Source organism: Calliphora vicina, chromosome 1 (assembly GCF_958450345.1).
Source record: "Calliphora vicina chromosome 1, idCalVici1.1, whole genome shotgun sequence".
Lineage (NCBI taxonomy): Eukaryota > Metazoa > Arthropoda > Insecta > Diptera > Calliphoridae > Calliphora > Calliphora vicina.
Genome location: NC_088780.1, coordinates 100914487 through 101420070, shown reverse-complemented (window position 1 = coordinate 101420070; position 505584 = coordinate 100914487). Strand labels below are relative to the sequence as shown.

General features: G+C 30.0%; 5 protein-coding genes across 6 annotated transcripts; 1 reads left to right on the top strand and 4 right to left on the bottom strand.

The window, feature by feature from the left end:
• Positions 1–23249: 23249 nt before the first annotated feature.
• Positions 23250–24300, bottom strand: LOC135951634 (coiled-coil domain-containing protein 124). The gene is made up of 2 exons (XM_065501321.1): positions 23708–24300; positions 23250–23641 (listed from the first exon to the last, which is right to left on the bottom strand). The coding sequence occupies exons 1-2, from the start codon at positions 24163–24165 to the stop codon at positions 23455–23457; spliced, it is 645 nt and encodes a 214-aa protein (XP_065357393.1). The 5' UTR covers positions 24166–24300; the 3' UTR covers positions 23250–23454.
• Positions 24301–25160: 860 nt separating this feature from the next.
• Prp18 (pre-mRNA processing factor 18) lies at positions 25161–26285 on the top strand. The gene has a single exon (XM_065515251.1). It carries the CDS (start codon positions 25210–25212, stop codon positions 26233–26235), a length of 1026 nt encoding a protein of 341 aa, XP_065371323.1. The 5' UTR covers positions 25161–25209; the 3' UTR covers positions 26236–26285.
• Positions 26276–30497, bottom strand: P5cr (Pyrroline 5-carboyxlate reductase). The gene is made up of 4 exons (XM_065515252.1): positions 30384–30497; positions 27052–27395; positions 26566–26996; positions 26276–26506 (listed from the first exon to the last, which is right to left on the bottom strand). Exons 2-4 carry the CDS (start codon positions 27391–27393, stop codon positions 26437–26439), a joined length of 843 nt encoding a protein of 280 aa, XP_065371324.1. The 5' UTR covers positions 27394–27395; positions 30384–30497; the 3' UTR covers positions 26276–26436.
• Positions 30498–30673: 176 nt separating this feature from the next.
• Positions 30674–317778, bottom strand: Cad99C (cadherin-99C). 2 transcript variants are annotated; one of them, XM_065515250.1, is made up of 13 exons: positions 317251–317778; positions 303733–304617; positions 238313–239259; positions 161115–161316; positions 120552–120730; positions 114532–114654; positions 78324–78503; positions 72618–72683; positions 33857–36766; positions 33253–33795; positions 33067–33182; positions 31505–32257; positions 30674–31419 (listed from the first exon to the last, which is right to left on the bottom strand). In XM_065515250.1, the coding sequence occupies exons 4-13, from the start codon at positions 161302–161304 to the stop codon at positions 31284–31286; spliced, it is 5196 nt and encodes a 1731-aa protein (XP_065371322.1). In that variant the 5' UTR covers positions 161305–161316; positions 238313–239259; positions 303733–304617; positions 317251–317778; the 3' UTR covers positions 30674–31283. The 2 variants fall into 2 exon arrangements, with proteins under 2 accessions (XP_065371322.1, XP_065371321.1); XM_065515249.1 differs by lacking the exons at positions 303733–304617; positions 317251–317778 and adding an exon at positions 270221–270246.
• LOC135951941 (vitelline membrane protein Vm26Aa-like) lies at positions 179186–179608 on the bottom strand. Its single transcript, XM_065501702.1, has one exon. The coding sequence runs from the start codon at positions 179606–179608 to the stop codon at positions 179186–179188; it is 423 nt and encodes a 140-aa protein (XP_065357774.1).
• Positions 317779–505584: the final 187806 nt, after the last annotated feature.

The following is a 505584-nucleotide window of genomic DNA, read 5'->3' as shown; positions in this document are numbered from 1 at the left end:
AATTTATATATTTTGGATCATTTGACACCCATGCGATGTTTATAATGCAGAGAGAAGTCATTTGGTTACTTTATACATCCCAGGTAATGTACCTTGAAGTCAATTGTCACTTTAGTGTCTCTAAGTATCCTACAGTGTAATCACTTTAAAAAGTAGTTATTTTATCCACCAGAAGTAACCTATTGGAGAATGGTCAAAGGAAGGTTTGTTTACAAGCAATCGGGTTTTTTACTGTCTGACTAAATTAACTAGTTTTGTGGCTAATCAAGTAAGCAGTTAGATAACTACTTTGGAACAGCTATTAGACACTCTTATTGTAATCAAAAATGGTAAATTGACCCCCTGCTTAGCACATGCCCGTGGTAAAATAACTAGTCACGTAGATAGTTATGTAACTAGTTGTTACCCTAAGCGATAGGTAAAATCGCTAGTTCGGGACAGTATCCTAAAACAGCTGGGAAGGTTTATTTACCACAAAATTTCCTGTGCTTCACAAGAATTTAAAACACGCACTGTTACTTTCTTTGGTATTTTTGTTTATGTGTCTCTGTATTTGTGTGCAGCACTGAATGACAGGTTTTATTATTTATTTTTTTTTTTTCAATAATTTAAATGCCATTTAAATTTTTCGTTATTTTTTTTACAATTTTTATGGCACTATTGGAATGTAATTATTAAAAATTGTATGCAAATTTTTGAAATTTCTTTTAAAAAAGAAATTATGCCTGATTTTATTTAAAACAGAATAATTAAGGGCGTCCGTTGGTGTTGGTGAAGAGATTTATTGTGTTAGCTTAAGGTGTGTGTTAGAAACTATTTCGATTTTAATTACTTTCGAAACTAAACTTTTATTTAAGCATATCATAATACTCAGACAAAATTAAGTAATTATTGGAGATTATATGAAAGCAGATAAGTATTTATTTAAACTGAAAAACAAACCAAAAGTATGAAATGTCTATGATTTTGTAATTTGAGCAATTATGAAAAAACTAGGTGATTATGAATCTGAAATTCGGCCTGCTGTTTGGCTTAAAACCAATGTTTTAAAACCAATCTGTATAAACTAAAATAACAAACAAATTGTCTGCTGTTATTTTCAAGAGTTAATATATGTAAAATGTAAGGGGGTCTTCAAAAGATAAAATTCGAAAAAAATATTTAATCGGTCAGCTGTTTGGCTGTAATTAATTATGGTCAAACAAATAGGTGGAATTTATCCCCCATATGCATAAACAGTTTATAAATTTATCAAAGGTTTATAAAACAAAATGTCCATACAAAAACTATTTCATATACCTTTGATAAATTTATAAACTGTTTATGCATATGGGGGTATATATATATAGTGCTATGCTATGGTTGAATTTGATGTCATGTGAAAAATATTGACGGAATTCCTGGGATTTTATTTTCTAGAAATTTCGGAAATATCTTCATAAACTTTCTTAAAGTAACAGTATTAATTCGGCACATATATAACAAATTAGTTGCGATTTGTTGCCATTCGATTAATTTCGAATCTGGCAGCAGAAAGAACGATTAAAATTCAATTGATTGATGATTTCGAAATAATAGATATAGCAAAAAATTTTAACTGCCTGTTGCACGACGTCGAAAGAAAAATGAGTCGAAACATTTTGTATAAAAGACACTCAGTTTTTAAAATTCTTTCGAATAGTTTTCATACAAATTAGTTTGAATCCATTGTAGAATTAGCAAGGTACAATTATTAGAAAGTATGTTCTCAATTATACATTCCCTATAACGTCAAACAAAATAAAATTTAAAAATATAAAAAGGAAATGCCAAAAAAATAATTGAATTTAAATTTTTATTACAAAAATTTACTAACAATTGAAGAAAAACTATATTTTTTAATAAGTGTGTATAATTTCATTTAAAACGTAACAAATTTAAAAAATATCGCGGTAACAAATTAAAAAAAGTTAAGTGATTAAATACATAGTTTGACGTTTAAAGGGTGAACATTGGAAACTCTCTCTAATAATTGTACCTGGTAACTGATTGTACCATGGTTTGAATCATTTTTCTTTCGATATCGTGAAACAGGAAATTATTTCACTTGTGAAGTTAATTTTAAAATTCCAATTTTTCAAAGAAAGTTTTCTAAATCAGTTCAAAAAGTCAAGACAACATTTCATTATTTTGAAATATTTTCTCATTAACATCAAATTGCTTCCTTCTGAAAAAAACCTGGATAAGATAGCAAATTTTCTGAAATTACTAACGATCAACGGTTCTCAAATCTAGGCGTCCGTATAAACATTACAAGGGGTCCGTAAAGAACTCAGGAAAACATTAAACTTAAACACAGTTTTCTAATTTATTTTTCAATTTTAATTTTACAAACAATTATTTTCTAAATAATATTGGTAAAATTGAGAAAATAGGTCTGTTCATTTACTTTACCAGTAAATACTTGCAACGAGAGAATAAAATCAAAATTTACAAAATTACTCTCTTAAATTCTCAAAAATAGTAAAAAGTAAATGAACGCTTTTCCAGTAACAATTGTTTTATACACAAAATTTTCTTATTTTATTCCTTTTAAAATGTAAAATACTCACATTTTCTTCAATTTAAATTTTTAAATTCTTTTTTTTTACATTTTTTCACCACAAAAATAAATAAATAATAACACAAAACATATGAAATATAAGCTGCTAACAATTACGAGTTCAAAATAGGACTTGTAATAGTTTGCAACGAGAGAACAGTCTCTAAAATTTATACTCTCTTGATTTTTGCTCTACTTGAAAGTTTTTTGAGTTAATGAACGCTTTTCCAGTAACAATTGCTACTAACTAGTAACAACTTTTAGTTATTGAACAAAGCTAATGTAAATAGAAATTAAGAAATCCAATTTTATATTAAAAAAAAACAATTAGAATTGAGAAATCGAAATTAATATTCAGAAAATTAAAATTTAAGTTTTGAAAACACAACTTGATGTTGAGAAAACCTAAATTAATATTAACAAATAATGCATTTACATTATAACACGAGGAATATAAATTGATTCCAAAGATGAAGGCCTTAGCAGCCAGTCTTAATTTTAAAAAATTGTATTTCTTGTAAATTTACTTTATAATAAATAAATAATAAATAAATAAAATAAAATAAATTGATTCAAATGGGAGATTATTAGAATGTATGTCGAAAATGTTTCAGAGTTTGCAAAAATTAATTCAATATTAAGGTAGAGAATGAAGTGCTCTACAAATATTGCATTATCTGAAAAAATATGCACTAAACTGATTATTAAAAAAATGTTTATTTGCATACTTAATAAAAGAGTGCTTAAAGAATTTTTTATGGAACAAACTTTTGAATGCTATAGAAAATTTACGAAATTAAGCACTATTTTTGCTCTACTGAAAAAATAAAAAAAACACATAACATAGCATTGATATAACCTTTTTATTTCTCGACATAAATATTTACTTTCTTAATTTCTATTTGTATTTTCTAAATATCAGAGCTGTAAATGAATCATAAATTTTTTAAATAATTGACGAATTATTCATGCACTGTATTAGCAAATTTTGAATTAATTCTTTTTACACAAAAAAAAATAATTAAATGAAATTTGAGTCGATTCAAATGAATTTGTTAAAAATTAATTGCAATTCATTTCCAACTTAAATGAATTTGTGGAATGTATTGCAACTAGTTTCTAATTCAAATGAATTTGTCAAAGTGAATTGTAATTCATTTGAATTGAATTGATTTTGAGTTAATTAAAATTTTTGGAAATTTCTTTTAAAAAAGAAACTATGCCTGATTTTATTTAAAACAGAATAATTAAGGACGTCCGTTGGTGAAGAGAATTGTAATTCGTTTGAATTGAATTGATTTTGAATTAATTTAAATGAATTAGAAAAAATAATTAGCAATTCATTTCTTAATTTTACAGATTCATTTGAATTGAAAACATATTGCAACTCCTTTTTACAAATTCATTGGAATTAGAAATGAACTGAAATTCATTCGTTTGAATTGAAATAAATTTAATTCAATTCTTTTTTGTTGTGAAAATAATTAATTAAAAATTTAGCTAAATCGTAACGAATTAAAATGAAAGAAGAATGATTCATTTACAGCACTGCTGAATATTAATTTCAGTTTCTTAATTTTAATTTACAATAGGTGACGTAACTTTTGAACACTGTTTTTGTATTTAATAACTTATACAGTGCACTCGCGATAATATGACCACTCACTAATTCCCATCTAGCTGTAGGGAAGTTTAAAAATTATTAAGCAGTTGAATTAGAATTTAGCCAATACCCTGTTGATTTAGATTTCAAGTCTGTGTAGATAGATAAAATACGTTGATTTTGACACGGAAGACAAAGATCGACCAGGTCAGCCATAAAAGCACATTAAGAGCTAATCAAGCAGCAAGATTCATGCAAAAGCAGGGACATTGGATACCTTACGAATTGAAATTGAGAGATCATGAAATACGATTATGTATGTCTGAAATGCTGCTTCAGTGCTATAAAAGAAAATCGTTTTTGCACCGACACATTACTTGCGATGAAAAATGAATCCATTACGATAACCCGAAGCGTAAGAGAATGTAAGTAAAGCTCGGCCAACCAGCAGAATCGACATGGTCCTATATATTATGAACTGCTGAAATCGGGCCAGACTATCACAGGGAACCTGCAGCGGACGCTGCGAAAAACGACCAGAAACTGTAATAGTCCATCATGACAATGCTTAAAACTATTTAGAATGAAGTGGTTGGGAACTGTTGCCTCACCCCCTTTTATTCCAGACCTTGCCCCTCTTTGGGATACGCTTCACTTTGCAACAGAATATCCGAAATTGGCTTGATTCGTTCTTGGTCTCAAAAGACGAGCTGTTCTTTTGACTCGGAATCCATACGTAGCCAGAACAATGGGAAAAGGTCATAGCTAACAATGGCCAATACTTTGAATAAACTTATATTGTACAAATGTTTCAAAATAAATGCTAACAATTTTAAAAAATTCGACATTTTTAAGTCATACACTCAATAATTTGCTATTCCAAATTTAAATTTTATTTATTCATTTTAGATATTTCATTTTAAATTTTTTTTTTCCTTCTCAAAATTAGTTTACTTTTCTGAATTTTTGTTATAATAATAAGAGAAAAATTGGAATGTGTTTTCAATGAAATGCGTCAGGTACAGAACAGAACCCCTGTACTAGATGATAGTGTTTTGGAATATCATTGTGAGGGTTTCGTTTTCGATTCCTGCCAAATACTCTAGATGTTTCTGAAGACGCAACTTTTTAACCATTAAAATGTTAAACTCCAAATTGGAATTATTTCCCTAGGAAACAAACTTAAGTTTTCAATAAATTATTCAAATATTTATGAATATTATGTAGCCACATATGTTTTTCAGTTTAACTTCCGATACAAAGTAACAATAGTTTTTTACCAAACAAAACGCTAAAACCAATATAGATAACTGTAAAGTACATATTAGTACATGAAAAGCAACATTATAATGATTTAATAATGAAAAAAAAATAATTATTAAAAAAAATATTGATTGTGTATATAGCTACAATAAAACGCAAGAAAGCATGATGATACGAGTAAATACAACTAGATATTTTACCATTTTATTCCACCACTCAGTCCAACATTCATGTGTATAATAAACATATAGCAAACAGTCAATTGATTCGTTTTTTTTTTTTTTAGAAAAACAAATGCACGCAAATGCAAAAGAAACATTTACAATGTAAAATATGATTTTATATGAAGAAGAATGATGATAGAAATGCCGGAAAATACAGAATCAGCGGTAGTTTTTTTTTCTCATATAAAAAAAAAACAACAAAATCGTATAATAATTTTATAACAGTCGATTGTACTCATTTTGAAACTTTTTTTTTTAATAATTTTTCTCTTGCAACAACAAACAAATATAAAAGCACTTTTAAAATAAAGTCTGTTTTTAGGTCAGGAAAACAATTAAAATTAAACAAAATAAATTAAAAAAAACCCATTTAAACATTTTGTTTAAACATTAAATATTTAATGAGAAAGTAAAAGAAAACAACTGAAGGTCATTTAAGTGGTTGGCTGGTTGGTTGGTTGGTAGTAAATCATCATCATGTTTTTCTTTAGAATAGAAAAACAAAAGAGTTAAGCAACCAACTTGTATTTACACACTGTGAGAACTTGCTGTAGTTTTCTAAAAAAATCTTTTTTTTTTTATTTAAATTTTTAATTAAAAAATTTACCTTTATGTTTATAAAATGTTATTAATCCGTTTGTTTTTTTTTTTTTTGGTTTTAATGATAATAAATTTTAGCTGGAGTTTTAAAAAATCATAATTTTTTTAGCTCCACTCCGGCTGGGCTGTTGTTGTAGATTTAAAATAAAATTTCTTAAAATTTATTGTTGTGTGTTTCTGGGTTTATGTATTTTAACTTAAACACATTTAACTACCGTTTTTCGTTCACTGCTGATAATATTAACAAGACTGACTGCTGATACGATCTTTTAAATTTCAATTAACCAAGTTTTCTCAAAGATTTATAATTCTTCTTTTTTTTAAGAGAATATTTTATTATTTTTTGTTTCTTTTTCTTATAATTTCCTTTGCTTTAATTTTACACCATCTCGTTAAGGTATGTTTTGTGTTATTTATTTCTGTTTAAGCAAATAAATACAAGCAACTAGTAAGTAAATATAGATTTAAATCCCGTCAAATACGACCGTATTGCCGTATGGTCGCGTACTGAATGAAACTTGTAAAGCTAAACGAAAGAAATTTTTTGTTTTAAAAAGAAAGCACACTATTTTTACTTTGAATTACGTTTTGGTTTTTATTTTTGTTATGTGAGTATTTTTTCTTATTTTTTTTTTTTTATTATATTTTGTATTTCGATTTGGCTTTTGGTTGCTACTTGTACTACGAGGAGTCTTGGTAGTGTAGTGGAAGTGTATTTCTTATGTTTTACCACACCACAGCACAGCAGCATAATAATATTTTGCAGCTGAAGACTTTAATGCTGCAGCTAGTAAGTCAACCAGCCCCAGCACATGTATTGAACTTGTGGCGCTTGCTCTGGGTTTGTTTGTGTTAAATGAATTTCATAATGATGTTGTTTAGAGTATTTTGGTAGTAGTTTTTGTTTTTTTTATTTGCCTCGAAATCATTATGAATTTATCGTTTAGTTTAATTTCCAGATTAAATTCGAAATTCCTAAAATATTTATGAATAATTTCTGTGTCATACTTCATAAATTCCACAACTTTATGTTAAATAATTTCTTTTCTTTAACTTAATTAAAGTAATTCTACCTTGACCAGTTTTGGTGAGGAAGAAAGCATTTAATGGCAGCTATAATCAATGATACAAAACCAAACCACTGAGTGCAATAAAACAAAAGTTTTAAAAAAGTTTGTAGATTTCTGGTTAATTAAATTACAATATAGATTTTTAGTTAATGCTAGTTGGGCTTTAACGGATAAACACACAGTGTCGATCAAAACAAATTGGACTGACACTATAGTATTTATAAAGGACAATTCCAACCCTGATTTAACTAAAAACAGAAAATTATAAATATTGGGTGTATGAATTAAAAAAGACGGGATTTTTTGAGGACAAGAACCAATCAAGCCAAAATCGGATACTCTGTTCTAAAGAGAAGGTCTGGCCTATAAGGCGGGCGAGGAATATGGTATAATTTTAACTCTAACTACAGCTGCCGTCAAAATAATAACACCACGACATTCATATTGTTATATAATAATATTACGTAAAAACTGTTAAATTACTTTTTGTTGTTTTTGTATAAATTTATACTTAATTTTATGAACTTTCAAACCTTAAAAATAATTTTGAAAATTAGATGCAAATTTTAAAGAAAAACTACATAATATATAAATACCTCAGAAATTCATCAGTCAAAAAAATAGCACCAAAATGGAAATCGATTAAAATAAACAAAAATTAACCAAAACAAAATTTAATTTAATAACAATTATTATGGTTTGTAACGTTCTTAACACATTATTAAAAGTAAAATATTGCTGTCTTTTTTTTCGTATTTTTTGGCAAAAAAGAGACCGACCACCTCCTACCCTTAAATATTCTAAAATTTTCAAAATTTTGTATCGAACTTGTATGCCAAATATATTTTTTCATTCCCCAAAATAAATGCTTAAATATTTTTGGTTTCCTTTTACCCTTTTTGTGACTTTTGGCCATCTATTTTTAATAAAATTGTGTTAGGGGATATCGCATTCTGTGCCACGACATTGACATTTTAGTTTGAAACCCAAATTTATATCAGTTTATCATTCCATAGATCATTCATATGGTCATAATTTCTTTGATTTATATCTGAGTATGATTTTATCAAGCATTTGATCATATAAGATTGAATTATTTATTCCACATATTCAATATATTATTCGAATTTTATAGTAGAAAAACCACGATCAAATTATAATTTTAAAATCTGTGTTTTTGGTTGAAATTGAATGTTGAAAAATGGTAATGCGACTTCGGAAATTTTACCTTTTATAGAGGATGTTATATTGTTATTGGTGAAACTTTTCTAGGATTTAAATAACTCAAATTTTGTTCTTGTAATGGTCAGCGAATAACTGCAACACTAGTCGTCACTTTTGACCACCGTGCAGAACATAAATGCCTGATTTTCGAAACGGTGGGCCAAGAGTGTTATGATTAAAAGAGATGAGCGGTTTCGAAACCTAAAATTTATATTTTTATTTCAACGCAATGTTTTTTAAAACCATTTCTAAACATATATAAATAGTCTTATTCTGAATTAAGCTAAAGAAAATAATTTTTGGAAACATAAAGGGTCTTCTTATAGGGACTTTGACAACTGACACTGACCATACTGTTAAAGCTACATCTGTTGAATTGGCTGTCATTTATTCAGTTTGGCAAATCGTCATTGACGGATACAGCATTAAAGAACACGTGCAAATGATAAAATTGTTTTATCGAAATGGGTATTCTGTTTAAGCAATGTTTCGCGAGCTTCTTCCATTTGAATGGGTACGCTAACATACAAAATTTTCGTATTTGGGACTATACTAATCCACATGAGATCCAACAGCGTTCAATGCATCCCGAAAAAATCAACGTTTCGTGTGGATTTTGGGCTGGCGGCATCATCGTTCCATTTCCAACTTTTTTGGCCTGAATTTTGGCTTGCTTCAGCGATTTGAGGGCAAGGTCATCACACATGGAGGTGATATCAAATTGCAACTGTTAGACTTTTTCTTTTGAGGTTTTCTTATGTCGCTGGGGTATTCTTGAATAAGCCGCCACAAACCACATCGGCTCACAAAACCAATGTAATCCATGACATCGCTCAAATTCAGCCTGATTTATGAAGTCAGATTCATGGAAAATTCGACATTTGGCGGAAGCTGTGGAGGACATTAGCACGATGTAATATTCCATACATAATGGCATATATGATATCCCACACACACTTCATTTTATTTATATTTAAAGATCGGAAGCGCATAATGGAAGACCCTTTAAATTGAAACTAGTATGCATAAGACTAGTATTGCAAAAATTGGAAAAGAATTAAAGATTTTACATCATTCTTATATACAAATTAAACATTGGACCTCGATAGTAGATAAAACCAAGCGAATTTGAAATTTTTTAACAGCTTTAAATTTCGTATGACGTAAAGACCCGCGTACCAAGTTTAAAAAAGTTTTAAAAAAATATTTGTTTCCATTCTGTAACGATCAGTTACAAAAGTCAATACATCAACTTAACATAATTAATACTAATACAATATAAGTATATTAGTGTATTAATAATTCCTAAAGACTTTATGTGAATTTTAACATAAGACATGAACAGGAAGGCTCGAATCGAAGTCCCGATTTACTTATACTTTGCTCCCGGTTATCAAAGCATAATTAAACTACGCAGTTTAAATTCGTAGTTAGCCGACCGAAAACCGAAGCATTTATCTCGTCGGATCGTACTCATTAGCTAGCCATAGTCAATATGTAGCCGATGAGAGCAGAATAATTTATCTCCTCGGATTGCATCCATAAGTCGAAATTATGAATAATTAGTCGTTAGCCGACTGAGAGCCGAATCATTTATCTCGATGGATTGTACTAATTAGGTAGTATAGTCAAGAACTTGTAGTTAGCCGACGAGATCTAAAAAATGTATCTCCTTGCATTGCATCCATAGGCTGTATTTACGAATAATTAGTTGTTAGCCAACCGAGAGCCCATTAACAAACATATTCCTAAGATCCAAGACAGCTCTGTGGTAAAGAAGATTTCAAAGGAAGCTGACCTTTGAAGTGCCTGGACAGACTAAGCGTTCCCCGGATGGAAACAAAGACTGCAACACAATTTACGAATAATTAGTCTTTAGCCGACTGAGAGCCGAAGCACTTATCTCGTCGGATTGTACTCATTATCTAGTATATTCAATCAAGTTGTAGTTAGCCGACGAGAACTAAAAAATGTATCTCCTTGCATTGCATCCATAGGCTGTATTTACGAATAATTAGTCGTTAGCCAACCGAGAGCCCATTAACAACATATTTCTAAGATCCAAGACAGCTTTGTGGTAAAAAAGAAATCAAAGGAAGCTGACATTTGAAGAACCTGGACAGACTAAGCATACCCCGGATGGAAACAAAAACTGCATCACAATCCTATAAATATTTCACATGTGGTTAGATTACCATCCAAAATAAGCAAACAATTTCTATTTCTATCTGTAATTTTCCCTGATATTTTCGCCAACAAATAGAGCATTTATATTCTTTAATATAAGTAAATACAATTTTAATTAATGCTGTATTTTCTTGTCTTTAAAAGAAAGTATAATTACTACTACTATTACTTTATTTGTTTAGTGTGTTCATTAACAAATTAAAAAACAAAATTATTCTAAAAGACCTCAAAAACTTATTTTCTAAAATAAATGTGTGTCTTGCTGCACACCTTTTATGGACTATCAGTGACATTATTTGTAAAGCCAATAAATTTCGCTTTATAACTGAAAGGCAAACAAACGTTTTAGCAGTTTTAAATAATTTTTGACTTCATAAAGAAAACAACAGCAAATAAATGATACGAGTACATTGAATTTGTTTGTGCGAGTATTTATATAAAGTAGAAAAAAAGTTTCAACTAGCCCACCTTTAAGACAGGAAGAACAAAAAAAAAAAAGCTGTCAGCAAGACATACAAAACTACAGTTAAACTTTTACTTATTAAAAAAATAAATAATAAAAAAAATGTAACGTAAAATCTTTTTATTAGTCAGATAATAAAAAAAAGATATTTAAAAAGAAATGAACATTTTCGGTTAATGTAGAATTATGTAATCTGTACTTTTATACAAAATTAATATGTGTAAGAGTTTATGAAAATGAGCTCAATTTAGATGTGATTACTCATCTGAGCAAAAAATCATTTTTTATTTGAAAAACTTATAAATGTTATATGAAAAATCGAAAATAGTCAATAAGTGTTAAAATGAGCGAAATAGGCTCTAAAATAAGTTTAACTAATGCTCATAAAATATGCTGTAAATACCGAAATATATCTTAAAATTTAAAAAAATATGCTCTAGAAAACAAAATTTATTTAATTCTCTTTAATGAAAAATTTGCTTATTAAAACAATTAAGAAGCTATAGTCGGTCAAGCGCCAACGGTTCTCAAATGGAGATCCATATAAAAATACCAGAGGGGCCGCGAAAAACTCAGGAAATCATAAAGCTTAAACAATGTATTCTAATTTATTTTCCAATTTTAATTTGACAAACAATAATTTTCCTTTAGCTCAACTTTGATTTAAATTATATCTGTGAAAATATTTTACTTCGATATCCTTTTGTCTGTTGATGAAATACTTGTAATATTCCAAGCAGAACTAACTGGTGTGCTAAATTTGATTTTGAATTAGTAGAAATCGAAAACTATGGTTGATATACTACCAAGTTTTCCCGCCTGTTGGATTCGAAGCGTTTAACACTTTGCGGTTGGGTGGTCACTTTACTAACCACCTTTTCTATAGTCTGAGAAATATGAGTGATCACAGATCGAGCTACTTTTCTTGATTAAACGTTTATTGGCCAAGTTATTAGCGAATTTAGATATTTTGAGTTTTTATATCAAAAATCGAAGTTTGGTCAGAAATATGAGTGATCACAGATCGAGGTCCTTTTCTTGATTCAACGCTTATTTTGAATTTTTATATAAAAAATCGAATTTTGGTCAGAAATATGAGTGATCACAGATTGAGTTCCTTTTCTTGCTTCAACGCTTATTGGCCAAGTTATTAGCGAATTTAGATATTTTGAGTTTTTATATAAAAAATAGAATTTTGATCATAAATATGAGTGATCACAGATCGAGCTCTTTTTCTTGATTAAACGCTTATTGGCCAAGTTATTAGCGAATTTAGATATTTTGAGTTTTTATATCAAAAATTGATTTTTGTTAAGAAATATGAGTAATCACAGATCGAGCTCTTTTTCTTTATTAAAGGCTTATTGGCCAAGTTATTAGAGAATTTAGATATTTTGAGTTTTTATATAAAAAATCGATTTTTGGTCAGAAATATGAGTGATCACAGATCGAGCTCTTTTATTTATTTATTGGCCAAGTTATTAGCGAATTTAGATATTTTGAGTTTTTATATAAAAAATCGATTTTTGGTCAGAAATATGAGTAATCACAAATCGAACTCCTTTTCTAGATTCAACGCTTATTGGCCAAGTTATTAGCGAATTTAGATATTTTGAGTTTTTATATAAAAAATCGATTTTTGGTCAGAAATATGAGTGATCACAAATCTTGCTCCTTTTCTTGATTAATCACTTATTGGCCAAGTTATTAGCGAATATAGATATTTTGAGTTTTTATATAAAAAATCGATTTTGGTCAGAAATATGAGTGATCACAGATCGAGCTCCCTTTCTTGATTAATCGCTTATTGGCCAAGTTATTAGCGAATTTAGATATTTTGAGTTTTTATATAAAAAATCGATTTTTGGTCAGAAATATGAGTGATCACAGGTCGAGCTCCCTTTCTTGATTAATCGCTTATTGGCGGAGTTATTTGCGAATTTAGATATTTTGAGTTTTAATATAAAAAATCGAATTTTGGTTAAAAATATGAGTGATCGCAGATCGAGCTCCTTTTCTTGATTCAACGCTTATTGGCCAAGTTATTAGCGAATTTAGATATTTTGAGTTTTTATATAAAAAATCGAATTGTGGTCAGAAATATGAGTGATTACAGATCGAGATCCTTTTCTTGATTAAAGCTTATTGGCCGAGTTATTAGCGAATTTAGATATTTTGAGTTTTTATATAAAAATTCGATTTTTGGTCAGAAATATGAGTGATCACAGATCGAGCTCCTTTTCTTGATTAAACGCTTATTGGCCAAGTTATTAGCGAATTTAGATATTTTGAGTTTTTTTTTATAAAAAATCGATTTTTGGTATGAGTGATTACAAATCGAGCTCATTTTCTTCATTCAACGCTTATTGGCCAAGTTATTAGCGAATTTAGATATTTTGAGTTTTTATATAAAAATTGATTTCCTTTTCTAGATTAAACGTTTATTGGCCAAGTTATTAGCGAATTAAGATGTTTTGAATTTTTATATAAAAAATCGTATTTTGGTCAGAAATATGAGTGATCACAGATCGATATCTTTTTCTTTATTAAACGCTTATTGGCCAAGTTATTAGCGAATTTAGATATTTTGAGTTTTTATATAAAAAATCGAATTTTGGTCAGAAATATGAGTGATCACAGATCGAGCTCTTTTTCTTTATTAAAGGCGTATTAGCCAAGTTATTAGCGAATTTAGATATTTTGATTTTTTATATAAAAAATCGGTTTTTGGTCAGAAATATGAGTGATCACAGATAGAGCTCCTTTTCTTGATTAAACTCTTATTGGCCAAGTTATTAGCGAATTTAGATATTTAGAGTTTTTATATAAAAAATCGGTTTTTGGTCAGAAATATGAGTGATCACAGATCGAGCTCTTTTTCTTGATTATTCGCATATTGGCCAAGTTATTAGCGAATTTAGATATTTTGAGTTTTTATATAAAAAATCGATTTTTGGTCAGAAATATGAGTGATGATAGATCGAGCTGCTTTTCTTGATTAAACGCTTATTGGCCAAGTTATTAGCGAATTTAGATATTTTGAGTTTTTATACAAAAAAATCGATTTTGGGTCAGAAATATGAGTGATCACAGATCGAGCTGCTTTTCTTGATTAAACGCCAAGTTATTAGCGAATTTAGATATTTTGAGTTTTTATATAAAAAATCGATTTTTGGTCAGAAATATGAGTGATCACAGATCGGGCTCCTTTTCTTGATTAATCGCTTATTGGCCAAGTTATTAGCGAATTTAGATATTTTGGGTTTTTATATAAAAAATCGATTTTTCGATCTTGATTAAACGCTTATTGACCAAGTTATTAGCGAATTAAGACGTTTTGAGTTTTTATATAAAAAATCGATTTTTGGTCAGAAATATGAGTGATCACAGATCGAGCTCTTTTTCTTTATTAAAGGCTTATTGGCCAAGTTACTAGCGAATTTAGATATTTTGAGTTTTTATATAAAAAATCGATTTATGGCCAGAAATATGAGTGATCACAGATCGAGCTCCTTTTCTTGATTATTCGCATATTGGCCAAGTTATTAGCGAATTTAGATATTTTGAGTTTTTATATAAAAAAATCAAATTTTGGTCAGAAATATGAGTGATCACAGATCGAGCTCTTTTTCTTTATTAAAGGCTTATTGGCCAAGTTATTAGCGAATTTAGATATTTTGAGTTTTTATATAAAAAATCGATTTTTGGTCAGAAATATGAGTGATCACAGATCGAGCTCTTTTTCTTTATTAAAGGCTTATTGGCCAAGCTATTAGCGAATTTAGATATTTTGAGTTTTTATATAAAAAATCGATTTTTGGTCAGAAATATGAGTAATCACAGATCGAACTCCTTTTCTAGATTAAACGCTTATTGGCCAAGTTATTAGCGAATGTAGATATTTTGATTTTTTATATAAAAAATCGATTTTTGGTCAGAAATATGAGTGATCACAGATCGAGCTGCTTTTCTTGATTAAACGCTTATTGGCCAAGTTATTAGCGAATGTAGATATTTTGATTTTTTATATAAAAAATCGATTTTTGGTCAGAAATATGAGTGATCACAGATCGAGCTACTTTTCTTGATTAATCGCTTATTGGCTAAGTTATTAGCGAATTTAGATATTTTGAGTTTTTATACAAAAATCGATTTTTGGTCAGAAATATGAGTGATCACAGATCGAGCTGCTTTTCTTGATTAAACGCTTATTGGCCAAGTTATTAGCGAATGTAGATATTTTGATTTTTTATATAAAAAATCGATTTTTGGTCAGAAATATGAGTGATCACAGATCGAGCTACTTTTCTTGATTAATCGCTTATTGGCTAAGTTATTAGCGAATTTAGATATTTTGAGTTTTTATACAAAAATCGATTTTTGGTCAGAAATATGAGTGATCACAGATCGAGCTCCTTTTCTTGATTAAAGGCTTATTGGCCTAGTTATTAGCGAATTTAGATATTTTGAGTTTTTATATAAAAAATCGAATTTTGGTCAGAAATATGAGTGATCACAGATCGAGCTGCTTTTCTTGATTAAACGCTTATTGGCCAAGTTATTAGCGAATTTAGATATTTTGAGTTTTTATATAAAAAATCGAATTATGAGAAATATGAGTGATCACAGATCGAGTTCCTTTTCTTGATAAAACGCTTATTGGCCAAGTTATTAGCGAATTTATTTAGATAAAGGCTTATTGGCGTAGTTATTAGCGAATTTAGATATTTTGAGTTTTTATATAAAAAATCGATTTTTGGTCAGAAATATGAGTGATCACAGATCGAGCTCCTTTTCTTGATTAAAGGCTTATTGGCCTAGTTATTAGCGAATTTAGATATTTTGAGTTTTTATATAAAAAATCGATTTTTGTTACGAAATATGAGTGATCACAGATCAAGCTCCTTTTCTTGATTAAAGGCTTATTGGCCAAGTTATTAGCGAATTTAGATATTTTGAGTTTTTATATAAAAAAAATCGAGTTTTGGTCAGAAATATGAGTGATCACAGATCGAGCTCCTTTTCTTGATTAAACGCTTATTGGCCTAGTTATTAGCGAATTTAGATATTTTGAGTTTTTATATAAAAAATCGATTTTTGGTCAGAAATATGAGTGATCACAGATCGAGCTCCTTTTCTTGATTAATCGCTTATTGGCCAAGTTATTAGCGAATTTAGATATTTTGAGTTTTTATACAAAAAATCGATTATTGGTCAGAAATATGAGTGATCACAGATCGAACTCCTTTTCAAGATTAAACCCTAATTGGCCAAGTTATTATCGAATTAAGATGTTTTCAGTTTTTATATAAAAAATCAATTTTTGGTCAGAAATATGAGTCATCACAGATCGAGCTGCTTTTCTTGATTAAACGCTTTTTGGCCAAGTTATTAGCGAATTTAGATATTTTGAGTTTTTATATAAAAAATCGAATTTTGGTCAGAAATATGAGTAATCACAGATCGAGCTCTTTTTCTTTATTAAACGTTTATTGGCCAAGTTATTAGCGAATTTAGATATTTTGAGTTTTTATATAAAAAATCGAGTTTTGGTCAGAAATATGAGTGATCACAGATCGAAATCTTTTTCTTTATTAAAGGCTTATTGGCCAAGTTATTAGCGAATTTAGATATTTTGAGTTTTTATATAAAAAATCGAATTTTGGTCAGAAATATGAGTGATCACAGATCGAGTTCCTTTTCTTGATAAAACGCTTATTGGCCAAGTTATTAGCGAATTTAGATATTTTGAGTTTTTATATAAAAAATCGATTTTTGGTCAGAAATATGAGTGATCACAGATCGAGCTCTTTTTCTTGATTAAAGGCTTATTGGCCTAGTTATTAGCGAATTTAGATATTTTGAGTTTTTATATAAAAAATCGATTTTTGGTCAGAAATATGAGTGATCACAGATCGAGCTCCTTTTCTTGATTAAAGGCTTATTGGCCTAGTTATTAGCGAATTTAGATATTTTGAGTTTTTATATAAAAAATCGATTTTTGTTACGAAATATGAGTGATCACAGATCAAGCTCCTTTTCTTGATTAAAGGCTTATTGGCCTAGTTATTAGCGAATTTAGATATTTTGAGTTTTTATATAAAAAATCGATTTTTGTTACGAAATATGAGTGATCACAGATCAAGCTCCTTTTCTTGATTAAAGGCTTATTGGCCAAGTTATTAGCGGATTTAGATATTTTGAGTTTTTAATATAAAAAATCGAATTTTGGTCAGAAATATGAGTGATCACAGATCAAGCTCCTTTTCTTGATTAAAGGCTTATTGGCCAAGTTATTAGCGAATTTAGATATTTTGTGTTTTTATATAAAAAATCGATTTTTGGTCAGAAATATGGGTGATCACAGATCGAGCTCCTTTTCTTGATTAATCGCTTATTGGCCAAGTTATTAGCGAATTTAGATATTTTGTGTTTTTATATAAAAAATCGATTTTTGGTCAGAAATATGGGTGATCACAGATCGAGCTCCTTTTCTTGATTAATCGCTTATTGGCCAAGTTATTAGCGAATTTAGATATTTTGAGTTTTTATACAAAAAATCGATTATTGGTCAGAAATATGAGTGATCACAGATCGAACTCCTTTTCAAGATTAAACCCTAATTGGCCAAGTTATTATCGAATTAAGATGTTTTCAGTTTTTATATAAAAAATCAATTTTTGGTCAGAAATATGAGTCATCACAGATCGAGCTGCTTTTCTTGATTAAACGCTTTTTGGCCAAGTTATTAGCGAATTTAGATATTTTGAGTTTTTATATAAAAAATCGAATTTTGGTCAGAAATATGAGTAATCACAGATCGAGCTCTTTTTCTTTATTAAACGTTTATTGGCCAAGTTATTAGCGAATTTAGATATTTTGAGTTTTTATATAAAAAATCGATTTTTGGTCAGAAATATGAGTGATCACAGATCGAGCTCTTTTTCTTGATTAAAGGCTTATTGGCCAAGTTATTTTCGATTTAAGCTTTTGTGAGTTTTTATATAAGTAACCGAATTTTGGTCTGAAATATGATTGATCACAGACCGATGCATTTTATAGTGGGCGTAGTAGTGGACGTGGACAATTTTTATTTATGTAAAAACTTTTGCGGACTATGTATTGCGAACATTAAACAAATTAGTTAAATCGGTTCAGGCGTCCTGCGATTTTAGATATATCGAAAGAAATATCATGAAATCGGTTTACTCACTATGGCGAACCACAAGAAGTCTTAAAAGACCTGTCATATGTAAGCCCACCTTGCGAAAATCATGTTGCGGTTTGGTAACAAATCGGTAACGGTTTGTTAATCATCTGAATACATCAAATAAAACTATTGAGTTGCCACCTGTTGTACCCCATTATGGATCAGCCCTACGTTTTGAGATTCGAGAGATCGAAAAGTGTCAATTTAAACTCCAAGAAAGCGCCAGGTATTAACAAAATCAGTAACAAGATACTTATGGAGATACCACGGATAGCAATAAATTATCCTCCATACTTGAATATTATTAAATTGGGATTAATTTTAAATATTGATCGCCATGAAATTTGGTCTCGTGATTTCTTTCTATCTGGAACTACTTTTTTTTAAATTTTATTTGGATTCCAACATTTTTATGATATTCGGTAGTGGGTCTTTTATGGAAGCTACGACCAATTATGGACCGATCGCTATGAAATTTGGTTGTGTTATTCTATATTTCTATATACAACTTATTTATCTCTAATTTTATTCCAATACCAACACACAAAACTACAAATAAAATGTGAATAAAACTAATAAAGTGAAAAAAAACAATAAAGAACAAGAAGACTGAACAATTTCACACTGTTTCTTTGACTGAATTGTTCAATTGAACTCATTCGTTCATGAACAACCAACACAACTCTAGAATTTGTTTGCTAAAAATAGTTCAACAAGATAAAGCCGATAATCGAAGAATAATTTTCGGTATCGGTTTTAGCCATCAAACCCCGAGGTTTCGGTTAAAACCGAACACTAAACTTTAGTATTAACCCATGTTAAGAAAATTTAATGCGACATTTATTTTTTAAAAAGTAATCTTAAATAAGTTTTTTTAATTGCTTTAAAAAGTTTACAATTGATGAAGATTAACTTATGTATGTAGACTACTTAGGAAAAAATAAGCTGCTATTACCAGTTATCATTATGACTCAAAATGATTTTTACTTTAAAATTTCAACTGTAAAAATAAATCATATTATAAAAACCTTCTTCTTTGCCAAATGGGTTAAATGTATCCCTATAAATAAAATTAAACAACCAACAAACATCATTGTCATATAACATTTGTTGTCATTATTTTTGTTGGGTCTTTTCTTTAATGACCGTTATAAAATTATTAAACAAAAAAAAAACAATTTAATTGTGATATTTACACCAACAACTTTGTTAAATCATCATTGTATTGTTTAAATGTTTTTATAATATTTTATAGACTTTTCTTCGGTTTGATCATTCAATGAGTGCTGTTTGTCATACAATAATCATTGTACAAATGTCTTCCGCTTTCACTATCATTTTACTAAAGCCCAGAGTACAATATACATACATTTTCAGTTACAGTTACAGAATGCTTACATAGTCCGCACTTTTATTTATTTTAATACAATATATGTATTATGACTGCACTTGTTTTAATTTCTTTTCTCAAATTCAACAATTTTAAAATACAATTACGAGACAAAAATTTGTCATGACACACTTGAGACATGTCCAAAACAAATGTTAAACAAAAAAGGCGGCTAATAATCCAAATAAAAATTAACCCAAAATGTCAAGCTATTGGACACTTGAATCATTTACTTTCTGTTTTTTTTTATTAGTTTATAGTTTTAAAAAAAAAAACTAAATTAATGTTTTTCATGTGAATTTTTAAAACATTAGAGTGTAATAAAGAGGATTATGTAAAATAACAATTGTAGAGTAGAATATAATGGACAATAAGTACAATTTTTCCATAATTGTAATTTTTAAATAAATGAAATTTGAAATTTTTCAATTCAATTTTCAAAAAACTAAAAATGTTTATTCATTATAGACAAGTAAGAGTGTTATATTCGGTTATGCCGGAGCTATGGAGGCTCAAAGTATATTATTCCGAACTAATATTTTTTGTTGAAATTTTTATAAAAATAGGTCAAATTCCGAAACGCGTATGGGCGACATATTCTAAAAATGGGACATGTTTTTTATACCAAAATGTTCTCCGTAAAGTTACCTTACAGAAAAACATAAAATTGTTATATGTTCTTAAAGAAAGTTTTTGTTTTTAATAAAAAAAGAGTTAAGTCACCTTTTCGCCGTAACAAAACTGCAAACATCTATTATTTTTTTAATTTTTAAATTGAAAATCGTTTATTTTTGCATCCAAAATCGATATTGCTCTGAAATCTTTTTTACATTATTGTTAATTTGTATAACTAAAAAAGAAAATACGAGTAAATTTGGTCCAAAAATACGTCCTATATTTTTAAAAAAGTGGACCAAGTTATGACAAAATTTTAAAATTTCAATTTTGAAATGCCTATAACGCAAAAATTATGCATGCATGTTTTTTTCAACCTAGCCGTGCGCATTGCAAAAATATAAAAATCTTTGAAATCGGAGGATAAACAAAAACATGGCGCGTGTTTAAAAATTTTATATGTCGAAAGTACCCTACTTTGAGCCCCCATAGCGTCGGCCCTGGAGCATTTGTAGGGCCCATTTTAATAAATTAAACTCGAATACTCCTTGACTACACACATTTATCCCGATCGGAACGGCCGTTTAGAAATGCCAGATTTATTTCCAAAAATGTTTGCATCAATATTAAATGCATTTTGTTCAAAATATGAACGGAATTAAAATTTTAATGAATTCATTATGAATTAATATTATTGAATGCATTCGTTTCATCATAGAAAAGATTTAAATTAAGATTTGAATGAATACATTTTGTTACCGACTTTCATTCTAATTCATTTTTTCATTTCAAATAAGAATGACAAAAAATAAACTCCGATTTTTTAATAAAATATTCCTCATCGCTATTCTAAGCTATTTCGTAATCAAGCCTTTGCCTCATCTTTTGGGACAAAGAACGAATCAAGCCAATATCGGATATTATGTTCCAAAGTGAAGAGTATCACAGAGAGAATCGAAATAAATAGTCGGGGTTGTCATAGAATCCAATCATTGTCGGAATCGGTTTTGAAATCGAAGTTATCCGTTTTTAATTCGATCTAGAATTAAATTCTTTACCGATTAAACAAAAAATTACATTGTCGTTTTCAAAACCGATTCCGACACTGATTGTATTCTATGACAACCCCGAGTAGTCGGATGTGGCACGTTATGGACTATAAAGCGGTTGAGGCAAAGCTTCCCAACTACTTCATTCTAAATTCTTTTTAACATGTATTGCATCATGTGCTCTAAATCTGGGAACTACACTTGTATAACTACTCAAGTCAATATCAGCCCAATTATGAAAAAAAAATACCCGGGAGATTTTTCCCTTTTCTCATTTTTCCTATTCAAATTCTATGTTAAAAAAGAAAAGGGAAAAACTCCCAGGGAATATTTTTTCATAATAGGGCTGCATAATTTAATATCAAGAGAATTTAATAACTTTTGGACATTTTGGACTTAATTGTCAAATAAGTCTGGTCTGTGTTGCTATCGCCCCGCGAAAGAACTTGGGTGAATTCCAAAACGTCTGTATGCAATGCAAACTTTAAAAGTCGAGCGATTCTTAACGCAACCGTGTAAAATTTGATAATGTTTCATATCGCAAAATGTATGAAAAAGTAAAAACAGGCAGTATGCTAAGTTTTTTTTTAAATTTTAAGTACGCGTTTGCTTGCTTTGTCTTGATAAAGATATGTCTGCATTGCATACAAACGTTTTTCTTTTCGAATGAATCCAAATAAGAGAAACTGGACCCAATGAACACAAATAAGACAAGCAAGTTTGGCGGTGGCAATATTATGGTGTGGACTAGTGAATGGTAAATCGATTACGATTGTGGTCGAAAATCGATTTTCAGGGTCTAAAAACGATTATTTCGTGATCGATTATATACCCCGATTTTTATGCTGAAATCGATTTTTGGTAACGATTAATCGAAATAGAAATAAAATTCAGGAATTTTTTTTATTTTCTACGTTTTTTGCTTTCATTAAAATTTGCAATATATCAATCTTCAGCTGACATCGGAAAGTATTCATGGAGGACCTCATTTTTTAATGCGAAATTTTTTTAACCTTAACCCTCCGTTAGTCGCTGAGGGTAAGAAATTTTTATAAAAAGTGCTACGAAATTTTTTCCATAAAATTGTCAAATGTCAAAAAGGAGTTATAATACTCTTCCAAAATATGATTTTAATCCGTAATTATAGCGTATATGGGTATTTGCTATAGTTCCCAAAAATGCTGGTCGATTATTAAAAAATTTATTATTGGGTTCGATTAATCGACTGTAAAATTGGAAATGAAAATGGTTGATCGAAAAGTCGAAAATTTAGCTTTTCATACCATTCACTAGTGTGGACCTATTCATATCATAAAACATACTAGATTGAAATCGCTTAGGAAAATATGGCCCCAGTCATTTGATTCCAGCACGACACATGTGGAGCTGTAACCGAGTGTTGACAATCCCATGAGGTACGTGTTTTAATGTGGTCTACTCAATCGCCAGATTTCAATCCCATATAAAACCTATGGGAAATTATAGATCGCAAAATATGGACTCAAATTATACCACGAAGACTTTATAGGGGAATGCAAAAATATTTAAAAGGAGATGACTGATCAATGCATCATAGCAGTGAAGCAGTAATAAAAACCAAGTGCTATCCAACACAATACGGAGTCAGTAAAAAGCCTCACTCAAAAAACCTCAAATATAATTGCAGGTACTAACTGCAAGGCATTCTGGGGAGAAAAATATGGTTTACTTTAAAAGGAAAGCAACCTCCCTAATTGTTTAGATCATATTTAAGAAAACTAATATTTACACTTTGTGTTAATAAATATATTTTGTAAATATTCACTAAATTTAAAATTAAAGAAAATATACAACAAAAAGTGAAGATGAGAAGCATACACTACAAATCAAACAAATAAATTCAGGAATTATGGCTGGTATTCCTAACCAAAAAAAGAGACGTAGAGAGAAACTCTTAAACGAAACCCCAATATATTTCACAAACGTTATTCAATAATCAACGTGCTTGATTAAAGGGATTATCTGGTGATTTATTCCATTCCTTCATTAACATTTGCTTCCATTGAGACAGGCGAAGCGAAGGATTCTCAGCTTTAATACGTGGCATATTGGCAGATTCAAAAGCTTTATATGCCGCACGCATACGTTTCTCGGGATGTTTGTCTTCCTCATCGTCGTTAACACTAAAAAGCAATTTACAGAATTTATTTTAAATTGTTTACGCGAAACGGGAAATGCGAGTAACTAACCTCAACACAGCAATAGCTTGCTCAATACCAGAAGCCACTTCCACATCAGCCATTGTGCGATTAAGATTTTCCTCTATTACATCATGTTGTACTACAACTCTTGGTGGCAGTGGCTTATTGGCCGCATTTATAGCATCTATGGCCCTTTGTTTCTTTTCCATTTCCTCTAAAATCTGTTGACGATTGATTTTCGCCAGTGGTTGCTTTCCCTGTGTCTTTATTGAACTCATTTCCTGATCTAGCAGAGCTTTTGCCTCTGCCTTTCTTTTGGCTACTTCTGCTTTTTTACGTTCATCTTCTTCACGTTTCTGTTGTTTGCGAGCCAACGTTTTGTCATCATCTTTCCACATACGATCTTCCGCATCCTTGGCTGCTTTGTCTTGAGTTGCTTTTTTAACAGCAGCCTTACGTTCTCGAGCCTCTACGGCCTTGGAGTTCATTCCAATCTTTTTAGGCATTTTGTTTATAATAATTGTTTTATTAACAAAATTTCAACGAAATTTATGGGTCCCTCTTCGTAGAATATTGTGGAATTTTTTTTCTTGCAAATTTTATTGTTGTTGTTGCAATAATATTGCTAAACTCACCACAAATAACAAAAGCAGTATTGCCAGACAAAATTTTGTAAATTTTTGCAATAAATTTGCTTATTTCACCACGTATTTGTTATCAGTGTTGCCGAAACTTCAAAGTATCTGTAGCCAAGTTTTTTTTAAAAAATAAAAAAAATGTACTTCCACCATAGAGAAGAGAAAAAACAAATGTTTAGGACTTCCGATTTTTACCATATTCAGTAAACATATACCAATTGGAGTTCTTTGGACATTTTGAACTTTATTATTTAAAATTTTAAAAAAATCTCGATTATTCACTATTTGAATTTTTTAAAAATCAACTTCTGTAGATACAGTTTTTAAAATTTTTAACGTCTAAAAAACAGTTTTTAGTAAAAACTTGAAAGTGAAATTATCTCGAAAACTGCACGTACGATTAAATTTTTTTCCATATGCTCGTACAAAAAAAATGTTTTGTACGAGCAAACCAACTTTTTTGTAATTTGCTTTTCAACTTCAGGCCCATAAATCGGAAAATATGGATCGGCGACAAAAAAATGTTTGCAATAAATCAAGATCATGTCAGCAGCTTGTAATTTAATATATTTTGGTCTATCTTAGTTTAGGAGTTATAGGACTTTAAAGCCATTATATATCAGGGTTTCAGGGATTTTGATTTGTTACAACACAATTTTTGTTTTCAAAAATTACCTTCACCCACATTTGAAGGTTTTTATTTTTCTTTTCGACCATAAAGTAATTTGTTCCAAATCCCGCGAATGGCAACAATGTTTTGACAAGTTGCTATAATTTGCAGTGCTGCCACAATTTTAACTAAAAATCAACTCTGCTAATTTTTATAAACAAAACAGCTGAATTCCATAAACACAAATTTCATATTTGGGAAAACAATTTTTTTTCTTACTTTTATCTCAATAAAACAATATTATGGATATTTTAAAGGCAGAAATAGCTAGGAAACGTAAACTCCTAGAAGACAAACAACTTGTGGATGACAAAAAGAGGTATTTCAAAAGGGGAGAATTAATTGCCAAAAGCACCGAAGAGATTTTACAGAAGCAGGGCTACAAAATACAGGAAAGTAATGTGTCCGATAAAAATACCAACGATGGGGACTATAATTTCACCAATGATGGACAAAATATCTTACCACGAGCAGAAGTCATACGCAGATTAAGAGAACGAGGAGAGCCCATATTGCTTTTTGGTGAAACAGAACCCGAAGCATTTCAACGCCTGAGACAATGTGAGATCTCTCAACCCGAGGCAAACAGAGGATTCCGCAATGATTTCCAAGAAGCTTTAGAACAAGTAGATCAGGCCTACTTACAAGAAATGTTTGCCAACGCACCAACCTCAAAAGATGAAAAGAAAAACGAGTTTACAGAACTTGACGAGAGTGTAGATTGGGAAGGAATTAAAGCCATGTCCTTGAAAATGGGTCGTAATAATAAAGAGTATGACATGGATGTCATAATGACCCTACTGACATATATACTTAAATTGTGGAGTGACCAAATTTCCGGTTATTCCAAACAGGAGAAAATGTCTACAAAAACTAAAATGGCCCGCGTTATCTATACACAAACCAAAGAATATGTGAAACCACTGTTTCGTAAATTGAAAAACAGATCACTGCCAGATGATATTCTAGAAAGTTTGAGCGATATTTGTAAACATTTGCTAAATCGAAATTATATACACGCCAGTGATGCCTATCTGGAGATGGCCATCGGTAATGCTCCCTGGCCTATTGGTGTAACTATGGTTGGTATCCATGCTCGTACCGGCAGAGAAAAGATTTTCTCGAAAAATGTGGCCCACGTAATGAATGACGAAACTCAACGCAAATACATACAAGGATTAAAACGTTTGATGACAAAATGCCAAGAATACTTTCCTACAGATCCCTCAAAATGCGTGGAATATGTTAGTAAAAAAGATCGTGAATAAATAAAAATACTACTATGTAATAAAATAATAAAAAAAAATATTTTTAGTTATATGTAGTTTAAGCTTGAAATTTTTAAAAACGAAGGACTATTATATTGTTAATAGCCTCAAGCCAAAAATGGAAACAGTTGTTTTTTTATTTATTCAACATAAAACATATATTAGAAACCTCGAAGGCCATATAATTAATCCAAAGTTGACTTATTTACCTTTACGTCCGAGTTCAGCGGCTCGCTGGGATGCTTTTTCAACAGCATTCATAAGGGTAGATCTTTAATAAAGGGAAATATATTGAATTTCTATGAATCTCATGAAAATTATATGTATTACCTTAAATTTCCTTTTTCCAATTCATGTACTCCCACAATGGTGGCACCGCCGGGAGAGCAAACTTCATCTCTTAATACGGCGGGATGTTTACCCGTAATCATAACAGTCTTAGCAGCTCCCAATACAGTTTGTGTAGCAAACTGCAATGCCATTTGTCGGGGAACACCATTTTTGACAGCACCATCTGCCAAAGCCTCGATAATGGTATAAACAAAGGCAGGGCCACAGCCAGATACCCCCGACACGGCATCAATCATTGATTCGGGTACTTGTTGGGCTATACCCAGAGAATTCAACATTAAGTGGACTTTTTCCAAATCCTGTTGCACTATATAAGAGCCAGCTGTATAAACAGTGCAACCTTCACCCACTTGCATGGGTGTATTGGGCATAGTTCTAATCATTTTCAAACAATCTATGAAAGAGAAACTCTAAAAACATATATAAATTAAAATCGAATGTTTATCTTTAAATTCATTTCAATACCTCTTCCAAGTCCTTTAAATTAACTCCAGCCAACACAGACACAAACAATTTATCTTTATCCTTGGCCGTTCTTGTATGATTATTCCGTAATTGCATGGCGCAAGGTGTCAATATATGGGGTTTTACACATATAAATATAATATCAGTTTTTTCTACAATAACATTGTTGTCTTCTGTGGTTGCTACTCCAATATCACGCCAGCGTTGCAAATTTTCTAAGTTTGGACCAGAGACGAATACTTGTCCAGCTTTAACAATGCCTTGATTGATGAGGCCAGAGCCAATGGCAAATGCCATGTTGCCGCCAGCAATAAAACCAATTTTTTCGTCGAGTTTGGCCATTTCTGAAATTATGAAGAATGTATTATATATTTTATATTTTACAGAAACATCATGCTTTGTTGAATAAGTTTTCATACAGAAATAACTCACGAGATCTAGTTTTCTTACAGATATCATCGCTATCCGAAGTTTTCTTACTAAAATCAATTGTTATATCAGGTTTTCTTACAGAAATCAAATCACTCACTAGCTTAAGTTTACATACCGAATTTACTTGACAGGTGGATTATCTTACAGAAATCATTTGCTATCTTATGTTTTCTTACAGAAATTAAAACCTTTTACCACATATAAAGGTATATTTCTAAGATAAACTAGCCATTTTTAGTCAAGATTTTGAAAATTATAATCGATTTTAATGCTGGATGAAAGAAATAATCATCTGCGGCAAATATTCAGCCAATAACTGAGAATTATACAAGATTATAAAGAATTTCGTGAGGAATACCTCGTAAAACTACTTTAATAATCTAATAAACTATCGCCTAACGAGCCGAGGTCAATACAGAAATGGAATACCGTTATCTTTTTGGAAGAATCCTAATACAATGTAAGAGGCAGTGGTGGGAGAACATTTGTAAGACTACTCGAAGGGAAAGAGACTGGACCCAAGAACACATATAAGTTACCCCTAAAATATCCGTTCAGCTCGATTACCATTACCACCAAGCTACCGTAACACAAATAACAGCAATTATCCGTCACATGATGCCTTCAAATAACCTCCGAACACCACCTACACGTGGAAACCAAGGTTCTACCGTTCAGGGAACACGACGTCATGTTGAAGCAACAGTTCCTTCTGGAATGTCACCGGAGGAGTCATCCAAACTTCAACATCACACAGTTGGAGTCTCCCCCGAGGCATGTCAGACAGGACTTACAAAAATACGAGTAGAGCAAACAGAGTTATGTGCAGGATCCATTTGATCGTCGCTTGTATATGACAGCTTTGAACGACATTCACAGAGACGCCATCAATTCCGCGGTAGCAGGATACCGTGTGAATGTCGTACTTAACTGTTCAGCCAACCCTACTTCACTACGTCCTATGGATTTATGCACTCAATTGAACAAAATGCAGAACCCCCAGAACATCCAGATTGATTATTGTAAATTATCGTTACTGATATAATCGTAAATACCTTTATCTCTAAATATCGTTACCGCTATTCTGTTAATAATTTTGAAAATACTAATTTTTGATTTCAATAATTGAAATATAGAGAATTTCAAATGTAAAGAACTGTCACCTTATTTTTAATTTTCGTGAATTTATTAATCATTTAAGTCAGTTTGAAAATATCGTTATCGTTACCGAAATAATCCAAATTAGCGTTACCGTTTCGAAACGGTAGTCTGTTTTACCAAAATTTTATTCCACAAAAATTGTTTTCAAACTTTATCTTAATACTTTTGGAGAAGGGTATAAGTATAAGGTCTGTCACAGCCGAAAACAGTTCGTGATTTATTTGTAATTTACTTAAATATTTGGAAAGGGTTCCTATACTGGATCAAATTTACTTAATATCTCGCTAGCACAAATTTTTTTTTTTTTTGACCGATTTCAGCCAGTTTCAATAGCCGAACAATTTTATGTACCAAATTTGATCGAAATATCTTCAGAATTGCAACCTGTACTTTGAGTACAAGGTTTACATAGACAGCCTGACTAACATCGTTTAATCGATTCAGAAACCAAGCTTTTAACCTTGGGTTTTTAGGTTTTAAACATATTAGGTAAAAACATACCTTTTGGAGTTGTTCACCAATTTTTCCATCGATTTTTTGCGATTGATAGAAGTTCATAAGAAATTTTGTGAAATCTTAATTTTAGCATTTCAAACCTTTAATATTCTCATTCCTGCTACCTTAACAATGTTGATGATAGGGATCATAGTACATACTAGTATTTACCAGTACCTTAAAGTATCAATCCCACGTAAAAATCAACCAACAGAATTTCATTAAAATAAAATTCTCCATACTTCATGTTAAAAATGTTAACAATTTGAATGCACATGTCTATAATACTAAGTTCTGACAGTTTCACCAATAAACTCGATCGTAGTGCAGGTAAATATTTATAAGAAATAATATAAGTAATACGAAGAAACTCCTGGTATGGAATTTTATTTGCGTTTATAAATCTACAAATATGATCAAAATCGTAAGACCCAATTTCAATTTCTTTGTGATGTCTTCTGGAATTCATGATATAGGCGCATTACAAACTAATTGGGAATTTTTAGTCATCTAGCTTTAAACTTTTTTTTAATTCTATTGCTGTAATGGCTAGAAAAAATGTTGTTGTTCGTAAGTTGGAAACGCTTTGTCAATGTTGTGGTTTTCTCAAGTAAATATTTCTTTAGCGCAAACACAATATATATACTTTGAAATATATTTAAATTATAAATTTTAATAATGATCTTAATTGCAACTTAGCTGTGGTAAAAGTACACGTAATTCCGATAAATATCCAATAATATATATCTATTACACTTGTCATTCCCAAACAAATAAATGTCGGCAACTCTTCAAGTATTTGGAGTACAAATGATTCCGTTACATTGTTGCACCATCACAAAAACCAAACATTACTTATGGATTCCATTTCTGTGTTGCTTAGCCAGATGAGAGATCCTCCAGTTTATATAATAAAATAAACTACGATGTTATGAAATTTGCTAAATATCCGCTACTAATCACAAAATCAAACTAAACAATTTCTTATAAGAACAAAAAATCCACGACGTCACAGCACGTGTTTGATACTCATAAAGAAACATATTAGCTTCAGAACCGATTATTTATTTTCACTTTCGCAACTGATTAAATATAGATAAACAAATATATACAACATTTTTTTTGTTTATTGATATAAACAATCAGTTTTATTGCTTGTTGTTGGCTGTCTGTTATCAAGTCTTCATGGCAAGGGTGTAGCAAAAACCAGAAAAATAAAAATTTTGATACATTTCTAATCTCACCTATAATTAAAAGTAACAAGCCGCTTTTTTATAATAATTTAACACTACAAATTAATTTTAATCTATATTTTCCACAATTTTCTTTAGTAATACACCGAAATACGCAACCGGCTAATGAAGAAGTTTTTGCACAACTAACAGGGTGGTTGATGAATAATTTTTACTACAGCTGTTAGAACAGCTGTTCAAGTGGTGAATTTCTTAAAGCACTGAGTTGTATTTTCTATAGTCAATAGCCCAACACAGGGTGTGTTATAAACAAAAAGTTACCATTATTTTAAAGAAAAACATTTGTTTTCAAATAGTTTTTATATTACAAATTTATTTTCGGTTTTTCACTAAATTTTCCTTAACATGTCATCAGTAATTGTTTTAAAAATATTTGTTTATACTTATTTTATATTTATATATATACTATATTAAAAACATTGTTTCTTTCAATAAACTAACTACTTAAATATTTAAAAAACATTTACACTTATTAAATAATTAAAAAATAAAAAAAAATACAATATATTCTAAATATGAAATATATTTATGGAAGTTTTATAGTCGCTTTATAATAAACATAAATCACATCTTAATATATAATGACTATTTTATAAATAATTTTTTGTTTTTTTTAGTTACATTATTTAAATATTTACAAAAAAAGTCTTAAGTAATGTTTAATTTTCGTTTCGTTTTTACATACATATGCTACATATGTACATAATTTATTATATGTTAACTTAATGGCAACAAAATTGCAGTTTATTTGTTTAATTATATTTTTAATATTATGTTAAAACTATTGCATTTTTATTTATGTGTTTTTTACAAATTAACTAAAATATTTTTAAAAAAGTATTTTGGCTTGTTGAGGGATTTGTTTTATTTTCGTTTTGTATTCGAAATTTTTCATAATTCGGTTGTAGTTTCGACTTCGGAGCGATCCAAATCATTTAAGTAGGAAAAACCCATTTGACCATAATCACGTTTACCGAAGGTGACATTATCGTTTGAAGGACTTATGTGACTTAAATCACCATTAGATCTGGGAAAATACATAAAGAAAATAAGTACAACGGAATTTTTTTATAAAACATTTTCAAAATTTCTTTATTTCTTGCAATACTAACCTTTGAAATAATGGATTTGCTATAGGCACTTCATTATATCCTCGTTGTATATTGTGCTGATGATTTCTACCCAAAGTATTTGTCATTAATTCACCATTGCCCATTTCACCATTATTCGCATTGCTATTGTTGCCAAAAGTATTCCCCCTTCGGCCCAATGTACTGTACGCATTATTTTGTACATTTGCCAAATTATTGCGACTAACCGTATCCAATTTATATCCACCATTCTGATAATGATTTGAGTTTTGATGCTTAATACGACCCAGTGTCAGTGTTCCCGGTAGAGTACCATTGGCTGCCAAAGGATTCGCATTGTTGCGCACATTCATTTCCAGGGTGCGATTAAAGGTATTTTGTCGATTGTTCATGGTATGATTGTTAATATTGTTATTGGCCGACATATTATTCAAATTATTATTGTTATTTCTTCGTAGGGTGGCAATTGTTGCTGTAGTAGCTTCCGAATGTGAGGGACTAGTCTGACCGCCACTGGAGCTGCCGTTGTGTTCTTTGTGTGTTATATAACTAACGTTATCGAGTGAGAAGGCATGATTTTTGGCACTGAAATCAATTTGTAATTCATCATCACCATCTGGTGGCACAGCCATGGCTAGAACTTGAGTTTCATACTCCTTGAGATTGGCAACAGTATCACCACCATTAGAGGCTTGGGAGTTTACTATGACAGGATCGTAACGTGTTGGACTGGGTGTTGAATATTGGCGCATACGTTGTTTAAAGTTCTTGTACCTGAAAGTAGAGTGAATATTGGGTTAATTATTGGAATTATTGGAATAATTTATTTGAAAACAAGTATGAAAGTATGGTAGGTCAAGGCCGCTATATAATACCCTACATTGAGTAAATGAGCAAAAACCTTTTGTTTTAATTAAAATAATTTATTTTTGTGAAAGATTTTTGTTAGCTTTGTATGTATGTGGACCGATAGCCATAAAATTATTGCTGTAGAATTTTATGTGGATACCATCATTTTTAAGAGATTTATGCTCGTTAAATTAATAACTTGTAACAATTCGTAATAATTTGTTTGTTATTGCACAAACAATTGTTAGAACTTCAATTCTAAATAGAAACCTGTGGCTTATTTTAATAAGTTGTGGGAAGTTTTCTTATCGAAAAAAATAACGATTGTAATATTCATTCCCATAGTTACGGGGTGATTTAATTAAAAATCCAAATGAACACTTTTAAAGTGAATTAATTAAATAAGATGATCATAATGATAGTACTGCATAATTTAATTTGAAAATATTCGCAATTGAACGAATTTAAGAGAATAAATCATAATTCATAGAGAGGAGATGTCATTGTCAAAGCCGTAAGTCTGCTGTCAAAAACTTAACTCTTGCAACAACAAAATACATATTAGTCAATGTATTTTATTGTGGATTTGTTACATTATTTTTGCCAAAACAGAGTGACTCGTCTCTATATATAATTCTATATGTCATTGCATACTTTTCTTAATCGAATCAAACTATGGATATAGGCTCCTTTATTTGTTCCTGTTTATATATGTAAATTTTCGCAATACTTACTTTGACCAAGATATGCATATATAGATGATACCAATCGTACCCAAAATCAATATAATTATGGAAATCGCAATCAGTGTGTAAGGGAAAACTTCATCATTAATGGCTATTGGCAATATCTAGAAAAAACATCAAAAATATTTTATTTAATACATCCGGATTGATAAAAATTCCTTAATTTCCTCTTACCTTGCTAAGTACTTGCTGTTTCAATTCAATTGGTGGGTATATACCCTCTGCCGTGGCTCTGGCCACACCTGAGGCGGCAAAATTCAATTCTGCCCTGGCAGTAGGTTCCAACAGAGTTTCCTGAACAACTGTAGAATTACGTTGCAGTATTGCCTCGGTTTTGGGATCGATTAGATAGAACCAAACATCGGTAGCTGAGGGATTTTCCAAAATCGTACCATTTTCATTTAAAAATTTACGATTACTAAAACGTTCTATGCCGGTTATTAAACCGCCAGTTTTTTCGGAAAATAATTCCTCTAAGGCGGCATATTGATTGCGCAACTCGTTGGGTGTGGCATCGGAGAACACCAAAGAGAGACGATTTAGATCGGTTATCTGGTTGATGACAATGCGTGCACGTGTGCGATGTGAACCCATTTCCTGGCCATCGTTGTCGCGAGCCTCCACATAGAATATCATGGGGAAGTGAGCATTCTCACCGAATGATTTGGCGGTGCGTAAAATACCAGTTTCCTCGGTCATTGCAAAATAGGTGGTGGGCTGGAATAAAAAGGATACATTATAGACTTTTCAATGAAAAAATAAGCTTAACACTACTTACCAAATTATCATTGCTTATATTGTTGTCCTCCTCATCGAATATCTTGTAACGTATCATGCCAAATTTACCCGAATCTCTGTCTGTGGCCCTCACCTGCAATATGGGTGTATCTATATCCATCTCAGGTGTAACCACTGCATAGAAAGTGTCTTTGCGGCCCCTGGCCCTGTTGTAGATAAATTCGGGCGCATTATCATTTTCATCTTGTACTATAATCTTAACTGTGGTGGTGCTCTTTTGTGGATTAATGAAATATTTATGGGATATCAATTTCAAGTCCAAAGAATGCGCTGTCTTATTTTCAAAATCCAAATGTTTGATTAGTTTTATGCCACAACCATGATCCTCTTGGGTAACATTGAACAGACCCAGATCATTGCCTTTAATGATTTCACACTTGAAACCGGGATTTGATTTAACCGACTTTTTAGAATTGATCACCTGTATAAGTTTAATGGTGGCATTGATACCAGTAGTTTCCGGTACACCCGTAGTATAGCTGTCGTCACTAAAGGCCAAACCCAAACTTTCGGGGGACATGATAACACCATTATCTAAACGACCTTCCATCATATTGTCTTCATTAGGATCGGTTAGCAAATGTCGAACAAATACGGGCAAAGTGGCCACAGAGCTCAACTGAGGTTCACCCATATCATAGGCTCTGATGTCTACTTGATACTCAGTGTCTTCTTCCTTGCGCAATTCATCGCGTATACGTATGGCGCCAGTGTCGGGATCGACTTGGAAATATTTTAAGGCTTTGCCTCTACCCACCATTTCGTAACGCACCACATTACCTGGAGACGAGCCATCACCATCTATGGCTGGCATGGTGGCTATCATGGCACCTATAGGCTGATCATCATTAACTGTAACTGGTTCGGGTACCGACACAAATACTGGACGCACATCATTGCGATCTTCGACTTCTACCACAACTTTGATGGTATCCCCAGCACTGTTGCCATCATTTTCTATGGTCCCCACTATCAATTCGTGCACCTTTTGCTTTTCGTAGTCCAAACCCTTGGTTGTTCTTATTTCACCAGTTTGAGGATTGACCTTAAAGAGATCCGTAGCTCCTTTACGTATGACATAAGTTATTTCAGGCATGGTATCCGGATCAATTGCTTGCACCGTGGCCACTGTTACATCTGGCTCATTTTCAGCTATGCGTACATCTATGCGAGAATCAGTGAATTTGGGCACTTCATCGGGCAGATCTTTTACCATAACAGTAACACTGGCAGTACCTAAACGAGCATCTGGAGCACCATCTTTGGCCGTCACAACAAAACGATATTCGTTTTGCTTTTCATAATCCAAGGCTGTGGACGTACGAATTTCTCCCGAAGAGCCATTGATGGCAAAAGGTATATCGTTGGGTATGAAATAGGTAATTTCAGCATTTATGCCCTCATCAGCATCGGTGGCATGAACAATGCCTACAAAAGCTTTAGCCTTACCCTCTTCGACATGGAACACATAGGGCAAGGTAGATTCATCGAATTCGGGATTCTTATCATTAATGTCGGTGACTTTGACATTGACCGTAGCCGTGCTAGAAAGACCACCATTATCTTCGGCCTTAACAATCAGCTGATATCTGGTTAAACTTTCACGATCCAATTTACGTATCACAGCTATAACGCCAGATTCTTGGCCTACGGCAAATTGTCTCAAGTCATTGCCCGAAATAATGGAATATATAACAGGATCATTTTCGGGATCTTCAGCATGTACCACAGTAACGGTAGAATTGATTTCGGCTCCCTCACTAACCTGCACCTCATACACGGGCTTAACAAACTTAGGAGGTTTTGTATTAGGTCCCGGGGTTACTGTCACTTCCACAATAGCCTGAGATGAAAGACCACCTATATCCGAGGCCTGTACAGTTATACTGTACTGCTCTCCTGCCAAAAGACGGCCACGTGTTTCAATTTCTCCCGTCTGTTCATCGATATTAAACTTTTGCATGCCATTGTTGGAGACATGATAAATAGAGTAAGTTACTACAGCATTGGCACCTTCATCATTGTCGGTGGCTGTCACATTGGCCACTTTACGTATGCCATCGCCTGCCGTTATGGCTACAGGAGGAACCATAGCCACTTTGGGAGCATTATCGTTAACATCCTTTAATATTACTGTTAAACTTAAAGGAGCACTGGCTGCATTCGTCTTTGGTTCTCGGGCCACCACTTGGAATTTATATTTGCCCGGAGCCGGAGGATCACGATCCAAACCTTCTTCATTAACTACCAAAATACTATCGGCTGTAACCTCAAAGGAGGGTGTAGTCAATTCGTAAATATAATCTGGCTTGGGATCATCTTCGGTTAAATCAGCATCCGTGGTCTTGAAGGATATGGGTTTACCATTCTCATCTAATACCCTGGTGCCCAAAGGAGAATTTTCATCCACATAACCCAGCACCGAACTGGCCGATATAACCGGAGGATTGGCATCTACCGGCTTTACATTAATTGCCAATTTGGCTGTGGTAAACCTTTTAGCAGTGGATACTTCTTCTGCTTTTACTATAATATCATACTTTTTGGCTGTGGAGGTATCTACTGCTTTTATTTGTTTTAGTACTCCTGTTTGTTCATCGATTTCAAAATAATCCGCAAAATTTCCCGGCATACCACGGGCAAATGAGTATTTTATGGGTGAACTTATTGTATCCAAATCTACAGCTTGTATTCTTTCGGGTGTCACCGTGAGCACACCTTGTAGGGAGCCAGCTGGCACAGAGGCTGTATATTCTGGATTAATACAGGCTCCATCGAGTAAAACACAACCACGATATATAAACGAGGGATCTAAATCATCGGAATCGGCTATGTTGACCGTTAGAGTGGTGGTGGATGATAAACGCTCTGAAACATTGCGCGCACGATCCTGTAATGAGAGAGGAAGAGAGAATAAAATTAGTTTTGTGTTTTTTTTAAATACGTTTTTAAGATAAATATCGAAAAAAGTTTGAATTTTTTATCAGTCTATCACTGTTAGGTTAGGATTATGGCCACGTTTCAATGCCTCTGTGAATATTCTGCACTTTATATTGAGCCCTAACAACGAACATATCGTGAGACCAAGCTCCAGACGAAGTACCAAAAATATATCAGCCGTAAGTGCTTCAGTTCAAAATTAGTATAATCAGTTGTACAATAGTTAGGATTCTATCATAACCCCAGGTCTCCACGTAGCAATATTTATTGCTGGAATTGTCAAATTTGATTGCGTCAATGAGTGAAGACCGGAAATTGTCATATGTAGCAATCCATTGCGCAATGATTGCTTTACTGATTGCTTGAGCAATTATTGCTAAGCAATAATCTGTCAGTGCAGTTGTCATTAATGTAAAATTTCTTCTTTCTATGATTCAGTGCGATTAATTCAAATAATTTTCCACCTAAAGCAATTAGCAATCGCTGTGCTGTTGTTCTGCCGACGTTATCGCTTGTGTTTAGCAATAAAAATTGCTAAGTGGAGAGTTAGAGTAAAGATAATGAGTTAGATATTCCTCTAAAGGATCAAATTAACTTAAGAACTGAAGCCTATTGAACATTTTATAAAACTTCTTCGCTTCGCTTATGTGAACAAAATAATAGTTCAATAATATAATTATATTTTTAGTTGCAGTTATGTGTCATTTAATCACTTAATACGCCAACGTTTTAAAATTAATTTAAAACAGATTTCTTCTTTGATATTTCCTCAAAATAAAATCCATATTCATGATACAAATTATATTGAATTTTTGCTCTTAACAAACTTAAGACCAAAATTTCCAATTACATAACAATTACTTTCGTTTGAAAAATTTAAAGAAAATTTTATTTTCATTTCCATATCCATAAAAATCAATTGATACAAAAAACAAAACTATTGACGCAGATCTGCTGAGTGTATTTTCGACATGCAAGTGTTACAAATACAAAAATAGTTTCTTACTCCGTTTCTGTTTCTGGGTCGGTAACAGAGTCTGAGTTTTTTTTTGTCTTCATTTCACAGTTGTTTTATTTTATGTCTACTTTTTTTTTTTTTGATTTTATTTTTTTCAATTTAGTGTGAATAATTACAATTGACATCAAAATTGCAATAACGTGTTTCTAAAAACATACTTTCAATTTCCTAATACAGACCAAATGAAATTAAAGAAAAAAAGAAAAATTCAAACCAAATCAAGATCTACTATGTAGACATTATATAAAGAAACTGTGTTTTGAATACAAACTATGTACTATTGGTAACAACAAATCTTTGCTATTGGTATTTTTATTTATTTGGTTCATATAATTTAACATCCGTGAAGTACTTGACATGTCAAAGTTGATTGCATGGCTAGTTAGTGTTACTAAAAAAAATTTAAATTGAATTTTTTTCAAAAACATTTTTACAAAAAAAGTAAGAGTTTCTTTTTGCTAGATAAACTGTTTTACTCATGCGTTGCCAGTTGCTAAAGCTGGCCAAAAAAATTCAGTTTCATGTTTTCGAATTGTTATAAAAAAAATTGAAAACGCACGTTTTATTATATGAAATAGCCACGAATGTATTTTATGAATGAATTGTCTTTACAGCTATAAAACTAAGTAAATAGATCTTAAGTTTAAAGATTTTAATTGCTTGTACTTAAAGCAGTTGTAACAATGTTTAATTATTTTTTCTATTTGTCGTCTTTGTTTAAAAATCAGAAGAGACCAGACTTACATTTACAAATTTTTAATACACATACAGTCTTAAAATAAATTCATTTTTTTTTAAATTTTATTTAAAGTCGCATACAATTATTTTTAACTGTACGTTGTAAATTCATTAATTTGCTAGACCAACAAGTAGCAGCTGCCAACATTTACTGTTTGATCAAAATTAAAAAAAAAACTAAATTTGCGAAAAAATTCAACAAACACCTACGCTTCAACTTAAAAAAGAATTTTCAAATTCAAAAGCAATTTACTAAAAGTCACAAAAACATTCGCAGTGGCAAATCAACACCAGGGTATAAATTTAAAAAAAACTACTAGTAAAAATTAGTGCTACTAGGTATCAAAAAAAGTACTTTTTTTTGGTACAATTCATACCTGAAAACTACAAAACTAACAGAATTTTTAATGGAAAATAACATCACAACCAAACAAATAGATAAGGGTTCCAGGGGCCGAAAGAGATATTTTTTTTTGGTTCGGAAAATTCACCACTTGCAGCTCATTATACAAGACAATTTACAAATCAGTTAATTATTCACTTGAAGGTCATGGATTATACATCCAGTTCTGTAAATGGAAACCGAATAACGATTTGATTTTTAAACGAATTCTCATATTTTGGAGTTCTGTAAATCGAATCCACATGATTTACTTGTTTTACTTTTGAGTAAACAAACCTGTATCCAATGTACTCGTGTTACTTTCAAGTTAAATAAACCTATTTCAATATACATACAAAATAGTGTGATTTGAAGAACATCAATTTGTCAATTATTCGTTTTTGAAAATCGCTTATTATACCCTTCCCCATGAGTGGCAAGTTTGTCATTCTGTTTGTAATTTCTACATTTTTCATTTGCGACCCCACAAAGTATATATATTCTGGATCGTTATAGATAGCGAAGTCGATATAGCCATGTGCATCTGTCCGTTTATCTGTATGTATGTTGAAATCGACGAAAAACCGGGATAACCTCGATTTTTTGCCTATTTTTAATCTATATCTGGATTAATTAATTCTGTGTGTCTGTTGAAATCAATTTTCTGAAGACCCCAGATTTTCTGAAGACCCCGGTATCCAAATCTTCAATAATTCTGTCAGACATGCTTTCGAGAAGTTTCCTATTTAAAATCAGAAAAATCGGTCCACAAATGGCTGAGATATGAGGAAAAAACCAGAACAACCTCGATTTTTGACCTATTTTTTACCTATATCTGGATTACTAAGTCTTAATGACAATATGGACATCCAATGATAGATATTTCAAAGTCCATTGCAACGATGTATATAAGGCTATAATAAGTTGGACCTACAATGGGTCAATTTCGAGAAAAATTTTTTTTAACCCGAAATTTTTTTCACCAAAATTAATTTTTGTCATAACTTCTTTTTCAATAAAACGACCAAACAATTTTTTAAAAAAAAAATGAAAAAAAACTTTTTTAAAATAAATAAAAAAAAATTTTAAATTTTGTTTACCTAAAAATGTTTAAAAATTTTATTTTAAAGTATAATTTGGTGAAGCGTATATAAGATTCGGCACAGCCGAACATAGCTCTCTTACTTATTTTTTAAATCACTTTATAGATGTTAAAAAGATCCACAGTTACTTTTATTAAAGATTTTGCAAACAACAATTTTGGACATACCTTAAACAAATGTTTTAAAAAGTACCTTTGCAATATTTTTAGTACCAAAAAGTTTAGATTAATATTCTGAGGACAAGTTGCGTTAAAACCGAATGGCATGAATGCAGAACAATTTAAACATTTTTAAATGTGGACACAAAATTAAGGCCGATAGAGTATTTTTTATTCTTTCCTGATCTGTGTAACCACGGACAGACAATAAATCAAAAGGCAAATACAATTAGAGTTATAAGGCAAATCAAAAGACACAGATTTCATTCAAGAAGGTTTTAAAAATATTTCCACAACTCAACTGTAAATATTTATAATATTTTGTTGACATACTATGGATTTTGAACTAATTAAAGAAATATCTAATTGAACTGATGGATAAAAGTTTAAGTGATGTTAAATCGGCTCGGAAAGTGGTTTATTGATAGTTTAATAGTTGGTGTTATACTGTGATATATTTAATGGACTATCATTTACATCATCCGACATCTATCTGAGAGAAATTTAAGAAAATCAAATTGAAATAATCTTATTATCAAACTCATTGGATTCACCTTTTCTGAAGCAGTTGCACATATAATCTTATATAAAAATTTGGTTGCCACAACAAATCTATTGTTGTCTATATGTCAAATAATTTTTTTTTTTAAATTCTAATATTACATTTAATTAATATTATTTCATTGCACTTTAATCAATAGTAGTGTCTCTTATGATCTCTGACAACCCACTACTAATATCGTTAATTTAGTTAAAATTTTTTTGGTATCTTGTTTTTTTTTCCCAAATTTTCCATGATTTTGCCAATTAAGTCGTTACAAGTGTTTTGCATATTGTTTGTATGATTGCTGGTCATTTATTTACATTTGTTAACACTACAACTTGTTAATTTATTTAATGATTTTCTATTGGCATCATGATGCATTTTGAGACAAACCAAAAATTAAAAAAAAAACTCAAAACTAATTTTCAAAATTAAGCACAATGCCACAGCCAATTTTGAAAGAATTTAAATTGTTGGCAATTTATTTTGTTAACAAAAAATTGTTTAATTTATATTGAATGTAATATTAAAACCAGCATAAAGTGGAAATTGAATTAAGATTAATGTTGGGTAATTAAATTTTACTTATGCAAATGAAGAGGTTTGTATATATTTTGTAATATGGGAATTGGATTTGTATGTTTTATAAATGGAATTTAAAGAATTTTAATGAATTTAGCTAATTGTGGAAATTGATTTGAAGTCATCAACTAATTTAACTCAGTCAGCTCAGAATCATTTGGCAAAATGAGACTGAGATTGTTCAAGGACAACATCATAGTCCACGTCATAGTCAGATGCCTAATCGAGATGAAATAATTGAGGTTTTCAACTAGGCATCGAACCTTACCCTTTTCAAATTTGTTAAAACTTGATACACAGATTCATTATGGTCATACAAAATTAGAAGTTGATCAGATATTTTAAATTCGATTTGGTTTGTATTTTATAGAGGTTAAAATTTTATATATTTTAAGAATGGTATAAATGAACCAGATAGAACTTGAAATTGTAAAAAATAACACAAAAAAGTATATTTTAATCAACAATTTTGTTTTAATCGAATGACATTACCATTTGAAAATTCTTTCGGGTATACGGCCACAGTGGCTGTTCTATGTCCCGAATAGCACAAACCATTTTGGCCTCCAAGGCGTCATTTGCGTGAGCCCACAGGAGGTGTCAAATCGTTCGACCTTGGAGGCCAATTAACCGGTTCATTTCTCGAAATCAAGTTTTAGCCAAATTCTGATTTCAACAGATCGATGCTTGCAGTCATCGTATGGCATGTAGCGCCATCCTGATGAAACCACATCTCACCCTGGTCAATGAAATCCATATTTTAAAACAAAAAATCATTATCAGTAACGCAAGCTTCGGATTCATTTTTGATGATGCCACCGCACCAAACGGTGCATTTTTCTGGATGTAGTGGAGTCAAAACGGAGCCTAACGTTGAACACAATTTTGCGATAAAACAAAATAACTTTGGTTAATTTGGTAACATTGTTCAAGTGTCAATCTATTCATGATGATTTGATAGAGTAAACTGATCATAAATGTGAAAAAGTGAGTGCAGTATGGATATCTCAACTAAAATAAGTTCCAATTTCCAAAAAAAATTAATCAATCATAAGCCATAGTATGAATAAAACACATAAAAACCTCAGAGTGGGCGTGTCACTTCCCTTAAAAATTAAAAAAAAACTTCGCGGAATTTACTTTGATACCATTGTGCGCTTCTTGCTGAAAGTGGGCGGAATTGTAAAAATGGGAGTGGCACCATCCATTCGAATATCTGCTTCAACTTTATACAAATCAATTTCTTATGAAGTTTAACCAAAAATGGGACGAATCAGAACAGGGGGTAATGATCCCCCCATACAACGTAAATAGTTATTTTCGAATATCTGGAGAACTATAGTTGTGGTAGTCTTAAAATTTCGGCCGAATTGTATTTAGTTTGGCTGAAAATTGGCGGTATTGTATTAGTGGGCGTGGCACCTCCCATACAATGTAAATCTTTAATTTCGAATATCTGAAGAACTATAATCGTAAAAGAATTTAAACTTTGTACAAATTTATTCCTTATCACTATAAAGAGTTTGGCTGGAAATGGGTGGGATTGTATTGGTGGGCGTGGCATTTATTATACAAAGTAAATAGTTATTTTCCAATATCTCAGGAACTATAATTGTGAACGTCTTCAAACATTATATGAATCAATTTCGTTGCACTGCATGAAGTTTAACAAAAGAATGGGAGGGATCGGTATAGGGGGTGAGCCACCTCCCATACAAAGTAAACAGTTATTTTTAAATATCTTGAGAACAATAATTACGAAATTATTCAAACCTTTTCATTTTATATATATCTAGTTTATTATAAAAAGATTAATTACAACTCAAATTCACTGAAAGCTTAGGTCCACCTCTATTGTTTTCATATATGTATTTAGTTTAAAGGTTATATAACAATTAATTTATTTTTGCAACTGGCCACGGTTTACTTTTCAACACTCTTAAGAAAAAAGCCAGTTGATTTAATTATTTTTGAAAACTTTAAGCAAAAATCCATTAAAATGATCTTGTTTATGTTTTAATTTGTTATTTCGTTAATTTTACACCAGTGTTCTTTACTTATACCCCTTTCATTGCTATAGTTCTAAGTAATAATTCAAGAACTTTTCCCATAATTAATCATTATTGCATGTTGTGTTTCAAATGGTAATTTGCATATTTTTTGAAATTCTATATAATTTTCATATTAACAAAACAGCAAATACAAGTGAGTATTAAAACATCCGGCTTTAAGGAAACGCCTCACTAAAATACCAACAGTAAATGTAAAGTTAATAACTTTTTTTTTAAGAATTCTTAAAAGAACATATTGAGAAACCTGTTGAATCCAAATAATTACTGTTTCATTTTAAAGAAATTTTATGATTTAATTAAAAAAAACCATGAGAAATAAAACAACTTATTAACAATGACCAAAAACTAAATAAAATTAATTAATATTTAGTTGTTTTTTTAACTTATTAATGAAAAAAAAATAATTTTTCCAAATTTTTTTTATTATGAGAATAAAAATTGTATACATTTAATTTCAGTAATTATTTGCTAGTTTTCCGTAATGATCATTATTGGTTCCACCATTAGACAAGTGTGTTTGAGATCTACCAGACGACTTGATCGTTTATTGTGACAAATTATTGTGGGTTGTGTCTGGCTCTGGTTGTTTTTGGTCAACAAAAATAAACTTTAAAAGGTGGCTATAACTTTATACGGGGGCTGAGTTAGCTGGTTTTTTTTTCATAACGATTAATTAGTGTTTTAAAATGTACTAATTTTTAAAAAGATAAGGTTAAATTTTATAACATACTCCTCATGTAGTTATAAACATTAATGTTTACTTTGTATTGAACCAAAAAAAAAAAATGAAAATTTCTTAAATGGTGCCAATAATCTAAAGTTAAAAAGGAGAAAAAATCATTTAATATGGCCTCAAGAATATTAAAAAGTAAAACCATTTAAATTTTGTGTTTGAAGCCCTGCCTCCAAAAACAAAAATTTGCTGCAACTTTTAATAGCTTTAGTTTTTTTTTTAAAGATATTTGATACCATTTTTGTATTACAAAATTGATCTAGTTACAGGTTATTTCTTTTGTTTTATGAATGCAATATGAAAATCATAACCAGTACTTTTAAACGTACATATTATTGAGGTATTGAATTTTATTTCAGTTTTTTCTTTACTGTTTTTTTTTCTGTATTCCTACTATAAGTTAGAGTTTACGCGTCATTAGTTTACTTGTTCAACACTTTATAACTGCAAGGGTTTCAATGTTGCAAGATTTGCTGTAGCTAAAGCAAAAGTTTAAGAAAAATTGAACAGAAATAAAATCTAAAATCAATTGGTTTGTGGCTGTGGTTTCTCCAATAAAAATTGACTGCAAATCTATCTGTCTATGTGAGTGTAAGCAAAACTATATTGGCAATAATTGAGCTAAAATATTTTGAAACAAATCTGTATCATAATACTACGTCGGCAGTGATGATTGACGTTGGAAAAACTACTTAAGAAGCTAGGAAAACATTATGTTATTATGGCACAAATAGAAATCATTAATATATTTTGGGTAATATTGACGTTTATTGCCAGGAAATTATGTCAAAAGTCCACCCATTACAGTTATGAAGTTTTAAAATGTTGTTTACAAGTTAGAATAGTTAAACAATTTATGAATAATTTGAATAAAATTTAAATTAGATAACAATAAATTATTGAGTTTCTAAAGAAAATTATAATGATAGATAAAATTTTTATAGAAAGTGGAAAATATTGATCAGAACATCGAATTAATTAATCAGCTTAATTCACTAAAATCTTAATTCGGAAATAAAGATGTCAGCCATTCATTCCATAAATCCATTTCCAACATCTTTCTTTCTAGGATTTATGCAAAGGCTTTTATTTAAATAGAATTGAATCATGGTTGAATTAATTTATAAAAAAATTCATTCAGCCTTTGAATTTTTTGTTAATTCAAATCCAATACAAATTGAATTAAAATATTTTTTCTTTTATAAAATTAATTGAAAAAAATTTACTTAATCCAGAAAAATTGTAACGGATTTGAATTAAAGAAAATTTTAATGATTCAATAAGGAATTAGTTCTATATGGAATGCATTCTCAAACGAATGAATTCAATACATTTCAAGTACAAATTAAGCCTATGAATTAAGTGATAAAACTTAATTTTAATTCGAAAATGGAATTAAACTTTGGTATCGATAAATAAAATTTACAAATTTTCTATCGCGATTTTATTCACGATTTAAATTTTGTTAAATATCCAGAAAATTTATTTTGACTTTAATTTTAAATATTCGCATCTTATGAAGCCGATGTCGGATTCGATTTATTTAAGATGCATTTGTACTCTTTAGACTACATAATTTTATTTTTTATTATATTTATTTTCAGATGCACTTTTGAAAGTATTCTCCAAATAAAATTTTAAATTTTTTTCAACTAATCTTAAAAAGTGTTAAATTGACTTAGCAACTAAATTATTTATTGTTTGTGACTGGAAGATCTAATTTTTAATAACTTTTATTTAATTTTTCTGTAGAAAATCAAAGTTATCGATAAATTTTTTGTAGAAAATTAAAGTTATCGATAACTTTTCTATAAAAAATCAAAGTTATCGATAAGTTTTCTATAGAAAATCAAATTTATCGATAACTTTTCTATGAAAAATCAAAGTTATCGATTACTCTGCTATGAAAAATTTAAGTTATCGATAACTCTTCTATAATAAATCAAAGTTATCGATAAATTTTCTATGAAAAGCCCAGTTATCGATGACTTTTCTGTAGATAATCAATGTTATCGATAACTTTTCTATGAAAAATTAAAGTTATCGATTACGTTTCTGTAGAAAATCAAAGTTATCGATTACTTTTCTATAGATATTATTGTTATCGATAACTTTTCTATAGAAAATCAAAGTTATCGATAAGTTATCGATAACTATATAAGTTATCGATAACTATAAAAAATCAAACTTAGCGATAATTTTTCTGTAAAAAATTAAAGTTATCGCTAACTTTTCTAAGAAAATTAAAGTTATCGATAACTTTTCTATGGAAAATCAAATTATCGATAACTTTTCTATAGAAAATAAAAGTTATCGATAACTTTTCTATAGAAAATAAAAGTTTTCGATAACTTTTCTATAGAAAATAAAAGTTATTGATAGCTTTTCTATAGAAAATTAAAGTTATCAATAACTTTTCCATAGAAAATCAAAGTTATCGATAACTTTTTAATAGAAAATAAAATTTTTCAATAGAAAATAAAAGTTATCGATAACTTTTCAATATAAAATCATATTACCTATAACCTTTCTAATGAAAATTAATGTTATCAATATCTTTTCAACTTAAAAATTAAGTTTTCTATACAAAATTATTGTTATAATTTTTTTTAAAAATATTATAATTTTCTGAGATAAATTCAGATTATCGACAACTTTTCTAACATAAGAAGTTATGGAAAAATTAAAAAGAAACTCCAATTTAAATATGTGTCCTCAAGTTTTTTTTTTCTTCTCAAATTAATTACTTTTACAACACAACTGTCCCTATACAATAAATTATAAAGAACAAGTATCATGAAAAAAACTAATCAATAATAGCTCATCCATTAAACCTTCGAAAAAGTATTAATTTTCACAAAATCAAAGAATGATAAAAAAAACACAAAAGCACTACAAAAAAAGATGCAAAATAAACATTGAAAACCTATTTAACAATTTAAAAGCAATAACATGCAACATAACATGTATGTAGCCGACCGACCGACCAACCGATCGAATGTATGCTGATGATGACTACACAACACAGGTCATGGCCTGATACAGCCTCCTCCTGGGTATTATGAAATGTTAAACAATTTTGCTCAAGTATTTAGCCTCAACTGAAAAGTAAAACCAAAAATACCCCCTCCTTAAAAAAAAAAAAACAAAAAACTTAAATAATAAACCTAAAGACAGATTCACGTGCTACCAGGCAACAATACTTATGCTCAAACCTACAACAACAAGGATGACGACAACTTTAAAAAATTAAACAACATTTATAGTTTGCAACAGGTACTACTCTATTTTTTTTTTATTCATTTTGCATTATTTTTCAATGTTTTCGGTTTTTTGTTGTTGTTCGTTGGTTTGCAACAATTTTCAATAAACATGAGCAGCAACAAGTAAATATTCATGTTGTGCTGTGAATAATGTAAAACGGATATACTACTACGTGGAAAATGAATTTACCAAGGAATCGATTGCTACCACCACCACTAGCACCAGGACCACTACTACTAACAACGGCAATAAAAAGTTTTGGCATAAAAAAAAACTGTTTTCCTATACAAGATATGATAAAAGACCTTTACTAATGTGCCAATATAAGGAGTTATTTGTTGCTGCTTTTGTATGTTTTCATTTTTATTTTTTGAAGACAGGAGCTGGTGCAGTTGTAGAGAAAGAAATTCGAACAACTCTGTGCATTTGCAACTAGATCATTTATACGTTATACCACATACTTACTACATAAGTACGACTGCAACAAAGTTTAAAGTTTAATTCCTGGGATTAGTGTAAAAATTATAGAAAAAAGCGAAAGACTTTGCATGTACCATAACATTTATAAAATCATTTATCAGTTTCGACTTTGTTGTATTTATTTCTTTATACTTGTACGTGGTAGATGATTTTAGTTTAATATTTTTGTGTTTGGTTTTCATTAGGTCTTCGAAAGGATGTACTTTTTGGGGGTAGATATTATAAATAGGTTTAAAGGTTGATAGCGTTTAAGGAAATAAGAGCAGAAACTTAAAATTAATGATAAATGTTGCTTGGAAAGTTGATGATTAAATTTCTACATTATTATTTTTAAATAAGCGCTAAATTTTCTGGAGAATATTTAGGTTATCGATAACTTTTGTGTATGAAATCAAAGTAATCATTATGTTTTTTTATAGAAATTATAAGTTATCGATAAATTCTCTAACGAAAATTTAAGCTTTCGATAAATTTTCGATAGCAAGTTTATGTAGTTGACAATTTTCTATAGAAAACTTAAATTATCGATAACTTTTCTGAAGAAAATTAAGGTTATCGATATTTCTATTGTATATTAAATATATTGATAATCTTTCTATTGAATATTAAAGTTATCGAAAACTTCCATAAACAATATAAGTTATCTACAAAAATTTTATTGAAAACTTAAGTTATCGATAACTTTTCTATAGAAAATTAAAGTTATCGATAACTTTTCTATAGAAAATTAAAGTTATCGATAACTTTTCTATAAAAATTGTTTGTCTATATATTATAGACATATTTTTGTCTATAAATTATTTGGTGTATGACTTAAAAATGAGAATTTTATTTTAAATATTTTGTTTTTATTTTGTAATATTTGTACAATATACATTTATTTAAAGTATAGGCCATAGTTTTTCTCATATTTCTGGCAACATATGGAATCCGAGACAAAAGAACTGCTAAAATTTTGAGGACAAGAACGAATAAAGCCAATTTCGGATACTCTGTTCCGAAGTTAAGCGTAACCCATCGAAACAACTGCATGGATGGAAACAACTAACAGTCTATGAAAAGGGAGAGCCAAATTTCCCTACCACTTCCTTCTAAATACTTTTTAACAGGTATTGCAACATGTGGCCGAGCTTTGTCATAGTGGAATATTACTGTTTCATGTCTAGACGCATATTCTAGGCGTTTTCGATCAATGTTCACTTCAAACGAATCAGTTGCGTCCGGTAGAAAAAAGTTCCCTGTTATGGTCCGGTCAGATTTCAGCAGCTCATAATAGATAGGATCCTTTTGCTCCCATCAATTACAGAGCATTACATTAGCGCCATAGATATTTGGCTTTGGTGTCGATTCGGCTTGTTGTCCGGGCTTCACATGCGATCTCTTACACTTTGGGTTATCGTAATGGATTAATTTTTCATTGCAAGTGATTCAGGGAAAATTGATTTTCTTTTATAGAGTTAAAGCATGATTTTGAACATGCAAAATCGTCTTTCAAGGTCTCTCGGTTTCAATTTGTATGGCATCCAATTTCCCTGTTTTTGGATGAATCCTGCTGCTCGAAACGTTTTGAAATTGCTGCTGGGGTAGTTTGCAATGATTTTGCAAGCTCTTGTTGAGTTTGACAACAATTTTCATAGAGTAATGCCTCAAATTCTTGGTCTTCAAACCTTTTTGGCTGGCCTGGCGATCTTTGCCTTCCGTGTCAAAATCACAACTGAACTGAACAAACCATCTCTGGTAGGTTGAAACCGATGGAACACATTCACTGTTAGCTGTAGTGAATTGATCGTGAAAAACTAAAAGTATTCCCGCACCCTATGGCCTCGACCAAAATAGAATTTTCACATGAGAAGCCCTTAATTTTTTTGTTCACTTTTGTATCGCTGTGTTATTGATAAGTTTTTCTTGACAAATTAAAATTAGAGTTAATCAATTGAAACTAAAAGCTACTGTTATAAATCAATAAATTTGCTTTGGAAAATTAAAAAAAAAATCGAGCAAAATAATAAAAATAAATAAATTAACCTAAATATCTTGAACTAAAAGAGATAACTTACATATGTGTGCATGTTTATTGTATTTATATTTCAAATTTCAGCACTTTCGCTGATTTTTGGATTTTTGTCGATTTTTTTTTAAAAATGTCTCAATGTGGCGTGTAATTTTGCTAATTAAGCGTAAAGATCTTAATTTACAACTTTGGTATCTTTATTGACCCCTCTGAAATGTTTGAGCAAACATTTTTGTAGAATATTTTAATCCTTAAATGTCCTTTTAAAAAGGAGTTTTTTTGATTTTCTCGAAAAAGGGTCAAAATTTAACCCTAGAGAGGAGCTAGAGGGTTAAGATCTTCCACAAAAATGATCCCCATAAAATTCCACGATATAACTCTGACAATAAAAATTCTCTCAGACATTAACTTACCACATTTTTTTCATTTAGTATAATGCCCTCTTCGGTCAAAAAACTAAAAATCTGATCCACGTAAAAAAAACTCAGACCAGCTGGACTATAAGTTTATTCTACAAAAATGATTTACTCAACATGCCCTTTCAGAATTATAGGGTAGCTATTCTGATCCATTCAAAAAGTCTTAATTTGTTTGACAGTGTAAATAAAGATATGGAAAATTTTCATAGAAAAAATTAATGACATCGTTAAATTTTCTCATAAATATGGTTTTCATTTTTCATTAAAAACAAACTCTAATTAATAAAATGTTAAAAAAGTAAAACAAATCACTAGTATTTGCATTAATTTTATGCAAAATATCGATTTATTTAGATTAACTACTTTTGCCCACATTTCCCTCAAAAACAACAACAAAAAACAAAAGACTTGAGACACCTACTTGTTAATGAAAAATTTATCTTTCTCTATTTTTTTGTTGTAGTCTGATAAACTCTTAATTATAAATAAAGTGTTACAAATTCGTTGCAACAGAAGGCAAAAAAACCAATGGTTTTAATTTCTTTTAAATTTTTTAGTATTTTTTTGATTTCAAATTTTGTTACTTTATTAATAAAAACTCAACAAACAGGAGACAAACTTTGTAACAGCAGCAACAGTAACTTTAACAGAAAAATGCATCCGTTGTTGTTACAATTTTTGTTTATTTTTTTTGTTGCTGGCTTTCTATAGTTTATAAAACATACATTTATACATAACATATTGTAGTTGTTGTTTAAGTAAAGAGTTGGGGGAAAAAAATCACAACATGTTGCTACTTTTTTTGCCTTAAGCTGTAGATGTTTATTTCTAAGAAATTATATATTTTTGTTGTTTGCAAGCGCTGCTGTTGTTTTTGTCCAACCAAAAAGTTGTAAACTAAAAATCACGCTTACTAAATTCAACATGCCACAAGGAGATGAAGAAGGAGGATTACAGCGAGTGATATATGAAAAAAAGTAACGAAATGAAACTGAAATACATTTGGAAGCTTTTTTATTATTTATTTCTTAAGGGCCACACACATTGTTGTGCCGGGTTTTTGTTAACAAACTTTGATTTTTATTTATACATATTTTGTTTAATGTTTCTGTTTGGGTTTGTTACAATTGTGTTTTTTTAGTTTAGATTTTTCTTTGATCTTGATTGTAATTAATAATAGAAATATTATCTTTTGAACAATTTATAATTTTAATGGCTTTTTATGCTTTTTCATTATCCGATAATCATAAATCTTTCAATATTTCTAAAGTATGCACAGAGATATTTTGTTTGTGGTTTAGGCTTAAAGGTAATAAGTATGTGGTAGCAGCTAGAAATTATGAAATCAATAAAGTTTGCCACATATTTTGAATTGTGTAAATGTATGTTAAAATTCCTACTTGAGGCTGTAATAAAAATTAACATTTGTAAATTGAATTTAAATGATTTTAGAAATAATGTTAATAAAAAGATTTAAACAAGGCCAATTTATAAAACTGTTTTCGGGTTAAAAGTGTTTTTAAATTGTTGCAAAACGTTACCTATGCTCTTTAATTTAACACAAATTAAAACCATCTCTTCTGAGATGACCTGTTTGATTAATACAGTAAAAACCAAATAAAAAACCAGTGCAAAAACCTATAGAAAATACTTAAATAAATAAAAAAATCTTAAACGTGATGAGCAATTTTGGTATAAAACTTCCTATAATTTCTTTGCATCCATGTCAGGCTACAACAAACTAAACTAAACTGAAAACTAATGCACACAAAAAAACATTATACCGCATAACAACCGACAATTATCTGAAAACACGACAATTTATAACTAAAAAAACAACAACAACAAACCAAATATACACAATCAATTAAATCTTAAATTTATAAGTTTTCTAAGAAATCCCCCAACTACACTCTTTGTCTTACATTGGTAAAGAAATATTTAAAAGAAATCATATATAATATATTTTTTATGCATAATTAAAATATATTTCTTTCGATATAAATGTTTTTTTTGTTTGTTTGCTCAGTTTGGTCAGATAATAAAAATAAAAGGACAAACCAACAAATATTTAAAAATTTTCCTATTGTATGTACGAGAGTGTGTTGCATTTCCATGTTTAATCGTCTTTAATATGATCATAACCAAATGGGGGGCCGCTTAAGATCTTTAAACAGAAATAAGAATATCGAATACCACAAAAACTTCTTCCTTCTTCTCCTTTAACAAATGTTAAGCTAGATGTTAAAAAATTCCTGATGTCCACCTCGTTGCTTGTCAATATAATACTACTCGTATGTATAAAAAAATAATGAAAAAAAGTGCAATTTTAGAGAAGCTTTTGTTGTGGAATTGTAACAACAACAGGGAAAACATTTACCAAAGGTAGAAAAAAAAATTTGGTAACAAAAAAACAAACCTGAAGATACAGTGTTGAAAAACATGATTGTAATTTTTTTTTTGTTTTTTGTTATTGTGGCAGCATTAAATTAACACCATTTCCACAATAATTGCTAATAAACTTGTAGTAGAAAATTAAAAATTGCAATGAATTTTCTAAAGAACAAAAAGTCATATGAGGGAAGTTTTGCTTTACTTCTTTAATTTGATAAAAAGTGTCGCTGAAGTACACCGATCGAGTGATGGTTTGTTCCGTTCAGAAATGGTGATTTTGACACGGAAGACAAAGATCGCTCAGACCAGCAAAAAAAGTTTGAAGACCAAGAATTGTAAGCATTAATCCATGAAGATTGTTGCAAACTCAACAAGAGCTTGCAAAATCATTGGGAGCTACTCAAGCAGTAATTTCAAAACGTTTGCAAGCAGCAGCATTCATTCAAAAGCAGGGAAATTGGGTACCAAACGAATTGAAGCTGATAGACCTTGAAAGACGATTTTGTATGTCCGGAAGTTTTTAAATCACTGTGAAGAAGCACAGAAACTTTTTTTTTTAGAAATAATTCGGTATCTTGGGAACTCTTGGAGATATTGTTACGAAATTTCACATGGTTTGAGCTGAGGTGTTTTCGAGTTGATTTACGTTCATTCAGCTTCCTAGCGCTAATGGGAGCCAGTACGTAGCCCATCAAAGTTGGTCACATCGGGTCTCAAATATTTAAAAAAAATCACCAAAAATCCATTTATGATCCGAATGAGTTTTAAATACAAATAGTCCTTGAGAAGATCTACAAAAAATACCCTTACAAGTCTAGTTTATCTCTATTAGTTGAAGAGATATTCAGGATTTATTATACCCTTCACCTTCGTGAGAAGGGTATATATAAGTTTGTCATTCCGTTTGTTATTTCTACATTTTTCATTTCCGACCCTATTTAAAATATATATATTCTGGATCCTTATAGATAGCGGAGTCGATTAAGCCATGTCCGTCTGTCTGTCTGTTGAAATCAATTTTCTGAAGACCCCATATATCTTCGGGATCCAAATCTTCAATAATTCTGTCAGACATGCCTTCGAGAAGTTTGCTATTTAAAATCAGAAAATAAAAAAAAAATCCATAAATAACGGAGATATGCGCAAAAAATCGGGACAACCTCGATTTTTTACTTATTTTTGATCTATATCTGGATTACTAAGTCATTAATATAGACAATATGGATATCTAATGATAGATATTTCAAAGTCCATTACAAAGATGTAGATAAGGCTATAAGGTTGGACCTACAATGGGTCAAAACCGGGAAAAATATTTTTTAAACCGACTTTTTTTTTCATCAAAAAATTTTTTATAAAAAAAATTTGAAAAAAACTTTTTTTATAAAAAAATTTGAAAAAAAAAAACTTTTTTTAAAAAAATTTAAAAACAATTAAAAAAAAAAAAATTTTGAAAAAAAAAAAAAAAAAAATTAAATTTTGTTTACCTAAAAATATTTAAAAAAATTTATTTTAAAGTATAATTTGGTGAAGGGTACAGCCGAATATAGCTCTCTTACTTGTTTTTTTTATAATTTTGTTCAATCTTTTTATGGTTTTTCAGATATGACAGGCCTACGGAGGTTCAAAATTTATTTTTAAAATACCAGCTATATTGGCGATAAAAAAAACTTGATAACAATTATATCTTCCCTATAAAAAGTTATATGCATCCAAAGTTGGAACTTGTAAAAAGGGCCATATTTTTTACGTTTCTTTCCCAAAAAGCCCATATATTTTTTCTTTTGTGAAAAAAATTTTCTTCGGGACTATATAGGATTTTAATATGATCCTGAAAGACAATCTAATGCGAAAGCTTGTAAAGAAAAATTTGGCTCACTCTAGCGGACATATCACCCCCAAGATCTATCCAAATTTGTCAAATTTTAAAAAAAAATGTTCGGTTTGAGTAAAAAATTCTAAAAAGGCAAAGCACCGATCCACGAAAATGCTCCATATTTGTATAACCCAATATGTTTCTTAAATACTTACAAAGTGTTTTTACTATCACACGGTAAATAACGTCACAGTGGGCACTGTTCTAAAAAAACTCTGTTTTTGGAACACATTTTCCCCGTTTTAGGAATTTCGGTATTTGAAAATAAAAAATGTCAAATTCGAATGCCATTGATTTAATAACATTTCAGTCTATATTGTTTTCAAATTTGGTTATGATATCTTTAACTTTTAAAATTTTACATTAATTAAAATTTTATATTTTATTCGTGGAAAATCATCATATTATATTTCTTTAATTTTTAAGTTAAATGAAGTCCCAAAATTTTATAAAATTATTTAATTTTACTAAAATATCAATCCTCAAGTCCTAATGTTTTCAACAATATCAAATACTTGTATAAAAGGTCTTTATTTACTCCTCAGAAGTTCCACAAACCTTGCCCCTGTTGACAAATTTGTACGTTTTTTCAAACCATGTAAAATTTCGTAACAATAGTTCCCAAGATACCGAATTATTTCCAAAAATTATTGCTTGAACGCTATAAAAGATAATCATTTTCGTAATGAAAATGGATCAATTACGATAATCCGAAGCGTAAGACATCGTATGTGAATACCGGTCAACCAGATACGAATGCCAAATATCCATGACGCTAAGGTAATACTCTGTAATTGGTGGGACCAAAAGGGAAACTCTACCGAAAATATCCAGAATATGCTGCCGGATATGAACCGTAGTATTTCATCATGACAACACTGGGACACCTGTTGCAATATCTGTTAAAAAATATTTTGAATGAAGTGGTTGCTTATGGTCCAGACCTTGCTCAGTACGAATACTATTTGTTTCGATCTGTGAAACGCTTCACTTTGGAACAAAGTATCCGATATTGGCTTGATTAGTTCTTGGCCTCAAAATATGGGCAGATCTTTTGGCTCCGAATCCATATGTTGCCAGAAAGATGGAAAACGTTCATAGCTAACAATGGCAATTTGTATTGTACAAATGTTTCAAATTAAAAGATAAAAATTTAAAAAAAAAAATTCCGCATTTTTAAGTCATACACCCAATAATTAAAATTTAAGATAAATGTGAAGTTAATATGGGTAAATGGTGTAGCTGTTTTTCACTGTGGCACATACTAAATCCATAGTTGGCACATACTAAATCGTGCAATTACCAATATTTCTTTCTGTTATTTTTGTTGCTATTTGCAGTTGTCTTCTATCAAACTTCTAATGCTACCTACACAAAAAACCAGAAAAAGAGACTAACCAAACCAACCAGTCAAAAACAGAAAAATAAACAGAAAATATCCTAAGGAATGTTATTTGATTGTAAGGTACCACCAGTTTCTATATACCAGCTCGGGCTTTGGCGTCTTTGGAGCTTTCTTAACACAACCTAGAGTCAAGTAAAACAACATGTGCTCCAGTTTTTGTATTTGTGGATAATTTCTTGTTCCAGCTCCCAAAAGGCCGCTTTTCGTACCTTGCAACAAACAAACATTCGTATATGAGTGTAAACTATGTTCCAGTCATGTTTATTTTACATTTTCTGTTGTTGGTTGGTTGCAAGCGGTAACTGGACCGCTTTTAAAAGGTGTACATGTTGTTGTTTTTTTTTTCTTCTACTGAGCACTGCCATGGCGTTTGTATCATAGTTGCGTTCCTTTTGTTGAATTTAATTACCAAAACGAAACAGAGCAAAAAAATTGCAAAGCCAAATCATATATGTATGTGGTCCCGGTTTTTTATTTTTTTCATTTGTTGTATCAAAAATTGTTAGTAAAAATACCTTTTAAAAATAGCAAAAAAAAAAAACAATGTGTGTGGGTTCACAAAACCGTTTTTTTTTCTTCTTTTGTCTGCTTGAGTCTTATACACAATTATATATTTGTAGATTAAAATGTGATCTATGTTTGGAGGTTTGTCTTTTGTTTTTAGTAGTTGGCATTTTTCATTTAGGTCTCTGTTGTTTTTTTTTTCTTTTCTGTTTGTTAAAAAATTGCTTAGATAGACAAATATTTTGAGCACAACAGGTGGGTCCTTATTTGTGAAAATTATGACCGGTTAAAATAAACATTGTTCGTTAGGTGTTTAAATTGAAGTTTGTGGCGAATAACAAACAATACACGAACATTCAATAATCGAAGGTTATTAGAGTTGAAAAGCCTTACAATTATTTGTTTGAAAGTGTGAGGCGAGAGTTGGGCTTTCAGCATAAATGTTTTGATAGTTTGACCATTAAATTGAAACAAATTCAATGCATAAGAATCAATTTGACTTTCAATTAAATAGGGGAATAAAACTAAAGAAACCATTACATTTGTGTATTTGTAGACATAAATAAATGAAATAAATCCATAGTTTGAAGTTTTTGTAATTTATAGAATTTCAAATGAATTTCGTGAAACTTAAGTACAAATCTAGAGTTTTTCATTTGCAATTGAAAAAATGTCAATGTCATTTGTTGGAATCTTATTTTACCAGATAATGTTTAAGATATGTTAAAATTAGGGTGGAGAACTTAAATAAATTTAATAAAGTTTAAGGATATTTTAATGTTGTATATTTTTAAGCAATTTCAAATATTTACAGCCTAACTTTAAAAGAAATTTTAAAGTTAATTTTTTGTTAAAGTCGACTTTATTTTAAAATAGAACTTTTGTTGTTTTTCGTACCATAATATATATTTTAAAAAAGCCCAACTCATACATTAAATGAGTTGGGAATAGTTTTGAAATAAATGAAAATATTTTTAAATGAATGTAAATAAAAAAAGAAATTAAAAAATAAACAAAATGTACATAAAAGTTCAAAACAAAAAGTTTATTTTAAAATAATAATTTTTATTATTTTATTATAAAGTTGACTATTATATATAATAGTCAACTTTATGTAATTAAAATCGACTTTAATTCTTTTGTGATTAGGCTGTTAATATACAATTTAGATAAATTTGGTATATTACAATAAAACAATTCCTAATATTACAAGAAATTCAGTAAAACACTCTAATAAAGAATTTGGAATTTCCGCGTTGCACATTTTATAAAGTTTAGATTTAAAATCAGGAGCTTTTAAGCAGCTCAATTCAAATTAAACTCATTGTGATACCCATGAACTGCAGGCCACTCCATCGACACTCTTTATTTCCAAAGTGAACAAGTGTTTACGATATTGTTTTTGAATTAAAATATCACGGTTTCTAACGGCTGGTTTCAAGTTGCATCATGTTTCTCAACATTTCTAATTCTGGCGACTTCTAGTTGTGGACAATGTTGTTTACCGGCCGACTAAAAGCAGTTAACATAACTGTGGATATTACTAACATAGCTGTGGAACATACAACATTGAATAAAAGGCGCTACGAACAATGTCCCTAAACCGCAAATGAATTAAGGCCCCAAAATTTTATATTATTATTTAATGTTTTGGGGATTTATTTCATTTCTAAAATTGGGGATTTTATTCATAATGAAATTACTCTGGCCCAATTTGGGTACTTTGTTCGTAGCGCCTGAATAAAAGCTCTGAGTTGATCATTATAGAAATAGAACTTTCATGAAGCTACTGGAAGGAAGATGACGCTGTGTATATGGTAGATGCTGTTAGAAGTAACATAAACTGTATGATCAGTATGTACTTGTGTATAATAAAGTGTGTTTTTATTGTGTGTAATATAAATATGTACAATAAAAGAAACTGACTATTGTTACAATTTTAAACTACTAACTTATCCGGTTTATTTAAAGAAAATGAACCACCGTTTTTAAAAGGTAAAAACGTAACAATATATTCCAAATACGAAAGAAGGGGGACGCCATATATACGCTTCTTTATATGGTGAACGCTTCCTTTTATTGTCAACATTAATATGTATGTTCCCATAGCAGTCTATCATATTTCTCCAGTGGGAAGTATTCTTCCAATGTCGGCTTCACAACTGTTTCAAATATTTCATTTTTACCCTTCGGCCCAATACCCCAAATAATATTTAATAGGCCTAATTAATCTAATCTGAATATTTATATTGCAGGATATCCTTCTGTCTGATTGCAGGATCTTCAATCTGATTCTATTCAGTTTCGGGGGATTAATAATAAATCAATCTTATAGTAGCGGTTCAGTCTTCAGAAGTTTCACACTTAGTCCATGAGTTAGTTGATTCCATACAACTAGATAAAGTACATATAAAGTTACAAGCTATGCGACAGTTTTGATCCTTCAGGTTTCCAATAGAGGAGATAATACTCCTCCCGGTGAAGTATCTCGATTCGCCAGTTTTAAAACACTGAACCATCGCACATTGCACATTGACAGCTCCTTCAATACCCAGGAAAACAACAGGTCATCCCTTTACCTTAAGATCGGGAGGTAAAGTCATTCCCAAATGAATTAATAAACCTTTCAAATGTTTTCAATAGAAAGGATGCAAGACTAATTGGTCTATAATTCAGAAGTTGGTAGATAGATTTAGGTCTATATAAAACATAGTTATGTCCAATTTCATCACGATAGTTCAAGTCATTTTCTGAGGGGGATCTTGTATGGGGACTAGGAACAAATATTGCCCTACTTTACAGTATAATTTCAAAGTACTTAGAACTAATTTGTGCAAAATTTTATCAATATTGCCGCTTAGTAAATATATTTATGGCTGCTCACACACAAATTCGGAAAGACATTTGCATGGAGGCCTTGTGAAATCAGGGACCAACATTGCCCATTTTCAATATTAAACAAACATTATCAAAAATATTGTGTAATATTTCAGTTTGCGCCCTATCGTGTTTTGAACAGAATGGCGGATGGACATATCTAGATCCTTTCAGAATCTTATGAGGACCCAGAATATATAAAAAATGTGGGTCTGAAAAATTAATATACACCCATCCATCAACATTTGTGTAACATATGTCACTTTTACCTTTCAGGATATATAGGAAATATATGAGTCCTTGAGCCAATTTTTTAAAATTTCTCATTTTATGACAATGTGCTTGTCTCGATTCGTGAAGTGCCCCGATTCGCCAATTTTAAAACGCTAACCTCTCCTAACGTAGCATATATATATGACCCTAATATCCGACTAATGGGCGTATATACAGATAAATTCTCCATTGGAGACAAGATATCACTGGATTTGACATTATTGAAAGCTCCTTTTATATCCAAGAATACTCCTTGTTCTATAGCGGGTCTTCCATAGAGCACACTAGTGAATCTATGTATGTATTTCACAGATCTGTCCTTAGTGTAGGAGTGTTTTGACTTTAATATGAGCACAGGAGGCAAAGTCTTGGAATATATCTAAAGTAAGGTATGAGAACAATTTGCGTACAACGTTTAATTCTCATTTAATTGTGTACCCGGCTACTATACATAACTATTACATTTTATTCTGCATTTTAAATTCTAAATTCCCATAATTGATTTATCATATCAGAAAAATGCACACATTACTACATAAAAAAAATCCAGTAAATTTTATCATTTCAATTGAAATTCTTTGCAAATAAAAAAAAAATATGTTTTGAAAATTGAGCTTAAATATTTATATAGATCGGCAATGTGTATCATATTAAACATGTCGATTCTTATCGCTTATCATTTACAATATTGTATTTTATTTTAATTTTCAGGTTTTTTTTATGATTTGTCTTAAAACTGTGGCACCATAACCAAGTGGCTACGAGTATCATTAAAAATAGCCCTATACAGTATAAAGCACCATATTAAGACAATGTTGTTGTGATGGAAGCAAGGACGGACTGATGGACGGGCGTATAAATAAATAAATAGACAGACATACAGCCAGATAGTTAGATGCTTTGTATTTTTGCTATTTTTTTTATTTTTAATTTTTTTGCAAAACCATTTAGTTGAGTAACCATGTTAGTAGCCACTGGTGATCCGGTTTGAAATACTTTTTGGATAATAACGCAATTGGTAACGCTAATCAACAGCTTATGGTTTTAGATACAAAACAATTTGATTTTTGTATTTTGTGTTTATTTTTTTTTACTTATTTAAGTTTCTGTTGCCTCAAGATTATTTTAAGACATTAAAATTAAACAATAACAACAAAAAAGTGTTCAAATGGAACCTTAACCATAAGTTTTAAACATAAAAAATAAGAAATAATCTGTATTTGCAACCACACCAAATCAAAATGAACAGAATTTGAAAGAATTAAATAGGGAAATTTAAGAATTTGAGGAGAAATATAGTTATTATTACATAATAATGACATAGCATTAGCATATTTTGTACTGCATACCATTTGCATTACTTAGAAGTAGTTTAGTAATGGCTAGCTTTTGGTATGTACTTCATTATAGCATTTCTAAAGTACGAAAACAACCCCACTATTTGTTTCTATTGACACAACTTTTGTAATGTAACTATGTAGTTATTTCAGTGATTACAAAGTAATGACTTTTTTCAGCGCCTATTTGTAAGTGGTCGTGGCATTTTAACCCATTACTTGGTAATTAAATAATTGCTAATATTTCGAATTTTAAATGTTGCTGTTTACAATTTAAATTTTCTTTATTTAAGAATACATTATTTTAATTCTGTTTAAACCTACCACACTTTGTGATATTTTTTTTCAAATCTAACTTATTTCAAAGTTGTTAATTTGGTTTTACTGTATTTGTTGTTGTATTGTAACACAGCACGTTTGATCTAGATTCTAGACAAATTGATCCAAAACAACAAAAATAGTAAGAAATAGACAAAAATTCAATTCAAAGCATCGATAGCTGTTGGTTGGTTGGCGTTCGCTCGCTTGCTCGATCGTTCGACATGTAGAAAAGTTGTTGGCAATTTAAATTGACTGCGTGCGGTTTTTGTTGTGTCTAAATAGTTGTTGCTGTTTAAATGTTTTATTTTTGTTTCTGTTATTGTATCTTGTGTCTGCTCAAAACAACAAAAAAAAACTTTAAAGATTTACATTATTATAAAGAGCCTGGCTTGTTTGGCTGTTTGTTTGGTTGCATGAATTTCTTGGCTTAAATGAATTTTTTTAAATGAAATTAGAAAAATGCCAATTGTAGTCTTTGCCATAATACATTATAATTAGCTACAATTTATATACCAAAAACGCAAAATTTATAGCAAACCATTACGAATTCTTAATTTTATAAATTATGGTCATTGATTTTTATGTTTTACTCGAGTCTCAAAACCAAAACATAAAATCTATCAATGAATGAATGACTGAGACTGACTGAAGAAACGTTTAAAGAGATTTGGTGGAGCTGCCAGAAAAACATGTTTAAACAATTATTGTGTTTTAACGAAACTTGAAAATATTGTCACGTTCACCTGACACAGTGTTACATTTGATTTGAATGTTGTACTAGTTTCAAACTAGGAGATGATTCATGTAGAGTATTGGTGGTTTAGACCATAAAATGGCCATGTAATGCTGTTTGATATGTTTATACATGAAGAAACAGCTTATTGAAAGTTTAAATTTAATTACAATGTCTTAAAAACTTAAGGTTTTTCTCTAACAATATGAAGTATTATGAATCATTAAAAATATAGATGGATTTTTATTGGTTTGAATTAATTTTGCTGTTTCAGGAGTGGCCTTTTATAAAATAGTAAATAATTTTAAAATTACTACCCTGGAAAAATTGTGTTAGTTCCACAACTAATTCTAAAACACAGGGAAGTTGTGTAATTCGATTTGAAAGAAAGCAATTTTGAAATACAATTTATAAATTACTAGTGCTTCGCTACCCCTATCGTTGTAAAATAAAATATGTGAAAGGATTTCTTGATACCAACTACGTACAATGGTACCAAAATAACACATGCAAAGTATTGAGAATCACTCTATTATAGAACTCACGTAAAGTTGTGAGAATTTCATTATAATAGTTCCCCAGATGATGATTTTGAATAAAACTTCAAATGTTAACAAAATGCAATTTCATTAGCGACATCTACTTTATAAAAGTAAAAAAAGTGTAGACTGAATTACTAATATGTACTAGTGAGTCTCTGGTTCCAATGTCTACATATGTTCCCAAAAGAAGTACCTAGTCAATAGTACTATCGTCAATAGTAGACTTCCAATAACACGCACATGTTAAATCTATAGTAAATAGCAATGGCTGGGGTATAATAAGTCACTAGTACTGGTGACTGTGTCAATAGTAAGTCAGTACAGTTTCACTATTGATATTTCCTGCAGGAAAGAAATTAATTCTATGTAAAGTTTAGATATTTTACAATAATATTTCTCCATATTTTCGAAATTAACTATTTACTTTGTATGGATAGTGCCACGCCCACTAAACCAATCTCGACCATTTTCTGTCAAACTATGTAAAATGACAAGAAAGCTATTTGGACTAACTTTAAAGAAGCTCGCCAAAAAAGTTTTCAAGATTTTTAGAAATAACTATTGACTTTGTCTGGGTGTGAATCATCACCCCTGTTACGATCCCTCCCATCTTCATGCACTGCTATGAAATCGATTCATATAAAGTATCACAGCTATAGTTCTCCTGATATTCGAGAATAACTATATACTTTGTATGATAGGTGCCACGCCCACTAATTCAATCCCGCCTATTTTCATCTAAACACCGTATAGTGATAAGAAATTATTGGGAAATGTTTAGGTTTCGTTTTGAAAAATTATTGCAATATATATTTTTTCAAAGTTTTGGTCATTGTTAGCTTTGATATTTTACCATGTTTCTGGCAACATGTGGATTCTGAGCCAAAAGAACTGCTAATATTTTGAGGTCAACAACGAATCACTTGTTCTGAAGAGAAACGTATCCAAAAGAGAGAACGTTCTGCATAGATCGAAACAAATAGTAGTCGGACTTGGCAAGGTCTGGACTATAAGGCGAGTGAAGCAAAACCTCAAAACCACTTCTTTCAAAATAGTTTTTAACAGGTATTGTAATATGTGGCCGAGCATTTTCATGGTGAAATATTACGGTTTCATGTCGTATATTGTGGGACTTTTTCGGTCAATTCTCGCTTCAAATGAATGAGTTACGTTCGGTACAGGTTCCCTGTGATGGGATTCGGCTGGTTGGCCTAATTCACATACGATCTCTAACACTTTAGGTTATCGTAATGGATGGATCCATTATTCATCGCATATAATGATGATTCAGTGCGAAAATGATTTTATTTTTTCAAACATCATTTCAGACATGCAAAATCGTCTATCAGTTCTCTCAATTTCAATTTGAATGGTACCCAATTTGCCTGCCTTAGAATGAATCCTGATGCTCGCAAACGTTTTAAAATTGCTGCTTAAGTAGCTCCAAATAATTTAGCAAGCTCTTGTAGAGTATTACAAATATCTTCATCCAATTCTTGGTCTTCAAAGTTACTTGGCTGGCCAGTCAAACTGAACCGCACAAACCATCTCTTGCATGTTGAAACCGATGGAACACATCGCTTTGGTGAGCAATTGGTGTACTGCAACGGCAACATTTTTTTAATTAAAGAAGTAAAGCAAAACTTTGTTGGCATTAAATTCGACATTTTCGAAGCAAAAAAAATTGTTGTTTTCACTATAATGTTCAATAAGTAAGTGACAAAAACCACTTTCAAATATACGCCATCTGTTGTGAATCCCTCTTTTTTAAGTTATACACCTAATAATTCGTATAAAGTTTAAATACCTTTACGATTATATTTCATCAGATATTCGAAATTAACAATTTACGGGAGGTGACACGCCCACTAATATAATAACGCTCATTTTTAGCCACACAAAGCTTGGAGATTTTCATAATTATAATTTTTTTTTGCTTGGACCAGCTGTCAGGGGATGACCTCTACTCATGCAGCGCAAGTTGGAACTTGGAAATTAGGTTATGGGAAGGAGGATAGAGGGAGTAGTGTATGTGGACATTTGATTTGATATGCAGCTTTCACAATTTTAGTTTACCAGATATTTACTTTGCCGGGATGTGCCACGCCCACTAAAAAACTTAAAAATAAAAAGTAGCATATTGTTCCTTTCAGATATAGAGGAACATATTGTGAAAATTTCAAGAGGATCGATCCAGTAGTTCAACTTTCTATAAGGTACAAACTAATATAGACAGATAAAAGATGGAGATATAATAGTTATGACAATCTTTGCTCTTACAAAAAACCTGTAAGATCCAATAAACTTTAGCTGAAAATAGTTGTTATTCTTATGTTGTCAAATATCTGAATCTAAACTTTTGCAAATTTGAAAGAGTCAACATCTTTCATTAATAATTTTCTCTATTTAATACCACTTTTATAAATACCACTACTGTCATTAAAACAAAAGAAAAAAAAACTGAAACGAGTGACAATTATGGCAATTTTAAAACTGCATGTCACACTTAAGGCCATCATTAGAATTAAATTTTCTATAAATCTAAAACCAAACACAGAGAGAGAGAGGAGCTAGAAACTGTTAAATCACGACAAAAATTGAGTGTTTAAATTTAAAGCCAGCCAGTTTGCAAGACAGAAAAAGATGACACCAAACTCAAACTTTAACCCACAAAGAAACAACAGCCACCAACCACTTCATAAAAAAGACCCAAACTACGCCATTTAGTTGGCACCTGAACTTTAAGTTTTCGATTTTTTTTTTTGTATTTTTTTTGTGCTTCTACACCAGAGTTTGTGACTGACTATCAATAGTGTTTAATGACACCATAATGAGCACTAGCAGCAGCACAAAACTATTTCCAGTTAAAGTTTTTAGTGAATGGTTTTGGTTTTGCTATAGAGCTGGCATTAAATATAGTGATGGTGATGGTGGTGGTGGTAAATACTTTTAAGTTTAAGGCTTAAAGCATGACACGATTTCAGACATGAGTTTATAAAAAGATTAAATGAATAATAGTTGATGTTGTTTATTTTTTCAGTTACTATTTTGACAATAATTGGCATTATTAAGGTGGTGTATGTAGGAAAAAACACAGAAAAAATGTTTTAACATACAAACACATAAGTAGTATTTACTCAATGTTACACTATTAGTCTAACTCGTGTTTTAAATTGTATGTATGTATTTAGATATTTGCCAGGGTATAGCTGTGTAATTACTGCACATAAATAAATACTCGTAGTATGTATATAAACATGATGTATTGATTGAAAAGTTTAATTGAATTTGGCGCATACATTTTCATGCTTTACACCGCAATGTTGGTGGGAAAATATTTGTGTTTTTATTAGAACGGGTTTTTGTGTTATAGTTATCTGGTGTATTTTCGGCAACATTGTATTTAATTGATTAGCTCACATATGTCACTCATTGAAGACATCACTAAACGTAGCAATATTCCGGTGAATGAAAGTTGTTACCTGATACTTTACGTTTTTTTTTTTTTACAATGATATTTCCTTTTTATTTGCAATTGTTTTCCCAAGTCTATCTTAAAATGTTTGATTTGGCCGTTTTTATAGAAATGTCTTTTGGTTTTATTTTTTTTGTTTTCTTTCATTTCTCCAAATGTGTGGATTTTCTTGTCACGTCTGTTTTGAGTGTCACGTAAAATTCTATTCAGGTGTCAATGCTGGCTTAAAAGAAGATATTCTACTGTGCTATTTTTGGCTTAAATGTCAACTGTATATTTTATTGCCTCTGCAAAAGAGTCAACCAGATGTTGGTTTGTTTGTATGTTGTTTTGTTTTGACTCTTTTGGCATCAAATCTTAAGAGGTTAGAATAAGTTATAAAGAATAGAGTTGAGTAGAGAAATCTATATGGCAAAATATTTGACAGTTTATTTTCTTATGTAAGAATTATGGCTTAGAAATGGCAGCATGGGTTGTAGTATTATTTTTGGTATTAAAATACTCGAAAATGGAGAAAAATCTGTTATTGAGTTATCATATTTAATAACGCCTTTATTAAAGACAATTTTTCATGATTTAGCTGATTTTCAATTGCGAAAATACAGAAAAGTATTTGAAAATAATAAAAAAAATAGTCAAGAATCGCAAGTACCCAGAAAAAAACTTGATAATGACTTGCAGTTATTTAACATCTTTTTTTTCAATGAAGTAGTTTAGTAATGCTTGACATATATTTTCGAAATTCATAAAAAAATTGATTACATTCTCGTTATTTTTTTAATCTCTTACCCCCATTAACATAGAGCCTGGTTATGCCTTATTTTTCCCATCAGAACATAAAACTCATTTTATGTAAATTGGCACCTAAAGCTTGACGCTGGTCAGATCATTACAATTTGTAAAGACCCTTGCATTGCAATTGAATAAATTGTCAGTATAATAAAATCAAGAGGGATTTTAATTTATTATTGTTTGATTTCTATTATCAAATTGTTTTGTTTTTTTTTTAAACAAATAAATTACTACAAACATCATATCAGATAGACTCAATAAAGTAAGATACTGAAAAAAGTAGAAAAAGCGAAAAGAGTTTTATTTTTTGACGGAAAAAAAAACTCCTCAAATCAGTTTTATTTTATGACGGCTATTTAAAATTGCAATTACAATTTGTAAAGCCCCTTGCATTGCAATTGAATAAATTGTCTTATAATAAAATCAAAAGGGATTTTAATTTGTTATTGTTTGATTTCTATTTTAAAATTTTTGTGTTTTTTTAAACAAATAAATTACTATAAACATTATATCAGATAGACTCAATAAAGTAAGATACTGAAAAAGTAGAAAAAAACGAAGAGTTTTATTTTATGACGGGAAAAATAAAACTCCTCAAATGACTTTTATTTTATGACGGAAAATATGAAACTCCTCAAATGAGTTTTATTTTTTGACGGGAAAAATAACACTCCTCGAATGTGTTTTTTTATGACGGCTATTTAAAATTGCAATTACAATTTGTAAAGCCCCTTGCATTACAATTGAATAAATTGTCAGTATAATAAAATCAAGAGGGATTTTAATTTGTTATTGTTTGATTTCTATTTTCAAATTTTTGTGTTTTTTTTTAAACATATAAATTACTACAAACATTATATCAGATAGACTAAATAAAGTAAGATACTGAACAAAAGTAGAAAATAAATGAAAAGACGCGAAAAATAAAAGTCCTCAAATGAATTTTTTTTATGACGGAAAATATAAAACTCCTCAAATGAGTTTTTTCTGACGGAAAAAATAAAACTCCTCAAATGAGTTTTTTTTTAAACTCTTTTTTTAAGTGTTTCATGCGAACTTTTATCTTTAAGTTGAAAAATAACTTTTAACTGTGGAGTTGAGATAATTTTTTTAATACCACCATAGATTCCTAAAGAGCACAACAAATTAATACGAATCTATTGGTATATAACAGTGTATGTAGGTGTCTCTGTTGACTCTAACATAGAGAGTTTTTGATTTAAAATTTTCTGGATAACCGTTATTTACAGTCCCTGATAAGAAGTGAAGAGTTATTATATCAGAATTTTAACTCATTATTTTGTAATGTAAGTTTTACTATTATAACTATTACAAAACAATATTTTTTAAATACATTTTCTGGTTCCAAAAAAAGGAACAAAAACCTAATACATAATAAGAACAGGCGGTTTAATTTGCATAGTAATAGAACACCCTAGAGTTGACAACATTCGACAGCTACCGTTTGTGGCAACTCCAAATGCAGCCAACAGTAAATGTATGTTTACCCAAAAGGTTATGTGCTAGGTAAGCTTTTTATTTTTTGAAATAAATGTTCTATTCAAAACTACAAAACATATTCAGTATACAATTTCCCACTTTCTTCTACAAACACAATAAATCCTTTAAACGCAACATGCACCCAAAGAGGGGACAGAACTTAAAAAAAGCTCTTGGCATAACGCATTGAATATAAAATGACATGAATGAGAGAAGAGGAGAAAAAAAAGAAGAACTTGACCATAAAGGAAAATATTATTTTAAAACAAATAAAATTTATTACTTTTGTCGCTTTATGCGAAAGCAGGCATAAAACTGGACAAAAAAAAAACTAAACATTAAGTTTTTAAACAACAATGACAACAAGAGCAAAAAGTAGAAAAAAATATTGTAATAATAAAAATAGATGCCTAGGAATTGGTAAAAACAACAACAGCAAAAGACAGATATTTATGTATTTATTTGTATAGTAAAGGAACCAGCAGTCCTTGTAACTAGTTTAAGGAATATGTTCGATTTCAAAAAGCTGGTGAAAGCCACCTTCCGTTTCCCAACAAACTTTTGGCAACAGCTTTTACTTGGTGAATATTGAAGCTGCGCTCGACATGATTCACACTCTGCATAATTATTTACTAGTAAAATCGGTTTTGTTGCTAAAAGGTGATGCGAAGAGGGACAATCGGCATTATCAGTAAAACTAACAAATGCTGCTTGTAAAACTGCAGGGTAGTAGCAGCAACAAAGATGAAAATATATTATCAACAACAATTTGTTGCTTTAAACTAAAATATATCGCTTCAGTCATGATAGTGGCGATGTGTCCCTCATACAAAGGTCCAGTTTGTTGGCCGACTCCGTTTTCTATATTTTTTAAACATTTAATGTTACTTTTCATACCCCAGGTAATCTAGCATGTAGTTAATTGTGACATTAGTGGCAGTTAACTAATCTAGAGTTTATAGTTAACTTTGAACAAGTTAGAGATCTAGAGATATTCGTCTGTTGTGAATCTGATACACCCTTAAATTTTACACTTTTAAATTTTGGTAACAGATTTCTAGAGGTAACGGTAGTCAATCTGATGGGCTATTTTTTTTCGGCAATTTTTTTAGCTAACATTTTGTTGTGGCAATCAAAAAATTGGCAATTCAAATTGTTACCCAATTCGATTTAAGTAATTTGGGAACAGTCTCCAGAACTTTAGGGTAACTTTAAGTTGCTGCAATTGTTGATGTAGCAAACCAACAAAAAGCTATTTTTTTGTATTTTTAATATTTGGCAGTTAAAGTAATAAAACAGCTCAAAGACATTTTGATCTATGCTGCCTATATTTTTTTTGCTATGAATGTTGCAGCCAACAGTGTGTTAAAACAGCTTAAATATTTGATACACTTTGGCAAATTACAGGGTCTCAGGTTTATCAAGGCCTTAAGCTTTTTTATTGCAGGTTTTGGTGCAACGATAAAGCGGTTTCAGCTTGGAATACTTTCACTAAAACAAAAATTCATTACAGAGTTTTTTTTTTGTATAATGTGAGAAAAAAAGCTTTGATCGTATTTAGTAGAGCTGGATTTATTTAATTTAAAATAGTATGGTTTTCAAGAGAAAGCTTTATTCATTTAATTTTTCAGTAAGTACTTGCAAAGAGAGAGAAAAGTAAATATTTATTAAAATTTTCTCTTAAATGCTATAAAATAGGAATAAGTAAATGAACACTTTCCCAGTAAATGCGTAATTTTTGATTCGCTTTTATTTTTATAAATTTTGGTTAAATAAGAAATGAAGTTTCCAAAATGTGACTTAAAACTGCGGGACTTGCAATAGATTATTTGGTTTCACTTGTTTTGGACATACTCCAGAAATGCGGTTTTTATTTAGGGCACATATCTGTCATTTATTCTCATTTAGTTATTGAACATTATAGTATGAACCACAAAGATTTTTTTGCTTCGAAAATGTCGAATTTTGTGCCAACAAAGCGTCATATGCGGGAAGTTTTGATTTACTTCTTTAATTTGAAAAAAAAGTGCCGCTAAAAGACACCGATTGCTTACCAAATTATATGGTGCTCCATCCGTTTCAACGTGCGAGAGGTGGTTTGTCCAGTTCAGAAGTGATGATTTTAACGGAAGACAAAGATCGCCCAGGCAAGCCAAAAAGGTTTGAAGACCAAAAATTGGAGGCATTACTCCATGAAGGTTGTTGTCAAACTCAACATGAGCTTGCAAAATTATTGGGAGTTACTCAAACGTTTGCGAGCATCAGTCTTCATCCAAAAGCAGGGAAATTGGGTATGAATTGAAGTGGTTAGACTTTGAAAGACGATTTTGCATGTCCGAAATGATGCTTGAACGCTCTATAAAAGAAAATCATTTTGGCATCGAATCATTAATTAAGCTGAAATATAGATTCATTACAATAACCCGAAGTGTAAGAGATGGTATGTGAAGCCCGGCCAACCAGCCGAATCGAAATCAAAGTCAAACATCCATGGAGCTAAGGTAATTCTCTGTATTTGGTGGAAGCAAGAGTCCTATCTATTGCATCGTTCGACTACTATTTATTACGATCGACGCAGAACGCTTTCTCTGTGATAAGCTGCACTTCAGAACAGACTATACGAAATTGGCTTGATTCGTTTTTGGCCTCAGAACAGCCTCAAAAGATGCTTAATTTTCAAGTAGAAAAAATTATTACGCTCTTGTTTAAAATTTGTCTGGCAAGTTTTTTGAGTAAATGGACGAATTAGTAATTTTTTTAGTTATTGAAATCACTAAATTGATACAAAACTTTTACTAGGCAGCATAGTTTTATTTGTTAGCAAGTGAAAAAATTCATTGGCTCGCTTTTACAAGTTAAAATTTCAAAAGTGATAAAGTTTTCAGGTATTAGGTTGTTTGAATTTGTACTTGCATGTAAAAATGCCAAATTAATTTCTTTACATTTTCCAAAAAAAAAGAAGAAATATTTACTTTGATGTTATTTTTTTTGCTAAGGGCCTTCATAACTTATAGTCCCACACTGTTCACATGTCTCTGAAATACACACATGTGTCGAAAAATGTCCATATTTAGGATTGGTTTTGTGTAAACCAAAAAAAACTTGACTTCTGAAGGCGCTTAAGCATATGTACCACCAATTGTGGATGCTGTATTTTGTAGTTTGATTGCAAGTGAATTGTTTGTGGCCACAATGAAGAACCCAATACTAAAAAAATAACAAATAAGAGAGCTATATTCGGCAGAGCCTAATTTTATATACCCTTCAACAAAGTACTTTAAGATAAAGATTGAAAATATTTCAAAAAATGTTTGGAACTTTGTAGGTCCGAATTACTATGGCGTTATATACGTCTTTGAAATATCTATTATTGGATATCGATATTGTCTATATTAATAATTTAGTAATCCTGATAGAGATACAAAATATGACAAAAACCGAGGTAGTCGTGGTTGTTTACTTATATCTCAGCCATTTGTAGGCCGATTTTTTTGATTTTAAATAGCAACCGAACCGGGACTATAAAGGATATATTGATGCATGTAAGATATTTGGGGGCTACGTAAAGTTGATTTCAACATACAGACGGTCAGATGGACATGGCTATATCGAATTCGATCTAGTGTATATAAACTTTATGGGATCGCAAATGAAAAATGTAGAAATTACAAACGGAATGAAAAACTTATGTTTACCTTTGCCACTCATGGTGAAGGGTATAAAACACACATAGAATTTTGTGTGTTAAAAGAAAAAAAAGAACAAATGTTAAATAAACCCAGAGATTTATGCTTCTGCGTTGCTTTATGGCAAATTAATCCAGGAAGTGAATTTGTAAAAGCCCAACAGAAAAAGAGCAGAGCAGAAAAAATTAAAAGAAATCCAATGTAAACCAAAACGCAAAGAATGGAAAAACAAATGCACAATGATTATTTAAGGCTGCTACCACGTTACTGGCATTGAATTGACTTGATTTGATGGCAAAAAAGATACTTGAACTAAAAGCAAAACAATTGAGTTTCTTTAACTAGCTACAGTGTCTATAAAAATGTTGGATATTTCATATTGTTTTGTTACATTCTTTAAAAATATGTATTATTTTGTTAGTGACTGTTAAATTGTCTATAAGTTTTCTTTATAGTGGGTTCAAAATAAGACATTTTTCTTAAGAAATAGTTTTCCTGCTTTAAACAACAATTGTTTGTTGATTTGAAAGTTTATTTTCTATATGTACATATGTATTATATATGATCATGACTTTGACTTACCGATGCGACAATTGTCAAATAGTAACGTTGTATTTTCTCGTAATCCAATGTTTTAGCAACAGTAACCTGTGAAAAAATTGAAAGGAAACAAAAAAATAATAAAAAAAAACACATAAAGTTAAAAGGAAGAAATTCAACAAATATAAAAGAAAAGATATATGGCTTTTAACAAACAAATACACATTGCAACAAGAAGAAAATGATCAAAAAACAATCATGATGATATCTTTAACTTATGGTATGGTTTTGGCATTGACTGGCTCTGCGGTATAACAGGAGCTGCTGTGAGTCTTAGCATTTTTTTTCTAGCTGTTTGTGTAACCGTCGTTGTTGCAGCAATGAACACTTCAATCATCAATCATTTAAGGAATTTATTGTCAAAAGCGTCAAAACATAAACCACACAATTTGATTGATGTATTAGCTTATCAAATATAGAAAAATCTTTTGAAAATGAAATGAACAAAAAATAAATAAAAATCATTTCAAATACATAGAGCTTACAGCTGAATTGTCAGAGTGTCGCCTGTGTCAATAGCTTGATCAGCAGGAGTTTGGGTCTCTTTTTTTTGGGTTGAAAAAATCCACCAACGCAAAGTTTTGAGTGGGTTTTTTTTTAGATTATGTGTTAACAAAATATTTATAAATTATTTTGTTATGTATTAAATAAGAATTCATTAGCGGTATTATACTTTGTTATATTGTTATGCAATCTTTAAAATTATACAAAATCTTTGGAAGATGTCAAAAAAATTTGATAATGAAAGAATGGTTTTTAGGTCATATAAAAAGTGAGCACGAAAAATGGGGCCTTCGTTAAAGTTTATAGCCATAGAAAAATACCAGGGACCTTAAATAACGGTTATTCAAAAAATTTAAACTCATGGTGTAGTGGTTAAAGTGGCACAGCGGAATGGTGTAGTGGTTAAAGTGCTTGCCTACAAGACCAAGCACCCCAGGTTCGATCCCTGGCAGAGGACGAAAAATTTGAATCATGGTTTTCGAGTTTTTAAAATTAACAATCCATCCAAGAAGCCCCATGACCACTCCTTCACCTGGAAAAGAGGATAACATTATGGAAAAGGTCAGGAATCAAAAATCAGCAAGGTTCTCCACCACTACAAATAATAAACAGAGGGCGTTGTTTCTGGGCAACGACAGACGGCAGCACCATTATCCTAGACCAGCTACAGCAGACCAATCATCTACTTAGCTGGAACAACAACCGATTAACGAAACTGACACAAGGCAATAATAACAATCGATTGAATCCTTATGGCAACATCATACATGTATCCGAGGACCCGCTACAGCAGATCAATCATCTACTTAGCTGGAACAACAACCGTTTAAACAGATACAAACAATAACAATGGATCTAATGGCAACATCGTACATGGAGACGCACGATACTCCAATGATTAGGATAGTGCAATCTACATGGGAAATATGCGGAAAAAAAAGAAAAACAACTGCAACAATTCGTATAAGATGGAGATGTTTTGTGGAAGCCAAATGCCCCCAAGTCGGGTAATGGGGTAAAAAAAACTCTAACAGTTTCATCCGAACTTTTATTTTCACGTTAAAAAATAACTGTTTAGGTGGATTTTTATAACCGTTATGGTCTCTGAGAAATACACATAGAACGGAAACTAGAAAAAAACTCAAACTAAAAAATTACTCAAAATAATCATACATTCGAGTGTTAATTTGGTTTTCACATAGTATATTTAACTAATACATTCTCACCACTTAGGTTTTTGACAACTGAGTTAGGTCTATGACAGCAGAGTTTTCGATCTATGTTTATAACTTCGTTTACACACAAGTTTAATGTGCTGTTTTTCTATAGCGAACGAGTACTTTGAGTGGAAATTTAACATGTGTTTTGTTATTGTAACAAACACAAAATACACGTAAAATTTCCACTCAAAACACTCGTTCGCTATAGAAACACAGCACATTAGTTTTTAGAGAATTGAGAATTGGTGAAAAGTAAAAAAAAGTACTTTAAAAATCTTAAATGAATACTGGCCATTTTTGAAAGTTACTAGGCGAGCAAGACTGTGTCCGAATATATTTTTTTTGAGTTGATAAATATTAAAGGATTTTGTAAGCATCTGTAGAAATCTTTGTCTGATATTCCAGGGCCGCCTTATAGATCGGACATGTAAGCGAAGTATATTGTTGGGAAATCTCTAACACAACACAATTATGGTCACAACAATGACCTCAAAGTTTATTCTAAAGAATTGATTCATTTAGTAGTAAAGGGTCTTTCAACAGGGACGCTACAAAAATAGACCGATAGGGACAGCAAACGACGCCATATTTTTTGCCGCTCTTTTGATATTTCTATTCAGTAAGGTTTGCTATTTCATGATGGAAAGATATACAAGCCAACAACGGGTCGAAATTATTCAAAATTTACTTCGGAAATTTACTACCGTTAAGAGCGGATTTTCATCGAAAAATCATCTTCAACGATGAGGCTAATTTCTGGCTGAATGGCTTCGTCAATAAGTAAAATATGCGTTATTGGTCAGACAGCAATCCACACGTACTCCATGAGTCATCATTGCATCCCGAAAAAACTACAGTTTGGTGCGGTTTATGGGCCGATGGCGGATGATATGGACTTGGAGGACATGTTGTTCCAACAGGACGGCACCACAAGCCACACAGCGAATGTCACAATCAATTTATTGGAAAGCAAGTTCGGAGAACGTGTTATCTCATAATTGGCCGCCTCGGTCGTGCGAATTGACGCCGTTAGACTATATCCTGTGAGGCTACGTCAAGTCTATGGTCTATGCCAACAAGCCAGCGACGATTGATGAATATCGAAAGTGAAATTGCAGCAGTATCGGCCGATTTATGCTTGAAAACTGTCGAAAATAGGGTTCAGCATCTGGACTTCTGCAAGCATGTCCGTGGTGGCCATGCAAAAGAAGTCGAGTTCCATACATAATGACATCGAACGTACTTTCACAGAAATAAGGAATTTCATTGATATCCAAAACCGTTTTTGTTTTATTTAAAAAAACGTTTGTAGCGCTCTTATTGAAAAACCCTTTAAATATAACAAAAGACAAACCAAAATGTGTGGTAAAAGACGTTGGATGACAAATCCAAATGTTGTGGCTACAAAATTTTAAAAGGGGTAACAAAAGTATGGTTGCTTTAACAGAAATTCTTCTTTGTCAACTGACTTTCTGTTGATAGAACTGAAAAATTCTATGTGTGCCACCGAATCATTCGATTGACAACAAATTCGGTTGCTATCACGAATCTGTTTTCTGTGTGTATGTTAGTCGAGGCCAAACCAGCTAGTTTCTTGTGGACTTTCCAGACCCAGGCTTGTACCAAGGCTGAATAAGCCGATCGTCTTGGGAGATCAAAGGACAGTTATCAGTAAGGTCTGAACGGTGGCGAAAATTAATGCTGATGAAAGATAGACAAATGTCAGTGGAGTCAGAAGGCAGTTATCAGGATACTGGAAGATGTCTGCTCGATGGCGAAAATATATGTTGTATTAAAACGAAATGTCATAGTGTCCTGACGTCAAACTTAGCCCTTCATTTATGAATAATGTAATCCTTATCTTCCGACGTACAATTAAAGGATAGTTAAAACTGAGACCAATTGGCGACAAAATCAATTCTACTGAAAATTATGCAAAAGGTATAGAAAATGGCTCTTCATACTACAACCTCGGATGCGATAGATGTACTCCTAAATCAACTGTAACTGGGCTACGTTGTATTATGCAATAGAGTGGTAATAGCTGTGGCCACTTTAAGATCATTTATCCCATAGTGATGCACGAAGATCTTGCTAATTCCGCTGCCCCGCGTTTGTAGGAGAAAGTCGAAAAAACTTATGGATTCCACTGGATTTGGAATGCCTCATTTCCTATGCACACTCAACGCTATATTTATGAATAATACAATCCATAAACTCCGATGTACAATTAAAGTTTTATTGATCGCAGTCGCAACGACTAATGATACTAAAATGGCCAATGATACTGAAAATGGCCTCGACATGTATCCACAGCGCTATTCATACTACAACTTCGGATCCGATAAATGTACTCTTGAATGAACTATTAATGGACTTCGTTGCATTTCGCATTGGAGTGGAAAACCTATAGCCATTTTATGATCATTTCTACTGTAGGAAATTAGAAGGTAGAAGAAGGAGCACTAATATTATTTCAGATGGCTTCATATCCACATTTCGTATGGACAAACAAAACGCTTCGCAGTTTGTGTTTTTTTTTTAAGTGTTGATCTCAAGGGATATAAGAACGATCGAGAATATCTGTATTTTTTTTAGAAGAGAGGTTTTTAAGATATGGAATGCCCCATTTGCTTAAGACTATTTGGTCAATCAGGAATTATTACTATATAGTAAGGCAACTGTGGTCGCACTTAATTTTCCGCTGTTCCGGGTTTGTAAGGACGAATTTCAGTCTTCGATTAATTCATTACCCCGATAGACTAGACGATAGTGTTAAACTTATCTTAAAAACTTATTACGCTAATAGTTCATTAAATTAATGTTTAAAACTCTAAACATTCAAATGGAACTAGCCTGTAATTATCACCAATTTTTAAAACACAATTTAATGGTTAAGCTCAAGGTTATTTTAAAAATTCTTTGCAAAATTCGTTTAACTATTTTTAAAGCCAATTAAATAACACTATAATTGAAAAAGTGTGAGAGAACTTTTATTCCACTGTTTAATGATCTATAACAATTCGATCTCTTAATTTCCAATTGAATGATGGAGCAACAATTTTAAGAGCAAAAGACAAAGAAACTATTTATGGCCAAATGGAATGTTGTTAACACTTTATTACTTTCAAGCTAATAATTTTCAGTTGTATTCTTAACCATAAAGATTTCATTTAATAGATTACCGGGTGTTAATAATGAAATGTAGTTTAAGATCTTCTTTTTTTTTCTTGAGGCCTTATCTGACAGATGTTAATGTGCTGAAGAACAGAACGCTGTGGTTCTTTTTTATTTCCACATTCAATCAATTTAATTGAAATTGATTGATTTGTTTTTCTATATATTTTTTTTTTGTAAAAGAAGCTGCTGCCATTAAGTAACGCATCACAACTATTTTACTCTAGTATTCATTCCCAGAGATACACATAGTTTTAAGTGATGGCAGCTACTTAACAATTTTTCAATATTACTACTAGCAACAACAAATGTTGGGTGATCTATTTTTATGGCAAATTGATTTTGATTAATTTTCATCTTGCATACAATTCAAAGACAATCAGCTTTTTGTCTTTAGCCTTTGCTACCTTTTCCACATTGATTTGCCCAGTTAAAAGACATTTGTAACAGGTTTAACAGCCTACCACTACCATTTCTCAATATTTTGTCCCTTTTTTCAGCAGCATCATTCTAAACAATATTTATTTGTAGACTACAAAAGGAGACAAATAAAAATAGTAGGCAAAGCTAACAGCCAATCATCTGTTTAAAGGCATAAGAACTTGAACATAAAACTTAAATATGATGTTGTGTACATCATCATCATCATCTTTATCATCACCAGCTACTACCTCTAGCTCATCACCATCATCATCATGATTATTGACTGTATCTGAAAATCTCTTCTTATGGAGCTTTTCATGTGTATTTCATATATGTTTGTTTAGTTTATTTGTCTACTACTCACCTGGCCTTGATGGGGAAATGATATGGCAAACGTGCCATAACCATCAGCAATTGTCATCTTTTCATCTTCTGTGGTATTTGTAGAACCCTCCACAATAAAATACTCTACCAGGCCATTAACACCGGCATCCTTATCCAGGGCCTGAATATTGCGAAATATTGTTGTACCCACTGGTGTGCTCTGGAATGAATAGAAACGATGTAAAAACAGAGTTATAAAACAGAAATAAATAAAAAGAGAAAAAAAAACTTGAAATAAAATACATAATATTAAATCAAGTGTATAATGAAAAAAATACATACAACACGTAGACATAAAATGTAAAAGTAAATTACTAAAGTCAACATATAATAATGGTCACAAAATGCTGCAATGCTCAACGTAATAATAGCATCATAGAAAACTACTTTTTGCCAATAGATACAGTTTTAAGAAACTATGATAAAGACTTGAGAAATAAGCTACGGACTTTATCAACAATATCTCGGAATAACCTGATGAAGTTTTCAACCGTTAATACTCAATGACTTTCTTCACATATTTGATCAGCAGTTCAAAATCAAAGCTAAGGGAATTATATCTCGCATCTTTTTATCCTTGCGTCACGACTCAAATCAGTAGCATTCACGATATAAAGAAGATTAAATAAATAATGATCTCTTGGTTAAAGTTATGTTGATTCTGTTATAAGATATGCTTTTGTAAATTTTAGTTATGCAAATCGGAGAAAGTGGTCAATAAATGGCTGAGATACAAGATATAAGATATAAGATATAAGATATAAGATATAAGATATAAGATATAAGATATAAGATATAAGATATAAGATATAAGATATAAGATATAAGATATAAGATATAAGATATAAGATATAAGATATAAGATATAAGATATAAGATATAAGATATAAGATATAAGATATAAGATATAAGATATAAGATATAAGATATAAGATATAAGATATAAGATATAAGATATAAGATATAAGATATAAGATATAAGATATAAGATATAAGATATAAGATATAAGATATAAGATATAAGATATAAGATATAAGATATAAGATATAAGATATAAGATATAAGATATAAGATATAAGATATAAGATATAAGATATAAGATATAAGATATAAGATATAAGATATAAGATATAAGATATAAGATATAAGATATAAGATATAAGATATAAGATATAAGATATAAGATATAAGATATAAGATATAAGATATAAGATATAAGATATAAGATATAAGATATAAGATATAAGATATAAGATATAAGATATAAGATATAAGATATAAGATGCAGTTGTTAAAATCTATCTTCTAGGTTAAGATCGCCTGCGAGGAACTAAGGTCACGATATATCTCAGTAGCGTTTGATTTTTAGGTTATGGGCGGCTACATGGCGGCTACATGGGAACTTTTGTGTACATCCGAGACAGCGGATATGGTCTCTCAAAAAATTCTATGTGTACAACCGAATCATTCGATTGGCAACAAATGCGGTTGCTATCACGAATCTGTTTTCTCTGTGTACGTACTTTTTAGAAGACACACAAACCTTGCGTTATTTTGAAATTTTTAACTTACAGTTTCTAAATCACTGTGTTTTAGTACGAAAGATTGAGCAGCATTCTAATCTGAAGCTTGACCTAACTGAATATGGAAACATCAAAGAATGGAAGGTCATTACGGGGCGGAAATCAGATTATGTGTTACCGACATCGAATTTTGGTTATCTATCAGCCAAATATCAGCATTCAGCTGCGAAAATTATACAGCCTAAACCACTTTAAACCCCACCATGTCGCTAAGTTAAATTTGGTCCTGGCAAAATTTTAGACAATAAAAAAACACAGACTTTTATTGCGCGATTTTGTGGCGTGAAGCTACATTCAACTATCTTTTGATGCGACAACAAACATGATCGATGAATAGGTACTCAAAGAGTTGGCATACCCAATTACCAGTTGTAGAATATCAAGAATGCTTTGACCAATACTATTTTGGCTCTTACTAGGGACTCGATGAAACTTATTTTTATACTACTTAACTGGGTATTATATAATAGGAAGTAGGACGGAACAAATAAAGGACCAAAATTGGGCTTAAAAGGAACATAATCGAAAACTTTAAATATATAAGAAGGGTACAAAAGATTCGCCACAACCGCTCGTAACACTCTTACTATTTTTTTCACCACATTTCATTTACTTGCAACACATGCTTTAAATGGTATAAAATCATCAAGCATGTTTGTGTAATAGAGTGCAAAAAAATGATAAATAAATAACGAAACTTTAACAACAATAAGGACAACAGCAACAAACAACAACAATAGCAAAAAAAAAATAGGTTTAGTTTAAACATTCTATGTACAGCATTTACCATAAATTAATTTGTTGCTAAAGTTAGATGATGCTTGCAGCATACAAAACTGAATGAGTGCAACAAACAAAAAGAACAGCAAGAACGCAGAAAAAGTCGTAAATAAAAAGGCTGTTACAGAAAAGGGCTTATTACGTAGTGCGGAAGAAAATAACACTGAGAGAAATGTTAAAACAAATGTTAATATTTTGTATATTATGTATATTAGACAAAAAGCTTTTAGTGAAAAGCTTTATTGCAAAAAAAGTACAATAAAAAATATATTTTGTGAAAAAGCTTTTAGTAAAAAGTTTTTGTAGTAAAAAGCTTTTTTTCCAAAAACCTTTTTAGTAGAATAAAAAATATATTTTATGAGAAAGCTTTTAGTTGAGAGTCTTTTTTGTAAAAAGTTTTTGTAGTAAAAAGCTATTTAAGTAAAAAGCTTTTTTACTAAAACCTTTTTGAGAAGCATAAATACTTATTTTGTTAAGAAGGTCATATGGTAAAAATGTCCATATATGTAGTAAAAAGTGTTTGTAGTAAAAAGCTGTTTAAATAAAAAGCTTTTGAACATTTTTAAGCAAACACTTTTTTACTCAAGTTTTGAAAAAAGCTTTTCTAGTAAAAGCTTTTTTTAATATTGTAAAAAGCTTAGTGGAACACTTATTTTTCAAAAAGCTTTTTAAATAGCTTTTCGGAAGCTAAAGAATTCATAAAATTTGTGTCAGACTTTTGGGCCAATTTTTAAGAGTGTGCAGTCAATATTATTTTCCTTGCTAAACAGCTTGTCCATAAGCTTATTTCTCCACTGCATTCAGTTTTCATCAGCTCCTTACGTTAGTGTCTATAAAGAATGTCCCTATTTCTAAGCAGTAAAAAGGTAAAAGTGCTCTTGACTACAACTATCAAATGAAGAATGTTTATTTTAAGGCTGGTATTATATAAAGAACAGAAAATTGTCTTTCATTTCATCTATTGACTAACAACACACATCATCAGCAGTAGTCGTTATCGTCCATTGTCGTTGCCCCTAGTTACCTTCATAAGTATTATAGAGTACATACTCCTGGTTTCATTTAATTTCGCTGTAATATTAATCAGTTTTGAAAATGTTAAATTCTTATAGTTCACTCATTTTCAGTTTATTGTAATGACAATGGACTCTTGGATGGCTGTTTGTTGTCATAAATGGTTATTGTGTTAATCATTGTGGTCCCATACGTTCGTTGTACGTCCGTCCTCTGAGCCTTTTATAGGCATCACAATATGTGTTGTTGTTTATTTATTGCTGGGCCAGCAGAGCCATTGAAGTAGTACTAGACGTAAAATTAAGTTTGATTTACAAATTGTTATGGTTTTTCTTACTTTCAGCCTCTGGTTGGAAAATGTACGTGTAATTTTAAATTACAATTGCTGGCCAAAGTGTGTGCATGGGATTTTTTGTTAAAAGAATTTGGAAAATTTGTGTGTGAATTGTATTTGAAGGTTGTAAGAACTTAAAGGGCCATTTAAGGTATATAGTAGGAGCAGAGTGTTTTGAAAATGCCATTTGTATTTGTGATGTTATTTTCAACACATTGAAGTTTGAACAAATAATGAGTTCAGTTGAAATATTTATGGTTTAGCTGTCTGTCTATGAGAAATTTTACATAAATATGTTTTAAGGGGAGAAGTGTTGAATATTTATTCAAAATTAATTTAAATTCGTGTTAAAGGAAAAAGGGTTCAGGACTTTTGAAGGTTTAAATTTTTAAATATCTATTTACGAATAAAAAAATTTTGTCTAACTTCATTATCAAATACATTTGTATGTCAAATAAATTTTTTTAAAAATTAAAAAAAAAAAAAAAAATGATTCAAAAATTTATTTTTCAGAATAAAACTTTTCTCTCCATTTCTTTTAAAGCAAAACCTTTTTCTCACAACAAGTTTTATTTTTAACAGGATTTTATCACCAAAATGTTTATTACCTTATTTCACAAATTTTGTTTTGAAACAAAAGTTTTTTTTTACTAAAAATATAAATTTTTCAAAAGAAAGCTTTCAAATCTATCTAAAAATGTCTTAACAATATTTAAGCGCAAACAATGGCAAAGTTCTTAACCTATTGATTAAAAGACTTGTCGATCTAATATATAAGTTTCTGATTTTATTAGGATATCTTAATCGGTTCGAATTTTATGCTAAATCGAATTTTATAATTCTTTTGACGAAAAATTATGAAATTTTTGGTTTTTATGATAAATGTTGTATTGAAAATTAATAGGATACACTTTTTTTTTAAATATTAATACTTTAGTCCTAAGGTTTTCAATAATATCAAATACTTGTTCAGAATGCTTATATCTACTCTTGAGGAGTCTCACAAACCTTGCATTATTTTGAAATTTTTAATTTACAGTTTCTAAATCACTGCGTGTTAATCTGTAGGATGGGAAAACAAAAGCTTTTTTTACTAAAAATAAAAATTTTTACAAAAAAAGCTATTTGTGCCAAATAGTTTTTTTCGTTAAAAAATGCTTTTTCACCAAAAATATAAAAAAGTTTTTCACATATTTTTAGAATCAAAATTTTCACAATAAAGCTTTAATTTTTATTATTTACAACAAAAGCTTTTCGACATAAAGTATTTTTAATAAAACCGAACCAAATAATTCATAAATTCATAAATTTATTTTTCAGAATAAAAACTTTTTCTCACAATAAGTTTCATATTAACCAGAATTTTATCAGCAATTACCAGGATTATTTCACAAATTTTGTTTTAAAACGAAAATTTTTTAGTAAAAAGATAAATTTTTACAAAAAAAGCTTTTTCACCAAAAATATAAAAGAAGTTTGGATTTCAATAAAACGCTTCTTCTTTACACGAAACAATTTTTCACAAAAATTTTTTTTTTTATTTTCACCAAAAAAATTCTCTCCACAAATTCATTTCAAAGTAAAAAAAACTTTTTTCACAAAAAAAGTTCTTTTTTTCTGAAAATGGCTTTTAACCAAAAGTATTTATTGTGAACAATCTATTTATGGTAAATGAAACTTTAGTACAAAATTATTCACAAACATTTTTTTACTGTAAAACTTTTTTCTCCAAAAATATTTTTTCTACCAAAAAGTTATTTACGATGTAGAAATAATTTACTTAACAAGAAAAGCTTTTTCCATAAAAGTTGTTTATTTAATTAAGCAGTTTAAAACAAAACAATTCTTTCGAAACAAAAATTTATTTTCGAATAAAAATAAAAAAAAACTTTTTCTGCAAAAAGCTTTTTTGAAATAGTTTTTTTCACACAAAAAGTTTCCAAACAAAAATTTATTTCCAAAAAAAAAACTTTTCCTTCAAAAAAGCTTTTTTCTCCAAAAAGCTTTTATCACAATAAAAGTTCTTTTTGCCGAAATAGGCAAAATAAACTTAATTAAAAGTTTCTCTAAAGAGAGATAAAATACTGGTTTACATGAAAAACTCTTATTTTACCAAAAAAGCTTATTTGACTAAAAAGCTTTATATAACAAGATTTATATAAAGTTTTTAGAAATCTAAAAATAGTTATTTAATTTTTTACATTTAGCCCAAAATCAAATTGTTGCAACGCCCATAAAAAAACCCAACAAATGTCAAGCTAAAAATTTTTCCTACAAATACAAACAAACAATTGAATTTAAAGCAACAAAAAAACATCACAGCTATGGGCTGCATTTTTAAAATGGCCACACAAATGTATAATATCGCACTCAATATTTTACAAACGACACATAAGAAGCCACATCGGAAAACCATAATAACACCAGCCAAGAAAGTCAAACGACCAACCACTCACATAAAATTTATAAAAAAAACTAAAATAAAATAAAAGAATATCAATAATACTTTACATTTCAACAAATACCCAGAGAGTCACAATGCTGACAGAACAAGAAATTTAAACACAAAAAAAGAATATTAAATACAAAGACTTGAGCACAAAAAACTGTTTAAAGCTAAACAAACGAGGCAACAAAAACCAAAAAAATATCGAAATCAAAAGATAAAAAAATGAGCAGCAACAAAAATTTGTCTTTTTCAAATATAATCCTTTATAGGAGGGATTTTGTTTAAAAGCCACACATAAATTGTTTATAGAAATGGTAGAAGTATTAAAATGAAGAAGATACAACACAAGATAGACAGAATGCACAAAGGACAGACAGCCAAACGGACGGACTGGGAGTAGTTTCTATAAAAATATACATTTGTGGCCTGGTCATACAAATATGTGTCTTTTTTATTTTTCTTAACTTATATAATTTGTTGTTGTTGGGTTGCTTGGTTTAGTTTGTTTGTGTATTGCGACATATGAATGCAATTTAAATATTTGCTGTATTTTAGCTTGATCTTTACATGGTTTTCATAAATTATTCATATTAAGCAGAAAAAAATGCAGAATTAAATAAAAAAGTTGCGCAAAAACTAAACGGCAGCTGAAAGACAATATGTAAAAAAACCACTCAAAGGAAACTTCATGGCTGAAATAGACAATAAAGCAGGCTTTTTTAACATTTTCCTCAGGTTTGCTTGCCAACTTTTACACCAAAACCACAAATAATAGAAAATATTAGAGAGGCCAACAGATATAATGTGTCGCTTAATGTTTAACCAAAAATTTGTTTGTTATTTAAGGAAATTTTTTACAAAACCCAAATTTTGTTTTGTACTTCTATACATTTGAGATTATCTAACTGTTTTTATTATTTTTCCTAATTTTTATTAATATTCAATATAAGTTACGCTTTAAACTTAATACCTTTAAAATTCAGCTTGTAATTGCCCCTTTGAATATTCATGTTTTGTGTGTGTGGGTGATGATGTCATCTTCTTTATTTTTTTTTTTTTTGTTATTCTAATGACAATAAATCGTTTTTTATTTAATTTTCACATAACATACCTGGTGGTATTAAAGAATACTTTATGCTAAAGCTAAGGTCTTTGCTTAAAAGTTCTTAAAAAATGATTTATAGGCATGATGAGCAAAGTTCACTTGAATTTCTGGCAAAAAACAAAAGAGTTGACAAACAAACTTGTTTAGTTGGCTGTTTTTGTTGTTTGTGTGTTTTTAAGTGTTTTTTTTTGTATTGGTGACAAATGTCAAGAACAAGTTAGTTTGAAATCTATCCAAAATGTGATTTATAACGGTATAATATGCAATTGATCCCCAAAAGATTTATAGCTATTGGGTAGGGGCATCACAACTAATTTCAAAAGCTAGTTTAAGACTTAAATTTTTGCAAACAATTTTAAAATAAGCATTTAAATATTCCTATGAAAATGTGATACTATCAAGCAAAAAGTTCTCTTACAATTTTAAATGTAACTGCAAAATAATGTAAAAAATTAATCTTCATCAAGTCAAATATAAAGCTAAACATGAGTTTTCTTTTTCACGTTTTCTTTTTGGTTCGAAAATGTCGAATTTTGTGCCAACAAACCGTCATATGCGGGAAGTTTTGTTTTTCTTCTTTAAAGAAGTGACGCTGAAGCACACGGATTGCTCACTAAAGCTTTTGGTGAATGTGTTCCATCGGTTTCAACGTGCGAGAGATGGTTTGTACGGTTCAGAAGTGGTGATTTTGAGACGAAAGTCAAAGATCGCTAAATCCAGTTTGTAGACGAAGAACCGGAGGCATTCCTCCATGAGGATTGATGTAAAACTCAATAAGAGTTGGCAAAATCATTGGTAGCTACTAAAGAAGCAATTTAAAAACGTTTTCGAGCAGCAGGATTCATCCAAAAGCAAGGAAATTGGGCACAATACGAATAGAAGTCGAGAGACCTTTAATGACGATTTTGTCCGAATGATATTTTACGAACTGATTCGTTTGAAGCGAGCATTGGCTTTATGAAACCGTGATATTCCATCATGACAACGCTCGGCCACATGATGCAATACCTGTTAAAAAGTATTTAGAGTGAAGTGGTTGGGAAGTTTTACCTTACCCGTTTTATAGTACAAATCGTGCCCCGTTTGGATCTATGCAGAACGCTCTTACGCTTCACTTTATAACAGAGTATTCGATATTGGCTGATTCGTTCTTTGCCTCAAAAGATTACCAGTTCATTTGGCTCGAAAGCTATATGTTGCCCGAAAGACAGTGTCCCCTTGATATTTACACTGGAAAATGTTAAATTCCTGCTAAAATTAAAAGATGATCAAAAGGAAGGAATGAATATGCCGACAGAACTACCAACATTATAAAGGGAAACCTAAACTTAAAGAGAACAAAGGAGATCCTAAACCTTAAGAGGCCAACACCCAGATGACTAGTTAAATTGTTAACTGGACCGACAGAGTTGAAGCTCTAACTGACAATACGATCTGCAGATTGAAATTAGAGACAAAAACTTGTATATGGGCACCATGACAACATGAAATGTCTTAGAATTCTCATTGGAACATTATACCGAAATATCCACCTTAATATCAGTTTCTGAATCGATGTCCGTCCGTCTGGCTCCATACAAATATCCAACTGGAATAGCTCATAAATGTTTCATTTATATAGGTATCTACACATATTTCGCTTCGAATAAGTTTTATATATGCAGAAGTAATATCACCTAATTTTATGATGATCGGTCCATAATTAGTCATAGCTCCCATATAAGACTCACATTCGAAAATCACTTTATCGAGCATAAATCTCATAAAAATGTTGGTATCCATATAGAATTCAACAAGAATATGTTCTCTCTGCCCGACCATACTTTCTTACTTTATAATTATGCTAACGTTTTGTATTTCAATCTTAATTTTCATAAAAAGTGGACTTTCCAGAAGTTGTTTGATCGGCAAAGACAGATCTCTTTAAAGATCTGGATTATCTCAATAATGCGTCATTGAAGAATCTGATAAAATTTGTTGTGGGTTACAACCAGCAATGATTGCTGAGATGACAGCCCTTAGGCCGAAAAAAATGTATGAACCAAATTTTATCGCAATATCTTCAAAACTGCGACTTGTACTTTGCGCCAGTCATATGAACAGGTAAAATAAAAATAGATACAAAATTTGGGAGAAATTTCATTCAAATGAAAAAAGTGTTCAACAAACAGGTCAAAACAGGTCGACAAGTATATATAAGCTTAAAGAGAACACTTTGACCTTTCTCATGGTAGTAAAATCTGTTTAACCCCTTTTGACCCTAAGCACTTTTATTCCACTGAAATTCAAATTTGACTAAAATATAGTATCTGAGAAAAAAATTAATAACACATCAGGTATAAACGGTACAGTGACAACTCATACCAGTTCTTAAACACCATTATCCTACCAACACAACAAAAAAAAAATCATCCAATTATCGATAATAGTTTGCGAGTAATGATAATTTACTTCTGATCAAATTTACAAAAATCATATTTTTTATAAAATGATATAAAATATTTAACTTTAACAGCATGCCACGCACATAATTGACAATATTTTTATCTAATTTTTTGGCTACCTTAGTTTCAATGTGTCTACTATTGAATGGCATTAAAATTTTTTAAATCGGAGTTAACAAAAAGTTGGACTTTTGTCCGATGAAATTGAGATATGAGCCACCGTGCGGCTGTCATAGGGAAATTTGTCAAAAGTATCATTTGGTTCTCAGAGGACCACAAGATTTACAAAGTCGGCCGATGTGTAGCAGTTGATTTTTATTCTGTAAATAATTTGAAAACTTTCTTTCTCTTCACTATTAATTAATACTTTCCAAATCATTATAAATTATCTAGATTTAAATAATAATTTAACACTTTTCCCACCACCCAATAATAAACTAAAATCCAATATACAGACATATTCCTATACAGATAATGGTAAACACCCCATTGTTTAGAATTTCTTTCATTCTTTGCCACCAAATCTTTCACATTTTTATTTTCAAGGAAGAAGGTTATAGAAACATAAACAAAAAACCCAACGAGAAATAAAGTCTAACATATATTATAACCTTTATAATAGATTATAACACGACGCGTGCGCTCATGCGCAAAAACATGCCACATAAAATTTCCAACAGCCACAAAAAACTGATATATGCAAACAAACTCAGCAACAACAAAAATACCTTAAAGGCAAAATAAAGAATTTTTTTTTTTGCTTAACTTTTTATTTCTGCCATACCAAACAGTCAATATATATATTTATACACGTGCATGGATTTATACCAACAAATAAAATTCTATTTGTTTATTTTTTGGGGGGCTAAGGGAATTTTCTAATGCCTTAGATCGATTTAAGCATTGAAAGGTGGTAAACATGTTTGTTTAGCCCAAAAAATCAAAAGTTTAAAGTTCAGTTCAATTTAACCTGAAAAACTAAAAAAATCAAAGGAATAAAATACATTTTTTTGGGTTTTTATATTGCAAATAAAAGGAGTTGGAGAAAAAAGAAAATATATAGAATAGTAATTGGTTTTTTAGCGTTGAACTTTTTGTTTACCTATTGAGAGTAGTTCATCGCGACTGGTGCATCTTTTTATAGGGAATTTTTTCGATTTCTTTTATATGAGTTGTCATTTAAAACATGTTTGCAACATGACTAGGGCAGTTAAGAGTGTGGGAGAATTCATAGTAATTTAAAATATTAGCAAACAAAAAAATTTAAAAATAAAAAGATTTATATGTGAAGACAAATAAATGAGTGGGTGTTAAAATAGTACAAGTAAATTCTAGCATGAAATGGAAAAATTCTTTTGAAAATTTTTTTTTAGCTGATAAAGATTTATTTCTAAATCACATAGCATGCTTAATGATCGGCTCTAATGAATTTAAAATACCCTTTATATATAATTAGTCTTGTTTTAACATGGATGTTAAAAATTGTTCAAGGTTGTCCTACTTTTTGCTACATAACTTTTTTAATACATAAACGATTTTGCTGATTTGTAATATCAAACTGCCTAGGATAATGCCAAACATTTTGTGAAAATTTCATTGATTTCTAGTTTGTAGTTTTTACGTGAGTGTGTTTTACACAAACAAGTAAGCGAACATAACTTAGAAATTTGTTTGGATCAAGAATGTGTTAAATTTTTTGTTTTTTAAATGAATATTTTTAACTGTTACATACAGAACTTCAAATCCCCATTTATCGTGATTATCACTGTAGGGTATAAAAATTCTATTAAATTAAATTTATTTCTTGTTGTTTTTCTTAAAGAATTTAAGGTAGCTTAAACACAATATGTTGTCATAAGAATACAAAATAATGACTGGCTGCTTGTTTATTCGTGAGTGAGAATTCTACTCATTCACTCATACATTTGTTCATTATCATGTGATTAAGTGTTTAATTACATGTTAGACATTTACAAAGAACCAAACCAAAAAATACATTTATTACTTTGGCAAATTAATCAGGCTTCACCCATGTTTTTTTTTACTACTTTGTTTGTTTGAAATATAAAATGACAGTTCTGTGATTCGTGCACAATTTGTTTAATATATTTAATTTATTGTCACATTAGCCAAATATTTGATGAAAAAGTAGGACCAACAAAAAATCAACATTTCGTTTTGTTTTAAGCTAAATTAATTTAATTGTTTAATTACGCTTTAGATATGAAAATGTTGTTCGAGAAAATTAGTGTTTTCTATTTGAGATAATAATTCTTAATGCTCTTTAAAACACATGTTTTTCGATAAAAAATTATACACTTTGTCCAACGTTTCTCCAAATTTTGCATCCCTTCCAAAAATTAAGATTTGTCCAGATCAATCAAATTTACATTTGATGACAGATTCACACCGAGAAACCCACTGTTTTTTCTATGATATTTGGTTTCTGGTGTGTTGTGGTGGATTCACGTGTTGTCCACGGTTACGAAACGGAGCAAAACTTCTTCATATTATGGATGAAGTTTAGAAGTTACAGATATTATGGTTTAGAAGTTTCAGATTTATATCCCTCTTTTTTTTCTCATACCACTGTGCAACGTCAAACACTACTGCAAAGTTGTCTAACGCGGCGCCCATTTTGCGGAATGCTTTTTGATACCATGAGATGCTTATGACTTCCATAATCTCTTGCACTTTCAATCTCCGATTAGTCAACACTTTATCATCCATGGCTACGAAACGGCGCAAAACTCCTCCATATTGTGGAATGAAAACCTCAAACACACGATTGTCACACGATTACATAAACGTAATCGATTGTGAGCAAACGCAGCGCCCATGTTGACATCCACAATCTCTCGCACTTTCAATCTCCGATCGGCCAACACTTTATCGTGAATTTTTTCAGTTGTAGAGACCTCAATTGGTCGTCCAAAACGTTCGGCATTTTTCGTGCTTGTGCGGCCACAACAAAATTCAGCAAATCACTTTTTACCATTGAAATTGATGGTGCAGAGTTCCCATAATATTTGTCAAGCTTAGCCTTGGTTTGGGTGAGGTTTTTTTCGCAAAAAAATTGCTTAATGAGCAGACGATATCAATTTTTTTCATTTTCACCTTAAGTGACGCGGTCGTCGGTTATCAAAGTCGGTTATAACTGTCAAAGAGAAACATAATCACGCAGCTTGTTCAAATTTTGATAGGACTCAACTGACAGATGCCAGCTGATAGGAGCGGTGTTGCACTTCCAGTTAAGAAGCGGGAAATTCAAAAAGTCACGGACTTATTGACCTGCCCCCATATTTTATTAGAATTTCAAGCAACATATTATGAATTTTGTTGTAATGGGGTTTCCAAAAGGGACTTCTAGTGTTTATAAACCGGTTAACCGGTTAACCGAAAAACCGGTTTTTCTTCGAAATCTCGGTTTTTTGCGAACCGGTTAATTTAAAATGTTGATTTTCGGTTAACCGGTTTATCCGGTTTTTATCACTCGGTTAACCGGTTTTTAAAATTTAGGTTTAAAACTAAGAAATCTCATGGTTTTGTGCATTTTTTATATTTATTGTACAAACATTATTGGTCTGATTTGAAATCTAAACTGCTGATTTACAATATAAACCTATTTAGATTGATATTTTTAAGAATTACAATGATTCTAAATAGTAGAGGACGATGAGTTTACTTAAAAACTTTTTCAGAATAAATTGCACATAATGAAACTATTGAATGAAATTAAATTCCGCAGAATTCTAGAAGTTAAGCAAAATCTTAATAATGATTCATTATAAACTTAGTGATGATTTTACCAAACGTCAAGTTGAATTTGATGTGCATACCTTCTTTCAATCAATTTGACTTCATTAGTGTGTTTTTTTCTTAAAATTTTATTTTATTATTAATTTCGTTAGCTTAGTGTACAAAGTCCTTTTCAGAAATAACAACGTTCCAAAATCCATAATTTGAAATATTTTTGAAATCTGATAATGGAGCTTTATTAATTATTTGGTGTGATTTATAATGACAAATAATCACAGCTAAGAAGAAATGCGTTTACATCTTATAGGTCCTTTTTTGGGACTTGCTACATTTTCTGTTCCATATCAGAAAAATTTAATGAATAAACCAATAATTAAAACAAGTATATTATATATTTAGTAACATATTTATACTCAATTCCATTTGACTGAGATAATAATTGTGAAATTTTTACAAAATTAAATGGACTTAGCACCTTTGTATATTTATAGTTATTTAATATTAACCATTCCTGACTAATAAAAACTAAAAATTTTAAAGCTGTATACACTTTATTGGACATTTTATGTTTTCTACATATATATGACGGTTAACCGGTTTAACCGGTTTTTTCGATGTCGGTTAACCGAAAAACCGGTTTTCTAAAAAAGCCCAATTTTCGGTTAACCGACAAACCGGTTTTTTAAAAAGTCGGTTTTTTATAAACACTAGGGACTTCCGAACATTGATAGTTGATCATATTGTTGAAGCTACATCTCTCGAATTGGTTGTCATTTATTCCGTTTATTTTGCCAAATCACCATGGACGAATATAGCGTTCAAAAACACGTGCAAATGATTTCTTTTTTGTCCAAATGTATGTTCTGTTCAGGCAACGATCCGCTCGCATCTTACATTTTACGGTGAGACCCATTGCTAGATACGTCAACATACAAAATTGTCGAATTTGTGACAATACCAATCTACATGAGATCCAAGAGCGTCCAATGCATTACGAAAAAGTCACTGTTTGGTGTGAATTTTGGACTGGAGGTGTCATAGGTTCATATTTCTTTGAGAAAGACGTCGGTCAGGCCATCATCGTCAACGACTAGCGCTATAGATAAATGATTACCAACATATTTTGGCCTTAATTGAATGACATGGTCATCTTTTCACTAGAGTATCCAAAACCGAAAACTCGACCGGTTTCGGTTTTCTTTAACTTTTCGGTTTTTTCAAAAACACTCTTTTTCGGTTAAACCGGAAACCGGTTATTTAAATTTGCCGGTTTTTTGGACACTCTAATTTTCACCCAACAAAGCCGTGTCGGCTTTGGCATCGACCGGCGTTTGCTGGATGAATAGGTTCGTCAACACACAAAATGGTCGAATTTGAGACGATACCAATCCACATGAGACCAAAGAGATGCATCCCAAAAAAGTCCCTGTTTGGTGTGGGCTGTCGGTTTGATAGGTTTATATTCCTTTGAGAAAGATGTTGGCCAGGCCATCATCGTCAACGACTAGCGCTACATATAGATGATTATCAACATATTTGGGCCTGAATTGGATGACATGAACACTAGGATATTCTGCACAAGCGATTGGTCATCTTACGTGGAGCTGATGTGAATCGTCCACCGAGATCGTACAATTTGACCCCGTTAGACTTTTATTTGTGGAATTTTCTTAAGTCGCTGGTCTATGCGAATAAGCTATAGTGGCCCTCAAAGTTAACCTAACCCATGCTATTGGTAAAATTCAGCAAGATTTATGCACCCGAATCATGAAAAATTGGACATTTCGGATGCGTTTCACCCAACAAAGCCGTGGCGGCTTTGGCATTGACTGGCTTTTCAAATCAATAAAAAAATGTTGATGATATCTCTCACACTCTTTGTTTTATTTAAATTTAAAGATTGGAGACGTTTAAAGAAATAGAATATAGTTCCACGTACCCAAATATAAAAATAAGGTGAAAGTTCGAATAGTGAGCACAAATGTTATTTGCTCTTAAAAAAGTCATAGGAAAACAAATAAATATTTGTTGACAATAATAGTTACGCTTATTAACCCTCTAACCCGCAAACTTTAAAAAGCTAAAAAATAGTTGTCGAATAATTTTTTTAGGGTAATTTTGACCCAATAAACTCAGAAAAGCCATCAGAAACTAATTTGAAAATTAAGTTTAGGAACCAGCTGCATAAAGGTGAAGAGTGCCTCAGGGCATTGTTGCCCAATAATTATGATACGATTTTATGGAAGAACTAATAAAAAAAATTTCGAATATATCGGGCGATTAAAAGTTAGTAAAAATTTGATTTCAAAAAATACACACAAAATTTCACGTGCTAAAATTATGACATCACTCACAAAACAGCTGACAGAACGAAAACTAAAAGTCAGAATGCATTTCGACCTTCGAGGGAAATGTTAACAAATCTGTAAATAAAGTCACAGTTAAATTTAAAAAAAATATATATAATTACTTTTTGAGATAATTGGTGTTTTTGTAATGCATGCCTTGAGACACTCTTGCGGGTTAGAGGGTTAAATTGAACAAATATTTGAATAATGTGAATGCTGTTTCAAACACAAATAACAAAATCTTAATAATTTTAATAAAAATGTTTTCTTACAAACATTTTTAAATAATATTTCATCTTATATGTACCTAAGTATAAAATTGATTAGTTAATTCTTTTGTCACAAATTGTTTATAACAAACTTTGTTAGCAACTACAACTTGTCATTATTTTTTTTCACAATTTAAAATTACAGGTTTTTTTCTATTTATTACAGGGAGTTTTTTTTTATTATTTCTTGTGTGATTTTTTGCCAATCTTGTTTATTTTGTCCATGAAGTGGTAATTGCTTTTGGAAATTTGTTAATATTTTTCAACAAAAAAAAAAAAAAAAATCCAAAAATTAATTAAAAAATTGCTGGCAATTAATTTGTTACAATGAAATAAGTATAATTTGTTTTGTCATATTAACAAATTTAATGAATATTTGATTAATTTTTATCAAAACTAATTATTTAATTATGTTAAGGAATTAGAAACATTAAAATTAATTGAAATGGCTTGGTGTCAAAGAGCTAACAATTTTTTTTTTAGATTGTTAGACAAATATACAGAAAAGTAAATATGTTTTAAATGTAGACAATATTTAATGTTTTTATAATATAAACTTTTAATTTATCAATCTGGAATTGTGAAGAAAAACAATTGAATTTTCGACACCATTTTTAATTGAAATTGAGAAGATTATACCTGATATTCAGAAAATTCCAGATGAAATTGAGAATTTTAATTTTTAGTTGAGAAAATTCAAAATAATATTGAGAATTTTAAATTAAAATTGAGATAATATTTGTTTATTATTCTCAATGAATGAAACTAGAAGCATGAAATAAGTGAACTAAGGATCCAGAAAAAGAACAATTTTTTTCTGAGAGAATTCTTATGGTCAGAGTTATATTATGGAATTTTATGGGGATAATTTTTGTGGAAGATATTAACCCTCTAGCTCTTCTCCTTAGAGAAGGTCAATTTGACCTTTTTTTGAAACCCTTTGAAAGGACGTTTTTTGATTTTCTCAAAAAAAGGGTCAAATTGACCCCTAAAGAGAGGAGTTAGAGGATTAAGATCTTCCACAAAAATGATCCCCATAAAATTCCATAATATAACTCTGACCATAAGAATTCTCTCAGATAATAACTTACAACATTTTTTTCAGTTAGTATAATGCTCCCTTCGATCAAAAAATGAAAACTTAGACACATTGTAAAAAAAATTCAGACCAGCTGGACTATAAGTTTGTTCTTCAAAAATGATCTACTCAACATGCCCTTTTAGAATTATAGGGTCGCTATTCTGTTCCAGAAATGCTGTTGGACAGTGTTATTAATCTTAAAATCATAAAAATTTCCTATTTTTTTAAATGCACTTAGATTATATAAGTAATAAAAATATGTTAATATATTCATTATTTGCCAAACAAACATACCTACTTATTTGAAATCATATTCACTCTACTTCTATTTTCATTAAATCATTTCCAGTTTTCCCAACATACAAGTGTGTTCACTCAAATTCCTTCTTACATAGTTTTGTCATTTCTTCTCCAATCACTTTTTAGCAGTAACAGCCAGTACAGTTTCTAACCATTTAGCAGGTTTACTAGATGACATGTTTGGCTGTCCACTTTATTACTGAGCAAAAAACAAAAAAATTTTATGTCAACTCATATTGAATGATTGCCCATTAAATAAGCTTAAAAAATATGTCCATTTGAAAAGTTAAAACTACTAAAATGTATATTATACATTAGTTGAGCAAAACTAAAGTAAAAACGTAAAATTATTGCAAAAACTTTAGGTTGTCTGTTGCATTTTAAAAGACATTAAATATAAATATTGTCTATGAAAAGTAAAAAAATAATAATAATAAATAAATAAAAAAATTGGTGACTAAATGCTAGAAATATTTTTGCACATTAAAAAGTTTCGTTTAGTTGGGTGAAAACATACAAAATTGTTAGATGCTACAGCAAATGCAGGATTTGATTTGTTTATAAATAATTAAAAATACAAGTTATAGGCAGTTAGAAATAATAACTTTATAAGTAGCTGTTAGCTTTATAATTTATGTATTGTTATTATTAAGGAATACTTTATATATTACAATAAAAAATAATAACTGCTTCCTTATGGCATTACTAAGAAGCAAACAATAATAGCTTTCAAAGCTATTTGTGGATAAATTTGTTTAAAGAAATACAAATGCATTATCATGTTGCCATATTGTCTATAATAACACTATCCAACAAATTGAGACTTTTTGATTGGAACAGAATAGTGACCCTATAATTCTGAAAGAGCATGTTGAGTAGATAATTTTTGTAGAATAAACTTATAGTCCAGCTGGCCGGATTTTTTTTTACAGTGGGTCAAAGTTTTCTTTTTTTGATCGAAGGGAGCATTATATTAACAAAAAAAAATGTTGTAAGTTATTATCTGAGAGAATTCTTATGGTCAGAGTTATATTATGGAATTTTATGGGTATAATTTTTGTGGAAGATCCTAACCCTCTAGTTCCTTTCTTTAGGGGTCAATTTGACCCTTATTTTGAGCAAATCAAAAAAATTCCTTTCATTTAAGGATTCAAATATTCTATGAAATTTTTTGCTGGAAAATTTCAGTGGGGGTCACCAAAGATGCCAAAATTGAAAATAAAACTCTTTACGCTTAATTAACAAAATTACATGCAACCTTGGGTCTTACATTTTTTAAAAAAATTACAAAAAATCGATTTATGATCCGAATGACTTTTTGTGATTTTTTTAAGAATATTTCAATTATTAAGTGTCCTATTTGAAAGGAATTTTTTTGATTTGCTCAAAATAAGGGTCAAATTGACCCCTAAAGAGAGGAGCTAGAGGGTTAAAATCTTCCAGAAAAATTATCCCCATAAAATTCCATAATATAACTCTGACCTTAAGAATTCTCTCAGATATTATCTTACAACATTTATTTCAGTTAGTATAATGCTGCCTCCGATCAAAAAATGACTTTACTTATAGATTTGTTAATATTTCCCTCGAAGGTCGAAATGAATTTTGACTTTAAGGTTTTGTTCCGTCAGCTGTTTAGTGAGTGATGTCATAATTTTAGTACGTGAAATTTTGTGTGTGATTTTTTTTTAAATCAAAGTTTTACTAACTTTTAGTTGCCCGATATAATCGAAATATTTTTTATTAGTTCTTTTTCATTAGTTTTTTCAATAAAATCGTATCATAATTATTGTTTTTTATCCCTAAACCTGCAACAATGCCCTGAGGCACTCTTCACCTTTTTGCACCTGGTTCCTAAACTTAATATGGAAATTAGTTTCTGATGACTGTTCTGAGTTTATTGGGTCATAATTACCCTAAAAAAAATTATTCGATAACTTTTTTTTAGCTTTTTAAAGTTTGCGGTGTAGAGGGTTAAACATTTTTATTACTGCAAGGGCTACAGTCCTACAAATTAGACTTATTTTTGAAGTAAATTTCAAATTAAATACAAATTATCTTTAATCGGATAGCAGGAAACATAAAATTTTAAAGCCTTTTTTTATAATTATTTTTTTTTATAAAATATTTTTTGGGTATTTTTGAAAATTGATTGGAAATTGTTGGATTTTCAATAAAAAAATATATTTTTTTGTTTTTGCATTAAAGCATTTGGGAGAATCCATATCAAAACGGACAGAAAACTGCTATTTTCGGATTTGACATCTTCTATTTTAATGAAATTACCACACATATTCCGGTTCCAAAGGGTTCCTCAAGTCAATGAATTTTTCATCGGAAATACTTTCCATTTCAAAAATATCGCGATTTGAAAATTGAAAAATTCTCAAAAATTGTATACAGATAATTGCCTATAACATTGAAACTACTCAAAAGCCAACATAATTTTTGATTCCATTTTAAAGCCAAAGATATTGTCCTTAAAATGGTATGAATAAAATTGTTTACTTCTAAAAGGTTAAAGGTTGAATTTTCGGAGTATATCTTTCAAAGTGAAAAACATCAAAGATTGCTGTATTAAAAATTCAAAAAGAACATGACATGAGGACATCTAAATTGTCTGCTATATTCGTGCAAAAAAATTTCGATGGAGACTCGATTAGCTCAGGAGTTATAAAGAAAAACGTTATTAAAAGTACGTTTTTTCATGGATCTTCCCATTTGTTAAAATTCATTTCAAATCATTTATAAATAGTTAATCGAATAACAAAATATGTTCATTTGCTCAACAACTCAAGTGACAACTTCTAAGCCTTATTTTTACAAAAAGTCTTCCATGAATTTTGCAATTATTAAAAATACTACTTATACGAATTTGAACAAGTTTGGGTCATATTCCAGCCATGAAACCTTGCTAATGAAACTTACAAAACATCTCAACGTTGACTGTGTAATATTTCTAACGAATTTTGTAAAAACTAAAATATTTCTTTATCTATTTTTTACATTACCAATTTTTTTTCTGGGTACTTTGGAATAAACATTACATTTATTGAGGAACGATCCTATCAATCGTTAGATTGGCACGTAACAAAGATCGCACAGACCAGCCAAAAAAGTTTGAAGGCCAAGAATTGCAGGCATTACTCCATCAAAATTTTACGAGCAGTAGGTTTCATCAAAAAGCAGGGAAATTGGATACCATACGAATTGAAGCCGAAGCGTAAGATATCGTATGTGAAGCCAGGCCAACCAGAATCAATACCAAATCTAAATATCCATGGAGCTAAGATAATTCTCTGTATTTGGTGGAAGTAAAAGGGTCCTATATATAGTATGAGCTGCTCAAATCTGACCAGATATATTGCAAAAATAATGCACTTTTTCATACTAAAAAATTTGTATAAATTTTCTTAATGTGACTGAGTCAAAACCAATGACTTGTATTGAATAAAATATTAAGAAAATTTATAAACATTTTTTAGTATGAAAAAGTGCAATATTTTTGAAGGACGGAGTTTTAAAGTGGTATATAATGGTATTTAATCTAATTGAGATATTGACTTGAAATTTTTTTCGTAAGACCAAAAATTAACTTAAAAAAATTGTTCGGAAGAAATGTGGATCAAATTGTTCCTAATATTTGCAATCCTATTAAAATTTTTATATAAATTTTAGTTTTAGAAACTCAATGAATAATTAATATGTAATAAAATCTTTATTTATTAACGAAACTCAATGAAATTTTCAAAGTTTTTTAAGTTTATGATTCTAAATTACAAGGTATAAAAAAAACTTGTCAAAGGCAATCCCGAAATTCCTAAAAACTGGAGCGAAAATCCCAAAAATGGTATATTTTTACAATTTTGCCTATAGGTTACACATTTCCTTCGGGGCTGGGAAAATACTTTGGCGATAAATAGGGAACACATCAAGGTTTCCAAGGCTGCTATTTATTTTCTGATCACAGCTTTGAGATTTTAAAAAATGTGGCCCAAATTTGAATTTTTGATAAAAAATAGGTCAAATTCCGAAGGGCGTAATGACGACATATTCGATGAATATGACAAGTTTTTATACCAAAATATTCTCCGTAAAGATATCTTTCAGATAAAGATCAAAATGTTATATATTCTTAAAGAAAGTTTTTTTTTTGAATTAAAAAAGAGTTAAGTAACCTTTTCGCCCAAAAAAAGCAAAAATCATCTATTTTTTTAATATTTAAATTCAAAATCAGTTATTTTTGTATACATAATTGATATTGCTCTGAAATCTTTTTTATATCTAACAAAAAAATTTGAGTCTATTCGGTCCAATAGTACGACCCATAGTTTTAAAAAAGCGGACCAAGGTTTGGCAAAATTTTTAAATTTCAATTTTGAAATGCCTATAACTCGGACCTAACCCAGCGCTTTCCAAAAATATAGAAATCTTTGAAATCGGATAGAAAACAAAAAAATTTCACGTGTTTAAAAATTTTATATATCGAAGGTACCCTACTTTGAGTCCCCATAGCGCCGCACCTGGATCATTTGTATGGCCCATTTTATTGTCTTTAACTCGAATACTCCTTGGCTACGCCCACGTCTAATTTTATCACGATCGAACCAGCTGTTTAGAAATGCCAGATTTATTTCCAAAAAATATTGATTCTGCCCTACTGTGTATTGGTGATCTTTGCCTCAAAGTACGTTACCAAACTCAGCTTAAACTAACAATGCCCATTAAAAATCATTAGCTACTTTTAAGTTGATTTAAGAAAAACTGCACATAACCCAGCTCAGACGTTTGCAATGAATGAAAAGTGATAAAATATGTCATACATTTAAGCCATTAAAAATATTTCCGCAATTGATTGAATTTTGTCAAAACAAAACTTCAACAAAACAAACAAAAAAAAAAAAAAAATAGACTAAACTCCACATTAACGGTACGTTTTGAAGTAAATTTTTTAGCTTTTAGTTTAAAGAAAGAAGGAAAAACCAAATATACAAAATCAACAGTAAAATTACACTTGTTAGTATGGTGCTTAAAGTTTATGGTTGATGTAAATGTTGTTGGTTTAAATGTTGCTGTTGATGTTACTAACATTTTAACCAAGTTGTTTATGGTCTCTTGTGAACATGTTGTTTAACATCAATGACTGACGTCCACAGTCAATTAAAGATAAATTACATCCTTAAAAACGGTAAAAAGACTGCATAGTTCTGGTTTTGTTTTTGTGGCTTTTACAATACATTGATTACAATACGAAACTAAACAGCCGCGCAATAAAATAAAAAACACAACAATAACCATAGAAATGTTTAAATAAATGTAGAATGTGTGTAAGTGCGTTTGCAATGGGAATTGAAATTGAAACTACAGCGATGTGCGGCAAACTGCAACCCACAATTAATGCAACAGCTGCATAGATTTGGAAAATGTAACAGACTCTTGCAGGAATAGATGAAATAGTTGAATGGAGTTTGCAGCTGATCGCTGTAGTTTACTTTGCATACTGTTAATGATTGATTACTTAGCACATTACCAGCTAATGAATTGAGGAAAATATATATTTTATGAGTCAATAAAATGAAAAATGAAACATCTTTTAGTTCAAACTAAAATTAATTAATTTTTCCCATCAACTTCTTAACATTGTAAATTCCTTCTTAATAATCAACGTTTGTGGTCCACCGCCTCAATTGTAAAACCCCAAACACTTGCCGCCATTAGTATTTTTTTGCCGCTACAATTTAACACAGGATACCGCTTGTTACATTTGTTGCCAACTCTGTTTCTTTTTCATTATTATCAATTGCTGTGTAATGTACGTTTTCTTTAATTGTCACGGACTAGTTTTATTATGACATTTTCTTTTAAAAAGAAAACTTCACCTAAGGGTGCTGCCTAAGCTCAGAGGTCTCTTTCGATCACAACAAAAATACAAACAAACAAACAAACAAAATTAAGCAGAAAAAAATGCTATCAAACCATGTTTATGGCAGTAATCGTTGTTGCCGCAGTTACCAATGTGAGGCATTAATAGCAATTGATGATTTTATAAGGAGTTGTGTTAAAAGTTAATTGGTGAAAGGTTCTTAAAATGGTATTTTCTCACACAATTGTCAGCTAAGCATCTTTCAAGTGTTTATTTGTTCGGTTTTTTTTTTTTTTTTTTAGCAATGAATGAGGTTTATTATAACAAATTTTATTGTTTTACTTATATCATTGGAATTCCTGTTAAATTGTGTACTTTATATCAAGGTTCTTTTTACAGAAATTATTTAGTTTTATTGTAATTTTCAAACAACTATCAAATGATACATAATTTCATATAGTTTCTTTGACAAAAATATGAGAAAAATTAGAAAAATCCCGAAACAGGACTTTTAGCACTTTGATCGAGACTCAACAACAACTTAAACTAGAACACAAATATATGGAAACGTAAATAACTTCCCCACCTTTTTCTTTGATCCCCCTAAAGCGCACAATCACAATCAAAGTTTTTAGCTTAAGTCTTTTGTTTTTGTACGAGATTTTTTTTTATTTTTTTTCTATGCAACAATTATTTAAGCTTAAAGATGACATACATTTCATTAGAATTAGCATGTCAATGTTTGCATGATCTTTTGGCAATATTTTGTTGTGAACACTCTAAATTCTTAAACAATTTTATGGCCTCCAGCTGTTTGTCTTTCAGTTTGTTGGCTAAAATGATATCATTTCTATGCTAAATATGAAATAGTATCCTAAATGCCATGCAATGTGACATCATTTTAAGACGTTTATTAAAGACAATTTTAAATTTGTTTAACAAAAAAAAAAAGAAAAACTAATAATAAATAATTTGAGTTCAAGCTTAGAGCAAAAACAACTTTCAAAACTACTTTTTCAGAATTTTACATATTTGTAGGATGTTAACAATTAAATAAGAAAATGTTGTAGTTTTTCCAGTAATATAGAGTTACAAATAGATAATTTGGTTTTAAATAGAAAGTAGAATAAACGCTATTAGAACAAACATTTGCAAAGGTGAGTAATTAAGGAAAAGGTGATTTTCATTTGTTAATATGATAAAGAAGTTCTTATTATTATTTGTAAAGGGTGCCTTTTTAAGCCCGATAGAACATAAAATGTGTTTTTTTTATTTTCCGATAGATCGATACATGTCATTAACATTTGAAAATGATTTTGGGTATATGGGCTGTTCTTGATGAAGTAAATTCTGGCCATCCAATTTTGTGCCACTTTTTCGAGCATTGCTGGCCGTATGTCACGAATAACATGAAAAATTTTGGCCTTCCAGACATCAATTGTTGCTGGCTTATCAGCATAAACTAGTGACTTCACTTCATGTGGCCCTACAGGAAATAATCTAGAGGTAACTAAACGCACAACATTGGCGGTCATTGAAATTTTGGTTTAAATAAATCCATGGCGTCATCCTGTCTCTCCCGGACCAATTTCATCCATATTTCTAAATAAAGCATCTAAACCTATCATGGTGCGGTAACGATCCACACTGGAAAAGAATCAACATTTTTTGGAAATAAATCTGGCATTTCTATCCGATTGGGATAAAATTTATTCCGAAATATTTTTTTTTTTTTATTCAGATAAGTTAATTTTTGGTATAACAAATTTTTTAGTATGAAAAAGTGTAATATTTTTGAAGGACGGAGATTTAAAGTGGTATATTTTTGAATCTAAGTGAGATATTGACTTGAAAAATGTTTCGGAATAAATTTGGATCAAATTGTTCCTAATATTTGCAATCCTATTCAAATTTTGATACAAAATTTAGTTTTAGAATCTCAATAAATATGTAATAAAATCTTTATTTATCAACAAAACTCAATGAAATTTTCAACGTTTTTTTACATTGTCATTCTAAATAATAAAGTGTAAAACAATTTGTCAAAAGGTTAAAGGGAATCCCGCAATTCCTAAAAATTTAAGCAAAAATCCCAAAAATTATATTTTTACAATTTTGCCCATGGGGTCAACATTTTCTTCGGGGTTGGGATAATACTTTGGGGATACATAGGGAACACATCAGGGTTTCCAAAGCTGCTTTCCGGTTTTTGATTCCAGCTATGGGATTTTAGAACATGTGACCCAAAGTTGAAATTTTGATAAAAAATAGGTCACATTCCGAAGGGCGTTGGGGCAAAGTATTCGAAAAATAGTACATCTCTTTTATACCAAAATGTTCTCCGTAAAGATATCTTTCAGATAAAGATAAAATCGTTATATGTTCTTAAAGAAAGTTAGTTTTTAATAAAAAAAAGAGTTAAGTCAAATTTTCGCCCAAAAAACAGCAAAAATTAACTACTTTTTGAATATTTAAATTGAAAATCGTTTATTTTTGGATAAGAATTGATCTTTTGTATATTATTCGTAATTTAGTTGTCTAACTAACACAAAAAATCGAGTCCATTCGGTTCAAAAGTACGACCTATATTTTTAAAAAAGTGGTATTTTAAAGTTTCAATTTTGAAATGCGTATAACTCGGAAATTGTAAGAGATAAATATCACATGCAAGCAGGTTTTTCCAGGACCTGGCCCCCATATCGCCGCCCCTGGAGCATTTGTAGGGCCCATTTTAATAACTCGAATACTCCTTGGCTACACTCATGTCAAACTTTATCCCAATCGCATCAGCCTTTTAGAAATGCCAGATTTATTTCCAAAAAATTTGACACAATTTTGCGTCAGTTTCCAACTGCTCTGGAGCTCAATTGGTGAAAGAATGACGTCTATGATGGTCTCGTGGCTTTAATTCCTGCACCAGCTGGACCTTATACGGACGTAGGCCAAGATCTTGGAGCCGACGACGAATTGATAAATTTTAATATTTTTGCACACTTTCGTTTACAGCGGCGATATTCTCTTTAGTACCTATATTCCTTCGACGTGTTGATGTTATTGCATTATTTAGAGAGAATATGGTAAAAAATCTATACACAGATCGAGGGTGGCTTGCTCAGATGTTCGATTAAGTGCGCCATAAAAAAGCTCATCTATAAGTTGCGCGAATCAATGACTGATTTTCAAAGTAAATTTGATGATTTTGCAGAGTATACCGATCATTAATGTCAAAAAGTGAGCGCAGTATGACAGTTCGTTTGACTGTTAACCATTTCTTATGCTCTGTTGGGCTTTGAGTACCCCGATAATACGCTGGACTATCAATCTGAGGGTTGCGGGTTCGAATCCCGCTAAAGACTCTGGGTGTATCTGCAGACAAGCAAAGCGCTTCGTAGTGTTTATTTGTTTTTTTTTTTTTTTAAACACCCTTTATTAGTTATGCCATTTTTGTATTATTATATTTTCTAATAAGGTTAATATATGCCGTTTTATATTTACTTTAAGATACTTTTAATTAAAACACTAATTTAAAAACGTGTGGCAATCTATAAAATTTTCACAAGTTTTTATTATAAACTCGGAACTTTTTATCTTATTAAAACTAGATAAAATTCTCACACAATATAGTTTGTAAAAAGAATTACATATAGAAACCAGTATCCTTTCTCTAAAAACTTATTACAGAGAATCTAATGCAATTTTATGGTATTAAATTCTAACATCATTCTTAAACAAACAGCTAATTATAAACAGTTTTGCTATTCCTTAAGTTTCTAATTGTATTTGTGGTAAAAGCTAATTCTGGTTTCTTTTCTTATTTCTATTCTTATTATATTTTATTAAGTTTAAAAAATAAATATTTGTTTTTATTTTATTTTATTCTTAAGCAATTGACTAAATAAAGCATTTTAATTGGCTGTAAAACAGAGCAAAAATATTTTAACTTGAGTTGTTTTTTTTACTGTTTTTGCTGAAACCAAAGTTCCAGGAATTTTCTAAAGCGTCTGCAACAGGGATTATTTTGTTCCCCTCTACTAGCAGCAGCAGCAGCAACTGTTTAAATGCTGTTTAGAGACAAGTCTCTGGAGGTTGTTTTGTTTTACTAAGTCCGTCTGTCTGTCTGTAGTTGTGGTATTAAATGCTGTAAGAGTTGTGGCATTGGAACATGTTGTTCGGAGAGATGTTTAAAATAAGTGAATAACTAATTTCTACAACTTGTTTTTGTATATTTTTGTATTTCAAACCTCTAATAACTTCAAGCATTAACTATGTTCCTAAACATTTTTATGCTTCTTTCTTTTTATTTTCTGGTTTTGCTTTTTGTTTATTCTGGTAAGTGGTGGCTTTTAGCTCATGTTTATTTATTTAGAATTTTTAATGTAATATTTAGTCATAAGATGTCAATTAATTTACAATCTTCACTGGCAGCTCTACCACCAACCATTATTATTACATATTAATATTATTAGCAGTAGTAGCAGTAGCTAAAGCAGAGTAACGTTTTTGGTCATTACAAGGAAATTGATTTTTAATTTAACACATAATTAGCCATGTTTGGTTAAAATGGCTAAAGCTGGTTTCTCTTATGTCTGCTGGTCTTTGAGTGAATCAAGTAATTAAAGATTTAAATAAAATCAAGTTTTTATTTTATTTTTTTGCTTCAAAACAAATATTTATTTAGAATTTATTCTTTAGTTTATCTTAAGACTTTTGTATTATTTTTTTTTTTGTTTTGTTTAGAAAATCCCAGTTTACACTTTTTGCCTTTTAGTGTGTTTTGCTTTAATGACGTTTATGTAAAAAATTTTTAAGAATTTTTGTTATTTTTATATAAAGGTAGGAGTTTAAGTACTTGGTTAAAGTCTTTTCTTTTATATTGGTTTAAGGTTTAAGGGTTTTATAAAATTTATAAAAAAAACTTTAAGCAATGACCATATAAGTTCATGTTTAAGAAAATTCTTTTATTGTAAAACTTTTGGTCAAGATCATTATGAAAATTGCCCAACGCTTTTAGTTTTAATTTAAAATACTAACTAAATGAAGCTTGTTAAAATTGTTCTTAAAAACTTTGTGTAGTTAATGGCTTTTTATATTAGGAGGGTGCAGAAAAAGTTAATAATGAAATTCTGTTTTATTATACCCTTCTTCATGTGTGGTAAGAGTATATATGAGTTTGTCATTTCGTTTGTAACTTCTAAATTTTTCATTTGTCACCCCATAAAGTGTGGATCATTATAGATCCAAATCGACATTTCGAAGCTCCCAATGATTGATACATATTGTTTGTATGACTGAAAAATTAGAGATTTTTTTTTAAATATTTAGCTTTTATTTTTAAACATTTCTACAACATTAATTTATTTAAAGTATTGGCCATTGTTAGCTATGACCTTTTACCCTATTTCTGGCAACATATGGATTCCGAGACAAATGAGCTGCTCATCTTTTGAGACCAAGAACGAATCAAGACAATATCGGATACTCTGTTCCAAAGTGAAGCGTATCCCAGAGAGAACATTTTATATCGATCGAAACAAACAGTAGTCGAACGGGGTACGGTCAGGACTATAAAGAGGGTGAGGCAAAACTTCCTAACCACTTCATTCTAAATAGTTTTTAATAGGTATTGCACCATGTGGCCGAGCGTTGTCATAATGTAATTCTGAAATCTTTTAAATTATTGGTAATTTAGTTATTTAACTAACAAAAGAAATTTGAGTCCATTCGGTCCAAAAGTTTGCTCTACATTTTTAAAAAAGCGGACCAAGGTATGAAAAAATTTTAAAAATTAAATTTTAAATGCATATAACTCAAACATTATAAGAGATAAATGGCACACGCAAACATGTCTTTTCAAGTCCTAGCCGAGCGCTTTCCAAAAATATACACATCTTTAAAATCGAATGGGAAAAAAATGGCTCGTGTTTAAAAATTTTATATGTCGAAGGTACTATACTTTGAGCGGCCATAGCGCCGCCCCTGTAGCATTTGTAGGATCTATTTTAATAACTTAAACTCGAATACTCCTTGTTTACGCCCCGTCAAATTTTATCCGGATCGGACCAGCCGTTTAGAAATGCCAGATTTATTTTCAACAAAATTTTGATTCTGCCCCACTGTGCATTCTTAGAGGTATTCGTTTGTAGGTCTTCTTGTAGGTCAGACCCTCAAACTTTCGCTCCGATTGTCAGCTCAGCGAGAGCTGTATCAAGCGGAAGATTTTCCCTTTTTAACGGAAGACCTTCTAAAGTACAGTAGCCAGTTAGCAAAGCCTTGTTTGGCTTGTGTCTTTAACAAAACAAGTTTTCAGAAAAGCTTAGCTTTCCTGCTGGGAATACATACAATGAATTTGTGTATGCTCGAGTATGTGTAAATAGGCATCAATGTTGAGACGAGTGTAATTTTGGTGTTAATTTAGTTCTGATGGAATGTATTTAAGATTCTTTTGAGATAATTGAATTCTAAAATGATTTAAAATAACTAAAATTGGTGGCTAAATATTTAGATTATCTATTAATGGTATTTTAAACAAATAATGAAAAAAAAAGTGCAAAAAGAATGTCATAATATTAAAAAGCAATTAAAAATAAATTCTTTTAGAAATAATTAATTACAAATAAATAAAGATAAACTACAAATCAATTAACAACAAAATAACTTTATTATAAATCATAATAATAACAATAAATTCCAATAAAAAGAAACTATTCAAAGACAGAGGAAGTTTAAAAACTAAGATTGAATGAAAGATGGTGTCTTTAATATTGTTATACTCCACTTCATCATTTTATAAAACATAAAATCAATCTGCATTTAATTACAGACTTATTGCTTCCGCATTTTGTTTATATTAGAACTTTATAAAGTCACTTTTTTTCCTTCTCCTTTGCTTTCTTATACATATATTACACAGCAATTTTTTTTGTATCTATTTTATTTTATATAGATTCTAAGCCATATTAGAAAAACATAAAACATAATGTTAGAAACTACAAGAGCTAGAGAGCAACGGGTAATTAGATAGAAAAACATATCAAAACTAAAGTAGCAGCTACATTTCACTATAATCAACTGACAACATTGAACTAGTTTTTGATGGAAACATTTATTTTTTTTCTTTCTTTCTATTTTGCTGTTTTCAAACTTGATTAAAACTAACAATAGTTTTAGCAGCAGGGAACGGAAAACATAAAGAGAGGATATTTGATAGAACAGCATCAGTAGCAAGAAAAAAAAGTAACAATACCTGCAATTATTATGGGTTTCAAAGAATGCTGGTGGTCATCAATCAAATCCTAGAAAATGAATTGTATTGTATATGAAAAGAGATTAAAAAGATACAGCAGGCTGGAAATCAAATGACAAATATATATTCTAGCCAGTTTAGAATATAAATTAAGATGGTTGATCCAAATAAGAATTTAAAACCTGTGCCGCAAATGCGGGAGGTTTTGTAAGGATTTTATGTTGATTAGAACAAGATTTCAAATTTAAACACAAACCCGTAAAACTAGGAGACTGTCCGGAACAAAACTTCAAACGACAACTCTCCAATAAATTACTTCTGGTGGGTAAAATAACTACTTTCCAAGGGCATAACAAAACATCTTAGTTTACTTAGACACATTTAAGTGGGAATTGTCTACACTCTAGATTACCTGGGATGTATAAAGTAATTAATTGTCTTCTATCTGCACTACAAATAGTACATACATGTTAAATGATCTAAAATATATAAATTGTAGTTGATCAAGTGATCAGACATTAGTGATAATTACCGTTTATAAAGGATACATTGACTAATTGCTTAACCCTATAACCCGCAAACTTTAAAAAGCTAAAAAAAGGTGTCGAATAATTTTTTTTTAGGGTAATTATGACCCAATAAACTCAGAACAGCCATCAGAAACTAATTTGCAAATTAAGTTTAGGAACCAGGTGCAAAAAGGTGAAGAGTGCCTCAGGGCATTGTTGCCGGTTTAGGTGTAAAAAACAATAATTATGATACGATTTTATTGAAAAAAACTAATGAAAAAGAACTAATAAAAAATATTTCAAATATATCGGGCGACTAAAAGTTATTAAAACTTTGATTTAAAAAAATTACACACAAAATTTCACGTGCTAAAATTATGACATCACTCACAAAACAGCTGACAGAATAAAAACCAAAAGTCAGAATGCATTTCGACCTTCGAGGGAAATATTAACAAATCTATAAGTAAAGTCACAGTTTAGATATAATTGGTGTTTTGTTATGCATGCCTTGAGCCACTCCTGCAGGTTAGAGGGTTAACTGATGTAATATTTCAACATTGATGCCCATTCAAACACACAAGAGCTTAAAAACTTTATGTTTATGTTGTTGCTGCTTTTTAAAAACAGTGCATCAAATACAACAACAATAAATACCACAATAGTATGATTGATTACATTAAACTCATGTACATGTTATTACAACGAGGTGGTTTCATATCTCAGTTTATAAGATTTTTTCAACTGAACCGATTTTGCTAAAATTCAATACCAAACAGCTTAAGATAGTTATAAATATATTGTGTTAAATTCATGAATTTTGGTGTTATATATTGGCCATGAGAGTGATTTACACATACATATATAAAGCTTTAGCTAAATCTAGTTCAAATTGTATAACGATCAAGGATTTCAAAGTGTTACTTCAGTTTCAAAACTTTAACATAAAAGGTATATACCCTCATGAGGAGATTGCATCAATTTTGTGTTTTTTTAGCTTGAAAACACCTGTGTATTTTTTTACCTATGTTAAAAAGCTTATTCTTCAATATTTATTTGTTCCAAAGATAGATTCTCTAATACCAGATTTGTATCTCAATGCTAATGTTTTATTTTTTTTTTTAATTTATATGTTTATTAACTACTTCGCCCCCCATCTTGCACAAAACAAATTCCTTTGTTAAAAGCCAAACATGAGTTTTAATTAAACTTCTTTCAAAGCCCAGTTTGAACTTCTCCCTCTTGCTTAGACAATACACTATAACTGCTAAAATATTTCAAATATTTCTTTGTTCTTCAAATCAGAAAACTAAAACAACAGTTAAACAAAAATTATCTCGATTACAAAAGTCTTAAGATTATTTAAAAGAGATTTTAACGGAATTAAAACTACTGAAGAAAACAAAATCTCAAACACACTTACAGATACAGATACACTCTAACGCAAACTTGAAAAAAATTACTGGAATTTTTAGCTAAATAAGCTGATTGTATTTGAGGCAATTGTTTTAGTTATTTACTTAGGAGTTGAATGCACTATTTTTGTTTAAAAAATTTAGATAAAAACTGCATTAAAGCCTAGAATAAACATTGTGAGACGGCAATGAAGAAACCAAAATGCAAATACAAATATGTAAACGTATAGTGAGTAGTTCATAAAATGAATGAATGAATAGCGTGGGTGCGATAAGATAATAATGTAATGCTAAGAACAATTTATTGCGCTACTGACAGTTTAGTCAGTTTATCCAGGATATAGAGACAAATGGTAATAAAGATTTTTCAGAATATTTAAAAGATATATATTTTTTTAATATTTTTCATTACGATCGACCACTGTGGTTCATAAGAATTTTATAAAAACGGGCCACTGCAAACATATGGCTTGAATTTTTGTTTGTCTTCCAAAACTTCGTTCATATGATACAAAAATTATGTATTTGGTCAATTCACAAGGTCATGTCATATTGTCATAATGTCCGTTTGGCGCAGGTCTCTGCTGGTTGGTTACGATAACGCAATAAATATACCATAAAGAGTACTATTATTTTAGGATATTTTTTGCTTGAAAATCAATAACAACATTTTGAAATATTACGACATTATGACTATATAACATGATAGGAGACCTTGTGAATTGATCAATTATGTTTTTGGAACAAATATAAGAAGAAATCAAAAAACCTTAACAAATAATCAAATGGACGCCGACATTATTAACGATCACTTTCGTTTGGTGATCTTTGAGAGCTTTGATATTCTGCATCGCTTACCAGTCAGCAATCCTAGAAAAAATCTGGTCGTTGTTGTAAATGCAGGAATCATTTTACAATATTTAATCTGGTCGATTTCCATAGAGGTCAAGTTAAAGGAACTGTGCTGATTCATCTGGATAAGTAGTGAAGTAGGTATAAATAAATTTGTGGGGGGTTTAATAGACCATGTAGTCAGGATGCCAGAAGGCATTAAGACTTTTACTGCCTCCTGACCTCGGATATGCCAGAACGACTCATATTTTAGGCGACATAATCTATTCGTCTGCAATAAGTGGTGGGCGACATCCAAGTTCGACATTCATACGGTATCCTGATGGATGCTCTATGAATGTCGTTCAAAGCTCTCAAGTACGTACTGCGATCAAATGAATCCTGTATGCTTTCCTCATACATTCATAAGTCCTTACATATCTTGGTAGACCTTCTAACAGTGAGATGATATCCCAGAAGAATCTATCATCTGCTTCAACATGACGTTTTGTTTCGTGACATGAAGATGGTGTTCATGTGTTATTTGAAGGCAGTAAGTAGTTCACTATCAGAATTTGTTCAAAACTGTCAAGTACTATTAAATAGATCGTGTACATACTTCAGTATGCATTCCTCGTCCGTTCATAGGTCCTGACTGATATTGTTCGAAGCAGTGGCCTTATGCTGAGAATTCACATATGAAAGGAGAATACTTTCCCTCCCTAATTTCGTTGGCTATGTGATTCATGTTGTCCCGGTGAGAACCAACAGGTACTTTTAATAAATAAGATCATATTTAATAGTGACACATCTCTGAGATAGTCTAGATCATGTAAAAGAGCTCTACCGGTACGTCACCCAGAAGGAGAATTCCTCCTCATCTTCATTTAAACAACTCTCACAATAGCTATAACGTGGGCAACCAATGCGTTTCCGACATGTGTCCAATACCGATAAGAAGCATAATCAAATTTCTACTAAGAGACAAAAGAGTCCTGGTCCCACCTTTTGTCAGAGTGGATGAGAGCATTCTGGATATTCTACAAGTGCTGATATTTGATCACCTGAGTTCCGTCTCACTGAAAGCCCATTCATCAGTTTCGATACGGTCACCAAGGGAGTGTGAATATCCCTGAATGATGTATTTGACTTCATCAGATACGCCATTTCCCCGGTTGCACCCATTTCCTGGAACCCATATCAACTCGACGTGATATTGTGACAGTGATTTAATACAATTTAGAAGACATTTCGACCTAATTGCGTTGGAGTTAAGAGCTTTGATTGATACAAGGCTGTCCAAGTAGATATGTATAGTCGAATTTTCGAGATTCAGTTCTCGGATTCTTCACGCTTCTATATCGATGGCATATACATATCTCTGCTTGGAAATTCCTGCAGGTATCGGGTAATCGAAGAGACAACAAAAGGTTCATCGGAAAAAATTACCGAAATAGGCAATTCTGTCTTTGAACCATCAGTGTAGATTTAGATCAGATCGTCCCTTAGGACAAAATTTGCGGCCCAAACATCCTGTGTCAGTATACTGATCCTAAATGTTCTATCAAAATTCGGTGTAGATACTATGTAGTCCGTTTCTTATCCAATGATTGGGCCTGCCTTTTGTAGGATTGTGCCGTGACCAATACGATCATGCTATAGCCCGCCCGACTGTTTAAGTCGTAGAGCAGACTTAGCAGAAATGCATTCAATATCAAGGGGGATATTTAGCATCGTCTCTAGGCTGGCCTGAGGGGTGGAATTCATAGAGCAAGTAATTGCAGGACATGCTAGTCTTTGTACCTTGTTTAGAATAGAAAGGTGAGTCTTAATGTAAACCGCTCTCCACCAAACAGGAGCCCTTATAGGTGTTATGATCGCGGCGTACATCTTGTGTACAATATATGGTTTAAGACCCCATCTCTTCCCAATGGTTTACTTACATATATATAGAAGGCATATTCGACTCTCTGTATTAGAGTCCAAAATTACGCCAAGGTATTTAGCTTCACTTGAAGTCTTCAGAAAATTAACATCCAGTGGTGAAGATCTGAATTCTGGAATTTTATATCTCTTGGTAAAAAGAACCAGTTCGATTTTGGCAGGGTTGACACCTACACTGTTTTCCTTGGCCGATGAGAGCACTGATAAAAGTATTCGTAAATTAAGTCGCCATTGCTGATCGCCTGGTCATGTCTGTTTTGATATTTCTATTCGTAGTTATTAATACCTACGATTGAATTGGATATAGTATGATTGAATTGTAATAAAAAAATATGTATTCTTGGCAATCATGTTCATGATGAATCAGTATTAAATATTATAGTATGTTTTTCTCAGAGTATCATAACCATAATCCAAGAACAATATGGTGAATTCTTGGATTTGATTCACTCTACCCAACATATAATACCACTTTTTAATAAGTAGGGTACTCGAAATAAAACAATTTAAGATACATATGCAAAGATTATGTATTAAAGAAGAAAACAAAAACGAAAAAAAACACAATCCAAGAAGCAAAAAAAAACCACAAACCACCCACCTATAAAACTTTTTACAATGAGATCGTAATTCAACAACAATAAGAATAAAAAAACGTATAAAAAATCCATTGCAGCAGCATTAGAATAAGAAAAATATTTTAATTGTTATTTAACATTCGGCATGTAAACGTATTGTTTTAATACATAGTTATTGTAAGCAATATAATGCTTGTTGTAAATATGTTTTACAATGTTTAGACAACAATGAATGGTTTTATTTTCTGTATAGATTTCTTTGCATCAAGTGATTTAAGTATTTGAATAAAGTTAGTAAAAAACAAATGTATAGAAATCGTTATTATAGTTAAACTTACCTCGGGCACGGTAACCTCATAAGGTGTGTTCATGAAACGTGGTGCATTATCATTAACATCAGACACGCGCACTATAATCGGTATGTTGCGGCGTTTATTCGTGGCGCGTATGGTGCAGGAAACCTGAAAATATTAAATAAATTTCAATTTATTATGTTAAAGGCGAAATGAAGCATTGAATAACACTTAATAGACTTGTCATTAAAACCCATTAAGGTCTGTTGTTTAGCACTTCCTTTTTGGAGCTTTTTTAAATTTCCTATGTTTTGCTATCATTTAATATGAACTACATAATTTATGGACACCTCTGTCTTTAGCTGTTAATGTATGTGGTTCTAATACTTATTGCAAAGGAAATTGTGTGGCAAAAATTTACTAAACCTCTTTATTATTACAAGTCTTAGAGGAAGTTAACTGTAGGTCTGTGATGGGATGTTTAGGTACTTAATAATAATTAGTTACACACATAATTTATATAAATTAATAAATATTGTGGTGTTTAAAGAAACATAAAATTGAAATATTGTAGAAAAAGGAAATTTTCTCAAGATTGAAAGATAGTTGCATGTAAATGATATAAATGGAATGGGATATTGGGATGTACATACCTTATAATTAAAGTTCATAGGGAATTATTATTGAAATTTAAGTGTAATAATGGAATTAGGATGTTACCTCAAGAATGAAAGATATTTAAATATGATGGTCAATTGCTAACAAACTTTGTTGTGAACAAAGACTTTTGTTAATAAGTTGTTCATGCTGTTTGGTAAACAAATCGGAATATATGAAAAAAAGCTTTATTTAGAAAAAAAGTGTAATTTACAATTAATATGGAATAAGCTGTTCTAAGTCAAATTATTTATATATTGAAATAATATTTAGTAAAGCTTTTTTTCATAAAATGAAATTTTTTATAACAAAAAAGTCTTATCATTAGAATGATTTATTTATGAATAAAGCTTTAATTTATTAATGAATTAAGCTTTTTCTGAAAATAACTATTATATTTGATGAAAAATCCATCTTTATGAAAAACTTATTTTCTTTGAAAATGTATTTATGAAAAAAATCATTATATACAAAAAAAAAACTGTATGTATTTATAAAAAAATTTATGTGAATAAAGCTTTTTTTAATGAAACTCCTTAAATTTTTCGATTTTTCAAAAAAAGTGCTTTTTTATGAAAAAGCTTTCTGATTTATTCAAGAAGCTTTTTTTGTGTGAAAAACTTTATTAAACAAGAAAAAATATTTTTATATTTCTTCTTTTTAAGAAAAAAAATTGTTTTATGTGGTAGAAAAAATAAAAATATTGTTACGAAATTGTACTTGAATTCAAATATAGCGATTTTAACGGCTGATTTAAAGTTGTAAAATGCTATTTGAAAGCAGTGCCTCTCAAACTGTAATATATCTGTGGGCATTATTAACGTTAAATAAAAGCTTTGAGTAGATCATTGATCGTAAGTATGGCAACGCTGATTGTTTGCTGCGACAGTTAAAGAATATTGTAAAAAGTTCACCAGAGATTGCGTGTTCTCTAGGCTTCGAATATATGAGCTTTGCAGTTAAAGAACAATCTAAAGTGCAGATGGCAGTGTTATAAATAGTGGCAGAGGTTGCAGTCGTTAGTGAGTTTATCAGAAACGCTATTCGAATAAACATAAACTGAGTACCTTAAAGTGTGCTGTATTTTCCAGCGAATTCTTGTACATTATAAAGTGTGTCTGTATTTCCGCGAATTTATAAACGTGTATAAAAAACACTAAGCGACTATTTAATTCTGTTGTTGTACATTTTAAATAAATAAAGGGTTGTTACAATTTTTAAACTACTAAACGGCTTTTATTTGCAATCAAAAGTATCCGGTTTATTTAAAGGAAATAAACCAACGTTTTGAAAAGGTTAAAACGTAACAATATTTTTTTATAAAAAATTAATATCTACATATTTTTTTTGAAAAGAGCTTTTTAGTTTATTATTATTGTTTATAAGAAAGGCTTTTTTCTAAGAAAATCGATTTTTATGTTATGATCAGGGAAACCAAAATATGCAAATGCATGTTTTTTCTGGTGAGTCTAATGAGCACATGGATAAGATATTTACACGTTTCAGAACTATTTAAGAATTTTGGCATCGATTTGTTAGTGCATATTTTTGCATATTTTACCCTTAAATGCATATTTTTGCATATATTTGTTTTAAGAGCATATTTATGTCATATTTTTGCGTTTTTAGAGCATATTTTCCTGTTTAATAGCATATTTTGACTTTATCAAAAACAAATTTTGTCTTACTTATTTTTCGCTGTTGTGTTACAGGTTTTTACTTCCTTTGTTTAAAATTCAAAATTGAAAAAACAAATTTAAAAATAATTTTTTTTTTTTAAATTTAAAAAAAAATTAAAAAAACAATTTGAAATTTTTTTTTTCCAAAAAATGAAAAAACTGAAAGAAAATTTTTGTTCACCTAAAAAGATTTAAATTTTTTATTTTAAAGTATAATTTGGTGAAGGGTATATAAGATTCGGCACAGCCGAATATAGCACTCTTACTTGTTTTAATATAAAATAAGTACCATTTTAATAATAGCGCCATCTAAATATCAAAATTTTAGTTCTAATTCAAAATTTTAGTTCTAATTCAAACTTAACCGTTCTAATGTTAAAGAAATATTGTCTTTTAAATTTGCGCCTGTAACATCAGTTGATGTCGAAAGAACATTTTTATACCCTACACCACCATAGTGGGAATATTAGTCTAACACCCACCTTAAAGTATACCGATCGACTTAGAATCACTTTCTGAGTCGATTAAGCGATGTCCGTCCGTCCGTCTGGTCGGCTGGCTGGCTGTCCATGTAAACCTTGTGCGCAGAGTACAGGTCGCAATTTTGAAGATATTTCGATGAAATTTGATACATATTATTTTTTTGGCTCAAGGACTAAGTCTATTGAAACTGGCTGAAATCGGTCCATTATTTCACCTAGCCCCCATACAAATGTCCTCCCGAAATTGGACTTTATCGGTCATAAATGTTTAATTTATATATGTATCTCCACAAATTCCGCTCCAAATAAGTTTTATATACACAAAATTCATGTCACCAAATTTTGTTACGATCGGTCCATAATTAGTCATAGCTCCCATATAGACCCGCTTCCGAAAATCACTTTAACGTGCATAAATAGCTTAAAAATTTTGGTAAACACACAAAATTCAACATAGTTAACTTTAATATAGACATAAATCATACGACCTAATTTCATGGTGATCGGTCCATAATTGGTCATAGCCCCCATATAAGGCCCACTTCCGAAAATCACTCAAAAATATAAACTAATGAAATTTTAAAAGAAAATTTTTTTTTGCTCTTTTACTTAGTTTAGGGTATTATATGGTCGGGCTTCAATTTTTTTTGGTTAAAAATTATGTAAAAGTTTGTTTTTTAAGAGCATATTTTTTAAATTTTATGAGCATATTTTAAAGTTTTTACTGCATATTTAAAGCGCTTAAAACGCTTTTTATAGAGCATATTTCCGGTTTCCCTGGTAATGATTCTTGAAAAGAAAACAATTTGTAAAGAAAATAAAACTAAGCGTTTTTTAAAATGCGGGATTTACAATAGATGGCGTATCTTTTGAACGCCGTTTTCCTTTGTAATAACTTGTATGTCATTTTGAAGGGTACATATCTGTCATTTATTCTCATTTATTTGTTAAACATTATAGTGTAAACAAAAAGTTTGTTTTGATTCGAAAATATCGAATGTTGTGCCAACAAAGCGTCATATGCGGGAAGTTATGCTTTACTTCTTTAATTTAAAAAAAGTGCGCTGAAGCAAACCGATTGCTTACCAAAGCTATCGGTTTCAAAGTGCGAAAGATGGTTTGTGAGGTTCAGAAGAGGTGATTTTGACAAGGAAGACAAAGATCGCCCAGGCCAGCCAAAAAAGTTTGAAGACCAAGAATTGAAGGCATAACTCCATGAAGATTGTTGTAAAACTCAACAAGAGCTTGCAAAATTATTGGGAGCTACTCAAGCAGCAATTTAAAACGTTTGCGAGCAGCAGGATTCATACAAAAGCAGGGAAATTGGGTACCACTCGAACTGAAGTCAAGAAACCTTGAAAGACGACTTTGCATATAAGAAATGATGCTTGAACGCTATAAAAGATAATAATTTTTGTCTCAAATCATTAATAGCGATAAAAAATGGAGAGATTACGATAACCCGAAGCGTAAGACATGGTATGTGAAGACCGGCCAACCAGCAGAATCGACACCAAAACCAAATATTCATGGCGCTAAGGTAATGCTCTGTATTTGGTGGGATTAAAATGCGCTTATCTATTATGAGTTGCTGAAATTTCACCATGCCACACCAGCGAAGCTGTACCGAATGCAACTATTTCATTTGAAGCGAGCATTGGACGAAAATCGCCCAGATATTCTATTAACACAACGCTCATCCACATGTTGCAATACCTGTTCAAAAGTATTTAGTATTTTCACCCTCTTTATAGTCTAGAACGTTCTCTATGAGAACAGAGTATCCGAGTATCAAAGATGGCTCGGAATTATTATAGGGAATTCCGCAATATTTTCAATCCCGGGAAATTGTTCGAGAATTCCCGGGAATTATTTTCCTTAGTTTTATGTTATGTTTTTTTGAACTTGACTTTATCTAAATACGCTTAAAGCTCCAAATGCAGACGATTCATACAACAAAATAGATTTAACCCAAATAGATCAATAACAAGTTCATTATTCAAATTCTTCCAAAAAATCGTGAAAGTTCAGAGCTGTCAAAGAATTCTGTATCGATCGAAAGTGGAATTATTTTAGTATTTTGCTTTTTTACAAACAGTAGAACGAAAATTTTTGTAATAAAACCACCTTCCGTGGAAATGAATTTTGTTTAATATTCATAATTAAAAAAAATAAAGTAAGAAAGTATGGTCGGTCAAACCCGACCATATAATACCCTACACTAAGTAAAAGAGCAAAAACATTTTTCTTTTAAAATTTCAATAATTTATATTTTTGAGTGATTTTCGGAAGTGGGCCTTGTATGGGGGCTATGAACAATTATGGACCGATCACCATGAAATTAGGTCGTGTGATTTGTGTCTATATGAAGTTTACTATGTTGAATTTTGTGAGTATACCAACATTTTTAAGCGATTTATGCACGTTAAAGTGATTTTCGGAAGCGGGTCTATATGGGAGCTATGACTAATTATGGACCGATCGTAACAAAATTTGGTGACATGAATTTTGTATATATAAAACTTATTTGGAGCGCAATTTGTGGAGATACATTTATAAATTAAACATTTATGACCGATAAAGTCCAATTTCGGAAGGACATTTGTATGGGGGCCAGGTGAAATGATGGACCGATTTCAGCCAGTTTCAATAGGCTTGGTCCTTGGGCCGAAGAAATAATATGTACTAAATTTGATCGAAATATCTTCAAAATTGCGACCTGTACTCTGCGCACAAGGTTAAATGGACAGCCAGCCAGCCGACCAGTCGGACGGGCGGACATCGTTTAATCGACTCAGAAAGTGATTCTAAGTCGATCGGTATACTAATCGGTATAGACTAATATTTTTGGGCGTTACGAACATCTGCATAAACCCATTATACCCTCCCCACTATGGTGAAATTTTTTAGCTTTTTGACGAAGTCTACATTCTTAAAATTGAATAATTTGTTCTAGGCGGGAATTCCCGGGATCCCGCGAAATTTCAAAATTATTCCCAATTTCCGGGGAAATGAAAAAGTGTGTGAAAATATAAACTCTACTCGGAATCCAATAATTTGAATAAATTTATATTGTACAAATGTTTCAAAATAAAAGCTAAAAATTAAAAAAAAAACATCACGCACTTTAAAATCATGCCCCCAATATTTTTTTTGGAAAAAAAAATTTGAAGTAAGAAAATTTAATATAAAAAAATAGTTTTTTTTTAAATGTTATAATTTAATTTAATAAAAAATATCTACTTACTTGAAAAACAATATGACTTAAATTCTCTTCATCTCTATCTAGCGGTTGCAGCAGCTGTAATTTCTTGCCATTTAATAGAAATATAGGATTACCTTTAGGAAAGACTAGATCTAAGGCAATTTCCGTAAAGGGATCACCAAATATGGGTAATTCAGGAGGATTTGTATGCTGGCCAATATCTGAAAATAGAAAAAAAAATACATTTATTCATTAGAATTTTAACTTTTCACTTAAGTTTATTTTTATTTTTTTGCTAAAAAAAACCGTTAACATAACAGCCTTTCACTTTAACGGTCTTTAGCATAACTTGGCTAATAATCTAATAACAAAAAAGAAAGAAGAAAAAAACACTTAAACAAACTTAAACTTCTTTAAAAACATTTGTCTAGCTTCTATTTTTATGGGTTTTTGTCTCTAAATGCACAAAAAAATTAAGAAAAAAAAAACGAAATTCAAACTGCAATTGTCGTTTAAGCTAGAAAAAAAAGGAATGAAGATAAGGATGTTATCGTTTTACAATTGCTTTTAATAGCTTCGCGAATACCAATTGGTTAGGTAGGTAGTGGTCTTTCTTTTATGCCATCTTGACTTTAGCAATATTTACATTTTAATGCTTTTTATAGTCCCATGCATAATAAAACTTGCTGCAAACTTCTAAACCATTAGATTATTAACTACTTTTTACTAATACGTTTTACGGGCATTTACTTGTTTCTTTAACTAAGTTAATTGTGACTTTAAAACCGCTTCTCTTTGCTGTGTCTGGCATAATTTCCAAACTAATTTTACATTCGAATTGGTAGCAAGTTTGTATTTGCCGGGTTTTTTTTTATAGCTAGAAATTTTTGAAAATTTTATTGATTTAAATTTTAACAGGTAGTAAAAAAATGTGGCAGCTATTTAGATTTAGAATTTACTTAAAACAGTTGTTATGCTGGAGAAATTGTTGAGATTGCATTGGGCATACCGATTTGTGTAGTAGAGTTTCAACATTTTAACTCAGTTAATAAAATTTCTAGAATGATTTGATTTAAAAAATTGTGTTATTTGCTACTAGCAGTGAGGAACTGAAGAAATTGTTAGGAAATGTGAATGAAATTTTTCTTTTGCTATTAATTTGTTATACCCTTTGTAATTTCTAAAATATTCACAAGCGACTCTATAAAGTTGGCATCAATATATATCAGATATACGTCCCGAAATTTTGGTATTAAATATCAGTAAAATCGCTCCATAAATAGCTGAGATATACTCAAAAACTCACGACTACCTCGAGTTTTGAAATAATTAAAATCCTAGAATATTTTAATATTTGGGCTATTTATAGTTGCTCCAAATTAGTCAACTCATTGATTCAGTTTCCTTTCTAACTACTTAAATGATTATTTGATCAGCTACATATCCAGTTATTTTAACATGAGCGGGTGCTAATTGACCTAAAATACTCACTTAACCTTCGCTTTACCAAAGGTTTTTTATGTACGTGGTTTACCAATACCCACCCGGGTGATACTGCACTTCTATAAATATATCCGACGAACAAAATTTTAAAAAATCGAAAAAACCTTATAAAAAGTTTTAAATGTTTTTATTAAATAATATAGAACTCTAAAATTTGTTCATTGAGTCTAAATATTATTTAAATCGAAACAAAATGAAAAAAATTATTAAGCTAACAAAAACCGAGTGGTCACCCGGGTGGGTATTGGTAAAGCGAAGGTTAAAAATACATCTCATAGACCGTCCAATAACCGATTACTTGTAAACAAAACTCTTTCCGACAACTCTCTAATAGATTACACTGGTGGGTAAAATAACTACTCTCTAAAGTGCAATACAAAATAAACGTTTAAAGTGACTACACTCTAGGTTACTTAGAGACACTAAAGTTGCTAAAGTGACAATTGTATTCACACTAGATTACGTATGATGTCAGTATAAAAAAGCTAAAAGAAATTAAACTGTATGAGAATTATATCAGCACAATTTGCAAAAAAATAAAACAAAAACTGCAGTACAAAATAAACGCTTAAAGTAACTACACTCTAGAATACTTAGAGACACTTATTCTGCATTACAAAGAGAAAAAGCGTGTCAAATGATATAAAATATATAAATTGGTGGTGGCCAAGTGATCAGAAATTAGTAACAATTACTGATTATAAGGGATATATTGGCTACTTGCTTAACTGCTGGGTCGGTTTCACGACTTTACCACAAATTAACTCTATGGTGGTTGATGGGATATAGATTTATCGTAATTTGTATGGTTTTCTTAGCTGAAATAAACTAAAGTTTAGTAGACAAGAGGTCATACTTCTGTTAAGAATGTCATGTTTTTAGTTCATCTCAACCTACTTTTGGGAAATTTCAACTTCGTCATACCTTTTCAACAGAATTATTGGGAGCATGAACAAATGATAAGAGATTTTTTAAAATGTTTAGTTTTTATTTTGAAACACTTGTACAATATAAACTTATTCAAAGCATATGAACTTTTCACATCTTTCTGGGAACATATGGATTCCGAGCCAAAAGAACTGCTCATCTTTTGAGGCCAAGAACGAATCAAGCCAATATCGTGTTAAAAAGTAAAGAGTATCCTAGAGAGAGCATTCTGCATAGATCGAAACAAATAGTAGTCGGATGGGGCAAGGTATGGACTATAAAGCGGGTGAGGCAAAACATCCCAACCCCTTTATTTTAAATACTTTTTAACAGGTATTGCAACATGTGGATGAGCATTGACATGATGGAATATCTGAGCGTTTTTCGGCCAATGATCTTTTCAAAGCAATCAGTTGTGTTTAGTAGAGGTTACCTATGATGGTCTGGTCCAATTTCAGCAGCTCATAATAGATAGGACTCTTTTGGTCCCACCAAATACAGAAAATTCGGCTGGTTGGCCGGGCTTCACATACAATCTATTACACTTCGGGTTATCAAATGGCTCCATTTTTCATCACAAGTAAACATTATTTTCTTTTATAGCTTTCAAGTATCATTTCCGACATGCAAAATTGTTATTCGAGGTCTATCGGCTTCAATTCGTATGATACCCAATTTTCTTACTTTTGGATGAATCCTGCTGCTTGGAAATATTTTGAAATTGCTGATTGTGTAGCTTCCAATGATTTTGAAAGATCTTGTTGAGTTTGAAAACAATCTTCATGGTGTAATGCCTCCAATTCTTGGCTCGACTGGGCGTTTTTTGTATTCCGTATCAAAATAACCGCACAAACCATCTCTCGAACGTTTTAGCGGATGGAACACATTCACCATAAGCTTTGGTGAGCAATCGGTGTGCTTCAGAGGCACTTTTTTCAAATTAGAAAAGTATAGCAAAACTTCCCGTACATGACGTCTTGTTGATACAAAAACAAACTTTATTGTTCGCCACGCTTACCCATTGTCTGCCATGTCCGCCTGTCAGTCTGTATGTTGAAATCAACTTTCCGTAGCACCCAAATAACTTACATACATGATAAATACATCAATATATCGGGAATTTTTTCGGCTCGGTTGCTATTTAAAATCGAAAAATATTTTTTAAACCGAAAAATATATTTTTACCCGAATTTTTCCAAATTTTTTTTTTAATTTTTTAAAAAACTTTTTTTAGAAAAAAATTTGAAAAAATATTTAAAAAAAAATTAATTTTGTTTAAATAAAAATATTTAAAAAAAATATATTTTTAAGTATAATTTAATCGGAGTCGATTAAGCCATGTCCGTCTGTCTGTCCGTCCGTCTGTCTGTCTGTTGAAATCAATTTTCTGAAGACCCCAGATATCTTTAGGATGCAAGTCTTCAATAATTCTGTCAGACATGCTTTTGAGAAGTTTGCTATTTAAAATCAGCAAAATCGGTCCATAAATAACGGAGATATGAGCAAAAAACCGGGATAATCTCGATTTTTGATGTATATCTGGATTACTAAGTCATTAATATAGACAATATGGATATCTAATGATAGATATTTCAAAGTCCATTGCAACGATGTAGATAAGGCTATAGGAAGTTGAACCTACAATGGGTCAAAATCGGGAAAAATATTTTTTAACCCGATTTTTTTTTTCATCAAAAAATTTTTTTTTGTCATACATTTTTTTTCCAAAAAGAAAAAAAATTAAAAAAAAAATTTTTTAAAAAATTTGGAAAAAACATTTTTTTAAAAAAAAATTAAAAAACAATTTCAAAAAAAAAAAAATTGGAAAACAATTAAAAAAAAAATTATTTTAAAGTATAATTTGGTGAAGGGTATGTATATAAGATTCGGCACATCCGAATATAGCTCTCTTACTTGTTTTTACCTAATATACGAATTTTCGTATAAAATGTGTAACCCTAAACGTTTGCTTTTTATATAACGGAGAATTATTTTAGACTTTGGAACATTAAAAAATCAAAAAGTGCAAACAAAGGCAACCGTATTTTACCTAGACAATATCGGGCGAGCCATAACCGCGAAAATATCTTAAGAGTTTAATAAAAAACTTTAATAAGAAACTTTTTTGTGATTGTGATATGGACTATGTTCATTAAAACTAAAATTGTAACGGTACTTTGCACACCTATGAAATTTCAACTGATTCTGTAAACAATGCCAAATTATATATCAAATGAAAGGTATTTTTTTAAAATCTTTTTTATTTATATTGTTTTTTTTTAGCAATTATTATCTAGGAGATTTAGAAATATTATCATGAAATCAAAGTTTATTATCATGATGAATACTGATAAGGAATCGGATATTGTAGGTTACTACAGACTTTTAAAAGTCGCATAAATAAGAATTTCTTAAATGTAATAAAATCTAATAAATCATTTCTCAGCTTTAATTTCAAAATCAAATTGAAATTTAATATAACTCTTCCTCATTAAGCCAAACAAAAAAAATTAACTTAATAAATAAGCCACAACAGCCAACTCGCATCCTTACACGTGCAGACACACACTGTCAATCAGGGAATGTAAAAGTACGAATTAATGAAAAAAAGAAATCACGTATAAAATTTCAACATTAAAGTAAATGACACTGAAATTGCAAGCAAACAAAAAAAAAGTATAAATTAAAAATAATAATGCAAGAAAACTAAACAAAACAAACTAAGTATCTGGGTATCTAGACATTGTACAACCCAATGAACTGTAAACAAAATTTCATTTAACATTATTTAAACTCAGAAAAGTTTGTGAAAGAAGTGACGAACAAACCCTACAATCTATAGTTAATCAAGCGTCCAATAAAGGCAAAACCTCAACACAGTCCACACGCACGTAGATACATGGTAGATAGTTATATGGTTGAGAGTGTGTGGATCTGAGTATCTGTGTTGTGTGTTTAGTTATTCTTGACATTGATTTGAAAACTACAAGATACTCGTACAAGAAGTTCTACATTGAATTTTATTTTATTTTTTTGTTTGATGTTTGCAAAAAGGTAATGAAAATTTACAACACGAAGCTTGCAAATAATTCTTGCAACACTATTTGCATAAAGGATACTTACTGTATCCAATTTATGTACTTAAGTGTAAGTGTGTATCTGCGTTTACGTATGCATATTTACTTGAAGATATTATGCGTCTAATACGATTTTATAGTACCTACATATTGCTGTAAAACTGCAAATTGTTTTTGGTTTTTTTCAATTTAAAACAAAATCATATTTTAACTAAAGCTGTTGAGAGAACGGTAATGTTGTTTGCTATAAGCTCTATCTCACTGGCAGCATTGTGTTTTTTGCATGCTAAAGCTCAAACACAATCGGGTGTCTAAAGTTATAAACATAAATAAATGTTTACACTCGTCTACACTCTTATATAGGCTGATTTCTCCCTTCTCCTGTATTTGTCTTTTTTGCGGTCATTTTCCTAAACTTATCAAGACTGTTTAAAATTTCTAAAACACTAGAAAATTACGAACGCGTTCATAAAATGGGAAGGTATTCTCAAACACAAAGTGGACCAATCGCCAAAAAACAATGAAAAACAAGTAAGGAAGTATGGTCGGTCAAGCCCGACCATATAATACCCTACACTAAGTAAAAGAGCAAAAACATTTTTCATTTAAAATTTCAATAATTTATATTTTTGAGTGATTTTCGGAAGTGGGCCTTATATGGGGGCTATGACCAATTATGGACCTATCACCATGAAATTAGATCGTGTGATTTATGTCTATATTAAAGTTAACTATGTTGAATTATGTGTATATACCAACATTTTTAAACGATTTATGCACGTTAAAGTGATTTTCGGAAGCGGGTCTATATGGGAGATATGACTAATTATGGACCGATCGTAACAAAATTTGGTGACATGAATTTTGTGTATATAAAACTTATTTGAAGCGGAATTTGTGGAGATACATATATAAATTAAACACTTATGACCGATAAAGTCCAATTTCGGGAGGACATTTGTATGGGGGCTAGGTGAAATAATGGACCGATTCCAGCCAGTTTCAATAGGCTTAGTCCTTGAGTCGAACAAATAATATGTACCAAATTTTATCGAAATATCTTCAAAATTGCGACCTGTACTCTGCGCACAAAGATTACATGGTCAGCCAGCCAGCCAGCCGACCTGACGGACGGACGGACATCGTTTAATCGACTCAGAAAGTGATTCCAAGTCGATCGGTATACTTTAAGGTTTTTATTTTTATTTAAATGGTTTGGTATGACCTTTATTCGTTTTTGTTGTTTTTTAATGGTTTGGTGTGAGATAAACAATTAACTTGTTCTTGTTCTTAATAACTGTTACTTTCTCTTTTAACATATTATTATTAATTTTTGACAAATTATGGAAATAATATGATAAGTATGAAGTAATGAAGTCTGAGTAACAGAAATGAGAATTTTTTTTTAAATTGTTATTAATATTTTGATAAATTTTATATATTTAAGCGTTGATTTGCATGAAATGTATTTTTGCGATTTATTTTTCATGTTCGCAAATAAAAGTCACAAGCTGACCTTTACGAAAAAAATAAATTATAAATCACTCATCCAGATTATTTCTATTTGTTTCTCTCAACCCCAAACCTAAAATGTTCTGGAATAAATCACTCTCTCAGTGATATATCACAAAAAAATATTTTTAAATGGCTGCGAATGAGAATTTACCTTTGAAAAGAAAGTGAACCCGTTATTTTCGGTCTCTGCTTTTCATTGTCTTTTTTTAAAATTTTACCTCTAGCAAAAAATGGGGCAAGAACGGAAGCTGGAAATTTTTGCATTAGGTAAAGGAATAATCAAAGAACTTATTTTAAAAATATGGCAAATATAGAAATTAATATTTTTTTATTTTCCATCAAAGTTGAGATATATTGAAAAAATGTGTAGTTGGTAAATATCGATTTACCTGGACAAATACAATGCAAAAAGTACAATTTTTGTTTATTCTTTTCTCAATAAATATATCTATCAGTCGCATCAAAAACAATGATTATTCGTTACATAGTTTTTGATATATTGTATCTGAAAGCGGACCAAATTACCTAACAATTTATTTTTTGTTGTAAGTTTTAAAAACTGAAAATCAATCAAATTTGAAGGGCTATATCTTCTGATTCAAAAATCTGATTGAGTAGCATATTTGAAATCGTTGAACAATTTACTGTAAAATAGGTTTATTCAATATTTTTAGGGGCACATGAAATTTTTGCAACCTCACTTGTTCTAGAGGGCGCCACAGTGCAGCGGCTGTTCTTGATGAAACACATTCCGAACGTTAAATTTTGAGTCACTTTTTCGGGCATTGCTGGGCGTATGTCACGAATAACACTAACAATTTTGGCCTCCAAGGCGCCAATTGTTGCTGGTTTATCAGCATAAACCAGTGACTTCATTCACATGGCCCCACAAGAAAAAATCGAAAGTTGTTAAATCGCGAGACCTTGGAGGCCAACTGACAGGTCCATTTCTTGCCAAATTTTGATTTCAATAAATCGATGGTTATGACACGTAACACCATCCTTTTTGAAATTACATCTCGCCGGATCAATTTTATCCATATTTTCAACCAAATATGATACCCTACACAGAGAATATTATTATTTTTTTTGGATTCCAATATTTGTAAGATATTTATGGTAGTTAAAGTGATTTTCGGAAGTGGAGCTATGATTAATTATGGACCGATCGTCACAGAATTTTATAGTTCAGAGATTTTTTTAAAAAATTTTTTGAATAAAATTGTCAATTTTTTTTAGAATTTTCTCAATATAATTAATGATAACTCAAAAACGGATAGTCCAATTTTAGTAAAATAAACTTAGAAAAATTTAAATCTACATTACCTTTAAACCGCTTATATATATTGCTTTTTAATCGGCTCAGTAGTTTCGGAGTTATATTAATAAATAGAAGCAAAAAATATATTTTTTAAGTGAAAATAGCAAATGTTTTTGTTTTAAAAAAATCATGAAAAATCAAAAACGGCAGAAATTTTCCAGATTTATTACTTTGTCGCAAAGCCACATGTAATAGCAACAAAACGAGATATAGATCATAGAAATCTATTGATTATTTTCGAATTTATTCAGAATTAAGTGAATTCGCTCATTTTCACAAAATTTTATTTTTTTGTTTGTTATACATAAAATTGAGTAGTTAGTGTCCTTTTTTCGATTGATTGAATTTTGAAAACGTTTTCCCCATGCTATGTACAAATTTTCATAGTAACAAATTGAAGCAAAAAATATATTTTTTATGTAAAAATATCCAATTTTTTTGTTTTGAAAAAATCATGAAAAATCGAAAACGGCAGAAATTGTTTAGATTTAATACTTTATCAAAAAGCCACATGTAATAAGAGTAAAATGAGATATCGATCATAAAAATCGATGGATTCTTTTCGAATTTATTCACAATTAAGTGAATTCGCTCATTTTCACAATGATTGGAAATACTTTGAGTGGAAATTTTACATGTGTTTTGTTTTCGATATGTGGAGAAACGTCTAACAAAATTTATAATTTTACTTAAATATTTAAAAAAAATCTATCCATAGAATTGAAAAAGTTGACCATATTGCCGTGATGCAACGAATCTGCTGTTGACCTGTGTTATCATTGAAATTGGGTCCTGTAGGTTGATTATAAGTTTTACATGGACCTGAGCAGATTGGTATACTTTAAGATGGGTGTTGAGACAATCAAGAATCAGCACTCCCCACTATGATGGTGTAGGGTATAATCATTGATCATGGTTCGGTAACGATCACCGTTGATCATAATTTATATCTTGGGAAACCTTCTCCTTTTGCATATTGTAAAATGAAAAGTAGTAGTTGCAAATGTGTATGTATTGCAATACCAATTAATGGTAATTATTTTAAATTAGCATTTAAACTTTCGTCCATAAAATTCTTTTGCATACGAGATCAAAAATGAGGACACTCAAAAAAATGTGTTGGTTGAAAATATAAAATTGTGAGTTTAAGAAGGTTTAAAAGAGAAGTGAATCTTGTATGTTTTATTAGAGAAACATTGGTTTTTGAAAACAATTTAAATCCGAAATAGGTTTAAGGAACTAACAGCAAACTGGTTACGTGACTGGTTCCTAGGGGATAGAAACTGATTATTATTGTAAAATTGTATACGAAGAAATCGCGTCAGTTTAATATGGTTTTGTTATTGACTAACTACTCAATCAGCAATTTCAAAATGTTCGCGAGCAGCTGTATTCATTTACAAGCATCGGTACCTGATTTTGATGCTTTAAAAGAAAATAATTTGTCTTTAGTATTTTATTGAAGATAGAAAAAACCCTACAGAAATGATAAAATCTTTGACAAAATTCTTTATTTTTAATACACTTAACCAGTAGGTGAAAAAAGTATACTTTTGCAGCCGTCACTATTCTTAGCCATTTCTAGACTCTTTTATCAGAAAAAGTGTAGACAAATGCGTCATTTTCCCAGAAGAGCAAACGGCATTAGTATTTTATTAATTTTTCATTACGAGTGTATTCTCATATGGGTCGTAATCCAATTACATGATGATTATTCTTTAGCGAATGTGTGTGAGTTTTCATGTAAGTACCCATTGCGGCTTTAATTTCCGGTATGTTAGATTTTAATGTTACAAATAAATAATTCAACGGAGAAACAGTAAGAGCCACATTTTCATCAACATCATCAATATGATGATAATGATGAACACACAGCATCAGCTGCAAAGTCAACACCATCATTAAGAATTTATTTTCTACCTTTTCGCAGAAAATCTTTGTTACAAAACTGACCAATAAACATGAATTGAAAAAAGTAAAGGAGAAAAAGCCCTGATGAAGTGTTGAATCTGGTATGATTTACATGCCAACATAGAGAACTATTTCTTTTTTTTAAACCTGGTTTACAGGGAGGTGGTGTAGAGAGAGCTTTTGTATTTCATGTACTTCACATATTTTGTTATATTTGTGGTTTGGTATGTTGTTTGCAACATGTTACATCGACATGAATTTTAATTGAACTGATTGTTCGTTCATACATCTGTACAGAACAGCAGTATGTATGTAAATACTTGCTGTACTTAAATTTCAAATAATACTTTATATACATGTGGCACACAAGTGTGGCATTGTGTAAAAAGCCTTAGGCGTTTATTACTTTTATAGTAAAGCGCGAGTGTTTTAAACAAAGTAAGTAAGTATTATATTTATTATTGGCTTTTCTGCTTGTATTTTCTTTTTTTCCATTTGATATTGTTTTGTATTCTACTCAATCATGTTGTGGTACATAGTTTCTGTTTTTAGTTGTTTCCTTTAATAAAATCGTTTGTCTTGTCTCCGCCACTAAAATGTATCGCATGAATGTATTTCTTTCGTATGCTGTTGAGTTTGAATTCTATGGCATTTTGTCTTTCCTTTATTTCTAAGTACAATAATTTATTACTTTATTATTGAAACTATAATTGGATTTGTAGGTAAGTGTATGAGAAAAAGGGTTTTTTGAAAAAAAATATATTCGCATGTTTTTATGTAGAACGAGCGAACAAATGTGTGTAATGAGTATTGTTTGTGAACCTAAAATCCATTTATTTTATTTTTTTTTTATAAAAAATATATTTTCATAAGAGCCCACACAATTTATATATTCTAAATTCCTTTAGAATCCATGTATTTTTTCAGAGGCCAGTATTTCTTGACTCAACAGCCATGTTTTGCTTTGATGCCCCATAAACAGATGAAACATTGCAATTTAGGCTAAATACTTTGTTAACCTATCTAGAAGTTAACCATTGTTAAATAGACACATATCACGTCGTCGGGAATGGATTGAGCAGTGCACGAAAATGATATTTATGGTCTTGTTGAAGTGAGCTCATTAAACGACCTAAGCAAGCGTGCTCAATGCTACCGGTCGCGTCCATAGGTTGCGGATAGTGGAAAGTTTCGCAGATATGCGGAGCAGCTGCCATGGCAGTCGCGGACAATCTGCGATTCCGAGTGGAGAGTCTCAGAGGGCTTCCGTTTGGCGCCGGACTCCTAGCAAGTTCTGAGTGCCTATGATACTTGGAACGTCAAGGCGAGTGATTGGCTTTTTTAAATAACCCATATCCAACAGCTACCAGCGACTGTCCCTCATGTAAGAGGCGGCTGGAAGCGGGCGTTGGATCTTGTAACAAGCGGCTTGCTATATAAACGTGATGCAAGGCTTCTAATGCTGACAGACCCAGTTCCAGTATCGGATGCAGAAGCCCAATCAGCTGCTCATCTTAAACCAACTGATTACCGAAACCTCAAGAGGCCCTATGTTCCTTATAGGAACTAAAGGGAAAAAAATATACATATAAATAGACATATATAACCCATTGGTGGAAATCTACGTTTTGATACTCCTCCTTTAATTTTGTAGAATGATCAATAGGCACATCTGCATGGTTTGTACCAATATCTAGAAAAATACATTTTAAATTTCGCTTTAAGCTGTCCAAACAATCACTATTCATCAGCTTTGTTAGGCCACCAATATCATAACAAAAGACTACTTAATTTTCAGAGCTTAAAAATGGACTTTCGTAGCATGAGTTTAAAGATTTATTTCTTTGATTCCTGATACTATCAGCTCAGATCTCTCTTTCGAAAGATCAAGATCTCTTATCAGGTCACTTAAGGCCTCTTGTGAGAAAAGTAAAGGCGTCGTTAACACTTCAGAATCGCTGTCATGTTCATCCGAAAAAACTTTCACCCTCTCTGTGTCCGATAAATCAGCTAGATGTTGATTCATAGGAGATGGTATAAATGGAAAATAAATGTTAATGTCACAAAATATGTTTACGTTTCGTTCACTTTAAGAGGAAACTGTTTCCTTCAATATTGATTAACAATATCTGGATACCCGCACAAAACCATGTAAGGTACTTTGGTCTCCTTCTTGATCGCCGTCTAACATGGACTCACCATATTGAATCCAAAGGAACACATATAAATCGAAAGTCTATTCAAATATACTGGCTCCTTGGTCCTTTGTAAGGCCTTTACTTGGACTACAAGTTAGAAATTGTAGCATCTATAGGGATCTCAATGTTCCTATGATACGAGAGGATACTTCATCCAAATCCTCTTTATCTTGGAACCTGATCATTCAGAACAGGATTAACAAGGCCAAGGCAAGAGGGCAATTGGTACTAACTGGATTATTAGGCCGAAGGTTACCAATTGGATCTTGAGGTATTATCGTATATCTGGAGATATATGTATATTTACTGATAGAAAGACTGCAGTTAACGAAATAGCGTGTATCTCCACGATATCTAGGTTAAGCGAGGAATGCCAAGTATCCGTAAATGAGATAGCGAGACATTATATGGAAACGATGGACATCAGGGTAATTGTATAGCAGATGAATTGGCCAAAAGGAGTGCGATGATGGATAAGAAGGCGATCGATTCCTTTTCTGGTAACTCTCTTGCTAAATGTATGATGTCGTAACGAAGGAGAGGAGGGGTCTGTGCCCTATTCTGCTAATGACCGGCAAGGATGAATCTAAGACGCATCCAATCCTTCATTAGATAATCTGATGTTTACTTCTTGGATATCACAATGGGATCAGTTTTGAATGGACCCAAGTGAGCTACGTGAACCTAACCCAATCCCCCGCAAGGGAATTGTTATTATCCTATGAGGATCACAGACGTCTTAGAAGAATGAAAACCTTGGACATAGCCAGATAATTTTCTTCATAAATAATTTTGATTGGATATTGCAGTGGCAATAAAAACTTTATTTATAATTTAGGTTAAGATGTTATAAAAATAAAATTAAAAACCAGTAGAGAATGGTAACTTATTATATGTCATATTCCTCTTATTCATACCATGTAGTTTAGCAACACAGAATAGCAGCTATCAATGTGGTTTTTCGGTTCTGTCATAACCATAGATATACCAAACTTCAAATGACTACTTTCATCGACTTTTATTGACTATTCGACATTTTTGGGATGACGTAATCGATTGATCGGCAAAAAATTTACTCGACTGCTTAGTAAATGTTAAGAACATAGGACAATTTCCCCATTTTGTTCAAATTATATTAAAAAGTCTTCAAAGTGAAACGGGCCAATCTAGCGAGTTTTTTTTCCCAAAAAGCGTTGACTGACCAAAATTTGGGTTTTTGAAAAGCGTTATCTACAAAATTATACAAATTGCTCCGATAATGGATTTTCTCACTGATTTTCGCAAATTTAAATTTAAAATAAGAACTGAAAATAACTAAACCCCTTATTTTCGGCCTGTACAATAAACATAATAATAAATTTGTTTAATTTTGCAGGCTTATAAAATTCTCTTATTAAACTAATTAGCACTGCTTCTAAATTCTACATCAATAATTGCAAATAAAGTTTCTACCAAGAATCCTAAAATTATAAACAGAAATTTTATCTAATTAACACAATTATTATATGGGCAAACGACAATACAAATAAAAATAATGGCTGCATGAACAATTTTACTATGACAGTTTATTACAACCAACAATTTAATCCATTATTTATGAGTTTAAGACAGACAGAACTATTTAAATCTTAATACAGGGAAAATTAAACAAAAAAAAACTTTATAAATTTATAACTATAAGGACTTTGGACACTGAAAAACTTCAAGTGGCATTCATAAACACCAATGTTTTACATTGATTTATTATTGCAACTGCCACAGCAGCAGCCTAAGCAGCATCAAAAACATAAAATCTTTAAATTTAAAAAATAAAAACAAGTGTTAAAAGAGAAGCTGGCAAAATAAAAAAATAAAAACAGAAAGAAATAAAGAAGATTACCAACAGTTTGGCCATAAAAGTGAGAAGTAATCAAGAAAGTTGACTTGTCTGGAATAAATGTTTCACATGATCAGGATGCCAGTCAGTAGCCACTATATACGACTTACTGATCGTATAACAAAAATGTTTAAGCTACACAATGAATCCTAAATAAAATTTTGAAAAAAACAGAACTTTTATAACGACACTGAACTGAACTTTTTTTATTTAGTATAATCGAGTTTATATTCAAGGTTTTTAACACCTTAATTGTGTTTTATGTGTAAAAAAAACATTTCAAAGGGTTTTGGTTTTTATATATTTCCTTTTTTTTATAAAAAGTTATATTGAAGTCTCGACTTAATGTTTTCCAAAAAAAAAAAAACAAAATCTTAAGATTTACAACATTATTTAGTTTGATGAGTTTTATTTTCCAGCCATCCGTCTGGTATCCAACTCTTCATTATGTTTATTAAAGGGATTTATTAAAAAAAAGGGTTTTATAAAGGTTTCTTTTTTGTTTGCTGGAAATTCTTAATGACTTTAATACAAACATAATGTGTTACACTTAATTGTTTTTTAATGTTATTTGTATTTTCTTTAGAAGTATAAATATTTTCAGTAGTTTTAGTGTTATGAGAAGAGAAGCTGTGTCATAATGATTTGAAAATATTTTATAATTATTAGGTTTTTATTAACGATACTTAAGACATTTACACAAAAGTGCATTTCATTAATTATAATTTTCAAAGAAGATACAAAAATTAAATTCCTTTGAAAACCTTATGTTAATAACCAGCAAAAAAAGAACTTCCAAAGGACACAAAAAAGAATTAGAATTTTTAATTCTTTAGTAGTCAAAAATATTATTTGAAATGAAACCTAAACGTTTGATTATTTTTGGGATATATTCAATTGAAATTGAGCGATTTAATGAAATGTTTATGGGGCATTTCATGTCAAGTGAACCAACTTTTGAAATCGATGTCTTCCGATCGGGATGAAATTTGCACCAAGGTTAGCTCTATTGGATAGTAACTCAGACACAATTTTTCAACAACATCGGTCGAGAACTCTCTGAGTTATAGGGGGTCAAATTTTGACAATTTGGTCAAACAGGGGTTTTTTCTTATCCATGTAACTTATTACCTATTGTTCTTAGCAAAATGTGTCCCAAATAGTATAGATAGCTATTTCTTCGATCTTTCGAAAAAAAATATTAAAAAAAAAAAATAAAAAATTTTTAATATTTTTTTTCCGAAATCAAAAACTTTTTTGACTTTTTTTTAAAATGTTTTCTCTTTTTTTTTTTTTTTTTTTCTTAAAATAAAGTTTAGATATTTTCCTTGAACACCTACTTGGTCGCTTAGTGGGATGCGAGTGGGATATCTATCAAAATAAATATTTTGTAACTCAAAACATAAAATTTTTGACTTTTTTTGCAAAATCAAAAACTTTGTTGACTTTTTTTTCAAAATGGACCCTTTTTTAATCTTTTTTTTTAGGTCAAACAAAAGCTTAGATATTATCCTTGAAGACCCTTTTGGTCGCTTAGTGGGATGCGAGTGGGATATCTATCAAAATAAATATTTTTTAACTCAAGACTTACAATTTTTGACTTTTTTTTTTGCAAATACGATTTTTTTTCCAAATGGGCCCTTTTTTTAAAATTTTTTTTGTAGTCAAAAGAAAGCTTAGGTCCATTCCTTTAAGATATTTTTAGCCCCTTAGTGGGATGCGAGTCGGATATCTATCAAAATAAATATTTTGTAACGCAAGACATACAATTTTTTAATTTTTTTTTGCAAAATCAAAATTTTTTTCCAATATGGGCCCTTTTTTAATTTTTTTTTTTGCTCAAAAGAAAGCCTAGGTCCATTCCTTTAAGATATTTTTAGTCCCTTAGTGGGATGCGAGTGGGATATCTATCAAAATAAATGTTTTAACACAAAAATTGTATGTCTTGAGTTACAAAACATTTATTTTGATATATATCCCACTCGCATCCCACTAAGCGATCAAAACCATCTTAAAGGAATAGGCCTAAGCTTTCTTTATAGCAAAAAAAAAAAAATTACAAAAAGGGCCCATTTTAAAAAAAAGTCAAAAAAGTTTTTGATTTTGCCAAAAAATCAAAAATTGTATATCTTGAGTTACAAAATATTTATTTTGATAGATATCCCACTCGTATCCCACTAAGGGACCTAAAATATCTTAAAGGAATGGACCTAAGCTTTCTTTTGACTAAAAAAAAATTTTTAAAAAAGGGCTCATTTTGAAAAAAAATTCGAATTTGCAAAAAAAAAGTCAATAATTGAATGTCTTGAGTTACAACATTTTTATTTTAATAGATATCCTACTCACATCTTCCTAAGTGACAAAATAGGTCTTAAAGGAAAAGACCTAAGCTTTCTTTTGAGCAAAAAAAAATTTTTAAAAAAAAGTCCCATATTGGAAAAAAATTTCGATTTTGCAAAAAAAAATTAAAAAATTGTTACAAAATATTTATTTTGATAGATATCCCACTCGCATCCCACTAAGGGACTAAAAATATCTTAAAGGAATGGACCTAGGCTTTCTTTTGAGCAAAAAAAAAAAATTAAAAAAGGGCCCATATTGGAAAAAAATTTTGATTTTGCAAAAAAAAATTAAAAAATTGTATGTCTTGCGTTACAAAATATTTATTTTGATAGATATCCCACTCGCATCCCACTAAGGGACTAAAAATATCTTAAAGGAATGGACCTAAGCTTTCTTTTGACTACAAAAAAAATTTTAAAAAAGGGCCCATTTGGAAAAAAAATCGTATTTGCAAAAAAAAAAGTCAAAAATTGTAAGTCTTGAGTTAAAAAATATTTATTTTGATAGATATCCCACTCGCATCCCACTAAGCGACCAAAAGGGTCTTCAAGGATAATATCTAAGCTTTTGTTTGACCTAAAAAAAAAGATTAAAAAAGGGTCCATTTTGAAAAAAAAAGTCAACAAAGTTTTTGATTTTGCAAAAAAAGTCAAAAATTTTATGTTTTGAGTTACAAAATATTTATTTTGATAGATATCCCACTCGCATCCCACTAAGCGACCAAGTAGGTGTTCAAGGAAAATATCTAAACTTTATTTTAAGAAAAAAAAAAAAAAAAAAAAAAGAGAAAAAATTTTAAAAAAAAGTCAAAAAAGTTTTTGATTTCGGAAAAAAAATATTAAAAATTTTTTATTTTTTTTTTTAAATATTTTTTTTCGAAAGATCGAAGAAATAGCTATCTATACTATTTGGGACACATTTTGCTAAGAACAATAGGTAATAAGTTACATGGATAAGAAAAAACCCCTGTTTGACCAAATTGTCAAAATTTGACCCCCTATAACTCAGAGAGTTCTCGACCGATGTTGTTGAAAAATTGTGTCTGAGTTACTATCCAATAGAGCTAACCTTGGTGCAAATTTCATCCCGATCGGAAGACATCGATTTCAAAAGTTGGTTCACTTGACATGAAATTCCCCTTATATAAAACTTGAACTTTAAACCACGATTAAAGCCAAAACCAATTGAAAATTTTTGAGCAACTTCAAATTTTGTAAGATTATTAGGAATCTGTGTGCCAACTTTTAACAAATTTGGAACAGACAAGGTTCGAATGTCTCAAAAAAACATAAAAAAACTTATTTTTATTCTTTGGTCCTGCTCACCAAATTGATTAATTTAACATAAGGAGGTATGTGTTTTAATCGTTAAATCAAAATCTCTCAAATTTAGAGTCAACGGATCCCAATACTGTCGTTTTGAAGTGCTCTTTATCAGAATCTATGGTGATTTAAAAAAAAACAATCTCAACTCCACAGTTAACAGTTATTTTTCAACTAAAAAACAAAAGTTCATTTAAAACTCTTACCCCCATTTTCTCAATCTCTGGTTATAAATTGATAGTTCTCAAAAAATGTTAATTGGAGGTTTATCTTTACGAAAACCGATAACCAGATATTGAGAAAATGGGGGTCAAAAAGAGAAAGAGAAAAGGTGCCTTACAAATTCTAATGGTCTGATCAGCGGCAAGCTTTAGGTGTCAATTTTATATGAAATGAGTTTTATTTTCTGACGGAAAAAATAAAACTCCTCAAATGAGTTTTATTTTCTGACGCGAAAAATAAAACTCCTCAAATGAGTTTTATTTCCTGACGGGAAAAATAAAACTCCTCAAATGAGTTTTACTTTTTGACGGCTATTTAAAACTCTCTTTTTAAGAGTTTCATCCAAACTTTTATTTTTACATTTAATTAGCCATCAGAAAATAAAACTCATTTGAGAAGTTTCATTTTTCTCGTCAGAAAATAAAACTCATTTCGTTTATTTTCTTCTTTTTTCGGTATCCTTCTTTATTGAGTCTATCTCGTATAAATTGTGTAGTAATTTACTTGTTTAAGAAAAAAAAACGATCATCAACAACTTAATAATAGGAATCAAACAATAAGAAATTAAATTCCCACTTTTTTTATTTCAATGCCGATTTAACACAATTGCAATGAAAGTTGCCTTACAAATTCTAATGTTAAAAATAAAACTCCTCAAATGAGTTTTATTTTCTGATGGGAAAAATAAAACTCCTCAAATGAGTAATAATTTCTAACGGGAAAAATAAAACTCCTCAAATCCCACTTTTTTTATTTTAATGCCGATTAACTCAATTGCAATGAAAGGTGCCTTATAAATTCTAATTATCTGAACAGCGGCATGCTTTAGGTGTCAATTTTACATAAAATGAGTTTTATTTTCTGCCGGGAAAAATAAAACTCCTCAAATGAGTTTTAATTTCTGACGGGAAAAATAAAACTCCTCAAATGGGTTTTATTTTCTGATGGGAAAAATAAAACTCCTCAAATGAGTTTTATTTTCTGATGGGAAAAATAAAACTCCTCAAATGAGTTTTAATTTCTGACGGGAAAAATAAACCTCCTCAAATGAGTTTTATTTTACGACGGGAAAAATAAAACTCCTTCAATGAGTTTTATTTTATGACGGTTAATTAAAACTCTATTTTTAAGAGTTTCATCCGAACTTTTATTTTTACGTTTAAAAAAACTGTTTTAGATGAATTTTTATTTTTAAAGTCACAAAATAACTGTTATAAAATAACTTTTTTCCCTGTATAATTTACATTTATTTGAATTATATTGTAATTCGATTAATAATAATGAATTGTTAAAAAAAAAAATTAAAAAGATCTCCCCCAGCCGTGAGTTGAACTCGCGATCTCTTATTTATATTTGACTTGATGAAGATGCATTATTTTGTAATTACTCATAGATTTAAAATTGTGAAGTTTTTGCTGGATATAGCAGTGCAAAACTATTTCCGAATTGTACATACTATTTACTTCTTTATTCTACTGGGGCATCAAAAAATCTTTTCATATTTACTTTAACTTGTTTCGTGCGAATCAAGTATACAAATAATTTAGTACTTTTAAACTATTAAAAAAAGACCCTTTTGCTTGCAGTTCAGTACCATTACAAATTCACAATTTTCCATGCCAGCTCTATGCATACAATGTTGCACAACTATAACTCTAGCTCACTAACAACCACCAACCAACCCATCATAAATATCTATATGATTATAGAATAGTTTAACTGCACTTTAAAGTAGGAAAATCAACAGAATAAAAAAAAACAAAAAATAACCAAACTTACAATGTTGGTGAACAAATCTCAAAATTACTTTGAACATTTATAATAGTTTACAGTGAAATTACCACGTAATACAAGTACATGCATGTGCTTTAAAATGAAGTTGGTTTTTATTTTCTACTTGGCTTTAGGGAAAAAATTCGACATAAAAAATTTGAAAATGAAAATTATAGAGTTAGCGAAAACGACACGGAGAAAATGAAAATAAAGTTTCTCTCAGTTTTATTAAACATTTTATAGCAATAAAGCAGGAGAAGTAATGATTTAGGAATGATTCAAGAGGAACAGGCTTTGAGTTATAATAATTTTGAATGATATAGATTTATTGTATTTTAGGGACTTATATTATAATACTTTCTTTACAAGATAAAATAATAATAAAAGTTAAGCAAATAAAGCAGTTTTCCAAAAATGTTTTTATAAATTTCCATAAGATTTTTTTATATAAAGCTTTATATAACCACCTTCACCTCTTTAACCTCCGAAAAAAACATCGAAATATTAACGCAGATCCACCCACAAATCCCAATACAAATATCCACTCTGAATACAAATTAGTTCTAAGTATTTCCAAAAAAATGTAGAATTCTTGAATATTATTAATTGAATGCCCATAGCGAAACTAGAAATATCTGGAGATTCCCCAGAAAATTTTCAGAAGAATTTGAATTTTGAGAACCAGGTGCATATATGCCTGATACTGTATTAGAACCTGATTGATTTTCCATTATTATTATTTTTCCTTTAACGGGGCACAGTGGGGCTGAATCAAATTTTTTTTGGAAATAAATCTGCCATTTCTAAATGGATGGTCGGATCGGTATCAAATTTGACGTTTGCGTAGCCAATAGGGTATTCAATCGATTAACCGTTAATCAGTTATCCGATTAATTATGGTCGGTTAACTGTTCGAATAATTCAAAATTGCCAATTTTCAAATAGCAAATAAACCTATTAATTTGTGTCGATTTATCTGAACTTGTAGAAATTATTAAAAGTATTCAAAATCTAAAAAAAAAAATCAAAAAGGCCTTCAATGGTATAACATCTACAATCAGTGAGAGAGTTTTTCCAAGTCGAATTTTATTAAAACTCAGGAAAATTATTAATTTTTTGGCTGAATTGTTACCAACTGAATTGTTATGTTTTGTTATGTTTATTTTTCTTTTTTATTAATAAAATACTTAAATAAATATACAAAATTCATGGTTTTATTTTCAGTTTGTAATTAAAAATATAAATTATTCGGTTAATCGAATAAATTAAAATTAACCGATTATTAACCGATTTAATCTAAACCCCGATTAATTATTTGCTCGATTAACCGATTAAACCAGTAACCCGATTAATTGAATACCCTAGTAGCCAAGGCGTATTCGAGTTAAAGTTATTAAAAAAAGCCCTGCCAAGTTATAGGCATTTCAAAATTGAAAATTTTACAATTCCTTGATCCGCTTTTTTTAAAATATAGGGCGTACTTTTGGACCGAATGGACTCGAATTTTTGTTTGTTTAAATTACCAATAATCATAATTACCAAAAATAATGAATCCAAAATTAAATGTTTTTCAATTTAAAAATTCAAAAAATATGTAGTAGATTTTTGCTGTTTCTTGAAACAAAAAGGTGACTTAACTCTTTTTTAGTAAAAAAAACTTTCTTTAAGAACATATAACAATTTTATATTTTTCTGTAAGTTATCTTTACGTAGAATATTTTGGTATAAAACACATGTCCTATTTTTCGAACATGTCGTCCCCACGCCCTTCGGAAATTGACCTATTTTTTTATCAAAGTTTCAACTTTGGGTCACACGTTCTAAAATTCCAAAGCTGGGATCAAAAAACGGAAAAAAGACTTTGAAACCTTGATATTTTTCTTTATTTATCTCCCAAGTTTTTCTCCAGTTAAGAAGAAAATGTGGACCCTATGGGCAAAATTGTAAAAAATACCATTTTTGAGATTTTCGCTCAAATTTTCAGGAATTGCGGGATTCCCTTTGACCTTTTAAAAAGTTTTTTTACACTTTGCTATTTAGAATGACAAATTTGAAAATTTCATTGAGTTGTGTTAATAAATAAAGATTTTATTATACATTTATTGAGTTTCTAAAACTAAAATTTGTATCAAAATTTAATAGGATTGCAAATATTAGGAACAATTTGATCCAAATTTATGCCGAACTAATTTTTTTTGTTCTTAAAGGAAAAATTTGAAGTCAATATCTAAATTAGATTTAACAAGTAAGAGTGCTATATTCGGCTGTGCCGAATCTTTTATATCCTTCACCAAATTATACTTCAAAATAAAGATTTAAAATATTTTTAGGTGAACAAAACAGTTTTTTCTTTTTTGAAAAAAAAAAATATTTCGATTGTTTTTTTTTAAATTTTTTAAATTTAAATTTTTTTTTAAATTTAAAAAAAAAATTTTTTTGTGAAACAAAATTTGGTTTAAAAATATTTTTTCGATTTTGACCCATTGTAGGTCCAACTATGGTCTTATATACGTCGCTGCAAAGGTCTTTGAAATATCTATCATCAGATATCCATATTGTCTATATTACTGACTTAGTAATCCAGATATAGTTCAAATATAGGTAAAAAATCAGGGTAGTCCTGGTTTTTTCCTCATATCTCAGCCATTTGTGGACCGATTTTACTGATTTTAAATAGCAAACTTCTTGAAAAAGCATGTCTGACAGAATTATTGAATATTTGGATGCCGAAGATATCAGGGGTCGTCAAAAAATTGATTTCAACAGACAGACAGACAGACAGACAGACGGACAGACAGCCAGACGGTCATGGCTTAATCGACTCCGCTATCTATAAGGATCCAGAATATATATACTTTATAGGGTCGGAAATGAAAAATGTAGAATTTATAGACGGAATGACAAACTTATACGTATATACCCTTCTCACGAAGGTGAAGGGTATAAAAATATGGCACTTCAAAAATATTGCACATTTTAATTGAGATTAAATATAATTGAATGTAACTTATTTAAAACGTAATTACTTTCTTTTGGCAATATATTTTAAGACTAATTGAGAATTAAAATAAAAAAGAAGATTTTCATTAAAGTTTAGCAAATTTTTTCTTTTACTGTACAAGTGGAAGTAAATATTTTTTTTAGTTTTTTTTTCCAAACAAGCTTAAATTTGAACTTGAATTTATGATTTTAATGAAAGTCTAATAACAAACTCTGGAAAAAGAAGTCTCAAAAAAGAACCACCACCATCACCAGCAGCAGTAATTTCAACTAGTAAAAGTGTAATAGAAGAATATAATAATAGAGATGGTGCTGCTGATGTGTGCACTGATGATGGTGATGAGGCTGATGACGAAGACAACGACTACGACGACTCGGATGATGGGTTAGATGAAGGTATAGAAACTGAATTTTTCATCTTTTTTTTTGCTTTGCCTTAAGCCAAATTATTAATACTTAAAGTTTTAACGGAGAAAATACATACACGTACGAGTACAAGAATTTTAAACATTATAAACTAAAGAAGATGTAAGAACTCTCAGATTGTGGCAAATGTGTAGGTAGTCGTCTAACAGATATTTAGCTAGATAGCTATATAAACTAGTAGTTTTGAATGTTTGTTGTACTTCTTATATGTATGAATCTAAGTATATAGAGAGATTGTTTGGTACTTAGCATTATTGTGGAGTAATAGTAGCGTGTTTGTGGAAAATTAAGTTAAAAGTTTTCAAAGTTTCAAATTAACTTCATTACTAGACAAAAAATAAAAATAACATCCCCAGCTATGAACGGATATAAACTGATGAGTCACATTTAAATTCATTAAGATTTCTTAGGAAATCAAAGGAACAAATATATACAACAGCCATATAAGGAACGGGTAATTTGCGTGAGAAGGTTACATTTAAATTAATTTAAGAGAAATGAAAATTGTTTTTTTAAGGAAAGTTGTTTGTAGATTTAAGAAATCTCAATTAAATGAATTTAGTGAAATTTTTATTTTAAATAAATTAAATGAATATTTAAAGCCATAAGAGATTTTTGTGATGGATTTTGATCATATTAGGTAAAGTTATACCATTTAGAGTCATTTGGACATTTCAATTTCTGTTTCAAGCTTCATTAAATAAGAGTATTTAAAGTTACAGCCCAACTACCTAGAAAAAAACTTTCATTGCGAAGTAATGATTTAAAATCTAAATTCTTCACAGAGAAAGCAGATTCGTAATGGCAACCGAATTTGTTGCCAATCGTACGATTCGGTTGCATACATAGAATTTTTCGGTTATAGCAACTGAAAATCATTTGATAAAGAAGAATTTCGGTTGTAGCAACCATGTTTTTGTTACAAGTTCTAAAATTTTGTATCCTCAACTGTAAAATTCGGTCACCAAGGCAGAATCTTTCGAGGCTTATATATACCCTTCACTTTTGTGAGAAGGGTATATAAAGTTTGTCATTCCGTTTGTAATTTCTACATTTTTCATTTCCGATAAAGTATATATATTCTGGATCCTTATAGATAGCGGAGTCGATTAAGCCATGTGTGTCTGAATGTCTGTCCATCTGTGTGTTGAAATCAATTTTCTGAAGACCACAGATATCTTAGGGATCCAAATCTTCAATAATTCTGTCAGACATGCTTTCGAAAAGTTTGCTATTTAAAATCAGCAAAATCGGCCCACAAATGGCTAAAATATGAGGAAAAAACCAGGACAACCTCGATTTTTTACCTATATCTGGATTAATAAGTCATTAATATAGACAATATGGATATCTAATGATAGATATTTCAAAGACCTTTGCAATGACACATATAAAACCATAGTTGGACCAAAATCGGAAAAAATATTTTTTAGCTCGAGTTTTTTTTCACTAAATATTAAAAAAAACATTGAAAAAACCAAAAAAAAATTTTTAAATTTAAAAAAAAACAATTCGAAAATATTTTTTTCCAAAAAATGAAGAAACTGCTAAAAAAAATTAATTTTGTTTACCTAAAAATATTTAAAATTTTTTTTTTGAAGTATAATTTGGTGAAGGGTATATAAGATTCAGCACAGTTGAATATAGCTCTCTTACTTGTTTTTTAAAAGAATTAAATCATAAATAAAATAAATTTTTCAAAGTTTAGAAATATGGAAATGTTAAAAGGAGTCCAAAAGTTATAAGTTTACAGAATTTGTTCAAAATCGGAAGACTGGTGTTTATTTTGTGAACTTTTTTGGAATTCTATTATTCTACTTCTTAATACATTCTTAAACCAGTTTTTGTCTTATGTGTTCTGGTTTCTTAATACAAAACCTAATCTTAATTATGGCGATGATTTAGTTTTACTATATAAAGTATTAAATATTTATTAAACTTAGAAAAAAGCCAACAATATAAAAACATAAATTAATCTAAATCTTTCAAGCTTCATTATAAAGCCCAGATAATGCTCCTATTTTAATACCTAAATCAAATTTTAAGCAACACCCACCAACATAAATAAATTCTTTCTTAAAGAAAAACCACAATTTTTCTTCATCAACTCCCATTGCTGTTCTTACTTATTCCAGTTTATAAAGTCACCTCAACATGGCACAAGAAAACACTTAACATGAACTGTTTCATTAATCATAGATTGGAATCAAATAGAATGAATCAAGAGTAGGAACAAAAAGAAGACACATGAACAAAAAATCCTTTTTTCTTTAATGAAAACGACCAAATACGCAGCAATACGCCTTGTTTCTTGTTCATTTGGTTGGAAACAGCCCCCCGTACATGTTTAGTTTTTTTTTAATTTTTTAGAGGTTTTTCTTTCACTTGAGTTTGTATATCGAAATTGATGCATCAGTTAAATATTGTATTTAAGAGCTGAGAGCATAGAAATAAAGAACGAAAATCTTTAATAGAACCAATGTTTTTGTAGTAAAGTTTTTTTTTTGTTTAAGTTAAAATAAAAGTAAAGAAAAATATATTGAAAGTTTTTTGTGTTTAGTAAAAAAAAAGAGAAGTAATACAAGTAGGCTAGTAATAGTTGAGGAAGGTATACCAAGTGAAACTAATTAATATGAAAGCGAATTAACCAATTTAGCGTTACACTTATGTTATTTTGGGGGGAACGAATTACGATTTTGAGACTTCAAACAATTTAGTTGCAGAAAATCGTAGCGAAAATAGCAAGAAATACCCAACACTAAGCATATAAGCAAAAATGTTTTCTTTTAAATTTCCATAATTTTTTTTCGTGAGTCATTTTCAGATGTTGTCTTTATATGGGAGCTATGACCAATTATGGAACGATCCCCATGAAATTAGGTCGTGTGATTTATTTCTATATGACAATTATTTCTGTTAAAGTTTATTTGGATGTTTATGAGTGGACCGATCGCCATGACCTATAGTCAATTATAAATCGATCCTTATCATGTGGCTTTAATTCATTTTCGTTTTGGAGTCTAAGTTCATCGGCGACTCAGTTCTTATCGTCATTTTCATAGCATTCATATTTGGAACTTTTTGAAAAATAATGTTTTTTATTGCAAACTTTTTTCAATAAAACTTTAATTTGTTTTGTTATATTGGGTCAATATTTTGTGTTGGATTCAATATTGAAATAAATCCGCGAATTTTTTAATTTCTTAAATGTAAGGGCAATACTGCTCATGCTAACAGGCATCTGTCAGTTGACTCCTGTCAAAATTTGAAATTGAAAAAATCCCTATATTTTAAAGTTTTTTGCGATTTTGATCTTGAAGATGATTTGTTTTGATTATATATGTTCACAATTGTGGCTCTTTACGACTCTTTTCCTCAGAAAGTAAATAAAAATTCCGAACTGTTTTCAAGATATGATCCTGAGAAAATGATACTTTTTTTTGCAAAAATGACACCGAGGCCCCAAATCTTTGGGGGACCATAACAAAAAAGTGCATGACTTTGAGCAAAACTGAGAGACACTGGTCTTTATTTTCTTGATCTTTTATCACGTAGTGGTGTCCGTATATGGTTATATTTCGATGACTCAAAAAATGTTGATACAAATTTTAGTTTTAGAAACTCAATAAATATATAATATGTAATAAAATCATTATCTATTAACAAAATTCAATGAAATTTTCAACGATTTTCAAATTGGTCATTTTAAATAACAAAGTGTAAAAAAATACTTCAATGGTCAAAGGAAATCTCGCAATTCCTAAGAATTGGAGTGAAAATCCCAAAAATTTTATTTTTTACAATTTGGCTCATGGGGTCCACATTTCCTTCGGGGCTGGGAAAATACTTTGGGGATAAATAAGGAACATATCAGGATTTCCAACGCTGCTTTACGTTTTAGAATGACTTTGAGCAAAACTGAGAGACACGGGTCTTTATTTTTTTCGTCTTTTCACGTAGTGGTGTATGTATATGGTTATATTTCCATGACTAAAAAAATTTTGATAAAAATTTTAGTTTTAGAAACTCAATAAATATGTAATATGTAATAAAATCATTCTTTATTAACAAAACTCCATGAAATTTTCAATGATTTGCCATTCTAAATAACAAGGTTTAAAAACTAGTCCAAAGGTCAAAGTAATTCCCGCAATTCCTAAAAATTGGAACAAAAATCCCAAAAATGGTATTTTTTTACAAATTTGTCCATATGGTACACATTTCATTCGGGGCTGGGAAAATACTTTGGGGATTAATAGGGAACACATCACGGTTTCCAACGCTGCTTTCCGTTTTCTGATCCCAGTTTTGGGATTTTAGAACATGTGGCCCAAATTTGAAATTTTGATAATAAATAGGTAAAATACGAAAAATTGAAAAATAGTCATGTTTTTTATACCAAATTGTTCTCCGTAAAGATACCTTACAGAAAAACATAAAATTGTTATATGTTCTTAAATATTTTTTTTTTATTAAAAAAAGAGTTAGTAATTTTTTCGCCCAAAAAACAGAAAAAAATCTAGTTTTTTTGGAATTTTGAAATTAAAAATCGTTTATTTTAGTATCCATTATCGATATTGCTCTGAAATTGTTGGTAATTGGACAACTAAACAAATAAAAAAATTCGATCTATTCTGTCCAAAAGTACGACCTATATTTTTAAAATTACCATTTGAAATGCCTATAACTCGGTAGGCGTTTCCAAAAATATAAAAATCTTTGAAACCAGATAATAAACAAGAAATGGCACGTGTTTAAAAATAAGCAAGTCAGAAAGTATGATCGGTCTAGCCCGACCATATAATACCCTACACCAAGTAAATGAGCAAAAACATTTTTCTTTTAAAATATCAATAATTTATAGTTTTGAGCGATAGCCGGAAGTGGGTCGTATATGGGAGCTATGACCAATTATGGACCGATAACCTTGAAATTAGGTCGTGTGAATTCTGTCTATATAAAGTTATTTATGTTGAATTTTGTGTATATACCGACATTTTTAAGCACGTTAAAGTGATTTTCGGAAGCGGGTCTATATGGGAGCTATGACTAATTATGGACCGATCGTAACAAAATTTGGTGACATGAATTTTGTATATATGAAACTAGATACATATATAAATTAAACATTTATGGCCGATAAAATCCAATTTCGAGAGGACATTTGTATGGGGGCTAGGTGAAATAATGGACCGATTTCAGACAGTTTCAATAGGCTTCGTCCTTGAGCCGAAAAAATAATATGTAACAAATTTGATCGAAATATCTTCAAAATTGCGACCTGTACTCTGCGCACAAGGTTTACATGGACAGCCAGCCGACCAGCCAGGCGGACGGACGGACATCGTTTAATCGACCCAGAATGTGATTCTAAGTCGATCGGTATAGACCACTATGGTGGTGTAGGGTATAAAAAATCATTGTCGAAGAATTACTTGAACTAAAAGAAACCCAAGAAATAAGAGATTCAAAAAAGCATAGTACATTTTCTACAAGTGTCTAAAATAAAACTCCTTAAAATTCACTTCATTTATCATACATTCCTTCCCTGCAAACCAAAGAAATCTATAAAAAAAGCAACAGTTTTTATTTCTTTACTTCTAGTAGTGGTTGGTCTTCTTCTCTAATGTGATAAACAGATATTGGGGGATACAAGAAGCTGAAAACGTGACGCCATTTAGGGAAGACGTAGCAGCTTTAGGTATAAAACATGTTGATACATGCATAAAACTTAAATGTTGAATATCATACAGTAAAATGAAGAAAAACCTCTACACATACACTGAAATAAATACTTATATAAGCTGAAAAAAAACTATACATAACAACATATTTGCAGATGATGCGTGTATTAAATTTATTTTACTCTAGTCTGGGTAAAGTATGAAATGAAGACGAAGAAAACCCTATTATTACAACATTTATTTAGCTGTGTAACTGAAGCAAACTTGAGGAATAATACTACTGCTAACCACATTGTAAAAATATGTATGCAATGTAAACAAGTATGAATGTGTAGCAAGTTGCATGCAAGTAATATATTTTAAATTTTTAAGTTCATACTACAAATTACAATTAAAGCGTTGAGGCGACAAAACTACTGCTTATTCAAAGGAAGGAAATTAAATTTCATTTAATTACTTTAGCTAAAAAAAATAAACTATTTAATGGAGATAAAATATGAAAGCTCTTAATATTGCATTCAATTTATTTGTACAAAGTAAAAATGTTTAGAAGTCTATCGCCTGTCGTTTTAATTGTAATTTGTGTAAAGAAGATTTAGCTGAACCCAGCTGTTCTAGAAGACTGTCCCGCACTTGTGATTATACCTATCATTTAGGGTGACAACTAGTTAAATAACTAGCTACGGAACTGGATATATTAACACGTATATGTCCTAAGCAGGGGGGCCAATTCACCCTTTTGGATTACAATGAGACAATGTGAAAGCAGTTCCAAAATAGTGAACGCATTGGATTCAAGTACCGGTATAGAGTGATCTCAAATAGTCACTCAAAGACAGTACAATAACCGAGTGCTTGTAAGCAAATCTTTCTCCGACAACTCTCCACTTCTGGTGGTTTAAAGAAATATTTTCTAAGTGCTTAAAGTGTCTACACTATAGGTTACTTAGAGATACTAAAGTGACAATTGACTTCACGCTCGGTTACATGGGATGTCAGTATACTTAAACAAAATGAAAATGAACTGAATTATATCAACATAATTAATATAAAACCAGTTTTTACGAATTACTCAAGAAACGATTAAAGTGACTACACTCTAGATTACTTGGAGACACTTAAGTGACAACTGCCTTCAATCTAGATTACCTGGAATGTATAAAGAAACCTATATCTTCACTACAAAGAGCACATACTTGGCAAATGAACCAAAATATATCAATCGGATTAAGCCAATTGATCAGAAATTAGTGGCATTTTCTGTCTATAAGGGATACATTGACTACTTGCTTTACTGCTGGGAAAAACACTATTTCTTACACTTGGAGTTTCGTCTTGAAATTTTAGTTGTTGCATTTAATCCATTTACTATGTGTGGTTTTTAGGGTGTGTTATTTTGTTGCCAGCACTTTGGTGTCTTTTAGAGATCGCTTTTGTTTTTTTCAGTTCTTTTCATATATTCCAGAGCTGTAATACATGTAAGAATTCTTCTTGTTGTTTTGATATCCTGCGGTATTTAATTTTTTTCATCTTCTTTTATAAGTTTTGTAACAAAGAAAAATTATTATTTAACTATGTTTTGATTGTTTGAGTTACATGCAGCAGCAGCACGTGAAACCTTACATTTATTTCTAGCCAATATTTTCTAAATACACAAAGATGTTGCATGCAACATAAGAAATAATGCAATATTTATTGTTGTTGTCGTGTATGGTAATTTGAATTTTTTAAAATACATTTTTCTTTTAGGCCTTTTAGTTTTGTAGTTTTTTTTTTCATATAGAAAACAATTGTCGTTTTTTATTTTGGTGTATTCATTTCTAAAGAAAAACCTGGTCTTAAAAATCAATTTAAAACGTTGCCAACCAACAACAGCAACAAAGTTATTTAACAAAAACGCATGTCTAAACAAATTTTCGTATAAGCAAAAATGAAAGAATAAAATTGCTTTAAAACAAAAAACGTTATAGGAAATGACAATGGCAGACAACAGTAAACTATCTAAAGTTTTAACTGCTTATTTAGGTTTTTTTTTAAAGCTAACATTTACTGTATTATTAATATAAGTATTTGGAATACGAGGATGGTTGCAAACATTTGATAATAACATTTTTTAAAAGTGTTTTCATAGATTGAATCATTTGGTTTTATATGTCCTGTCTTGTTTTTCATATCGAAAAGGAAAACCTACTACAAATTTTAAAGGATTATAGACCGGCCGATATCTTTCCCTTCTGGAAACTTTGATTCAGTTTCCCCGCTCATCACACTTCCCTTTGGGAATCATGTAAATGCATGTTTTTTCCTATACTACACGCATAGATAAAATATAGTTGTGCATGTTTACTGTAACCATTTCACTATTGTTACATGTTTTTTAACAATATTATAGTTACAGTAACTATTTACATGATTGTGGTAACCATAATATGGTTAATTTACGATTCACATGATTGTATGGTTACACATATATATGGTTACAATAAACAAGTATATGTTTGTGACAACAATTTATGATGAAGGACTTACCATTATTATATTGCTCTCGGCTTATGGATATCATAATCTGAGAACAACATATTATGATAAAATTATTCATCATAAATATGGTTGAAACAAACATATACTTGTTTACTGTAACCATATACATATGTGGTTGATAAATTCATGTGAATAGTAAATTAACCATATTATGGTTACCACAATCATGTAAATAGTTACTGTGACTATAATATTGTTAAAAAACATGTAACAATAGTGAAATGGTTACAATAAACATGCACAACTATATTTTTTCTCTGCGTTTCCAAACTTTTTAAGAATTTTGACATAAATCCTTTTTTATAGCATATTATTTTAAGTGGCCTTCTTTGATATAGAGAGGGGCTACGATCACTTTTTAGTCGATCTATTAGCTTCACTAAGATTAAACCAAGTTCTTTTGTGAAATCATGTTGCGATTTTAAGTATTACGTTATTCGTTAATTTGCAAAAATAAATCAACTTAACTACCAAATTCTAACTGGAAGGAATCAGCTATGGTAGTGATATTGCCATGTTAAGTATCCATTATCAGTTAAATATCCATTTTATTTCGAAGACATTTAGATAAGAGACAATACTGTGTTGCATAAACATTTTAGGCATTAGAAATTTAAGTAGCAAAGCACTTCATTTAAGCAACGCATGTATTTTTACCCAATTCACGTAACTGGATACAATCTTTAGTATTCATAGAATGGATCCTGGGTAACTGTCATCATTATATTGACGAATCGCACTACTCTTCATTTTTCACTTTACTCCTGGATTTAAGACTGCACAGTGGGGCAAAATCAAGAATTTGGAAATAAATCTAGCATTTCTAAAGGGCTAGTTCGATAGGCATAAAATTTGATGTGAGCGTAGCCCTATATTTTTAAAATAGCGGACCAAGGTATGGCAAAATTTTAAAATTTCAATTTTGAAATGGCTAACTCGGAAATTTTAAGAGATAAATTGCACACGCAAGCTTGTTTTTTCAAGATCTGGCCGAGCACCATATGGGAAACCAAAAAATGGCACATGTTTAAATATTTTACATGTCGAAGGTATCCTATTTTGAGCCCCCATATCGCCGCCCCTGGAGCATTTGTAAGGCCCATTTTAATAACTTATACTCGAATACTTCAGTATCTTGAAAATATCTGTACACTGTCTCTCATTTTATATGATCAGCATGGGGATCACTAACTGCCTGTAGCGTTTGGAGAGGGCTTATTGTGATTCGTGGTAGAAACAAGAGCCTTTCTACAACACACTAGCTTTATACCAACTTTCCATAATTTTTTGTTATAACGAACTGCTTGTAAAAGCGTTCTAACTCTGGTTTCTTAAAACTATCACGAATGATCGGAACCATAGATCACAAACTCATCTATGGTTGTGATTGTTCGAGGTCATCATTCGGCTATAGGTATTTAGCCGGTATACTATTATCGCTGGTTCTGATAAAGAGTGCTCATTTGAGAGTATGATTTCTATTTTATCCTAACATCCTATCAGATTATTTAATAACTTTTTCAGAAGTATTTCAGAAGTAAGTAGATTGAGAATACACCTCCTCAAGAACGCGAAATATTTGTGATCATTTTTTACCGAATCATCAGCGATTCAACAGCGAATTTTCGAGACGAAGCTAATTTTCATGTGTATTGCGCTGATAATCCATTAGTGGTGTCACTGTAGTGGTAACACGGTTACTTTGCCTAATGAGCGATACAGAATTATAATGAAGGAGTTTTTAATGGTGTAGCATGCGAATGGAAGACAAGAGGTTCTAACATTACGATACAACTGCATACAATGGTCATTTTAAACAATGAGTTTCCGGGTAGTCCATTATACTTCGGCAGACATCGTTCTTTGGGTTTTTTTTTAATCTTTCCGGTGTAGTGGTCACTTTGCTAACCAACTTTTCTAGAGTCTTTACACAAATCTAGTGACATCTATTGTCGTTTGCTAAACAATTAAATTTGTTTGAGTCATCGTTTAAATTTTTTTGTAAACCTTTTCCGACAGTTTGCTCCGCTTAGATTATTTCAGTCGCGGTGGTTAGATTACTAACCACCGCGACTGAAATGGGTTTTATATAATGCGTTTCTCTTTATAATATTATGTTATTTTGTAATGATACCGCTTGTACTCAATTATCATTAAATTGAAGATATTTTGTTCGAAGGTGTAGGTACCTTTGGATTCGAATGCTTCTGGAGTCTTGAACCCCACGAAGAAGAGAATTATTACAAGAAAGTCTACATACAGGAAAAATTATTATGTTACTTTAATTTAAAGCAGTTTTTTTTTATGAGATATATAATATATAACGCCCAAAAGTTCACCATTATTAGAGTTATTGATTCTGAGTAAAATGACGAAAAATTTATTCTCGGTCACACCTACTTTTGAGTGGGCGGGGCTATTAAGTTTCATAATATTTTGAACATAAAAGCCCAAAAAACCAAAAAAAAAATCGTTATTTGACTCAGCATCAAAAATTCTAATAACGGTGAAATTTTGGACGTGATAGGAAATGTTACTAAACCCGACTTAAGTGGTGTTCATTATATTTCATTACTTTTAACTTACAAATACAGCTTTCAACGAAATAAATTTAATTTGAATTCCTGTATGTAGACTTTAATGGGCTACTGTATATCTTAGAGAGTCTTGGGTATCAAACTTGTTTTCGGATTCTTCAAAGACTGCTTTGATGGCACATAGTCGGAATAGTAGTTACAAATTTGAACAGAGGCTCAAGGGTCGTCCCATAGCTCATTTTCAGTATTTACTAAATTATGCGGATTATTATTATAGAACACAGAAATAACTTTACTAAATATATTAAAAAAATTTCTAAACAAACCTCGTTACTAAAATGGAAAAAAACTGTAAATCTTTACATGTCTATAACTTAAATATGTATTTTACCCCCAAAAAAATAGCCTCTCAAACACAATAAAAACGTAAACAGGAAAAAAAGTTAAATAAACTTATTTGTTAAGTTTTAAAGCATAAACAGTTAGGATTTCAGTTTTAAACACATGTGTGTTTGAGTACAAAAATATAAATTTGTTCTTTATCTGGCTACAAGTTTGTAGCCAGAGGCATAAATTTTGACTTTTTGTGCAATTGTTAAATGCATTTTTCATCTTTTATTCTTCTTTTTTATACCCTTCACCTTCGTGAGAAGGGTATATATAAGTTTGTCATTCCGTTTGTAATTTCTACATTTTTCATTTCCGACCCTATAAAGTATATATATTCTGGATCCTTATAGATAGCGGAGTCGATTAAGCCATGTCCGTCTGTCTGTCTGTCTGTCTGTCTGTCCGTCTGTCTGTCTGTCTGTCTGTTGAAATCAGTTTTCTGAAGACCCCAGATATCTTCGGGATCCAAATCTTCAATAATTCTGTCAGACATGCTTTCGAGAATTTTGCTATTTAAAATCAGCAAAATCGGTCCACAAATGGCTGAGATATGAGGAAAAAACCAAGACAACCTCGATTTTTGACCTATTTTTTTACCTATATCTGGATTACTAAGACATTAATATAGACAATATGGATATCTAATGATAGATATTTCAAAGACATTTGCAACGACGTATATAAGACCATAGTAAGTTGGACCTACAATGGGTCAAAATCGGGAAAAAAATTTTAAAATTTAAAAAAAAAAAAAATTTTAAAATTTAAAAAAAAAAAAAATTTTAAATTTAAAAAAAAAAAAAAATTAAAATTTAAAAAAAAATTTAAAATAACAATCGAAAAATTTTTTTTTCCAAAAAATTCAAAAAACAACTGGAAAAAAAGTTAAATTTTGTTTACCTAAAAATATTTAAAAGTTTGAAGTATAATTTGGTGAAGGGTATATAAGATTCGGCACGGCCGAATATAGCACTCTTACTTGTTTGTTTTTTTTTTGTTCAAAGAAGTTCTTCCTCTCTAAAAGTTTATTACTTTTACTTCCAAAACACATCAGACATGTGCCTCTTGTCTTTTGAGGGGCTGTATTTAGTTATTCCTGTGGATGGCAGCAGACATGTAAGACTTTACTACAAATGATTAGTGTATTTTTCTTAAGAAGTTTTATTTGAAGTGTTTAGTTTTTGTTTTTGCAGCAACAATATTTATTTTTGAAAAATTGTTGTAAATAATTCAAAGAATAACATGTTAAATTACTAGAGGCTGGCAAAATGGCATGTGTTGTTTTTAAACAACATTTGATATTGATGTTGTGTAAACGCTTAAAACAACAATTTTAACGAAAGGAAATTGTAACTAGATGATGCCGTAAGTAAGTAATAAATAGAATTTGTATTTATCTTTATACAATTGCTTTAAATTAATGTTTTATAATTTCTAAAGAAAAATGTACTTTCTTTGTAAACACCCTTTTTATTTTATTATTTATGTGATTTTCCTGTTAACTTTTTTTTTTTATTAATCAGTTTCCATTCATGGCTAATCAAAACGACATTTAATTTTATGTTTAAACACAAATTGTAATTTGTAACTAGGAGAGTGTAGTGTGTGCCTAACCAACTAACAAGATGTGAGATAAGATGATGCCTGATTTTAGTTCTTTTGCTACCATTTGCTTTAATTAAAAATGTAATTAATTTTCACTTGTATAAAGAGTACGACAAGCAACACTAACAAGTGTAAGAATTTATTTTGTTTTATAAAATAAAACACGAGATAACAGTAATGAAAAAATACTATAAAAATGGGTGTAATGTTTATGATGGTGAAATCTAGAAATGTTGAAACGAAAGACTTAAGCGTGATAGTTGTAATTGGGGGCCAACTGCACAGGGGGCAGAAACAAAATATTTGGGAAATAAATCTGCCATTTCTAATTGTCTGATCCGGTTGACATGAAATATCTCAAAGGCGTAGCCGAGGAAGATTCGAAGATTTTTTGAAGACGAACTACAAATTCTACTCAGAAGCGGTGGTGTGTTGTCTCATAGATGGTATTTATAAAATAAATATTATTAAAGACCTTGGTCAGTGTTATACGCTATTGAGTTATTTGTATTTGAAAATTCAAATTTCGCCATACCCTGGCCCAGTTTTTTCGAAATATCTGGCACAATCTACAACTGATTTCATTCATATTTTTTCAGTTAATTAAAAAATAAATAAGAAAATCATATGAAGAATGGTTCAATGCAATATCATTTATGAGTCCCAAAATAATCGATTTTGAATAGTAACATTCGGAAAATATTGAATTTTTTTTATTTTCTTTTCGCTTTGCTAAGAACATTTCTGGAGGAACTTACAATGCTTTATTATCTTTTTGAAAGTTATCTCAATAAGGATATCATTACAACAGAAAATGCTTAAAATATGCTAATATGGGTATCCCTAGGCCCTTCCGAAATTAACCTATTTCTTTTTATCAAAATTTTGAATTTGGGCTCAAAGCTAGGACTTCAAAATGGTCAACAGTTTTGGATACTAAGGAGTGAGATCGAAAAATTCTTAACATACATATATGTTTATAAAAAAGAAACCACTAAACTTACAGCTTTAATTTTTTTTTTATTTGATTGAAATTATTATTACAATTTACAAAAAAAATTATTTTTATAGTTTTAATCACTAGTGATGAAATTTTGAACCTTTTTCGGAAACCCTTCCATTAACGTTTTTATAGTGCTTTCTGTCACTTTGCTCGAACATGTAGTCCATCTCCGTTTAAAATCTACCACACTTTTGGACACCTTTTTTGTACTCTTCAATTCTCTTTTAACAAGAGCCCAATATCTCTCCACTGGCCTTAGCTCCGGGCAGTTTGGAGGATTTGCCTCTCTTGGTACAAATACCACATTATTGTTCTTGTACCACTCAAGGGCTTGTTTGCCATAGTGACAGGATGCCAAGTCAGGCCAAAAATAAGTGGACACATTATGAAGTCTTATGAATGGAAGCAGCCTTTTTTGTAAACATTCCTTGATGTAAATTTCGGTATTTATAGAGCCCGTTGTAACAAATGAGTGGCTTCTTTTGCCGCAACTGCATATTGCTTGCCATACCAAGAACTTTCTGGGAAATTTTGTCTGCTTTTGGGTCCTAAACTTTTCTTCAACATTCCCTCGAGCATCAGCAACATAAAATTTTTGACCTGGAAGTTGCGAAAAATCTGCCAGAACATACGTTTCGTCATCCATTATGCAGCAAGAATATTTTTTTATAAAACTTGACTTCAATTTCCGTGCTCTGTTTTTGGCCTCTAAATTTTTAGTAGCGTTCCTGTCAGGAACTTTTTGAGCCTTGTATGTTTTTAAACCTGCATTAGCTTTAACTTTTCGTACCAAATAGTCCGAGCACTGAGCTAACCGGGCTGCTTTCCTACCGGATGTGTTGGGAGCTCTTTTGAAAATGCGTTCTATTTTTTTGGCTTTAGAAACATCATGTGGACCATTCCTTCTACCTGAACCAGGTTTTCTATCAACTGACAAGTTCTCCCGGTACTGTTTAATAACATTGGAAACAGTTTGACGGCAGACCTTTGTATGCTTGGCCAACTTTTTGTAAGACCAAGTTGGGTTTTGTTGAAAATATTTAATAATTTCAGTACGCACTTTTTTCTGGTCACTCATTTTAATCAGATTAACAAAAAAATTAATATAATTGACATTACACATAATAACTGACATGTTTTTCAAAGGTAACTTGATCAAAAAAAAATTCAAATAATACTTGGGTTAAAAAATGTAATGAAAAACGTGTGTTAAGAATTTTTCGATCTCACTCCTTATAATGTATTTCAAATCATGTATTATTTTATTACCAGCCCCAGACCAAATGTGGCCTTTATGGACGAAATTCCAAAAAATAGAAAATTTAGATTTTTTGTTTTTTTTTTGGGTAATAGTATATTTGTTTACACCTTTACATATGCTATAAATTCGATTTTCCGATTTCACAATTTTCTAAATTCTAAATTTGCAGTATTTTTGAAATATTGGAGACAATTTTACTCCGAATTCCACTAAAACTAACTTTTCTTTTTAGAAAATGCTCTTTCCGATAACAGAAAAGAAATTTCAAATCAATATTTCGACAAGTCCTAAAATAGATAAATTTAAAGTGGAATATTCCACAAATTTGGAAGTTCATAAATTTTGCCATGACAAATTTTAGGCCCGGGAGAAAATATGTTTACAAAAGTATAATATTTTTTATATTTTCTTAAAGAAATAAGTATAGAGGCTTGGTGTTCTTCACAAGCTTTTCCAAATTTAACCCATTTTACTTCGAATTTTCCCATTTAGCCTATGTGTTCTAAAATCACAAATCGAATATAGTTTTATTTACCTTTGTATGTTTTTAATATGCTGTATACGCCTTTTACCAGCCTCTAACCAAATATGGACCCAATGGGCAAAAATCCTAAAAATTTTATAAAAACTCTTGACAAAGGTATAATTTTAAATGATAAACTGTTATCAAGATTTTTACAGAAAATGAAATTAAACAAGTAAGAGAGGTATATTCGGCTTTATACTTAAAAATAATTTTTTTTAATATTTTTATTTAAACAAAATTAATTTTATTTTTCCAAAATGTTTTTAAAGAATTTTTTCCACATTTTTTTTTTTAAATTTTTAAATTTTTTTTTAAATATTTTTATTTAAGCAAAATTATTTTTTTTCCAAATTGTTTTCAAAGAATTTTTTCCAAATTTTTTTTTTTAAATTTTAAAATTATGTTAAAAAAAATAAATTTGGGTTAAAAAATATTTTTCCCGATTTTGACCCATTGTAGGTTCAACTTCGCGATCTAGCTATCCAGAATATACATATATACTTTGTGGGGTCGCAAATGAAAAATGTAAAAATTACAAACGGCTATGCAATGTATGTGAATTAGTAATAAAGATGGTTTCCGAAATCACAAATTTATTAAAAATCCTAAAAAATACAGGAATTTCGGATTTAAGTTTATGTAGAATTTAGCATTGGCCTAGAATTTAGTTTTTTCTTGTATAGCATTCGCCCGGTAGCATTTACTAATGTTAGTTCTTCAAGTTTCTCCAACCCACATTCACCTGCCTGTTCTTATTTATTTGCAAATAAAATATCTAAATTTGTACTGCATACTTTAGGGAGCTTTTTTATTACAGTTGACTGGACTCAAAAAAAAAAATTTCCGAGTTTTAACCTGTTTGTAATTTCTACATTTTTCATTTCCGACCCTATAAAGTATATATATTCTGGATCCTTATAGATAGCGGAGTCGATTAAGCCATGTCCGTCTGTCTGTCTGTTGAAATCAATTTTCTGAACACCCCAGATATCTTCGGGATCCAAATCTTCAATAATTCTGTCAGGCATGCTTTCGAGAAGTTTGCTATTTAAAATCAACAAAATCGGTCCACAAATAACGGAGATATGAGCAAAAAACCGGGACAACCTCGATTTTTGACCTATTTTTGATTTATAATTTGGATTACTAAGTCATTAATATAGACAATATGGATATCTAATTATAGATATTTCAAAGACCATTGCAACGATGTAGATAAGGCTATAGTAAGTTGGACCTACAATGGGTCAAAATCGGGAAAAATATTTTTTAACCCGAATTTTTTTTTTCATCAAACAATTTTTTTTGTCATACATTTTTTTTACAAAAAAAAAAATTTTTAAAAAATTTGGAAAAAACTTTTTTTAAAAAAAATTAAAAAATTTTGAAATAAAAATATTTAAAAAAATTTATATTAAAGTATAATTTGGTGAAGGGTATATAAGATTCGGCACAGCCGAATATAGCTCTCTTACTTGTTTTTCTTTACAAACCATCTCTTGAAAATGTCGAATCGAATAAAAAAAAATCTGCCAAATCGCTCCAGCCGTTCTCACGTGATGCCATTGCATACATGGATCATATCATTTTTATATATATAAGTAGATATTAATTTACTATAAAAGATTTATTTTGAATACTTACAATCACCCCTACTCTCCTCAATATCCAATATTATATTTGTTTGTCCCGTTTCCACTTCACACATCTGCGATTTGCCCAAAATACCAGCAACTTTGTGACATTTTAACAGCAAAACAAAAACTAAATATAAAGCTGATAAATATGTGATACGATGATGGCAGGTGTGTGAGGTGCTGGTGGTGGAAGACATGATGACTTAAAACTAAAAAATAAAAGAAAAAAAGAAAAAAAAAATTATAAAAAAATAAAAATTCAGATAAATTAAAAATCAAGTATTACAAAATAAAATAAATTTTGAGAAATATAAGAAAAAAATTAAACAATATAAAAACTTGAGCATGATTTAATAAGTGCATTGAATTTTTAGATTGAAATGGATCTACTGGTATACACAGATATCTACGACATAATATAAAGAGTACTAAAAACTAACAGTGTTCCTAATAGACTCATCGGTCAACCTCATCTATTCAAAAGGGAGTACAAACTGACTCCCTAAATATTTATAAACTGACTAAATATTTATAAAATTTAATATAATAAAAATAAATATTTTAAAATTTCAGATAATTCTCTAAAAAAAATAAATTTCAAACCCCAATAAAAATAAACATAAAATTAAACTAAATGGCCATAATAAAAATAATAAAAACGTAAAGAACAAACACACAAAAAATTAGTGCAATTTAAACCCCAATAGAAACCCATAGCCAACCACATATGCCATTTAACGAAACATTAAAAATATATAAAAATTAATATTCTTTTGTTTTGCAAGAAAAACAGCTAGAAAATAAGAAAATTTAAATAAAATTGCTAAAAAAAAACTCCAGAACAAAAACAGTACAAATAAATGAAAAAGCTAAACAAATTTAAAAAAAATAAAAAAAACATTGTAAAATATGCCCATAATATTAGCACATTTATGAAAATTGCATATTGCCATATATGACAACACTTCAATAGACACAAAAACCAAACAGCAAACAGTTACTTGCCGCACTTAGCTAAGCTGTTTGTGGCATGCTACAGAAACAAACAGCTCAACATTTTAGCATTTCTATTGTTTGCCACAACAAATGAACCAGACCAATATACATTCAAAACGTTGGGGAGAATTGCAAGAGAAAGAAAGAAAAAAAAATAATGCAAAACAATTCTAAAGCAATGAAACTGTATGACATTTCCATATAAGGTCAAAACTGTAGTAAAAAAAAACAAAACAAATAAAAACAAAACTAGAAATACAGAATTACAATTTGGCAATGAATTTTAAAGGTAAAGTTTATTATGCATATGTATTGAAACAAACAAACAGACCCCAGCAAACACAATTTCAAATACTTGAAAAATTTTGTTATTTTCATTTTATAGCAAATGTAATTTCAAATATCTCATTAAATCTTTAAGAAAATTTGAGAAAAGTCACTGAAAATTATTGGGAAAGTCATTATTTTCAAATTCTTTCAAAGCATTCTCAAACCTTTCATTTAATTTTCAATTTGAGATCAAACTTCTACGCTTGCCTCTTATACTTAGGCATGTCCCAATACACACAAATACAAATGTTATTTCTATTTAATACAAAATTCCCAAAGATTTCTCAAACTTAAACGTAAATTTCATATTTGCATTCAATTTGAGTTGAAAAAGCCATCATTTTCAAATTCTTTCAAAGCATTCTAAAAAACCTTTACATTTGATTAAGTGTTTGATTTCAAATCATTTTCAGTTTGAGATAAAACTTTCATGTTTGCCTCTTAAACTTAGGCATTCAAATGTTATTTCCATTTAATATAAAATTCTCAAAGATTTCTCAAACCTAACATGAATTTATATTTGAATTCAGTTTGAGTTTGATATGAACAAAATGGTTTCAATTATAAAAAATCGAATCAATCTCAAATGTTTGTCATCTCATTCTTAAACTCGTAACCTTTGAGAAAATCCTTGATTTCCAATGATAATAAAAAAATAATAATTTATTCTCAAACTCTTCACATTTAAGAACAGATTTGATTTAAAATCATCCTCAAACTTTTGACATTTGAGAAAATTATTGATTTCAAATCATTATCAATTTTATATCAAATCAAAATGTTTGTTGAGATTCGAATATATTTATTTACACACATAATTTTAATTAAAGGAAGAAGTTATTTTTAAAAGAGAATTGTGTAATTTTATTTAGAAAGGAAGTTCAGCAAAGATTTGATTTTTAAATATTCTCAAACTCTAGATATTTGAGAAAATATTTGATTCTAAACATTCTCAAACTCTGGACATTTGAGAAAAGGTATGATTTTAAATTATTTTCAAACTCTTGATATTTGAGAAAATATTTGATGCAAAACATTCTCAAAGGAAGAAGTTGCTTTTAAAAGAGAATTGTGAAATTTTATTTAGAAAGGAATTTCAGCAAAGGTTTGATATTGAATTATTCCCATACTATTTGATATTTGAGCAAATATTTGATTCAAAACATTCTCAAGCTCTGGACATTTGAGAAAAAGTTAGATTTTAAGTTATTCCCAAACTCTTGATATTTGAGCAAATATTTCATTCAAAATATTCTCAAGATCTGGACATTTGAGAAAAGTTATGATTTTAAATCATTCTCAAACTCTTGATATTTGAGAAAATATTTGATTCTTAACTTTCTCAAACTCCGGACATTTGAATAAAATGTTTGATTTTAAGTTATTCTCAAACTCTTGATATTTGAGAAAATATTTGATGCAAAACATTCTCAAGCTATGATTTTAAATCATTCTCAAACTCTTGATATTTGAGAAAATATTTTATTTCGCTTCATTTTCCATTTGATATCAAATCTAAATGTTTGCTGGGGTCATATTATATTTCTTTGCTATATATGTATATTTTTTTGTTACTAGGAGAGTTGAATCCAGAATATAGTTTGAAAGAGAATTGTGTAATTATATTTAGAAAGGAAAATATTGGTTGCAAATTTCCTCAATTTGGCAAAAATTTAATGAAATTGTTTACATTTTAAAGATTGCATTTGCAGTTAAATATTTGCTGTAATTAATTCTATTATGAGACCCTAACAAAAAAGTGAATACACTCAAATAATTTCAAAATATTTTTGAAATGAAACTGCCATTTTTAACCTGCAACTTAGGCATAGCTAGACGACTATACAAGTATAAATTTTGATGTTTAACATAGCAGTAAAGCAAACTACAACATTTTTAAGTAAAATAATCCCATAATTACCAAAAAGTAATGTTTGAAATTCCAGCTTTGGGATGTATAAATAAAAAATATCCTGGGAAACCCCATATTAGTAAAGTGTAACGAAATTGCAATATCAAACTGAATTTAATGTCCTGCAACGGCTGCTTGCAACATTCATCATGTTTGTAAACATTTCCATCATTAGCAACTTCTACTTATCAACAATGAGATAACACGCTGTTATTAACATTGTTTATAAGTCTGACAAGATTAACGATGAAGCAGTTTTAAAAGTTCTACTTAGGTGATCATTGTGGAAATAGAACATTATAGTATTTCCGTTATATTGTTCATGAGACTTCTGCAAGATGGCGCTGTGTATATAAATAGTAACAGCGAGTTGTGAGTGAGTTAAGGTATCGTGGGCGCTGTTAGAGTTAACATCAACTGTATTACCAGTGCATTCTATAAAGTGTGTGTTGTAAAAGAGAGTAACCATTTAAAATGTTGTGTTAATTTAAATAAATAATGAGTGGTTACAATTTTTAAATTAGCTATTAAAAAAATTCGATTTATTTAAAGAAAATGAACCACGTTTTTAAAAGGTAAAAACGCAACAATATTTTTGGTGCTTTATATTTTAAAGCTATCCCTGTTCAGATGCCTTTTTTCGTAAAAAATAATACAAAAGTTCAATATTGTTTTCCAGCAATGGTTTAAACATGTTGTATAACTGAGCAGCCCTTGCTGAGATCTCATAGCGCCGTTCCTGGGGTTTGCTACGCCTATGTGAAATTTCATGTCAGCCGGATCAGCCAGTTAAAAATGGTGGATTTAGTAAAACAATGAAAAGCTTAAAATTTTGTTAAATAATAATAAAAAAGGTTTCAATTTACAGTGGTGCCGATTTTCAACAATAAAAGGTAATAAATTCAAATAAATGTTTCCCCTTTTTTACCTACAAATCATTATTTAACAACCATTTAACCAAAACCTAATTGCCAACATAAAACCATTTAACCAATTTGACTTGAAAATTATGACAAGTTCAAGCAATTTTCTACATTTAAACTCTAGATAATTTACATTTAAACGTCTTGCCACCAATGACCAGCAATTACCATTTAAACAAGTAGGTTAAATTTGATATACAAACAAAAAGACAAGACAAATAATTACAATTTTCAAATTTAAACATAAATACACCCACTTAAACTCAACTCTTAAGAAGAATCTTCACAATAAGCATTCTAATAATCATTACTTACTTTAAATAGAGAATAAGAAGAAAATTTAAAATCATAATTTATAGAAAAAATTCTTTAGCTACAAAAAATTAAAAAAAAACCAACAAAAGGAGAAAATAGTTAAACTAGCTGTCATTTTCTAAATTCCCTGTAGACTTTAAATGGCTTTTACCACAAACCGCCATCAAACAACCGCTAACACAACAAATAAACAACAGCAACAACAACTATGACACGACAAACAGATCAGGTGTACTGAAATTTCACAAACCGAAACAAAACTAAAAAATTAAACAAACTGGCTTTTTTTTTTTTGGTCTGCCTGCAAAAAACCGTCTAAGACACTTAAAAGAAATAAATAGTGGCCGTGCTAAACTAAAGCACTTGTTTAACTTTACAAAACAGTTATTCACAGTTTTCGTAAACTTGCATTAGAAAAAAAGCCAAGGAAATAAGAGAAATACAAACATAAGTAAATAACCAGAGTTACAGTTTGTCTGTCTGTGAAATTACAAAACTGAACAAAAAAAAAAGTAGTGTTTGGCTACTTGTTGCTTTTTTGCTCATTTTTCTGTGGTGGCTGGGTAATTTTTGTGGCATCAGGATGTTTATGTTTAAAGACATGTTAAAGCATGATTGCCCTTCATGCAATTTGAAAGATGAAAAAATAACAACCAAAGAAAATAAACGGTTGTTTTCCTTGTTTAAGTATATTTCTTTCCATATATTTGTTCTTATTATTGTTGTTATTGTTCTGCAGGTATTATATTCATGTGCCACTACAACAACATCCATTTCTTTTTGCCCATTCGGTTGCAGTTGTTCGTTCTTTTGTTGCTTCTACATACATACAGTCGTTTTAACCCAATTGTTTGTTAACTTTAGTTTACTTAACTTAAGCTGCCATTTATTTCCTTTGTAGCGTTTGAAAGTTCTGTGTATTTGTTTATTTGCCTGTGAGGCATTACTCTCTTTTAGTAAATGTATGTGTTTAGATATGATTACAAATACAAAATAATTGCCTTTTGAAAAAGTTCAGACTTAAACCGTCACCATCAGTTATCTTAAGTTTTTATTTTCCCTGCAGTTTTGTTGATGGCAATGTACCAATTCTCTTTAGAGATTTGTAGTTACTGGAATGCCTTTCATTTGTCCACTTGTTGGCATAGAGCTTTGACTTCAAATAACCCCACGAAAATAAATCCTATGGTGTTAAATAACACGATCTAGGAGAGCAATTCTGATCACCGAATCCAGAGAGAACTCTTTCAGCCTCAGTTTTATGTGTATAAGTTTATAATCCAAACAATTGGATTTTTACTTTAATTAGGATTCATATGTATATTATGAAAAACAAGAACAAATAGAAATACAGCTAAAGGTTTGTATGGAATAAGGTGGTTAGTTTATAAACCACCATAGCGGTTGGCATTAAAAATAATTATGATACAAATTTTCGTAGCGTATAAATTTGTTTGAAAACTTATCATTTTGACTAAATTTTCTGAACAATACAAACGAAATAGCTGTGTGACATTCTCCAATTCTTTTATATCATTCGGTATACCCCACCCTTCTGTGTAATCAACCGGCTCCTCCAATCGAAAATTTTTTCACCATTTTGGTTCCACCACAACAGTTTGTGTAGATAAGTTACTAACAGAAGTATTAGCCAAATTTTATAGAGGTATGTCATCATCCGATGTCATCATATTTTGCCTGGAGCCCCGAAGGTATGTCACCGAGCACCATTATCAGATCGACTTGCTGCTCTTCTTCGTTTCTCTACATAATAGTATGTAGAGAAACGCATTATATAAAACCTATTTCAGTCACAGTGGTTAGTAATCTAACCACCTTATTACTTACGTTATTTATCAAAGATTATAGTATAAAATATTACTTTGTTAGCACAAGCCAACCAATGAAACACTAAATAGCAAATTAACACTGAATTTCATGAACAATAAACACTCTGCCTTTTTTATTGAATGCGGGAAATCCCCTTAGAAAAACTGCAATTTACAATATTTTCAAATTTGTAATATTAATCTAACCAGAGTAACCTGACGGCAAATTTCTGCCAAAAAACTTAAACGATGACTTAAAAAGAAAATTTATTAAAGACTCTAGAAATGGTGGTTAGTAAAGTGACCACTAAACCAAAAAGAGTTAAACGGCTCATGCAGTAATTTAATAATTACACGGGCTGTATGAAATGTGAAATCGTACTGATCAAACCACATGTAGTCCAACTTAGGTTGGAACAACTCTGTTTTCATGTCGCAATATCAAACACCAATAAAAGTTTCGAAGATGCACTCGTTTGATATGTGATAACTCCAGATCAACATCACCATCAACAAGTGACATGCATTTGTTTTTCGAACATTACATGATTAACAAAAACCTTGCAGTGTTGAAACCCATAACGTCCACATGAATATCATACAATTTAGCCAGAAATAACTATGATCACACGAGAGATCACATGCTGCAACGTCTTACAACATGAAATGTGATCATTCGACAATAGTTCCATTTCGGAAAACTATTTGTTAATCCGAATTTTTTAAGAAAGTTTCCTGTAAAAATTTCAATAAAGCAGCATTTTTATTTCTCAAATCAAATAAATTGATACAAAACATAATGTCAACAAAAAACATGCAATTTCTTGTTGTTTTCCTCCCATATTTCTTGGCAGGCAGCAGCATGAACATTCATGCAGTGTAAAATTTCATGTCAATCAAACCAGCTATTAAGAAATAGGCGATTGATTTACAAAAAAAATATTAAAATTCAGTGACTGCTTAAGTTTTGACTTGATGGTATGTATGATATCGGCTGACATTAAAAATGTGTTTAACTATGTGACATGTGAAAAAGAAATGGCTGACATATTATATATCAGGAGAAAGGGAATTGTGTCTAGAATTATGAAAAGCTTTATATATAAGTAGATGACCTGGTTTGCTTCGACACTCCAATAGTGTAATTAAAAATTGTCCGTACGTTATAATTCTGTATATTTTTAAACCGCAACGAACCTTAAGATATCCCAGTGATGGTTATAAAATATTCAAAAGGTACAATAGCAATAAGGAAATAGTGCAATTCATTATCACTTTTGAATTCTCATTCATTGGGAACCATAATTGCTTAATTTCATATTTCTAGGTCCATTATACTTAAATAATCATTATTATTTAATTTCCTAATTTTATGTTCATTATTAAAGAAAATTAAAAAGTACCATTTGAAGAACGATAAATACCATTAATTCTACCTTTTTGGCACCTAATATCATTAAGCCCCATATTCTGGATTCTATCTATCTTTACTCAGAAGCAAATCAGCCAACTCTTCTGTATATAAATAAATATAACAAAAAAGTAAAGTATGAAGAAAAATTACCAATTTTCTATTTTTCCTCTGGAACCTCCGTCAAGTTTGAAATTTCAAAGTAAATTCCTGATTTTAGATTCAGTATTATAGAAAATTATAAAAAAAAATTTCCATTTCAAAAACGAAAAAGTACCATTAGTTCTCTTTTTTTTGTATCATAATATAATTAAGCCCCCTATCATTTATTATTTACTGAGAAGAATAAGGGGATATATTTATACAAGATAGATAACACAGGGCAACAAAATCGAAGAAATTTTAGAGGCTTTTTAAACCAGTACACAATTCTGATGTGTTATGGTTCCAGTAGTACAAATATGGTACAAATTTTAAATTCTATAGAGAAGTTTTTTTTTAATTTTTTTTCTAAAATTGTACATTTTATTAGATGTTTCTCCACATAATTTATGATAACTCAAAAAGCGTTAGTCCTATATTATTGAAGTAAACTTTGAAATGTTACATAACCTTTAATCTGTTTAAATATTACTTTTTAATTGACCCAGTAGTTTCGGAGTTATAATAACAAATTGAAGCAAAAAATATATTTTTTACGTGAAAATAGCATATTTTTGTGTTTTAAAAAACTCATGAAAAATCGAAAACGGCAGAACTTAATCAGGTGTATTACTTTGTCGCAAAGCTGCGTATAATAGCAACAAAATTAGATATCAAAGATAAAAATCGATTGACTCTTTTCGAATTTATTCATAATAAAGTGAATTCGCTCATTTTCACAAAATTTTAGTTTTTTGTTTGATATACATAAAATTGAGCAGTTAATGTTCTTCTTTTGAATGATTGAATTTTGAAAACATTTTCCCCATGCTATGAACAAATTTTCACATATATATTGCGTTTTAATCGGCTCAGTAGTTTCGGAGTTATAATACCAAATTGAAGAAAAAAATATATTTTTTATGTAAAAAAATCAATTTTTTTGTTTTAAAAAAATTATAAAAAATCGAAAACGGCAGAAATTGTTTAGATTTATTGCTTCATTGCAAAGCTACATGCAATAGGAACAAAATGACATACCCATCATAAAAATCTGTGGATTATTTTCGAATTTATTCAAAATTAAGTGAATTCGCTTATGTACTTTGAGTGTACATTTTACATGTGTTTTGTTATATATAGTGGTTAGTGAAGCCTTTTTCTGCTGTTGTCCTGTGTAATTGAATGTAATGAAAAAGTACTATTAAAAGAAATGGTACCTTTCCTTTTTTCTTATTGTACTCCCACCAAGTCGGAAATGGCAAAGTACTAAATTTTGGCAAAATTTTTTGTGACAAAGTTATGTCTCAAAAACGACTCAAATATGTGTTCATGTGCTCAAGAAAATAAATGTTTTAAAAAAAGTACCAAACTGTTTACCCAGATTTGGCATACACTACAGTTTCGCAGTTCGAGTTCCAAATAAAACCATGTGTGTTAGTTTCTCTACAACTATTGGAACGAATGTGTAAAATTTTATCAAAATTGGCTTTATAATTTTTAATAAAATTTATTTTCTCCTTTTTACCCCTTAAAGGTACGAATTTTCAAAAGGTATCAAACTTATATTTTGTATTTTTCTAAGTAAATAATACAATTTAAAAGTTTGTAAATATTTTTATTGATTTAAAAATTATAAAGGGTGGCAAAAAAGTACCAAAATATATGAATTTAAAAAAAGTACCAGACAACTGTATGATAATTTTTTGAAGTATATAAATATGCATTTCAAATCTATTTGATATCAGTATTAGTTTAGAAGATATAGGTTTATCAAATTTACCCTGTAAAGGGTCGAATTTCCAAAAGTCCTTTCTTAGTGGATCTATATTGGAAGAGGGGAACCTATAGTCCAAATTTCATGTGTCTACCTTTTGGCGTTTGGGCTGGGGGATGTTGAATCACTCAGTAACGTTACTCTTTTATTGTTTCCTAATCGAACCTGTAGTTTAGAATCAAGAGAATTTTTTTAATTTTTTTTAGCAACTAGCTCCACTGTATCTCTACTTGTTAGCTTCTGTAATTTGAGCTTTCTTGTGTATTGTTGCATTTAAACAATAGGTTAAATGTCTAACATGTTTTTGTGGTAGTAGAACATTTAAAGGGTTAATTCATCTTGTTGGTTTGCTGCTGCAATAGTTATTGTTGCGGTTTATGCTGAGTATAATATAACTTTTTGCAAAATTAAAAAATCATAAACAAAAATTACAACATTCTTTTTTTTTGTACTTTTGCTTCAATGATGAGAGATGTGCCAAACGAAAGACTTAAAAACGAACATGTTGTAATTTTTTCTTTTTATTCTTCGTTTCTTGGTGGTTTATTAATAATTTGAGAAATATGTTTATAAAAATAGATCAAACGTGATGATGTTTTAGAATTTAGTGATGAAATTGTTTTATTAATGATGGAAATATGGAATGGGAACTAAGAAAATAAAAATATTTTAAAGCGAATAATAGGAAAATCTACATTTTTAGAAAAACAATTTTAAAATGTTTTAATATTGTGGTTGGGTAAAACAGAAATACTTAAAAATTGTATTTAAAACATTAAACTAACATACCACAAGTCCATATTTATCGCTCATACATCCTTACAAGTTTCTTTTCAAAGTCTTTTGTTTTTGCTTATCACAACCATCCGTACAAGTTTCTTTCCAAAGTCTTTTGTTTTTACCATTGTCCAGCTTGTAAATAAACATCAATAGTTGCTTTAAAATGCTACATTTTTTCATTTCAAACGTGTTAATTATGCCTACTTAATCATGATTGATACTTGAAACATGTTTCTGGAAACCAATACCAACAGTATAATTTCCAAAACATATAACCAGTAATTGAATTACGTAAATACAATTCTCATCATCATCTCTTGACATCTCACACACAGCTAGGCAAAAATCTGTTTAAACTTATTCTAAGAAATCACATTGAATAACACAGAACCCCATATTAAGATTTTTAGTTTTATTTTTTATAACTCAGTTTCTCAAGCAGTTGCATGTATATGCATTAATATGGATTGCCTTATAAAGGTGTCAAAAGATAATATTATTTAATTACAGGTAATATACACTCTCAGAGATTCGCAAAGAACTAGAAAAACATATGACTACAATATAAGCAATTTATTTAGCTATTGTTATAAAAGTTTATGGTTTTTGTTGCTGTTGTACACAAATCTAATATCTAACACTTTATAACAGTAATCAACAACTGCAGCAGAAAGAAATACTCACAACTCATACATTGTATCTAACAGTAACAGCCACAAAAGCAATTTTAGCTTAAATAACTTTGTAATCTTAAGGGCTGAGTTGAGTTTTTTAAAAAATTTTAAGTCAAAAAAGAAAAGAATCCATCGATTTTTATGATCGATATCTCAACTCTGTTCCTACTGCATGTGGCTTTGCGATAATGCAATAAATCTGAACAATTTCAAGTGTTTTTGAATTTTCATGATTTTTTTAAAACAAAAAAATTTGATATTTTCACCTTAAAAATATATTTTTTACTTCAATTTGTTATTGTAACTCCGAAACTACTGAGCCGATTGAAAAGCAATATATACACGAAAATTTGTACATAGTATGGGGAAAATGTTTTCAAAATTCAATCATTCAAATAAAGAACATTAACTACTTAATTTTATGTATACCAAACAAAAAACTAAAATTTTGTGAAAATGAGAAAATTTAATTAATTATGAATAAACTCGAAAAGAATCCATCTTTTTTTATGCTTCGATCTGTTATTATAACTCCGAAACTACAAAGCCGATTGAAACGCAATATATACAACAAAATTTGTACATAGTATGGGGAAAATGTTTTCAAAATTCAATCAATCGAAAGAATAACACTAACTACTTAATTTTATGTATATCAGACAAAAAACTAAAATTTTGTGAAAATGAGCGAATTCACTTAATTGTGAATAAATTCGAAAATAATCACTCTATTTTTATGACCGATATATCATTTTATTGCTATTATATGTGGCATTGCGATAAAGTAATAAACCTAAAAAATTTGTGCAGTTTTCGATTTTTCATGATTTTTTAAAATAAAAAAATTGGCTATTTTCATATAAAAAATATATTTTTTGCTTCAATTTGTTATTATAACTCCGAAACTACAGAGCCGATTGAAACGCAATAAATACAAGAAAATTTGTGCATAGTATGGGGAAAATGTTTTCAAAATGTAATCAATCAAAAGAAGAACATTAACTACTCAATTTTATGTAAATCAAACAAAAAACTAAAATTTTGTGAAAATGAGCAAATTCACTTAATTGTGATTAAATTCGAAAATGATTAATCGATTTTTACGGTCGATATCTCATTTTATTGCTATTATATGTTGCATTTCGATAAAGTAATAAACCCAAAAAATTTGTGCCGTTTTCGATTTTTCATGATTTTTTAAAATAAAAAACTTGGCTATTTTCATGTAAAAAATATTTTTTTGCTTCAATTTGTTATTATAACTCCGAAAATACTGAGCCAATTAAAACGCAATATTTAAACGGTTAAAAGCAGTCTGAATCTGAACTTTTCTAAGTTTATTTTTATAAGATCGGACTAATCGTTTTTGAGTAATCATTAATTATGTGGAGAAACGTCTAAAAAAAATTTTACCTAGAATTTTTTTTAAAAAAAACGCCTCCATAGAAATTAAATTTTGTACCATATTTGTACTACCGGAACCACAAGACATCAAAATTGTGTATTGTTTTAAAAAGCATCTAAAATTGTTTCGATTTTGTTGCCCTGTGTAATAGATGGCACTTCAGTTATTCTCTCTCCTGTATCTAATTCTATCTCCTGGATCTAATTCTATCTCCTGGATCTAATTCTCTCTCCTGGATCCGCGAATGATCTAGATAATTCTTTAATCGTTGATCTTTAAATAGTCAAGTTTACGCTTCAATTGTTGATATTTTTAGAGTCAAGTTTGAGCTTTAATCGTAGGTCTTTATATATTCTAGTTTAAGCTTCAATCGTTGGTCATTATATAGTTCAAGTTTAAGCTTTAACCATAGTCTAGTTTAAACTTCAATCATTGGTCTTTATATAGTCTAGCATAATATTCAACCGTAGGTGTTTACGTAACAGTTTGGCATAAGCTTATAGAGTCTGGTTTAAGCCTTAATAGTTGGTCTTTGTATAATCTAATTTAAGTTTCAATTGTAGGTCTAGCTCTAGTTTTAATCGTTGGTATTTATGTAGTCTAGTTTAAGCTTCAATTGTTTTTCTTTATTAAGTTTATGCTTTAATCCTAGCTTTTTGTTTAAGCTTGAATCGTAGTTTTCTATAGCTTAGGTTAAACTTTAATCGTAGGTCATTATTTAGTCTAGTTTAGGATTCAATCCTAGGTTTATATAGCTTAGTTTAAGCTGCAATCGTAGATCTTAATTTAGTCTAGTTTTACCTTCAATCGTAGGTTTATTTAGTCTAGTTTAATCATGGGGATTATATAAACTAGATTAAGATTCAATCATAGGATTTAAGGTCTTATAATGTTCAATCGTAGGTCTTTACAAAGCTTTGCTTAAGCTGTAATCGTATGTCTTTATTTAGTCTAGTTCTAGCTGAAATCGTAGCTTAGTTTAAACTGCAATTGAAGTTCTTTATTTAGTCTAGTTTAAGATTTACATAGCTTGGTTTAAACTTCTGTTGTAGATATTTATATAGCTAATATAGTCTAGTTTAAGCTTCATTGGTTGAGGTTTATATACATTAGGTTATGCTGTAATCGTAGATCTTAATTTTGTCTATGATTGAAGGTGAAACTTTTAGCTTAAGCTGTAATCATATGTCCTTATTTAGTCTAGTTTAAGCTATAATCGTAGGTCTTTATATATCTTAGTTTAATCTGCAAACGAAGTTCTTTATTTAGTCTAGTTTAAGATTTAACCGTAGGTTTAAACTTCATTCGTAGGTCTTTATATAACTTAGTTTAAGCTACAATAGTAGGTCTCTATTTAGTCTAGTTTAAGCTTCAATCGTTGGGGTTTATAAAGCTTAGTATAAGCTGAAATTTTGGTTGCAGTTTAAGCTTTAATCATTGGGATTATATAAACAAGTTTAAGCTACTTGACTATACAATACCAATATTCAAGTTAGAATTATATAGCTTAGAGTAAGCTTCAGTCATGTTTTTTTATTTATTATAGTTTAAGCTGCAATCGTAGTTTTTTTTAAGTTTAGTTTAAACTTCAATGGTAAAAAATTTGAAGTAAAAATTTGTATAATGAAAACAGTTTGTAACGAAATTTTTATAAAAACATTGGCCGGCAAATTGAAATCAAACGTTGCTTTATTTTATTTCTACACCAGTTCCCCTAATATCATTCCTTAATAAAAAGCAGAAGAAACTAATTTCAACTATATTTCCAAGCAGGTTAATAATTCATAATAAACGCAATCACTTAACAAGAGATGAGAAAAAATACTTTTAAAAACAATATATATTCTAGCAACATCAAAAAAAATATGCCAGATATTGCATCAGAATGTAAAAATCATTAAACTTAAACTCATCACAGGCACAAAGCAAAATCATAATGATGATCTAAAAAAATGAATGGGATTCAGTAACTTTTTTTGTTCCTTATTGCACTAAAGCAAGATGTATAAATCTTTAGACTCAATCAAGCGCTACTTAAATGCATAACTCTGGCTCTAACACAACCAAATGCCTCCACCACTTAAAGTGTCTAGTTGGTTAAATAGAGATGAAAAAGTCTAGAAGAAAGTTAAAAGTAAAGATTAAAAAAAAAACAAGAAAAGAAAGAAGCCAAAACAAAACAGCTACAGCTATAGCTACAGCAACATAACAATCAGCATACTAGTTAGTTACTTGCATTAAACAAAATATGCAATGAAATTGTAAAATGTAACAAGATTATAGAACATACTGCTTTGCTGTACTATTATGAAAAACTTACATACAAAACAAAGCCCAGCCACAGCCTCTCTACTGTGCTCACAGTTTATGTTCAAGAACCAGCTCGTTTTGTAGAAAAACAAAATAAAAAAGTAGCAAAATGTCTGCATAAAAAAAAGAATGCCATAATAAACATAACGGATCATAAATCTATAGTCGTTGTAGTAAACTTTAGTTTCTTACTACCAGTTCAAAAGTGTTCAACTGCAACTGCAAACCCAACCCAATTCAATTCATGCTCAGCTAAATATATTCTTTGTCTGCTATTTTCTGTTCTTTTCTAAAAAAAAACTTTTCTAAAATATTCTAATACTTTAGACTTTAAGCTAAGAATAATATTATTATCCAGGAGAGGGGGGAAAATGTTTTTTTCTTAAAAAAAAACTAAACCAACCAATAGCTTTTTAGGATTATAACGGCAATAGCACCTGGTTTACTGATGTAATAATGCAGCACAGTTTCTATGCTGTACTGCAGCTAGCAGCCACATAAAGAGTAGAGCAGCAATGAACAAAAGTTGGTTGCATTCACATACAATCCATATTAAAACGCATTTTGTGATGTTGCATTTTGTTGCTATAATTAGATTGTCGAAAATCTTGATTTTATTTAAATATACAAAAATTCATGCAAATGAGATAAAATGTATTAAAACACATCTTTAAATTTGTAGAAAGTTTTGAAAGACATTTGGAAAAATATTAAAAACCTTTAACTTTTTTTTAAAAATAGATTGTTAATATAATCTTGTACTAATACTTTTAAATTTGGAATCGAAAGCAATTAGTTAAGGGTAATACAAAAATTTAGTGACATCAAATTTTTCTATTGTTTGATTTTGCTAAAATTCTAATCATGTATTCTTTTGCACATTTTATGATGTATTAACAATGGCTGGATGTTAATAGACCACTATTGAAGCTTAAACTGGACTATATAAAGACAAACTCTTAAGGCTTAAACCAGACTATATAAGCTTATACTAAGCTACGTAAACACCTAAGGTTGAAGATTATTCTGGACTATATAAAGACCAATGATTAAAGCTTAAACTAGACTACCTAAACCTACGTTTTAATCTTAAATTAGACAATATAAAGGCATATGGTTAAAGCTTAAAATTGAACTATATAATGACCAACGATTGAAGCGTAAACTAGAATATATAAAGACCTATGATTAAAGCTTAAACGTTACTATATAAAGATTAACGATTAAAGCTTAAACTTGAATCTAAAAACACCAACAATTGAAGCTTAATCTTGACTATATAAAGATTAACGATTAAAGCATTATCTATACCATTTGAGGGTTCAGGAGGTAGAAATAGGAATTTACAAAGACCTACAAATAATTGAAGTACAATCTATTACACAGGGCAACAAAATCGAAAAATTTTAGAGGCATTTTAAACCACTACACAATTTTAATGTATTGTGGTTCCAGTAGTACAAATATGGTTAAAATTTTTAATTCTACAAAAAATTAAGAAAAATCGAAAATGGCAGAAATTCTTAAGATGTATTACTGTATCGTAAAGCCACGTATAATAGCAATAAAATGGGATATCAATCATAAAAATCGATTGATTCTTTTCGAATTTATTCACAATTAAGTGATTTCGCTCATTTTCACAAAATTTTACTTTTTAGTTTGATAAACATAAAATTGAGTAGTTAATGTTCCTCATTTGAATGATTGAATTTAGAAAACATTTTCCCCATACTATCTACAAATTTTCTTTTATATATTACGTTTCAATCGGTTCAGTAGTTTCGGAGTTATAATAACAAATTGAAGCAAAAAATATATTTTTTACATGAAAATAGCAAATTTTATTGTTTTAAAAAAATCATGAAAAATCGAAAACGGCAAAAATTGTTCAAGTTTATTACTTTATCGAAAAGCCACATATAATGGCAATAAAATGAGATATCGACCATTAAAATCAATTGATTCTTTTTGAATTTATTCACAATTAAGTGAATTCGCTCATTTTCACAAAATTTTAGTTTTTTGTTTGATATACATAAAATTAAGTGGTTAAGGTACTTCTTTTGAATGCTTGAATTTTGAAGACATTTTCCCCATGCTATGTACAAATTTTCTTCTATATGTTGCGTTTCAATCGGCCTAGTAGTTTCAGAATTATAATAACAAATTGAAGCAAAAAATATATTTTTTACGTGAAAATAGCAAATTTTTTTGTTTTAAAAAATCATGAAAAATTGAAAACGGAAGAAATTGTTCAGAATAATTGCTTTATCGCAAAGCTACATGTAATAGGAACAAAATGAGATATCGATCATAAAAATCGATTGATCATTTTCGAATTTATTCACAATGAGGTGAATTCACTCATTTTCAGAAAATTGTATGTGCGTACAAGCGTATACTTTGAGTGTACATTTACATGTGTTTTGTTTTTGTTAAAATTTTTGTTACAATAACAAAACACATGTAAAATTTACACTCAAATAACACGCTTCTAAGCACATACAATTTTCTGAAAATTAGTGAATTCACTTAATTGTGAATAAATTCGAAAAGACTCAATCAATTTTTATGATCGATATCTCATTTTGTTGCTATATATGTGAATTTGTGATAAAGGAATAAACCTGAACAATTTCTTCCATTTTCGATTTTTCATGATTTTTTTAAAACAAAAAAATTTGATATTTTCATGTAAAAAATATATTTTTTTGTTTCAATTTGTTATTACAAGTCCGAAATTACTGAGCCGATTAAAACACAATATATAAACAGATTAAAAGTTTTGTATATTTGAACTTGTTCAAGTTTATTTCAGTAAAATTGCACTAAGGGTTTTTGAGTTATCATAAATTATGTGAAGAAACATCTACAAAAATTGGCAATTAAAAAAAAAAAAAATTGAAAAAAAACTTTTATATAGAATTTAAAATTTGGACTATATTTGTATTACTGGAACCACAAAACATCAAAATTGTGTACTGGTTTAAAAAGCCTCTAAAATTTTTTCGATTTTGTTGCCCTGTGTTATTGCCATGCAAACATACTTTTGTTCAAAAAGAAGCAACAGTTTTTACTGTCCTCTATCTCCATGTCTTATATCTATTTTAAATTATATTCAAACACAGGACACTCTTAATTTTTTTCATTTTTAAATCAACATTTTATTTAATAAAAAACTTCATTCAACTATTTAAAATCAATCTTAACATAAACCTTTTTTTTATTACACAGACATCAGCTATAATCACAAGTAACTCTTTTCATTCCACTTAATATTGATACCATTGATTCATAGATTGAGGCAAAAATCCACTATAGGTCTGAGGAAGACCGTAATTGTTGCCCACTGGAGCAACATAAGTGGGCACAGGAGCTGTGTAGGCACCGGCCGAGCCATAAGAAGCAGCTGGGGCAGCACAAGGTATAGGAGCTAAGTTAGGCTGGCAGCTGAACAAGTAGTTTTTGGGGCAGGGAGGAGCAGGAATGCTGGCAGCACCATAGCCAGCAGATTTACGGAAACGGCTGTAGTCAGTGTTCAAAAGGGATTGAATGGATTGGGTATCGGTGTCCAACGAATCCTGTTTGGTTGCAGTGTTGACATTGGTGTTGGTGGAGGTGGTGCCAGTGGTAGTGCTGGCAGCAGAGACAGCAGCAATAGCAGTGATTAAGGCAAAGCAAATGAAGAAGTTCATGTTGATTTTATATATTTTTTTTTTGGAAGTTTTATAAAATAACTGTTTTATTTGGCTTATGAAGTGCAAGTGTTTAGGTTTATTTTAATTATGGCTATTTATACTAAATTTTTTATTTAAGTTTAATATTTATTGTCAATAAATAGTTTCTAGTTGTTGCAATAATATTAATATTTTTGCTTATTATGTTGATTTTATAAAAAAATTTAAATACTTTGCATATTGAAGCATTTTATTATTGGGGTGAGTTTAAAAATAGGTCATCCTACTAAGCAATTTTATTAAAATGCGTAAAACTTTGTTTAGTCTTTTTTTCCATTTAGTTTACGAATATTTTTTTATTAACTTTAGTTGGCAGTTTGCTGCAAGTTTAATACACGTGCAAGTGTCAACGAACTTCTAAACAAATATCCAAATTTTCTAAAGAAATTTCAAATTTATATTAAAGATTTGGTGTTCTAACTAGAACACTTCTTTTCTTAAGTTTTATAAAATTATTTTTATATTTATTCAGCTGTACATACTTATTATCTAGAATAAACTTTAATTTATCATAATTTCAAATATAGAAAAAAATCTCGTTTAACAACTAGCAACAAAAAGGGAAGTGTTTTGTTAAGATTCTAGCATTAACCTGCAGTTATTTTTGTATTAAAGCCAATAGTTAAAGAGCAGTGATTTCCTACCAACCACTGTTATTTTAACTAATGATGTAGCGGCAGTTGAGGTGCAATGAAAAAAGTATAAAGAAAATAGTTATAAAAGAGAAACTAATATAAAATAACATTTAGAAAATGCTGGGTAATATTAAAGCCAGTTAAGTTTTATGAAGTTACAAAATGCAATGAAGATCATGATGATGATAATGCAATAACGATGATGTGTAAGATTGGATACTTCCTTTTCAGCCAAACAAATCTTCTTATTTTTTTTTATTTTTCTTTTTGCCACAACCTGTAACTCTTGACAAAACAATCATGAAGATAAACTTGACAAAGAAAAAGAAGAAAAAAAATTGTCAGCATTATTTTGTTCAAAAGAAATTTTCATTTAATGTTTCAAGAGAAAAAGTGTGACATTACAAGCAGGTTAAGAAACCGTTTCTTTAACATTAACAGCTTAAATGAGTTTGAGAAAAGGTTCTTGCCACTTCCCTCAGCCAGGCATTTTGGTACAACTAAAGGGTCTTCCAATAGGGACTTACGAACTTTGAATGGTTGATTGGCATTTATTCAGTTCGTTTTGCCAAGTCACCATGGACGAATATATTCGTCGCACAGTGGTATGAGAAAATAAAAAGAGGGAAATAAATCTATAACTTCTAAACCCTTAGTCCGATTTAAATGAAATTTCACATTTCACAAATTAATTAGGGAAAACTTAACAACTCGCAGAGAATTTATCTATCACTGTTATTTACATTCATAAAAATGTTATTACCTAACATAGAAATTCATACTTTTGTATGAATTTCTATGTTAGGTAAATTCTCTGCGAGTTGTTAAGTTTTCCCTAATTAAATTGCCACGTAAAAAACATAAGGTCGACATGTTATATATCAATGGATAGGGGATTTTGTCTATTTTTCAAAAATATATAAAACTTTTGACAATTAAAAAATTCATGGAATAATTTTTTGAAAAATTTAACAAAAATTGCTTTTTATTGAGTTTTTGCAAAGATACAAATTTTTCAATTGAAATAAAATTTTTATTTATAAATATTTTTTAATAATGTTTTACAGTTATATAGATTTTTCCATTGAAAATATGTATATAACTGAAAACAAATTTTGAAATTTGTTATCAGGAATCCCGCAATTCCCAAAAAAGTGTTGAAAAATCTAAAAAATGGACTTTTTTAGTTTTTTGGATGTAATATACATACCAAGAGCGGGATTATTGGAGCCCTTTACAAAACAATTAACAACATGTTTGGCCATCTAAAACTGGTAACTATATTTTGATATCTAGTATGCGATTTAAGAATTTTTGCCCTAAATTGGAATTTTAGATAAAAAATAGGCGTTCTTTCGATGGACCTGGTCCCCTCGGTATTAAAAATTTTAAATTTTTTTTCCATTTAGAATTTTTCATGTAAAGTTGGCTTTTCAAAAAGTAAAAATTATTTATACATCCTCTTAGAAATGTTTTAGATAACTTAAAAAGAATAAAAGTACTTTTTTCCAAAAAAAATAACGAATTTTTTTAGATTTAAATGCATGTAACTTTGGACTTAGTCATGACTTTTTCTTTACTTGATATATAAATTTGTTGTTAGTTTTATAAAAGAAAATCGAAAAATATTTGGAACCGCGGTCATAAAAAAAACTGGAGTAGGGTGGGTAAAAATGTTAAAAATTTAATATTCAAATGCGAATATCTCCTAAGCTATAAGAGATAATTGTTAGCTACTTGACAAGAAGATTCTATATATGTAATGAAATCGTAACACAAACAATGAAATAGGATCGTTTTTAAAATTGAACATACCGGAGGTCTCCTACTTTGGGGACACCTGGCCCCGCAACTGGTGGTCCCATGAGGTCCAAATTCAAAACCTAAACTCGACAACACTTCCACTTTGCGCATGGCAAATTTTATTCACATCAGACTAGCCGTTTAGAAGTTACAGATTTATTTCCCTCTTTTTTTTCTCATACCACTGTGCGGCCCTCAAAGCTTACATTTTCCATTTCATCGGTCAAATTCAACCTGCTTTATGCACCAGAACCATGGAAAATTGGACATTCTGGAACATTAGTGCGATGTTGTATTCCATACATAATTGTCCTTTCACTTTGTTTTATTTAAATTTAAAGATAGAAAGCGCTTACTGAAACACCCTTTATATGTGTGTAAAGGAACATAACCAACAGTTTTTCTAAATAGTTACGGTATTTTCATCGGAAATCTAGTGGGACGCACAAAAGTACAGCCCATGAGTAAAATATGAAGTGTAATTTTTATTTTCACAAGTTTCAAATAGTTTGTAAGATAAAAAACAAACTAAAATTTATTAATAATAATAAGATTCCATGTTATATAATACATTATACAATTTTTTTCTACTGAATTGAACTGGTTTTTGTAAGATTTTTCAACGTTTATTTGTGGTTTTTATATAGTAGAACGTAGAAAATTAATCAATACTTTTGCCATCGATATCGATTACTTGGCCCAGTCAGGCCTGCTGTTCTAAAGAAATAAAAATTGCTCTATAACAAAAAAACAAAAAAAACACAAACAATTTATCTTAAAATATATACAAAGGTAGAAAAGTGTTTTCCTGTACCTTGTACTGCAACTTTAGTATTAAGTGTAATAAGAGTAGCAAATACTAGAGTTTTGTTAAATTACAAATAATTTATTTTCCAACACCTCGATTCTGTTTAGTTGTTTTGTCGTTGCTCTCTCTTGTACATTTTATTGCCGCTTGATGTTTATATTTTTATCTAGCATCTCTGCCACAGTGAGGAAGCTGTGACGTTGTATATAAACCTATACAACATCCATCTGTGTTAGACAAACATTTAATTTTTGCATCTTGTTTGCCGTAAATAAAATAGATCTTGGCATCTAACTAATCATAGAAAAATTTAAAGTTTTTTTTCTTTTATATTAAAAAATAAAATATTTATAACAAGCAAAACTATATGAAAGCGCGTTTAAATAGCAGCCGCATTTTGATAACTTAATATCTTAAAGAATTTTTGTTATTTTCTAGATCTATATCTTTGATATAGTTAGAGCTAGAAAAAGTATCCACAACAATTTAATGTACATGATGGCAATTTAATAACAAGACAAGTAAATTACAAATAACCAGAATAAATATGTACATAAAATAATGTTGAGACCTTTTAGATTGATAACAATTTACATTATAGAAATTTAATACAATATTTAAAATGAATTCTAGAGCCAACCAACTTGATGTAAATATAAAATCTTTGATAAGGAAGTGTCCAATCATCTAAAGTAATAATTTGTTGTGGAAAAATAAAAAGGAATCTGGTTTAAATCAGGAAATAATGTTTAAATATTATACATGTATACTAGGGTATTCAATTAATCGGGTTACTGGTTTAATCGGTTAATCTGGCAAAGAATTAATCGGGGTTAAGATTTAATCAGTTAATCTTAAATTATTCAATTAACCGAATAATTTCTATTTAAATTTTCAACTGATAATAGAACCACAAAAAGAACAAAACCATAAAAAATAAAAAATAAACAAAACATAATAATTCAACCAAAAAATAAATAATGTTCTTTAATTTTAATAAAACTCGACTTGGAAAAAACTCTCTCGCTGATTTTAGATGTTGGAGAAATCCAAAATAAGGCATGATGAAGAATATCCAATATCTCAGTTATTTTTTTTAGTTTTTTTTCTGAGCATATAAACAAATTAATCGGTTTATTTGAAAATCGTCAATTTTGAATTATCCGAAAAGTTAACCAACCAAAATTAATCGGTTAACTGATTAACGGTTAATCGATTGAATACCCTAAGGTTTATCCATCATATTAAAAGATTTTTGTATAATTTAATCCAAAACTGTTAAATAGAATTAATCACCTGTAAATTTCACGTATAAATTTTAACTATAACTAAATTGTCTGAAGAAAATATGTCCATAACTTTAATTTCTCAAAGGAAATTTATCGATAACTTATATTTTTATTGAAAATATGTCGATAAATTTAATTTTTCATGGAAAATTTATCAATAGCTTAAATTGTGTCCTTAACAAATATATCGATAACTAACATTTTCTTAGACAATTTATCGATAACTTTAATTTTCTTTAGAAAATTTATAGATAATATAATTTTAGACCTCAAATTTATTGATAACTTAAATTTTCCATTAAAAATTTATCGATAACTGAAATTTTGTATAGAAAGTTTATCGATAACTCAAATTTGTTTACAGAAAATTGATCGATAATTGAAATTTTCTGTAGAATATGGATCGATAAACTTAATTTCTTTAAAGAAATTATCGATAAATTTAATTTCTAATGAAATATTGTTGAATAACTTAAAAATGCGGGTTTCGTAGCAGATGACATATCTTTTGAAGTTATATGTCATTTTGAAGTTTAAATATCTGTCATTTATTCTCACTTAGTTATTGAACATTATAGTTTTTTTTTTTGCTTCGAATATGTGGAATTATGTGTCAATGAATCGTGATATGCGGGCAGTTTTGCTTTAATTCTTTAATTTGAAAAAAAGTGCAGCTGAAGCATACCGGTTGCTCACCAAAGCTTATGGTGAATGTGTTCCATTGATTTCAAGGTATCAGAGAGGGTTTGTTCGTGGTGATTTTGTCATGGAATACAAAAAGTGCCCAGGCAAGCTAATTAGGTTTGAAAACCTTGCAAAATCATTGAGAGCTACGTTTGTGAGCAGCAGAGTTCATCCAAAAGCAGGAAAATTAGCTACCACACGAATCGTCTCTCGATTGAAAGACGATTTTTACAAATCTTGAGGAATTTACAATGGATGGCGTATCTTTTGAAGGGTTTTTGAATAATTTAATCTAAAAATTTTGTCACAAATCTGTCATGAATTCTCACTCAACAGAGTTCTTTTTTTGTTTCGAAAATGTTGAATTTTTAACCAACAAAGCGTCATATGCGGGAAGTTTTGCTTTACTTCTTTAATTTGAAAAAAATGACCGCTCTTAAGCACACATATTGCTAACCAAAGCTTATGAGGAATGTCTTTCATCCGTTGCAATGTGAGAGAGATGGTTTGTGAGGTTCAGAAGTGGTGACTTTGACAAAGATCGCCCAGACTAGCCAAAAAAAAACAAAAACAAAAACAAGAGCTTGCAAAATCATTGAGAGCTACTCAGACAGTCAAAATGTTTGCAACCAGCACATGCGCGGATCCAGATCAACCATTTTTAAATTAAAATTTGTTCTACATTTTTCTTTTTATTCCTTTTTTTATATGAAAACTTTTGGAGGGGAATTTCCTATTTCACCCCCTCTGGATCCGCGCCTGAACCAGCAGGAATCATCTAACAGCAGGGAAATGGGATACCATACGAATTGAAGCCGTGAGACTTTGAAGGACGATTTTGTATGTCTGAAATGATGCTTGAACTTGCGATGAAAAATGGATTCATTACGATAACCCGAAGCCTAAGAGATCGTATGTGAAACCCGAACAACCAGCCGAATCGACAAAAAAGCCAATATCTATCGCGCTGAGGTAATACTCTGTATTTGGTGGCAGCAACAGGGTCCTATATATTATGAGCTGCTGAAATCAGACCAGACCATCTCAGGGAACCTGCATCGAACGGAACTAATTTGTTTGAAACGAGCATTGGCCGAAAAGCGCCCAGAATATGCGACCAGACATGAAACCGTAATATTCCATCAAGGCAACGCTCGGCTACATGTTGATATACCTGTTATAAAGTATTTGGAATGAAGTGGTTGGGAAGTTTTGACTCTCCCGCCTTATTTCGATCGATACAGAACCTTCTCTCACAGATACGATTCACTTTGGAACAGAGTATCAGATATTGGCTTGGTTCGTTCTTGGCCTCATAAGATGAGCAGTTATTTTGTCTCGGCATCCATATGTAGCCAGAAAGATGGGAAATGACATAGCTAACAATGGCCAATACTTTGACAAAATTTATATTGTACAAATGTTTCAAAATAGAAGCAATAATTTGAAAAAATCTCACATTTTTAAGACTTCTTCTGGTATGTAACTTATTGCAGTATTTGCAGTGATCAGCACAGACGTAAGGTCCGATATTAGCCAGTTCAATATAATGAAAAAAAATAATGCTAATTTACTTTGGTGGTTCTTGCTGTCCAACGACAACTATCTTACAGAAGTTTCGGATAACAGAATTGGTATGATAACGACAATTAAAAGAAATATGCATTTACTGTTTTAGTAGTACTGGATTGTATATTCATCGGAAGCAAAAATAGGTGGATAAATGACCTGAAGTTCTTAGTTATAGACTGTGAAGTTCTTATCGATAAATCTTTACACAATTTGTTTAGCCCTAAAACATTTCACGCTAATACATATCATGTTTTCATAGAAATGCAAATATTTCTAATAACCTTTATGGAACTACTTAAATTAATTACTTTTAAAAATCGCAATAACTAACCTATAATTACAATTAAAGCTTGACACTCTTCAAAACACAAAACGAATAAAACACTTTTGCTTCAAAACTCCTAATTCCCATGAAAATTTAACATTTTATGGCATAAATTTGCAAATTCTATACAAATAAAATTTATTAATGATACAAAATCCCACAAACTTCAAAACAGTTTGCCAAAACAAAAAGCAGCGCAACAAAAAATAAAACATTACACAAATTTGCTCATCATTTAAAATGTTATTTCATTTATTTATTAAAGAAAACATTTAATATTCATGTTTGTTCGACTCCTATGACTACTTGCTGCAACGACTACTTTTATTTAATACTTCTACTTGTTAAACTACTACTGCTATTTATTTCTTAGCAAAAGGTTAAAGTTCAAAACTAAAAAAAAAAGATTTCATGCTGTACGAACCACAAAAAAAGGAAAAACTCTCAAAAAAAGTGGGGGTATAAAAGGCAGCAAAACGCTTCAATACACAAAACCATTGTAATGTCAAGATGTTTAAATGCCACCAGGCATTATTTACAACCAACTTTATCCAAAAATAAAAATCTAGGTAAAACAGCCACCATATTTTGTTGTTTTCTTACAAATGCACTGTTTTTGTGAATTCAGCTGGATAGCATTTTAAGTGCAAATCTTATTATACAGGTGCAGTTTATATTGTCAATAGCTATTTAAAGGTAGAAAATACAGCAATAGGTATAAAAAATAAATAAATAACGAAATGTAATATTGAAAAATTATTAAGTTTGTTGTTGTTTTTTAAGATATTATTTATTGCTAATATTGTCTAGATTTAGTGACAAAATCAGTTGAAGATTTTGGTATACTACAAAGAGCCAGTATGGAAATTCAAAATCATCTGCAAAGTTTCAACATAAAGTAGAAATATGGGTTAGGGTGTCTCTTATTTTTCACTTTTTTGGATTTTCAATCTAAATTTCCGTTATCTGAAAACCAAATGCTGAAAATTTTACCAAAATCCGATAAATTTTAGAGTTCAACATTTTATTTAAAATTTTGTGTTTTAATTTTTTTAGGTTCATAAATATAGAAATTCTGAAAGTTATTTAAGTAAATAAAGTAAAAGTACTTTTAGTTCTCCCTTGCGAAATCTTCATGTTTATTGGTTCATTATAATGGAAAAGTACCATTAGAAAAAGTTCCACTAAATCCATCTTTTTATGCATTCATATATGTCTAATTCCATTCTTCTAGGTTCGTTATAATAAAGTATTATTAAAATAAAGCGAAAGTACCATAAAGCCCCAATTTGTGGGCTCTGACTCACTCGGGTCCACATAAGCGTAATTTAATTGTTAAAAAAAATAAGAAAAATGTCACTTAAAGGAAGAAAAGGTACTTTTAATTACTCTGTGGTTTCTCATTTACTTGGTACTATATGAGTTTAATTTCATATTTCCAGGTCAATTATTATAAAAATTATTTTAGTACCATTAGAACAAAAGAAAAAGTACCATTAAGTTACCATTCGTTAAATCTACCACCAACAGTACCATTTGTATCTAACCCTATATGGATTTTCATTCACGCAGAACAATTTATGCTCAACTTTAGGATTATAGGTCCATTATTAGAAAATATTCTAAAAGTACTATTGGTAGAGTAAAAAGTACTTGTAAGTACCCTTTTTGTGGATTCTAACCCAGTCAGAATCATTTGTATCTAATTTAATGATTCTAGGTTCATTATTATAAATTATTTAAAAAGTACCATAAAGTCTAGCCCTTAGGAACTCACTTACTTAGGGCCCTATATGCTTAAGTCCAAGGTCCATTATTATAGAAAATTCAAAAATTACCATTAGAAGAAAGAAAAAGTACCATTAGTTCTCCTTTTTTTTTGGTACTTTAATAACATTAAACCCCCAATTCTTGATTCCAACTTCACTCAGATGCATATCTGTTGACTTTTTTGTTTAACTTCAAATATTAAAAAAAGTACCAATTTCTATTTCCCCTCTTAATCACCAGTTAAGTTTAAAATTTCAAAATACTCCATTTTGCCGAAATTTTTTGTTTCACAGATATGCCTTAAATGTTTAAAATCTATGTGCATGAGCTCAAGATAAAGTATGTTTTAAAAAAGTACCAAACTGTTTACCCGGTTTAGACCAAATTTACATATTTACCCTCCAGTTCCAAAAACTGCTTATTAGTTAATGTTCCCGTTTTTACCGCATTTCGGTACTTTTTCTTCTCCACTGAGATGATACAAATATCATTCAAATAAATTTCAGTATCTTACAAGCAGCTCATAATAAAATATCGCGTCTATGTAAATTTATATTGTAGAAAAACATATTTTATGAAAAAACTACGAAAAGTAAATACAATTTTCTTCGCCTTTAAGGGTTCGAATTTCCAAAAACTACAAAATTTATATTTTGTATTTTTTGATAAGTAAATAATACGATTTGAAATTTATTTCTATGATATATAGATATTGGTCTAACATAATACCAAAATACAGTTCTTACCCTTATGAAAAAAGTACCACAAACAGGATTTTTACCCCTTAAAGTTTCGAATTTTCAAAAAGTACCAAATTTACATTTGTGTCTATTTTTATTAAAAAGTGCCAAATAGTACTAAAATACAGTTATTAAGCAATTTATTCCCTAAATTATTAGAGTTTTTAAAAAAGTACCAAAAGTAAATACAATTGTTAACCTTTAAGGATTCGAATTTCCAAAAAAGTACCAAATTAATGTTTTGATAAGTTAATAAATTGAAAATTTATTTCTATGCTATATATATGGTGCCAAAATAGTATCAAAATACAATTCTTACCCTTCTGAAAAAAGTACACAAGCACGATTTTTATCCCTTAAGTTTTCAAAAGTACCAAATTAATATTTGGAATCTTGTGATAAGTACAGAATATAATTTATGTATATGTTTATTTGTTTCAAAAGTGCCTAATAGCACTAAAATACAGTTCATAAGCAATTTGTCCCCTAAAATGTTAAAGTTTTTAAAAAAGTACCAAAAAAAAAATACAATTTTTAACCTTTAAGATTTCGAATTTCTAAAAAAAAACAAAATTTTATATTGATAAGTTAGTAAATTGAAAATTTATTTCTATGCTATATATATGGTGCCAAAATAGTGAAAAAAGTACCACAAGCTCGATCTTTATCCCTTAAGGTTTCGAATTTTCAAAAAGTACAAAATTTATATTTCGAATTTTGTGATAAGTAAAAAATATAATTTAAAATTTGTATTATTCTGAAGCAATTTATCCCCTAAATTGTTAGAGTTTTTAAAAAAGTACCAAACGTCTGTCTGCTCATTTTTGAAATGGATAAAGAATTATTTTAAATATTCATTATATCTGTTTTAGTTTAGAAAAAATGTATAAGATATCGAAAGAAATTTTGTAATTTTTGTTTAAAGTTTGATAAAAAAAATGTTTGCAAATGTAAAATTTGGGATTTGAAACATGCATGAAATTTGATGATTTATTTTGGTGTCAAATTATAGTGGGTTATCAATAACAGAATTTTTTTACAATTTATATTTAAGCTAAAGGATATAAGAAGACTATTTTTAATTCGAATTGTTTTTTAATATTTATTTTTTTAATTTAAAAAAATATTACTACTTTGAACCACAACTCGAAACTTCTAATAAAATATGTGATCCGATTTTGCTAAAATGTTTAGCATTTGATATAAACAATTTAAACCTTTGGTTTTCATTTATTTAATGAATGGTAGGGTATCATATAGTTACACTTGATGTACCTACAGTCATTTTTGTGTAGCCGCTTCCTCTTAATAAGTATATAATTTCATAGTTTTATTTACTTAACAATATTAAATGATTTTAAACACAACACAACTCTTAGTTAATAATAATAACCAAATTGCACAATATTAGTTAGCGATACAACAGATTTTGATTTTTCTCCCAAGCTCAGGCCAGTAATTTTTTTATATTGCAGAGGCTGTTTGTTGGGGCTTAACTAAATGATGCCTGCCTGCACTCAAACGTTTATTACTTTCAACTATTGGTTGCAGATTAATAATTTATGTTTTAAAGACAAATTTGTTTCTTATTTCTTGTATTTGGTGTTTCGAGTTTAGGTTGAACATGCAATTTTATATTGGTATTTTTAATGACACAAATGACTTGAGCATTATAATAAATTAAGAAATGAATAAATAAGTATTGAAAAAATAAACGACTCAAAGTAATAAACAATTTGTTATGCATGTTTTATTAGTGTCATATAAAATAGCAAACAATTGTGTTTAATGCCACAATTCACTGCATATCATTTTTCAAACTGGCCATTTACAATAAAATAAATCCAAAGACATAAAATTAACATTAAATATTTGAATACTGACAACATTTGCTTTAAAATTTTCTAATATCTAGCAAATTCTTGGTTATAATAAATGTAATGGAAATGATGTTATTAATACAATATTTATTTTTTCTTGCAGTTGCCACACCATTGCCAAAGAACAATTAATTTTTATTATTTTTATATAGCTATAAAAATTATAAAAAATTGTTTATAATAAATTAGAAAGAAACTCACACATTTTTTTACACTGGCTGTACTTATTAGCATATCTTTACAACCACACAGTTTTGCTGATTGCTACTGCCAACTAACAACATCAGCAATCAACATCATTTGGCTGGCGTACAACAATGTTTGTTACATTACACAACCTGTTGTATGTTGTTGCTGGTTGTTATTACGCATTTTTCACCCATTTTATTACTTTTACGTCGTGATTTTTTATTATTGTTTTATTTTTAGGTGTAACGTATTGTATTCCATGGAGTTTGTTGCAGACGCGTGTTCTATGTCATGCTAAAGCCATGGTTTTGGATTTTCACTAACTCTGCTTGATTTTTTTCTCTAAATGTTGTGTTAAGTAAAATAAAAAAAAATAGAACTTGTATTCCAAAAAAAAAAATTCTGTTAGTTTAACACAAAAGGCGTGATTTAAAAGCAGGTCAAGTAAAACTGTATAAATAGTTTTTGAACTTCATAAGTAGAGCCTAGACATTGCACACCCTATAATAGGTGACAAAGGACAAATGATAGAAATAGTTCAGAGTAAAATTCGGGGATTCATTTATTTCCCTCTTTAGCCTAAAATCGGTTTGAATTAGTAATTTTTGCAATATTTATCCAGAAAAGATCCGGAAAAGAAGAAACTGTTTTTCAGCTGCTCTGTGAAAGCTCGGATGTTCATTTATCCGGATACAAATGCTCTATCTGAGACATCCGATAACATATTGTGCTAGATTTAGTACTCCACAGTTACTAGAATTTTGATTTGATCTAGTTATCTCATTAAGTGGTGTGGTCTATTCAAAATGGAATCAATTGATTCTATTTGAAAGCTTGTGTGCAGTGAGCTACCACGATAGTTCTCTGACAAAGTATCCAACACTGTTTCTGGCATAAAATCAACTCAAATCATAATTAATTTCGTCTATTTTTTGATCAAGCTCTCTAAGAATGTTTAGTAGTGAGTTTTGTGATTCTGATCTTAAGTTCCGTACAACTATTAAAGTCATGGTAACAAAAACTAACTTTTACCTCAAACAGCAAAACGAAAAATTTTCTATAAATAATTTTAAATTCCGATTTATCAAAAGAAAATTTAGGATATTGATACAATTTCAAAAGAAACAAACTTATCTGTACAATTCTGCACAAACATAAAAGTTAACAATCAATTCTCTACAGAAAATTCAAGTTATCGATAAATTTTCTAAGAAAATTAAAGTTATCGGCTAACCTTCCTTAGAAAGTTAATGTTAGCAGTAACTTTTCTATAGAAAATCAAAGTTATCGGAAGCTTTTCTTTGGAAAACTTTAATTATCGATAACTTTCTACTTAATATCGAAGTTATCGATAATTTTTCAGACAAAATCAAAATTGTAGAATTTTTTTTTATGAAAAATCTAAATTATCAGGAGTTTTCTATCAACGTTTTCTGCAATTATTCTACAGACAAATAATTCAATTAATTGTCCATAGAAAATTTAAATAGTCGATAACTTTTCTATATAAAATCAAAGCTATCGATAACTTTTCTATAGAAAATTAAAGTTATCGATACATTTTTTATAGAAAATCAAAGTTATCGATAACATTTCTATAGAAAATCAAAGTTATCGATAACTTTTCTATAGAAAATCAAAGCTATCGATAAATTTTCTATATAAAATCAAAGCTATCGATAAATTTTCTATAGAAAATCAAAGTTATCGATAAATTTTCTATATAAAATCAAATTTATCGATCAATTTTCTATAGAAAGTTAAAATTATCGAAAATTTTTCTATAGAAAATCAAAGTTTCCATAACTTATCTATAGAAAGTCAATGTTATCGATATCTTTTCTATAGAAAACCAAAGTTATCGATAATTTTTCTATAGAAAATCAAAGTTATCGATAATTTTTCTATAGAAAATCAAAGTTATCGATAATTTTTCTATAGAAAATCAAAGTTATCGATAATTTTTCTATAGAAAATCAAAGTTATCGACAATTTTTCTATAGAAAATCAAAGTTATCGATAATTTTTCTATAGAAAATCAAAGTTATCGATATCTTTTTTAAATAAAATCAAAGTTATCGATGATTTTTCTAAATAAAATCAAAGTTATCGATAACTTTTCTAAGAAAAATAAAGTTATCGATAACTTTTCTAAAGAAAAACAAAGTTATCGATAACTTTTCTATGGAAAATAAAGGTTATTGATAACTTTTATATTTAAAATCGAAGTTATCGATAACTTTTATATAAAAAATCAGAGTTATCGATAACTTTCCTAAGAAAAAACAAAGTTATCGATAACTTTTCTATAGAAAATCAAACCCAGTAAGCACCAAAGCCCCAAAAATTAAAGCACTTGAACATTTTGTTGGAATTTGACTTGAATGCAAATGTAATTATACTTTAAACATGAAAAATATTTGAAAATGTATTTATTTTTCAAACAAAAAACATATGGCTTGAATTTATGTTTCCTTTTTACTGGAGAATGCTATTGAAATAAAGTGTAATATAACTGTAATTCAATTGCTTGACTATAATTCAAGGCTTGAATTACACTTGCTTTCAACTTGAATTCCAGTAAAAATGCTTATTGGGAAACAATCAATAGCTTTTCTATAGAAAATCAAGGTTTTTAGGTCTCTACACCCGAAACAATTGAAAAAAATCACAATTTGGTCTTCGGCGATCGGAGATTGTAAGTCCGAGAGATTGTGAAAGCCATCGGCATCTCACATGGCTCAGTGGTTTTAATTTTGAATGATTACTTGGGTACGAGAAAACATTCCGAAAGATGGCTGCAGCGTTTGCTCACAATCGTTGCAAAAATCAGGTGCAGTTTACATCACAACAGTCCATGAATTAGGCTACGAAATGATCTCTCTTCCGCCCTATTCTCCAGATTTAGCAACGAGTGGTTATTTCTTGTTTCCAAACGTGAAGAAATGTCTTAGCGGAAAAAGATTTGACTCCAAGGATGAAATCATCTCAGAAAAAATAACTATTTTGATGACCTCAACTAATTTTATTTTTTGGAAGGGGTACAAAAAAATTTAAGAAACGTTGGACAATGTGTATAGGGTTCAAATAAAATAATTTTTTATCCAAAAACCTGTGTTTCATTTAAAAAGTCACCGATTTTTTGATCCATCCTCGTAGATCATTATCATTATTTTTTTTTTATAGAAGATTGATAAATTTTCTAAAGAAAATCATGACACAATAATATAAGTTACACTCAGTAGAAAATAAATTCTCAATTATACAAGTCTTGTAACGTCAAACAAAATAAAATATGAAAAAAGTCAAAGTTTGACGTTATAAGGTTAAATATAGAAAACTCTCCCTAGTGATTCTACCTTCTACAATTATTGTATCATGAAGAAAACTAAATTTTAATAGAAACAAGTTTTACAATAAATTTAATTTAGATACTAAAGAATTAAATTATTGATTTATTTACTTAATAAAATTATCATTCTTGATAAGATTTCCAAAGAATACAAAAATTATTGATAATTAATAATAACATTTAAGGTCATTCTCCAACTAACACTCTAATTAAAGTATTGAACATACACTAAATTTTTCCAACTATAAACATAATGAAAATAAATTTTTACTAACAATTTATCATCTAACAACACATTGTATATGAACTTGCAACAAGTTAACTACAATTTATATAAAACACACTTTAATAAACAACAACACAAGCTTACAAACATAAATAAATGTCTAATTTTGATTTTTTTTTTCTAAAAAAACCAAAATATTATTATTAATACTTTTGAAATTGTATGCAAGCAGTTTGTTTTTTAAAAATTTATCATAAAATTTCAACACCTGTTTTCCTTGTCTCTGCTTTAAATTTATGTGTGTCTTAAAACACACCCAAAAAAAAAAGTATAATTGTAGAAGGAATTGTATGTCTGGCAGAAATAGAAAAAAAAAATTCTGCCTTGGGTTCTTCAACTTTTGAATGTTTATTTTTGTTTACAAGTTTTTCATATTTTTTATTAATTTTGTAAGTATAAATTTTGTTAGTTTTTTTCTATTTGCCATATAATATGCAAATTAGTTTTAAATAAAGAAAAACAAAATAATAATAATACAAATAATAAAAATGTTATAAAAGTGGTGGCAGTTGCTGACTATATAGTTGGCAAGTAGCTTTATTATAATAACTGTTCATTCATGTATGCAAGTGTGTTCCAGTTTAGACTGAAAAGTCTAGAAAAAAATAAAAAAAATATAGAAAATGTTGCAATTAAATTGCATTAAGACATCAGGCTAGTTAATTATTTTATGCGAACTTATAAACTTATTAAAACAAAATATAGTAAATGTAGCTCAATTGTAAATGTCTAGTTTACAATTCGTTTTTTTTATAAAGAATGCATTGGAGAAGTGGTATCGTTTTTATAATTTATTATGTCTCGACATCATAAAATGTGTAAAAACCTTAATTAATGATAAATAAAAGTAATTTAATACAAATGTTAGAATAGAATAATGTATGTTGAAAAACATAAATTATTTTTATGAAAAATTGGTGCTAATAAAATTATTAAAAACAAATTGTTATTGGTTGCTTAATGTAATAAAACTATTTGGTTTATTTTAATGAAAGTAATAAAATTAAACCTTGATTGTTAATGAAATGTTAATAAAACAAAAGCAAACTTTATATCATCAAATCCATCAACTAGCACAGAAAAACTACAAGTTTTTGACCTTGGATCTTCTGTTTTTAACAATATTCGACAAACACATACCGTTTACAGTCCTTTGGAGATTTGAATTTGTATCCTTTTAGATTTCAAAAAAAAAATCGCGAATTATTCACGATTTAAGTCTTTGTAAAAATCGAGAAAATTTACATGGGCTGTAACTTTAAATACACAATTTTTTTGCATTATGAAAAATTGTTCAGACATTTCTCAAATTTTCTATGTAAAATACAGCGGGAAATGTGAAAAAAGCTTTTTACATTATTATAATATTCTGAAGAATTATTAAAATTAAATTTTTAAAAGTAGGCAAGATTTGTTGAGCTTCTGAAGAGTAAGTAAAGATTATTTATAAAAGTATTTGACATTGGGGAATCCCTTAGGACTCGAGTATTAATATTTAAGTAAAACTAAATAATTTTATAAATTTTTCGGATGATATTTAACTTAAAAACTAAAAAAAATATAATAAGGAGATCTACCATGAAGAAAAATATAATATTTGAATCAATGTAAAATTTTAACGGTTGAAGATATCATAACAAGATTTAGAACTAATTTAGATTCAAATGTCCTTAAATTAATGACATTATAATTTTGTATACATTTTATTTTGAAATACCGAAATTCCTAAAACGGGAAAAATGTGCTCCCAAAACTGAGTTTCTTTAGAAAAGTGCCTACTGTGATGTTATTTACCATATGATAGTAAAAACACCTTGTAGGTATTTAAATTACATATTGAGTTTTACAAATATGAAGTCCTTTCGAGGATGGGTGCTTTATAATTTTTTACTCAAACTTCATTATTATACCCTACACCACCATAGTGGGGAGGGTATAATGGGTTTGTGCAGATGTTTGTAACGCCCAAAAATATTGGTCTAACACCAACCTTAGAATCACTTTCTGAGTCGATTAAACTATGTCCGTCCGTCTGGCTGGCTGGTTGGCTGTCCATGTAAACCTTGTGCGCAGAGTACAGGTCGCAATTTTGAAGATATTTCGATAAAATTTGGTACATATACGAAGCCTATTGAAACTGGCTGAAATCGGTCCATTATTTCACCTAGCCCCCATACAAATGTCCTCTCGAAATTGGACTTTATCGGTCATAAATGTTTAATTTATATATGTATCTACACAAATTTCCCTCCAAATAAGTTTTATACAAGGTGGCGCAAAAGTAATCCTCCTATCAGAAAATGCTATAAATTTTGCGATTGGCCCCTAATGTCAGTTCTGTTTTGACATTTGTGTAGTAAACACATGCGAAATACACGTTAATAAACAATGTTACGCTACACTGCTCCAGAACGCGGAATATTGCTGACTATTTATTTGACCAATAATCGGTCGGTGACGATTGATGATTTTTCATCAAAAATAATCATGAGTGATGAGGCCCATTTCCATCTTAGCGGTTACGTAAATAAGCAAAATTTACGCTTCTAGAGCAAATCCGCGTGTAACCCACGAAGAGCCATTACATCCGCTCAAAGTCACTGTATGGTGTGCTGTTTTCGCTGGAGGAGTCATCGGACCTTTTTTCTTCGAAGACGTCGCAGGCCAAACGGTTACTGTGAATGGTGAGCGCTACAGAGCAATGATCAACAAGTTCTTTTTGCCGCAACTTGATGAATTGGGATTGGAAAACATGTGGTTCCAACAGGATGGTGCAACGGCACACACTGCAAGTGCCACAACCGATATGCTGAAGGATGCATTTCCCGGGCGCCTAATCTCCCGTTTTGGCGATTTGCACTGGCCAGCAAGATCGCCTGATTTGACCGCTCCAGACTTCTTTTTGTGGGTCTTTTTGAAGTTGCGGGTTTATGTCAACAAGCCTCAGACTCTTGCAGCTCTTAAAGACAATATCCGTCAAGAATGTGAGGACCTATCGCCGGAAGTTTTGGCCAAAGTGATGGAAAATGACATAAAAAGGGCTCAACTGGCAATCAACTGCGGCGACGGCCATTTACATGACATCATATTCTCGACTTGATATAAAAAAAATTAAAAGACCAAATAAAAAAAATCCACAAGAAGAATCAAAGTTTTTCATTTTTTTTTATTACAGCCAAAAAACATCGGAAGTTTACTTTTGCGCCACCTTGTATATACAAAATTCATGTCACCAAATATTGTTACGATCGGTCCATAATTAATCATAGCTCCCATAGAGGCACGCTTCCGAAAATCACTTTAACGTGCATAAATCGCTTAAAAACAAAATTCAACATAGTTATCTTTTATATAGACACAAATCACACGACCTAATTTCATGGTGATCGGTCCATAATTGGTCGTAGCTCCCATATAACCCCACTTCTGAAAATCACTCAAAAATATAAATTATTGAAATTTTAGAAGAAAAGTGTTTTTTGCTCTTTTACTTAGTGTAGGGTATTATATGGACGGGCTTGACCATTAACTTCTCTATCCGGACCATATAAAAGTTGTATATAGTTCAAAAGAAAATATTTTTCTACAAAAGAAAAAAATACAGGGACTTTTTGGGAAAAAAAACTTCAAAAATACGGCCCTTTTTACATGATCCAACTTTGGATGCGTGTAACTTTATATAGAGATGAGATAACTGTTAGCAAGTTGTTTTTTTATTTAGAATTTTATCGTCAATATAGCTGATTTTTTTAAAAAAATTCGACCCTCCTTAGGCCCGCCATATCTAAGAAACCAAAAAAATTTCGAGCAAATTTCTCTTCAACTAAAACAGATAACCTACACATATAAGGGTATTTTTTGTAGATCTTCTCAAGCACTATTTATATTTAAAATTTCAGCTCATTCAGATAATAAATGGATAAATGGATGTGTGACCAACTTTGAGCGGCCACGTGCTGGCCCCCATTACTAATTCGAAAGCACCTCAGTTTTAACCATGTGAAATCTTGTTCACGAGATACCGAACTATTTCCATAAAAAAACGTTTCTAAATCATAAGATATAAAAAATTAAAATTCTAGAGCCGAAGAGTGGAAATCAAAATTCCAATCAGTTTCCGTGATATAACCATAAGAATGTAGTTTATTGAGATCATAGGTAAATTTTTGTAGTTGATTGTTTCCTTGAACTTTGAACGATTTGCTACCTATAGACCTGAACAGGGGAAAAAAGTTAAAAAAAATCGATTTTTTTTTTAAGATTTTTACGATTTTGAACTTGAAGATGAAGTTTTTTTGATTTGATATGTTCACAATTTTTGTTCTTTATGACAAGGGCTAGAACTTTGCCTCAGAGAGTAAATTAAAATTCTGAACTGTTTGCATGATATGAGCCTGAGAAAATTATCACTTTTTTTTTTGCAAAAATGACACCGAGGACCCAAATCTTTGAGGGCATGACTTTGGGCAAAACTGGGAGAGATGGGTGTTTTTTTTGTTTGGTCTTTTATCACGTACTGGTGTCCGTATATGGTTATATTTCCATGACTTAAAAAAATACACACAGTGATGTGATCAAAATCGTAAGCCCCAAAGTCGATTTATTTGTGATGTCTTAAGGAATTCACTTATTAATATATTTTTTATTTAAATCTGTATTGTTTTGTTTCATTTCTGTTAGAATTTATTTGGTATCCATCGTATTTTGTACAAGTCTATTTAATACGTTTTAACACTCTTCATCTTTAGTCACCTTTAAAGTTCATTAAAGTTAAAACTGAGGAAAAAAACTCTAAGTAGGTATATGATGACAGGTAATTTCCCAAATAATGTCATCTCTTAGTTAGGTTTTTTGGCAAGTTCCATAGAACTTGTTGTTGCAAAATGAATTGTTAAAAAAAGAATCGTGTCGTATTAAACAACAAATGACAAGGTTTCACATTAGCAGCTAGCTGCAAAAACCAAGAGGAATAAATAAATAAAAAAATATAAAATTGTCAAACTGTTTAGTGGCGGATTTTATGGTTGAAACAGCATGACACCCCAAACAAACTGAAAGAAGCCAAATGGCTATAAAACCTTAAGAAATGGAACCCGCAAAGAAACATATAAATTTAAAGAAAACAACATTAAGGTGGTGTGATATTGGTGACACACTGTACAAACATTTTAAACAAACAATTTCTGAGATTTGTTTAACTAAATAAAATGAAGAAGATTCTCACCTAATGACCTGCATTTTTTGGCATTTTTTTTTATTACAAAACCTTATTAACAATTTATGAATTGAAAGAAAGTAGCAAATCCATATTTGAATTTGTATTTGTAGTTTCTTTGGTTAAAGTCTTTAAAGAAGATTCCAAAGAAATGTTTGTTTAGAAAACTAGAAATAGATTTATGCATATTAAAGCTAAACATGTCATGCTTTGCATAAATTTAACACCAAAATGTTGTAGTTTTTGCTAGTAAGACGTTTTTTTTTTATTTGGCCAATAGCTTAAATCTGGCTAAAATAATAAACATGAAGATGTTGTTAAACAATTTTGTCTATGTTTAAAGAAGAAAGACAAAATAAACGTATAAATATAAACATAAACATAGCTGACCTACTCTTTAAACACTAAAGCTTTCTGTAAAGAAATATTGGTTGTTGGCTGTTTTGGGTTTGCATTTAATTATATGTAAAAAAAAGTACCAAAACTTCAGTACTTAACTACATTTAAAAATATTTCTTGCGTTTTAAATGCTTGATTTTGCGGTTTTATAGTTTTTTGTTAGTGTGTTAGCTGCATATATTAAACATGTTCAACTTAAATTGTTTAAGAACTTGTAATAACACGTACGCAACACCATCAGCCTCATCGGCTATATGGCGAGAGCTACACCATCTTCAACATTTTATGATGATTATCTAGATTTTTTAGCCAGCAACTAACTAGCAACGAACGAACGAACCACCACCAACCAACCACTTCAATCATTTTGTAGATGTTAAATATGGCTGTTTTTTCTTCTTATCGCAAGTTTGTATTTTAAATATACAATAATACTTAAAAGAAAACACCAAAGTTTTTTTTTAGTTAAATTTACTATAGTTAAGGTTAAATGTATAAACAGCAACAACACCATTGACTATGTTGTTTGTTGCTGTTGTTAAGTGTGGATAAAAAGGTGTTTAAAAAATATGAATCTTCATAAATTTAGCACAAAAATTTCACACCTTCCTATTTTTCCAAAGACATCATCAGGCCTGCCTGGGCAGCACAACACGTCAGCTTTTAGCTATTAACCCAAAAATGGGAAAAGATGACATTATTATACCGATAATTATGAGCGAATTCACTTAATTGTGTATAAATTGGAAAAGAATTTATCGATTTTTATGATCGATATCTCATTTTGTTGCTATTATATGTGGATTTGCGATGAAGCAATAAATCTATACAATTTCTAACGTTTTCGATTTTTCATGATTTTTTTAAAACAAAAAAATTAGCTATTTTCACGTCAAAAATATATTTTTTGATTCAATTTGTTATTATAACTCCGAAACTACAGAGCCGATTGAAACCCAATATTGGGAGAATGTTTTCAAAATTTAATCATTCAAAAGAAGAACATTAACTACTCAATTTTAAGTATATCAAACAAAAAACTAAAATTTTTGGAAAATGAGCGAATTCATTTAATTGTGAATAAATTCGAAAAAAATCAATGGATGATCGATATCTCATTATGCTGCTATTATATGTGGCCTTGCGATAAAGTAATAAATCTGAAAAATTTCTGCCGTTTTCGATTTTTCATGATTTTTTTAAAACAAAAAAAATGCTATTTTCATATAAAAAATATATTTTTTAATTAAATTTCTTATTATAACTCCAAAACTACTGAGCCGATTGAAACGCAATATATAAATTGATTAAAGGCTATGTAAATTTTAATTTTCATAAGTTTACTTTAATAATATCGGACTAACCGCTTTTGAGTGATCATCATTTTCATGTGGGGAAAAGTCTAAAAAAATTCACAATTTTACTTAAAATTTTTTTTAAAAAAAAACTCTGCATAGAACCACTATACATCAAAATTGTGTATTGGTTTAAAAATCGATTTTGTTGCCCTGTGTATTTAAAGTTATCTATTAATTTCATATTGATATCGAAGAAAATTAAAGTTATCGATAATTTTCTATAGAAAATCAAAGTTGTCGGTAATTTTTCTATAGAAAATCAAAGTTATCGATAATTTTTCTATAAAAAATCAAAGTTATCGATAACTTTTCAATAGAAAAACAATGTTATCTATAATATTTTTCTAGAAAATCCAAGTTATCGATATATTATCTAAAATATAAGCTGTCGATAACTTTTCTATAGCTAATTTAAGTTTTCCATAACTTTTCAATAAAATATTTAATTTATCGATAACGTTTCAATAGAAAATTATAGTTATTGATAAATTGTATGTAGTAAATAAGGTTATTGATAACTTTTTTATAGAACATCAAAGTTATCGATAACTTTTTTATGGGAAATTAGAGTAATCGATAACTTTTCTATAGAAAAAATTTTATTTTAGATAAAATTTCTAGAGAAAATTAATTTCTGGTAGAAAATCAAAGTTATCGATAATTTTTCTAAAGGAAATCAAAGTTATCGACAAATTTTTGAACAGAAAATATAAGTTATCTATAACTTTACGATGGAAAATAAATTTATATTTTTTGATATTTTTTCTAAAGTTTAAACTATCGATAACTTTAATATATAAAATTAAAGATTTCGATAACCTTTCTATAGAAAATTAAATTTATCGATATGTTTTCAATAGAAAATCACAGTTGTCGATAACTTTTGTATGGAAAATCAATGTTATCGATAACTTGTTAACAGATTTTTGGTATTTATTACAACAATATTTTAAAATTCGAAAGTATATTTATTCTGGCTCATAATTCTCTGTAATAGTTCATAGAATTGCATTGTAAAGCAATTTAAACAATTGGAAAATTGAAATGCATTTTCTATCCTGCCAAGGGCTGCTGTAAATAAAGAGTGAATCAGAAAAAACTTATACACACTATTCCAGCCAAAACTTATACTTAGTCCAACATTTTGGCGCATATTCAGAAATCATAACTAAAATAGTTCATAGATAGCTGTAGATCTTATTCACAATTCATAACTAGCTTAGTTACTGCTTTGACATACAGAGAAAATAAAATATCGATAATATTTTGATCGATATATACTGTAATTAATTAAAAGGCTTATAAAGCTATTAAGAGACTATTTTTGTTTTCTAAAAGTACATAAAAAATTTATAGTTATAGTTTGTATGTAAATCAATTAAAATAAGGGTATGTAGAATGAAATTTTTCAATAGAATGTTGTTGACAAAAAAAATCACATCTCTATTTTATTTTCTTTTTGTATGGATGTATTAAAATGAAATCAGTCAGCTGTTTTTTGAATGTATCAGTTAGTTGGCATTTAGTGCTAACTAATTGTGCTGAAAGTAACCAATTGTGAATAACTTAAATAGGTACTTAAAAAGTTAACACTTGGTGATCGTTTATGAATATGCGCCATTATTATTTTTTTAATCACATTAGATTTTAAAAATATGTCAGATGTTATCTTCTCTAAATCTTTATTTTCAACTGTTATTTCGGTCAAAATGGTCATCGAAAAAAAGTATGTGAAAAAATAATTAAATCATTTCAAAGAAATATAATTTGGACTTTCAAAAAAAAAATAGCAAAAGATTTAAAGGTCTAACAGATATTGGTAAGGAAAAATAAGTCGAACAACTATTTCGAAGAGCCGTGAATACTTCAATCAGAAAAATAGCTCGTAAAGTTAAATGCAAAGAGCCAAAGCTAATGCTGGGTTGAAGTCGTATAAAGTTCAGAAAGTTCCAGATCGAAATTCAGTAAAAAACTTAGAAGCATAAGAACGAGAGAAAAAATTGAGGATAAATTTAGTAAAACAAATCGCCTTTTTAAAATTTCCGGGTCAAGATTTGTATGTGGCTAATGGACGAGGTAATGACCAAGAACTATACCGAACAAAAAAACAAACAAAATTCCCGAAGAAGTGTCTTGCGTTGCAAACCATTAGCAGTTGTGGCAAATGAAGCCAATCATTTGTGACATCAGGCATGATAACACAGAATATACATTAAGGAGTGTCTACAAAAACGACTTTTATTTTTCTTAAAACAACACAGACTTCCTTCATATTTCTGGCCTGATTTGGCATCATTAGCACAATGGAAAAAAGTCCCTAGAGTGGTATTCAAACAATAATGTAAATTTGTCTACCACGGGAGGTAAATCTACCCAATTGTCCAGAACTTTGGCCTGTGGAAAGGAATTGGGCCCTAGTAAAAAGAGAATTAAAGAACACAGTACATGTCCAATTTTTAATGTAAGTGGACCACCTTGCCCCTAAAGGTTTCCCGAAAAAGTGAATCAATTTATATTGAGTAATATGCCAATATTCTAATGTTTAATAACTTTCTAAAATATTTGAATAAATTAAAGCCATAGATAACTTTTCCATAGAAAATTACTGATAGTGATATATTTGCAAAATAAAATTAAAGTTATCGATAAACTTTCTAGAGAATATTAAAATTATCGATAAATTTCCTAGAGCAAATAAAAGTTATCGTTAAATTTCTATAGAATATTTTAGTGATGAAGCTATTTTTTATAAAAGAATTGAGTTATCGATAAATTTACTGTTTTAAATTAAATTTATCGATAAATTTTCTTTAGAAAATTAAAGTCATCCAGATCCAGACAGATTTTCAGAAGTAAATTAAAGTTATCACAAATAATGTTATAGATTTGAGCTATTTCTTTAAAAAAATTGAATGAAGCGATAAAATTTCTGTAAAAATTTAAAGTTATCGATAAATTTTTAATACAAAATTAAAGCTAACAATTTCCTTTAGAAAATTGTTTATTGGTGACTATTTAAGATCTCTTTAGGTTTAAAATTAAACATCACCAGTAACATAAACTAACTGTGCAATTTTGCTAAAAAAAATAATAAAAAAAAGAAACTACTTATAGAGTTTCCTTTCTGTCTTGGTGTTTATATGTAGGTATGTATGCATTCTGTATCTGTTGGATGGATTTTTTTTATGCTGCTGCTGCTTTAGGAATTTTGTCTTACTCTCGTAATAGTATTTTATTTAACTGCAAAACCTGGCAGCTTTTTAACGAAACTTTCCCATTGATGTTTTCGTACTGATTATATTTAATAGTGTGGAAGTAATTTCATGCCTGTTATTCATACATACAAACACTCACACACAGTTTTATATACAGAAAAGCCATTCAACATTTTAGTGTGACCACTAGAAGATTTTTTTCTATTTTTTTCTTTTTGCAGATTTTTATTTTATTTGTAAATTTTGCTAAATAAAAATAAGAGGCATGTCAGGTTTTTCTTTTGCAGTTTAACGAAGAACATTTTTTTTCAAAGTTAGTTTTCTTAATAAATTATGTGAATTATTAAAGGGGGAAATAACAAAATTATGACAAAAACCTGCGTGTTTGAAGTTCAGTTCGTGTAGAGCAAATGTATGTGTTAAGAATGTAATGAAATTTATGAAAAATCTTTTGTTTCTTTGGAAATGAGGTGTTATAAAATTTGATTAATTTAGAATATATACAGAATTTTTGGCAAAATTTAGCCTGTTAAACAAAAAACTGTTTCCATAGACAATTTAGGAGGTTCGCAGACAAAGTTGCTTTATCGAATGCTTGAGAGAGTTATATGTGTCATTGGATTTATATGATTTATTATTCTAATAAATTAAATAATTCTACAACAGGCTCAACTTCAGTTTCATAGTATTGGATGTATGACTCAAAAAATCGGTATTTTTTCAAATTTTTAGTTTTTATTTTGAAACATTTGTTTAATATAAATTGATTTAAAGTATTGGCCATTGTTAGCTATCACCTTTTCCCAATTTTCTGGCAACATATGTATTCAGAGCCATAATAACTACTCTGTTTCAAAGTGAGAGAGAGCGTTCTACATCGATCAAAACAAATAGTAGGCGGAAGGGGCACGATCTGGAATATAAATCGGGTGAGGCAAAACAACTTAATTTTAAAAAGTTTTTAATATGTATTCCAACATGTGGCAGAGCGTTGTCATGATGGAATATTGCAGTTTAATGTCTGGCCGTATATTCTGATCGTTTTTCCGACAATCGGTACATGTTCCCTGTGCTGGTCTGGTCAGATTTCAGCAGCACATAATAGGACCCATTTGGTAACATCAAATGTAGACAATTACCTTAGATCCATGGATATTTGGCTTTGATATCGATTCGGCTGGTTGGCCAGGCTTCACGGACGATCTCTTACGCTCCGGGTTATCGCAATGGATCTATTTTTCATCGCAACAAATGATTCGGTGCAAAAATTCTTTTCAGCCTTTTAGACATGCAAGGTGTCTCGGCTTCAATTCGTATGGTACCCGATTTCCCAGCTTTTGGATAAATACTGCTGCTTGCAAACGTTTTAAAACTGGTGCTTGTGTAGCTCCCAGTAATTTTAAGTTGAGTTTGACAACAATCTTTATGAAGTAATGCCTCCAATTTTTGGCTGGCCTGGGCGACCTTTGTATTCCGTGTTAAAATCACCACTTCTGAAACGAACAAACCATCTCTCGCATGTTGAAACCCATGAAACACATTCACCATAAGCTTCGGTGAGAAATCGGTGTCACTTTTCTTCAAATTAAAGAAGTAAAGCAAAACTTCGCGCATATGAGGCTTTGTTGGCACAAAATGTGACATTTTTGAAGCAAAAAACTTTGTTGTTTACACTATAATGTTCAATATCTAACTGAGAATAAATGACACTTCTGTTTCCTTCGGCGTTACGAACAAAGTCCCCAAACCTCAAATGAATTAAAACCCCAAAATTAATTAATTGATTATGAATTATAACCCAAAAGTTCTAAATGAAATAAATCACTAATAAAAGTAACTAAACCACCAAACCAAAATTAAAAACAACGGCTTCTTATACTAAAAACCCTTTGCATTGGTTTTCTCCTCTGGGGTTTATTTTCTCGCCCAGAAAACCTTAGCGCCCGGCCGATGACCGGCAATGCAAAAAAACAGTTTTTGATACACCCCAGAGTATTTTCATTATTCCCCAATTTTAGAAATGAAATAAATCCCCAAAATGAACTAAGTCCCTAAATATCGTTGTAGGTTTTCTATATTGTTACTAAATTGTACTTTAATTCAAATATAACGATTTTAACGGCTGATTTAAAAGTAGCATAATGCTTTCAAATATCAGTGCTGTAATAGCAAACTGTAACATATCTGTGGGCATTATTAACATTGAATAAAAGCTTTCAGTTGACCATTGATCGTAAGTATGGCAACGCTGTTTGCTGCGACCGTATATTCGAATTCGAATATTCAGTTAAAGAACATTGTAGAAAGTACACCACAGATGGCGTATGTATTAGAAAGCTCTAGACAGTTAAAGAGCAATCTAGAGTGCAGATGGCAGTGTTACAAATAGTGGCAGAGGTTGCAGTCATGAGTGAGTTTAACAGAGACGCTTTTCGAATAAACATCAACTGAGTGCCTTAAAGTGTGCTGTGTTTTTTTTAAGTGAATTCGTGTACATTATAAAGTGTGTCTGTATTTCTGCGAATTTATAAACGGGTATAAAAAACATTGTGTGACTATTTAATTCTGTTGTTGTACATTTTAAATAAATAAAGGGGTGTTACAATTTTCAAACTACTAAACGGCTTTTATTTCCAATCAAAAGTATTCGGTTTATTTGAAGCAAATAAACCAACGTTTTGAAAAGGTTAAAACGTAACAATATAATTCATTTGCGGTTTGGGGACTTTGTTCGTAGCGCAGTTTCCTTCAAAATTGACATATAAGTTATTAAAACTAAAAACCGCGTTCAAAAGATACGCCATTTATTGTAAATCCCGTATTTTTAAGTCTTATACCCCATAATATGTAACTGAAATTAAATAATTTTGAATATCTGCTGCATTATTAGTACACTTTGAGAAATAATATTCCCTTTGCGATGCATTAAACTAAATTTTTAAAATGTTTCTGATATTTTAACTTACTTTGTTCTTCTTATTTGGTTTTTTTTAACAAAAATTTAATAAAAAACTAAGGCACTTACCTGAAAAGAGAAAAGAATATTAAAAAATAAATTAATATTTTATCGATATGTATAAAAACACAATAAAATAAATTACAAAGTTGACATAAAAACGAACTTGATCTTAAAATTATTGACTAATAAACCGAGTTCTTTGGCAACTTAACATATAATATCAATTTAATATTTATTTTTAAAATGTCAAATGTTTAAATTTATATAAAAATAAACAGCCAAGTTAAGATGCTTAAACTCATAAATATTTGCAAGAGAGACAAACCTAAATTCTTTAAGTGATGCAAAAAAAATCTTTATATAAAGTTTCAGCTAAAAGATACAAAAATATCTAAAAGATTTGAGAAAAAAAAAATTATCCGGCGGTGCTTAAATTAGGCTGCAGTTTTTTTTTGTTGTTTAAATGGCACAAGTGGTTTTTTCGCCTTTAAATGTCGTTGATGCTGGTTTTTTTTTTATTTTTTTATATTTATTTAGATTTTTTGTTTCTTGCCTTTTTGCCTGTTGGCGGTCACTATTATTTTATTTTTTTGTATCTTTTTTGCCAGAGTCTACAGCAATGGGTGTCTTTAATTTCAAAGCTGGTAACATCATTAAACCTTAAACATTCAAATGCTTACAATATGTTTAAAAGTGTTTGGCTTTAGTATTTTTTTTTGCTCTTTTGAGTTTTATTTTAAAATTGCTGGGGTTTCTTTTTCTGTTATTTTCGTCTTGATGTTTTATTTTTTTTTTATTAGAAAAATCTATAGTTTTTTTATGTCTTTATCTAAATTGTAAACTCAGAAAATTTATATAATAAAAGAAAGATTTAAAAATAATTACTATTTTGTTTAAGAGTAGTTTTTGTGTGTTCAATTTGCTAAAGAATTAAATACAGAATGAGTGAAAGTTTTAAGTGAAATTATTTATTCATGGCAAATTGTGGGTTTTGTCCTAGAAACAAAGATGTGAAAAGTGAAACTTGTTTGAAAGTAATAATAGGGATTTATTTATGGCAAATATAAAGAGAGAAGTAAATGGAAATAATTACAAAAGAATTGACTGTTATAGACAAAAAAAGTTCTTCAATTAAATTAACATTAAACAGAAATGAAAATTTAATGTTTTACTACAGATTATTAAGACTTTATTCATAATCAATTTTTAAATTTATAAAAGGTTTATAAAACAAAATTTCCATACAAAATCTGTTTTATAAACCTTTGATAATTTTGAAAATTGATTATGAATAAGGCCTTTAGAATATAAATCACCAAAATAGGAATTATTTTTGAAGCTTCATAAGCATTAAACATGCTTTTATTTAAATAACAAACAGTTTTTTGTAAAAATCTTTTTCTACATAAAAACGAGCTATATTCGGCTGTGCCGAATCTTATATACCCTTCACCAAATTATACTTCAAAATAAAAATTTTAAATATATTTAGGTAAACAAAATTTATATTTTTTTCAAAATTGTTTTTTTAATTTTTTTGAAAAAAATGGTTTCCAATTGTTTTTTAAAATTTTTTTTTTAAATTTAAAATTTTTGTTTTAGTTTTTAAATTTTTTTTTTAATATTTAGAGAAAAAAACTTTTGGTGAAAAAAAAATTCGGGTTAAAAATACTTTTTCCGATTTTGACCCATTGTAGGTCCAACTTATTATGGTCTTATATACGTCGTTGCAAAGGTCTTTGAAATATCTATCATTAGATATCCATATTGTCTTTATTAATGACTAAGTAATCAAGATATAGGTCAAAAATCGAGGTTTTTTCCTTATATCTCAGCCATTTGTGGACCGATTTTCTCGATTGCAACCAAGCCGGAAGAATTCCGTAGATATTGATGTATGAATCGTGTATGTAAGTTATTTGGGGGCTTCGGAAAGTTCATTTCAACAGACAGACAGACGGACATGTCTTAATCGTCTCCGCTATCTATAGGGATCCAGAATATATATACTTTATAGAGTCAGAAAAATTATATTGTGGAAATTACAAACGGAATGACAAACCTATATGTACAGTAGGGTGGCCCTTAATAAACGAAAGTTGGATTTTGGCCATTCTCACCCCCCAGTTTGGTGAACATTAGTAAAAAAAATCATCCTGAAAAAATTTTAGGTAAATCGGTTGGGGTTAAGACGTGCCGCAAGCCCTCTGAAGTTTTGAGATGCATTTACAAGGGGAAAAAATTAATTTTTTTCAGTTTTTGTAAAAATTTTGTCATTATAAAATTACCTTTGCAATTTAATTTAAAAGAATCGAAATGTGTACGTAATTTTCGTTCTAATGAGATATAAAAAACAGAAATTGGTCAAAAAATGTTAAAGTTATTAAAATTTCGCCAGGCCATTAACATGTCTCAGGCAACTAGAACAAGAAATGTAGGAAAAAAATTAACATATTTTGATAAATATTCAAATACAAGCTTATTTTTACTTAAAATATGTCCATATTTACTTGTATATGAGTTTTTGTCTTCGTAGGATACCGTTAACCTATTCTTAGGTATGAACAAAAAAATAAAAATTTTTTAACGGCAGTTTCGAATCTCCATTTTAAAATTTTTAAAAATTTTGTTAAACAAATTTCAGAATTTTTTGATCATCTCATTGGGATTTATTAAGAATATAATAGGGAATGAAAATGTGAAAAAAATATGAAAATATCTCTTATAGTTTTTCCGTACCTGCGATTTAAATTTTGAAATTTTCGAGAAAAACCAATTATTTGGCAATTTTTACTCGAATGAGCTCTATTTCCTTACTCTTATGAATTTTAAGCAAAACTTATTCACAATATTATAGTCCAGATAATTCTAAATATACTCTGAAACTTTTACTAAAATCGGAAAACGTTAATCCTTAAATCGTGAAGGTCAAAGGTCAAATTTTTCAATATTTTGAATTTCTCTTGGAAATATTTCGAAATGTTCGAAATGTTGTATATTTTTGGGACGATTATGATGAAATTTAACAAAAATATAACACAAAGACTAGTATTTACAAAAACAGCAGAAAAATTAAAATTAACCATATAGAGCACTTGGGGTTAAAATGACCCCAAACTTTTAAAACCATAAAAAAATTATGATTTTAAAAGTTTGGGGTCATTTTAACCCCAAGGCCATTAAGCGTTAATTTCCATTCTTGTGCTGTTATTATAAACCCTAGAGTTTATGTTATATTTTTCTTAAGTTTCATCAAAATCGGCCCAAAAGTATATAATATTTCGCTATCTCTCCATGAAAAATTCCAACTTTTGACCTTCACGATTCTTCTTTATATAAAAGGCCATTTCATTTAAAAAACTTCTTCTTTGATAACATCCATATAACTAGTGATATCGCAACTACTTCTAAAACCCGTTCTGAGGAACAATATTGTGAATCTTAAATTCTAAAGAGTTTTATTAGTAACGCACTGGTTGCTTCAAAATGTAGAATTTTCTACCAACAAAGCGTCATATGCGGGAAGTTTTGCGTTATTTCTTTAGTTTGGAAAAAAGTACCGCTGAAGCTCACCGATTGCTCACCAAAGCTCATGATGAATGTGTTGTATCGGTTTTAACGTGCGCGAGATGGTTTGTGCGGTTCAGAAGTGGTGATTTTGACATGGATCGCCCAGTCCAGCCACAATAGTTTGAAGACCAAGAAATGGATGAATTACTCTATGAAGATTGTTGAAAAACTCAACAAGAGCTTGCAAAATCATTGGCAGCTACTCAAGCAACAATTTGAAAACATTATTGAGTAGCTGGAATCATCCAAAAGCAAGGAAACTGGGTACCATATGACTAGAAGTGAATAGACCTTGAAAACCGATTTTGCATTTCCTAAATTATGCTTAAACACTAAAAAAGAAAATCAGTTTTCATTACTTACGATGAATAATGACTCCAGTACGATAACCCGAAGTGTAAGAGATCGTATGTGAAGCCGGGCCAACCAGCCGAATCGACACCAAAGCCAAATATCCATCTCGCTAAAGTAATTATCTGTATATGGTGGCACCAAAAGGGTCCTATCTATTATAATCTGCTGAAATCTTGCCAGACCATCAAAGGTAATCAGTACTGAACGCAACAGATTCGTTTGAAGCGAGCATTGGCCGAAATATGCTGCCAGTCATGAAGCGTAATATTCCATCATGACAACGCTCGGCCACATGTTGCAATATCTGCTAAAAGAATTTAGAATGAAGTGGTTGGGATGTTTTGCCTCATCCACTTCCTTGTAGTCCAGATCATGCCCCGTCCGAATACTAGTTATTTCGATAGATGCAGAACACTCACTTTTGGATATGCTTCACTTTGGAAAAGAGTATTCGAAATTGGCTTGATTCATTCTTGGCCTCAAAAGATGAGAAGTTCTTTTGGGAAAAGGTCTTAGCTAACAATGGTCAATACTTTGAATTAATTTATATTGTTAATGTTACGAAATAAAAGCTAAAAATTAAAAAAAATCCTACTTTTTTTGATTCCGCCTATGATTATAGATTGCATAAATAATTCTTGATTTTATTTTGTTAAAATTCAATTGCCAAACTCTAATTAGCTTAATTTACATATGCATTAGATTTATATAGCCAACTCTTTGTGTGAGTTTTTATGTGCAACTTATTTTATTTATGGTTTTTAGATAAAAACTGAAAATATATAACAAATGTACATTATTTTTCCTCTTATGATTTGATAACGATTTGCTAAAGTGTTAGTTTTTTTTTGTTTATTTCTAAAATGCTGCTTTTAAAAACTATATGGTTTCCATGCAAATGTGTGGTAAGAAAATGTTTATTTGCAATATGGCTGTTAGCTACTTTAATATAATTTTACGTACATAAAAATAAATTTCATATAATTTGCAAAATTATGTGTATCATGCTAAAGAAAAAAAGAATAGAACTGGTTTTATTGAGTTGAATGGCGAAAATAAAATGCTCGAAAATAAGTAAGTAACTGCCTTTAATTTTAGTAAGACAATAAGTGCTGGTTTGATCGATGGGTTGCTTTATGAAATTTGTATTGGATTTCTTGTAGTTCTTTTAGTTTTTGCTTTGGTATCATAATTTATAACTCTTTGAGGTAAATTATGCAAAAATGCAGTAAAAATATTCTGACAAGCAGAGAAAGGTTATATGCATGTTTATTAGAAGGCTAAATAGTGGTTTTTGGGACAGTTGTTGAGAAAAATATGAATAATTTATTAAAAATTCTTTCAGTAACGGAGGACAAATCATTAAATTTTGATTCACAAAAATAAGCTTTAAAAAGTTTTTGTACAAAAAAATTTTCAAAATAGTTTTGAAGCACATTTAAAACCTTTCACAATTAAAGCTTTTTTCACATAAAAACCCTTTTAAGGAAACAGCTTTCTTTACCAAAAAACTAAATTTCAAAAGGCTTATTTTTAAACTTTAATCACATTTTCACCAAAACATTTTTTCACATCAAAAGCTTTTTTCATACAAAAATAAAATGTTTCACATCAAAAGCTCTTTTTAGCGAAAAACTTAATTCACAAGAATAGTTTTTTAATTCACATAGAAAACTCTATTTCAGCGAAGAAGCTTTTTTTATACGAAAAGACTCTTAACAAAAATATTTTTTATAATAAAACTTAAAATAAAAACCCATTCTTCAAAAAAGCTTTTAATTATTAAAAAAATTTTAAAATTTTTTATTCACAAGTGTTTTCATCACTTTGTAACCCAGAAACTTTTTCATATAAAAAGCTTTTTTCCAAAATAAAAATTTTCCAAACAAAACTTTTTTCATTAAAAAACTAGTTTCCCTAAAAGCTTTATTCACCAAAAAAACTTTTATCACTCAAGTATTATCATGTCTTTTTCACCAAGAAACTTTTTCGTATAAAAAACTTTTTCCAAACAAACTATTTTCATTAGAACATCTGTTCATTCAAAAGATTTTTTTCCTTAAAAGTTTTATTCACAAGTGTTTTCATTACTTTGTAATCCAGAAACTTTTTCGTATAAAAAGTTATTTTCCAAAAAACTTTTTTCATTAAAAAACTTGTTTACCTAAAATTTGTATGTACCAAAAAACTTTAATCACACAAGTGTTTTCATGCTTTTTTCACCAAGAAACTTTTTCATATATAAAGATTTTTTTCAAAACAAACTACAATTTTCTTTAAAAATTATATTTTCAATCACAAGCTTTTCTCATTAAAAGTTTTATTCACAAAAAGCTTTCATCACTTTTATCTATTTCTTATAAACAGCTTTTTTTCTCCATAAAAAAGCTCTTTCTAGCGAAAAATCTTTATTCACAAGAAAAGCTTTTGTTATTAAGAATATTTTAAAAAAGGTTTTGTCACATAAAAAATATTTAAAACAATATTGTACTTTTTGTTTCATAAAAAACTATTTACAATGAAAAAGTTTTATTCATATGAAAAGCTTTTACTTAAAAATATATCTTTTCAGCGAAAATTCTTTAATCACAAAAATTTAGTTTTTACCGAAAAAAGACATCTCTTTTTTATGATATCAACAAAGAGAATGACATTTACTAACAAATAATTCGGTAACCTCAAATTTATTACCTATATTTTGCTGCCCCAAATCTTTCGCCAACATTTCAAATTGAAACCATAAAAGTCATTGAACTTATAGTTTTGTGTGTTACAAAATACACAAAATAAAATAAAAACAAAATTTGCATAATTTTAATTAATTAGCAGTTAGTATAAAATGAATTAATAACAGCTTTGAAAATAAAAAAACAAATAAATATTATGTTATTTTAGTTTATAAACAAATTTTTGTTGAAACTATATATTTCAGCTTTTCTAAACAATATTGTTTGAAAGTTGAAATAAGTCTAGAAACGCCTTTTTGTTCTCAGCAAACTACTAATGTAAAGCCAAACTATTGGGAAATTTCTAAAACCTAGCACTCACACAATTAATTAACACTTCCACACACAGTGATGAGTAGTAAAAAACGAACCTTAATTTGGTCAAAATAGAAGCAGCTTAACAAATAACAAAAAAATAAATAAATAAACAAAATTAGCATATTCATGTTTTCTAAGTAAATAATAAATTAGATTTTGTTAAAATCCACAAAAATCTTAAACTATTAGAAAGTTAAGCAAGAATTATAAGAAACCACAAATCATCGATTTAAAGTTATGAAATTTTGATTATAACACCAATTCTTATGGTATTTTTTAAAACTAAAAAGCAATAAACCGAATTAAGGTCATTTAGGCAAAAAATCATTTTCAATTACCATACAAAATTGTTGGGTCTTAATAAATCATTGAAATAATTGTCATAACAATTATATTACTTATACTTCACCATAAAAAAACCTCTTTATTGATGAAAACAATTTTTCGGTTTTTTTATGAATTTTTTATCTGTATTGTAATTTCAAATTGTCTATGACTGGAATTGAGATTGAGAGGTGACCTTAATCCATAACGTTTGATTTAACAATAGATCTAACAAATTTAGACAAAATACAAACAAATTAAGTCAGAACTAAATGGCGCCCACATGTGCAACCAGCTGAGAAACTGAAATTAAAAATTCACTCAATATCAATTTAAATTTATTTCTTATTTTGGTTTTCGTAACCTTCAATCAAAAGCTACTGTTAAAGCATCTAGCTGGCTATGTGATTTTTGGTAAATAAATTGGTTCAATTTCAATTTCGTATCATATCATTATTATTATTATTATTTTCGTTGTTTTTTTTTTATTTCGCGTAGTGTCATTACCAAAATTTTTGAAAATAACCATAACCAACTTGAAATTTGTTCCATATCTGCTGCTATTGTTTATTAAGATTTACATAATTTTTGATTATTTTTAATTCATTCATGGCTGCATTAATATCATTCACTCACTCACCAGCATGTTGTCTACACCTCCACTCCATTTGGTGTATTTTGCTTTTTTTTTATCATTTGCTAAAGTTTATGCAAACTTTGAAAATAAATGTCAAATTGTAATACTGTAAACTAAACAGCAAATTATTACAATTCATTTTGTTTAATATTGATTTGGTTTTTCTTAATATTTTAGTATAAAATTACTTGCCCACAAATGCTTGCCTCATTTTATTTAATTTGAAAGGTGTGACTTAAGGTGTTTGTTTAGTAAGTACATTTTTAGATTTCATATTGCCGTGCTAATTCAAGTGATAACAAAAATGGCTATAACTTTTTATTTGTTGTGCAAACAATGTAAACATATTTCTCTGATTAACCAAACAAATACTATTCATATAAACTTTCAAAATTAACAGATTTGAATAAATTTAAGAGAAACCTGTATGATGTACTAAATACTATTTAAAAACAAGTAAGAAAGTATGGTCGGTCAAGCCCGACCATATAATATCCTACACTAAGTAAAAGAGAAAAAAAAAATTTTATTTTAAAATTTAAATAATTTATATTTTTGAGTGATTTTTGGAAGTGGGCCTTATATGGGGCCTATGACCAATTATAGACCGATCACCATGAAATTAGGTTGTGTGATTTATGTGTATATTAAAGTTAACTATGTTGAATTTTGTGAGTATACCAACATTTTTAAGCGATTTATGCACGTTAAAGTGATTTTCGGAAGCGGGTCTATATGGGAGCTATGACTAATTATGGACCGATCGTAACAAAATTTGGTGACATGAATTTTGTGTATATAAAACTTATTTGGAGCGGAATTTGTGGAGATACATATATAAATTAAACATTTATGACCGATAAAGTCCAATTTCGGGAGGACATTTGTATGGGGGCTAGGTGAAATAATGGACCGATTTCAGCCAGTTTCAATAGGCTTGGTCCTTGAGCCGAAAAAATAATATGTATAAAATTTCATCGAAATATCTTCAAAATTGCGACCTGTACTCTGCGCACAAGGTTTACATGGACAGCCAGCCAACCAACCAGACGGACAGACGGACATCGCTTAATCGACTCAGAAAGTGATTCTAAGTCGATCGGTATATTTTAAGGTGGGTGTTAGACTAATATTTTTGGGCGTTACAAACATCTGCACAAACGCATAATACCCTCCCCACTATGGTGGTGTAGGGTATAATTATAAAATTGAACGAGGAAGCATAAATTAAATGAAGGAAATTCAATAGAAATTTTATATTCTTTTGAGCTAAATCTTATATGGACATTTCTGCAGAAATTTTCACCGTAACCGAGAATAAAATTGTTTATAAACAAATGATTTTTAGTACCATTATATTAACCAAATGTCTAATCGCATTACTTTGGGTGTCAAATCGCATTTGACAGGTCCATTTCTCGAAATTTTTATATCAATAAATCGATGATTGCCATTCACACATATTTTCATACAAAAAATCACTAATCATGGTGAGGTATCGATCTCAATTGACCGTAACGAGAGATCCGTTTTTCTTTTAAGAAATAAGTTCCGATAATGCACCAGCCTGTAAACCGCACCAAACGTTGTATTTTTCTGGATGTAATAGGGTCATAGATTCCGATGTGGCTTGGTCACTTCATATGAGGTAATCGAACACAATTTTGCGATAAAACAGTCGTCTATATTGGACAGTTAACCCTTTCGTTACTGCTGTTCAGCTTAAAAAACACTCGGTAATCCTAGTTGTTATCATGCGAAAATTGTAAAGAAAATTGAAAATATATTTTTTTTTGCTCCTAGCTACAAATTATTATAAAACAAGTAAGAAAGTATGGTCGGTCAAGACCCAAATCAGCCGAAAATGTAAGTAGCACAGACTTTGTATAAAATAATTATATATACATATGTAAGTACACAAAAATGTGTTTCAAAATAATTTTTTTAAATTCAGCAGTTATAAGCGCCACACTATACTTTTTGTTTTATATTCAAATGATGACAATCAATAAAACACAATTATTATATTTTGGCATTTTAAATTTTAGCCTTTAACTGTTTTCGTTTTATTATAATTTCTTTCTTTCGTTGACGTTTGTCTTGCATTTGACACTTAATTACTGGAAATATTCCTATTGTTTGTTTTCGCATTCAAATACAGAAACTTTTTTTCTCGCACATCGAGAAACGATGGACTTTTTTGTTTCACACTTCTTGTGAGAAGTTTTCCGATGCGAGAAATACAGAAACGAGCTACAGGTTTATTGATTTACTTTTTTTAATGGCATTACAATTTTTACTCAAACCGAATTTTTTTTAAATTGGCCAAGTTTGGATAGTCCGTTTGAGTGAGCCAAGTTTTTCTTTACACGCTTTTGCATTAAGTTATCTTTCTTTATATATTTATAGTCCCGAAGAAATTTTTTTGCTACAAAAAAAAAATATATGGGCTTTTTTGGGGAAAAACGTAAAAAATGCGGTCCTTTTTACAAGTTCCAACTTTGGATGAGTATAACTTTATATAGGGAAGAGATAACTGTTAGCAAGTTATTTTTATTTTATTTAGAATTTTATCGCCAAAATAGCTGATATTTTAAAAATAAATTTCGACCCTCCGTAGGCCAGCCATATCTAAAAATGGCAAAATTAAAAAAAAAATAAATCAATAAACCTGAATATCTCTTCAACTAATAGAAATAACTTACACTTGTAAGCGTAGACCTTCCCAAGAACCATTTACATTAAAAATTTCAGCTCATTCGGGTCATAAATGGATTTTTGGCGATTTTTTTTAATAAATTTGAGACCCGAGGTGACCAACTTTGAGGGGCTACGCACTGGCCCCCATTGGCCCAATTAAGCTAAACAAACGTAAATCAACTCGAAAACACCTCAGCTCATACCGTGTGAAATTTCGTAACAATATCGTAACAACAATATAACAAGATGCCGAATTATTTCCAAAAAAAAAAGTTTCTAAACCACTGTGCATTGTTTGTTTTCATTTGGGTAACTGAACCCTTTTGTCGTATGGGCATACGATTTATATTGACTATTGTTTTTTTGATATTTCTATATTGAGCACTAGAAGCATCAGGAAGGCTTGGAAAGTTAGAAACCTTATATTGAGGGCATCCCCGGTAGTTTGATTTAGACCACAGTTACTACATTTTCTTATATTATCTGTTTTTGAGTGGGGACATTCTTCACTTTTATGAATATCTCCACATCTTACACATACAGAAGGTAATTTGCAGAATGTTTGGGTGTGACCGAACACTTGGGAATTAAGGCTTTGATGTGGACCTTTGCGCTTAATTGGTTCTTCTACAATTATTTTACGATTAAGAAGATATCTTAAACTGTATATCGGATGAGTGTCACCCTTTTTCTTTAATTGAGAAGAGTTGAATGTAATTTCAACTTTAAAAATTGATTGAGGAATTTTGTGCTTATTTATTATATTGTATATCGCACTCGTTCAACAATACTGTATTAACTCAAAATTTTAAAATGTTCAGTAGAGGGCAAAAACTGTTTGTGATTATATTTTAAGAGAATTTGAAAATCTGAATACATCATATTAAGCAAATTCCATTTAAAAATATATTTACATTGTTTTTCCTTAAAATTTTTGCAATTATTGCAAAATAAATCTATTTTTTGAGTTAATACCATTTTTCTGAAATTTCTCGATATTTGTTTGTATTATTTTTATCAACAAAACAGTATCAACTCAAAATACAACCAAATTTAAATAAAACAATTTGATTATTTTTAACTTGAATAAAGTCTCAATTCAAAATAATAAATTTTTTTATGAAAATATACGATGTATTTCTATTTAAATTTTTGTATTAACTCAAAATAATACCTTTTTGTTGATACAAGGTAGTCACTATTTATCACGAAAATGGTCTCAAATGTGGTTTTCGAGATGAAAGAGTAATCGGAATATGTTGAAATTTTTACAGTAGATAGATATTGATGTCGTTAGTTATTTCTTGCAAAAAGTGAATTTTTAAAAATTTTGAGTTAATACAATATAAATTTGTGTATAAAATACTTTTTTTTAGAATATTTTTACAAAATAAATATTTGTGGAAGAAGGACCTTGTGTGCCAAAACATTGTTTTAAGTATTCCTATTAAAACTAGTTATTTAAGCGATTGTCACATTAATTTATGAGAACTTTGTTGGTGGCCTTTAAAATGATCTTTATTTGCTCATAGCTCTGTCATTTATAGACCGATTCTGCAGATATTTAATAGCAAAATACTCAACGTTTAGCTTATACTTTAATATGTATCTGAAATGTCATTGAAATTGAAATCTGTCTAAATGTATGAGTTGTTTTTGCATTTTATCAGATTTTTTATATGGCCGCAGTTTTGGAAAATTAGACGGTATATAAAAACTCCAGCTAAGTTTTTTTGATAACTTAATTCAGACGCTTTTAAAACAGGCTACGAAATACAATATTTTATTAAAGTTTATACTAAATTAGTGCAAAGTTTGCTACCTTGAGGAAGGGTATAGAAACCAGTATTTCTGTCATCTGCAATGGAAGATCTCATGTTTTTTTTTCATAAAATAATGTGGCTCTTTTAAAAACCATTAGTTTGACAAATTTCTGTCTGTAATTTCTCCAAAATGTGTGGCAATCATGTTTTAAAATTCATTCAGGTAATTATTTAATTCTTAACAGAAAGATTATAGCAAGAAGAACATCATTTTATCTGTTTTTAAATTTGATCATTTGTTTTGAGAACTTATCTAAAACTACCATAAAAAGAAAACCTTAAATCTAGGCTACGCTACTGCCCACTTAAGGCAAATATCTACAAACTGACAATAAAATATCATCTAATTTCTGCAAAAGGCGAAAAAAAGTTGTAGCAATTTTTATCTAATTTTTTGTTCACCCACATCTCTGGCAAATAGGAAAAAGTCATCCTCATTTTTTTGGGTTTTCTAATACTGCTGTGTAGTGGGTTACTACCCCATCCTTTTTTTTTTTTTGCTGAATACAATCAAACTAAAAAACGTGATGTATAAATTGTTATCTCAACATTTTATTTATTTTTGTTGGGTTGTGCAGAAGAGTAGTGATGGTTGGTTGGTGATGGCGGTTGTTTCTGGTAACGTCTTATCAAAGTCAAAAAATCAAATGCAGTTTCTTTTGCCATCTTCTGCAAGTTAAATTTCTGTTAGAGGTAAGATCAAATGTTTATTTTTATTTTTGTTTTATTATTATTTATTTCCTTTTTTAGCCAAAGAAAAAATTCCTCTTATTACGGATTCACTGTTAAACTTTCTAAATGCAAAAAAGTGCAGCAAAAAAAAAAGAAACAAATGCCTACAAATTTGCAAAAAACTGCAAACAGTCATACATACAAACTAACTAACAAATTCATGTTGCCGCAGACACTGTTTAATGCTGCAAAACGCTGCTGTGTCAGTTGTTGCAGCAGCATCCACTACACTTTTAGTATCAAACAACTAAAACTACTTGTTCCATGTTCATTTCTGCTACAATATAAAATCTGGTGTTTGTTGCCATCCATATAAACAGTGTTGTGCTATGGATACGATACATTCACATTGAAAGTGGGTCATTTTAACCGACAAAATACATTTATTTTGTTGTTTTTTTTTTTTCTTAAAGCTTCAAGCAATTGTATGTTAAAATCCAACAACATCAAAAGCAAATCGAGAAATAATGAAAAAATAAAATAAGAAACAACAACTTCTACAATTCTGTTAATAAAAATTTTTGCAAATAAACAAAATCCTGTTTTCTTTCTAACAAGATTTCAGTGATTACAGAGAAGCGGTAGTGGAGTTAGCTTGAGATTATTTCTGTAAATTTAAAAATTGTTTTACTTTTTTTTCATTACTTAGCTATTTGTATATTGAATTGAGAATATAAAAAATAGTTAAAGTTTTTTATTATTTGCAGTTCTCTTAAACAGCTAAATCAATTAATAAAATTATATAGAAAACTACAATTTCGGGTTTTTGTGGGTCATTGTGCGGTCAATGAAGTGAAACAAAATTAACCAGAAAAAAATAGAATCTAAGAACAATGTAATGTAAAATAATACAACAGCTACAAATTGAGCAATTTTATTATACAATTTTTTGCTATTTTTTATTTTATTTTTTGGTTTTGCTAAATACTGAAGAAGCCAGTTTTAATTTTGCTTACAGATAAGGTAAAAGTAATTGTTTTTAAAAGTTTTTTTTTAATAAAGAAATTAATTTAAGCTTTAAAATCAATAGATTTATAGCAGCAATGAATTGAAAACAAAAGATTAAAGAACAGAACATGAAATTTTGATAAATCATCAATCAATTCCATATAAAATTGTTAAAGACTTGTATGGTTTTTTTATTGTCAATAAGGCTAGAAATAAATATTTTCTGGTTTCTTTGTTAAATAATTGAATCGAGATACTGAAGATAACTGCTGTCAAATCTGGCCAAGTCTTTACAATGGAGAGCACTCTACTAAATAGTCTAACCGACGCAGCGAGCTTAATTCAGAATGCTCATATATATAATGATGGAATTTCTATAAAACTGAAACAATCTGTTTAAAATAGCAGTAGAAAGGCAGTTAAGCTTTCACAACAATATGTATATGCAGAGATGTATAATTTCTAAGCATAGGATAAAAGAGTTCTACAGCTGAAGCAACAAAACAATAACAATTTTTCTAAAACTCTCAATCAAAATTGGCTTAAAAGCTTTTTTAAATCGTTTTCTTTTTTGAAAACCGTTTGCTTTCGTCAAAAAACTAAAATAAAAGTTGTTTCTGAATTTCTGTAATCCTTCTCTAAAAAGTTAGTTTTTTATATTAATGAAATAACACTTTTGGAGAAAGAGCTTTTAAAAGCGAAAAAAAAGAATTTTTGAAATTAAACACCTTTTATTATTCGTTTAATAAAGCTTTTTCAAGATATTACCAAAAAAAGTTTTTAATAAAAAAGCTTTTTACAACAAATTTTCCTATATTTTTTTGATAAATCCAAGATAAATGTTGTTTCTGAATTTCTTTAAAGATTTTTTTTTGGAAAAGAAGCTTGTTTTAGTAATTCGATTAAAATACTTAAATAATGATTTTTTAACGAAAAATGGTTTTCATCCTTAAAATTTGTTTTATTATTTTTCTATGAAATTTCAAAAAAGCTTTTTAAAAAATAAAATATGTAAAAAGGTAGCTTTTGGTTGCTTTTATAATAACAAAATACATGTAAAAATTCCGCTCAAAGCACACGCTTTGTAAGCACAAAAAAATGTTTGTGAAAATGAGCGAGTTCACTTAATTGTGAATAAATTCGAAAAGAATCCATCGATTTTTATGATCGATACCCTATTTTGTTCCTATTACATGTAGCTTTACGATAAAGCAATAAATCTGAACAATTTCAGCCGTTTTTGATTTTTCATGATTTTTTTAAAACAAATGCTATTTTCATGTAAAAAATATATTTTTTCCTTCAATTTGTTATTATAACTCCGAAACTTCTCAGCCGATTGAAACGAAATATATGTGTGAACATTTGTACATAGCATGGGGAAAATGTCTTCAAAATTCAATTATTCGAAATAAGAACATTAACTATTAAATTTTATGTATATCAAACAAAACACTAAAATTTTGTGAAAATGAGCGAATTCACTTAATTGTGAATAAACTCGAAAAGAATCCATCGATCTTTATGATCGAAATGTCATTTTGTTACTATTATTTATAGCTTTGCAATAATGCAATAAATCTGAACAATTTCTGACGTTTTCAATTTTTCATGATTTTTTTAAAACAAAAAAATTTTCTATTTTCACGAAAAATTTTTTTTTTGCTTCAATTTGTTATTATAACTCCGAAACTACTGGGCCGATTGAAACGCAATATATAGAAGAAAATTTTTACATAACATGGAGAAAATGTCTTCAAAATTCAGTCATTCAAAAGAAGAACATTAACCACTCAATTTTATGTATATCAAACAAAAAACTAAAATTTTGTAAAAATGAGCGAATTCACTTAATTGTGAATAAATTCAAAAAGAATGAATCGATTTTAATGGTCGTTATCTCGTTTTGTTGCTATTATTTATAGCTTTGCAATAATGCAATAAATCTGAACAATTTCTGACGTTTTAAATTTTTCATGATTTTTTTAAAACAAAAAAATTTGCTATTTTCACGTAAAAAAATTTTTTTTTCCTTCAATTTGTTATTATAACTCCGAAACTACTGGGCCGATTGAAACGCAATATATAGAAGAAAATTTGTATATAGCATGGGGAAATGCCTTAAAAATGTAATCATTCAAAAGAGGAACATTAACTACACAATTTTATGTATATCAAACAAAAAACTAACATTTTTTGAAAATGAGCGAATTCACTTAATTGTGAATAAATTCGAAAAGAATCCATCGATTTTAATGATCGATATCTCGTTTTGTTGCTATTACATGTGGCTTTTAGATAAAGTAATAAACTTGAACAATTTCTGTCATTTTTGATTTTTCATGAGTTCTTTAAAACAAATAAATTTGCTATTTTCTGGTAACAAATATATTTTTTGCTTTAATTTGTTGTTATAACTCCGAAACTAGTGAGCCGATTGAAAGACAATATATAAGCGGGAAGGTTATGTAAGTCTCAGGTTTATTTCTAAGTTTTCTTTAATATCATCGGACTAACCCTTTTGAAGTTATCATTACTTATGTGGAGAAATATCTAACAAAATTTATAATTTTACTTAAAATTTAAAAAAAAATTCTATATAATTTTTAGTCAATCTTTTTCTTGATGTTAATTCATTTAAAAAAAGCTTTTTTGAACGAAATATTTTTTCGTGAAATTAATTTTTTACTTTTTTCAAGAAATAAAGCTTTTATTTTAAAAATAACAAAAAAAAATTTCACGAACAAATTTATAAAAAAAATCACTAAAAAGCTTTAATAAAAAAAAATTTATTTTAGGAATTTTTGTAAAAATGCTTTTGAAGAATTACTTTTTCAATAAAATTTTTTTTAAATTTTTTTGATAAAGAAAAATAAATTATAAAAGCCCATTTTAAAAAAAATTGTTTTAGATACATGTTTTTATAAAATATTAAAAAAAAATGTGAAAAACTTTTTTTAAGTAAAAATCTTTAAAAAGCTTTCAAAAATTGTTTTGTTTAGCTTTTTTTAAATCAGCTTTTTAGTGAAGAAAAAAAAGTTTGTGAAAAAAGCTTTTCTACATGCAGAAAGGTTTTTTGTAAAACCGATTTTTTATTGATAAAGAGAAAAGCTTTTTGGAAAAATGATCTCGATTGAAAAATTAGTATCTCTATTATTGAAATGATTTAATTTTTTTAAAGTTTTTTTAAGGAAATGTTTTTGCATAGACCAGTACGTCTATGCAAAAATTTGTTAATTCATTTTGGTCATTAAAACATTTTGAGAGGAGTTATGTACCGGTCTTTGGATGCTTAGGAAATTTTAAAATGCCGGAGATAGTAAAACATTTATTTGCCAAATGATTGGCCTGTCGTTTCGCAAAACCCGAAACTATCCAATATCATAATGAGACAAAATAATTCGTATCAAAAATACGAATTTGCTTATGACGTATAACACACATTTTAATGTAGAGAAGAGTTAAGAGGAACTTGGTCACTTGTATTGGAACCAGATAAATCTGGCTTTATATGCTGATTGCGGTTAATAAACCAAGGATCTATTTTTGCAATTTAATAGAGCTGAGTAAGCACCATAGAGAAATATACATAGAGCGGAAACTCTCCTGTCAAAGACCTAACTCAGTTGTCAAAATCCTAAGTGCTGCGAATGTATTATTAAAAAAAAACTATGTGTAAATAAAAACAACACTCGTATGTGTGATTATTTTGAGTAAATTTTTTTTTGAGTTTTTTTCTAGTTTTCGCTGATGTTGTTTCTCTATGGCGATCCCTTATATAATGACTTATACAAAAGCTGATGAGAAATAGGCGACTGCAAATATCTTCTGTTCATTCCAGACTCAGAGTCACATGGGAATGAAAGTCCTTGGATACTTTGGAAGATAACACTGGTCTTTCTAGTCTCAACTCAGTAGGTTAATTGCATGAAGTTAATGGATACAGCTTAATATGGACTTGTGATACAATTATATTACGGGTAGCATAATGAGAGCAATCGATGGACTGAGAGTAATAAACACTGTCCTCAGACAAAGCTTTTTAGATTTTAATATGACACAGTAATTAATTATTATCTTTTTCTCTTTGTTTTTCAAAAACAAAAATTTAAGTAGACTAAAACAACAGGTGAATAAATAGATATAATAAATTCAATAATTATTTCAACAACTCCTCCCTTATTGATTGTGTAAATTCTTTACATAAATTCTAACAATTATGCAAATATTTCTTAGCATGACAAAAAAAGAACTGTCTACAATTTTACAAATATTTATTGAAAACCAAAAAAAAAAAAAACAAACAGGGGTGGGTCATTTCTAATGTTTAATTTATTATATGCTTTATAATTAATAAAAGCCGTCACAAATTGCTTTATAATATTAACAACAAGCTAATTTTTTAATTGTTTAATTTCAACTAACAGCAAAACAACTGATTTAATCTAGATTTTAAAAAATTAACAAGATATGAAAATGAAATACATAATAAAATATTCAACAATTTAATATACAGCTGTTGGAAAAAATTAAAAAAAAATAGCAATGAAATATTTGTTGCCAGTTTAATGTTTAATAATTAAAATAAATCTAACTGTTAAAAAAAGTTAAACTATTTAACATTCCAGCTTAGAACAATACCTATAATAATAACATTTTACAAATTCTAGGAATTATTTTTTTCATTTCTTTAGTTTTTTGCCAAGCAGACTTGTTTATGAGCAGCTAGAAACTTTCAAGGAAATAAAAAAGAGATTTTTTTTGCTTTAGATCAGTAGTGAGTGGCTGTAAAAAAACAATCTTGTGTTTAACATCTACATACCAATTAACCACAAAATTGTTAGAAAAGATTATTTCAGCTATTCTTTTATTTAGTTTTTATATTATTCTTGTTACTATTGTGGTTTTTTCTATAGAGAAATAAAACCTGAAAACAAAATTATATAAATGTCAACGCATCTTAAAAGTTCTCATAAATTATATTTCTTTTTTAAGCTTTCTTGTTTTTATTATTAGAAATTTCAGCTTCTTTATATTCCAAGATCTTGAGGGAATGGTTAATTTTGTTTGTTTAACTTTTTTTTGGAATTCTTTGTGAGTTTCAAGTTTCTTTTATTTTCTATGTTATATTGTGCAATATTAGAAGAAATTTAAAATTTTTCCTTAGTACTTTAAACATATTAGCAATTATTTAAACAAGAGGCGTTGACAAAATCATAAATCTTATTTTTTAATTATGCTGTGCTGATGTTTATGTGAATAGAAGAGGGAGGAAATTAAAATTTAAATTCTAGTTTCTGAGTTTTAATACCTTTAAGTGCTAAAATGAGTTTGAAGACAATTAGTTATTATAAAATTTTGTTTAATAGCATAATGATGTTCTTTAATTGTGATAAACTTTCGACTAGAAACACATTAAAAATACATTAAGAATATTTTATTTAAATTGTAAGATAAACAAAATTATTTAAGTATCTGGGAAAATAGTTTCTATTTGTTTTATTTTATAAACAAAATGATGCTTGTTTTAATATATGACAAATTCTAAACACGTATTGCAAACTAATAAAAACAAAAGACTTTGAACAGAAACTTTCCAACAGAGTATTTCTTCAGATGTATGTGCGTTGAGATTCATCTTAAACTGTAATTGTAATAACTTGTAAAATACTGGTCTGACTGAAAAATAATGTATGAACAAATCATAGAGGAGGATCCAAACTTTCAAAAAACAGTGAGATAGAGATATTTTACAATTAGCGAATGATTAGGTTAAACGTGAAAATTTTTATTTATTTATTTTAATTTTTCCCGGGAAATTTTGGGTGTGTGACTTAAAAATGCTGAATTTACAATATCCTTTGAATCCCGGGTTTTGTTTTTAATAACCTATATGTCATTTTGAAGGCTGCGTATCAGTCATTTATTGAACATTACAGTGTAAAAAACAAGATTTTTTTTGCTTCGAAAATGTCGAATTTTGTACCAACAAAGCGTGGTTTGAGCGGTTCGGAAGTATTGATTTTGATACGGAAGACAAACATTGTCCAGGTCAGCCAACAAAGTTTGAAGATAAAGAATTCAATGGGCCCTGTTTCGGAGTAATAACAACAAATTGAAGCAAAAAATATATTTTTTACATGGAAATAGCAAATTTTTTTGTTTTAAAAAAATCATGAAAAATCGAAAACGACAGAAATTGTTCAGGTTTATTACTTAATCACAAGGCCACAAAATAGCAACAAAATGAGGTATCGATCATAAAACTCGATGGATCCTTTTCGAATTAATTCACAATTAAGTGAATTCGCTCATTTTCACAAAATTTTTGTTTTTGTTTTGATACACATAAAATTGAGTAGTTAATGTTCTTCTTTTGAATGATTAAATTTTAAAGACATTTTTCCCATGTTATGTACAAAGTTTCTTCTATATATTGCGTTTCAAACGGCTCAGTAGTTTCGGAGTTATAATAACAAATTAAAGCCAAAAATATATTTTTACGTGAAAATAGCTAATTTTTTTGTTTTAAAAAAATCATGAAAAATCTAAAACGTCAGAAATTGTTCAGATTTATAACTTTATCACAAGGCCACATATAATAGCAACAAAATGAGATATCAAGCATAAAAATCGATGGATTCTTTTCGAATTTATTCACAATTAAGTAAATTCGATCATTTTCATAAAATTTTATTTTTTTGTTTGATATACATAAAATTGAGTAGTTAATGTTCTTCTTTTGAATGATTGAATTTTGAAGATATGTTCCCCATGTTATGTACAAATTTTCTTCTATATATTGCGTTTCAATCGGCCCAGTAGTTTCGGAGTTATAATAACAAATTAAAGCAAAAAATATATTTTTTACGTGAAAATTAAATTTTTTTTTGTTTTAAAAAAATCATGAAAAATCGAAAACGGAAGAAATTGTTCAGGTTTATTCCTTTATCGCAAAGCCACATGTAATTGAAACAAAATGAGATATCGATCGTAAAAATCGATGGATTATTTTTGTATTTATTCACAATTAAGTGAATTCGTTTATATTCACAACTGGAAATTTTATATGTGTCTTGTTATTGGAATTGTTATTGTGCTTTTAAATCCCCAAAAAATAAAAAATATAAAAATACAAAGCTACTGTATTTGTCATACAAATAAAATATTATTCTCTTTCCTTTTAAAATATCAAAAATATTAGAGAAATAAAAATCTAATATTAACCATGCTTGACATATATAATTACAAAAATTAGTTTTACATCTATTTTTAGCCGGATATTGGTTAATATTTCCCTTTAATTATATTGAATTTCTAGATTATTTTTATTCAATATTTTTTGTCTCATATTCATCTCTTAGCAACGTTTTCTGGCCTTTTATTTTCATGTAATATATATAATCATAACACAAAAACTTAATTACTAAGTAATTACTTTAAAATAAAAGAATATCTTAAAGAAAAGCTGTTTAAACAAACTATAACCATCAGGGAAATTTAAAACTTGATTATTTTATACATAAAAAAAGACCCTTGCTTAAGGCTCAAAAAAAGCATTATTAGTTTAATTTATATGATTATTTTATATGCCTTTTTTACAATACAAATCTTTTGGTTAAAGAAAAAACTACTATTGACTTTAATGAATAAAGACTACAGCAATGTTATGCCATTAATACCAATTTTATTGTTAGGCAATTAAGATAAAAATTTTAAATTTTTTTATTCTGTCTAGTAAAAATTGGCAGGCAAAAATAATGGCGGTCATATAAAAAGGTTATAGAGATTAAATATGCATAAATATCAAGTTTTAATTGGTGGATTAAAAAAAATTTTTGTTTAGAAATATTTTATGAAAGGATTTTTTTATTAAGCCTACACAAAGACTTAATGTTAAAAGTAATTATTTAGAGAAATTTAATTAAGGAAGTTGTTAAAAAAGGAATTTGTTGTACTATTACTATTAAGAATTAACAAATTGGAAGAGAGTATAGATACATAATTCGATAGCTTAGTGTACAAACATGCTAAGTCTAGTTTCATATAGTTTACAGGAGAGAAAAAAAACACTTCATTATAAATACTTTTTAACAGGTTTTTCTTTTCCCGCACTTTTTCATTCCCGGGATACCGGGAATTCCCGCCTAGAACAAATTATTAAATTTTAAGAATGTAGAATTCGTTAAAAATCTAAAAAAGTCGTTGGCTCTAAAATGTAATTGGATATAAAAAAAAATACAATAAAAATTTAATATAAAGAGATAAACTGACTCGATTTCTAATTTTGGTTATATAAAAACCTGTCACCATTTGTCATTTGTTTCTGAATGGCTTCTATTTCCATTAATTTTTTTTCTACCTTCGTTATATTACAATTAAAGTAAATATTTTATTTTTTCTTAATTTTGAATTGGCAATGTTTTGCTTATTAAATCAAAAATTAAGTAAAACTTGAAGAAAACCCTATAATATTAAACAAAATTCAATTTATTCCAAAAAATTTCGTTTTACTCTGTGAAAAAGCTAAACACTAAAATAATTCCACTTCCAATCGGAATAGAATTCTGAGACAGCCCTGAACATTCACGAGTTTTTGTAATAATTTGAATTATGAACTTGTTATTAGTCTATTTGGGATAAATCTTTTTTATGGTATGAATCTTCTGCATTTGTTTTGGAGCTTAAAGCATCTATAGAGAAAGTCAAGTTCAAAAAACATCACATAAAACTAAAGAAAATAATTCCCGGGAATTCCCGCACAATTTCCCGGGATTTCGGTAGTGAAAATATTGCGGAATACCCGTGATTTCTTAAACTCTAATTGCAACATGCGGCCGAGCTCTGTCATAATGAATGAAATATTACGGTTTCATGTCTGGTCTCATATTCTGGGCATTTTTCAGCCAGTGCTCGCTTCAAACGAATCATTTGTGTTCGATAAAGGTTCCCTGTTATTGTATGTCCAGTTTTCCGTAGCTCATAATAAATAGTACCCTTTTGCTCCCATCAAATACAGAGTATAACCTTAGCACTATGGATATTTGGCTTTGGTGTCGATTCGGCTGGTTGCCCGGGCTTCACATGCGATCTCTTACGCTTCAGGTTATTGCAATCGATCCATTTTTGATTCGGTGCTAAAACAATTTTCTTTTATAGCATTTCAGCTAAACAAAATCGTATTTCAAGGTTTCTCGTCTTCATTTCATATGGTACCCAATTGTCCTGCTTTTGTATGAATCCAGCTGCTTGCTGATTAAGTAGCTCGCAATGATTGTTCATCCTTTTTGTTCTGGCCTGGGCGATTTTTGTCTTCCGTGTCAAAATCACCACTTCTAAACCAAACAAATCATTTCTAGTACGTTGAAACCGATGGAACGCATTCACCATAAGCTGTGGTGAGCAATTGGAAAGCTTCTGCGTTACTTTTTTCAAACTAAATAAGTAAAGCGAAACTTCCCGCATATGACACTTTGTTGGTACAAAATTTTAAATTTCTGAAGCAAAAAAACTTTTTGTTTTTACACTATAATGTTCAATAAATAAGTGAGAATAAATGACAGATATGTAGCCTTCAAAATGTCATATAAGTTATTGTAAATTCCCAATATTAAAATCACAATTTTCTTAAAAATTGGACTTAGCTCGTTTGCTCACTAAGCTAAGAAATTATGAAGAAAAAAACTAAACAAGTATCATCAACAACCTCTACTTTGTACAAATAAATTCTAGCACCTACAAGTATTTCTAAATTAATTAAAATTATAAAATTTTTGCAACCCTCTACACCATTTTCAATTGTATTTCGGTAATATTCAACTGAATTTTAGAAAGTTCCAATGATATTTCAGAAACTTTGAATTATAAATGAGATTGTTTTTGTGTATAAGTGAGGATTTTTAAAATATTGTTACGTTTTAACCTTTTCAAAACGTTGGTTTATTTCCTTTAAATAAACCGGATACTTTTGATTGCAAATAAAAGCCGTTTAGTAGTTTAAAAATTGTAACAACTCTTTATTTATTTAAAATGTACAACAACAGTATTAAATAGTCACTCAATGTTTTTTTATACACGTTTATAAATTCGCAGAAATACAGACACACTTTATAATGTACACGAATTCACTTGAAAAACACAGCACTCAGTTGATGTTTATTCGAAAAGCGTCTCTGATAAACTGACTAACGAATGCAACCTCTGCCACTATTATACTCTGCACTCTAGATTTCTCTTTAACTGTCTTAGTTCGAATATTCTAGACCTTACTAATACATACGCCATCTGTGGTGTACTTTCTACAATGTTCTTTAACTGAATATTCGAATATACGGTCGCAGCAAACAGCGTTGCCAACTTACGATCAATGGTCAAATGAAAGCTTTTATTTAATAATGCCCACAGATATGTTACAGTTTGCTATTATAGCATTGTTATTTGAAAGCATTATGCTACTTTTAAATCAGCCCTTAAAATCGTTATATTTGAATTCAAGTACAATTTTGTAACAATATATTTCAGAATTTTCTAATTTCATTTCAGAATATTCTAAACATATTCCAGAAACTTCCAATTATATGTTAAAAATATCAAATTTTTATTTAAATATTTTCTATTTCTAATAGAAATAGAAATGGTGTAGAACCATTTCTAATTCTATTTCAGAAAATTCCATTTGTATTTCAGACTTTCTAATTTATACTTGAAAAGTTTCTAATTGTATTTCTACTTGTATGTATTTCAGAAATTGCCATTTGTATTGCTTTTCGAATTTTCTAAAATACAAAAGAAAATTTCTGAAATACATTTGAACATTCTGAAATTCAATTGGAAATTTCTGAAATATTATTAGAATTTTTTGAAATACAATTCTGAAATACAATTTGAAATGGTGTAGACGAGAATTTTCCAAATATATTTTATAATATTCAAAGGTGTAGCTTATTATTTGTTTCAAATAAATTTTGTAATTACTTGTTTTTGGTATTTTATTAATTATTGCTGCATTTTATTTGAACATTTAACAAAACAAACAACTTCCTCTTTAAATCATCAGCAGCATCATTATGTGGGAGTTATTGCATCTTCATAACAAGACAATTTTTATTCGAGATTCAAACTTAAAAAGCACCAGCATCAATTCATTCATGTTTCCATTATTTATCGATATGTAATAAAAAAAAATCAAGTCAACACCCACTTTTTTCTTTGTTTTAAATGTTAAAAGTAGAAAGGGTGTCATATTTTATTGGTGGTTAATAAAATTGTTGATAAATTTTTTTTTTTTTGTTTGAATTTTTTTTTATTACACCATCACTAATAACTGTGTAATATATAATTTTTTTTTTTTTTGTGGTATATTTTAAGATAATAATGATATAAATACATTTATTTATGAACTAATTCAGTGTGAAAGAAACTTTTTTGTAAGTTATTGAGGAAAACAATAAAAAAAGTAAGAGTGTTAAAGCGGGGAGTGCCGCAATTTATGTAGTTGTCGGCTATAGTAAACAGTAAGAGGAATTATGGGAAAATTATAGAAATCTAAATAAATTTTGAAATTATAAACAAATTGTTCATGGATTTCGCAAAAATTTCACAAACATAAACTTTTGGCAAAAACCTTAGTTGGAAAAAATTTTTACTAAAAAATATTTAGAAGTCTGATTCAAATGATTCAAATTTATTTAAAAAAAACGGCAGATTTTTTCTTAATTTCTTTAAAATTCTATTGGCAACAGAAACCAATGAAAGTTTGTTGACAAACCTTAAATAAAATAAATAATTCATTTTGAAACATCTTCATCAAAAAACAAGTAAGAGAGCTGTGCCAAATCTTATATGCTCTTTACCAAATTATACTTTAAAATACAAATTTTAAAGTAATTTTTGAATTTTCCAAAAAAAAAAATTTTATTTTTTTCCAATTTTTTTAAAAAAAAAATGTTGTTTTCGAAATTGTTTTAATTTTTAGTGAAAAAAAAATTTTAGTAAAAAAAAAATTCGGGTTAAAAAATATTTTTCCCGATTTTGAGCCATTGTAGGTCCTAATTACAATAGCCTGTATATAAGTTGCAATGTACTTTGAAATATCTATCATTAGATATCCATATTATCTATATTAATGATTTAGTAATCCAGATATAGATCAAAAATCGAGGTTGTCCCGGTTTTTTCATTATATCTCAACCATTTGTGGGCCGATTTTCTCGATTTTAAATAGCAACCGAACCGGGTCTATAGCGGATATATTGATGTATGAATCATGTATGTAAGTTATTTGCAAACTACGGAATGTTGATTTCACCATACAGACGGACGGACAGACAGACAGACAGACAGACAGACAGACAGACAGACAGACAGACAGACAGACAGACAGACAGACAGACAGACAGACAGACAGACAGACAGACAGACAGACAGACAGACGGACATGGCTTTATCGGCTGCGCTGTATATAATGAACCAGAAAATATATCCTGCAATTTACAAACGGAAAGACAAACTTAAATATACCATTACTAATCATGGTGGAGGGTATAATACATTTTATTTTGAAATCTAACAAACTCATTAAACCAACAAACAATTGTTTGACAATTTTCTATAATAAGTTATCAAATTCCTTTTGAATTAATACCTACTAAATAAGACTTTGCTATACGTACATTATAACAAAATGTTCACAATTTATTATTACAACTCATACTCATAAAATTTATTAATAATTTTATTCCAAATTGCAAACTGAGCACTGAAAAACCAAAAAAAAATTGTCTTAAAAACCATAAAATTATACATTTTACTATCGCAAATAACTATGACAATTTGTATAAAATATAAATAAACAAGTAAACATTTAAGCCAACATTCATATAGCCTTAAAATCCTACTAAATAATAATTTAGTTAAAGCAAAACCCCCGAAAAAAAAAATAGACAAAACAAAAAAAAAGGCCAAACATAAACTTTACAATTTAATGACTTTATTTGTGGATTTGTGGCAGGAAAACAAAATTTCAAGACTTAAAATTTAAGCAAAACTAACAGCCATAAATGAAGCAAAAACAAAAAATAAAAAAACTTTTAATAGATAAACAGATTCGCACATAAATAAATTGCCGACAGGCAAACACTATGAACAGAAATTATATGGTTTTTTGTGCAAAAGGAAATCATAGTCATTATAAACAATTGTCAATGATTTAAATATGGAATATGACCCCTTCTGCATTAAATAAATAAATACAAGTACAAACAATAATGAATACAAACAACTTGAATTTGTAAAGTTTTTCTTTGAAAAGAAAAAGTTTCAATTTATGACTGATTTGCAAAACCCCTATAGAGTTTTTTTTTCTAACTTATCGCATTAGAATTTATGATAGAAAATCATGCAATCATGCATTATTTATATACTAAAAGCCATTATCATTTATACACTTGATTATGGTTTTAAGGTAAAACGAAAATGTAAAAATATAGACATAGATAACATTTTATTTGGCACAATTCGTGAAAAGAAAACGGTATTAAGTGAAAGTATGCAGAATAATGTCAATACATATTTTGTGAAAAAAGCTTTTTCTAAAAAAAAAATTTTATAAAAAAGCTTGTTAAATTTTATTGTAAAACATGCTTTTTTTGCTTATTTTTTTTTTGTGAAAAGCTTTCTTTCAGTGAAATTAGTTTTTATTGAAAAAAGTACAATATTTCCAATAGAACATTTTTTTGCTGAAAACGCCAAAGCTCTGAGAAAGCTTTAAACATTATTTTTTAGTAAAGAACGATTTTCCTTAAAATTGTGTTATATTGCGAAAAAGCTTTTCATATCATCTTATGAATAAATTTATTGTGAAAACTCTATTATCTGTAATCGGCGAGGAAAGCTTTTTTATATAAAGTGAAAATTGTTTCTTATTGTACGTTTTCGTATGAAAACAAGTTCCTCGACGAGTGAGCTTTTGTTATTGTTAATAGAGAAATTTTAAAAAACCATTTAGTGGATGAAGGTTTTTTACTAAAAATAAATTTTAATGAAAGCTGTTCTATGGTGAAACGTAATTTTATGGAGAAAAAATTAAAAAAAAGCTCATAAAAGCTATCCATGTATTGTCATGGAAATGCAAACATTTTGAGAAACACTTTATTTTATAAACATTCTTTTCACAAAAGAAAAATTGTCTTTACACAAAATTGTGTTCTATTTAGTACGTAAATCCTTTTTATCACGAACATATTTATGTATCTATAGTCGTTGATAAAAGCTATTAACATCCCACTAAGCGACCAAAAAGCTCTTAAAGGAATTGACCTAAACTTTCTTTTGAGCAAAAAAAAAAAGTAAAAAAGGGTCCATTTTGAAAAAAACGGTTTAGATTTTGCAAAAAAACATTTATTTTGATAGATATCACACTCGTATCCCATTCAGGAACAAAAAAGTTCTTATAAAAAAAACCTAAGCTTTTTTTTACAAAAAAAAAAATAATAAAAGTTTTTGACTTTTTTAGATCAAAACTTTCTTTCGAGCTAAAAAAATAAACAAGTAAGAAAGTATGGTCGGTCAAGCCCGACCACTACACTAAGTAAAAGAGCAAAAACATTTTTCTTTTAAAATTTCAATAATTTATATTTTTGAGTGATTTTCTGAAGTGGGCCTTATGGGAGGAAATTAGGTCGCGTGATTTATGTCTATATGTTGCATTTTGTGAGTATACCAACATTTTTAAGCGATTTATGCACGTTAAAGTGATTTCCAGAAGCGGGTCTATATGGGAGTTATGACTAATTATGGACCGATCGTAACAAAATTTGGTGACATGAATTTTGTATATATAAAACTTATTTGGAGCTCAATTTGTGGAGATACATTTATAAATTTAACATTTATGACCGATAAAGTCCAATTTCGGAAGGACATTTGTATGGGGGCTAGGTGAAATAATGGACTGATTTAAGCCAGTTTCAATAGGCTTGGTCCTTGGGCCGAAAAAATAATATGTACCAAATTTCATCGAAATATCTTCAAAATTGCGACCTGTACTCTGCGCACAAGGTTTACATGGACAGCCAGCCAGACAGCCGACCAGACGGACGGACGGACATCGTTTAATCGACTCAGAAAGTGATTCTAAGTCGATTGGTATACTTTAAGGTGGGTGTTAGATTAATATTTTTGGGCGTTACAAACATCTGCACAAACACATAATACCCTCCCCACTATGGTGATGTAGGGTATAAAAATGAATTCATTTTGAAAAAAAAAGTCAACAAAGTTTTTGATTTTGCAAAAAAAACGTCAAAAAAATTATGTTTTGAATTAGCACTAAGCGAACAAAAAGCTGTTCAATGAAAAGACCTAAGCATTCTATAGACTTAGTGGGAAAAGCTTTTTATAGCTTTTTTGTGAACAAATTATAATAGCTTTTTTCGAAAAGGCTTTCTAAAGATTTTTGTGAAAAAGCTTTTTATATCAATTTTATGAAAAAGCTTTTAAAGTTTAACAAAACAAATACATAATTTTTTTATGAAGCATTTCGTCAAGAAGTGAAAATAAAAAAAAATATACTTTGTAATGAAAACGTGTATTTTATGTTTTTTTTAAGAAATATAATTTAATGAAAAGAGACATATTTGTTGGTTAAACAAGACTTTTTTTGTGAATAAATATTTTTATTATCAAAATATTTTGAAAGAGTTGACTAGAATGAATTAGTTCTTTCAACATATACTTTGTTCTTTAGATATAATATTTAGTAGCAACTAATATTTCATTAAAAATTTCTCAAATTAAGAAAGTAATTTTTGTGTATTTTTTAGATTTTCCCAAAAGCCCATGAAACTAACCTCTAGGTTTCTTAGTATTCCTAAAATTTGTTGACTTTTTTCCATTTGGCCAAAATTACACACAAAATAAAATAAAAACCACTTTCGTTTTAACATTAAAATTGCTATAAAATACAAATTAAATTGATTTATTGAATAAAATTACATGTTTCGTGAACTAAAGGGAAACTTAAGTAATACTTGTAAATTGTTTTACCACTTACGTGTTGCTTTTTTGATGATCGTTTTTTTGTTCTTTACGAAGTTGTTAAAGTTGGACTTATTTCCAGGTTGTTTTTTTTTGATGATGTTCACAGCAAACTGGCTGGACAATGCCAGCAGAGTAAATCAACTTAAAGTTGGCGTTGTTGTGTGATGGGCTAATTTTCAATTATAATGCCATGTAATCAAGGACTTTGTGTTTTACTTTAGTTTGATTTGATTATATTTTTTTTTGGTTAGTTGGTTGGTTGGTTGCAACAAACGCAATAAACGTGTAAAGATGAATGTTGTAGATGAAGACAAGCAACAATAAACGACGAATTGTTGTTATTTCCTGCAGATGCTTATAGATTTTTTTTTATTATTTTTTTGGGATTTTATAAAACCAAATAAGGGCGTAAATGTAGTGCGTGTTTACAATAACAATAATAAGAAAAGCTTGTACTTTTATAAAATTATTACGAAAAAAAAAACACAGCAAAATAATAATGATAATGTTTACAAACAATGGAAGACAGTCAAAACGAAATATAAAAACCGGCACGATGGCGTCTCTCCTTCGTTCAAATGTTGGTCAAAGACTTATTTTTAATATTAAAAATAAAAAAACGCGCGCGTACATTAACAAGTTTTCATCATCATTACTATTATTAATAATTCTTTTTTTTTTGCTCTCAAACTATAAACATATTTTAATTAAACATTCACTATTGCTTTTAATTTTTTTAGAATTTAAATTTTTTTTTAGAAAATTTTAGTATTTTTTTTTATTCCTTTTATAGGATTATGATTTCTTTATGAAACTTGTTTTAATAGTTGACAATTGCTTGTGACATTTTGTTGTTTATTATTGGCCATATTTATGTTTTGTTTGCCTCCAGATTTGAGTTTCACTTTTTTTGGGGGTTTTAAATTTGATTAAGTTGCTGGTTGTAATATAATTTTATGCCTGCAATGAAATCAGAGATAAAAAAACAAAAAATTATTAAATTTATTGAAATTATGTAGAAAATATATACAAAAAACTGAAATAATTTATAAATAAAACAAGCAATTTTATGAGGCTGTGCCGAATCTTGTATACCCTTAATCTTACTTTGTTATTTTGATCAATTTAAGAACTTGTTTATGTAAAAAACTTTTTGGGAAAAATCTGTTTTATGTAGAAAATTTATATGTCAAAAATTTTTGGGAAAAAACACATTTATGGTAAAAGATTTTTTATGTGAAAAGCACTTTGAAAAAACATTTTTTGGGCTAAATTTGAAGCAACATATTTTGTGGAAAAAGTTTTTATGAAGACAAATTTTTCCCAAAAAGTTTTTAAGAAAGCACTTGTGTAAAAAACTTTTATGGAAAGAGCTTTTTATATAAAAGCTTTTGTTAAATAGCTTTTTATATAAAAACGTTTGTTAAAGAACTTTTTATGTGAAAGCTTTTGTTTAAAAGCTCTTTATGTAAAAGCTTTTGTGAAAGAGCTTTTTGTGTAAAAGCTTTTGTTAAAGAGCTTTTTATATAAAAGCTTTTGTTAAAGAGCTTTTTATATAAAAGCATTTTTAAAGAGTATTTTGATAAAAACTTTTTTAAAGAGCTTTTTATATAAAAGCTTTTGTTAAAGAGCTTTTTATGGGTTAAATTTTGAAGCACCATATTTTGTGGAAAACGATATTATGTTTATAGTTTGTGTAAAAAATTATTATTGAAAGAACTTTTTTTATAAAAGCTTTTGTTAAACAGTTTTTTATGTGAAACTTTTGTTTAAGAGCTTTTTATGTAAAAGCTTTTGTGAAAGAGCTTTTTATGTAAAACTTTTGTTTAAAAGCTTTTTATGTAAAAGTTTTTGTTTAAAAGCTCTTTATGTAAAAGCTTTTGAAAGGGCATTTTTATAAAAACAGTTTTTAAAGAGCCTTTTATACAAAAGCTTTTGTTAAAGAGTAAAAAGCTTTTTCAAAAAACACATTTTGTGGGCTAAATTTTTAAAATTTGGAAAACTTTTTATGAAGATAATTTTTACAACAATTTTTATTGAAAGTGCTTGTGTAAAAAACTGTTATTGAAAGAACTTTCTGTATAAAAGCTTTTGTCTAAAACTTTTGTTAAAGAGCTTTTTATGTCAAATCTTTTATTGAAAGAGCTTTTTATAGAAGAGCTTTTGTTAAAGAGCTTTTTATGTAACAGCTTTTGTTAAAGAGCTTTTTATAGAAAAGCTTTTCTTTAGCAGTCTTTCCATGATCTTGAGCGACGATTAGTTCCAGCTGCCCTTTGCTTAGTATTGGATATTTTATATTGTCCTATATGTGTCTTAAAGGCGTGGCCAATCGGGTAACGAATATGTAGGGCGTTTTACAAACACATAAGTGCAACAAACAAATGCACTATGTACAAAATACTAAATACTCACAAATACGAGTATGCACCAGCGTGTAATTTAAGACACTACTTTGTAAGCCCTCATATTACCAAGCCAGGTCTGATAGACAGACAGACAAACAAACCAACAGTCATTCCAAACGTTTGTATTATACACAGTCAACAACAATAACAAAACTTTATATATGTATGTTTAAATGTTTGAATGTCTGACGTTCTGTCTCAAAATGTATGTTTTAGTTCATAAAAACTGATGTGTTTTGTGCTGCAAAAAAAAAAAATGTTGCAATATTTTTTTGTTAAGCCTTAAAGTTATTTTTCTGTATTTTTTTTATTATTTTTTGTAGTAAAATTATTGTTATGATTGTTTTTTGTAGTTTTTTTTTAATTCTAAATAAATAAACTAAAAGCACTTGTGGTATTTTTGTTAAATATTGTGAGTGTGTCTTTGCCGTTTGTGGGGCCATAAAAATATTTGAGTTGTCATTGTAGAATTAAGGTACATATTTTGGTAGTGATTTGTGTGGTCGTTATAGTTTATGGTATTAAATCGCTTAATTTCTTAGTTTTTTATTTATTTTTTTTTTGTCGAAAGAGACAATCTCTGAAATTATCTGTGATTCTGTTTGAAAGTTGTCTTAAAAATATGTTTTGTTTATTTTGCAAGATATACCAAGGGAATCATAAATTTGCTTGTTAGAATGTATTGTTTATTGAAAACAAATCTTTAGCAGAATTTAAGCATCTTATTGTTTGAAACTGTATTTTGGATAGAGTGTAAAGTTTCTTCAGATGTGTTGTGATATGTAGACATAAATAAATATTTATAAACATTTAGGCCCTAATTTTGTAAATCACGTCACCTAAGTGATATTTATATGGAAAGCAAAAACAAAATTTCAAAAATTTTAAAAATTTGTTTTTGTTTTATATACAAAATTTTCAAATTATGAAAGGCAAATCAACGTTTGAATTTTGGTGCGTTTGTTCTGTTAAGAATTTGTATATAAAACAAAAACAAATTTTTCAAATTTTTGAAATTTTGTTTTTGCTTTCCATATAAATATCACTTTGTGAAGTGATTTACAAAATTAGGGCCTTAATATTTCGTTATCTTTATGGTTTTTGATGTTAAGCTAATTGCGTTGATTGCATATGGTTATTAGCAAAACATATTATGGGTTTTAAATTATGATACAATAAATACTGATAAATTGGAAAGAAACTTAATAAGAAGTAAATGATGCCGTTTTTTGGACTTTACGCTCGCAGAGAAAAAATATAGTTGTACAATAGACCGTACCTAAAAAAAAATTAGTTTTTAATTTTTTTCCAATTTGTGCCCTATTTTTTAAAAAAAATAAAGCTTAGATATTTTCCTTGAGGTCCTATTTGGTCGCTTAGTGAGATGCGAGTTCGATATCTACTAAAAAATTTTCTGTAACTCAAAACATGCAATTTTTGACTTATTTTGCAAAATCAAAAACTTTGTTGACTTTTTTTCGAAATGGGCCCTCTTTTTAATTTTTTTTTGGCTCAACAGAAAGCTCAAATATTTTCCTTGAAGACCTATTTAGTCTCTTAGTGGGATGAGAGTGGGATATCTATCAAAATAAATATTTTGTAACTCAAAATATGCAATTTTTGAATTTTTTTTTTTTGAAAAATCTTACTTTTTTTAAAATCGGCCATTTTTTAATTTTTTTTTGCTCAAAAGAAAGCTTGGGTCAAAAATCCTTTAAGACCTATTTTGTTGCTTAGTGGGATATATAGCAAAATAAATGTTTTGTAACACTAGATATACAATTTTTGAATTTTTCTTTTGGCAAAATCGAACTTTTTTCCAAAATGGGCCCTCTTTATACCCTACACCACCATAGTGGGGAGGGTATTATGCGTTTGTGCAGATGTTTGTAACGCCCAAAAATATTAGTCTAACACCCACCTTAAAGTATACCGATCGATTTAGAATCACTTTCTGAGTCGATTAAACGATGTGCGTCCGTCCGTCTGGTCGGCTGGCTGACTGGCTGTCCATGTAAACCTTGTGCGCAGAGTACAGGTCGCAATTTTGAATATATTTCGATCAAATTTGGTATATATTATTTTTTCGTCCCAAGGACCAAGCCTATTGAAACTGGCTTAAATCAGTCCATTATTTCACCTAGCCCCCATACAAATGTCCTTCCGAAATTGGACTTTATCGGTCATAAATGTTTAATTTATAAATGTATCTCCACAAATTGCACTCCAAATAAGTTTTATATATACAAAATTCATGTCACCAAATTTTGTTACGATCGGTTCATAATTAGTCATAGCTCCCATATAGACCCGCTTCCGAAAATCACTTTAACGTGCATAAATCGCTTAAAAATGTTGGTATACTCATAAAATTCAACATATTAAACTTTCATATAGACACAAATCACACGACCTAATTTCATGGTGATCGGTCCGTAATTGGTCATAGCTCCCATATAGACCCGCTTCCGAAAATCAGTCACGAATATAAATTATTGATATTTTGAAAGAAAAATGTTTTTGCACATTTACTTAGAGTAGATAGATAGTATTATATGGTCGGGCTTGACCGACCATACTTTTTTACTTGTTTTTTATCTGTATTTGAATTACTAAGTCATTAATATAGACAATATGGATATCTAATATCACACATGGGTCAAAATCGGGAAAAATATTTTTTTAACCGAAATTTTTTTAACCAAATAAAAATTTAATCATAAAATTTTTTCACTAAAAAATTCAAAAAAAAAATGTTCACTAAAAAATTCAAAAAAAAATATTTTTAAAAATTTAAAAAACAAAATTTTGAAAAAAAATTAATTTTTAAATTTTTTTTTAAAATACAATTTGATACTTTAAAATAAAAATATGAAAAAAAAAATTAATTTTTAAAATTTTTTTTAAAATACAATTTGATACTTTAAAATAAAAATATAACTGGATTACTAAGTAATTAATATAGACAATATTGATATCTAATGATAGATACATCGAAGACCTTTTCAATGACGTATTCGACGCCGTAATATTATTGTTCAAAACATTTTTTTTCCGCAAAACACATTTCGACACAGCTGAATAGAGCTCTCAGATTTGTTTTGTTTATTTTTCTTTAAAAAATCATCATCAAACTTAATTATAACATTATGCAGAAGATATTAAACTTCAAGATAATTATTGTCTTCGTAAAACTGATGACATCTTTCAAATTTAAAATAATAAAAAAAACACTTTATAACAAAACAAATTAAAAAGCAAAGCGGTAATATTTCTACATACATTTATTGCAGGTGTTTTTTTCTCATATTTTTTATTTTCGAATTAATTTGCCAATAAAAAATGAGCTTCAAAAAAAAAGAAACAAAAAAATTATAATTTCAAAAACTAAAATGCAAAGCAATCTTAGATAAAGAAAAAAAAGGTGTCAAATTTTTTACATTTTACCATAAACAATAAATTGAATACGAAACCTCTTCTCTAAACCAAAACTGAAAAAAGATTTGAATGATTTATTATACATTTATTGTAAGTCATAAGTGCAACAACAACAGCATCGTTTCTTAAGCATCTTCAATTTTTTTTTGTTGAGGTGGTTAAATGTTTAGGTATTTGTTTAAATTTTGTTTGTTTATAAACCAAATGTAAACTTAACAAATCACAATTGTTTTAGGATTTTAGTCAGCAAAAAAAAAGAAAAAAAAAAACTGCAAATAACTAACAAAGAGATTTATCTGTTTTAACCATATAAAGTAAGGTGTTGTTGTTGTTGTTGTTGTTGTTGTTATTGTTGCTATTCCCCCTTTATGCAACAACACACAAATAAACCGCTCAAAGTATAAATAAAGAAAATCTTGGAAAAAAATACAAACAAACAGACATCAATTTCAGTTAAATAAAATTGAATAAAATGGAAATTCATGTCTGTTTGCTAAAGCTCCTTAGAAATATATTGAAGTAAAAGAAAATAAAAAAAATATTGTTTGGAGCGTAACGCATAAAAATGCGTTTCTTCTTTAAAGTTGGATAGATGCTGCTGCTGTTCGTTCATTGAATACAATTGATATTTGTTTGCCGATAAAAGCAAATACTCAAAGGCCAATATGGTCAAGAGTAGAGAGTAGAAAATCTACAAACAAACACTTGAGGCTTTATTTATTGTTGGTTTAGACTTTTTTTTTTTGCTTGATGCCACATTCTAAAGTGTAAAGAAAGTTTTTTATCTTTTACCTTGTATTTGGGAATGTATTTGATTTGGGATGAGTGTGTTTGTGTGTGGTTTCTTTATATAAAGAAGGAGGTCAAGTTGAAAAAAGCAATAAAAAAAATCAATCTTTGTTTTATTGGTAGGTGATTTAACATGATTTTTTTTTCTCAATAGTTTAGATTGTAGTTTATGATGTGTTTTTTCCCTTCAAATCACTATTTAGTTAAATTTAAACGCAAAATGTTTTCAGAATTTTCTTTTAAAAGTTAAATAAAATTGTATTATTCAGGCTAAGCCCTTTTTATTTCTAATACTAAAGAATTATATAGAAAACTTATTCTCTGATCTGCTACATACTACTTCAGTAATTGTCAGTTTTTAAAAATACCTTGCGACCATCATCGATGCCCCAAAAACATTTTTTTTGGCAAAACTTAAAAACTTTGTTTTTTTCAGTACTTTTCAAACCATTTGTGATCAATTTTTATACCCACAATCAAAAAAGTTTGTAACACATACAAATATTTGCTGCATTAGTCTATACACACTCCCTCAAAAGTGAGTAAACACCAGTGAATTTTTCGATTTTTTTTAAGATCATGAAAATCATTATAATCCAACTTAAATTTTTATACCCTACACCACCATAGTGGGGAGGGTATAATGCGTTTGTGCAGATGTTTGTAACGCCCAAAAATATTAGTCTAACACCCACCTTAAAGTATACCGATCGACTTAGAATCACTTTCTGAGTCGACTAAACGATGTCCATGTAAACCTTGTGCGCAGAGTACAGGTCGCACTTTTGAAGATATTTCGATAAAATTTGGTACATGTTATTTTTTCGGTTCAGGGACGAAGCCTATTGAAACTGGCTGAAATCGGTCCATTATTTCACCTAGCCCCCATACAAATGTCCTTCCGAAATTGGACTTTATCGGTCATAAATGTTTAATTTATATATGTATCTCCACAAATTTGGCTCCTAAGTAATAAGTTTTATATATACAAAATTCATATCACCAAATTTTGTTACGATCGGTCCATAATTAGTCATAGCTCCCATATAGACCCGCTTCCGAAAATCACTTTAACGTGGATAAATCGCTTAAAAATGTTGGTATACACACAAAATTCAACACAGTTAACTTTAATATAGACATAAATCACACGACCTAATTTCATGGTGATCGGTCCATAATTGGTCATAGCTCCCATATAAGACCCACTTCCAAAAATCCCTCAAAAATATAAATTATTGAAATTTTAAAAGAAAAATGTTTTTGCTCATTTACTTGTTGTAAGGTATTATATGGTCGGGCTTGGCCGACCATACTTTCTTACTTGTTATTATTTAGAACAATCTCTAACAAACCGATATTTTTAAATTTTAATCGAAGTATAGATCTTAAAAAAAATCAAATAATTTATGGTGTTTACTAATTTTTGTGGTTGTTTGTATATTCGGGGTCCTCCTAAGATTCTAAGACGATCCAACTATGTCCGTCCGTCTGTCTGAATTAATATATATAATATAAAAGAAAATAGCTAACTGTCTTAAATCTGCCACAAATACTCTCTGTTGATATCAGTCCAAGATTTCACCCCCACACAAATGTCCCCCCGGAATACTGTTTAAGCAGTCATAAATACGTAGATTATGCGGCAATGCTGATTAAATTTTTCACAATTTAGTTGTAAGTACTCTGAAATTATATTGTAAAGTATGACGAAAATCGAGCAACATTTGTTCCATTTCAGAAAATGTCTTGAACATTCACAATTGTCTGGCTGCAATTTGGCTGCTTCAACTGGAATTCTTCTTTATCAACTGACTTTCTGTGGATGGAACAGACAAGTTCTGTGTGTACAACCCAATCATTCGATCGGTTGCTACTACGAATCTGTTTTCTCTGTGTATCAACTATTGTGAGGATCGGTGCATGATTCTCCCTATTCTTCATATGACCTCTAAATCAGAAAATCTTTTATTGTCACATATTTATGGTGGTTATATTGGGTGCATGATTTAAAAATGCGGGATTAAGAACGCATTTTTTTTGCTTCGAAAATGTGGCATTTTGTACCAACAAAGCGTCATATGCGGGAAGTATTGCTTTACTTCTTTAATTTGAAAAAAAAAGTGCCGCTGAAGTACACCGATTACTAACCAAAGCTTATGGTGAATGTGTTGCATCGGCTTCAACGTAGATGGCAGACAAAAATGGCTCAGGCCAGACAAAAAGGTTTGGAGACCCAGAATTGGAGGCATTACTCCATGAATGTAGTTGTAAAACTCATTAAGAACTTGCAAGGTCTTTGGGAGCTACTCAAGCAGTAATTTCAAAGCGTTTGAGAGCAGCAGGATTCATCCAAAAACTGGGAAATTGGGTACCATTCGAACTGAAGCCAACAGACCTTTAAAGATGATTTTTTATGTCTGAAAAACTGCTTCAACGCTATAAAAGAAAATAATTTCTGCATGGAATCATTACTGGCGATGAAAGATGGATCCATTACGATAGCCCGAAGCGTAAGTGATCGTATGTGAAGCCTGGCCAACCAAAACCAAATATCCATGGCGCTAAGGTAATTCATTAGGAGCAAGAGGGCCCTATCTATTATGAGCTGCTGAAATCTGACCAGAACATCATAGGGATCCTGTACCGAACGCAATTGATTCGTTGAAGCGAGCATTGGTCGAAAAACGCCTAGACTATGCAGCCAGACATGAATCCGAAATATTTCATCATGATAATGCGAGGCCACATGTTGCAATACCTGTTAAAAAATATTTAAAATGAAATTGTTGGGATGTTTTGCATCACCCGTCTTAGAGTCCAGACATTGCCCCGTCCGAATATTATTTGTTTCGATTGATTCAGAACGCTCTCTCTGGGATACATTTCACTACAGACCAGAATATCCGTAATTGGATTGATTCGTTCTTGGCCTCAAAAGATGAGCAGCTCTTTTGGCTCGGAATCCATTGTTGTCAGAAAGATGGTAAACGTTCATAGCTAATACCTTGAATAAATATACATTGTACAAATGTTTCAGAATAAAAGCTGAAGATTTGAAAACATTTTGTATTTTTAAGTCATATATCCAATATTACAGAGATTATTCCAACATAAAAAGCGTGTGCAATTTGGAATAGGGTCTTCACAGGTTCTTCCAAATTTAATCCAATTTATTTTTAAAAACCCTCATATTTTATTTTTTGGAATTTACAAATTTTACATGTTTGATGTAACCTACGTTGAAACCACAGAGTGGCCCTTCTTAGGGGTCTGTGGATTCAGTCTTCAAAACTTAAACTTGAATACTCCTCTGCTAATCCTATGTATATGAAATTTTATGTCAATCGGATCGGCCAGTTAGAAATGACAGATTTATAGAAAATACTTTAATGCTGCCCAGACTGTATAGGAGTTAAAACTTGTGCTACTTTTTTTGATATTCTAAAGAATTGTTAAGCGGAAATGAAAGTTATTTGCTCATTACAAACCTTCCAATATTTATGTCGACCATTAAAAATTAAATAACAAAAATTAAATAAACAATTTAAACTCACAATTTACCACTAAAATCTTGAATCTAAATAAATGCAAACAAATCAATTAAACGAAAATAAATATTTTTGCAATCAATTCTTAAGAAATTTTGCAATATTTAACTGGCACAACAATACTTGTGTCTTTAGTTTTTTTCGCCAATAAATAAAGCAAATATGTTTATTTAGTTTTTGTTGAATTTACATGAAATATGATATTGAAAATGAGATATGTATGCAAATTGCACCTGCAGCAATTGTTTTCATATTGCAGCAATACCACATAAACAAACATAGATATTGCGACAGACAGACTGACGGACGGATGGTCATGCTCAGAATGGGTGGGTTTAAGCAACAAAATAAAAAAGGAAAAATTTGTATAAATTTTCTTTGTTATAGAAAAAAAAAACATGATGAAAATGTAAATATATAGGAACAAAAAATACCTAACTGAAAGACAATTTAATTGTTAAATTAAATCCGTTTTGATTAAGAAATAACTAATTCGCAATTAAATATAAATAGATCAGGTCTTTACAGAAAGAAACTTAAAATAAATTAACATAAAGTTATGTTTTAATATTGTTAAAGTAGATTGTTTCCAAAACGTCCTGATGTGACATGATGGATCATGACCAAACCAAACTATTTTATTAATCTATCACGATCTGTTGGCAACTAGTTTTCAAAACTGGCCTTTGCAATTTGGACCAAACACTGATCTATAGTAAAGAGAGAGGACCAGTAGCATGATCACCAAGCGAGAGCTTGAAACAAGAATTGGTTATTGATTATAATTTAGCATATTTTTTCTTCAATTTTCTTACATTTTATTTAATATTAATTAAGATTTTTTTAATTCTTGTTTATTACTTTAACCTTATCTCAAAAAGTGTGCTTAAGTAATGTACATAAATAAGTATGTTTTAGTTTTTTTTATTATTTTGATTGAATCAAATAATTACTCAATTTAAAAACCACTACTGTGCTGAGATTTCAACACAATTATTAGATAACGAAATAATTAGTGTATTTTTCATTAATAACTAACTAAAAATGCAAAACTAAAACATTAACTATCTCATAAATATGTTTAGCTTTAAACATGAGAAATAGTTTGTGTTTTTTTTTTTCTCCTATCTTAATTAATAAAATTCAAAATTTTTCTTGCAAAGACAAACCAGATAAATTAAAATATTCGCATACATTTGATAAATAATTTACTTTGAAATGGCTACTGTGTTTGTTTGTATGGCTGGCTACATTTTGGGAAAAATCTTTATTATGGAGCTATGTTACGTTAGTTATTTTTTTTCTATTGAAAGACATAATTTTTTTTATTGAAAGACAGTTATGAAAATTCTTAAAAACATGTTTAACCGGCTGTAAACCATGTTACTGGCAGACATTCATATATCTTTTTCTTATTTCTGTTTAATAAATTTATAACACTTGCAAAAAGTAGGAAAAAAAAATTCATTTTTTTTTTCTATTTTATTTTAAAGTGACCACAATATGGCCAGAATGAAATTGAATACCCTACATTATATAGAGAAATATTTGAGTTAAAATTTAATAGTTAATAAAGTTTGAAAATATTCAGGATTATTCCAGAAAAAAACTTGGTATTGACTTGAAATTACTGAATAACATATTTTTTCAGTTACCACTACATTCCGCCTACATTGCAAAGAAGTACTCTAATAATGACTTATTTATTATATGATTTACAAGTACTCATTTATTATAAATCATTCATAATCCACTTATAAATTTATCAAACTATTTGACCGCCCCGGCTTCGCCCGGTAGCATTTACTAATGTTAGTTCTTCAAATTTCTCCAACCAACATAACCTGCTTGTTCTTATGTATTTGCAAATAAAATATCTAAATTTGTACTGCATACTTTAGGGAGCTTTTTTATTACAGTTGACTGGACTCAAAAAACCGGTTTTAGCCGTAATTTTTTAATTTTTTTCTTTACAAAGCATCTCCTGAAAATTTCGAATAGAATAAAAAAAAATCAGCCAAATCGCTCAAGCCGTTTATGCCATTACATACATGGACCATTTAATTTTTATTTCAAATTTTTTTTTTGGAAATTTTTATAAATTTTAAAATTCGAGCAATTTAATGTACTTTTTAATTATTATAACGTGCCATAATTAATATCGAACCCTAACCACAAAAATTTTTTTTTATACAAATTTTTTTTTATAAAAAACGAAAGCTTTTGATCAACAAAATGATCTTTATGAGCTATTTAGAGCACCTAACCACGTTCAGATTGCCGTAGCTACAATTTTGCTAATTACAAGTCCCCATAAGTTATTCTAAAAAAACTGAAAAAAATTGTCTTCCTATATTTTTTTCGAAAAAAGTGCAGAAAAAATCTATTTTTTTTGTAAAAAATTTAGACAAAATTTGTTCGTTGGACTCTTGGCTATATTATACCAAGTCTTAATTAGCTGTTGACCAAAAACTGATGCAACTTTTTTTTTGAGGGCCCACTGATTTTCAAAATCTTTGGAGGTCCATAAATAAATATTGATCATTAACATCGCCAGCCTGAGTATATGGTTTTACTAACCATTGGTAATACAATTGAATCTATACTGTTTAGTTCGTGTGTTTTTGCAGAAATCTTCATTACCATGCAATTTCACATAGGAGTAACAGATTTGTACTCGAGTTGAAGTTTTGATGGCGGATCACACACCTTTCCTTTCGGGAGCGTTACTGTGGACTCTCAAAGTATCACCACAACTTGGAACGGTTTTCAATTAAGTTTCAATAAATAAAAAAATTTTAAAGCAATATCTTTTAGAAGTTGAAAAATAAACTCAATTTTAATTCTTTTGCCAAAATATGGGGGAATTTTTTCGAATTCTTTAATTCGAAAAAAAGTGCCGCTGAAGCACACCGATTGCTTACCAATGCTTATGGTGAAAGATCGCACAGTCCAGCCTAAAACGTTTGAAGACCTTACTCCATGAAGATTGTTGTAAAACTCAACAAGAGCTTGCAAATCTTTGGTAGCTACTCAAGCAGAAATTTCAAAATGTTTGCTTGCAGCAGAATTCATCCAAAAGCAGGGAAATTGACTATCATACGAATTGAAGGCGAGAGACCATTGAATCAAGACCTGTGATGAAAAATGAATCCATTACGATAACCCGAAGCGTAAGAATCGATATCGAAGCCAATTCATGGCGTTAAGGCAATTCTCTGTATTTGGTGGTAGCAAAAGGGTCCTTTCTATTATGAGCTGCTGAACTCTGACCAGAACATCACAGGGAACCTTTAACGAACGCAACTGATTCCTTTGAAGCATGTATTGGACGAAAAATTTTCAGAATATGTGGCCAGACATGAAACCTTAATATTCCATCATGATGCATCATGAGAACTCTCGACCACATGTTGCAATACCTGTTAAAAAGTATTTAGATTGAAGTGGTTGGGAAGTTTTGTCTCAACCGTTTTATAGTCTAGACCGTGCCAAGTCCGACAATTATTTGCTTTGAAACGCTCTCTCAGGGAAACGTTTCACTTTGAAACAGAGGCTTTGATATTGGCTTGATTCGTTCTTGGCCTCAAAAGATGATTAGATCTTTTGGCTCGGAATCCATATGTTGCTAGAAAAATGGGGAAAGGCCATAGCCAATGGTAAATACTTTGACTAAATTTATATTTACCCCTATCGCGAATCAATATTTCACATGAAATATTTTCCCTTTTCCTTTTTTCGTTCATCAACTTTGTTCATGTGAAAAATTCCCCTTGTTATGAAATTTTTAGATGGAATTTTGTAAACAATAAACAGCTGCTACGAACAAAATCAACTATTGTGAATGAAAAGTTCATCGTGATATTCCCGATAGCAATTTTCCCTTCGAGGGAAATGGATATTTCATGGGGGTGATTGTAAAACTGTTTCGAATTAAAGGTTTAAAATTTTTATATTATTATTTTACCAAAAATACGAAAATTTTAATTTTTTATTTGATTTTTTTTGAGAATTACGGAATTTGGTTTTCCTAAATAGAATTTACATTTGCTAACAAAAGCTTTAATTTGTTGCCGATTTTATGAAAAACCGCACCTAGATATGGTGATGTTTGGAAATATAAACATTCAAATGCCAATATAAAGGAAAGAGGGAGTGGTGTCTGCGGACACTCGATTTGGACATTCTTGTTTAAAAACACAAGGGAAGTTTATTTCACATACGTAAATTACAGCTAAAGATCGAATTTTCCCTGTAGTGCGTTGTGTGGTCCACTAGTTAATAGCCCACAAAGGGATGTGTTCTTGATAAAAAAAACGTGTGTTACATAAAAATCTACGGGTATCAGGAACGAGTTCCCTAATTTCATCAGAACATATTCTATTGTAGTATCGATAGAAGAGTGAAAGCCCACATTTCAGCAGCTAATTTATAGAGTTGGATTCGCTACTGTCACCAATAATCATCACGACCTCGAAGCTAAAAATAGACTTTGAAGCACTGGTGCATACATGGCAGTTGTGTTTCATTTTCGGTCGGATATAGGTGGTGTAAATAGTGAAGAGATCAGATGAAGTGAAGTAATTCCTACACGCAGAGAAAAAATATAGTTGGGCATGGTTACTGTACGTTTCACATGATTGTATCAACCATATATACGGTTACAGTAAACAAATATATATTTGTGACAACTGATGAAGGACTTATCATATTATGTCGCTCTCGGCTTAAGAATTATCATAATCTGAGAACAACATATTATGATAAAATTATTCATCATAAATATGGTTGCCACAAACATATATTTGTTTACTGTAACCATATATATGATTGATACAATCATGTGAATCATAAATTAACCGTATTATGGTTAATTTAACACTATTTAAATGGTTACAGTAACTATGCCCAATTATATTTTTTCTCTGCGTGTACACAATATTTACACCCACCCATAAATACAGATGAACCTACATGGTGTGTCCTTCGTTTTTGAGTCTTGCGAGCGTTAAAAGCGACCCTATTCGCACGACCCCATCCAGAGTTTGCCAGAAGGTCCCGATTAAGGAAGGTCTTGGTCTGTAACTGAATATGAATGGCAAATGTTGCTGTCATCAGCATAAGCAATAGCAAGCGGTACCCCTAAATTTATCTTGAACTCGTCTGAAGAAATGCCATCTATAAGAACTCATATAGTGCGATCTCTGAGAAAGTTCGATATAAATCGAGAGTTAATACCGACACCAAAAGCAATAAGTTTTAATAAAAGTGCACCATGCCAACCTCTATCGAATGTCTGGGAAATATATAGAGCAACCTCTTTACTTTCGGTGAATGGATGTATGTAATTAGTGAGCTACAAATTGTGTGAATGTTTAATTTAATATTTTTTTATTACATTATATTTTAGCATAACTGTAGTGTGCAACAAATTCGTTACTATTTATTATAAACAAAAAGATCACCGGTTTATTTTCTTATTATTATATTTCTTTTTTTATTTTCATAATGACTTAAACATTTGTGGGAGCCTTGCTGGTCAACAGGCGGGCAACCAACAACAGCCGCCGGACTGATCATTCAACGATGTGTAAATTTAAAGTGGTTTTTAAAGACTTCTGTATGAATAAATACTTTTACACAAACTCATATGTTTAAGAACTATATAAGTACGAGTGAGTAAATAGTGTGTGTATTGTTTTATTTCTTGATCAACTGTTTAACATGTTTTATGTCTATAGAATATTAAATACTATTTCTTATAGTTAATTTGCCCCATAATATATACAAATATTAAAAGTTTTAAGTTGTCATTGGTTGCTGGGTCTACGTAGGCGTTTATTAATGATATGTATTTGATATTTAATCCAAGAGTTTTATCAATTTCAAACTTGTTTCTTTAGTTAGCAAAATTTGTTTGCCATATATATAGAGAGGCAGACAGACATACATACATGTGTTTTTATGTTAATAAATAGGTAGTTTGTGTTGAAAATAATAAGGAATTGTTATGGTTTTTTATTAAAACAAATTAAGTAAATGTAAACAGTAGAATAATTTTTAGAAAAATGAATTGTTAGTGTGTTAAGAATTTTATGGTAATTTAAACAAACAATTGATTAAAATAAATGTGTATTGCTTTTATTAACACATGTTTTTGTTATGTAAATTTTAAAAAAGATATTTCAATTAATTATAAATAACTTTTAATGGTTTTAGATTGTGCAAGCATGCTGCTACATATTAAATCAATTAAAAGTTTGTAATATTTAAACAACAAGCTTTTTAGTTAAATATAATATTTAAAATTTTTGAAAAAAAATTGTGCCAAGTATTATTAAATATCTAACCAGATTACAACTTCTAAGCTACTGCTTTGTTTGAAAAATAAATTATGCGAGAACTATAGAGAAGGACTCGAGCTTTTATAAAATTAAACTTGTAAACTCCCTGCGGAAATAAAGAGAGGGCTAAAAGGTGTCAATATTGACCATTTCAACTATACGAAAGCTTTTGTAGCTGGTAACTGCAGTATGTAATCAAGCTTATTGAGTTTTGGGAATCTAAATTACCCTTTATCTAAAACAAGAGTTAATAAATTATGATCTCACCGCGTTTCTACATTGATGTCCATTCACACATATTCCAGCATAAACATATTTGGTATTTCCCAGACAGTCTGAACAAGTGATTTTACCTATTACTTAGGGTGTCAACGAATTACATAAGTACGTGATTAGTTATTTTAACACCTACATGTCTTAAGACGGGGTTCAATTGACCCCCTTTGATTACAATGAGACTGTCTGATAGCTGGTCCAAAGTAGTCAACGCATTGGATTCACATACCGGTTACATAGAGTTAGTAACCGATAGGCTAGTCGATAGTCAAATGGAGTATTATATCAATATTATTAATAATTAATGGTTGCGGGTTCGATTCCCGCCAGAAACTCGGAGTGTATATGCAGACAAGCAAAACGCTTCGCAGTTTGTATTTGGTTTCTTGATCAGCTACATTACTAGTTATTTTAACATGTACATGATCTTATTGACCTCAAATAGTCAATTAAAAAGACATCTCATAGACAGACAAATAACCGATTGCTCGTAAAAAAAACCATCCGACAACTTTCCAATAGATTATTTCTGGTGGTTAAAGTGACAATTGACTTTACGCTAGGTTACCTGTAATGAAAGTATACTTAAGCGAAAATAAAATAAACTGTATGAGAATTATATCAATACAATTTGTATAAAACCAATTTGTACTCAGAATTACTCACAAAAAAGTGCAGTACAAAATAAACATTTACATTGACTACAATCCAGAAGACTTAGGGACACTTAATTGACAATTATCGTTACGCTAGAATACCTGGGATGTATAAGGTAACCAATTGTCTTCTCTCTGCACTAGAAAGAGCACATACATGTCAAATGACCAAAATATATAAATTGGAGTCAGCCAAGTGATCAAACATTAGTGACAATTACTGCCTATAAGGCAGTTAGTATTGCTGCTTTTTTTAGGGCTCTGCTACACGTTCAATATAGTATATTGTGATATATGGATCGCGATGCATTTTAATATGGATCGCGATCCATCAATACTGCAAGCTACACGTTCAATAAATAACGCGATACTGGATCGCGGTTAATATATATTCAAGGTGTAGCAGTGCCCTTAAAGGGTACTGCTCACGTTCAATATATATTGTGATATTTGGATCGCGATCCATTGAAATGGATCACGCAAAATTAGGTTATTCTGCGATTTGGATCGCGATCCATCAATACTGCAGGCTACACGTTCAATAAATAACGCGATACTGGATCGCGGTTAATATATATTCAACGTGTAGCAGTGCCCTTAAACATCATAGAAAATACAACAACAATCACAGCTACAACAACACTCTAGATTATACTCATTTAAATATTACACACATCACAACAACAAATGAAAATGCTATAAAAATGTTGAAAATTGTCAAAACATAAATTTTTTCAAAGTGGCCTCACATTTATTTTCATATCTTTTGCTCTGCCGAACCGATTTTCATGATTTTCAGTAGCCAACTACTTAGGTCAATAATAATCATTCTAGCCAAATAGTTTTAAGTTTTGTGCTGTATTATGGACGCGAGCGTGTTTTAAACACACAGATTTAGTTAAGTCAACTTTTCATAAGAATCAAGAATTCATAAATTTTTTTTTATTTCACACAAAATATACAAACAGATTTAAATTAGATAAAAAGATTTTGAAGTCAACATTTTCGAAATTGAGACTTTTGGCCTCGACATTCTCTTCACAAATCGCAATGAAATAATACTGTAACTTAAAAAAAAAACCTTTAAAGAAAATCCCTAAATTGTTGGGAAATTATTCTCCTATAAGAACCCTAATTTTGATATATCTTTAGTGAAACAGTACACGAATAGTTGTATTTGTCGTTGTTACTCAAACATTAATTGAAAAAAAAAAGAAACACACTTTTTTTTTAGAGAAATTTACAAACTTTTTCCGTTTTTCCCTCAATAAATGTTCAGACATGTGTATGCATGCATGCCTGCCTGTATGTGTTACAATGATGAAATCAAATCTTGTTTTATTTATTTATTTTTTTCAACAAAAAGGTGGAAAAACAAACGATGATGACCGATTGTAATGAAATCAACAGCTACACAATGAAAAGCAACAACAACAACAACTGCAAATACATAAATGTATCTGCAACAATAAGATACTTGTACAATAATATATTTTACGCTGTCAATAGTCAATTTTCATGTAACACCACGATGATCATTAATAAAGAACATAAATTGCATTTAAAAGCCACTACAATATTCGAAACTATGACAATAATACAAACAACAACAACAATAATAATAATGCAGAAAAATAGAGGGAAAGCTTTATTATGCTAAAGCAGGCATTTGAAAGATCAGTTTCGTTAGGAGGATCACACTCTACAAATTAATGATATATCATAGTAACTGATGAAATGATCTCCTAAACTTATACAAATCTCAAATGAAGTGTTGCAGTTTTCTCATTCTCATATAAGAAAACAAGTTAATTAAAAATTGAAAAATTTTCACTGAAATAATATGGTTCTAGTTCATTACTAACACATTCTTTCAAGCCTCTGTTAAAACTATATTATTTTTATCACAGTTGTTGTTTTTGCAGTTTTCTTATTGTTTTTGTATATACGTATGTATGTTTTAATGTACAATATACGTGTAACCAAGCAATCCATCCCAGCCTCAGCCCCAGCCACATGTACTCTCGTTCGTATGTACCAACGTACGTGTAGGATGACGATCTTGATTGCTCTTATTGACTGGTTGTTTGCGGTTGTTAAAATGTTGTCTATAATGTTAAGATGACTTAAATAAAAATAATAAAAAAAAAAAAATCACAAAACACAAAAAATCAGCAAAAACATCAACTAAAAAACGTAGAAAAAAAAGTTAAGAAAATCTCTAACATGTTGTTGCTGCAGCAGCAGCAGCATCAGCTGCCCACTTGAGGATTGCAGTTTGTTAACTCTTACTTTGAGATACAGGGAACAAAATCAACAAAACAGAGTGATGTACAAGTACTTGTATTGCATGAATACATGCATGCATGAACAAACAACAACAACAACAGCAACAACTAAGTATAGCAACTGCAACATTTAAACATTAAACATCCACTACCCATACGCCCCTCCGGCATTTTAGTCTGAATTGAAGATTGTACTCGTTTCATTGGTGTTTTTTTTTTCAAATCTTTCGTTTCATGAACATTATTTCAAAAACAGAGAGTATATTGATTCTGTGTCAGCGTTTGAACACAACTTTAATAAAATTCAGAGCTTTTGGGAAAGCTTTAGCAATTTCTATAGACAAATTTGTGAAAGCTATAAGATTTCCTAAGAAAATGTCAGGACTTACAGAAAGCTTGAATATTAAGCTTATATGAAAGCTTTAAGATTTTCTTGAGAAAATATTAAGCTTTTAAAAAAGATTTGAGCTTTTTCTAAGTAGCTTTTATGAATGCTTTGATATTTTCTATAAAAAATCGAAAGCTTTTAGTTTTTCAATAGAAAGTGTAAAGCTTTTATGGAAGATTTGAGATTTTTTGTAGAAAATGTAAAGCTTTTATGAATTCTTTCAGATTTTCTATAGCAAATGTAAGCTCTAATGAAAGCATTAAGATTTTCTATATAAAGCTTTCATAAAAACTTTTGAAAAAGGAAGCTTTTAAGAAAGCTTTTAGTTCAGATTTTAAATAAAAAATGTAAAGCTTTTATGAAAGCATTTAGATTTTCTATAAAATGTAAAGCTTTTATGAAAGCTTTCAGATTTTCTATAGAAAATGTGGAGCTTTCATAAGCATTAAGATTTTTTTATAGAAAATGTAAAGCTTTCATAAAAACTTTTGAAAAAGGAAGCTTTTAAGAAAGCTTTTAGTTCAGATTTTAAATAAAAAATGTAAAGCTTTTATGAAAGCATTTAGATTTTCTATAAAATGTAAAGCTTTTATGAAAACTTTCAGATTTTCTATAGAAACTGTAAAGCTTTTATGAAAGTTTTCCGATTTTCTATAGAAAATGTAAAGGTTTTATGAAAGCATTAAGATTTTTTATAGAAAATGTAAAGCTTTCATAAAAACTTTTGAAAAAGGAAGCTTTTAAGAAATCTTTTAGCTCAGATTTTCTATAGAAACTGTAAAGCTTTTGTGAAAGCATTCAGATTTTTATAGAAAATGTAAAGCTTTTATGAAAGCATTACGATTTTATATAGAAAATGTAAAGCTATTGAAAATGGAAGCTTTCAAGAAATCTTTAAAATTTAAAGTTGTTCTACAGAAAATGTAAAGCTCTTATGAAAGCTTTCAAATTTTCTATAGAAAATTTAAATCTATTAGGAAAGCTTTGATATTTTCTTTAGAAAATATAATGATGAAAAATTTTAAATTAATGTTTAATAATTTTTGGAGATTTTCTTAAAAAAATGTAAAGCTTTTATGGAAGCTTTACGATTTTCTATCGAAAATTTAAAGCTTTTATGAAACTTTTAGAATTTTCTGTATTTTAGTTTATATTTTATGTATTATAGTTTATATAAACTTCGGTTCTGCCACATATTACACCCTTTTTTGCAGCTATCTGTTTATTTTGCGCAAAAATTTCATTAAACTTGTTTCCTATAGAAGAAATTCAACAGTGAAAGAGTTTGGTTTTAGTTTGTTTTTTTTTGTTTTTTGTTTAAATCTTGTCTACATGTTGCTTAAATTCGATTTTATATATTCAATTTATAGCACACAGCAAACCATTTACTAAATAAACATTTATATTACAATTTATTTCAAGTTTAATTTTTGTATACGAGTATTTTCCGTTTGTCTTTGCCACATCATTAGAAATAATTTTTAGTTTGTTGCCGGATTTTATGACTCTTACAAAAACCAGACAAACTCACAAAATGCGGGCTAAAAACACGAGCCATATGGCTTATAGTTTTTTCGTGTCTTTACATATTGTTTGTAATTTAAGTATAAAATACTGAATTTATTTGACAATGTTAATAAACGTTTTATTTTCATTTAGTTGTTAAGACTATAATTTTTTTTCGCTCGTTTATGTGCAAGCAGCAAAATGATTCAGCCAGTCAACCAACCTGGCTTCCTACGCATTTGCTTATTTCTAAGATTTGTTTTACCCCCTGTCTCTTATATACTAAGGCTATTATGATTCAATGTTTAACTATCTCAAAAACCAGAAAATAGTATTCAAAATATTTTTTCTTAAGCAAACATTTATTTCATTACTAGAGTCTTGACCAGTCTGAAAAAGTTCACAGACTATTTGTTGTGAGTGCTGTGGTTTTGCCATGGAAATAAAGAGTAGGAAATTTAAAGTTTAGTCATGCTGAAACCTTAAATCTCTATATTATCCTGTTAATTATGTTTGCATTAATTTTTTATAGTTTTAACAACATTTCTCCTCTTTTTCTCTCTCTCTTAGTCGGTATCTACTTCTCTAGGTGGTTTTGATTAGACAAGGCGGAAGTGTTTTACGGTGTTGATGATGACGTTGTGTGTTTAACATAAATTCACGGTGACTTTTTAATCCTGTTTGACACTTTGATGCTGATTTTATTTTTATTTACAACATTAAAAGTGACAAATCATTGGTATATAGCAAATCTAACATTTATTTGAATTAATACAAATATTATTATGTGTTGCATGATTATTTAGTTGTGATGAAAAGAGATTTATTGGGTGATTAATATAAATTAATAAGGAGATGGTAACTTGGGTTTTTTCGAAATCAAAAATAATCTTTTGATAAGAGTGCAGGATATTTTAAACGTTTGATTTTTAAACGTTTATATAAAAGATGACAAACTTTTGTAAAAGCTTAAATTCTATATAAAATGTTATATAGAAACTCAAACATTTAATGCTTTAAAATTTCCAATAGAAGAATTTTTAATATAGACAAAAGAAAGCTTCAAGAAAGCTAACCATTTTTATATTGAAAATCTAAGCAATTAAAATTTCCTATAGAAATCTTTAAAATTTCGTATTGAAAGCACAAAGCTTTAAAATTTCCTACAAAACATCGAAAGCTCGTTTTAAAAATGTTTGTATATAATTAAAAGCCTATAATAATTAAAGTTTTGAAAAAGCTTTGAACTTCATATAGAAAATTAAAAGCTTTAATAAAGTTTTCAAATGTTCAGTACAACATTTAAGCTTTAGAATGTTGTATTCCATATGTAAAGCTTTTAAGGAACCTTTAAAATTATCTATGGAAAGCCTTTATATAAAATATAAAGCTTTTAAGAATGCTTTTGAATAAAAAATGTAAACTGTTTAAGAAACTTTTAAAAAATTGTATAGAAAATTTAAGACTTTTAAGAAAGCTTTCAAATTGAAATGTCTCTATAGAAAATAAAAAGCTTTTGAGAAAGCTTTGAAGTTGTTTATAGACAATAAGGAACCTTTAAAATTGTCTATTGAACATTGCAAAGTTTCTAAATTTGCTATAGAAATTGTTAGGTATTTAAGAAATATAAAGCTTTTAAGAAAGCTTTTGAATTTTGTATGGAAAATGTAAACTGTTTAATAAAACTTTAAAATTTTGTATTGAAAATTTATGACTTTTAAGAAAGCTTTCAAATTGAAAAGTCTTTATATAAAATATAAAGCTTTTAAGAATGCTTTTGAATAAAAATTGTAAACTGTTTAAGAAACTTTTAAAAATTTGTATAGAAAATTTAAGACTTTTAAGAAAGCTTTCAAATTGAAATGTCTCTATAGAAAATAAAAAGGTTTTGAGAAAGCTTTGAAGTTGTTTGTAGACCATAAAAAGCTAATAAATTTTACAATTTTAAGAAAGCTTTAATATTTTATGTAAAAACTTTAACACTTTTAAGAAAGCTTTACAATTTTTTTACAGAAATTGTAAAGATTTTAGAAAAACTTTAAAGCTTTTTTATACGAAAAAAGCTTTTTATAAAGCTTTAAAATTTGTGTAGCAAGTGTAAAGTTTAATTTTTTCCATACCAAATGTATTGAAGTAAAAAGCTTTAATAGAAAATTTAAAGCTTTTGAAGAAAATTAAAATAAATCAAAGTGATTTGCAGAAATGTAAGAAAGCTTTTACATTTTCTATTATGATAAACAGTTTAAAAATTAATTCTATTTGGTAGCATACAACATAATTTGAACTGTGGTTTTAATGATAGAAAAAAAATTTATTTATTAATAAATTCCTTAATTAAAATTCAAAAATTTTCCTTTTAGCATTAAAAAAAAATGTTTAAACAAAAAAGGGGCGCCCATAATAAAACCTTATTTGAAATACATTTGACAATAGAAGTCAATTAATTTCGTTATAGTAAAAATCACCACATGTCATTCGTACACAAACACAATGACATACTAAGGAGTTCTACTAGCTACAATAAAAACCAACAATTAAATGTATATAATACAAAAAAAATACATTAAAAGGTATGTAACATAAAAGGAATTTGAATTTTTTTTATGATTATAAAAAAACTTATGTAAAATCCACAAAATCCTATAAAATAAAGAGAAAAAAAACTCATAAAAAGACTCTCCCTAGCTATAATTACTAAATGAATGCATTTTTGTTTTAAACTACATGCAACAAACAGCAGTAAAAATGCATTTAACAAATACTTTAATGTAAAACTCATAATAACGCTTAACATACACACATACTCTGAATAAACTGAATAAAATTAAGTGAAAAAAAATGTGGCCTGTGAAATGTTGAAAACCCTTCTTGGCCAAACAATTTAAATAACAATCATTGGGAACACACAACAAACTCAGGGGGTTTTAACATGAAAACTATTTAAAATGCCATCAATGTTTAAGTATGAAATTGTTTTTTGTAGAGCTGGTATATGTGTGCAGCACAGTGGGTAATATTGGAAATTTTATAAAATTTAATTTTTTTAGGCAAATATTAAAATAAAATTACTTTTCTACTTCAAGAAAATTACTTGTCAAGTACCAAATTGTAGAAATTTTTTTCTTTTTAGGACCCACTGTGTGTAATGTTGTTGTAATATTAATAATAAAACAAAGAACCGTACAAAAAAGGTAAATATTCAAATAAATAATTCACATTCAATGTAAAAAATGTATTTGTTTTTATATGTTGAAAAGATAAACAATAGCATGTTGTTGTTGTTATTGTTGTGAGAGAGATAAACAAACGAACACCTCACTGTAACAACAACAATGCAATGACAAGTTCAATGGCCAACAATTTTCTATACATTATACAACAACAACGACTCGTAAAAGCACATAAGTACAAAATTATGCTTTGAATACACAAAGCTTTTAAGCTCCCCTTTACACAACCATCATACATACATACATTCAAATGTATGTTAGGGATCGTGTGTATGCATCACAGACTTGGTTTCATTTGTGATCGTTATATTATTGAAATTGATCACATATGTATGAACGAGGAGTGCGATCACATATCTATATTGTTTTTTTATGCAAAATCTAAAATGGCACAAAAACGTGTCAATTGCAAAATAATATTTTCTGTTTTTTTTTCTCTAGATTTTTTGCTGGTACTCGCTTTGTATAGTTATTATTATGCAAAATGTCAAATAATTTCAATAAAATTGTAAAAAAAAAGAGGGATTGTTTTGTGCAATTTTTTGTGTTTTTTGAAAACGATCCAAAAAATATTAAATTTCTAAACTTGTCATGTAAACAATGATATAAAAAAAAGAGTCCGGGTACAAATTGTGGCTGCAAGAGTTGCCAGGGCAATATACACAAATATAATTGAAAATCCCCAAAATTTACTGACAATGTATGAAAATTCGTTAAAATTAACAAACAATATCGGGCATAAATATTTTCCAGACTCACGCTATTTAAAACAGCTCATACCATAAATTTAACCAGAAATTTCTAATTTTCTACTTGAAATTGTCTATAACTAATACGTAAAACATACCTATCTATATAACATTTGTTTTCCTTAACATCAGCTGCTAAACATTTTCAGGCCTACCACCAGGCAACAGCAACCAGTTTAGAATTACTCAACATGAGTTAAACAAAAAATAAAAAAAAGAATATCCCATAGAGTTTAGTTGCATTTGAACGAACTCCTTTAGTAGTCGTAACTCACACACCAGAAAGAATTCAAAAACTACTTACCAACCAACCAACCATCCAACCAAACAACCATCTAACTACCAACTAAGACAGACAACCCAACCCGGTGAATGATCATCATCATCTCAACATCTATAAAAGACGATTTATGCAAATGTAAAACGTGATTGATGGCTGGTAGTTGTAGATCAAAACCTTTGGACGGGCGCAGAAAATAAAAAAAACACCAGCCACAAAATGAAACCAAAGAATCTAAGCTAAAACTACTAAATGAAGTGGAAAATATAGAAGAAGATGGTAATGATTTGTGGAATAAAATGTAATGGAAAATGTTAAAGGAATGCAAAAATCGGCTGCTAATGTTTAAGTAGACAACAAGTGTTGAATGGTGTTTTGATAATTTTTTTTTGTTGCTATGTAATTTCAAAATGATTTGAGGTTTGCAGAAATGCTGGTAACTAAATTTATGGTAAAATGAAAATAGTTTTGTGTAGAATTTTCATTAGTTAGAGTAAAAAAGGAGGGTTGTTTTAAAAATTTTCTAGCAAAAACAACTTCCCGAAGAATTTACTATCAAAAGCACCATCCCGAGAAATTTATTATCAAGAGCAAATTCCCTAGAAATTTACTAGCAAAAGCAACTTCCCCAGAAATTTGCTAGCAGTAGCAACTTCCCAAAAAAATTATTATGGATAGCAATTTCCCGAAAAATTTACTGTGAAAAGCAACTTCAGCAGAAATTCGTTAACAATAGAAACTTCCCGAAAAATTCAACATCCCGAGCAATTTATTAGCAATAGCAGCTTCCCGAAAAATTTTCAATAAAAAACACCATCCCAAGAAATTTATTATCAAAAGCAACTTCCCCAGAAATTTACTCAATAGCCAATTCCCGAGAAATTTACTAGGAATAGCTACTTCCGTAGAAATTTACTACAAAAAGCAACTTCACCAGAAATTTGCTAGCAATAGCAACTTCCCGAGAAATTTACTAGCAATAGCAACTTGCCGAGAAATTTACTACAAAAAGCAACTTTTCCAGAAATTGACTAGCAATAGCAACTTCACCAGAAATTTACTAGCAATAGCAACTTGCCGAGAAATTTAGTATGAAAAGCAACTTCACCAGAAATTTACTAGCAATAGCAACTTTCTCAGAAATTTACTAGCAATAGCAACTTGCCAAGAAATTTACTATGAAAAGCAACTTCACCAGAAATTTACTAGCCATAGCAACTTCACCAGAAATTTGTTAGCAATAGCAACTTCCCGAGAAATTTACTATCAAAAGCAACTTCCCGAGAAATTTACTACAAAAAGCAGCATCCCGAAAAATTTACTAGCAATAGCAAATTCCACAAAAATTTACTAGCAATAGCAACTTCACCAGAAATTTACTAGCAATAGGAACTTCTGTAGAAATTTACTAGCAATAGCAACTTGCAGAGAAATTTACTAGCAATAGCAACTTGCAGAGAAATTTAGTATGAAAAGCAACTTCACCAGAAATTTGCTAGCAATAGCAACTTCCCTAGAAATTTACTAGCAATAGCAACTTGCCGAGAAATTTAGTATGAAAAGCAACTTCACCAGAAATTTACTAGCAATAGCAACTTTCTCAGAAATTTACTAGCAATAGCAACTTGCCAAGAAATTTACTATGAAAAGCAACTTCACCAGAAATTTACTAGCCATAGCAACTTCACCAGAAATTTACTACAAAAAGCAGCACCCTAAAAATTTACTAGCAATATCAAATTCCACAAAAATTTACTAGCAATAGCAACTTCACCAGAAATTTACTAGCAATAGGAACTTCCCTAGAAATTTACTAGCAATAGCAACTTTCTCAGAAATTTACTAGCAATAGCAACTTGCGGACAAATTTAGTATGAAAAGCAACTTCACCAGAAATTTGCTAGCAATAGCAACTTCCCTAGAAATTTACTAGCAATAGCAACTTCCCTAGAAATTTACTATCAAAAGCAATTTAGTATTAACAGCAAATGTTCGTGAAATTTACTATAAATAGAAAAATTTACTATAAATGGCAAATTATCAAAAATTTTGCTATAAATAGCTAATAATTGAAGAATTTACTACAAATAGAAAATGATTAAAAATCTCTAAATCTTAAAATCTCTAAATGTTAGAATTCCCTATTAACCAGCCAACCCACGTATTCATTCATACCACCAAAATGTTATTGCAATTGCTCAGCTAGTTTTCTTATAATTCTTTTCCTTAGTGACTTTTTAACCTTAAACAAACCGTGGCGTCACTCATCACCAGTCGCCGCCACACGTAATAAATTTCCATAATGAGGTTCAACTAAACGCGTGTAATCATACACTTTTTCCCTTTACAGACAAATGCAAACGTAACGAAATTGACGAAATAGCTGACGTACCTAAATGGCTAACTGACTGACTGACTGACTGGCTGACTGAATGACTGGCCAGCTAAGTGATGAATATAGTAAGAGACATCAACCACCAACCAACAAACCTATAACTTAAACATTATAGACATGTGTGTAGATACCACAAATACTAGAAATGAAAAATATGTATTTTCTTTTTAATGGAAATGAAAATGTTAAAGAAAATTATTGCTAGTCATGTTTCTTAGCAGTTAAAAAACCAAAAAAAAAAACAAGAAAATCATACAATTTTTATTTGTTTAAGGATTAATGTTGAAAGTTGTTTTATGAAAAAATAAAAAAAAACATTTCAATATTTTCCGTTTCTTTTGATTTCCTTAAGGCTTTGCTTTTTCATATTACTGACAAACAAATTCTATTATGTGTAAGGATTGTAAGGCGATTGAAATCCGATAGTTATGTCTGGTTTTGTTGCCATGTTGGGTTATTTGATCATCTGATGATGAAAATTTAAATAGAAAACAAAATTTGCATGCTTTCGTTTTTTATATTTAGTAAAGTATTTTCTTACTTGTATTTTTTCATTCTCTTCATTGTTTGCTTCTACCACAATGTATTGATCTTTCACTGTAGGATCATTAAATTATCTCTATATATAGCAAATAATTCTAAAGAATTAAAGGTTGACTGACTGGAAAAAGAAGAATCAAAAACGTAATGGAAAATACGAAGAAAATAATGCACACGAATAGCAGGAGTTAGAAAAGTATTATTAAGGATGTTCAGCAGCCATGGAAAAATGCAGAAATAAATAGCAGTTGATCGAGAAATTTAGTATAAAAAGCAATTGATATAGAAATTTACTTAAAATAGTAATTGATCAAGAAATTTACTATAAATAGCAACTGATCGAGAAACTTATTGCAAATAGGAATTAATCGAGAAATTTACTTAAAATAGCAACTGATCGAGAAACTTATTATAAGTAGCAATTGATCGAGAAATATACTATAAATAGAAATTGATCGAGAAATTTACTATAAAAAGCAATTGATCTAGAAATTTACTCAAAATAGCAATTGATCGAGAAATTTACTTAAAATAGCAACTGATCGAGAAACATATTATATATAGAAATTGATCGAGAAATTGACTATAAATAGCAACTGATAGAGAAACTTACTACTAATAGCAATTGATCGAGAAATTTACCATAAAAAACAATTGATCGAGAAATTTACTTAAAATAGCAACTGATCGAGAAACTTGCTAATAATAGCAATTGATCTAGAAATTTACTTAAAATAGCAATTGATCGCGAAATTTACTATAAAAAACAATTGATCGAGAAATTTACTATAAATAGCAACTGATCGAGAAACTTGCCAATAATAGCAATTGATCGAGATATTAACTACTAATAACAATTGATCGCGAAATTTACTTTAAAAAGCAATTGATCGAGAAATTTACTTAAAATAGCAACTGATCGAGAAACTTGCTAATAATAGCAATTGATCGCGAAATTTACTACTAATACCAATTGATCGCGAAATTTACTATAAAAAACAATTGATCGAGAACTTTACTTAAAATAGCAATTGATCTCGAAATTTACTATAAAAAGCAATTGATCGAGAAATTTACATAAAATAGCAACTGATCGAGAAACTTGCTAATAATAGCAATTGATCGAGAAATTTACTAATAATAGCAATTGATCGCGAAATTTACTACTAATACCAATTGATCGCGAAATTTACTATAAAAAGCAATTGATCGAGAAACTTGCTAATAATAGCAAATGATCGAGAAATTTACTACTAATAGCAATTGATCGCGAAATTTACTACTATCGCGAAATTTACTATAAAAAACAATTGATCGAGAAATTTTCTTAAAATAGCAACTGATCGAGAAATTTACTATAAAAAGCAATTGATCGAGAAATTTACTTAAAATAGCAACTGATCGAGAAACTTGCTAATAATAGCAATTGATCTAGAAATTTAATTAAAATAGCAATAGATTGCGAAATTTACTATAAAAAACAATTGATCGAGAAATTTACTATAAATATAAACTGATCGAGAAACTTGCCAATAATAGCAATTGATCGAGATATTAACTACTGATAACAATTGATCGCGAAATTTACTATAAAAAGCAATTGATCGAGAAATTTACTTAAAATAGCAACTGATCGAGAAACTTGCTAATAATAGCAATTGATCTAGAAATTTACTTAAAATAGCAATTGATCGCGAAATTTACTATAAAAAGCAATTGATCGAGAAATTTACTATACATAGCAACTGATCGAGAAACTTGCCAATAATAGCAATTGATCGCGAAATTTACTATAAAAAGCAATTGATCGAGAAATTGATCGAGAAGTTTACTATAAAAAGATATTTCTCGAGAAATTTGCTATGAAAAATAGTAAAAAGATAAACAGTAAATTATCGAATAGATTTTATAATTCGAAAATTATAAAAAATAACATTACTGTAACTAATAAATGATCGATAACGATAAACCATAAATTATCATACTGTCATTTAAATTCTTTTGATATTGATATACTATTTATATTATTTTATCTGATTAATTTTATTGGCAAACATTTGCTCATATTCATTTACTAAATTTTTATTTATATCTCTTACAATTTTCTCAATATTAGTATTTTTTTATTAATACACGAAATCGATAAATTTCATATGTCACCCTACCTATTTGCCATTAATATGTAAATTTTCTAAGTTTTTGTAAAAATAACGTTTATGTCAGCAATGTTTGCTAAATGATTTGAAAAAAAACTTCTGGTCTTTAACTAAGTAAACTCCCATAATTGCTTAAAACAACATTTAAAAATTGAAGCAGTAAAGCACAACCTTAACAATTTTATGCATCATATATATACAATTAAAGACCATGAACTCATTGGCAATTAAGCAGAAAATGTTTAATAAATAGGAAGCAGCCTTTTTTTTGCAAAATTAAAATAGAAACAAAGTAACGTTTGTTAGCAAAAAAAAATAAAACTTCTTGTACTCAAAACTATTGTTAAATAAATGAAAAAGTTATTAAGACAAATCTATATGAATCATTTGTTAAATTTAAAAGACATGAACAACTTTAGTATGATAGAGCCAACATTTAAACATTCAAATGCAAATTGTGCTTAATAGTTGGACAGATTTCATATTGAATTCACTGCAAACAAGGCTGGGCTGTTAAATTCAACAAAAAATTTAACACTCCATTCCGATTTAGGGCATGTTAAATATAAGAGGTTTTGCCACATGGTGTATTAAGTAACAAGTAGCATAAAACATAATTAGCTAATGATTTTTGCTTAAATAATGTTAAGGTTAAAAATAAATGGGAAATGTTATACAAAAAAAAAACCATTAATTATAAAAGTCAATTGAAACCTTTTTAATTGGAAACCGTTAAAAATTTCAGAAAAATAATTCATACTTTGTACTGTTTTTTTTTCATTTACTTATATATATAACAATTTAATTCGAGTTTTAAACTGAATTGTTTATATTTTGAAATTGAAATTGGCTTTTGGATTAATTAAAATGGTGTATATAAAAAATTCTGGGAATCTGAAAATTATATTTTTAATGTAAGAATTTACTCACCAATAGTTACATTGAATTTTACATACCTGGAAATAGAAAAAATATATTAGTTACTTTTTAGTATTAAAAATTGTAAATTTAAAAGCATTGGGTGTATCACATATCTTTTGAATGACATATCTGTCATTTATTCTCACATAGTTATTGAAAATTATAGTGTAAACAACAAGGGTTTTTTTTGCTTCGAAAATATCGAATTTTGTATCGACGAAACGTCATATGCGGGAAGTTTTGCGTTACTTCTTTAATTTGAAAAAAATGAAGCTGAAGCATACCGATTGCTCACCATCGGTTTCTATGCGCGAGATTTTGACACGCAAGACAAAGATCGCCCAGGTCAGCAAAAACAGTTTGAAGACCAATGAATGGAGTCATCACTCTATGATGATTATTGTAAAACATCACAAGATCTTGCAAAATCATTGGGAGCTACTCAAGCATCAATTATGCTGAGAGACCTTGAAAGACGAGTTTTCATGTCCGAAATGATGCTGGAAATGAAAAATGGATCCATTACGATAACCCGAAGCGTAAGATATCGCATGTGTAGCCCCGCCAAACAGCCGAATCGACACCAAAGCCAAATGTCCATGGCGCTAAGGTAATTTTCTCTATTAAGAGCTGCTGAAAACTGGACAGACAATCACAGTTAACCTTATAAACCGAACGCAAATGATTCGTTAGAAGCGAGCATTGGCCGAAAAACGACCAGAATATGCCACCAGACATGAAACCGTAATATTCCATTATGACTACGCTCGGTCACATGTTGTAATACCTGTTAAAAACTATCTAGAATGAAGTGGCTGGGAAGTTTTGCCTCACCCACTTTATAGTCCAGACCGTGGCCCGTTCGACTACTATTTGTTTCGATTGTTCTCTGGGATACAGAGAATCCGAAATTGGCTTGTTTCTTTCTTGGCCTCAAAATATGAGCAGTTCTTTTGGCTCGGAATACATATGTTGCCAGAATCCATATGTGTGCAAAAGGTCATAGCTTACAATGGCTAATACTTTGAATAATTTTTTATTGTACAAATGTTTCAAAGTTAAAGCTAAATACTTGAAAAAGTCCGCATTTTTATGTTATATACTCAATATATAAAAGAGTAACTAATTGACTCACTGAGTCAGCATTGCCCAGCCCAAAAGTCAAAAGTTAGACACATGAAATTTGAACTATACGTTCCCCTCTTTCTATGCATATCCACTAAGGAGGGATTTTTGAAAATCAAAAACTTAGGAGCTAAAAATGGGTAAATTAGAAAATCTAAGGTTAGCGGCTGTGCCGAATCTTATATACCTTCACCAAATTATACTTTAAAATAAAATTTTTATATATTTTTAGGTTAACAAAATTTATTTTTTTTTCATAATTGTTTTTCAATTTATTTTAAAAAAGTTTTTTCCAATTTTTTTTTTTAAATTTTTTAAAAGTTTTTTTTCATTTTTAATTTTATTTTTTTAAATTTATTGAAAAAAAATGTATGGCAAACATTTTTATACCCTACATAAAAATGCGTTTGTGCAGATGTTTGTAACGCCCTAAAATATTAGTCTAACACCCACCTTAAAGTATAACGATCGACTTAGAATCACTTTCTGAGTCGATTAAACGATGTCCGTCCGTCCGTCTGGTTGGCTGGCTGGCTGTCCATGTAAACCTTGTGCGCAGAGTACAGGTCGCAATTTTGAAGATATTTCGATCAAATTTGGTACATATTACTTTTTCGGCCCAGGGACCAAGCCTATTGAAACTGGTTGAAATCGGTCCATTATTTCACCTAGCCCCCATACAAAGTCCCCTCGAAATTGGACTTTATCGGTCATAAATGTTTAATTTATCTATGTATCTACACAAATTTCGCTCCAAATAAGTTTTATATACACACAATTCATGTCACCAAATTTTGTTACGATCGCTCTATAATTAGTCATAGCTCCCATATAGACCCGCTTCCGAAAATCTTTTTAACGTGCATAAATCGCTTAAAAATTTTGGTATACACACAAAATTCAACATAGTTAAATTTAAAATAGACATAAATCACACGACCCAATTTCAAGGTGAGCGGTCCATAATTGGTCATAGCTCCCATATAAGGCCCACTTCCGAAAATCACTCATGAATATCAATTATTGATATTTTAAAAGAAAAATATTTTTACTCATTTACTTGGTGTAGGGTATTATTATATATTCTAGAAATGTAGGAATTACAAACGGAATGACAAACTTATATATACCCTTGCCACTCATGGTGATGGGTATAAAAATTACAACATAGGTGTTTGGTACTTTAGAGGAGACAACGGTTAAAAACTGTATTTTGGTACTTTTTAGCTACACCATGTATCTTTTAAACCAATACAAATGGAATTAAATTTCAAATCGTATTCTTGACTTATTAAAAAATAACAAATAAAAGTTTTGTACTTTTTGGAAATTCGAACATTTTTTGGTACTTTTTTCATAAATTAATGTTTTTCTATAAATTGACATAGCCATATGAATATTTTATTATGAACACCCGCTACTAAAATTTATTTCAATAAAATGTGAATAATTTCAATGTTTACAAAAAAGTACCGGAAATGGGTAAAAATGGGAAAACACATTTTTATGGGAAACAATAAATATAGAACAATATTTTAAATCGTATTATGTACTTACAATTATTTACAAAAAACAAATTTACCTTTGGTACTTTTGGAAATGCGAACAATAAAGGGGTAATCTATTTATTTATTTTTGGTATTTTCTATATAAATTAACACAGACATATGAATATTTAAAAAAAAGTACCAAAAATGGCTAGACTCGTTCTTCTACACCATTTCCAATTGTATTTCAGAAATTTCTAATTATATTTCAGAAAATTCCAATTGAAGTTTAGAAATTTCCAATTATATTTCAGAATTTTCCATTTATATTTCAGAATTTTCCAATTATATTTCAGAAATTTCCATTTATATTTCAGAAATTTCCAATTGTATTTCAGAATTTTCCAATTGTATTTCAGAATTTTTAATTTATACTTAAAAAGTTTCTAATTGTATTCCAGAATTTTCCAATTGTATTTCAGAAATTTCCATTTGTATTTTAGAAAATTCTAATAGCAATACAAAAGAAAATTTCTGAAATACAAATAGAAATTTCTGAAATACAATTGGAAAATTCTGAAATACAATTAGAAACCTTTTAAGTATAAATTAAAAATTCTAAAATACAAATGGAAATTTCTGAAATACAATTGAAAAATTCTGAAATTCAATTGGAAATTTCTGAAATACAATTAGAAATTTCTGAAATATAAATGGAAATTTCTGAAATATAAATGGAAAATTCTGAAATATAATTGGAAATTTCTGAAATTCAATTGGAATTTTCTGAAATATAATTAGAAATTTCTGAAATACAATTGGAAATGGTGTAGTCATACAAAAATTAACTAACAGGGTGTTATTTGGAACTCGAGTGTGAAGGTGTAGATTGGGACTAATCCATTTAAACAGTTTGGTACTTTTTCTAAAATATAAATAAAGAGTTCAAAAGCGAAAATGGAAATTGGTACTTTTTCTCATAGTACTTTTTAATATTTTAAATTCTTAAACTTATCGACATAAAAGTTAGCTATTGTGCATCAGAGTGAAGTTACAATCAAATATAGGGAGGACTAATGGTACTTTTTCATTTTTCTAATAGTACTTTTTGAATTTTTTATAATAATGGACTTAGAAATTGTTCTAAGTGAGGTAGAATACAAAGGAGGTAATTATTGATACTTTTTCTTTATTCTTCTTTACTGTCTATGAAGGAAGAAAGGAAAAATACACTTTCGATGGCGAAAGCATGTATCATTATTAAATAAATAAAATAATTTTATTAAAAAAGTCTATCATAGTTTTATTACGATTAGTGTAGGGAGTGACCGGGGTTGATTGTGTATCTATAAAATGATTCTGAGTCTATTATTTAGTACAAATGCTTAATTATAAAAAATATCAGGATTCCATGGGAACCATAACCAAGCAATTTCTATTTTTAGATGAGTCAACGAGCAACTTGGTTCGTTCTAGTTTAGATGACTAATTTACAAGAATCTAATTACAAATTCAAACTTTACTCCTGTTGTAGGCGTATTTGGTACACAGTACGTACAGCAGCACTACCAGCACTAAAAATACACTCAGTCTTCTTCACGTACATCTAGTGCACCATACAAGTGCATTGACACCAACAAACATTCTTCTAATCTTGTCTTGTTCTAGAACCATTAAATTGTGTAAGTTTTTTTTTAACCATTTTTATGTATGTCGGTCGTACTACTCGTGTAAACTTTATAGTTTGTTACGTTGGGAGTACATACAACATTTTTCTGTTATGTTGGGTCATTAGGATTTTGTTACAAATTCTTGGCTGTAGTTGTGTTAAATTTACTTTTATAAAAAATAAATAATTTATTTCTTTGTTCTACATTTGAGATAAACATTTTGAAAAATGTTGCATTAACTGCATTTTAAATGTTGGTGGTTGTGTTTGTCTTTAATGAGATCTTTTCAACAGCAGGTTTATTTGTCTTTAAGTAATTTGGGTCTGTTGTTGTTTTTTTGTTAAGTTAAATAGTCTACAAATGCGTTTAATTAGGAATGTTTGACATGATTTTAACATTTGTACATTTTAACACCTTTAACACTTGTAAAATTATCTGTGTTCTTTTTTTGAGTTTTTTTATGATTTAAGAGGGAAATGTCAAGAATATGTGTGGTTTGAGTAAAGAAAAATAATGATTTTGATCTTCAGGTATAAATAAATAAAAGATAAACAATGATAAGCTAGAAATTAAGGTATTTAAGAAACTTTTCTCAATAAAAAAGTTTCAATGATTCAAAATTATTACTTCTATTTCTATGAAATATAAAGATTTTCAATTAAGGAATCATATTGAATGATTTTTTATATAAAGACAATTGGATAAATTTAAATAGAAGTAAGCAAACCGCTTAAAATTTTATTTACATACATATCGAGCATTGACAGCGAAAACAACTTAACCAACAAGATATTCGAATTTAGCTTTAGGATAAACATCGATCATTTAGGATCACGATTTCGATTTTATAGCTAAATGAGGTATTTGTTTTTTAATTTTTATTTTCTATTTTGAAACATTTGTTTTATATAAATTTATTCAAAGTATTGGCCATGATTAGCTATGATCTTTTCCCATCTTTGTGGCAACATTTGGATTTCGCAAGAACTGCTCATCTTTTGAGGCCAAAAACTCATCAAGCTAATTTCGAATACTCTGTTCTGAGTGAAGCGTATCCCAGAGAGAGCGTTTTACATCGATTCAAACAAATAGTAGTCGGGCGGGCCACAGCCTGGACTATAAAGCGGATGAGGAAAAACTTCCCAAACACTTCATTGTAAATACTTTTTAACAGGTATTTCACAATGTGGCCGAGCGTTGTCATGATGGAACAAGTAAGAGAGCTATATTCGGCTGTGCCGAATTTTATATACCCTTCACCTAATTATATTTTAAAATAAAATTTTTAAATGTTTTTAGGTAAACAAATTTAACTTTTTTTTTTCAAAATTGTTTTTCAAAATTTTTTTATTTATTTTCGAAATAATTTTTTAATTTATTTTAAAAAAGTTTTTTTCCATTTTTTTTAATTTTTAAATTTATTGAAAAACTAAATTTTTTTGTTAAAAAAAAAATTCGGGTTAAAAAATATTTTTCCCGATTTTGACTCATTGTAGGTCCAACTTTCCATAGCTTTATATACATCATTGCAATGGACTTTGAAATATCTATCATTGGATATCCATATTGTCTGTATTAATGACTTAGAAATCCAGATATATATCAAAAATAGGACAAAAATCGAGGTTATCCCGGTTTTTTCCTTATATCATAGCAACCGAGCCGGAAGAATTCTCGATATATTGATGCATGTATCATGTATGTAAGTTATTTGGGGACTACGAAAAGTTGATTTCAACATACAGACGGAAAGACGGACATTGCTATGTCGACATTTTGCATTTGTGGGGTCGCAAATGCAAAATGTGGAAATTGCAGGTATGATTCGTTGCAAAAATTATGTTATTTTATAGCTTTCAAGCAGCATTTCAGATACACAAAATCGTCTTTCAAAGTCTCTCTGTTTGAATTCGAATGGTACCCAATTTCCAAGATTTTGGATAAATCCTGCTGCTTGCAAACATTTTGCAATTGTTGATTGAGCGGCTCCCAATGATTTTGAAAGCTTTTGTTGAGTCTGACAACAATCTTTATGGAGTAATGCCTCCAATTTTTGGTCTTCAAACTTTTTTAACTGACGATCTTTGTATTCCGTAACAAAATCGCCACATCTGAACCGCACAAACCATATTTCCCACATTGCGAACGATGGAACACATTCATCATAATTTTCGCTGAGCAATCGGTGTGCTTCAGCGGAACTTTGTTTCAAATTAAAGAAATAACGCAAAACTTTGCGCATATGACGTTTTGTTGGTACAAAATTCGTATTTTTCGAAGCAAAAAAGTTGTTGCACCTTTCAAAATGACATAAAAGTAAATCCCTCATTTTTAAGACAAACTTCTAGCCTTGACAGCGAATACAACTTAACCAATAAGATATTCGATTTTAGGTTTATGATAAATATAAACAATTTAGGGTCAAGATTTCGAACATTGCCAATTTCTTTACCTGGAAATTAAAAAGTGAGAACAATCACAAAATTACTGCTATTGTAAAGTTTTGTGTTTTGCATTTAAGTGTTTTAGGCTGTTATGGTTCGATATGTATGTAAATAATTAAAATTTAAAGCGTTCTGCTCACTTCTGGGACGTACTTAAATATAACCAAGATATTTTATATTAAACATACTTTTAACTAGAATTGAGAAACAATATCCTGAGTATATTGACCACAAAATATTGAAGAAAATACAAAATTTAATGAGCTTTAATTATATTTTCCATATTTTTCATTTCATTCCATCATATATGCAACTAAATAATCTCCAATTAAAAATTTATTAACACTTTTACATCTTTACAATAAATTGCATAAAATTTTTTTAGTTTGTCAATTTTTCTTTTTGTCTTTTTGCATAAAGTGAAAGTTGAGACCAGTCCAACCAGCAACAAAAGTAAACAACCCAAACCGAAAGTCTGTTTGGCCATTATGTTTAAATATTAATGTGCAAATGTTTTATAAGTATGACGAAAATATTTTTATTTATTATCTTCTTGTGATTACTATAAAATTAACAGCAAAAAAAACAAGAAAATCTCTTCAAAAATTTAGCAAACCAGAAGTGGTCAAATGAGTATTTCAAAAAAAAGAAACCAAAAGCTAACCCACATGGAAATACTGAACAAAATCAAATGTGTTCAAAAGTCTGTGAATTTTATTCAAATGAAAAAAAAAAACGCACAACGCAAAATGAAACGTGTTTTTTTATGTAAAAAATTATTATTGTTAATCATTTATTTTTGCAAAATCATTATTATCTTTTTTAATATATTTCTTGTGTATGTACTTACATTTAGAAAAATAAAAATATTTTTTTAAATATTTTTCCGCCTTTGTTTTTAAAAGTTTATTTAGTTTCTTACAAACTTTTGTTAAAGCATAAACAATTAAATAAACATAATTAGCATTTTTAAAGCATAATTGTGGGAAAACTTGAAACTAGTTTAAATTATTATTAATTCATTCTGTTACCATGTTACTTAAGTTACTAGACTTGGGTTTTAATTGTTAAGGTTTTGTGTAATATTCGTAATATCATACATAGTTTGTGTTAATTACTTTTTAAGTAATTGTTATACTTATGAGTGTTCATAAAAACTGTTTTAAAAAAGCTTTAAAAAAAATTTCAATTAAAACAAATTATAGCGTATGTTAATAATAAACTGAACTCAGTATGTGATTATTAGCTAATTTTGAAAAATTCTAATTATATTTTTTTGAATGTTTAAAAATGTTTTAAAAACTAAATGATAATTAAATTTCATCAAGTGTTTGGTAACAGTTTGAAATATAATTGTATCATTAACTCCAATTTTCAATAATTTTTTTCCGAACATTTTTTTCTATAGAAATTGATGAATAAGTTTAACTTTGAATTAAAAAGCTTAAATTTTCTTTAAATAAATTTTTAATTTACAAAAATATGTACAATAGAAGACATAGAAAAACTATGAGAGTTGTACTAAAGGAAACCCTTTAAAGCTTACCTTTATGATTTTCAATTGGTAGCAATTTCTCAAAATAATATTTCAATTAAAACGCCCGGTAACGAAATCTGAACACTAAAACAAATATACCGCTTAAATATTGTCCACTAGTGAGTACTTGTTGTTATGAGTCAACATTAAATACAATTTTGAAAAGAAAGTAATGATTCGCTTATAAATTTCATTCACATTATGAATAATTTTTTATTTTGTAAATTTATTGGAAAAAAATGCGATTTAAAACCAAAAATAGGCACGTTCTAAGTCAATTCATAAATTTGTTGGAAATAAAAATGATTTAATAGTTTAGTTTTACAATTTACAAACAAACAAAACAAAAAAACTGCGTCTTTAAACAGGAAATGCATTCCGGCAACATTACTTTTGAGAAAATTTGACCATGACTATTTTAAAGACTGTAAAAAGTCTGTAGTTTTAGTTCTTACATGAATTCATCGGATTTGCAAGCAGTTTAATTCACTTATGGTTATTTTAACTACCGCTTTATAGAAACCTTTTTCCTGATCACAACGATTTGAATACAATTTTTATTTATATTTAAACTAGTTTGAAACACATTTGTAAAATTCTGTTACCAGTTGCATATGTTATGGCCACCACTTTTGGTTTCATAAACAGGAACATTTGTATAGGAATAGTATTCACATGCCTGTTTGAAACAACATTTTATCGAGAATTTGCTATTTATTCATCGGAGAATTTGCTATTTATTCATCGATAAATTATTATTTTTATAATAAATTTCTCGATCAGTTGCTGCTTATAGAAAGTTTCTCGATCAATTCCAATTTATTGTTTTTTTTATTTTATTTATTTCTCGATCAACTGCTATTTATTGTATTTTTATCGATCAATTACTATTTATAGTAAATTTCTAGATCAACTGTTTTTATAGTAAATCTCTCGATCTACTTATATAAGTTTATCGATCAATTTCTATCTATTGTAAATTTATCGATAAATTGGCATTTATTATAAATTTTTACATCAATTGCTTTCTTTTGTTAATTTCTCGATCAGTTGCTATTTATAGTTTGTTTCTCGATCAATTGCTATCTATTGTAAATTTCTCGATCAATTGCTTTTTATAGTAAATCTCTTGATCAATTTGCTATTTATAGTAAATTTTTCTATTTATATTGGGTGTTTGCCTTAAAAATGCGGATTTTCTTCAAAGTTTTATCTTTTATTTTAAAACATATGTACAATATAAATTTATTCACACTCAAAGTAGGGTACCTTCGAAATGTGTCATTTTTTTCCCATCCGATTTCAAAGTTTTTTATAGTTTGGGAAAGGACTCGGCTTCCTAGAATATAAATTATTTTATTATATCCTTCACCATGAGTGGCAAGGGTATATATAAGTTTGTCATTCCGTTTGTAATTTCTACATTTTTCATTTGCAACCCCACAAAACATATATATTGCGATCGTTATAGCGAAGTCGATATAGCCATGTAATAACTTACATACATGATTCATACATCAATATATCGAGAATTCTTCCGGTTCGGTTGTTATTTAAAATCGATAAAATCAGCAAAGAAATGGCTGCGATATAAGGAAAAAATCGGGACAACATCGATTTTTGGCATATTTTTGAACTATATCTGGATTAATTAATTAAGTCATTAATATAGACAATATGGACATCCAATGATAGATATTTCAAATGCCATTGCAACGATGTATATAAGGCTATAGTAAGTTGGACCTACAATGAGTCAAAATTGTGAAAAGTATTTTTTAACTCGAATTTTTTTTTGTCATAATTTTTTTTTTTCACAAATAAATAATAAAAAAAATTTAAATTAAAAAAAAAATTGAAAAAAATCTAAAAAAAAAAAATGGAAAAAAAAATAAAAAAAAGCTTTTTCAAAAAAAATATCAAAATATTTTCAAAAAAAAATTTGAATTTTTTAAAAAAAAAAATTTCAAATTCTGTTTACCTAAAAATATTATATTTTAAAGAATAATTTGGTGAAGGGTATATAAGATTCGGCAGAGCCGAATATATTTCTCTTACTTGTTATATTTAGTTTCTCGATCAATTAACATTTTTAGTAAATTTCATGATCAATCGCTATTTATAGTAATTTTTTAGATCAATTGCTATTTATCGTAAATTCCTCGATCAATTGCTATTTATTTATAGTAAATTTCTAGATCAATTACTTTTTATAGTAAATCTCTCGATAAATTGCTACTTATAGTACGTTTCCCGATCAATTGCTATTTATATTAAATTACTCGAGAATTTTCTAGGAAATTTCTCTTCATGGTAAATGTCTGGATAATTTGCTATTTATAGTAAATCTCTCTATTTATATTGAGTGTATGACTTAAAAATGCGGAATTTTAAAATTGTTTGCTATTAGTTTGCAACATTTGTACAATATAAATTTATTCAGTATTGGCCATTGTTAGCTATGACCATTTCCAATCTGTCACACAATATATGGATTCTGCGCAAAAAGAACTGCTCATCTTTTGAGGCCAAGAACGAATCAAGTCAATTTGGGATACTCTGTGGCAAAGTGAAACATATCCCAGAGAAAGCGTTCTGCATCGATCGAAACAAATATTAGTCGGACGGGGCAAGGTATAGACCATAAAGCGGGTGAGGCAAAACCTCCTTCTTCTTTAAAAATACTTTTTAACAGGTATTGCAACATGCGGCCGAGCGTTGTCATGGAGGAATATTACGATTTCATGCCTGGTCGCATATTCTGAGTGTTTTTCGGTCAGATTCGTTCGTTCGGTACAGATTCTCAGTGATGGTCTGGTCATATTTAAGATGCTCATAATATATAGAGCCTTTTTGATCCCACCTACTACAAAGCATTACCTTAGCGCCATGGATAATTGGCTTTGGTAGCGATTCGGCTGGTGAGTCGGGCTTCACAATGGGCTTCACAATGGATCGCAAGGTGCAAAAATGATTTTCTTTTATAGCGTTGAAGTTGCATTTCAGATATACAAAATCGTCTTTTAATGTCTCTCAGCTTCAATTCGTATGGTATCTAATTTGCCTGTTTTTGGATGAATCCTGCTGCTTGCAAACGTTTTGAAATTGAAATTGAGTAGCTCCCAATGATTTTGTTAGCTTTCTTTGAGTTTTACATCAATCTTCATGGAGTAATGCCTCCAATTATTCGTCTACAAACCTTTTTGGCTAGCCTAGGCGATTTTTGTCTTTCGTGTCAAAATCACCTCTTCTGAACCGCACAAACCATCTCTCGCACGTTGAAACCTATGAAACACTTTCACTATAAGCTTCGCTGAGCTATCGGTGTGCTTCAGCGGCACTTTTTTCATATGACCCTTTGTTGGCATAAAATTTGATAATTTCGAAACAAAATAAAACTTTGTTTTACACTATAATGTTCAATAATTAAGTGGGAATAAATAACAGATATGTATCCTTCAAAATGATATATAAGTTATTAAAAACAAAAACCGCGTTCAAAAGATATGCCATGTTGTGAAAATCCAGCATTTTTAATATAAGTTGGTAGTACATTTCTTGAGAATTAGCTTTTTGTAGTAGATTTCTCGATAACTGGCTTTTGATAGTAAATTTCTCGAGAATCTGCATTTTTGATTTACAATTTGCTATTTATGTATAGTAAATTTATTGAAACAATTGTTGTAAAAGCCAGCAGAATGTAAAATTTTAAAATGCTTTGTCAGTAGGTTGGTGGCTAATGCATTTGTTTATGCGAAACTATAATTTCCATTGGTATTGCTATTAGATTTTTCTGAAATACTAATGGAAATATAATTGGAAAATTCTAAAATACAAGTGGAAGTTTCTAAAAAGCAATTGGAAATGGTGTAGATCAATTTATCTTTTTTTTTTAAGTAGTTTAAGTTGCATAAATTTGAGCGTGACTTATCGTCTTACAGTCTACAATTCTTTTAATGGAAATTATATTGTATTAAATTGTAAAGTATATTAGAAATTAATTTTAATTGCATATTATTTCAAAGTATGTGCTATATTTTTCAATAATAAATGTAAAAATATTTACACAATGATCACATCTCTAAAATTATCAAACCTAAATAAGTATTTCTAAAAACGTTTTTTTTTAATAAAAAACAAAATTATTATCATTTTATCTACAATATTTTTCCATACATGTGTTTTAACGATTTTTCAAAACAAAAACTTGTCATTAAATTCAATTTTAAACTTTATGACAATAGAGATTTTTTACCGGTTTACGAGAAACAGAAAAGTTTTTACATTTTTGATTAAATTCAAACTTGTTGTATATGAATATTTTGGTTGTTAAAACAAAAAATAGTCATCATCTCATCTTTAAAACATCACGAATATTTACGCCATCATTGCCATTAAACTAATTTAAGTTTTTATTGTTTTTTTTGACACTATGAAATATTGTATAATATTTGCATATGAAATTTTTCATTTTATAAATTACTTATAATTTGTGAGCTAAATTCAAATTATGGTTTTAATTTTAGCACACTTTAGTATTATTTTTTGAGTAGGGATTTAATTTGTCGTTTTAGGAATAAACTAGTTTTTATTTTTTGAATATTTTGGAGGGAATTATGTGATAGTAAAGTGCTAATAGCTTTTAATGGTATTAAACAATTCATTTAAATTAAAATTTGTGATTTTATATTTGGAAATTGAGTTGGAATCTTTAACTGCTAGAATAGCTATGATATTAAGAAATTGTCGAAAGGTTTCAAAAGCTTTTAAATAAATAGCAAAGTCTCGAGAAATTTGATGTAAAATAGCTATTTCTAGAGATGTTGACTATAAATAGCAAAGTCTCGAGAAATTTAAATAGAAAATTTATTATAAATGAACAATTTTCGAGGAATTTAGCAAGATCTTGAGAAGTTGACTTTAAATAGCCAATTCTTGAGAAACTTACTACCAAATTCTCGAAAAGTTTATCATAAATTCTGCTGAAATATATTATGACAATATGACCTAATAGCAAACCGTTTGAATACCCCAATTGTATTTATTCTATGTTCTATGTTCTTTCATCTTTTAAAAATTATTTATCCAAAATTAAACAATTTTCTGTTTGATCATTTCCGGCTTATTTGTTTTCTTTTTGTGTGTTTCAAATGATTTGGCTAAAACACAGTTTTTTTTTGTTTAATATTTGCCACAAATCTTTGTCATCTTGTGGTTTCGTTAACAAAGATTTACTTATATTTGTATAGACTTGAGTCTATGAGTCATCATATTTAATAAGTTTTGACCATAAATTGTGTTTAATGTTTTCCTAATCTTGAGACATAAAAGGAAACGATCTTTTATTTACTTTTTTATTATTTGTACTTAAAAACAAGTAAGAGTGCTATATTCGGCTATGCCGAATCTTATATACCCTTCACCTTTGTTGTGGATGCATTATTATTTTTTATAACTAGTATATATGTATGTATGTACATTGCCCACTTTCAGCGTACAGCATCCTAAATTTATCAAGAACACAAAAAACCACAACAACGCCAAACGAAACAAAACACCAAAAGAAAAAACAAAATACGCAAGGCAATGAAACCAACACACATCCAAACATACGTTTAATTGTATAAAAAACAACAACAACGCCAAAAGAAACAAAATACGCAAAGCATGCACATTCAAACATACGATTTGTTGATTTTTTGTCAAAAAAACCAACACACAACCAAACAAACGTTTAGTTGTATAAAAAACAACAACAACGCCAAAAGAAACAAAATACGCAAAGCATGCACATCCAAAAACATACGTTTTGTTGCTTTTTTGTCAAAAAAACCAACACACAACCAAACAAACGTTTAGTTGTATAAAAAACAACAACAACGCCAAAAGAAACAAAAAACAAAAAAAAAACAAATACACAAAGCTTGCACACCCAAGCATACGTTTTGTTGTTTTTTTGTCAAAGCATGCAATACATTGTGTTTTTTGATGAAATTTTCAGAGGTTGTCTCGGATTTTTGCTCATATCTCCGTTATTTATGGACGGATTTTGCTGATTTTAAATAGCAAAATTCTCGAAAGTATGTCTGACAGAATTGTTGAAGATTTGGATCCCGGAGATATCTGGGGCCTTCAGAAAATTGATTTCAACAGACAGACAGACAGACAGACAGACAGACAGACGGACAGACAGACAGACAGACAGACGGACATGGCTTAATCGACTCCGCTATCTATAAGGATCCAGAATATATATACTTTATAGGGTCGGAAATGAAAAATGTAGAAATTACAAACGGAATGACAAACTTATATATACCCTTCTCACGAAGCTGAAGGGTATAAAAATTTAAAATTTAAAAAAAAAAAATTTTTAAAATTTAAAAAAAAAAATTTTTAAAATTTAAAAAAAAAATTTTAAATTAAAAAAAAAAAAAATTTAATTTTAAAATAACAATCAAAAATTTTTTTTTTCAAAAAATTCAAAAAACAACTGGAAAAAAAATTAAATTTTGTTTACCTAAAAATATTTAAAATTTTTAAGTATAATTTGGTGAAGGGTATATAAGATTCGGCACAGCCGAATATAGCACTCTTACTTGTTTTAATTTAAAATTTTTTTTTTAAATTTTAAAAATTTTTTTTTTTAAATTTTAAAAATTTTTTTTTTTTAAATTTTAAATTTTTTTTTTTTGTTTTTTAATTTTTTTTTTTTTTTTAAAAAAAATTCGGGTTCAAAATTTTTTTTCCCGATTTTGACCCATTGTAGGTCCAACTTACTATGGTCTCATATACGTCGTTGTCGTATGTCTTTGAAATATCTATCATTAGATATCCATATTGTCTATATTAATGTCTTAGTAATCCAGATATAGGTAAAAAAAATAGGTCAAAAATAGAGGTTGTCTTGGTTTTTTCCTCATATCTCAGCCATTTGTGGACCGATTTTGCTGATTTTAAATAGCAAAATTCTCGAAAGCATGTCTGACCGAATTATTGAAGATTTGGATCCCGAAGATATCTGGGGTCTTCAGAAAACTGATTTCAACAGACAGACAGACAGACAGACGGACAGACAGACAGACAGACAGACGGACATGGCTTAATCGACTCCGCTATCTATAAGGATCCAGAATATATATACTTTATAGGGTCGGAAATGAAAAATGTAGAAATTACAAACGGAATGACAAACTTATATATACCCTTCTCACGAAGGTGAAGGGTATAAAAATACACACTTTTTTGAAGATAATTGTTTCAATAATGATTCATGCTGAATTGAAGATGATTTGAGATAAATATGGATTGTTAGAGCCATAGAAAATTCAAAGTTTGGAAACATAATGAAAAGGGGTACATACGCTGGAGAATAGAGGGCACAAAATTATGATAATTCAATTAAAAATAGCATAATATCCAATTTTCATTATTTTGTAACTAAACGAAAAGGGTGGTCTTTGTTACCCACTTACTAAAACTATATTTTGCAAATGTGTCTGAGGTTAAATTTTTAACTAAAATCAAGTAAGAGAGCTACATTTGGCTGTGCCGAATCTTATATACCATTCACCAAATAATACTTTAAAAAAATTTTTTTAAATATTTTTAGGTAAACAAAATTAAAATTTTTGTTTTTAATTGTTTTGAAATTTTTTTTTAACCCTTGAAGGTATAACCAGGTCTTTGTAGACCTTTTGCATATAAAAGTGTGTATTGTTTTTGTTGTTAGAGACAAATCCTTTCATGACTTCCTGGAGCAACATTCTCCAATCACAATGAGCAAAAAATCAAACCGACTGTGGATCCGGGTTCGGCTTAATCCAGATTTTCCAATGTTTTGGTTCAAACGTCATAACCAGGTCTGTGCAGACCTATGAATAATTTGAACGTTAAGAAAAATTAAAAAAAGGAAACTATACATACGGTAGCTCTTTTCTATGTATAATGTAAGGGGTTTCACACATTAATAATGCATGTACAGCATTGTGGTTCCATTGCATGTATTGCAAAAACCCGGTTTGTTTACTGCATTCACATACCAGGTATTTTTATTTATTTATTTAATTCATTTAGTCTATGGATATAAAAATCCTTACAGACTAGAAACTTAAAACTAAATTGAATGCCAATTAAACAAATTTACACATACTTTTAGGAGACCTGCCTTTGTATTTCCATACAAATCACATATAGGTCTGCAAAGACCTGGTTATACCGTTTAGCGCCAAAAAATCCTTAAATTTTTTTTTCGAAATTGTTCTTTAATTATGTATTTTTCAAAATAATTTTGAAAAGTTTTTTCCAATTTTTTTTTTTATTTTTTAAAATTTTTTTTTTTGGAAAATGAATTTATGAACCAAAAAATTTTTTGATGAAAAAAAATTCGGGTTAAAATTTTTTTTCGGGTTAAAATTTTATTTTTAATCCATTGTAGGTCCAACTTACTATATCCATGACCTTATATACATCTTTGCAATGGACTTTGAAATATCTATCATTAGATATCCCTATTCTCTATATTAATGACTTAGTAATCCAGATATAGGGCCAAAATGGGTCAAAAATCGAGGTTGTCCCGGTTTTTCCTTATATCTCAGCCATTTGTGGGCCGATTTTGTCGATTTTAATTAGCAACCGAACCGGAAGAATTCCGGAGATATCGATGTATGGATCATGTATGTAAGTTGTTTGGGGGCTAAGGAAAGTTGATTTCAACATACAGACGGACATGGCTATATCGACTTCGCTATCTATAACGATCCAGAATATATATACTTTGTTGGGTTGCAGAAATTACAAACGGAATAACAAACTTATAAATACCCTTGCCACTCATGGTGAAGAGTATAAAAAGCTAAAAATTATAACAACTCATTAACAAATATCATAATTATAAATTTTAATGGGTGTATGACTTAAAAATGCTGGATTTTTTAAAATTTTTAGCTTTTATTTTGAAACATTTGTACAATATGAATTTATTCAAAGTATTGGCCAAAAGAACTGCTCATCCTTTGAGACCAAAAACTACTTAAACTAACAGAGAGTATTCTGCATCGGGTGAGGAGAAATTTCCCAACCACTTCATTCTAAATACTCTTTAAGAGGTCTTGCAACATGTAGCGTAGAATTGTCATGATGAAATATTACGGTTTCATGTCTGGCCGCATATTCCGGGCGTTTTTCGGCCAATGCTTGCTCAAACGAATCAGTTGCGTTCGGTACAGGTGATGGTCTGATCAGATTTCAGTAGCTCAATAACAGATACGAGTCTTTTGGTGCCACCATATTTGGCTTTGGTGTCAATTCGTCTATTTGGTCGGGATTCGCAAACGATATCTTACGCTTCGGGTTATCATAATGGATCCATTTTTCATCGCAAGTAAAAATTCGGTGCTACTGTGATTTGCTTTTGTAGCGTTCAAGAATAATTTCCGACATGCAAAATCTTTCAAGGTCTCTCGGCTTCAATTCGGATGGTACCCACTTTCCCTGCTTTGGGATGAATCCTGCTTGGAAATCACTGAGCCATGTGAGATGCCTATGGCTTCCACAATCACTCGCACTTTAAATCTCCAGTCGGCCAACAACATATCGTGTTTCGGGCATAGAGACCACAACTGGGCGTCCAGAACGTACGACAACTTCAGTAAACCACTTTTTTACCATTGAAATTGATGGTGAAGATAAGTACTATATCAAGTTTAGCCTTGTTATGATTTTTCCGAAAATCAATCACGATATTCAGTTATTTTTCCAATTTCCCCTCATGTCACGAGGTAGTCTGCTAACAAAGACTGTCAAAAACACAAACTAAATGACACAGATTGTTCAAATTTTGGTAGGAATCAACTGACAGATGCCTGTTGACAGGAGCAATGTTTCCCGTTCAGTTAATAGTCGGGAAAATCAAAAAGTCGCGGACTTATTGACCCAAGAAAAGGATTTTGAACTCCTCAAAATAAACACACTAGCAATTATGTTTAATTTGGATTCCTAAAAATGTAATTTACCGGTTTTGTATATGAAGTAATAATGTCAAAGATCTGGGCATAGAGAAACATAGAGCGGAAACTAGAAAAAAAATCAAATAAAAAAAAATAATCACACATACGTGTTTTTTTTGTTTTCACATAGATTTTTCTACTAATACATTCTCACTACTTAGGTTTCTGACAGCTGAGTTAGGTCTTTGACAGGAGAGTTTCCGTTCTATGTCTATTCTCTATGGTTCTGGGTATGAGATATGACCGATAACTATTCATATGATCACTCATTACAAGCTTTTATAATTTGAAAAATAAAGGGGGTGGCACATGTTCCCCAATGATCATTACTTAAAGAGTTACTTTTTTCCATAGTCTTCATAGCACGAAATGATTGAAAATATTCATGTTAAATGACCACAAGTACTAGTTGTAATAACTTGAAGGCTTTTAATTTCATATTTTATCCTTTTCCCACTAAAATATAAACATCAAGTTGATTAAATATAAATTATGTATTATATAAAATCATATTAAAACACTTGCCTTCTTACCCAAACTCTCCCTCTTAAAAAAAGAGAAGATAAAGCAGCCAAACTGAAAATTAACCTTATTATAACCATGATCATATTACATTTGCCAACATACTCATATGATGATAATCATCATCATAAAATATAAAATCACATACAATTAAATCTGTTTAATCGCCATCAAAAACAGACCCTACAACCTTTTTTTTCGTTACGAAATTTATTAAATTACCAAAACACAAATTTTCCTCTATAATTTTTATAAGACTTCACTATAAAAGATCCTGGCAAAAAAATGCAAGCTTTATAAAAATAGTATTAAAGAAAAAACTGTTTATTGCCAATGATGAACCTTAATAAACTTTGTTGCTTTTTAAATGCGGATGCAGTTCTGGTTATTTTTTTTTGAACATTTTGTCTTTGCTATTGTGGCTTAAACAGCTTTAGGAGGTTAAATTCATTTGACCCCTGCAGGCATTTAAATGAAAGAAACATTAAGCAAAAAGGAAGACGACCCTTTTGGTATTTTCTGTGTTTTTTTTATTTTGCTGTAAACTAAATACTAATAAAACAACCAATTTTTCTTATGGCTACAAGTAAGAAACTCTCACTCTTTTTCTGTTTTTTTTTTTTTTTGTTGCCAAATGACAAGACAACGTCTTCGAAATAGGAAAAAATGGCAAACGTACGTACTTTTGTTAACCCAGCACTTTGAGCCAAATGCCACCAGTTATGAATGGTGAATGACAAAGTTATAAGACAAGGAAGTTTTTGTCTGCTGTAAGGTTTTTTTAAAACTGCTTTTAGTTTTAGTTTAAAATAGAAAATGCTAAACCGAGTTTTATTAAAGAAGAAATGTTTGGTGTTTTGTATTGTATGTGTTTTTTGGCCTGCAGCTTTAAGTGGTTTTACTAAAGGGAAAGTAAATTAGGTTTAAAATATGTTTAGTAACATGTTTGATATATTTTTCATATAAGGCTTCTTCAAATCTGCATTTGGTAAAAAAAAAATATATTTTAAAGTCCATAAAATACTTCTTCAAAACAAGAAGACTACAAATTAAATTTTCGTTTTTAATTATAAGCAAACATAGAAGGGGGTGCTGTAGTAAGAAATGGTGAGTAGTTAACGATCATCTCTCATGCTTAATTAGAATTATGACAGTTTTATTTCAGAGTTTTTAAATAAAGATTTTTCTGAGATTTTTACCCTGAGGAACATGCGCCACTTTAAGTTTTTAAATTATAGTTTTACATTGTTTTAATCATGTAAATAAAAGCTTAGTAATGTAAAATTTTCAATTTTATCATCATATTTGAATGCGTTTTACTATGGATACCCAGGTATGTATGCTGTTGACGTAAGGGTGCAACTTTTTAAACGGGTTATGCTAACCTAACCAAAATTTGGGACAATTGTGGAAAACAGTTTTGGCTAGGATGTCAAGAAATTTCAAGTCGATCCGAATATCCAATTCAGAGTTACAGTATTTTGAAAATGCAAAACATACCCAGGTATGTTGCCGTTGACATAAAGGTTAAGGTATTTAAATTATAGTTTTATATTGTTTTAATCATGTAAATAAATATCAGTAATGTAAAATTTCCTGAAAATTCTTAAACAATTATAAAAGTAGCTCAAAACCTATTAAAATTTAATTGTTTACATTGTTTATATAAAGTTTACACTATGTAAACAATTGAAAATATAGAGCAATTGCCGTTCAATTATTATAAAATCATTTCAATATGAATACAACGTATTCCTTACATTATTTACATCATGTCAATAATAGATTAATAGTGTAAAATTCTCTGTAAATATCTAAAGTTCTTAAACATGGCTTTGTAATGTAAACAATTAGAAATAATGAACAACTTCAGTTCAATATGAATAGAATAATATAGAATTTTTTAGTGCATGTCAGCAATAGGTAAATAATGTAAAATTTTCTTCAAATAACTCAAAAACCGAAATAAATTTCAATTGTTCATATATTTGACATTTAGTTTACATCATGTAAATAATATAAAACTGCCATTCAATTACTACAACAACATGTAAAATTATTAGAATAAAGAAAATATAAATTATTTACATTGTTTACATCATGTAAACAATTGGTAAATTTTTACCAAATGCAGATTTTAAGATTTTGTTTAAATTATTGGAATTTGAATTTTTCACATTTTTGGTGTTTATGTTACATCATGTAAACATTAGGTAAATAATATAATAATGCTTTGCAATTACTATAAAATCAAGTAAAGTGCATAATAGACTGAAACATCATGTAAACAATAGCTCAATAATGTAAAATATTCGTTAAATACCTCGAAAATACCTCGATAATAAAATTGGCTTTAAATTAATGGAATTTCAATTGTTTACATTTTTGACATTTAGTTTACATAATGTAAACAATATGAATGTAATATAAAATTGCTGTACAATTACTATAAAATCATGTAGAATGCTGAATGTAGTAAAATTATGAATTATTTACATTGTTTACATTATGTAAATAATTGGTAAATAATGTCTAATTTCTTTAAAATAAGTCTAAAATTATAAAATTTTATTTAAATTAATGGAATTTGTATTTGACATTTAGTTTTCATCATGTAAACAATAGATAAATAATATAATAATGCTTTACAATAACTATAAAATCAAGTAAAGTGCATAGAAGACTGAAACTACTAATTTTTTAATATAATTTACATCATGTCAACAATAGGTAAATAATGTAAAATATTCTTCAAATACCTCAAAAATCATAAAATTGGCTTTAAATTAATGGAATTCCTAATGTTTACATTTCTTACATTTAGTTTACATTATGTAAACAATACGAATGTAATATAATATTTATGTACATATACTGTAAAATCATGTAGAATGATGAAAATAGTAAAAATACTAATTATTTACATTGTTTACATCATGTAAACAATTAGTAAATAATGTTTATTTCTTTCAAATAACTCCAAAATCATAAAATGTAGTTTAAATTAATGGAATTTGAATTGTTTACATTTTTGACATTTATGTTACTTCATGTAAACAATAGGTAAATAATACAATAATGCTTTGCAATTACTATAAAATTAAGTAAAGTGCATAGAATAGAGAAACAACAATTTTTTTACATAATTTACATCATGTAAACAATATGTAAATAATGTAAAATATTCGTTAAATACCTCAAAATTCATAAAATAGGATTTAAATTAAAGGAATTCTTATTGTTTACGTTTTTGACACTCAGGTTACATTATGTAAACAATACGAATGTAATATAACTTTGCTGTACAATTACTATAAAATCATGTAAAATGCTTAGAACAGAAAAAATGAGAATTATTTACATTGTTTACACCATGTAAACAATAAAAAAATAATGTCAAATTTGTGTCAAATAACTCCAAAAAAGTTTAAATTAATGAGATTTCAGTTGTTTACATTTTTGACACGTTGTTTACACCATATAAACAATAGGTTAACAAAGTAATATTGCAAACCAGTGGCTAATTTATGATGACGAATTGTGAAAATACTAAGTTTTACATAATTTACACCATGTAGACAATAAGTAAATAATGTAAAATTATCTTCAAATATCTAAAAAATCATAAAATATGATTTACATTGATGGAATTTCTATTGTTTACATCATCGCCATGAAATTTACTCCATGTAAACAATTAAAAATATTGAACAATTGCTTTCCAATTGCTTCAGAATCAGGCAAAATGCTTAGAATATTGAAATCGTTAATAGTTTACATTATTTACATTATGTCAACAATAGGTACACCATTATCTTTATTACCAATGTGTAAAAAATATTGGTCAAAATTGCAATTACGGAATATATATTCATATTTGAGGTGGTAAACTTTAGGCTTCGGTAGCTCCATCTGCATTTAAATTGCACATCAATGTAGACATTATTTTGGAAGCTTAACTCCTCTTTTATTCATATTTCTACATTCAAATATATCACTCCAATAGTTTAGAAGTTCTATTTTCTGATCTTTGACCTTTATAAATTTAAGTAGACGAAGAAGATTTTAGGCGACTTTTCACTTTTAATCACATTATCATCTTTTAAATTTAGTTCAATGTTTTTCCCTTGATATTTCTGTTTAAGATGATTTTGGGAACTAGATGGCCTTACTTTACTGCTTCCATGGAAGTAGTTATATAAGTTGTACAGTTAAAAAACTAAAGATAGTTCTATTCTTCATTCAACAAATTTTTAAAACTTGAACTAATTCCACAATTTTAATAAAAAATTACATATATAGGGCGTTTAAAATTCGTTTTATTAGCTTTTTGTTAAAAGCTTCTTAAAGTAGTTTTTTTTATTTGTAATACAAAATAAAATAAAACAAAAATCCCAAAACTTACAGCCCAAAAAAACTCAGCTTAAGACCACAAGCTGTGCCTTATAATGGTTTTGCATTTATAAAACCGTTTGGTTTATTTTTATCGATTTATTTCAAAGTTTAGGTTTTTTTTGGTTTATTTCTAACAAGCCAGCAACAAATGTTTGCAATTGTACTCCTTACAATTCCTATACAGGTTTAAGCATTACACAGGAAAATAACAAACTTAAAAATAAAATCTAAAAACATATTTGACCAACAACCACTAATTGGTAAGAAAATACAAGGAGAAAAATGCCAATTGATCTCCACAGCGTATAACAAAAATATTGTAAACGGGTAACACAACGGGCTAAACCAAAAAAGTTTCTACTTACAAAGAGCCAACTAAAAGACCAGTAAAATACACAGTTAGATATTTAAATGTTGGTTGAAAATAAAAAACCACATTTGTTTAAATTATTTCTAACATTAAATAATATTTCGTTTTGTTTATTAAAGTTAGTGAGGGGGCATATAAATTAATAGATTTACTAACGATTTTCCTTAAATTTTTTGTTAATTGAAATTCTCAGTTTTACGTAATTAATTTAAAGTTTTGTATGTATTTTCTTTGTATAAATTCTTTAAAAGTTTATTGAACCAAAACGATTTTAAACAGCAAATTAAGCTGTTTTTATGGTTAAAATTTAAACAACTAATCTTACAATTAAATGTGTTAAATTTCATAAACTTTTTTCATACAAAATTTCGTAATACCTACAGTAGGACCTTGTTTTGTTTAATTAATAACAATTATTGAATAATTTCCTTAAGTACAAGGTAAATTTATTAAAAATTTTATAAATTTCTGAAAAAGTTAATTATTGTTGACTTAGTAATGATTTTACAAAACGAGGTTTCACTGTTCCTGTTTAGCTGTTTTAGATATATTTTTAGTTTTTTGCTTAATAAGCTACAAAAATTATTATTAATTCTTTTAGTTTCTTCATTAAATTTATTGATGTAGCAAATTTTTTGTTTTTTTGTAGTAAGTATAAACTTTTTACACGAGTTTGCACTTATATACAAGTTTGTATGGCTTCCTTTAAAGTTTATGATGACAGTCAGTTTTTTTAAGTTCTTTTATTTCTTTGCTTTAATTATATTAATGCTTATAAATTTGTTAATTGGACTAATTTTTTGGAGTTGAATGAACTTTGTATTAAAACCTTTTCAAAAAAAATATTTATAAAATTAAGCCTACAATTCTGTGGCCTAAAATATATCATAATTTTCAGCTTGTATATTTTTTTTAGATATAAACACTGTTTTTAAGTCTTTAAATTACTTTAGTTTTTAGCAAAAAATATCAGTCTTAAGGTTGTCTTCTTAAGAAAAGTACTTAGGACAGAAGTGAAATAAAAAAATTTTAAAAATATTCCTTATTGAATATTTTTCACTTTAATCATCCTCATACCGCGATACTAGGCTTATATAATTGGTGAAATATCAGTAAGACAACAAAAAGAACAATCCAGTTCTTTATAACCTGAAACTAAGGGAAAGCTGGCGCTTGACCCCCGATTGAAAATATCACTCTGAACATTTATTGAAACAAATTGTAACGAGTTTGTTTCAAACAAGAATATATTTTTTGTGAGTGGGGAACATGCACCACTCTCCTAATTGAATAGTTTATTTCAAAAACAAGTCAAGCAACAAATTAGTCATTTTGTTCAAATCAAAGAAAACTTACTAGCAATCCAAAAATTGCTTTTGCAAAATTAATATTTTTTTTAAATCACTTGACTTCTTTCTGAACTAAACAGGGATTTCTCCGCTTTGCTTTGCACCATAATAGGGGGGCAGTATTTAATTTTTTTACATATAATCACAAAATAAGAAGAAATTATGAAAATTTATTAAATATAATTTTTATGTTACCTTTGCGAGATTTTGCACTTGAGGTACATGCGCCATTATAGATATTTATCAAAAATATGAGCATTAGAAGAGTTTTTATATTTTTAAAGAAAGCTTTAATTAATGAAACAAATTGAAGCCTTTTGGAAAAAGGTTTCCCGATGATCTGGCCTAAGCAACTAGTGAAATGCGCATAGGAACTAGCTTATCCCTCAACAATAAATGTCAGTGAATTTATCAATAATTGGGAAATTTAGCACAATTCTTACTATGATAAACTGAAAATAATTTGTTAAAAATTTTCAAAACTTTAAAAATTTTACTTATTTTCTCACAAATACCAATAATGGCGCATGTTCCCCAGGTGCAAACAATCGCAAAATAATTAAAATGCATTAAAACCAACTTAAACAGTCCTAGCTATATAAAATTCCCTTCATTTTACATTAATAAGCAGAGTGGCGCAGGGTCCCTACTCACAAAAAACTATTAATGCGCTATACCCCAGTCAGAAGCAAAAAACAACAAATTATAAAACTTATTAACTAATATTTTACAACTTGCACCTGGGGTACATTGACCATCCTAGGCATTTATGAGAAAATTGAAGAATTTTATGACACCTTTGAAATTTTTATGAATTATTTTAAATTAAAATTGGAAATAATTAATTAAAATTTTTTAAAACATAAGCCATTTACTTATTTGCTTATAAATACTAAAAATTGTGAATGTGTAAACACTGACAAGTGGATTACTAATTATAACAATCTATTTAAACAAGTCATAACTAAAAAATCACAAAATTTTACATAAATAATAAGAGTGGCGAATGTTCCCCACACACAAAAAATTTTTATTTTTTTATTCTCACAAACGAAACTAAAAATGTAACAAACTCAATTCAAGAAATAAAGTTTACTTCATTTATGACATTTTTCAAGGGGAACATGCGCCATTTAGAGTATTATTAAAGCTTAGATCTTTTTACTAAATAATTTTCATAAAGTTTATATTATATAAACAGAAATATAAAAATATAGCATTAAAAATATCACAGCTATAACATATGCACTTATTCACTTAAAATATTTACTTATTTTCACATAATCACAAAGGATGGCTCTTGGTCCCCAGGTGTTAACAATCACAAAAAAACTAAAAATCACAAAAACTGTTATCAAGACAATATATAATTAACATCTTGTAACTTAAATAAAACATGTGGTGTTTGTACCCCACTTCTATTATGTTTAATAAATATCAGAGGTTTGACCCAATCAAATCCAAGTTTCTAACTTAAAAATATCACAAGTTATTCAAAAATCAAATGATTGCTTACTGCAATTTATTAACTTCATTAATTCCATGAATAATAAGGGGTGTCGCAGAGCCCTCTTTTCATAAAATATAAGTATTGACGAGGGCCCCGCAACACTAGATGATAGTGTGCTAGGCTATCTATCTGAGCGTTGAGTGTTCGATTCCCGCCAGAAACTCTGGGTGTATATGCAGACAAGCAATAATCTTCGCAGTTTGTTTTTAATAAAAAACAACTAAAAAAGTATGGTCGGTCAAGCCCGACCATATAATACCCTACACCAAGTAAATGAGTAAAAATATTTTTCTTTTAAAATTTCAATAATTTATATTTGTGAGTGATTTTCGGAAGTGGGCTTTATATGGGAGCTATGAGCAATTATGGACCGATCACCATGAAATTAGGTCGTGTGATTTATGTCTATATGAAAGTTATTTGTGTTGAATTTTGTGTATATACCAACATTTTTAAGTGATTTAAGCACGTTAAAGTGATTTTCGGAAGCGGGTCTATATGGGAGCTATGACTAATTATGGACCGATCGTAACAAAATTTGGTGACATGAATTTTGAATATATACAACTTATTTGGAGCGAAATTTGTGTAGATACATATATAAATTACACATTTATGACCGATAAAGTCCAATTTCGAGAGGACATTTGTATGGGGGCTAGGTGAAATAATGGAAAGATTTCAGCCAGATTGAATAAGCATCATCCTTGGGCCGAAAAAATTATCGAAATATCTCCAAAATTGCGACCTGTACTCTGCGCACAAGGTTTACATGGCAGACGGACGGACGGACATCGTTTAATCGACTCAGAAAGTGATTCTAAGTCGATCGGTATACTTTAAGGTGGGTGTTAGACCAATATTTTTGGGCGTTACAAACATTTGCACAAACGCATTATACCCTCCCAACTATGGTTGTGTAGGGTATAAAAATAAAAAATTCTCGCTAATGAATCCAAATGGTAAAGATACCTTATTTTTGATTTTTTTTAAAGTAATTTTCTATTTCCTTATTAATGTACACAAAACCGATATTTCTGCCTTAATCTGGCACAACTTGCACTTTTTTCCTGTAATTCCTAGGAAAGTAACATTGTAATAAAAAAAAACGTATTTTACCTTTCCCTGATCTTTAATAAATTTCCAAATAACAAAAAAAAATTTCAAACAACGGAAAATATCAAATAAATCATTAAAAGTACCTTAGCCGAAAGCAAATAAAACAAACAACATTCAACACAACATTATCAAAACAAATAGAAAATAATAGTTTTCCAATTTTCGAAATTCAAGCCGTTTTTTTTTTGTGAACCTCAAATGTCACGTAAATCTAATCTTCTTCCAGAGAGAATTATATTGCAAGCATGTTTAGAAAGAAAAATCCAAAAAGTTAAGTAACACAATAATAATAAACAAATAAAATAAATAAACAAAAAGATTTCAAACGAAAGAAAAAACGTAACGTAAGTATTATTGCTGATAGAAAGATATTAGACAGAAAGTCAAATAAGAAAACTATGAAATGAAATCTTATAGAGATATAAGCTGAAGCACGTAGCAATTGGATAAGAAATAAATTATAGAAAAATTATGGCAACATTAGGTAAAAACTATACAAAAAAAATGTTTAATAAAAACTATATTTAAAAAAGAGAAACTTTCAGCAATAACATAGAAATATATAAAGTTAATGCACACTAGTGTGGTCTTGGAAGATGAAGGGTACACTAAAAATAAAGCCATTTGAAGCCAAAACATGCTCACATTCAAAATACCAAAGCAAAATCTATGAGATTCTTCGAGAATGTTTATTATGGTCCTAAGCAGATTGGTATTAAAAATCAGCAAAATCGTTTCTGGAAAACAAAAGTTAGAAAGCCACATTTTGGACAAACTTATCCGAATAAAACCTCCCAACTTGTTAATATCTTTGAAAGTATTGAGTCTTTGAAGGCATGTAGTCAAACTTGATTAAAAATTAGTTGCTTTCATTTAAAGATTTCTGAAAGCCTTACATTACTTTAACTAGTTATACCCAACACCACCATAGTGGGGAGGGTATAATGTGTTTGTGCAGATGTTTGTAACACCCAAAAATATTAGTCTAACACCCACCTTAAAGTATACCGATCGACTTAGAATCACTTTCTGAGTCGATTAAACGATGTCCGTCCGTCCGTCTGGTTGGCTGTCCATGTAAACTTTGTGCGCAGAGTGCAGGTCGCAATTTCGAAGATATTTCGATCAAATTTAGTACATATTATTTTTTCGGCCCAAGAACTAAGCCTGTTGAAACTGGCTGAAATTGGTCCATTATTTCACCTAGCCCACATACAAATGTCCTTCCGAAATTGGACTTTATCGGTCATAAATGTTTAATTTATAAATGTACCTCCACAAACTGCGCTTCAAATAAGTTTTATATATACAAAATTCATGTCACCAAATTTTGTTACGATCGGTCCATAATTATTCACATCTCCCATGTAAGATCCGCTTCCGAAAATCACTTTAACGTGCTTAAATCGCTTAAAAATTATGGTATATACACAAAATTCACCATAAATAACTTTCATGTAGACATAAATCACACGACCTAATTTCATGGTGATCGGTCTATAATTGGTCATAGCCTCCATATAAGGCCCACTTCCGAAAATCACTCAAAAATATAAATTATTGAAATTTTAAAAGAAAAATGTTTTTGCTCTTTTACTTAGTGTAGGGTATTATATGGTCGGGCTTGACCAACAAAATAATAGAAAGTATTTCAAAAAATATAGAATTTACAAATAATGAAAGTAATATTATTTCATACTTTAATACATCCCTTCAATTCTAATAATTGACTTTAAAAAGAAAGTAATTTTTGTTTAAAACAAAAGAACAGCATTCCCAAAACCCAATAATTTAAAAGAAATTTAATTATATGTTTAATAGACCATGAAAAATGTTCCATAACATACATGATTTGTTAACTTTTTTATGTTTTGTATTTTTTTCGTATTAAAAGCTGTCATTAAATATTTTATTAATTATATGCATTTTGTGTTTATTTTTTTTGTATTTTGTATAAAAATTATTACCTTTATATTGTTTTTAATTTTTTATTATTTCTACCTAAAACTAATTTTTATTCTAAATAGTATTTAAGCAAAAGATTTATATGCTAAACAACCAGCACCAGTTTTTGCTTTCAACTTTATATTTTTTCAGTTTTTTTTGAAGGCCAACAAGTCAAGTTTAATAATGTTTTTCTATAGTTGTTTTTAATATACAAATATGAAAAGAATTATTTTTTTATATCATAAACGACAGAATGCATTGCCAGCAAATGTTTTGATCATAGCTATATGTATAAAAAATAATTAAATTAAACAAAAAATAAGAGCCACAAAATGTTTGATACTAATGGGAATTTGAAAACTTAATTTTTTTAAACAATATTCAATTATAAAGGGTCTTTCATTAAGCGTTTCCTATTTTTAGATTTAAACAAGAAAGAAAGAATAGTCGGTCAAGCCCGATCATATGATACCCTACACCGTTATTATGATTATAAACAGTTTTCCTTTAATATTTATATAGGAGCTATGATTAATTGTGGACCGATCGTTACCAAACTTGCTGACATGACTTTTGTATTTGGGGGATTTCATGTCAAGTGAACCAACCTTTAAAATCTATGTTTTCCTATCGGGATGAAATTTACACCAATGTTAATCCTATCAGACACAAATTTTCAACAAGATCGGTCAAGAACTCTCGGAGTTAGAGGGGGACAAAATTTGACATTTTGGCCAAACAGGTGTTTTTTTCTCATCTATGTAACTTATTACTTATTTTTCTTAGCAAAATGTGTCCCAAATAGTTTAGATAGCTATTTCTTCAATCTTATTTAAAAAAATAAAATAAAAAATTGTTGACATTTTTTTTTTCCAAAATCAAAATTTTTTTTTACTTTTTCTTCAAAAAGCGGCCTTTTTTTCTCCAAAGAATGGTTTGCTCTTTTCCTTGAGAAGCTTTTTGGTCGCTTAGTAGGATGCGAGTGGGATATCTATCAAAATAAATGTTTTGTAACTCAAGTCATAAATTTTTTTGTTTTTTTTGGGCAAAATTAAAACTTTATTTACTTTTTGTTCCAAATGGGCCGTTTTTTTAATTTTTATTTTGCTCAAATGAAAGCTTGGGTCCATTCCTTTAAGAGGTTTTGGTCGCTTAATGGGATGCAAGTGGCATATCTATCAAAATAAATGTATTGTAACTCAAAACATAAAATTGTTGACTATCTTTTTTGCAAAAGCTAACTTTTTATTGCTCGAAAGATAGCTTAGGTCTATTCCTTTAAGAGCTTTCTGATCTCGTAGTGGTATGCGAGTGGGATTTATATCAAAATAAATGTTTTAAAAAATTGTATGTCTTGAGTTACAAAACATTTATTTTGATATATAAATAATGCTGAATTTGACCGATGGCATGAGTTATGTTGGATTCGAGAGCCGCTGTGGTTTGTGTGCTCTAAAATCGCAATGTGACATGAGCTGTGTAACACCGTCCAGTTGAAATCACTTGTCGCTGTTCTCTATATTCAGACCCAATCAAGTTAGTAATCATCGACCTATAGCGCTCTCCATTGTCAGTGATGGCCTGGCCAGCGTTGATCTTAAAGAAATATGTACCAATGATGACGCCAGCAAAAAATTCTCACCAACCAGTGTCTTTTTTGGGATGCATTGTACGCTTTTAGATCTCGCCTCCAATTTCACAATTTTTTTTTTTGTTGACGTAAGCATTCACCAAGAAGTGAGCCTCATCACTGAAGTTGAGGATCAGTTTCCAACTACTTAGGGGCCCCTTCAACGAACACATGTCGTTTACATTCAGCACCTGGGTCAGTTGAATTTTGTTCGGTTTGCAGGCCCAGTCATGACGCCAAATTGCCGTATGCCGAAGGTCGAGCTCTTGTGAGTGGCTCGAAATCGACTGCCTGGGATTCTCCTGCACAGCGCAGATGTTTTCGGCAAATCTTGCGTTTCGTCGTCGTACGGGTTTTTGTTAATTGTTTACAAGTGGACTCAAATTTATCCGCTACACTATGAACAGCTCACTCCGTAGGACGATTATGAAGCCAGTAAAATGGGGGAAACACGCCAAGAAGGAATCAAGCTAATTTCGGATACTCCATTCTTAAAGAAGCGTATTCCAGAAAAAGTTCACTGCATCGGTCGAAACAATTAGGAGTCGGACGTTACAAGGTCTGGACAATAAGGCAGCTGAGGCAAAACTTCCCAACCACTGCATTCTAATTACTTTTTAACATTGCAACATTAGGCCGAGCGTTGTCATAATAAAATATTACGGTTTCATGTCTGGCCGCATATTCTAGGCGTTTTTCGACCAATGCTCGCTTCAACCGAATCAGTTGCATTCGGTACAGGTTCCCTGTGATGGTCTGGCTAGATTTCAGCAGCTGATAATAGCTAGAATCCTTTTGTCCCACCAAATACAGAGCATTACCTTAGCACCATGCGTATTTGGCTTTGATGTCGATTCGGCTGGTTGGCCGGACTTCTTATACAATCTCTTACGCTTCGGGTTATGGTAACGGATCAATTTTTAATCGCGGTGAAAAAAATCATTTTCTTTTACAGCGCTCAAGCGCTCGAAAATGCAAAATCATCTTTCAAGCTTTCTCGGCTTTAGTTCGCAAACGTTTTAAATTGCGTACCATTCGAATTGAATCAGAGAGACCTTGAAAGAAGAGTTTGCATGTGCGAAATGATTCACAATAAACTTTGAAGAGCAAATGGTGTGCTTCAGCGGCTCTTTTATTCAAATTAAAAATGTAAAGCAAAACTTCCCGCATATGACGCTTTGTTGGCACAAAATTTGACATTTTCGAAGCAACAAAAAAAAAGATTGTTGTTTACACAATAATAAGTGGGAATAAGTGACAGTTATACACCCTTCAAAACAAAAACCGAGTTCCAAAGATACTCTATTTATTATAAATCTCTTATTTTTATACCCTTCACCATTGTGAGAAGAGTATATATAAGTTTGTCATTCCGTTTCTAATTTCCACAATATAATTTTCCGACCCTATAAAGTATATATATTCTGGATCGTTATAGATAGCGGAGTCGATTAAGCCACGTCCGTATGTCTGTCTGTCTGTCTGTCTGTCTGTCTGTCTGTCTGTCTGTCTGTCTGTCTGTCTGTCTGTCTGTCTGTCTGTCTGTCTGTCTGTCTGTCTGTCTGTCTGTCTGTCTGTCTGTCTGTCTGTCTGTCTGTCTGTCTGTCTGTCTGTCTGTTGAAATCAATTTTCTGCAAACCCCAGATATCTTCGGGATCCAAATCTTCAATAATTCGGTCAGACATGCTTTCGAGAAGTTTCCTATTTAAAATCAGCAAAATCGGTCCACAAATGGCTGAGGTTTGAGGAAAAAACTAGGACAACCTCGATTTTTGACCTATTTTTGACTAAGACATTAATATAAACAATATGGATATCTAATGATAGATATTTCAAAGACCTTTGCAACGACGTATATAAGACCATAGTAAGTTGGACCTACAATGGGTCAAAATCGGAAAAAAAATATTTTTTAACCCGATTTTTTTTTTACAAAAAAAATTGAAAAAATATTTTTTTTTTTGAATTTAAAAAAATTTCTGAATTAAAAAAAGAAATTTTAAATTAAAAAAAAAAAATTTAAATAACAATTCGAAAAAAAAAATTTTTCAAAAAATAAAACTATTTTGGGAAAAAAATAAATTTTGTTTACCTAAAAATATTTGAAATTTTTATTTTGAAGTATAATTTGGTGAAGGGTATTAAGATTCGGCACAGTCGAATATAGCTCTCTTACTTGTTAATTATAAATAATTAAAAATCCATTGAGTCCATTTATATGAATCGTGGAAACAGACATTTACTTTTTTTTAAATATTGTTTACCTATAATTTTTCTCACGTCTGTGGCAAACAATTATAATGTGCAATTTGTTGAAGACCTTTTGTGGTTTACTAAATGTTATAATAAAACTTAATTATAATTAATTCAAAGAAAAACTAAAGAAACATCAAAAAATTTACTTACATTTTCAGATGGTTTTTATAATAAAGTTGCTGTCAGTGATGTTGATGTTGTCACCTTCCATACACAATAGTCGCGCAGATGGGGTCTTTAATATAATCCACAAATTTACGAGCAAAAGATTTAAATCATCACATATACTTATACAATTTTCAATGACAAATTTAGTCAACAAATTAACTTTTTTGGAATCGATAGCTGTTGTTAATTTAAAAAAGATTTTTTGTATTTTTTTTTAAATAAATTTATAAACTTAAATATGACACTTTTTATCTATTTTTTATTTAAAAAATTTCTGTAATATTATTGCTCTTTTTTCTGTAAAAAAACACTTTTTTTGTATTGTTGCTAATGAAGATGATCTCAGTTTCTTTTAAAAAAATGGTTAAATTTAATTTAAAGACAATTTTATCATTATTATAATATGTCAAACACATAATCAGCCTTAACAACACAATTTAATAAATTATTTTCATTATTAATATCAAAAAAAAGTTGTTAGATTTTTAAAAATTTTTTAATCTTATTCAACTTTTTGTTAAAATGTCACCCCTGGGTTTGAATTCTAAATTATAAACACGTTTCACTCACTTATTTAACAAATTAATTTTTTCGTTTTTTTGTTGTGCATTTAACAGATTCTTCTTCACTCATTCACTGACATTTTGTTATTTATAAATTCAATTTAACACAAATTCTGTTGTATATTTTGTTTGTATGCTTTAGCTGCAAAACTGATTATCTCTGCTTTTTTATTTATTTTTTCTAATTCTTTTTTTTCGGTTGTATAAAATAAGATTAAGGAGTGTTATTTAACCGCTTTAAAGTGTTTTTTTTCATTCAGTTCTAAAACACACGTTCCTTTGATTTCTTTGTTGAGAGTTCTTTCTGTAAATAGAAATGAATAAAATAAAAAGTTGTGTATTAGATTAAGAAGTTTTGATAATTATTATTTAGTATATGGGGGTACAATATTGTAGTTTAAAAAGAATTAAAAAAGGAAACAAAAGAATATGTTTAAAAACAAAATAAAGATGAAATATTTGGACGGGTTTTTGACATGTTTATTTACGTCTGAGACAACAAACAAAACAACTTAAGTGAACATATTTTTCATTGTTTTTAAGACAAGCGTATAAAGACATTAAAACGAATGAGTTAATTTTAGACAGCTACAAAGTATAGGAGTTGGAGTTTTTAAAGATTATTCTAAAAGGTTTTAATTCAAAAAGAGAATTATATAACTAAATAGTAATGTTATATTTCACTATACAGAGCCAGATAAACTATTAATTTGGTTAAATTTCAATACCAAATAACGAGAAGGAATATTTAGTACAAAAAAAGGGTGCCCCAATAGACTAGACGATAGTGTGCTGGGCTAGTAATCGGAGGGTTACGGGTTCGATTACCGCCAGAGACTCTGGGTGTATCTGCAGACAAGCAAAACGATTCGCGGTTTGTTATTCATTAAAAGAATAAAAAAAAATCATTCTAGATCGATCGTGCTTCCAACAGAAAGACAGATTAAAATGGCGGTGTCAATTGAAAAACCAATAATCTACACCTTACCATTGTCGAATTGACAACGTCCCTTGCTTCATTTTGAAATATGTACGCCTTTCTTCACTATATAAATCCAGTCCAACAAAAAGTGTTCCAAAAATCACGCAATATTGAATTTGCCTCAATTTAACAGCTGCTGTTAACCCTCTGTCTATACTTGACAAATATTTATCATAACAATTAATGACGTTTCTTGTCAAGACAAAGTACTAACAAGTAGCAAAAATACTAACAATTTTGCCATAACGAAGCAATAACACTAATAAATGGAGACTATACCTGATAATTTGTTATCTTGACAACGATTTTGACGTTTATCATGATAAACATTTTTCACGTATAGACAGGGGTTGTAAGGGCTGTGCAAAAATTAAGTATTTCACAAGAGAATAACATATCTTCATTGCTAAACAATAAAGAATGTTTAACGGCCACATTTTCTATCAAATATAGTTGGAAATTGACAACTGTGAAGAGAGTAATTGAAAAATTCTGGGAGTTTGGAACAATTGATGATGCTAAATAGAGCGGTCATATATAACAAGCCACTCAAATGTCTATTTCGAAACAGAGCGTGAGAGTGTTGGAGAAAGTCCAGATCCTTGACAATAATCGAAAATTTCAGGATACTCTTCACAGCGCAGAGAGGAGCAGAATGAAAATATTTGGGAAATAAATCTGACAGTGTTAACTGGCTATTACGATTGTCAAACAGTCTTAGAAAAGAAGTATGTATTAGAGTTTAAATTTTGACAACGGACCAAACACAAATCGGACTGTGGGGCCTTAAATTAGTGCTCAGACAAGCAACATTATTGAACGTTTGCGAATTTGTTGTAATTCGACCACAGATTTTGATATATTCCTTGCTCAGGTGTTTTTAAAATATCGTACACAATTGACGACCGATTTCATTTCAATTTTTAATTTGAAAATTGAATTGGAATTTTCGTAAATTTTTTTTGGCCATAAACCCGTTGTTAATACTTGTTTCATAGACAAAAAGTTTCTGGATATATTTTTCATTGAAAGGTATCTCAACAGGAATAGTTTTAAAATAAAAAATGCTAAAAATTTAATAACAGAAATAATCCTAGGGCCTTCCGAATTCAACCCATTTTTCATCAAAATTTAAAATTTTTCCAAATCTACGATACCAAAACGAGCTACAGTTTCAGTTAAAGTGATTAATACCAACTCAACCATAATATTGTTTACTGTCCCGGATTAGAATGGTCTCAATGTCAAAATTCCACAAAGTAACTTAAAAATTACGATTTTTTTAAAAATATTTTAGCTTTTATTTTGAAACATTTGTGAAATATAAATTTATTCAAAGTATTGATCATTGTTAGCTATGACATTTTCCCATCTTTCTGGCAACATATGGATTCCGAGGCAAAAGAACTGCTCATCTTTTGAAGCCAATGTAAAGCGTATCTCAGAGAAAGCGTTCTTCGTCAATCGAAATAAATATTAGGTCTGGACTATAAAACCAGTGAAAACTTTCTATCGCCTTAATTCCAGGTATTGCAACATGTGTCTGGTGGCATATTCTGGTCGTTTTTCGGCCAAAGCTCGCTGTTGCATTCGGTACAGTTTTCCTATGATGATCTCGAGAGATTTCAGCAGCTTCAAACCACCAAATACACCAAATACAGAGTATTACCTTAGCGTCATGGGTATTTGGCTTTGGTGTCGTTTCGGCTGGTTGGCCGGGCTTTAAATACGATATCGGACGATTCGGGTTATCGCAATGGTTACATTTTTCATCGCAAGGAATGATTCGGTGCATAAATGATTTTCTTTATTTCCAACATGCGAAATCGTTTTTCAACATCCCTCGGCTTCAGTTCGTATGGTATCCAATTTCCCTGCTTTTGGATGAATACTGCTGCTCGCAAACGTTTAGAAATTTCTGCTTGAGTAGCTCCTAGTGATTTTGCAAACTCTTTTTTAGTTTGACAACGTTCTTTGTGGAGTAATGCCTCCATGAAGAAGGCCTAGGCGATCATTGTATTCCGTGCCAAAGTCACCACATCTGAACCGCACAGACCATATCTCGCATGTTGAAATCGATTGAACACATAGCGGTGTGCTACAGCGGCACTTTTTTTATACCCTTCACCATGAGTGGCAAGGGTTATAAGTTTGTCATTCCGTTTGTAATTTCCACATTTTTCATTTGCGACCCCATAAAGTATATATACTCTGGATCGTTATAGATAGCGGAATCGATATAGCCATGTCCGTCTGTCCGTCTGTGTATTGAAATCAACTTTCCGAAGCCCCCAAATAACTTACATACACGATTCATACATCAATATCTCCGAAATTCTTCCGGCTCGGTCGAAGTCATTAATATAGACAATATGGATATCTAATGATAGATATTTCAAAAACCTTTGCAACGACGTATATAAGACCATAGTAAGTTGGACATACAATGGGTCAAAATCGGAAAAAAATATTTTTTAACCCGAATTTTATTTTCATCAAAAAATTTTTTTTTTGTCATAAATTCTTTTTCCAAAAAAATAAATTAAAGAAATTTAAAAAAAAAAAATTTTAAAAAACTTTTTTTAAAAAAAATTAAAAAACAATTTTTTATGTAGAATTTGGTGAAGGGTATAAAGATTTGTTTGTTTAAATTAAAGAAGTGAAGAAAAACTTCTCGCATATGACGATTCGATGGTACAAAATTCGATATTTTGGATGCAAAAATTCTGAAAAATTTAATTAGACATCTTATAATACACTAAATAAACACACTCTTATGTCTTAACATCCCCCTTTTCGCTAAATAACTAGCTCTCTCTCCATTTCTTCTCTTTTCAGGTTAAAGGGACCAACTAAATATTATTTTGTACGATTCAAAAATACTTAGATGATTCCAATGAAGTTGAAGTTAACGGAAATTTTGAATTTGAAAGATTTTTGTCAAAAACCCTCATACAAAGTTTAGCCTCTGGATAAAAATTAACTTTTCGAATGAGAACATTTTTTAAATTAACCCTTTAGTACATTAGGGGTCAAAATACCCCCATCATATTTTAAAGCAAAAAAACAATATCTTAAAATTGGTTTCTAAAAAGAAAATTTTGAAATTAACCCTTTAGTGTATTTGGGGTCAAAATGCTTGGTAAGCTAAAACAACAGTGTATTTTTTAAACTTTAAAAAAGAAATTCTGTGAATAAGATTGGGAAACGTAAAATATTTATTCCTAAAACACGACAAGTCCTTTTTATATAAAGTTTTAAAACTAGAACCGGTCCCCATCCCCGTTGGTTTTTCTCCCTCTAGGGCAGCTTTACTAATGGACTTTTGTTTAAAAAAAGTTTTATTTTAATGATACGAATGTAAGTAGTTGTGACAACAAGTTTAACCATTAAATTCCTAAAATAAATCGTAGCAAATACTTATTATTTTCAGTTTGGTGTTTAAATCTGATCAAGGTTTTTCTTTTTCCACTCAAAAGTTAAAATAATTTAATGACAGTTGCTGTTGCTAGGTTACACTAACTAACTGTAACAAACTCCTTTTTGCCACAAAATATTTTCATCGCGATTTCTGCTCAATTTCCATTGTAAAACGTTCACAAACATATTTAAACAATGCGCATTTTTGTGAAAAATAATATTATTAACAAGTAGAAAAAATAATAAAATGGAGAGAAAAATGTAGATCACATTTAAAAGCAAGAAAATAAAAATAGTACTTGTATTGTTGGTTGGTTGGTTGTTTGGTACTTTATGAATGTACGAGTATGTTTTTCAATAACTATTATTTTTAGTGTGTTTCTGTATTTTTTTTTGGCGAATTTGATCATGATGTTTATATTTCTGTTGACCTCATTTGCTCGGTAAACAGTGAAAGAAATTGCGTTATTCTACAAAAAAAAAAAAAAAAACAAAGAAAAACGCCGTTAAGCACTTGGCGGTAAAAGTGCAGTTAAACTAAAATAACAATGTCTCATTTTTTGCGTTGAGTTGGCGGTTTGTTTTCTTGAGCAGTTCATTTTATTTTAAGTTTTATTTCAACTTTTATTTCTTTTAGCACTTTTTTTTTGTAAAGCCAAGAAATAAGCCAAACTTATTTGGTTTGGGAAATTGACTGGTCCGTATAACTGACTGTTTGGCTGGCTTGCTGGCTGACACTCAGTTAACAATTGTTGCTTGGTTTGGTTTGTTTTTATTAAATGAGGTCAATTGCATGCGCCGGCGACGACGATGACGACGCGACGCCGCACATAAAATCCCAAAAACGTCATTGCACATTAAACATTGCAGTGTATTGTGGTGGTGCATGGCCATGATGGTGTTGTATGCCACACAAAAACCACTAAGAAGCACCTAAAGGTTTTCCTTGCCTCTCTTTTGTTTTTCAATTTAATTTAACAGTCAAACAGCCTGCTTTGTAATGAAGATAATGATGACGTCTTAGATGATTATGAGACTGATGATGATGTGGTTGTTGCAGTTGTTGTTTTATAGTTGGTGGTAAATTGTAAATTGTTTCTTTTGTTTCAATTATATTTTGTTGACTGCTTATATCAGTAGTGTAAGTACGGTAAGTAAAAGTTGGCTGATTATTTTGGCCATTTTACGGTTTAGACCATAAACTAGCAAATAAAAGAAATTTAATAAAAAGCTGTGTATCCCCTTTTAAACAAAACCAAATTTCTATTGATGATCTTTAAAACATACAAGCATACATGCATGTCTGTCTGTCCATCTGTCCGTCCGTCTGTCTGTCTAATTTCAACAAGTACTCCGTATGTTTGTTCAAAGTCGTAAACTGCAAAACAATTTGAACAGAAAATAAAACACAATTTCACTGACGTTTTTCACTTAAAATGTTTATCAAGATTTTGACTACAACTAGTCAGAGGATTAGCCTGATTTTTTTATTTTTTTTTTTTTTGCCAAAAATCAACTTCATTTTATGAATATTCACTCAGTTCAAATACTCTGTGTACGAGTACATGAATGAAGATTAAATAATAGAAACCGAACAAAAAAATTACCTTTCACTTTAATGTTTTTCAATTTTAGAGTTTTTCGTTTCGTTTTTTATTGCAAATGTTTGAATTTGAATACAACTTGTGTGTCTCTCGTATGCATCGTATATGTTGAGGGAGTTTTGCAATGAAAATAATTATTTTATTAGTTTTTTTTTTCTTCTTCTGCTAAGCAAGCGGTTTAAAACAGTTTGATTGTTTTATATTTGGACAAATGTTTTCGGTTTGTTTTTTCCTTATGTCTTTGTTTAATTAGTTAATTATTTTAATGACAAATTTATATTGCTATTTTTGGTGAAAAATGTTTCTGGACAACGTTCAATGATTAGCAATTAAAGGAAAAGTTTAATTAGGAGATATTTTTGGTATTTCCTTAACAGATAGTTATGGTTGTTTTTATGGTATATTTAAAATATAAACTTTTTATAGGGGTAATGCTAAAAATAATAATTAATGCTTTTGGGGTCAATTGCCCCCTCCCCCCCTTATTTTTGGAAGCTACTTGGTATGTTTTTAAATATTGCCTTATTTCGATTTTAGCTTGCTATGGATTTTCAAACATAAGAATTCGAAATTAACCCTTATATACATTTCCGGTCAAAGTACCCCCTCAATTTTATTCGAACATAAAGATAAATAAAGATTTCTAAACAGAAACATTTTAAATTAACCCTTTTATGCATTAGTGGTCAAAATACCCCCATTTTCTTACGCTTAAAAATACAGCCCAATTTATTTTTAGGCAGAGTTTACTTTAAAAAATTTCAAAATTTTAAATTAACACCTTTTGAGGTCAATAAAAATGCATTTTAAATATTAGTTTTGAAAATGAGATAATTTGTTCTAGATTTTTAATAAAATATTCGAATATTTGTTGCATTGTTGCATTTATGGCAAAAATTCATCCGATTATGGTAAATTTTAAAAAGCAAACGTTTTTTTATTACTCTTTCTAATAAAAAAAATTTTTTCTCTGGATTTTTAAGAAAAAAAAAATTGGACATTCATTTGTGGTCAAAATACCCACCAATTTCTTAAACGATTTAAATTTTGCCAAAAAAAACCTCAGATATTTAATTCTCTAATGTCCAAGCCTACCCAAGGCACTCATCGTAGAAATACCAATAAATGCAAATATAACTGATTTTGCATTTCAAAAACTCATGTAACAATTGCTAAAAAACGCACTTAAATTATTTTAAAAAGCTTTCAAAGTTTTTTAAAATGAAATATCATATTATGTTTGCATTTATTGGCTTTTTGCGAAGAGTGCCTTGAGGCGTGCTTAAGCATTAGAGGGTTAAATACGGATTTCTAAAGAGAAAAATTGAAAACTAACACTCAAATATATTTGAGGTTAAAAGTTTTTTATGAGGTTTAGCAGTACAAAACAATTTTTGAGTAAACTTTTAATATGTATACTAGGGTGGCCCTTAATAAACAAAAGTTGGATTTTGGCCAGTTACCCCCCCCTGTTTGGTGCACATTGGCAAAAAAAATCATCCCTCTGAAGTTTTGAGATGCATTTACAAGGGGAAAAATGCAATTTTTTCAGTTTTTGAAACAATTTTGCCATTCAAAAATTACTTTTGTAATTTAATTTAAAAGAGGAGAAATGTGTACGTAATTATCGTTCAAAAGAGACATAAAAAACAGAAATTTTAAAGTTTTTGAAAATTCCCCAGACCATTAAAGTGTCTCAGGCCACTAGAACAAGAAATGTAGGAACAAAATTAACATATTTTGAGAAATATTAAAATAAAAGCTCATTTTTACTTAAAATATGTCCATATTTACTTGTATATGAGTTTTTGGCTTCGTGGGATACCGTATGACCAAACAAAATTTTTATTAACGGCAGTTTCAAAACTCAATTTGAGTTTTGAAACTGCCGTTTTTGAGAATATAATAGACAATAAAATTTGAAAAAATTATGAAAATAGCTCCGTACCTGCGGTTTAAATTTTGCAATTTTTGAGAAAAACTAATTATTTGGAAATATTTTGGCAAATGAGCCCAATTTCCTTACTGCTATGAATTTTAAGTAGAACCTATTCAGAATATATAGTCCAGATAATTCTAAATATACTCTGAAAGTTTTACTAAAATTGGAAAACGCTAAACCTTAAATAGTGAAGGTCAAAGGTAAAATTTTTCAATATTTGGAATTTCTAATGGAAAGATAGCGAAATGTTATATATTTTTGGGCCGATTTTGATGAAACTTAAGAAAAATATAACATGAAGTCTAGTATTTAAAATAACAGCACACAAATGGAAATTAACCTTTAATGGCACTTGAGGTTAAAATGATCCCAAAATTTTATAGTCATTACCGATTTACCAAACATTTTTTCAGGATGATTGTTTTACCAATGTTCACCAAACTGGGGGTGAGATAGACTGTTTATTAAGGGCCACCCTAATGTATATTTAAAAGAATACATTTAATAAAAAGCACTGTTCTTTTAGAAACCCTTTTAAAATGCAAAATAACCCTTTAATCCAATATTGGCCCCAATTTGAAATCCTCTCACTCATTTATTGATCTATTTTGCTGATTTTCAATACAAAAATTCTAGATCTATTTAGCAAAATAAGATTTGGTCACGTAAGTGAATTTCTTAGAGTAGACTTAGAGTAACTCATGTCAACTCATTCTCAAAGATATTTTTTTTTTATATATTTTAGATTTGTTTATATATGTGTATTGGAGTCAAAAGCAAAATTTTCAAAGCGAATTTCAGTTTTTGAAACTGGATATAAGATTAGATTAAAACTAAGTATTCCAAAAATTTTGTATCAATCACTAGTCACAATAATGCTACTCTTGTTTAAAATAATTAACACAACTCGCAATTGAAAAACACATTTTCGACACATTCACATATCTTGAAATTTGGATTTTCAATAACTTGAAGGAGTTACTGGAAATTTGCGATAATTTCTCAAATCGAGCTCGTGAAAAAAATAGACAATTTAACAAAGAATTTAAAAATTGTTTTATAATTTCTTGGATGAATAAATATTTAGGACCAGTATTATTGTGGCAACAAACACTGAACAATATTAGATTAGAGATTTGTCTAAGGGCCATTATTACAACTTGCCTTTAAGTTCGAAATAGTAAAAGTTAACTTTAAGTAATAGAAAAAGGTGCCCTTAAAGTTAACTTTTACTATTTCGAACTTAAAGTTGTAATAAGTTAAGTTGTAATAATGGCCCTAAGAGTAGCTAAATGGGGTCAATGACAATGTGTTGTTAGAGTGACAGGTGCTCTTCGTATGTTCAAGTGTTAGCAATAGAATTAGTTCCTACCACCGAGGTGTCAATTAAGTGACTTGGTTTGTGTCAGTTTCTTTCCTTATACGTATGTTGGAAAGTCTTTTTATTAACCACTAATTTTTTCTTATTTTAAGATTTACCAAGTAACGAAAAAGCAATCGAATATAGCAATCGAATATAGCAAAATGACTAAATCACGAAAAAATAAATAACAACATAACTTAGGGTTAGCTCTAACTATAGGTGTTAATATTCTTACTGAAATATGTCACATAATTTGTAGTTAAATTAAGTTAAAATTTGTCATAAATAAAGTTGTATTGTACACAGAAAAGACAGTTTCGTAGTAACAACCCAATTTGTTCCCAATCGAATGATTCGTTTGCATACACAGAATTTTTCGGTTCAATCCACAGAAAGTCAGTTGATAAAGAAGAAGAATTTTGGTTGAAGCAACCAAACTTTTGTTACCACTTATGAAATTTTGTAGCTACAACTGTAAAATTCTATCACAATATTAGAATCATTAGATTGGCAACAAATTTGGTTGTTACTACGAATTTGTTTTCTCTGTGTAGTTTTACAAAAATCTAAAAGAAACTCTACTTTTCATCTGTGAATGCATTTAAGTCGTTAGGACGTTATGGGGTAAGATCAGGTTTTGCATTGTCCCACAAGTACTTAATATGATATATACAAATGTTGTATAGAAAAAAATTAATTGGATGGTCTAAATGCAATTTGTAATTAAAACACTTAACATTGAGAGAAAATACGGATGGCTGTCATAATTTTTTTACCTTATTAGATCAGGTATGCATTTATATGCAATCAACATAAAAAACGCTAAAACAACTTTTATCATTTTACTTTATACTGATCGTGTAAACGTAAACGGCAACAAACAAACAAATTTTCGTCACATTTTTCTTTGGATATGTTTAACTCCTTGACTCTTTGTATTTTTTTTATTTTTAAAACTGTGTTTTTTTAGAACAAGTAATACAATCGTTTTTTAGATTTTTAATGGCCAGAAATCTTCTTTGTAAATTTATTATATAAAGAACTGTGCGGATGATTATAAACCCTCGTGAAAATATAGATAACTTTTAGATATATAGTTTTTTAATATGAAATTAACCTTCTAACACGCAAAAAAAAATCGCGCTCAAAATTTCATTTGCTAAAATTAGAAGACATCAATCACAAAACAGCTGACAGAAGAAAAACTAAAAGTCAGAATGCATTTCGACAATCTAGAGAAATGTTAAGAAATCTGTAAACTAAAGTCTCAGTTAAATATAAAAAAAAAAATATGATTTTTTTTTGAGATAATTGATGTTTTGTAATTCATGCCTTGAGGCACTCTTGCGGGTTAGAGGGTTAAATATGAAACGAGTGCGATATGTTAATCAATGTATTTTGTTGACGTATAAAACATGTGATTTGTTGTATCTTTCCTTTTAAACCCTTTCGTGACCAATATATCAAAATAACCTAAAGAAAATTTTTTTTTTTTTATTAAAAAAATTATCTAAATTACTTCAGAAAAAAATGTGTTTTCTTAAGGCATAAATTTGCCCAAATTTTCTTTACAGATATGTCTAATTTAGAAATTTTTTTAGTTTTGATGCAGAAATGGAAAGTTAGTGTTATTGTCAAGTAAAGTTTGTACAAACAAATTTAAATCAATGATTTTAAGATTACAAGAGTCAACTCATTATTTCACTTCTGTGAAAACGTTTTTATAATTTTTTTTTAACTAAAACCTAGCACTAATATCTATCTTTAATTTTAATAAAAAAAATTATAATTATTACAATAATTATATCTAAAAATGTCACTTTACTGGCTTGCTGTTGAGCCATATTTACAAAAAAAAAGAAATTACAATTTCAGTTACTATGATGTGTGTTTTATTATACTGCATTACTAAAAATAAGAATTCGAACATCGAATTTTGATAAGCAAAAATTGTAATGGTACCTAAATATGTGCAGTGAGTGCATCGGCTGCTAAGCCAATTGACTAATACTACTGGTATTGATATAAATCCGTGCTTAGTTACTTATGGAGTAAAAATATTTGGCAATTTTTACCCATAAATATTGATTTGAAATTAATTTGAAGTTAACTTTAAGATAAATTTAGCAGCCGTAGATAGGTATACCGTATATAGGTATCTATTTGTTAAAATTACGGGTATAAGAACTACTTGGCTTTATGTATTGGATAGTTTGAACAATAATAATCTCCAGAAACTAGATCGTTTATGTGTTATCCGCATAATATCAATCTCTAATGGCACAGTAACAAAAAAAGTCTAATGGAGTTAAATCATTGCTCAAACATCCACAGGGACTTGGAAGTGCCACTAGTGAAGGATGAGTTTAAGAAAGTCCGCGATAAATATATACTGAAACTGCAATCCCACCCAAATCCGCTTGCTCGGCTTCTCGCACAGAGCCAAACCAGATCAAGGCTTCGTAGAGGAGATTTACCACCCCGATAAGATGAGGTCCATGCATCAAGCAATGCTCTCGTTAGAGAGCAATTAGTTTTAATTTTAGTTATAAGATTTAAACACTTATTGTTAGGCCTAATGATTAGGCAGATTCAATAAATAAGTGAAAAGTTAAAAAAAAAAATCATTGCTAATCAGGGGTTATATGACAACGTCAAAACAGCTGATAACAAGGTTAGCCAACTAATGACCGTAATTGCAACAAATAGATATCTACGGTGTAAAATACCCAGCTGATAAATTTACCTAAATGGTAACTTGTCATAAATTTCAAATCAATATTCAATAATTACTAAATATTTTTACTCCATAATCAAATAAGCACTCATTGATATCCATTTGTAGAAATTACGGGCACAAATGCTCCAAATATCGATTGTCGTGTTGCATAAATAATAAAAAAGTTTATTGTTTTAAATACAGCAAAAAAAAAACTAAAATAAATTATTTTTTTTATTGTTATTTCAATTTTAATACAATCTTTTTATGAAGACCATCTTAAAGAACACTAGTCCTGGATATTTATGTAAAATGTCAGCACATTTTCTTCCACAGTTTTGATTTAAATCAAATTTTAATATATTCTCTAATTTATTTTCTTATATTTTTAAATTTTTACACCATTTTCTTTTTTATTTTTACTCCAATAAACCCATTGTTAAGGAAAGAATAATTATAGCCATTTTATTTTGCATTAATCACTGTTTTTATGTGTTATTTATTTAAACAAATCTGTTTAATTTTTTTTAACAAATCACTAAAAGTTGTTTTATTTTTTTGTTGTAAATAATGCACTTTCTTCACTTTTTATAAATTCACTTAAATCATAACAATTATTTATTACATGTTTAAACATGTTTTTTAAAATTTGCATTTGATTACTAACATGCAATTTGTTGTTGTTTTTACTCATGTTTTGTTTTCCATTTCATTGATGAAACCGTTATAATTCTCTCTTAAATGAAACACAGTGTGGAGAAAATATGAATTTTAATAGTAAAAATATAATTATTACAAATTATATTCAATTGAATTTTTTTTTTAATTTTTTTTTTTTTTTTTTTTTTAATTTTAGTAAAATAAATTAATTTTTATTTTCATTTGTTTAAAAATTTTTTCAACTCACTTTTCAATTTGCAATAATTTTTTTTGCACCTTCTATAAAAAAACACCTGTTGTTCTATAATCCACCAAAAAACAAACAATGTGCTTTGTTTACCACCAACAATTTTGTTAAAATTTTTGTAAACAATTTTATAATAATTTTTTTTATTTATTTAATTTACACTGAGCATGTGTAGTAGTAGTTTTATAAAACACAAACACAGTTAAATATTTATTTATTTAAAATACACTCACAAAAATATGCAATACGTTTTGCAAAATAAAGGTTTGGGCGTTTAATTAAACTCTTTTCTTTGTTTTTTTTTTCTGTTCAATTAATAAGTAATGGAACCGCTATAATCCACAACAATAACTATAGAAAAATGGACAACACAGTCAAACAAAATAAAAACTAAACCGTCGGTAAACGTTTCTAACATAGAAATACTGCGGCAACACGTTAAAACGCCTCAATAGTTCGCTCTAAACTGAAGTTAAGCCACAACAGAGAAACAAGTGGGAGCCTCAAATTAACACAACACTAGACTCTTACTAACGAAATACGGCAAGTAGTAGGGAGATAAAAAACAGCAACAACAATAACAAAAACAGCAAAAGCATGGTTTTGAAGAAATGAAAGATGGAAGACAAAGTAAACAAATACAACAAAACCAACAATAAGTCCAAAAGAAAACCGGTTTTAATTCAACTTTAATTTTTGTTTATTATTACATTTGCAGGTGTAATAATGAGAAAATAAAAGGTGAATAGTGTTAAAAAGAGAGTGAAATAATAAAAACTAACAGCAAACGGTTTAACAACCAGTTAACATTTAACAAACACATTTAATGAAACGGTTAACAGGGGTTTAGTTTTCCTAACAACAGAGCACTAAACTGAAATTAAACAAGAGAGCTAGCTCTCTCTCTCACAGATTGCTATAATAAGAAGGTAAACAAATGGAATGTTTGTAAACAAACCAGTTTTGTTTTTGTATATAAAAGGAAAAATATCACAGCTTTGTTTGTAAATAATAGAGCAGAGAAAAAGAAAATCAGTTATTAGAGCGTAATTTAGCAGTGAGAGAGGGAAATTGTTAAATATAACCGTAGTTTCTTGTTACATGATTCTGTTGTAATGAGAGTTGTGTTATTAAATAACTTTAACAAAAAACACAAAGATATTCTTGTATTTCCAACAAGTGTTGAGGTTGTTTCTTTAAAAATTTCAAAATCTTGTCAAAGATCAGTTACGTATGACTAAATAGAATGGTGCTGTGCTGTATAAAACTCGCTATTGATTAGTTATGAACACAAGTGTTTGTTCTATAGAATGCAGTTTTTTCGGTTAATGTTGTAAACTGATCTACATATTTATTTATAGTTATGCTATTGTTTACTTGATTTTTTTGTTGTTGTTAATATTTCAAAATATTCTAAAATTTAACATTGTAAATCAAACTTATTTGAAGTTTTTTTTTTTTTTTGGTTTATTACAAGTTATAGAGAACCAGTAAAAAAAAAACTAGTTATTACCATAAACATAAAAACTTATTTATGAGCTAATAATTTAACATGTTGTTGCTGCTGCAATTTCAATTGTTATGACTATTTATTGTAGTCAACAAAAAAAAAATTAGAACAATATAAGAACATGAGTGATAATGAGTATTTTGTTTCGTTTTTTTTTTAATTATTTTTTGTAGCAGCATTATTTTAATAATACAAATTAATTTGTTTTATAATTTAGGTCAATATAGAAAAATATTGGTTATACATATGTTGTTAGCGAAATAATAATTATAAATATCTTGAGTCATTCGTATATCAATCATTACCTTCAAGTTTTAAATCAAAAAGTATTGGTAGGGATATCATGCTCCACTTTTGAAGTCGTTAAACTTACTGTCTTAATTACAAATATTAATATATCGTCACCTAAAATGCAAAAAAACGTATCATCAACAAATTTGAAATAGACTTTATTGTTGATTGCGATTTACTACATCATGCTGCATATGAGTACACAATTTTAAACGTTTACTATCAAAAATAATGAAATTATAACCAAAATAAACTACGTATCATCAAGTGCATGATTTTCTTGAACAGAATAACATATTTGTTTTGAATAATTAATTAATAAATAAATAGTATTTTACCTTATTTTAGGCAGTTTCCTATTATTCTTAATTAATTCGTAATTCAGATTTGAAAATTTTGTTTCAATATTTCGAGTATTTTCTTTTTTATATCGTTTATGGCCTCTCCTATAAACTTATGAAAAGTGATGTTACGTTATTTTGCATTTTAGGTGACATATATGATATATAACTTAAAATATTTTTTATGATTTTCAAATTAAGCTAAGAAAACCTTAAACCATTTAATCAAAAATAAAATGTTTGTTCACTAATTCAAAAACACGGTATCGTAATTTATCCTAGCTAATAAAAAATTTTGGAAAGTCAATCTATCTAAGCATAAAATTTAGTTTCAGTGTCCGCCAAATATTGATCAAATACTAAATAAACTGAATTTTGCTCTAATTAGAAACTGAATATTAAGTCGAAACAAAGATACGTGCTTATTAGGGTGGCCCTTAATAAACGAAAGTTGGATTTTGGCCATTCTCACCCTCCAGTTTGGTGAACATTAGTAAAAAAAATCATCCTGAAAAAATTTTAGGTAAATCGGTTGGGGATACGACGTGCCGCAAGCCCTCTGAAGTTTTGAGATGCATTTACAAGGGAAAAAATGCATCAGTTTTTGTAAAAATTTTGCCATTAAAAAATTACCTTTATAATTTAATTTAAAAGAATCGAAATGTGTACGTAATTGTCGTTCTAATGCGACATAAAAAACAGAAATCGGTCAAAAAATGTTAAAGTTATTAAAAATTCGCCAGGCCATTAACGTGTCTCAGGCCACTAGAACATGAAATGTAGGAACAAAATTAACATATTTTGAGAAATATTAAAATAAAAGCTCATTTTTACTTAAAATATGTCCATATTTACTTGTATATGAGTTTTTGTCTTCGTAGGATACCGTTAACCTATTCTTAGGTATGAACAAAGAAATAAAATTTTTTTAACGGCAGTTTCAAAACTCCATTTTCAAATTTTTAAAAATTTTGTTAAACAAATTTCAGAATTTTTTGATCATCTCATTGGGATTTATTAAGAATGTAATAGGGAATAAAAATGTGAAAAAATTATGAAAATATCTCTTATAGTTTTTCCGTACCTGCGATTTAAATTTTGAAATTTTCGAGAAAAACCAATTATTTGGCAATTTTTAGGCCAATGAGCTCTATTTCCTTACTCTTATGAATTTTAAGTAAAACCTATTGAGAATATTATAGTCCAGATAATTCTAAATATACTCTGAAACTTTTACTAATATCGGAAAACGTTAACCCTTAAATCGTGAAGGTCAAAGGTCAAATTTTTCAATATTTGGAATTTCTCTTGGAAAGATTTCGAAATGTTCAAAATGTTGTATATTTTTGGCCGATTTTGATGAAATTTAACAAAAATATAACACATAACCTGAGACACGTTAATGGCCTGGCGAATTTTTAATAACTTTAACATTTTTTGACCGATTTCTGTTTTTTATGTCTCATTAGAACGACAATTACGTACACATTTCGATTCTTTTAAATTAAATTATAAAGGTAAATTTTTAATGGCAAAATTTTTAAAAAAACTGAAAAAATGCATTTTTTCCCTTGTAAATGCATCTCAAAACTTCAGAGGGCTTGGGGCACGTCTTAACCCCAACCGATTTACCTAAAATTTTTTCAGGATGATTTTTTTACTAATGTTCACCAAACTGGGGGGTGAGAATGGCCAAAATCCAACTTTCGTTTATTAAGGGCCACCCTAGTGCTTATGTACATATATTTGCTTCAATATATTTTCCTAAAAATACTTTTATTTTGAACACAGGATATTCATATCTTCCATTTTCTAATGATTTCCCTCAATTAAGCCATTTTGTGATTAACATCACATTAAAAATTGAGATTGGGCCATGCTAGCAAATGAACATTTACTTATTAAACAGTTCTTTGTAGGTATATGGAAGAATAATCAAAAAACTTCCATTATATTTTTAAGAATATTCTTGTAATAAGTTGTCTGATTTTTATAAACAGAGTCTTGTATAAAAAATTTAAGTCGACTTAAATTTTCTGAGGTCATCTTCCAATATTATTTAAGCAAAGCTATTTAAAAATACGTATAGTATTTTGTACATTATCAGTCTAACTATAAAAGAAGTTTTAAAGTTTATTTTTGTTAAAGTAGACTTTATTTTAAAACATAACTTTTGTTTTTCCGTATTATAAGAAACATTATAAAAAAGATTTCAAATCTTTTTCCAAGTTGGATTTTAATACATACAGTAGCCCAATAAAGTCTACATACAGGAATTCAAATTAAATTTCTTTCGTTGAAAGCTGTATTTGTAATTTAAAATTAATGAAATATATTTGTTAAAAAAATAAATTCACACTAAAAAAAATTAAAACAACATCACTTAGGTCGGGTTTGGCAACATTTCCTATCACGTCCAAAATTTCACCATTATTAGAATTTTTGATTCTGAGTCTAATAACAATTCTTTTTTGGTTTTTTGGGGTTTAATGTTCAAAATATTATGAAAATAGCTCCGCCCACCCAAAAGTAGGCGTGACCGAGAATAAATTTTTCGTTACTTTACTCAGAATCAATAACTCTAATAACGGTGAACTTTTGGGCGTTATTTGAATTTTTTTTTTGCTAAAATCGACATAAGACGTGTATTATTATATATTTCATAAAAAAAAAATTTAAGTAACATAATAATTTTCCCTGTATGTAGACTTTCTTGGGCTACTGTATATTCATAAATAAAATTTTAATTTTAATTTGAAAAATTTGCATCTTTGCAAAAACACAATAAAAAGCCTTTTAGTCATATTTTTCATAAAAGTATTCAATGAATTTTTTAATTGTCAAAAGCTATATATATTTTTTAAAAATAACCATTGATATATAGTATGTCTACCTTATGGCTTTTACGTTGCAAATTAAATAGGGAAAACTTAACAACTCTCAAAGATGACATATTTCTTAGCTTTTTAGCTATAATATCCATATCAGCGGCGGGGTTATCGAAACCCTTTACAAAAGAATTAAGAACATATTTGGCCATCTAAAATTGGTTACTATATTTTAATATCGACTCTGCGATTTGATAATTTTTGCCCTAAATTTGAATTTTACATAAAAAATTTACTTTTTCCGGATGGACCTGGTCCCCACGGTAACAACAATTTTCAAATTTGTTTTCATTTAGAATATTTAATGTAAAGTTAGCTTTTCAAAAAGTATAAACTCCTACACAGAAACAGTTATCAGTTAACAGTTATTAAGTAATTGAACAAATTTGTTTGAAATATGATTTAAATGTTCAATAATTTTTTAATTTAATATGTGTTTTTAGTACTCATATCAACAATTTCTTTTAGATATTTATTAACAATTTCAGTTGTTAAAATTCAATAAGAATATTATATTGAAAGTAACAAAAATAAATGTGTCAAGAAAATAAAAATTAAGAAAAATATATGTACACATTTTTTTGTATCATAAGAAATATGTTTTCTTTTATAAATTATAAATAAATTGGAGTATTCCAGATGGTAAGTAGAATCTGTAACTATAATATAGCAATAGGCGAAAAATGGACATCGATTTTATATAAAAAACTATTTTTCAACAGGATTTCAGTGGAACTCGTTTAAGAACAATACTGGAGGAATCTGTATAGCCACTCTTGAAAGGGGATGTTGGTCATATAACTGGTTAAAAAGGTGAGAAAATATGCGTGCTTTTAACTTTATGTATATTTTCAATTTATATATGGGGGATTTCATGTCAAGTGAACCAACTTTTGAAATCGATGTCTTCCGATCGGGATGAAATTTGCACCAAGGTTAGCTCTATTGGATAGTAACTCAGACACAATTTTTCAACAACATCGGTCGAGAACTCTCTGAGTTATAGGGGGTAAAATTTTGACAATTTGGTCAAACAGGGGTTTTTTCTTATCCATGTAACTTATTACCTATTGTTCTTAGCAAAATGTGTTCCAAATAGTATAGATAGCTATTTCTTCGATCTTTCGAAAAAAAATATTTAAAAAAAAAAATAAAAAATTTTTAATATTTTTTTTCCGAAATCAAAAACTTTTTTGACTTTTTTTTAAAATACGCTATTTTTTTTTTTTTTTTTTTTTTTCTTAAAATAAAGTTTAGATATTTTCCTTGAACACCTACTTGGTCGCTTAGTGGGATGCGAGTGGGATATCTATCAAAATAAATATTTTGTAACTCAAAACATAAAATTTTTGACTTTTTTTGCAAAATCAAAAACTTTGTTGACTTTTTTTTTTCAAAATGGACCCTTTTTTAATCTTTTTTTTTAGGTCAAACAAAAGCTTAGATATTATCCTTGAAGACCCTTTTGGTCGCTTAGTGGGATGCGAGTGGGATATCTATCAAAATAAATATTTTTTAACTCAAGACTTACAATTTTTGACTTTTTTTTTTGCAAATACGATTTTTTTTCCAAATCGGCCCTTTTTTTAAAATTTTTTTTGTAGTCAAAAGAAAGCTTAGGTCCATTCCTTTAAGATATTTTTAGTCCCTTAGTGGGATGCGAGTAGGATATCTATCAAAATAAATATTTTGTAACGCAAGACATACAATTTTTTAATTTTTTTTTGCAAAATCAAAATTTTTTTCCAATATGGGCCCTTTTTTAATTTTTTTTTTGCTCAAAAGAAAGCCTAGGTCCATTCCTTTAAGATATTTTTAGTCCCTTAGTGGGATGCGAGTGGGATATCTATCAAAATAAATGTTTTAACACAAAAATTGTATGTCTTGAGTTACAAAACATTTATTTTGATATATATCCCACTCGCATCCCACTAAGCGATCAAAACCATCTTAAAGGAATAGGCCTAAGCTTTCTTTATAGCAAAAAAAAAAATTACAAAAAGGGCCCATTTTAAAAAAAAGTCAAAAAAGTTTTTGATTTTGCCAAAAAATCAAAAATTGTAAGTCTTGAGTTAAAAAATATTTATTTTGATAGATATCCCACTCGCATCCCACTAAGCGACCAAAAGGGTCTTCAAGGATAATATCTAAGCTTTTGTTTGACCTAAGAAAAAAGATTAAAAAAGGGTCCATTTTGAAAAAAAAAAGTCAACAAAGTTTTTGATTTTGCAAAAAAAGTCAAAAATTTTATGTTTTGAGTTACAAAATATTTATTTTGATAGATATCCCACTCGCATCCCACTAAGCGACCAAGTAGGTGTTCAAGGAAAATATCTAAACTTTATTTTAAGAAAAAAAAAAAAAAAAAATAGCGTATTTTAAAAAAAAGTCAAAAAAGTTTTTGATTTCGGAAAAAAAATATTAAAAATTTTTTATTTTTTTTTTTAAATATTTTTTTTCGAAAGATCGAAGAAATAGCTATCTATACTATTTGGAACACATTTTGCTAAGAACAATAGGTAATAAGTTACATGGATAAGAAAAAACCCCTGTTTGACCAAATTGTCAAAATTTTACCCCCTATAACTCAGAGAGTTCTCGACCGATGTTGTTGAAAAATTGTGTCTGAGTTGGTGCAAATTTCATCCCGATCGGAAGACATCGATTTCAAAAGTTGGTTCACTTGACATGAAATCCCCCATATGTATGTATGTAATTGTTACAATAAATTCTAAATTTGCTTATAATAATAAAAAACAATTAAAACCATCAATTTGCATTTTTCATCAATAGAAGAAAAAGCTATTGCAGATATATATAATTAACTAGTAACAATATAATTATTCAATGTTACAATTCTATTGTTAAAATTTAACTGTTGACTATTAACAAATTTATTGTTTAATTTCACAAACTCGTTGTTAAAATATATTGTTAAGAGTTAACAATTTTAAGTAACAAAAATATTTTTTGTATCTACAAAATCAGTTGTTGGTGCCCTTTTAATTAAAAAAATAATTGTATTGACGAATATGGTAATTAATATGACAATTGATTTGTCGTAATTTTTTTCTGTGTAACGTATCTTCTTAGAAGTTTTTTAGATAACTTAAAAAGAAAATAAGTAATTTTTTCCAAAAGCTAGCGAATTAATTAAAATTAAAATTTGTAAGTTGGAGTCAGTCGCTATTTTTAAACAATTCTCTTTTTGTTTGACATATACGTTTGTTGTTAGTTCAATAAAAGAAAGATAATCGGGAAATATTTTGACCCGCTGTTATATAAAAACTGGATTAGGGTGGGTAAATATGTTTTTCATGGAAGAAAAGTAATGGACAAGATGGAGAGAACTTTCTACGCCAGGAGGACATAAAATATCGACACTTGGAGACTAGATTTTGAACTAGCAGGGAGGGAGAAATACTATCCTGTGTGACTACTTATGTTGAAAATCGAGAGGCGCTATAAGCTTTGAAGTATCATAGGATCAAATCCAATATATTGTACAAGAAGATTTTTTCAGTGGGCTAATTGAAGGTCAGGCTTTGTTGTGTCAGTTATCGGGACACTGTATTGCTGATAGTAATGAGCTTGATAATGATTTTTAGATACAAAATTTTTAAGAGAATGCTATATGGCCGTGGAAAGGGGTATGGCCGATAAATATTAATGGATGATTACGCGTCACTATTCGATAAGGAAGAGGACGAGAAATGAGCCGCACTCCTATGTAATATGCGACGATAAAGAAAAGTTATAAGCGAAATATCATTCATTGCACAGGGTTACATACTTAAAGATTAATATGGCTAGGAAAACGATTCCGCAACTATTTGGAAGTTAATACGTTTCTTGGAATGAAAAGCATTTTCGATTAAATTAATTGAATTGAAGATGATTTAATGAACGGTTTTCATAATATGTCTATATATATTATCACACATGTGACGGACCTATTCCACTATATGTCTTATTATGTAGTTATTCACAACTTAATTTAACCCGAGGATCCCAAAACCGAAAAATTTTCATAAAAAAGAAAAAAAAAGAAAAATGTAGAAACAAATGTGCGTGAGCTCCGTCTCCTGTACGCGGTCGAGAAGCCCCGACCCGTACATGAGAATTGTAGAATTGTATTCCATGCTCGGTAGGATATATGTGCTGTATATAGTAAAAATATCAGATGGTGTGAAGTATTTTCTACACTGTTTCAAAAAATCGTGGTACTTCAATGTTTTTTTTGGAATTTTAGTCCAGTGGGCATCACACTGTATTCTCATGCCCAATATATCAAGAGTGTATAATTCCATTATATTTACACCACCCGCCAAGAGAGATGCAATGATCTGTTGTGGAATCGAATCGGTTTTTACGACTCAATTCAGATATTGTTACAAGATCCCGATTAAGCGAATCATTCTTGTTTGGCCCAATCTGCGAAAGGCTTGTGTTTATTCACAATATCTTTGATATTAATATTCGAATACTTCAACTTTACTTCTATACACCTAAATGTATATTCCATATTTCAAACAAATCATATCAATATTTTGAAATTTATTAACATTTAATTTTTAAAATTCTGTCCCATTTCACATTCCCATGTTCTCGTAAAACAAAAGACTTAAAAAATAAGCATTAATTTAAATAAAAACAAAACAACAAATGCGGGTCCATTAATCAACAACGTAAGCGCAAATAGTTGTAAATTTCAAACATTATTATTCAATACATTAAAAACAACACCACAATAAACTGATCTTTGACAACTTTACATCATTTCCATTTTTAATATTATTTAAATACCTATAGTTAATATGCTACAATAGTTTATTCTACTAAAAAAACAACAATATCTAAAGGAAGTGTCAAGCGGCAATTTTTTTTAAATTATTCACTCCATCAACTTGACATTCAAACTTGGCGAATAATCTGTTAAATTATCTAAGAGAACGTGCACATAATTTTTAAAGCATTGTTTTAATTTAAGACGTATGTACGTTCAGTTACGTTTAAATAACATGCTAAAAGTGATTTTGAAAATTAGAAATAAATAATGACACTCACATACACAAAACATCCATAAAAGATGACAGTGATTTACAAAATAAATAAAAAATCTCAGACTAAAGATCACTTAAGCTTTGTTAAACTATTAACAACAATTTTGTTTGAATTTACCTAAATGTTGTTCTTTTTTTAATTTTTCGTTTCTTAAACAATTTATTTAACCATAAATACAGCTTGTGTTGAGGCTCTAATAACACAAGTGGCCTGGCCTTCCTGCTGTTTTCCTCCATTTATATGGCTTTTTAATGACACTTTTCGGTGTAAAAAAATAAGAACTTTTAAAGTATTCAAATTTTCTTCTCTCTCTCCTTTACCTAACTATGCATAGGTACATATGAATGTTGCCATTATAATACTTGTAACGAAAACCGTATTGTAAGTTTTATATTCCACTTTAAAAAAAGCAATCTATAGAAAAAAGTGTATGAATGTTCAATTTAGTTTAAACCAGCCAGACGGACGTCAATAGCAGCAACAACAACAAGAACAACACCAATAACAACAAGTAGACCTTAAAGTGTTTGAAAATTGCTAAAGCTCAACAACAAGTCACGAATGTGTCGCACACCTTTGAATATTCAAATTGAATTAACGAGCTCAAAAGGAACTTTACGAATGCACTATGGCTTGTAAGTAATAACAAGCAATATAAATATGTTCGTATGTACACAATACATTGTAGAAGTATGTTTGAGCTGTATTCAGTTAACTACAGAGTAGAGTGTAGAAAACAAGGTAACAAACAGTTCAAGTATTAGCATCATTCATAGTTACAAGGTGCCGCCAACTGCCAGTGTTACACTCATATAGCCAGGTTTAAGGGCAGCCCAAAGTTCTAAATATTTTCATTGGGACTACGTCAATAGTAGGGATAGAGAATCAGAGCAATTTATATAACAAAGTCCTTTTATATTCAGATTTGAACAGAGTTTCTACGCTATCCTGAAAAAAATCGTGGTCACCTACCTGTTATTTGCCAAATCTTCAGACCTACAAGGTCCTTCTGTGAGAGCTCTAGTTAATGTTCAACAACTTAGATCAGTTTGATTAATGCCCGTAATTTCAACAAATAGATATCTACGGTGTAAATTACCCAGCAGATAAATATACCTAAAAGGTAACTTTACATTAATTTCAAATCAATATCTACCGGTAAAAATTACCAATTATTTTTACTCCGTAAGTAACTAAGCACTCATAGATATCTATTTATTGAAATTACGGGCATAAATCCTCAATTTGCAAGAAATTTTAAGTGGAACTGTTTAAGTCTGTATTTCGCTAATGTAGTATCATCAGATCTGTGTGGCTAATGTGCCATTAAGCTCTCAATCGCTCATAGTGAATGACAGCTTCTCAGATATGACTTCCAAACTCAAGTTCATCGAAACAGTGTTGCAAAAGAATGGATACAATGAACATTATTAATGGATAAAGTCATACTCTGGAATACCATGAACATTAGATAATTTGGTATAGAAAATGATGATCTGGAAGAAGTCAAGTCATTCTGCTACCTAGGTAGCATCATTACGAATAAGATTGGTTCTAGCAAGGATGTAGCGTATTGAATCACCAAAGTTAACCAAGGGTTCGGTACCCTTCGAGCAGTACGGAAATCTTCTGTCATATACAGATACACTAACATTGGCAAAATCAGTACTCCGGTGAGATGTATGTGAGGCATGGAATACAACAGAACATTAAGTTAATTCAATTCAGGTGTTAATTGATGTCTTGGAAGAATACTTAAAGTTTTCTGGCCCAACACGATACGATATACGGAAAGTTGGAGAGAAACCAACAGCAAATGGCATTGTATTGGCCACACTGCGCAGACCTTTAGACATAGCCACAATCGCCATAATTATACCTGGTTTCAACCGGATCGAATGGAACAGATTCGTTGTGGCCCATTGTTCCCAATAGGAACCACAGGACCTAATACATATATATGTTAGGTAGAGATTCGGAGACTCTTGCTTGACTTTCTACAGTCATCATAAATACTTCAGGGAGTTGCGAAAAGCTCATTTGGCAAAGGGGAGGTTTCAGGTGGGCTTTTATAAGGCTTAGCTTAATGCATAAATTGTCCACGTAACAGTTACTGCAGATGTTGTTTGGACAAAAAGAAGTTAAAAATTATACAATGCGTCGTTCATGATAACGACTATTTTCAAAATGTGTCAACAATTGATATAATCAGATTCATCAGAAGGACAGGCTAGTAATTTTTCCAATCTTCCTGTATCTAAGGTGGTAATTTTTTTTTAAATCCTATTAGTTTGTTGTTTTGTTTTTCATTTCGCCAAAGTAAACAATTCAGTTGAAGCTGAGATATATTGAAAGGCGAATTTGCCTGTCCAAAATAAAGCTAGGTACTCTGTTCAAAATGACGTGCGAAATGTTGTAAAACTACATATGAAATATTTGGAAGGAAATATTTGCGAAATAATTTCGCAAAAGCAGTACTCTGTTCTTGTTGTGAAAAACATGTGAAATACATTTTGCAACCTTATTTTTCCACACGAAATAACATAAGCAGCACTTCTTTCACATGAAATTAAAACCATTTGTTGCATATAAAATTTTTCCCATGAAAAAACCATAATTTTTCGCAAATATGAACAGAGTACTAGGCTTAATGGATGAACGCTATAAATGAAAATCAGTTTTGCACCGAATCATTATTTGCGATGAAAAATGGATCCATTGCAATATTCCGAAGCGTAAGAGGTCGTATCTGAAGCCCGTCCAAACATCCGAAGCGACACCAAAGCCAAAAATCCATGGCGCTAAGGTAATTATCTATATTTGATGGGAGCAAAAATGTGCTCTCTATTATGACCTACTGAAATCTGCTCAGCCCATCAGATGGAAACTGTACCAAATGCAACGGATTCGTTTAAAGCGAGATTTGGCCTAAAAACGCCCAGAGTATGCGGCCAGATATGAATCTGAAATATTCCATCATGACAACCTTGCCCCGACCGACTACTATTTGTTTCGATCGATGCTCGCTCTGGGATACTCTTCATTTTGGAACAGAGTATCCAAAATTGGCTTTTTTCGTTCTTGGTCTCAAAAGATGAGCAGTTCATATGTTTCAAAATAACAGTTAATATCTTGAAAAAAAACGAATAAAATATTAATAATAATATTAGAGAGTATTCGAGAATATTCTCTTATAGAATATATTTTGTTCGATTAGCTTTAGATTGTGCGATCGTTATTATACCCTTCACCATGAGTGGCAAGGTTATACATAAGTTTGTCATTCCGTTTGTAATTTCTACATTTTTCATTTGCGACCCCACAAAGTATATATATTCTGGATCGTTATAGATAGCGAAGTCGATATAGCCATGTCCGTCTGTATGTTGAAATCAACTTTCCGTAGCCCCTAAATAACTTTCATACATCAATATTTCGGGAATTCTTCCGGCGCGGTTGCTATTTAAAATCGACAAAATCGGCCCACAAATGGCTGAGATATAAGGAACAAACCGGAAAACATCGATCTTTGGCCAATTTTTTATCTATATCTGGATTACTAAGTCATTAATATAGACAATATGGATATCTAATGATAGATATTTTAAAGTCCATTGCAACGATGTATATAAAGCTATAGTAAGTTGGACCTACAATGGGTCAAAATTGTAACCCGAATTTTTTGTCAACAAAATTTTTTTTTGTCATAAATTATTTTTCCAAAAAAATTTTTTTTAAAAATTAAAAAAAAAATTTGTAAAAACTTTCGAAAATAAAATTCTAAAAAAACTTTTTTATACAAAAAATTTTAATTTTGTTTGGCTTAAAATATTAAAAAAAAATATTTTTAAGTACAATTTTCTACATTTTTCATTTCCGACCCTATAAAGTATATATATTCTTGATCCTTATAGATAGCGGAGTAGATTAAGCTATGTCCGTCTGTCTGTCTGTTGAAATCAATTTTCTGAAGACCCCAGATATCTTCGGGATCCAAATCTTCAATAATTCTGTCAGACATGCTTTCGAGAAGTTGGCTATTTAAAATCAACAACCTCGATTTTTTACCAATTTTTGATCTATATATGGATTACTAAGTCAATAATATAGATTAATATGGATATCTAATGATAGATATTTCAAAGTCCATTGCAACGATGTAGATAAGGCTATAGTAAGTTGGACCTACAATGGGTCAAAATCGGGAAAAATATTTTTTAACCCGAATTTTCTTTCATCAAAAAATTTTTTTGTGATAAATTATTTTTTGTAATAAATTATTTTTATTAAAAATTAAAAAAAAATTTGGCAAAAACTCGTAAAAAAAAAATCAAAAAACAATTTCGAAAAGAAAAAATTTAAAAAAAACCTTTTTTTAAAAAAATTTTAATTTTGTTTGCCTAAAAATATTAAAAAAAACTATTTTTAAGTACAATTTGGTGAAGGTTATTGCCGAATATAGCTCTCTTACTTGTTTTTTTTTTGTTTATTTTTGTAACAAGTTACTTTCCCTGCCCTTAAACGAATTTCTGATCATGTATGTTAACATAATTCTCGTAGTTTTATTATTTTATTCTCTTTTCACCGCTGCTGTGAATGAATGTTCACGTGCAAATTTACAATTTTCTAATGTAACCTGTTTCAGAAATTTATAATTCATTATTTTTTTTTTTTTATTTTTCTTGAATTCAAAGAACATTCACTCACACACAACACAGCTTTTACACTGCAAGCTTAAGCTCAGACGTATGTAGAAATGTGAAAAAGAACAAAGTTTAACATGAGTAGGAAAATGGTTGTGGGTGTTTAAACCGTTTTAGTTGTACTAAAGCAAAGTACATATGGAAAATTAAATGCGGAACTTCTTTATCAATTATGTATTTGTGGTGGGTATAAATTAATAATAAAAACCAAATTGATAAGCAGGTGATGTTTTAAATAATTTTTACAACATTTATACTTATCTTGTTTTGTCACAGTCATAAATTTCATAAATTGTTATATTTAGTTTATTTTGTTATTAAGTACTTAAGAGTTTAAAAAACAAAACAAACAACTTAAGTTAGCAACATGACTTGAACATTTCTAATGCTTCTACTTACATGCTTAAATATTTTAGTGTTTTTTTGTCTGTGTTTTCTTTTTCTTAGTTAAAACCATGTAAATAATTAGTTAAACATTATAGACATTTGAATCAAGGGGAGACCCCTTAAAAAGAAAGAAAGAAAATATTATGTATTTAACCCAACAGCCATCAAAACTACTGTTTTATGATCTTGTTTGTTTAACTGTCTCCGTTGTCTTCATTTCTAAAAGTCGTTGGATTTTTAGATTTGTGTGTTTTTTTATTAACCCAAGGTTTCGGTTTGATTTTGAGTTTTATATGGAGAATAGAAAATAAACAATTAATTTAAAGTTTTACCGTTAACTTCCTACTGTGCTAAGTTGTCCATTGACAGTTGACAAAATATTTAAATTTCTGTATTAAAAGTGATTTTTTATCTTTCTAATCAATTAGTGTTTTGATTTCATCGATAATTGATTTTATCTGTTAAGATTTTATTGCTTTCATAGATTTGGTTTGGTGGTTTTTTAGTGTCCCCTTTGTGGGTTGGGTCGTAAAATTTGTTTTAGTGTTCAGAGTATTCAATACACAACAGGTGTCTAAAATAAATAAGGTGTTGATTATGTATTAAAATGAAGTAGACAAAATTGGAATTGAAGTTATAGGCAATTGTTGTTTTAGTAACAAAGTAGAATTTTCTCATATAGATAAAGTCGACTATGCAAAATAAGATCTCGCATTTAAATATATTAAAGCAAAAATTCCCTACGATTCAAATTATATGCACCCCACTTTGAGAAGGATTAATTTTGTATTAAAAACTCTTACAACATTTAAAAATTCTTTAGCATATTGCCTGTCATAAATCACTGTCAATTGTGTCGGGGACTCAAGTACACTTTACACTTGTTCCAAAGAATTACTTTCAGCAATAATAAAATTACTAAAGAAATGCATCATAGAATCGCTGGTAACTTTATTTGAAAACACAAAAGAAATCATAAAACTAATCTATACTAAAATAGTGTAAGTATTTTATAGGTAAAAAATAGAAAATAACTAAAAATTCATAACAAGGAACTTAATAAAACTGGCTCATGATCCCTTATTCTATGATAATTTGCAGCAAAGGAAATCAAAACAAAACCACCATTAGTGGGCACCTAGTTAATATGTTCCCCCTTTTTAAAAAGGATTCATTTCATTTTAGAAATTCAAAATTTTAAAATTCTTCAACACATATTGTCATATATCAATGTCAATTGTGTCGGGTACTTTACACATGTTCCAGAAAATTACTTTCATGAATACTAAAATTACCAAAGTAGCAAACAAACCAACTAAATTGAAAATAAATAAATTTACCATAAGAGAAAAACGTTGGGTAAATGAATTACAATAATGTAACCTTAAAATGTGGTTGTAGAATATTTTTTGTAAAATACAACAAATATTCACACACTGAAAACAACGGCAACAACAACAAAACTCAAACAGACTTAATAAACCGCACTTTGTACCACTGCATGAAGTTTGTATTTCCGTTGCAACAATTGAAAAGATAAAATTATAGATTGAGGGTCAATGAGGAATAAAGCGATACGCTACAGTCAGTAATAAATGTAAACGATGTTCATAAGAGAGGCATTTTTAAACTACCTATATTGTAAGTATAAGCATACTTTGCTTACTGCACTTAGGGGATAGAGGGGGACCATGCGCCACTTTTTTAACTTTATTTGTAAATAGACTAAAGTATTTTTTAATAATTTCAGTTGTTTCAAACTAGTTAACTTGATATCTAGATATTATAACATTTTAATATAAATAATTCGAATGCTTTACTCTTTCATGGGGAACATGCACCAAAATGGTGCTTCGCACTTGCTCACATTTTAGTTATTGTAAGGAAATTACATCTTACCTCTCTCACATTGGCAGTAAAACTGTTGAAATTGTATTTATGAGAACGATCGTTGGAAATGGCACATGATCCCCTTTGACCTTTTCACCTGCCTCTTATATTAAATAGCGCATACTTTTAATTTCCTATTGCCAGTCATTCATAATGATGTTACACAATTTCATGACTGGTTACACAGCTAATGGTATGTATTCACTATCACAATACTTACTTACAGTTCTATTATGGTGTGAGAATTTCTTTACTTATTTTAGTCGACCTTAATTGACTTAATACCTTAAACCACGTTCATATTTTCAAAGATCTCTTATAATAAAAACAACCCCTATTTACGTGAGACATGTTAAAGAAACCTTAAAAGAATTTGTTACTATTTTACCAAAGAAAAAAAAAACATTTTTTCAATGAATCAACATGTTACCAAACAAAAAGTGATCATAACAAGTAAAACAAACATGTTAATGGAGATTTCCTAAATAAAGGTGTTTTCAGTTAAAAATATTTATAATCATTTTTCAATTTTTTTCTGGAAGAAACAAAGATGATGATAAAAATCACATAAAGTGACAATTGTTGAAATATTTAAATGGTTTTCTTTGATTTTTTGTTAACAAATGAAATACAAATTAAGTAGCATTTTCAAAAACAGAGTAGCCAGATGGGCAAAGATACACTATAATAAAATTCAATTCGGAAGGTCATAGGGAAACGCCTATTAGCGTTCATCTTGTTGAGATGAATTTCAAAAAACTATGAAAGCTTTATAAGTTATATTTTTTTAGGCAGCAAACAGTTATATCGGTTTTTGTCCAAAAAAAATTAAAATTCAACATTTTCAAATTCAAAATCGATTATTTTTGGACTCGTAAAAATTTAAACTTTTTTCATATGATTTTCTTATTCATTGTTTAACAAACGGAATAAATTTTAATAATTTCGTTTTTACCTTGTGCTTGATATTATGAGAAAACTAAGACTGGGTATAGATAAATTTTTAAATTTTAATTTTCAGATTCGTATAACTCAATATTTATGAGAGCGAAATCTTTGATTTTAGACTTTGGGGTCAGTCTATGACTATGTAAAATTTCATGCCAATCGGATCTGCCGATTAAAAAAAGAAAATTTATTTCCTAAATATTTTTATTTGCCCCACTGTGGCGCAAATCCCAGAAAATGGGAGGTTTAGTTTTTTTGCTATCGGAAATAATTTACAAAATAATTAAGAACATCTAAAATGGGTTAATATATTTTGATATCGACTATGCGATTTGAAAATGTTTGCCCTAAATTAGCTTTTAATATTTTTTTATACTTTTCAAAAAGTATGAATTCCTCATATTTCCATACTTATCAATGGATTGGGGAATTTTGTATACTTTTCAGAAATATAATTACCTTTTGACAATTAAAAAATTCAGGGAATACTTTTTTTTGAAAAATATAACAAAAAATGCTTTATATTGAGTTTTTGCAAAGATACAAAATTTCCAAATAGAAATTAAATTTTTATTTATGAATATTTTTAATGAAATTTTACAGTTACATATTTATACCCTACACCACCATAGTGGGGAGGGTATTATGCGTTTGTGTAGATGTTTGTAACGCCCAAAAATATTAGTCTAACACCCACCTTAAAGTATACCGATCGACTTAGAATCACTTTCTGAGTCGATTAAGTCCCCCATCACCTAGCCCCCATACAAATGTCCTCCCGAAATTGGACTTTATCGGTCATAAATGTTTAATTTATATATGTGTCTCCACAAATTCCGCTCCAAATAAGTTTTATATACACAAAATTCATGTCACCAAATTTTGTTACGATCGGTCCATAATTGGTCATAGCCCCCATATAACCCCACTTCCGAAAATCACTCGAAAATATAAATTATTGAAATTTTAAATAAACATTTTTTTTGCTCTTTTACTTAGTGTAGGGTATTATATGGTCGGGCTTGACTTGTTTTTCTATTGAAAATGAAAAAATAAAAACAAATTTTGAAATTTATAATCAGAAATCCTGCAATTCCCAAAAAAGCGTTGTAAAATCAAAAAAATGGTATTTTTTAGTTTTTTGGGAATAATATCCATACCAGGGGTGGTGTTATCGGAACCCTTTACAAGATAATTAAGAACATATTTGGCCATCTAAAATGGGTTACTATATTTTAATATCGACTATGAGATTTGAGAATTTTTGCTAAATATGAATTTTATATAATAATAGGCGTTTTCATTTAAAATATTTGATGTAAAGTTATTTTTTCAAAAAATATTAATTCCTTATACATTTTCTTAGAAATTTTTTAGATAACTTAAGAAGAAAAAAAGTATAATTTTTAAAAAAAACTGGCGAAAAATGGACTTGTTTACATTTTTTAAAATTCAAATATGATTTTGAAACAATTCTTTTTTGATTTGACATATAGATTTGTGATTAGTCCAATAAATAAGAAATGGATAAAATCTGGAAATATTTGGACCAACTTTTATCAAAAAACCGGAGGGTAGCTAAAAATGTTCAAAATTTAATTTTCAAATGTGAATATCTCCTAAGCTATAAGAGATAATTTATAGCTACGGGTTTTTGTAGTGCTCGAAGAGGATATTCTATATTTGTAATTGTTTTGAAATCTGAACACAAACGAAGAAACATAATCGTTTTTAAAAATTTAACATACCCGAGGTGTCCTACTTTGGGGACCCCTGCCCGCGTTCCGCGTGTGCTCATGAGTTCCAAATTCAAAACTTGAATTTGGCATGTCAAATTTCATTCAAGTCGAACCATTTAGAAGTTACAGATTTAGTTCACTCTCTTTTTCTATACGACTTTGCACTGTGGGGCAGAATCAACATTTTTTTGTAAATAAATGTCAACATGGGAAAAAATTGTCGCGGGCGTAGCCAAGAGGTATTCAAGTTTAAGTTATTAAAATGGACCCTACAAATGATGGGGGCTCAAAGTAGGGGACCTTTTTTCACGTAGAAGGTACCCTTAGTGTAAGCTTTCATAGCGCCGCTCCTGGAGCATTTGTAAGGCACATTTTAATAAATTGCGGTTTAGAAATGCAAGATTTATTTTCAAAAATCACAACAATATGTATTTTGTTCGGAAAAAGTGATTCTGAGCTGTCATCATTTCTTCAGTGGGACTCAATGGTGGAATATTTTAAACTAAAAATGGACAAATATAGCATAAACAATCGAATTTGTAAGAGAGGTGAGAGAGTTAAAAAATTTCTTAAAAAAAATCCATTTTTTGAGTTGGTAAATCTAGTATTTAGCATTCTAGTACTTACTCTAAGTATTACTGTAAAGCCAATATAAATAATTAGAATAAAAATTGAAGTGATTAATGCGTTATTCAATATTAAATTTTCATTAAAAATATTACACAAATGTTGCCATTACTTTGAATTTTCCAAGTTTAAATATGCACCAGCAAATTAAAAATAAACAATCAAAAAAGCTCAAAAAACTGGAAAATATCTCACAAATATGCAAAAAAAGCACGGATAATATCCATGTACATGAAATTGAACAAGAGCACAGCAAGAGGAGGACCATTCCATAAGGTAAAAGAGGAATATCTTCGTATTGCCCAAGTTAATGCACTCACCACAATTACAATAGAAGAGGATAGAGAGGTTTTGATTGCGCTGAGGAAAAAAGGACACACCAAGGCAGAATGGTTGGCATTGACATGACTCTTGTAGGTATTGAAAAGAGCAAATTGGAACAAGATGAGGCATAAGAACAATGGTATGTATTGAATATTGTAGAAGACGAACAATTTTATTATATTTATTCAATATGTATTCATTTACAGTGAAATTCGTGTCATCTACCGAATCGAAGAAAAGAAAATTTAACTAGAAATATAAGATAAAACTGGAGAAGAAGATGAAGATTGCGATACCTACGAAGGCTCTGAAGACGTTTAAAGTTCAATCCGAAGCAAAACAAAATTGTGGTTAATTTTGCAAAAGTAAATGATCAAATTTTGTTGAATAACTTCAGCGCATTCGTAACTGTGGAAACTAGAAAATTTGTTCAACGTTTGAACTTACCGCCGGAAAAGTGACCTTGAAAATTGTCGAGTAAATTCACGTTGTAATCGACACCTAGGATAGGGTCATGAAAATGATGGAGGGCTACAATAAAATATTGTACAGTAACGAAGAATTAAAGCAATATTTGATTCAACTTATCGGTCATTATCGCAAAAAATGTCGAAATTTTGAAAAAAGCAATTGTTATTTTGTTTTTAAATTTTGGCCAATTTTCGTGAAAATTACATTTTTTGTATGGGGACTCCCTGAAGGGTTGGATATAAAGGGTAAATTTGTTCTAGGAAAATATTGGGGATACAAAAATAATGGGGGTTGTTCCTAGCTAGGTGTGACTCCTGAGTAGTTGAGAGCCTTTTTCTATCCATTTTCTAACAATTTCATTCTCAAGAACTTTAATACTCGTGTGGTAACCGATCGGGCATAAACTTTTCTCAATTTTTTATCCTCACCTAACACAAAACTGCCCTACGTTTTTGAAACAGATGAGTTTTAAATTGTTCCATACATTGAGGGTCCACTTTAATGGATATGAATCTAAAGAATCACAATAAAACCTTTAAAATAATTTTATTCTAATCTACTTATAGAATTTCGTCGTGGTCAAATAAGGCTAGTTGTGTCTTTTATTAGAGGATATTGCATAATTGGAACAGATGCTGTAGAAGCTGTCGAAAAGAAGAGGAGGAGACTGTGCCCCCCCTATTCTATCATTGTCCGGCTCTAACAAACTTAATTGGAAACCCCTTCCTTTTGTGTTTAGATGAGTTATCAAGAATGAATCTGAGACGGAAACATTACCTCATCAACTTGGAAACATCGGATGTCAAATAAGTAGCCTGCCGTTTACTTTTAGATCAGTTTTGAATGGACCCGAATGAGCCGTTTGATGAGTGGCTTGATGAGATGGAACATAGCCTTTTCTGGAGTTTTTTGCAGCTCCTGGGAACACTGGTGTATTTTGGTAACTATCTTAGAATCGGAGCTAATAAATCCCGCTGCTGTCCTCTTTGACAATGATTATTTCTGATGTCGTCACATTAATACATGTTCTTATTATAGTCTGTGACTTTCATATGTTTAGATTCTCCATTATAGAGTTCTGAACATCTTCTTGGCTAACTGTGACCACCTCAGGTGCTGATATTATATGAAAATCACTAGTGTGCTAACTAAATCTAGAATAATTAAGAATTCAAAATTCGCTTTCCCATAACAATAAATATTTGGCAACATTTCAAGTGTACAATATACACTTTTCATATTCACTTTACTTTTTCCCCTAATAAATAGAGTGTGGGAGATTTGTTTTTCTTTTATTTAATCTAGTGTTTATATAAATAACTTAGTTATTAAAAAAAACACAAGCAGAAAAATATGAATTTAAAATATGTATATAAATAACTAAATAAATACTATTTATACAATGACAAGTTTTAAATTCAGTTTACTATATTCAGTGCACTCGGTGTCTACTAAATGTTTAAAAATATAGAAATGTATATGAGAATTTAAATGATATTCATGTTAATTTAACTGGAAAACGAAGGTGTGTTGGGAATTTCAATGTACTAACTATTATTGTATATTTGTGTGTTGGTTGCAGTTTACATGGTTTGTGGTCTGAGGACACAAAATTTTGAGATTTTAGTATTTTGATAAAATTTATTTAAATTATGTGTATTTCTAGTGAAATAATCAAAATGAGGATACGAGTGAATATGTTTTCATTTTGATTGCAGTCGTACTTACAGGTATGAACATTTATTATTTAGTTTCAGTTTTTTTTTATTTCGAAATGAATCATGAGTTTGGAATTGTTATTTATTGGATTTATGTTGGAGTTATTTAGGAGACACATACAGAAAATGGCAAAGAGATTTGATAGATTGTGTGTTATGCAAATAACAAGCTATGAATGTGTAAAGGGAGAATTTATATAAACTTGAATATTTTCCAAAAGATGTTTGTTTTTTTTCGAAAGATTATTCACTATAGTTTAAGATTCCATTATAACTTAGTGGGAAAATATATGTAAAACATAGATTTTTTCAAAAACTGAAAGTAACACATTTTTAATTCCAAATTTCTGAGTCAGTGACAAGTTTTTTTACACTTTGTTAGAATGGCACAATAAAAAAAAACGTTGAAAGTTCCATTGAGTTTCTAAAACTAAAATTTGCATCAAAATTGTAACTATTTGTTTTGTTTATATAAGTTTATGTTCCTACAAAAAAATTTCAAGTCCATATCTCAATTAGATTCAAAACTAAGCCACTTTAAAACTCCATCCTTCAAAAATATTGCATTTTTTAATATTCTAATGTGACTGAGTCAGAATCATTGCAATCCATTGACAAATTTTTTAGTACGAAAAAGTGCAATATTTTTGAAGGACGAAGTTTTAAAGTGGCATATTTTTGAATCTAATTGAGATATTGACTTGAAATTTCATTTGTAAGATCAGAAATTAACTTATCTAAACAAAAAAAATAGTTCAGAATAAATTTTCTTAATATTTGCAATCCTATTAAAATTTTGATACAAATTGTAGTTGTAGAAACTCAATAAATACTTATGTAATAAAATCTTTATTTATAAACAAAACTGAATGAAATTTTCAACGTTCTTTCAATTTGTCATTCTAAATAACAAAGTGTAAAAAAACTTGTCAAAACGAAAAAGGGAATCCTGCAATTCCTAAAAATTGGAGCGAAAATCCCTAAAATTGTATTTTTTTTAGCAATTTTGCCCATATGGTCCACATTTCCTTTGGGGCTGAGAAAATACTTTGGGGATAAATAGGTAACACATCAAGGTCTCCAATGCTGTTTTCCGTTTTCAGATCCCAGCTTTGGGATTTTAGAACATGTGGCCCAAAATTTAAATTTTGATAAAAAAATATGTCAAATTCCAAAGAGCGTAGGGGCGACATATTCGAAAAGAGGGCATGTTTTTTATACCAAAATCTTCTGCTATTTTTTACTATTTTTTGAATTTTTAAAGTGAAAATCGTTTATTCTTGGATCCGTAATTGATATTACTCTGAAATATCTTGTATATCATTGGTAATTTAGTTGTCTAACTAACAAAAGAAATTGGAGTACATTCGGTGCATTCGGACCAAGGTATGGCAAAATTTTAAAGTTTTAAATTTGAAATGCCCATAACTCAGAAATGATAAGAGATAATTATAAGACCCTACCCAAATATAAAAATCTTTGAAATCAGATGGGAAACAAAAAAATGGCACGTGTTTAAAAACTTTACATGTCGAAGGTTTCCTAATTTGAACCCCCATAGCGCCGCTCCTGGAGCATTTGTTGGGCCCATTTTAATAACTTAAACTCAAATACTCCTAGGCTACGCCCACGTCAAATTTTATACCGATCGGACCTGCAGTTTAGAAATGCCAGATTTATTTTCAAAAAGTTTTGATTCTGCCCCATTGTGCACCGATTGCTTACCAAAACCTGGGGGGTTGAATATGTTCCATAGGTTTCAATGTGCGAAAGATGGTTTGCAAAATCATCAGCAGCAGGATTCATCCAAAAGCAAGAAAATTAGCAACCGAATTTGTAGCCAACTAAAAGATTCGGTTGCACATATCGAATCTTTCGGCTCTATCAATATAAATTCAGTGGATAAAGAAGAATTTTGGTTTAAGCAAACCAACTGTAAAATTCGGTCACTGAAGTATAATCATTCGATTGACAACAAATTCGGTAGCTATTTCAAATCTGATTTCTCTGTGTAAGAATTGATAACAAGAGACCTTGAAAGACGGTCTTGACAAGCTTGAACGCTATAGAAGAAAATAATTTTTGCACCGAATTATTACTTTCGATAAAAATGGATCTTAATATTAGTTCAAATAAAATGCAGTTTAGCTTTGCAAATGTGACAAGCGATAAAATTAGAAGATAGCGATTTAAAACACTTCGAGCACAACGTTTTTGGCGGAGTATCCATACTTATACGTCTTAACACTTTGAATTTCAAATGCTGACTGACGATAAAGCGATTACCATAAAGCTAGGCCAACCAGCTGAATCTACACCAAAGCCAAATATCTATGGCGCTATGGTAATTCTCTGTATTTGCTGGGCCCAGAAGGATCCTATTTATTATGAGCAGTTGAAATCTGGCCAGACCATCACAGGGAACCTGTACCGAACACAACTGATTTGTTTGAAGCAAACATTGATCAGAATACGCGACTAGATCATGACAACGCTCGTTGCAATACCTGTTGAAAAGTATTTAGAAATATATGGTTGGAAAGTTTTGCCTTACCAGCTTTATAATCCAGATCCTTTCCCGCCCGACTACTATTTGTTTCGATAGATGCAGAATGCTCTCTCTGGGCTACTCTTCACTTTGAAACAGAGTATCCGAAATTGGCTGATTCGTTCTTGGCCTAAAAACATGATCAGTTCTTTTGGCTCGAAATCCATATGTTGCCAATAAGAAAGGAAAATGTCACAGCCAATACTTTGAATAAATTTATATTGTAAAAACATTGAAAAATTAAGGCTAAAAATTTTAAAAAAATCCAGCATTTTTAAGTTATACATCCAATAATATAGAAAAATATTCACACCATTTATGACACAAAGTATATTTTGTAACAAACAACTCATTCATTACCTGTCTTCCGTTTCCCAAGAAACATATTTTCATTTTCTATACCAACATTTTTAACATTTAGTAAATTTCTTGAAAGGAACAATCAAACATTATTTACTCTACTTAATGACAAATACACACATCACCAAAATAACATATATTTTGGGAAACAAATAGGGCCAGCAAAGTTCACAGACAATTGAATACAGAACCCAGTATGCAACATTTCGAGTCAGTTCTTTTTATCGAACTTATTTCGAATTAAAATCGAAAATATGAATCTATTATGATGCTCTATCCAATCTACATTTTTTAGAATATCGTATTTTAATATTTTATAGAAATGGCGAATAATGTTCGAGTTTTTTTTTAATGTCAAATTTTATTTTTGCACAAATTGACAAATTCATATACATACATATTATTCTTTTGTCAATTTGTGAGAAAATAAAATTTTATTTCTTATCCTATCAATAACATATTCATAAAAATATAGTTTAACACGAAAAATGGATCAAAGACGTCTTAAAAGAAAAGCGCAGCCAATTATTGATGTTGTTTTTGACAATTCGAATCTCATAATCAGCAAACATCAGAAATATGTGCAGAGTTTATTGCATTTGAAAATGAAAACACATCTAACGCAACATTATTGGATAATAATAAAGGTATTGAATATGCATTATTTCAAGAAGAAATTGCTCGATGGTATAAAGTATACGAAATTGTTCATATATTTAATCGAAATCGAATCAATTTAGAACATTTTTAATGCCGAAAAAGGTATAGTATATCGATAAAAATTAGAATCAGAATAATAAATAATTTTCGACTCTTTATCGCTCTGCACTCTACTTAGGAAAACACGCACATTCTCGACATTATATCGAAGTCGATATCGATAAAATTTTACGAAAAAATGATTCATTTTCGACATAACTTCGAATCATTTTGCATACTGGGAAATTCTTAACAAAATTCAAATTGTACATTATTTAAGTGTTAATAAGAAAGACCCAAAATATATGGCATATCTATATAAATATGTATCAAAATGTAAGTACCCTGCTGTTCTGGCTGATTGTCCCGAACTAGTGATTGTTATTTTAACTTGGTAGTATCATATGTAGATTACAAAAATACAGTATAATAGCTGATCCAAAGTAGTCAATGCATGGAATTCATATACCGATTACATAGAGTCAGTTACCTTACTATCTACATATCTGGTTACTTTATTGGCTACATAACTAATTATTCTAATATGTAATTGGCCTCAAATAGTCAGTTAAAAACACATATCCTATACAGTCCAATAACCGATTGCTTGTAAAATGCATAACAAAATAAACACACTTGATTACTTAGGGACACTAAAGTGATAATTGACTTCATGCTAGATTTCCTGGGGTGAAAATATACTTAACCAAAATGAAAATAAACTGTTTGGGAATTATAGCAACATAATTTGTATAAAACCATTTTGTAAACCCATCTTGTTCTATGGAGTATTGGTGTGGTGGCAGGACTTGTATAATGCTACTCACCGGAAGGTCGTTGAACGAGTTCTAAGGACTATTGCGATACTGATTACAGGCGCTATAAGGTCTACTTCCTCTAAGACACTTTTCACTATTCTAAACTGGCTACCAGTGGATTTGATGGTGATACAAATGGCTCACAACTCTGCTGTGAGACTAAATGCTGGTTGTTCGTGGTCTGGTAAGGACCTTGGACACTCTAGGATACTGAATTACTATGGGCACATACATGTTAATGTCAATTACTGCATCGCAAAACCTTTTTTCGATAGGCATTTCCATATCATGATCCCGAATAGTGATTTATGGCAGCGCGGACTCTTCCCCTCTGCTGATGTCATACGGATATACACTGATGGCTCTAATAGGGGGAAATAGGGTCGGTGGAGGTTTCTATATTGAAAACTTTGGGATAAAATCCTACTTTAGGCTACCTAACTTCTGTACTGCTCTTCAGGCGGAAATTACTGCCATTAAACGTGCATCCAACTGGCTGAGGTATTATCGAATATCTGGTGATATATGCATATTTACTGACAGCAAGGCTGCCGTTAACGGGTGTCTTTACGACATCTAGGTTAACCGAGGAATGCCGGGTATCCCTAAATGAGATAGCGAGACATTCTAGGATAACGCTTATATGGGTCCATGGACACGATGGAAATCAGGGTAATTGTATAGCAGACGAACTGGCCAAAAGGGGTGCGATGATGAGTGATGAGGCGACCGACCCCTTTTCTGGTATTTCCCTTGCCAAATGCAAGTCGGCTGTTCAGCAGAAACTATATGAGACTGCACAAAACAGGTGGACTAATGAATCTTCCTGTGCTACAGCGAGGTCGACTTGGCCCGTATATGATGCCTGCAGGACGAATCTACTTATAGATTACAGTCGTGAGCAAATAAGACTAATTGTCTCCTTTATTACAGGACACTGTTTAATCGGGACACATGCTAGAAGAATAGGCCTACGGCACAATGATTATTGTAGAAGCTGCCATAATGAAGAAGACGAAGAGACGGTGAATCACCTTTTCTGCCAATGCCCGGCTTTGACAAATATGAGGGAACGCATCCTCGGACTTCCATTCCTATCATGCTTGGACGAGCTATCAGGGATGAATCTACTCCTTCATCCGGGAATCTGGTTGGTTTAATTTTGAGTCAACGGAAATATTGTAAATACCCTGCTGTCTACCCCTGGGTATCACAATGGGATCAGATTTGAATGGACCCAAGTGAGCTGCATGAGCAGCAGCTCATGGAACCTAACCTAAGCATTTTGTAAGTGTAACATAAATTGACTACACTCTAGATTACTTAGATACACTTAAGTCACAATTGACTTTACGCCTGGTATATATAAAGTAATGAATTGACTTCTCTTAGCACATGCGTGTCAAATGACCTAAAATATATAAATTGGATTCATACAAGTGTTCAGACATTAGTGACAATTATGGTCTATAAGTTATACATTGATGACTTGAAAAACTACTCGTATACTACACTTCAGATTACAAAGACACACTTAGTGACAACTGACTCTGCAATAGATTACATCTGAGGTGTAAAATAACTACTTTTTAAAGTGTAGTACAAAATAAAATTTTAAATTGACTACACTTTAGATTACTTAGAGACATTAAAGTGTCAATTGATTTAATGCTTGATTATCAGGGATATATAAAGTGACTAATTGACTTCATATACATGTCAAATGACCCAAAATATATAAATTTGAGTCACTCCAGTGATCAGACATTATTGAAAATTACTGTCCATAAGGGATACATTGACTACTTGCAGAACTGCTGGATATTTATGTAAAATTACAAACAAAACAACAATTACAATTACAAATGTAGCAGACACCTAAAAAACTTATACCGAAAGACACAGTTACTCTCGCACAATAGATACACCATAGTTAGATACAAATAGTTAAATATACAAAACAAAATACTAAAAATATCTATTTTTCCGTATTTTTCGTGTGGAATTCAGTTTTTGTTTGGTCTGAGAAAAACAAAAATTGTTATAAGGTGTGTGTGCCTGTAGGAATGGGAAGCGAGCGTGCGAGAGTTAAAGGTGGTTATACACGTGTGTTGACCATGTAATTGTCATGATGTACAAAATAGAAGCAACAACAAAAACATCAACTACCTGTAAGTATCACACAAAAAAAAGATGGTTAAAAAGTACTACCGTGTAATTTAAGAAACATTTTAGAAGCAACAAAAAAATTTATTATAAATTCTTTGGGGATTGAAAGTATTTTTTGTGTTTGTTTTGTTTTACGGGATGTGAGTTGTGACTTGATTGAGTTGAGTGTATAAGGGAAAGTGATTAATGATAGGATTGACAATTACATTAACCCTTTGTGGGGTTATATGAACAATTTTATTTTCTGTGCAAGTTTTATACTACACAGAAAAATTGATTCATTGTGACAATCGAATTTGTTGGCCATTCATTTCCAAAGAAATTGGTGTGACACAACGAATCTACTTTCTCTGTATAGTATAAAATTGAATAAGGCTGAACACATTGTTATTTGATGTTCATACTACTCTACGAAGGGTTAAACTAACTCTGAGTGAATATCACGTTCGCTTCCCGAACTTCCTTTGTTTTACAACGATCGATCACTAACTTGTTTGAACTACTTTTATACAGTGATAACAATATAATCGATAATTAATCAAAACAAACAAATCTACCAACAAATAAATTCTAAACTCTCCTTATAATTGGTACAATAAATGGTGAAATTACAATACAATATGTAAGATCACGCACAGCTAAAAGAGAAATAATTTAAATCAAGAATTGCGAAGGAATATAAATTATATACAATTCAACACAATTGAGATGAATAGGTTAATGAATCAAGATATCAAGAACTGAACTAGAACTGAACTAGAACTGAACTAGAACTGAACTAGAACTGAACTAGAACTGAACTAGAACTGAACTAGAACTGAACTAGAACTGAACTAGAACTGAACTAGAACTGAACTAGAACTGAACTAGAACTGAACTAGAACTGAACTAGAACTGAACTAGAACTGAACTAGAACTGAACTAGAACTGAACTAGAACTGAACTAGAACTGAACTAGAACTGAACTAGAACTGAACTAGAACTGAACTAGAACTGAACTAGAACTGAACTAGAACTGAACTAGAACTGAACTAGAACTGAACTAGAACTGAACTAGAACTGAACTAGAACTGAACTAGAACTGAACTAGAACTGAACTAGAACTGAACTAGAACTGAACTAGAACTGAACTAGAACTGAACTAGAACTGAACTAGAACTGAACTAGAACTGAACTAGAACTGAACTAGAACTGAACTAGAACTGAACTAGAACTGAACTAGAACTGAACTAGAACTAGAACTGAACTAGAACTGAACTAGAACTGAACTAGAACTGAACTAGAACTGAACTAGAACTGAACTAGAACTGAACTAGAACTGAACTAGAACTGAACTAGAACTGAACTAGAACTGAACTAGAACTGAACTAGAACTGAACTAGAACTGAACTAGAACTGAACTAGAACTGAACTAGAACTGAACTAGAACTGAACTAGAACTGAACTAGAACTGAACTAGAACTGAACTAGAACTGAACTAGAACTGAACTAGAACTGAACTAGAACTGAACTAGAACTGAACTAGAACTGAACTAGAACTGAACTAGAACTGAACTAGAACTGAACTAGAACTGAACTAGAACTGAACTAGAACTGAACTAGAACTGAACTAGAACTGAACTAGAACTGAACTAGAACTGAACTAGAACTGAACTAGAACTGAACTAGAACTGAACTAGAACTGAACTAGAACTGAACTAGAACTGAACTAGAACTGAACTAGAACTGAACTAGAACTGAACTAGAACTGAACTAGAACTGAACTAGAACTGAACTAGAACTGAACTAGAACTGAACTAGAACTGAACTAGAACTGAACTAGAACTGAACTAGAACTGAACTAGAACTGAACTAGAACTGAACTAGAACTGAACTAGAACTAGAACTGAACTAGAACTGAACTAGAACTGAACTAGAACTGAACTAGAACTGAACTAGAACTGAACTAGAACTGAACTAGAACTGAACTAGAACTGAACTAGAACTGAATTAGAACTGAACTAGAACTGAATATAAAACTTATTTGGAACGAAATTTGTGGAGATACATATATAAATTAAACATTTATGACCGATAAAGTACAATTCTGGGAGGACATTTGTATGAGGGTAGGTGAAATAATGGACCGATTTCAGCCAGTTTCAATAGGCTTCGTCCTTGGGCTGAAAAAATTATATGTACCAAATTTGATCACAAGGTTTACATGGAAAGCCAACCAGCCAGCCAGCCAGACGAACGGACGGACCGATAATCGATTCAGAAAGTGATTCTAAGTCGATCGGTATAATTTAAGGTGGGTGTTAGACTAATATTTTTGGGTGCTAGAAACATCTGCACAAACGTATTATATCGTTACTGATATTTAATCCAAAGGATGCTACATATGCCTCTGTATTATTTCATCATAAGCCTGAAGGTTTTTCATTATATGCCTCGGGGAAGACTCAAACTATATAACCTACGACAACCGAGTCAAAGCCCCGAATGTCAAGCAAAAACAACATCAGTTTCTTCAGCGGTTCAACACCTTCCCGTATTGCTGCTACGCATCATATTTGCCAGTGCCTGTACAGTATGTCCTAATCTGTTACCGGATGAACTATATAAAATCCAAAATACTAATTTCCCATCAAAAACCATCTAAAACACCTGTTGCAAGTTTATGGGTTAAAACAATTGAAGAAAAAACCTCCAACTACCTTTCATTTTCAATGTAGTATTTTTCCATTCGTATTACAGTTTTCCAACATTCATTCAATAAATTCACAACAAGTGGTTTCATTCATAAAAACAAAACCCGGCCATAAACCAAATTGACATTTTTGTTTAAACAAAAAGCCAAAACAAATATTAAAACTAAATAAAAAAATTTGCTAACATTTAAACTTACACGTACGAAAACAAAACGTAGACATGAATTTTGTATTGTAATGAAATAAACTCAAAAAAAAACTAAATCAACATTAAATAAAAATCAAAACAAAAAAAAAACAACAAAATAAATAAATAAATAATATTGATTGATAGTTTTTGAAAATAAACACATGCTCTTACCATAAAAACCCCATCCTCAAGTTAAAGAGTCTCAGCAGAGGGGGTATTGTACCCATGTACTTCATGGCAAAAATGTGGTGGTTCAATAGATGCTGCTTGATTTAAATGGAGTTGGTTGCCTTAAAAGTTAAAAACACTTGAGATTTCAAATGAAACAAACAAACAGCCATCAATTGAAAAGAGTGTGTATGATTCGTTTTGTTTTTGTTTGGATTTATTTTTTTTATTAGAAACTTACAAACAAAAAAGCTTAAATTTGACTACAACTTTGTCAATCAATACAGCTTGTTGTCTAAGTATTTTTCACAAAATTTAAGATAGACAGAGACAGTTGGATGGATAGACAGGACAGACGGAAGGACAGACAGACTTATTGAAAATAATGAAACTTAAAATACAAAATATAGTTGCAATGAAGTGGCGTGTTACGAGTATTTGTGTCGTCAGTTAGACAGACAGACAGTCAGACATTTTGTATATGAGTGTATAATCCTCTGTTTTACACAAAACGTCATGCCGGGATTTTTAATGATTCGATTAAAGTGTATTTTGGTTTGGCTGGCCACTTTTTTGTGGGTCTTTTTGCTCAGCCTCATGTAGTTACTGTCTCTGCCCTCTTACAGTAATAATTGCATTAAACAATTTATGAAATTTTCCTTTATATTTTGTTTTTTGTTTGTTTTGAGAGTTAGTTGCATGGAATTTTTTCAACAATTTAACTTTTGAAATTTGTTGAGGATTTGGTTTCTTAATATTTTGTTTTGTTTGCAGTAAAAGTGCCCATTTAATTTGAATATTGTTTTTGCCAGTTTTAAAGAAATATCTTCCTTTTACTTCTACACTGGAAGAAACTTTTAAAATACAATAAAATTGTTATACAAATTTCTAAACAGCTGGTCCGATCGGGATAAAATTAGACGAGGGCGTAGCCAAGGAGTATTCGAGTTTATGGGTCCTACAAATGCCCCTGGGACGGCGCAATAGGGGCTCAAAATAGGGTACCTTCGACATGTAAAATGTTTAAGCACGTGCCATTTTTTTTCCCCATCTCAATTAGATTTCAATTGATCGTCGTAAAATTTACGACGATTTTTAAATTTTTCATTCTAAATAATATAATGTAAAAAACAACTTGTCAAAAGATCAAAGGGATTCCCACAATTCCTAAAATTTGGAGCGAAAAATCCCAAAAATGTTATTTTTTTCCAATTTTACTAATAGGGTCCACATTTCCTTCGGGGCTGAGAAAATACCTTGGGGATAAATAGGAAACATATCAAGGTTTCCAAAGCTGCTTTCCGTTTTCTGGTCCCAGCTTTGGGATTTCAGAACATGTGGAACAATTTTGAAATTTTGATAAAAAATATTCTTAAAGAAAGTTTTTTTTTAATAAATAAAAGAGTTAAGTCATATTTTTGCCAAAAAATCACAGCAAAAATCTACTGTTTTTTGAATTTTTAAATTGAAAATCGTTTATTTTTGAATCCATAATTGACATTGCTCTGAAATCGTTTGTATGTTATTGGTAATTTAGTTGTCTAACTAACAAAAATAATTATAAAAAAGCGGACGAAGGTATAGCAAAAATTTTAAATTTCAATTTTCAAATGCCTATAACTCGGAAATTGTAATGAAAAAAATTGCACGTGTTTCAAAATTTTACATGTCGAAGATACCCTACTTTGAGCCACCATAGTGCCGCCCGTGGAGAAATTTTATCCCGATCGGACCAGCCGTTTAAAATGACAGATTTTTTTCCATAAATATTTGATTCTGCCCCACTGTGCATAGTGGTGAAATACAAAAATTAAAAGTATGCTGAAATTGCCAAAATATTGTTACGTTTTCACCTTTTTAAAACGCTGGTTTATTTCCTTTAAATAAACCGGATACTTTTGATTGGAAATAAAAGAATTAAATAGTCACTCAATGTCTTTATACCCTACACCACCATAGTGGGGAGGGTATAATGCATTTGTGCAGATGTTTGTAACGCCCAAAAATATTAGTCTGACACCCACCTTAAAGTATACCGCTCGACTTAGAATCACTTTCTGAGTCGATTAAACGATGTCCGTCCATCTGTCTGGTTGGCTCGCTGGCTGTCCATGTAAACCTTGTGCGTACAGGTCGCAATTTTGAAGATATTTCGATGAAATTTGGTACATATTATTTTTTCGGCTCAAGGACCAACCCTATTGAAACTGGTTGAAATCGGTCCATTATTTCACCTAGCCCCCATACAAATGTCCTCCCGAAATTGGACTTTATCGGTCATAAATGTTTAATTTATATATGTATCTCCACAAATTCCGCTCCAAATAAGTTTTATATATAAAAAATTCATGTCACCAAATTTTGTTACGATCGGTCCATAATTAGTCATAGCTCCCATATAGACCCCCTTCCGAAAATCGCTTTAACGTGCATAAATCGCTTAAAAATGTTGGTATACACACAAAATTCAACATAGTAAACTTTAATGTGGACATAAATCACACGACCTAATTTCATGGTGATCGGTCCATAATTGGTCATAGCCCCCATATAAGGCCCACTTCCGAAAATCACTCAAAAATATAAATTATTGAAATTTTAAATGAAAAATGTTTTTGGTCTTTTACTTAGTGTTGGTCCCCACACTAAGTAAAAGACCAAAAACATTTTTCATTTAAAATTTCAATAATTTATATTTTTCCTTACTTGTTTTTATACACGTTTATAAATTCGCATAAATACAGACACACTTTATATTGCACACGAATTCACTTGAAAAATACAGCACACTTTAAGGCACTCAGTTGATGTTTATTCGAATAGCGTCTCTGATAAACTCACTAATGACTGCAACCTCTGCTACTATTTATAACACTGCCATCTGCACTCTAGATTGTTCTTTAACTGTTAAAGCTCGTTTATTCGAAGCCTAGAGCTTTCTAATGCACACGTCATCTATGGTGAACTTTCTACAATGTTCTTTAACTGTCAAAACTGAATATTCGAATTCGAATATACGAGTCGCAGCAAACATTCAGCGTTGCCATACTTACGATCAATGATCAACTGAAAGCTTTTATTCAATGTTAATAATGCCCACAGATATGTTACAGTTTGAGAGGCACTGCTATTTGAAAGCATTATGCTACTTTCAATCAGCCGTTTAAATCGTTGAATTCAAGTGCAATTTCGTAACAATATTGAATTTCAGTCGAGTAAAAGTAGAAACTGTTATTGAGAACTACAACAAAACTGTAATAGCAAAGCAAAAACAGGAAGGTCAAAAAAGACATTAGTTTTATTATAAAGGAAGTGAAAACACCCTTCACATTTATACCTACTACAAAATAAAAATTTTAAACATTTATAGGTAAACAAAATTTATTTTTTTTCCAAAGTTGTTTTTTCATTTTTTGGAAAAACAATTTTTTAAATGTAATTTTTGTTTTTAGTAAATTTAAAATTCTTTTTTTTTTGTTTTTTCAATTTTTTTTTTTTAATATTTAGCGAAAAAAAAGTTCGGGTTAAAAAATATTTTTTCAAATTTTGATCCATTGTAGGTCCAACTTGCTGTGGTCTTATATAGGTGCTGTGGTCTTGCAAAGGTCTTTGAAATATCTATCATTAGATATCCATATTGTCTATATTAATGACTTAGTAATCCAGATATAGGTCAAAAATAGTTAAAAAATCGGGGTTGTCCTGGTTTTTCCTTATATCTCAGCCATTGACAGACAGACAGACAGACGGAAATGGCTTAATCGACTCCGCTATATATAAGGATCCAGAATATATATACTTTATAGGGTCGGAAAATTATATTGTGGAAATTACAAAGGGAATGACAAAATCCACGATTTAGCGCTTCAAAATTAGACGACCATATTGCCAATCTATCCAGTAAGAGTGTCCATCAAATAACTATTCCAATTCTTTACAAACCAAAGCCAAATATATTTTTGTAGCAACTTCGTATGACCATAAAGAAGCTGTGTACAAAGTTTAAATAAATTTGGAACCGGTAAAGTCCGATGCCTTCTCGGAAGTATTTGTTTCCTTCCATATCTAAATCTTCCTAATAAGATGTATTGAAATGCTTGGTAAATCATGAAGCCTTTAAGTTGACTGGATCTACACACAGCCTCAAAAGTGAGTAAACACTATTAGACCATGAAAATCATTAAATCTTTTTTTTTAGAACCGAATCATTACTCAGCCCAATCTATAAGAAACCGAAACTCTTAAATCGATGGATATTTTAAATCTAGGATTTTCATTATCTTAAAAAAATCAAATAATTTGTGGTGTTTACTCACTTTTGAGGCTGTGTGTACATACATAATCATTTTAAACTTAAGTTTTGCTGAGAAAAGTTTTCTTGTAAAAAAATTTATTTCCAAGTGTATGAACTTTACACAAAAGCGAAAACAAATTATTTTAGGCTCAATTTACCAAACAAAACCTACAAAAATAAGTGAAAATCATTTTAAATTGAAATAATCTTCACTATTTGTTGCTTCTTTTCATTTGTTTGTATTCAAATCAAATCTGGTTGTTAAAGATTTTATATTCATAAAAAAAACATCATCATCATTGTCTTGTTTAAGATGGGTCAGTTTATTTCTTGTGTTTTTCCAAACAATTGTTAAATTGAAAAAGGCAAATTTTACTAAAAAAAACACAAATACTCCAAAACTTTATACAAAAAGGTGCCATTAATTTTGAACATTTATAAATATTTCCGCCATGTCTAGTGTAATTTTTGTTTGTCTGATTTGATATTTTGTAATATTTATAATCAGATTACGTTTTTATGCAATACAGAGAGAGAGACTTTGTTGTATGCATAATAAGTATTAGACATTAAATTAATGGAATTAATGTTGAATAAAAATATGTTATAACTTAATCATGACTGGATATTTGTATGCAGGATTTCATCAGTTTGAGAGTGATTTGAAAGATTTAAATATTTTTGTGTAATATGTAAATACATAGAAAAATATAAATTTTCATACAGGTGACAATATTAATACCAATTGCTGTTGAATTTTTTTGTTACTAAATGTAACTTTGCAACTATCGCAGAGAAGTCATTGGCAATATTCTTTACCATCTGGACTGAGGAGGTAAGGTTCAATATTGACATGGTAGTTGAAGAAGTCCAAATTTGACTTGTGAATTAACCGAAATCTTTTTAGGGTTACTTTTGTCAGCCAATTTACTTCTACTTCGAAAAAAAATGGAAATAAATCTGTAATTTCTAAATGGATAGTTTGATTTTAATTTAATTTATAATGGCTATAGAAGAGGCGTTATTGAACTGTAAACACCAAGGGTAGGAATCTCAATGCTCCAAAGTGGGCTATATCGGGTACATGAAAAACTAAAAACGAAGAAATTGCCTAACTGTGCGTCGAGTAATACCCAGTTGAGCATGAAAACCATATACTAGCAGTATACACATCTATCTATTCTCAATCTTCTATATAAATAAAAATCAAATGTCGTACATTGATAATTGTATCAGTTAGAGAACGGATGTACCGATTTGGACAATTTTTTTCTTCAAATGTTCGTCATAGTCCAACTTAGGTTATTACGAAAATAAAAATTGACCACACCCACTTTTTTTGATTTATATAAAATCGGAAAACGGCTGCACTAATAGTCAAATGAGTCGCTATGTTAGTAGAAACGAAGTAATTTGGCGCATGTTTTTATTTGCCATTCATTTAAGATTTGCAACTGTTGTTCATTTAGTCGTGCATCTGGAAATTTGTTAAAGAGTATGCCGGAATTATGAATTTGCCCGAATGCTACTATACTCCGAAATGCCGAGATATTACTTGGAATCAATCATCACAGAAATTTCAGTAAGGAAATCCAGTTCCACTGGCTCAATAGGTCGCATTTACAAAGTCCAACCAAGAAGCGATGAATGTTTCTATTTGCTATTAGTCAACATTTGTGGCCCAACATCATGCCAAAATATGCGAACTATAAATGGTGAATTGTGTGACACTTATAGAGAAGCGTGTTAACGCTTGCGATTGTTAGAGAATGACACTAATAAGGAATACTCCCGCGGAGGTGTTGTGCTTTTGCCAAATACTCATTAAATATGAACATTGATTTCGATAATTAACTATCCCAACATGACTCCCTTCCAAACCGACTGATTTGTTGAGCAACTGCAAATATGCCATGTGTGATGGAAGGCGATCGAACTGCTCATTCAGCACTCAAGTTGCCATTGAATATGCAAATCAATAAAAATGCAAACAGTAACATTTTCAAGAATAGTGCGTGGCCAAAGTTTTGGATCAAAGCAAACTGATCGTTTGGGATGAGTGCAAAATGACGCATAAAAAGCCTTTGGAGGTATTAGACAAAACGCTGTAAGAATTATGAAACAATCAAAGCCGGTTTGATGGTGCGATGATTCTGTTGGCAGGTGATTATCGGCAAACATTGCCAGAGATTCCACGGTCAACGCCTGCCGATGTGCGAAAAAGCGTGTCGAGCTGCAGAATGATCAATCTGGAGAAGTATTTTCCAAACAATTGGAGGACATTGGTTGACATTTCGACCGGCTGCATTAATTTTCAGTCGCTTTCTGTCAATTCACCGAATCAAAATCCGAACGCATGCGGACTGTATAGTTTATGGATATAGAAAGATCCATAGTTTTTAATTAACTTACAGGATATAGAGAGAGCCTTCAACAACCCTTAACTTGAATCCATGATTTACGTTATGAGACAACTAGAAATTTTTCCACGGTCATATAGTTTCTGAAAAAATGGCTGTACTTTCACACAACTCTAGAATCTTAACGTCATCACATCACTCTGTTTAAAGTAATGGAGAAGATGATGTGGCGATGCACAGTGGGGTCAATCGCAAAAAAAAAAGTGGTAATAAATTTGAATCTTCTAAACTGTATGAACGAAACAGGCTTTAAGAAAGCCTATGTGCGATGGCAGCTACTGCATTTTCACTTAAATTTGTTCATTGAGTTATTGGTAATTTTTTGGTGCCAAAATTGCACGTTCCCATACCCAATCCGAATTTTTGTAGTTGGGAATACCTTGTCGACAAAGGCTTGTATATTCATTTGCATTTGGCAGAAGTTTGGCCGGAATGAGATCTCATTGTGGAATTTTTCTATTTCCGATGTCCAACAATTGTTTTGAGAATGTTTTGACAAAAGGGTCTTGCAGCAAATGCACAAATCGACAGCGTTCGCTTCTGTAGCTTCATTTCCAGTGAAATAAATTTTAAGGAACTTCATCATCATTGGGAAGCGGGAGCAATGTTCTAATTCTATGGTACATTTGACCTTGAACTTTAAAGGTGGGCATGAAACCGACGCACAGTGGTTTAGAAACTTTTTTTTGGAAACAATTCGGTATTTTGGGAACTATTGGAGATATTGTTACGAAATTTCACATGGTATGAGGTGTTTTCGAGTTGATTTACGTTTGTTCAGCTTCCTTGGGCCAATGAGGGCCAGTACGTAACCCCTCAAAGTTGGTCACCTCGGGTCTCAAATTTTTTAAAAAATCGCCAAAAGTCCATTTATGACCCGAAATATCAGCTATATTGTTGATAAAATTTTAAATAAAATAAAATCAACTTGTTAACAGTTATCTCTTCCATATAAAAAGTTATACGCATCCAAAGTTGGAACTTATAAAAAGGGCCGTATTTTTTACGTTTTTTCCCAAAAAAGCCAATATATTTTTTCTTTTGTAGAAAAAAAATTTCAGTCTGTTGTGTCCTCCTCTTATTGGTTATTTACTAGGATATTTATTCGACTAATGATCGTTCGATTAATCGATGATGTATAATACAATTTGTTATAAACAATTTAGAAATAGTGAATAATTAATTTACTAAAGAATTAGTTACTCAGTTTAAAACCCGAATTAAAAAAAAGTTCATAAAGTTCTATATTGTATTTGAATTCAGGATCATGTCCAACTAGCTCAAAATTTTTGTAAGCAAAGCTCCAAAACGGAAACTATAGGGTTCGCTAGTCAATTGTTTTGTAGATTGTGCGGGAGTTAATCTGATCAGAATATTTCTGTTGAAAATTTAATGATGTACTTTGTTTTCGAATGTTTTTTAACATCATCAATACTTGAATTGTAAACTTTAATTTAATTTTTTGTTTTTCTTTTACAATAAAATATTAAAAACCGACATCAAAACTTCATTCTATACTTTGTAAAAAAAAATTTAAATTATTCGAATAATTCGATTAATTTTAAACGTGTGATCGAATTATTCGAACAAGTTAAAATCTCTTATTCGAATTATTCGTTTTATTCGAACAAGAGAAAAATCGAATAATTCGAATACCCTATTATTTACATAAAAGTCATAAGTAGGATGTGAGAAATTTATTATGTTAACCAATTAATAGATTAAACCATAAATAAATAAACAGTGTTTTTAAATTTTGCTAAATGCAAGTCTGTTTTTAATAATTTTCTTTTTACCGCTAGTCAAATATCAGGAAATGAAAACTATAAAAATTAAAAAAAAAAAATGCTCGAAGTTCCTAAAAGAACCAAATATGTTTGCATTTCTATATTTATTTCTTTAGAAGATCCAGAGGTTATTAAATTCTATCTAATTGGTTAAATGTGATGCTCACATTTATTTGGCAGGAACTTCTAAAAGTGTAATTTATTTGATATTTACAACTGCATATTGAATTAAATAATTGATTAATAATTTAGATTGCTCTTGAATAGAGTTAGCTTAAACAAAATACTAACTTCTATTATATTTTAGGGCTTTCAAAATTATAATCTTTGACCATTGTACATATATTCCATTGTTTGTTTCGAACTAATAAAATTGTCTGATAGATTTTATAAGTGCTGGTTTTTCAAGCACATATTTTTAAACTTTGAAGATTTAAACAAACTTTCTTTAAATCTTTAAATGATCTCAAATCAAATGCTCTAAAATTCTTTAATAGATTGTACAAAATGATGTGACATTTTAAATACACAAATGACAGATATGTGTTTCTTTCCAAAATAACAAAAAAAAAAAAAATAAAAACTCTACAATACAAAGGAGCAATTAAATTTCAACGACAATCAAATCAAATTGCCATGAAATTATGCCTGTGTAAATGTTCTCTAGAGTTGAAATGCATAAGCAAGTGCAATTTGAAAAAAATGCTTTCAAATTTAATACAGTGGACAACAAACAGTAGAGGTTGTCAACGAAGAAATGTATGGAAACTATTGTAAATAAATAAAAAAAAACAAATAAAAGAAAATAAATAGAAAAACTAAATAGCAAACTTAACTCAACTCAACTAAACAAAGACCATTTAAAATGTTTAATTGATGCTGATCTTGTGGTCATGATAACAACAGTGAGCTCATTAATAAAGTGGTTGGTTGGCTGGCTTGGTATCCGTATCAACAGCAATGGTATGCACTTTAATCTCTCTACTGCAGAAAAGTCCCCCTTCATAGAAAGCAACAAAAAAAAAACCTTAAGATTTTGCAGCACATAGCTTAGCCAAATTGTTGTAGTGCTTTTTTTATTTCTCAAACTGCTGTTGTTTGTTATTGGAGTAACAGCAAACGGCAGCCACCACCCATGGCTGTCTGCATACTTGAGCATACAAGTACTTGGTCATGTATCTGCAAGTATGTGGACAAAAACCATTTAAAACACACTGCCAAAAGAACCTACAGTCAAGTCAAATGAAAACCTTGCCCTTAACTAAGAGCGCTCTATACTCTACTCTAGCTGGATACAAGAGCAGTGGTCGGCATAATGATAATATGGCATATTGAGAATAATAACCAGTAATGCTCTAGCTTTCTCAGTTGAAATCTGACCAGCTATTGATAGTAATTTTTGTTTCTTATTTGATAATTTGTATAAACTTCATTGATATTCGTGTTGTTTTCATTTTATTTAGACCAAGTTTTGGATTTCTACTAAAATTTGCTGGGGATTCTCGGGAATGAATATAATTTTTTTAATATTATCCAGGACCGGAAAAAGTCTGGGATATGAATTGCCCCAGGGCTTGGTTTAAACTCTATAAAATGTGCATTTAAATATACAAGGTGGCGCAAAATTAATCCTCCTATCAGAACATGCTATAAATTTTGCGATTGGCCCCTAATGTCAGTTCTATTTTGACATTTGTGTAGTGAACATATGCGAAATACACGTTAATAAACAATGTTACGCTACACTGCTCCAGAACGCGGAATATTGCTGACTATTTATTTGACCAATAATCGGTCGGTGACTTTGGCACAACGTGAATTTCTTCGCAGATTTCCTGGCCGTCCAACGCCTACTGGTGAAACACTGCGATGCTTAGCCGCTCGCCTCGAAGAGACTGGCACAACCACGAGGAGCCATTACACCCGCTCAAAGTCACTGTATGGTGTGCTGTTTTCGCTGGAGGAGTCATCGGACCTTTTTTCTTCGAAGACGTCGCGGGCCAAACGGTTACTGTGAATGGTGAGCGCTACAGAGCAATGATCAACGAGTTCTTTTTGCCGCAACTTGATGAATTGGGATTGGAAAAGATGTGGTTCCAACAGGACGGTGCAACGACACACACTGCATGTGCCACAACCGATATGCTGAAGGATGCATTTCCCGGGCACCTAATCTCCCGTTTTGGCGATTTGCACTGGCCAGCAAGATCGCCTGATTTGACCGCACCAGACTTCTTTTTGTGGGGCTTTTTGAAGTCGCGAGTTTATGTCAACAAGCCTCAGACTTTTGCAGCTCTTAAAGACAATATCCGTCAAGAATGTGAGGACATATCGCCGGAAGTTTTGGCCATAAAAAAGGGCTCAAATGACAATCCACTGTGGCAGCGGCCGTTTACATGACATCATATTCTCGACTTGATGTAAAAAAAAACTAAAAGACCAAATAAAAATAATCCACAAGAAGAATCAAAGTTTTTCATTTTTTTTGGTAATTACAGCCAAAAATTATCGGAAGTTTACTTTTGCGCCACCTTCTATAATTTAAGTTTTCTATTTTTGGGTCGAGGGACGAATACGTTCGGCTCCTGGTGGCTATTAGTGCCTACCCCTGCAGTAAAGACAATGGAGAGTAGTAGTCAGTCGTCTGTGGTTTTTAGGCACGATTTATTAATTTAAATTGTAGTTGTTTTTATCTTGATTTCGAAAAGAAATTAAATCTACTGTGTAACTTGTTACACTGTCATGGTAAATGTCAGTCAATTTAATTTTGCTGTTCTTTTATTATTATTGTTGTTGTCATCATAGCTTTTTTGTGGTTGTTGTTGTTGTTATTGTTGGCTTTCTTAGGCTGAAAAACCCAACGACATGTGAAAAAAAGGAAGGGCTTTGAAGCTTTATTCTTAAAAACACGATACTTTTTTTTGCGGAAAAGGGCCACAACAACGAAAAATTGTATCGATCAACGTCAATTGGGCAAAACAAAATGTCTCAAGAGCAGGGAATTGTTCAAAGTGGCGTCGGTGTTACCGCTGAATGCAGCCAATATCAAAATCAAAATGTAACAAACAAGAAAGAATACACACGGTCGTATCATTAAAATGTTAAACAACTTTATTTTTATTGACAGAGGATACAAATGTGACATTTCAATGCAACAATTTGGTGAATTTTTCTTGGGATTTTTTTTTTTTTAATTTTTGGACAAGTGTGTGTGAAAATGCGTTTGATTTTGTTTAGACTTCAAAGACATTTATTTAATTGTTAACAAAACAAGACAATGAAGTTTGGCTTTTTCTGGTTTAATATAGGGTGAATCATTTAGGGGTTAAATTCATTTATTTATTTTTACAAATCAGACGTGACTGGTGTCTTTCATTATCTTATTTTAATTTAGTATTGTTTTAAAATTCATCATGAAAAATTCACACAGCAATAGATACTCCAAATTATTTAGCTGTATTAAGAAAGAGATAAGATTCTAAGTCGATCTAACTATGTCCGTATGGCTGTCTGTTGATACGGCCAAAAGAAGAAGATCTAGTTTGCTTAAATTTTCCACAAATACTCTCTGTTAATTAGGTTTGTTTGGTATTGAAAATGGGGAATATCGGTCTATGATTTCATCTCATATCATATGGCGAAAATCAGAAAATCTTTTCAGGATCGGTCCACATATTCACCTATAATCGTTTATACATATACTCCATTTTTGGCATAACATATTTTTTTTTTTTCATCATTTATTTATTGTATCTTCATTATTTAATGAACTAACAATAAGTGGTTCAAATCTTATATCTAATATTATTATTTAATTAGTCCAGCCAGTGCCGGACGAAAAAATTTTGTGTTCATGGTTGTTTTGGTTAAATTGGCATTCTTCCTTCTAGATTAGGTCAGCTGTGTCCCTCCTTCTTAATCGAGTGTGGTTTTTTTAAATATTTTTGTACGTTTTTCGAGATTTCAGTTTTTACAATGGGCACGTTTAGATCTTTGTGTATATTCGCGTTTTTGATATACCAGGGGGCAACTGTGATCATTCTTAGAAACTTGTTTTGGCGTCTTTGGATCTTTTCTACATTTGACGCTGAGGCCGTGCCCCGTAACGTAATGTTGTTTTTTTTACTTTATTTTTTTTTTTTAATTTATTAGTAAAACAAATTTTGACAAACAAAATTTTTTGGGTAAAATATATTTTTCCCGATTTTGACCCATTATAGGTCCACATATACGTATATACATCGTTGCAATGGACTTTGCAATATCTATCATTAGATATCCATATTGGGTATATTAATGATTTAGTAATCCAAATATAGATCAAAAATAGGCCAAAAATCGAGGTTGTGCCGGTTTTTTCCTCATAGCTCAGCCACTTGTTGGCCGATTTTCTCGATTTTAAATAGCGACTGAGCTGGAAGAATTTTCAATATACTGATGTATCAATCATGTTTGTAAGTTATTTGGAGGCTACGGAAAGTTGATTTCAATATACAGACGGACATGGCTATATCGATTTCGCTATCTATAACGATCCAGAATATATATAGTTTGTGGGGTCGCAAATGAAAAATGTTGAAATTACAAACGGAATGACAAACTTATATATACCCTTGCCACTCATGGTGAAGGGTATAAAAACGAGCGAGAGATGGTTAGAGCAGTTCACAAGTCATGATTTTGACACGGAAGACAAAGATCGCCCAGGAAAGCCAAAACAAATTTTATGACTAAGATTTGGAAGCATTATTCCATGAAGATTGTTGTAAAACTCAACAAGAGCTTGCAAAATCATTGGGAGCTACTCAATCAGCAATTTCGAAATGATTGCAAGCAGCAGGATTCATCCAAAAGCAGGGAAATTCGGTATTATACGAATTGAAGCCGAGAGACTTTGAAACGCGATTTTGAATGTCGGAAAAGCTGCTTTTTGCACCAAATCATTAAATGAAAAGAAAAAAGAATCCACTAAGAGATCGTATGTGAAGCCCGGCCAACCAGCCGAATCGACACCAAACCAAATATTTATGCAGCTAAGCTAATGCTAAGTCCTATTAATTAGGACTGAAATCTAGCCAGACCAGGGAACCTGAACCTAATGCAACTGATTCGTCTGCAGCGAAAATTGGCCGAAAAATGCCCAGAATATGCGGCCAGACATGAAACCGTAATATTCCATCATGACAACTATTGGCCACATGTTGCAATAACTGTTAAAAAATATTTAGAATGAAGTGGTTGGGAAGTTTTTCCTCACCCTCCTTTTAGTCCAGATTTTACGCAGTCGGACTACTATTTGTATCGTTTGATGCAGAACGCTCTCTCTGAACAGAGCAACAGATATTTTTTTTTTTTTTCTTCATTTATTTATTGTATCTTCATTATTTAATGAACTAACAATAAGTGGTTCAAATCTTATATCTAATACAATTATTTAATTATTCCAGCCAGTGCCGGACGAAAAAATTTTGTGTTCATGGTTGTTTTGGTTAAATTGGCAACAGATATTGGCTTGTTTCGTTCTAGGCCTCATAAGATGGGCAATTATTTTGGCCCGGAATCCATATATTACCAGAAAGATGGGAAAGGTCATAGCTAATGATAACTAATACTTTGAATAAATTTAAATTGTACAAATGTTTGAAAATAATAATTTTATAAATCGATTTTTAGTATAAAATATAAGATAAGTTTCCATGGGCAAGCACTTGGGTCCATTCAAAACTAATCCCATTGTGATACCCAAGGGATAAACAGCAGGGTATTTATTATACGTCTGTTGTTTCCAGGTTAAACCAACCAGATTCCCAGATGATGGAGTAGATTCGCATAAGACTCATCCTTGATTGCTCATCTAAACATGATAAGAATGGAATTCCAAGTATGTTTCCCAACTATACAGTGTCCTATAATTCCTATAATAAGGAAACAATTAGCCTTATTTGCTCGCGACGAAATTCCTTAAGTAGATTTGCTCTTTGCATCATATACAGGCCCAGTAGACCTCGTTATAACACAGGAAGACTTGCTGGTCCACCTGCTTTGTGCAGACTCATATAGTATCTGCTGTACAGCCTTCTTGCATTTAACAAGGGAAATACCAGAAAAGGTGTAAATCTCCTCTCATCCATCATCGCACCCCTTTTGGCCAGTTCATATATTATTTACAAAGTTCTTAATGATTTAAGAAATTTTAGTTTTTTAATACCAAAAATTTATTTTTCATATAAAATATGACTGATCACAGATTGAGCTTATTTTTCTTAAAACCACAGCATTTTACAAGTTATTAACGATCGAAGAGATTTTAGATTTTTATGCTAATAAACGATTTTTGGTAAAAAAAAATATGAGTGATCACAGATTAAGCTTATTTTCCCTATTAGTTAATTTCTGTATGACCGCAAGAAACCAATGTTTAAGATTATCTTTAAGTTTTCTTGATAATTTTGTATAAAATGTGTTTTCCTGTTTTAACCAAAATTTTTTACATTTTTGTCCCCATTTTAAATTAGTTTGTCTTTAATCTGTATTAGTTAAGAAGCTATGGGGTTACCTATTTTACCCAGTTTTACTCCATATTCCCTTCTTAGTGGGTCTACATAGGGAGATGGGAACGTATAGTCTCAATTCTATGTAGCTAACTTTTGGCCTTTGGACCGGGCGATGTCGGTCAGTCAATCAGTACCGTTACTCTATTATGTAAAGATACCAGCAGTTATCGAATTAAGAAGAGTAAAGGTTATATTATTTTTTTTCTATTACGTCCCCTTCACAATTATAAGAAAACCTCTAAATGTCTCACCCTGTTTATAGAATATTTTAACATCAGGTTATTCAGAATTTATCAAGCGAAAGACACATGTCATTACTTAGAAATTTCATTAGTCACTGGTAAGAAAACAAAAAAAAAATGATTTCTGATCATAAAAACTGCCAGCTCTTTAATAGCAGTTTTAATTAATTGTAAATGGTAATCATTTAAACTTTAACTAAAGACCATAAAATTACAATATCATGTTTTCTAACAAGTTTATTACATTTAAATATTCATTTCATTAACTAGTATTTAAACCCATATTATTTTAAATATTAATATTAAATAGAAAAAACATAAAAGAATATTAATATTTAATTACATATTTTGTAAAAACACAAGAGTTTCACAGTACACTCACTCACTCACTCCACTTAAATGTTTAAAACTACAACGAAAAACAACGGTAATTTATGGCTTATGAATGATAATTGTTCATAAATTGTTTTTTAAACATGGATTTATAAATAGTTAACAACTAACAAACAGCAGCAGCAGCAGCAGCAACAGTGGCTGCTTAGTTAACACCACTTCAACCATTTCGTTTGCAACATGTCAACACATGTTAAACGCGTAATGTAGCACAAAAAAACGCCAAGTGCTTGTTATTTGGTTACTGGTTGTTGGTGGTGGTGCGTAATTATTTTTTCCCACATGCTACAATTATTTAATAATGATTACAAAATTGTTGTTAATATATTTAATTTATTAAAGTAATTAAATTAAAAATTATGTTTATGTGATGAAAAGTTATGCAAATAAGATGATTTTATATAGAAAAATAAATTGATTTAAAAAAAACAAAAGACTTCCGACACCTACTTGATTTTGTCATGGAAAAATATAAGAAAAACGAGAAAATTAATTTTGAACGAAAATTTTTTGCGTAACTGATGTTCTATCTAAGGCACTTCAGCACCCTATGTAGAACATGTTATGTTAAATTTAATTTCAATTTCTTAAAATCCAATTGTTTTCATTCTTATACTGCTTCTGCTCCATAGGTAGCAAAATGTCGTCTAGGGGTGACATTAATAAGGATATCACAAATAGGCTGAATGAAGCAATAAGTGCATTTGGCAGACACCACAAATCACAAGATCCGTATTTTCAACGTATACGGAAGTGAAATATGGGTGGCCAGTGAATCGATCAGGCAAATTTCTAAAAATTTATATAAATATTGGGTTTTAAATTGTTTGCTTTTATTTTTAAATGATCTTTTTTCATCTTTCTGGCTACATATGAATTCAGAGCTAAAGGAAATTTTCATCTTTTAAAGCCAAGAATGAATTAAACCAATATCGTATTATCCGTTCCAAAGTGAAGCATATTACAGAGAGAGAGCGTTCTGAATCGATCGAAACAAATCTTTGGAGTTTTGACAAAACAACTTAAGTGGAATTTTAAGATTTATCTGGAGAGCGTAAAAACTGTTGAATTAATCGAGAATTATTTTTTATTTGTCCTTATATATGTTTATTATTAGTCTCAAAGTATTATACAATAATCTATATACATAAAAGAGTAACGTTACTGACTCACTGACTGACTGAATGATTCATCATCGCACAGCCCAAACGACTGAAGCTAGAATCATGAAATTTTAACTGTGGGTTCCTCTGTCAGCAAAACAATCCGATAAGAAGGGGTTTTTGGAAATTCGAACGTTTAGGGGGTAAAAAAGGTAAAAACGGGTAAATTCGGTAACCTTATATCTTCAAAACTAATAAAGATACAAAAAAAACTTAAAATTGCGTGTTACTCTATTTAAATATTAAGCTGGCAGGTGTTTCCTACTTTTTCGAAATTCAAACCTTTTAGGGGAGAAAACGGGTAAAAACTGTATTTTGGTACTTTTTTGGCACCCCATGTATCTTTTAAACCAATAAACATAGAAACAAATTTTAAATCGTATTCTTTACTTATCCAAAAATAAAAAACACAAGTTTGGTACTTTTTGGAAATTCGAACCCTTAAGGGAAAAAAATTGTGTTTATTTTTGGTACTTTTTCATAAAATATGTTTTTCTATAATTTCACATAGACTCCCACCAAGATGCAGATTTTTATTTGAATAAAATTTTACCACCGCAATGGGGATAAAAAAGGTACCAAAAAGGGGATAAAATCGGGAAATTTGAAATTATTGAAGCAATTTTTATAATTTTTTTTTAACATTGGCTCATACAAAAATTAACTAAGAGGATGTTATTTGGAACTCGAGTGAATAGGTGTATATTGGGCCAAATCCGGGTAAACAGTTTGGTACTTTTTTTAAAACATATTTTTTCTTGGGCACATTAACACAGATTTTAATCGTTTAAAACATGTCTGTAGCATAAACAATTTTGGCAAAATGGAATATTTTTAAATTTCAAACTTGAAGGGTGTTCAAGGAGGAAAATGGGAAGTGGTACTTTTTTGCTAATGGTACTTTTTCAATATTTTAAATTATTTCACTTATCGACATTAAAGTTAGCTGATATGCATCTGAGTGAAATTAGTGTTAGTAATAGGGGATAATATTTAGATACCAAATTGTGAGAACTGAACTATAGGTACTTTTTTTTGTTCTTCTAATCATACTTTTTTAATGGACATAAAAATATGAAATAAGGGGAAGACTTTTTGGTACTTTTTCTTAATACGAATGGTACTTTTTTTAAAAAAAAAATTAACCTAGAAACATGAAATAAAGGTTGTATGGACCAGAGAGAGTGGGAATCCACAAGTGGCAGCTTTTTGGTACTTTTTCTATATTCTAATGGTACTTTTAGAATTTTCTGTAATAATGGACATAGAAATATTAAATTAAGCGTATATTGTCCTAAGTGAGTGAAAATTCAAACGGATACTTCATGGTACTTTTCTTAATTCCAATGGTACTTTTTTGAATTTTCTATAACAATAGTCTGAGTAACATAAAATTAAGAATAAATTGTCCTAAGTATATATCGTTCTATGTGAGTGAGAATTCAAAGTGGTACTTTTTATTTATTCGAATGGTTCGAATGGTAAAGTTTATATTGACCCGAATCTACAAGTAGTGACATTATGGAACTTTTTTTCTAATTAGATATATGAAATTTAGCATATGTATATGGTACAGAGTGGTTTATAGTTTGACTTTTTTTAAAATATATGGTACTTTTTTATTCTAATGGTAGTCCTATATAGTACTTTTTCTTTATTCTAATGATAATTTCTGAATTTTCTGTAGCAATTGACCTAGAAACATGGTCATGAGTGAGAATTCAAGGGTGAAACTTTTACTACATTTTCTTTATTCGAATGGTACTTTTTGCATTCTCTTCACCAATGAACATAAAAACATGAAATAAATCTTATATGGACCTAAGGGAGAGGAAATCTACAGGTGGAGACTTTATTGTAATTTTTCATTATTCTAATGGTACTTTTTGAATAGTCTATAATAATAGACCTAGCAAAAAAATTAAAAATATCTTCAAGATATTAAATAAATAGGAATCACGATTAAATATTTTGAAAATTATCTATAGAAGTTGTTTGATAATCAAATAATTTTAAAAGTTAAGATGTTTCATGCTACATAAGTAACACATTTTTTAAATATAAAAATTTATGCTAACGAAGTAGCGGGTAATATGCAATTTCGACAATAAAAAAATTATTATCGAACAATTCAACAGTTCTTCTGAAAACTCCACTTAAGTTTTTTTGTCAAAAGCCCACAGAAATAGTAGTTGGACGGGCACAGTCTAGACTGTAAGTCGTGTGAGGCAAAATTTTCCAGCCACTTCATTCTATATACTTTTTAACAGGCCGAACATTGTCATGATGAAATATAATATTCTGGATATTTTTTGGCCAATGCTCGCTTCAAACGAATCTGTTGCATTCGGTACAGGTTCCCTGTGATGGTCCGGTCAGCTCATAATAGACAGGACCCTTTTGCCCCAACAAATACAGAGAATTACATTAGCGCCATGGTTATTTCGCTTTGGTGTCGATTCGGTTATATCGTTCAAGCATCATTTTGGACATGCAAAATCGTCCTCCCATCTTCAATTCGTATGCTACCCAATTTCCCTAATTTCGGATGCTTCCAGATGCTTGGAAACATTTAGAATTTGCTGATTGAGTAGCTCCCAATGATTGTGCAAGCTCATGTTGAGTATGAAAACAATCTTCTTGGAGTAATGCCTACTATTCTTGGGCTTCAAACTTTTTTGGCTAACATGGGCGATCTTTGTCTTTCGTAACGCCTATTTAACCCATCTAAATGGCATATGACTTATTAAAACCAAAAATAGCATTCATAGGATACGTCATCTATTGCAAATCCCGCATTTTATATAAAAACAAAATTCATAATTTAGGTATAGCTGTACTATTTTTATTATTTTTTAAAGCCTCACAGTTACCTAGATTGGAGATTTTGTTACGAAATATCACATGGTTGGAGCTGATGTTTACAATTGTTGAGCTTCCTTGTCTCACATTAGGCATTGAAAAGATCTACAAAAAATACGCTTACATGTGTAGATTATTCCTTTTAGTTGATGAGATATTCAGGATCAAAAATTGTATATCTTGAGTTACAAAATACTCATTTTGATATATATCTCACTCGTATCCCACTAGGCGACCTAAAAGTTCTTCATGGTAAAGAGCTCAGACTTCTTTTCAGAAAAAGGGCCTATTTTGAAAAAATAGTCAAAAATGTTTTTGATTTTTTTCGAAAGATTAAAGAATCGATTTCAAAAGTTAGTTCACGTGACATGAAAAACTAAATTTTATTATTTTTTTAACTCAAACGATTATCTCGTCCCTATAAAAAGTTACACGATTCCAAAATTGAAACATGTAAAAAATATCGTTTTTTTACGTTTAAAATTCTAAAAACGTAAAGCACCGATCTTAGTATTTGCATAACCCTGTGTGTTTTTCAAATACCTACAGAGGTTTTTTACTATAACATGGTAAATAACGTCACAGTACGCACTTTTAAAAAAAACTCAGTTTTTTTTTTTTTTGAAAATACAACTCTACATTAGTTCTAAATTTTATTATGATAGCTTTAAAGTGACGGATAGTCATTCTTCTACCCTACATAGAAAATATTTTTGAAAAATATTACCAAAACTAGGAATCAAATTTCACTAAAGTACCAAAATCCATTTTAAAGCTTTGTTTAGAAGTACTACAATTCCATTCATATATAATTTCTGGGATACGGGATACAAAAAAAGTTTGTAATTTCTACATTTTTCAAAACGGCTCACAAATGGCTTGCGATGTATGGAAAAAACAGGACCTTAATTTTTTCTTCCTATATCTGGATTACTAAGTCATTAATATAGACAGTATAAATATCTAATGATAGATATTTCAAAGACCTTGGCAATGGCGTATATAAGTCGGACCTACAATGGATCAAAATCGGGAAAAATATTTTTAATCCGAAATTTTTTTTTGTCATACAATTTTTTCACTAATAACACTAGTTTACAAGGTTTTTGCTAGTGAATTGAAACATATGGGGATTTGTGTATATAGGTCTTCTAACTTCGGAAAAAATATTAAAAAAAATCCTGGACGTCAAACTTTTGTGATATTTATTAAAAACGAAACATATAAAAATGTAAATTAGAACAAAAAAATTAAAAGTGAAGTGTTTAGTCCTCTTTTTATAATTATTTTCATTTGTCTCCTTCACGACACTTCAACAGTAGTCTCCTAGCATATTCTGATCTCAAAAACCTTGATAATTCCTCTCGAAAACTTCAAACGCTCTCCATGTTCGTCACTCATGTGTCAGAGGTTTTCCGGGAAAAAATCCACATGAAAATTGAATTTTGAGGGATATAGTTACACCCATCAGTTCAAAATTATGTAATAAATTCGCAACAATATCTATAATTTTGACTTTTCTTATTCCCCAAAAATTCTTGCACAACAAGTTTAAAAGAATTCCATGCTGCATTTTCAACATCGGTTAATAGAAACTCAAATTTGGTATCAACCAACATTTTTCTTATTTGAGGACCCACAAATATCCCTTTTTTAGATTAGCCTCAGAAAGACTCGAAATGCTGGTTTTGTCTTATCTAAAGCTTTTACGAAATTTTTTAATGTAAATAAGCATTTTGCAGTGTTTGTATTATAGGAAAACCTCGATTTGACTGAATAATTTTCCCGCAAATAACACAAAACTGGTCTGGGTTTATTTCACACTTTCTAGAAGACATTTTAAAATAGCTTTTACTTTAGAGTTTTGTATTTAGTAGCGATTTATTAACTTTTATCTACAGGAAAGATGTACTTTTAAATAGTATTTATTTGTTCCCGTTATTTTTTTTTGGAATTTGTCAAAAGAATACAACTCTAAAAGTATCTAGTAACTTCGCCAGAGTGGTGAGTACACCAAAATTATGTAAATACTTAATTACTATAATTCAGTATACTACAGTATGCATTAGTAGTACTCAAGGCAGGTGAAAAATAAAAACCCGTATATCTCAAAATTTTGACGTATAGGTGGGAAACAAAAAATGGTCAATTAACTAGAGTCCCTAGCTCTTCTCAAAAATATAAGTTCCATTCCATGAGAAAACAAAAATGTTTGATTTGTAAATTAGTGTAATTTTCCAAAAAAAAAAAAATTATACAAAAATATAAAAAATTAAATATTTTTCACTAATACAATAGAAAAAGCTTTTTTAAATTTAAATTTGTTTTTATTTTAAAGTATTATTTGGTGAAGGGTATATAAGATTCAGCACAGCCAAATATAGCTATCATACTTGATTTTTGCACAAATTCAGATTAAGTTGCATTTTTGGTGCTGGCTTTATTAGTTCCGGATATTTACCGATTTAACCCATTCTTATCACCTTAAAATTCCAATTTCCAAATACAAAATTTACAAAACAATTTTAAAAAGTTCAAAATTGGGAAACATTTTTGTATGCGATAATTCAAAAATCAGTTTAGTACAGTATATTATGTGTCTAAAACAGGGAAAGGCAAAACATGGGCGCCGCGTTTTTATTTACTCTTCTCTTACGTACGTGTGCACACGCATTGTAGAGAAATAAACCACTTTTAATCAGTCTAGCTTGAGAACTCAAACAAGCAGGTTGTGTATCGTTTTTTTATAGCACAACTTAAGAATCAGCGTTGCCAGTGAAAAAAAAAATTTCCCAACTTTTGAAGATGTATGATGAACAATATGAGATTTTACATTTTTAATTGGGGAAAAGAGACGAAAGTTTTCTGGCAACATCGATTCGTGGTGAGAGCGGAGAGAGTGTATAACTAATACAATCGTAAAATGCAATAGTATAGGTTGCCTTTCCCTGGTCTAAAACCATTTTCATAAAATTGCCTTCCTAATGAAACTAGTTCAGAGCCTATAACAGACATAGGTTGAGACATTTTTGGTGTTTTATATATAACTATACTGATCTAAAAATCAATACAAGAATTTATAAATATTGAATATTTATTTTCACCCACTCCGCAACGGCCCCATTTAAGCAGGCGATTTATGGCAAAAATTATTTTATTTAAAGTCATGGGAATACAACAAAGCAAATTAACTATTGCATTAAACACTAGGAAATTTATTACAATACGTATGTACTTTAGAAAATCACTAAATTGAGTATTTTTTTTTTCTTCTAAAAACCAAGTAGAGTATAGTTTATTTCTTTTAATTGCTACTGCCTGGCTGCTAGCCGTGGCTTAGAATGAAACTGAAATTTATTCTTAAAACTGAAAAAGCAGAAAAAACTGGCAATAGTTTGTTATTGGCCACGAAGTACAAAAATAATGGTTTTAGATAATAAGAATTGCAAAAAAACAAAAATAAATAAATAAAAATGAAAGAGAAAAAAATATAAAATAAATTTTAAACTACATAAACAAAACGCGTGTGAACGTAACAAGTACATAAGTGAATGGATATTTTGCAGTCATGGAAATAAAAAAATACATACAAAAGAAATAGTATTTTTTTTAAGGTTGAAAACGAAACTGAAAAGCTCTACAGGAGCAGTTAGTTATATTTCAAAATACTTGTTGTAGGAAAGGCAGTTTCCAGTTTCGGGAATGAAATGAAGCTGGAGGTCTCACATTTCTAGGCCAGACTAAAGACATATTAGGCACAATGTGGATTTCTCCGAGAGCATCCTAGCTACTTATAATATTTAATTTCTTATAATTCTGCTGGTTTATAGTAGGGTGCTTTAAAATTTACCATTATGTTCCTTTTATTTACAAACAACAGACTTCGTATGTTCTATTTCGATTGCATACAAACGTCATGTTCGCAAAAAAAGAGTTCAACTTTGAATGCACGTAGTACACATAAATTGCCAACAAATTATGTGATAATTACTTTAAAATTGCTGTCATTACTTAACGCCATATGGCTTGGCTAAAAAAAAGAGCAAATCGAATCGGAGTAAAAAAATTCCAAAAACTGAAACTAAATTGCCAATAAACGAAGCTTTTAAAGGTGATAAGTGGCTTGTGATAAAACAATTATAGACAATGTCAAAAATTGTAACAGCATAGAATCAATTTATGGTAATTAAAAAACTGATTTGGGCAAATATGCTTTGTATGAAAGAAGAAATGGCACGCGAGCTCATAATTCTCTAAGTTTTTAAGGAAACTTCAATTGTTTTTTTACTTTCTTAAACCTTTTTTTAACAATCTTCCCACACCACCACAACGTATAAGTGATATTAATTAGTACAGACAGCAATCATTATTAGTCAATGGCACAAATTTAAATTATGATTAGCAATATATTTGCAGAACTAAAAAACCTCTATCATTATGAATTCAAATATCTAAAGATTTTACAATCATGTCCAAGTTAAACCCTTTTTTATGTTCTAAACAGCCAGCATCTGCAATTAAATACAAAATTAATGAGCATAGAAAGCAAATGTTCTTTTTGGTCATTCGACTGGTTCCAGAGATTCTATTCTACTAGCAACTAGTATATTCCTGCATGCAGCTTTCCTATGTAAGAATGTTGTTCATCGATCTACACAACACAACACAAGTACAAGTTTTAAAATTAAATTGTATCTAAAGACTCTTGTTGGCCACAAAATTGTTGCAAGGTGGTTGCTGTGATTGAGAAAACAAAAATTTAATTGAAGCAGTTTTTTTTTGTTGTTGTGCTGGCTTGGCTTGGTTTGGCTTTTAACGTTTGTATGAATTATCATGACAGCGGAATCTACAATGACATGTAAAACTGCAACATTTTACTATTTTACATGTAAAATACAAACACACAGTCAAATATATATACATTCATATGGAAAGGGTGTCTCTATATTTAAGCAAGATTTAAATTAAAGAGATAAATACATTATTATACCCTTCACCTTCGTGAGAAGGGTATATATAAGTTTGTCATTCCATTTGTAATTACTACATTTTTCAATTCCGACCCTATAAAGTTTATAAATTCTGGATCCTTATAGCGGTTGCTATTTAAAATCGAGGAAATCGGTCCACAAATATCTGAGATATAAGGAAAAAACCAGGACAACATCGATTTTTAACCTATTTTTATACCCTTCACCTACGTGAGAAGGGTATATATAAGTTTGTCATTGCGTTTGTAATTTCTACATTTTTATTTTCTGGATCCTTAAAGATAGCGGAGTCGATTAAGCCATGTCCGTCTGTCTGTTGAAATCAACTTTCCGAAGCCCCCAAATAACTTATATACACGATTCATACATCAATATCTCCGGAATTCTTCTTCGTTTGCTATTTAAAATCGAGAAAATCGCTCCACAAATGGCTGAGATATAATAGCCTCGATTTTTTACCTATATCTGGATTACCAAGTCATTAATATAGACAATATGGATATATAATGATAGATATTTTAAAGACCTTTGCAATGATGTATACAAGACCATAATAAGTTGGACCTACAATGGGTCAAAATCGGAAAAATTATTTTTTAACCCGATTTTTTTTTTCACCAAAAGTTTTTTTCGCTAAATATTAAAATAAATTGAAAAAACAAAAAAAAAATTAGATTTAAAAAAAAAATTTAAATTTAAAAAAAAAAAAATTAAATTTTAAAAATTTAAATTTTAAAAAAACAATTCGAAATTTTTTTTTTACAAAAAATTAAAAAACAACTTTGGAAAAAAAAATAAGTTTTGTTTACCTAAAAATATTTAAAATCTTTATTTTGAAGTATAATTTGGTGAAGGGTATATAGGACTCGGCACAGCCAAATATAGCTCTCTTACTTGTTTTTCTTCAGATTTTTATGTTTTTATTGGATCATAAAGTACACAGATTAGGGCTGTGAAGGGTTTTCCAAAAGAGACTTCCTATTGGAGAGTGGATAGCGGCCATATTGTTGAAGCTACATTCTTCGAATTGGCCGTTATTTATTCAGTTCATTTCTGATGAATGGGTACGTCGACAAACAAAATTTATGAATCCGATGCACCCCGGAAATGTGTGAATTTTGTACTGGCTGCGTCATTGCTTCATATTTCTTTGAGAATGTAGATCACCGTTAACGGCGAGCGCTATATGTTGATAGTTACCAACTTCTTGTAGCCTGAATTGGATGATATGGCTACCAACGACTTGTGGTTTCAACTGGACTGTGCTAAGTGCCACACAGCTCATGTCACTTTGAACATTTTGCACGATCGATTTGAGGGCATGGTCATCTCACGTGTAGGTGATGTGAACTGGCCATCGAGAGCGTAAGATTTGATACCGTTAGACTTTTTCTTGTAACATTTTCATAAGTCTATGGGATATACGAATAAGCCAGAAACTGCAGCAGCCCGCAAACCGAACATACCACATGTCATAGGTCAAATTCAGCCTCAAGTTGGACATGTCGGATGAACGACATCCAGTGAAGCTTTGGCAGACATTTGCACGATGTTATATTCCATATATAATATTATCGAAAGGTCTTCCCTATGATATCTCACACACACTGTGTTTTATCAAAAATTTCAATTACCATTTTGTATAAATTTCTTCAATGCACCAACAGCCCTAACTCCGGCAAAAATAGTAACACGCTGTGCATGCATTTGCTTTTTCACAATTTTGCCGATTAATAATCCATCAAAACGAAAATGAGCTTAGTATAATTTTGTTAGAAATTTAACCCTAAAATGCATGATTTTTACTTTTTTTCTATAAAGTATCAAATATTTAGTTGATTTTTATTTGTTATATTTCATTTAGCTTTAATTTGATTTAGAATTTCGTTAGCTGAAACTTTTCGTACTCCATTTGATTTTTCTGAATTAGAATCTGAATTAGTATCAAGCTTATATTCATCTAAAATTAAGTGGAACTGGAATGTAGACAATTGGCAACAATATGCATTAAAGGATTAAAACTGTTGTCGCCAAATGTTCACTATTTTTTAAATATTGTGTTAGTTTTTTATTGATCTCAAGTAAAATTCTTCATATTTACTAACCCGAACAGCTGACAGACTTGTTTTGTTTGGTTTATTAAGCAAATGCCGTCTAATTTAAATCTTGTTTGAATATTGCAACACCCTTTACATATACGCTGTGTAGTTATACAAATATAGTTAGATTTATCATTTGACATTAAAAGCAATTAAGAAATGTTTTCTTTAAAACAGAAGTGATCTACATGCTGGCATGTTTGTTGAAAGAAATTTTAACGAAATTGAAATGTCAGTGATGTTTTTTTTCTTTATTATTACGTGTAGTTTTCCTGTTGATGTTTCTGAGGAAATGCTTGATATTTCAAGTCAATGTTAATAGAGTGGTCATCGCATTTAATAGGGGTTTTGGTGTTAATGCACAATTTAACTAAATAGAACCAATATAATGACAGAGAACTTACCATTATATCACTTTTTGCGAGATTCTTACATGAACCAGCATTATACATTGCAAGTTTTGTTTGAAGGTTATTATTTACTTATAAATCAGAATGTGGCAGAATCAAATATTTTTGGATCCCTACAAAATATCGATTTGAAATTAGTTTTGGCCCAAATTAAAAATTTCGATAAAAAAAAATTTAAAGGGGTTAGGGAAACCTGTATTAGTATGTTTTCCATGATATCTATTTTAAAGCTATCCCTGTTATGATCCGTTTAAAAAATATAAAGAAGCTTTGTCCAATATTTGAATATTTACCCCAATCTTTAAATTATATGTCACAAAAAATTCGCAAGACCCTAAAATGCTTTGTCTATGTAAAATTGCATGTCAGCCAGAAGAAAATGTACATATTTATTTCGAAAATAATATGATTCGGACCCGCTGTGCAGTTTCCTGTAATAATAGATACCAGTTGCTATATCTGCTGCCATGAAATCCTATAAATGATCTTGCTAACATGGGGCCACACGAAAAAACAGATTTCCATAACAATTTGCAAGAGCACTGCCAGGGATTGGGTCCATTGCATTATCGGACATAATCTGGCTAATTTATCAACTCTCATTTCAAGGCATCTAGATGTAAAAAAGCTACCAGCTATTCCATTAATGTCAGCCTTGCTTTAGTCAGTAAGCTATATATCTCACAATCCACAGATGTAACCAATTCGTTATTTTATCAAGGGCCTCATTTTATAAAACGAAAAGACAAAAGTTAAACAAATTAATCCAAATTGGTCTGTCAAGATAGGACTCATGTCCTCAAATCGAAAATATATCTGCAAATGTATAAATGTGTGTATATTACTTCGTCCGTGAAGTTTACAATTCGGTTATTTGTTTAGGCGAACAAAATCTAAGGAAGATAGCAGAAATATATAAATGAGCGGCATTGGTACGGAAATTAAAGTTTTTTAAACAAACCAGCAATTGTGGCCTATCCACGCTTGTCAACAGGAAAGAATTCTACAATTGGAAATTGATGTCAAGTAAATTCTTCTTAAAGAATGAGCCAGAAAAAACTTATTCTTGGCCCAACAAATTATTGTCTTTTAATCATATTAGCTTTTAAAAATATGTCAGATATTTTCTTTTCTAAAATTTTAATTTTCAACTGTTATTTCGGTAAAAAAATTTCAAGAAAAATCAATACAAAAAAATAGCATAATATTTTTAGGTTCATCGTCACACTATTTTAAAAGACTTGAATATTGTATGAAAAAAAAGGTCTAACAGATAGGAAAACAAGTAAGAAAGTATGGTCGGTCAAGCCCGACCATATAATACCCTACCCTAAGTAAAAGAGTAAAAACATTTTTCTTTTAAAATTTCAATAATTTGTATTTTTGAGTGATTTTCGGAAATGGGCCTTATATGGGAGCTATGACCAATTATGGACCGATCACCATGAAATTAGGTCGTGTGATTTGTGTCTATATGAAAGTTTACTATGTTGTGAGTATACCAACATTTTTATGCGATTTATGCACGTTAAAGTAATTTTCGGAAGCGGGTCTATATGGGAGCTATGACTAATTATGGACCGATCGTAACAGAATTTGGTGACATGAATTTTGTATATATAAAACTTATTTGGAGCGCAATTTGTGGATATACATTTATAAATTAAACATTTATGACCGATAAAGTCCAATTTCGGAAGGACATTTGTATGGGGGCTAGGTGAAATAATGGACCGATTTCAGCCAGTATCAATAGGCTTGGTCCTTGGGCCAAAAAAATAACATGTACCAAATTTGATCGAAATATCTTCAAAATTGCTTCCTATACTCTGCGCACAAGGTTTACATGGACAGCCAGCCAGCCGACCAGGCGGACGGACGGACGGACATCGTTTAATCGACTCAGAAAATGATTCTAAGTCGATCGGTATACTTTAAGGTGGGTGTTAGACTAATATTTTTGGGCGTTATAAACATCTGCACAAACGCATAATACCCTCCCCACTATGGTGGTGCAGAGTATAAAAAAGGTCTAACAGATATTGGTAAGGCAAAAATAGTCGAATAACTCTTTCAGAGAGCACCGAACACTTCTGGGTTGAAGTCGTATAAAGTTCAGAAAGTTCCAGATCGCCATGCATTAAATAACATTCAAAAGAATGAGCGAAAAATGGATGTAAAATTTTATAAAAAAAAACTTTTCACATCTTCCGAGTCAATATTTTTATGTGGCTAATGTAATGTTCAAGAATAATACCGGACAGTAAAGCAGACAAAATTCCCCGTAAAGTTTCTTGTGTGGCAAGCCATTTGCTGTTGTGGCAATAGAATCCAATCATTTGTGACATCAAAAACGGATTTTACCTTTCTTAAAGCAGCACAGAGAGCCTTCATATTTCTTGCCAGATTGGTTCATACCACTGTGAAAAAAAGCCACTTGAAAGGTTTCAAATAATAATGTCAATTTTGTACAACTACTAAAGTGTCCAAAAAACCGACAAATTTCAAAAACCGGTTTCCGGTTTAACCGAAAAGGTGTGTTTTTGAAAAAACCGGTTTAACGGTTTCGGGTTTTGTCTTCCAAAAAACCGGTTTGCATTAAATTTTTATTTAATATGAAAAAGATCTCCTTAAATTTATTTTTATTTGTGGACGCTAATAGGAAATATGTTAAGAATTGTGTACTAAATCTTAAGACTCTATCTTTATGCAATTATTTTATATCTTTTACGAAATATTTTCAAATGCTATAATTTTCTATAAAGTAAATCAATATTTTGAAAAATGGTATCAAAGTTTTTCATAAATATGTTTAAATGAGCTTTAGAAAATATATTTCATTCAAACCGGTTAACCAACTTACAAAAACCGGTTTGTCAAAAAAACGAAAAGTTAAAAAAACCGAAACCGGTGGTGTTTACAAAGATGAAAAAAACCTGTTGACCGGTTTTGGATACTCTAACAACTACCCAGAACTTCGCCATGTGGAAAAAGTATTAAATAGCACAGGAAAGGCATCTCAGGATATGTTCGATTTTAAGCTAAGTCCAAAAGGTAACGGAAGAAAATATAAAATCTTTAATGGGAGAATTTCTGGAAAAAGTGTATATGTTTATAAATACCGAGTAATATGACAATATTTTAATGTTTAATGAATTTGAAGAACCGAATTATAGGTTTATATCAGTTGCTTCTATTGATAGTTTCAGTGTTTCTAGCAAAATTGATTTTTAAATCAGTTTCTTTTACCAAATTATTCCATGTTCATCAACGAAATAATTTGAAATTACACTTGATTCATAAGATAGTAGTTCCCAGCAGTTTGAAAAGTGCCAATTGGAAACTTTACTAGCTATGTTACTATTTATACAATTCGCTATGGCTGCTAAAGTGGTAGTTAAATGGTTATAATTTGCACTAAATTTCGCTAGCATATTCAGTAATAAATAATAGTTTGATATTCGTGTAAAGTTTTTGAAAATAAATTTGAGAAAAATAAAATCCTACGATGACCACATGTAATGCTGAATGTGGCCGTTTGTGTTTTCGATCTCACTGATGAAGCAGAAAATGCAAAAATCGAGAGTAGACTGACATGCAATTCTTAATAGCTAATAGAGAGCAGTACAAATACGAGCTCTGTGGCTTGACTAAAAATCTGGAGTTTATGTGTTCAAACCCGCTCTCTGATACAGTCAGCCGCAAAAGTGAGTATACTCCAAAAATTATTTGATTTTTTTTAAGATAATGAAAATCCTAAAATCTATCCATCGATTAAAATTTAAAAGTTTCGTTTTGTTGAAGATTCGGCTGAATAATAGATTCGGTTCTAAAAAAAAGAGATTTAAGTCGGACTATAATAATTTTCATGATCTTAAAAAAATCAAAAAATTAACTGGTATTTACTAACTTATGAGGCTGTGTGTAAATTTATTTTTTTTTAATTAAATACAGTAGAATTAGTACTATTGAATTTAATAGTGAAGTGTTATGGAGAGTGTGCCAATCCCCATGTTAAATTCACCAGTCAATAACGTTGCGAGTGGGTTGAAAATTCCCTAATAGTAATTCTCAGTGTCTGACTAATTCGACGTGGCGGAACTAGTTCAATGAACTGCAGGATTGGAACTCACTTCGATAGGCGACAAATTCGGTTGTGATAACGAATCTATTTACTCTGTATATTAATGATAATTGTGTGGATAATTAAAAATCTATGAAAGGTCTGCTGTATGCGAATAGTCCTTACCACGAAAGAACCTTTAGCGTTTAGACTCATAGCAGATTTGAGAGATCTCGATCCAAATTTAAAATTTTCTAGTGATTTCGAAAGTAACCCTTAAAAATGGTATTTTTCCCAAATTACGTAGTATATGTCAACAATTAATACGGCAAACATACAGAAAACATCTATCAGATTTGGAAAATGTTTCAAAATAGCTACGTAATTAACTTTTCCTAAGAACATTCTTTATAATATAAAATCTGCTACCTGATTGACACTATTTGGCAGTCTTAATGAGCTAAACATTTTGCAGATACACGAAATCCAATTAATCCTTACTTTGACTGTCAATTGCCAGTTGTATGTTAACATTCAATTTAATCACTCTCAACATTCTCTAATATTGACGTTATTTAGTTCATGATTAATTTCCACTGTATTTAAACTCTTAGAAGGTTTAATTTATAGTAAAATAAGTTCCTTTCATTTTAATGATTAATTCTTCAAACAACTTTAACCTTCGGAATCTGTAATATTTTTACTATTTCGAGACAAGTCAAGTTTACTGCAAAACATCATTAGTTCTGCTGATATAAAATGACAAGTTGCAAACAAAAAAAAAATAATAATAAAACAAATGCAATAAAATAATAAATTTATAAAAACAAAAACAAACTTAAAAGACTTCTTGGCGAAACTATGATTTATGGCAATAAATTTAAACGTGAAACTTTACAAAAAAAATTAAATCTACGAAGCAGTTGAAGCAGCAGCAATTAAGCATGAGGATGGTATGAGCAGCCAACAACAACATGATGATCACTACTAAAAACAATTTTAACGAAACGACAACAACATCAATAATAATGACAATAATAATTTTCATTAATTCTGTCAGATGGATGCAACCCTACACATACACACACAAACACACGCTCACGACACTCACACTTGACTAAATCAAATGATAATTATGGAGTCAACCACCAAACAATTACAGTTCAAGTATTTTTTTTAAATTAAATAAAAAATAAACAGATTTAATTTCGACAGCAACAATGTTACCTCAGTTTTACTAAAATCTCTGCAGAAAAAAACAAAAGATGTAAGACACAAACTTGATTTAACCAACATTTTTCCCAAAAAAAAAAAAACATTAATTTTCACTTTTCACAATTTCGCCTGTTTTGCAACAAACAAATTTGTTTACTTTCTCTGGGTGGATGAGTGTATGTGTGAGTGTTTTGTGGCAGACCAACATTATTATTATTTCCTTTTCCTTCCCATTTATAATGGTTTATTCTGTGTCTCAATATTTTGTATTTTCACTTTTTTCTAGCTGCTGCTGCTAGCTTTGTATCGTATGTGTGTGGCTGAGAGAAACCAGTTTAGTTTATGTCAGTGTTGACAGGCAGATGACTAGTAAATTGTAATTTATGCAAAATCTGTATGAAAATGCCATGTAACATAAAAGAAGAGGGAGACAATCAAAATAAAAATGAAGACGAAAAAAAAAATAACAACAAAAATTACAGACAAAACTTGCCACCATTATGGCAATAACATTTTGCCAAAAAGATAAAACAACAGCAAATAAAATTATGTTGCAACAACACGTACTGTTTGCCAATTATATATGAAAATATAAAAAAATAATATTGAAAACTTACAAAAGATCTCAACGAGCACTGTGGGCTGGGTGAAATATTGAATTTTAGAAATTACACAGGTCAACAAATAAAGAAAAACAAATAAGAGTGTTATATTCGGCTGTGGCGCATCTTGTATACCCACTATCAATATGTGACAATATGGGGTAGTGTCAATTATGGCCCGATCCTCACAAAAGTTGGTAGAAAGATTTAGGTACATATAAAACTTCATTACGGACAAATGTTGGTTTTTTTTTTTTGATGGTGGTTATACAAATACTGGTGCCGATATACTGTCAGTGGTTTTGTATTGGGTGTGCATTAGACCATCTCAGGGAAGTGGTCTCTCAAATCGTTTTTAAGGCAAAATGAGTTTTTTCCAAAAAAATTAAAAAAATCTTGCATTAGTAATTTGCCTCTAACTCAATCAGTTCTTAACGGATTTGAACCTAATTACATGCATTATAAAGCTTATTAAATTTTCTAAATATTTCTTAAAGCAGCATTGCCATTTTGTTCCATGGTTTTTTTATTCATAGCATTACAAATTCAGATTTTCAAATACGAACTTATATTTTTTTAAAATTTTTGCTTACCATTTCTTACGGATCCACCTTCATTAACAGATAATAATGACCATATTATTGAAGCTATATCTGTCGAATTGGCTGTACTATATTGATTTTCTTTTGCAAAATCACCATGCATGGACATAGTTTTGAACAACACGTGCAAATGATAATTCCCATTTCCGGATGAATGGGTACGTCAACAAACAAAATTGTCGAATTTGGGATTATACCAATCAACATGAGATCCAACGCCCATTAGAAGTCACTGTTTGGTATCAGAATGACGAACAGTGGGACAGAATCAAAATTTTTGGGAAATATAGTGAGCCTCAAAAGTGAGTATACACCAAACATTATTTGATTTTTTTTTTAAGATAATGAAAATCCTAAGGTTTGTTGGAGATTGAGTTGAATAATAGATTCGGTTGTGAAAAAAAGTATTTAGGTCGGACTATAATAATTTTCATGATCCTTAAAAAAATCAAAAAATTCTCGGGTGTTTACTCACTTTTGAGGCTGTGTGTAGATTTTTTGTGCGAAAAGGTGGCTTAACTCTTTTTTCATTTTAAAAAAATTTCTTTATGAACATATAACAATGTTATGTTTTTCTGTAAGGTATCTTAACGGAAAAAAATTTCTGTGTAATAAGCAAGTCCTATTTTTCGACCTATTATTAATAAAAATTTCAAGTTTGAGCCACATGTTCTTAAATCTTAAAGCTGGGATCAGAAAACAGAAAGCAGCCTTGGAAACCTTGATGTGTTCCCTATTTAAAATAAATTTAAAAAAATATAATTTTTATGATTTTTGCTCTAATGTTTAGAAATTTTGGGATTACCTTCGACCTTTTGACAAGATGTTTTACACTTTGTTATTTAGAAATAAAAATTTAAAAAACGTTGAAAATTTCATTTGTTAATAAATAAAGATTTTATTATACATACATATATTATTAAAATTTGTATAAAAAATTTAATAGGATTGAAAATATTAGGAACAATTTGATTCACATTTATTCCGAACTATTTTTATACTCTTCACCTTCGTGAGAAGGGTATTTATAAGTTTGTCATTCCGCTTGTAATTTCTACATTTTTTATTTCCGACCTTATAAAGTATATACACACAGTTACTAAAATATGATTGACTTTTTGGGCTTTTTTTAAAAATCTATATATATAAAAATACAAGGCCTGACTCATTAATTCACTCCCTCACTCATGACTGATGAGTGAGTGAATGAATGAGTCCGGCAATGTATTTTTAAATATATAGATTTTTTAAAAAAAGCCTTTAGTAACTGTGTGTATATTCTGGATCCTTATAAATGGCGGAGTCGATTAAGCCATGTCCATCAGTCTGTCTGTCTGTCCATCTGTTGAAATCAATTTTCTGAAGACCCCAGATATCTTCGGGATCCAAATCTTCAATAATTCTGTCAGACATACTTTCGAGAAGTTTGCTATTTAAAATCAGCAAAATCGGTCCACAAAAGGCTGAGATATGAGGAAAAAATCAGAACAACCTCGATTTTTGACCTATATCTGGATTACTAAGTCATTAATATAGATAAAATGATAGATATTTCAAAGACCTTTGTAATGACGTATATAAAACCATTTTTTGTTCACCAAAAGTTTCGAAAAAAATTTTTTCTAAAAAATGAAAAAAACTGCAAAAAAATTAATTTTGTTTACCTAAAAATATTTAAAATTTTTGTTTTGAAGTATAATTTGGTGAAGCGTATATAAGATTCGGCACATCCGCTCTCTTACCTGTTTTGTTTGGATAAGTTAATTTTTTGTCAAAAATGTCAATTCAAGAAAATTTCAAAAATATATTACTTTAGAATTCCCTCCTTCATAAATATTGCACTTTTTCACATTGTTCTGATCACACCTTTAGGATTTTATAACATGTGGTCCAAAGTATATATTTTTATAAAAAATAGGTCAAATTAAAGAGTACGTAGGGGCATGTTTTTTATACGAAAATGTTCTCCGTAAATATACCTTACAGAAAAGCATAAAATTTTTTATATGTTCCAAAAGAAAGTATTTTTTTATAATAAATGCAAAAAAACAGGAAAAATCATTTGGTTAAAAAGTACGCCCTATATTTTTAAAAAATCGGACCAAAATTTTTATTTTTTTTTTCAAGTCGTTGCCGATCGCTTTCGAAAAATATAAAATTGTTTTAAATCGGATGGGAACCAAAAAATGGTGTTTAAATATTTTACATGTCGCCATGGCGCCGCCCCTGGAGCATTTGTAGACTACGCCCTCGTCAAATTTTGTCCCGATCAGAGCAGCCGTTTAGAAGTTCCAAATTTATTTCCAACACATTTTGATTCTGCCCTACTGTGTGACTTTGGCCAGGTCATCACCGTCAACGGAGAGAAATAAAGTTCGATGATTACCAACTACATGTGGTTTCAATAAGACGGCGCTACATGCCACACAGCTCACGCCAAATTGGACATTCTGCACAATCGGCTGCTAATCGAATGATTGTGTCTTAGTGTCCGAAATTTACGGTTATTGCTACCAAAATTTAAAAATGGTTCGGTTACTGTACGTATCTGTTTTCTGTGTGTGGCTACCTAGATCGTCCGATTTGACGTTCCTAGGCTTTTTCTTGTTCGCTTTTCTTAAGTCGCAGCCCTATGCAAACCTCAAAGGCCATCAAAGCCTGCATAACCCATGCCATCGGACAAGCCTGATTTATGCTCCAGAGTCATGGAAAATTGTAAATCTCACCCAGCATAGCCGCGGAGGATATTTGTACGATATTATATTCCATACATAATAGCATCTATAGGCCTTTCAATCTAATAAAAAATGTCGATAATATTTCACACATACTTTGTTTATGTAAAATTAAATATATACAGAGAGAACAGATTCGAAGTTGCAAACGAATTTGTTGACAATCGAATGATTCGGTGGCACACATAGAACAGAAAGTCAGTTGATGAACCAACCAAACATTTGTTAACCCTTTTAATATTTTGTACCCACAACTGTAAAATTCAGTCACTAAGGTAGAATCATTCGATTGGCAACAAATTCGGTTGCTATTACGAATCTGTTTTCACTGTGTTGGAAGCGCTTAACGACCCAGCAGTTAAGCAAGTAGTCAATGTATACCTTATTTGTAAATGTTGAGTCATTTGACAAGAACGAGCTCTACAGAGAAAAGTTATTTGGTTACTTTAAATATCCCATGTAATCTATCGTGAATACAATCGTTTCTTAAGTGTATCTAAATAATCTAGAGTGTAGCCACGTTAAACTGTTTTTATACAAATTGTGTTGATATAATTCTAATACAGTTTGCAAACTAGAGTGAAGTCAACTTAGTATCTCAAAGTAACCTAGAGTGTAGTATGTTTATTTTTATACTGCACTTTAAAAAGTAGTTATTTATGGAAGAGTTGTCGCAGGAGGTTCGTTTACAAGAATTCGATTATTAGACTGTCTATGAGATGCTTTTTTAACTTACTATTTGCTGTCAATTAGCACCCGTAAATGTTAAAACTAGTTATGTAGCTGACCCCCTACTTAGGACATGTAAGCATTAAAATAACTAGTCACGTAGCTAGTTATGTAACTAGTTCTCATCTTAAATAATAGGTAAAATCACTAGTTCGGGAGTGTCCTTTCACTGGGGAAACTCCGTTTATAATGTATGCTAGGTAATCGTAGCTTGCTTCTCAGCTATTTATGGGACGATTTCCTTGAGTTTAAATAGCAGCTTAAGTTGGAGTATAAAGGATATGTTGAAGAATCAGTCTCGTATGTAAGTTATTTTGAGGCTTCGGAAAGTTGATTTCAACAGAGAGAAGGACAATATTCAGAAGACTAGTTGGTGTGTTAACTGAACATAAATAGTTGAATTCTCATATGACATATATTGGCATATCCGACAATCAGATTTGTAGAACGTGTAGGTAATAGAACGAAACGCTGGAAATTTACGAAAAAAACAATCAAGTATTTTTAATTCAAGATTTTTTGTGAAAATTCGGGACCAGCAAAAATCGCTATTGATTTGGTAGCAGTAGGACTGTTTTTACTTTCATAATCTTCCCAATACCCCGTCCAACAATATTTAGCTTACAAAAGTGGTGAAAAAATGCAGTAAAGTAAGGCAAAGACCTGTCTTCTGCTACGTCGAATCACAAAACCAAACTAAGGCATAGCCGAGGAGAGGAATCCCGAACAAATTTGCAAACAAATCAAATCTCCAAATATTTATGAAAGTTGAAAAATATGCTATTTTAGTATATAAAGCCCCATTATGCACTTAGGGAAATATAAAATACACGATGAAAAAAAGGCGGCATTCTAAAAACACTACAAACCATGCCAAAAATAATAATAAAAAAATAAAAAAAAGACACTAAAGCCATTACCAACAAACAGACTAACCAGTCATACAGATGAATAGATAGACAGCCAGACAGACGGACATAATGGTACATAAGGAAAATTTATTATGTGTTATATAGGCTCAATGTTTATTATTGTTTATTTTTTTATTTTGCTTTCGGTTTTTGGGTAGAAGCTGCTGCAGTTGTTGCAGCAGCACCAACATCTAGTTACCTTTGTTGCTAGCAGTTACTGCTGTTTACATTTTGTATTGTACTGTATTGTGTTGTGGTGGTTGTTTGGACGAGAAAGATGAATGAATGAAGTGAATGAATACCTAGATGGACGTATGATATGACCATACCATGCCAAAAACAGGCAAACCATACTTTAAGGTGATGGCGACACCAAAAACTACAGTCAGCCACTATCAACCAACCAACCAACATCCAACCACATGCTCATTTTTATTAAAAACTTAAGAAACAAAAAAACCAACAACAGAAAACAAATCATCATCATCATGATGCGAATTTTTGGTTAAAAATATACAAACACTTTTAAATGGAATAAAAAAAAATAAAAATGAAAAAATAATTGTTAAAAATCATGACTTTGTCAGCATTGTAATGATGATGATGCTGGCAATGATCATTATTACAACTTACCCATGAATCCAGCATGTTGCATTTGCTTTTGTGGCTTAAAGGCTGCAAAGAGAAGAGTACAGAGAGGTATGATTTAGGTAAAGAGTGACGATTTTACAGCTTAGGGGTATAATTTTAAAACATCAATCATCAAATGTTGCTTTACATATGAGGACGAAGGTTTTGTAATATTTATTTGCTTGTGGCAAGTAAAAGCAAAAGTTTATTTTTTGAGCTCAAGTTGAAATATTCCAGATTATGGTTGCATGTGTTCCCATACTGTCAGTCATTTTGCCAGTTGACAAAAAGGATGTATTTTATAGGCTGGCATTATCAATTCGTAAAAATCTGTTTGTGGCTCAGATCTGTAACAATAGTCATATATTATGCGTATTTTTTTTGTAAATTTAAGCAGGGCAGACTATTGTTTTTAGGATTTCTTTACATGGTTTCAAGTTTGTGATTGTTTGATAATCTACAGAATTCTTAACAAGGTTTTATCCTTAAATGGTAGTGAAACGAAAGCAAGTAAATAGTTTCGTTTATCTGGTTTAGTTTAAATCATGATTTTATGTTAAAAGTTGAAGGTGTAGCTTAGAGGTGGTGCAAAAGTCCAGAAGCTGTGTAGGTGGTCAGTTATTTAAGCATGTAGAGCAATTTGTTATGATTAATTGTTAATTTTGATGAATGTTGGCAACTGAAGTTGGGTTAAACTCCAGTTTATGGGTGAAAAAATATATGAGGAAAATCAAAAATATTAGAGAATTTGACTAAAAATATTTTTAAAATGATTTCTTAAGACACAGACACGATTGTTTAGTTGTATACGCAGATACTTAAGTTCTGCTATTGGTTTTGGAACATACATTACAAAGAAAATTATAATTTCTATGCATCATGGCTACCTAAGTATCTATAGATAGATTTTTTTTCAAAAATGTTTAAGTAAAATTATAAATTTTGTTAGACATTTCTCCACATAATTAATGATAACTCAAAAATTGTTATATATTGCGTATCAATCGGCTCAGTAGTTTCGGAGTTATAATAAAAATTATCTAAACTCCACAGTTATATTTCAACGTAAATATAAAAGTTCGCATGAAATTCTTAAAAGAAGAGTTTTAAATAGCCGTCACTTGAGAATTTTTATTTTTCCGTCATAAAATAAAAGTCATTTGAGGAGTTTTATTTTTTCCGTCAGAAAATAAAACTCTTTTCGTTTATTTGCCACGTTTTTTCAGTATTTTTCTTTATTGAGTCTATCTGATATAATGAGTGTAGTAATTTATTTGTTTAAGAAAAAAAATAACAACAACAAATTGGAATCAAACAATAACAAATTAAAATCCCACTTAATCTTATTTTAATGACAATTTATTCAATTTCAATGTAAGGTGCTTTACAAATTGTAATGATCTGACCAGCGGCAAGTTTTAGGTGTCAATTTACATAAAATGAGTTTTATTTTCTGATGGAAAGAATAAAACTCCTCAAATGACTTTTATTTTATGAGGGAAAAAATAAAACTCCTCAAATGAATTTTTTTATGACGGCTATTTAAAACTCTTTTTTTTAATGTTTCATGCGAACTTTTATTTTTTAATTTAAAAATAACTGTTTTTATTTTTTATTTTTATTTTTAAAGTCACAAAATAACTGTTATAAAATAACTTTTTGATATCACTTATAACCGTTACGATCCCCGATTAAAATTCGTAACAATATTTGATAAAACAGATTTTAACCCAGATATGCCGACTGTACTACATTTAGTTCTTGTTTACAAGATACGTCACGTTTATCAAAATACCTCATTGAAAATTGTGTGATCGCATTTTCTTTGCTACTATTTTTGAGTTATTTAATTTTTAACCCTAGGATGTTTAACTGGTCTTTTCGAGGCCCATTTTGATTTTGAGTAGTCGCCAAGTTTTTACCTTTGCTCTGAGCGAAGAAATATTTTATGTCAAACTACCGCTAGTGCCTTCTGAACATAATGAATTCAGTAAAATATTGTTACTATTGTTTTCGCAGTACAAACTTGTCTGTTTATGTAAAAATGTGGTAAGTGTACCTACTGGGCCTCATGAAGCCAATATGGAAAATAAATGACAGCTGATCCACAGTCAACACAGTTAATCTTCTGATTGACGTTAAGTTGCAAAAATGTGAGTATGTGTGTTTGTATAAGCTCTTGCGAACACGTGGCAAAGCTGTGCAAACAAGTGTATTGTGTATCGGTTTCTAGAATTTATCTTTTCGATTGGCTTTTTAGTTTCTTGTGCTCATCGGGTTTATTGAATTCAACTTTTTCAAATGTCTGGAATAAGTAATGAGGTGTGGGAAGACCTCGACATGGTTCAAAATCGAAGGCATCATTTTCCAGACTTACAACAGACCAACAACAGCTCACTGAGAGCCGACTGGCCGCATTTCTTGCAAGTGAGAACACGGAAGATGAAGAAAACGTTTCTTTTGAATGTGAAGATGGTGATTATGTAGATTATATCCCATCTGATGAAGCAGCTTCGGACGCTAAAGAACATTTAAACATTGATAACAATGATGAAGTGGACAGTAACTGTGATGAAGAGGAAGAATCTGTTGAAGAAAAAGTGGGTGAAGTAACTTCCAATATGCCAGTTGGCGAATTTTACGCATCCAAAGTTGGAGTTGTGGGTAAAATACAGTCCACATGCACACAATGTACCAGTTGTTGGAAAAAGTGGGCCTTCCTCAGTAATAAACAATAAACATATTCAAGAAATTCATTACTCCGGAAATGGTGAGTGTAATTGTTCGAGAAACAAACCGTAAAGCATCAGACAACACACGGGATTGGAATATTGCTCATCCGGATTCGACCACAAGAGTTTGGACAGCAACAAATGAGAACGAAATGTACGCGTTTTTCTGATTACTATTGTTGGCAGGTATGTTCAATTCCAATACGCAGCCAGCTAAAAAGCTTTGGCAACCTTATCATCATGACATCTACAAGGCCACGATGTCCTTCAACCGCTTCAAGCTCCTCTTACAAGTCTAAGCCACGCATTAAAAATTAGTGTGATACAAGACTTCTACACACTACACAATCCCAGCAATCAATTAAAAGCTTAAAAGGGGGAAAAAAGGAGTAAGGGCCTCGCCAGGCCCAGTAGAGTCACTTACCACTGCCCAGGCAGTCAGACATCCTAGGGTTAATTTGTGATATTTTCAAATTGCCCATATTCAGTCATTCTCGTTTGTACGGAAAGTAAAATTTTGTACATTTACAAGTGAATAAATACTATCAGCCTAACTACGAAAGCCTTAAAATCGACTTTAAGTCCATAAAGTTGACTATTATTTTAAATTTCGTACCATAAAACAAATTTCAAATATAATTTAAAATGTTGTTTTATTATTTCAAAAAAAAAGCTTTTTGTTTTGAACATACAAAACAATTACTCAAAGAAGTTACACATACGAGTGTTGTTTTTGTTTTCACATAGTTTTTTTACTAATACATTCTCCCCACTTAGGTTTTTGACAACTGAGTTAGGTCTTTGACAGGAGAGTTTCCACTCTATGTGTTTTCTCTATGGTTTTGAACTTTTATGTACAATTTGTTTATATAATTTTTTTAAATTTCTAATTTTTATTTACATTCATGAAAAATATTTTCAATTATTTGAATGTATATGTTGGAAAAAGTTTTGAAGCTTATTTCAAATAAAAACAAAAGTTCTATTTTAAAATAAAGTCGACTTTAACAAAAATTAACTTTAAAATTTCTTTCATAGTTAGGACCTATACTTTTTGGAATTTATATTTATGAAGAGTAGCTTGATTTTTATATGCATGAATTTTTCATTATTATGTTTTATTTCTGTTGTTTCATTAAATTTTTAAAAAACTATATTTGCAATGTTTTTTATTTTTCATTTGCTTCCAAAACAATATAAAAATACTTTTAAAATGACCAAGCTCAAGCAGTCGGCATATCTGGGTTAAGTTAAATTCCCGGGTTACGTATGATTAATATGAATTAAGAGGTTTTTTTTTTTAGAAACACAACAAATTTACAACCAATTTAAAAAACCAAAAACTAAAATAAATGTTAACTTGTTACGAAATAATTTTGGTAAAATAATTAATTAAAACATCAGTTAATTTAGTAAAATATTGAAACAAACTCTAATACAATAAATCAAAATATTTAATACAACATTTGGAAATTTAATAAAATTTGAAATTTATTAACAAAGCCTGTTTTCTATCTAAAGCCACTATTGTGCATAATCGAGAACTGATATATTGATCTCATTCCCTTAAATTTCAAAATAACTTTGATAAAATGTTGCTTATTACTTTCAAATGCTTTGCATTTGTGTCTTTGAAGTTTGAAGTAACTTGTATATTATGTACTATATTTATGGATTTGCTAGAAGCAACTGAAATGAAGAGTTGTTGAACTAAATTTCAACCATAATTAATGATACTTTAGATTTAGCCTGTTAAAATCTTTTACCAAGATAATTAATTTTAAAAATTACATCAGTTTCAGTTGTATATGGGACCATAAAGCTTTACATCACTCTCTGCTGACTCTGACTTCGCATACAATTCTCCTTTAACTTTTTGCATGATATAAATTTAATATTTGTGTCAATAGTTTTAGACTCTTAACAGCATGTTGCAAGTGACAGAAATCCCATATAGAGAGAGATTTTTTTGTCTGTTTGTAATTGTCAACAAATTAACAGCCTGTGCTGCCACAGATTAAAGATTATCACTCGTTTGTGTTCATAATTGATCTACTTTCATTTTTAGTTTTATAATTTTCAATATTAACATTATAAAAAAATACATAAAATCTATATATTGTAAATTTATTAATTAAAAAAAAATGATTTATTAAATAAGCCGGCTGTCTGCTTGATTAAATCAATTTGAAAAAAAAAAACTCTTACAAAAAATCCATGATTTGAAAATAGTATGGGTATATTTCATTGGTTAATTTGCAGTTACTGCTGTTAGTTTTGATATAGATTTCTATTTATTATTGATTATTCAATTTAATCAACAAATGTTGGTAAAAGACTTTAACGAAACTTGTTTTTATTTTAAGAGTTTTTCTGCCGTTTTATAAGATTTTCCTCCTTTACTTTTTTATAATATAATATAGTAATATAATTATGTCAACATATATTGAATGTTTCTGCAAATGCAATAATGATTTTAAAACAAAAAATAAAACACTAAGTGGTAGATATACAATTTATTAATTGAAGCTAGGAAATACAATTACAGCGACTGGCTACAAAACTGCAATTATTTCTTTATCCAATAAAGCCATAACATAACAAAAAACGCATTAATTCACATAAAGTACCCACATTAGTACCCAAAACCTTTGGCCTCTAACTACCCAAAATAAGTTGGAAATCAATAGAAGTACTTCCTTCATTATTCACTTTTTCATTTACATATCCACCCCTTCAAAACCTTATTTGAGGTAAAATCTTTATTAGACCTCTGACCTTTAACCATAAGATTGATTTTGAAGTCGATTATAATTAATTCTTTCTTTATCTTTAATTCTCATATAAAAGATAATGAGAAACGTTGGATCCAAATAGAAGTACTTATTTTACCATCTTTAATTCATATCTATTGCTTCAAATCTTAATATGACCTTTCACCACAGGAGAAACGTTGACGTCAAATAGAAATAATTTTATCATTATCTTTAATTAAAATTTATTTGAAGTCAAACCTTTATTTGACCTCTGGATTTTAAGCACAAGATAGATGTTGAAGTCGATTATAAGTACTTCTTTCCTTGTCTTATATATATCCATCCCTTCAAAACTTTATTTGAGGTAAAACGTTTATTTGACCTCTGACCTTTAACCACAAGATAGACGTTGAAGTCGATTATAAGTACTTCTTTTTTATCTTTAATTTTCATATGAAAGATAATGAGAAACATTGGATCCAAATAGAAGTACTTCTTTTACTATCTTTAATTCATATCTATCGCTTCAAATCTTTATTCGAGGTCAAAACTTTATTTGACCTCTGACCTTTAACCACAAAATAGACGTTGATATCAAATAGAAGTACTTCTGTCATTAGGTTATCTTCCATATCCACCCCTACTTGATTTAATCGTTCATCGCCCCAATTATAATTTATTTCATAAAATAACCTAAATCAGCCTTTTAGAAATATCTTTTAACCACTCAAAAAGAGGTAAAACTGTGAACATTTTGCTTTGCAACCAACATAAAGATTGATAATAAACTAATGAACATTTGTCATGTTGACATACTTGTTGACTTGTAAAAACGTTTGTAGCAAATCAACAATTTTTTTTTTTTATTTTTTGAGAAAATCTCCACTTAAAAACCAGTAATTAACTTGTGCGAATTGATGAAGACTTTGTTAAAACTAAAATTAATACACACATCAGATGTTGAAAATGAAACACAATTTATTGAGTGGCATTTAAAAAAAACACATAAGAGTACAGACTTAAACCTTTTGACACTTATTCTACAAAATAAATCAAATGCAAATGAATTGCGTGTAAGCTACAAACAAAATATATTGCACAAAAAAACTGGCTTATTAAAAAGTAAATATTGCCACTGGCTTTTATTTGATTTTACATGAATTTTAACTGCCAGTGATTATAGCCAGATATCTTAGCTTTAAATATCATTAATTATTTCTTAAATATGTTGAAAGATCTTCAAGTTTTAGGTAATTTTCTTATATAACCCCTTAATTAATATTAATCATACGTACCTAGTGGAAATAACCAAAAGTCAATTTTAAATAATTTAGAAACGATTTTTTTTGTAGGAAAATTATCGTATTACATTGGCATATATATTTTCAATTAATTAGTCACAACGTAGTTTGCAAAAAATCGAAATAACGTGTAAAATTTTAATACTGGACTATTTAATAAAAGGGCTCGTTAAAAGTAAATATTACTTGCGAATGGATTTTATTTGGTTCTAAATGCATTCCAAATGCTAGTGATTATAGTCAGATACTTAAACTATAAATAACTTCCATTATTTTTTAAATATATTAAAAGATTTTAAAGTTTTAGGCAATTTTCTTATATAATCCCTTAATTAATATTAATCATACGTACCCAATGGAAATATTTATAATTAAATTTTAAATATTGTAATTTACGAGTGATTTTTTGTAGGAAAATTATCATATTATGTTTGAGTATATTTCAGATTTATTTTCATTGAATTAGCAACAATGTTATTTGTTAAAAATCTAAATAAATTAAACACCCGGTCGTATTAGTAATATTAATTATTTAAAAAAAAAAATCTTACTCAGTTCCGCTCCAGCATGACTCTTATTATTTCATACACATTTCTACAAATTTAATCTTTTATTAATTATATGCAACAAATAGCTATGAACACATTTTTAGTATAATGAAATCACCAGCGCAAATATTTAATTTATTAATATTAAACAAAAGAATTGATTAATGATTGTAAAGTTAAGTAAAAAAAAATGCATTGAAATAATCAAAAAATCATTAACTGCATTTCAATTAATTGCTGAAAAAAAACTGTTTATATTTTTGTTGAAATAACATTTTGCGTATTCATTAAAATGATTTAAAAAAAAAAAAATCAAGAAACAAAACCAAGACAGACTATACCAGTCCCGGCCAACTTCCTACACCAGGCAGACAGTTCCATACAAGTGTATAACTTAAACCAGTTTAATTGTTTAAAGATTTTGTATTGTATTGTGGTTTTTAAAGTACATATTTGTAAGTTTTGAAGCAAAATAAAAACAAAAGCAATTTAAAATTTTAAATTGCATGTTATGCAGAGAGAATTTTAAAAGGTTTTTTTCGAATTGTGAAAAAAACAAAAACACCGAAAATGAATTGAAAAAAAAATAAAACATCAAAAATCAATAAATAATTTAATTGTTATTAAAATAAATATTTTGCATAGTCATTGCAGCCACCCATGCTACAGGTTGTTTAAATCAATTGTTTAATGATTGATTGTCCGACTTAGTAGACGATTTTGCAAACTATATTTGTAGTGAAGTATTAAAATATTTGGTTGAATGTGTTTTACTATTTACTGGCCTCCAGATTAATATGATCAATTTATTATCAACCAGTTGGATAGAATTTAGCTAGAGATTTTTTTCGGAAATATTGACCAATTAAAGCAAATTTACAGTGAAAAAGATATCAGTGAATTTTTTTTGGAAAATTTTAACTTTTTATAAATTAACAACTTTTTGCTCAAAAAATGGTCTTGGATATTTATTGCTTATAATGTTAATGATACTATTTTTATAGCCTTTACCTTGAGTAGCAAGGGTATATACATATGTTGTTCTCAGATTATGATATCCATAAGCCGAGAGCAACATAATATGGTAAGTCCTTCATCATATAAATAGTTGTCACAAACATGTACTTGTTTACTCTAACAATATATGTATATGTTTGATATAATCATTTGAATCGTAAATTAACCAAATCATGTTACCACAATCATGTAAATATTTACTGTGACTATAATATTGTTAAAAAACATGCAACAATATTGAAATGGTGACAGTAAACATGCACAACTGTATTTTTCTCTGCGTGCAGTGAGTCAATAGAGCTGGATACTGAGAGAGAGTTGTAGTATTTCATTTTGGATCGGATATAGTAAGGAGATCAGATGGTGTGAAGTATTTTCTACATTCTTTTAGAAAATGTTTCTTTCGACACATGAAAAATGTGTTTTTTCTAGCGGACTTGGTACTGAATACTCATGCCTAGAACATCAAGAACTTCTAATTCTTTAATATTTACATCACCCATAAAAACAAATGGAGCAACATATGTGCGTTAACATGATTTTGGGTTAACCGGTTCATCCGGTTTATATCACTCGGTTAACCGGTTTTTAAAATGTGGGACTAAAATTAATAAATCTCATGTTTTGGTGTATTCTTATACCCTTCACCTTCGTGAGAAGGGTATATATAAGTTTGTCATTCCTTTCGTAATTTCTACATTTTTCATTTCGGAATATATATTCTGGATCCTTATAGATAGCGGAGTCGATTAAGCCATGTCTGTCTGTCCGTCAGTCTATTGAAATCAACTTTCCGAAGCCCCCAAATAACTTACCTACACGATTCATACATCAATATCCGGTTGCTATTTAAAATCGAGAAAATCGGTCAACAAATGTCGGAGATATAAGGAAAAAACCAGGACAACCTCCATTTTTTACCTATTTTTTTACCTATATCTGGATTACTAATTCACTAATATAGACAATATGATAGATATTTGTAGTTGGACCTACAATTGGACAAAATCGGAAAATTTTTTAACCCGATGTTTTTTTTTCTTCACCAAACATTTTTTTTCACTAAATATTAAAAAAAAATTGAAAAAACAAAAAAAAACTTTCTAAAATTTAAAAAAAAACCTTAAAAAAAATTCAAAAAAATTTGTTTTCCAAAAAATTAAAAAATAAATTTTGTTTACCTTAAAATATTTAAAATTTATATTTTGAAGTATAATTTGGTGAATGGTATATAAGATTCGGCAAATATTGAAAAAATTTAAATATGCAAGAAAAATCCTTCTAATCTTACCAAACGTTAAATTGAGTTTGATGTACTACTAGCTTCTTTCAATAAATTTGACTTCATTTGTGTGGTTTGTTCTTAAAATTTTATTTTATTAAGCATTTCGTTAGCTTGGTGCACAAAGTTCCTTTTCAGAAATAAACGGTCTAAAATCCATGATTTGAAATATTTTTGAAATCTGATAATGGAGTTTTATTAATTATTTGGTAAGATTTATAATGACAGTTAAGAAGAATTGCGTTTGCATATTATATGTCCATTTTTGGGACTAGGAACATTTCTGTTTTATATCGAATGTCGTGCTGATAATAAATTTTTAAAATAATTAAATATGTGATTTACATATTTTGGTTGATATTTAATGAATAAGCCAATAATTAAAACATATTTATACTCAATTCCATTAGACTGAGATAATAATTTTGAAATTTTTACAAAATAAAATGGACTTAGCATTTTTGCATTTAAACGATTCCAAACTACAATGGACATTAACCGGTTTAACCGGTTTTTTCGAAGTCGGTTAACCGAAAAACGGTTTTTTAAAAAGGCCGATTTTCAGCTTACCGACAAACCGGTTTTTTATAGACATTATTTTGGATACTCTAGTGTTTACTAAAATTCGGGTTAAAAAATATTTTTTTTCAATTTTGACCCATTGTAGGTCCAACATGCTATCGTCTTATATACGTTGTTGCAAAGGTCTTTGAAATATCTATCATTAGATATCCATATTGTCTATATTGATGACTTAGTAATCCAGATATACGTAACAAATCGAGGTTGTCTTGGTTTTTCCCTCATATCTCAGCCATTTGTGAACCGATTTTTCTGATTTTAAATAGGAAACTTCTCGAAAGCATGTCTGACAGAATTATAGATTTGGATCCCGAAGATATCTGGGGTCTTCATAAAATTGATTTCAACAGACAGACAAACGGACATGGCTTAATCGACTCCGCTATTTATAAGGATCCAGAATATATATACTTTATAGGGTCGGAAAATTATATTGTGGAAATTACAAACGGAATGACAAACTTATATATACCCTTCTCACGAAAGTGAATGTTATAATAAGTAGAATTATATTTGTTATGTAGAACAAGTTATAGATTTTTATTAAATTTATCCGTTTAGATAAATGAAAACGATTTTCAGCTAAAAATTGTAAATGTTTATTTTTAATATATACAAAAATTACTTGTTCAAATATTTAAATCTTGAGAAAAAAATTCAGTAAATAAGAAATGCATACAAATTATTATTTTTAAATAATAAACTCACCTGAATTACAATTTACATTTATTTATTACACTCTTATATTAAAATTAAATACCCAAACGATTTTCGTTTTATTTATGCTAGCAACTAGAGAATTGGCAACTCTAGTATGCTTGCTTTTTCAATACAAAGCATTGATTTTGTTTGTGTAAAAAACACTTTTTATTCTTGCTCTGCTTTTACTTATTTTGATTTTGCTCTTATTTTCTCGTTTATGCAAAAACAATAACAAACGACAACAACAACACTTGTGAATGCACAGCATCACGCGACACACACGAAAGTAACAACAACAACGACTAAAGACAGTTAAACATAACAACAATGAAATTAATGCATACACATTCTTCTTATTGATAATTTGGCTTTTTTTTCACTCTTTTATTTTAATAAAAACTTTATTTTAACACAATTATAAGAAATTAATTGTCAATAGATATTTTTTAAATTATATTAAGAGGTTTAATTGTTTATTTAATATATATTTAATGTTATATTAATGACGGACAACACGACAACGAATTTAAAACGAACGATTTTAGAGGAGACCGTGTAAGAACTAAATTGTTTGGCAAATTGAACAGAGTTGCCAGTTCCAATGGAATTCTATTTGGTAGTAGGATTTTGATGAAGGGTATTAATTTAAAGGTATAAGGTTATAGAAAAAGAGGTACTGATGTAGAATTATATATATTAGTTGGAAAACAACAAAAATAATAGAACTTTAATATGACTAACTAATGTTTTATTTTAATAACTAACCTTTATAAATCCAACATATTTCCCATATTAGATAATAACATAGAAAACATAACTGTAGTGGAATTATTCTTTTTACAATATTAAATTTGTTTACACTCTAATAAATTTTCATGTAAATTTCCTACATTAATAGTAGGAAACTTTTCTCCTTCTATAACACGGTGCTACGATGATAAAAAACTTGGAAAACGACCAAGCGTGGGTTATAGGGCTTGCTGAATACATTAGAAATTGTGTCAAAAAATTTCAGAAACACCCTCAAATTCAGAAGTTATTCTGAAAAACCCGTTTTCAGTGATGTTCGTCAACTTATCGATCTGTAACTCAGTCAGTCTCTGTCCGACTTTAAATTTTTAAACGGGGTTGGAAAGACAACTGATTACGCTTTAAAATGACGTGCTTTTTTGATATATTTGTTAGTTATAAGTAGGGGGCGGATTTTCATGCATTTATTATTGGAAAATATGCGCCTAAAATATGCTTCAAAAAAATCAAAATATGACCTAAAAATTTAAAAAATATGCACTTATATTTTTGTGCAGAAACATAAAATAATTAAGTATGGAATTCGAAATGTCCAAAAAAATACACAACACTGTTGCCAGCAGTTAGAACTCTTTAAATTATACCAGGAATTATACAATTAAAGTTCTAAAACTATTTTTAAAATAATTTTTCTTCTGAAAAAACGATGGACGATATATTAATTGTAATATCTTGGTATGAATACTAGTTTAAAGCCATAATCTTTAGAGCTTCTCTATTTTGATCGTGCTGTAAAGTAGCATCCAACCTTAATGTTTATCTCGTAATAACCAAGCAATTAAGCAATTAGTAAATGTATCCCTTATAGAGGGAAATAATATCTGATCACTTGGCTGACTCCAATTTATATATTTTGGGTCATTTGACGTGCTATTTGTAATGCAGAGAGAAGTCAATTGGTTACTTTATACATCCCATGGAATCTAGCATAAAGACAATTATCACTTAAGTGTCTCTATGTAATCTATAGTGTCTCTAAGTTTTCCAAAATCACTAGTTTACGACAGTCTCGTAGAAATGACTATCAGGAGCGGTAACTGTGTATGTGAATCTTTCGATAACGAAATCTCTTATAAATCGAATTTGCAATTAAAACAAATATGAATGTTTTTCGATACATTTAATGAATTTTTGATACTTAAAAAAACTAAACTTTTTTGAAGAAAAATGTTTTGAAATGATAATTTTCAATTACTGTTAAATCAATGAAGAACTTAATGCCAGTTTCTCGATGTCGAAAGAAGTTAGTTAGTAAATGTTATCTACTGCTATTTCTATAATAAATTCGACAAAAAAAATTGTTGTCGATACAATGTATTGCCCATTAATGACAGAAAATTACATTTTTATTAAAAATTGGCATAATATGCATATAAATATGCATTTTGAAGTAAAATATAACAAAATAAGCATTATCAATAAAATATGCACTAACAAATCGATGCCATTTTGCAGCAAAATGTGCGATTCGGATAGATAATTGGTCTACATTGTATTTGAACGTTCGAGAAAAAACATGCATTTGCATATATAATATCTAAATGAAAAACAAAATTTTTCAACTTTTTTGATTTTTGTCGCTTTTTATTGCTTATTTTGAGATGGAAGCTTATACAAATTTACACCAATGTTTTAAGGAAATTTAGTTCTTAACAAACCTTCGTTTTAATTATTCAAATCCGATGAAAATTGTAAAAGTTATTCAACTTTTCATTAACATCTTTTTTAGTGTTTTCTTCGCCAGCTCATATGAATAAAAAAAAACCAAAAAACTATAGAAACAATTTTTTGTACAATTTTTAATTTACAAGGTAAATTATTTTGAACTGTTTTCGAAAAAGTTTAATAACTTTTGCAAATATGAACCGATATTAACAAGTAATGTCCCATATTTGTCTACATAAAATTGTCTTTCACATACTGTGCAAAAAAATATTGTTTCATAGAAAAAAATTAAAATAACTATTGTTGAATTTGAAAAAATTTCGAAAAAAAATAAAAAAGAAAGCGTAACTATTTATAAAAACTTACACAATTTCTTGGAATATAGATTTTATGCATACATTTTATGAAAGCCTAATTCTTTGTCTAACTTTAATTGTTTAACATTTTTAAATCGGTCTAAAAATGTGTGAGTTAGAGGTACTAAAGTACTACGACCTAGCCTAAAACGGTTTTTTCAAAATAACTCCAAATTTTGAATGTGTTTCGAAATCTTTGAAAACGGTTTTAGTACGTCCTCACCTAGGCCTACAACCTCCATTAGGAGGCTTTTCAAGTTCTGCCAAAAAGTGTCATTTTGTAGCAGAGTGTAATTAGGGTAAAAATACATGTTGTGTGTAAATTCAAATATTTTTTTTGATAACAAATGGTTTTTGTTTTTTTAGAAATAAAATGTTGACAATTAAACAATTAAACGATTAAATTAGTTTACACACCTTATGTGTAAAACTTCAATTTATGCACAATATATGTAATTTTAAACATAAAATGTCTATTATATTATAAAAACTGAAAATACAACATTTTTTTTTTACAACATGTTTACAGCATGTTACTCCACTGGGAACCTTTTAGAGGAGAAAACCGGTAAAGACTGTACTTTTTGGCACCCCAAACCAAAACTAATAAACATAGAAACAAATTTCTTTACTTATCAAAAAATATAAAATATGAATCTGGTACCTTTAAGAGATAAAAATTGGTTTTATTTTTGGTAAATTTTTCATAGACATATGAATATTTTATTATGAGCTCCCATCACGACACACGAATTTATTTTAATAAAATTTTACCACCGCATAGCAATAAAAAAGGTAAAGGGAGTAAAAACGTGAAAATATTTTACATTTTATTTGAAATAATTATGCCAATTTTGATAAAATATTTAACATTGGTTTCTGGATTCATACAAAAATTAACTATTAGAGTGTTATTGAAACTCAAGTGCGAAGGTTTGCCAAATCCGGTAAACAGTTTGGTACATATTTTTATACCCTTCACCTTCGTGAGAGTTTGTCATTCCGTTTGTAATTTCTACATTTTTCATTTCCGACCCAATAAGGTATTCCGGATCCTTATAGATAGCGGAGTCGATTAAGCCATGTTCGTCTGTCTGTCTGTCTGTCTGTCTGTCTGTCTGTCTGTCTGTCTGTCTGTCTGTCTGTCTGTCTGTCTGTCTGTCTGTCTGTCTGTCTGTCTGTCTGTCTGTCTGTCTGTCTGTCTGTCTGTCTGTCTGTCTGTCTGTCTGTCTGTCTGTCTGTCTGTCTGTCTGTCTGTCTGTCTGTCTGTCTGTCTGTCTGTCTGTCTGTCTGTCTGTCTGTCTGTCTGTCTGTCTGTCTGTCTGTCTGTCTGTCTGTCTGTCTGTCTGTCTGTCTGTCTGTCTGTCTGTCTGTCTGTCTGTCTGTCTGTCTGTCTGTCTGTCTGTCTGTCTGTCTGTCTGTCTGTCTGTCTGTCTGTCTGTCTGTCTGTCTGTCTGTCTGTCTGTCTGTCTGTCTGTCTGTCTGTCTGTCTGTCTGTCTGTCTGTCTGTCTGTCTGTCTGTCTGTCTGTCTGTCTGTCTGTCTGTCTGTCTGTCTGTCTGTCTGTCTGTCTGTCTGTCTGTCTGTCTGTCTGTCTGTCTGTCTGTCTGTCTGTCTGTCTGTCTGTCTGTCTGTCTGTCTGTCTGTCTGTCTGTCTGTCTGTCTGTCTGTCTGTCTGTCTGTCTGTCTGTCTGTCTGTCTGTCTGTCTGTCTGTCTGTCTGTCTGTCTGTCTGTCTGTCTGTCTGTCTGTCTGTCTGTCTGTCTGTCTGTCTGTCTGTCTGTCTGTCTGTCTGTCTGTCTGTCTGTCTGTCTGTCTGTCTGTCTGTCTGTCTGTATGTCTGTCTGTCTGACAAATACATCAATATCTCCGGAATTTTCCGGTCCACATATGGCTGAGATGTAAGGAAAAAACCAGGACCACCTCGATTTTTTTTTACCTATATCTGGTAATTAATATATGGATATCCAATGATATATATTTAAAATATTCAAAAAAAATTGAAAAACAAAAAACAATTTTTTTCCAAAAAATGAAAAAAACAACTTTGAAAATAAAAATAAATTTTGTTTACCTAAAAATATTTAAAATTTTTATTTTGAAGTATAATTTTGTGAAGGGTATATAAAATTTGGCACAGCCGAATATAGCTCTCTCTGTTTCTTAATCACATTAACACAGATTTTAATCGTTTGTAGCGCAAACATTGTTGGCAAATTAAGTATTTTTAAATTTCAAACTTGATGGGTGTTCAAGAAAAAAAAGGAAAATTGGTACTTTTCTTCTAATGGCACTTTGTTTAATATTTTACATCATTTATCTAATCGACATTCAAGTTAGCTGATATGTACTATGTGCCTGAGTAAAGTTAGAGTTAGGAATAGGGAGTAATAGTACTTATTCGTTCTTCTAATGGTACTTTTCTTGATTAATGGTCCCAGAAATATGAAATTAATCATATAGGGTTCTGAGTTAATAAGAATACAAGTGGGACCCTTCATGGTACTTTTTTTATTCCTCTGGTACTTTTTGAATATATTAATTATAGTGAACCTGGAATCATGAAATTAGATCCTGTATGAGTAAAAAGTACCTTCTAATGGTACTTTTTAAATTTTCTATAATAATGAAACTAGAATCATTAACTTAAGCACATATGGTTCTAAGTAGTGTTTATAAACCGGTTAACCGAAAACCCGGTTTTTCTTCGAAATTTCGGTTTTTTGCGAACCGGTTAATTTAAAATGTTAATCTATGTATATAAAATACAAAAACTGCTTTTACCTATGTCCGTTATAGACTCTGAAACCATCCAACCGTTGTGCTCCAAGCTGGTATCATTTGAAAGGAAATTTTCTGAATATGGTTTTGGACACCTAAAATGCAACATTAGGTCCATTCGGTCCTTTCGTAAAGAAGATTTTCGAATTTTCTCATACAAACATTTTTCATCAATATATATATAAAAATGGATGTATGTTCCGAATGAACTCAAAAACGTCTGGACCGATTTTAATGAAATTTTCAGGGAATCTTCAGAATAGCCTAGCGGGTAACAGATTTTTAATATTCGGTCTGTGGGCGGAGGGGCGTGTAAAAATCCAATTTCTACATTATACCGCTTATACCATATATTTCATAAAAAAGAATGTGTGTATGTATGTTCCGTATGGACTCAAGAATGGCTGGACCGATTTTGATAAAATTTTAACGGAATCTTCAGAAAAGCCTTTTGGGTAACACTGTAAAGTCAGATTTTTCATTTTCAGTCTGTGATAAACAATTTTGCATGAATAAGAAATTTCCATATGAAATCTACTTTTAATCAAAAAATTATGATGTTAACAAGTTCGATGACCAAATACAATTGAAAGTGTCTGACTAAACAATATAATACAAATCGATTGACACAGTAATGAACGAAGAACAAGTCGTCAATTGTCCTACTTAATTTCTGAATTCATCGGAACCAGCCGAAATGCCACCACCACCAGCCGAAATGCCATACATTGAAGGTTGGATTACCGACTTTTTCCGACACTGTATATTAAAACCAAGATACAAATCGCTGGAGAGCCTTCGTGAACACGTTCCCCTAACATATGAATATTAATTCCCTATTCGTTATTGTATGGTAGAACTTAATTTAATATGTTTTTCTGTTTATTCAATGTAAATATTTTGCTTTTACGATTGTATCGCTAGAAGCTCCTTCTTTGGAGTAGCACACCTCATCTGTGTTGACTAAATAAAAAAAAAATATTAAAACCGAGATCGAGATGCAATATAAAACAGATGTTTTCTAAAGGAGAGCAACGCGGACCGGGTTCAGCTAGTTTAAAATGTTAATTTATGTTTTCTACACATATATGACGGTTAACCGGTTTTTTCGAAGTCGGTTAACCGGAAAACTGGTTTTCTAAAAAGTCGTTTTTTTTATAAACACTACTCTTGATTAAACTTAACATTAATTTTTTGTCTCATTGCCCCATTTTTGTTAGTTTAGACGGGCGCTGTTAAGAAAACCCCACAATAAAAAGTCTAACGGGGTATAATCGCATGATCTCAGGGGCTGGTTCAAATCACCTCCGTGTGAGATGAACATGCCTTTAAATCGCTTGTGCTGAATGTGCAATTTGGTAGGAGCTGTGTGGAATCTGTTGAAACCACATGCCGTTGAGTACCGACTTCTTCAGGCTAAAAGAAGTTGGTATTCATCGATGTTGTGGACTGAATATGCCTTCGGTATGCATTGGACGCTCTAGAGCTCATGTGCATTGGTATCTTACAAAATTCTCCAATTTTGTTTGTTGTTCAATGGGCTCCTGTTCCTATTTGAAGATCCTTTAGTTTTGGAATCGACGTGCAACTATAAATCCTTGCAGAATGGAACTCGTTCTCTTAGGAAAGATCTAAGATTTTTGACTTTAATCAACTTGATTACCATGGATGCCACTATAAGTCACAAATCCTAATGACACAGAACAGTTTCAAACTGAATATCATGAAACGGTTGATGTAAGTCATTCCTTGCTCATGTAAGAGAGCCATTGTGCTGGTAGATCTAAAGATCTTTTTTGAATTTAGATTTCAAAACCATTTTATAATATTTTAAATTATTATGAAATTTTTTTATTGATTTTAGAAAGTTTTAAAATTTACATGAAAAAATTTAACTGTTATCGAAAAGAACAAAAAATAATTCACTTTCGAATGTTGCTATGTATATAAAAACATAAAAATTAATGTATTTTTTTTTGCTTATTTTCAGCTGAATATCCGCATACATGTAACACCCCATCTTAAACATGCAGTTGACGTTTTACAAGAATTAAAATAATCCACACCACAAAAACGCAACTAAGAAAACAACGCAAAATATGGCAAAAATGCAAGAAATAGGAGAAGGAGCAAAACAAAAAAAAAAAAAAACAAATCCTACATAAGCAATCTACACGAAAAGTGCTTACATGTGTGCTGATCTTGTAAGCGATTAAACATGAAGCATGTAAACAGATGAGTAGAGAATAAGTACGAGATCACAGTACAAAAGCAGCCAATAAGTACCACAAGCAAGGGGGATTATTACAATCAAAAGCAGGAGGTAGGAAGGCAAGGCCTTAACAAGATGAATGCCGATGATGAGGATAAACGCAAAATAGCTTAAGAAGTATAAATACATACATTCATATAGAGACAGAGTAGGAGGTGGAGACTATGTAGAGTTGAAATTGTAATAAAAAAATAAACAGAAACAACAAGTTAGAAATTGATGCTTACACACATAAAGCAGCATGTTGCAATGGTAACAAACAATTGCATTTTACCACATATAAATAGTTGCACGAATATCAAACTAGAAGTAACGCAATATTGCAAACGAAATGTTTTCCAATTTCATAGGGAGTTGCTTCTACTTGATTTTATGTTACTTTATCATCTGCCCAAAGACGTGTTGCTATTAGATCGTTGGGAAATTTCGCTTTAGTTTGTATTCGTATGTTAAATTGCTAGAATATGTTTCTTTTTTCTTTTCGTTTATGATCTACTCATACAAATGAACTGTAAAGAACTCCCAGCTTATTTTGTAATTACAACACTGGTAAATGAATGTTGAAATAAAAAATTATTTTTCTTTTTCCACTCATGTTATAATGAACTGCTCACTAATGCATTATTTATGTTATAAAAAAACAAAAAAACGAAGATTTAGCTTAAATTTGCTTAAAAAAATAACATTTGTGTTAAGATTTTTGTTAAAAACTTTACTGCATACAAAGTTGCAAAAGCTAGAGGTTGTTTAAGATCTGCGACAAGAACAGCATACTTTCATGTAAACAAAAGACTTAGAAAAATAGAAATCATGCTGAAGAAGAAGAAAAAAACAAACAGTGGAAACTATAGAATTTCTATAATTTGAATTTAAGAAGTTGAAGTTTTTCACAGGTGGAGAAAATAACGAGAAATGGTATGTACTTGTTTGAAAGATCATATTAAAGAATGTTGTTGCTTTACAGACTGTGACGTACCTTAATAAAGGGTCTTTCAATAGGCCGCCAAATTGTTGAAGCTACATCTGTCGAATCTGCTGTCATTTATTCAGTTTGTTTTGCCAAATCAATAAGAGAAAGCACATTTTCAAATGGCTTTGTTAATGATTTTGTGACTGTTACAGGAGCTCGATAACGTGACTTTATAATACAGTTCTGTCTGCCTCAATTATGTCGACGAAATGTCATACAGCCCGTGAAACAATTCAAATACTGAATGACACATCACCGTCAACGGCGAAAGCTATAGATCGATTCTCATCAACTTTTTTGCTCTGAATAGGTTAATATGAACACCTACGGCATGTGGTTTCAACTGGATGGCGCTACGTGCTACACAGCTCATGTCAGATTGGACATTCTCCATGAGAAATTTGAGGACATGGTCAGCACAAATAGATGTGATGTAAACTGGTCCCGAGATCGTGCGAATTGCCCCGTTAAACTTTTTCTTGGGGGGTTTCTTCAAGTCTCAGGTCCATTAAATTGAACGATGTATAACGACTGCTTGCAACATTCATCATGTTTATAAACATTTCTATCAGTAGAAGCTGCTATTTAACAACAATGTTATTAGCATTGTTTGTAAGTACGGCAACATTAAATGTTTAAGCTGCTAACATTAACACTGAAGCTGCTGAAAGCTATAGAAATAGAACATTCTATTTTTTCCCGTAAAGATAATTCATGATGCTATTGGAAGGAAGATCTCGCTGTGTATAAATAGGGGCAGCGGTTACAATCGGTAGTTAGTTTATCATAGTCGATGTTAGAGTTAACATCAATTGCATTCTTGTACATAATAAAGAGTAATTTAAGTGAATTATAAACGTGTATTTGAATAAATAAAGAGTTTTTACAATTTAAAACTACTAAACTGCTTTTATTTGAAGTCAAAAGTATCCGGTTTAATTAAGGGAAATAAACCACCAAAAATACTGTCCCAACGCCCACCTTAAATTATGCCAATCTGCTAAGGATCACTTTCTGAGTCGACTAAGCGCTGTCCGTCCGTCTGTCTGTCCATCCATGTAAACCTTGTAATCAAACTACAGGTCGCAGGTTTAAAGATAATTCGACAAAACTTTATATTGCCACAAGGACAAATGCTGTAGAATTTGGTTAGAATCAGCCCATTATTAATCCTAGCCCCCATACAATTGGCCTATTTGAAAATAGTTAAGCTCTCATAAATATCTTAATTATAAACATATTCAAACCAAATTCAGCACAATTAAGTTTTATGTAAGCCGAACTCTCACGACCAAATTTCGTGACGATCGGTCAACAATATGCCATAGCTCCCATATAAGCAACATTCTCGAAAATGTCATTAATATACATAAATCTCTGAAATATGTCAGTATCCAAACAAAATTCAACACAAATATATTTCATATATTCGCAATTCATCCCACCAAATTTTGTGACGATTGGTCCATATTTTTTTTGCAATTTTTTAACACTTAAGTAATTAAGATAGAAGGATGAAATTTTGACATGTGGAATTCAATATTTGGATATTTAACTCACTATTTTTAAAAAAAAAAATATTGGAAATCTAAAAGGATATTCAAGGTTAAAAATTTGAAAGGACATTTTTGACTTCTTTTGATCCTTACAGGATAAAATAAAAATAATACGAAATATTTTACAACTCTTCTTGATCATTTGACACCAAATTTGACATAGTAAGATGATCAGAAGTATTTTAAAACATTTTTTTAAAAATGTACTCCTCTGAAAATTTTAAGTCCTTTTAAAAGGACTGAAAACGAAAACGACTGAAAAACTGAAAACCCAGTTTTTCTCCATTTAATTTATTGTTTCAGACATATGTATATCATCCAGTTCGTGTCTAATATTGAGTGTCGTACGGTGTTATGAGTATCAAATTAAAGGGGAGGATTTGGTTATTACCAGGAAAACCGGAAATATGCTCTAAAAAAAGCGTTTTAGGCGCTTTAAATATGCAGTAAAAACTTAAAAATATGCTCTTAAAATTTAAAAAATATGCTCTTAAAAAAACAAACTTTTACATAATTTTTAACCAAAAAAAATTTACTTAAAATTTCAAATAAAAATCGTTGTCTATTGGATCTGAAAACATTTTTACACATAGATAATGTTCTTTCGACATCAACTGATGTTACAGGAGCAAATTTAAAAGACAATATTTCTTTAACAATTAGAACGGTTAAGTTTGAATTAGAACTAAAATTTGATATTTAGATGGAGCTATTATTAAAATGGTGCTTATTTTATATTAAAATAAAACAAGTAAGAGAGCTATATTCGGCTGTGCCGAATCTTATATACCCTTCACCTAATTATACTTCAAAATAAAAAATTTAAATATTTTTAGGTGAACAAAAATTTTTTTTCAGTTTTTTAATTTTTTGAAAAAAAATTTTTTTTTTTAGGTGAACATTTTTTTCAGTTTTTTCATTTTTTGGATAACAATTTTTTTAGAATTGTTATTTTAAATTTTAAAAAAAAATTTCTGTTTTTTAATTTTTTTTTTTGTGAAAAGCCATTTATTTTTCAATTTTGAATTTTAAACAAAATAAGTAAGACAAAATTTGTTTTTGATAAACTCAAAATATGCTATTAAACAGTAAAATATGCTCTAAAAACGCAAATATATGACATAAATATGCTCTTAAAACAAATATATGCAAAAATATGTATTTAAGGGTAAAATATGCAAAAATATGCACTAATCGATGCCAAAATTCTTAAATAGCTCTGAAACGTGTAAATATCTTATCCATGTGCTCATTAGACTCACCAGAAAAAACATGCATTTGCATATTTTGGTTTCCCTGGTTATTACGATGTAAATATTTGCTTTAATATTTTAGAAAATTTTCTAAAAAAAATTAATTCTGTAGATCATATATTTAAGAGTTTTCCATAACTTATTCAAAAACATATTAAGAGTAAAGGTATCATAATGGTGTACTACGTTCTCACTTTTGGACATACTATGGCAGTATACCCAAAATCAGCTTCTTCCTTTTCAAGTATATTGGAATTCAGTCTGTGGACGATCCAATCTAATCCACTCAGTGGAAAAAACATCAATTCGATCAAAATTATTAATTAATCAACGCCTTGGTAGAATGATCTGTATTTATAGGTTGCTTTATTTCTCAAATGAATTTAAGCAAACAAATTCAAACGATACTTATCTGACACTCTTAGTTTTATTTTGACGTCACACAGTGGCGTCCGTAGAAAAATCGAGGTTTTTGTTTCAGAAAATAGAGCCCTTCAAAGTTGACAGACCATTTTTAGGTAATTTGGTCCGCTTTAAGATACAATATGTCGAATACTATATAGCGGATCGTCGTTATTTATGATTGTGTTGATAGATCTATTTATTAAGAAAAGAATAAACAAAAATTTTATTGTTTGCTTTGTATTTGTTCAGGTAAATCGATATTTACCAACTATCCATTTTTTCAATGTTTCTCAACTTCGATGGAAAATAATAAAAAAATATCAATTTCTATATTTGCCATATTTTCAAAATAAGTTCTTTGATTTTTCCTTTACCTAATGCAAAAATTTCCATCTTCCCGTTTTTGTCCCATTTTTTGCTAGAGGTAAAATTTTGAAAAAAGACTTGGTTCCAAAAGTGACATATAACCGCGAAAACCAAACAAAAAAATAATTTTCCAAAAAAAATTATTAATCTTCTCTGGAATAATTTTAAATCATAAAAGACTTCAAAAGAAAAATAAAAAAACAAAAATTTAAAAAAAATATTTTATTTTACTTCCCATAAAATTGATTTTCCACAAATTTCAACTTTGCTAACCCATAAGTAGGCACCTGAAAGGAGTATTACTCTTTTCATAGGCCTTTTAAATTTTTTGATTATCTTATTCAAAAGTTATGATTTTTACAACGAAAAAATTCAAATGGCGCCACTTTTCGTCGATCTAAACTTATTGGAAAACTCTTTAGATATATAAGTAATAAAATATAATTTTTTAAAAGCTTTCACTGTAAATAATCGTATATGCCTCCTTACTAAAACCTCAAAAACCCATCATTTAAATAAGAATTTTATTGATTTTTTAAAGTTAATATTGGCACATAAGTACCAACATTATTGAGACCAACCTTTTTTTCCAAGCAACTTCAGCTGGCGGCACCATGTTTCCATAATGTACTTTCTAACAGCTCATTATTGATGTTGAATTTATCTTTTACAACTATCGTTTAGCAACACAACATTAAATTTCCATATATTCTACATTAAAGTAAAATGATTTTGGCATGTTTTCTATGTTTCTGGGTTTTATTTTTTTATTATAAAGTGGACAAGTAAAAATGCATGTAATTTATAAATTTTATTGTTTATTATTATATTTATAGAAACAATTTATTTGTTATATTAAACTAAAATCAGGGGGTTTATAATTTTTTAAAATTTACATTAATATTTTAATACCAGATTTGCGCTGTTTAGTGTTATTGTTGTTGTTAAAGGGGGATTTATATTTCAATTCCTTTTGAACACGATTTTATTTTTTAGAATCAATTCCTCTTGCTTTGTTTCTTAAATGTTTATATTTATTAAGAATCATGTTTTTAATTTAGTTTTAACAAATAACATGTGTGTTTTTATATTTAAATTACAAGAACCACCCACGGCGCTTTAGAAACATGATATTCAATTAATTTGAAATAAAAATAAATATTTTATTAGATTTTTCCATAAAATACATATATTTTAATAGTTGTATGCTTATGAACTCATTTAAATATGTGTATTAAGTAAATAAAGTAAAATGATTTATGAGCTCGAGGCCTTTTTATTTATTTTTAATGTTTTGTTTTTAAAACACTTGTTATAGTTTTGCATAATTTATAAATTTTTTTTCTAGAATATTAAATTGAAGGTGACAACTGGAAGGCGCCATCATTTAAAACATATTGTAAAAGTTAATAAAAGTTGAGTAATATGAATGGGTTTTGGGAAAAAAGCGATAAAGTAATGTGGGCAATAATAAATCAAATAGAAAATATTTAAGCAGATTAGAACTCAAAAGAGCTGGTATTATATTAGTTATTGAAACCAAACGATCCCAAGAAGAATACTCGTTTCCATGTCACCATGGGACTGAGGCATAAAAAGTGTGCATCAATCTTCTGCTAGTTGTCATAGCCGGAGCTCACGAGAAATTCTCTGAATTCAATACTCATGCACTGCACATACTGTCCAATGAGGAAGTATCCAAATTTCGCTCCCACCAGCATAGAACTATGTTTTCTAATCATCTAAAAAGGCCTGGATATCCTGCAACTATTCCAGTTAACTTATTTAACATTATCTTGCTCTGCAGTCTTACAATTATATCTTAGTTTGCAAAAGAGTGGTAAACGAAATTCATTGAAACTAAAGGAACTGATTCCAGGTAATCCATTTAATAGTCGCCAACTCTTCAGTCCTACGCTAAAGTCCACTTTATGAAAATGGGTTTCAACACAGAGAAAACAGATTCATGATAGCAACCGAATTAGTTGCCAATCGAATGATTCTACCTTAGTGGTCGAATTTTGCAGTTGTGGCTACAGAATTTTGGAAAGAGTAACAAACGTTTGATTGCTTCAACCGAAATTCTTCTTTATCAACTGACTTTCTGTTGATAGAACTGAAAAATTCGATGTGTGCAACCGAATCATTCGATTGGCAACTAATTCGGTTGCTATCACGAATCTGTTTTCTCTGTGCAAATTTAGAGAATATATAAGGTAGTGCCCATTATTATTTCAATATTCCTCTGTCTGCCCAGATTCCCACGACCAAAACGTTAATATGCTAAACTATTATATTATGAGTTGAACGACAATTAAAGGCTTCCACCCTTAACGTAATGTGCAGTATTGCAACTAGGGTTTTTAGCCCGGAAATTCCTGGTACAAATTTCCCGGGAATTTTGCCAATTTTTCACTACCCGATTCCCGGGATTTTTAGTCGGGAATCCCGGCAATTAAAAACTGAAGAAACTACAAAGAAAACAAGTTAAAGCTATTTTTTCACCAAAAAATGTGAAAAGTTTTTTTACAGTTTTTATTTGGGGTTTTTCGAATGATGCAATAATTTAAAAAGACATACATACATCGCTTTCTTCGCTATCTATAAGACGTCATAGTATATACATATTTATATTCTTTATGAGGTCGTAAAATAAAATTGGACAAAGGATTAATTATTAATTCCATTTTTGAGATCAAAATAAATTCCTTAGTGAATTTATTCATTTGAGAATTTATTATTTAAAGAATTAATTTCTTATTAAATCATTATAAATTTCTTCAAATCCATAACAAAATGTATTGAATGATTAAATTTTTCCTCAATTCAAATCGACTACAAAAAGGCTTAAGACAATTTTTTTCAATTCATTTGTAAATGATTAAAAGCAAAACAAACCTGAATAAAAAAAAATGTAAACTTAGTTTGTAGTAGATTTGAATTAACAAAAATTTAATCATTCAAAATTTGAATAAATTCTGTTATTCAAAATTATTTAAATTTTAACAAAAAACTAATTAATTAATACGAAGCTGCGATTATGTATAATGATTATAACACTAAGTTTTTACATGAAATTTTGCTATAATATTCATAATTCACAGTATTATTATATATTTCGGAAATAGTCGGGTACCCGGGAATGTAAAACAAATGTACCGATTCTCAGGAATCAAAAAGGTCGGGAAATTAAAAACCCTAATTGCAACCTTATTCCCTTGTCTGTCCAGGTGTCCGGGAAAGAAATATCATTGTGTTACTCTGCTTAAATATTTCGTTAGCAATTGAGCAGCACATAAGAGATCTTTTTATTGTAAGCAACGAGGATTTACTCACTGCAGTCGGCAGTTGAGTCGGAATCTCTTCCCAAAAATACAGCATTGGTTCGGAACGATCATGCATGTAAACAACAAAGTTTTTATTGTGGAAAGTTTTGTTTTAGTGCCGCTGAAATACACCAATTGCTAACCAAATCTTATGATGAATGTGTTGCATCAGTTTCAACTTTCGAGAGATGATTTCTTCAGTTCAGAAGTAGTGACTTCGAAACGAAAGACAAAGATTGCCAAGGCATGCTAAAAAAGTTTGAAGACCAATAATGGAGATATTACTTCATAAAGATTGATGCCAAACTCAATGAGAGCTTGAAAAGTAATTGGAAGCTACTCAAGCAACAATTTCAAAACATTTCCGAGAATCAGGATTTATCCAAAAGCAGGGAAATGCGAATTGAAGCCGAGAGACCTTGAAAGACGATTTTGCATGTCCGAAATGATGTTTGATCACTATAAAAAACTATTTTTGCAACGAATCATTACTTGCGATGAAAGAAGAAATCATTACGATAACCCGAAGCGAAAGAGAAGCCCGTACGTAAAGCTCTACCACCAGCCTAAGCTAAAGCTCTGTATTTGATGGAAGCAAAACGAACATATCTATTAAGAGCTTCTAAAATCTCACCAGGCCATTACATGGAACCTGTACAGAATGCAACTGATTCGTTTAAAGCGAGCATTTGCCAAAAAATGACCAGACATGACAACGATCGAACTGTTAAAAGCTATTTAGAAAGAAGTGGTTGCCGCCTTCTAATCCAGATCTTGCCGTCCAGATACTATTTGCTTCATTGTATGGATCAATTCAGAACACTCTCTCTGTGATACGCTTCACTTTGGCACATAGTATCCGATATTGACTTTTGTCCTCAAAAGATTAGCAATTATTTTGACTCGGAATTCATATGTTGCCAAAAAAATGGTAAAAGGTCATAGCTAACAATGGCCAATACTATGAATAAATTTATATTGTACAAATGTTTCAAAATAAAAGTTGAAAGTTTGAAAAAATTCCGCATTTTTAAGTCATTTGCATTCCCAACAATCATTCCAGTCAATCAGAACGATAATCGAACAAACATTTGCATAAATGACCCAGAGAACGTCCTTTGCAGCCAGCTCGCAACTGTTTCCTATTGCCCTATTGAAAACGACTGCAGCTTTCTTCAATCCATATATGACATTCAGTTTGACGCTCGACTTACTGTGCTGAAATCAAGAAGTTCATTCATCATTCAGAATCTAACAATCGCCAAAGGTTTTTTATGCCACTAAAAAGCCACCTTTGTCCCCTCAAAATCAATTAACATTACAACTACGAGTAAATCAAGCGCATCCGAGGATATTGTGAGAAGATCATTTGCAACATATATCTTTGCTCCTTCGCAGAAGGTCATTAAACGGTTACCGTATGCGGAATAACCGGTAGAACATTTGAAATACTACCATAGTAAATCTTCTTTGGAGATAGCTTCCAATTCTTGCCAATGGATCTATTGGAAAAGACAGTCGTTTTTAGCATCCACTTCATGACTTTAAATTTGACACTGAAAAAACTATTTTACAAAGAAATTTGGAACTTATGTTAAAGAAAGAGAGTTGCATTTTGGTGGGATATCAAATTTTCTGTTTCAAATTTCCTTCCTAGCTGCACTATAATCCTTATTACAAACGACAGAGTATTTATGATGACAGTAGAAACGATACCCGGTTTTATGACAAGTCCAAGTGAAACTAGATGGACCCAAAACTTATTTCTAATTTTGCAACATAAATATACCCACAGCAATTTTAGCATTGGATTTAGAGCTGGAATCCTTAAAAAAAGGAGAGGCGATACAACCCTGTGGTGTTTCTCTATTTTACAGCCAGGTAATATTAGACAAATCTAAAGGTAAGTTAATTCTCGCGTACAAACAGATTTATAACTTCATTAACACACAGACCTAACAATTTTACAATTATCAAGTCTGTAAGGAAGTTGTTGAAAGACTCCTCGACGTCAAAGTAGGTTACAATGCTATAATTAGGTACCTTTGAAATTTTAGCCAATTCAGATTTATGTGTCTATAGTTCTTCGGTATTAAATGCGAAGATGTCAAATACGAAGCTTTAATTTTACCAAGATAATAATCCATAATCTTGAGGACCAAAGACCTGGAAACTACGACATTATCATGTCTGGTATAATTCCATCAGGTCCATACCGCTTATATGGCATTAAGCTTTCAATCGCACATATTTACGTCAGCATATTCAGATTAACCAATTCAGCATCAGAAAAAGTCAGACGATAAAAAAATCTAGTGTGAACTTTCGTGAAACTAAATTTATAGTAGACATAGAAAAGACTCTTCTTTTGATGTAATCCAGATACCAGACAGTACATTATTCTAATGTACAGAGAGTATCGAGAACAATATTATGCAGCCGAGAGGTGTCAGAGACGTTTCTATATTTTCAAAGAATTAACCCAGAAAATAAAAGATTTTATTGTCGTTAGAAAAGCCTTTTAGTCAAACGGTCTTTTAAGTGAGTCAATTTCCCAGTCGATGGAGTTTTTCTTAATGAACTGCAAAAGACGGTACAATGAAACAATAGCGGAATATTGTACTGAGTTTAAGAAGTATTGTACTGTAAAAATGGTTTTCCTTGTAAAACGAATTTAGAGCTGATATAGCATAGGATTATAATGTCTGATTTATTTAATTTTTAACAAATTTATTATAGAAATTCCCCAAAAAAAAAAAATGCAAAGAAAGCTTTTTAAATGATAAATTATGTTTAATAACCTTCATAAACGAAGTGGACCCCTTGTTATCTGTTGAGCTTGCAAAATGTTTTGTGTTTTATAACAAAATGTTTAAAAAACCGGACAAATTTTCTTTGGAACATGTCGGTCTACAACTTGATCTCGTCTAAACTTTCTGGAAAATTAGTTTGAAATAAAGTTTAAAATACTCTTCTTTTGATGGAATACAGATATCAGTTAGTTTTCTGGTATTTAAATTCGGAAGGAGAGTTGGCTTAAAAGGATATTTCGCAGGATTTTCAAAGAATCCCACTAGATACAATTAAAGCTTTTATTATTATTACAAAAGCTTTTTAAGAAAACTATTTTTTAAAAAAGTTAAATTCCAATTTTTTTTAATAAATTTCAGAAGGCATTAAAATTTAATATTAATAAATTTTGGAATATTGTCTTGAGAAAAGCCAAATACTAGTTTTCATTGAAAAATCCTCATTATTTAAAATTTATTTCCTTATGTAGCTTATTAAAGAAAAGCGACAACATATTCAAATTTATCTCATTTTATTTGCAGACCATAAACATAATTTAAATCAACATAATTAAATATCAAAAAAAAGAAAGAAATCAACCTAACACTAAAAACTAATAAATTTTCACAAAAATATTTCAACTCATGAACTTCCTTTCTTTGATTTGCTGGCTAGCCTACGGCGGCCTACCATAATCTCGTGTTAATGTTTAACTGTTAATAACGCCAAAATTAAAGAAAGAAATAAAGATAAAATAAAAATGAAAAATTAATCCTTAAAAAAAAAGAAATACTGTGGCAGTTGTAAAATAATAAGCCAAAACATATTTCAAGCTTACTTCCTTTTCAAATAAGAAAAATAAAACTGCTACTGCTGCTAAAACACACTCAACTTATGTTACGTTAAAGTTTCAACGAAAAAACGCCTCTTTATGCGCGTGTTTGGATCCATATGAACAACAACATACAACCACTAAACGACACGATACAAATATAAAAGATACATAACAAAGAAATAAGAAGAAATAAAAATAAATATCTATAAAACAATTTAAGATGCAGGTGCACACACCAAAATGATGAAAATGAAAACAAATATCTACTTCGAACTAACATGAATGAAAAACCAAACCAAACAGCTACAAACATTATTGTGTATTAGTGTCTTTGCCATTTGCTACCTGGGCTGGAAACTTTAAGTTTTACTTTAAGCTATATTCAATACATATACAAATAAATATATGCTCTTTGTCAGACATGGACCTTTTTGTGGAAACAAAAGTCTATAATAAAATACAGTTAGTTATGGGATTTGTTTAAAAAATAACTGGTCCCTAAATCCAGGTGTAAGAATATACCACTTACTTTAAGTTATAAATACATTTGGTAACTTATATCCATGATATCTTTATTAACTCTTTAAGTTATTTGTGCTAAATTTTTAAGAATATCAAACAAATTTTAATGTTTATACCCTACACCACCATAGAGGGGAGGGTATAATGCGTTTGTGCAGATGTTTGTAACGCCCAAAAATATTAGTCTAACATACACCTTAAAGTATACCGATCGACTTAGAATCACTTTCTGAGTCGATTAGACGATGTCCGTCCGTCCGTCTGGTCGGCTGGCTGGCTGTCCATGTAAACCTTGTGCGCAGAGTACAGGTCGGAATTTTCAAGATATTTCAATCAAATTTAGTACATATTAGTTTTTCGGCCCAAGGACCAAGCCTATTGAAACTGGCTGAAATCGGTCCATTATTTCACATAGCCCCCATACAATTATCCTTCCGAAATTGAACTTTATCGGTCATAAATGTTTAATTTATATATGTATCTCCACAAATTCCTCTCCTAATAAGTTTTATATATACAAAATTCATGTCACCAAATTTTGTTACGATCGGTCCATAATTAGTTATAGCTCCCATATAGACCCGCTTCCGAAAATCACTTTAACGTTCATAAATCGCTTAAAAATGTTGGCATACACACAAATTTCAACATAGTTAACTTTAATATAGACATAAATCACACGACCTCATTTCATGGTGATCGGTCCATAATTGGTCATAGCTCCCATATAAGGCCCACTTCCGAAAATCACTCAAAAATATAAATTATTGAAATTTTAAAAGAAAAATGTTTTTGCTCTTTTACTTAGTGTAGGGTATTATATGGTCGGGATTGACCCACAAAACTTTCTAACTTGTTTTCATTGTAAATGCATTCAGACCAATAAATCAAAGATAAAAATTTAATGATTTGTTTCTTTTCAAAAAAAAGTCACTGAATTAATGCAAAAAGAGGATTTTAAGTAGTGATTAACCCCCCGTTAGTCGCAACTAGGGACAAATTTCCCGGGAATTTTGCCAGTTTTTCACTACCCGATTCCCGGGATTTTTAGTCGGGATTCCCGGGAATTAAAAACTGACGAAACTACAAAGAAAACAAATTAGAATTCTATTTTTTTTTTTTTTTAAAAAGTGAACATTTTTTTAAGTTTTTTCATTTATATCTCGGCAATAATAGACCGCTTTTTATTATTATTTATTTGAGGTTTTTCGAATTAATATTTAAAAAATCATACTGCACGATCTAGAAATAAAGGTGAATAATCTTCATTGCCAAGATTATTCCAGAAAACACAAGAATTGATTTTGGCCATTTTGGTAACGATGACAGCTTTATAATGAGTATGTTTTACAGATGTTGTATTATAAAAATTCACCTTTGAATCCAATAATTTCGAAATTTCCGAAATCAAGATAAATTTTATCTCTTAACCATTAAGTTTAATGTATTACTAAAAGGCTTAAGAAATCTTTTTCCAATTCATTTTGAAAATGATTAAAAGTTAATAAAACTGAATGAAGAAAAAACGTTTAACTCAATTTGTAGAAGATTTGAATCATCAAATATTTAATCATTCAAAGTTTGAATAAATTCTGTTATTAATTAACTTCAAAATTAATTCAATTTAAATGAAGCTTTTGAAGGAAGTTTAAGAATTAGATATTGGGAATGGATTTATGAAATGAAAGGCTGAATTAAGAATTAAGCTCAAATTGAATTTATTAATACGAAGTTCTATATATAATGATTATAACACTAAGTTTTTATATGAAATTTTGCTATAATATTCATAGTTGACTGTATTATTATATATTTCGGGAATAGCCGGTTACCCGGGAATGTAGAGAAAAATTTTACCGATTCCCGGGAATCAAAAAAGGTCGGGAAATTAAAAACCCTAGTCGCAACTGATCTGATTGATACAGGCAAACATATTTTTATTGCAAATATTTTTAAACATCCAAAATTTTAAGCTATTTTTTGATAAAAAATATATTTTTACTGCAATATTATTTTTATTACTCTTTTAAATACTTTGAATTTAATATTGTTATTATGTTTACGAAATAAAAAATCAAGAGATTATTTTCAAACGGAAGGTTAAAAACCTTCTGAAAATAAGTGGACCCCTTATTCTCGTATTGTGCTTTAAAAACAAAGCTTTAGGCTAAATACAAGCTAAAATAAAAGCTAATGTTTCCTTTTTCCTTAAGCGGGTACGTGTCTCTTGAAGTTTTGCAAAATGTTGCTGAATTGAAAACAAAACACATTTTTAAACATTCTGGTAATATGAGATTGTGTTGAGGTAGTAAAATTTTTCGGTCATTAAATTTCATTTGATTTTGAAAATCAATTTAAAATGAGACAACTACACTTAAAAGAATAAAATATACAAATAAACACGATACATTTTTTAGTTTAAATACCAGAATATCAGTTGATAAAAATAAAAGGGACAACTTTTTGTCTCCATCTAAATTTTGGAACAACAATTTAAAAAATTCGATTATTAAGCCTGGCAACAAATTCGATTTTTGGACGGAACTTAAGTTAGTAGTTAAGTGGCCCTTGTTTTGTACTTTTTGGATTTTTTATGTTCTGAAGGTAAACAATACTTAGTGTAGGTGTCAAAAAAGTTGAAGTAGTGCATTTTCATAGAACAAGGTACACAAAATAGTTTCAGTTTTTTGAAGCATTGTGTATTTGTAAGCAACATCCATTCGCTTGGAATGCGGAGTTGGAGATTTAACTCTAAACTCAATATATTGCCTCCACGATTTTCCGTGACTAAGGAACATTTTGAAGAGTTTTTTAATACACTAGGAGATTGTTTCCTGGCTTGTGGCGACTGCAACGCTAAGCATACATATTGGGGTTCCAGACTAATGACAGCCGAACAGGACTCTAGTTGATCGAAAAAATTGTTCAAAATTTATATCACCTAATTAGCCACTTATTGGCCTTTTGGTCATAGAAAAATCCCTGATATAACAGATTTTGCCATATCTGCCACTATTTATAACACTGCCCTCTGCACTCCAGATTGTTCTTTAACCGTCAAAATTCGAATATTCTAGATTTACTAATACATACGCCATCTGTGGTGTACTTTCTACAATGTTCTTTAACTGAATATTCGAATTCGAATACAGCGTTGCCAACTTACGATCAAATCAACTGAAAGCTTTTATTTAATAATGTCCACAGATATGTTACAGTTTGCTATTATAGCACTGTTATTTGAAAGCATTATGCTACTTTTAAATCAGCCCTTAAAATCGTTATATTTGAATTCAAGTACAATTTCGTAACAATATCAACTATCTTCAGATCATTATCCCATTATATTAAACTATTACCGCCATACAGAAGCTTCATTATTGTAGACTGATTGGTTGAAATATAAAAAATACGGCAGCCATATCCACACTAAATATAACATGCAGTGTGAGGAGGATAACACAAATTGTATCAAAGACTTCTAATTTCTAGTTGTAATCTTTTCGACCTTGGATCATTTTAAGTGTCAAATTCCTCATAAACCTAAAATGTATATTTCTAATGCAGAATTTAGTAGAGTCCTCCTCGAAAATAGGAGATGTAGAAGAGATTGGCAATACAAACAAATCTACAGGATCGCACAAAACGAAACTATATTGAAAGTTTAACTAATACTAAGCATTCAAATTTCATCTCTTGTAAGGCGGCTAAAAGCAAGCCACCGGTAGAGGGTCTAAGCACACCCACCAGCAAACAATTTTGTATTAGGGGACTTAAATGTTCGCCTAGAAAGAGACTCTGAACTAATCAATGTTAGTCTAGAAGATGATCAGAAAATCAGAAAATCAGAAAAGTCAATCTTAAACTAAAAAAAAATCTCCAGGTTATTATTCATTGTGAACGATTGGAAAATCTCCCCAATTATAATGATTCCCAAGCCAGGAAAGCATTTGAAATTTTAGCATCATCCTATAGGCCGATTAGCTTATTGTCTTGTTTGTCTAAACTATTTGAGAAAATAATCCAATGGAAAAATTTTAACATTCTTAAATAGTAAAAACATTATTCCAGATCATTAATTCGGATTTTGTGAGCATCACGGAAGAATTGAGAACTGCCTAAGTGGAGAGATAAAGAAGTGGCCACTTAAAATCCGTACGGATTAAAGCGACCATATCTTTTAAATGAAACAACGTATTCTAACATTTTATACATGAAATTAAAGGTAATTTATTAAGTTTTAAAAAAAATATAACTGTAGGTTTATGTGACTTTATTGCGAATAAATTTTCTGGCTTTTCTTCTTATGCCTCTCATTAATACCTGCACAACTTTTCTTCCCACTTCTACCGTTATTCCAGCATATTAATTCCACTTTGTTCTCATCAAAATCTAGTTATGTACTGTACCTGCACTCTTTTTCAATTTACGATTAACAATTGCCCAATATATCTCGATCTGACGAAGATTTGGGCAATTTGTTTAATTGATGTGTTTCTCATTATCATCAATATTATTCTCATTATACCACTTCATAGTTTCATTTGAGTAATGACAACTTGGCTGAAACTTTGTATCAGATGTGTGATGACTTAAAAATGACAGCAATAGCTTTTCCAAACTGTCTTTTTATACCCTTCACCATTAGTGGCAAGGGTATATATAAGTTTGTCATTCCGTTTGTAATTTCTACATTTTTTATTTGCGACCCCACAAAGTATATATATTCTGAATCGTTATAGATAGCGGAGTCGATATAGCCATGTCCGTCTGTGTGTTGAAATCAACTTTCTGAAGCCCCAAATAACCTACATTCACGAATGATACATCAATATCTCCGAAATTCTTCCGGCTCGGCTGCTATTTAAAATAGAGAAAATCGGTCCACAAATGACTGAGATATAAGGAAAAAACCAGGACAACCTCGATTTTTGACCTGTTTTTGACCCATATCTGGATTACTAAATCATTATTATAGACAATATGGATATCTAATGATAGATATTTCAAAGACCTGTGCAACGACGTATATAAGACCATAGTAAGTTGGACCTACAATGGGTCAAAATCGGAAAAAATATTTTTTAACCCGAATTTTTTTTCATAATAAAAAAAAAAATTTAAAAACTAAAAAAAAAAAATTTTAAAATTAAAAAAAAAAATCTAAAATTTAAAACAAAAAAATTTTAATTTAAAAAAAAACTTAAAAAACAATTTCGAAAAAACAACTGGAAAAAAATTTAAATTTTGTTTACCTAAAAATATTTAAAATTTTTATATTAAAGTATAATTTGGTGAAGGGTATATAAGATTCGTCACAGCCGAATATAGCTCTCTTACTTGTTATATATAATTCTGAAAATTCTTTAAAAACATGTCTGACTCTTCAAATCGCAGCTGCGGATTGATTACCAAATTAATATTTTTGTTCAACTTTAAGTATTCATATTTAAAGGCCACACAACCTCGAGCTGCCGAGTCATAAAAATTTTGACCTGATATCTGTCGAAAATCAGATTTTGGCTATCTTTTAACCCGACAAAGTCGGATTTTCTAGATATTTGTACACAATTTTATCTCTAGCTACATTTTCCATTGTGTCTACACTTTTTAAAACTGAACATAATGACTTGCAATTCACTGTAGAATAATGGTAGATTTGTTGTTAAAAACGTATGTAAATCTTTTTGCATTTTGATAACAGGGGGCGTTATTATGATTACTATACCTCGTACGGATTTTAAGTGGCCACTTCTTTAGGAAAATCTTTCGAACTAAAAAAGTACTGTTCGGCAATAAAGGTGTTATACCTACTGTCTTCTAGTACAAAGAAAATACTAGAGTCTTACCTATCGGATCACTTGTTTAGGATAAAATGGATAATTATCAGTTTATGCATTTGGTTATTAGATGACGGAGAACAATTTTAAACCTAGGGAATATCGAAAATGGATAAGGTCGATTGCACCGGATTTTTTTGGTGATAAGGGAAATTTTATATAAAAAATTTAATGTTTTCGTAAAACGGGAATATTTCCGTACATAAAATCGATTTTTTTAATTATTTTTTTTAAATCGTTTTTTCCCTGTGCATTTTTAAATACAATCGCAAATCATATGTACTTCATATTTTTATATTTCAAGTATAAGTATGTATGTATATATTTGTTATTTTCGTTGCTTTATTTTTGTCTTAATGAAAAACGCTCAAATTACAAATTTGATTTAGAGCTAAAGATTTTTCAACGCAGCCACAACAAGATCAACAGCAGCAGCACCAGCTCTAACAAACACTTGTTGGCTACGATCAAGAAACAAAAAAACTACAATAATAATTGGTTTTAAAACACCTGCATTAAATTACTGTCAGACTTTTAGCATATTTTAAGTTTAATTAATAACAATCTTACAATATGAAAATGTGTTTGAATTTGGCTTTTTTTGTAGCTTGTAGCTTGTATGTTATCGTCACTTGGCGTCCAACAGTCTACGCGTAAAATGACCAACAAAATGAATCCAGCTTCAACGCTAAACATTTAATACGGTAAACCACAAGTAAGTAAAAAGCAGAAACAAGCAGAAACATTTAACCGCAAAACAATAACGAAATTGCAATTATTTATTTACGATATTTAGTGATTTTTTTTGGGTTTTCTTTATGTTTTTTTTTCACAAAGGCCATTAAAAATCTATTAAAAAAGAAATAAGTATAAAGATATTTTGTTACTCGCACTGGCATTTGTGAGAGAGTACGTGTTTAAAAAGATAAGTACATATGAGTTTTGATTGAATATTAGAAAAATTGTTTGTTATTACCCTACTTTAGAAAATTGACAGTTTTATAAATGCAATGAAAGGTGGTTTTTAAGCAAGAAATACTTCCTCTTAAAATATATTAAAAATGAAACATTCTGCTCAATTTGTTCTTTTATCTTGGAATCCACCAAAAATTGTCCAAGTTCCCATACTTGCATCACATTGAGTAGCGTGTTCTATAGTCTATTACAAGCTAATTTATTACTTTTTGTTATTTTTTTGTCTCAGTTTTACTTCAATAACAATTTTCATCATTATTGTTATTAAATTAACCATTAAAAGAGTGAGTGAGTGAATGAATGATTTTGATTTGAAATCAACAAAAATGTTTACAAATATTTCACATTAAACTAAATAATGATAAATGTTTTACAAAAATCATAGTGAGCAAACAATTCAATTTGATAAACGTTCAAGTACCCTACATTCCCCTATAAAAACATACCAATAAATTGTAACATTTAACATGATGGGTGGTATGAGTTATATTTTACGAAATATTACTCATACCACTCGTCAATGAAATAATGGTCTTCATCCACAAAGGCTCATCTACCTTTCTGGATGAAGAATACAGTATCGTGAAACAATTGAATACAACCCATATAACGAAAATGTTCTAATGAATCATTATAGTTCGATTCCCTTTCAAAAAATAAATAAATTGTAACATTTAACATGACGGGTGGTATGAGTTCTATTTTACGAAATATTACTCATACCACTCGTCATTGATGTGTTGAGCCCGGCTAATGATAGAACATTTGTTTATTCCATTTACTAAAAGTTCGTCTAAAGAATTGATTAAATGTAATCTTCTTGAACATTTAACATTAAAAGATCCGTATAGCAACAGTATTCCAATTAATCATTAAAATTCAATCCCTTGTTGTCACCTCAGGGGATCTCCCTATATACATATGTATGAAGTGCATTGTGTTAGGAAATCATGTTTTGGGATTATTTATTGAATTGATTAATATTTATCAATTCAAGTCCGGGAATATGTTGGCAGGTAGTACATTCCACATAGGTATGGTTCGACCAAAAACAGATTTTTCCCTAAAATGTGTCCTACGGTCGATACACAAATTTATAGCAAATGGATGCGATCTGAGTGATAATCGTAAGCTCCGAATGAAAATGCTCGTATTAGGTATAAGATTACATATGTCTGCTGAACAATAACCGTGTTAATATCTGTAAAATAAGGATAAGCTGTCCACATTCCGACGATATCGATAAACCGGTTAACAGTTTCATCACCTATAAGATCAATAGCACTTCTTTGAATCCGGTCCAACAGCTCTAGACTTGACACTGCAGCTCCAGCCCATATGTGGGAATTTAATTCCATTCTTGAACGAATGAAGCTAGTGTATATACGAGGAAGGTCGGCAAATATGTATAACACCGTCTCAAAAAACCCAAGCACCTAAAATTTCCTTCGCATCATCGAATATATAACGATTTCAACGGAAGTCACACTGTATTCTCATAACTAGAATCAAAAGGTTATCTGAAACTTTTACAGTTGCGTTACCCATATAAAGAATTGATTGTGGTGAAATCTCAAGATGTTTGCGGGTCAATAGGCAGCACTGAGTTTTGGGTTGAATTCGCCCATCTGAAGATTATTATAAGGTCACGACTTATCGAGTTATCCATATTCATTCTTGGGAGTTTAATCTCAGAAAGAGTTGGTCGAATGAATATGATTGACAGATAATACTGTCATCCACGAATGAATAAATTGGATTTGATGTGATTGTTAGTAAAGTATAGCGCAAGTATCTTGCCCAACAACAAAACAGCATGCTATATTTACTTCTCCTTAACCCGACATTACCACTGGCATCTACAGACACGAGAGACTAGCGCAACTAAATTGCATAGTGTGAAAGAGATCAAATTATTCATGAAAATTAAAAAAAATGCAAGGAGATAGAACATAGCCCCGGGGGATTCCTAAACTCAATATGAAGTTTTTGCAGCAAACCACATCTATTACTACATTTATAGTACGTCCACAAAGGAAAATATAAATAAAACGAAAAAACTCAAGACCGAAACCGAAATAGAGAAAAAATTCGAAACTAGTCAGCGATAATTATCCCGATTTGAGGATTCAACCCTGGGAGCTCCACTTTGGAAACTAGAAACCGACACCGAACGAGATCAATTTCGAAACTAGTTCATCATGCCACACCCGGTCAAATGCTTTCGAAATGTCGAGTGCGACTAAATTACTCTCTCGCATGCGGTGCATAGATTCACTCCGCTGTTATGAAAGAAACGCCAGTAACCAGTTTTTAATTCTTTTGTACGCAGAGCCAAAGCTAATGCTGGGTTAAAGTTGTATAAAGTTCCAGCTCGCAATGTAGCAAAGGTCTTAGAAACAAAAGAACGAGCGAAAAAAATAGAAAAGTAAAAAAATAACCTGTTGTTTGATGGATGAAGAACCTTATGTACTGGCAGACTTTTAAAAACTTCGGGGTCAATATTTGTATGTGGCTGATGGACGAGGTAATGTTCAAGAACAACACCGGGCAAAAAAACAACCAAATTCCCCAAGAAATTTCTTGTGTGGCAGTCAATTGCAGTTGCGGCAAAAGAAGTCAATCATTTGTAACATCAGGCACGATGAACACAGACAAATATATTTACCTTTCTTAAAAGTGCCTTAACATTTCTGGCCCGATTTAGCATAATCCCACTATGGAAAAAAGGTCCTTTAGTGGTAATCAAACCATAATGTCAATTTTGTACCACTGGAGGCAAATCGACCCAACTGTCCAGAACTTCGGCCTGTTTAAAGATATTGGGCTCTTGTAAGAAAATAATTAAAGAACACAGGGAAAGTATTCCAGGGCATGCCTGGTTTTAAGCGTAAGTGGACCACTTCGTCCAAAATGGTAACGGAAATAACTATAAAATCTTTAATGGGAGGACTTCTGTATTCTGTTTATGTATTTTTGAGAATCTTTAATATTTAAGTAATGATCAACAAGAACAAAATATGATGGCACAATAACAGAAGAAACTGAATGTTCAGTCATTCACAGCAATATGCAAAAGGAGGAATTTCACGGGCTGCAAACCACATAGAAAACAGAAATCAGAGAAGGGAACAGATTGATGTATGAGTGGAATATTACTCTTTATTGTTATCCAGCAAAACAGAAACACAATGTCATACCGACAGAGAGATATATCAACGAACCCAAACCAAATTCCAGAAATAATTCAAGGCATGAACAGTCTTCAAAGCGCCAGAGATTGGACAACATTCACCTTGAATTAGTTAAGTCATTGCCAAAATTATGGATCCAATTGTGGATCCAATGAGGCTGCATATCAAAGTTTAAAAAACTAAAGTAAAGTAATTACTCATATCATTAACAAATACAATGAGTTCGTCTGAAATTCAACAGTCCATGGGAATAGATTTCACCATTTTAACCAACTTTCATAGACTTTGAAGAGGTTTTTCATACGTTACCCTTTGTTGGTTCGAGTGCAGACACAAGGAATAGAATACATGCTGGAAACAAATCTTTTGGCCGACTGAATTCTGTGTGGTGATCTTCAAACATCTCTGCCAATAGAAAATTTAAAATATTCAATCCATATGGTAAAATTTCAGATGCTTGCGAAAAGTCTTACATATATTTTTGTCAGCTACCATATCTAACAACTGTCTCTGGCAAGGAACATACCAAACAATCATCAAAATCAAAGAAAATGGAGATGGATTGTGCACATGTTGAGAAAGGCCGATTTAGATTTCACCAAAACAGCAATAGAGTGGTATTTGCATGGAGCAAGCGACACGGTCGACCGGTCCACACAGACATAAGCTGAAACTAAGTGAAAGCGCCAGCATTACCGTCGTTTCTACAAGGACCGTAGGGCCTCAACAAAGTCTTTCCATCTGGATCTGCTCATAGCGATGTCTTAAATTTCATTCCAGCTAGTATGCATTTTTGCAGCATCGATCTAAATTTGTCTACGCCACTTATGAGCTGGATGTCCTTTTCTACGGCTGCCTTGCGGGTTTCAGTCAATAGCGGATCTAGAAATATCTGAGCTTGGCTTTCGTATCGTGTGACCTATCCAGTTCCATTTTCGCCTATTAATTTCAACGGTTATAGGTAAGTGGGTCGTTAGATGGCATAGTCTGCTGTTCGAAAAAGTCTGTGGCCAAACAACTCGAAGGTTTCTTCTAAGGCACTTGTTCGCAAAAACTTGCAGGGCATTCAGATCGAACATTTGAATTAAATAGATATATTTTGACACGGCGCGAGAGAATTGGCAATATCTGCACCTGAGCGCCAAGGTAACATAATGAATCAATCTCCTCCAAGGTTTCATTATCAATTGTAAAGATATTTGCGACATCTGTGTTAATTCGTATCACTTTAGTTATGCCAATCTTTATCTTGAGACCAGCTTTCTTAGCAAACTCTGTGAGATGTTGTAATTTGCTTAATCAAGTGCGTTTATCATTGCATGCGCTGCGTTTTACCAGTCGATCTACAGCAGTATGCGGCGAACGAAGATTGCCTTTCACTTTTTGCAGAGCTGAGGGTGGCTTTGAGGTATTTTCTCGTTGTGTCGTCAGATATCCACTGCTTAAGTATATGATCCAAATACCTAAGATTTTACGCTGGTTAAATGATGTTGATGATATGGATTGCTGTAATGCATTATTAGAATTTGAGGCTTTGTCGGATTTCTAAGCTTGATCATGTCGAATTTTGTCTGGATTGTTGGAACTTTATTATTTACTACACCTTGTTTTCATCTTGTATCCAGGAGGGAACCGCGCCATTTTCAGCTAATTGTAACATGATCATTCTGATTCTCAGTTATGTGATCTGGAGATACTCATGTTACTTTATAGACTAGTTTGTGCGGAAATAAGGATCCGTCAATAACGTGGTTGTTTGCTGCACACATATTTACAAAATCTCGCCATTTTCCGTCCTCTTCCCAGTGCATGAGTACCCATCGTTCACCTATAACATCTTGTAGAAATATAAGAAAAATCCTATATCGTTGATGTTGAAAGTTTTAGTTTTATAGAAGGAAATGAACCAGGAATATTTGAAACACAATTTTCTGCTACAGTTTATTACATATTTTTAAAATTATTTCCACTATAAAGCTAAATCAAATCGAATTTGTTTCACTTCAATGTGTTTTTCATAGTTTTCAAATCAAAATCTCAAATTGAAAAATCTTTATACAAAAAAAAAACTAACATTTCCTTTTTTGGCAGTTTATAGGCATTAAATCATATTTAGTGGAAATAGTGCAATATGATTTTTTCAATAAGTATGAATATTTTTTGTGGCAAGTTTTATATTTTATATTATTTTTTTGCTCGATTTTGATTTCTAGCTTTTTTTTTGCTGCACACTTATACTGTAAATCTTATGAAAAAAAGATATATTATACACATCTTGTTGTTTGCCATGTCTCTCTAATCTCTGGCTCAAATAAATCATGAATAGAGCTACATACAACAAAAAAATTATGACAATTTGATCAAATTATTGCATAAAAATGAAAATCATTTATATCAAGTGGTTGTTTAAAGTTTCTTTACGCTGCCAATGCAAAGAGAAACAAATAAATATAATACAAAAATTAAGGATGTTCTTTTAAACAGGCAAAACTAAACAAATTAAATTTGGTGTTAAGTCTACATTAATCTTTTAAATTTGAATTATAGTCAATTTTGAATAAATTTTTGAGCAAAAATTATTGTATATTAATTTCCCTATGAATTGAATACCCTTTATATTTTGTCTATAACGTCTATTGCATGAGGCATTTTATTCGTCATAGACAATACATCACCTCAGCCAGAGCCAACAAACAAACAAAAAAAAACCGAAAAAATAGCAGCAAACAAAATCGTAATTCAGTCTTGTCATTCCTCTTACGCATTTAATAAAAATTACTGCAGATCCTTAAGTCTAGTCATGAAGTGAAAGCATGTTGTAGTTATGTGTTGCATGAATGTATCGACGGTTCTTTTTTTGTTTTGTTTGTGGCTGCGGCATTAGTAAAAAACATATAAAAACATTAAACATACAAAATGTTTAAAAATTGTTGCTGTTTGCAACAACATATTTGCTACATGTCTGCGTAAATTAATTCATTTGTCGTTGAGCAGCGATAGAGAGAAAAAAAACATATCAAATGAAACAAACAGCAGGATGTCATGTTTAAGATCAAACAGTCATACAAATTAAGATGTTGCAAAGAAAGTTTTGCAAACTTTGCAACAGCAAAGAATGCAGCATGTTATAAATAGGGGAGAAAAAAGAAAAAAATTAATAGGAATTTAATAACGAAAAAAAATACAGGGTTCTTTCCTAAAGTTTACTGTTATATATCCTTTATAGTTCAACGATAATTAAGCTAATGCTTGTTATTGAAATCAAAGGTAATTATCTTTTTAATATAAGGGATATTCTATATTATTTTCTGAGTCCCAATCCATCGTTTTAAATAAAATGGTATCAATCATACAGCATGAGCTAAATATCTTGGTATCATTGTGGATAGAAAGGTGAGCTTTTATAATGATGGAGTTACAGAGGAAGAATACAGTCGCTTTTAATTCCTTGAGGGAGGCCGTTGGAACAATATGTGGTACCAATTGTCCCGTACTCTTCAAAAACTACGTTGGTGATGTCTTCGTCGTCAACAGCGAGCGTTGCAAATCACTGATAACCAATTTATTTTATTCCTAATTAAACGATTTGTGGTTCATGCTATGTGCTAAAGAGCGAATGCCACAACATTCATTCTGCATGATGTGTTTGATGGCAAGTTATCTCTCTAGGACATGATATAAATTAGCCACCAACACACAGCTTGTTTTATTCCATTCCCACATCAGCCTTTCCTTATTGGAGATCAATAACACATACAAGTAGGAATATATAGTCGATCAAGCCCTACACCCTGAACTTTTAAAATCACGAAAAACACAGTCATTTTGACCCCAAGTGCTATTAAGGGTTAATTTCCATTTGTGTGCTGTTATTGTAAATACTAGGCTTTGTGTTATATTTTTCTTAAGTTTCATCAAAATCGGCCCAAAAATATATAACATTTCGCTATCTTTCCATTAGAAATTCATAATATTGAAGAATTTTACTTTTGTCCTTCACGATTTAAGGTTTAAAGTTTTCCAATTTTAATAAAATTTTCAGAGTCTATTTATAATTATTTGGGCTATAATATTCTGAACAGATTTTGCTTAAAATTAATAACAGTAAGAAAATTGGGCTCATTCGCCAAAATATGGCAAAAAATTAGTTTTTCTCGAAAATCGCAAAATTGATATCGCAGGTACGGAAAAACTATAGGAGGTATTGACATAATTTTTTCACATTTTTATTCCCTATTATGTTGTCAATAAATCCCTATGTGATGATCAAAAAATTCAGAAATTTGTTTAACAAAATTTTTAAAAATTTGAAAATGGATTTTTGAAACTGCCGTTAAAAAAATATTTTTTTTGGGTTATACCTGCGAATAGGTTCACGTTATCCTACGAAGACAAAAAGTCATATACAAGTAAATATGGATATATTTTAAGTAAAAATAAGCTTTTATTTTAATATTTCTCAAAATATGTTAATTTTGTTCCTACATTTCTTGTTCTAGTGGCCTGAGACATATTAATGGCCTGGCGAATTTATAATAACTTTAAAATTTTTAACCAATTTTTGTGTTTTATATCTTATTAGAACGACATATTGCATAAGTAATTACTTAATGGCAAAATTTTTACAAAACCTGAAAAAAAATGCATTTTTTCCCTTGTAAATGCACCTCAAAACTAAATCGAAAGTCGGCACGGGTTGCCCTTCATAGAACAAGCTAAAATTTTTTTGGTGGTTTTTAGGTCTTTACGAAAGTTTCAGGGGGTACCGTTTCAACATTTAAAGAAATTTAATTCTAAGGGGCACTCTAATATTCAGCAGATTTATTTCTATATATGGGACTTATTTCTGTTATATTTTATTTGGATACGAACATTTTTATGAAATTTATGATCGTTTAAGTGGTTTTCAGAAGTGGACCTTGTATGGGAGCTATGTTCAATTATAGAGTGATCGCAATGAATTTACTTTGGGATTTATGTCTATAAGAGACTTCTTTCTATTAGGTTTTATTGAGATACCAGCATTTGTATGAGATTTGTTGTCGTTGAAGTTATTGTCGAAAGTGGGCCTTATATGGGAGATAGGACGAATTATGGATCAAATGTTGATATGCGGGCTGGTTGAAACAATGGACCTACTTTTCAGTTTTTATTGGCTTTGTCCTGGGATAAAGATAATATATGTGATTAATTTTATCGAAATATCTTTAAAATTGCGACCTGTACTTTGAAAATATATTTACATGGACAGCAACCCAGTTATTCAACCAGACGGACAGAGACATGGTTAAATCGAATTAGAAAGCGATTCCAAGATGATTGGCGTTAGGCTATGACTTCCCCCTATTGTGGTGTGGAATATAAAAACTCGAGAATCATTTCCTTAATAGGATTTCGAATATTCTCCTGGCGAGATTGTTGCGTTGATGGTCGATGTAAAACGCTACTCATATATGCAAGAGGAAAAGCATGAAAGTAATTTGAATCCAGCTTAAGTTAAGATTTCCAAGAAGACATAGGCAGAAGTTCCACTTTCAGCTTTAATTTATCATACGATAACCCGATTACTAAAAGTCGCAGCAGTAAGCACTATAAGTGTTGAAATACAGGAAATCATAATTAATGGATCTACTCAAAGACAATATAGACAACAAATAAAGAATCACTAGTGATAATGCTCTAACTAGATCAATTAGAATTGTTTTTGCATAGGAGGCAAAAGAGGAAAGTGAAGTTGATAAATAATCAAATACAAAATCTAACTTCAACAGCGGTGATAATAAAGTATTTTTAGATATTGGTCAAACCTATACCTTTTATTATTGAGGACAAAGTCTACCATGCCTTGACATCTTGTTCATAAACCCAAACCTGTCATCTGTGTGGCGCTAAGTCCAAATAATAATATTTTCGATTCGATATATGAAAAATTAGGTCAATAAAAAGCCGAGAAAATTTGCTATTTTTCCTTTTCATTCTTCGAAAACCAACATGATTTAAAAAGGAGTTTGGTTTGATTATTGATATAGCCAATCCAAAATTTGGAAACAGAACTCCTTCGTGAGCTGTGCAAAATCTTGCCTAAATTTCCTCCTATATCTGGCTTTAACCAGAAATCGTATGGTAATTGTATTACTAGTGGACAAGAGATGTTAGAAGTTTCAATGGATTCTAGCTTTCCCTTGTATCAGATCTATGTACATTAATCAGGTTACCAATTGATACAGATGTTCTGCACTGGGTTTGGTCGGACGACATAACTCCTGTTGATCTGCATAACAGTGTAGTTAGTATTAATCTAAATCCAACCAAGACAAAACGTGTGTTGTGTTTGTGTGAACTCAGTCAATTAAAAGTTTCCGTGCTTCTTGAACGGTGCTGAACTGACTCTCTCGAATAGCGCAAAATACTTGGCCATTAGACTTGTGCTTAATAGTTCATTTCAATGACCGCTCATTTTAGTTCATAGTTCAAAAATGAACTAGGTAGCTCTTCTAGTTCAATCGCTCTTTTCGACTTTCGAACTACGTATTTATAAAAGAACAAGAAATAAAATATTATAATTGTCTCTCTGTTCTGAACTAAAACAACAGATATGATACTAGAGCTAAAATGTGCCTTGTGTTTTTAATTTGCTGTCAGTTGCCGTATAATTCCGAGAACGAATACTATCCAGTATGACCCTTATTTTTTCGGCATTATAGAAAAGAAAACACGCATTTAGTTAAGAGAGTACATATGAACCATTTTAGCTTATAGTTCAATACTGAACTAATCGGTGCAAACGATTTTAACTAGTTCAGTGGAATCGTTCAATTGAACTAGTTCGTTCATGAACTACCCAAATCTATTGGTAATCTAAATAGTAAATTATACAGGAGACTTTATATACAGCAAGAGCCTCTAAGCTGATGAATTTTAGCAGTTAACGATATATGGCCCGTATGCACAGTGGAGCAGAATCAAAATTTTTTGGAAATAAATTTGGCATTTCTAAACGGCTGGTCCGATCGTAATGAAATTTGATGCGGGAATGGCCAAGGAGTATTCGAGTTTAAGTTATTAAAATTGGCCCTACAAATGATCCAATCCAATTTTTTTATATATCGCACCTACGTCCTTCGGAATTTGACCTATTTTTTATCAAAATTTAAAATTTGGGCCACATGTTCTAAAATCCCAAAGCTGAAATGATAAAACGGAAAGCAGATTTGGAAACCTTGATGTGTTGCCTATTTATCCACAAAGTATTTTCAGAGCCTAGATGGAAATATGAACCCTATGGGTAAAAATGTAAAAAATACCATTTTTGGGATTTTCACTCAATTTTTTAAGAATTGCCGGATTCCCTTTTGACAAGTTTTTTTACACTTTATTATTTAGAATGACAAATTAAAAAAAACGTTTAAAATTTCATTGGGTTTTTTTATTTAATAAATAAAGATTTTATAACATATTACATATTTATTGATTTTCTAAAACTAAAATTTGTATCAAAATTTTAATAGGATTGCAAATATTAGGAACAATTTGATCCACATTTATTCCGAACTAATTTTTTTTTTTGTTTAGATAAATTAATTTTTGGTCTTACAATAAAATTTATTACACAACAAGTCATTGGTTCTGACTTAGTTACATTTTATACTAAAATATGAAAAAGAGCAATATTTTTTAAGGACTGAGTTTTAAAAGTGGCATATTTTTAAATTTAATTTTTTTTTGAAATTTTGTTTGTAAGATTTATATAAAAAAAACAAAAAAAATGGTCGAACCAGCCATTTAGAAATGCCAGATTTATTTCCAAAAAATTTTGATTCTGCCCCACTGTGGTATATTAGAATGCATTGGACACAGTGTCGTTTCCATGGGGATAGTGTCCTCCGTACTATGGAAATTGTGATAACAGTTACCATGACGACCACTTATAAGGCAATTGTGGATTAACTCTGTTCGTCACCGCGGAAACTAAATATATTTAAGGCTCAAAAAAGAAGTTTTCCTTTAAGTTGAAAATCTAAGAACAAGAAGAAGAGCTTTGGATACATAAAGCAATGATCAATAACTGATCGTATGATCGTTTACTGTAATATTTAAGCTTTTTCAGTTGCGTATAAACTCCCTTAAACATTTGTAAAGAAAAGTATATATTTTCTTATCTATATCATGTATATGAGTCAGAGATTTGCCGATAAGTAATACCACAACTTAAACCACTAACTCCTGGCCACTCTTTCCGTTGACCGTTTTAAACGAAATTTCATGCAGAGAGTATTTCTTATTTATCCCGTATTTGCAATAGTTAGAACTTTCCTAAAACAAACAACATTTTTAAAAATGTTTCTACCCATGCGGCGCTAATGGGTTAAATCATAAACATTTTGGAAAAAACAATAAACCACCCATTAAACTCTTAACACTTTTAAGTAAAAATCTAAAATTTTCTCATTCAATATACCAAAAAGCTGTTACTAATTTATTGGTCTTTAGGGATTTAACTTGTCAAATACATATTATTTAAACTCATATAAAGAAAATGCATACAAAATGCATTTGATATGTTTTTGTTAAACACAATTTATGGCCAAAACACGCATTTTCAACCAAATAGAAATAAATGTATAATTAGAAACGAACACAACACAAATCTATCAAATTAATAACAAATTTTTGTTCATTCCCACACTTTTGGTATTTTTTGGGTATGAAATTCATCAATATTAATTAGCTGAGATCTCACTTGATTACAAATCGAGCGAACGAGCATAAGTTGCTCAAGTTTTTGGTCAGTAGTCAAGTTAGTTACACTGTTTTACAATAGCTTTAGCTTGTAGTCAACTTATGTTTACATTTAGTTAATACTAATTTCTGTATTTTCGTTACACATTTAGTATGGATCATGTTTTTTCCATTATTCATTTTAGGTTTTTTTTTTCTTAACATTTAACAACAATTTTTAATTACATTTTTATTGACTGTGTCAGCATCATGGGGGGGAGGTGGAGGTGGAGGTGGAGCTGGGGAAATTGGTATTGAATTAAAGTACTTAAGTGGAAGTTACAAAAACCAAAACAACAGAAAAAAATTAATCATGGTCTACTGATTAACAAATAACAATAAAAGAAATAAATAAAATGAACTGAAATGAGTTGCATTATGTTGCTTTACCATAAATAAGATATTTTTTTAACAAATATTGGGCGTTTTTGGTAGATCGGGTTACACTTAAAACAAAGATTGATTTTTTGTTGCCGATAAGTAAAGAAATAAGATTGGTGTGGAAATTGAATCTATATTTAAATTCTGTTTATAATGTTGGCTTAAACTGATCATATGAAATCTTGTATTAAATATGAATTTCTTTGGAGTTTTTTTATATTCTTGGTATATAGATCGACCGTCGTAATTCTCTTCAGGAGTGAGTGGTGTAGGGGTAATCTCGTGTATGAATATGACACCAGGATGTATACAGGTTCTAAAGTAAGCTGAGGTATTGGTTCTGTTGTTTTCTGTGACGAACTTGGGATAGGTATCTCATGCCATCTTCCGCTTTGGTGCTGACATTTGCAACGCCCAAAAATATTAGTCTAACACCCACCTTAAAGTATAATGATCGGCTAAGAATCACTTTCTGAGTCGACTAAACGATGTCCGTCAGTCCTTCAGCCTGGCTGTCCATGTAAACCTTGTGCGCAATCAAATTTCAAAAGTACTCTCTTCCGCCCAAGGACGAAGCCTATTGAAACCTGCTGACCAATCCATTATTTCACCTAGCTCCCATACAAATGTCCTCCCGAAATACAATTTTATCGGTCATAAATGTTTAATTTATATAGGTATCTACACAAATTTCGCTCCAAATTTATATATACGGTAGGCATTTCACCTAATTTGACGATGATCGGTCCATAATTTACTATACCTATTGACATAAATCACACAAGCTAATTTAATGGCGATCGGTCCATAACTGGTCATAGCTTTCTTATAAGGCCCACTACTGAAAATCACTTTTACGAGAATAAATCTCTTAAACAATTATAAAATCCAAATAGAATTCACCAAAATCTAGTTTCATAAATCACACGACCCAATTTCATGCCAATCGGTTCATAATTGCTCATAGCTCCCATATAAACCACACTTCCGAAAATCCCTAACGGAAATAAATTATTGAAATTTGAAAAGAAAAATGTTTTTGCTCATTTATTCAGTATAGGATATTATATGGTCTGGGTTGACCGCCACACAAATTATACTTCAAAATAAAAATTTATATTTTAATAAAAATTTTTTTTCCAAAGTTGTTTTTTTAATTTTTTGTTAATAAAATTTGAATCATTTGGTTCTTTGCTCTCAGAAGCTTTTGTACTGTGTTTTGCATGGATGACATGACATTGTGATTAAGAGAGGAAATATTCTCAGTAAATGCTTGCATATGGTTTTCCAACATTCCCATATGTTGGGGGTAGCGTTTTTAATGGGAATTCCGCAAAGTTTTAAATCCCGAAATCCCTTGAAATTATTTTCCTTAGTGTTATGTGATATTTTTTTTAAATTTACTTTCTCTAAAGCTCCAAAACAAATACAGAAGATTCATACAACAAAAAAGAATTAACCCAAATAGACCAATAACAAGTTCATTATTCAAATTATTCCAAAAACTAGTGAATGTTCATTGAAGTCACAGAATTAAATTCCGATCGAAAGTTGAATTCTTTAGCTTTTTCACAAAGAGTAAAATGAAAATGTTTGGAATAAAACCACCTTCCGTGGTATTAAATTTTGTTTATTATTAATGGGTTTTCTTCAAGTTTTAATTAACATCATTGCTTAATTTTTGATTTAATAAGCACAAAATTACCAATTCGAAATTTAAAAATAATTAAATATTTTTTTGCATTTTTGGAATTTTTTTTTTTAATATTTAGCGAAAAAAAAACTTTGGTGAAAACAAAAATCGAGTTAAAAATATCTTTCCGATATTGATGTATGGATCGTGTATGTAAGTTATTTGGGGGCTTCGGAAAGTTGATTTCAACAGACAGACGGACAGATAGACGGATATGGTTTAATCAACTCCGCTATCTATAAGGATCCAGAATATATATACTTTATAGGGTCCGAAAATTATATTACAGAAATTACAAACGAACAAATATATACCCTTATCACGATGGTGAAGGGTATAAAAAAGAGGGAAATAAGTTTATAAGTTTAATAAGTTTAAGTTTTGAATTTTGACCACTTGGGTCCACCAGGGGTCCCCAAATTAGGACACCTCGGGTATGTTAAATTTTTTACAGCTATTAGTTATCTCTTATAACATAAGATATTCGCATTTTGAAACTAATTTTTCAACATTTTTACCTTACTCCAATTTTTTGATAACAGCAGGTCAAAATATTTTCCGATTTTCTCCATTTTTCTTTTATGTCAAACAGAAAAAGAATTGTTTCAAAATCGAGACTGACTTCAAAGTTATATGCATTTTAATTTAAAAAAGGCGATTTTCGCTAGCTTTTGGGAAAAAAAGAACTTATTTCTTTTTAAGTTATCTAAAGAATTTCAAAGAAGATGTATTAGGGAGAATCCATATCAAAACGAACAGAAAACAGCTATTTTCGGATTAGTAATCTTCGATTTTAATGTAACTTACCACACATATTACGGTTCCAAAGGGTTTCTCAAATCAATGACTTCTTTATCGGTAACCCATTCCATTTCAACAATATCGCGATTTGAAAATTGAAAAAAATTTTAAAATTGTCAAAAATTGTATACACATTATTGCTCATAATATTGAAACTACTCAAAGTCCATCATAATGTTTGATTCCATTTGAAAGGCAAAGACGTTGTCCTTAAAATGGTGTGAATAAAATAGTTTACTTCCAAAAGGTGAAAGGTCAATTTTCGAAGTATATATTTGAATGTAAAAAATATCAAAGAGCGCGATGTTAAAAATTAATAAAGAACACGGTATGAGGGCACCTAAACTCTATGCTATATTCGTGCAAAAAAAGGAAAACGTTATTAAAATTAAATTTTTTCATAAAAATTCATATAAAAATTTAATCAAATAGAAAACAGAACACATTCGAATCAATTTAAATTTATATAGTAAAACACAGGTGCTTATATTTTTATATGAATTTATATGAAAAAACGTACTTTTTATAACGTTTTTCATTATGACTACTGTTAATTTTTAACTCTGCGATCTTTGATATTTTTTATTAATTTTTAACTCTGCGATCTTTGATATTTTTTACTTTGAAATATATACTCCGAAAATTGACCTTTAACCTTTTGGAAGTAAACAATTTTATTAACACTTTTTTAAGGACAATTTCTTTGGCTTTAAAATTGAGTCAAAATTATGCTGGTTTTTTGCTGGTTTTCAATACCAACTTGCTTTGATCAACGGTAAATAATATAGGATAATTATCAACTTATATTCACCAGAGATGGTGGATGATTGCGTTTATATCATTTACATATAGTTTTTCTGAGTGTACATGTTTTAACACAAAAGCGGAAATTAATAGTTTTCGCAAACAGAAAATTAAAGTTTGTTGGTGCATAAAAAAATGTCAAGTTCATATTTAGCTGGAAGTCACACATTTATTTTTTTGCCATAAAACAAATGCATCGACGATTTTAAACAAAAACCTATAAAATAAACAGGTGGTTGCCAAAAAACAAATAAAAAAAATTGTATGCAAAATAGAAAATTAAAAATAAAATAATGCAATGTAAATCATAAATATTTCAAAGAAAATTAAATTTTTTTATAAATCATATGAAATTCCTTCTCTCTATAACAAACAATTTTTCTTTTTCTGTTTACCGCCACCCTTTTTTCATTGATTTTAAAATACCACCTTTAACACCCTGATAACTCTTCGCTCTTCTTAAACAATATAGAGTCGTATATCAATTGTTTTTAATTTATTTTATTTTGTGAGTTTTTTGTTCTTCGCTGTTCTTTTTGCCTGCCTTCCTTTATTTTGTTAAGTTATGCACGTCCATAATATAAAGTTATATACCTGCCAGTTAAGACGTCAATTCCTATTAACAACTATAAATTATGCCATCAAGCTATCAGCGAACGCATAAAACAACTTTAAAGTTTCACAAAATGCTGCTGCTTCTTCGTTGGCTTCAGCCGCTTATAGTTTATCTTCTACTGTTGGAAAAACGAATTCTTCGAGAGAAACATCTAAACATCACAAATGTTCACTGTGAAACATAATTCACACCCTAAACAGGCACTTCTGCCCAAAAACAAAAAAAAAAGAATGAAATGAAAACAACAACTGCCCAGTATGCAAAATGATTCGAAGTTATGTCGAAAATGAATCATTTTTTCGTAAAATTTTATCGATATCGACTTCGATATAATGTCGAGAATGTGCGTGTTTTCCTAAGTAGAGTGCAGAGCGATAAAGAGTCGAAAATTATTTATTATTCTGATTCTAATTTTTATCGATATACTATACCTTTTTCGGCATTAAAAATGTTCTAAATTGATTCGATTTCGATTAAATATATGAACAATTTCGTATACTTTATACCATCGAGCAATTTCTTCTTGAAATAATGCATATTCAATACCTTTATTATTATCCAATAATGTTGCGTTAGATGTGTTTTCATTTTCAAATGCAATAAACACTGCACATATTTCTGATGTTTGCTGATTATGAGATTCGAATTGTCAAAAACAACATCAATAATTGGCTGCGCTTTTCTTTTAAGACGTCTTTGATCCATTTTTCGTGTTAAACTATATTTTTATGAATATGTTATTGATAGGATAAGAAATAAAATTTTATTTTCTCACAAATTGACAAAAGAATAATATGTATGTATATGAATTTGTCAATTTGTGCAAAAATAAAATTTGACATTAAAAAAAAATCTCGAACATTATTCGCCATTTCTATAAAATATTAAAATACGATATTCTAAAAAATGTAGATTGGATAGAGCATCATAATAGATTCATATTTTCGATTTTAATTCGAAATAAGTTCGATAAAAAGAACTGACTCGAAATGTTGCATACTGGGTGGCAACAAATCTCTTTTTTAATGCGCCAGCACTATGGGGAAACAAAGTAGCTAAATTTACAGGTTACTGAATTTAATATGTGACTGGTTATTTCCCTTTTCCAATCTTTCTGGCGACATATGGATTCAGAGCTAACAAAACACCTCATCGTTTGAGGCCAAGAACTCTGCTCCAAAGTAAAGCGTATCCCAGAGATTGAAACAAATAGTAGATGGACGGGGCAAGGAAACATGTAGCCTAGTTTTGTAAGAATGGATCATGTCTGACCGCATATTCTGGGCGTTTTTTGGACAATGATTGCTTCAAACGAATCAGTTGTATTCGGTACAGGTTCCCTTTCATGGTCTGGTCAGATTTCAGCAGCATATAATACATACAACCCTTTTGGTCCCACCAAATACAGAGCATTACCTTAGCGCCATGGATATTTGGCTTTGGTGTTGGCCTGGCTTAACGTAGGCTCTCTTACGCTTCGGGTTATCGTAATGGATCCGTTTTTATACCCTTCACCATGAGTGGCAAGGGTATATTTAAGTTTGTCATTCCTTTTGGAATTTTTACATTTTTCATTTGCGACCCCACAAAGTATATACATTCTGGATCGATATAGATACTGAAGTCGATATAGCCATGTCCGTCTGTATGTTGAAATCAACTTTCCGTAGCCCCAAATAACTTACATACATGATTTATACATCAATATATCGGGAATTCTTCCGGCTCTGTTGCCACAAATGGCTGAGATATAAGAAAAAACCGGGACAACCTCGATTTTGTGGGCTATTTTTTATCTATATCTGGATTACTAAGTCATTAATATAGACAATATGAATATCTAATGATAGATATTTCAAAGTCCATTGCAACGATGTATATTAGGCTATAGTAAGTTGGACCTACAATGGGTCAAAATCCGGAAAAATATTTTTTAACCGAAATTTTTTTTTATCAAAAAATTTTTTTGTCATAACTTTTTTTTAAAAAAAAATTTGAAAAAAAAAAATTTTTAGAAAAAATTTAAAAATTTGTTTTCCTAAAAAAAAATTTTGAAAAAAAAATTTAAAAATTTTTTTACCTAAAAATATTTAAAAAAAAATATTTTAAAGTATGAAGGGTATATAAGATTCGGCACAGCCAAATATAGTTTTATTATTTGTTCATTGCTAGAAGTGATTCGATGGGAAAATGATTTTTATTTTGAGCCTTATCAATCAAACTACACACATTATAAAATGTTTAAATTGCTTCAAATCCTCATTATCGTGTGGACCAGATGCCATACCAAGTTGTATTTTGAAAAATTGTTCTACAGCTATTGCAACACCTTTATCAATTATATTTAATACATCATTAAAATTTGGTTACTTCCCTAACATTTGGAAAGAATCGTTCCTCATTCCTTTATTCAAATCGGGCAATAAGTCAAATATAATAAATTATAGAGGCATAGCTAAACTAAGCGCTATTCCAAAACTTTTTGAAAAATGTATTACTGACTCTCTCGTTCATCAATATCTCTTTTACTAACGGCTTGTCAACACGGTTTTCGCAAAGGATCTTCAGCTATGACTAATATTCTACAGTTATCAACTTTGGTTAATGAAGGATTCACTATTGGTCAACATACTGATGTCATTTATACTGATTTCAGTAAAGCATTTGACAAAGTTAATCATAAACTTCTGCTAAAAAAAAGTCATATCTTTTATGCAGAACACAGTCCGTAAATTTCAATTCTACAACTTCGAAAATTATTTTGGTAAAATCCGGTGTTCCGCAGGGAAGTCACCTCGGGCCTATTTTATTTTTACTTTTCATCAACGATTTGCCTGAAGCAATAAACTATTCGAATGTATGGATATTCGCAGATGATGTTAAAATATTTTTAAGCCTCAAACATTCACCAGATCATATTTATCTTCAGAAGGACTTGAATAATTTTTATAATTGGTGCAGCCATAATTTAATGGAACTAAACCTGAAAAAATGCAAGCACTTGACTTTTTCGAGAAGGTGTGTTGTTTTTGATCACTACTATATCGGTGGTTATAAACTACAGTCGGTAAAAGCAATTATGGATCTTGGTATTTTGTTAGATGGAAAATTAAACTTCATACAACATATTACGATGGCTGTTAACAAAGCTAGAGGAATTTTAGCTTTTATCAAACGATGGGCAAAGGAATTTAATGATCCCTTCATCACTAAAACATTATTTACGTCACTTGTAAGACCGATTTTAGAGTATGGCTCAATAGTGTGGGACCCCTACTATAATGTTTACATTGATCGTATCAAATCTGTCCAGAAGCAATTTTTACTATTTTGTTTAAGAGATGTTTATCGAGGATATTCTTCGCTTCCATCATATTCTTCATGCCTTGCTTTAATTCCACTGCCAACATTAAAAAGCCGAAGAATTATACTTAATGTTTCATTTCTTTTAAATCTTTTAAATGGAAATGTTTTATACGATTTTCTTTTAAGCAAGATATCATTAAATGTTCCTCAACGCTCATTACGATTTAATAAACCACTTTATGTTAAAACTTTCCGAACAAATTACGAAATGGCAGATCCGTTTAGGAAATTATGTTGTAATTTTAACGAAATGTTCAACTTTATAGATTTCACATTAAATGTTGATGTTATTAAACGAAATATTATTATCCATTTAAATAACTAACAATCTTTACATTAAGAAAAAATTGTATAATTTAATACTCAGTCTGTAAGGATAATATCCATAGACTAAATTAAATAAATAAATAAATAAAAAATCATCATATCGGATATGCAAATTCGTCTTTCTCTCGACTTCAATTCATATGGTGCCTAATTTCCCTACTTGAACCTTAAGCATATATTAAAATATTTGAAATTCGACGAGCCACAAAGAATATGCGTTAGACGTTTCAAAATGTGAGGTGCTGAGGTGCCCTACTTTGAGACCCACAGATCCCATCCTGAAGGGATCAAAAATAAATATTTTTGTTTGCCCCATTGTTTGTACGTGTGGGAGTTAAAATCTACAAACAGCACGTTTCGCAGGTTATTCCAAGAACTTATTTCGAGAAACTTAAAATACAATTGGCAACTTCTCCCATAGTGCAACATATAATAAAAACAAACAGCAACCAACCAAAATAGAATACAAGCAGCCGTTTAACTTAATCCTGAGGATAGAGGCTTTTTTTATTTATTATTGCTGTTGTTGTAAAACATAGCTATTGTTGTTGTATGTTAGTCTAGTATATATTTAAAAAATAAAATGCAATTTATGTTAAAGCCTCAACAACAACTTAAAACTACAACAAAATCGAAAAAAAAAAATAATAAAAAAGATGAATATCATTGTGTCTAGTGTTATAATAAAACAAAAACTATAATACAATAACAACTACTACGACAACAACAAAATTATTATTCTTTACAACAAAATGTGAGAAAGGGGGCCTTAACAGAAAAACTATATAAAATAAACTAAAATACAATACAGAAAAAAAAACTCCCTCAAAGCATATTTTATGATATTTTTCGCCTGCTTTATATAGTTTTTTCGTTTTTTTTTAAGCGGCAAAAACATCTAAATTATAGTGCGTTGCCAAGCCACAGAACTGCATAGATTTGTGATTTTTTTTTATGTTGCATTTTTTATGCCAAAATGCCAAGGTAGACATACATATTTCACTTTTAATGGCAGCTCTGCTGCACTCGGTGCTGTTGTTTAACAAAATATCTTTTATTTTTCTATAAATTTTTAGATTTTTAGGCGTTTTTCTCTCTTTTTAAAATATATATGTATTTTCAAACAAATATTCAGTGTTTAAGATAGCTTGACTTGTGTTTGCTAATTTTTTTTTACATTTCGTCTCTCGTTTTCTATTGTATTGCTGTCTTATTGGCACTATGCTCAAGCGTGTTGTGCTGCAAGGAATTTTGTATAATTATTGGTTGCAAGTTGCCAGCATTTAGTAGCATTTGCTTGCATTATAATTGTAAAATAAAGATATTAAATTATTTGTTTGAATCTATCACAGAATGTAAGTATTTGTTTAAAGTTGTTAATAAAGTTATTTTATTCTATGTACATTTATTTATATTATAATGAGGTTTAGTGAAGTTTAGGTTTCGAAATAAACACGAAAAAGATCAAGGGATTCTCATATAGCAATTCTATTTCATTGGAGACCATAGATTACAGCAATACTTATAGTTTTCATCGATCACTTTGGAGAAAAAAAATGTAGTCAATGTTCCTTAGCCAATGGTTAGGGTTCAGTTAGAGCCTGATGATGGAAAATTAAGCTCAGCTCATATACTTTCTAAGCTATTTGTTGAATCATGGAGTAAATATAGAGGAACCTATTAAGCGTAGTCGATGTAGTAATTGCCAGGAATTTGGGCATAAAATAAATTATTGTAGCATTCGCACAGCATGTGTCGCATGCGGAAAATAGCATTCTTCGTATAGTTAAGAATCGTCTAAGTAGGAAATGCGGTAAATATAATGGAGATCATTCCGCAAATTACCGCAGTTACCCGGTCTGCAAGGAGTTACTAAAAATGTTAAGAGAGAGGCTAAAGCTGTTGAGAGGTGAAATGGTTTAATCAACACCTACAAATTCGGTAGTTTTTTTCAAATTAAAACAAGTAAGAAAGTATGATCGGTCAAGCCCGACCATATAATACCCTACACTAAGTAAATGTTTTTCCAAAAACATTTTTCTTTTAAAATATCAATAATTTATATTCGTGATTGATTTTCGCAAGTGGGACTTATATGGGAGCTATGATCAGTTATGGACCGATCACCATGAAATTAGGTCGTGTGATTTATGTCTATCTGAAAGTTATTTATGTTGAATTTTGTGTGTATACCAACATTTTTAAAAGATTTATGCACGTCAAAGTGATTTTCGGAAGCGGGGCTATATGTGATCTGAATTTCGAATATATAAAATTTATTTGGAGCGAAATTTGTGTAGATACCTATACAAATTAAATATATATGTCTGATAAAGTCCAATTTCGGAAGGACATTTGTATGGGGGCTAGGTGAAATAGTGGACCGATTTCAGCCATTTTCAATACGCTTGATTCTTGGGCCGAAAAACTTATATGTACCAAGTTTTATCGAAATATCTTCAAAATTGCGACCTGTACTTTGCGCACAAGGTTTACATGGACAGACGGACGGACGGACATCGTTTAATCGACTCCGAAAGTGATTACAAGTCGATCGGTATACTTTAAGATGGGTGTTAGATTACAAACATCTGCACAAACGCATTATCCTCTCCCCAATATGGTGGTGTAGGGTATAAAAATAAATGCGGCTCAACCAATATCACAGCAAGTAAGTATTTTAAGAACGGGTTATTAAAAGCCTAATGTCCCTCAACTAGAGTTTTTCTTTTTCCACACTTTTTCATTTCCCGGGAAATCGGATTTCATTTTGAAGTTTCCCGGGATTTCGGGAATTCCCGCCTATAACAAATTATTCAATTTTAAGAATGTAGACTTCGTTAAAAATTTCAAAAAATGTCTTAGATTTTAAAATGTAGTAATTGGATACAAATAAAAAATTTCTAATAAAAATTTAATATAAAAAGATAAACTGACTTGATTTCTAATTTTGGTTATATACAAACCTGTCTCCATTTGTCCTTTGTATCGAAATGGTTTCAATTTCCATTAGATTTTGTTCTACCTTCGTTAGACTCCAATTAATTGTGTTAATTCGCAAAATGTAAACATTTATTTTTTTTGAAAATTTTTGGTAATTTGTGCTTATTAAATCAAAACTTAAGCAAAAACAATATTAAACAAAATTCAATTCTACGAAAGATGGTTTTATTCCAAAAATTATCTTTTTACTCTTCGTGAAAAAGCAAAATAATTCAACTTTTGATCGGAATTCAATTCTGTGACAGCAATGAACATTCACGAGTTTTTGGAATAATTTGAATTATGAACTTGTTATTGGTTTATTGTGGTTAATTCTCTTTTGTTGTATGAATCGTCTGCATTTGTTTTGGAGCTTTAAGCATCTTTTCGAGAAAGTTAATTTAAAAAACCTCACTAAGGAAAATAATTCCCGGGAATTCTGGCACAATTTCCTGGAATTTCGGGATTGAAAATTTTACAGAATTCCCGGAATTTTACGTCCCGGGAATTCCCGTGAAAAACTCTACCCCCAACATATGGGAGGGTCGGAAAACCTTATGCAAGCACTTACTGGGAATATTACATCTCTTAATCAAAATAAGACTAACTTTATGTCATCTATGCAAAACACAATACAAGAGCTTCAAAACCAAGAGCACAAAACCTAGTGATTTAAATTTTATTAACGAGAAATTAAATTTTTTAAAGATATATTTCTGGAATGTAAATGGTTAAATCAGCACAAATCGGAAATTGTCCATTTTATGCTGAATAAAAGCATCGATGTGATCTTAATTTCGGAGACACATATCAGGTTATTAATTTTATTACACAAACTATTTGGATGGTAAGGCAAGTGGCGGTGCCGGTACCATAATTAGAAAGCCATTGATACACTATGCCATAAATGCGTTTTCAAAGGATTATATTCTAGCAATATATGTTCGAATTGAATACCAAGCTGGAGAATTAACTCTGATCCCTATATATTGCCCACCACGTTTTCGATGACCAAGGACAAATTTGAAGAATTATTTATAACACTTGGAGATCGGTTTCTGGTATGCGGGGGCTACAACGCCAAACATACATATGGGCAATTCCATATCATCGTAAGTGACATTTGTATACCTATAGAGTGGAATTGATTTTGCAAAAATAAGAGTATCTGAAAAATAATTTGGTCTTTATGTTCCATTCAGAGAATACTATATTTTAATATAATAAAAAGTTCTTTCGAAATATTGTTGTCTAAAATATTGAGCGAAATATGGGTATATCGCACGTGACATAAAACGGAAGTCAAGTAGAAATATGCAAAATATTCGAATCGTGAGAGGCGTTATGTTTTCTTTTAATTTCTTACACTAAACGAAATATTTTTCCTTTGCAATCCGTCATATTTAAATAAAAACAATCTATGCATGATTTTATAATAAATAAAATTTAATATCGTACGTGACATACCGTACGTGACAGATTTTTCTCTTATCGTAAATTAATATATATTCTGTAAATATATGTAAACAAAAACTAAAAAAAATTAATAGAAAATACATATATATTCGGTTTCAATAAACAATTTGATAATAGCAAAATAATTGGGAGCCTAGTTTTCGTTGCAATTTTTGCCTAAAACATAATTAAAACATTAAAAAATTAAATATAATCAGTTTAAACTATTATTTTTGTCTTTAAAATGTTGTAATATGATCTAAATACTTTCACAAAGTTTCACGGTTTCTTGTTTTTCAGTCGTGGTAGCGATTCTCGTGGAATTGCCCATATGTAGAAATATTAGTCGAAATGCAATATCCTCAGAAATATCCTATGATATATCTTCTAACCATTCTCCTCTAATTGTTACTTATTGCGAGAGACCCAACATCCCAACATTTCCTAAGGTATTGGTATTTTAAGACAAATTGGCTAAAATTTAGGAAATATATCAGCAGTAATATCCACATTAATCTTAATTTTCAGTGTGAGGAAGATTTAGATAATAACGTCAATGACCTCACGTCATTGATAATTTCGGCTCTGGAACACTCTAAGTAACAAATCCCTCCAAAACCTAATACACCTATTTCAACGACTTATTCTTGAAAAGAGAAAACTCAGAAGAGAATGGCAACATAATAGATCACCTGCTGTAAAGCAGAGGTTGTCTACATCATTACGAAAACTAAAAAGAGCCCTTCATTTAGAAGAGGATCGTATAAACGACATGCATGTTTTTGCTTAAGCATCCGTTTATGTATGTTGAGAAGTTTCCCAAAAGTTTATTAATATTTTTGCCTTTTTGAAACCCATATTGATTTTCATTGATAATTTTGTACTTTTGTAGATAAGTCGTTAGTCGTCTAACAACAATCTCCTCTAGTACTTTATCTATCACTGATAGGATGGAAATAGGTTTGTAGTTGTTTACATCGGATTGGTGGCCACTCTTATATATTGGTCTTACTGTTGATATTTTTAGTAAATTCGGAACAGTTGCCTGTTCCAAACTTGAGTTAATTAGTTTTGTTATGATTGGTGTTAAAAAACTAGCATTTATCTTGATATCTTTTGGTCGTATACCGTCAAAACCTGCTTGGGAAGGTAACGAGGAACATTAAGCCACCGGTAGAGACACAAAGCGCTTAAAGAAAAGCTGATGGAACCTGGACACGAAGTGCCACTGTATTTGCTGAACATTTAAGTGAAGTATTTCAGTCTAATTCCACCGTAAATGAGTTAGAGCTTGAAGAATTGCCAGGTTCAACAATGCCTAATGCAGCCCAATTCGATAGTAGAGTTATTAAAAATAAATTAAACTTGAAAAAGTCACCGGAATATGATTTAACTAACAAATTGGAAAATTTCTCAAATAATAATGATACCAAAGCCGGGTAAAGTTTTAACCCTGCCATCTTTTTATAGACCTATTAGCCTACTCCCTTATTTGTCAAAGCTATTCGAGAAAATATTCCAGGAAAAGATCATACCTATTCTGAATGATGGAAAAAATATACCAATTTGGTTTCCATGAACATCATGGCACCATTGAACAGGTACATCAATTAACTGAAGAGATAAGAAAATCGTTTGAATTAAAGAATTTCTACATTTGCGCCATTATTAGCTCACACGAAAACCCACTCATAGAATTCAGTCAACTAAAAAAATTACCACATATTTGTGGAGACATGATTGAAAACCTGGCGATCACGTGTAAATGAGTTTAAAAGTAAGCATGTTACGTTCGCTCTAATGAGCTCAACAACGTTAATATACCTCAGTCTGATTATGTCACCTATCTTGGTATTCATTATATAGAAACCAAGAGCCTTCACATGAAGCTAAAAGCCTCCTCTGAATATAAAGTCATCCAATATAAGACCGTTTTAAAACCAATTTGAACATGTGGAACTCAATTATGGGGAATGGCTAGTAACGCAAATATTGATCTTATACCGAAGGACCAATGAAAAATTCTTAGGACCATGACGGGAACAGCATGGTATATAAGAAAAATAAAAGAAACATTCACAGGGACTTGGAGGTGAAATTGGAAATGGAAGGGTTCAAGAAAGTCCATGGGAAAGTCCATTGTAAAACTGAAAAACCATGAATTATTAAATTATTACGTCTTCTCATACAGAAGCTTCATTGTTCAAGACTGATTGGTTGAATTTTAAAAAAAATACATAAGTACCCATGGTTATCTCCAGATTATGATTTAATTACACCTTCCATGATTGGAATCCTAGATGTGGAAATTGTTGAGCTCGCAGTATTATTAAGTGCGATCATGTCTCTATGTCTATGTCGAAAATATTTTGAACTAAAAAATTACTGTTCGGCAATATTTCTAGATGTTGCCCAGGCTTTTCACAAGGTGTGGAATAAATGTCTAATACATAAGATTAAAAGGCTACTGCCTTTTAATACACACAGAATACTAGAGTATTGACCATCAGATCGCTTGATTAGGATTAAGTGCGGCGATTATGTAACAAGCGATTATGCGATCAATGCTATAGTACCTCAGGCAAATGTTCTAAGAGCAACCCAGTACCCATTATACACCTCAGGTTTTCCCGTTTCCGAAGAGTTAACCACTTCCACCTTTGCAGATGACACTCCGAACTTAGTTCTCATATGGACTCAAATGTTGCATCTAGAAACCTATATAATTATCTCAGACGTGTTAAAGAATTGAAGAATACAAGTAAATGAAATCAAAAGTAACTTCAGGAGAAAGTTGTCCGCCAATGACACTGAACAGTTAGAACATCCCACAGTCTGATCACGTTACATACCTTGGTAGTCACCTAGATAGACGCCTTACTTGACATCGGCACATAAAAGCCAAGCGGAGCCGCATGAAACTAAAAGTTTCTAATTTACACTGGCTAATCCACTATCAATCGAAATTAAGCCTTAACTGCAAAGTCATCCTGTATATGAAACCAATTTGGACATAAGGAATTCAATTATGGGGAACAGGGAACTCTATGGTATATAAGAAATGAGAACATCCACTGGATATTCTGCACGAGCACTTAAAGCCAATATAATCAACGTCATGGGTCAAATTCAGAAATATTTATGCTCCAGAGTAATGGACAATTTTACATTCCGGATGTTATATTCCATATTTTATGGAATTGATAGACCTTTCAAACTAATACAAAATTCATATGCTATCTCACAAACACTTTGTTTTATTTAAATTTCATGATATGAAGCGCTTAACGCAAGACCCTTTAGATATTAAAAATGAAACAACAAATATATAACTTTACTAATATGGTGAAAAGTTGCAAAGTCAAAAGTTTATTTTAAAAAAATACAAAACTAATTGCAGATACATTTAGAATAGTTTAACTTTAAGCTGAAATTTCCAAAGGATTCAAATAATATTCTCAGCTTTTATTACTATCTACCAGGACTATAAAGATAAAATAGACACTTTTATTTCAAAAGACTCTGTCTCCGTTAAATCTTAGGTCAGAAATATGCCAAAGTTATTTGAATACTTTAAATAAAAATAGAATTAACTTTTTATTCTTTACACACATTTATCTTGACTAAAACCCAAAATGTTTAAAACAAACATAAAAAAAATGCTTCCTGTTTAATGTTGTAACGCCAAAAAGCAAAGAAAATAAAACAAGAAAATCATCCTATATGAGTTGCAAATAAGTTTAACTTGCTCGCTCGCTCGCAGTTAAAAACCAACCATCTAACAACAGCCACACATGCCATTATGTATTCCTTCTTGGTATGTGCACTTTACGTTTGAGAAGCGGCTTTCATTAAGGCATTTTAGATTTAGTTTTTGTTAGTTTTTTTTTCTACTTTTTATACATACGTCGTTTTTGTTTTTACGCTAAAATAAGATCCATGGAATACAGGAAAAAATAAAACTACATATAAGAGTATAAAAATGTTTAAGACGCAATACGATAAACAAAGTCAAAGTATTAAATTACCACACACATGTTACTGTTCTAACTAAACAACGATGAATACTTATAGCAAGACTACGACTTTGACTACGATTACATTTATTTGCTTAAACTTAAGCTAAACAAAAAAAAATAATTCAATGTTCATCTTTTTTGTACTTTTTTGAGGAGATACCCTACAGGAATTGGAATTTTTAGAAATATTTGTCATTTGGAAGAGACACATTTCGGTTTTTTCCATTGACTACGATTATATTTATTTGGTTAAACTCAAGCAAAACAAATAGAAACTCTATGATCCCTACAGAAGCTGGAATTTAATGAAATATTTGTCATTTTCAGGAATATCTAGAAGGTTTTAAAAAAAGCAATTAGGAATATCACTATACTATCTATTCTTGAAATGCACAAAGATTGTTTTCACATATAGATGATTTCGGCTATTTTCGTTTGGAATAGTTATTTTTCTGATAGAGCCTTTTAAATTCTAATTATACCATTACTAATTCTCCTTCCTTAAGCTTAATACTAATACGACTGTAAATATAAATACACCAGAATGTTCCTCTATAGCTAATGATGTTTCGAGCAGAAGCATTTGCTTTCCCGCATCTAAATATAAACAAAATAAGAAATAAAAAAAATAACACTAACTAAAACCACAAAAAATGCACGTGCGCAATTCCCTGATAATAATAGAACTCGAAGTTAAATAAAAAAATTAAACAAAACAACAACAAAAAAAAAAGCGAATATATATGAAAAAATTCTAAATTAAACTGAGTAGCAAAAATAAAATTGTATTAGAAGCAGCTAATAAAGGAAGCGAATATTTAAAACTAAAGAAGACAAACCATAGAAAATTCCACCAGCAAAAAAAAACTAAATAGTAAATTGAAATCTTAGAAAAAACTATAAGTCGTAGTTGATGTCTAATAGTAAAATTAAAAAACCCTTTAATTTCTCCGCTAAGACCATGTTTATTTCACTCATTTAGAAGACATGCGGCTAAATAAATTTACAGATAAAAAATTCAGCTGAAAAAATGCAGGAATTTGCCACAAACAGTTGATTTGATTTATATTTAAATAAATTTAGAGATTTAAATAAGATTTTAATTTAAAAAAAGCTGGACAAAGTGATGACTTTAGGGTAAAATAATCATATTGTTAGGAATTTGGAGTAGAAGATTCTAATTATCAACAATGTTGATAGCACGCAGTAATTAACATTGTTTGTAAGTATGGCAACACTAAATGTTTATGCTGCTAACATTATCATCGAAAGTTCTGAAATTCGAATATACTAGTTTTGTCCATTAAGATCATTGTAGAAGCTACACGATAGATGGTGCTCCCTATAAATAGTGACAGATACTCTTGATTGCACAAAACTGCTTTTATGTGCAATCAAGAGTTTCCGGTTTATTTAAACCAGCGTTTTTAAAAGGTAAAAACGTAACAATTTATATGATTGATAGTCAAACACTCTTATAATCCGACTAACGTCCAATAATCAGACTACCGTCCTATAATCAGATAACCGTCCTATAATCAGACTAAAGTCCAATAATCAGACACCGTCCTATAATCAGACTACCGTCCTATAATCAGACTACCGTCCTATAATCAGACTACCGTCCTATAATCAGACTACCGTCCTATAATCAGACTAAACTCCAATAATCAGACTGCCGTCCTATAATCAGACTACCGTCCTATAATCAGACTACCGTCCTATATTCGGACTACCGTTCTGTAATCAGACTACCGTCCGATAATCAGACTGCCGTCCTATAATCAGACTACCGTCCTATAATCAGACTACCGTCCTATAATCAGACTACCGTTCTGTAATCAGACTGCCGTCCTATAATCAGACTACCGTCCTATAATCAGACTACCGTCCTATAATCAGACTACCGTTCTATAATCCGACTGCCGTCCTATAATCAGACTACCGTCCTAAAATCAGACTACCGTCCTATAATCCGACTACCGTCCTATAATCAGACTACCGTCCTATAATCAGACTACCATCCTATAATCAGACTACCGTCCTAAAATCAGACTACCGTCCTATAATCCGACTACCGTCCTATAATCAGACTACCGTCCTATAATGAGACTACCGTCCTATAATCAGACCACCGTCCTATAATCACAATACCGTCCTATAATCAGACTACCGTCCTATAATCAGACTACCGTCCTATAATCAGACTACCGTCCTATAATCAGACTACCGTCCTATAATCAGACTACCGTCCTAAAATCAGACTACCGTCCTATAATCAGACTACCGTCCTATAATCAGACTACCGTCCTATAATCAGACTACCGTCCTATAATCAGAATACCATCCTATAATCAGACTACCATCCTATAATCAGACTACCGTCCTAAAATCAGACTACCGTCCTATAATCAGACTACCGTCCTATAATCAGACTACCGTCCTATAATCAGAATACCATCCTATAATCAGACTACCATCCTATAATCAGACTACCGTCCTAAAATCAGACTACCGTCCTATAATCAGACTACCGTCCTATAATCAGACTACCGTCCTATAATCAGAATACCATCCTATAATCAGACTACCATCCTATAATCAGACTACCGTCCTAAAATCAGACTACCGTCCTATAATCAGACTACCGTCCTATAATCAGAATACCGTCCTATAATCAGACTACCGTCCTATAATCAGACTACCGTCCTATAATCAGACTACCGTCCTCTAATCAGACTACCGTCCTCTAATCAGACTACCGCCTTATAATCAGACTACCGCCCTATAATCAGACTACCGTCCTATAATTAGACTACCGCCCTATAATCAGACTACCGTCCTTTAATTAGACTACCATTCTATAGTCAGACTACCTTCCTATTGTCAGACTACCGTCCTATAATCAGACTACCGTCCTATAATCAGACTACCTTCCTATTGTCAGACTACCGTCCTATAATCAGACAGACTACCGTCTTATAATCAGATAGACTACCGTTTTATAATCAGACAGACTACCGTTTTATAATCAGTCAGACTGCAGCCTTATAATAAGTCAGACTACCGTCTTATAATCAGACCACCGTCTTATAATCAGACTACCGTTATTATGTTCAGACAGACAGCCCTCTTATTATCAGACAGACTACCGTCTTATAATCAGACAGACTAACGTCTTATAATCAGACTACCGTCTTATATCCAGACTACCTACAGGGGTGGGCAAATACAATTTAATGGGTCAACGATGAACATGTTTATGTATTTGAACATATTTGACGATAATGTGAAGGAGTAAGTATCTGTACTAAATCTATCTGGAAGTTGTACTTCGAACAGGAATGGTTGTTGTGTATAAGACAAATTGCAATAAAAATTAGACAGGGTCGAAAAGGTGCTCTTTGAATGGAATGGATCAACATTTATTTTTAATAAAGTGGCCTGTTTTTTAAGAATTGATGCGATATAATTTTTGTTAATAAAAAAGTTTTACGTAAAACGCATTTTTAGGGGGTCTGTATAGTTGTCTGTGTCACTGTGTATTTTTATAGATCAATATTGTGGAAGTTGAAAACTGTATGACCAACTGATACACATGTATCACTATTTAATTTCTAACACTCAAAAAACAAAGCTGAAAAATCAAGTTTATAGTTTTTTTATACCTAAACCTAAATTAAGTTAGAATTCCAAATACGCCAAAAAAAATTATATTTATATGCCCCTTATACCCCTGAGAATACAATAAATCATTTCAAATTTACAAACCAAGCTAAAACAACCCAAAACAATTTAGACTTTCAAAAATCATCATATAAATGTCATGAATAATCAAAATCAATTTCCATCAAAATACAACCAAAACAACATTAAAATAAAGTCAAAACAACAAGTTGCCATAGATTTTGTAATATTTTCATACCTATTCAGGAGACAAGGTAAAAAAATGAAAAAAAAAGTAAGAAACTCCAGTAATAAAATTGCAATTTTGAAAAATATTTCAAATATGGTTGAGACTACCACTCATTATGTTCCAAACATGCAACCATGATTGCCATCATACTGATGATGACGATGACGACGAATTTGCTGATGCCGATGACATCGGCAGCATCGTTGTAAGCGATAATGATGTGGTTCATTCTGATCGTGATAATGATGATGATAGATCACCATTTTAGCAATGTCATCTCTCTGTTTACGTTTAATTGTGCATTAATAAATATTGGAAAACATCTCATTTCAACAGTCATATATCAGGGGTTTTTAGTTTATCAATGATTTTTATTGGACATTCAGAGGTTTTGAAGCTGCAAACCTCTAAGGTGCATAAATAAATGCATGCAACATACATACATGGAGCCAACCAACCAACCAGCCATCCAGCTATCTATGCGTGCGTGCTGCCTCAATTATACATTTATGTATGTAGATGACAATTGATATTTTTTTGTGTATGATTACTTGTTTTTTGCACAACTTTTTTTTTTTTGAATTTTATTTGATTTGAAAAATAAGCTGAAAAAATATGGATTTCCAAAGTTTTTGTTTGTCTGCTCTTTTGGTAATAAAGACACGCAATTTTTTATAGATATTGACACACATAATGATTGAATTTGCAATAATATTTTTGACCATTTTCATAAGTGGCCATAAATTAATAATAAAAATAATATTGAAAAAAATATACAGCAAACGTATTCGAAATAATATTTGCAACGTGTTTGTCTACATGATGTTTAAACATGACAGTTGAAAAATATTTTATTTCTTCTCCATTAATAATGTATTTAACATTTTAAACATTTTTAGGTTTTTCTTGAGTTATAAATTTTAACAAAAAAATATTAACAACCGCTTAATGTGAGTTTTTCATTGAAATATTTTTTTAAAAATTTATTGATTGCATTTGAATTGATTTTAAAAATGTTTGTGACAAAATTTGTTAACTCATCTTAATCACATAAAATTGTATTTGTTTAACGATTGCTTTTGTAAACCTTAGCAATGCACATTGATATTTTAGTATTTTATAATAAATAATGATCCAACTGGAAATTGAGTTACCGATGTACACTGATACTGTAGTCTTATATTAAAAATTCCTCCTTATTCTTAAACTACCGTCACAAACCGTCTTACATCCAGACTACCGTCTTATATCCAGACTACCGTCTTTTATCCAGACCGTCTTATATCCATACTACCGTCTTTTATCCAGACTACCGTCTTATATCCAGACTACCGTCTTATAACCAGACTACCGTCTTATATCCAGACTACCGTCTTTTATCCAGACTACCGTCTTATATCCAGACTACTATTTTATATCCAGACTACCGTCTTTTATCTAGACTACCGTCTTATATCCAGACTACCGTCTTATATCCAGACTACCGTCCTATAACCAGACTACCATCTTATATCCAGACTACCATCTTTCATCAAGACTACCGTCATTTATCCAGACTACGGTCCTATATCCATACTACCGTCTTATATCCAGACTACCGTCTTTTATCCAGACTACCGTCTTTTATCCAGACTACCGTCTTATATCCAGACTACCGTGTTATATCCAGACTACGGTCCTATATCCATACTACCGTCTTATATCCAGACTACCGTCTTTTATCCAGACTACCGTCTTATATCCAGACTACCGTCTTATATCCAGACTACCGTCCTATAACCAGACTACCGTCTTATATCCAGACTACCTTCTTATATCCAGATTACCGTCTTAAAATTGAGTCAAATCTTATGCCCCAGTGTACCAGAATCACGATAGGTTGGACATGTTTTTCGCACCTTGCACCAACAGCGAAGAAACACGTTAGCATCTTCGGCATCATCATTAAAATACCCCAAAAGTAGCAAATGTTTATGTATTGCATTTATCATCTACAATATCGTGCATCATATCATCCATTCTCTTAATAACCTTCTTATGCACACTGATGGATCCATTATGAGAATGAATTACTTGTAACAGCGTTAGCCTGTCATCACCTCAACGAGTTCTGGTCTGATAATCAGCGCAATATGGGGAGAATTAATTTCTTTAACATTAGTTCACTTACCACTAATCGTTTTACTGGATCGTCATAACTGAACGCCGTATCAGATCGTTTCACCAAAAGAAAGCAGACTGCAATAGAAGATGAAGCAACATCTACAATAAAATTGCTATTTTCTCTAGCGTTCCAGCAGAACCCTTGTTAGCACTGTTAGCCACATCAACACTTTCCGGAGTTCAAGTAGTCTACAATTGTGAATGTCTGCCAGTCTTTCGTTGAGTTTAGATACAAATGCTTAAACCCCTGTAGACTGTAAATCTGTCCAAATGTTTAGGTAATTTTTGACAGCCTGTTTGCCTCCTCACCTCACGCATAAATAGCAAAGTAGAAATAATGTACCCAACGTATAAAGAAACATACTTTATCAACCTGCAAGATGACTGACAGGTCACGGGGCAAATGTCCTCCACTGTGGTCTCCCATCGTTTAGTGTTATCCAGTGGAGGAGAAATATTCAAACCTGCTAAAACGATGTCTTAAAAACCATCACATGCTGCATGCAAATTTCCTTAGAACAGCATATGTATGAAGAAATGAAGGTTATCCCGGTCATAGAACATAATTTAATGATGATTGAGCAGTTCCTTCTAGGATGTCGCCGGGGACATTACCTTAACTAAGATATCATATAGTTGAGGTCTTCAACTGATATATTAAGAAATGCCTTAAATTCTGGATAACGCATGAATGTCGTACATGAAGGCTACCTGGCTGTCCAGTAAGGCATCAGAAAGCTAGAGTCATAGAGTCTGCATCAGAAAGCTAGAGTCATAGGGTAACATAGAGACGAGACGTAATTGTCAAAAACCTAGGTCTTTTGTCAAAAACCTAACTCTTGCCACAACAAAATACATGCCAGATTTTCTATTTTTTATAGCCACCATCAAAATTGATTTTGTCATTCCGTTTGTAACACAGAGAAATATCGACTTGGCATATCCGAACTAAAGGGTGTCTTTTATGCAGAAAGGGTCAAATGAACTGTCATACTGCTCTCACTTTTTGACATTTATGATCAGTATTCTCTGGAAATAGATAGTTCACGAATAGATTGACGCTTGAATCATTGAATGATTTGCGTAACTTATAGACGACTGTTCTATCGCAAAATTCTGTTTGGTCTTACTGTCGAACCTTCGGATTAAAAACAGTATAAGTTTGGTGGTACAACAACAATATCTCTAATAACATTTGCTTGCTTATTATATACTCAAACTACCCAGACAAAGGGTATTGACTAAAAATATGTCCATCGACCAAAGGTCTTCTACTAATTTTGATTTTCTATTCCTTACTGACCTGTGATTATTCATTGGTCACAGAGTTTAAGCCCACCCAGTTATATTGCGATCATGTCTCTACTGTACTTTAAACAAAAATAGATCAAAATTGTTATAATTTTAATCAACTTATTAAATTTATGTTATATGGTATATTTAATCGAAATATCCTTTTCAATTAAACATCAACCTAAAACATGTTTATAATAATCGCATTGCGAAGTTAACACATTCGAAATAAAAGTATTTCCCAGGTCATCAGAGATTTTACTTTCGTTCACATGCAAATTAAAAATTTCTCTTGTCCTTAATTACCCAAACATCTCTAAATTGACGAAAGCTTTCCCGCTTTCATATGTGTAATCTTTTTAATAACAACCATCATAAATATGAAAAACTTACAAAAAAAAATTGTCTAAATAAGATTAACATTGTATCTCAAGTCTTTCGTTTTAAACATTCATTAACATCACTCACACTCATTAGCTCCTGATCTCGCCATCTCTTTCGCTCTCATGCAAACAATTTAATAAAATGAGTTTTTTCAATGATATTTTCACATTAAATTTAATATTTGAAAGATAAATTACAATCATTACAGGCAATTGTTAGACCACCCAATTTTCACTTTCATCCATAAATCTCGTATAAATATGCAGTAGAAAAGATTCAATGAACAACAGCAACAACAAATATACAATATGACGCATTCTCACCTTAGGCCGGTAAATAATTTTCCAAGAGTTAAAATGAAAAGAAAGAAAGAAATAAAAATTAAAAACATTGTTTGACCACACACTCATGTATCATATCAGAGAAAATGTCAGTACAGCTTCCCCAAACAGCTTTCAAAGTTAAATGGCATTTCCTGCTTGTTGTCTTGATGTCAGCTATAGTTAAACTGGTACAATGCTTCAACAGAGAGATGGCTAGAGAGAGAGAGCGAGAAAGAGATGAAATAATTCAGTTTGAAAGCTTGAGACATCTTTTTAAAAAGCCACAGAAACATATGGCCTGTTTACCACCACGCTCTGATCGTTCAAAGAGGCAACTGGATTTGCCAACAAAATGACCAGGTGCGTATGTAAATGTTGCAAGTATTTTTTTATTTGAAATATGTAAGTTTCTTTATGGTTTTCCATGAATTGTCACATCTAAAGGCTTTTTTAGACTTTAAGGCAGCTAATGAAAAATTATATTTGTTTTAAATACAAGTATGGGTAAGAGTGTAGTCGATATTTATGTTTAAGATGGGATATTGATTTAAAGGCAAGTCAAACCTTAAACAAGTTAATCAGTATGGCAGACTACTGGTAAAAGATTGTGTGAATCTTTAACAAAAACAGGAAATTCTAACACAATTAGCTGTTACATCTTGTAATGATAAGAGTGGAGGCTTCTATTCATCTCTATAGTCACAAAACGGATGCTTCACAAACACCAACTACTGTATCATTAAAAAACTGATCAGGAGAGGAAGGAAATTTAATACCCAGGTGCTAAATTTTTAATAATTATACAGGGGTTTTCTAAAGGTTTCAAAATTTAATTATTGGTTTACAGTTCATTACATGAATTTTTGCAATTTCATCATTTGAATTCATTTGTTTTTATGAAAACATCAAGAATTTAAAAGTCATTTCTGATACTTTTTTTTCTCATTCATTTAGTTTTGAGAAGACACTTCCTTTTTTAATGGTTATATAACTGTCAGTGTTTTTTTTTTTTCTTAAATATTGAATTCCATATGTATTGCTAAATTAAAGTGGAATTTATTTGATTGTTTCTTATGGAAGTTTTTCTTTTTTTATTATGGTTTCTATGTAATATTAACAATGAGCTTTTTTGTTGAATCATTGACATGACAGTTGCACTCATCATCCAGTCATTATCTTGTTAAAAAATTATGTTTAAACAAATTATCAAGACAAGGCAAACAAACTGTTGAATTTCAGCAATATGTTTTGATAAACAATTATCTTTACATTTTTGTGATATTTTTTTTTTTTGTAAAAACTAACATCCAATTGTTTATAGTTTTTTGGTTATACTTTTAAAATTCTTTTACACGTAGGTATATTTAAAAAGTTAGAGTGCTATATTCGGCTTTAACGAATCCATTCATTATTAAATTACATCTTTACATTTCATTAAATCCAAATAGACAATTATTTTTTACTTTATGATAATTCGAATGTTTTTGGGAATAAATACAGTATTTGGTAAACTAGAATTCTTTAAGTTATAATTTTTGGTATATCGAATACATTTTTCGAAGGCGAAAGGGGTTAAAATGTTACCCATAGAGTATAATAAAGACGAGACGTGTGAATAAATAATCACATTTATATATAAAAATCAAGCATCAGCTCACCCAAATATGTTCGCGAAACCTACTGAAAACAAAAGAACAAGAGTTTTTTTCTAAAAATAAAAGTAACCCAGTGTAATCCATATGTCTATGCCACCACAAGTGATCATTGATTCAGAATTTAGATATGTGTTGTTATAAGGACAGTCGACAAATTCAGATGAATTTCCTTCTTAGAATACTGTCTTAAAAACGATTTTATAACTTTTATATAAGTTTATAATCGTATCACATCCATCACAGCCAAAAATTGAAATTGAATATAGGGATAAACATTATACACTCCAGAAATGTGTTAATTATGGATATTATGCCCCAAATAAAAGTTGCTCTTAAAATTCGAATATTATTTTCTAAAATTAATATAATTGGTCAATTCAGAACGTATCTTATCATGTCATATTGTCCTAATATTTCACAGTGGTTTTTATTGCTTTTCAAGCTAAAAAACACCTAAAATAATACTACTATGTATGCTATGTTTATTGTGTTATCGTAACCAGCCAGCAGAGACCTGCGCCGAATGCCTAAGAGTCGGTTAAGCCGAGCCGCCGAGACGAGATATGTTAGGACAATATGACTGATAAGAGACCTTGTGAATTGACCAAATATATGTCCAAATTTTTCTTAAAAAGATAATTAAAGCATGTTAATTTTTATATTAAAAACCCAAATCAGTCCGTATCTAACAAACTCAAAAAAGTTGACCAACCGTACTTTCAAAAAACAACTTATTTCGAATATTTATGTTACAAAACTAATTCCTAAACAATTATCGTTATGGCTTAACTAGAACATTTTATTTGTCGTTAACCTACCGACAAATTTCGTTATCTACCGACTATTTTTAACGAAAATAATCGGTAAAATTTAATTCGGAATATCTCTTAACGATAAATATTGTTAACTAACGAATTTTGATTACTTAACGACAAAATTTTGTCGTTAAAAAGTTACAGAATTGCGATACTGAAGATTGATATTTTAGTAAAACAAAATAATTTCATACATTTTTACCATGTAGATAGTAAAACAGCTTTGTAATTATTTAAGGAACATATTGGGTTATACAAATGTGGAGCCTTTTCGTGGATCGGGGCTTTGCCTTTTTAGATTTGTTTACTCAAACCGAAATCTACGTTGGATGTGTATAACTTTTCCTAGGGACGAGATAACTATTTGCATGTTATTTTCATTTTATTTAAAATTTTATCACCAATATAGCTGATATTTTAGAAATAAATTTCAACCTGCCGTAGGCCTGCCATATCTAAAAAACTATAAAAAGATCGAGCAAAATTAAAAAAAAAACAAATAAACCTAAATATTTCTTCAACATGGAAGCATATATTTTCTTAAGGACTATTTATATTTAAAATTTCATCTCATTCGGATCATAAATGGATTTTTGGCGATATCTTTTAAACAAATTGAGACCCGAGGTGAGCAACTTTGAAGGGCTACGCACTGGCCCCAATTACCCTTAGGATGCTGAACAATTGAAAATCAACCAAAAAATGCCTCAGCTCCAACCATGTGTAATTTCGTAACAATATCTGTAATAGTTCCCGAGACACCGAAATATTTCCAAAAAAAAAAAAGTTTCTCAACCACTGTGCGTTCTAAGATGTACCTTATTTTTTTTATTTTCGATTTTTCAAAAACGAAGGGCTGTTTTGTGTGAGATTAGGATAAAAAAAATTTAACAAAAGTTTGAGCTCGATCGGGTTAAAGTTCGTTAGAACGAAATTGTGTGAAAATGGGTAGAAAATGGCTCGTTAGTACTCAGGAGTCACCAATAGGGAGGTAAAATTAATGAGTAACCCCCATTATTTTTATATCCGCAATATTTCTCTAGAATAAACTTACCTATCACCAACGTTTCAGGGCGTCTTCACAAAAAAAAAATAAATTTCACGAAAATTTGGTTGTACAATTATTGTAATAAAAAAAAGGTTGATGTTATTGATTTTTTCAAAACTCGAATATTTTTAGCGATAATCACCGACAACTTGAATCAAATATTGCTTATTCTCTTCATTTCTGATCAATATTTTATTGTACAGCCTTTTTTGAGCCTTTTGTGGAGCTTTGGTACAACAACATCATTACTTTTGTTCTTATGACGATAAATACGAATGAAAGATGAGAATTTCACAAGTCCTTACCTAATCCTGCAAACATTATTAAATTTTAAAATAACAAATGGAATACAGTTTTAAAATGTGTTTTTTATACTCTTCACTTTCGTGAGAAGGGTATACATAAGTTTGTCTTACCGTTTGTAATTTCCACAATATAATTTTCCGACCCTATAAAGTATATATCTGTGGTCACAAGCAATAACCGCCTAATTCAAAAAAACATGTTTTTGAGAAAAAGCTATTTATAGTTATAAAAGCGATTCTGAAAAAAATAAAAGATTGCATTAGAAAAAGTAGAATGCAGAATCAAAGATTCTTACCCCCACAATGCTAAAATGAAAAATTATAACAAAAGCTTTATTTATTAGAGAAATATTTAATAAAAACAAATATCATCGCTTAATGCAACTCAGAAATACTAAATTGAAAGTGCTAATGTCTGATTAGGCGTTTGTTGAAAATAAGTGTTTTGATTGTTGCTTGGCATATATTGAGTTAAGCTGTTATTACATATTTAAATATTGACATGTCAAGTAATTAAGCCAATTTGCAATAATCGCTTATCCTTAGTTTGGCTCTTATAACAGCACTCTTATTTATGAAAATTTATTTTGTGAAAAATAACAACAACTAAAGTCATTATAAGCTATTTAAACAAAATAAAATATAATTGAATGTTTTCTTAAGTATATTTTGGGGCTCATTGTAAATGCGATAGTTTTCCTTAGGACTTAAGCCAATATGTTTCTAATTAATAACTTTTTAAATAAGAAAGTTAGGAAGGTAGGGATTTCACGTATACATACAGTTCTATGAAGAGAATAATGTAGCTAATATAACTCAAATCTTCCTTAAGTCGACTTAGGTCGTTATTGCTTATGACCACAGATATTCTGTATCCTTATAGATAGCGGAGTCGATTAGGCCATGTCCGTCTGTCTGTCCGTCTGTCTGTTGAAATCAATTTTCCGAAGACCCAAGATATCTTCCGGAACCAAATCTTCAATAATTCAGACATGCTTTCGAGAAGTTTCCTATTTAAAATCAACAAAATCGGTCCACAAATGGCTGAGATATGAGGAAAAAACCAGGACAACCTAGACAATATGGATATCTAATGATATACATATATTTTAAATACCTTTGCAACGACGTATATAGACCATAGTAAGTTGGACCTAGAATGGGTCAAAATCCGAAAAAATAATATTTAACAACGAATTTTTTTTTTTTCACCAAAAAAAAAATTTAAATAATTTAATTCGAAAAATTTTTTTTTACAAAAAATGAATTTTTAACCCAAATTTTTTTTTCCAAAAAATGAAAAAAACAAGTTTGGAAAAAAAAATTTGTTTATCTAAAAATATTTAAAATTTATATTTTGAAGTATAATTTCGTGAAGGGTATATAAGATTCGGCACAGCCGAATATAACTCTATTACTTGTTTTATTCGCAATCCGACTTGAAACATGATATTAAACACCAAAGGAAATTTAGTGGTTCTTTTGCTTACTTCTAATGGTACTTTTTGATTTTTCTACATCAATGCACCTATATATTTTAAATATTTATAGAACGTAGGGTATCAGAATTAATTCTTTGTTAGTATAAAATAAAATTGGAAAAAAAAAATCTTTAGTTTCCTAACGTGGCAATGACTGTTTAAAAACAAAAAATAAAGCACAAACACACACATTAGAGTCATACAAAAATGTCTGCAGTAATTACTGCATATCTTTTGGTTTGCAAATGCCTTTTATGGCCAATAACTATTTACTCACTTGAAATTGTATTTTATTTCATTTTATTTATTTAATTTTGTTTTTTGTTTTATTTGAGTCTCGTTTTTTTTGTCTTTTTTCGCAAGTTGCTAAGTGCAATTGACCATAAAGTGATTTTTTTTGTTCGTTGGTTAGTTTGTTAGAGTGCAGTGACAATGTTCAGCAGTTCGCAATTGCTATTCATTCATTTAATACATGGCCATTTAACACCATGATACCATGTTGTTCTTATTTATGAGTGACACTAGAATATTCATTAGAATTCTATTGAATTGTTTTGTAAATATTCTGTTAAATTCATGACTTCATATTTATGTGGAATATATAAATGCACATATGTAATATAATGCATGATTGAAAAGGTTTTTTTTTCTTTTTTTGTGTTGTCTTAATATTTAACCTTTTGGAGTGTAAGACATATATTTTTCTTAATTGAAATTCATCAAAAGTTTAGTGGACTGTATGAAATGAATTCTGTTTCTAATTGATTTTAACCTTGAATTATAACCATTTTTAAAAGGTAAGAAACATTATCATGTTAATTATACAAATAAATTTAAAAAAAATTATAATTAATTTAAAAGACAACATGTAATAGCAATTTTTTACCAGATCTTCTTGATTTCCATTGCTGTAAATGTCATCGTTCTTTTTATCTTATCTTAATTTCGAAATTTATTTAAATTATGACATTTTAAACAGCTTTTTTGCATCCTTACAGCCACCAACTTATTAGACAGCCCAATGAAATATTTTGATTTAATCTGGTTTAATATTTAATAACTTCAACTCAACTTTATGCAGGTGGTTTACATTTGTTAAAAGCATTGAAAATTATTTGTTTTTACAAGTCTGTATATTAGACACCAGCCAAAGGGATCTTAAGCTCCGTAACGTATGCTGAGTACTAAGGAATGAAGTAAGGAATTGCAAACAAAATTAATTTCATAGCAGAAACTTATAATTTCATTAGAAATGCCATTTTTATGTTTGACTAATCTGGCTACCAATAGATAGATACTACTTACCATATAACCAGTTTATAAGCAAAACAGTGAGCATCCGCATCTGTATGTATTTTATACGCTTACATACATATTTGGCACAGTGGGCATGATTGCAAATCAGGTAGGCAGTATTAAAAATAATATAGAATTTGGAAACTATCTAACTTTGTAATATAATATTCAATAAGTTAACCCTCCGTCGGGTGAGAAGGTCCCTGGGGACCTTACTCCTTGATAGTCCATGGGAAGTATACGCGCCCCCATCTATTCCAAGGAAATCTTGTCTAGAATCGTTTAAAAAAAATCAAAGCGATCCGACCAATAGTTTAGTTTCTATTGAAATTTAAATGTGTTTACATCTGAAAAGGTGAAAAGGTCCCTGGTGACCTTTTTCATTTTCAACCTGAAATTACTCCTTGATGGTCCATGGGAAGTATACCCGCCCCCCACATGTATTCCAAGGAAATTTCATCTAGAATCGTTTAAAAATCAAAGCGATCCGACCAATAGTTTAATTTCTATTGAGATTTAAATGTGTTTAGTACGCGAATTTCCTTAAAGGTCCCTGTGTACCTTGTACTTCGTATAAGGGCAAAAACTACTCAATGGTCAGAGGGTTAAAGTGTTATATTCGGCTTTATCGTTTTGGTATTCTATGGGCACTTGAATAAGATCAATTATGGACTGATCCTTACAAAAGTTTTTTAAAATATTTAGATTGATATTGAATAAAACTTGTTTATGTCCAATTTCATCACGATATTGTTTATAATCAAGTCATTTTCTGAGGGGGACCTTGTGTGGGGACTAGGAACAAATGTTTTCCTGATTTCAGGCTAAATAGATTGGTTGTTATTTCTCTGAAATTCTCGAAAGAAACTCTCTTGAAAAATAATGCTGATAGTTGAACATGAAAAGCTCTTTATGTTTTTATACATCTAAGAATACTTTGTGTATGAAAAGTACAGAGAATAATCTGCGAATAGATCTACTACTCTTTAGAAGTTGCTAGATATTTTTTTCAGAAACTACACACAGAAAACAGATTCGTGATAGCAACCGAATTTGTTGCCAATCCAATGATTCGGTTGTACACATAGAATTTTTCGGTTCTATCAACAGAAAGTCAGTTGATAAAGAAGAATTTCAGTTGAAGAAACCAATATTTTGTTACCCCTTCTAAAATTTTGTAGCCACAACTGTAAAATTCGGTCACTAATGCAGAATCATTCGATTGGCAACAAATTCGGTTGCTATTACGAATCTGTTTTCTCTGTGTATGTGCTTCAAAGGTCCTAACGCTCAAACTCAATAGCTCTTAGCTCCATCATACAAAATCTAGGCAGGCATAACTTAATGCATCATTATGAATAATTCACACCAAATTGTGATAGAACTTTTAAGATTTTAATGTTAAGGCCGGTCTGCGTACTCCGATTTCAGAAGTTCTGTTTGCTTCGAACAACAATGCGTCATATTCGAGAATTTTAGCTTTACTACTTTAATTTGAAAAGATGTACCTCTGAAGCACACCGATTGTTCACCAAAACTTATGGTAAATGAAATCCATCGGTTTCATGGTTTGTGTGGTTCAGAAGTTTTTATTTTGGCATGGAAGTCAAAGATGTCCCAAGCCAGTTTGAAGACCCAGAATTGAAGGCATTACTCCATGAAGATTGTTGTAAAACTCAACATTATCTTGTAAAATAATTGGGAGCTACTCAAACAGAAATTTCAAAACGTTTGCGAGTAGCAGAATTTATCCAAAAGCTGATAAATTGGTTACCATACGAATTGAAGCGGAGATAGCTTGAAAGACGATTTTCCATGGCCGAAATGATGATTGAACGCTATAAAAGAATCATCATTATTTGCGATGAAAAATTGGATGTGAAGCCCGGCCTACCAGACGAATCGACACTAAGCCAAATATACATGGCAATGCCTTCTCTCGATTTATATCGAGCTTTCTCAGAGATCTCACTATGCGAGTTGTTGTAGATGGGATCTCATCAAATGAGTTCAAGATTAATTCAGGGGTACCGCAAGGCTCCGTTCTTTCTCCTACTCTATTCCTTATCTAAGTCAAACTTCCAACCCTATCTATTCTTTTGCAGATGTCAGCAACATTTGCCATTCATATTCATTCAACTATAGGCCAAGCCTTTTGGAGATTGGGGCAATGAGGCAAAACATGAATGATACACTTAACCAAGATCTTGTGACAATCTCCGAATGGGGTCATGCGAACAGAGTCGATTTTAATGCACATAAGACTCAATGTTGTATATTAACACACAAACGCACGACAGGTCATGTTGCTTCATCTGTTTCTATGTGTGGTGTAAATATTAAGGAATCAGAAGCTCTCGATGTTCTAGGCATGAGAATTCAGTGTGATGTTCGCTGGACAAAACACATTCAAGTGTCTCGGTTTTCTAAGACGGTGTAAGAAATACTTCAACTCATCTGATCTCCTTACTATTTACACCACTTATATCCGACCCAAAATGGTATACAACTCTCATGTATGGGCCGGTGCTTCGAAGTCTATTTTGGAGTTACTCGACCGCGTACAGGAGAGGGCGAAGTAGATCGCACAACACACTACAGAGAAAATTCGTTAGCCGTACCGTCCGTTTGTGGAATAAGCTTCCTGTCGAAGTATTTCCTGTCCCTTTCAATGTAGGAAAATTCAAATCAAATGTTCACAAACACTACTCCCTCTATCCTCCTGCCCATAACCTATTTTCTTAGGTCCAAGACAATGCATTGCATGAGTAGGGTTCATCCTCTGAGTGCTGGTCCAAGCAAAAAAAAAAACTATTTAGAATGAAATCGTTGAGAAGTTTTACCTCACTAGCTTTATAGTTGAGATCTTGTCCCGTCCGTCTAACAATTTCTTTCGGTCAATGCAGAACGCTCTCGCTTGGATACGCTTCACTTTGTATCCGACAGAGTATCCGATATTGGCTAAACTAAGTATCCGAAAAAAGCTAAACATTTTAAATAATTTTAAGTCATAACCCCAACATAAAAAAATTACTTTTGCGTTGTTTCCTAAACAAAATTTACCATTGCCATTTGAAGAATATTCAAGAAAAAGGACCAAGACACTATTGCTAGATACTCAATGAAACATCTTTTATATTTAGATGGATAGCAGAATGTGTCAGTTATAATTAGTGCAGAATTTATTTGATCGAATATCCGATATTTTGGCAAGTGTGAACTTTTTCGGATGTTACTTTTTGCTTCTTCCAGAGGTACTTTTTGACATTGTTTACTAAAAAGGACTCTGAGTTACATTTTGATATTTAACTGTTTGCATAAGTTATTTTCATGTTGAAAATTGCAACAAATCTACTGGCAAAATATCGTGTCATAAGCTAATTAATATATATTTTCCTTTCGCGCCTACTGTACACTAAACATTTAAAGTCAGCTTTACTTTGCTAGGCACTTCAGTCCGTCAGCTCTCAGCTGAGAGAGATTCATTCTAAAATATTATTTCAAATATTGTGGCTGGTTATGCATGTTGTTTAGAGCAGCTTTTCAGTGTTTTATTTTTCATAATTTCTTTTCATATTCTGTTGTTTGTGCTTTATATACCTTTAAGGTAAAAGCGAGTGTTTGTTTGCTACAGAATACACAAGTATTTCTCTGAGTGACTGCTGGTGATCATATGTGTAGATGTGTATTTAGGCGAATGGAAAAAAGACATGACATCTTTTTATGTCTGCCATATCATGTCTAATTTGTAAAGCTTCTTTTTTCAGCACAGAAAAAAAAAACTTTTTTTTGCTGCTGCTAAGAATTGATAGGAAAATATCAATAATAATGACTGCAAATACTTGTCCAGTAACAAAAATACTTGCTTGTATGAATATGTATAGCTGCTGATATTAGAAGTTCTCAGTGTCTTGGGTAATTTGTTGCAGCCTTTTTATGTTTTGTTTTTCAGAGTCTTCCTTTGGCTACTTTGGCTGGCTGGGTTTTTTGTGTTTTTCTCCTGGTGGTTTTCTTGTTTTTCCGTTTTTTTTTTAAATTTTATCTACATGTGTTAAAGATGACATGTAACAAATAGTTGTTTGTTAGGCGTCATGTGGTTTCAAGTGAAAGAAAATAGAAGAAAACAAGTTGGAGTCATTTAATCTTCATTCACATTACCAAATACATTTGTGCATACATACATAGAGGAAGTAAAATTATTTGAAATTTTTCACTCTTTTTCCTAAAAGTCATAAAACCCCAGAAAATTATGTATGCAGCCTGTCCAGCCAGCCAACAGATTATAAATGCTGTGTTCTTTTTTAGAGAAAACAAAATTAAAAGCAAATATAATTAAAGTTTTAGACATGATCGAAGACATTGTCTAAGTTAGAAATATAAAGTCAATATCATTGTCAATAATGTCATTGACCAGGTAATAGAATGATAAAGCTTAAGATTTAAAAATACGGAAGAATTGCTTTAAAATTGCATGACTGTTTATATTTAGATGGATTGGTAATAAAAAAACTTATAATTGAAGACTTTTGTAATAACAGATTAAGTAAATTCTTTACATCAAGTTAAGTAAGAAACACACTTAAACTGGGAGTTAAGTAGAAGAATTTATGAAGTCTTCCTTGTTATAGTAGAAGCTACTGTAGCCACCTACACTGATGTAGGGTATACAGAAATAAAAACAATCAAGAACACGATCATATTCGTTCCTGGGAATAAATGATCTCAACTCTATAGGCGCAGTTACACAAAATATATAAATATTTCATTGTTATCTTGAGCTTACATATTTATTACATCTAAACAACCATAAAACATATCTAACGTTAGATATAAAATAAGTTTAAAATTAATTCATTTTAAAAATTAAATATTCCAAAACGTTTCACAAGTCTTTTGTTTTTGTCTGGCAGAGAACAACTCCCCTTTACACCATTTAAAATACCATAAATTATTTATTTTCTAATTTAAAACAAAAACCAAAAGAAAACAAGCCCTACCATATAATACCCTACACTAAGTAAAAGAGAAAAAATATTTTTCTTTTAAAATTTCAATAATTTATATTTTTGAGTGATTTTCGAAAGTGGGCCTTATATGGGGGCTATGACCAATTATATGACCAATATGGTGATCGGTCCACCATGAAATTAGGTCGTGTGATTTATGTCTATATTAAAGATAACTGTGTTGCGATTTATGCACGTTAAAGTGATTTTCGGAAGCGGGTCTATATGGGAGCTATGACTAATTATGGACCGATCGTAACAAAATTTTGTGACATGAATTTTGTGTATATAAAACTTATTTGGAGCGCAATTTGTGGAGATACATATATAAATTAAACATTTATGACCGATAAAGTAAAATTTCGGAAGGACATTTGTATGGGGGCTAGGTGAAATAATGGACCGATATCAGCCAGTTTGAATAGGCTTCGTCCTTGGGCAGAAAAAATAATATGTACCAAATTTGATCGAAATACCTTTAAAATTACGATCTGTACTCTGCGCACAAGGTTTACATGGACAGCCAGCCAGACCGACGGACGGACGGTCTGGCTGGCTGACGGACGGACGGTTGACTCAGAAAGTGATTCCAAGTCGATCGGTATACTTTAAGGTGGGTGTTAGACTAATATTTTTGGGCGTTACAAACATCTGCACAAACGCATTACACCCTCCCCACTATGGTGGTGTAGGGTATAAAAAGAGCTAAATAAATAGTTGTAGTACTATTTCAATTTGATTACAAATCACATGCGAGCAAATGCCCATGATTTAATATGAAAAATAAACAAAAAACAATATTTTACATTTTAATACCGCTTAACAAGATTTAATTAAGATTAAACGTGTCAAGAACTGGCTGCAAATAAATTAGAAGACTTGGTCTCACAACTAAAAATATAAATTTTGTAATAAATACTAAAATTATGATGTATTAAAATACAAATTAAAAAAAGACTTGCCAACACCTTGTATAAAATATTATGTATGTATTTGGTTTATTTTATATTAAAACAAATAGATTAAAGATAAATATAAATTAAAACAAGGTAATAAAGTAATCAATTGCTTGAAAAGAATATTTAAATTATACAAACATGGACTTTGAGACAAGATTCAAATTAGTTTTGCTTACAGATTAAAAACAAAGTTGTTTTATATGTTAGAAATTGACAAGGGAATGGCAACTTTATGCAAAATAGTTGGTCATACTTAAATATAAAAGTGGGAATTAATTTTCAACAGACGAAACGTTATGGCTTTCTTAATAAATGTGGTTTCAACTGCACTAGTTGACTGGCATAAGACAGGAGGACCTAACTCTTAAATTGGCTACCATGAAATGACTCCCGATGAAATAAATCCAACAAAAATGAACTAAGCTTCGCACGGTAAAGGCCGAAGTTCAGCAATACAAGAAATCTTTACTTAGCGAAGCCACTTTTTATGCTCTCAATAGGATAAACTCTTTACCGTTGTTGTAGTTTTAATAAATACATTGCTCCCGAATTTGGAATTATTTCATATTTTTTCGAACCAATCTATTTATTATTATAAAACAGCCAATTATTGGAAGTAATTTCATTTTAGTCTCTGGGAATTATATAATTTCACTTTTGTTGGGATTTATTTAATTTGGATTTATTTCACTGGGAGTTGTTTCACGGAACCCTTAAATTGTGGCAAAAAGTTTACGGGACAAAAAAATATCAGATGCTTTTTAAAAAAATACAAAATTTGAATGTATTGTGCTTCCAGTAGTTTAAATATGGTTCAAATTTTAAATTCTATGGAGAGATTTTTTAAAAAAAATTTTAAGTAAAATTTAAATTTTTTTAGATGTTTCTAAACATAATTAATGATTAGTCAACAACGGTTAATCCGATATTATTAAAGTAAACTTAAAAATAATTAAATTTATACATCCTTTAAGCCGTTAATATATTGCTTTTCAATCGACTCAGTAGTTTCGGAGTTATAATAACAAATTTAAGCAAAAGATATATTTTTTACGTGAAAATATAAATTTTTTTTGTTTTTAAAAAAAATCATGAAAAATCGAAAACTGCAGATATTGTTTAGATTTATTGCTTTATCGGAAATCCATGGAAAAACATGTAATATCGTCTTTCAAGTCAATTCGTCCAATTTCCCAGCTTTTGGATGAATATTGCTGCTTGAAAATATTTTGAAATTGTAGCTCCCGATGATTTAGCAAGCTCCTATTAAGATTTAAAACAATCTTCATGGTTCAATGCCTCCAGTACTTGGTCTTCAAACATTTTTGACTGCCATGGGCGGTCTTTGTCTTCCGTGTCTGAAACTCACAAACCATCTACCTCAAGTTAGAACCGATGAATTTACCTTAAGCTTTTTTCAAATTATAGAAGTTATATCTTGTTTACACTAAATTGTTCAATAACTAAATGGGAATAATTGACAGATATGTACAATCGATAAGCGAGTATATCTTTAATAAACATAAACTGAAGTACAAAAGAATTTGTTCCAAAAAATATAATAAAACACTACTTTAGAACTGTTCCATCAATTTCGAACAGAAAATATTGGTCACAAAGCTTTGAAATTAAAAAAATAGTGTTTAGCTTGACAAATTCTATTTTAGCATGTATGTAGATTAAAATAACTTGACAATCAATCTCATACGAGGCCGTACGATTGCTAATCAACCTCAATCGTAGAAAGCTATGTTACCAGAAATTTGGATGTGTATTTTAAAATATTTTTGCTTAAAGGATATTGTTTAAATTTATTATCTTTTTTTCTTAGGAAAGGGGTTTTTTCTGTTATACTTAGAGAATTTAAGTTTGAAGTTTCTTAATTATTGTTCAAAATATTACAGCATTTTTACTAAACGATAATTATCGCATGATCAACTCATAGTCATTCTCAGAATGTTTATGTGTTGTAGTCATACAATTTTAGTCGATGACGATAATGAGCCTGTGTTCGATTTGGAGGGCAGAAATCTGATTTGGAAGAATTATGTGCAAATATTTTTACTGATAGTGGAAGATAGGCTTTGAAACCTAAACAGGAGCACCAATAACAAGAAACGTAGTGGACTATTGGTGCTCCTTTTTAGGTTCCATCTTCCGTTATCCGTGAAAATATTTCCTACATAATTCCTCCAAATCAGATTTCTAACCGCCAATCCAAATCCTTAAGAGACAAAATGAAACAGCTCCAGACGAAATCCCCTCTGAACCTTTGAAGCTATAGACATCAGTGACGTACAACTTCTAGTTAAACTATTGAATCTTATATATGGCACGGGTCTATATCCAGAAGATTGGCTAAAATCAACATTCATAGCCGCACCAAAAAAAGGTAATACAGCGAATACAGGCTAATTAGCCTGATGAGTCATTCGTTATTATTCACAAAACGATTTCTACCGAATGCAAAATTGCTATGGGAGAATCGCAAGAGTTATTCGTTGTTCAAATATTAATTCAGAACTGTCGAGATGCCCAGAAAGATGTTTTCATGTGTTTTGTCGATAATGAGAAAGCTTTCGAAACGGGCAAACATGAAAACTACGCTGCATTTAGAACCTATATTGCAATTAATCGCCAAGAATTGATGTTTGTGGAGAAGAAACTCACGAAATTGCCATCTCAAGAGGAGTCAGACACTATCTCTATCCTCATTATTATTGAACATATTTATATTCTGAAAAAAATATTCCAAGAAACACTTAAAGGAAAATATATAGGGTTAAAAGTAAATGGGAAATACATCAAAAATATAGAATATGCTGATGATACCACACAACTGCTAATATATCCGGTCTACAGAAGCTAATGTAAAAACTGGAATAAATGAGTGAGATGTATGGATGAAAAATCAATATGAAAATCACAAAATACATGGTTATCAGTAAAATAATTCCCATCTAAACACAACGTTAAATATACAAAATATAAGAAGCAAGCGATTACGGAGTTTTATCTGGGAATCCATATAACTGGCCAGTGGCGAGAGACGTCACGACATCAATGTAGCAACAAAAGTACGCTTCATAAAATGCTGCATTTGGTTTATGCTAAGTATTATATGGGGAGCAGTTTGGACAGTTTTAACAAACAATAATTACAAAATTTGACATCAAATCCTTAAGGGAAAAATTAAAAGTAGACGTGATAGAGGCAGAAGGGAAACATCATGGCTGCAAAGCATAAAGAACTGGGCATGGTATAGCTATGTAAATACTCTCCTACACGCCGCACGGTGGCTTAGAACATAATTTCATCTCCGATTTCAAAAATGTTAATGCCATTGAATAGTAAACACATTGAAACTAAGGTAGCCAAATATTAGATAAAAATATTGGCAATAGTGGGCGTGGCATGTTGTTAATGTCAAAGGCCCATAATCTTAGTCAGAAATAAAGTATATTTTAAGAGAAATAAAGTCGTTTTTACTTAAGAGTGGACTTTATGTCTACCATAGACAAGATAAAATATACTTTTGACGTTAAAGTCGACTGTAAATATAAAACCAGCTGAAGCTGTTTTTATCTCATTTAACAACAGCATCAGATGTTCTTCATCAAGTAAAAAAGTTGGACAAAAAGTCAAAAATGTTTATGTTACAAGATATTGGCAGAGAGTTTGCAATTATTGAACAGTTATCAATAAAATTTGAACCAAAATATCCCAATTATGATATTAATCTTATTTTTTCCATTTTTCCATTACAATTTGCTTTTTGTCTTTAGATTTCGCTGTTACTTCTATTGTTTACCTTTTTTGTTTTTCTTTTTTAATTTTCTGTCAGCTGTTCAGCGGTGCCAGTTGTCTATATTTTTTTGTATATTGTATGAAAACATTTTCTACATTTGAGGTGGCACCCATTTAAAGTCGGTTCAATTTAAAACACACTTTAATTTTGACTATATATAATTAAAAGCTGGTTTTTATTTAAAAGTTGTTTCTAAAAAGAACCGACTTTAGTGTTTGACTATGATTATGGGCCAAATATTTCATGTTATTTTATAAGAAAATGTGATTTTTGTATATTTGATCAGAAGCAAATTCTCATAACTCGCAAGCTATTCTCGATAATTGGATGATTTTTTTTTGTTATGTTGGTAGGATAATGGTATTTAAGAACTGGTATGATGTGTCACTGTATCGTCTTATTAAATTTTTTCTCAGGAACTACATTTTTGTCAAATTTTAATTTTAGTGAAATAAAAGTCCTTAGGGTCAAAAGTCCATATATACTTGTTGACCTGTTTTGACCGGTTTGTGCAACACTTTTTTCATTTTAATGAAATTACTCCCAAATTTTTATCTATTTTTATTTTACCTGTTCTTATGACTAGCGCAAAGTACAAGTCGCAATTTAGAAGTTATTGCGATAAAATTTGGAACGGCCCCAGGACGAAGCCTATTGAAACTGGCTGAAATCGGTCCATTATTTCACCTAGCACCCATATAAATGTTCTTCCGAAATTGGTCTTTATTGGTCGTAAATGGCTAATTTATATAGGTATCTACAAAAGTTTTGCTCTAAATAAGTTTTATATATTCTGAATTCATGTCACCTTATTTTATGATGATCGATCTATACTTAGTCTTAGCTCCCATATAAGAAAGAAATATCAGTACCCCAAAAAAATCTGAAATATCTCTATCGGTTCAAAAGTTACAGAGTTTTGGCCGATGAAAAATGATCATGTGCAACTGTGCGCCGATAAGAACCGAGCGCTGACCATTTTGACCTGTTTTCAAAAAAATGGATGTTGAGGCAAAAAACATTACTACGATATCAGCATTTTATTTTTGGATACACGTTAAAAACTTTAAATCTTGAACCTCGGTAAAATACAAACCAAAGTGAATTAAAAATTTATGAACAACCACCAATTTTTTATGACCATAAACAAACTGCGTACCAAATAAAAAAAATTAGTTTCCTCCCTATAATGTTAGATTATTTTATTATGATTATTTAAAGGAATAAAACCCGTTCCGACAAACTGTTTAATATCGAGAAAATCGGCCCACAAATAGCTGAGATATAAGGAAGAAACCAGGACAACCTCCATTTTTGCCCATTTTTGATCTGTATATGGATTAATATAGACAATATGGATATCTAATGATAGTAATTTGAAAGTCCTTCGCAACGATGTATATAAAGTTATAGAAGGTCGGACCTACAATGGGTCAAAATCTGGAAAAATATTTTTTAACTCGAAATTTTTTTCTTCAAAAACATTTTTTTTGTCAAAAAAAAATATTTGCCATACAATTTTTTTCACTAATAAATTAAAAAAAAAATATTTATAATTTTTTTTTTTTAATAAAACAATTTTGAAAAAAAAAAATATTTAAAATTTCAATTTTAAAGTATAATTTGGCCATATTCGGCACAGCCGAATATGGCTTTCTTACTCGTTCCTTCGGCTTATCTCTCTTGTGAATTTTTTTATAATATTTTTCTTATCTTCATTCATAAATTACAACAAATGTTAATTTGTCCATCTACAAATATTGCCATTTTCTTTTTAATTTGTACATATTTTGTATTTCTTTGCACATTTTCTAATAATTTTTCCATTTGCTATCATTTAACGTTTGCTTGTTTGTTTGTGTGTTTTGTTTCTTCATTTTGATGACAAGTGTTAATTAAGCTAATAACAGTTTAAATGATTAACAAAACCTAAACACACACGCGACTCTTTGCAAGATTTTTTATTTTGTTTTATTTTTCATTTGCTCTGAACTCTATCGATTCATAGACCACAAAAAAGGCAAAGCAAAAAAAAACGTTTACACCTTCTTAGGAAATGTCTGTTATGTTGTGCTACCACGCAATAATGTTGCAGTTAAAACGAAAGAAGAAAAACCATATTTGATTTGAAATAAACTTTTAAAGTCAAGTTTACTTTCATTAACCATCTTATGGCACAAAATGTTTAGTATTGGGGGGAATCTAAAGAAAATAAAATAAAACAAAAAAAGCTACTACATATCTCAATATTTATATCACATTTAACAATTGTCTTTAAGGTTTTATTAAGCCAGACTTACTACTGAGTTACTATTTGCAGTTTTCTTTTAACTATAACTTTACAATGCAACTTGTTGGGTGTCAGTGTTGGTTTTTTGTTTAGTTTTTTTTTAGAGGTTCTTTAGTATTTTTCTTAGTTTTTCGCATGTCGATTAAGTAATTTTAATTGCCTTTGCGTGTATATTGCGTTTTTTTTTTTGTTTTTTGAGTTTTTTTTACAAAGAATGCATTACATTGCAAATAACATGTGATTGGGTTTGTGTAAACTAAATTGTTTAGAAAGAAAAATAAATATATATTTTTTCCTCATTTTTCTAGTGTGTGATTTTGGAGCACAGATAGAACACAATTTACTGAGAATATTTTCCGGTCTAGGATTGAAAAAACAAACGAGCCAAACATATTAAGACTATTTTATTTTTCAATGTTTTAATTGCGTGCAAAAGATTTTTTATTTAGATTTTTTTTGCCATTTTTCCTTAAAATGTTATTTTAAGAATAGAAGTGTTAACAAGTAAACATATTTTTATATTTTAGTATGTTTGTAGTTGTTGTATTTTTTATTTATTTTATTTGAAAAATGATTATTTTTGATAATTTTAACATGTAGCAGCAAGAAAACGAAAGAGTTACGAAACGAACATGATTTAATGTTTAGATGTGTTCTACGATTGTGGCTGTTTGTGTCTTAACTCTTTTGTTTTTTTTTCGTAATTTATGATGTGTGTACTAGGGAGGCATCGATTTTCGACGCAAAATGCTGAACGTTCTAGCAAAAGCAGATAACGTTTAAAGGTCGCACAATTAAAATTGATTAATTGTTAATTTCAATCAATTGCAAAAATCAATGAGATGCATTCACCTTATATAATCCACTGTGGAGGGTGGTAAAAATTTTGAAAATTTAATTTTCAAATGCGAATATTTCCTGAGCTACGACAAGATTTTTTGGAAAACGGAACACAGACGAACAAATAGGATAGTTTTACAAATTGAACAGCCGTACCTCTCGTACTTCCATGCGGTTAAAATTCAAATCTTGCACTTGGTAATACTTCTCCTTTGCGCATGTCAAATTTCATTCAAATTGGACTTTAGATGTTACAGATTTTACTCTTTTCTTTTGTACCGCTCTGCGATGTAAAAAAATTGTTATATTTATACCTTATACCATCATATTGGGGAGGGTATTTTGCGTTTGTGCAGATGTTTGCAACGCCCAAAAATATTAGTATAACACCCACCTTAAAGTATACCGATCGACTTAGAATCACTTTCTGAGTCGATTAAGCGATGTCCGTCCTTTTGGCTGGCTGCCTGACTGTCCATTTAAACCTTGTACGCAAAGTACAGGTCGAAATTTTGAAGATATAATTTTAGTACATATAATTTTTTCAGCACAAGGACGAAGTCTATTGAAAATGGCTGTAATCGGTCCATTATTTCACCTAGCCCCCATACAAATGTACTCCCGAAATTGAACTTTATCGGTCATAAATGTTTAATTTATATAGGTATCTACACAAATTTTGCTCAAAATAAGTTTTATATATACGGAATTCATGACACCAAATTTTATTATTATCGATCCATAACACAGTGCAACAGTGAAAAAAACACACGATCATGACTATATAGGTTCGACTCTACTACCAAAGGGTAGTAAAACCCTATGCTCAGTTTGTCCATTTTGGAGAACGATTTTTTTTATGGGCCCCCAAAGTTTCTGAAAATCAGTGGGTTTTGTCAGTTTTTGGTTAACAGCTAATTCAGACTTTGTGATACGGCTTAACTTTATATGGCAATAATATAGCTAAGATTCCGCCAAATAAATTCTGTTAAAAATTTTTTTCCAAAAAATAGCTTTTTCGTGCACTTTTGTTGAAAAAATATAGAAAGAATAATTTTTTTTTTTAATTTTTTTTAGAATAACTTCCACGCTCTCCTAATTTTTCACTAACAATACTTAGCAATGTTGTAGCTAAGGTAAAGTTGAACAACTCTTGAGAACAAATCAATGCATTCTGAACGTGTCTAGTCACTCTAAATAGCACATAAAGATCACTTTGTACCTTAACAATTTTAGCTTTTACTATTTTTTGACGATAAAACAAAGATTTTTTATTAAAACAGTATGATCAAGTCCAAACTTCTATGTTGTGCTGTATTATTTACTCGGCTGAGGTGTTCGGAATGGGGATCAGTGAGTGGACCCTCAATGTCACACATTTAAAAAAAAATCGCCAAAAAGCCTTTTATGATCCGAATGAGCTGAAGTAGGTTATCTCTTTTAGTTCAAGAGATATTTAGGTTTATTTTTTTTTTAAATTTTGCTCGATCTTTTTTTTGTATTTTATATATGATGGGCCTACGAAAGGTCGAAATTTGTTTTTTATGTATGACGTATATTTGCGATAAAATTCTAAAGAAAGTAAAATAAACCTGATAACAATTATCTCGTCTCTATAAAAAGTTACACGCTTCCAAAGTTTAAGTATCTTTTTATATATTTCAATTTTGTATGCGTGTGTTTTTTAAGTTTTTTCCCAAAAAAGTCCCCATATTTTTTCTTTTATAAAAAACTAATTTTCTTCGGGACTATATACATTTTTTTATGATCTGGAAAGAAAACTTAATGCAAAAACGTATAAAGTAAAATTTGACTAACTTAAGCGGACAAACTTTTCCAATTTTGAAACAAAATTTTAGGTTTCAGTAAAAAATGCTAAAAAAGCAAAGCACCGATCCTCAAAAACTCGTCATATTTATATAGCCCTATATATTGTTTATATACATACAAAACGTTTTTACTATCATGCTGTAAATAACGTCAAAGTTGGCTATTTTCTAAAAAAACACAGTTTTTAGAACACATTTTTCCCGTTTTAGGAATTTCGATGTTTGAAAACAAAGAATGGCAACATTAGTGATGCCATTGGCTTAAGAACATTTAGAACTATATTATTTTCAAATTTTATTGTGATGTCTGTAACTGTTCAAATTTTACATTAATTCAAAATTTTTATTTTTCTTGATGGAAAATCACCATTTTATAATATTGTTAGTTTTTAAGGTAAAATACGTCCAAAAAAACACAAAATTAATTTATTTCACTAAAATGTCAATCTCTAAGTCATAAGGTTTCCACCGATATCAAAAACTTATATAAAAAGCTTATATTTACTCTTCAGAAGCTCCACAAACCTTGCCCACTTTCCAAAATTTTAATGTTTTTTCATATCTTGCATCAAGCCGGTCTTGCGTGATCAAGATTGGATAAAGTGATGCGCCCGGATCACACCGATAATGATTTGCCCATTCTTTGTTATTCCAGCACAATAGAGAAGTATACACTCGAACATACATTTTTAACAAAAATGTTTGTTTTAGAGTCAAAAAATAGTAAAAAACTAAAATTTTTAAGCTACAAAGTGATTTTTGACAGCTATTTAGAATGCCTAGATATGTTCGGATTGCATTGATATGTTCACAAGAGTTATTCATTTACCGTAGCTGCAACTTTGCAAAATATTGTTATTGAAAAATTACGAGTCCCTGGAAGTTATTCTAAAAAAAGTAAAAAAAAATAAATTTCTTCCTATATTTTTTCAACAAAAGTGCACGAAAAAGCTATTCTTTGGAAACAAATTTTAACAAAATTAATTTGGCGGACTCTTTGCTATATTATTGCCATATAAAGTTAAGCCGTATAACAAAGTCTGAATTAGCTGTTAACCAAAAACTGATGACACCCTTTTTAGAGGCCCCACTGATTTTCAGAAACTTTGGGGGCATAAAAAAAATTCGGTCACCAAAATGGAGAAACTGAGTATAGGGTTTTACTACCCTTTGGTAGTAGAGTCGAACCTTTACTGTCATGATCTTGTGTTTTTCCAAAAGTCTTCATTTGTTGCATAGTGTAATTGGTCATAGCTCCCATATAAAACCCACTTCCGAAAATCACTTTAACATGCACAAATCTCCTAAGAATGTTGGTATACCCATAAAATTCAACATAAATAACTTCCACGACTTAATTTCATGGCGGTCGTTCCATAATTGGTCATAGCTCCCATATAAGGCCCATTTTGAATATAGATTATTGAAATTTTAAAAGAAAAATGTTTTTGTTCATTTACTTGGTTTACTTTCTTGTTTTTAATTAAATATATTTATATGTGTTAAGGTTTTTTTGTTAGATGACGAAGACAAATCTTAGACATTGGGAGCACCAAAAATGCAAAATAAAGGCCACCCTAATGTGTACAGACAGGCATTTGCGATTAGCATGGAAATATTTTTATTTGAAAAATAATTATTTTTATTATTTTAAGTATATTTTATTATAAATTATGCAATTATGAGAATACATAGTTCTGAATTGAATTTAGTTAAATTCAAACATAGTAATACGTGATATAAATGCATTTAATGGCTACATTAGATAAGATAAACATTGTGCACGATTGAAACATTAATGAAAACTTGTATAAAAAATTTTATTTACATAACAGATCTTAACCAAATGAATAAAAGTATTTTTTTTAATTTATTTTAAGGCCTAACTGTGCATCGCAAATTGTATGTTTGATATTCCTATTTATGAAACATTCAATTTAATAACATAAAACCCTTCTTTGTATACAAATTTCATCAGCCAACACTTGTGCAACCTTCACTACTTAACTCAATTCTAAATGTCACAATTATTTTTTATTTTAATTAATTAAAATAATTTTCATTGACTCTTTGGCAACCGCCTGTTTTATCACTGTTGTCATAAATGGCAAATTAACCTTTAACTTTTTCATACCCACCAAAATACATTCACTACAAACTAAATAAATTGATATTAACTAGCCACCAAAGTGTTAGTACCCGAGTATAACTTTAATACTTTTTGTTGATAAATAAATGGCCATTTATTTTATGGTAAATAAAATTCCATTCAGCTGAGAAAATATGATGCAACAGTGTGGTGTTTAAATACTTTAACACTTTAACCTGTTCCCAAAGTAGCGGACAGTTGATAGAGATTACAAAATTGTTAATATAAACAAAAACAAGTTGGTTTTCAATAAACTTAAAAAAAGTATTAAGCTTCATATCATTAAACATCAAATTTAAACATAAAATTAATTGATTTTTAATTATAAATAAAAAAAAACTTGTAAACAAATGTCCAAAGTATTTGGTTTACAATTAATTAGTCTCAAATTACACCAAATATCAAAGATGAAGATGAATGTTATTTATACGCATTAGTAGAGATTTTATAAGAGTAGCGTAAAAAATTTAAATATATGATAATAAGTTTGTTATAGTAGAAGTGTTTCAAAAATGATGGTCATTTGTTTAACAATATACAGAAACAACTGCTCTGGAGAAGCAAAAAGTCACCAATATTGCTGTCTATTCTGTACATAATATCGAGATTATCAAGTGTTCGACGACTTTGTGAATAACCCTAGTCAGTACTCCGCAGAAAGGTATTAAGACAAAATCCAGCTCGGACTTGTTTATAGTGTTTTTGGAGGAATGGATATGATTATGTCTTCCATGATTACATAGACTCGAATATAGCGAAAGCGCTCATAATTCGTCTACATTTCATTGAAAGATTTATTGAATCACTCGACTAACATTGATCTGGCATTGGCATGTGATCTCCATCAATCAACACATTGCGTGGCCATGATAGCCATGAGCTCATAACGAGACTGCTCAAATAATGGAGATAATCTGAGTTTGTACAAGGGATATCAATCCCTTTCCGAACTAAAAAAAATCCCAGGATATTATGAGAAGACAAAGAACGAATCAAGCCAATTTCGGATAACATGTTCTGTAGTGAAGCGTTTCTTAGATAGAGCGTTCTGTATTGATCGAAACAAATAGTAGTGGGGCGGGGCAAGGTCTAGACTATACGGTGGGTGAGATACAAGAATTGTATCCGCAGTCCCCTTATTAACAACTCAATGGTTCCGACTTAGCCCCATTTTATACTAAAATATGAAAAAGTGCAATATTTTTGAAGGACTGAGATATTGACTTGAAATATTTTATGTAAGGCCAACAATTAACTTATGTAAATAAACGAGGATCAAATTGTTCCTAATATTTGCAATCCTATTAAAATTTTGAAACAAATTTTAGTTTTAGAAACTCAATAAATATGTAATATGTGATAAAATCTCAATGAAATTCTCAAACTCAATGAAATTCTCAACGTTTTTTAAGTTTGTCATTCTAAATAACAAGGACGAATAAAACTTGGCAAAAGGTCAAAGGGAATCCCGCAATTCCTAAAAATTGGAGCGGAAATCCCAAAAATTGTATTTTTTACAATTTTACCCATAGGATCTACATTTTCTTCGGAGCTGGGAAAATGTTTCGGGGATAATTAGGGAACACATCAAGGTTGCTAAAGCTGATTTCCGTTTTCAGATCATAGCTTTGGAATTTTAGAACATGTGGCCCAAAATTTAAATTTTGATAGTTGAAATAGGTAGAATTTCGAAGGGCGTAGGGGCGACATATTCGAAAAATAAGTCATGTTTTTTATACAAAATTGTTATATATGTTTTTTATACCCTTCACCTTCGTGCGAAGGGTATATGTAAGTCTGTCATTCCGTTTGTAATTTCCACAATATAATTTTCCGACCCTATAAAGCAGGGGAGCCCACAAGTTCCTTATGAAATAGCAAACACCAATACATTTAAAGAAAAACTACTTTTTATTCAATATTTTTTGTTGTTAAAACCAATTCGTATATATTTTCTGGAACCTTATAGATAGCGGAGTGGATTAAGCCATGTCCTTCTGTTGAAGTCAACTTTCCGAAGCCCCCAAACAACTTACATACACGACTCATACATCAATTTTTCCGGCTCGGTTGCTATTTAAAATCGAGGAAAGCGGGACACAAATGGCTGAGATATAAGGAAAAAACCAGGACAACCTAGATTGTTGACCTACATATATCTGGATTAAGTCATTAGTATAGACAATATGGATATCTAATGATAGATATTTCAAAGATCTTAGCAACGACGTATATAAGATTATAGTAAGTTGGACCTACAATGGGTCAAAACCGAACAAATATTTTTTAAACCGAATTTTTTTTTCAGAAAAAGTTTTTTTTTGCTAAATATTAAAAAAAAAATGAAAAAACAAAAAAAAAATTATAATAAAAATTTGAAAAAACAATTCGAAAAAAAAAATTTTCCTAAAAATTAAAAAAACAACTTTGGTATATACTAGGGTATTCATTCGACTAATGATCGTTCGATTAATCGAATAATTTCTTACGAATAATTATTCGAACAATTTAAAAATGGCCATTTTCGAATAACGAATAATTCGAACAATTTTATGTAGAATAATCGAATAAAACGAATAAATGTCATATATAAAATTGCTTAAAATTTTTCATAATTTCAAATTTAAATAAGTAATAATGACTCACAAAAATTGTATTGTTTCTGAAATTCGACAAATAACTAAAGACAAAGGGACTTTCGATCACTGTAGATGAGTGTTCCGATAGCTCCTTCTATAAATATATAAATATTACTGCAAGAAGTTACAATTCTAAAAACAAATCTTTCAAAATTTGTAACTTAGGACTTGAACCAATGAAAGTAAAATATTAGTTATTTAGCTGGCGAAATATTGGAATAATCGCAATTAATAATTAAAATATTAAATTAGATTAAAGTGGAGTTGAATGTGATGGCGAATGTGATTTTGAAACGGTAGTCGTAAGTGATATTGAAGATGACATTTATAATGATTACATTGAAATAGATGAAGGCCATGATCTTAAAATATATGTATATAAATAATGTTATTAACCGCGTACGTAAGTGTTGCAAAATATTTAATAAAACGTGCAAGAAAAGCATGGAGTTCGTCTTATACATGATTTTGAACATCGTTGAACATTTTTGTCTAACATGGTAATAAACTTTTTGCGTATTTGTAAATGCGTCAATCATGAACTGCCTGACTTCAAATTAGCCACCTCCACTGACAATGATATCAAAATTTGGACAGATTCCGTTTATTGTGTAATTCCCCAAGACCACTTTATTAAGCAAAGATTCGGCAACGTTGATAGAGCTTGATATATAATACAATTTGTTATAAATAATTTAGAAATAGTGAATAATTAATTTACTAAAGAATTAGTTACTCAATTTAAAACACGAATTAATGAACCACATAAAAAGTTCTTAATACGTTTATATTGTATTTGAATTCAGGATCATGTCCATCTACCTCAATTTTTTTTAGGTAGTTGGACAAAACGGAAACTAAAGGGTTTGCTAGTCAATTGTTTTGTATATTGTTCGGGAGTTAATCTGATCACAATATTTCTGTTGAAATTTAATGATGGACTTTGTTTTCGAATATTTTTTAACATTATAAATACTTGAATTGTTAACTTTAACGTTATTTTTTGATTTTCTTTAACAATAAAATATTAAAAACCCGACATCAAACTTCATTCTTTACTTTTTAAAAAAATATTAAATTATTCGAATAATTCGATTAATTTTAAACGTGTGATCGAATTATTCGAACAAGTTAAAACCTCTTATTCGAATTATTCGTTTTATTCGAACAAGAGAAAAATCGAATAATTCGAATACCCTAGTATATACGATTCGGCACAGCCGAATATAGCTCTCTTACTTATTTATATACATTAGAGTGACAATTAGTTGTATGGGAAAAATTTTTTGTTAAAATTTTTAAGAGTGCCGGGTGGAATATTGTGACACTAGGCCTAAAAGTAAAGTGCTGAAAATTTGAGCCAAATCGGACAACGATTTCTGGACGCGCAAAATTTTACTATTTATACTCGTTAACTTTCCGCATTGAAACTCGTTAACTTTCCGCATTGTTTTCTAGAAATATGTAGAATTATTTATATTAATGAATATTACATTAAAAAAAAAATTTGGAAATTAACCCTGTATCTCCTTTGGGTCAAAATGACCCGAAAACTATATTATCGGCAAAATTCGGAAAAAATGCAAATTTTTCAGTTTTTGTAAAAATTTTACTACCATTAACGTGTTTCAGGCCACTTAAACAAAAAATTTAGGAAAAAAAATTAACATATTTCGAAAAAATTAAAATAAAAGCTAATTTTTGTTTAAAATATATCCGTATTTACTTTTGTATGAGTTTTTGTCTTCGTAGGATACCGTTAACCTATACGCAGGTATGGCCAAAAAAAAAATATTTTTTTTAACGACCGTTTCTAATCTCCATTTTCAAATTTTTAAAAATTTTGGTAAACAACTTTCAGAATTTTTTTATCATCACATTGGGATTTATAGAGATCATAATAGGGAATAAAAATATGTAAAAATTATGTCAAAACCTCTTACAGTTTTTCCGTACCTGCGATTTAAATTTTGCGATTTCAGCATTTAACTTTTAGGCCTAGTGTCACAATATTCCACCCGGCACTTTTCGAAATCTAAAAAAAATAAATGGGCTGTCACTCTAATATACATATATAAAAATTAAATGGTCCATGTATGTAATGGCATCACGTGAGTACGGCTGGAGCGATTTGGCTGATTTTTTTTTATTCGATTCGAAATTTAGGAGATGGTTTGTAAAGAAAAAAATTAAAAAATTCCGGGTAAAACTCGGAATTTTTTTGTAGTTCTGTCTGTAAGAAAAAAGCTCCCTAAAGTATGCAGTACAAATTTGGATATTTCATTTTCAAATAAATAAGAACAGGCAGGTATATGTGGGTTTTAGAAACTTGAAGAACTAACATTAGTAAATGCTACTGGGCGAAGTCGGTAGAATTTTGTATATTAATGGTAATTTAGTTGTCTAACTAAAAAAAAATTCGTGTCTAGTCGGTACAAATGTATGTGTGGGATAATTTGTATGCAGAAATACTGTGTAAGTTATGAACTGATCCTCAAATAAATATACTTTGCTAAAAATACAAACTGCGCAAGGTAACTTAACTTTCGCAGGTAAATTTCACATACATAGATCTTTCTGGAACTAAGTAAAGCAGGTCATTAGAGTACATGTGCATTAAGTCACAAGACTGAGGATGTCCTTGAAAATTTCCAATGAAATAGCCGATTAGAAAACCGATTGCTGGAATCTCCCAGAATCACAATCGGATGAGTCCGGTATTGAATATGTCTTGATTTTTATCATACAACTGTCAATTACAGAAGCTTATATGGTCATTCCAGAAAATTAATGTATGATGAGAAGTAAAAACAACGTAATAACCCATTTGTTTATAAATTGATAAGAAACCTAAAATTAAAGGATAATAAGCCCCCCAAAAACGTTCCACAAATATGATCAAAAAATCTCAAATAGCTCGATTGTAATAATTAATAAAGTATATTTTTGTAAGGCCCAATAGAACTTACGAAAGGGTTAACTGTCAGACGAACTTACTTTTTAACATTTCTGATCAGTATACTCTGGCAAATCTTCATGAATAGATTGACGCTTGAACAACTCTACCAAATTATACTAAAATTTACTTTGGAAATCAGTCATCGATTCGCGCATCTTATAGACGATTCTTTATCACATAATTGTCTTCAGCGATGAGGCTAATTTTTTGCTTAGTGGGTTTGCCTCATTTGAAGTGAGACCAGTCCACAACTGACCCTACAGACTATATTACATCCAGAAAAATGTACCGTTTGGTGCGGTTTACACGTTTGTGACTCATCGTACATTATTTCTTCAAAAATTAAGCCGGAACTTGCGTTACGATCAATGAAGATCGTTGCCACACCATGATCAATGATATGGATGACATTTAACCGGACGTCATGTGGTTTCAATAGGATGTCGCTACGTGGCATACGGCGACTGCAAACATCCATTTATTGAAATAATTTTACGATAACTTGATTACGAGAATAGGACCTGTGAATTTGTCTCCAAGATCGTACAATTTGACACCTCTCAATTATTTTCTGTAGGGCCACGTGGTTTATACAGCAACAATTGACGACTTGGAAGCCAACAGTGTTTATTTTAGTCGAGACATACGACCAGCAATGCTCGAAAAAGTGGCTCAAAATTAGACGTACAGAATGCGCTTTGTCAAGAACCACCGCGGTGGTCATATGTCTTACGAATAAAATTTTTTTTCCATTAAAATGTCCTTTTTTTTTGATTTTTTTACATGTTCTAAGGGGCTTAAAAAACACCTTTTATGTATGAATCTTGGCTACTAAGATTTTGTTCAGCAAAAAGCAAATATCGACATTTTTACAAAACAAATATGAATTTTTCTTTTCAAAAATACTAAGCTGAAGAGTATTGTTACGTTTTAACCTTTTCAAAACGTTGGTTTATTTCCTTTAAGTAAACCGGATACTTTTGATTGCAAATAAAAGCCGTTTATAGTTTAAAAATTGTAACAACTCTTTATTTATTTAAAATATACAACAACAGCAGAATTAAATAGTCACTCAATGATTTTTTATACACGTTTATAAATTCGCAGAAATACAGACACACTTTATAATGTACACGAATTCACTTGAAAAATACAAAACACTTTAAGGCACTCAGTTGATGTTTATTCGAATAGCGTCTCTGATAAACTGACTAACGACTGCAACCTCTGCCACTATTTATAACACTGCCTCTGCACTCTAGATTGTTCTTTAACTGTCAAAATTCGAATATTCTAGATCTTACTAATACATACGCCATCTGTGGTGTACTTTCTACAATGTTCTTTAACTGAATATTCGAATTCGAATACAGCGTTGATAACTTACGATCAAATCAATTGAAAGCTTTTATTTAATAATGCCCAGAGATATGTTACAGTTTGCTATTATAGCACTGTTATTTGAAAGCATTATGCTACTTTTAAATCAGCCCTTAAAATCGTTATATTTGAATTCAAGTACAATTTCGTAACAGTATATAAGATTCGGCACAGCTGAATATGTCACTGTCACTTGATATTTTTCCTCATGGTACATTAAAAACTTCAGCAAACACGGTATTTTAAATCTTTATAAAATCCATAACAAATTTTATTTATTTGCTTTGATACAAATCAATCACACAACAAGCAATCAATAAAATACTCAAGCATAACATAAGCAAATAGACATTAATCAATCAAAAATGCAGATAATTTGGAAATAAAACTGAAATTAAAACAAAAATAAAACAATAAGTTGTATTTGAGTAATAAAACACCAAATAATTGAAACAACATAAAACCGGATTTTAGATACATAATTCAAAATTTATATAATTTTCATAACAACACGTCAAGGCTGCCAATTATGTGAAGATGAAGTTAAAAAAAATAAACAGAATAACAAATATAAGATATAAAAATAAAGCAAACATATGTATTTACATAAGTTTCATAAGATTTTCATAAGAACATGTGAAAATTATGATGAAGAAGAAAGATCAAACCCAACCAAATCATGGCAAATAAACATACATCTTCTTTTTTATACCCTCTATCAAAAAAGAGAGAGGTATATTGATTTTGTCATTATCTTTGTAACATATCAAAGGTAGATATACTCTGGGTCCTCATAAGATTCTGAGACTATCGAGATAAGGCCGTCGTCTGTTGAAAACACGATAGTCCTCAAACGAAAAGAAATTTTCCACAATTACTCTCTATTGATAAGGTTAGCTGGGTTTGGGAAACGGGCAATATCGGTCCATGCCCTCCGGAATACTGTTCAGCAATCCTGCTAAAATTTGCACAAATTATTTTTAAGTACACTGAAATTATACTGTAAAGTATGGCGCAAATCGAGCAATAATTGTCCCTAGTCCCCATACAAGGTCCCCCTCAGAAAATGACTTGAACATTCATAATTGTCTTAAAATAATTAATATGAAATTGGACATAAACAAGTTCTATATGAACCTAAATCTTCCTAACAACTTTTATGAGGATCGGTCTATAATTGATTTTATTGTCACATATTGATGGTGGGTATTTAAGATTCGGCAATGCCGTCTATAAAATTCTTACTTGTTTATAACGATTTCAACAGAAGTATGAGAATCTAGATGACTTTGTGGTTTGTTTTTTTTTTGTTAACTTTTCGTTTCCCTTTTTGTTTGCAACATTATAAGAATATATGGAAATTCAGTTACGTGTTAATCTTAAGACTTTTGCTTGGGTTATAAACCTTCGTTGCAGGTTGCCAAAGGTTAATGCAACACTTTGTAAACTTGAAATGTAAAGAAACAATAAACAACAGAAAGATAAGCAGAATTTGCAACAACTTTATTTATTTTATGTTTTAACAAGCTGGCGGCAGTTATTAATCTTTTAACTAAAATCTTGAAAACAAAAACTTTTACTTTTATTTTATTATAATTAATAATTTAAAATATAACAATACTCAGCAGTGACGCCCATTTGAGCTAAAACTTTCTCTCATTATTTGCATTATAAGATTGAAGACTTAATGAACTAAATAAAACGTTTTACAATTGTTATTTCTATTTGTAACTTAGAAATTTACTTAAGATGGTAATTTATTTTGCTATTTATCAGCTCAATCTAATGAAGAGTGAATGATTTTTTTACCTTTTTTAAATTGAAATAAGTGAAATAAGAAAAGTTTTTCGTTAAACAAAACTTTCTTGTTTTAATTAAAGGTCTTTGCAAAAGAAATAAATTTAGTTAAAACCGTTTTCATTGAAACTTGTTTGGTTTCTCAGTGAATTGTTTTTAGCTGTTTGCATTTAAAATCTGTATCAGCAAAAAAATACATTATTTTGTTTTTAGACTTTTTTTTTCAGCAGATTCACTTGCAAATTTGCATTGATAAAGTTCAAGTTTCACTTCTTATTTATTTTTTTAAAATTAAGTTTATTACATGCAACATAAAGTGGCAAGTAAATTTAGTAAATGTCAAAATCGAGTTTTTATTTATAATGATGGGAAAATTTTTAGTTTGATAATATTTGATATTTAAAGCCGGTTTCAGTAACACGAACGTATAGACGTTCGCCGGTATAGCCTGTAGACGAATGTGTAACAAAATTGATTTCATAAGAGTATAATATAAATTAAATAACCAACATCGAACCATTCTTAATCTAAGTGATCTTTATATCAACATTTGTATTAATATACCACTAGCTAACCCGACAGACGTTGTCCTGTCCAAGTTAAAAAAAATGCTTGTGTTCGATTTGTGAATTTGTGAGAAGCGGTTTGAAAAGGGTAACAATAGTTAAAAAGAAAAGAAAACGTATTATATAAAAAATCGATTTTTGTTAAGAAATATGAGAGATCACAGATCGAGCTCCTTTTCATGATTAAATGCTTATTGGCCAAGTTTTTAGCGAATTTAGATATTTTGAGTTTTTATATAAAAAATCGATTTTTGGTCAGAAATATGAGTGATCATATTTGCTTGATTAAACGCTTATTGGCCAAGTTATTAGATATTTTGAGATTTTATATAAAAAATAGATTTTTGGTCAGAAATATGAGGGATCACAGATCGTGCTCCTTTTCATGATTAAACGCTTATTGGCCAAGTTACTAGCGAATTTAAATATTTTGAGTTTTCATATAAAAAAATCGATTTTTGTTCAGAAATATGAGTGATCACAGATCGAGCTCCTTTTCTTGATTAAACGCTTATTGGCCAAGTTATTAGCGAATTTAGATATTATAAGTTTTTATATAAAAAATCGATTTTTGTTAAGAAATATGAGTGATCCAAGATCGAGCTCCTTTTCTTGATTCAACGCTTATTGGCCAAGTTGTTAGCTAATTTAGATATTTTGAGTTTTTATATTAAAAATCGATTTTTGGTCAGAAATATGAGTGATCACAGATCGTGCTCCTTTTCATGATTAAACGCTTATTGGCCAAGTTACTAGCGAATTTAAATATTTTGAGTTTTCATATAAAAAAATTGATTTTTGTTCAGAAATATGAGTGATCACAGATCGAGCTCCTTTTCTTGATTAAACGCATATTTTCCAAGTTATTAGCGAATTTAGATATTTTGATTTTTTATATAAAAAATCGATTTTTGTTCAGAAATATGAGTGATCACAGATCGAAATCATTTTCTTGATTAAACGCTTATGGCCAAGTATATGAGTGATCGCACATCGAAGTCCTTTTCTTGATTAAACGCTTATTGGCCAAGTTATTCGCGAATTTAGATATTTTGAGTTTTTATATAAAAAATCGAATTTTGGTCTGAAAAATGAGTGATCACAGATCGTGCTCTTTTTCTTGATTAAACGCTTATTGGCCATGTTATTATCGATTCAAGCTATTGTGAGTTTTTATATAAGTAACTGAATGTTGCACAGTGGTATGAGAATAAAAAAATTCTCTGCGAGTTGTTTAGTTTTCCCTATTTTATTTGACACGTAAAAAACATAAGGTAGACATGTTATATATCAATGGATAGAGGATTTTGTCTACTTTTCAAAAAATTATATATATTTTGACAATTAAAAAATTCATGGAATACTTTTTTGAAAAATATGACAAAAATGCTTTTTATTGAATTATGCATAGATACAAATTTTTCAAATTGAAATAAAATTTTTATTTATGAATATTTTTTAATAAAATTTCACAGTTATGTAGATTTTTCTATTCAAAATGGAAAAATAAAACAAATTTTGAAATTTGTTATCAAGTATCCCGCAATTCCCAAAAAAATCTTGAAAAATCCCAAAAATGGGATTTTTTCGTTTTTTGGCTACAATATCCATACCAGGAGCGGGGTTATCGGAACCCTTTACAAAATAATTAAGAACTTATTGGGCCATCTAAAATAGGTTACTATATTTTGATATCGAGTATGCGATTTGAGAATTTTTGCCCTAATGTTGAATTTTACATAAAAAATAGGCATTTTTTGAATGGACCTGATCCTGTCGGTATCAAAAATTGGAAATGTTTTTTACATTTAAAATATTTGGCGTAAAGTTAGCTTTTCAAAAAGTACAAATTCATTATACATCCTCTTAGAAATTTTTTAGATAACTTAAAAAGAATAAAAGTACTTGTTTCCCAAAAAAATTGCGAAAAATCGCCTTTTTTAATTTTTTTAAATTCAAATGAATATAACTTTGGACTCAGCACTTAAAACACTTTAAACACTTCTTTCTTTATTTGATATATATATCTATTGTTAATTCTATAAAAGAAAAATGGATAAAATCGGGGAATATTTGGAACCGCGGTCACCAAAAAACTGGAGTAAGGTGGGTAAAAATGTTGAAAATTAAATTTTCAAATGCGAATATCTCCTAAGCTATAAGAAATAATTGATAGCTACGTCGATAGCTACGACGAGGTTTTATGTAGTGCTCGACGAGGAGATTCTAAATGTGCAATTTTTTTTAAATCGTAATACAAACGAAGAAATAGGATCATTTTAAAAATTGAACATACCCGAGATGTCCTACTTTGGGAACCCCTGGTCCCGCTCCTGGTGGGCTCATGAGGTTCAAATTCAAAACTTACACTACCTCTTTGCGCATGTGAAATTTCATTCAAATCGCCGTAAGGGTTTAGAAGTTACAGATCTTTTTTTATTCTCATACCACTGTGTGTTGGTCTGAAATATTATTGATCACAGACCGATGTATTTTGCAGATGTATTTAATAAGTTAGCGTATTAGTAGACGTGGACAATTTTTATTGATTTAAAAACTTTTGCGGACTATTACATTAATAAAAAATAAGTTAAATCGGTCCAGGCGTCCTGCGATTTTAGATATATCGAAAAACGATTGTCGTTTTCAATTTTTCTTTCAGTAAAAACTTGAATTGGTTTACTATGATCATGTAAACAAAAATTTAGCCAAATCGGTGTAGCTTTTTTCCGATTCTAGATAAATCGCAAAAATGGGCGTAAAAGTGCGAGTGGTCGTTCTCTACTGATGCAATTACCAACGAATGACATTTGATTTTTATTTATATAGATTTCAATAAATCCCATGTCAACAAATAGATTTTAGCACTTAATAGTCTTGTGAAAAATTGCTTCAATTCCCAAATCAAGAAAACATAAGTTATTTTCCCTTTTGTTGGGTCCTATAAATGTTCCAGGGACGGTTTCTAAAACTAAAATTTGTATCAAAATTTTAATAGATTATTACGAACAATTTGATCCACAATTATTCCGAACTAATTTGTTTTTTGTTTAGATAAGTTAATTTTTAATCTAACAAAAAAATATTTCAATTCAATATCTCAATTTTCAACGTTTTTTAAATTTGTCATTCTAAATAAAAAAGTTTGAAAAAACTTGTCAGAAGATCAAAGGGAATCCCGCAATTCCTAGAAATTGCAGCGCAAATTCCAAAAATGTTATTTTTACAATTTTACCCATAGGTTCCACATTTCCTTCAGGAATGGGAAAATATTTTGAGGATAAATAGAGAACATATCAAGGTCTCCAAATCTGCTTTCCGTTTTCCGATCCCGGCTTTGGGATTTAAGAAAATGTGGCCAAAATTTGAATTTTTAATAAAAAAAAATAGGTCAAATTACGAAGGGCGTAGGGGAATATATTCGAAAAATAGGACACATTTTTATACCAAAATACTCTCCGTAAAGATACCTTACAGAAAAGCTTAAAATTAATATATGTTCTTAAAGAATTTTTTTTAATTAAAAAAAGAGTTAAGTCATCTTTTCGCCCAAAAAATTGCAAAAATCTACAAATTTTTGAATTTTTAAATTGAAAATCGTTTCTTTTTGGATCCATAATTGATATTGCTCTGAAATCTTTTGTATGTTATTGGTAATTTAGTTTTCTAAATAAGAATATAAATTCGGGTCCATTCGGCCCAAGGACCAAGGTATGGCAAAATTTTAAAATTTCAATTTTGAAATGCCTATAACTCGGAAATTATAAGAGATAAAATTTTGTTTCGTATTTATAAGTTGTACATGACTTTGAGCCCGATAGCCCCGACCCTGAGCATTTGTAGGGCCCATTTTAATAACTTAAACTCGAATACGCCTCGGCTACTTGTCAAATTTTATCCCGATCGGACGAGACATTTAGAAACGCCAGATTTATTTTCCAAAAATTTTGATTCTGCCCCACTGTGCAGTGGCTCAGAATCGTTTTTCATCGGCCAAAACTCTGTAACTTTTGCATTGATAGAGATATTTTAGATATTTTCTTGAATTTTTTTCCTCTCATTAAAATTGATCAGAAGTTGCTGAGAAATTTAAGGTTAAAGTTGAACTTTTAATTTGTTTATAGCATTTAGTATAAAAATTCGGATTTTTGTGTATTTGAATTAGCTTTCAAAAAGTTATAAGCTGATTAAAAAACACTCCACCACTTTAAAAATTCTAGAAAATTTGGTTCCACTAGAACCAAATCTGTTGTTTTTTTGACAATAAAATTACGTTTTTTACTTATTTTATAAACACTGCTGAAATTATCTTCAACCATTAACAATCAATTTAATTTATTGCAAAGCAATTGTGCTAAAATATCACATAAAAACTGACAAAACTTTTAACAAGTTTATTTAAGATTCGTATAATAGAAATATAAACAATTATTTTCAATTAAATTGCTTATCAAACAAATTTGTTTTAAATTGTTTATCAATAAATCTCACGCGATATATACAACAAGTAACAAAAAAAAAACACAAACTTGAATCAAAAATAACACATTGATTAATGAAACTTACCTTAACTGGTGGTTAATCTGCAAACAAAACTACAAAAAAAAAGAAATAAGGAAAAAATCAATTATTATCGAAAATACCCCATGATATATATAAATAATGTAACGTAAATTATAAATAAACTAGAATACATACATAAATTTACCAAAACCGAATCAAAGAAAAGAAAAAAAAACTTAAAAACTAAATACAACATGTAACATTTTAATTTATAAACGAAAACTTAAAATCCCAAACCCATAACCGTTACCATTAAGCCATTAACAACTGGATTTCTATGGCTCCTTGTTGTAAAAAGTGGTGCTTTAGTTCTTTAAGGAAAAAATAAAGCTTAAAATACTTCTTAACACCAAATCGTAACTATTGCATTTGTTGCAGCAACAAAACAGTAAATTCAATAAATCAATTTCAATCAACATCCCATTTAAGTTATTTACTTTGAAAATTTATTTTCAATTATAAATGAAACAGAAAAAAATAGAAAAAACACAAAACCACACCTTTCCCAAACAGAAATATCGAAGAAATACAAATCATTGCAGGAAAACTCTTAAGATTGAGTACTGACCACTCATTCGGTAACATTAGAGTCGAACATCACAAGGGGAAGTGCCAAATGCGTCTTAAGTATTTAAGAAAACTAAATGTTTCCTCTTAGCACCTCTTAGAAGTGCTTTAAACACCCAAAGAATTATAATTAGTTAAATGCAGTTAATTTACTTGTTAGGAATGACAAGCTATGAGGATGTTAATCTTCTTTATGTACTGAAATGAATATTTCGGAAATTTTATCGTCACACTGTTTCTAAAACCATTAAACAGTATAAGAAAGACTTGTACATTGAAAGAAAACATGGATCAGGAAGAAAAATAGGTCTAACAGATATTTGTAAGCCAAAAGAAGTCGAACAACTCTATCGAAGTGCACCGAACACTTCTATCAGAAAAGCAGAGCGTAAAAATAAATGCCCTGATTATATTCTACGCACAGCCAAAGCTAATGATGGTTTGAAATCTTATAAAGCTTCAGATCGCAAAGAGATAAAGATCTTAGAAGCAAAAGAACAACTGATTTGGGTAAAATCTTGGTTCGAGATCGATATTTTGAATATATTTATGTAGGTTAACGTGTTTTTTAAGAAGTGGTCCCTTTAAGCGAACTATTAGCCGATCTTCTTAATTATGTACGGCGACTTCTAAATATTTGAGAATTATTGGCTTTAAATTTTAACTTGCTAGCGATGTGTATAAAAGATTTATGCATACTACAGTGATTTTCAGAAGAGGATATAATATGGAAGCCATGATCAAATACAGAGAGACTGAAAAGTGATTAAACACCAGTAATTTTTTTGATATTTTCAGATCATGAAAATCATTACAATCCGACTTAAATCTTTTTGTTTCAGAACCGAATCTATTATCCAGCTCAATCTCCAACAAACCGAAACATTTATATTTTAATCGATGGATAGATGTTAGGATTTTCATTATCTTAAAAAAATCAAATAATTTGTGTTGTTCACTCACTTTAGAGGCTCTCTGTATATTGTTTTCTAATTCCTTATGTACTATGGTCCCATATTCCGAGAAGAAATTTGTATGGGCCTATGATAAATCATAGACAAATTCTTACTATTTCCAAAAGACCTTGTCCCATATGAACAATGTGTGCAAAATTTCATGATATTGTTACGAAATTGCACTATTAATTTGAATTGAATGGTCTGTAACTACTGCTTGCAACATTCATTATGTTAATAAACATGTCCATCAGTAGAAGCTTCTAATTATCAACAATGTTGATAGCACGCTGTTATCAGCATTGTTTGTAAGTGTTGCAACACTAAATGTTTAAGCTGATAACATTAACATTGAAGTTTCTAAAAGCTCTAGAATTTGAACTTTCTAGGTTTGTCCGTTAAGATCAAAGACCGAAAATAACGGGTTCACTTTCATTTCAATGGTAAATTCTCATTCGCAGCCATTTAAAAATAATTTTTTATGATATATCACTGAGAGAGTGATTTATTCGAGAACATTTTAGGTTTGAAACAAACACAAATAATCTGGATGAGTGATTTATAATTTATTTTTTTCGTAATGGTCAGCTTGTGACTTTTACTTGCGAACATGAAAAATAAATCGCAAAAATGCATTTGATGCAAATCAACGCTTAAATATATAAAATGTAACAAAAGATTAATAACAATTTAAAAAAAAATTCTCATTTCTGTTACTCAGACTTCATTACTTCATACTTATCATATTATTTCCATAATTTGTCAAAAAATACTAATAATATGTTATTGTATGCAAATAAAAGAGAAAGTGACAGTTATTAAGAACAAGAACAAATGAATTGTTTATCTCACATCAAACCATTAAAAAACAACAAAAACGAATAAAGGTCATACCAAACCATTTAAATAAAAATAATTTCATAACTGTTATTTTCAGTGATTTATTTCTATCACAAAAATATAAATCACAATTTGGGTTTTTTGATAATGGACGAGTTATTTTCGATCTCTGGTTAAGATCAAGCATGAAGCTACTGGAAGGAAGATAGAGCTGTGTATTTATAGTGGCAGAGGTTGTAGTCGTTAGTCAGTTTATCATAGGCCCTGTTAGAATTAACAACTACGGCATTCCAGTACATTATACAGTGTGTAATTTAAGTGTGTGTAAAAAAAACCGCACACTGTGGTAAATCACAAATCTAACTGGAAAAAATAAAATGTCTAACAACATTCTGATCGCTTAATGAGCTTCTCAATATAAGAGGTAACTTTAATTCATGTTTTGTGTTTTTTTTTTTTGGTTTTTAGCTCTGATTATGAAAAAGTAAGCTTTAAAGTCAGTTGTTGTCAACACGTGCATTCAGATTTGGTTTACGATTAAAAAGTCTACGGTGATTTTATTGTCATAATTATTTTTTTTATATATGTATATTACAATTTTCATTTAATTATTTCCATTGTTAGTTTTAAAAAAAAATATTGTTTGTAAAATGTTCAGAAAGTGCAAAAATAAAATATTTCCTTTTTTCAAGTAGAGTTAAAGCTATTTAATCCGGATAGTTCCGGTGTAAACCTTTATTTGGGTTAATCTTTCAAGTGTTCACTTTAAGGTAAATCAAAAACATCTTGCTGCCATACATTTTTTTCACTTTTACAGTAAAGGTCACACATGGCAAATATTTACTCAAAAAAGCGTAACCACTTTATTTAGCAAAAATTTGATTGACTGATAACATCGCAAAAAAGAGTTGATTTTTTTATAATAATTTATATTGATGTCACTCACTTATTATTAATTCATAAGCTAGAAGTGAATTTATTAATTTTGTCCAGTTAGATTTGCGATCTGCCACACTGTGTACCGTTTTTAAGAGATAAAAATGTGACAATCTTATCTGCAATATATTTAAAGAAAATAGCAAAATACTTTTAGCAAATAACTAAATTTTTGGAGGTTAGAGAGCTATTTCTTCAATATTACGAAAAAAAAGAAAAAAAATTGAAATTTTTTTCCGAAATCAAAAGATTTTTTTCTCAAAAGAAAGCTTAGATATTTTCCTTGAAGACCTATTTTGTCGCTTAGTGGGATGCGAATGGGATATTTATCAAAATAAATGTTTTGTAACTCAAGACATAAAATGTTTGATTTTTTTGCAATAATGTAACTTTTTTCCAAAAGTGACCCTTTTTTACTTCTCACGAAGGCGAAGGGTAATTTCTACATTTTTCATTTCCGACCCTATAAAGTATATATATTCTGGATCCTTATAGATAGCGGAGTCGATTAAGACATGTCCGCCCGTCTGTCTGTATGTTGAAATCAATTTTCTGAATACCCCAGATATCTTCGGGATCCAAATCTTCAATAATTCTGTCAGATATGCTTTCGAGAAGTTTGCTATTTAAAATCAGCAAAATCGGTCCACAAATGGGATATGAGAAGAAAACCAGTACAACCTCGATTTTTTTACCTATTTTTGACCCATATCTGGACAGACTTGGGCGTTGCCAATTACTTTTCAATTACCAATTACATTACAACCAACAAATACCAATTACAATTACAAGTAATTGGTAATTGGCTTTTATCAATTACCAATTACTGTAATTAGTAATTGGTATATGGTAATTACCAATTACATATAATTGGTAAAGTAATTGCAAGTAATTGATAAAAAAGTAATTCTAATTACATGAAAGGTAATTTTTCAATAGGATGGTGACCCAATGTACACGTCAAAAATCGTAAAGAATGGTGTTCCTAGAAAAATGTCTTATTAATGCAGTTATCAGCTCAATGTCTTGAGTTCAATCCTATTGAGAATTTTTAGTGAATCGTGATTTGGCGGTTGAAACAATACCGATTAACTCCTACCAATTTGTACGAGCTTTAACAGCGGATTGAGCACGAGAGAGAGAGTATTCCAAAAAAAGTTAATGAAAAATTTATAGAAAATATGCCAATGTGTGTAAAATTTTATTTACGTAATAAAGGATTTTGAAATTTTTTTTAAAAAATTCAATTCTTCCCTAAAGTTATTGTGGGGTGCAAAATTGAGTACATGCGAGTTATTTTAATTTTGTCTGTTTTTTAATTTAGAACTGGATGTTTTTTGTTTTGAATTGTAATTCATTTTGTTACATATTAAACATAAAATAAATGACAGAACAAATTTTTGGATTTGCTTTATTAGTTTTATTTTTATTCCATAAGAAGTGCACAAAATAGAAACATGTACTCATTTGTATGTGCTATTTGTATTGCAGATAGATGTCAATTCGTTACTTTATGCATCCCATGTAATCTAGCGTAAAGTTAATTGTCACTTAAGAGCCTCTAAGTAATCTAAGTAATGCATTAGTCTCTAAGTAATACAAATGATCAATTGACCCTCTGCTTGGGACATTCACATGTTAAAATAACTAGTCACGTAGCTAGTTAAGTAACTAGCTGTCACCCTAAATTATAGGTAAAATCACTAGTCTCATAGAACTGCTGGGAAATGACTGCGGTAAAACTTTGTATCTATATGAAGTTACAAAATCGTTCAATAACGAAATCTCTTAAAAATTGAAATTGCAAATTGTAATGAAACAACATAACTCTAAACTTTTTTGAAGCGAAATTTTTTGAAATGCTAATTTTCAATTGCTCATAGAAATGAAGAAGTTAGTCGACAACATTTGGAGCTATTTCTATAACAAATTCGACAAATATGTTGCCCATTGACGACAAAAAATTCAATTTTTATTAAAAACTTGGATAATAAATATGTATTTTGAACATAAATAAATATGCATTATTAATAAAATATGCACTAACAAATCAATGCCATTTTACAGCAAAATGTGCGATTCTAATAGATAATTAGTCTACATTTTATTTGGACGTTCGAGAAAAAACATGCATTTACATATTAATCCGCCCCGAGTAATAACATATTTGGTTTCTATTATTTTTTTTTATTTTTTGTATATTGTGTAATGTACGAGTTATTTAATAATTACATTGTTGGTAATAAATACTTTAAAAGTAATCATTA

Excerpts from the sequence above, each read along its gene's own strand:
- Cad99C (XM_065515250.1), bottom strand. The coding sequence starts at position 161,304 with ATGTCTTCCACCACCAGCACCTCACACACCTGCCATCATCGTATCACA. Across the intron at positions 120,731-161,114 it reads TGAGGAGAGTAGGGGTGATT|ATATTGGCCAGCATACAAAT; the intron begins GTAAGTATTCAA and ends TTCTATTTTCAG. Across the intron at positions 32,258-33,066 it reads ATATGCATATCTTGGTCAAA|GTACAAGAACTTTAAACAAC; the intron begins GTAAGTATTGCG and ends CTCTACTTTCAG.
- LOC135951941 (XM_065501702.1), bottom strand. The coding sequence starts at position 179,608 with ATGAACTTCTTCATTTGCTTTGCCTTAATCACTGCTATTGCTGCTGTC.
- P5cr (XM_065515252.1), bottom strand. The coding sequence starts at position 27,393 with ATGGCCAAACTCGACGAAAAAATTGGTTTTATTGCTGGCGGCAACATG. Across the intron at positions 26,997-27,051 it reads ATTTAAAGGACTTGGAAGAG|AGTTTCTCTTTCATAGATTG; the intron begins GTATTGAAATGA and ends ATATGTTTTTAG. Across the intron at positions 26,507-26,565 it reads TTGGAAAAAGGAAATTTAAG|ATCTACCCTTATGAATGCTG; the intron begins GTAATACATATA and ends CCTTTATTAAAG.
- LOC135951634 (XM_065501321.1), bottom strand. The coding sequence starts at position 24,165 with ATGCCTAAAAAGATTGGAATGAACTCCAAGGCCGTAGAGGCTCGAGAA. Across the intron at positions 23,642-23,707 it reads CAAGCTATTGCTGTGTTGAG|TGTTAACGACGATGAGGAAG; the intron begins GTTAGTTACTCG and ends ATTGCTTTTTAG.
- Prp18 (XM_065515251.1), top strand. The coding sequence starts at position 25,210 with ATGGATATTTTAAAGGCAGAAATAGCTAGGAAACGTAAACTCCTAGAA.